The 543,163-nt window shown below is 46.4% G+C and overlaps 1 protein-coding gene and 2 long non-coding RNA genes across 5 annotated transcripts; 1 reads left to right on the top strand and 2 right to left on the bottom strand.

Moving 5' to 3' along the window:
- Window positions 1-46,575: 46,575 nt before the first annotated feature.
- On the bottom strand, window positions 46,576-80,335 carry LOC144766692 (uncharacterized). Its single transcript, XR_013597884.1, has 3 exons — window positions 80,302-80,335; window positions 79,725-79,788; window positions 46,576-46,638 (listed from the first exon to the last, which is right to left on the bottom strand). It is a non-coding gene; the product is annotated as an uncharacterized LOC144766692 (long non-coding RNA).
- Window positions 80,336-209,662: 129,327 nt separating this feature from the next.
- Window positions 209,663-436,102, top strand: PLTP (phospholipid transfer protein). Of its 3 annotated transcripts, XM_078651904.1 has the most exons (17): window positions 209,663-209,896; window positions 219,263-219,432; window positions 297,096-297,222; window positions 342,809-342,908; window positions 345,727-345,855; window positions 362,540-362,695; window positions 364,678-364,741; window positions 398,745-398,808; window positions 399,125-399,216; window positions 399,986-400,162; window positions 404,673-404,732; window positions 406,284-406,448; window positions 411,445-411,512; window positions 413,105-413,147; window positions 415,756-415,819; window positions 429,505-429,581; window positions 434,776-436,102. In XM_078651904.1, exons 3-17 carry the CDS (start codon window positions 297,111-297,113, stop codon window positions 434,887-434,889), a joined length of 1,485 nt encoding a protein of 494 aa, XP_078508030.1. In that variant the 5' UTR covers window positions 209,663-209,896; window positions 219,263-219,432; window positions 297,096-297,110; the 3' UTR covers window positions 434,890-436,102. The 3 variants fall into 3 exon arrangements, with proteins under 3 accessions (XP_078508030.1, XP_078508029.1, XP_078508031.1); XM_078651903.1 differs by lacking the exon at window positions 219,263-219,432 and having other exon boundaries at window positions 209,667-209,896; XM_078651905.1 differs by lacking the exons at window positions 209,663-209,896; window positions 219,263-219,432 and adding an exon at window positions 268,092-268,156.
- LOC144768328 (uncharacterized) lies at window positions 351,782-458,767 on the bottom strand. The gene is made up of 4 exons (XR_013598531.1): window positions 458,646-458,767; window positions 458,235-458,548; window positions 404,371-404,593; window positions 351,782-352,783 (listed from the first exon to the last, which is right to left on the bottom strand). It is a non-coding gene; the product is annotated as an uncharacterized LOC144768328 (long non-coding RNA).
- Window positions 458,768-543,163: the final 84,396 nt, after the last annotated feature.

Raw genomic sequence — 543,163 nt, 5'->3', positions numbered from 1 at the left:
TGTGCAACGTGGGAAGTGCTCAATTTCATTGAATGGTGGCGGCCATGAATCGGCACCCATACGAGCGTGCAAGCCACAAATGCTCAAAAGCGTAAATCTTTAATCGTAAGCATGTTGTTGACCCTGCATGTCAAAAAGGAGGAGGGCGGCCATCAAAGCCCACAAAGAGGAAGTGCACGTTCTGGGAACGAAAGCAGTATTTTTTGGGCCATTCGCCACAAGAGGAGCAAACTTACAAAGTGGGAATAAAACCAGCACGACCAAGCTAAACAATTACACAGAAATAAGAGTGACGAAGCCAACCCGTGGTAAGCAATGATGGGCAGGCTCTAAGCAGGGGCGTAGATTCAGGGGGTGTGTTTAGGGTGTTACACCCCCACCAGTAAATGTATTTCCTGATAAACAGACAGCTACTTTGTCAGGTATTGAGAGGTTCGTCAGATTTCACAAGGGATTTTTACCATACATGCCAACATTTTAGAATAGGAAAGTGGGAAATTAAAAAAAAGTAATCAGGAGAATGTATTTCTCCAATAGACTTATGTTGAGGTCGGAATAGGGTCTATTGTCAAGAATGGGACTTTCAGCTGTTCCTCTGCCGGATCGCATATTAGAAATGGAAAAATAAAAAGTTTTCCTTGCCTGTCGGGAACCCGGAAAAAGCGCTATGGCAGCCAGAGAGACTGTCAAAACAGCAGGTTACTGGCAGTGCACACTCTGAGTCACACAAGACAAGTTCCTGTCACCAGAAGCCTGCGGAGGAATTGGGTTCTTGGGTGTAGAAATCAGGAGGCGGGAGAATAGCCTTGAAATCGGTAGTCTACCTGAATCGCGGGGGTTGGCATGTATGCTTTTACATACAAACCGACAAAAAACGCACACACCGTACTCCCTCTCTTTTTAGAAACTCCTCAAAAATATTGGTTACTTTAATATAATATTGTGTTTTCTTACTTAGCACTCCTCCCAACCTGCACCTGTCCCATTCCACTGCTCCTTCGGCCCCTCTCATGCACCCTGATTGTCGAACAATGTATTTAAACATTGTATACCAGCCTGATTGTTGGAAAATCTGAAGCTCAAACCCCCCCCCCCCTCTTACTGGCCAAGCTTCGCTCCAGGCTCTAAGCCCCCTTTAAAACAACAAAATGTCATACAAGCAACAGCGCATGCACTATCTCAGGTAAGACAAATGGGAGTTGCTTTAGCTAAAATGTTTGTAGTGCTTCAGTTCTTAAATCTTACACTTAGCTTGTTTACAGACAATCACGAATTAACAGGATATAAGAGATATTTAATTTTTATAAATAAATGCAGGGCCCCAAAGTTTGTCTCAGGAGCCTTCCATCTGTGTTATTTAATTGCAGTTGCCAAATATCACGGCTGCCTAACATTTTTATTCCACCCCATTTTTTTCTCCCAGAACCCTATACTTCATCTCTTTTTAGCTCACTCTGGCAAATTCTTTGTCATCCCTTCTGCCTAAAAGTCAATGCTGGTGCCAGGTCACTGTAACCTAGGGTCATTCAAAACCGTTCATTAGATGCGAAAGGTGGGATCGTTGGCTGAGAAACCTCTTGTGGAAGTTCCAAGGTAAAAGGGGAGGGTCTTTGCCTTGAGTGTAGAGATAGTTTGCATTTAATCAGTTGAATGCTTATGAGTTTCAGGGAAGCCTACTTTGAAATTTGGTCGCTTATGAGTCTGGACCAAATCAGTAAATAACTTGGTGCCTTTTCATGCCCCACTTTTTGAGTTGGGATGCAGGTCTTGATGTAATAGCATTGTAGAGCTAGGCAGATAAGAGAGCAGTGATGAAGTCAGATCGCTGAAGGCTTTGGCTTTTTCAAGTGTTAGCGTTCTGTTTTTTAGGTCTCGTCTAGGCAGCGATTGGGATGTCTCTTCGAGACATGCAGGATTCTGGATATGAGCATTAAGCTCCATCCATGTTCTGCCCATCTTTACAATTAGCTCCTCTTCCTATCCTTTGTAAATGGTGGCTTTTGATTTGTTAATAGGCTTAGTAGTCCCTCCTTAGTACCTCCCTTTGAGAAGCCGGGGTCAGTATATGATGCTCACTTATGTAAATGTAGCACCCTCCACTAACCCGGGCGATGTTAGAGAGCTTTTTATGGTTATCTAAACCCCTAAAATCACTATGAGTGGCAGCTGTGGAGAGCAGCCTTCAGGCCTAATCTAGGAGGAGTGCAAAGCAGCTTGTTTACCAGTAGCTAATCTTTTAGTGTTGGCTAAATGAAAAAGAACCACACAATGTTCTTATAAAAATAGATACTTATTACAATCACTCACTATCACATTACAATATCTCCTACCCAGAGAAATAACCACAATGCACACAATACTTTGGACATAGAACAGCAAATAGCACAAATACACAGTGGCTTCCAGGGGAAGACCATACCATATATCAAAATAGTGGGATATGAACCACAACCTAATTTAAGACTGGACCCAGGAGACATAGAAAAGTCGGGATCCCAAGGAACCACCTCAGGTGAGAGTCTAGGAACCCCGTGATGGTCGTGAGCAAAGAGGATACACAACTGCATATTTATTACTACTCAATGGGTACGTCGCAGTTGCAGTCTTACCACTGGAGGATGAAAAAGAGTCGGTTGGAACCGACTGGCGAGTTTGAGTCGCAGAGTATCTGAAAGCAGAGGGGACATAGTCTATGCCACCCAGGAGTGACTAGGAGGCATGGAAGATGATGGTAAAAAGATGATAAGGAGCTACAAGAACTGTTTCACTGAGTCGGTACCTCTGCCCGAGCTACTGTGCCGCTGAAGATGGCAGAGTCTGTCCGTTCCAACCAACTTGGTGTTGTTGGTGGTTTTGGCTGCTGTGACCCAACCGCACTGCCCTCAGGCTCTGAAATTGAACTTGAAGGCTGCCCTGCAGTACTTGTTATGCCCTGGAGGAGCGGGCATCTAATTCCTGGATGTTCTTTTTCTAGCTGACTGGCTTGCACAGCTATCCAAGTTCTGTAGCGGGCAACATCCCTGTCTGAAAAACGAATGAAAGTGTGCTGTAATAGTTTATACTGTGGCACAAATGTAATGGTTGGATGACACAATACACCTTTGTACCTGTTGGACCCGGTCCTTTGGGCAGGTTCACCCCGTGACTTTTTGCTTTTTCCTAGCCTGTTTTTGGAACCTGAGTTGGTGATTTTTAGGCCTCTGCGCACTTTTTCACTGTGGTACAGTGTAAAGTGCATGTGCTCTCTGTGTATGGATGGTGAGCGCCCTGCCCTCCCATAGGAATGAATGGGAAATATGTATGCCCATGGTAGATTCCTGATGCGTGGGGAGTGCAGGGTTGAGTTTGATATGTGTGAACTCGTGAGAGAGAATGCTGCATAATGGCATATGCGGCATGGCTGTATCTAGTCCAGAAGCACCACTTTTAGAAGTTGGCATAATTGTGTAGTGAGTCTGCTAGCACGTGATTGGCTGATGGGCCTGGCCCAGGCATGCCTGGGCCTGCTGGTAGATGGACTGTCTGGAGGAGGGGGTCTGAGTCAGCCGTAGATGAAAGGCCCCCATCTGCTGTCACAGATGGGAGGGAAGAGCTCTGGTGGTGCCGGGCCATGCCTGGCAGCCCACCCCTGATGGCTCTCCCTCCTGATGACCCACTGTCACCTCTGACCTGAGGCTGACAGGAGAGGGAAACCAGATATACCCAGGGCTTAGGGGCTCGCTTACACAAAGACTTCAAAGCCTTTTCTGTGTATAAGAAGGGGCTGTGTTCCCTTCCAATTTGTTCTTGTTTTCTGACTTGAATCTGCCAGGGGCGTGCTGCTGCTTGGGCTCGGGGAATCCCTGAGTCCTGCCCAGCCCCTGGACTCCTGATGGACTTGCCTGGATTCCTGGGGGACCCCCCTGCCCTGCCTGGGCTGAGGGGGGGACTTGGCTTTGCCCCCCTGGGAGGCTCTGGGGCTTTGGCAGCGTGGAGGAGCTGCATTGCCCTGTGGATAGCGCTGGAACTGTATTTCTAGCGCCTGGAGGCGCTGAGCTTCCTCCCGAGCGCCTGGGAGCACTCTGCCGGTTGTCTAGCGCTTTGGAGCGCGTCATTTTCCCCAAGCGCTTGAGGGCGCTTTATCTGGACTTTTCCTAGCGCTTAGGAGCGCTTTATGTCCGCTTATAGAGCTGGGCGCGCTAAGGCATCTGGCCCGTAGGTGGAATCAGCCCCCGCCTGCCTGCCTAAGGATCGGGCCGCCGCGCTGCCCGCGGTGACCCGGAAGTGACTGACCGGCCGGCCAATCCTGTCGCGGCCGGCCGGAAGTCCCGCCCTGCAGTCGGCGGGGAGAAGAAAGGAGAAGGCGCGGAAGATGGCAGCCGTTCGCGGGGCTCCTCTCGGCTGAGGGAGCCCCGAGGAGAAGAGGCGGCCGGTTGGCAGGGCTCCCGTGTGCCGAGGGAGCCCTGCAGAGAGGGAGAAGTCCGGCGCGGGAGTAGCGAGGCTCCCATGTGGTCGGGAGAGCCCCGCCTTCACCCCCGCGAGAAGGGACTGCTGCCGGGAGCCTTGCTGGCTCCAGCCTGAGTCCCGGTCCCGAGACGGGGGACCGGGCAAGGCGAGGAGAGTCTGCGTGGAGCAGGAGCTCCGCAGATGCCGCCGAAGCCCGCCCCCGCCGCACAGAAGCCCCGGTGAGTGAAGGGCTGCGGGGGGAGATAGCTCCGTGTGGTGCCGGCCGAGGCACTGAGGAGAAGGGCGGCCCCGAATGGCAGTGGGTCGCCTCACCGTGATTACAGGGCCCGCAAGGGGTTCTTGAGGGCCCGCACTGCTGCATGTTGGTGCCGCTTCGAGGCACTGAGAAAGGGCGGCCCCGAATGGCAGTGGGTCGCCCCACCGTGGGTGCAGAGTCTGTGTGGCTCCAACGTTGGGCACGAGTAATGCCAGAGCCTGTGTGGCTCCAACGTGGACATAGGTGTGTGTAGAGCCTGTGGGGCTCCAACGTGGACATAGGTGTGTGTAGAGCCTGTGTGGCTCCAGCGTGGCGCAGTTTGCGCCTGAGGGCCAGTGAGGGCCCCGGCGCAGTGTTGATGATTCTCCATCTGCCCAGAAATTAGTGGGCAGCTGCACCGTTTAGGCGCAATTTCAGGAGAGAGTCCCTGTGTGGGACAGCGAGGGCCCAGTGGTGCCCGGCCTTCCCAGCTGCGCAGCACTTAGTGCCAGCTGCAGCGTTTAGGCCCTTGTGAGTGTTCCCAGGGGCCCAGCACGTAGTGGGCCCCTGCATCGTTTAGGCCCTGACATTGAGACTCAGGGCGTTCTAGCCCCAACAAGGCCAGTTGGCCTAGGGACTGCCACGGGTGGTGGCTTATGTAGGTTTTGCGCAATTGTATGGTTATTGCACCTCTGAATGTATTTCCTTGCATCATGTTTTATTCCTGCACCTCTGAATGTTTTTAGACATCATGTGACTCTTGCGCTACTGTATTATTATGGTACCTCTGAATGTATTTTCATTGCATCATGTGCTTTATTCTTAACACCGCTGGATGTGTAGGTTTATACATTATGTGTTTCTCTTTACTACTCCTCTGAATGTATATCTATGCATCATGGGTAATGTGTTCTCTCTTAGACCCCTAAATGCTGTGTGATACTTAGGTGGTTTTCCTTTACTACTCCTCTGAATGTGTTTCATACATCATGGGTAATGTGTTCTTTCTTAGACCCCTAAATGCTGTGTGATACTTAGGTGGTTGTTCTTTTTAGTACAGGTGGTCCTAGTGAGGTCCTGGTCCCCTGCGTGACAGTCTCCTAAGGGTTTAGGGTTGCGTAGGTGGTACTTACCTGTTCCCAGTAGTTACTGGATGTGATCTATAACTGTTACTTTGTGTTACAGTGATTTTATACACTTTTATTCTAAGTTCTATAAGTACTATTATATTTCTAAAAGTGCTGATTATGACAGTGGCCCATGTGGCCCTGTCCTGTGTAAATAATTCCTTGTGAATATTGCCGTGCCCGCTGGCACAATGTACATGTGTGATTTCTATCTGAGATGTTTTTGACAATACAAAAGTTGTTTTAATATAACCTTGTGTGGAGTCTCTTTTGTGGTGTACCTAGTATGTTGTTGCTGTTGTGCGCTGACGCAAATGCTTTACACATCGCCTCCGAGTTTAGCCTGACTGCTCGCGCCATGCTACCTAGAGGGTGAGCAGGGGTTATCTTGGCGTGTGACTTCCTTGCCCTGACTGGAATGGTGGTTTCGGCCTGGCTTTGGCGTCAGCCTTAGCCTACCCGAAATAGCCGGTTTCTAACATTGGTGGGTCAGCGGTGCGGATTTGGACTTGCGTTTGCCCAGTGCCATAGCGACAACTGGCTACATTACAAAAACTCTGCGTTTTTCAGATAGTCACATATTTGGGATTATTGTTTTTAATTTTGTTTTTCCTCAAAAGTGTCATTTTCAGATGGTGTTCCTGCGCTTTATGTTTAGTGGCAGATGAGAGAAAATGACAGGGCGGGACGCCAGTAGATAGGGGAGGTTCCCATAGGTTAGGAACCCCTTGCTGGGTCCAGTGTCCAATTCCCGTTCCTGTCCCTGTGTGGGTAGATGGAAGAGAGGGAGGGTGGAGGAAAAATTGCTTGCTCAGGAGGGTGGTTATTCCCTGAGTGTAGTGTGTGTGTCTGGGTTCCCCAGTATGGTAGGATCCAGTGGTGGCAGCTTAAATGTGTCCAGTGCGCGAATTTCCATTCCCATTTCCCAGAGTATGGTGCCTGGTGCTCAGTAAGAGGGTGACAGGTTGAGAGTCAGAGGCAGTGAGGAACTGTCTCACCAGTCTGGAGGGGGAGTGTGTGGAGGAGTTGTGTGAGTTTTTTTTAAGGAGCTTGCATGTGAGGTGGATGTCTGGCGGTGTGCTGGATGCCGTGCAGAGACATTAGGGAGTGATTCTAAAAGTAGTGGCTTGTGTATCTGATGATCCTGTGTAGGTGAAGAGGTTCATGGGTAGCCCAGCTATGTCCCATTAGGATGGTAGGGGTGTAGGGGCTCACGTCCTGTCTCTGTGGAGGCGGAGTGAGTGTGGGGCGGTGTGTCCCACGTTGGCCCGAGACCCTGTCTCGGGGCCTGGAGGGTTCCCTAAGGGAGCGCCAGGTCAGGGGCCTAGGCTGTACTTACAGGTCATTTGAGGAGGATCTTCCTGTGTCTAGAGGACGGGGAGTGTCTGTAAACAGAACTCCGGCGGTCCTAGTGTTGGGCAGTACCGCTCCTAAGTGGAGGGTGCAGAAGTCCTGGTTCGCTGGGCATTTGACCGTCTAGAGTGCTTGACCATTTTTTGAGGCCTCTGGAGGTCGTTCCCCGAGGAGGGGGGAGGCCAGGTTCAGGTTCAGCCTGACCTGGGGGAAGGGCATCTGTAGTCAGTGTCCTGACCGGTTGTTGGCTTCCAGGGGTACCGCTCCCAGGTGGGAGGGTGCAGAACTCTGGAGGGGGGTGCAGAGGGACGGTGTCCTTACTTCTGACCCCGGTGGGAGGAAAGTGTGTTGCTGATACGCCGCTGGCGTGTGCTCTGTCTAGCCGGGAACATACTGAGAGTCACCCTGTGATAGGGAGTACTGGAGGGGAGTGTGTCGCTGATACGCCGCTGGCGTGTGCTCTGTCTAGCCTGAGACATACTGTGCCTGTAATAGTGGAACTGGAAGGGGGTGCAGAAGGACGGTGTACTTCTGACCCCGGTGCAACTTAAGGGTGTAAATCCTAGGTTGGGAGATTAGGAAACTTCTAGGTCAAGAGGAACCCTACCAAAGTGGATCAGCTGAAGAGACCGAGGGGGCTGCCCTTGCTGTGTGTTCTGGGACCCACCTGCAGTTTGTTGTTTCCACTAAGGTAGAGGAAAGGGGACTTTGCTGTGTGCTGTGTCCCCCCACCTGCTTGAAGAGGGACTGTGCTGTGTGCTTTGTACCTCAGAAGTGGAATCGTTTCCAGGTGGTAGACCAGTGACGGAGTGAGGTCCTGATCTGGTAGGAGAGTTGTGTTCTGGTGAGTGCTTCCCTGTGAGGGTTATTCCTTCACCCTGACTGGAAGCAAGGGTCCCTACTTGGTCTAAGGTACTTACCTCTGCCAACTAGAGACCCCCAGTTCTAACATTGGTGGAGTAGAGGTAGGATGGGGCATGCTTGCCCGTGACCTCTAGTCAGCCTGAGGGTGTGGTCCCTAGGTTGTAGGGTCAGTGGTAGTGTAGCTACCCTGAGAGAGAGAGTGGAGTTTGGCTATTGTGTGCCAGGGGCTTCTGCCCCCACTCTGTGGATTGGTTAGGACCTGTGATCTTTGGATGGCCTAGGGCCTGGTCCTGGCTGTGGATGACTAGTGTGTACCAGTGGGGTATCCTAGTTGTGCCAGAGAGCTTTTGTTGAGGGAAATCTATGTGGGTTCCAAGTGGCGAAAAACTGGAAGGTGGCCCTGCCGTGCAGGCCCGTGTCCGTGGGTTTTGTCGCCCAAAGCATTGAAGACCATCAGTGTAGTGATTGGTCTACTCTGCGTTTTGGCTGGAAGGGGGATGTGTTGGACCCGGTCCTTTGGGCAGGTTCACCCCGTGACTTTTTGCTTTTTCCTAGCCTGTTTTTGGAACCTGAGTTTGTGATTTTTAGGCCTCTGCGCACTTTTTAACTGTGGTACAGTGTAAAGTGCGTGTGCTCTCTGTGTATGGATGGTGAGCGCCCTGCCCTCCCATAGGAATGAATGGGAAATATGTATGCCCATGGTAGATTCCTGATGCGTGGGGAGTGCAGGGTTGAGTTTGATATGTGTGAACTCGTGAGAGTGAATGCTGCATAATGGTATATGCGGCATGGCTGTATCTAGTCCAGAAGCGCCACTTTTAGAAGTTGGCATAATTGTGTAGTGAGTCTGCTAGCACGTGATTGGCTGATGGGCCTGGCCCAGGCATGCCTGGGCCTGCTGGTGGATGGACTGTCTGGAGGAGGGGGTCTGAGTCAGCCGTAGATGAAAGGCCCCCATCTGCTGTCACGGATGGGAGGGAAGAGCTCTGGTGGTGCCGGGCCTTGCCTGGCAGCCCACCCCTGATGGCTCTCCCTCCTGATGACCCACTGTCACCTCTGACCTGAGGCTGACAGGAGAGGGAAACCAGATATACCCAGGGCTTAGGGGCTCGCTTACACAAAGACTTCAAAAGACTTCAAAGCCTTTTCTGTGTATAAGAAGGGGCTGTGTTCCCTTCCAATTTGTTCTTGTTTTCTGACTTGAATCTGCCAGGGGCGTGCTGCTGCTTGGGCTCAGGGAATCCCTGAGTCCTGCCCAGCCCCTGGACTCCTGATGGACTTGCCTGGATTCCTGGGGGACCCCTCTGCCCTGCCTGGGATGAGGGGGGGACTTGGCTTTGCCCCCCTGGGAGGCTCTGGGGCTTTGGCAGCGTGGAGGAGCTGCATTGCCCTGTGGATAGCGCTGGAACTGTATTTCTAGCGCCTGGAGGCGCTGAGCTTCCTCCCGAGCGCCTGGGAGCGCTCTGCCGGTTGTCTAGCGCTTTGGAGCGCGTCATTTTCCCCAAGCGCTTGAGGGCGCTTTATCTGGACTTTTCCTAGCGCTTAGGAGCGCTTTATGTCCGCTTATAGAGCTGGGCGCGCTAAGGCATCTGGCCCGTAGGAGGAATCAGCCCCCGCCTGCCTGCCTAAGGATCGGGCCGCCGCGCTGCCCGCGGTGACCCGGAAGTGACTGGCCGGCCAGCCAATCCTGTCGCGGCCGGCCGGAAGTCCCGCCCTGCAGTCGGCGGGGAGAAGAAAGGAGAAGGCGCGGAAGATGGCGGCCGTTCGCGGGGCTCCTCTCGGCTGAGAGAGCCCCGAGGAGAAGAGGCGGCCGGTTGGCAGGGCTCCCGTGTGCCGAGGGAGCCCTGCAGAGAGGGAGAAGTCCGGCGCGGGAGTAGCGAGGCTCCCATGTGGTCGGGAGAGCCCCGCCTTCACCCCCGCGAGAAGGGACTGCTGCCGGGAGCCTTGCTGGCTCCACCCTGAGTCCCGGTCCCGAGACGGGGGACCGGGCAAGGCGAGGAGAGTCTGCGTGGAGCAGGAGCTCCGCAGATGCCGCCGAAGCCGGCCCCCGCCGCACAGGAGCCCCGGTGAGTGAAGGGCTGCGGGGGAAGATAGCTCCGTGTGGTGCCGGCCGAGGCACTGAGGAGAAGGGCGGCCCCGAATGGCAGTGGGTCGCCCCACCGTGATTACAGGGCCCGCGAGGGGTTCTTGAGGGCCCGCACTGCTGCATGTTGGTGCCGCTTCGAGACACTGAGAAAGGGCGGCCCTGAATGGCAGTGGGTCGCCCCACCGTGGGTGCAGAGTCTGTGTGGCTCCAACGTTGGGCACGAGTAATGCCAGAGCCTGTGTGGCTCCAACGTGGACATAGGTGTGTGTAGAGCCTGTGTGGCTCCAACGTGGACATAGGTGTGTGTAGAGCCTGTGTGGCTCCAGCATGGCGCAGTTTGCGCCTGAGGGCCAGTGAGGGCCCCGGCGCAGTGTTGATGATTCTCCATCTGCCCAGCAATTAGTGGGCAGCTGCACCGTTTAGGCGCAATTTCAGGAGAGAGTCCCTGTGTGGGACAGCGAGGGCCCAGTGGTGCCCGGCCTTCCCAGCTGCGCAGCACTTAGTGCCAGCTGCAGCGTTTAGGCCCTTGTGAGTGTTCCCAGGGGCCCAGCAAGTAGTGGGCCCCTGCATCGTTTAGGCCCTGACATTGAGACTCAGGGCGTTCTAGCCCCAACAAGGCCAGTTGGCCTAGGGACTGCCACGGGTGGTGGCTTATGTAGGTTTTGCGCAATTGTATGGTTATTGCACCTCTGAATGTATTTCCTTGCATCATGTTTTATTCCTGCACCTCTGAATGTTTTTAGACATCATGTGACTCTTGCGCTACTGTATTATTATGGTACCTCTGAATGTATTTTCATTGCATCATGTGCTTTATTCTTAACACCGCTGGATGTGTAGGTTTATACATTATGTGTTTCTCTTTACTACTCCTCTGAATGTATATCTATGCATCATGGGTAATGTGTTCTCTCTTAGACCCCTAAATGCTGTGTGATACTTAGGTGGTTTTTCTTTACTACTCCTCTGAATGTGTTTCATACATCATGGGTAATGTGTTCTTTCTTAGACCCCTAAATGCTGTGTGATACTTAGGTGGTTGTTCTTTTTAGTACAGGTGGTCCTAGTGATGTCCTGGTCCCCTGCGTGACAGTCTCCTAAGGGTTTAGGGTTGCGTAGGTGGTACTTACCTGTTCCCAGTAGTTACTGGATGTGATCTATAACTGTTACTTTGTGTTACAGTGATTTTATACACTTTTATTCTAAGTTCTATAAGTACTATTATATTTCTAAAAGTGCTGATTATGACAGTGGCCCATGTGGCCCTGTCCTGTGTAAATAATTCCTTGTGAATATTGCCGTGCCCGTTGGCACAATGTACATGTGTGATTTCTATCTGAGATGTTTTTGACAATACAAAAGTTATTTTAATATAACCTTGTGTGGAGTCTCTTTTGTGGTGTACCTAGTATGTTGTTGCTGTTGTGCGCTGACGCAAATGCTTTACACATCGCCTCCGAGTTTAGCCTAGACTGCTCGCGCCATGCTACCTAGAGGGTGAGCAGGGGTTATCTTGGCGTGTGACTTCCTTGCCCTGACTGGAATGGTGGTTTCGGCCTGGCTTTGGCGTCAGCCTTAGCCTACCCGAAATAGCCGGTTTCTAACAGTACCCTTGTATTTTCAGATAAGCGAAGGGTTAAGCTCTCCAACAACTCAAAGGTTTCTTTTTTTCCTCCACACCTTTGTACATTGCAGACCCCCCCAACTGCTCCTGTAGCATGTGCAACAATGAGATAGCTTGGCCCATAGTAGAGTCCTCCTTGCTGACTTCAGGTGTGAAGACCTAGAAAGGAAGCAGCATCACTGTTGGGCATTTAACTAGGCCCCATTGGTCCATCTCGATGATCATGCCTTTCACAGTTGTATCTTTTCATGACATATTCATTGATTGGTCTGCACTGCTCAAACAGACGTTCAAGCATGTAATAAGTTGAGTTCCAACGTGTTGGCACCTCCTGGATGAGTGCTTTAACTGGCATTCTAGTATCATGTCAAATGATCCAGGGCTGCACTGGGCTGTAAAAGAATGGCTGAAATGTGTGCAGGTTCTTCTGCAGGTAGTCAGTAAGTTGCTGACTCAGTCTTCTTTTTTCAGAAAGTCTTGAACAATGATGTTAGTGCAGTGCGCCAAAAACAAGACCCTGAAATAGCCAACATCGGCCATGGCCTTCACTATACTACTGCCATTGTCAGTGGCAACAAAACTAATCTTAAGCCCTCTTGGTCGCAGCCATTCAAAGACCTTGTTGTCAAAGTCTTTTAAAATGTTTGCAGCAGTATGAGGTTTCTCCATGGTGAACATGGCTACAGTTGCATGTTTAAACTAAGTTGCATCCCCATGAACAGTCCCCTGGGCACTGGCCAACAGTCCTCGTGTGAGGCTCCAAATGTTCAATGAAAACAGTAATCCACAAGTTCCAAATCAGTATCAAGTAGTATTGTTCCTTCACAACACAATGACTTCACAGAGAAAATTAAACTCCATTTCCCAGAATGCATCAATCGTAAATCACAAATCGCAAACTTCACATATCACAAAGCATTTCGTCTGGCATGGCTTTCATCTGGGGACAATCTGAAAATGTAGATGGTCGCATTTCAATATACAAGAACCACGGGGTTATGGTGGTAGTGCGCCCGTGAAAGGTGAAATACAAGTATACAAGCTTGAGCTGAAAAGCATGTGTACACCACGTGAAATCTCGGTGAATGAGACAAGAGCTGTGAAAACTCATCGTTGATGAGTACCACAGATGCCCAGTGACATTGGGGTACTTAGGTGGAGTGAACGGAACGGAAACCGGTCATGGTACATATTAGTGAACGAAAATTCCCTTGAAGGGCTGTGGTAATCAAATAAAAAGTCACAAGAACATGATAAACCAAAAAAAGGAAAACACGGAAAAAGGAAATAGATAAATGCAATAAACAAATTACACCGCCTAAAGTGGCAGTCGAATCATGCTCAGATAACACGGTCACTTACTCGTGAAGCTGAATATACGTGAGTAAAGGTCATAGAGCGAGTGGCGCGTCCGCTGAGTAAATTAGAAGTGCTTCGGTTTAAATGCCATGAATGGCAACTCGTGGAGGTGAAAATAGGACCAAGAAGTGCGCGCCACTGCGAGCCATATGTTTTCAAATATCGCGCCCGTGTCTGGGCACGATAATTGAAAACATATGGGCTTTGGTGCGCGTAACAGACAGCAATAGGCCATGGGCGGAGCAATGCCTTTGGCCTATTGCGTGTTCTTTTTGAAAAATACACACACGCAAAGCCCAATAGCGGAACCCAAAAGGAAAAGCACACGCACGAGCGTGTGCAATTCCAGGGTCCGTTTTCAAACCCCGAACAAAAGGGCTCTCGCCTGCGCGAACAGTGCTACGCTCTGCAACGCAGGGCGCGAGCCCTAAACAGAGACACAAGACTCCACATTTTGCCTTGTTACGTCAAGGAGGTGTACAGGTTGTAGTGGAGCTCTATTACACAAAGAGATTTGTTGCAGATTGGAACTCAGACCATAACTTACACTGTTAAGTTATATACCTTGGGCCTATCAATTTATAAGTACCTCTCTATGCTTAAACCGATAACGGGAGTTCCTGGAAGCTAAACATAAAGAAACATACATTTCTTGTCACCACATTTATCAATGTTTAAAATTACTACCTCAAGCTGGGTTACTAGAGACTCGTATGTGGAAGATGAGTCTAGTTTCTTCACTTGACTTGTAAGGAACTGGAAAATAAGGAACTGCATTTACATCTTGGGATTTCCTACACATTGATGTATACACAGACTGGAAATATAATTAACTTATATACTACTTTCATTAGCATATATATGAAATGTCTTAGGAATCTGTCCTTGCCCAACACAGAAAATGTCAGCAGACCATATATCCTCAGCGTTCAGAGAAGTTCACAAGGAACAGTTCAAAGTTCATTTTCAAATCACGGATTACTTCATAATACTCTGCACACCATAATCAAATCCTTAAGAACTAGTGGTCTTGACACTTGAAAACCAACATCCGTGTTGGGAGGTCTCGCTGCAGTAACACTGTAACTGAATCACTTGTAAGGTTGCTGAGCAACACAGGGAATGCACACCAGAAGATCCAAGATGGCTGTTGTTGCCTCACTGGGAAACGTACTTCTCAGCAGGTGTTCTACAGGGCAGCACATTTTCAATGTGCACAACCTAAATCGAGTCAGTGCTCTCACTCTATTGCCTGCTGTCCTTTCTTGTGCTGAAAGTCACTCATTGCGGCTGGCCATAAGGTACTGCTTCCTTGCACTTGACCCACAAATGACGGAAAATAGCACCTCCAGCCCCACTTCCCGGCATCATCCTGCCTCCTTCTTTTCCCTGTGTGTAGTTGTTGGAGCATACCATTTAGCTCCCAGGCATTGTTTTGCTCTATCATTTTTAGAGTTGTTTTGATTGTCAAGTACCCCTTGTAAGGACTTTCATAAAATCCCATGGGTTAGAAGGATGCTATCCTAGTTGACGTTTATAAAACCCTTCAATGGAGGACTGGCATGCATCAGTAAACTCTTGACGATCCCGAAAATTATGATTTTTTTCCAGGAGGCCTGGCTCTTACCTATTTTTTGGCTAGAGTCCTCCAAAAGATTGGTCATCAATCCCAACAGGTTGCATGGTCCCCTTCGATTGGGACTGTGTCCAAAGTAGTGGTGCGTTTTCCAACGGGTGTACAGCTTGAAGGCAGGAACATGGTTTGAATCAGAAATGTGCTGGGTTCATCATTTAATTAAGATGATTCCAAAAGAGGACTTTCTCGAAGTTGAGGTACTTGTGATGTTTGGATTTGACAAGGATTTCATAAACTGCATCTATATGTTTGTGTGTGACCTCTTCTCCAGACTCCATAAAGTAATCAGAAAAGTGCATGAAAGTGAGCCAGACCTTTCAGTAGGATTTTTGTGTTAGGTAGGTTTGTTATTTCCCAACCGCCATGCAGAGGGTGTATTTGTGGTCATTTTAGATTTTAGCTGCTGTAGAGATTTTGTGGTATTTTATTTCAATGTGTTCTCACAAAAGCACATGTGAGGTTAGAACATTCCAAATATAGGAGTCTTGCATCTTCTCATCAAGCGGGGTGGTCTGAGGGAACTCCCTTGGCATGTTGGCATATATTTGTGCCAGATTCATTTGGTGGGGTTTAAAGTCTTTTATATTCCATATTTAGTCCTGGGTTAGTCGTAACTGGAGAGGATGATGCATTTTTTATTTTGAAATAAACGTCCACATGAAAAACGTAAAAATAGTTCAAAGTTTTGAAAACACAAGCAATTGAGTAACCCAGTGACATGCTGCAAATATATAAACACAGAAAATATGTAGAAACTCCGATTCTCTAGATGTCCACATTCACTTGCCAATACTATGTTTATTAGTTGCAAGTTCTTTCTAGCATCCGACCTGCTGAAAACCTGCACTTTCGGGCGATTTGTCAAAAATAAACCAGATTTATTCCAAACGTCCGGGTCGTTGTCTACTCTGTACGGTGTGCTTTTCTGGGACAAGGTAGTTTGGCTGTTAGATAGTTTTATGTTGTATGTTATGCTAAGGTATATTAGAGGCAAGGCCCGTGGAATTATGTGGCAGGGGAGGACCAAATTAGGCAGCAGGGCTGACTAAATTATTCTGCAAGGAAAGACAAATTATGCAACCTAATGCAACACATTTTGTGATAGTATTACTTCATATTTATACAATGTTTCACATGTTAATACTTTCTGGGCAAAGGTTTCACTTCATTAGTAGCAGTTTAACATCCAATTATAGTAATACGCATCTGCCTTCCACTGCACAGCAACACCGTGATTTTAGTAATCTGCAGATTATACTGCGGTTGGTGGATTATGTGGAAAATTCAACAAATCCATAATTATGAGGCGGACGCCACGGCCGAAGAATCGCATAATTCCAATTACCCTGGTCTGAGGCATTTGCACAGCGCACATTCTGCCCTGAATATAACTTGGCAGCACTACTGGGGGTCTTCAACCTCCTTCCTCAGTCTAAAGATGACCATCCCATAGCCTGCACCTAGAGCCTTTTGAAGAAAAAGTAGTTGTGTTCATAGAAAGTAGATTCAGCATTTCTACAATTCAGGTTTTGCTCCATGGTGAGACCTCGATTCTAATACACTAATATTATTCAAATTGTGATCTTATCTGAAAGCAGCTGCACATTTTCTTCAAAAATATCTGCTGCTGGATGCATCTTTGTGAACGTACCTGAATGAAGGTATTTGACTGTAAAGATCTGAAGCATTTAAGACAGGCGAACTGGTTGAAATCTATGCTCTTTCAAGGATTGGTACAAACCATGAAATATAACATCAAAATGAAAGAATGTGATGTGAATGACTGCAAATGTCGGAATAGAAATAGGTTCAAATCCGAACTTGCAACTACAGAAAATATGCTCTTATCTGCCTTGTCTTCCTGTTTGTCACACTACACTTTCGTATAAAATACTTGCTTATCAGAGTCAGTACTTTATATTTTTCATAGCCTTATTAGAAGATCTATAGGCAAAACATCAGTATCAGCTCTTGTGTAGCTGATTCCCCCAAAGTGTGCTGTGTCCTTCCTGGAAGAAGAACGGCTGACACCCTCCAAAGATTGAAAGAGACCTCTCACTGAGACAGCTAGTACAGCAGCCATGTGGGTCTAAATAGAATAGACTTGGACTAAGCTCAAAAGCAACAACTACATCTGCACCCAGAGACAACTGAAGGTGTGCTAGAGACACAGACGTTCTTTGCTGGTGAGCTTGCGCTTTCCCTCAGCCTGGTGCTACAAAAGCAGGCCTAAAGTCTGCAGAGGGCATCCGGGCACTGTGCCTCAATGCTGTAAAAGAGTGTTGGCTGAAGAAAGTTACTACACTAGATTTGAGGCAGCTTACTGCAAAGATTTGCAAAGTCACAGGCCTGTACTTATGCTCAGTACTTACCTTGTTTTGTCTCTAGCACCAGGCCTTTCGAGTTAATTTGTTGAAATTCTGTCCCAAGTGGCTCCTCTTGGTGCTGAGACTCCCATTGAGTGCTGTCCATAAGCTGCCAATCCATCACATGGCACCAGCGGGCACCATGGCCTGGATCATATTGGAGCTCCCTCTGGTACCCAAACCCCCCTCTGCCAACCAATGACACTCCCCTTCCAGTGGAGTGGATTGGCTTTCAGCTCATTTCTGGCTGGTGTTCTCCTAGGTTTTGGGCATAATCAATGCTGCAGCTGGCTCAGACATTTTAGAACATTGGAATGTTGAGCGCTCCATTGAAGGCAATGGAGTGCTCTTCTAATGGCTGGTAGAAGCCCGGAGCATAAACATTCTAATGTTTGTTCACAGCTGTTGCTTTGAACAAAGGCCTATTGAGCCGAGGGGATTTCAACCTCCTTGGGCTCCGTTAGGCCTTTGTTTTAAAAATTAGAACAGTCTGCCCTCTAAGGGTGGAATGTTCTAATAGCCCTAGAGCCCTCCGTAGGGGGCTCTACCTGCCATTATAGGCCTGCTCTCTTGTTAAAGTCCCTCGCCAAAACACTGGAGCAGGCCTTTAATGGCCGGTAGAGTCCGCTACGTCGGGCTCTAAGTCTATATTAGAGCGCCTTAATTACTTGTTCATCCATTGACAGTTCTTGGGGTCAACTGAGGCAGAACATTGAACTGCTTAGCACATTCATTATAAAATACACTATAGCTATTGCCACTTCCTTATTTATAGCGATTGCGGATAGAACTTCTAAGTGCTAGATACCATTTATGGTTCCAGAACTTCTGTGTTGTAAATGCAAACCTATCTTAAAAGATAAAACTGTCTGTGGCATTACCTTTATTGAATGTTATTTTGTATCCTACGCAATCAGGATTTCAAACCCTCTTCATCTCTTAAAGTAAGTATTCAATTCTCGACCAACATACCCATTCTTTTTTTTTTGCTAAACAAATGTATTGTTTTTTACAGAATACAAGAACCAGTAACACTACATTGGATAGCACCAATATTGACGCAATACAGTTAAAAGAACACAGACATTGCTTTTAAACCCCACCTTCCAGCGGAGAATACAAACAACATGTACCGTGTGTAAGTAGTACAATTGGATCAAGCAGAGTTTAGCAGATGTGGTGACCATCTTGGGTGACATGAGGGCATTGCGGCAGTCCTCCTCGTTCAGAGGACCTACCCACTCCTCCCATTGGCCCCTGAGTAGGTCTAGTGAGGTTGGGGTGTTGTTGAACAGCGTCCTGTAGATGCGGGAAATACCCCACTTCCCCAAGTCGCCTAGCATGGTCTGTGCCTCAGGGGGACTGTATTCAGGGATCCTGGTATCGTCCGGTATATGTACGTGGAGGGCATGTCGCAGTTGTAGGTATTTTTAAAATTGTGATGGGTGCAGGGAGTATCTGGACTGTAGGTCTTTAAAAGAGCATGTGTAGCCGCGCGCCCACACATCGCCAAGCTAAGAGATCCCAATAAGATCCCACGTTGGAAACCCCTGTAACCCACTGACCTCCTCGAGCCATGTATCATGCCATAGAGGCGTGTGTTGAGTGAGTTTGTGTGTCCACTTGGTATGTCGTAGAGCAGCCCGCCAGGCTGGGAGCACTGAGTGCGTGACGTCAGGCAGGGTGGACTGGATAGATTCCCCGTACATTAGGAATTGGATTTTGGGCTGGCCGAGCTCATTTGGTTCAAGCCTATAGGCTGGGTCAGACCAACCCCAGTTGAACCAGTCATGTATACTCAATAGACGGGCCGCCAAGTAGTAAAGGTATAAATATGTCATCCACATGCCCCCGTCGAATGATGGAATCTGACAGGTATTTAACGCCATCCGGGCCCTCCCTCACCCCCAGAGGAATTTAGTAGCTATAGTGTCTAGCTCCCGAAACCACGCCCGTGGAAAACAGAAGGGGGTGTTTTGGAGAACGTAAAGAAATCTGGGAAGAATAATTTTGAACAAAGTGACCCTCCCCAAGGGGTTTAGGGGCAGTGTCTGCCATCTGTGGTGATCCGCCTTACCTTTCTTCACGATCGGGGTAATATTAAGGGACCATCTCAATTCCGGGAGGAGAGCGACCCAGATCCCAAGATATTTATAAGACTGGCGCCAAAGCGGTATCGTGGGCTGCCAGTCGTAACATTCTCTGGAGAGATGGATCGGGACCAGGATCGACTTATTCAAATTCATTCGGAGGCCGGAGGTTTGTCCAAAAGAACGTAGGCTCTGGAGACAACGAGGACCTGACTGGGCAGGATCGGTTAAGAACAGCAGGACATCGGGGGGCGTGGCCAGCCAGGCAGCATGGCGGACGCGACTTCTTAGAGCTCCGTCTGCACGGCCCTGTAATTATCCTTTAGTTATCCTGATCGCGAGGAAACATCCCCCACGATGAGCGGAATTGGTGCGGGAACGCCTGTGTGAGCCGCCGACGAGACCTGCGGCGATTTTTGAGGCGGCGGGGACATCGAAACGGTTGCCGATCTGCAGTGGTGCGGTGAGCCGGGGGAAAAAGGCGCGCAACCCGCCCGGGCTGCGGTGAACAGGAAACGGTCCGGTGCTGGCCGAGAACGGAGGCCAGAGAAAGAAGATTCCGTGGGCTGACTCTAGCAACCTGGGAAAAACTCCGAAGGCAGCAGTGGTGCACCCGGAGAGAGCGGGACGGTGTCAGGAGGCGGCCCGTGGGGCCACGAGCGAGAGGGCCCCTAACTAAAACCTGGTGCGGCAGGAGACAAGGCGGTGGGGCCCACGGTGACGGGACGCATTGCAGGAGACCCACACTGGTCCCGCGCTAAGGTGAGGAGTGAGGAAGTGGGGGGCCCCCACCAAGCGCGCCTCCAGGACAGCATCGACAGGGCAGAGGGGGGCAAAGACGAGGACCCGGGCGCCAGTGGGCCCCTACCACACACGAATTCCCCCCCTGCTGCTAGCGAAGAGGGAAGCGGCAACACCAGCTGCAGAGCGGCCATTTAGGCGGCGGAGCAACCCGGGGCCAGAGAAGTGGCGGGGGGAACGGCAACGATCAGACAAGACCCCCGCGAAGCACTGCAACGCTTCCCATGCCAATTGCGGGCACACGCTGCGATCCTGGTCGGGAGCCCATTGCTCGACGTGGACAACCGAGGCGTAGCGCGGCTGGAGCTGCTTGCCGCCACTGAGGGGGACGCTGGACAGTGAGGAGCTGCTCGCCCACCACACGCCGGTCTGTGCACAGCTGCGGGGGCGCTGGTCGTTGGCCCTGGGCCCCGGGGTGATAGAGGGGCAACGGCGACTGCGGCCAGAGAGGAGAGGAAAGCGTCCTCAAACGAGATCTGCAACAAGTGGGCGCCATCTTGCTCTAGGCGCCATTTTGGTGGTCCCGGCATCGCACGGCCTTCGCTCCTGGACTGCGTGGACCGCGCTCCCCCCTGTTGTTGCTGCGGACAGACTGGGTGACGGGGGGGGGGGGTCTCCTGAATTGACGAAATCGGTACAGACCTAGGATACAGCGACTCCCCTCCCTCGCGAGACTAGGCGGGAAGGTGCGCCGCGGTGCTGACCTCGGCGACGGACTGCGCTTGAACGTCCAGACGGTGGCGGGCCGGGAGGGGGGGTCGGACCCAACTACTGATCCCCGCTCCCCATGCATAGAGTTGACTGCTGGGGCAGAAGATCCCCTCTGCGGCCGCCGCCAGGTACGGAATCGGACGCATTGATGCCCACGGCGCAGCAACCAGCAATGGGCAGGCTTCGGGACAAGACACATGCGAAACAGCAGGAGGCGAGCGGCCCTGACCCCACACAGGAGCAGAGGCGAGCGGCCATGGAACCCGCAGCCACCCTGGCGGCCAAGATGGACACGGTTCTGGCGGCGGTGGAACGCATTGGAACCACCTTAGCGCAAACCAAGACCTCCCTGGAAGCGCGAATCGATAAAGTCACGTCCGACTTCAAGCTGCTCCATGCGGACCACCGGAAACTGTCAGTCAGTCACTGCGCAGCGCCAAACGGTCCAGGAACTCCAGCCGGTTGTGCACAGCCATGCCTCAGCGCTACAAGACCTGATCAACAGAGTCCGAGCATTGGAGGACCGAGCAGAGGCGTTCTCGACGCAACAATGACCGGGTGGTCGGCCTGCCGGAGGGGGAGGAAGGGATGGACCCCGAGCACTACAAGGAGACCTGGCTGCGGACGCTCCTGCCGATGGGCACGCTGTCCCCGCACTTTGTGGTGGAAAGGGAGCACAGAGTGCCAGCACAAGCACAGAGGCCCGGTGCCCGTCCTCGCACGTTCCTTTTCAAATTCCTCAATTACTAGGACCGGGACGCTGTGCTCCGTGAGACCCGGAAGATGAGTGACCTCAAAGTGGGCAACACCAACGTAATGTTCTTCCCGGATTACACAGCCACAGTCCAGAAGAGGCGCAGCTCGTACCTGGCGGTGAAGAAACAGTTGCGGGAACTGGAACTGCCGTACTCGCTGCTGTTCCCCTCCCGACTGCGAGTGGTCGCCAGAGGAGGCACCCGCTTCTTCGAGGATCCATCGAAAGTCTGGGACTGGCTGGAAGAGACTGGTCAGTGGTCGGGAGCACGGCCAGCGGGCCCAGAAGAGGGTGGCTGGCACGAACAACGTTCCAGAAGGTGGCGGAGGAAGAGGGGGACCCGGCGGGCTGCAGACCCGGGACAAGCAGCGCCCAGCTCAGAGAAAATACGGCAAGAACGGCAGGAAGCAATTGAAGCGGTTGTGTCACTGGGGGTGGAGAATGCTGAAGAATACCTGGGCACCAGGCCACAGAGTGACGCCGACGCAAGCGGATCGTCCTCGCCTTCCACTGAGATGTCAGACGACACCACCCTGCCGGTGGTGACAACCCAGACAGCTGACTTCATAGTGTGACTGGGGATGACCCTGAGATGGACTGATGAACTCTCTGTATGCAGCATACTGTCAGTTGTATCCTTTATGTGTCTGCCGCGGCGCGCTGTTAAGCTAGTTCTAGCGTTTTGCGCAAGCCAGACACTAGGTACTGTTGACGAGCCGCAGCCACACCACCACGCTCTTGTTTAACGGGAGGCTGGGTACCAGGCGCACGAGGGGGGGCCTTACGCGGGTGACCCGCACCATTTCGGGGCATTACACTGCTTAGTTATCCTCAAACATCTCGCAGTAGACCTAAGGGCCCTTGGTCAAGGAGCACCCCGAGGTAACAGCTGGCTGCGCACTCCACCGCATTCCCCTGAGTTGCGGACATGTTACACTAAAAGCTTGATACACCATCTAGTTTGGACGCATGCCCCGTTGGGAACTCGCCCATGAAGTTAACTTGTTAATTCTAGTTCACATGTTTCAGAAGCGGCAGTCAGGCACCCCCGCCCGAGAGTCCGGCCCCTGGCCCAGCATGGCACCCCCCCGACCCCCGAAGCGATTACACTTCAATACCGACTATGGCGTGCACCAGCATCATGACCTGGAACATCCGCGGCATGCATACCCCGTCGCGCCGGTATTCTATCTTTGCCTACATGCAGCGGCATAGTGTGGGGATAGCGCTCCTACAGGAGACCCATATGTCCCCAGTGGAATTGGACCGCCTTCGTAGAGGCTGGAGAGGGCAAGTGCATGGAACGACTTACTCAGCGCACGCGCGCGGCACCTTGATTTGGGTACGAGCAGGTGTCCCATTTATATGTACTGACACCCAGGTAGACCCAGAGGGAAGTACACTTTTGCAAGGGGGAGGCTCAATGGGCAGGAGATATTGTTAGGTTCCATTTACGCCCCCAACATGGACCAGCCTGTCTTCCTGGCGTCTTTGAATCATGTCCTCCAGCGGTATATGGGCCTCCCTTGGCTACTAGGCGGAGACTTCAACATGGTCCTAGACACACACTTGGACCGCTCCTTCCCACCCCTACCCGCAGCAACGGCGGCATCAACAGCGCAGGCTATGCGGAACTGGTTATCGCACTGGGACATACATGACCTTTGGCGCACGCAGCACCCTACAGACAAAACGTACTCATACTACTCGTCCGTGTACGACCTCCATGTTCGCTGGGACCGAATAGTAGGCTCCCAATCCCTGCTCCCGCTCCTGACTTAAGTCGGAGTACCTAGGCAGAACACACTCAGATCACAACCCCCTTTGGTTCCAGCCTAGCTGGGAGGCGGACCGACCTCCGGTACCCACGTGGCGGCTACAGCGGGCAGCACTGGAAGATGCCAAGTTTAGGTCCTCGCTGGGTACGGCCATACTGACTTACTTTGAAGAGAACGAGGACTCCGCAAGCGACCCACTGGTGGAGTGGGATGCCCATAAGGCGACTATACGTGGACATTGCATAGGTGCAACATGGAATATCCGCGCACAAGTGTCAACCTCTTTGGCCCGCATAGAGTCTGAACTCCTAAGGTATAAAAGGGAAGGGGAGGGGACTGGCAGGCATGCGAGCAAACTCGGGGACCTCCGTGGCGAACACGCAGTTCTCATCGAGCGTCTGAGGTGCCACAACTATGCAGCGCATACCGCCAAGATGCATGCCAAGGCGGATAGGGCTGGTCACCTGCTGGCCTGGCTGGTGCGGAAAACAGAGCGTAATACCCCGATCGGCGTCATTCGCGTGGAGGAGGGAACGGTGGTATACACTCAACGTGAGATCCATCGGGCGATGACAGGATACTACCGGGACCTCTACAGAGCTAGAGGCACGGGCCCTGCGCACACGCTGGCTGACTTTTTGGAGTCGGTCGCGCTGCCCGCAACCACGGAGAGTCAGAAGGCGGACCTGGGCGCCCCATTCACGTTGGAGGAGGTGGGAGACGCGATCCAAGCATTGGCGACTGGGAAAACACCGGAACCTGACGGCCTGCCAGCTGAATACTATAAGGCGAACAGGAACATCCTGACGCCTCATCTCCTCCGGGTGTACAGGGCGTCGGTAGACGCGGGCCACCTCCCAGCGTCCATGCGGGAAGCGTTTCTAGTTACCCTGCCTAAACCTGACAGAGACCTCATGTCTTTAGGATCTTACCGCCCGCTGGCAATGCTCAATACCGACTACAAGGTGCTAGCCAAAATCCTTGCGGAACGTCTGGCACCTATGGTCCTGAATTTAGTCCACCCAGATCAGAACGGGTTCGTCCCGGCAAGGTCCACATTCCTGAACCTCAGGAGGTACTTCAGGGTAGCGGCGGAAGCGACGAGGGCATGACCCAGGGCAGGGTGCCTGGTGCTGGACTTGGAAAAGGCCTTTGATTGCCTAGAATTGGGTTATTTGTCGCTGGTACTGGAGAAGTTCGAGTTGGAAGCAAACTTCTTACAGATGGTGGTGCTCCTGTACAGAAATCGTGTAGTCCGCGTCAGGCTGGGTCCCTGTATTTCGGAGGCAGTGGCGGAGGGCAGGAGCACCCGACAGGGGTGTCCTATGTCTCCGCTACTCTTCGCGCTGGCCATGGACCTCTAGCTGCGGCCATGAGACAAACCTTGGCCGACGGGATACCGCTAGGCGATGGAGTCCATTAGGTATCTTTGTATGCTGATGACTTATTAGTCTTCCTCCGCGATGTGAGCAGTGTACCGGAGCGACTGGCCCATCTACTGCAACGCTTTGCCGTTCTATCGGGGCTCAGAGTAAACGCGGGCAAGTCATGCCTCTATGCGTCCAGCAGCGATGTAGCTGACCCGGAGTATAGCCTTCTTGGCACCCGGGTCCAATGGAAAGTGGACACGTTTAAATATCTGGGGATCCAGATCTACCGCCAACCGTCGGGCTTATTCGACGGAAACCTGGGTAGAGCGGTGACGGCCCTTTGGGCTCAAATTGGCTTCTGGTCCACGCTCCCCCCGACGCCCACTGGCAGAGTGGCCCTCACCAAAATGGTGATACTTCCTCGCCTTCTGTACTACTTGGCGAACCTGCCCCTATCCGTACCCGCGTCCTTCTTCTCCAAACTTAACAAGATCCTGCGCGACTTTGTGTGGGGAGCGTCCCACCACCGGTTGGCGCTCGGGAAGCTATGCCTGCCCACAGATAAAAGCGGATTGGCCGCTCCCTGCTTCGAGCACTACTACCTGGCGGCGCAGCTGCAGTGGATCGCCCGATGGTTAGCAGACAGGGGTAGAGAAGACACTGCCACGGATCACCCGCCCTACACTCTGGAGCGGATCACTCCACTGTTTCACCCATTAGGGGCGCCTGTGCGCCCGCTGCTGCTAGCGGTGGCATTCCGATGCTTTCGCAGGGCACTGCAGCTCACGAGAGCGGTGCTTCTGTATGCACCAGCGGTGCCACTGGAGGGCTCGCCGGGAGTCAGGGGGTCCTCACGCGCTGCATGCTAGAACAGTGGCGAGAAGCGGATGTCCATACGTTGGGCGACTTGTATCAAGATGGGGCACTGCTACCCTATGAGACCCTGGTCACAGACGTTGGGCTACCACCTGGGGGGTTCCTCCTGCACCGCTCACTCACGGCTCGCATGGCGGCTCGGTGGGGCGTCATTGCGGAGGAGCCAACGCAGCATCTGACTATACAATACCTGCATGTCATGGGCAGAGGCAGGCATCTGATCAAGTGGTTTGCTGCATCCCTATGGGTACACACAGAAATGAACCTGACCCCGCTCCGCGGAAAATGGGAGCAAGACTTAGGGCGAGCGTTGGCGGACAAAGAATGGGAAAAGATCCTTAAAAGCCCGGTACGCATCCCCAGAAATATGCGCTTCCGCCAAATTCAGGTATATATAGTTCACAGGGCCTATCTCACCCCCGACTTAATAAATAAGTACTTCCACAGGACGGACGCTTCCTGCTCTAGGTGTGGTGCGGTGAACGCAGACCTCCTTCCTCTCTTGTGGCACAGCCCCATGCTTGGCACTTGCTGGAGGGACTTTAGTGGGATCCTTGCACGGTGCACAGGCCAAACCATCCCGTGTGACTGGCCCGAATACCTTTTGCACCACTTTAGGCACTCACCTAAGGACAAGGCATTGTCCCGCTTCTTGGATTTGGGGATGGTAACAGCGACGCTCCTCCTCACCAGAAGGTGGAAGGCGAGCACTGCGCCAAGTGTGCGGGCATGGGTTCTGTCCATACAGTCGTGGGCCCGAGCGGAGTGGACTGCCATTCGGAGGGAGGAAACAGTGGGCCTCCGCAGAGAACCCATGGCCGACCAATGGGAGCGCATGCTCAACGCTTTACAGGCAGCAGACATCACCGCGAGCACTGGGGGACAGGAGACTAGTCAGGCACAGCGAGCTGTGGGTGGGCGCAAAGCGGACAACGCATCTGACACGCAGACTGGTGCACACCATGAAAATGCGTAGGGAAAGCAATGCAGCTGAGACAAGCAGGCTTGCAGGGGGTTGGGTAGCGGAGGGAGGAGGGGGGCAGGGCTCTGGGGTTGGGCATGGGGACGATCAGTAATGCACCTATGTAACAATGCCGCAGTTTATTGTTTCTGTTTTGATACAAACGGTCTTTTGTAGTTGTTATATATATATATATATATATGATTTGTCACTTTACGCAAGACTAGGGCGTATTGACTTCTTTATACTGCGGACATTCTCCGGCGCCCAAGGTTACCGTGCATATTAACTGTGTCTAAAGTCATAATGCATTATGGTTATGTCATGGCGATTGGGTAATTCAGGCCGGCATGGCCGACGAACTGTACTGTCTATAATGCTGCCCCTACTGCAATGTTGAATTGTTCTCTTTGTCTAAAAAACAAATGCCAATAAACAGAGTTGACAAAAAAAAAGAACAGCAGGACATCGTCTGCGTAAAGAGCGATCTTGTCCACTTCAGAATTGGGCCACTCCCATCCCCAAACGAGACTCTCAGACAGAATCAAGGTCGCTAGAGGCTCCATCGCCAAGGCGAAGAGAAGGGGTGAGAGGGGGAATCCCTGTCTCGTTCCCCTTTGAATGGGGAAGGCTTCGGAAAGAACCCCATTGACCAAGACGCGCGCTTGAGGCCGGGTGTACAGAACCCGAACCAGCTGACTGAAGCGAGGGTCGAAACCCATTGCCACCAGCACAACGTCTAAATACGTCCAATCCACGGAGTCGAACGCCTTCTCAAGATCGATGAGAAGGAGCGCCAAGTAGGGGTAAAGCACTTGCTGGGGAGCCAGGGCCAGGTGCAGCCGCCGGAGACAATGTCTGGTGCCTCGCTAGGGCATGAAAGCACATTGGTCCCGTTGGACCAACGTGGTAAGGTAGGGCTTCAGCCATTGGGCAAGAATTGCGGCGTACAGTTTAACATCCGTGTTAATAAGGGAGATGGGACGATAGTCAGCACAGTGGGAAGATGACGGTTGTGACTTTGGGAGGACTACGATGGTGGCCAGGTCCGTCACGGGCAGGAAGGAACCTTTCTCCAAGGCCTCGGCATACAGGTCAGCAAGGCGAGGCACGAGGGCCTCGCGGTATGCTGCATAGTATTCCTGGGGGAGGCCGTCTGGGCCAGGAGTCTTACCGGACGAGGTGTAAGCAATAGCCTTATTAATCTCGTTGTGAGAGATTGGGCGGTCAAGATCGGCTAGAGCAGTAGAGTCCAGCTGATGGAGGTGGGCACCCATGGTGTCCATGAGCTCGCAGAGCGACCGTACCGGGGTCCGTTTGGCATAGAGTTGACGGTAGAAGGCGGCGAATGCGCCAGCCATAGCCACCGGGGACCGTTGTGTTGACCCCTCCTGATCCAGTATCTCTGGGATAATGCGGTTCGCTCTGGGATACGTGGCAAGCCTATGTAGGATTGACAGTTTTTTCACCCCAGCCATAAACTCTGGCCACAGAAGATCTCAACATACCCATTCTTAATAAAAAAAATACTTGACATCCTATGAGCAGTGCAGTATTCAGCCTTTGGGACACCAGTGATGAACAGCAGTTACTCACCAGAGGACTGCCATGTAATAAGTGACTTTCTTAGAAGTCCTCACAAACACAGATAGATAAAGCTGTTGCTTAATACAAAGGCTGCCTAGTCTTGATTCCACCTCGTACCTCTTTCTTCCACCACCCCACACTTCCAGACTCTTTGTTGTACTGTGTAGATTATTTTTCATTCCCCCTTTGTCATGGTGTTCCTATATTTCTCTTCCTCCTTCTCTCTTTTATGACTTTCTCTCTGTTGCCTTGAGTCACAATCTGGTGATGAAAAACAAGTCTTGGTCCTCACAAATGAGTGACACACCCATCATCCACCAGCACAAATTAAGCACTGCAAAATGCTAAAGCATTTTTAGAACAGTCCATCCACAAACCAAGTTTCAGGTTGTGGGATTGAAAAAGAAACCACAATACAAAACACACTGCAAACGTCGCGTACAAGAGGGCAGGCCTGACCTAGATTTCTAAAGTGGGGATCAGTGAGGATTGGCATTCTGTTTCCTAATCCTCCCTAGATGAACAGTGGTGCTGCCTGTTCTTCAAATTCCTGGAGTACAATAAGCTTTCCAGGTTTTGTTAGACACATCCCTGCAATGTGTATGTTTCATATTTCGCTTGAAAAACATATTTCCGCAGTTCTTTGCACTGATCAGGAGTCTGCGTGACTTGTTTTACGTGTTACAGATACTACTACTATATGGAAACAAAGATAGGCAGTGATCACTGTATACTGCGGTTTATTCTATGAACAGTTAGGGGAGCTGTCCATATCTGCAACAGGAACGTTCGCTTTGAACCTGAGCGCCCTACTCCCTAGTAGTAGCAAATATAAGTGTAAAATCTTTGTTTGCCCCCGATTTTACACTTGGCGTGCATCAGGTTTTATGCTAATTGCGCTCAGTCCCTAGATTGTGTACACGCACTTTCCTCCAGGTAATATAAGAAAGAAGTCTCTAATAGCCTTGGCAAAGACTTACTCTAAGAGCAGTCTCATTAAAAAAAAAATTTAAAACAGCTGCAAAATCGTTTTTTGGGCATTATTGCACGTTGTACAGTCAGACAACACAGTGCAAAATCGGGAACTAGGCATAAAACTATCCACAATTCTGTGCACAAACAGTTTTTTCACCTGTCAGTTTTTGCACCGGACTTTATGTCTGGACACAAAACGATATTGTTTAGGAAAGCCTGCTTTGGAGAAATATTTCTCACAGGTGTTAGCAGTGGTGGTGCAAACCAACAAACTACTTTGTGAGGGTCCATCTGCATACTGACCACCAGAACCCTCGGAAAAGTTTAGGCTGGGCCTTTGCCAGGCTCTTTCCTTTCTTTTATTATGTTGTTTTCTTTTGCAGTTTTATATAGTGCAAATTCGACCCGAAGCGATTGGAGCGCTTTATATGAGGACCATTTACGTTACACAAGGACACATTAATTTTTGGTAGGGTGGGGAGATTAAGTAATTTGCCCATCACAGGACGTTGAGCCGATGCTGGGACTCGAACCTGGTTCCCCAGGTCCAATTTCTGCAGCTCTTGCCGTTAGCCTGCACTCGCTTAATGGAAGTCTCACCCCAGTGCCGCTGTCCTCTTTGTCCTCTGCCTCCAACCTCAACATGTGAGGAATTTGCGGAGAGAGTAAAAGCATCATGGAGAAGATAGAGGAATCCATGGTTAGTGCGTGAACATATGAGAGACAAATGTAAAATAGCAAGACAAGAGCGGTGATCTTAATAAACTCTTTATTTTTAAGATACACAAGGAATCTCAGAGGTAAAAGGACAGGACAGTGTCAAAAGGATGCAACCAAGGATTTAGGAAGGCAAATGCCAAAAAGGAAGACAAAAAAACAGCACTGTCTTGCAAAGGGATCCACCTATTTTTAAATGTATTAGTTATAGGAAAAAGCAGAAGGGTGGAATTTTAAGGGAGAAGAAACACATTGCCAATAAGAACTTGGTGGAGTGCGGGAGGGACGTTGAGACACTGCACGTTAGTGACTAGTGGTGTGTGCATTCCTCGGAACTACCGGTGTCCACTAAAGTTGGAGCACCAAGTTACTCCTTTTGTACACTTCGCTCTCCAACAGTAACAAGCAAAGCAGTCAAGGTGTATTTGAGGAGCTGGCATGAGGATCAGGACTTAGATGTTGTATGGCTGAAATAAGTCAATAAATTACATGTTCAATAAACTATGTTTTTAAAAAATGGATCCTACATTTCCAAGTAGGGATGTGAGCTGTTCAAATACCGATCACCACAAAAACAGCCCTGTCTGTGAGATAAGATCACAAACACAAAAATACTGCTCTATGTCAGTGTTATCATATGTTATAGGTTCAGCTGTCCTCAGTTCTATTCGTCTAAACTCAAGTGTACTCAGCAGGCGGCTCCTCCGCTATGGCGGACAAGCGTCACCCACCCTGCCAGCTGCCTCAAAATGCCAGGAAAGGAAAAATAAAACGATAACACGTTTTATTATCATTCTATTTTTCCATTCCTGCCAAGTCTTTGGGGGTGGGGCCATGGGGCATGGCAGGCTGCAGGAGGAGTGGTGGACATTGTTGTCAGTGTGCATGACGGTTTGGCTACCCGTCTCAGGCCAGCCAAACCGTCATGCGCACAAAGGCTGTCTTCAACCCAAGCTGCGTTGCCAAGTTGGAGACAGCAGGCAAATTCAGAGCGCTCCGACCAATCCTGACAATGCTCTCATGACATGAGAGCAGCATCAGGATTGGCCGCAGTTGAGTCTGGAAGCCTGTGCCTGCGAGGAGAGGAGCAGAAGAGCACGACGCTTCAGGCAAATTTAAAAAAATGTATTAATTGTTTTAATTGCTCGTTCTGTGACCCCTCCCCTCTCCGCCCCTCAACTCTTCCACAACACCAGCCGCTACTGGCTTTACTGTCGTTGTGGGCGTGAAGGATTGACGAACACTGCGAGGACGACTGCAGCTACTAGCGCTTTGATTACCGCGCTCTCACCCCCACGACTTGCAGCACCCGCTCCGCAGGCGCTGCTGCGCTTGTCAGATCACCGGGACCGGCGCCTTATCCTTGTAGGAGGTGGCGGGCGGACAGAGGAGCCAGAAGCATTGCCTGTGACTGCCTGAGGATCGAGCATCAAGGCGGCAGGGACTCCAGAACACCTGGTCCAGCGCTTGCTGAGAGCCCCACCCCCTGGCCTTGCATGCTCTACATATTGGAAGCTGGTCACCGCTGCGAGGGACGCGAGCGGGACGCCGGGCGAAGCCCGGGCAAAGGGCGGGCCCTCTGAGGCCCTCATAGGCCAGAAGAGGCCGGGCCCCCCCTTTTCGATGTGCAACCCATGGTGAGGTCAAACTGATTGTAACTATATGTACCTGGGTTCTGCACTTTGCTCTATTTCCCCCTTTGAACATCATTTCTGACTACGCGGAGTATTGTGTATTGGGTGTTTAGTCCCTGACTTGTGATTATATACAGATTAAGTGTGTTTTGGCGAGGTTATTATAGTGTTTAGTTGGCACTATGACTACATCTGCCCACATTGTATCACCCCTAGTAGGCGGAGGAGAAAAACAAAGGACATTAGACAACTATCTCATCAGGGCTGCTGCAGGAGCCGATAGGGACATCGTACTTGCTGAACGACGGGCCAAAAGACGTCGCTCTGTTTAGCGAATTAAAAACAAACGCTCATCCCTGGGCCCGCTACAGCTAGCCATGTCTCCGCTTCCCAGTGTGCAGGGCGAAAGTGAGGGACTGGATTCATTGACAGGAGAAAGTATCCCTTTACTCTTTCAAGATACAACTCCACCTCCTGATCTAAATAACGATTTGCTTATAAACTTCTCTGTCTCCTCAGGTAACATGACGCCAGAGGCAGAAACTCTGGTAGATATATCATTACCACTGACAGAGCCTGTTAAAAAACGTAATAAACCCTCTAAAAACCCACGTCCACAAGGTCCTCCCCCGAAAAGAAGGAGAAAGGGGGGGAAGTAGACCACACACAAATAAGATCAGTCACATAGACTCTGCCAAACCCAAGAGCTCTTCATCTAATGCTCCTACACTATCAGTATCAGCTACCGAATCACCTCTCTCATTGTTAGATCCTTCTAGTAATGGTTTAATGGGAAACATTGAAAAATTAATTAGATCTTTCATATTGCCTTTAGTAGCAAGGTGACAAAAAATAGCCCAACAGCTGGAGAACTTAGAACAGGCAATTGACGAAATCAAAGAAGGAATTAAGATAGCCCCAGTGTCCTCATCAGTATCTACTACTACTGTATCACTCCCAAACGTAATTGATCATTCGGCGGCTAAAACTACAAATCAAATTAACTCGAAATCCTCAAGATTAACGCCCACTAAAATACCCCTGCAAAAGGCAAAAAATAGTGTCAAAGTGGCTCAGATGGGTGGAAAACCTAATCCCCGAGAAAAATCTAATCCTCCTGGAAATCCCCACAAAACCATCGACCATGAAGACTCTGTGAGGCCATCCTTTTCTAAGAGGTACAATGTGGATTTACCCCCGGAAGCAGCTCCACTTGTGGTGGTCCTCACTGGAGTCCCGGTTTTGGAAGACGGTAAAAATGAGGACCAAATACAATTAAAAAATAAAGTCATATTTTGGCTTAGGAAGAACCGTCCACTTCCTCCTAATGTGAACAGTGAAATACTATACGCCAGGCATCTTTCCTGGCTAGGCCCTAGTACAAAGAATATCACAGGGGATATCATCATAATAAATTTTAGAGACGCAAGGGCAGGCAGATACATTTTGGACTGGTTTCCCTATGACGGGAATAATGCAATTACAGCCCGTGATCTGACCTATTTTTACCCCAGAAATCTGATAACTCCTCCTAACAATCCTACGCTGCCATTTTATCACCAGGATGATCATATTAGACCTGTATTCCAATGTGAGGCCGATCGCTTCAGGCCCTACTCTAATCATCGAGATGATCACATTAGACCACCACTTCGATACCAGAATGCCCGCTTTAGATCCCCACCCTTACATCAGGCTGATTACTATTGACCTTCATTCCATTTACAGAATGATTATTTTAAGCCCTTAGGTACCTACCATCCCCCACTATGGAATAGTTTTCCTAGGCAGGAACACAATTCTAATCATCAATGGCCTGCAAGACCATTCCTGATTCCCACCCAGAATCGATTTAATGTCCTGTCCGGACTAGAAGATATAGAATGACTGAAAACCAACCCAATTTTTTGGGATAATCTCAACTTACGTCCCCTAGATAACTTGACTGCATCCAAAAATGTCTCCATATTGGAGGACTATTGTGACAGCTTCCTGTCCTCTAGTGACCCTCCAAATAAGGCCCTAGAAACTAGCATCTCGATTGAAGGACCTTTGAACCCACTACAAGAGCCTACTCCGGTGTTACAGGACCAAAGTGTTGAAACCCAAACCCTCTGCAATCAGCTTCATCCTCCTCCCAAGGTTCTATTATCTAGAAGCCAGACTCTTTCTATTATATTCTGGAATATAGCAGGCTTGCGCCCCAAAGTCGATCAGCTCAACTTGCTAGAAATAATCAGAAATTATAATATAATATGCTGCCAGGAAACATGGTCGGTAACCGCTATCCATCTTCCGGGGTACAGACTGTACAACTCAAGTGCAAGTCCCTCCCTTTTTGGTAGACCCAAGGGAGGTTTATCTGTATATGTATCCAATATTCTCTCATTTAAAGAAATTGTAGAGATATCAACCAAAGAGAATTATCAGATACTTAAACTCTCAGAGAACCAAGGGTACAAGTATTTCCTGGTAAATTTTTATAACAATCTGTCACTACCTGATCTTGAGAAAGTCCTAACTAGGTTAACCCTTGTATTAGATGAGCATCGAAATAGATGTCCCTCTTCGCCCTTTAAACTGATCTGGGGTGGCGACTTTAATATTTCTCTATGTAAAGAGTATAATAATTCTAGCTGTGGTATTGTAGACGAGGGAGGGAGACCTTTGACACATTTTTGCACACTCCAGTGCTGGGAATATTTTGAACGAAAAGTTCTTTACCCTAGGACTGGGGTTTGCAAATGAATTAGTTGAACCATCAATTGATTTCTCCCCCACTTTTCACGGCAGGGGCTGTAACAGTATAATTGATTTCATTTTGACTTCCAACCAAATGAAAGATGAGTTGCTGTCATTTCAAACTGGAGATGACGTTAGTAGCGATCACTTCCCCAACAGCGTTACTATCACTGCAAACCGCACGTAACACCACCAGTAACCCTGGATTATTAAACCAAAAGGCCATAAGTATTGACAAAATCAATGGCTACTCGGTTAAATGGTCCAAAGTAGATCCGGATGCTATTACAACCACGGTCATTACCAGAGCCCTCGCAATGCTAGAAACGTGCCTTAATTTGGACACCCCGGCAGATCAGATTCTGTCCACTTTTATTAACATCACCAAGGTAATTAGCAAGGAACTGCAACGGAAACAAAAACAGACCTTTTCACATGAAAAGGGGTGGTTTAATTCTGACTGCCGTAAGGCTCTTTCAAATCTAAAAAAAGCCTTGTGCAAACCTGAGAGGGACCAACTAGAAGTCAGGAATAGAGAAAGTGTTATAACTTGGCCAAAAAACAATGTAGGATGGAAAGGAAAAAAGATCTGTGGGAGAAGCTTCACGACAGTTGTAACAGAAAGGATAGCTTAATGTTTTGGAAAGTGGTTAACTCACCGTTCCTGAAAGATGGGAACTCTGGACCCAGCATTAAGGTAGCAATTACAGCTTAAGGATGGGTCTCTCACTTTTCAAAAATATTTTCACCAGAAGGTGTCAATCCAAGTGAAAGTGGGGAGGATGCAATCACATACTCATCACCCTATCCCATTGAACTATCCTTTAGTCATGATGAAGTAATCAATGCCTTGACATCCTCAAAGTCTGGTAAAGCCCCTGGGCCGAATGGCGTACCCCTGGATATTTACACTCACACTCAGGAGCTCTGGTCGCCAGTGTAGACCAGAGTAATTGAAGCAGCTCTAAAAGGGGCACTTATAAAATCCTGGTCAACCTCTACTCTGTTGCCCATTTTTAAGAAGGGTGATCGTAACAACCCCGCATGCTACAGGCCCATCTCACTCCTGGATTCTCTCGGTAAAGTTGCCAGTCGTTTGATCCTAGATAGACTGCGGGCCTGGTCTGAGGATAATAACATCATGACAGACCTGCAATACGGCTTCCGGGAGGGTCTGGGCACTGTGGAGCAGGCACTGAATCTCTCGCTTCTCATCGGGAAATACACCCTGGCAAAAAAAGGCAATCTCCATTTAGTCTATGTTGACTTGACCGCAGCCTTTTACTGTGTTTCTCATTCAAGGTTGTGGTCGATTTTAACAGACCTGGGCGTAGACTTACCGATAATACTCTTTCTACGCGAGCTGTATTCGGAAGCATCGGCCAGGGTGAGATTTGGGGTGAACGGCGAGCTTACTCCCCCTTTCGCAGTCACCAAGGGAGTCAGACAAGGGTGTGTCCTGGCTCCTTTCTTATTTAACCTTTATACCAACGGTCTCGAGAAGGTCATGTTAGAGGGGAGTCAGGACCTGCCAGCAATCGCCCGTCGTCCCATTCCTGCGTTACTTTACGCGGACGACGCGGTGATCATGGCGCGTACGCCATTACAACTTCAGAATCAGCTAAACTCTTACTGTAAATTCATGACCTCACTGGGCTTAATGGTCAATATAAAAAAAAACTATGCTATGCATTTTGGTAAAAGGACAGCCAAGAAAAAAACCAATACATATTGAAGAAGCCAAGCTAGATTGCACCAAGACCTACCCTTATTTAGGTATTTTATTCGATAACATTTCTTCTTGGAAGCCGGCCATCTCTAGTAGGCATCTCCTGTTTCTGAGAGCTACTTCTGCCCTTATTGCCTTTGCCCGTAAAATAGGGAAGCCCCCTCAAAAGAATTTATACAAATATATTATGCAAAGTGTCACAGCGTAGCTGTATATGGGGCTGGGGTGTGGGATTATGTACCCGTGGATATTTTACAGAGGGTAGAGAATAATTTTATTCGTTTTTTGTTGGCCGTTCCTCAATGCTCTCCAACGTTCGCTTGTCATGCCGAATTGGGCATGGATTACATTGCTGATTGTATTAAAATTCAGCCAATATTACTATGGCACCGTATTTGGTCTACGGAGCAATGTAGCCTAACACGTGGGCTAGTTTTAGATTGTTTGGGCCTAGACAATTGGTCAGATATCCCGTGGCTGTCCTATGTACACAACTTCTTTAAGGATTTGTATCTTTCTATGTATTTTAAAGAACCTTCTATTTTAACCACCATTACAAGAAAGGCCTTAAGAATGCTATGTTTGTCACATTTAAGGGAACTACGTATAACCCAAGAAATTATTAAAGTGACAAACCGGCATATTTTAACAATTCAATGTACCCAGGGCATACAACCGTATCTCACCTTTTGTCTGACCAGCTATGAAAAATATTTGCTGACACGATTTAGGCTCAATATATTTTTCCGCTTGGTTACATTCCCAAGGAGACAAGATTGGTCTACTACAATTACCCGGTGTCCTTGTGACGGTATCTCAGAACAGACCACTATCCACGTATTACTGTTCTGTAAATTTTATAAACTACCTCGCAAACGTTGGATCATTCAATTGCTGCAATCCCAGGACCTGCGCAGATGCCGTCCTGCTCTTTTGGCATTACAATATCTAGAATCCGTATCAAACGCTAAAAGCATAGCTATGTTTCTTAAAAACTGCTTGAAAATTCGCTGCAAATATGATTAATCACATTTCCTGGGAGGTACAATATTTTATGGCTTAAAATTGAAGTGTGTATAATAATTATGTAGGGAATTGTACAAGTTTTCGGTGGAAATCAAATCCAAAACTTTTTTTCTGAAATTGTAGTTATGTAAGACTTTACTCTGTAAATGCAAAATGTAATGTTTAATAATATTTTTAATGTATTTTTATGATTGTTTATGAAATTGTATACTATGATTGTTGCTTTTATGATTTTAATCTGTTTTAAAATCGAATAAAGCTTTCTACTACTACTGTCGTCTATGTTTACTAGAGCCAAATAGTGGGTCAATGGTGCCAGACGGGGTGCTATCTGTATTAATTTGGCTTTGATGGTTCCAGCTTAACAGCCTCAAATGCAACTCGGATAAATCCGAGGTACTCTTTTTCGGCTGCCTTTCGGACCGTAGGTGGAAGGCTTGGTGGCCTGCGGCCATGTTTCCTCCTGCCGCCGCTTCTACCTCGGCCAAGAATCTTGGAGTGTTAATTGACAACGGTCTCACTTTGAAGCCCCAGATTCTTGGCCTTGCTGGCAAATGCTTTGGCATTCTCAAAATGCTCAGGAAACTTCTTCCGCTGCTGTCCCTCGGCCGTAGAAAAATCACTGTGCAGGAGTTAATTGGTTCTCGTTTGGACTATGCGAACGCTCTATATCTTGGTCTCCCGGAGTATCTTTTATCGCGGCTCCAAACTGTCCAAAATTCTGCCGCGCACGCCATCTTTTGCCTTCATCGGAGATCTAGCGCTAAAGAACTTTTGAAAACTCTTCACTGGCTTCCTATTCGGAAGCGTATTGTTTTCAAGACGCTCACGCTGGCTTTCAAAGCTCTCCATGGAACTGGCGCGAAATATATCAGTAAGAGGCTGACCTTCTACCAGCCATCTAGATCACTAAGTCAGCTTCGCTAGCCTTGGCAGCCGTTCCTGGTATTCAGCGAGTCCGTATTGGCGCCACAATTGTGGAATTCCTTGCCTGTCACTCTGCGAAAGACCGTCACCTTATTAGCTTTTAGGAAAGATCTTAAGTCCTGGCTTTTCATTCAGTAGACCCAGTTACCCTTCGCCTGCCCTGCTCCGCATCTGGTTAGAAGCGCCGGGACACTCTTCGGACTAGCTGAGCGCTATACAAATCATACAATAACATAACATAACATAACATTTGATACGTGTGCCTTCTACCTATTTTCATGGCTTCGATTCTCAGATGTACACCCCAAAAAATTACTTGGGAAGCGCAATGATGAGTTGGAGTGCCAGTTGACCAATACACAAAGTATCAGTGCCCATTCAGCGATGCTGCCAGTGGTCTGCAAAACTTCAATAAGCTAGGTGTCAGATTCTGAGCGAGGGATGCACAAGATAAACAGTGGCCACTGGGCCGCAAACGTGCTGTGGTAGAGGTTGTTTGCCACTGGTGTCCTGGGGTCCACCCTACTATGGCTCTAGAAACTAGTCCAAGAACAACCCTTTCAGGACTTGACTCCCAGGGTAGCAAGGGCAAGCAGTCACAGGCTTAATAGACACAAGGACTGAATTGCACACCCCACATCCCAGGGCTTGTCTTTTGGAAAAAAGCAGATTTTTAATTACACGGCAGTACTCAATACTACACAGTTCAATCCAGCACATATTTCGTGTGGGTAATACATCAATTACCCCCCACTCTGTGCTCTCTCCCACCCAGGTGACTCTAGTGTGCTCTGTCCCCCAGAAAAATTGTTGTAAAAGCAAGACTAAAGCTCAGGTACAAATTATGTTTTCCCACAAGTCTAATGTGCAGTAAGTAACCATTTGCTCAGGTTCTTACCCACAGTGTCATAGAGGGCAGCAAATCAGTCTTTAGTCCTTCACCCTTCTTTCAGTAAGAGTTTAGTCAGCCCACAGGCAGAGGTCTGCAGAAGATGCACTTTTGATGTGGGCTGGTACACAGGGCATGGCAGATGCAGCCGGCCAGGGCTAATACACATAGCAAGGCAGATATAGCCTTTGCTGGGCCAATACATACAGCATGGCAGATACAGCCCAGCCTGCGAAAATACACATGGCAATGTAGATGCAGATTCCCCTTGGGCAGATGTGCAGATCTACGTGGACTTTCCTGTTCTCACCTGGAACCACGAAGAGGCTGTGAGAATTTCTAAAGCACAGGTTGCTCCTGGCTTCACTCACTCATTCTCCACATTTCAGTGTTTGACGTGGATGAATGGTGGAGATCAATTAATGCAAGCAATACACATTCCCTATCTGAGGAGTTGTCCTCATCCTATGTCCTTTGCAGTGGTAAATCAAGGGCATACTAAATAAATCCCACGGGGTTCAGTACTCAGAACCATGCGCACGGAGTCCTACTACTACACATGTGCTCCTAGCATACTATAGACAAATCCACATTTGACATAACAGAAAGTCAGTGTAAGGTTCTGGAGTTTGACATAGGAGCTAAACGTTATGGAAGATGGGCTAGTAGGCCACACTCTCACTGACACATATAAAAGGTGTGGCCAACTACATGAGATCACAAAAGACTTTATGCTACCACCATGGTCTCATGTGCTAAACCCAAGATAGAGACAGTAGTTCTGTTTCCACTCTGAAGGTACACTTGGTGCACCCCTCCAGGTCTTAGGATGGGTCCTTGACCTCACAGTATCATGGGAAAAGTATAGGCCTTTACAGGCTTGGTAGATTAGCATGACTCCGGGGCCAAAAATAAAGTTCAGCATAACAGCACATAGTTGGTCATTCAAGGCAGGAGGACATGCCCCATGTAGGGGTCATTCCCATCCCAGCACTGGCCTTGGTCTTTGTCCACTGGCCTTGGTCTTTGTCATCCCGGTAGGGGCTTTCTTCTTTCTGTGCAGTGGGCAATTCAGCTCCCTTTTCTGCCATGGCAGTAAACAGTTAAACAAACAGAGTCCTGTTTCTAGCAAATATTTCTCTTTCCAATGCCCAGGTGAATTACGAGACCCAGCTGGATTGGGAAAGTATGCAACTTTGGTGGCACCAGCAGGCATAGACTTTGTTAAAATTCAAACACCTTTTCCATTAAGATAGTTTCTTTTTTTAGGCTTTCTATTTGTTCTTTGTATCTTCTATATGGCATAACTCACTCTGCAAGTGGTGCTCCAGTCACAAAATGGACATGAAAGATGATACACAGAGAAATATCAGTGCAAAGACCTGGATGAACGTAGAGCCACCTGTCATGGGAGATTGTGTAGATGTTCCAGTAGAGGGCTAGAAGGCTGCCTCTGATCCATTAAAGTTAAAGGTTTCTTCTGCACAAAGTGAAATTTACGCTACATATTCCCACATCTCGGATTTCCTCACAGGATGTAGTCCGCATGGCGTTGTTCCTTGGGTACCTGCATTACAACAGCTAAAACTCTGAATATAATCTCAAAGAAGGACACTCATATCCAAACTGGCCCCTTCCCTGACAATCTACAAACAAGTGTATCAATTCAACTTCCTTTTTGGTGCAGACAATCAAATTCTGGACCACATTCACATCAGAAAGAAGTACAACCCATGAACATTTTGAATTCCTGCAGATGATAAAGACTTAGCTGTAGCCCAGACAGATGCCCTGATAAGTCACATATTAAATTGATTTGTCATTGGTTTGACTGGTAGCATACTTATTGGCTGTGATTGAAGAGTGACGAGAGCAAGGTTCTTCCAGGGTCTGGAAAGGATCTTATTTTTTATGGCAGGAATGTAGATGGAGGTGGGAGGTTGAGTCAAAATGGATGATGGAGTGGTCTCTCCAGGTGATGGGCTCATTTGCGGTTAAGGAAATGTGCACTAGCGGGGGGACGACTACTTCACGGCTGTGCCCGCCAATAGAAGAGGGACCATAGAGCAGTTGGATGAAGATCAGAGCTTCTAGGGTCATAAGACTCTAGTTTGAGGCTGGCCTGGTTTATAGTAGCTGGAAGACAAACAGTGGCTAACTAACGAGTCAGATACTGCAGATGAAAACATTTAGAAGTTGGTGTGGAGGAGTTCTTGAAAGAGGCTGCTATCCCTCCACTCCTCTTGTTAGTAGGCCGGTGTCAGAAGCTTCGGCATCCTAAGAGCTGGCACAGTTGCCTTCCTTCTGGCCAGGGCTTTAAGTGGGAAGAAAAAGCTGAGGGGGTCTCTCAAAGGGGGTGGCTGATCTAATTAAGGGCGTGGCTTAATAACACATAAGCTAAAAATCTGTGCGCTGGAGTGGTACATTGTAGTGTCTGTCATTGCATCCAAGTATGTAATACTGTAATACAACAACTGACATTACACCTACAACAAGCCAGGACCATTGGCTTTGTCAGTGGTTGTTAGTTGCAGAAGATAAATAAGCAACAACTATGGCTTCATTTTATATAATATTGAAAATGCTTCAGTTCTGAAATGGTGATACTGCAAAAGTACTGTAATGAGTCTCCTTGAAGTTACTCGAGGGAAGAGTGTTACTGCTGCAGAGTTAAGATTTTGTTTTCACCCCGAGGATGAGGGCAGAAATGGACAGGGCAAGGACCAGTCTCTTCACCCACTTTTTGGAACTGCCAGTACTGAGCACCAGCAGGACCCAGCCCACTTAAAGCCCTGCTGGCACCTCCAAGCCTGTCCTTGTGATGGAGGGTGTTAGAGTGGCCAGATGAAAGGGTGTCTAGTAGAAAGGTAGCAGCGAGGAAGGAGACCTGAAACAATAGAAAAAAAGATGTAAGAATGTCCAGTTGTAAATTATATCACTCTTTTTTATGTATAGAACTCCCTCCAGAAAATTAGGATTTATCTCTATGATGATGATGATGAAAGCGCATTATAGTGTGCACAGCTACTCCATGGAGTGTCCCACCGTGAAAGCCACTACACCAAGGATGGAACAAGATAAAGAGGCTTAAGCTAGTGCAAAAAGCCACGTTTTCAATTTTTTCTTAAATAATTTCACATCACTTGTAGCCCTTAGTTCCAAAGGATTACAGCAAACAAATGATGGACGGACTGCTGACAATGCAACCATTCTCCCCCCGTCAAAAGATCTGGGTTAAATCCATCATTCTTTTGCCCACTATGCCACCCCAGTTTGAACCCAGCCATATGCAAATAAGTCTTGACCCTGTGCCCCATGGAAACAGTCCAGCCCGAACTGCCAGGCCAGGTCCTGCCTGGACCAGAAACAAGCATCTTGGGACTGTTTTTTTCAGGGTATGTCACCCTTCCTCAGCCAGGCTAGCTTGAATCCAGTGGCACATTGAGCAAGGGACTCACGTGTGGGCATACCCATCCCACTTAGGGCGAAAAGTGTTACTGCAAACATATGATGGGCAGAATGCTGACAATGCAAACACTCTCCCCAGTCAAAAGATCTGGGTTAAATCAATAGTTATTTTGCCCACTACGCTACCCCAGTTTGGACCCAGCCATATGCAAATCAGTCTTGACCCTGTGCCCCATGGGAACAGTCCAGACCGAACTGCTAGGCCAGGTCCTCCCTGGACCATAAACAAGCATCCTGGGACCGGTTTCCAAAGGGAGCAAATTCCAGGTTGTCGACCCCAGGTATACTAGCCACCTTCTGCCTATTCTTCTTCCCCGTTGAAACCTGGGATCTCTGTCACCATGTGAATCAACTTTGATGCTAAAGCCACGCTAAATCAAAGATAGCATTGAGGAAGCAACCACAAGCTATGTATAGACTGCAATAGGATAATGCTGTTATAATAATAACACAGCACACCACTAGTTTCTTAGGTGGAAGTAATTACATAATCCTAATCAATCCACTATTACAACTATCTGATGTAGCTCTCTGTATACTGCAAAAACCATCATAGTGTGACATGTGCCCACGCAGTAAAAATTCTATTATCGTTTTTCTCACCCGTCTTGATCGGGGACTGGACCTCACCTCACCTGGACCATGCTCAGGAATTAGAGGCCCTGCTCTAAAGGAGAGTGCAACCAGAGGAGAAAATAAATATTTATATAGAAGGTTTTTGCAGGTCAACCTTACAACCATTCCACTATGTGATACTCCCCCTCATTAAATATTGCACTCGTCTTATAAAAATCAACAGTAATCACTAAGAATATGGTAAACAGAGTCCTCCTTATAGCAACAATATTCAATATTCTTCCGGACATATTCACTACTCAACCCACTTCAATATTCAATTGAAGTCAGTCTGTAAGTCTGTAGTTCGCCCGCACCGGCAATAATGAAAACCGTCTAGGGCCTATGCTAGAATGCAAGTAACTGAATCTCACCTTTATAAGTACCTTTTAAGACATGCTTTGACATTATTCATGTAGAATATGGCTAGATTCACTTAGGTTGATACGAGAGCGAGAGTATCTTTGAGATGACCGATTGAGAACTACAGACGTCGCCTTTGTGACGTCAGATTGTAGTATGGTGCCGCCGAGTGTAACAGATCGAGTGTAGGTGCCGGATCGAAAGGGACTGTTTTGCACTCCCGTAAGTACTTCTTAAATCACCCTTTGACTTCAACTGTGCCTAGTATGTCTAGTGCCAATCAGAGGTTGACATGACAGTGGTGATACCCTTTAAATGCAACTTCATTTGTCTGTGGTCCAGGTGCCTGTTAATAGCGAAGGGCACAATAAAGTTTTGTTTGAACATGGAGACATTGGGTCTGCCAACTTGTGGGTCTGGTTTAAGTTAGACCGACAGGGACGAGGTAATTCGTAACACACGTGGGAGCCATAGAGTTTTAGGTTTAAATACAAGCCGCCTAGTCCGGTCGTTACCTCCCCCTCGACTCAGAAAAAGCAGAGGCAACGACGGACAGGTAGGCGCCAGCAGTTAGTTCTCGTTATTATGGAGACCTGAAGAACTGTTTTACTGATATGATGACAAACAACCCACCCAGCTGGGTAGTGGTGTCTGTCGTTTGCTATTCTCCCTATTTTGCTCTACATACGAGAAGCTTGCCCATTCAGTTTGTGTAAGTGCACAGCTAAGCATTGAGGCAAGAAATGAGCATTTAGAAAAATGTATGTAGGAGAATAACATTTGAGTGGGTGTGCTATACAAACCATTGACCAGTACAAGATTTTCACTAACTCACCCCCATCCCTTTTTTATCTTAAATATTGAAGTGGGTCGAGTGGTGAATATGTCCGGAAGAATATTGAATATTGTTGCTATAAGGAGGACTCTGTTTACCATATTCTTAGTGAGTACTGTTGATTTTTATAAGAAGAGTGCAATATTTAATGATGGGGAGTATCACATAGTGGAATGGTTGTAAGGTTGACCTGCAAAAACCTTCTATATATATATTTCTTTTCTCCTCTGGTTGCACTCTCCTTTAGAGCGGGGCCTCGTTTTCCTGAGCGTGGTCCAGGTGAGGTGAGGTCCAGTCCTCGATCAAGACGGTTGAGAAAAACAATAATAGAATTTTTACTGCTTGGATACATGTCACACTATGATGGTTTTTGAAGTATACACAGAGCTACATCAGATAGTTGTAATAGTGGATTGATTAGGATTATGTTTGAATGTCTTTTAGATGCTAGTCGCATCCCTTGAAGCGGAGGAATTGTATAAACAGGTTGTATTAATTCCAACGGTTTATTATTAGAATTACTTTATTTTTCACTTTTTATGCAGTAGCAAACTTTGAGAACAGAGGTCCTGACGAAAGCCTGGGGGACTTCTACCCCATTGGCTGAAACATGTTGACCTTAAAGAACTAGCAGTTATTTGTTAATACTGCTTATTGCACTGTTCCACTTTTTAATCTAGAGGATGAGGTGGTACTCTTAATAAAATTTCAGTTTTTCTCCTCATCACTCTATTTTAACATCACACACTTTTTTTTGTTGCACTGCTTTCCCCAACTGATCAATGAATTGAAGGGTGCATAACCTGTCTCCCTGCTCTTTATCTTGGTTCTTTGGGGAGGTTGTCCCGATGATCAAGGGACATACCATCCCTTTGTCTAGTTAACCAAACGATAAGACTGATCACATTGACAATTGATGGGAATCTACGTATTCGCTCAATTTCTCCTTACCGCTTCTTTACTTTCATCCTTTTCCTTTTCTTTCCATTTTTGCTTTTTTGTTTGTAGCAGCTCCAAGCACTTGCAGGCTTTTTGAGGTATCAGACCCCTAGTTCAAATACTTATTGTGATTGTTAAAGTGGGGATTTGAACTGTGGCTGGTCTTAAAAATTATCCCTGTGACCCTTCTCTCCCTGTTGTGTGTACACTTGGTCTTAGCCAGCAGGCCTTAATAGGACCAAAGTATGTCAGACGAAAACATGGTTTCAGCCTTCCTAAAATGTGTACCTATTGCACTATACATTGTTGAATTCAATAAGAAATGAAAACAAAACAAAACTCCCAAGTTTTCAAATGGAAACGGGTACAGCTTCAGATTTTAAAGTCTTTAGGGTACACATTGATAAGTTGACTTTCTGGAAGACAATATCTTGACAAATTTACGAATAAAAGGTTTCTTTCTTTAAGTAGTGCGCTGAAGGCGCTCCTAGTGCACTCTGACTCAGTCGGTCTTCTTGTTCCAAGGCTGTTCACTTTTTTTTTCTGCACACCAACAGGCACGAAGCAGTGCTCTGCTTGTCTTTTGTTCTCGTGCCCCGCTTCTCTGAGGAAAGTCAATAGAAAGATCATTTTGTACCAACTCTTTTATAAAGTCGTTTTGGCCTGAACTATTGTTTACTCAGCAGAAACACAATACATTTGCCTTCCAGGATTTTGTCATGTATCCATTATCCTCTGACACAGAAAAGCAGCCCTCTCACAGGAAACATAAAATGTGTGTGTAGTAAAATATGAATCTTGATTTCTTGTCACCTTCCTTTCATGCCTGGACCCAGGGGCTGTGATGGTGAGCACAAGACAAACTTAATCTCGAATTCTATGTTATTCACATTTCCTAACCTCCATTTTATGGCATTGTTGCATTAAATTGTATGTCTTGTAATCCATTAATGAGGCCTAAGGAGGCTGTACATCCATTTGTAGAAGCCAATTCTTTAATGTGTGTTTTGTCAGTGTTCAATTGTGTATGGTTAATATAGAGTTTACTGATCTCTAAGTTTCAAAATGGTTTATGTGACTCAGTGTTAAAGGAAAATGCTTTTTATCTAGGGTGATCTTAGTAGTGGATTTATTGAAATGGCTGGGTCTGCGGAAGAACTTTGTTTTTCTTTTGCTCAGGCTGTGGATTCATTGTCCATTTTTCGGCCATTGTTTTGTCCATGCATCTCAACCCCTGGGTTTTATAATGCTATGCTGTGCTTGTGAAACTGTTGTATTTGCACTAGTTTATTGACATGTTACTAGGGTGTATGTTGGTGGGGTGTGTGACAGTGCTGTTAATTTCAACAAGGTTACGATGAAATGCTTGAATTTATCTTAGTCACTGACAATCGCTTGGGGGAATATTTTTCTTAACAGGTGGAAAAACATCTGGCCTGCCCATATTACTCCACCGACAACGGGGAATGCTTCCTTAACAATTCTAGATAACCAATCACATAATATCCCACCTTAGTGGGGGATCCCTTTTAACAACGTTGCAAACGTCAATAGAAGTTTTACATTTCCATTTAGACAAATTGGACGTACAGATTGATCTCATGAACTTGATGGCCTCACACATTTCTGGCATCAACTTGAAACTGAAAACTCGAACAGCCCTAATATCAAGAGTTCAAGCAGTTTACTCACCTTCACCGACAGAGTCCAATAATAGATAAAACCGTCCAACCTCCCCGAAGCCCTATTCAGCATCTGGAAGTAAAAAGAACAGTGCTAGTAAGCAAGTCAGCCATGGCTACTCAAACTAGTCTCTTAGAAGGGGAAGGGGTAAGGGTGTAAACTGAACTTCCTGGAGATCCACCTGAATGGTTTAAAACACCACAAAAAGGACAGAGAGGGCTCCCGGTCCCCATCCCCGGTACAGCCCTGCATTAGGACCGAGGAAAGCACTCCATTCCCCAAACCAACTAAAAGGCAGTGTAAACGAGCGTGAAAGGCAATAAACAAGACGCTGCAGTCAAAGGAGGCTGTACCAAGGAGACTCTACCCAATATTTGGGTCAAGAAAAACAGGAGGCAAGGGCAGTCCCATCATCAATACATTTTCCTACTGCCTTGATGGACATTAAACATAGACACCGCCTTACAAGTCTCCGTGGATATAATGCCCCTGCCAGAAGGAACCATTAATAGGCAAACAAAAAAGGCAGGGAATTCATTTACTGGTCACCAATAACCACAGACATAAAATAGATCAAACAAATTAACACACAACATTCATCGATCGACACACGTACAACTTGACAAAGCAGAGGGCCATAGTGCGAAATTTATTGGAGGATGAGTTGACCATGCTGATAACTCAGAACAGGTTCAACTCAAACAACGCTGATAACACACCCAAACTGGTCTTCACTCCTATTAAACCTCCTATTCCATTTGCTCAACCTGTCAATATCCTTTATCAGTCAAAGGGCAATGCAAATTCTAAGCCGCTAGATACAGAGTGTCTACGCATAGTGAAGCTATACATACTGTCTATTGTAACCAACATGTACGATTGAAAGGTCTAATTAAAATATACCTGCTCAGCTAAGGAGTAAACACGCTAATCCATTTTCATATCCAAACTTTATTTAGTTCATGTCAAATAAACAATAAAAGCAGCATGTCAATACATAAAAACATTCTTTAAAATCATCAATTTCACAGTATAAGCCCGACTGATAAAATTACATACATAAAACAGATTTGTTAAAAAATTACTAAAATACATCTAATAAAACACCTTTTGCCCTTAATACATTACAGATCATAATACACTATGGGAAGCAAACGTCAATTCACATGCTAAAATCATAGGGCACTTAGGCTAATCCATTACGTATCCAAAGTCATTCAGTAAGTCTCTGATACACAGCACCTTGGGAAAAAACATAGCAATCCTATAACAAACTATGCCATCACTTAAGTCGTACAAATACTTAAAGCTTCCTGGTAGTAAATATTTAAGATAAGATTTCTTAGGTGTGGCGTATAACCGACAGAAAAGTGCTATGTGCTGGGTTGGCTGCTGCGACCTATGGTCACAGGGGCATTTCGAGGTAATGTTTCCACACCCTTTTTCCTTTGGAAATGTGGCCACTCAATTAAAGATCAGGCGGCCTATGATAAGTATTGTGGGTTAGCGTAAGATACAGTTTGCAACCAGACGATCATGTAATACTGTGTAATGGCCCCACTGACAACTTATGGAGATCTAACTGAACCCTTTTCTCTAGACAAACATTAAATACATGCTCATTTAGATCCCCTTTAAAGTAGTCAGTGATGGCCTCTGAGTGTGCCCAGAGCCCTCTCTGTCTGGCCCTGGCCCAGGCCCCGCAATGATTGTTTTATATGCTGTAGCCAAGAGATTTTGTTAGCCTGGTCTAGTCCCATACAGTCCATATTAAATGATCTAGTGAAAGGAGTCTCTATTTTGGATTAGACAGATTGCCCTAATAGGAGTGGCTTACTTTCTAAGGTGTCTGATAGAAAGCCAGTTCCCAATTCCTAAAGAGTCCAGCATTGAGTGGTGTACCCCAAACAACGCCTAAAAATATTGTTTTCTTGCTTTTGTAAAATGCCGATATCCCATACTCCAAATTCCTGCCCCATAAATCGCTGCAGAAATGTATTTGGCAATGATAGGGTTTGCAGTTCTCCAATTGGTTCAGTACCTAACTTGGAGGTATATTAGATGCATAGGTTTTCCTATGGTGCTTCCAATACAATTTAGAGGAGATATGAATCCTTAAGTAACTAAAGGTCTTAGCACTTTGTAATTTTGTTCTCCTTAATATTGAAAATATTAGATTTCACCCATGCTCGACCACAGCTCATGGTATAATTTTGTGTGATGTTAATTTCCATACCCCTCCCCTCCATAAAATCTGAAAAGCCGATCAGATCCTACAGGCTATTTGGGGTGAGTGCCAAAATAAGCAGTGTCATCAGCATACAAAAGTATTGGTATTTGCCTCATCCCAAACGTAGAGGTATCTGCACCAACCACCTAGAGTGTTTCTTCCACTCAATTTATACATAGGGATAAGAGGAAGGGCGCCAATAAGCACCCCTGTCGAACCCCTTTTTCTATATCAAAGGATGGAGTTAGTTCGCTCTTTGTTCTATAGCGTACTTTAGCTGTTAAATTGCTTTACATATAGGCCAAAAGCGCGATTATCTCCTTTGGCACCCCCAGTTTTTCCATACATTCACAAAGTCTGCTGTGATTGACCAGTCTAATCCAAAAGATGCAAATCCCGTTAGAAGCATAACAGATGTTTTCATTTTTTCTGTCATGTGTAGAATGTGACAGAACAGATATAGGTATGCAGTGGGTACTTCAGCATTTGGCGTCGAAAGAAAGTCAGGTGAAGGCCTGTGCGTTGCATTATCTCAGCTGTTATTGTATTTTTTCTGCAGCTGTTAGTTTGAGTAGTTTTATTAGACTTTTTCCATTGGATAAAGTGGCAACGTTATATACCTTCACCCCATTGGAATGTGTATGCATTTAATCTTAATAATTTTCAATATATTATGTAAGAGAAATGTAGGACATTCAAGAGCAGCTGGATAAAATGAAGTGTTACATGAGAAAACTGGGTTGCTGATGGTGTTTGATGCATATTCAGACCCTGTGCAAATATAGCTATAATCAAGTTTGCTTCTTAAAGATGCCAATTAAATAAGACCAAAGTAAAACAGTAAAATAATATTTTGCCCGGAGCACTGAATTCTTTGCACCATTCCCGGCAAAGTAAACTGATTTCTATATTATAATGTGATCTCTTTGATAAATTATAGAATGCTATTTGGAATCAAATGTCCAGAATATTTCAGAAAGTATGTGGCCAGCCAGGTCCTTGCCAATGATACTTGGTAGTTTAGTGAACGCCCACGATCCCCTCTCAGTTTGTCACACAGTTGTATGTGAAATGCTTTGCCACATTGAAACTTTTCATGTACTGGCAAATGTGCATTTGCAATCTGTAGCTGGTTTGGTTAAATAGTGGAATGGTAAATAAATATAATTGTTACATTTAATGCTCCTTTTAATGTAAGTTAATATTTAAAGTATATATTTGAATCTCAAATATTTTCTTTTTTGTACTTGCTTTTTATAGACAACCCTTTTGTGTTTTTATAGCTCGTCTTTACTGGAATTGTAAAGCAACTGCCATGGGTAAGGATACATCTTGGAGTGTTTATTATAACAGAACTATCAGGAGGGAAACATTACTGGCACACTTGTGCAGACAATGGAAAGTAAAGTCATGAGAAGGGAGGTGGCAACACAAAGAGGGTTCAGCACAAAGATGGTTTGAATTGGAAGACACGATGGACGATAAAACAGAGCAGACATACATCAATCCAAGATAAACCAGACCACATCAAGTGAAGAGACAGAGCATGTGCAGCGAAACAAAGGTATTCCTCACAAACAATAAACTGAGGGGAATTTGAAAATGTGTGCCATAGCATGAGACCAGTTACCCAAAAATAAAAGCATTAGATTTAGATAGGCCAAGTAAGCATCAGATGATTTCTGCAGAGCACGAAACGAAATCCCCACAAATTGATGAATTTGAATCCTAACTACGAAAATATGTTGCTCAGTAAAAGATGACGGTTACATTTATATGTACATCTATTCGGTCAAACTAACTACGGGCCTTATTTTCATACAATGCAATCGGTAAAAGTGGTCACAATTTGCAAGCTGACTTTTACTGATTGCATTGTTTGTATGCGAATCGACATGTTCAAACACATTGGTTCACCAAATTCAAATTTGTAGGGGGTCACAATTTGACCTACCTCATTAATATGCATGAGGTAGGTTGTAAATTGCGACCCACTACGACTCTCTGCCATAAGAGGGATGGTAGCCTGCTGGGGTCAGCAGATCACAATGTCTGTGATTGCTTTTAAATAATGCTTTTTAAAAAAAAAAAAAGGAAGGCTGTTTTTCTTAAAGGAAAACGGGATGCGTTAATAATATTATAATAATAATAATAAAGAGGAATGTTTTCCTAAGGGGCCACTTCCTGGTTGCGAATGGCTTACTGCTTATTTTGAGGTGTTAGTAACCTATAAATGATTTGCGACCACAACTGTGCAAATTCGAAGGGACACTCTAACCATGCCCCTTCGCAAATCTATCATGCGATTCAGTAATGAGTATATCATGCGCAGTCAAAATTACACTAGCTGTGCCTAAGGGGCCAGAAGCACAACAGAGGACATAGGAAGCATGCCAATAGGATCCGTTTAACACTAAAAAGGGACCTGAGGGTCATGTTTAGGTGAGCCCGAGTGAAAGAGCGCCAGACAGCCTATATGAATTCGGGGAATCCTAGACGAGTATTTAGTCAAATTTGAAGAGGTGGAGCCTATTTTATCTACAGCAGATTCCTTATTTCGGCTTGTGGCGATCTCCCATCCAGCCTGTTTTCCTTGAAGGAAAACGGGATGCATAAAAAAAAAAAAAAACATTAAAAGAGAGGAAAGTTTCACAACTTTTTTACAAGTAAGCAGTGGTCCCAAAAACTACTGTCCAGTGCTAACAAAGATTTGCGACCACAAATGTGCCATTTCGAAGAGGCGCCCTAAATATACCCCTTTTTAGGTCGAGGACCTAAAGGCTGCGCTTGCGCAGTCTGGGGTCGGAGATTTAATGTCTCTTAGTGTGCTGTTTAACCCGCCTCCCTGCCCCGTTCAGCAGGCGTGAAGTCGGAACCTGAGCCTGAGATCACTGCGGAGGGGAGCGCTGCCGGTGGGCCGTGTCCTGCTGATTTGGGAGCTGGGTTGGCCGGCTCACATGCACGCCATTACAGGCGTCTGGTACCGGAGCCAGCTTACAGGGGGCATTTCGCAAATCTTACTTCCTCACCTAGTGTACAGAGCTGAGGCGCTATGGGGAGCTGTGTAGCGTCTTTTTTTTTTGCATTAAATGCCACACCCACACAGAGCTAGTCTAGGGATTTACGGAGCCCGGGCCTGCTGCTGACTGACTCTCTCTTTGTCCCTCAGTAATGGTCCCTGCGTGCGCTGATTGTGCGCGCTGAATCTGCACTCGGCCGGGGCACCCCTGCTCGTCTGTGGTGGCACATTTACTGCTCATCTTGAGTGAGGGTTAAACGCATGATCCGTGCTGCCCCCCCCCCTGCTGCTCCCCCCGCTGCTCCCCACCTGCTGCTCCCCCCTCCATGCTGCTCCCCCTCCCCCCGCTGCTCCCCCTGCCCCCGCTGTCCCCCTCCCCCAGCTGCTCCCCCCTGCTCCTCTGTGCCCTTACACGCACCTCCTCCGCTTCACTCTCCTTCATCTTTCATTTGAGTGTCGTGTTTGCACCGCCTAGTTTTTACCCGCACAAGTGGAGCCCCCCCCCCCCGACCTGCCCTTTCACCCTTGACCTGTAAGGTTTGCACCTCCTCAGCAGACGAGTGCACATTAGCAAAGCATCTCTCGCTCACGTGCATTTCTTGGCGAGACTGAAGGCAAGTGCGAAACCTTTGTTATTTAACAAACACGCCCCTTTTTCCCCCCAAACTGGTTTGCTACTTAAATGCCCCCAAACTAGCATTTGGCAGCTCTTCTTGACACAACGCCACACCCGGACAGCAGCGACGCTCAAAGCTCCACCGCCTTTGCTTTACACACAGTAAGTTTACAATGTTTACTTGTGATCTCAGCGCAGGCTTCACCCCGCTGCAGCATTCGAGGGTCGGGGGGACTGGGGGCCGTGTTTGTTTTTATTAATAATGTATCAGCTTAGGGGCCCCCTCTCAGCACCCCCCCCACCCCGGCCCTTGAGCTTACACCACACTATTGTGCCAGCCGCACTGCCCGGCCAGACCTCTGCCACCCAGCCCCCCCCCCGGAGCCATCCCCGGCCCCATCACCCGGCACTCCTTCTTGTCACCCCCAGGCCCCCCCCCCCCCCCCCGGGCCCTGCCCCGTCACCCGGCACTCCTTCTTGTCACCCCCGGGCCCTGCCCCGTCACCCGGCACTCATTCTTGTCACCCCCAGGCCCCCCCGGGCCCTGCCCCATCCCCCGGCGCTCCTTCTTGTCACCCCCAGGCCCCCCCGGGCGCTGCCCCATCCCCCAGCGCTCCACAGTTTTAGGGTCAGGCTCTTACACTGCACCCTGTTTGAACATGGATGTAGGAAGTTCGGAAGAGTACTGAAGACCAAATTGTTCGGCTCTGTGTAGGAATCATCAATCGTAAACTAATTGACGTATTTTTTTTCCCCGCCGCCTGCTCATTTGCCAATTCTCCTCTGTGTTTGACCCTTAGTACTCTGAAATACGACCTTGGCAGCCGGAGTGCCATACTAAAGAACATATTATAAAATAAACCAAATAAATATTAGACGAGGGTTTATGTTCTGGTTTTCGAAATTTGTGTAGTCAATCCAGGTGAAGAAGAGTTGCACTTGAAGACTGAGTTGTTGAAATTCTTTCACATGTTGGAGGCTCCTCATACGAACTTTGGACATGTTCTTTTGGTCAGCACCAGCCCATAGGCAGCCTAGGAATGGTATGGGCCAGTAGGACCAGATAAGAGGTGTGTTCGATCACGCCCTATCCCCTCAATGTTTCTTAAGATGGGTTCTGTGAGTAAAGGAAGTGATTGCTTTAGGAATAGTTATATTATGTATTTTCTGTGTCACTTACAATCTGTGTTTTATAGAGAATTTCCTGATTTTACTTCAAGCGGAATTGTTGCGGTTTGTGGTAATTTAGATTAAATGTGTATGTTTTCAGGAATTTGAAGCCATAAATTACTACTTAAGTGGTAAAAAGAAGATAAACCGAGTCACAATAATAAAGTTAATGAGTTGTAAGCACTTTAGTATTAATTCAGACAGGGAAGTTCCTGGTACCTTATTCCAGTGCTGGGTTCAGATAAGGCCCATAAATAAACTGAGTAACGTAGTCTGCCTATGCAATAATCTTTGAGGAGCGCATATCCGGTTGCTAGTGACACATTAAAGCAGTGTCCCCGTGCCATTTGGACACAGAAGAAGGAAGCAGACGCAGGATCAATCTGTGGGCAGAGTGCCAGCCTTGTGAACTGCATAGTTCTGAGTCAATAAAGGGCTGTGTCAGCCTCTCATCTTTCTGAGGTCGATTCAACAAGTATCATAGTGTAAAAGTCTCCCATTCAAGGACCTAGCTATAATTCAGTTTGTGATGCTCACATGGTAGATATGTCTTATAGTTATTAATATTTGAAAAGCCAAAAACATGGCGAGGACGAAACTGCATAACCATATAGATATCGGTGTTTATATAGATCTTTCATTGATTGATTGATTGTGTGGGTGGCTCTATGTGAATGACTATGTGTGGGTGGCTCTGTATGTGTGTGTGGGTGGGTGGCTTTGTGTGTGTGCCTGTGTGTGGGTGCAAATGCAATAGGTCTTGCATTTGCGAGCGATTAAGCTATCATTTTCTTGCCTTCTGCCCCCTGATTGCACTCGTTTTTCTTGCCTTCGCTCCCCTGATTGCACTCGTTTTTCTTGCCTTCTGCCCCCTGATTGCACTCGTTTTTCTTGCCTTCTGCCCCCTGATTGTACTAGTTTTTCTTGTTTTGTAGGTGGCTCTACGTGTGGGTGGCTCTGTCTGTGTGAGGGTGGCTATGTGTAGGTGGCTCTGTGTGTGTGGGTGGCTCTATGTGAATGACTGTGTGGGTGGCTCTGTGTGTGTGTGTGTGTGTGTGTGTGTGTGGCTCTATGTGGGTGTAAATGCAATAGGTCATGCATATGCGAGCGATTAAGCTATTGGCATTGTAAATGACAATGCCATTTATTTAACGATTAAGCTATTGGCAGTGTAAATGACAATGCCATTTATTTATGATTTTAAAAAAAAAAACAAGGGTCATGAGCAATGCCAATAGCTCTACTTTTAATAATGCCGAGACCATTGCATTGTAAATGCTTGTTATTTGTGCTTTGATGTATAGTTCCAGACCTATTATGTGTTTCGGTAATGAGTATATCATGTGCAGACGCAAATACGCTGTAGTCTGTTTGGTTAACCCAAGAGGAAGAGCGTCATACAACGTATGTGAATTTGGGGAATACTAGAAGGGTATTTAGCCAACTCTGAAGAGGTAGGACCTTTACTATCTACAGCAGATTCCTTATTACTGTTTGAGACAATCTTCCAACCAGTAATAAGAGAGAAGAATGAATACTAGTATGAAGGGCAATCTTCTGACTCTAAATTTAATGAGGTCGTTTCCTGACTCAAAAACATAGAAGGTACCAGCCAACACAAACAATGTTATTATGGTTGAATAGGAAATGCCACGGAAACTACTGGGCGCCATATGTACAGTGGAGAGGTGGTCTCCCAACTCTATGGTACTTACAGCACAGCAAAAAATATATGTTTTCATTGCCTTGCAAATGGGAGGTATTTTGAGTGCCCTTAGATCTAAAAGAACAGAATTCCAGAGTTTAGGGATGAAATGGCAGAAGGAGCTCAAGGGGTGCCTAAAAGACACACATTTTCTGACAGCAACGAGCAGGCCGCTTGAGGGACAAGGTGACCAATATGGCAGGCAATTACTGAGATGGGACAGAATAGCAATTCATTTACTTTCGATGAACCCTATCTTACCCAGAGCCATCTCAAAGTCAGGTCCCCAACTAGTGCCAGTCTCTCTTTCCCACTAACACGGGGAAGAGTCAGACATATCAATGAGCAGCGAGCAGACATATGCTGGGGAACATCTTGGGTCTAGGGAGTCAGCAGCACTGCAGCAAGCAAACCTCAATCCACGTGGGGCTGTGATAGCAGGTGGGTTATGAGGCCCATCTTCTATATTAAAATGCTATGGTTTGGGCTGGGACAGACCAGCACATCTGCTGTGTTTATATGGTATTGCAAAGTAAGACACTAGCATATATTTTCCTTTTATTTACAAGGTTACCTGAGTTTGTGATGCATGTTTTGGATGCGTGTGTGCTTGCGTGCCCATCTTCCAACAAGCATTTACAATGCAATGGTTTTGCCTTCGTTAAAGTTTGAGCTTTTGGTATTGCTTTTGACAAATGGTCTTTTCTAACTTCTTTGAATTATGTGTAAAACGTTGATGTGTTTTACTTTACACAGAAATATGGATACATTTTTTAATCTATTTGTGTTTCTAAACTGTAGGAATGAAGATGCACCTCTTTTCAGGCTCGTGTCAGAGCAGTTTAACTTGCAGCGGGCTGCGAGGACAACTACCCTCTGCCTTTGTCCTCTCAAATCTTTGCTCGCTTTTTAAAAATAAAAAAATATGAACAACCCGATTTAAGGCTTCTAGCAACCTCGTAACTTGTATTGACGACGTAAACAGAATTTGTTTCGCAGCCCCCTTAACCTGAAACCCTTGAAGGGTGTTTCATCGCCGTCGTTGGCTGATGTTTATTTTGCGCGTTACTTTTGTGCCTGCAGTCGGAAGCCGGGCCTCTCGCTGTTGGGGTGTCGGACCGAGCCTGGAGCTCGTCGCTTGCCGCCTTCCGCCTCCGGGTGAAAAAGCACACGAGCTGGTCTTCTCTGCTCGCCCGATCAATGCTGTTTATGAAGATGAACCTGTTGAACTACCAGTACCTGGACAAGATGAACAACAACATCGGCATTCTGTGCTACGATGGTGAGTCTGGCCGGGCGTTTAAAAAGGACAGGGGATGTCGGTGTATTTCTTTTCCCCTCAGTTGCAGATGATCTGTCCGAGCAACATTATTCCTAGTGAAACATTTATAATTTTAAACCGAGCGAACCGGCTGATGTTTATTGTAGTGAGCAGATTGCTTCATGTCTCAAAACTGCCTTTTTGGAAAGCAAAGTTAGGTCCTGTTTATACAAAGTTAGATAGAAGTAACTGGGTAGTTGACTGCGGGGCACTGAGAGCGCCTCTAAATACATCTGCATTCAGTGTAAGTGTCTGAACACTGGGCAGAAAAGCGTCAGTTACGTGTAACGTCACCCCTAACTAATAGGTCGTGACACCTCTGTTTCAGGGTGTGACTGCAACCATCACGTAAGAGAATAAAACACTGTGCCAGATACCACTGGACTAGCCCCTTCGGGTAGTCTCAGCAAAGAGGCCAGGGATTGAATGAGGACACACTCCGAACCACCCTCTTTTCTTTCAAGGTTGGCTGTTGTATGTTTTGCGATTTTTAGACGGTTCACATTGGTCATTTAAAGGGATTCTGGGCGCTGAGGGGTGACTCCCGGAGCACTGTGTGTTTCATGCGGCGGAAGAGGCCCCGTGGGCAGATCTAGCATTCCTCCCTAGCCCACAGGTACGGGTGGCTCAGTGGTTCAAGTGTTCCTATTTTCAGGGTTTCCCTGGGGTCCCAAGGAAACCACTTGATATTTGCAACCCTGGCCAGACTGATCTGAGAGGCCTGGTAGGGCAGAGGGTCTGCAGAAGGGTCTGTAAAAGCGCCTAGAGGCGATCAGGTCAAAGCAAAGTGCGCGTTTCAAAATTGACATTCATGCTGGAAGTGCACTGTAAGGGCTCAATTGCCGATCCTGTGACTACTGAAGCCACCTGTTGCCGGAGATAAATGCTCTGCTGGTTAGTTACTCATAGTTACTACTTTCTTTTCCAGGCTCCAACCCACGAATCTCTGGGGGTTTGAGCAAGGGAGAAACAAGCTCCGCGTGGCCAAACACACGCCGGCACCCAGAGATTCTCACGGACAGCGGGAGGGGGGCTTGGCGGGCACACGGACAGCGGGAGGGGGGAGCAACTCCGGTAACCCTGTGTATAAGCTGTTTCATGGGGGAGTGGAGTGTGTGACCACGTTACACCTACACCATCTGCAGCAGGAACAGTAACCATGTAAGCTATCTCGTAGGAAGTGAAGCCTGAGAGAGGCAGACTGCATGCAGATCTCTGCAACAGGTACAGTTACCCTCTAAGCTGTCTCATTGGGAGTGGGGTCCGTGATCTGTGTGTTACACACAGATCTCTGCAGCAGGTACAGCAGCCCCATCATCTATCATGTGGTGTGGAGTTCATGTCCTGCATATGAGACACAGATCTCTGCATCAGGTACAGTAATCCTGTAAACTATCATGGGGTGTGTGGAGTTCATGACCTGCATGTCAGGCACAGATCTTTGCAGCAGGCACAGTAACCCCTAAGCTATTGTATGTGGATGCGGAGGTCATGACCTGCGTGTCACGCAGAGATCTCGGCAGCAGGTACAGTGACCCCGTAACCTGTCGCCTAGGGTGTGGAGGTCACGCACAGTAAGCCTGGCACAGTAAGTCAAGCACAGTAAGCCTGGCACAGTAAGTCACGCACAGTAAGCCAGGCACGTAAGCTGTCTTGCAGAGAGTTTGTTTTCATGCTCCTCACACTCTACAGGTAGCGGGGTGGGTCCGGTCTCACTTCTCTTCCGCGGATGCTGGGATGCCCCGAGCTGCCAGACTTGGGGAGGGGGTGGGTGCAGACCGTGCCCACGGCGCCCAGTAGCAGTGCCCACCTCTGCCTTGTCCTCGGCTCTCCTTCCTGCCGTTGGGGCAGGTTCCCCGCCCGGAGTGCTTGGCAGAGGCCACCTCCTCGCCCCCTCAGACTCAGGAAAGCTGCGCTTCCTCTTCCCACCTTTCCCACTCCCCCGCCCCCTCGGAGGGAACAATGAGGGGTCTATCCCGGCTGCCGCGGCCTCCGGTGCACGGGTCTATCCACGAACGCTGGACCAGCAAGGGTGTAACTGCTCCTACACCTGTAATGTCGCGATCAGGCCCGTTTGTTTACTCTGTAAACAGTTTCTCTTTCTCTCGTGTAACACCCGTCTTCAAACATCACTTACACGAGTAAACAGTAAAGTGAAGCTACAGTCTGAATCGCGTGCCAGCCTTTTGTGTTTTACTGATAGATAGCTCAGAGGGTTAAAGCGCTGACGGTCGATCTACCTGTGATATGCAGTTAATACGCTCGAGACCATTATGGCCGACTCAGCCTTTCATGTTTCTGCGGTCGATAAAATGAGCAGCTCGGTTTATGTGGCACATATAATATAAATTCGGCTTTGTTTTCTTAGTAGTATTATTACACTTAAGTGTAGACTGTTTTCTGCATTTAGTTCAATGTACACTGCTTTAACCAGTGTCGCACGTTTAGTTATCATTTTTTCGACTGACAGAGTTAGCGTTCGGGTGGATTGACTTTCTTCTTTAATCCGTCAGCGGTGTCTTGTATTCTTTTATACGCATGGCTATGTTTGTTAGTGAATTCCGTATGTCCGCAGTTTTGGGTCTTTCGTGTTTTTTAGACTCGGATAGAAGGCTTCTTGTGGTGATTATTGAGATAAACAATTGCATGTGCGACTGTTCCTTGTGCGTTGGTTCAGAGTCTGAACCCTTCCCACCGCCGCATGACGATCAGAAAAGGGTGGAGAGGGAAGAAATCGCGGGAATGCCCACGAATCTGGTCCAGCCATGATGGACAGATCTCTGTTCCAATGGCTAGCCTCCATTTATGGAGCTAGCCAATGGAACAGAGGGCGGATTCCCAAGCCACATAGTATTCTCATTAGGTTTTCGCCTGCGCGAAAAGCTGCGCAGTGCGCAGCTTTCACTTAGGCGAAACCTAAAAATGGGCCATGCTGCAAAAATGCCCTCATGGACATCACATAACTCTGAACAAACAATAGCTACTTATGACAAAGCATACATTTTGAAGAACGGAAATATTCAGATTCAGTTGTTATTGTAGTATGATGGGCTGCTGAGGCATTTAAGTAGATAATTAGACATATTCCTCGCGCTCTTAGAAACTCTAATACTGGTTTTAGCAACTTTGTGAAACACCAATGGCCTGAAGAAAGAGTGGAAGCGGGAGCTACAAAATAATAGGTCTGATCTCTCCACTGAAAGTAAGGAAACGTTGATGGGGAGCATAAATTGGGACCACTAGGTAAGCATCCCTGAGATCTAACTGGACCATAAAGTGTCCTTCTATTAAAGAATCCCTTCCTTCTTGAAGAAGAGAAAATTGCTGAATAAACCCCTATGATGAAAGTGAGTAAACCGATTACCCATTTTTGCATTATAGAGCAAATCCCCTGATCTCTAAAGTTTGTTACTGTTCTATGAAAAATTTATTTTTTTGTAAACATCTTTGGATGGCAGTGGAGAAGAACTCTAGATAAAAACCTAAGACAGTCTAAAGAACCCACATTTCTTTTGTCAATTTCTTCTGATTGCTTATAAAATGACAAATTAGTGGAATAATGTTGATGGCTCAACTTGAAAGGAAGACTTTCTTGATTTTCCACAGTAATATTCACGTGGAAAGAGTCCTCTTTGACCCCGACCTCTGGATAGAAAGAAAGGGTGATTTTCTATCATTCCAGGGTCCTCTGCGACAAGGATATCCTTTGTATGGAGCATGTTAGGAGAAAAGGCTGCTGGAGCGGTCCCTGCCTCTGTAAAAAGGTTTGCCTGAAACACTTGTTTTACTAGCTGTTTGGGATTTGTCCAAAGAAGTAAATGTGTTGACAAATCTAGTAACCTCTTTTCCAAAAGGATCCCCACTAAAGGCCTGGCTATATTAGCTGCCAGATCACAAAGATTAGGATCAATACGTAATAGTGTGGGTCGTCGGCTTTTCAGCAGATAGGGCGCAATTGGCATTGCAAAAATACAAATGGCTCCCTGGGCCCAACTAGCTAGAACCCTAGGGTAGCAACCGGATCTATTGCTGTGAATACTAAATCTAGAATTGTCCAAAGCAAACCTGACAAATAAAGGAGTTTATCCTGGCAGGCTTTCCAATACCTATCAATAACCCTTTTTGGGGATTTTTTAAATTTACCCAGAAAGACTAACAACTAAGGTTCTATATATGGAGTTTGTGAAACTTGTGCCGGTAGGGTTGGTCTTTGGGCATTCTTCCAGGAGTCTATTTTGGACTTCATTTGGGAAAGGTTCTATTACCCGGTTTTCAATGAATTCAGCAGCCCACTAAGGGGCCCACTCAGAATGTACAATTTCTTCTGGATCAAACGTGTCTTGAAGAAGAAAAGAAGGAATTTGTGAATTGAAAGATCCTTCTTCTGCAGCATCATCATCATCTTCACCTATCTTCGTTTTTGGTGCGGGTCTCAAAGACCTTTCATTATACTCATCCAAGGTCTCTTATTATAATTTCACGTCAACGTTATATCCAGAAAGTACTCTGCCAACAAAATCATCCTCTTTATCCTGTTCAGTATTTAAGGTAAATAATCGAAATGTGTCCTTTTTAAATTCCCTGGTTCACCTGGTTTCGAGATAAGCCCGTTACTATATTACACTTTAATTTACACATCCTAAACACAGGTGTGCAGTTTGGAACCCCACTTTTGGATATTTAAATCACCTGGTTTCGCACCAGATTTCTACCTTTTAGGGGTTGCAAACAACGATTTTCATTTGGGTCTGGGATGAAAGACAATCACGTTTTTATTTGTCGAGCCATAGGGCTTAAAGTATTAGTAATGCTTTTCTGAACATAGTTTTCCAAAACCTTGTCAAAAAGTAGTTTCATCAGAACCTACAGCAAAATTGTATCATTTTCTTGTGTTAGATCACCTGGAATATTAGTGGAATTATTTCTTGACATCCGTATTATATTTAATATACTATATGTGGCAGCATCAATTAAAACCCCATAGAATATTTAAAATAATAACAACCGCCCGTTTTAGTATAAAGGGTTACTTACTACCGTCACAGTGTAAAACTGTATAAATCTAATATTTACTTTGAGACTGTGGGCCTATGTCGACCTTCATTTGGCACTCCCAAAACACATTGGTGAAATAAACAACACACACCAACAACTGTAATTACATAGTATATTAAAAGCCATATCTAAGTGGTACAAATTTTTGGTATCATATGAGGCTGTCAAACACACAAAAATAACCCACACATGACTTGATGACAAAGTGACACACATGAATAAATAAGTTTGACACTACACAATACAAACAAAAATTGGTTTTAACAGGATAGACAGAAAAAAGAAATTAAAGAAATGAACGTTCTCTCACATATCAACAGTTCAACAAACACCCCATATTGGTATTGGTAACCCTGGTAGTTTCTCATCGCGTGCGGTCGCGAGCATACCCGACAACTCGCAATGAGAAACTTGACCTCCCCGCGTTGAGAATCTCCCCGGGAGGTTTATTTTCCACGCTCGCGATCGGCAACTTGATGTTGCTGATCGCAAACGAGGAACATATCTTGCTGGGATGTCATTTTGCTCAATCGCGGTCGCCAACTTGCCGTTGAGGGCTGCGAGCAAGCAAAAACTGATCGCTACGCTACGCATGTTTGCACTGTGCTACATGCAATTCGTGTAGTGCGAAGTAGCGCAAACTACGCGAGCGTAGCGTAGTATTTCGCCCAGTGTTAGTTATTGCCACTTTTTAGGATGTTTGAAAGGGAACATTGAACGATAGGCTTGCCATCGACATTTTGACCATGTGTGTATGTGGTATTAGTTAGACATTGCGGCAGGTATTCCTCAGGACTAGAAAGTCATGAACAGCCTATATGGGAAAGACCATTATTATGGTTATCCATGATAGAAACATTTAAAAACAAGCATTTACAATGCAACGGTTTAGCCTTCGGAAACGTTAGAGCTTTTGGTATTGTATATGACAAACTTTTTATTTGTGTTGGTTTTGAAAACAGATAAATAAATAGCATTGCCAATAGCTTACTCTGTCGCAAATGCGAGACGTATTGCATTTGCACACACACACCCACACAAGAGCCCCCCCACACACCACACAAGAGCCCCCCACACACCACACAAGAGCCCCCCACACCACACAAGAGCCCCCCCACACCACACAAGAGCCCCCCCACACCACACAAGAGCCCCCCCCACACGCAAGAGCCCCCCAAGCACCACGCAAGAGCCCCCCAAGCACCACGCAAGAGCCCCACGCACACACCCACACGCAAAGAGCCCCCCCCACACACCCACACGCAAAGAGCCCCCCCACACACACGCAAAGAGCCCCCCCCACACACACGCAAAGAGCCCCCCCACATACACGCAAAGAGCCCCCCACATACACGCAAAGAGCCCCCCACATACACGCAAAGAGCCCCCCACATACACCCACACGCAAAGAGCCCCCCCCACACACGCAAAGAGCCCCCCCCACACACACACGCAAAGAGCCCCCCCACATACACGCAAAGAGCCCCCCACATACACGCAAAGAGCCCCCCACATACACGCAAAGAGCCCCCCACATACACGCAAAGAGCCCCACACAGAGGTCAGGGGTGGCACAGAAGCAGAGTTTCACCAGCTGAGGCTCGCATGAAGCCTCTAGCACAGCCTCAGAAACTGGAATGTTTGAAATACCTGTTGATAGCTAATAAAGGTGCCATCAGGGTATGCCATTCCGAAGGAGGGAAGCTGCAATTGCGTTTGCACACTGGCCTCTGATACCTCTGTGCGTGTCTGAGAATCTGTACAGAAGGGGCCAATAGGTGCTCCAGTTGTGCAATTATGCAAGAAATCGTCAGAAGCATGGCATGATCTTGCATAAAGCCAGTGACGCAAGATAATCGACACACAGGAAATGACAATAATAAGCAGTTACATATGCAAAAGAAGGGCAAATGAGAGATCACACAAAAAAGATAAGACACCAGTAGCAGAGGGTGCTCACGTTGCTGATATGCACACCGGAAAATATGGACAGCGAGGGTGATTTGCTTACACGCAGTATGTGCCCGTATCGGTCAGAAAGGAATACACAGTGCTCGTGGTAACCAAGCACAAAAGAGAGCAGAATATACTGCTCACATGCAGAGATGCACACATGACAACACAAGAAAGAAGGGAAGGGTGCTACTACGCAGCCATGTACACAGGAGAGAGAAATGCATATAGGGCTCTTGCAGTGTAATGCACATAGGAGATACAAAAACATGACATGGTTCTTACATGAGACAAAACAGAAATGCAGGATACAATTTCATATTTATCCATTGAGCGGGTACAAAGAGGAAACTGCTCACTTTACTCTTCAGTTCGTCCTCCATAGAGAAATACACAAACCGAATGCAGGCATTGACCGGCGCGTCAATGAGGCGAACAATATCCAGTCTGACTTGATATTGAGAGGACACCATGCCGATGAAGATCTGACCATTTAGTGCCATTCGGGAATCCTCATGTGCCTCTCCAATGCCATCTGGGGATATTTTCAAAGACCAGCAACGTCATATGGAGACTTTTCAGGAACAAGCACCTACGAGGACACAGGGGGCGGGAGAGGACACGGACGGCGGGAGGGGGCGGGAGAGGACACGGACGGCGGGAGGGGGCGGGAGAGGACAAGGACGGCGGGAGTGGACACGGACGGCGGGAGGGGGCGGGAGTGGACACGGACGGCGGGAAATGAGAGATCACACAAAAAAGATAAGACACCAGTAGCAGAGGGTGCTCACGTTGCTGATATGCACACCGGAAAATATGGACAGCGAGGGTGATTTGCTTACACGCAGTATGTGCCCGTATCGGTCAGAAAGGAATACACAGTGCTCGTGGTAACCAAGCACAAAAGAGAGCAGAATATACTGCTCACATGCAGAGATGCACACATGACAACACAAGAAAGAAGGGAAGGGTGCTACTACGCAGCCATGTACACAGGAGAGAGAAATGCATATAGGGCTCTTGCAGTGTAATGCACATAGGAGATACAAAAACATGACATGGTTCTTACATGAGACAAAACAGAAATGCAGGATACAATTTCATATTTATCCATTGAGCGGGTACAAAGAGGAAACTGCTCACTTTACTCTTCAGTTCGTCCTCCATAGAGAAATACACAAACCGAATGCAGGCATTGACCGGCGCGTCAATGAGGCGAACAATATCCAGTCTGACTTGATATTGAGAGGACACCATGCCGATGAAGATCTGACCATTTAGTGCCATTCGGGAATCCTCATGTGCCTCTCCAATGCCATCTGGGGATATTTTCAAAGACCAGCAACGTCATATGGAGACTTTTCAGGAACAAGCACCTACGAGGACACAGGGGGCGGGAGAGGACACGGACGGCGGGAGGGGGCGGGAGAGGACAAGGACGGCGGGAGGGGGCGGGAGTGGACACGGACGGCGGGAGGGGGCGGGAGTGGACACGGACGGGCATTTCAAAGACCAGCAACGTCATATGGAGACTTTTCAGGAACAAGCACCTACGAGGACACAGGGGGCGGGAGAGGACACGGACGGCGGGAGGGGGCGGGAGAGGACAAGGACGGCGGGAGGGGGCGGGAGTGGACACGGACGGCGGGAGGGGGCGGGAGTGGGCACGGACGGCGGGAGGGGGCGGGAGAGGACACGGACGGCGGGAAACGTGCACAGGACAGCGAGGGGGGGCGGAAAGGCACACGGAGGGGGCGGGAGTGGACAGACTTTCAGTGAAAGGGGAGGGAACGGGAAAAAACGTAACTCCGCCCTGGGAAAAAATCTCGGGAACGCCCCCGAATCTGGTCCGGCCTTGACGGACAGATCTCTGTTCCAATGGCTAGCCTCCATTTATGGAGCTAGCCAATGGGACAGGGGGGCGTATTCCAGAGTCCTTACTGAAATCAAGAGATTTCTCTGGAGGCGGAGCTAAGAGCTCCGCCCTCCAGCGAAACCTAATAACTGAGAGGTGGTGTCCTTAAACTTACTAAACTCAGCTTTCTCTCAAAAAGCATGGTCTTCCCGCAGCACGTGGAAAACAAATGCAGCCGGGGAATCTCACTTACTTAAATAAAGAGAGATTATGACGGCCCCTGCGTAAACGTGCATGTCTACTCAGTAAATTAAGTGAACAGCCAAAAGCAGTCCAATAACTCATGTGTAGGCAATAGAGAATGGAATGCCGAGACATCGCATCCAGTGAGTGGATCACTGTGAGCAAAGGTGATATCGTATTAACATGGCAGAGACCACTCAACACATCAATTTTTTCTAAATAGGTTGTTCCATTCCGGATCCAGCTGTCTGCAGTGTCTACGGTACATGCAGAATCAGCGTATAAAATCGATTAAAGTACTGCAGACCATACATTGATCCTGATACATACAGACACCATTTTTTACGCAAAGCAATTGTGTCACCCAACAAAACAAGACCGGAAGGTAAGGCCGGTAAAAAAAAAAAAGATAGGTAACCCACAATCAGATACTTGAGGAGATGAATGTATAATTTGGTGCCAGCGTGATTGACTGATAGTGAACACAACCGGACCATTGGAAAGTGACATGTGTAAAGAAGGAATAATATATTATCGCTGACAGAAGTCCGTGAATCCTGCTTGAAAAAAAAGTCTGGAACAGTTAAACACTTAAAATTAAAGTTACAACTAAAGGCCACATTTTCATTCTGGTGGACATCCCATTTTTCCCCCAGGTCAACAGAGTAAATTACTCAGTCGCCCTGACAGAGGTACCGCCTGACAGATTTAGAAATGACCACAAAGAAGGCAGTAGTCATTTCTTAAAGCGTTGCCAGGAACCGCAGTCATGGCCGTTCCTGTCAAAGCTGTTTGCAGTTTGGTGCAGAGCTCCATCAAACTGTTTTCTTTTTTTATTTCCAAAAAGAAAATCCCGAAGCAGGAATTTCTTTTTTATAAATAAAATATATAATGTCCCCTTACCAGGAGAGTCCTCTCCCTTGGGTGGTGGACATTTTTCATTTTTTTACTACTCCTTACCACTAAGGTTTGCTTGGCAGTGACTCATAGTAACAAGCATTTACAATGCAACGGTCTCGCCTTTGCAAAAGTTAGCGCTTTTGGCATTGTAAATGACAAATGTTTTATTTATGTGTTGGTTTTGGAAACAGATAAATAAATGGCATTGTCATGAGCAGTAGAGAGTGAGTAGTAGAGAGTGAGTAGTAGAGAGAGTAGTAGAGAGAGTAATAGTGAGTAGTAGAGAGAGTAGTAGTGAGTAGTAGAGAGTGAGTAGAGAGTAGTAAGTGAGTAGTAGAGTGTGTAGTAGAGAGTAGTGAGTGTGTAGTAGAGAGTAGTGAGTGTGTAGTAGAGACTAGTGAGTGTGTCGTAGAGAGTGTGTAGTAGAGAGTGTGTAGTAGAGAGTGTGTAGTAGAGAGTGTGTAGTAGAGAGTGAGCAGTAGAGACTAGTGAGTGTGTAGTAGAGTGGTGAGTGTGTAGTAGAGTGGTGAGTGTGTAGTAGAGTGTGTAGTAGAGTGTGTAGGAGAATGTGTAGTAGGGAGTGTAGTAGAGTGTGTAGTAGAGAGTGTGTAGTAGAGAGTAGTGAGTGTGTAGTAGAGAGTGTGTAATACAGAATGTGAAGTAGAGAGATTGAAGTAGAGAGATTGAAGTAGAGAGATTGAAGTAGAGAGATTGAGGTAGAGAGATTGAATTAGAGAGATTGAGGTAGAGAGATTGAAGTAGAGAGTGTGGAGTAGAGAGTGTGGAGTAGAGAGTGGAGAGTCTGTAGTAGAGTGTAGTAGAAAGTAGTGAGTGTGTAGTAGAGTAGTAGAGAATGTGTAGTAGAGTAGTAGAGAGTAGTAGAGGGTGTGTAGTAGAGTGTGTAGTAGAGCGTGTGTGTAGCAGAGTGTAGTAGAGTGTGTAGTGTAGAGTGTGTAGTAGAGAGTGTGTAATGTAGAGTGTGTAATGTAGAGTGTGTAATGTAGAGTGTGTAGTAGAGTGTGTAGTAGAGTGTGTAGTAGAGTGTGTAGTAAAGTGTGTAGTAAGTAGTGACTGTAGTAGATAGTGTGTAGTAGAGAGTGTCTAGTATAGAGTGTGTCGAAGAGAGTAGTGGCTGTAGTAGTGAGTGTGTAGTGAGTGTGTAGTAGAGTGTGTAGTAGAGAGTAGTGACTGTAGTAGAGAGTGTGTAGTAGTGTGTAGTAGAGAGTAGTGACTGTAGTAGAGTGTGTAGTACAGTGTGTAGTAGAGAGTAGTGACTGTAGTAGATAGTGTGTAGTAGAGAGTGTCTAGTATAGAGTGTGTCGAAGAGAGTAGTGGCTGTAGTAGTGAGTGTGTAGTGAGTGTGTAGTAGAGAGTAGTGACTGTAGTAGAGAGTGGGTAGTAGTGTGTAGTAGAGAGTAGTGACTGTAGTAGAGTGTGTAGTACAGTGTGTAGTAGAGAGTAGCGACTGTAGTAGAGAGTGTGTAGTAGAGTGTGTAGTAGAGAGTGTGTAGTAGAGTGTGTAGTAGAGAGTAGAGTGCGTAGCAGAGAGTAGTGACTGTAGTAGAGAGTGTGTAGTAGAGAGTGTGTAGTAGAGAGTAGAGTGCGTAGCAGAGAGTAGTGACTGTAGTAGAGAGTGTGTAGCAGAATGTGTAGTAGAGAGTAGTGACTGTAGTAGGGAGTGTGTAGTAGAGAGTAGTGACTGTAGTAGAGAGTGTGTAGTAGAGAGTGTGTAGTAGAGAGTGTGCAGTGATTTGAGTTTTACATCAAATTAAAAACGGGAACGGAACAAACTCATCCTATACATTATTGTGGTAGGTGCCCACACATATAGGGTTAAATGATGCGTTAGATGCCACAGGTCCCACCAACACGCTTCCTTTATGATAGGAGAATGCCCAACATCGCGGAGATTTGCTCTCTGCTCTTCCCGGATATTTGTATTTTCAAATGTATAATGTTATCCTGCTAAACGAAGACGATGCTCAAACTATAAAAGAAGAGGGTTTCACAGATATGTTAGTCCTTCCGGGCAAACGAAATGACCCAAAGAAAGATCAAGTGACAGTTTAGAGCTCCAAGTGAGTCTTAATAAAATCAGTGTCTGGAACGCATAGCATCAAAAAACGAGCGGGGCATCAAACTGCAGTGTCATTCAATCAAAGCTTCAAGGCTTCTGAGCGCTAGCCGAGAATTATTTTTTGTGAAGCACTAATCACTGTGGAAGGTGCCCCTGCTATCCCAGATGTGAGAAGTCAGTCTGATATGAAAATAAGCAGTATTTGGAATGAATGTATTTGGCAGGGGGAAGGTGGGGCGGCGCAAGACCGTACTGACGAGTGAACAGGAGCCATTTTGTACCGAGTGATTCTGCCTGTGTGCATGTAGACAAACCAGGCAGCAGCATGAGCATGTGATTCGGTAAAATAACAAGCATTTACAATGCAATGGTTTTGCCTTTGTTAAAGTTAGAGCTATTGGCATTGCTCTTGACACTCTGAAGCTCCACTCTGCATTCTGAAGCTCCACTCTGCACTCTGAAGCTCCACTCTGCACTCTGAAGCTCCACTCTGCACTCTGAAGCTCCACTCTGAAGCTCCACTCTGAAGCTCCACTCTGAAGCTCCACTCTGAAGCTCCACTCTGAAGCTGCACTCTGAAGCTCCACTCTGCACTCTGAAGCTCCACTCTGAATCTGCACTCTGAATCTGCACTCTGCACTATGAAGCTCCACTCTGAAGCTCCACTCTGCACTCTGAAGCTCCACTCTGAAGCTCCACTCTGAAGCTCCACTCTGAAGCTCCACTCTGAAGCTCCACTCTGAAGCTCCACTCTGAAGCTCCACTCTGCACTCTGAAGCTCCACTCTGAAGCTCCACTCTGCACTCTGAAGCTCCACTCTGAAGCTCCACTCTGCAGTCTGAAGCTCCACTCTGAATCTGCACTCTGAATCTGCACTCTGAAGCTCCACTCTGCACTCTGAAGCTCCACTCTGAAGCTCCACTCTGCACTCTGAAGCTCCACTCTGCACTCTGAAGCTCCACTCTGCACTCTGAAGCTCCACTCTGCACTCTGAAGCTCCACTCTGCACTCTGAAGCTCCACTCTGCACTCTGAAGCTCCACTCTGAAGCTCCACTCTGCACTCTGAAGCTCCACTCTGAAGCTCCACTCTGCACTCTGAAGCTCCACTCTGAAGCTCCGCTCTGAAGCTCCACTCTGAAGCTCCACTCTGAAGCTCCACTCTGAAGCTCCACTCTGCACTCTGAAGCTCCACTCTGAAGCTCCACTCTGCACTCTGAAGCTCCACTCTGAAGCTCCACTCTGCACTCTGAAGCTCCACTCTGAAGCTCCACTCTGCACTCTGAAGCTCCACTCTGAATCTGCACTCTGAATCTGCACTCTGAATCTGCACTCTGAATCTGCACTCTGAATCTGCACTCTGAAGCTCCACTCTGAAGCTCCACTCTGCACTCTGAAGCTCCACTCTGAAGCTCCACTCTGAAGCTCCACTCTGAAGCTCCACTCTGCACTCTGAAGCTCCACTCTGAAGCTCCACTCTGCACTCTGAAGCTCCACTCTGAAGCTCCACTCTGCACTCTGAAGCTCCACTCTGAAGCTCCACTCTGCACTCTGAAGCTCCACTCTGAAGCTCCACTCTGAAGCTCCACTCTGCACTCTGAAGCTCCACTCTGAAGCTCCACTCTGAAGCTCCACTCTGAAGCTCCACTCTGAAGCTCCACTCTGAAGCTCCACTCTGCACTCTGAAGCTCCACTCTGAAGCTCCACTCTGAAGCTCCACTCTGAAGCTCCACTCTGAAGCTCCACTCTGCACTCTGAAGCTCCACTCTGCACTCTGAAGCTCCACTCTGAAGCTCCACTCTGCACTCTGAAGCTCCACTCTGCACTCTGAAGCTCCACTTTGCACTCTGAAGCTCCACTCTGAAGCTCCACTCTGCACTCTGAAGCTCCACTCTGCACTCTGAAGCTCCACTCTGCACTCTGAAGCTCCACTCTGCACTCTGAAGCTCCACTCTGAAGCTCCACTCTGAAGCTCCACTCTGCACTCTGAAGCTCCACTCTGAAGCTCCACTCTACACTCTGAAGCTCCACTCTGAAGCTCCACTCTGCACTCTGAAGCTCCACTCTGAAGCTCCACTCTGAAGCTCCACTCTGAAGCTCCACTCTGAAGCTCCACTCTGCACTCTGAAGCTCCACTCTGAAGCTCCACTCTGAAGCTCCACTCTGCACTCTGAAGCTCCACTCGGAAGCTCCACTCTGAAGCTCCACTCTGCACTCTGAAGCTCCACTCGGAAGCTCCACTCTGAAGCTCCACTCTGAAGCTCCACTCTGAAGCTCCACTCTGAAGCTCCACTCTGAAGCTCCACTCTGAAGCTCCACTCTGCACTCTGAAGCTCCACTCTGCACTCTGAAGCTGCACTCTGAAGCTCCACTTTGCACTCTGAAGCTGCACTCTGAAGCTCCACTCTGCACTCTGAAGCTCCACTCTGCACTCTGAAGCTCCACTCTGCACTCTGAAGCTCCACTCTGCACTCTGAAGCTCCACTCTGAAGCTCCACTCTGAAGCTCCACTCTGAAGCTCCACTCTGCACTCTGAAGCTCCACTCTGAAGCTCCACTCTGCACTCTGAAGCTCCACTCTGAAGCTCCACTCTGCACTCTGAAGCTCCACTCTGCACTCTGAAGCTCCACTCTGCACTCTGAAGCTCCACTCTGCACTCTGAAGCTCCACTCTGAAGCTCCACTCTGAAGCTCCACTCTGAAGCTCCACTCTGCACTCTGAAGCTCCACTCTGAAGCTCCACTCTGCACTCTGAAGCTCCACTCTGAAGCTCCACTCTGCACTCTGAAGCTCCACTCTGAAGCTCCACTCTGAAGCTCCACTCTGAAGCTCCACTCTGAAGCTCCACTCTGAAGCTCCACTCTGCACTCTGAAGCTCCACTCTGAAGCTCCACTCTGAAGCTCCACTCTGAAGCTCCACTCTGAAGCTCCACTCTGAAGCTCCACTCTGAAGCTCCACTCTGCACTCTGAAGCTCCACTCTGAAGCTCCACTCTGAAGCTCCACTCTGCACTCTGAAGCTCCACTCTGAAGCTCCACTCTGCACTCTGAAGCTCCACTCGGAAGCTCCACTCTGAAGCTCCACTCTGAAGCTCCACTCGGAAGCTCCACTCTGAAGCTCCACTCGGAAGCTCCACTCGGAAGCTCCACTCGGAAGCTCCACTCAGAAGCTCCACTCGGAAGCTCCACTCGGAAGCTCCACTCGGAAGGGGCAAAGATCGGAGCATCACGGAACTAAAACAAATATAAACAAGGCAGTGAGTGCAGCACCGCCTTAGCAGTGGGATAGCAGCCTTGATAACATCGGAGCAGCCCCTGCGCCCGGCCTCAAAACAATAAAGGCAACTCTAGAATGCAGATTTACCTGTATCCCGCAAGTGATGTACGCAGATGGGAAAGAAACAAATAGCAACCTTGGAGAGCTGGCGGGGCAGGCAAACACAGCATCGGGAGACGCAATATAAATAAAATAACAGCTAGTATCAAATTATACAAAAGCCCAACGTAACGAATTGCTCAAAAAAGTCAAACATCATGTGTACATGAAGACGCAATATAAATAAAAAAAAAAAAACAGCCACCAACAGATTAAAGAAAAGCCCCTCCATAGCGGATCGGTAAATAAACTCCAAACGCATCTGTTTATGCAGCATCACACAACCCACATGCCCGTAATATTAAACAAAAAAGTCCAGAGGCAATAATTATCAAGAAATAAAGATTATTTCAAAGTTACCTTGGCGGGGCTTGCTGGGCTTGCTTGTGTGCTTCCCAGAGAGACAGGAGATTGGGAAACGCGCGCGCGCGGCCGGCGCCGATCGCTTTCCAGAGCGTGCGCGTGACATCTCCTGTCTCCTGGGAAGCATAGCCGATGACTATAGTATCGCGCCTGCGCGATGCGCATATGGCTTCGCCATATGCATCGCAGGCGCGAGACCTAAAAAATGGCTATGTATCTGCCCATAGTCTCACCTTACGATGGGCGGACGGACATATAGCAATTTCTCTAACGGCCCTCACTCCGTCGGGCATATTTAAATCAGGCGGGCGGACTACTTTACTATATTGTTGGGGAGAAAACACCATCTCCGTTGCGATGGAGGTCCGTCTCTGCCAACGTTAAAATTAGGCTCTTAATCTGAACATTAATCATAATACAAATATAGACAACAAATTAAAATTAGTACTTACCATGGCCGCTGAACAGCAAAGAAGAGACATATCTGAATTTGTCATCATTGTTTATATGGACATAGTAATGTTGATAGGTCATTCTACTTTGATTTTATGAGACTTTTTTCTATACTTATAGGTATTGTAGTTCTTTCAATACTACAGAGTGTTATGCTATTTTCTTTTTACTAAAAGGGTGCTGAGAAATAAAAGTGAAGTGGAGTCTGCATAATCTGAAGCCTCCAGTCCTGTTACAGAATCATGCAAGATCACATGGACTGAGACCCCAGAGCCTTGCTCTGAGTGGCCACCCAAAGTGCCTCTTCTTTGAGTGGCTATCACCCTCTCTACCAGGGAATTTATGAGACTGTGGGGAATCAGCATATTTCAAAGTGAAGGGACAGTTCTTTAGCCTGTGTACTTCAGGGGAAATGCCTACCAAACTCAATGATGCAGAAATTCCTGTCCATCTTCTTTGGTTAGGGTCATTCACCTACATCTGCGTGGGTTGTAAATGAAGGATTTTGCAACACCATGTGAAAAGTGCAGAATAAAATTGGATACTGCATGCATAGTTGAGAAGAGTGCAGATATAGTGCAGATATAATCCATTTTGTCATCCGTGTAAACCAAAATAAAACTTTAAGCAAGGTTCCAGTGTCTTCCTGTAGAGAGGGTTACAGTATCTGCAGGAGGGTCAGATTCCTCCCTTTGTAGACTGCCAGTAGTTCCTAACATTCTCCTGCCAGAGCACTCTTACCTGCGGTCCCCCATCTTCCCTCCTACCTTATCTGCTTCACAAAGGATTTGGCTCGCTATGTGGTCCCTTCTACACACCTGCGCTTGAATTGGTTGGGACCTGGTTGATACAATTTCAGGAAGGACCACTGTTAACCGTGATCCTGGCATGCGCTGATCAAGCAGTGTGAGATTAGTGGAGTACCCTAAATTGCGAACTATGATAGAGGGTTGCCTGGCTTGCACTGGGGCCAAAGATCATCAAGCTTGGTGAACAGCTGGTTCCCTTACAGAGCAGGGAAGGAGCGGAACACCAGTACAGTTGAAGAAGTGCTAAGTTCCAGGCCAGTGTCTGCTCACTGCTGTCCTCCCACCAGACTGGGAATGAGTCTGGGTCAAGGTTCCTGCTGGAAATGCTGAAGGACTGCCTGGAGAATCTGAAGTGCCCTGCCTGTGGGGAGAATGGTTAGGTGGGCTACTCCTTACAGAGGAGAGCCTGTCTAGAAAGGGTTTATCTGCCCATCTACAAGAGAAACACTTGTAACTATTGCAAGGTTCAGATTCCCCAGGACAAAATGTCATGCAGCTGACATGTAGGAGAAAAACATTAGCCAATATCTGCCCTGGTCATGAACCAGGGCAAAGATTGGAGCCTAGAGCATGGAATGGTATGCCTGTCCCTCCACTCTTTGTCCCTAACCCCCACCCACAGTGCACAAGCAAATTAACATGTGCCTCTAGTTGCCTCAAGAGGACCTAATGGGAGCCACCTACTTGTTTAAAGATTGTCATGGAAGATTTTTGTAGCTGTAGCATCTGCAATGCCACCAACCCCTTTAAAATGTGTTTGGTGGTTGTGCAAGAATTCCTTTTTGAATCCCTGGTTCATTAACTATATTTGTTGGTGGCACTGCTTTCCTGTAGGTGTAGTCACCTCCAGGAGCGGAATAATCCAGTCACAACCAGCAGTGGTGAAATAATTACACTTTTTGTTGACATATTTGATGCAAAGGGATTCCAGCAGATAGGAACATGAATCATCTTCAGTTCTCGAGCCACGTGGCCTTCTGTAATCTGGCATTTTGCTGTTGGGTCAGGGAACTGCTACCTGTACCACAGTGACGGAAATCTTAGGTGAGCTTTTCATCATGCATACGTTTTGTGCATTGTGAATGGTGATTAGAAATAGCAGCCATTGACCAATCTTGGCCATAGGACTCCATTATACCGATAACTATAGTGCCTAGTGCTTAAATGGCATTTGAGCTCTGATCTCTGCCTAGTAGGGTATAGACTTCTGGTTTTCATTCCCAATCTACATTTTATTTGTAGTATTTACTTGAGTGTATAATGCAGTACTCAACTTTTTTCCAGCGTAAAGAACTTTTAAAAGCGGGAATCTTCTTGGGTGACATTACTGAGTTTTGCTCTTTTGAGGGTCTAGACCCTGTTCTACCTTCCTTTACCATTCTATTAATCTAGTTATGTATTTATTTATTTTTGCAATTTTAGGCTATTAACACTAGACCTAATGAGTATCTGTGCACTGCACATAACAAAAGTTTCAATCTGCAAATAGCAATTTATATAAGGTTAGTTTATCAGTAGAACCAGAGTTATGCATTTTTAAATGCTTGACGATGCAACGTGATCATTAAGATCGCGGAACATTACATAGCGGTTTTTACAACGCAAGTTGTTACAACGACTTGCACTGGAGAGCGCTGGACGAATAGTATGATGTACTATTCCAACTCCAGCCTACGTAACAGTAGGGAAGGTGTTGGAATAGTAAATCACACTATTCCTTAGTCTAGAGCCCTGCGACTTGCGTTGTAATAACAGCGAAGTAAATGTATTGCGATGTTTTGATAGCGTTGTAAAGGTCGTTTTCCAAATTTTCAAAGATTTAAATGGAAAAAAAACGCCAAAAAGGCCAAAGGCCCACTCGCTGTTATCTGGTAGTGCGAGACCAGAAGAATGTCACTAGTTCAGGCCAAATACGATAGAGCGCGGGTTGGATACAGGGACAAGGTTAGTCTCACTGAAAGAGTTACCTTCTCTGTCCAGCACCAAGAGTTCAGTTCGCGGTGGAAAGGCCACAGTCCCCAGACAGAGCATCGCTGGTGTTTGTCAAGGTAGCGCAAAGAGCCGGCTGGGCATTGCGGGTGGTCGCTGCTGTAGCGCAAAGGTCCAGTCATCATCTTGGATGGTCAGAGCTGGAGCTTCGCGTTGGTGGTCACCATGGTGGTCGAGGCTGTAGTGTAAATAGTTGGCTCTCCAGAACTTCGTGTTGGTGATGGCTGCGGGTGGCAAGATGTTTGCGCCAACGGGACAGTTCACTGTCGCTAAGAGCCCAAAAACTTCAGGGGAGCTCAACTGAGGTCACACCAAGGGTCGAGGAACAGAGGGGCACCACTTGGGGGGTCAGGTAGGTCCAGTTGAAGGTCAGCTGGGCAGTTGCAGGGAACCTCTTGAACTTGTTATGTCCCTGTGGCTCAGAACAGGAGTTCAGCTGGCTCACCCCTTGAGTCACGTCAGTCTGGGATGAAGGGTGCATGTTTAACCTTTTTTCTCAGCAAACAGGGCAGCAGAGAGGCAGAGTAGCAGGGCAACTGGGTGGCAGCCCTTCTGACAGCAAAGCAGCACAGCATAGGTTCAGAAGGTTACTGAAGAGCTGGTGTCTGAGGTCCAATATTTACACCTGGGGCCTCCTTTGAAGGGGGAGAATATTCTAAAGGTTTCCTGCACCCCCTGCCCTGGCTTCAAACTAACTCCATGGGGTATGCAAAATCATTTCGTACTACAATTCCAAAGACACCAAATATTAACTGTTGACCTGTTCCCATTTTGACATTAGTTACAGCCTATTTAATGTAATATGGTAACTCCAATGTTATCCTATAGGAGAGGTGGGGCTTGAGACAGTGAAAAACTCTTGAATTCGATTCTTCACTATCAGGATATGTAAAACTTAAAAGTACAAGTCCTACTAAATAAATACATTGCACCCTGTCCTCTGGGCTGTCCAGGGCCCACCTTAGGGGTGAGCTACATCCAGGGCCACTGGAATTATGCGGCAGAAGAGGGTCAAGTTATGTGGCAGGGTCGAGTAAATTATGCGGAAAGAAAATGCAAATTATGCTGCATAATGTGGCACAATTTGTAATAGTATTACTTTATTATTTTGTCATTTTTAAACTTGGTAACACTGACTTGGCATTAGTTGTACCTCATTTGTACCTGTTTAGCAGCCAACATTAGCAATAAGCAATAGAAAGGTGATCAGTCCAGTTTTGCAAAGGGCCTTCCACCACACTGCAACACAGGTTGCTGAATTTTTAGCAACTTTTTAACCATTTGAGCTAGAAACCAAATTTGTTTATGTTACAATCTGCATATTATGCGGCAGATGATGGAAATTTGTGGCAAATGCAACAAATCTACAATTATGCAAAAATCGCATCAGCCACCCCATCGCATAATTCCAGTGGCCCTGCCTATATTATTAAAAGGGAAGGTTTAAGCATGGCGAAAGGTTTATTTTGCCAGGTCAAGATGGCAGGTTAAAACTGCACACACAGGCTGAAATAGCAGACCTGAGACAGATTTAAAGGACCTCTTAAGAGGGTTGCACAATGAGAGCTGCAAGCCCAGTAATAGCATTTAACTTACATACCCTGGGTACATGTAGTACCACTTTACTAGGGAGTTACAAGTAAATTAAATGTGACAATTGGGTGTAACCCAATTCTACCATGTTTAATGGAGAGAGCACAAGCACTTTAGCACTGGTTAGCAGTGGTAAAGTGCACAGAGACTTAAAAGCCAACATAAACAGGTTCAGAAAACAGGAGGGTGAAAGCAAAACGTTTGAGATGAGCAAAACCAAAGGGGATGATGGAGGGAGTGTTGAACATTGCAAGCACTCACCCCAATCAACTGATCTGGGTTTAAACCATCATCATTCTTTAGCTCACTCCGCCAGTTTGAGATGACCCTGCTGAAAGGGCCAAGTCCAACACTGACTGTTTACATTTCTTTCTTTGTTTCCCCTAAAGTGTACTAAGGATTCTAAAGACCAAGCCCCCACCCCCTAAAATACAATAAAAAATGGCAAAACCCCAAACCCCACCTGGAGTCTGTAGAGACTGCATCTGCTTTCTGTGATTTAAATTGTGTTTGGGAGAGTGTGTAGAACTTGTTTTGGGGTGTAAAACTATTTTAAGAGTGAAAATAGCATAATTTAGTGGTTTTTCATTTGGCCTTACCTGCAGGGTTGAACAGGAACTGCATAGTATTTATTGGGCCAGTCTGTATCCAAAGGGGTTGTGAGGTGAAGAGCATCTGACTTCCCTCAGCACAAGTTTCTGGTTCAGTAATTGAGCCAGTCACCTGGGCAGACCATCCTTTGCCCCTCACACATTGTACAGCCTCTTATGTTTGGGGATAGAACACTGAGATAGCCACCTCCATTTTCTACTCCCAGCTTCTATGAGCCCTGAACAGCTCAGGGGACAATGTCAAAGTAAAAGTGGTAAAACTGTGCACTTTCTGCCTGCATATTGACTTTAAATCTGCTGTTTTTGTCTACATGTGACTGTTTAAATGACATTCCTTGTTTCCCCTAAACCATACTAAGGTTACTGAAGGTCAAGTGCCCTTCCCCCTCAAATACATGCAAAAAAGATAAAACCCTAACCTGAGTGTGTAGAGGCTGTTTAAGCTATTTTTGTGGTTTATGGTGTTGCCCGTTTGCGCCAATTGCCGCCTGGAAAGGGCTTAGGGCCAGAAACTGTATCTTCACCATAAGAACTTAAGGTAACAATCCACTACTTACATCTTTAACAATTAATGAGCCATAAAACTCTACCTATCCTACAACACACTCCTCATATACAAATACTAATCAACTCTAGATACTAGCAAATCTCTCCATTAACCGTCTAACTTTTCCATACGAAAGCAATCACACCTCGCAACCTATCACAAACAATACAATTAATTAACCACATCCTTACTAACCTACAAACACAACGTCACTCATAATGGATGCTATCTCGAAAAGTCTCCTCCCCCTATGTTCCTAAACCCTGCATGAAAATTAACCTGGTCTTCAAATTAGACAGTGTTCCCTATACTTCCATTCTACTAAATGTCTCCCTCCTTCCTACATAGCAACAATTTAGAACAGGCAAGTCGGGGATTTACACTGAAGGAGAGGCAATCTGCCTGAATCGGTTCTATTGTTATGTATGGCAACAGACAATCATCATTTAATTTTTGGCAGTTTAATAATATATCGCAAACAAAAACAGAATTCTAAACGCTATTTTTGTTTCCGGTATGTAAAACTGCCAAAAATAAAACGTTGAAGCCTGTCACATGCTCAAATGTCCCCCTCCAAATATTAAGGACAAAGCATTAACCTTTGATGTCAGAGGTAATTCTTGGAGGGGGAAATTAGAGCGTGCGTGCCAAATTATGAATCAGGTTTTTACATGCAGGAAATCGATAGACTAGCCTTGAAATCTGTAATCTCCCATCTGAATCGTTAGGGTTGGCATGTATCTCTGTACCCTCCATCCTCTGGATGCTTTATTGTCTGCAGATACTCTAAGTAACATGCCTGTGTATCTTACATTCTCTTATTTTTGCAAATTGCCCTCACAGTACCCTTGTGGCTCGGCAGACTTCCCAAGCCAAATGGGGTTCAGGAATGAGAACGAAGGGTAGATGAGGGCCGCAACTCAACGCAAAAGTGGCACAGATGAAAGGGGACCAGAGATTGTATTGCATTTATATAGCGCTTACTATCCCTGACGAGGCGATAAAGCACTTTTTTTTGGCCGGTGGAACGCTACTGAAGGTTTCCTTTACACTGTGGAGCGAATGGCAACATCCAGAAGCAGGCCAGCGCTGATGTGCTCACATCAGCGGTTCACAGAACTGGTGGAGGCCAAGATGGCAGCCAAGACAGAGTCTATGCAGTAAGAAGCACAGTGGCCAGCTGGAGTGGTGGAAACTGAAAGACAGACCAGTAATAGTGGTGAATTCAATGCAGCCATGGGACCAATGGCATAGGTAAAAGTGGGTTTCCTTCTCACCTGGCTGGGAGCTCAGTGTAGGAGGCCCTTCCTTTCCACGATCTTGGAATTCTTCCATTTGTAACTGTTATAAACACGAATGTTACTTTTACACAAATTAACAATACTCATGTTATCATCATTGGGAGGAGGGGAGGGCTAAACCAGTCCATGACAGAATTCAAATCTATGACCTGCAAGTAGCATACCAGATACCAGGAGGCAGTGTTTTGGCTGGAGAAGAAAAGTCGGAGAGAACTTAGGGCAAGGTAAGAGAGATGGAAGTGAAAACATAAAAGAGAATTTTAAGTAAATATGGAGAAAGTAGTCGTATAAAGTGAAGAGAAATAACCGACATTAAAGTAGGGGGCTAGGGAATGTGTGAAATACCTTAAGACAATGTGTAGAGAATACTGGGGGGGAGGTGGGGTGTTGGATGTTTGAGTGATGGGGAAAACGAGAAACTTGCCAATACACGGAAGAGCAGGAAGGGTTAAGCGATGCCGAATAAACTCAAGAGGAAACGCTGAGTGTGGCGCGGATATGTGTAATTGACTTAGTGAACGGTGGCGAACGATTTGAAATCAATTTTTCGCACTCTGCACGCGGGATAAAGTTCGGCGCCTTTGGACTCTGTACGCTACATAGCTGCAGTTCATGCCTCACTCATGATGGCCGCCTGCCGCAGACTGCAGTGGTGACGTCAATCACAAAAGCTCTGTTAGAGCCCTGAGCTGATTGGGTCTCAATTCACGATCGAGAAAGACAACCTGGGGCGCCGATTGGTGAAAGATAAAAATAAAACCCATCAGACTCCTGGAGTGTGATTGGCCAACAATTGATCTGTTTGGGCCGTCTCGTGCGTCATCCTCCCGGATAAGGAAAGTGGGAGGGAGGATGGGCTGGGGTAGAAGTAAACAAGACTGGGATTTCCGTCCTCAAGGTGGCTGTGTCAAAACAAATATATGTAGCACGGCAGCTTCGGTGTTCTGAAAAGCAAATAGGCAATGCTCTAGGACGAGAAACACGGAAGTACCGCTGTATATGAAACGATGTCTCTATACCCGAGGACATTCTAGTTTTCAATCTAATATCTCTAACCCTGTACATGGCAACAGTTGGATAAAGAAAAGAGAGAGATTTTGAAAAAAATCGATGCGAAATCCCCACTACAGATTCACATTGCAGTGGAGGCAAATAGCACCCCTTACCACCTTTCATGCAAAAAATACTTCACCCTCCCCCTACATGCTAGGGTGAGCCTTTCTTAAAAAGTCCTACCTGCCTGACTGTAATGACTGGAGACATAGGCGTATATATTTTCTTTATTTTATGTCAAAGGCCCGGAGGCCAACATTATGCATATCCTTTATTTTTTTTATTTTTTTTTTTATTTTTTTTTTTATTATAAACTTTTATTCTCCAAACATGCACACACACAGCTTCCCGCCTACAACCCTGGGGCCGGCAGCAAACTAGGATCATGACAATACAATATGCAAGTCGTTGCTCCTGAAAGGGAGAACGGGAGAAAATGTGCCCATCTTCGCTCAGTGTCATCCGTTCCAGGTGACCTAGCTTAATTACAGCAACTACAATCTTTTGCATAGACGCCAATGCCCCAAGCCCCTACCTCCCATTACTTCAGAAGGGTGCGCTCAACGTCTCCCAGTGTTGTATTGATAGTCTCTCGTTGTGTGCGCTTCCGACTTCGTAGTCTAAATCTAATTTTCTTAGCCCAACTTACCAACTAACCCCCCTCCCCTCCCCCCCCACTGCCTGTGCTCCTCCTCCTTTTGGGCAACTGCCTTCTCTCCGTTCTATGTCTCGTGTCCCAGTCAAATCTTCCCGCACACTCCTCATCCGTCCACTCCCTCACTCACCCTTCACTCCCATCCCGAATATCTCCCCGTGCATCTACTCTATGTGTCCTTGGTCCTTAGTATCAGCGCTTCTCGGGCGCCCCCCGTGTAGCCCTTTCTAGTGCCTTGTAAGTGTCTAGTCTTCGTTGCCCCCCCTCCCTTTCTCGCTGCCCCTCAGTCTCCTCCTGATCCTCAACCGCGTCGCTCCTTATCGACCTGTATGTCATGTATTGGTCCCAGAAGTTCCGCGGCCTACTTACAGGGGGTAATAGTTCGCTATACAGCTGGGACTGCGTACAACTGTACAACATCTCCCTTTCCCATCCACTTTTAGTTGGCAGCGGGCCACGCATCCAACGCATCGCAATCGCTCTCCGTGCCATGAGTAAACCTATGCCAGCCAGGCGACGCGCAGCTGGAGGTACACCTCTGGTGTGTCCCAGCAGAGCTAACGCCGGGTCCACCGGGAGTTCTATCTCTAGTACTCGCCCCAGCTCGAGAAAGACCTCTTCCCAGAAGTTGTTTATTCCTGGGCAGGACCAAGCCAGATGCAAGAAGTCCGCCACTGGCGCACTGCAGCGTTCACATTCGGGCGTTTGCCGGAGACCATATCTATGCAAACGTTCCGGAGTGTAATACACTCTTTGGAGAAATTTAAACTGCACAAGCCTATGCCTAGCATTCAGCGATACCTTTTTCGCATTTAGGCAGCAATCTCTCCACATTGTGTCGCTTATCTCCGTCTGTAAGTCTCGTTGCCACGCCTGTCGGGCCTTCGAGGGTTCTTGTGCTCTGTGATTCTGCCCCATCCTATATAATCGTGCTATCATCTTGCCGCTCGATTTCGTTTTTATTACGTAAGACAGCTCTGGTATTTCTGTGGGTTCCTCCATATCCGACCCCAGCAGCTCCTGCAGGGCTGTGCGGACTCTGTGCAGATGGAAACGATGCAGCAACGTCTCCGAGTTCTGTGGAGGAGCAACCTGTTCCCAGCCGACTACCTTCCCGTCCTTGAACAGGTCCCCTAGCGTGTGTATGCCTAGCTGACTGAGGGCACGCGTGACCCCCTTTTCTCGCAGCGGAGGTATCCAAATGGCCCATTCAATTGGAATCAGGGGGGAATACAGCAGTGTGCAGTCACGGCTTCTGGCCAAGGAGTGCCATGCGTGATTCGTAGACTTAATAGAGTCCAGAGTGCCCACATGTCACGTGACCGGTGCAAACACCGTCGCCGCTGGCTGGAGGGGCTTCGCAAACAGCGTTTCTAGGATCACGTGAGGTATATTGCTATCCCCGTGTATCCAAGTGTGCAAGTGCGTCGCTTGTGCCACCCTGTAGTACTGTTCTACGTCCGGTGCCCCCATACCGCCTTGCTCATAAGGTAGTGTTAGGACTTGCCACTTAACCCTCGGTTGCTTACCTCCCCATGCTAGCCGCGTGAGGGTCTGGATTAGCGCTTTAAAGAACGCCTTAGAGAGGACCACCGGTAGGTTGGTAAAAAGAAACAAGAACCTCGGAAGTACCAGCATTTTCATGAGTGCAATGCGGCCCGCAAGTGACAGCGGCAGCTGGCACCACCTGTCCACATCTTCAGTTAATTTCATGTAAGCTACACCGTAGTTTTCCCTGATCAGTACCTCCGGGTCTGGATGTAGTCTGATGCCTAAGTACCTAACCGGGTCGTCGGACCACTGCAATGGGTAGTCCATGTCGAATTTAGTTGTCACCGGAGTCAACGGGAATGCGACCGATTTGGACCAGTTCACCTTTAGACCGGATAGGGCTCCGAACTGTACCACTTCCCTTAGCACCGGTGAGAGGTTAAGTTCCGGGTCTCTAACATACAAAAGCGTGTCGTCAGCATAAGTGGATATACAAATCTTATATGTTGGGAAATTAATACCTTCATTACTGTGGTATTCTCTGAGTGCACACGCTAGTGGTTCCGCCACTAGAGCGTATAGCAGCGGGGAGAGTGGGCATCCCTGCCTTGTGCCCCTGCCGATTCCGAACGCCTCCGTGACCGTGTCCCCAACCCAACTCGCAGCCTGGCCGTTGGTCGGTAATACAGTGCTCCTATCATTTGGAGGAAGGGTTCCCCCAGTCCTAGTTTCCGTAGTACCCTGGACAAGAAAGGCCACTCCACGGAGTCGAAGGCTTTTTCCATATCCAGGAATATCGCCAATGCCTTATTCTCCGGCTTCACGTGTTGCATCGTCCCCAGGACCGTCCGAATGTTGTACGTGAGGTTCCTAGATGGGATAAAACCCGCCTGTTCCGGGGCCACCAATTCAGGGGCTAGAAGTGCAAGCCGCGTCGCCAGTACCTTAGCGTACAATTTAGCATCGACATTGATCAAGGAAAGGGGTCTGTACGAGCCGCATTCCGTGTCGGGTTTCCCAGGCTTAAGTATCGTAATGAGGAGTGCCTCACGCATAGTCGGGGGCATGGAGCCTTCCAAGCATATATCATCAAACAAGGCCGAGAGGTAGGGGACCAACTGGTCCCTAAATGATCTATAGAATCCAACAGTCAGCCCATCAGCGCCAGGAGCGCTACCAGTCCGCATACTATCTAAGGCTTCCTCTATTTCCTCCCTTTGGATGGGCATCATAAGGAACTCTCTTTGCGAATCGGACAGTAGTGGCATCTTAATATAACTCAAATAGTCGTCTATTGCCCCTTCCATTCCCGTCGATTTCGACTCGTATAAAGCAGAGTAGTACCGCCTAAATTCCCCGACTATCTGTTCCTCTTCCGTAAGGGTCTCTCCTGTACTCGAGATCAATTCGCCTATCTGCTGTGGGCGCCGTTGGTGCTTAATCATCTTAGCCAGGAGAGAGCCAGGCCTTTCACCCTCGCCGTAAGAACGTGCCGTGGCATATTTGCCCATGTGTTGAACCTCTCTGTCTGCCTCTGTGTGGTATTCTGACAGCACTTGTTTGATCTGGTCTAGTGCGTCTCCCTCCGGTTCCGCCCGATGCCTCCCCTCAAGATCTGTCAGCTGACTTTCCAAGTATGTCAGGCGCTGTCTAATAGACTTCAGGACACCGGAGTGTTTGGCCATGGCTATCCCACGTATGTAGACTTTAAAGGTCTCCCACAGCGTCTGAAAGCTTTCAACCGAGCCCGTATTTGTTTCAAAAAAGCCCTCGATTTCGTTCGCTAACTCCCCTCGGAACGCCTCGTCTAGTAAAGAGTACGGAGGGAATCGCCATGTGAAGGGGGGATCCCGCGCGCTGGCGACTCCAGGGTCAGGAGGAGAGGAGAGTGGTCAGACAGAGTGCGCGGCAACACACGACAGTCCCTCGAGGTGCTGGATAACCGTTGTGATACTAGCCAGTAGTCTATTCTAGTGTGCAGTGCATGATACGCTGAATAATGAGTGTATCCCCCTCTGGTGTTATGTCTGCTGCGCCATACATCCATGAGTTCCAAGTGCACCATCTCAGTTTTGAGTGCCGCAGCAGCAGCCGACGGGCTCCTGTGCGGCCCCGCAGATCTATCCAGATCCGGGTCCAGGACCAAGTTAAAGTCCCCTCCCCAAAGCATATTCGTGCAGTCATACTTCTTGCATCTCCGGGCCAAGTCCACGTAGAAATCAGGGGAGTCATAGTTAGGCCCATATACATTCACAAGCAATAAGTCATGCCCCCGGCCCCTGCATCTGCTGATGACGTATCTCCCCTCCGGGTCCGTCTCCAGTGACGTCAATGTGAGTTTGGAGTGCGGGTTTACCCATATTAATGTCCCCCTCGAGTGTGTGTTAAAGCCCGCCGCTACACTACATCCCGCTAACCCTTTGTGCTGTAACATCCTGCTGTTGAGTGGTAAGTGTGTCTCCTGTAAGAGAGCGAGGTCTATCTTGTGTCTGCGCAGGTAACTAAGTACCTTTCTCAGCTTTCTGAAGTCGTTGAGGCCCCTGATATTCCATGTCAGTGCCCGCACATGAGCCCGCGTATTATCGGACTGTGGTGTGTCGGTCTCACCCCCCGCCATAGTGTGTGGCGTGTGCGTCAAGTCTATTCTGCAAGCGCATCCATCTCTCCCTGGGAGCAGGGTCCAGCAGTTTACCCAGCTTGCAGTTGTCAGTCCCCAAACTGTTGAGACTCACCCAATTCTCTGCAGACAGTACTATGGCAGTCAAACATAATAACAACAACTGACACCCCCATAGAAACCCCAACTTTCCCCCCGCCACCCACAGCAGACCCACCCCAACTTGGCCCATCAGATTCCCTTCCCACCCCACCCTCCCTAGTATCACGTATAACATTCCCATGTGCTCAACGCTCTGGGGAAGTAGGCCACGGAAAAGTCAGGGGAACGTGTCCAACTCCTTCAATTCCTCTCCCGCCGCCGACCGCCAAAGCAATTCAAGTTTTTAGTCCGGCAGTCTTCCATCAGATATCTTCCGTTGCTGCCAGTTCCTGTGCCGCTGTCGCAACTGCCGCCCGTTGACCTTCATTTATCTCCACCTGAGGCGGGCGGTGCGGCCTGCGCCGCCGTCTCTGCTGTCGCCATTGTCCAGCGGATCCTGTCTCTGAGTAGTTCCCTGGTTGTGAGCCTCCCGCCGGTTCAGGTTCCTCAATGCCTAACAGCCGGCAAGCCTCCGTGAGAGATCGTAGCTGCTGCACTTTGTTGTCCCACTTGAACACAATCCGAAATGGGTGCCCCCAGCTATATGTGACGCCCTGGCGTCGAAGTTCAGCGGTAACCGGCCTGAATGCTCTACGCTTCTCCAGCGTGATGGCTGCCAGGTCCTGAAAGAGTGTCGGTGAGTGGTCACCATAGGTGACGGCGCCCATCTGTCGCGCCTTGTTGAGAATTTCCTCTTTGGTGCGAAAGTCCTGTACACACACCAGGATATCTGCTGACAATGCACTCGCAGCTCTAGGCGGACCAGTCCGATGAGCTCTGTCTAGGGCGATATTGGAATCAGCCGGCCGTCCCAGGATATGATTAAAGAGGCCTTGCGTGAACTTGAAGAGATCTGCCGTGTCCGGGGAGGACTTCACCCCTCGAATCCGGATGTTATGCCTCCTAGAACGGTTCTCCAAATCCTTCACATGCGATTGCAAGTCCACCTGCTGGTCATGGATGCGGATAATTTCTTGCTGGAGCGCTTCCATCTCTACATCTCGGCCATCGCTCTTCGTCTCGAGGTCCGCCACCCTCTCACCTATGGCGTCCGTGTCGCGCCGTAGCTCCCGAATCTCCCCCTTCAATTCCGTCTTAAGGAGCTGGAGGTCTTCTCTTAGGCCGCCAAAGAGAGATTCCAAGAAAGCCCTCGTCACCGGCTCATCTGTGCTGCGGGGGCTGTTGCCTGCTGTGCCAGCCGTTGATTTAGCGGACGCCACCTGAGAGCCAGCGCTGTGTGGGTCAGTTTTCTTCCCCATGTTGACGGGAGTGAGCAATTCTTTAATCGATCTTTCCTTGCGCACTCTGCCAGTCGCCATTCCACCCAGGCCCACCAGCAGGGCAGGTCCGAGTGGGCAAGCTAGTAGCTGGTCGCAGCACCAATAGGGAAGTTCCGGTGTGGTCGAGTCAAGTGTCCAGCACCAGTGTATCGCCCGCCGACCCTTCGGCGCCACCTATCCTCTCTGCCGTGGCACAGGCGCCAACGTTCCCCCCTTCAGGTACGGGGCTCAAGTTGCGGTCTCTGGCAGTGCAGTCTATGTGTGAGCGCCAGTAGCTGGGCCAGACAAGGTCACAAAATGGCGGCCCCCAGGTCGCTGATCTAGCAAGTCCACATAGTAACCGACCATCACCCGGGCCTTGGCTGGGGCAGCCTACTCAGGGCCCACCGAGGTAGCGGTGGCACCCCTGAATCTTCACACTACCCCCTCTGTCCCTCGCCGTCCGTCGCGTAGGAAGGGGGCCCCCCCTGTGTACCTCTAATGTCCTGGGTCATAGCAGTTGATAGGCTCCTTTCCGAACCCCTATTTGTGCAGATGAGTGGGTGCTCGGCTGCAGCGAAGCCGCAGCGGTGCCAGCCAGGCGGAGGCAAAGGGGACAGGCCCCATGCATATCCTTTATTACTGCCCAAACAAACACAGCAGCAACACAACATAATAGAATTAGAATATGACTAAAACATTCTAGAACTTAGAACATGTATAAAGCACCATGTCAAGCAGCCATCTTCCTCTTTTGTTGCTGCTAAAACACCAAGATAAGTTCACATTTTTTAAACTTATGTTGTGATTGGGTTTGAATGAAATATTATGAATTTAATGAATTTAAAAGATGGAATATAATTATTATATGTTTGTTTGGCCAGTAATAAAGGATATGCATAATATTAGCCTCCGTGCCTTTTTGAATAAAATCATGATTTTCTTTACATTAGAACTGTGGAAAATCTGCATTTGACCTTCATTTCTATTAGTTTAGACATTATGTGCACTACTAGGAAAACACTGTCTTAAGGTAACCAGACGCTGTGTTTTGAAAATGGGATATGGAAGAGAAAGGAGAGCCATGAGAATGAATGTACAACGCATGGCATATGTACGTGTTGGGTATTGTACTATTGTGTGTCTCCTGTTTATCACCGTTCCTGCTGCTCTCTCAAGTCATTGTCATCAGCTGAGCGTTCGGTAATTGTTGTATTTATTCCTGCTGCTCAGCCCAGAATGTTGGGTGTGAGAGCTAGTTAGAATGTTGAGTGTGTAAGATTGTCAGTTGAATGAAGGGCTGAGTGGCAGGAGGCTGCTTCTGGTGGGGTTTTATCCTCTTCTTCTTATCTTACCATTGCATGATTTGATTTGTTCTCCATAATTTTATTTCTATTTATTGTTGTTTATTAAAGAAGGGAGATGTGTTGTATTTATTCCTGCTGCTCAGCCTAGAATGTTGGGTGTGAGAGCTAGTTAGAATGTTGAGTGTTTAAGACTGTTAGGTGGGTGAAGGGCTGGGCGGCAGGAGGCTGCTCCTGTTGGGGTTTATCCTCTTCTTCTTACCTGCAATAAAGTACATACAAGTAACTTCAAGGACTACGCTACTTCATTTACACCAGTAATGTTGACAGATGCGTAGCTGATGAGTGACTGGAGAAGACGCAGTAGACTGCTGTTCCGCGCCTTGCCTCTCCTGTGTGTTAGAAGTTAATAAAGACTACTACTTCAACCTCTGTGTTTGGAATTGTCTTTACAGAAGTGGTGAACATTTCCAACACACCAACCCCACTATCCTCCTGCCACCACGAGCTTTCTCCACTCTCGCAAGCAAAACGTACTATGGTAAAAGAGCATGAACATCTCCTATACAATTAAAACCTGCATTGAGCTTTAGAAATTAAACTGCATTTAAAAAGTGGCACGCAGACATTTGGTGCTGCAAAGTGAAAACATGAGGCATTGATATTCACTGACTTTAGTCAGACTCTTTCTACGTAATAAATTATGTAGCCCATGTACAAGTAATTCATTGCGTTGTGTAAACTTACGAGCGGTGCCCCCAAACCACGGTGCAAGCAGCGGCGTCAATTTCGGTGGGCAGTGGTGGCATCAGGAAGGCCACAGCGTTATCGTGTAGCGAGGCAGTGCTGTCATGTATTCCTATCGGTTCTGAATCGATCCCCCTATTCCTGACCCTATTCTAGTTAAACAAACCAACAAGTTAACTAGCAGTCAGCCCATGAGGCAGAAAACCCCCATGATGCAGATACCGTTATCTGACGCAGTCACACTACGGCACAGGAACGTGTTATCTGATTAGGTCATAACGCTTGCGATCTAATTAGACAAGCGATATTCCTCCAGTCCCTGATAAGGCATACGGAGTTCTCATAACAAATCAAACCTATGACAACCTGGGCAAAACCCTGCGGCCATTGTTTTGATTTCACAGAGAACTTTAGTAAAGAATGTACTAACGAGCAAGTCGTATGACATCTTTATTGACGTATCTATGTCCATCCTTACGTCAATCTCGGCACCTTAAAGGTATAAATATTACCGATCTTGCCCTATGCAAACACACGCGTGGTGACGAGACGGAGCAGCCATACTTGCCGAAGCCGAGAGCAGAGCAGACCCCGCTGGCAGCAGCCCCGCCTTCCTGACGCGCTGAGAGACGCGCTGCTTTCTCCTGCCGAGAATCCAGCACCGGCGTTTCTGGGCAGCCCTCGCAGGCAGCCTGGAATATCGAGACCAGAGAGAGAGATACCATTCCTCATTCATCCTAACTTCCAGGTACAGAACTGAATAACCCCTCACAGAGAATTCTTTAGTTATTCACTTGGCAAAAACAAACTTAACTTAAACTGTAACTTTCTATTCCCGCCCACGCATTAGACTTAGGTCAGGTACACGGGGTAGGCGTATTTAGAAACACCAGTTGAGTACGTTTAGTCAAATGTATATGTGTATGTAAATATATTTTATTCATTTTAAACATCATATGGCTTAGAAACCATATCAATGTTTTTACAGTATTACTTTATACTATTGCTTTTAATGTATGCACTTTACTTAGCTATAAGTATTGCAATAATATCGATCCATTTCTCTTGTACGAGAAAAGAGACTGATCAATAAATAACACCTTTTTATTGAACACGCCCGTCTCTTCCTTTTCTCTACATTCTGATGAGACTAAGAATGCACGTACTGACTGAGTAAAATAATTTGCCTTTTGTTCACACGACTCTCGAGATTGACTCTTGATTAGGGGAGAGCAAAGTTGTCATGTTCTATGGTTGTCAGAAACTAAATCCCTTCTTGTCTAATCAGGGAAGTTAATTCCTCCTTGAACATTCAAGAAAGTTTCTAGCGAACTCTGAGCTACGCTGGCAAACCCAAAACTTAAGTCTAGTATCGACAGTAGTAGACCTAGTTAACGTCTGGCCTAGGCCTTTACTGCTGTAGGTATTATTCCAATGCGCAGAGCCTATTGGGAAGATAGGAACTACACTACATGGCGCCCAACGCGTTTGGAAAGGGCGATAAAACTAACGTAAGACATTTAGAGTAACTCAGTCGTGCTTTCTCACTCAGACCCCTTTTCCCAAATACTCCAAAGACGTCTGGAGTGGGTGAAAGGTTATATACTCCAAAACCTCGCAGGGGGGAACTCCTATGTATGGTTCTTGGTATAGTCAACGTTGAAGGATACACTGTTCCAAAATATTGTGCATCTAATCTTTGTTTCCATAAGAAACCTGATCTGCAAACAAACAAAATAACCTTCAGGACAGTAAAATGTCAGACAATGAAGAAGAAAGAGAGGCAGTTAGATTAGCAGCTGAACTCGCAGCAGCTGATGCTGCAGCACTAGATGCAGACCAGGATATAATACTCATCCCGGTCATCAAAAGGAGATCTATAACCCTGAAACTTATAGAAAATGGACTGACACCTAGAGGTGGCACAGTCATATTCGTAATTGAGGCACACGAATATCGGCAGACAGAGGTATATTATTCATGGATACATTTTCCAGCAGCTAATGCTGTAACAAAGTACTTCCACTATTACAAAATAGAGGAACCTCCTAATGAGTACACTCCTTTCGAGGAAGTGGAAGTACCACTCAAATTCCAAGAGCATTTGCTCTTATTTGATGGCGCCCTAAAACATAACAATCACATCACCAGGCTCGGTCCTTTAGGTAGACCAGGAGCAACGTGGCCGGTACTAGCCGGATACACACCACATCCAGACTTCGAAAGAATGCCTGCAGCAGATCTTTTAGTACAACTAAAGCAATTAATAAAAATTCATAGACAATTAGTACAGTATGTGATGCGGACTTCAACAATTCAGCCAGCGATTAAACTTCCACAGCTGACCCCTCACCAGGGGAACACAAATAAAATTACACCACAGAACATCCAATCCTGCCTAGGTAAAGTACCGGCTAAACGGGAACAAATACCATTCTGGTTGGCACAGAAAATTACCCAAATAGAGGCGGTGTTTCCTGACACCACCCCACTAGAAAAACACAGGATTCTGACTATCTGTCTTCCAATGGGAATCGCACCACACATAGAGGACTGTGACACTTGGGGTACAGTCTTTGCTTCCATCTACACAAAAACGCACGGTGTTCCATCCATTTCGGTGATACCAGATGTGCTAAAACAAATTCAAGACGAATACGGTCCAGAACCTGCTTTAACTCTTGGTATGAAGTTACTGAAAGACTTCAAGCAGGTCTCGGCTATATTATTAGCCAATATAAAAGGTGAAGCAGCAAACGTGGCGATCCGCCAGAGGTTAAAAGAGACAGATATAGCAGACCAACCAGCTGAAATTGCCAGAATCATAGAAAAATCCTATGAGGAACTAGGTAGAGATAGTTTAGGTGGAATACCAGTAAAACCGCAACTGACTGAAAGTCCAGAAAAAATATTTTTTAATAACAATTCACCAAAAAAGAACTGGGATGGAAACAAACAATCCAATCCTAAAGAAAAGAAATTCCAGTCCAGAGGAAGGTCTCCTAGGCGAAGAGAAAAATCTCCAAACCGAAGACAGAGGTCACCGCAGAGTGACCCCTCTGGGAATAGATATAACCTTAGAAATAGGGATAATATTAAAAAACCTGATAGATATCAAGACATTGATACACGTCCCTCTCAATCTTTTCAGACTTCCTCGCAGAAATCGGAAAGAAGAGGACGATCAGAACAAAGAGAAGAGCACGCCAAGTCCAAAGACAAGGAACCTGCTCAGCTAAAAAAGAAATTACAATTTCCAAAAAAGAAGGTAGCCAGTATCAAGGTAGTTAACAATGCCGAGAATACTGAGGACACAACTGAAAAACGGAGAGTGGGCTCAGACAATGCTAGACAGTGCAGCAGAAGTGAGCATAGCTCGCAAAGTCCTTATGAATCATCTGGAGACAGTGGACACGAATGAATATCTTCAAGTGGAAACTGCAGACACCAGGGTTAGCAAACCCCACAAGATATACGAGATAACATTACGTATAGAGGGAGATAAGACTAGGAAAATAAGGGGACTATTTTGGGATAATCTCTCCAAGGGCTATGATATCCTTCTAGCTGAAAAAGACTGGCCACCAGAGTTTGTCAGGGAGTGCCCTCATGGCGAAGAAATAATTATGCCTGCCTTCTCAAATCAAATTCCAATTCATAAAAAATACACACTTGCTAGAAAGTGGGCAGTGGCTCTAGCACCTGCTTTATATAAAAATCACGTGGGATGGGATGAGGACTCTCCTCCTCACAAAATCCAGTTAAAATCACAACCTACTGCACAAAGGCAGTACCCAATTAAGCAAGAAGCTAAAAAACAGGTAAATGAAATACTAGATCAGCTAGAATACCAGGGGGTGATTGAAACTTGCACCTCACAAATGAACAATCCTTTGTTTCCGGTCTCCAAACCAGACAATTCATATCGTCTAGTTTTGGATTACCGACACCTTAACACATGTTGCAAAACTTTTGCAGTGCAAAACTCACACAGTGCTGCACTAATGAATAACATAGTGCGCAAAAAATACAAAACAACCTTGGACATCTCCAATGGATTCTTTTGTCAAAACATAGCACCAGAGAGCAGATATTTAACTGCATTCTCAGTAAATGGCACTCAAAAACAATTCTGTCGATTAGCCCAGGGGTACAAGAACAGCCCGGGGGTATTCTCAGCGAGAGTAACAGAATTACTACAACTATATGATGATGAAGCATTATCTTATGTCGATGACATTTACTTAACAGATGATGACTTGGATACTCACTTGAAGAGAGTGAACACCATAATACTTGGGTTCGCAGCTGAGGGTTACAAATTCAACTTTAAAAAATCCAGAATTGCCCATCTGAAGGTCCAGTACGTAGGATATGAATTATCAAGTATAGCCTGGCTGACAATTTTCTAAGAACTAGAAGAATTAAAAAATCTAGAATATGAAGAAACATATCCTCTGCCAACCGACATTCTGCCCTTACGACATTACGCCTGTGTAATCTATACAGACGGACATGCTCAACCCTCCGTTTGGGGAGAACAAGCATACAACCCCACATGTGAGATTACAAAAGAAGTGTGGCGCGGAGGTAAACTAAAACCTCTATTAACAAAGACACACTCAGTAGAAAATAATTCAGAACAACAAACTGAAATAATAGCATTGAAAATGGCGCTAGATAATGCGGATCGCGAATTCCCGACACTTATAGTGTCAGATTCATATTACTGCGTCAAATCATACAACAAGGATTTGCAGACATGGATTCAAAACGGTTACAAAGATTACACAGATGCACCAATAAAGCAGAAACTGCTCTGGGAACAAATAGCTCTTTTACAAAAAGAACTACCAAAGACTCACGTGACACACTCACTGAGTCATCAGCGTGATGGCGTTCACGTTGTAAGGAATTCATTGGCTGAAACAGCCGCAGCGGCAGCCACTAAATCGGCTCCCGTAGTTCGAAAAAAGCGTACATTAAAATACATTGACGGTGAAACAGTGCTGGCGGTGAAAACGTCATCAAAAGGCGACTGCTCAGCGTTACCGATCAACTATCCACTCAATTATACATACATAATCGATGCAAACTCCGTCCCTTTTGCTCGAATCCCTGGAGTGGGGGATAGAGTGATTCCAAACATGGACAGGAGAAACTTGTTAATCGCAGACGCACACATGGGCGAGGGTCTCAGACACCTTAAATTAAAAGATTCTCTGGAAGAATTACAATCACGGTACTGGTGGCCAGGCATGAGTCTGCGTCACGCCATGTTTGTAAAACGCTGCCCAAACTGCAATAGAGATCGCAGTGGGGAGAGAAACAGTTTGATACCTCGTCGTATTACGGCAGATAATATTACCAGTAAAAAGAATGGCTTGCGATTAACATATACAGGCTAGTTTCCACTTATAATGTAGATCACCAGCACTCGGCTGACGTCCGGACTGTTATACAAGATTTGCGAGTCTAAATGGCATATACGCTAAGAGCATGCTACGTTCGACCATTGTTTTCACTCAAGCCCACCAGCCTGGGGGGAAACATGGCCGAATGAGCACAGTCCAGCGGGAATCTTCTCACTTCCTTCCTGAGGGTACGGGATGGTGTAAAGAAAAAACCAAGGCATAAAGCAATCTATAGCAGAAAGGATATTAGGTTCGGGAGCTGGGTGGGTCAAACATCTAATAAGTGTCCAACGTAGTCTCAATAACTTGCCAAGAAATTCTCTGAAGGGATTCAGTGCGTACGAATTATTATTTGGAACTAGGATGATGATCTCTGACATTGATAGTCAGACTTCAGTGGTGAAAGAAAAAACCTTTGATATCAAAGACCGTTTGGCTATTTTGCAGGACTTAAACAAAACAAGAAAAGACCTGAGCAACATAAAGTTGAAACAACAGCCAACAACCACTGAAGAACCACCACCTGTCCCAGCAAGACCTGTCTGGATTCCAAAAGTCGGGGATCTAGTCAGGGAAAAGATCGCGGTAAAGAAGGAATTTGGGCCTTCTTACAGAAAAGCAGTTCCTGTCTTGTCTGTCAACGGGACAAGATCAGTTGTACTACCGCCACTTGCTGGTAAAAAGGAGAACCGAGTTGTATCCATCGACCTGGTAAAACCACAACATGTGGCCGATAACAAACAGTAGGCCAAGTGGACTCCCAATAAGTAGCAGAACACCAAGGTTTGCTACCAGTACAGAGGTCCTATCAAAGAGGCTCATCACATTCGAGACGCCTACAGAAGAACAACAAGGACTATGCAACAATGCAATAGAACTCAGACCTCTGAAAACCCAAATAAAAACATTTAGCAGAGACACACCAATCTATAATGAAGTACCAAGTGAAAATGCAAGAAACAATAATCCAGAAGCAATTGGAACAATTGACAGAACTGCATCCGGCTACTTCATAAACTTCGATGATTCCTCTGAAAGCCTCAGTGAATCAAAGACACAGCCATCATCAAAATCCTTTAAAGACAAAGCTAAGGAACTTTTGAAACAACTGAAAGAAACATATCTGGTTTCCCCATGGATTGAATTTTGGGTGGGTTTTGGTGCATTTATCCTCATACTTTGGCTCATCATGGTACTTACTTTGGGACGCTTCATTGAGGGAAAATATGCTAAAATGGACACAGCAAGTCAGAACATCAACTTGATCCTCAAACCACACACATCTTCACACGTCGAGAAAAGAGAACTTTCTTCAGCCAACTTCACAGCCAATCCGATACCTGGTGGGGTAGCCTGGGACAACACTGACTATGAAATTTATGGTCCGGTCGAGATCCTGAAATATCCACACCAAATTAAGATCTCCTTGAGTGACTTTGCAAAACCAAACTCATTTGCTGATGATTGGGACTTCGAAAGCATTAATAATATGATGTCTGACTTAGTAATGTCTGCTAAATTTACCAAACATGATTATTTGCAGGGTTCTACAAATTATGACAGTATGTATTGCTATAACCACTATGGTAATCACTTTTTACATAGATCTGCACAACCTAGAAATGTTTTAAATTATAATCAATGGGAACATTGTGCAACACCTCCAAAAGGGAGCTCAAGAACCGTTTACGACAAATATTCATATTTTTCAGGTTTTAACACAAGTAATGCTGAAACATTTTATTTTAAATTGTCAAACAAGACAGGAACCAAGACCATGATAACCAACACAAAATTGTTATATTCAGACTCATTTTTTGCACAAATGAATACTTTTGGATTTGATTATTGGGACAAAAATGTTGAATTGAAAAGTGTTTGGGGTACAAAAGAATGGCAAGTACAGGGTATAGAAGCTTTGTTTAGAGCCTGCATGATCCCAGAACAAATGATATTTTTAAATGACACTGTTCAACAAACCACCTGTCTTGGCTTAGCCAAAATCAAAGATTTAATTAAACCGTCTATTCCAAAGCCAACAATGTTTAGCAATAACTCTGATACAGATGAAGAGATAGACGTAAACCATTTATTAAACCAAAACAGAACACATCCTGATTGGAAACAGTGGTTGATCTGGCCCACAGATACTAATAACTGTCAAGACAGATTCCTGAACAAAACACAGGGTTTCAAAATGAACAGGCCAGACCCTAGATATCCTCAAAGACATCACCCAGGGATAATAACCACCTACAGTGTGGGCAAATTATGCCTTCAATGGCTACAAACTTCCACACTGGCTGAAATTAAGCAACACCTAACTTTACTTACTGATGGTGCTGACTTGCGTGATTTCACCTTGGGACCACGCAAACAGCGTCAAAAGCGTTTCATAGCAGCCTCTGTATATGCAGCATACAATGAGGCCTGGAAGGTTAATCAAATTGAAACAGCAGAGAGAATACGGGAAATTGACCGTATTAATTTGGAAAAATCACTTTCTGTAGTGGACAATGGGTTAATGACTCTGTCCTCCAGAATTTTTTCATTGGACAGCATTGTGTCTTCAGCAATCGATATATTATCGCAAGACTTACTGTTATTACAACATGGTCAGTCACAATTGCGTTCTATTGTACAGCTTGGTTGGACGTTACAAAATCTGCGTTCAGGCTATGTGCCTTGGCGTTTAATCAACACAACGTCACTATTCCAAATCTTTAACCTTACTGATAGACAAATCGGTATGGCACAAAAGGGTGCTGATTATACAATCTTGAGCATTGAAAAACTAGAAAGATTACCAATGACAATGTCAGAACGACCTGTCAGTGAATGGATAATACACGGAATCATAAATATTCCAATCTCAACCTTCAGGTTTCAATACTGCCAAAAATATATACAGGCTGGCATGTACGAGAAATTGGGAAAGGGGTACCTTAAAACAACATGGAACCTGCCCTATTCACATGCATGTGTCAGTAATAAAGGCCAGAAAGTGTTTCTTAGTGGCAACAATTGTGCGATGTCACTAAGCGGCACGCTTCTGTGTAACGGAATTAGTTTGCATGGAGCCTGTGAAGGGAATTCATACAACCTTTCATGTCACCAGCAAGGCGCACCTGCAACTGAAATAGAACCATTCTTTTAAAGACTCTATAATGGGAGTTACATTCTTATTGTAGACCGCAGATGTTGTAGTCTTATGCCCGGGACTCCTTATCTAGTTACTACGACTGCGAAGGTCAAGTGCTGTGGACGCTCATTGTTCCCCAGCTCCTTCCCAGACAGGGAGGCAAGGGCATGGCCCGATTTGAAAATTACTTCTATTCGAATAGATACTTTAAGCAGAATGAAAACAGTCCTTCTTCAGACGCCTACCAGTCTCTCGTCATCAAAAGAAACGTATGATCTACAAGTCGCAAGGACGACTGCAGAGATACATACATTATTATCAACTAATTCCCCCGTACATTTCGCGGAAATCCTAAATGAAATCTTAAATATTTCTGATACCACTGGGGTCTCAAAGGTATTTAAGACAGTATTTTCGATGGCATTAACACCATTCAAAGCCATACTGGGTATTTTTCCAGATTTCGTCCATTCGATTTTTGGCGGACTTCCCCTGATCCTGGGACTAATTGCAGGAATCCTATTCTTAGTCCTTATTTTTCGTTATGGCAACCCATGTCACAGACAAAACTCTTGCGACAAGGGAAGAAACAATCCTAGCCATTGGATACCGGGACCGGATATCAAAAATCCTGGGACTCTCCCGGCTTAGAGACCTGAACATGACTTGGTTTCTATCATTTCGACCAATGTGGCAAAGATGTATTTTACCTGTATTGAGGTGTCTGCTATGCGGAGAAGAATGCGTGTTAGACACCTGTCTGACGCTACAATCGGATGCGCCGATGGATGCAGAAACATTGTTGAGCCCGATTAAGGTTCATGCTTTGTGCTGCCCTCAAAGGCTACCAATCCTGATGACGGCATTCGTGGAAGCTTCACCACTACGATTGATGGGTAGTGAAGTTCAAGATGAAAGCAGCATCGAACAGGTACGACCTTCTGTCAGTAATGCAAATCAGAATGTCAATGGAGACAATCATGCGCATGAATGCATGATTATACCTATTTCCGAGTTAGTGGAACTTTCCCAGGAAGCTGTTGACAGTTTTTTCGAAAGCCTAAATGATATGATGTTCTCACCCGAACAGAAATAGAGACTTTTGAGCAAGCTCGCACACGGCGTTCCCTGAATTCGGCCTTCAACTTTAAAAATAAAGTCACATGAACATTTTCGCTCCAGTTCACGGACAGCAGTTTTTTCAGCAGCCCCAAATATTTTTGCATATTTTTCGGGACACTATCTTCTGCTTAAAGTAAGAACTATTCTTAGAGAACTAAGGTTTCTAAATTTTAGATAGCTTATAGACATTAGCTGCCCGCTGGCATGTTCATAAAGATATTTTATTCTGTGATGGAATGGTCTCGAAACTTTTTTCTGTCAGAAACCATTTCATGTGTAATTCTCATATACCAAATAAGCAATAATGTATACAAATGCGATTTCTTTGGCATTTTTCTACAGCTTGAGTGCATACCATATATATATGTCTGCAATTTTTTTCAGTATATTTGAAAATTTCGAAATGCATTTATGTATTTTTGGGGTGGTAAGGTATACACACTACTCTATAGTATGTTGTACTATGTTATACTATGCCTAGATTAGTAAATATGTCCATAGTTAGCGTGGAGTGGGTGTCATGTATTCCTATCGGTTCTGAATCGATCCCCCTATTCCTGACCCTATTCTAGTTAAACAAACCAACAAGTTAACTAGCAGTCAGCCCATGAGGCAGAAAACCCCCATGATGCAGATACCGTTATCTGACGCAGTCACACTACGGCACAGGAACGTGTTATCTGATTAGGTCATAACGCTTGCGATCTAATTAGACAAGCGATATTCCTCCAGTCCCTGATAAGGCATACGGAGTTCTCATAACAAATCAAACCTATGACAACCTGGGCAAAACCCTGCGGCCATTGTTTTGATTTCACAGAGAACTTTAGTAAAGAATGTACTAACGAGCAAGTCGTATGACATCTTTATTGACGTATCTATGTCCATCCTTACGTCAATCTCGGCACCTTAAAGGTATAAATATTACCGATCTTGCCCTATGCAAACACACGCGTGGTGACGAGACGGAGCAGCCATACTTGCCGAAGCCGAGAGCAGAGCAGACCCCGCTGGCAGCAGCCCCGCCTTCCTGACGCGCTGAGAAACGCGCTGCTTTCTCCTGCCGAGAATCCAGCACCGGCGTTTCTGGGCAGCCCTCGTAGGCAGCCTGGAATATCGAGACCAGAGAGAGAGATACCATTCCTCATTCATCCTAACTTCCAGGTACAGAACTGAATAACCCCTCACAGAGAATTCTTTAGTTATTCACTTGGCAAAAACAAACTTAACTTAAACTGTAACTTTCTATTCCCGCCCACGCATTAGACTTAGGTCAGGTACACGGGGTAGGCGTATTTAGAAACACCAGTTGAGTACGTTTAGTCAAATGTATATGTGTATGTAAATATATTTTATTCATTTTAAACATCATATGGCTTAGAAACCATATCAATGTTTTTACAGTATTACTTTATACTATTGCTTTTAATGTATGCACTTTACTTAGCTATAAGTATTGCAATAATATCGATCCATTTCTCTTGTACGAGAAAAGAGACTGATCAATAAATAACACCTTTTTATTGAACACGCCCGTCTCTTCCTTTTCTCTACATTCTGATGAGACTAAGAATGCACGTACTGACTGAGTAAAATAATTTGCCTTTTGTTCACACGACTCTCGAGATTGACTCTTGATTAGGGGAGAGCAAAGTTGTCATGTTCTATGGTTGTCAGAAACTAAATCCCTTCTTGTCTAATCAGGGAAGTTAATTCCTCCTTGAACATTCGAGAAAGTTTCTAGCGAACTCTGAGCTACGCTGGCAAACCCAAAACTTAAGTCTAGTATCGACAGTAGTAGACCTAGTTAACGTCTGGCCTAGGCCTTTACTGCTGTAGGTATCATTCCAATGCGCAGAGCCTATTGGGAAGATAGGAACTACACTACAGTGCAGAGTGCGGGCCCACAGGTCGCGGTGCGAGCAGCGGCTCTGTGATAGCGTCAGCAGGCGTCGTCGGTGAGACCAGGGTCGCGTTGCGGCATTGCCTTCTGGGGTGCCATCAGGACACGGGTTCAGCAGGGTCGTCGTAGACGTCGCCCAGTGGCGTTCTTCAGGTTGCAGCACAAAACACACAGTCTCCAGTGCTGCGGGTCGAAGAACCTGAAGTCTTTGCTGTTCCTGAGACTTCATGAACAGGGGGCAAGCTCTACCTCAAGCCCTTGGAGAGTCTCACCAGTTCGGTTGCAGAAAATCCAGTCTAGGCCTTTCACTGCCCAAGACAGAAGCAGCCACTGCAGGTCAGCCCAGCAAAGCATGCAGCAAAGCGGTCGGTCCTTTTAGCAGTTTCTCCGGCTCTTCTTATGTGCAGTCTTCTTGATCAAGATGAGTTCTACAGTTCAGGGGTCTGGGACCCAGTATTTGTACACAAAGATCCTTTGATCTTCCAGGCAGAGGGTGTCAGTGTCCGGCCAGAACCAGTTGGGCCTTCTCAGGCTTGAATTCCTGCCAGGAGGTGGGGACGGCTTTGTCAGAGGAAGACTAGGCCCTTTGAGGTGCAAGGAAATCTCCTCCCCTTCCCCCATCGTAACCCAGGCCTATTTAGCCCTTTCCTGACCTACCTAGACTATCGGGAGCAACCCTGCTTCTAGCCACCTATCGTCCAAATACCAGACAGGCAATCCACATTCCAGCAGAGGCACACAGGATGACCGAGCAAAATAATACCCGCTTTCTAAAAGTGGCCTCTATGAACTCAGAATTAAAAGGGCACCCTCGCTAAAGGCTGCGTCTTTAGACGCTGAGTTCAGGCATAACAAACTTCATTCACTTATACCTTTTTCGGGCTACGTACGTGAGTGGCACAATCCGTGCTGCAGGCCCACAGGTAACGGTTGACTCACAAGCCCCGGCACCCGCAGAGCCCTTTACTGGAGACTGACAAGTAAGTCACACATCCAATCATAACACAATTTACCACAGGAGCACCAGCAGTGCAAAAGTGCACAGAAACATTATACCAGCAAACACAGAGTAAAAACCGGAAGGTCAGATAGCAAAAACTCAGGGGAAACACGCCAAAAGATGCCAAGTCTAACATGGGGTTAAAAGTATATAACCGAATAAACAAGAAACATGGAGTAGCGGACTAAGGAGCGGTCTACACTAATGCTCTTGAGGATTTAAACATTTATTACACACCTACTGTTCGAGTCGTTGTTGATCACTACAAATTTTATCCCAGAAACCAGGGTAAAGAGGAACCTAGAGAGGATTACGAATCTGCTTTGAAGAATCTGGCCCTTACATGTCATTTTGGTACCCGGCACGACAATCTTATTAGAGATCAAATAACGATGCAAGCCTCTGATATTAGTATTCAGGACAATCTGTTGGCCAAGGGGGAAAGTCCACAGTAAAAGCTTCAAAGGTTTCAATAGAAGATGATGTTACAAATGTGGCAGTGCCAATCATTTGACAAATTACAGAAAATGCTCTGCACAAAAACTGAAATGTTCCAAGTGCGGAATTATGGGTCACTTTCAAAAAGTGTGTCAGAAAATGTCAAGCAGTTCTGTTAAGATGCTGGAACAGTATGATGGGGGTTCCACTCGTACATCGAAAGACGAAGAATTGAACACGTGTGCGCTCAGTGTAGAGGATGTACAGGTTTTGTAAATTGACAATGAGGAGATGGGGAAAGAAAAACAAACGTATGCAAGATATCAATGGGAGGGTTTGATATATCCATTGTTGCAGATTCAGGATCTCCGTACATGATCGTTAACAAAGATATGTGAGAAGATTCTTTTTTGTAAGCCTTAGTTTGTGAGTTAGAATAGTTAAACATCTGCATCAAAACATTCACTGGAGATCCCAAAGATATAGTAGTGTTTAGGAAATTGCAATTCCAGCTCAAAGACACTGAGGCCATAGGGAAACTAATGTTTCTAAAATGGGTCAGTCAGTTTTAGGATGGAAGCTAGGAATCAACTTGTATCCTAACAGTCCTGAACCTGTTCTCATAGTACAACCTGATGAAGAATTCAGTAAGTCAGTCTTAAAGACGTTTCCCAAAGTAGTTCCAGGGAATATAGGGAAGTTGAGAGGTTTCTGGCATAATATTTGTGTGAAACAGGATGCCAAACCCCATGCAAATAAGGTTAGGAACATTCCGTTTTCAATGAAGAATGAGGACAAGGTGCAATTGGAAAAGTTACAAAAGGAGGGAGTCATGGAGCTAATGGAATCTTCTGAATGGGTGGCCCCCTTAGTAGTTGCCAAAAGAGCAAATGGCAAGTTGAGACTTTGCGTAGATCTTTGTGACCTAAATAATAATATTCTGATTGACCAATTTCCCCTACCACGCATCAATTAAATGTTTGCTTTTACCAAGGGATTTAAATGGTTTTCTACCATCTCCTTAAAGCTGCTAATCATCAAGTTTATCTACAGACAGATATCAGAAGTCTAACGTTGTTACACCATACGGGTGTTAATGTTTCAAGAGAGTACAGTTTGGTCTGGCCTCTGCTACGCCCATGTTCTAGAGGTTCATGCAGGTGATTTTTAAAGATGTGCAAAACGATGGAAGAACATGATAAAAAAAATTGTTCCATGTGCTCAGTATTTTAGAGAACAGAGGGTTACCCACAAAACATTGTAAATGTAGATTTGCATGTAATGAGGTTACATATTTGAGACACCCGGCCACAGGGGATGGCATTAAACCCAAGAAGGAACTACTGGTTGCCATTAGGAAGGCAACAGAGCATAAGAACAACAAGGACTTAAGGACTTTCCATGGGTTAGTGCGGAAGGCACAACGTCTATTTCGACCGGCACAAACGCATCTAGGGGGCTTACACTATGCTCTCCATTCCATTACAGTTTTTCTTCCTCGCCTGCACAGAGCTCTTGTTCTGCACGCTCCGTACGTGCTAGTTCCTGCCTACCTTTCTCTTTTATTTACTTTTTTTTTTTTTTTTTGGAAACCTTTATTGGTATAGACAGGATATACAAATCTGGGCCTACAACCAAACTGGCCGGCCACAACACGTGAGAGCAGTCAAGAAGTCCAGAATGGAATTACAGAATCAATCATAGAGGAACGGAAGCAATATAATCTTAAAAAGGGGGGGGAGGAGAGAAGATCCAAACGGCCAGCAAACAGGAGCAATGAAGGTTATTTTTTATAATAGGGCAAAAAGGAGCATGACTGGCAGGGCGACAATATAGAAGAATCCGGATTCCCAAATCAAACTATTGGTAACAGAAGGGCTAACGGGCAGTTATGCAGGAATGTCAACACTGTATATATCAGAATTAAAAACAGGGCCGTGAACACAAGTCAATATATAAGTAAGAACGACTTTGTATCCCCACTACCCAGTAGCACATCGGAAACAGAACAGAGGGGGCCGGAATAATGACAACACCCAGACTAACCCGTCATACTAACCTTGGGAGAAAGGAAAAAAGGGGGGAGGGAGGGGGGGGGAAAGGAAAGAAAAGAGGGAGAGAAAAACACAGACTGAAAGAAAAGAATGCCGCGCCTAAACAAGCGTCCCGTAGCAAAGAACACATAAAAGAGCAATAATATCAACAACGAGGAGGGCATGGGAGTCGCAATGAAAAGCAGCCGAACTACAAAAATAAGAACAGCGACATTACAGACCCTGTCCCAAACATACCACGGAAGGCAAGGACAGACGCGGCACTCCAATAAAGAGATACAAAATGGCCATAGAACTGAGGAAAATAAAACATCAATTAAGACCCAACCCACCCATCCCACCCAGCACCCCTGCAGAAGGCTATGGCCTACCCTCCAAACAGCGCGCCTGTCGCCCTAAACCAGAACCCGAAATGTAGTAAAGACAAGAGAAAAGAAGAATATAGAGACAAAAAGGAACATAAAAACAAAAGAAATAAACGGGAGGGAGGAGCAAAAGAGCAGAAACAAATACGGTCGGCCACCGAACATTTTTAATTTAATTCGCAGTTAGTAGAAAAATAGATAACAAAAAACAAAAAACATAAACAATTCATCCAGAGAGCAATATCAATGAAAAACATAATAAAAGCTTATTGATTAACATAAATGACAAAAGCTACATTCCCATATTTCGAAAATATAAGCAAACATAATCCTAATTCCCACCCCATATTTTATAAACCTTCATCAAGGCTCCTACTCTTTGGGAGTACAGCTTCTCCTTCGCCTCAATTCAAGACTTCTTAAGTAGCTATTGTGCAAATGTTGGAGAGTCAACATCTCTCCACCTCTGCAAAATCAGAGATCTGGCCACACCCGGTCCAGCAAAACTGCCCAGTAAAACTCTGAGTAGGCGGTGGACAAAATTAGACATGAATGACTGGATAGAGGCACTGAACACGAGCGAACCCCAGGCCAACCAGGACATTGGCAGGGCTAATGTGGAATTTAACCAATGGATTGAATTATCATTGGATAAGGTGCTTCCAAAAATAAACATCTCAAAAAAGAAAGGCTCCACTAAACAACCTTGGTTTACTTCTGAGCTAAGGTCACTAAAACAAGAATGTAAACGGTTGGAGAGACAGTGGCGAAAACATTTCGAGGAAGAGAGAAAAACCAAATATAAACTCTCTCTAAAAAAATATAAATCCGCCCTTAACGTGGCCAAATCCACTTTTTTCGCAGAAAAAATAGAGATCTCGGCCAATGCCCCAAGAGAGATGTTCAAGATAGCTAACTCTCTGTTAAAAGCCCCCGACCCGCCATCACCACCACTCAGCACGGAGGAGGCTGATGCTCACTGCAACAACCTGGCAAATTTTTTTGCTGAAAAAATTCAGAAGATCCTCCTGTCCCTCCCCCCTCTATCTTTGGAAGAACCAATCCTCCCTCTGACTGATGAAACTGATTTCACTCTGCCTTGCCTTTCTTTCTTCTTCCCCCTTAGCACTGAGCCTTTACCCTCACTCTTCAACTCTGTAAAAAGCGGATCCCCGTTAGACCCAGCCCCTATGAATATTCTAAAGCTGGCCCTGCCTAATATCAGTACACACATCATCCATCTAGTCAACACCTCACTTGAATCAGGAAGGGTACCCCAAGACTGGAAACTGGCCATGGTTAGGGCCCTGTTAAAAAAGCCTCATCTCGACCCCCAGGACTTTTCCAACTATCGTCCCATTTCCTTGCTCCCGGGCATTAGTAAACTTGCCGAGAAATGGGTAAATAAACAATTAGCATCCTTTTTGGAGACCCACAACCTACTCCATCCAACCCAAACTGGGTTTCGGAGAGGGCAGGGAACGGAGACGGCACTGTTGAGGGTGGTAGAGGATTCCAGGAGGATTCTGGACGCAGGTGGCAGCGCGGCCATTATCCTTCTGGACCTCAGTGCCGCCTTCGACACGGTGAACCACCGGGTCCTCCTGTCTCGTCTCAGAAAGCTGGGCGTCAAAGACAGGGCACTCATGTGGCTGGAATCCTTTCTTGGTGACAGATCTTTTAAGGTCTTCTCAGAAAATAGCTGCTCTCCACTAATGCCATTACAGTGTGGGGTGCCACAGGGTTCCTCCCTTAGCCCCACACTGTTTAATGTATATATGGCGCCCCTGGCGGAAGTAGTAGCTCCCTTTGGGATCCAACTGGTAAGCTATGCTGACGACACCCAGCTAGTTGTCTCTCTCAATCAGGTGGAATCCGCCCCCTCCAGGCTTTGCCGTTGCCTGGAGGCAGTAGCAAACTGGATGGACTTGTCCCACTTGAAATTGAATGGAGGAAAAACAGAGCTGATGCTATTAGGAAAACGAGCCATATTCAATAACACGATACATTGCCCCCCTTGTATGGGTCCAGGACCTACCCCAAAGACCGAGATAAAGAGTCTCGGGTTTTGGTTGGATGCAGAGTTGTCATTCAAGACCCAGGCAAGGAGGACAGTGGCCACCTGCTTCGGATTGCTGAAAACAATTCGAAAAATCCTCCCTCAGCTACCCGAAGCAGCAAAGAAAACCATAGTCCAGTCCCTTATTCTGTCTAGGCTGGACTATGGAAATGCTATCTATCTTGGAGCCCCCGTGTCGGTTATCCGGCAACTTCAGGTTGTCCAGAATTCCGCAGCACGGCTACTTACGGGCACCAACCATCGTACATCAGCCAAGCCCGCACTCTGCACCTTGCACTGGCTCCCCATAAAGGAGCGAATCCATTTTAAGACACTCTGCACGGTCCATAAAACACTCTATGGGAGTGGCCCCCCCATTCTAGATGACATGATCAGACCATACAAACCCACCAGGAATCTCCGCTCGAACCAACAAAACCTGCTGATAGCTCCCAGGATCAGCAGAGCCCGCACAGGAGGTCGTCTGTTCTCCCACAATGCGGCTGGGCTGTGGAATGCTCTTCCTCCACCTCTTCGTCAGGAGCCTAACCTTCTTGTCTTTCGGAAAAAGTTAAAAACTCTTCTGTTTCCAAAAACTAGATAATTCAGATCTCCTTTTTTAATTCATCCCTGTCTGGTCAGTTTTAAGCGCTGGGATGCTCCCGAGTGGCCATGCGCTATAAAAGAACCTTTAATAATAATAATAATAAGTGATGCAATAAAGATATACTGTTGCTGAGAAATAGATAAGCCAGATATATTATACATACCAAAAAGAACCAAACTTGGTTTTGATAAAGATCAATTCAAAATGGTCAGGCGATTTCAGTAGATGTTTCCTAAGTTAAATTTGCCCGGCGTAAAACGCCTCTAATACCATACGGAAGACAGGAAACAAGTTTTATTCCGACGGAGTAGAACACATCAGATCGGACAACAAGGTATCGTCTCGAGGTGCTCTCTCAACCTCTCTGAGACCTGGTCTTTTATACCCGGGTTTAAGACATGTGAACGCTCTTTATTACAACAAGACATTGTAAAGGAAGAAAACGACATCCCCGGCACCCCCCCCAGTTCCGGCCCATTCCAACACATGACAACAGTAGAGGCCCTTTCCCCTCATATGATTGGGAGGGGGCTATCACGCAGCTGAGTGTTCTGCCGATTCCTTTGGAATGTGTGCGCCTGATCGAATCTCAGGGGGTGGGGAGGTCGTGATCAATAGTGGCTCCTTTCAGGAGAGGCGAGTGCATACAGTAGTGGGCAATAAACTGTATCCTCGGGCTAAGGGATGACCAGCGGTTCGTACAGGCAGTCAGGCTCAGACGAAGGGGTCATCAAAGGAGGGGTATTCATGGACGGAAAGGAGGTGTTGGTCAGGCGCGGGGTGTGATTCCCTGAGACAGAGTCATGGGAGGGGAGGGTTCATGACTTGTGCATGTGAGTGCGGGGGCAGCCAGGGTGCGCGGGGAAGGCTCGCAAGGTTCAGGGAAGTGTGCTGACGGGCGATCGTGAACAGGGAGACCATGGTACCTAAAATGGCTGTCGTGTATGTTCATATGTGAGTCTGCAAGATGGCGTAGATGATGTTTAGTACACGAACTAAAATTCCACAGTCCTCCCTTTAACATGTCTCGCCAGCTTGTCAGTTCGGATCGATCCCCATGAGACCACGCACCTCTATTTCGTATAGGGGACTCATGTGCTCAGGTTTAAAGTTCAAAGTCTTTGGGTACATACAGTTGGAAATAAGTGCACATAAAGGTGGTAAACATTGAATACCTAAGCAACACCCACACAGTATCATGATTGGTATCAATATAAACGTAAACAATCTCCATCCCCAGTTCTTCAAAGTGTCCCAGAACCAGCCTCCAAGCGACCATCCTTCCTGCTCCTGGTGAACTTCCGAGGACAGTCTGTGGAGGTGTTCGATTGCTTTGTAGACTGAAGGTGAGTTATCTGGCACATAGGTGCAACAGCTGGAGCCGATGATGCGGCATGCACCTCCACGGTCGGCCAGAACCACATCTAGAACAAGACGGTTTTGAAGAGCCACCAGGCGGACTGCCTGAAGCTCAGCCGTGTTGTTAGCGAGGATGCCAGCGGTGATGTTAATTGTTGTTTCTACTGCCTGAGTCAGGTGTCGGATAGCGCGGCTATTTGCCATTGGTCCCCACAGAGGAACAAGTCCCTTTGCTGCATCCAGGAACTGTGCTCCGGTGGAGTCGGCTTGTTCAACATCTCCGGCGCGCTTTTGCCGGTGGTGGTAGGCTGAAGCCACATACGTGGGAGGAAGAATGAAGGCGATGTAGCACGTACCCCTCCAGCCTCTTGGGAGCCAAGTGTAAGCTTTGGTGCCACAAACAAAGTACATATTCGGGGAAGCAACAAAGGAGGGGGGGTCAGCTGAGACCAAGGTTTTGGTGATGCGACAAGAACTGTGACCCACCAGCTGCGTTCCTTGTCCTTCGAGGCATACGAGTCCTGTGACATTGATGACAGACAGGGCCACGGTCAGGGTGGCAGCCGTTTGTTTCCGCAGGTGGGAGAAGGTGGGTCTGGCTGGATCGTGGAGCACTTGCATTTCGACCCTTTCTTTGGCAGGGATGTTCGTAAGGAAGGTTGAACCTGAAATTGCAGGACAAAAGGGCTTTCCTGTTTTGTTCAGCCAGAACCCATAGTAGAAGTGTGACACTGTCTGACCAGAAGCGGCGTTGTCCTTGTGGCTTTCCTGCATGAGGATCAACCAGGCGAGGCAGGAGCCGTGAACTGAGAAAGGAGAAGGGATGAAGGGGATGGAGTGTCCGGTAGCATGTGGGAGCAACCCACAGATCCAGCAGTTCGTGGCATTTGCAGCAAGGTTGTGCTGGTGAAACAGTTGTACGAAGGAATTGTTCCAGAACTCCCTACGCCTTTCTCGGAGCTGAGGTGAAAGGGTGATCAGGTGGTGCTCTTTCATGGTGGTTGGCTGGACAGTGGTTGGCAACATCTGGTGAGCGGGTGTGCTTTCCTCCAAGATCCAGAAGGAAGTCATGAGGAGGAGGCAGAAGAGGAAAACAATGAAGAAAGCGATTGTCTTTGATTTGTGCAAATTGTCAGTCTTTGGATTTCTGTAGTGGGTATTTCCTGTTGCTTCCGACGTCTTCTTATCTGGCGCTTCCATCATCTTCTTATCTGGCGCTTCCATCATCTTCATCTTCAAGGTGCTCGGTAGTGGGCAGAACCACAGACTTTGTTTAGCTTCTCTCCGGGTAACCCTTGGTTGCTTTGGGTCACCGTTCTGAGATTTTTAACTTAGTCAGTGGCCTACTTAGCCGAAGCTCCCTCCTTTCGACGCAGGAAATACCCTTCTCGAGATGGCACAGTGGGATCAGAGTGTTTTGCAAGTTCAAGTGCCTCGGTATCAGGATAGCAGTTCAGTGATGGTCAGTCTTTGTTCAGGAGCTCCTCTTGGGTGCTGACGTTGTCTGTCGTGGCCAGGGTCGAGGAAACCTTTTTGCAGTGGTGGGCGTGCAGCCAGTGCTTCTTCCCCTCCACTCGAAGAGCCGTCCGAGTGGTGATCAGTACTTGCCAGGGGCCCGTCCGCCGGGGTTCCAGACTCTTCGCTCGTTGAAAGTTCCGGATTAGGATGTAGTCCCCCGGTTGGATATCGTGACCGGGACCCCTGGAAGCATCGGGGATGGCCTGCTGCACCTGTTGATGAATGACAGACAATGTTTTAGTTAACTTGTATAAATAATCTGACAGCAGGACGTCGGGGACGTCGTGAATGGAGGTCGGTGTGGGGGCAGTCCAGAGGTTCATAGGCCGCCCAAACACAACTTCGTAGGGGGTCAAGTGGTGCTTAGTGGGAGTGGAGCGCATCGATAGTAATGCCAGTGGAAGGGCATCTGGCCACTTAAGTCCTGTGGTGGCCACTATTTTTGACAGTTTCAGTTTCAGTGTAGCGTTGTGTCGTTCAACCAGGCCAGCGGATTGGGGGTGGAAGACCGCATGGAACCTTTGTTTTACCCCAACCCCTTCAGGATTAATTGGATAACTTCAGCTATGAAGTGGGGGCCATTGTCGCTCCATAAAATTCGACAAAGGCCGTAGCGAGGGAAAAACTCTTTCAGTAGTACTTTGGCAGTAGTCATGGCAGTGTTATCACGGGTCGGATAGGCTTCCACCCATTTGCTGAAGGCACATACAATGACCAATACGTACTTCAAGCCTTGGCACCTCTCTAATTGGATGTAATCCATCTGGAGGACCTCAAAGGGGTGGTCGGGGATCCCAAACCCTCCCCGGGGTACTACAGTTCCTTTCCCGGGGTTGTGTTGTAAGCAGATAAGGCACTGCTGGACTAGGCGTTTGGCCGAGTCGGGGATCTTGTTGTTGTGCCAGACTTTGGAAATGAGTTCAATCATGGGGGCAGAGCCTATGTGTGCAGGGGAGTGTGCCATTGTCAGTATTGGGATCAAGTATGCATCAGGCAGCAACCATTTGTTCGTGTCTTTTGTCCGCCAGCAGCCTTCATCATCCCTTAGACCCACCCGCGCCCACTCAGTCAATTCGTGTGGTGTGCTGGCCGATTGGATGTCCCTGATTGTTTCCCTAGCGTCGGTCCATTTTTCTGCTTGTGACCTGGTCACATACATGCGTGTCGTTGTCCTATTCTCAGCTGTGGTTCGGGCAGTGATGTCGGCTAGTGCGTTTCCCTGTCCAACTAAATCTGTCACCTTCTTGTGTGCCTGGCATTTGATCACTGCTAATCGTTTGGGGAGAAGAACTGCTTCAATCAGGGCGGAGACTAAATCTCCGTGAAGGATGGGCGTACCGTGGGACGTCAGGAATCCCCTTTCCCTCCACAGGAGCCCAAAATGATGAACCACCCCGAAGGCGTACTGGCTGTCCGTGTAAATGTTTGCCGTGGTTCCTGCTGCTATGATACATGCTCGTGTGAGGGCAATTAGTTCTGCTGCCTGTGCGGATCGTTGTGTGATGCGAGCTGTTTCAACTACTGTTCGAGCTGTCGTCACCGCATAGGCAGCAGAAGTGGTGCCGTCTGGGAGTTTGATACAAGAGCCATCTACCCATAGTTCTCCATCAGGATCTGTAAAAGCAATGTCTCGGAGGTCAATTCTACTCCTAGTCTGTTCGTCCGTGAGGGTCACACAGTCGTGTATAGGGGGCACATCGGGGTCATTTTCGGGCAAAGGTAACAGTGTAGCAGGATTCAATGTCGTGCATCTCTTCAGGGTGATGTGGGGTGCAAGTAGAGTCAATTCGTACCCTGTCAGTCGTGCACTAGTCAGGTGTTGAGTCTTGGTCTGGTTCAAAAGGGTGTCAACTGCATGGGGCACTAATACCGTGAGAGAGTTCGAAAGCACAATTCCCTCACTCTGGCGGATAGAGACAGCAGCAGCGGCTACTGCTCGAAGGCAGGCAGGTAGAGCTCTGGCGACTGGATCAAGAGTGGCAGAGAAGTAAGCACAAGGGCGTTGTTTGGCGCCGATGGGCTGAGTTAGAACAGACAATGCACATCCCTCCCTTTCGTGAGGGAGGAGGGCTTGGAGTAATCTGGTGTTCCTAGAACGGGTGCCGAGCAAAGGGCATCTCGCAACTCCTTAAAGGATGCTTGGCATTCGGGAGTCCACGGGAGTGGGAACGGAACATCTTTGGCCAACAGGGAAAGTAGGGGTTTTATAATGAGACTGAAATTTGGTAACCATTGTCGGCAGAAAGAAGTAAGGCCCACTAATGAACGGACTTGCTTCTGCGTTTTTGGAATGGGGGTGTCTAGGATGGTTTGGATTCGATCGGGCGTAAGTTTCCTCCCTTCTTTGGACAGGAGATGGCCTAGGTATGTTACTTGGGGCTGACAGAACTGCAGTTTCTTTTTGGAGACTTTGTGGCCATTCTCCGCAAGAAAGTGCAAGAGTTGGATAGTGGCTGTGATTGCAAGTGGAGTGGTGTCGGCCGCCAAAAGGATATCGTCAACATATTGGATCAACACCACTCCATCTGGTAGCTGGACGGCGTCCTGCTGTCTTTTGAGGGCCTGGCTGTAAACGCTGGGACTTTCAGTGTAGCCCTGGGGAGCTCTACAAAATCGGTATGAACGGTTTTTTAAAGTGAAGCCGAAGAGATAACGGCTGTCTGGATGGATGGGGATAGAGAAAAATGCATTTTTAAGATCAATAACGGTGAAGGTGGTGGCAGTGGACGGGATGAGAGTCAGGATGGTGGCGATGTCTGAGACTACGGGGTACTGTGGCACCACCACTTTGTTGACTTCTCGCAGGTCGATGATGAAGCGGTACGCTTTCTCATCTCCCTCACCTTGCTTCTTAACAATGGGTAGGATAGGGCTATTGCAGACATTACTAACCACTTCCTCTACCACTCCTGCATCTACCAAGGACTGAATAATCGCTACCAATGCCTTCTCGCCTTCGGGCGATATCCGGTACTGTGGGAGTTTCGGGAGTATTGCATCTGGTCGAACAGTTATGTGTACAGGATCGATCATCATTCGTCCTACATCCGAGTCGTTTCTGGCCCATAGGTACAGGGGTAGGGTATCGAGCAAGGATAGGTCAGCATCTGTTATGGCGTACATATGTCGTGCGGGGTAGGGTCTGGACATGCTCGGGTTGTCGTACAGGATGACTCGGACTCCATCCGGGGAACACCTAATAGTAGCTCGGAAATGTTTCAGTAAATCAATACCCATAATGGCGTCAGGGGAGTTGGAGGAGAGCAGAAATGTTGTGTCAGTGGGATTGTTTCCTAGGTCAAAGGAGATAGGTACAGACAGGGGATTAGTGGAGGGCGTTCCATCGAAACCTATCGAGGTAATGTGTGAGCCAGACAAGGGTGCCCTTGGAATCAGTCGTTTTGATAATACACTACGTGTCGCTCCAGTGTCTACCAAAAATGGAGACTTTGTACCCAGGACCTTAGCAGTGACGTAAGGACCTTGCTGGTCAACACAGAGCTCGACTGGATCCCTCCCTTGCCCCTGGCAGTCCTATGCAGAGTCGTGAGCATTGTTGCAGTCGGACTGTTGGCACTGATTCTGTCGGGGGCGGTCAAATGTGTTTGGTCTGCCAGATCGGTCATTGGTGGTGTCGCGGGTCTGCCCTCGTCCCTGCCCTCCAGTTTTGGAGCCATTTGTCATGTCCCTTGTCTCTTTATTTTTAATCATTTCCCGAAGGGCCAGGCATTGAGACTTCCAATGCCCAAATTCTTTGCAAAATGCACACTGGTTCTCATCGAGGTCGGTTCGTGGAGCGCCAGGTGTGGAGTTGCGGTCTCTAGGGGCCGAATTCCTAGGGGCATTCGACTGGTAGTTTCCCCTATATCGTTCCCTTCCTGTAGTCACTTCATGCAATTGGGCAATCATCACTCGCTCCTTTAAGTCCTTTTTCTTTTTCTCATTCGCCCTCTCGTTCTCGTTCTTTTGGTGTTCATAATACTGAGCCATCTGAAGGATAGCTGCAGGTTTGGAGGCTCCCCAACTACTCTCACTCGTCTGTAACTTTTGGGAGACCTCTTGCGATAGCCCTTTTACGTAGTTTTGCACGAATAGGTGTTGTCCGGTTGCGGCGGTCATGTCTTGACCACTGTAGTCGGAGAACACTGTTTCAAATCGGGAGAAATATTCTGAGACATCTTCCTGAGGTTTCTGACGACAAGCCGTGACTACCGACCAGTCTACCTTCTTTTCTGGGATCAATGTCTTTAGCTTCTGTACTATTTTGTCAGGGAGTTCCAGTATGTCTTTTACAGGTTTCTTTCCGGGCTCTCGCTGCCCATCTAGTTCATTGAGTTTTGTCCAGGTGTGTCCGAACAGATCCGTGTGGTCGGCTCTCCGGATTTGCTTCCACACATCAGCCGGTAGACACAACCCGAAAAACAAATCAATGTCCGATAGAGTCATTATGGTTGAGCCCAAGGCTGTGCCTAGTTCTGTATAAAATGCTGTAGGGTTCTTTCGTAAATCGGGCAGGGTTTGTCTAAAAGTTAAAATATCTTGCCGATCCCATGGTTGGTAAACCCAATTGTACACAACCCTCCCTTTTGCATCTGCGTGGTTGATATCATCGTTTGTTCCCTGACCTCTTGGGGGAACCCAATAGGAGGTGGCTTCTCTGATAGGCATCATAGTGTTGGCTGCTTCTAATGAGGGCTCAATCGTCTCAGGGACTGTGATCTTGACCTCTGGTTTCTGTTCCGCGAGGTGGCGGAAGACCTCAAGCGTTTGCATGAAGAGGTCCGTTACATCGCTCTCAGTCCCATCTCCAACATCGACCCTTCTATATAGAGTCGTCAGTTTTGCAGGACCCTTATTCTGGTACCTATCCTCATATGCGTTCAGGGTGTGGTAGCTGAACCGTAAAATGAAATGCCGTCTGTGACTACCGGCATGTGAATTGTGCATATTCATCGTATATTCTTCGCTTTCCTTCCGTTCTACCAATGTTTTTGCTATCTTGTCGATTCCATCCCGCTCATCTTTGCTCAACCTATTTGGTCTGGCTGTTCGGTGCCTGCTAGTCTCATGTTCATCTGCTGTTGTTACCAATGCGGCTGGTGCGAAGGCCGTAAGAGCCGGGGCACTAGCGCTAGGGTCACCCACACCTGCACTTTGAACTGGTGAGTGTTGTGCTAGAGGCTGGCTGGGAGCATAAGGAGGAGGCATGTAGATAATTGGAGGACCGAGCAGTAACTCATCATTTGCCCGCTGTTTGGAGGGCATCTCCGGGTTGAGCGTAGGGATGGTCCTGACAGGGCATTGGCCTGCCAGTCCTGATTCTTGCGTTTGTTTAACTTCCTCTCTTCTTCTTATTTCTTCATCTAGTTCTTTTGCGGCCAGATGGGCTGCTTTTCGTAATTCTTTCACTGTTTTCGCTTCCTCTCTTTTCCTGCGATGTTCTGCTTCTTTGCGCCACATGCCAATACTATCAAGCATAGTGGGCGTTACCTTATTTATTTTTACAGCTGCTTCTAGTGTTTTTATTTTATTTTCATCAAAAGAACCTATCAGTGGCCACTGACTTTTAGGATCCTTTTTTGTATATTTATGCCATAACTTACTATAAGCTATAGCGACTAGTCCTTGCTTAGTAAACATGTCCTTATTAGGGGTGCCTTCCAGTGGAGCTGGATGGTTCATCTCTAATAAGCGGTCCGGGTTGACCCAACTATTAACCAATGGGGAGAAGATAGGCATGACGGATTACAATGGGGGGCCAAAGCCTGCACTACCTATCTCTTCACTATTTGCAAAGACTGGACAGAATATTCTATTCTACGCTATTTGCAAACAGAGAATACCTCCAGAAAGAACCAATTCCAAACAGTCAATGTTTGGACAAACAATCAATCAATGAGGAATGAAATAGGCACGACGTGTTAAAGGCCTGCGTTGCCTACCCTTCACTATCTGCAAAGGGAGAGAGAATATTCCTATTCTTCCCCGTTTGCAGGCAGAGAAAATCCTTAAGAGAACCAACTTCGAACAATTCAATGCTCGATTCAATCAATCAATCAATGAGGAGAAAAGTAGGCACGACGTGTTAAAGGCTTGCGATGCCTACCCTTCACTATCTGCAAAGACTAAACAGAGTATGGCGATTCTGTGCTTGTTTGCAAATAGAGAATTTCTCAGAAACAGTCAATAAGTAATACTAGTATTTTCAAACAATCAATCAATCAATTTCGCAATTTTGTCGTGTGTCACGACCTTACCCGGACCGTATGGACAGTTTCTCGTCTTCCGCTTCCAGCGCCCGATCGTCCTCTACTCTCTGTTGCTATCGCGGCACTCCTGGTGGTTCCCAGTCAGGACCGTAGATCACTCGGGAGAGGTCTGCTCGGAATCAGTGAAGTTCAGATGATCGGCTGTCAGACGAGGGTCTATCGGACAGGAGCTCTTCCGATCGTTGCAGTCGTTCACTCTGTCGTCGGGACCTCTCCCACTGGATCCACGTGTCGCTGATGGGCCCCGCGTTTGGGACGCCAATTGATAAAGATCAATTCAAAATGGTCAGGCGATTTCAGTAGATGTTTCCTAAGTTAAATTTGCCCGGCGTAAAACGCCTCTAATACCATACGAAGTTATTCAATAAAGAGGCAGGCGCTGGAGACAGGAAACAAGTTTTATTCCGACGGAGTAGAACACATCAGATCGGACAACAAGGTATCGTCTCGAGGTGCTCTCTCAACCTCTCTGAGACCTGGTCTTTTATACCCGGGTTTAAGACATGTGAACGCTCTTTATTACAACAAGACATTGTAAAGGATGAAAACGACATCCCCGGCACCCCCCCAGTTCCGGCCCATTCCAACACATGACAACAGTAGAGGCCCTTTCCCCTCATATGATTGGGAGGGGGCTATCACGCAGCTGAGTGTTCTGCCGATTCCTTTGGAATGTGTGCGCCTGATCGAATCTCAGGGGGTGGGGAGGTCGTGATCAATAGTGGCTCCTTTCAGGAGAGGCGAGTGCATACAGTAGTGGGCAATAAACTGTATCCTCGGGCTAAGGGATGACCAGCGGTTCGTACAGGCAGTCAGGCTCAGAGGAAGGGGTCATCAAAGGAGGGGTATTCATGGACGGAAAGGAGGTGTTGGTCAGGCGCGGGGTGTGATTCCCTGAGACAGAGTCATGGGAGGGGAGGGTTCATGACTTGTGCATGTGAGTGCGGGGGCAGCAAGGGTGCGCGGGGAAGGCTCGCAAGGTTCAGGGAAGTGTGCTGACGGGCGATCGTGAACAGGGAGACCATGGTACCTAAAATGGCTGTCGTGTATGTTCATATGTGAGTCTGCAAGATGGCGTAGATGATGTTTAGTACACGAACAAAAATTCCACAGTTTGGGCAACAGATTTATATTAAACTTGCTGCCAAGCCATTGACAAATTTGGTTTCAAAATGTATTTAGAGCTGGACAAAAAAAATAAATAATTGGAACCAATCCCCCATATAGTGGTTGCATCTAAACACGCACCTGAAATAGAGGAGTACATTTTGAAGAGGCGAGATGGAGTAGAGTAGAGAGGCCATGTAGAAAAGAAAGTCATACTTTTAAAATTGGCACCCCGTATGGCTTTATATGACCAGGTGTTATATCATCTCCATTTTTGGATAACTATCCGACACCATGTAGAGTTTAAGATCTTTTGAAGAGCTTGCAGAACAACTTTGGCCTGAAGCTGACCAAGTAGAGTTTTATACCAGCTACCAATCCCTCGACTTTCCTTCACATAATAATTGAAGCTAATCAGATGCGCTTGGGGTTCAAAGGAGAATTTTAGACTGCTTAAAAAATCCCTAAACTGAAAAAAGGAAAAAATTAATGAAGATGGAAGCAGAGGATTGGACTGTTTAATTTGATTCCAGGATTTTATTTGATCTCCTAAAACAAGTCCCTAGAACGTACAACTCCACATCTTCCCCAAGTAGTGATGGTTTCATGATTTATTTGGAGATCTAGCTCCCTACTATGGGATATAAGGATATCAGAGTGGAAAGTGGTAAAACAATATTCCTGCTTCAATTGACAAAACCTATCAACAATAATTTGGGGTATCTTGTATCTGCTACGCTTGGGGAGCCTCGGAATTTTAATGAGAGGGACAAGGTGGGAACCAGATTCCAAAAGCATTTGTTTCAAGTAGTTATTGCTACCTAGATCACCCCTAGTAAGAGACCTTGTGCACCAATCCAAAAACGCTGCCTGATAGTCTTTTTTGAAATGCAGGAGTGCAAGGCCCCAATCTAGAGTTGGTAGTTGTAAAGTCTCTAGTTTAGTGCAAGGTTTTTTACCAGTCCAAGCAAATAACCGAAGCATTTGATCTATCTCGGTAAAAACGTTTGAAGGGACTTTAATTAAAAGATAAAAGAAATAAAAAGAAATAAGGGCAAGGTCATCATTTTGATAACTGTGATTCTCCCTATCAAAGACAGTGGTAGGTTCTGCCACTGCTTTAACAAACTTCTAGCCTTAAAAAGCGTAGTCTCATAATTAAGCTTGTAAAGCAGAGAGGGATTGTGGGATACATAAATCCCTAAGTATCTGATTGCACCTGTTGAGCAAACCTGGTCCCGCAAATTAAGAGGAAGAACCTGATCGGAGCACCTGAAAAGCAACATTTTCGATTTGGAGTGATTGATCTTATATCCCCCCAAATCGGAAAACAATTGAATTTTTTTAAACACATTTAAACTATGGTGTTGCTTGACAGATAAATAAAGAATGATGTCATCCGCAACAAGTTTTAATTTAGGAGCACCCGGCTGAGGTGCTCTAATTTGTGGATCTTGTCATATTAGCGATGCTAGGGGTTCTATAAAAAGTGCAAACAACACTGGTGGCATTGGGCACTATTGCGGAGTACCGCGTTTAATTTGTATTGAACCGACTGTTTGTGAATTAATTTCAATCTTTGCTTCGGCAATAGTATGAAGGTTATTCAGTTAATTAACAAGTTGTTGAGGAAAATTAAATCTCGATAAAATTGCAAACAATATTTACCAAGGAACTAAATCAAAAGCTTTTTCAGCGTGTATCATGATTATGGTAGCTTCTACATTTTTATGTATATAATAATCAATGCCTGGACTAAAAAGTTGGTGTTTGTTGCCATCGTTCGTCCAGGGAGAAAACCTGTCTGATCTCTGAGTACCAAAGATTGAGCAGGGGCTGTTATTCTTACTGCAATAATTTTTGTAAAAAGCTTATAGTCAGCATTTAAACGGCTGATGGGGCGATACGATCCCGGATTATCGGGAGGTTTTCCTTTTTTAATAAAACTTATTATGGCAACTTCTGAAAAAGATTTTGGCAGGTGACAGCCTTCTAATATTGCATTGAATAGCTCAACTAAAATATCGATTAATTAAGGGAGAAAGACCTTGTAAAACTCGGCTGGAAAACCATCACAGCCACAAGCTTTCCCATTCCGGATCTCTTAATAGCCTCCTGGGTTTCCTCAGATGTAATTGGAGCGACTATGGAAACTTGTTGAAAATCATTAAGTTTGGGTATGTCTATAGGATTAAGAAATTCTTCTATAGAGGAAAAGAAATCGAAGAAGAGGAGGAATATTTTTTTTTATAATGAGCGAGAAAGACCGCTCCAATGTCAATCGTTTGATCTACTAATTGATTTCTATTTTCATCGAAGATAGTATTAATCATTGCTTCATTTTTTTTTGTTTTCAGAGACCATGCAAGGAGCTTACCCCCGTATTCGCTTTCCTCGTACAATTTATGAAAACATGTATTTTGATTTAGAATAGTAGTAGATACATATAAATCTTTAAAATCGCTTAGAGCTTTTTCCAGATTATTTTTTGTGCTTGCAGAATAATCGACTTCACCAGCAACGTGGTATGTAAAAAAAATTGCTACCCCGGGCCGTTTCTGCCATTAGGCAGGACTAGGCAGGCGCCTAGGGCGGCAAAAGTTGGGGGGCGGCAAAAAACATGCAGGCAGCAGCAGCACCACGAGCCAGTAGTGCACCACGAGCCTCCGAGCCTGCAAACTGTACATCCGATTCCAGGGTCTGTTCTGCTAGAGCGGACTTGCGTGTGGATGTGACCACAGGTGAGTAAGAAATTAGAACATCATCATTCAGGCCTGCTGCGTGTGACTGCGAACATGCAAAATATTTGTAATGAGTCCTTACTTGTAATTTTAAAAGTGGCCTGTGAGTGAGTCTATGAACTCATCTCGGTCCTCACAGCCCCAGAGACGGGCGCACAACTGTGAGGGATATGGATGTTGGCGTGGTGGGTTTCATTTGTTTGTTGCAGCAGCAGGCCCTAACCCTGATTATACCTTTTAAAACAAAAGCCAGGAATGGAAACATGGAGGCAATAAGGCGAAGCTGCTCCTGGCTAGCACTAAAAACGTGCGTGGAGGCATCCGAAAACAATAAAAAGAAGATAGCGCGCCTCTGAGCCACAAGCTTTGGCAAAGCCAATAGAACTGATGTTAATGTGCAAATTATTTAAACTGTATGTGTGCAAAATATTTGTACTGTATGTGTGAGTGCCTGTGCTTCATGCAATGCCAGACCTATTCGTTTAGCCAATGCTATTATATTTTAGATTCCTGGGCTGTTTGGATAGAGGTTTTTGAAAATATGTGTGTGTATAACTCACACACATTTATTTCCTGACAAAAAGAGCAAAGAAGCCTGATGCACAGAAAAAAAAACGATTTTCTTTCTGTATGCAATGCACACATAAAATGAAGAACATAATGTGCAAGAATTCCCTGTGCTTTTGAGATGTACAATAATCCGTCCTGCATTGCAATGGAAGCAGGAGTGGTACATTAAACATCCAGTAGCAAGAGGTGGGAGAGGGAAATTCTCTTCCGGGCTACTCTGTGGATATTTTGTAGACTTGGCTACAATAGGTCTTTCTGAAGCTGCTGCGTTTAGCCAGGCCTAACAAATAAAATAAGGTAGATATGGAGACATTGAACCAATAGGGCTAAGAGAGTAGTGATTGGTACAAAGGGTGGGCAGAACGGTGTCCCTGGAGATCTCACATGATTCGACCTTCTACCTGAGCTGGGAAGGGTTCGCTCTGGCTGGTTCGTCTACAATGATGCTGAGAGAGGAAATGTATGTAGTAGCGTCTGTTGCCTATATAGTGTTCTCCAGGTACATGGAATAATTCCTCTAGCCTGGATGACGAGGGCGATAGAGATCGTAGTAAAAGGGAGGGGGCAGCATTTTTCAATTCTCGCCTAGGGTGGCAAAACACCTAGAAACGGCCCTGCCCCTTACTACAGCTCCTGCTGAAGCAAAAAACGCTTCAGAAATAAAGCTTGGTAATCTGCAAGGGAATGCATTGCCTCTGAGATGTGCTTCCCGCAGTAGGATAATCTGAATTTGTGCAGATGCCAAACTGCCTCCCTTTCTCATCCTTTTACCATGGCGGTTGTACCTTCTCATCATGCGCGGCCAGAATGTGCCTCGCCATATTACCATGGCACCTTCCATTACCAGCAGGGACTGCAGCACTTATCAGCCTACTGCTGCCTTAGCTTACCTGGAACGCTGTCTGATGCACCTCTCCAGGCGGGTAAGGCAGATGGCGAGATGGTGTTGGGGTCCGGTTATAGAACCGTCCTCCTAGCCAATGTAAAGTTGTGAGCCCTAGGCTCACATACTGAAGTAATGAATGAGACAGACATGCTGTTCTGGTGGGTGCAACTGTCCCAGGGCATGTGCATTCGGCCTCTTTTATTGGCAGAGTCACCCGACTCGTGATGCCTGTGATGGATGGGTCTGGGGTGAGAATAGACTATGCCCCTAGGGAGGGCCTGCTGCATGACATGTCCTGCAGGACACTACAGTTCTCCTAGCTAGGCAGGTCAGGCTTTTGTGGTGTGGCAGGGAGGCAGTGATACTGTCAGATATGCCAACAGTCCTGAGTCAGATGGAAGACTCACAATTTTTTGTAAGCAAACAATAGCTTTATTTTAGCTGTCTCCTGCCTAAAATTGCCTTTGCTTCAATGTATGTTAATGGAGAAAATGAAGTCCCTCAATTATTTTTTTTTAAATCTCCTTCTTCAAAGTTTTAAAATATTAACATGTATGCACTGCCTATACAAGGTAGCCATATGCTTTCAATAAAAAAATGAAATTTTAAAAACAAATTAATCCTTGCACATCATTTTAAGAGAACAGTATGGGTGCTTATGAAACGCTGGACTGGTATATGAATGAATGAATGAATGAATGAATGTATGAAAATAATTTATAACGCGCAACTAAAACCCTAAGGTGTCAAGGCGCCTAACAAAATAAATCAAAAAATGGCAAATCAGACTACAGATATGCGCGCACAAAAAGACGGGTCTTCAGGGCCTTTCTGAATAGCTGCAGAGAAGGGAGGGCCCTAAGTTCTATAGGAAGAACATTCCACCACTTGGGTGCCAGGTTGGAAAAGGCTTTGCCTCCCCATCTAGCTTTTCGGATACGCGGGACTGATAGGAGAGCCTTGTTAGAGGAACGTAAGTTCCTGCAAGGGCTATAACAGGACAGGATAGACCCAATTCCTATAAGCCTGTTTCTTGCCAGAGCCCTATAGACCAGACACAGGGTTTTAAACAGGATACGATCCTCCATAGGGAGCCAGTGAAGCCGTTTCCTGGCCAAAGTGGCCGAGGTGGCCCGAGGCAGGTCCAGGGCAAACCTAGCCGCTGCGTTCTGGACCACCTGCAAGCGCTGCAGCAGGCTTTTATTCAGTCCCGCATACAGCGCATTGCAGTAATCCAGACGAGAACCCACTAGAGCAACTGCCAGTTGTTTCCTAGCCTGCTGCGAAAGATAGTGCCTAATCCTCCTCAGTATGCAAAGGACGCCCCAGCAGGTGGAAATTGTCCTGTTTACCTGTTGACACATACTGAGGGTGGGATCGATCACTACCCCAAGATTTTTAGCAGATGCCGTAGGGACAGGACATGCTCCAAGTGAATCCGGCCACCAGTCAGCTGACAAAACCTCCTCCTTACCTCCGAACACCATCACCTCAGTCTTCTCCGCATTCAGTTTCAGCGAATTGTGAATCATCCACTGTCCGACAGCCTCCATACAAGATCTAAAGTTGGAGGCAGTCGGAGAAACTGACTGGGAGAGAGAGACGAGGATCTGGGTGTCATCCGCATAGGAGACTACCTCCATCCCAAAAGACCGAATTAGTCTGGCAAGGGGGGTCACATAGATGTTAAAAAGGGTCGGACTTAACGCCGACCCCTGAGGGACCCCACATTGCACAGACAGGGATGGAGATAGAAACCTCCCCAGCTTCACTCTTTGCTCTCGCTTATCGAGGAAAGAGGTAAGTAGAGCTAATGCCTCCCCCCGAACACCAATCTCCCTCAGGCGAGATGTTAGCACTGAGGGAGAAAGGGTATCAAAGGCGGCTGTAAGGTCTAGGAGGATCAGGAGGGAGGTCTGTCCCCCATCCACGCACATACGGATATTATCCAGTACTATGGTGAGGGCAGACTCTGTACTATGTTCCCTCCTGAATCCATGCTGGGAAGGATCCAAACAGCCAGAATTTTCTACGAAGGCAGCAAGATGTTTATTCAGATGGATTTCTAACATCTTGGCGGGGGCTGGGAGCAGTGAGATGGGACGGAAATTCTTTAGTACCCCAGGGTCAAGAGAGGGTTTCTTAAGCAGAGGTCTTACTACTGCATTCTTCCACTGCTGGGGAAAAATGCCCTCGCTCATGGCCCTGTTCATGATGTCTACAAGAGGGGGTAAAAGAGAATTTCTACACTGCTTAAGGATCTTAAGCGGGCAGACATCTAAAGGAGAGCCAGATTTCATATTGCTCAGAAGTATCCCTGCATCCTGTAAGGAGAGAGAAGGGAAGGATTCCAGGCACCATACGTGGGATTTCTCCGAAAGGACAGGGTCCAGGACAGCCGGTACAGCGGGCATGGTGGTGACATGTTTCAGCAACTCTAGAGCGGTATAAATGTCCAGGATCTTAGTCTGGAAGAACAACGCAATATTGTTACAGAGCTCCTGTGACGCAATCACCGGATCAGGGGTCTGAAGGGTAGTAAGGGAATCTGCTATCCTAAAGAGTTCTTTAGGAGATGAGAGTGAGGAAGTTAGGGCAGTAAAGTACTCTTGTTTTACCCTAATGACTTCCAATTTATAATTTCTCATCAGGATCTTATGGGTTTCCTTATCCCTTAGATCCCAGCTGGTATGCCATAAACGCTCCTGTCTCCTGGCTTCCTGTCGGAGTAATCTTAAATGCTCTGTAAACCATGGAGCTGAGGGTCTTTTCCCAGCAGAATAGCATGGCCGTATGGGGGCCAGAGAATACAGAGCCTCAGTGATGGTCTTATCATATTGTGAGACAGCTGACTGGACATTGTCCACCAAGGAAGTAGACAAACTAGTTATCCAGGGTGTAAAGGAACCTTCTGTGATGCTATTCAGATTCCTACGCAATTCCGTCTTACTCGGAATATTTCTAAAACCATCCAAGATCGGACAGGACATAGTGAAAGGTACGGCCAAGTGATCTGACCATGACAGAAAAAAGGAATCTTTTACTGTCAACCTCTGATCTTTGGAAAAGATTCCATCGAGCGTATGACCTGCTCGATGGGTGGTCGCTTTCACCAGTTGGAAAAGTCCACAGGCTAGCATAACATCCAACAGGGAGAGAGTGTCATGGGTCTCTGACAACTCAAGATGGAAATTAAAATCTCCCAGAACCGTTAGATTTTCACAACCAAAATAAGGTTCTAGGATGTGAAGCAATTGCTGTCCAAAATCGGCTCTAGGGCCTGGGGGGCGATAGACCAAAAGTCCATTAAATGTAAAATTATGGGGGCCTATCAAGGAAAAATAGAGAGCCTCAAAGGTATCCCTGGAAACCTTGACCGGTGTAATGAGGCATTGGAAGCACTCTTTATAGAGAATAGCTAACCCCCCTCCCACACGGCCCGCTCTGTCATGCCGTACCAGGCAGTACCCCTGCGGGACTGCTTCCACAAGGTCAGGACCAGAGGAGTCCTTTGCCCATGTCTCTGTGACAAAAACCAGCGAAGGCTTCCTATCAAGTACGAGTTCCTTAAACATGATGTTGTTCTTAATAAGAGAGCGAGCATTAACAAAAATGCAATCTTCTTGCCGCGTTTTAACTCCTGTATCACCCGGGAAGTATGATGGATGAGTGGAGGGAGGTTGACCAGAGCCACTGGGGCATGCCAGAAAGCAGCCACAGTGAGGAGATGAGAGAAGATCCTCAGGGGAGCATTTATGATAGCACGATAATCTTAAAGGCTTAAGCCTTAGCATCTCCTGTAACGTGTACCTACCGATCGATAGGCCTGCCACATTTTGGCCAGCCATCCAGCCCGTCCTTAGCGCGGACGGGTGCAGACGGGCTGGACTCTGGCGTGACTCCGACGTAGCGACGGCTTACACGCTGCGCGCACACGCTGCGCGCCATAGATCCAGATTATATAGGGCTCTGGCTGGACTACCTGCCTGCTACAACACCCAATAGCGCAGCGCTTCCACAGACCCACCCAAGATGGCGCCCGTCAATTTTCAACTGCGAGGGTCAGAGCCGCCTGAATAGCGGTGGAGACACAATTTAAAATGCTGCAATGCGAGCGGTGAGTTTAAACAAAAAATAACAGTCCTAAAACTAAAGCCTAGATAAGAGGGAAAAACGGGGAGTTTGTAAAAGCGCTGAGCGCGTCTTAGAGCAAGCGCAATACAAGTCTTGAAAAACCGGCAAGAATAACGCTCCTACCTCCAGCCACCTTTATAGAATATGCCAGGAACTGCCTCTGGCTGGACTAACTGCCTGCTACAACACCCAATAGCGCAGCGCTTCCACAGACCCACCCAAGATGGCGCCCGTCAATTTTCAACTGCGAGGGTCAGAGCCGCCTGAATAGCGGTGGAGACACAATTTAAAATGCTGCAATGCGAGCGGTGAGTTTAAACAAAAAATAACAGTCCTAAAACTAAAGCCTAGATAAGAGGGAAAAACGGGGAGTTTTTAAAAGCGCTGAGCGCGTCTTAGAGCAAGCGCAATACAAGTCTTGAAAAACCGGCAAGAATGTGATGTCCCCGTATGCAAGTAGGCACCATGCACCAGTCCAGACAACCCTTATGGTGATTTAAGAGGTCTTAGACAACCTTTGAAAGCTCTAGGAGGAGTGTAAAGCAGCTTGTTTTACCAGAATGCAATCTTATAGTGTGAATTAAATAAAAAAGAACCACACCATGTATTTTTTTTAAATATTAATTTGTTATATAATACTCTCTAATACGTTCAGGTATCTCCCACATGGAGATAAGCACAATGCACACAATACTTTAGCAAGAAATACAGTAAATAGCACAAAATACACAGAGGGCCCCAGGAAGGGACCAAACCATATATTAAAACAGTGGTATTAGAACCAGGACGATGTCGAGAGGACATAGAATTGCTGGGAACCCACAGAACAACCCAAGGTGAGTAGATAGGGACTCCACGGAGAGAGTGTGCAGTGTGTGAACACAACCGCTTGTTTTGTACAAGTCTATGTGCAAGTCGCGGTTGGATTTTTAAAGATTAAGGACCCTTCCCAGTGGACCCTGGAGTAACCCCTTGGAAGACAGAAGGTTGGAGAGCCACCCCAGCCATAGATACCCTAGTACCCACGTTATATGCACCAGGGAATCTGGGTGCATACGTGGGAAGTGGTGTCAGAAACCACACAAGCTTTCCCATGAAGGATGTCAAGTGCTATGGGGTCGGTGTCCACAGGAGCAAAGGCAACCAACGCAGGAATCAAAGAAAGAGCAACGTTGGGACCAGCAAGGTCCAAGGGACTCACCAAGAGCAGGGGAGTCAGGGCAGGTACCGAGCAATCAGGGGAGGCCAAAATAAACAAGTGTGACCCTCACATTGACACACAAGCCGGAGGCACTGGAGTCGTGAGAAGACCTCAAGCAGCTCACCAAAAGATGCAGGCCACGATGCGCATGATGTACATGATGCGGTGTGGCTGATGATGCTGGTCAAAGGAGATGCTTGAGGCTATGTGGAACCCGAAGATTTTCTTGGAAGGAAGCCAACAAGCCTTTGCAACTGCAAGTTGGACACGGTTTCTCAGGGGTTTGGTTATTGCAACCCCCACAAGGGATACAGGCCTCAAACTTGGTGAGCGGGCAGGGCAGGCCTCGGGGCTGTGGAGAACCACCACTTGTGTTGCAGAGCCCACAGAGTCCGGAGCAGCTCAGGATCTGCAGACTGGCCGACTTAGTTGCGGTGCCTGCAAATGCAGGGGAGGGACTCCTTAACTCCAAGGGAGATTTTTCAGGTGTCTTTGATGCTTCACAGGCCTTGGAAGATTCCTGTATGATGCATAGGCACAGACGATGCAGCAGACTGAAAGGGAGACAAAGTCAGGCCCAAACAAAGTCCAGCAAAATCCAGAGTGCCCAGATGGTAGAAATAAAAGTGGCTTCTGATCTGAATCTTATCCCACACCGAATCTAGGGACCAATACCCACGTAAGCCCTTAAGTCACCTAGGGAAAGGGTTGGGAAGATTAAGGGATCCCTCCTAGGGCAGGGTCTGGACAGGTGGGAGGTTACTCCCATGTCCTTTGTCTAGTTTCGCACCAGAACGAGAGCCCACTGTTCCCAGAACTAGTTTGAACTGGACTATGCACAGGGACACCAAATGTGCCCCTCATGCAGACTTTCTGTCTCTGTCAAGCGCACCCACCCAGTCCCAATACACTAAATTCTATCTGGGAGGTGGTCACACCTGCCTGTGACAGGATGCCTATTGTTCCACCTTCTTCTGCTCGGGCTTGTCTCAGCAGTAGGAGGGCAGAAATGTGCCTCTGGTCGGCAGCAACTATTTTGTGTTGTCCGGGCCTAGAAGGTTGGCACCCGGGAACACTGAGAGCCTAACAGAGGGCTCTTCCAGTGCTTGGGATCATACCTCCTGCACCCATTACGATGTGGGGGTATTATACCAAACATGATGGGATTCGTTGCAGTCATTTTCGAGATGGTCATCACGTAATTACGCAGTGCCCTCTATATAGTATATGGCTTCTTCACTGACAACCCAGGAGAATGGACTCTGTAGGTTGCAGGGATGTCCTTCTCATGCAGCTGCACCCTCTCACCTAGAACCAAGCACCCTGCCGTCAGGATTGTCAAGGCCTGCTATAGGGGTGATTTATAGGTTTTAAGTGCAGTGACCCTTAGATATTGTAAGCCTCTATCTCTAGTAAGTGGTGCGAGCACCAAATTACACTGGCTGCATTGGCAGGCCTCTAGTTCCATTTTGCATGGTCTCTCATGGGAGCATAATGCATGCTTCAGCCCATGGGAGATCTCTGGGGTACCTATGCCCTGGGTACATGTGTACCATATGCTAGGGACTGATAAGGGTACCCCAGTATCTACTAACAAACAGTTTAGGGAGAAAGCAGATAGACTGGTGTCCTGATTAGCAGGATCCCAGTCAGGCTAGTCAAAAACAGTCTCATATCAAAGAAAAAGTAGGGGCAACCATAGAAGCAGATCCTACTTTCCTACAGTGTTTCCTAGCAGCCCAGTGGATGTAGAGCAAATACAGAAACACTTTTTAGTTTTAATACACATCAAAGGAAAACCTAATTCCTACTGGTGCAAATACAGGACACTATTGGCTTTGAATTACTGTAATCTGAAGATATAGTGTAAACACACAAGCAGGGGCATTGCAATCAAAGATATACCCATTGCAGTGATACTGAGGGACCGAGGTTTGAAGTACCCGTTTGACCAGCTAGATTTGCGGACATTTCACCCTGGGGCGCACACCGCCCACTCTTGATGCCGGTGTTTGCCTTGCAGTCATTTTTTTTCTCATTTAACTCAGGGCTGCCTGTGCTCACCCTCCTCACCCTGCCCACGTGCATTTTGCCACCTCCAGCTGCAGCGTTGTTTAATTTGGTGCTGCAGAGCAGGCGTCAAAATGTCCCTTATCTGAAACACAGAGCACATTGTCTGCATACCAACCAGGTGATTTTCCGTGCGATTGTGGCTGCTCTTGCCAGCTCCAAGTGCAGAGGCAGACAGCCTGTGGGGTTGTCAAATAATACAATCCACCACGGTGTGTGCTGTTACCAAGTGCAGGTAAGAACTTGAAATTGAAACTAAAACCGGCATGCTCACCTTACAGTATTTCATCAGCCCAATGCCACAGCTTCTAAAGTGCTGTGCTGCACTGCGTTATCAGCAGCAAGCCACAGTTAAACGTTTGCTATGCCCTGCATGCTCCTGGCTGCTGTTTGTGTGTGTTTGCATGTGGTACTTGTGTAGTGCAAACCTAGCATAAATGGCAGTGGAACGCTATATAGGGTCAAAGGCAAGCATAGCGTCAAGTGATAGGAGAGGTAGCTGGTTATTGGATTGCTACTGCATGTGGTGTATTATTCTTTAAAGAGGTGTGGCTGCAACTATTTCCTTAATTGGAGCAGAGTTGGGGCAGAAATGGTGTATAAGGGGATGTCCTTTCAGCTCCTAGATGAATGTATTGAAAGGTCTGCTGCCTTGTTTTTTCCTTTTTCCACTTCTCAGTCTGCAGTCTGATGATGTCCTGGATGTGGCAATGCCGAGGAGTTGCTTACTATGAACTGGCATTTGTAGTGCTGCCTTTCAAGCATTTTGGGGAGATTTCTGGTCTTTTCATTAACAGAGTGAAATCCAGTTTGTTCCCCTGGAAGAAGCAGATAATTCTGACATGGAAAACAGGATTATGGGTATCATGCACTTCTTACTCTTTTAAATACCTTGGCATTTGAATATATTGGAACCAGAGGGATGTTGTAGATTGTAATTACACACTGGCTGTCTCTGCACTGCACAGCCAAGCAACCTTCTCGAATCGCCTCCCAATCTCAATAACAGGTCTGGTGGCATTGGCCAATATGATTTTGCTCCCAAGACTCTCCTACTACTTTGTGACCAGACCCTTACTGCTTATGTGCACATTTTTTACAGTGCTGATCTCAATCACTAAAATTGTTTAGGGCATTGGTAAGAGGAGAGTGGTCATTACCACAATAATGCTCCCCTCAGTTAAGTGTAGGTTGGAGGTACCCAATCTAGAGATATATACTATCTGGCACCGGAGCTGCAAAAGATGCCCCTACAATATTGGGGTCCATTCATTAATATTTTAAGTGCCATTGAAGCCATAGAGAATACAGGGGCTGGGAACTCGACAACTCGAGTTCCACAGAACCATGATGGCTCCACTGAACACAGGACCATTTGGTACAGAACTACTCCTCTCAATAAAGCCACACTGATGCCAGTGTGTGATTTATTGTACCATGTACCCATAGAGCACCTCCGTGGTTCCCCCTGAAAATCTACCAACCCTGGTGTGGTCTCTGGCTGGCTGTAGGCAGCCAGCCACCACCAGACATGTTTCTAGACCCCTGGGTAGAGCACCCCTATTCTCTGGAACCAGATACAATGCACATCCTAGGCAGAGGTGTCACTCCTCCTCCCCCTGGATGGACCAGTAATCGAAGAGGAAGCTTCAAAGGCCTGCCACCTTTGTAATGTGACCCCCAGCCTCCACTGCCAGCAGCAGATGGCAGCCCCTGGCTTACACCTCCAATTTGGGTGGGAAAACTGTCAGGGAAAACTTTGGAAAATAGGAGGTGTACCCACCTCTGCCAACTCCACCCCTAAGGTGCGAAGGTGAGGAGAAGCACACCTTTCAGTCCCCCCCCTCTTGAAGATGAAGGGACCTCTCCAGTCAGGCTCGGTCTATGCCCCCTCTCACAGGAGGGTGACATATGGAGGATGTAGCCACCACAGGTAAGGTGCCCCTAAAACACCCCTAAATCTACTATTTAGGTGGCTCCCCCAGACCTGGAAACCAGATCTGCGATGAGCTAAAGAGCAAGAAAACAACCCTGCAGATAAGACTGAAGTTGACGACTGCTGTGGCCCAAGCCCTACCGACCTGTCTCCAGCTTCTGCAAACCTGCAACTTGTCTTGCAACCAGCAACCTTTGAAAACCCCGAGAGGGCTGCTGCCTTTGAAAAAGACTCCAATTTCTGGTGGACTGCGGACCTGTCCAAGAAGAAACAAACTCCAACGACCCCGAATTCAGGCATTGAAGTCTCCCCAGTGATCCTGACCTTGTGTCCAGTGTTAGCTGATCTCTCCTGATCTCCACAACGGCAACTGCAGTGTGAATCCAGAGGCTCCCCTTGACCGCCACCAGCTCTGGTAAGAAGACTCCAACATCGAAATGCATCCCTGCACCCGAAGCCCCTGGGTCTTGGCGAGCTACAGACAGTGCCCCTATGACCCCCTCCATTTCTACATATCTCTGCTATTGTTGGTCTTCCTCCTGCAACCTACGGTGCCATGCCTGCTGCCTTTTTGCCAAAAGAAAAATCCCATTTGAAAAGCATAGGGTGCCCGACAACGAAATTACACCCTGCACCCGGCCGCCCGTATGTATGGTGCTAATTTGTGGCCACCCAGTGCTTAGCCGTAACCCCAAAGATTGGCCTCTGTAACAAATCTACTAACCTGCAAGCAGTGTGGCCCATGGCCCTTGCCGATTTTTGGTTACAAACCCTGGGATTGTAAGTGCATTACTTACCTGTTTAACCGCAATATTGTTTTCCCCAAAACATTGAACTGTGCTGAAAAGTTTCTAAGTTTCGATGTTTCAAAGTGAAAAGTATTTTTATTAAAAATGTACTTACCTTATTGCGAAGATCTTGGTCTTAAAATAAAGTACACAGTATCTTTTTCTAAAATTGGTCTGGATCTCCTTATTGGGTTGTGTGTCCATTATTGATCACTGTTACTCAAAAATATAGTAAGGTTGCATGGCCTTCCTAGAATCATCCTTTCTGACAGAGATGCACAGTACACGGTACAGTTTTGGAAGGTTTGGTGCTCTGCCTTACAAATCTCTAAAACACGTCTATGAGTTACCATCCTCAGACTGATGGACAGACCGAAAGACTTAATCAGCCACTGAAACAATATTTGAAATGGTATATACAAAGCAATACAGAAGCCTGGGTGGAATGGCTATGGATAGCAGAAGTAGCCTATAACAGCGCACAACATTGCACCATTAAGTTAACTTATTTTTCTGTCACTTATGGTTTTCATCCTCGTTTCTTACCTTTGTTACATCCAGGAGAAGGGCAGAAGGTACCGGAAGTACAGACGAGGGTGAAACACATACTAAAGGTATTGAAAATCACACAAGACAATATCAAAGAAGCTAAGGACAGGTATAAAAAGCAGGCTGATAAACATCGAAGACCTGAACCTCAGTATAAGGCAGGAGATGGGGTTTGGCTGTCAACAAGGAATATACGCTTCAGAAAATATAGTATATTCAATCCACGCTATATTGAACCTTACAAGATCATCAAGGTGGTAAAACTGGTTGTGGTAAAACCTGCATTGCCCAAACATATGAGGATACATCCTGTGTTCCATGTTTCTTTGGTAAAGCCTGTCTATACTCCTATGCGGAAGCCCACATCTCCGGTATGGGTAAATCAGGAACAGAAATATGAGGTACAGGCTATAGTAAATTCAAAGAAAAGAGGGAACAGAGTGTAGTATCTAGTCTCATGGAAGGGCTATGGACCTGAGGAAATCTCTTGAGAACCAGCTACTAGTGTACATGCGCCGAAGGTGGTGAAAAGGTTCCACACATTGAATCCCTCTAAACACAAACCCTGACAATGTTCCTCTTAGGAGGGATATACTGTTACGGAGGCTCTATGTGGAACATTGTCAGGTACGATCCTGAATGAGCCCATTTATTTTTACAGAACTACAATTCCCATCAGGCTTGGCCCTACCTCCGGTACACGTGATGACATGTTTCCGGCAGTGGGGCAGGAATTTAGGGAAGCTCGGGCAGAGGTCCGATGTCGGTTATTATTCCTGTGTCCTGGATGAAGACGGACGTTTTTAGGTCTTTTGCGGTGTGGTATGGGTGCACCGGCACCAAAGTTTTGATGCCATTTGGCGTAATATTGTGGTTCGGGGTATAACCTTATCACCGAAGTCTTGTTTATATTTATTTTGGCAAAACTGGTTTCTATTTTCACCTGTTATCGGGCAGCTCGCTCGGCCATGATGGTAACGGCACGAGCTCTTGCACGTGTGTTTTCACTAATCTGCAAGCCGTGACGAAAAAGGCATCCTGCTACTTGTACATTAGTGGGTGTGTGCAGTAAGCTGTGAAGGCATTCAACGTATTGCTGAACAGTGTGATTTATGTGCCTCTCTAAGCCGTGAGGGAAATGGCGGATGGGGAATTCAGTCTTGGGGCAATTATCCTGAAGCCGTGTTGAGAAATGGAATGGAGTTTTGGATACGTTTATTTGGAATCCATTTTGCTCTTGGGTCATGATGAAAAGCGGCAGCAAACTCTGATAGCTGTTCGGAGCTTTTTACTTTGTTATTCGCTTCAAACTCATTATATGAAATTTCTGGCTTTATGACTTCTACTGCAATAATAAGCCATGGGTATTCTGTATAGTGGATCATGCCTTCTTTGATTCCCTATTTTTTTATTGCCTTGTAGTGACAGGGGGAACAAATGGATTTGTGAGGATTACCCCCATCGAACCAACTCCGAGGTACAATCCAACCTAAGTGTGAAGCTATCAGAGCTGAGAATACCACAGATTCTGCCGGGTGAGCCATGGCTATTTCGATAGCCCTTCTCCGGCATGCCTGGTATGCACTTCTGGCTTCTCTGAGACCGTTCAGTCGCCTTGGTGGACATGCCTTCAATGGTTAATATCTGTTTGGCTCTCAAGCTGACTCCACTTTCTGCCATTTTCTGGATAATCGAAGTGAAGCAAAATCTTAATCCCTGCTTGCCTATACTGTCCTCTTCTTCCCGCCATACTCAGTCAGGCCCGGGATGGTCTCCTTGATTTCTTGTCTGTGTGAGCCGTTATATGGCAGTGCCTGTTGGCTTCTTCTTTTCACTCGTTACTTCAAGTGGTATCCGGTGTGGTGCTCATGTCATGGCAGGTATTTTCCTTCTTGCGCTCTTATCCTGTCAAGAACAGGTTGTGGTCCCCAGTTGTTTTTTGAGATGCATCTTACTTCTTGGCCATGTTGGGTTTCTACGCCGGTGGCTGCACAGTTCTTTTGCTTTTTTCCTCAAGTTCATTGGGGTGTTTTCATGATATTGAACGGATGCACTGTTGCCTTACTCCCTGTCTTACAGAGTACTTTTTCTGTATGCTTTACAGCTATTCTTCCATCTGTTTCTGAAAGACTGATTCCCCTTATGGAGTGACTCCACATGCCGTGCTTTGGTGCAATGGTGATAGTCAGAAGATGGTGCACGGGGTCTTATTCCTCCCCCTCCTCCCCAACTCCACTTGCAGTTGAGTGTTTCTCCACACTGGTCAGGGGGTTCTTCCTTCCTATCTATCAGGCACCCTTCTTCACTAGCAGTCGCAAGGGGAGGGGCAATGTTCTTGGCTTCAGGTGCATTCTCTGGCCTTGACCAGGATGGTGTTTCTTCTTTTCTCTCTTCAGGTGCTAGCCCTCCTGAGGCTGGCTCTCACCATGCATGGGCAAGATGGACTCCTGCCCCTTCTCTTCTTTCTTCAGTACCTTGTAGATGTGCTTTGTACGTAACTTGACATGGGTGGCCTACACTGCCGATCCTTTGTTTTCTATGCCTCTGCATGGTCTGCTTAAATCTGCTTCTGCCCTGGGCAAAGCTACTGTTACTTTTTGCTTTGATCGATGTTGTGTTGTTGGAGATGTTTCCATCACACCTCTGATGCCAACCCCAATGTTGGTACTGCCCTGGCTGTTCTTCGATTGTGCCTTCTTCCCCTTTTGGGGCTTATAGCCATTTTTCATCTTTCGTCTCTTCTTGAACATGGACTCCTTGCCCTCCCACTCTGGGTTGGTCCTTACGGAGATTTGTGAGCTCTGGGAATTCTTTTCCAGGCAGTTTTTCCCTAGATTCTCATGAGCACGAATACTGTTCCAACCCCTTGGGCGGGTCACTCTCCCTCACACAAAAATCATACCAATTATGATTTCTGGTGATGTCAATACCCTTACTTATGTTGTCAAATAGCTTTCTTTCAGGGAACACCTCATCCCATGCTCTCTGACCTTTTCTTTTCTTTCTAGCCCACATCCTTGCTAGGCTTTAGGCACTACCTCTCCATCCTTTACTTCTGTTCCTTGCACTGGTTTCTTGGTTTGGTTTGGACCTTCACTTGCGGCGTTGGTCTCTTCATGCTAGTTCCTCCGTCTTGTCCGCTGCTTTGGACAGGTCCCTTCCCAGTCTGAAATTCTTCCTTCAGATGGGGACTAGTTATCTGCATAAGCCTCCCTGTGTTGGCTTTGAACCACTTGACCCTACTACAGTTCTCCATAGTGGTCTTATTTTTCTATTCTAGCGAGATTCTTTTCTCCCCTGTAGTTTTTCTTTTTACCGGTTTCCTGTTTTTTTCTACTTTTCCTTTTATACGAGGCCATGTAGTTGGTTGTAAGCTCGCTGTTCAGTTCTGGTCCATGCCAGACGTGGTGGCCGTTTACATGTGTCTTTCTTGGACACCTGCTATACAGTTTTTCTTCTGTCTATGTATTGGTTTATACATATGTACATGTATCTCTATATATCTGGGGCTGCAGCTTGTTATGTATGTGTTTTTTCATGCATAGATATATATATATATATATATATATTTCCATATCTTTTATACCTTACTTTGTTAGGTATCTCTGTAGTGAGTGATCTTCTCCTGGAGTGTGTTTCTGCTTACATTATCACTCTCTTCTTCGTACCCTGGGGAGACCTCCACATGTTGTTGCTTGGCTCTTTCTCTCTCAGCTCTTCCACTCCCCCGAGGATATTACTTGAAACAAGTCCAAGCCGGTCCCTTCTCTCTCTGATCATGCGTGGTCTGGGGTCTTAATTGTTGTTATTGTTTGCAATGCTTCTCTTATACTATTAGTTGGTGCTCTCTGCACTGCTTGCTTCTATGGCTAGGAGCTTTGACTCAGTAGTTTTAGCTACTGTCCTTGGCCTTCCGTTCCATTTTCTTGGGCTGGTTGCCTTTAAAGGGAATGATGTACTATTATTTCTCTATGGTCTGTTCTTCCCTACTCCTCTTTATTCTTCTGCTACGGTATCTTCTTTCCGTGTTTTTGCACAAGTTGCTGCTTCAGTTACGTATGTGCTTCTCCTCAATGTTTCTGGTGAGATGTCTTCTCCCTCGCTTTCCTTCCTGGCAGCTGGTCTCTTTTTCCTTCTTATTTCAGACCGCTATGTCTAATTTGGGGATCTTTCCTATGATCATGTTCGCAGACCCACCCCTGGGGATGGTATTGCTTGGGTGTCTCAAAGGTAAGGAATCTGCGGCTAGACATCTCTACCAGATGAATAAGTTACTTACCTTTGGTAACTCCTTATCTGGTAGAGACAAAATCTAGCCGCAGATTCCTTACCAACCCATCCATCCTCTCTGCGAACTGATTCTCTCTTTCTCAAAGGAAAAAAGTAATTTTATATATATATATATATATATATATGTATATATATATATATATATATATATATATTATAATGGCATTGCGGAGTCATGGTACTTTTGTAATGAAAGTATGCGGAGTGATGGTATGCGGAAAGAAAGTTGCAGAATAATGGGTGTTTACCCTCCCCCGGTAAATACATTGGTGGCACGGCGGCCCACATCTCCAGCAACATACTCATATTTTTTCACCACCGATTTGAAAAATGCACAGGTCTCTCTCATTGATGGCCAGCATCGACATACACTTTTAGACACACCTCCTGCCACAAGTTCTAGAATTGCGAACTTTAAAGCTGGGGAGCTACGTTCGAATCTCGGCATCAGCTCAACATCCTGTGATTCCAGGCAAATCGCTTTGTCTCCCCGTGCCTACCACAAATGAATGTGTTCTTCTGTAATGTAAATTGTGCTCATGCCATGTTGTCGAGTTCGCGCTATATAATATGCAAGGAAAAATAAAATAGGTAAACTCGAGTTCACACACTACTGAAAGCGCACTCTTAAGTGCATCAGCAGTGCATTGTGAATCGGAGCGTTTCACAGGCCTGTCACAGATAAGAAATGCTATCAAAACGAAATCCTACAAAACAATATACTACTGGCCGGCAGCTATTCATACCCGGACAACGACGGGACGGGCTGCTAGTGTATATATATATATATATATATATATATATATATATATATATATATACATATATAAAAACACTAACCATTTTGAATATTTATTATTTGAGAGTGAGGCAAAGAAACCACTTTTCTCATCCCATCCTAATTTTATCCCCTGCAAAGGCCCACATTTATCCAGATTCCGATCGCACGGTGGCGCATTAAACTCCAACAATCTTCAATTATAAATGTAACAAATTTAAAGCGCCGGGTGCTAAAGTGCGCTAAAGAGTATATCAATACTTCTGATTGCAAGCTTCTATAATATAGCAGAATAGATAATAAACAGTAAAAGTTACAATTTGAGCAGATCCCTACATATACTTATTAAATAGTGCAAAGTGTGTGAGATGGCGGCATTAGTAATAAAAAAATGGCAGGTTGGGCAAGTCGCCACGGCTATTTATTACAAAGTGCAAGGTGCAATGATACTAAGGTGCCAGGTGCCTAAGATATAACAATTGTCAGTCCTCACAATACAGTCCTATTTTGAATACATAGTCACTAAATGATTAATAAATTGAACAAAGACAAGAATATAAGTTGCTTCATTCAAAGTGCTTAGTGCAAATATCAGGTAGAATACCTATGTATTAAATCCAATCTGAAACAGGCTTCCATATTTTGAATCTCTTCTTTTTAGCCCTGCTTCCTTTGCGCCTATAAATAGCCTTTTCTAGGTTGTATATAGCCAATAGCCGTGCCACCCATTGTTGAATTGAAGGGGGTCGGGTCCAGCCAGGACTATGCTATACATAACCTACACACCATCATTGCTATTATTAAAATCGCACCTCCTTCTCTTTCCATTAGGCTGGTTATTCCTAGCAAAATTGCTGTTGCATCCAGCTCGACCTGCAGCTGTAATTTCTCCCTTAAAAACCCCTCTATATATTTAATCAGGGGGACTAGCTTGTCACAGGTCGCAAACATGTGGATTATGTCCGCCTTGTGCAGAGAGCAGTAGACTCCCTTTCCGTCGCTCCATTTTGCTATTCTGTTTGGAGTGTAATAAAGCCCGAAGCATGTCTTATAAAACTGGACTTGGAGTTTGGCTGGTATTAAAATTGTCTGGGTATTTAGGAATATCTTTTGGAACGTGGCCCCGAAATCTCTAATCTTTCTTGCCATTTATTGGAACATATTTCCATGTCCTCTTTGGAGCGCTCGTTTAGAAGCTTATAGATAGTCCCAATTCTAGGGGGGATGGGCAGAGTCATTCTGTCCACCAATTCACTTCTCTCGAGCTGGTCCATCTTGCCCTCATTTTTTTTGTAAAAAGTCCCTAATCTGCAGATATTTAAAGAAATCCCTATGTGTAAGGCCACATTTAGCTTTTAATTCCATATATGATCTAATACCCTCCTGAGAATGAAAACAACCTAGCTGTTTAATACCCAGTTCACACCAGGTCTTAAAAGGTGCGTCATTAAAAATATCTGGTAGATTTCTGTTCTGCCATAATGGAGTGTAATAGTTGAGCCTTTCTATTCCATTTAGGCGCTGTATTGCCACCCAGATTTTAAAAGCCGTAAGTAGTGTCTTAAACCGGACTCTTTTGTAATACCCATAGCTTAGCTGATGCCGAAGGCATCCCCACACATCACAACCAATCACCTGATCCCATGGAGTGAGAGATTTAGATTGTATTGTGCTATTATCGATGCCCAAAAGAGTATCAATGTGCGTAAGTGAGGTTGCCCACCAATATAACTTCAGGTTAGGGAGGGCTAGGCCACCGCGCTCCCTGGGCAGCGATAAAAATGTATACGCTCTTCTTGGCCGGGAATAAGACCAAATACATTGTGCAAAAAATATTTTCAAATTTTTTAAGCCAAAAATTTGTAAAACCAAGCGGTATTGCTCTAAAAAAAAACAATTTTGTAAAATAAATCATTTTGATTATATTGGTTCTGACAAAGAGGGTTAGATGTAGGTGGTCCTAATTTTTAATGCTTTCTTGGTTTCCTGCACACAGTTCTCCACATTTTCATTGACCACCTGATCCAGATCTGAATTGATTTTAACCCCCAAATAGGTGGATTTTTTTAACCACCCGCTTATCGTTACAAGTAATACATTCAATAACTACTTTTTGGGTTTTCTTCCAGTTTAGGGCATAGCCTGAATTAAGCCATGTTTTCGTGCCTCCTCTTCTATTGCCCCCATGGCCTGTTCTGGGTGAGGAGTTACAATGGCTAAGTCATCCGCATAGGCCAGAATTTACTCTCATGATTATTTCTCACTTCTGGGGGAATGTTGTGGGCTGCAGCAAGTTGTTTAAGAAAGGGGTCTATATACAAGGCAAATAGAAGAGTTGAGCAGGGGCACCCCTGCCGTATCCCCTCGTGATTTTCAGTGGTTGAATTATTTCGCTATTTATAAGTACCCTAGCTTCCGGGTCTTTATACGTGACTTGAACTGGTCTTATAAACCTATTCACAATCTCTTTCTTTTACATTGCCATCTATCAAAAAGGCCAGGACACCCTATTAAACGCCTTTTAGGCATCTAAAAAAATGGCCGCCATAGGGTCTCCTGACACTTGGTTTACATCGAATAGGGTGATGACTCTTCGGATGCGCTCAATAGTTCCCTTACCGGGTATAAAACCATGCTGTCCCTCAAATGCCATTTTACCGATAACCTGCAAGAGTCGTGTGGCCATTACTTTAGAGTAAATCTTAACATCCCCATTAATTAAAGTTATAGGGCGGTAAGAGCCCAACTCCTGCACAAGGTTATCTTTTTGGGGAAAGACTACCATTTTGGCCAGCGCCCAGGTTCTTGGTGGTGCAACCCCTTCTGCTGTCTGAAGAAACACAGATGTCAAAGTTTCTTTAAGTTTCTCCTTAAAGATTTTGTAGAATTCTGTGGGGAGTAAGTCGGGCCCTGCCGCTTTCCCCCTGGGAAGATTTGACATTGCCTCTTCAATTTCTTTCCACACAATTGGGGACGCTAACGTCTCCCTCTCATCTTGCATCAGAACCTCCATCTTGCAGGCATCTAAATATCTGCCTATTTGGACTGCCACATCCCATTCCACTCTACCCACATCCTCCATATAAAGTGATTGGTAAAATCTAAAAAAGGCTCCCCATAAATCGTTAGACTCTGTTACCCGCCCCAATACAGGATAGTTTATTGACAAAATCTTGCTGCTTCTCACCTCTGATCTTGTTCTGACGGCCAATAAATGACCCACCTTCTCCTCACATTCATAGTCTTCCTCCCTATGAGCTGATGCCTTATATAGAGCTTTACTTAATAGTTCCCCTTGGATTCCTGCCTTTTCTAGGGCCATCTCCTCTCGTGCTTCTTCTATCCCCCAATTTTGTCTTAGGGCCTCAACTACTTTTTCCTCTGCCTGGACTAGTTTTTGCAGTCTAATGCTCCTAAGATTTTTTTCCACTTTCCTTTTCCTGCTTGTATTGTCTCGCCTCTCACTCCTGCCTTTAAGGTGTCCCATACCACTCCCAGTGATGCCGACCCCAAATTTCTCTGTAGAAAGTCAGGTATCCATTCTTTTAGGTGTCCTACATATTCTTCGTCTAGTAGGAGGGCTCTCTCAAAGGTCCATGCCAAAGCTTTCTCGGTGGAACCTCCCTGCTCCAGCTGCAATACCAGTGGGCTGTGGTTGGATAGCACTCTAGGTTGCCGAATAATACTACTTCCTCCCAACAGTGTAGAGAAGGCAAAGAAGTAATCTAACCGAACATGCTCCTGGTGTGGGGCAGAGTAATAGGTAAACCCATGCTCCTCGGGCCTCTTTAAAGACCATACATCCACCAAGCCATGTACCTGGCATAGATTACACAGCGCTTGTCAAACCCTTGGCTTCCTATCCTTATATCTTTGATCTTGTACCCATTTGAAGTCGATATAGATGTTCAAATCTCCACACGTGATTAATGGCAATGGCCAGTGTGCCAGTTTGTTAGTTATCAATTCCAATAGGGACTAAGCGTCCACATTACTGCCATAAACCGAGCATAGGGTGAAATTTGGCAGCTCTGGGGCCCTCCCGTTTGTAATGACCCATTGGCCTAGCCCATCCAAACGTGTTTTCACAAATCGAATTGATCTCTTCTGAGATAGAAATGTGACCCCCCTTGTGTGGGTTCCCTGCGTCGTGGCCCCAACCACAGTGTAGCCAAGATATTTCAATAAATCTTTATGTGACGCATCCAGGTGGGTCTCTTGCAAGCAGACAATGTCTGCTTGCAACAATTGTAGTCCTTGCGCCACTACTTAAAACATTTTTTTAACACAAATTTTATTAAGCTTTTCGGATATTTCATGCACATTATACATTTCAAAAAAGGTTTTCAATTTTTTTTATACCTCAGTGTACATATCTTCTCATTGTTCCATACACTTACAGCATTTTCTAGATTTTCAGTGACATATATCAATTTACGTCCACGTTAATTATGCATTCACAAACCATATGTATTTCAATAATCGATAGCAGTGTGTTCAACTTTAATTTTATAACCTCCCACAACCCCCTCCCACTGTATAACCCACCCCACAAACAGTCCCCCCCAAAAACGTTTGCTGCTGTGGTTTAATCACCCCCTTGCAAGTGTATAGTACTACTGGGTAATCACGTCCGATATCTGAGGGAAGGGTAAGAGGAGGGGAGGGATAGCGGGAAAGGGGGGGAATGAGGGAGAAGATGGAGACAACTATAAGAGTCAGAGTTACTGTAATATTGGGAATCAGCCATTATCGATATGGTCATCCAGTACATCCTGGGATCCTCCAGTACCTCCTCCGTTTCTGCTTTGAAGTGCTCTACCAGTTGTGCCCAGTCTAGGGAGATTGGTCTTTTTCTCAACCTTCTATATTCCTCACGTTGAAGCCCTTCCCTTTCCGCCACAGCCCATCAAATAACTTCCTCCCTCCCTTTGCCTTCTCGCGGTGCTGTGCCGGATGTTGATCAATCTTTCAGCAAGCATCAGGGCTAAGCCCGCAAAGCGGCGTAGTAACGTTGCCTTCTTGGGGAGAGGGAATAGGCCCTGAAGGCAGGCCTCTATAGTATCCCAAGGTGAGCGCTCCGTCAGTAATGATAGGCTCCGAGTAACCTCCGACCAAAACCTCCCCATTACAGGACAGGACCATAACATGTCAATAAAGTCAGCAATATGATTAGAACATCTTGGGCAGTCAGAAGAGGCAGTGGGGTACATTTTCTGTATTGCCATTGGGGTGAGGTAAGCCCTGTGTAATATTAATAGCTGTATTTTTTTCAGTCGGAAATTGCGGGAGACCCACCTAGGGTGTTCCAACACTAAGGCCCATTCTCTATCCTCCAATTCCCTTACTAGTACTGTTTCCCATTTTTGCAGAAGAAGCAGTAGGGGCGTACTCAGATGTTCCCTCAACCCTCGGTATAGCCACCTAACAAGGTGGCATCCATGCCCCATTATGTGAATGATCTTCAACTATTGAAAGGTGGGAGGTTCTTTCGGATCCACCAAGCAATATTTCTGAATGAATTGCGCAATTGCTGCATGCGTGAGGAATAAGGTTTCTGGTACTGCATTAGTGCGCACAAATTCATTGTGGGGCATCAGGTTACCATCTAAGAATAGCTCACCGATCGTCTCTGTACTGGCCTGTGTCCAACTCCTTAGCCAAGCCATTAACAACATTCCACATCTGGTGGGTAGGCCACAGAGTGGGATATTCAGGGCATATGGGAAAGGTATTTTTGCATATTTTTGTGCCTGTTTCCAATAATGTATTGCTCTCTGCAGGAGAAAAGGGGGAACTTGCATCTTTTCAACACCAGGACATAACAGAGCTTGTAGAGTTCCACGCCAAAAACTGTCAGGAGAATATCCTATTTCAAATAAGTTATGGCCCGCCAACCAATATGCCAGCCACTGTAGTTGCCGAACTATACAATATGCCTTAGAATCTGGAGCCCCCATACCGCCTGTGGTACTCAGAAGCTGCATCTTGGCCAATGCTAATTTATGCCTACCCGTTCCCCAAAGTAAAGATAATAACAAGTTATCTAGGGCCAGATGTAGGTAGAACTTATTTACCGATTCTTAATTACCGAATTTTACCGATTCGGTAATTAAGAATCGGTAAATAAGAAGGGGGGGTATGTAGGAACATCCAGATGTTCCATTTACCGAATCGGTAAATATCTGTGTTTACCGATTCGGTAAATACCGACCGGTAATGCTCCATTCATTCCTAAGCCCATAGGAATGAATGGGGCATTACCGGTCGGTATTTACCGAATCGGTAAATACCGATTTTGACAAGGGTGCAGGGGGTGTCACTTTTACACCCTCTAGCACCCCCAAAAAAGGTTCGGGGGCCATGTGGCAGGCATACCTGCCCTAAGGGCAGGTCTGCCTGTCATATGGCACAGGTGTGCATGCACACATGTGCATGCACACCTGAATCGGTATTTTACCATCAAATTGAATTTGATGGTAAAATACCGAATTTGTAGGTCTTGTGGGACTCAGAAGAGTCCCACCTACATCTCAATTTTACCGATTCTGTAAAAATACCGGTCGGTAAATTTACCGACCGGTATATTTACCGAATCGGTAAAATTACCGAAATGGCCTGTTGCAATCCCCCTACATCTCAAAAGCCAAATACCGGTCGGTAACGGCCGAAATCGGCCGTTACCGACCGGTATTTGGCTACCTACATCTGGGCCCTAGTGTTTTAAAAATCCATGCCGGGAGAACAACAGGGAGGTTCTTCACAAAGTGATAGAGGAGTCTGGGGAGCATGATCATTGTAGACACAGCCAAACAGCCCACCACCGTTAATTGCAAAGCATTCCAAAACCAGATCTGGGAAGGAAGTGAATTAATAGTTCTAACCATATTCCCATCTATAGTGTCCTCACTGGTCCTGTAGATGTGTATTCCTAGATATTTGAAAGTTGTGTGTTCCAATTTGAACTGCATGTGGATAAATTACAAATAGGGTCTATTATAAGTATCGTAATAGGAAAATGCCACCGAATTTGAGGCATTAAGATATAATCGGGATAGTTCCCCGAACCGTGACAATCCGGCAGCTATCACTTGCGTGTCTTTGTTCAAATCGTTAAAATACAGCAGCATGTCATCTGCGTAGAGTGATACAGAATGGATTGTCTCATCTATTGGAATACCTTATGGGACCATAATATGATGCAGGTGTTGTGCTACGGGCTCTAACGCTAGTACAAACCATAAGGGGACAGGGGGCATCCTTGGCATGTTCCAAGATAGACCTGATATGTGGGCGAGATAGTTATCCCAGTCTTGGCACGGGCTGTAGGGTTGGTGTAGAGCAATTTTACCCAATTGCAGTATTCTGGGGTAGCACAAATTTGGCCAACACGGCCAGCATATAAGGCCAACTCAGGGTATCAAAAGCTTGGCATACATCTAGTAATAAACATCCAGCTAACGGTGCTGATGCCGAAGCTGCATGTATCAAGGCATGCAGCTGGCGAATATTTAGTGAGGTGCTGCGTTTGGGTATAAACCCACATTGATCTGTATGTATTAACTTGGGAAGTAAGGGGAGTAATCTAGATGCCAAGATTTTACTAAGTATTTTGTACTCAGTATTAAGGATTGATAAGGGCCTATAGGACGTAAGTTCAGTCGGGGCCTTATCAGGTTTCAACAGGGACGGGACTAAAGCTTCTCTAGTAGTAGGAGACAGCGAGCCTTCAGTAAGTGAGGTAGTGTAAAGTTGTAATAAATTGGGAATTAATGCTGCTGCAAAAGTTAAATAAAATTCAATAGGGAGCCCATCCGAGCCCGGTGTCTTATTAGGGGCTAATGCCCTTATAGCCGTACGGATCTCTGCTGCAGTGATCGGTCTTCCAACTCCTCAACGTTTGAATCTGAAATAGTGGGAAGTTCAATATCTTCAAGGAAACAAGTAGTTGCTTCTGTCATGTCCAGGGAGGGAGCAGTGTACAGATTTGTTGTAGTGTTCCTGAAAGGTTTTATTTATTTCAGCTTTGAAAGTGATCAATGTTCGCTGGGCATTATTTATCGCCAGTATGGGAGTGGGACTTGTTTGGGGTTTAATTAATTGTGCTAACAATGTGCTAGCTCTATCAGCTTCAGCGGGCGTGCAAAGTGTGTGTGTGTGTTCAAGTCGATCGTCCTTAAACGTTCCAACAATTCCGCATACTTTATCCTGGCCTCTTGTAGGTTTTCTGCCCCATCCGCACTTACTTGGGCTGCCACCTCCTTTGCTTGCAGAATATCTTCTAGCTCTGTTATGTCTCTAACCGACTCCCTCCTGAATCCCACCAAGGACTTCACTGAGACTCCCTGTATCTTTACTTTAAAAGCATTCCATTCTAAGGATCTGGTCGTGGCTGTGTCCTCATTTTCTTCAAAATATGTGGTTATAGCTGTAGCCAATGTGGCCAGGAATAACTGATATTCTAAATGTAGAGGCTGCAATTGTCATGTTGGGATAGGCGTGGGGGAACGGCCCCAATTTAGCATTAATTCTATGGGATTATGATCCGACTGCTTAATGGTCGGGGATAAATCTGGTGTACAAAGGAAGTGGTCTAAGCGGGTATGAAACTTGTGCAGGTGGGAATAAAAGGAATATTCCCGCATGTTAACATGCAGGGACCTCCAGACATTGAATAAATGCCATCCCTGTGAGCATCGGGTCAAAGCAGTAGCTTGTGAGTGAGCGTTAGTATTATACAAGGGAGGATGAGAGCGGTCTAGGTACACATCAAACAATGCATTCAAGTCCCCACCTAATATCCATAGGTATTGAGACCAGTCCGAGAGCGTCCGGGATACCCATGATAAAAAAGCATCTTGGTCCACATTTGGATCATAAATGTAACCCAACCCCACCTATTTATCGTCCAATGCCCCCCGTATAAACACACATCTTTCTTGCTCATCTATCTTACTCTCACTGAGGGAGAAGGGGATTCCCGCCCGTATTCAAATTGCAGCCCCCTAGAGAAGGTGGGATAAGCCGTTGTACAAAATGTACCCCTCCAGCGTCTCTGTAATTTCATATTTTCTAATGGTAATAGATGTATCTCCTTTAGATACACTACTCGGGCTTTACGGCAGTGTAGTTGTGTGGCTATTCTATGCCCCTTGTGAATCGTTCCCATATCCCGGACATTCCAGGATATGATAGTATAAGATTTGGCAATCAACATCCCCAGGGCACATTTATAAAAAGGGGATCCACCAATCCATCTCTTTCGTTTGTTTAAAACATTATATCTATATTGCACAGTAATGTATATATTTGCTAACCTGACTTTGGGGTCAGTGTTATGGCCTACATATAAGGCCCACCAATGTTCAATGCCTGCTACATGCAGCAGGGATGTCCCTATTGTTTGATGCCTCAGTAGTGTTGCTTCGCCCTGCGTTAGCCACTGGGGAGGGCGGTGCAGTTTGTTCAAATTTTCAATGCCCAGCTTCCTTACTTTCTTTTGGGCGCCACCTCGGTTATATGCGTCCTACAGATCCGTTGTCTTGCCTCAAGAACATCGCATTGACCCTTCCACAAGTGGATCTCACCTGTACTCGGCCATGCATCTGGTCGCACACTGCCTAGTGCTCCAATTGGCCTCCTCCTCAGATATTACCACCTTGGACCTCAGCCGGGATGCGACCCGCCCAGTCTCAGACAGTGAATCCGATGCGAAATAAAGGTACTCACAATCTGCAGAGATGAGGGTATTTATGCCGGCGCCCAGTTGTGGCTGTAAAGCTGCCCTTCATAAGGAAATCCGGCACAGGCAGGGAAGGGGGGGCTCCAGGCGGAAAGGAAGAAACGAACTGGCGGCTGCACCGCGGGATTTCCAACTTCTGGAGACAGTATCAATATTCGCCTCTGCTGTGTAGGAAATATCCCTGTCGGGGCCCAATTGCTGCGATCCTCTGTAGACCCCACCAGCAGGCCCCACATGGTTTCCAGGGTCCAATATGGGGGGATCTGACGCACCACGCTATGTCTCAATAAGGGCTCCCAGCTCTTTCAGCGATCACCGACGGAGGGCCCCCACTAACCTGCAACTTTATGCTCAACAGGAAGGGCAAGCAGGAAAAGAGAGGCGGCCTCGGGGACCTCTGCGGTATTGCTGTAACTAGTATTCCGGGCCTCTGACTGCTACACATCTCCTCCAGGGGTAGCGCAGGCAAATTGTGGTCACGATCAACTTGGTCCACGATAAAGTCCCCCCGACAGGTCCTCACTCCAGACACACTCGGTAGCAACATATTCCAAGTCACTACCCGGGAGTAATGTTCACTGTGGGGGGGCCAGCAATACAGGTAGACTCCGCTGGTTTGGTGGTCTGAGCGGCACCCCAAATTGAGGGGAAGAGACGGCCACGCATATGGCAAACGGCCCATCTATACTGTCCAGTTAATACCTCCTGCAGTGCCAGGAGAACCCCAGCTCACACCAGGCGATGCTAGTCCCAGCCGAGTACATCAGGGTTTCTTCGGACGATGAGCTCAGGGCCCGGCTGCTGGGCCCAGGTCTGGGGTCTCGCATTTGTGTGCCAGCCGCCTCCAGGCTCCACCGGCCAAGTCCCAGGATAGACCACTGCGTTATAGGCCCCTCCCACTTCTTAGGCCCATTGCCTCACCGGAATCCATCGTAACTCGAAACTCAGTCTCCCGGTCATCCTGGCCACTCGGAGCGTCCGATTCAGCATTCTACCTATGGGCAGTTATTCCCCTGTGTCTCTGCCAGTATTTGGATGTAGCAGGGAATGTCATTTTGCACGAATTAGCTGCCCCGAGCATGTCGCTTAAGCGACCACCATCTTGGGCTGCAAGACACGCCTCCCCTTGTGCCACTACTTGTCTCTTTTTTGCATCATTTAGCCCACAGATGTTCAATGTTGCAATACCTAATCTCCCCATTTTCTTAGTTGTATTTCGTTGCCCCATTTTTCATATTCCTTATATACAAAGAATAACATCCTAACTGCCACCTGTTTCAATACTCTTACCCACCCATGCCCTCCTTTTGTGCACCCGCACCACCATTTATGTGTGCCTCCCCCATCCACCCACCCACCCCTTTCCCACCCTCCCCTAACAAAAAGGCAATCGGGCATTGCCTAATCGATGTACGGCTGACCAACTGCCCCCCATCTACCTCAATATGTGAAATCACAATTTTTTTTCTTAGACTGCACAGTATGTATTACTCCTAGCCTTGTCCATAGTGTTTGTTACTGTACCACTTTTCCCTTTTTTTGTCCTCCCCCCCCCCACCTTTTTTTTATTTAGGAAATATTTTCTCCTCATAATTTTTTTTTCTTAATTTCTTCTACATATTCCTGTGCTTGTACTTCAGAGGTAAAGCTGCGTGTTGTGCCTCCTAAAATTATCTTTAATCTGGCCGGGTTTTGCAGGAAGACCTCTGCTCCAAGTTTCGGGAAAGGAGAAAAGAGTTGCCTCAGACGTCATCGTCTTTCAGCTGTTGCATGTGCGAAATCTGGGCGTACAAAGAACGAGACCCAATTGCTGATCTCAGGAGCGTTGGGACGGGCTTTATCAAATATCATTTGTCCCAACAGAAAGTTACCAATGAAAACAAACATTGCTCTAGGTTTCCCATCAGCGTTCTGCGCTTGTATTCTCCTGAATAACTGGAAGCGATGGGCCCTCTGTATTTCCATATCCCATTCCCAGCTTGATTGTTCAGAAAATGCATTGTTTAGGAGTTTTACCATGTAGCTTCTGGGGTCACTTCCCTCTAGGCCTTCCCGTATCCCTAAAAAGCACAGGTTGTTTCTCCTCTGACGGTTTTCATAATCTTCCAATTTGGTCATGACATCAAGCAGCGCCTTGTTCCGTACCTTGCATCTTAATCGATTCCATATCAGCTTCCAGTGCCTCAGTCCGCATCTCAAATGAGGTTATACGATCCGTAATTTTCTCACATGTTTTATTCAATTTGTGGATTACGGTTTGGGCTTTTTTTACGGCAATCCTGGCACTGCATCCCTCATTTCTACTTTCTTCCTGTATTTGCTGAATTGATATTAAAATGGTCGATAGGGAAGGTTCTTCAATTCCAGCCATCTCGTCTCTTTTCTCATTTTGGGTCCAAACCTGTGTGTCAAAGTAATCCCATTTGAGTTATTTTCTAGTGCTTTTTTTAAGGCTTCCTTTCCGATTTTTCATTTCATTCCTTGATTTTTTCTTTTGCATTGATTGGGAGGGGGAGCTGGAGCGGTCTTCTGAGATAGATTCCCCGTTTGATGACCTATCCTCCAGTTCTGATACCTCGGACGCTTCAGTTAATGAATAGAATGTTCCACCCCCATGGCTTTCTGGTGACAAGATGCCAGCTTGTGCCGTCAGATTTTTAGATATTTCTGCGCCTAGGGGTGTTGTCGGGGTCTTCTCCATCACAGTTTCCTCCTCATGGCCAGCCTCCTTGACGTAGATCCCATCTACCTTGGATGTTGACTGAGTTTGCTCTTCTGTTCCTAGTTCCCCCCCCCACCCCAGTTAATTCATACATTAGGCTGACTGGGCGGAGGGGGTTCCCTGTCGAGGAGCTCCTGGCTCCTTCTCACCCCCCTGCAGCCTCCTTCCCTTGCTGTGTCTCCTCTGTTAATGTCCTGTCGCCCCCTTCCTCCAGCACATTGCTTTTCTCCAGGGTAGTCATTGAAAGATTTGCAAACACTGAGGCGACCGTTGGGTGGGCAGGCTCCCCCTCTACTTGCAGTTTGTTTTTTAATACTGGCATCGCGCTTCGCCTTACTGGTCCCGCTGCGTTGCTTCAGTTCCAGAGGAGCTCCATTGCAATCCGGTTGGCTGCCTCTGCTGTTGCCGGGAGCGGCTGAAATTCGCTCTCTTGCTGTTCTCCCGTCTTTCGAGGCCATCCGGTGGGTCAGTAATTTCCTCGCCTGCTGCCGGGTATTCCATTTGAATTGAAATAGATATTCCACAAACGCGGCCGCAGTGAGCCATAATACAAGCTCCAGTGCCTCCCGCCACCAGCTGCGTGCTGTGCTGTTCACCGGCTCTCTCAGGCAGGGCAGTCGCTTACTGAGCATTCAATCCATCGAGGGAGATGGAGGAAACTGCGGCTGCAGTTAGTCTCCTGCCATCTTTGCCACTCCGTTGCAGTTGGATTCTGCCCAGGCACACTGTTTCCATTGCAGTTTGTATACGTGAATTTGTGTTTTAGAGCAGAAAGAAGTGGTAGAAGGAACATCCAGTGGATGACATGATCATGGAAGGTTAAAACATTGAGTAAGAATAAATTTCCTTGTATATAAATAGCATGAAGCGACCTCTTCGAGGTTGGGGGGGAATGAAATGTGTGCTCTAAAGGTATGCCAATGATGTCACATAGGCATTTGCTGGATCTGGGGATGGCATTTGTGTGGTTAAGAAGGTTGATAGTGAGTGAGGGGGTGGGACTGTAGAGCTGTGTTTGTCATGGAATGTAATAGCTATGCATTTTACTTAAGTGTGTAGGTGTGCATTGGAAGATTAGACACATTCAGAGAGACTGGGAAGCTCACACATATGTTACCTGAGGAGCAGCCCTGTGTACTCCACCACCCTAGTATGTGATGTAGCGAAGAAAAGATCTCCATTCCAGAGAACCCTGAACCTGGATAGGGCCCCTTAAGAGTTTAAAAGTCACCCTCGTGTACCCATTGGATAGATGACTAGCACAAGACCTTGTCCAAGCCACTGGCTTACACGTTCCTCAGAGCCAGCCTGGTCTTCTTTAGGGAGCATATAGTGCAAGAGACAGAAAAACTCAAACCTACTGACTTCCGCCTGGAGTATAAATAGGTGACAGGCTGTGGGTTACCATCATTAGGGCACCAAACCTCAGTGGATGAGGTGGGGTAGAAAGTACTAAGGCACTCCAGAGATGTAGTATCTCCCACCCAAAACCTAGAGTAGCTAAGATCTCAGCATGGGATTCCAAGCACAGGCGGACATTTAGTGGACTCTCAGTGGCCTTATGAGGAATGGACCTTACACCTACTCCTAGATGCTATGGCAACTTACTGCTAATTGTTGCAAGTCCTAGAGGTACTGCGTGTGAGGGTGGAGGTGCCCAAGCCTTTAGGAAGGAAGAGAAAGTTTGTAGAGAGCATATAGTGCAAGAGACAGAAAAACTCAAACCTACTGACTTCGTGTACCCATTGGATAGATGACTAGCACAAGACCTTGTCCAAGCCACTGGCTTACACGTTCCTCAGAGCCAGCCTGGTCTTCTTTAGGGAGCATATAGTGCAAGAGACAGAAAAACTCAAACCTACTGACTTCCGCCTGGAGTATAAATAGGTGACAGGCTGTGGGTTACCATCATTAGGGCACCAAACCTCAGTGGATGAGGTGGGGTAGAAAGTACTAAGGCACTCCAGAGATGTAGTATCTCCCACCCAAAACCTAGAGTAGCTAAGATCTCAGCATGGGATTCCAAGCACAGGCGGACATTTAGTGGACTCTCAGTGGCCTTATGAGGAATGGACCTTACACCTACTCCTAGATGCTATGGCAACTTACTGCTAATTGTTGCAAGTCCTAGAGGTACTGCGTGTGAGGGTGGAGGTGCCCAAGCCTTTAGGAAGGAAGAGAAAGTTTGTAGAGATACCTCATTACTTCATGTTTGGGAGTGAGTAACAAGGGTTTGATAGTATGACATAAAAAAGGTGTGTTTTTATCTTTCAATTGCCTATCCCAAATGGCCGTGGAAGATGGTAACTGTTGGAAATGGCCCTTTCAAGGGTGCTTTCCCTCATCTTTTTGCTTTTCTCCTTTCCAGCTTTCTGCTTCTCTGAATGCTATCCTTAGGATGCAACCTGCTGTGCAGGGTCAAAGCGATGAGCTTGTCATATGCATCCAGTGGATCAATTTATATACGACTGGCTGATTCGAGTTAGCTGCAAGTCCCTTGTCATGGAGTAAGACCTATGCCAGGGGGCACGTAGCTCGAATGTGCTCTGTCAGCCTGCTGAACTGGTGGTGCCATCCATGGAGGTAACTCATTATTTGTGCAACACGTTTGCCCTGTTCGGCCTGTGTACATGGATTACTGTTATTCATCTTGCCATTTTCAAAGCTGTGTGCTAAGTTTCTGCATGTCTCCTTCTTTATCTGAGTTCTCTCGAGTGATAGAGTGTGCTGTTGGGAAGAGGTCGGACGTGTGTGTGAGTGTGTTGCATGCAAGGGTCATGAATGGCACTGGGTGATGTGTTAAGTATGACACCGCCTGCTTCTCACCTTGGATTAGCATGATGGAATGTAGGAAAAGGTTGTCTAGCATTATTTCCTATGGGCAGGATAGTAACAGTATGGTATTTGGTACGTATAAGTTCGTAATGGCCAATCCTCTCCGGTAGTGGGAGTAGGTTCAACATTACGGTGATGCAAATGTCACTTTGGGAAAGTGGGCATTTCGATGTGCGTGGCTCTGCGTGGCAGCCTGTCTCCTAGTTCACAAGTGGGTGCATTCCTGGTAGAGGGCCATAATCTGGGGGTTCATGGGAAACTGTGGACCTCCGACTCTGAAGGTCCTTTCTGGGAGAGTTACGTGGGGTGGAACTGGCACCTGGATTCTAAGAGATAGGGTCTTGGCCCCACTAAAGACTGTGATCAAACCTCCCAGGGCAGGGCAGGACAACATTTAGAGAGGCCCTGTGCATTTCAAAGGTGGCCATTTGAACTGATCGTATTTTCAAAGGCCATGGTGGGTGTAACTACTGGGGCTTCAGCCTTCAAAAGTAGAGACATTTTTGGCTTTGAAACCATACTACGCTGGTCAGATACTGGGACACTGACACAAGGAATCATTAGGGCAGGAGGGACTGCAACTGGACTATCTGCAGACTAGTGGTGGCTTGGAGCTTGTCGTGTTCCAAGAAGGGGACTATCACTTGATGGATTTTATCTGGACGCTGCTGGCCTACAGCTTATGCCAACTGTTGTGGTCAGAGTCTGTTAATACACTCCGAAAGTCGGCCAGCTGGCCTCCTGTCCATGAGATCCCAGTGACACAAAGAATCTCACTGTCTCTACAAAATCGTAAGGACTGCACTGGGTGCGGTGGAGGCAGGTGGAAGTGATCGTGGATGGGACAAGGACCGTCCTAACATACACCATCATCTCACTGTGCAAGAGGAGTGTGTGCACAAAGATCAGCAGCCATCCGAGGTGTCGGGACGTGAGGAGTTTGAGGAGTGCGGGGGAAGCTTGCAACCAGGGGGGCCTGTGCTTGCTTGTCCTCCAGAGAATGTGGTGTCCAAAGGGTGTTGGGGGAACCAGAGCCAGGAGCTGAGACTGTCTTTGGCCTCCAGATTGGAAGGATGACAGTGCCTGACATCGTAGTCTCTGTCTGAGGTAGTTGGCTCCCTCTCTCTGGACCCACACCACAGGGTTCTTTGTTTTGAAAAACATCTAGATGGGTCCCAAGGGGTTTTGTATACCTTGTGGGCATCTGCAGCTGACTGCTGGGAGTCTACGACAGGTCACACCTTCGCTTGAGGGTAAAACATTTCTCCAGACGTGGAGCACGCCAGCTTCCTGGGCCATAACCTTTTGTCTAAGGGAGGGGATAGTGATCCTGCCATTCTGCTGGTGCTGTAGAGCAACTGGGGGTTTAATCTGGATGGACGAAACTAAGTAACTGTTTCTTTACGTGATAGGTGGTTCCGATTGTCAACAGGGCCCCAGCAGTGGCAACGTGTATTGTTGGCTGGTGGAGTTGCAAGACTTAGGGGCTGGGTCATGAAGCGTAGTCAGAGACGAGTGAATGATTGACCTTTCTGCAATGGGAAAGTTTGACAAATGCATATAACTGTGAAGTGTGTTCCGTTTTGATTTAATTAGAAGTGTGTGACAATTGCTTCTAATTGTCGTGTGTATATACAATGTATATCTCATTTCTATTTCAGAGTGTGTGTGTAATATAAAGTCTAGTGTTTTTATACATAGGGAGTGGAGTCTTTTTGTGGCGAATTCAGTGTGTTGCGAGGGAGGGTGCTGTGCCAACACTTTACACCTGAGCCCTGAGGATAAGCCTGACTGCTCGGTGCTGAGCTACCAGAGGGTGAGTGCAGGTTATCAGACAAGTGTATCGTACTCATTCCATGTAGAACGGTAGGTTCTGACTGGCTGTGATGTGTCTCGGCCAGCCCGAAACCGCTGGGCCTAACAGTAACCGGTGTAAATAATCTTGAGGGTATGTCACACATGCCACCCAGTTTGTGTGCCATAGTTGCCTGAATGAATTAGTGATGGGGTTTCTGCACTGATAACCAGGTGGCCGCAACACTCTGGCACTCAACTCAGTATGAGTGGCCCCCAAATATTCCTGTTATTGCCCTGCCCCGGAAATAACAGTTACTGGGGGTCACACTAATTCCAGGGGCATGATGATAGGCAATACAGAATTTGGGACTATAAAATGCAGTAATCTGCGTTTCCAAGGTGCCCCCCACATATTTCCCCTCAGTATTTCACGCAGTAACTCGGTTGACTAGGCCCATTTGAATTTATTCGCCACTCAGTCTCAGTGTAATCCGCCAGTGTAAGAGAATATTTACAGATAATGCACATCTTTCTATACATCGCATCAGCTTGTATATCTGCGCAGCAGCCAGTGCCAACCCAGACTTCGAGCCAGAGGGTTCGGGTGTTTTATATTTGGAAAACGAGAGCTGCAGTTTTAATACACACGATAGAAGAAGAGATAAATGTGGTATAGGCAGCTTGTGAAACTGAGTCATCTCCAGAAATAAACTTCCTGGCAGACTGATTGCTTCCGCCACATTTCAAAGCAGGCACCGGTTCCACCAGAGGCTGGTTGAGAAAATACATGAAAAACAGCGCGTGATAACTCCAAATTGCAGCGATAAATTAATGTTGCATTAGAGTCACATGAGCTGTTGCGACACTAGGCACGTCTGAGTGAGATCATCATAGGAACATTCTATGGGTATACACTGACTGGTGCACTCAATGGCCTGTGTTTCACAACAGATTTAGGGCCATATGTACAAGGGAAGTGGCAGAGTGTTTTGTTAGCCTTCTTGGCTTAACTCATGCTCCGCCACTTCTGAAACTAAGGGCTGCACCATATTCACAAGAATGTGGCACACCCCTGCACTTTCCCCTGCGCTGCCGCTAAGTTTAGCACCTTAGCGCCAACGAAGGCACCCTTGCACCATAGTGCAAGGGTATCTGCTCTGGGGAAGATTGTTTATGTACAGGAAGGTGTCCCTTCCTGCACATAAACAATCCTTTTTTAAAAATGCCATTTTGTAACTTCTATGTGTGCAATGCACACATGGAAATTACAAAATGGCATTAAAAAAATTATTGTTTATGTGCAGGAAGGGGGACCTTCCTGTACATAAACTTTCATTGGCCTTTTGCTGTTTTCATGTGTGCTGCACAGCGCAGCACACATGAAAACAGCAAAAACAAGGACAAATTAAGAATTTCTCCTCTTTGCGCCAGGGTAAGACCAGGTTTTCCCTGGTCTTAATTCTGGCACTGAATCCTATTTACGCCACCCTTTTAAATAGGGGGCAGCGTCAGAAAAAATGGGTGTTGCAGTGGAACGCCCCCCGGAACACCCATTGCCATCCACCGTTCACCCTAAGCATAGCATGAAAGGGTGCCTTATTTACAAGGCAGTGTTAAGCCACTATAAGTGGCTTAACACTGCCTTGTACATAAGGCAAAGCCCCTATCGCCACTGGAACGTCAAAAAAAGTGATGTTCCCATGGCGATAGAGGCTTATACATATGACCCTTAGTGTACACGTGCTGGTCTAAGGCTGGTGGTTAGAGATACTGGCAGGGGTCTAAAACTCTCTTCTGTTGTTAGGGGCTGATTTAAAGTCCTAGGGCCTCATTTATGAGAAATGACGCATCGCTGCGTGAAAGCAGCGATGCGTCACTTCTCAGTGCGCACTCCTTGCGACATGATTGATGCGTCATATTTATAATATGACGCATCATGTCGCAAGGAGTTACAGATACGTCAGTATTTCTGACGCATCTGTAGGCGCAAAAGTGACGCATTGCTGGAGTGTGTCACAAAAGTGACGCAACTCCAGCAATGTGTACTTTCACATGGGCTAGTCCCATGTTGTTAGTGCCTGCGTCAGTCTTACGCCTGCCATGAAGCAGGCGTAAGATTTTGACGCATTAGTGGCCAAGAAATGGCGCAGTGAAATCTTATAGATTTCACTGCGTCACTTCCATGACCCTTTCTTGCGTGAAAACGCCCCCCTTGCATACATTATACCTGGCGCAGTTATAATGTGGCGCAGGGTTTTACAAAGTGACGCATCTAGGTAGATGCGTCACTTTGTAAATATGGCGCAACAAGGCGCATTTTTTACGCCACTGGTGCGTCACAAAAAGTGACGCACCGGCGGCGTAAAAAGTGACGCACAGCCTCATAAATGAGGCCCCTAGTTTGCTTAGGGTCCAGCGAATGTTTGGAAGATGCCAAAGTCTTTGGTGAGTTTAGAGCAATAGGTGGCAGTGGAATCCTTCTCCATTCGGCTCGTCGTTTTTTTTAGGTTGACTTCAATCTGTAGTATAAGATCGATTAAAGCTGTATTCATAGTCAGCAGATTAATGACCATGGATAAGGCTACTTTCATATCTTCTGGCAGTCCTTGATAGAAAGCGGTGGTCGAAGTTTCAGGTTGTATGACGGTCCCACGCCATTACCACGCATACAGCTTCAACGCGGTCTTAACCGTGCAAGTCTTAACCACGCATATGGCTTTACCATGCATGCCTTTACAATAAAATATGCATTGTTATGGCATGTATGGCAAAGACATATGCATGGTGTGACCTCACAATATAAATATATATATATGTGTGTGTGTGTTCGTTAAGGTCTGTATATATTTTTACATATATATGTATAAATATATAGTTACAATTTATACATATATCTTTATTTTATATATATATATATATATATACACACACACACACATGCACACACAACTCTAAATAATTTCAAATTTTGTAAAGCGCAACTTATCACCCCTTAGGGTATCACGGCCGTTGGGGAGATTAAGTAAGCTATTGCCCAGAGTCACATGGTGCTAAGCTGAGCTGCCACCAGGGATCGAACCGCAAGCTCTACGCTCTGGAGTCAGCCGCTCTAGTCGCTCTGCCACATCACTCCCGCACAAAAAAATCCCAACCCACCCTAAACTCTAAAAATACACTTGCCACCCCAAAACCAAAACCCACCCTAAACCTTAAAAATTCCCTTACCACTCAAAAAAACCAAACCCACCCTAAAAATTATTTTGCCACTCCAAAATGCGAACCAACCCTAAACCCTAAAAATTCCCTTGCCACCCCAAACCCTAAACATTCCCTTACCACCTAAAAAACCAAACCCACCCTAAAAATTCCCTTACCACGTCAAAACCCAAACCCACCCTATACCCTAATATATATATATATAAAAATATATATATATATATATATATATATATATATATTCCACAACACCAGTCCACCGGCAGTCGAACACAGCAGCGGGTGCCTCCGTCAGGTAGGTGACTCCTTTTCGCCTCGCCAGCAACTTCAAACACACGGAGCACAAGCGGGATTGTTTAACAAAATTAAGGTTTAATGTGGCAAATGCATTTCGGTAATTGTACCTTCCTCAGTGCCAAACCAATTGTTAATGCCCTGTTCAGCCTCCGATATTTAAATCCTCTGTGCATCCTTATTGGTGGGACTTCAGTCCATCTGTAACGGCACCTCCTTCTATAGGTAGCGAGAACGGAAACGGCGGGGACTCAATGTTCCATAATGCACCTTTTTATTCTTTTCCGTTATCGTTATTTGTAAATGTTTAGGCTTTCTCATTGTAATGCCAAATTCGTGTCGTTATCAGCGCGATGTCCATTATTGTCATTTTGAGGCTGAACAGGCTCCCCTCGCTTCCCGCTGATAGTAATGGCACAGACGCTTGCAGGCGACCCTCCTATGAACAGGTCACCTCAGACTCGACTAGTCCGCGTCTTTCTCAGGCAACAAGCTTTGGCCAGCGGGGGTTCAAGCACGCCAACTCAATTCCACAACACCAGTCCACCGGCAGTCGAACACAGCAGCAGGTGCCTCCGTCAGGTAGGTGACTCCTTTTCGCCTCGCCAGCAACTTCAAACACACGGAGCACAAGCGGGATTGTTTAACAAAATTAAGGTTTAATGTGGCAAATGCATTTCGGTAATTGTACCTTCCTCAGTGCCAAACCAATTGTTAATGCCCTGTTCAGCCTCCGATATTTAAATCCTCTCTGCATCCTTATTGGTGGGACTTCAGTCCATCTGTAACGGCACCTCCTTCTATAGGTAGCGAGAACGGAAACGGCGGGGACTCAATGTTCCATAATGCACCTTTTTATTCTTTTCCGTTATCGTTATTTGTAAATGTTTAGGCTTTCTCATTGTAATGCCAAATTTGTGTCGTTATCAGCGCGATGTCCATTATTGTCATTTTGAGGCTGAACAGGCTCCCCTCGCTTCCCGCTGATAGTAATGGCACAGACGCTTGCAGGCGACCCTCCTATGAACAGGTCACCTCAGACTCGACTAGTCCGCGTCTTTCTCAGGCAACAAGCTTTGGCCAGCGGGGGTTCAAGCACGCCAACTCAATTCCACAACACCAGTCCACCGGCAGTCGAACACAGCAGCGGGTGCCTCCGTCAGGTAGGTGACTCCTTTTCGCCTCGCCAGCAACTTCAAACACACGGAGCACAAGCGGGATTGTTTAACAAAATTAAGGTTTAATGTGGCAAATGCATTTCGGTAATTGTACCTTCCTCAGTGCCAAACCAATTGTTAATGCCCTGTTCAGCCTCCGATATTTAAATCCTCTCTGCATCCTTATTGGTGGGACTTCAGTCTATCTGTAACGGCACCTCCTTCTATAGGTAGCGAGAACGGAAACGGCGGGGACTCAATGTTCCATAATGCACCTTTTTATTCTTTTCCGTTATCGTTATTTGTAAATGTTTAGGCTTTCTCATTGTAATGCCAAATTCGTGTCGTTATCAGCGCGATGTCCATTATTGTCATTTTGAGGCTGAACAGGCTCCCCTCGCTTCCCGCTGATAGTAATGGCACAGACGCTTGCAGGCGACCCTCCTATGAACAGGTCACCTCAGACTCGACTAGTCCGCGTCTTTCTAAGGCAACAAGCTTTGGCCAGCGGGGGTTCAAGCACGCCAACTCAATTCCACAACACCAGTCCACCGGCAGTCGAACACAGCAGCGGGTGCCTCCGTCAGGTAGGTGACTCCTTTTCGCCTCGCCAGCAACTTCAAACACACGGAGCACAAGCGGGATTGTTTAACAAAATTAAGGTTTAATGTGGCAAATGCATTTCGGTAATTGTACCTTCCTCAGTGCCAAACCAATTGTTAATGCCCTGTTCAGCCTCCGATATTTAAATCCTCTCTGCATCCTTATTGGTGGGACTTCAGTCCATCTGTAACGGCACCTCCTTCTATAGGTAGCGAGAACGGAAACGGCGGGGACTCAATGTTCCATAATGCACCTTTTTATTCTTTTCCGTTATCGTTATTTGTAAATGTTTAGGCTTTCTCATTGTAATGCCAAATTGGTGTCGTTATCAGCGCGATGTCCATTATTGTCATTTTGAGGCTGAACAGGCTCCCCTCGCTTCCCGCTGATAGTAATGGCACAGACGCTTGCAGGCGACCCTCCTATGAACAGGTCACCTCAGACTCGACTAGTCTAAAAATACACTTGCCACCCCAAAACCCAAACCCACCCTAAACCTTAAAAATTCCCTTACCACTCAAAAAAACCCAACCCACCCTAAAAATTATTTTGCCACTCCAAAATGCGAACCAACCCTAAACCCTAAAAATTCCCTTGCCACCCCAAACCCTAAACATTCCCTTACCACCTAAAAAACCAAACCCACCCTAAAAATTCCCTTACCACGTCAAAACCCAAACCCACCCTATACCCTAATATATATATATATATATATATATATATATATATATATATATATATATATATATATATATATATATATATATATATATATATATATATATATATATATATATATATATATATAAACACCTTAGGGCCATTTCTAATAATGACCCTACTTACCCTGTTGCCAGACACATAAATACATCACATGGAGGTAAGGCACAGGATCTGTCTTTCTATGTGATCGACACAGTTCCCAGAAACCCTAGAGGAGGGAACAGACAATTGGCCCTTAGAAGATTGGAATCACGCTACATCATCCTCCTCAATTCTAAAATCCCAAATGGGATGAATGCGGATGAGGCCCTAAATGTGCATCTGTAATCTGTCTTAACTGCCTGCCCCGCCCCAGCCCAGTCTCCTTCACATTCACTTATACTTTGTTACAGTTACTTTTCACCTTTTTCACTCACGATAGGGCCTATTACACGCGACATGTTTCTACACTTAGATAGTTAGCGGTATCGCCTGTTTTAGCTTTTTAATCCAGCATAGGAGCATTCAAACCTAGCTACTCTGCCCACTGGGGCTGGACGGCTGTTTCTTCTAGGTTACATATCATTGAGGCTCTCACACATATTCTCAGTGAGACCACATATAACTTTATGTTGAGTGTTTCGCTGACCCACCAATATACAGAAATATGGGCGGATTCCTTTAGGTCAGAATCACAAACGCCACGCAACCAATTAGTGTTGGACCTAGCATTCACCCAAGAAATACATCTATCGGATTGTAAATATAATATAATAAACCTCAGCGTTTGGCTTCTGCGCTCCCTCATTGCATTATATAGGTTGAATGACGCATTGCTATTTCTTCTATGTTCATACGTGTTAACAGGAACAATGTCACATTTGTTATAATTTCACATGCTGCTTATTAACTTTTTATTTTCGATTAAGGTATTGTTGTGCAGATGATGTTATGGTGCATTAACAATAGTACTGTGTATTTTCTTCTACTACACTAATTTTGATTCTAATATGAGTAAAATGCACAGTCTTGTGAATACAGACATAGGTGACTTCTGTGTCTATAACCTGGCCACTGGTTGCTGTGACAACCATCAGTGAGTGGTGCATACAATACAGAGAATGAGAATGTACCTGATGTAGTGATCAAGGCGGTGCGTCGCCGAAACGCGCCTAGGTCGTTGACGGATTAAACTTCTTTGTTGTCATCATTTCACGAGTCAGAGCCTGTCGGTTCACCGCGATCAGGATTGGTGTAAAAAAAAAAAAAAAGATATATATATATTCAGCACGGTGAGCCAAGTATTCAACCTGCAACAATCCTACTTAAGGACAATAAATTGTGTGTAACTTTTAAAAAGGCGCTTGGGACCCACTTAGGGATATAATGAAAAGCTCGAGGGACTTGATGTCCCAGCATGCAACATTGGTATTCCGTTAATCAGCTGGAATGACGAAGGGGCCAGCCACCAATAAAAGCAATGAAAACGAAAATGAGCACTCATTGCGCCTTTTATTCCACGTGAAGCAGCCTTTGCACAAGAAGTACACAGACAGCAACCTTTGAAAAAGAGGTTTTCCTTGAAACGCGTCAGGCTCAGCAAACAAAATATTGCAGCAGGCTGAATCTAAAGTCCTGGATGGGAGGCGAACCGCTGTGTGCTCCTCCAAGCTCGTGGGCACTTTGATTAATGATATATATATATATATATATATATATATATATATATATATATATATATTTTTTTTTTTTTTCTTCACAAAAAAACACAGGTTACAGGAGCGTTATAGTTAGGCTCAGATTTTACTCTTACAAAACCAGAGAAATTCAGCTTTTATAATTGGCTGAGTTAACTATAACTCACGCCACCGCAATGCACTGCTTATGACCTCACATATCACATCACTCATGATATAGTCCGTGACATCACTGATGACATCATCCAGTGACTGACTGACTGTTAAAAGCTTTGTGAGTGTCAAATAAATAAAATTATATATATATATATATATGTATGTGTGTGTATATATATATATATATATATTTATAAAAATCTATAACACAAGATGAGAACACTAAATAAAAGCAACTCCTGTTTCGAAGATGGGCAAAAAATACCATATGAAAGAACACTGAACGAACCCATTTGTATAGCATGACAAGATATAGTTTTTTTAATTACACTTTTACATTGAATGAATTAATTAATCTCAATTTCTGCAAACCAATTAATATGATATGGAAAAATGTACTTTACATGAATTATGAACTTATGAATTTTTTGCACTATGCACTTTGCACTTTCTTAATACATTAAAAAAAAATACTTTACAGCATATAAAGAATGATGTAATTGAGAATGAAGTGCAAAATGGCGACGAAAATGCACAATGTAATGTGTTTAAGGTTGGTAGTCTAGTAGTTTTTAAATGGTGTGGAAACAAATGAGGGTACTAGCACAGAGCACTTTATAAATGTTCTAGACACAGAGGACTCTATGGTCCAGTTGAAGACTAAATGTAGTCGAAACGCGTAGGCCGTCCTTTTTGCAATTGTACATGGTGTTTGAAATAATAATAAAATAACTTAATTCACCTACTGCTGTGGTGCCGTGACTTTTGTCTAGAAACGGGGAGACGAGAGGAATCGAAGCAAATATATATTTATATATACACCAAGGTGTATTGGTGAATCAGTGGGTGCATGAGTGACTTTATGGATGACTCAATGAGTGAGTGACTGTATAAGGTGTCTCAGTGAATGTATGGATGAGTGACTGGTTGTGTGAATGTGTGTATCTGTCTGTCAGTTGGTGATGTAGGAGTGTGTTAGTGGGTACGTGAGTGGCTATATGGGTGTTTGATTGGTTATCTGATTACCTCCATGGTTGTCTGGGTGTCTGTGTTTGTGGGGGAGGAGGTGTGTGACTGCCTGCATGGATGGGTGAGTCAGTGGCTGTATGGAGTACCGTTGCATGTGCAAGAAGTTGTATGGGTTTGTGAGTGTCTGTGTCAGTGATTGAGTACATGTGTCAGTGTGGGTGAGTAACTGAGTATGTGAAAGGTAGTATAGGTGAGTAACAGGGTATATGAGGGACTGTATGCGTGAGTGTGTGAATGTGGGAGTGGCTATATGGATGAGTGCATGCTTCTGTCATTGACTGTATAGCTAAGTAAGTATGTGTTACTATTTGTATGAGTAAGTAAGTGGGTGTGTGTAACTGTTTGGGTGAGTAAGTGGCTATGTGAGTGACTGTATGGGTGTGTGAGTAGTTCTATGGGTGACTCACTCAGTGTGTGAGTGTCTATATGGGTGTATGAGTGGATATGTCAATGGCTGTATTAGTGAGTGAGTGGGTCTGAGTGGCAGTTTGGGTGAGCAAGTGTTTGTGCGTGTAGCTCAATGAATCAGCCACTGGGTGTGCAAGTATTGGTATGGCTCTGTGAATGGGTTTAACCAAAATGTACCTTGTACCTTGGGAAACTGACTATATACTGATGACATTGGATGTGAATACACTTTATACTAGTATTAGACACAAGGATGGACTCAATGCCCTCAGTTACTCCCTGGAAAGTGCAAACATCTTTTCAGAGGAAATCAATAGCATTTTGTGGGTTGTGTGGGAGTGACAGTGGGTGTATAAAGAAATTCTATAGGGGTGTGAGTGGGTGTGTCAGAGATGCTGTGGATGATATCATCAGAGATGTCATTGACCATGTCATGAGTGATGTAATATGTGAGGTCATAAGCAGTGCATTGCGGGGGCGCAAGTTATAGTTAACTCAGCTATACGCACTACTATTTGGGGGATGAAGTCCCTTTGCCTCATAAGGGTCCCTAGGGGCTAACTAGCCCTCCTATTACCTCCAGTAAGCCCAACAGAGCTGGATTGCTGAGAGGTAGTCAGAGGCCAATGTTCCCTTTTTCCACCACTCTGCAAATGAGCCTCCTGGGGCATTGCTGTTTGAGGGATGACGGCCACTTTAGTCCTGAGGTCCTCAGGTTGCAAGGGGACCTCATCGCCCCACCAGCAGTGCGCCGAGAGGTGCGTTTGCAGAGTTGTGGAAAAAGGGCCATGGCCTTGTACCACCTCTCAGTAATCCCACTGTAAGGGTAACAGGCGTGGCTCCCCTCCCAGGCCATTTTCAGCCCCAGGGACCCCATCCCCCAGGGCATGGCCAGCTGGTTGGGGACCGCGGGGGGAGCCTGAAGGCCCTTGCGGTATCGGACGGCTCCTGCCTCCTGCGGGAACCGGCATTGCTTTTTACCCCCAGGGAGCTGCTAAGATGCAGCTTCCTGTAGATTCACCGACCCGGCAGCCTCTGATTCCAGATGTTGAAAATAAGTCACAGAACTGACTGTGTCTCAACTAACTTGGTTCAGGGTCAGCAGACCTATTTTCGAAAAACTGTGATATAAAAGTCTCATAATGGTCGCAGAAAGGGTTCTGTTGTAAGGCGAGCTGGGATGCCCACTTTATGGCTTCTTTGGTAAGGTAAGTCAAAATAAAGAAGCCTAGGCCGTTTCAGTTGGAAAATGTTGAGGACATGCATAGCAATGCAGATGACACTGGGTGAGGAAGGATTAAAAATAGTGCGGGTCCCCCAAAAAATATATACATTTAGCAAAATGCCTGATCCTTCAGGCGCAGCTGCCCTCCCTATTGCATCAGCTCTAGTACTTGCTGTGTCTGTGGCTGAAAATGATCTGGTGGAGCATGTTTGGGATGTCAGGCAGATGTGATTCAACTTTGCTACCAAGGAATATTTATTCAGGATGAGCGTTTTTTTTTAAAATACCCATGGACTTGTGTATTGGCGTTAGCTATTGCATCACTTGAACCAGAGGATTGGTCTCCAGGTCCTTCAATGCAGTACGTTATGGGACATGATAAACTGTAGTGAACTGGGGTATAAATATGGCTCAGCCAGGTGACACCTCTACACCTTCCCTCTGCTGATATTTCCTAAATGATGAGGACAGTTTGTACTGGAAAGGAGCGAGAGGGGATAAGACAAAGAGAATGCAGCACTACTAGACTTATGAGAGCCAGATTAGGAAGTGGGGACTCAGGCAACCATGATGTGGAGAAGCCTTCCTGCAGGCTAGGTATGACGGAGGGCAGTAGCACACTTCATTTCCATATTCATATAGGAACAGGTCACTTAAAAGCAGCAATTGTTGGAATACGAAGAAAAAGGAACAGGGTTCATCAGCTTCCTTAGAATTATAGCAGTGTTGAAGCCAGGGCAGTACTTGAAGCCCCACAAGGACCTAGAGAAGCTGGAGTTCAATTCTAGCCCGGGAGACCCAAACGAAACTAAACAAATAAGGTGTATAAAGGAAATGAGTGACCAAATCATGGCAGATAGCATGAGCTGAAGCAACATAGAATGTTGGTAGAATTGCGTTCTTATGCCATTTGTGCTGCCCCTTATCTGGAAGAGACTAGCAAGAGTATTCAAGTACCAGGAAGCAAGACACAAGTACTGTTACGCTACTGTCTTTGATACCCTATCCACCAAAGTCCTTTAATCCACAGGTGACATCTTCAAATGCATGCACACACTAAACTACTTGAGGATATTGAAGTCCCAACTGTAAAATTGCTGTTCAGACTCGTCTGATCATAGGATCATCAAAAGATTTTTGAGAGGGTGTCTCACCCTTAACTTATTAAGGCATGCTTCATCATTTGACGACCTCTCCCACTGGGGTAGGAACACTGCCACCCCAACGGAGTCATCCGAGGGATGCTATTTGTAGAGCTGGGAGGTCTTATACATCGATTTTCAGTACATTTAGCAGCTAAAGAAATGGTTACTCATGCGCTTATAACCTCTTGTATCGATTATGCTAATGCACTTTATGTAGGTCTTCCTGGTTTCCACCTGGACAGACTTCAGGTGGTCCAGATTGCGGCGGCCAGACTGCTCCTCGGCCTCCCCAAAGAACGAGTGTCAGGTAACATTTGCTTAGTCTTCATTGGCTTCCTGTCAGAACAAGGGTTAAGTGCAAGGCCCTGGTAATGGTCCATGCTGCCCTGTATGATTATGGCCCTGTCTATCTTAGGAATCGCTTTCAGTTCTACGTCCCCGGTAGACATCTGCGCTCCTCCAACATGTTAATGGCTACTATGCCCAGTTACCGCTTGAAAAGGAAAGGCGGCAGCTCTCTGGCCTACCTGGCCAGGGAGGCATGGAACTTTCTCCCGTTCGATTTATGCAGCCTGCAGAATCCCATTCAATTTAGAAAAAAAACGTTAAACCTTCCTTTTTAACTGAATTCCTCTCAGTTTTCTTTCTTTCTTTCCCTGTCTTACTTTGGGCATGCTTCGGGACACTCATCTGAGTAGCTGTGTGCGTTACAAAGCCTCGCTAACATTGCATAACATAATGCCTTGGGTCCTGGTTTTTGGAGGAAACTAAAAGGGATAAATTATACCTAGGGGTATACTCAAGGATTTACCTATTCAAATGCACCTGAAACATGCAAACCACCTCAACCTGTCAGTATGACTTGTTTAAGCCAGAGTACTGAATGTCATTTGTGATGGAACACCCCAGGATTACTGATAGGCTGTTTGTATGCAGTGTATGCATGGTTCTCTCCTTTGTCGCTCCTGGATGATCACGTCAGACCATATATAATTGTCTGTCTGGATCCTGTCCATGCCTGGGATTTGTCCCCTGTCATTCCTTGATGGATTCTTCACATCACTTACTTGTAAAGCAAACATCAGATGTGACCTCTGTCTCCTGATGCTCTGTCATTTATACAACCCTGTGTCAATCCATTGACAATTCATTTGTGTTGTCCTGTTAGTCAAGATTAAGTGTAGTCCTCATTCTGGGTAAACCACACCACACTTTTAACCATCAGTCACTTATGAACCCCTTATCTCCCATCACACTACACAGACCAGATCCCACACTCCCCCATTTAACACATCACCCCATAATCATTCACTCACTGCCTTTAAACACTACCTATGCACACACAGACCCACAGACCCAGTGCTCCAACTCTGAGCTTACTGGCTCAATCCCCTTAAAAGTAAATTACATTGTGTTGTCATGTGGGTTGACAGATATTTGACACACTCAACAGAAGAGATCTCTAGCCCCACAAGAATGGCAGGGTGATACAGGAGTAAAAGAGAAGATGCCAATTTTTCACCTGACCATAGATCTTGATACACAGCCAACATCACTCCTTTGTTAGCGATATTCAAAGACCTTGGAAGGCAATTTCTGGCAACTAACTCTACCTGGAATCTATTACGAGGCAGGCTGTCAATCAAAAGACGCCTGGAATCCTAGGAGGCACCATAGACCACAGATATCGGAAACACTGGAGCCAAAAAGTAAATGAACTGGGGAGAAAAGACACAGAATATACATCAGAATGGAAGGAGTTACTGCCCAGACTCTAGAGCAGTACAAGTTGAGGAATGCAATACCTTGGTCAGAAGAACTCAGACTCATTCAACAAAACAATTCTAATAGAATCACACCACATAATGGAACCAAACTCACAAAGCTAAATATACATATGTGTATTTACTGACATGTATATTTACTGAGACACTGTAGTAGACAGCACCCGGACAATAAGTGGGTTGAAAGATTATATTTATTAATACAACAAGGGCCCGCAGTAGCGGGATAACAACTAGCGTGGAAGCAATCAGCTGTCATCTGCCAAACCGAGCAGGTGACGTCATTTATATACATTCTTAACATTCTAAGGTGAAGCGTCATGACGCTGATATTAGAAAGAGAAAACGTACTGTCATGAATGTCCCATAACAGCATAACATACAACATCTCCCTTCCTCCATGAAAACATTACCTGAATTTATTCCATAACATAGTCCTTAAATCTGGTGGGCAATTTTGTAACTCTGCCCGTTCTTGAGGGTTGCCCCCCACTAAGATGGTTACCATCCTCACTCATACCGGCTACAGAATTTTCATTTCTCACAGCTTCATTGTCAATCATGGATTCTTCCTGAACTAAAGCAGTGCCCTCAAAACTAGCAGAATGCCTGGCAGAGTTTCCATCAGAATTCAAAGACGGTCCTCGACTGGCATCGGAAAGTAACATCTCAGGGCCACTAGACACATCATCCCATTCTAGGACACTATCATCCAGACATCCTTCTCTCTCTTCTGCATTTCTCATTATGATTTGTTCTTGACCTGGTTTCAATTTTACTACATCATCTTTACTACGCCATCCTTCTCCTTCGACAAATACAGCTCCCCCTGACGCTTTATCAATTCTCATTGGCTTGCTGAGCTTTGACTCTCCCTTGCTCACCAAACCAGGTTTTTTCATAAGCACCCAATCACCTGGTGCAATGACCTTATCCTTAGCTCTGTTCACCTTGTCAGAATATGTCTTGTTTTGCATTTGTTTACATATTATGTTCTCCCTCACATTGAGTTCTTTTTCACACACTTGTTCCGCTTCAACAACAGTCTTCTCCCATCCACCTATTTTCGGTGTCATGGCATTGTTGCACACTCTTCCTCTCATCAAGAAAAACGGAGTAAACCCCGTGGCTTCCTTCGGCGTATTGTTGTACGCATTTATCTTTGTCTTAATAAATTCTTTAACATCCATTCCATTTGCCACAGCCATTTGGATTCCTTCTTTGAAGAACCTGTTTATCCTCTCTACTTGACCATTGCTCTTGGGACTGTAAAGAGGAGTTTTCTCTTGTTTTATTCCACTTTTTCCTAGAAATTCAACCATGGCTCGTGATACCAGTTGTGATCCATTATCAGATACCATAACCTTTGGCTGCCCTTCTCTCTCAAAGGTTTTTTCCAGAAATTTTATTACCACCTCCGTAGTAACCATTTTCACGAATTTGTAACACACCCATTTAGTGTAGTAGTCTGTCAAAACTATCAAATGTTTGCATTCGTCTGGCAACACACTGAAGGGACCAGCAAAGTCAATAGCTACTTTAGCCCATGGCCCATCGGGAATTTGCACCATCTGCAATTCATTTTTTTCTATTCTCCAATGTTTGTCAGATCTTAGACATTGCACACATTTGTCAACTAGATTTCTAACATCGCTGTCCACACCTGGCCACCAATAGTGCATTCTTAGAACGTTCCTTGTGGCCGTGGTGCCTGGATGCCCTTTGTGAGCCATCTGAATTATTCTCTGTCTGAGACCCAATGGCGGCACAAATACCTCACCTCTTTTTAAGAATCCATTTTCCAGAGTTAATTCTCCGCCCACTTGTTGGTAATTCTTTAACTCCTTTGCTATATTCCTCACATGAGGCCATCTGGTTTGTACATATTGCTTCACCATGGCCAAGACAGTATCTTCTTTCGCAAAATGCTCCCATTCCTCATCACTTATGGATCCATCACACATTATTGTTGCATCAATATGCGCAACTACGCATTCGTTGTCATCCAATTCCTCATTCATCTTCTCTTTCACTGGCAATCTGGATAAGCAATCCGCTCTACAGTTCTTACCTCCTTTTATGTGTTCAATTTTAAAGTTATATTCCTGGAGCTTTGACATCAGTCTGATCAGCCTAGAACTTGCGTTGCCATTGCCCCGACCCCTGCCATCCATCATATATACAAGTGGCTTATGATCTTTTACAAGTTTGAAACTCTTGCCCCACAGATAGTCTTTGAGCTTGTGCACAGCCCATACACAGGCCAAGGTCTCCCGTTCAATAGTGCTGTAATGCATTTCTGTTTCATTTAGCTTTCTTGAAATAAATGCTATTGTGTTCTCTTCGTTCCCTTTCCTTTGGCAAAACACAGCACCTATTCCTTCATTGCTTGCATCTACAGTCACTACGTTGTCCAGCTGCGGATCATATGGTTTCAATGCTGGCGCTCTGGCTATTTCCTCCTTGACTGACTTGAATGCTTCAATTTGTTCATCATTCCACTCATATATTGCATTTTTCTTTAATAGTCTCCTGAGCGGACCCACCATTTCTGCATATTTCTGGATAAACTTTGCGTAATATTCACTGAGGCCAAGGAATGACTTGAGTGTTTCCTTATTTCTAGGTTCAGGGGCCTCCCTTATTGCACGAACCAAATCATTCTTGGGTAAAATACCTTCCGCAGTTAGAACGTGCCCTAAATATTCAACCTCTTTCGTCATAAATTTGCATTTGTCCTTTGCAACTGTCATGCCTTTATTTTTTAAGACCCCCAGGACTGTTCCAATCAATTGTACATGCTCCCTTTCAGTTTTTGAATGCAACAGAATGTCGTCTTGAAAGGCTTCCACCCCCTTCATTTTCCCAAACAAGACATCCATGAGTTTTTGGAAAACTCCTGAAGAGGACGCTAGGCCAAAAGGAAGTCTCACATACCTAAATGCTCCAAATGGCGTGATGAAGGTTGTTAATGGTTTAGACCTTTCAGACAAACACACCTGGTGATAAGCGGCTTTTAAGTCTATAAGCGAAAAATATTTTGACCCTGATGTAGACTGCAGTATGTCTTGAATCTTTGGCAAGGGATGACAGTTTACTATAATGTTATTATTGAGTGACCTCAGGTCTACACACAACCTAATGTCCCCTGTCTTTTTCTTTTTTGATACTACTATAGCAGAAACCCATTCAGATTCTTCCGCTTCTTCAATCACACCTTCCTCCTTTAATTTTTCGAGCACTTCCCTTAACTCATTTTTTACAGATAAGGGCACTGACCTTACTTTGTGCTTACATGGACTTGCACCCTCTTTTAGTTTGATGTCATGGCTGAACCCCTTTACGCATCCAATTACATTTTTAAACACATCTTTATGTTTCTCAAAAACATCATTCAAATCACTGTCTTCTCTCTCCACACAAATGCTATTCATCCATTCCTCTCTTAATATTACCGGTTCTTTTGCCCCTGGCACTAATACCACCCCCAGTTGGGCTAAATCTCTCCATCCTACAAGTATTCTCCCTTTCTCAGCTACATAGACCTTTGTCTCGATCACTCTCCCCTTAAAGGTCACAGTGTCAACAAAAAAAACCAACATATTTATATCTTTATCTCCAAAGGCCTTAGGGTTAATGTCAGACTCTGTTAATTGCACACCTTTCCATTTTTCTTCGAAAAGAGTATCAGATATAGTTGTTATCGGAGCACCTGAATCAGCAGTAAATTTCAGATCAACCTCACCAATTTTTACATCACTAATCGGACCTTTTATCCTTCCATCTTCCATTTCAATGTATAATACAATATTGGCGCACATTTCCTCATCGAAATTTCCTACTGAATTTATACTAGTGCTACCACCAATTCTTTTGGTTTTACATAAGGTGGAATAATGTCCATATCTCTTACATTTAATACATTTCTTTCCTGCAGCTGGACAATTTTTAAAATCTGCTAGATGTTCATTTGAACCACATCTAAAACAGCATAACTGCTTACCTCCCACCTTTCTTTCATTCACATTTCTTTGATATGTATTACCATCACCCTTCTTCTTCTCCTGTAAATAAAATACATTAGTATTATTTCCTGTCAAAGACAATTCTCTAGTGGACGTTAGAGACCTCTCAATACCTCTAGCAATGTCTATAACCTCCTGCAAGGTTGGTCTTTTGCATGCCAACAGTCTTTCCTGTACCTTCTTAGTATAACAGTAAAATACAATCTGATCCCTTATGTATATATCTGTCATTTCCTCATACTCGCACTCTACCGCTAAAACTCTTAGACATGCAACATAGTCTTCTACAGATTCTCCTTCATGCTGCTTCCTTTGTGCAAATTTATGCCTAGCAACCATGATATTGTTCTCCTCATCGAACTGCCTTTCCAATCTTTTCAAAGCTTCTTGGTACTCATTCATAGGAATAAATGTTCCAGGCGGGTTCTCGTATTCAGGCAGGCTGTCAAAGATATCCTGACCTGCTTTACCTAATAGTCCAAATAATAAAGAACATTTCCTTTCCGCCTCAAAAGCCTTCCCATCTATGGAAACAATGTAATTTTCGAAAGCCCTCACCCACTTTTTCCATCTCATGGTGGGTTTACCGGGCTCATCCAAGAAACGAGGAGGAGCACATATATTATTGAATTCTGCCATGCTCAAAATAATGCTTTTCTTTCACTGCCGGTTGCTTTCACAGAAATATTCACTTAAAATTACTACTCCTTATTTCCGATTCAATTTCCTGTGGCTTACTTGTTTTATTTCTCTTTTAGTCAGTCTCCTCGTTACCATTTACCACAACGCGTGTGTATTCCTCAGCGTTGCACTAAAATAGCCGGTGCTCAGAACTACCATAAAAATGGCCGCACGCTCTTCACGTCGACGAAGTTCTCACTATGCACCAATCAGAGCGCTCCCGGCATGCTTCACGCGTCTCAGCTGAGGTAACTGACTGACGCCTCAGCTGAGCGCTGTCACCGGAGCGCGCGAATATATTTCCAGTCAGCTTCCACACAGCGTTGCTGCCTTGCAAGTATAGCGTAAACAATTCATACGCTGCTTTTCACCTCTCCAGTCAGGTTACAAACAACGATGCAGGTCGGCAAAATTCCTGCTGTACATACGCCGCACTACCTTTCTTCGCACGTCATGTATCTTTCAAGTTCAATTGTACGCGCTGCTGCTCCTTAATGCCATAGAATTTCCTCAGTCAGCGCTCGTTTCACAACGCATTGTACTCACTCCGTGCAGGTTCCTTTTCTCAATTTTTTTTAACCCGCAGTTTTATTTCACATTAACCGAACACGATCATCAATCATCGGCCGATCCTTATCACCTCCGCCGGCCCTTGTCGTGGAAAGACCCTCGTCGCCAATTGTAGTAGACAGCACCCGGACAATAAGTGGGTTGAAAGATTATATTTATTAATACAACAAGGGCCCGCAGTAGCGGGATAACAACTAGCGTGGAAGCAATCAGCTGTCATCTGCCAAACCGAGCAGGTGACGTCATTTATATACATTCTTAACATTCTAAGGTGAAGCGTCATGACGCTGATATTAGAAAGAGAAAACGTACTGTCATGAATGTCCCATAACAGCATAACATACAACAGACACCTAAGTGTAATACTACGCTTTTTTTGCTGTTCACCATTTCTGGGCGTATAGTTTCACCCAGGAGTAGACTTACAAGTCCCTATCCCGCTCAAATCAGGGGGGGAGCCTCTTATAACAAGATTTACAAGTTTTAAGCTACTACTAGTAACTTTGCACACATACCTGGAGTTGTCCTCCACCGTGGCAGTGCTCTCCCACACCATCCACGTCATATTGCCTACACCACATAGGTTATAAGAAGGGGGAAGACCTTCCAGCAGAGATCCTTGTTGGTGAAATACAACAACCAGAAACCACAAACAGCCAACTCAAGCACCAATGGGACAAGTAATTTTCGAAGGTTGTGCTATGCCAGTGACCTGTACAATTTACATTACATTACATTACCTGTAACATAGCATAGCATTATATAATACGCTGCAACATAGGCTACAATGGTGCTCAAACAACAGATTTGAGAAGGTTTACTTTAACAGTACAATCTGCATTCTTGATGCTTCTTTTATTTATTTTTGTATTAATTATCTGTACTTCAACTGCTTCATCAGACCAAACCTGTAAAAGTTTCTTGCCAATGAGACTAATGGAAGGCACAATTTGCACTAGGTACCCTAGTCCTCAGTAGTCCTCACCTTTGCATAACAAAAGTGAAGGTCACTCTTTGGAAGGGTCACTATGGCTGAGATATGAATTTTATATGAGTGATTTGAGAGTATGTCTACAGGTGAACTGATTATCCATGTCTGCTTGCTTGTGAAGATTGGTACAGTTGTTAAAGTAAGTGTGTAGCAAGGTTGATGTGTTGATTGCTTAAGGGCCGCATTTCTAGGACAGAGATTACAATAAATGTAGACGTCTGCAACTCTCTTGTCAAAGCTGGCGAGGAACCTTTGGCCTAGAGCAGATGATGGTGGGCTGTAAAATGTCAGCTTAGCATAGCTAGTTTATATAATGAAATTGGCAAGAAAGCACTCAGGGGCATATTAGCAAGGGCCGGCGATAATTATCGCTCAGTGTGCGATAATCGCACAAATTATGGCGTTAGCTTGAGGATAGGGCAGGGCAGACTCGGCCATGATATCCACCTTCCATTGGATATCATGGCTAAGTCATTCTGCAAGCAGGCATAAGGAAAGTATCGATAACCGCAGTTAGCGCTACTTTTCTTATCGCCATGCATGTTAGCGAGCAGCTTGATAATTGGAGAAATGTCGGTTAGTGACATTTCTCCAGTTATTTTGAGGAGGAACGCCGACTTTGTATCTCAGAGATGCAAAGCAGGGCGTTGAGGGAAAGGGCGCTAAGGCAAGACTTCACGTGATAGCGTGACCTTGCTGATAGGGCATTAAGATTATCACCGCTTTAGCGGCAAAAAGTGCCGCTAAAGCGGCGATAATGCCCTTGATGATATGCCCCTGAGTTCGCTGCCCTAGGCAGTGCAGAAAAGTAATTCAAGGTCTTATTTAGACCTGGGTGGATGAGGGGCAGTCACCAAAAAGTGGCAGATGATCCTTCACAGTGCTAAGAGACCATTGATATCAATATTGTTGTAATCTGTATATTGAGATTGTTATTTCTGTATTATTATTATTTATCATTAATTAATTTTATACAGCGCAACAGCTACCCAAAGGTTTCCCGGCGCTAAGAACGCTAAAAACATGGAAAAAAGGAACAAATAACTGATGCAGGTAAAATCTACTGATTAAAAAGCCAAGTTTTTAAGTCTTTACGGAACTTCTGATACTGTGGTTCAATACGAAGAAGGAAAGGCATAGAGTTCCAAAGTGTTGGAGCCAGATGGGAGAAAGAACGTCCCCCCATTCTGGTTCTCTTGATCCTCGGAATTTGAAAATTGTGCTGACTAGCAGATCGAAGGGAACGCGAGGGACGGTATTGATGCACTAGCGCCTGAAGATACTGTGGTGCTACTCCTGCATTGATCCTATGCATGTAGCATAGAGTTTTAAACTTAATACAATTTTCAATCTTCAGCCAGTGAAGATCACGTAATGCGACTGAGGCAGATGTTCTTGTTGGGAGATTACAAAGCTTTCTGGCGGCAGCATTTTGTACTACCTGTAACCTGTGTATCACCTCCTTGCCCGCTCCCAGGTACAGAACGTTAGCGTAGTCCAGTCTAGATGTTATAAGAGCTTGGACTACCGTTCTTTGAGTGGGCAAAGGAAGCATCCATAGTATTTTTCAACCATTTCAAGATGTCAAAGCATTCAGAGGCTACCTTGTCAGCTTGTTGCCTCATGTTTAGTTGGTCGTCAACCATGAAACCAAGATTCCGGGCAGATTGTACAGGGATCGGGGGTAGTCCCATCTGAGAGGGCCAATGTTGGGGGCCCCAGAGGGTTTTATTTTTGCCAAAAAGAAGGAGCTCGGTTTTATCACCGTTTAGTTTTAGTTTATTGTTATGCATCTAGTCTGCGATGCTTGACAACCCAGATCTCAGCAGAGAGGTGTTATTATTTGATTTAGTCGAGAGTGAGTAAATAAGCTGGGTGTCATCGGCGTAAGAATACACCGTGAGCCCCGCTTGTTCCGCAATAGCAGCTAAAGGGCTGACATAAATATTAAAAAGCAGAGGGTTCAGTATGGATCCCTGCGGAACTCCATATTGAGACACATGAACTTCAGATTTGGAAGAGGCGGAAACAACTTGGAAGGTCCTATTTGTCAGGAAACTGGATAACCACTCAAGAGCCAGGCCTGTCACGCCGCAAGAGTGGAGAGTTTTCAGGAGGATAGGGGGTACTCCATTCTTCCTTCCCTTCTCACCTCTTCCACTCTCCTTCCTTTCCTTCACCCTTCTTTTCCCTACCCTGTTGGTACTTACCGTTCCATAGAATCTTGATGTGAAGCTCACAGTAGAATGTTCTGTGAGGTTCAACGACAGTTGGTGCTGGAGGATCTTGCAAATAAAAGCAGTTCTTACCTCTTCTTGGAGTCTTCTTACTTAACAAATATTACTTTAAATGTATAATGGACAGAACATCTGAGATTTTTTGGAGAATGTCCTTCTACTCCAAATGAGGCCCACACAATTTAGCAGAAAATCTAAAAGCTAGACAAGTATTTGACCAAAGCTGATTTTTTTTGTTGTATTTTAGCCAATAAGCCTCAAGTCCAGATTAAATGATAGACCTAAAAGGCCATTTTAAAAACTCGACATGCTCTAATTCCTCTTTCATTTTTTCTTATTTTCATATGCAATTAAAAGCAGGTACCCGTTAACAGAATACACTTTGATTTACTTTTCCTTACATTCATTTATGCATTAATGCATTTTATTGCAAGCATTAATCATGGGTTGTTGTTCCAGGACCAAACATTATGCAAGTATCACAGTATATATGCACAGGGGAGATTTCCTAGCATCAGATTTTTCGAAAATTATTTGGGAGTTTCGGGGATTTCAGGAAAAGGCAGGGTTCAGCATCATTGAACATAGCATGACGATTCCTCTTGATTGGAAGTAGACTTGAGCTATCTGATATAACATGATAAAGCAAGGGCTACTAGAATTCAAGTCCGGTGCCTTTTTTTGTGCAAGCAATCGGTGCTTCTGGTGCTCAGTACCAGCACTTATGACAGCTTTCCACATGGTGGCGCTGTTTGTGTAATTTGGAGATGAGCACAACAACAGTTGTTTACGAGTTCAATACATTAACAAGCATTTACAATGCAATGGTTTTGCCTTTGTTAAAGTTAGAGCTATTGGCATTGCTCTTGACAATATTGTTATTTATGGTTTTTTTAGCAAATAAATGGCATTGTCATTTACAATAGCAGGGCAGTGCACAGGGAAGGGGGGCGAAGAGAGACGAAGGAGAGCTGCGGGCTCAGGGAAGGGGGGGCGAGGAGAGATGAAGGAGAGCTGCGGGTTCAGGGAAGGGGGGGCGAGGAGAGACGAAGGAGAGCTGCGGGCTCTTGTTGTAATGCTTGCATGGATGAGTTGGTGGATGCATGGATGGGTGCATGCATGGATGGGTGTATGGATGGGTGTATGGATAGATGCATGGATGGGTGGATGGATAGATGCATATATACAGCCAATCCCTCAACAATTTATGCAATCCACCAACCCATCCAACCAACAACCCATCCATGCATCCACCCATACATCCATGCATCATGCATACATCCATCCACCCACTGCGTCCCACTCCGACCCCTCTAAATATAACTCATTTTTTCTGTATATAGAGATGACTGTATTCACTAGTATATGCAGTAGACCTTTCTACTCTAACATTCCTATGTGACTCTTGCAGTACATCTATTCATATCCCTTCTATATGTATATAGAAATATAACGAGAATCAACAGTCTCTTCTTTGTGTGACTACATCTAGTACATTTCAATTGTTTTCCTGTTTGTATCTTTTACTTAACGCATGTAATCCAAAGTCCTTAGGTTTGGCAACTGGTTCTTATGTAAAGCGCTCCGACACCTTCGGCTAAAGTTCGCGCTACATAAAATCACATTAAATAAAACTTTACCCTACAAATCCAACCATCCATTTGTGCCTAGGCTTACATTTTACGGCCTCGAAGCACACAGAGAAGGGACTGTTTACTAAGTCGAGGCTTTGTAGGGTGCATGGCAGGGGACAGTTTTAGGCGCCAAGGGAGGGTAGGGAGCAGAGTCAGAGTACTTCACGGAGGTAGGGGGCAGTTTTTTATGGTTCAGGGCAGGGGGCTGCGGTACTTTTTGGAGCATGGCCTTATTTTAAAGGGCTCAGTTCAGGTGGAGGAACGGCACAAAACACCAGGCAGACAGAGGGCAGAAGGACACAAAAACGAGGGGAAACAATTATAACTGAGGGCAGATTGGCACAAAAAACTAGGCAGACAGAGGGAAGAAGGACACAAAAACGAGGGGGGTGATTGTAACGGAGGGCAGAACGGCACAAATCACGAGGCAGACAGAGGGCAGAAGGATACAAAAAAGAGGGGGGGATGATTGTAACAGAGGGCAGAACGGCACAAAACACCAGGCAGACAGAGGGAAGAAGGGACACAAAAACGAGGGGGGGATGATTCTAACGGAGGGCAGAACGGCACAAAAACGAGGGGAAAAAATTATAACTGAGGGCAGGTTGGCACAAAACACCAGACAGACAGAGGGAAGGAGGACACAAAAACGAGGGGGGGGGATGATTCTAACGGAGGCAGAACGGCACAAATCACGAGGCAGACAGACACAAAAACGAGGGGGGGGATGATTCTAAGGGTAGGCAGAACGGCACAAAACACTAGGCAGACGGAGGGCAGAAGGACACAAAATCGAGGGGGGGGATGGTTGTAACGGAGGGCAGAACGGCACAGACACACCTGACACCACACTTCACATTCCAGAATACCTTAGAAGGACACACAATGAGATGGACACAAAGCAGAGGACAACACCAGACCCATCAGTGAAATCATTGCAAAACAGGACACTTAGTTAATAAATCATGTTAAGGACATGTACCATATCCTGCAAAGTAATCATAAGGTCAAATTCTAGAACCCAGCCAATCCATCGTCATAAAACCACATTCAATGCAGAGAATCCACCTAAATTCCCTTTAAGAACCCACCTAGCAAACATCCTAATAGCAAGCCGCAGAACCAGCCAGGTAATCATCCACACGACAAGCACGGGAATCAGGCCCGCCGTGATCTGTAGCACTAGAACCCAAACAATCACCCCAGTTACAAGTCAAAGCAGGCTCTTAACAAAAATGCGGCCGTCGTTGGAGCCCCCCCTCTGGGGGCTCGACATCCCCAAGGTGCCCGCTGAGCCCCTCTGGGCTCTCTGTAAATGAAAATGCCCCCGGAGCCTGCCACTAGGCTCTTAAAACAAACAATGCCCCACGTTGGCGGAGCGGGCGGCCCGCTGCCACAGGGCCGCTCGTCTGCTGCCGTTATGATGGAGTCCCGCTCGGGGGACTCAGGAAGAAAAGGGGCCTCCTGTGGGAGCGGCCCTCTGACCAGACGGTGCCGCTCACCTTGCCTGCCAACACTGTGCCTCTCGCAGGCACCACAGCGTCACCAGAGCTCCCCCCAGCCCATATCACTCACCGGGCGTTCTCCTCGGGGACTTCGCTCCTCTCCTCGGCCGCTTTTTCTCCCTGCAGCCTTCCAATGGCTTCCCGGCCCCACTCACTTTCAAAAGAAGCCCAAAACAAACATTCGTCCTACCAAAACAAGCCCAGCAAGCATTACAATGCCGGAGACACAGGGGGAGGAGGGAACGGGCACACATAGACAGCGGGAGGGGGGGCGGTAGGGCACACGGACAGTGGGAGGGGGGGCGGGAGAAGACAGCAAGCACTCACAAAAATGAGAAAAACATACCGGGCAAAGGCTTCAGTTCACACTGGGAGGGGGGCAGAACGGACACATGGGGAGGGGGCGGAACAGACACGGACAGCGGGGGGGGGGGGCGGGAAACAGGGAAAAATTATATTAAATAAAATGCTCCTTACCTGATTGCTTCGTGGGAACTCGAATATTGCAGCCAACTCCAACAACAAACACTTGTAAAAAGACGAAAACGGGCCGACTCAAAAAAAAAAAATAACACACACCCACCGCCGCGATGACGATCCGAAGTGGGTGGAGAGGGAATAAATGTCGGGAACGCCCCGAATCTGGTCCGGCCTTGACGGACAGATCCGGCTCCCAATGGCTAGCCTCCATTTATGGAGCTAGCCAATGGGAGGAGGGGGCGAGGAGGGGGCGGATACCCGACCCCACAGAGAAACATAAGGATTTTGCTAGCACATGCGTACTTCGTACGCATTGCCAAGCAAAACCTAACAAGCATTTGCAATGCAATGGTTTTGCCTTTGTTAAAGTTAGAGCTATTGGCATTGCTCTTGACATTATTTTTATTTATGTTTTTTTTTAGCAAATAAATGGCATTGTCATTCACAATAGCAGGGCAGTGCACAGGGAAGGGGGGGGCGAGGAGAGACGAAGGAGAGCTGCGGGCTCAGGGAAGGGGGGGCGAGGAGAGATGAAGGAGAGCTGCGGGCTCAGGGAAGGGGGGGCGAGGAGAGACGAAGGAGAGCTGCGGGCTCTTGTTGTAATGCTTGCATGGATGAGTTGGTGGATGCATGGATGGGTGCATGCATGGATGGGTGTATGGATGGGTGTATGGATAGATGCATGGATGGGTGGATGGATAGATGCATATATACAGCCAATCCCTCAACAATTTATGCAATCCACCAACCCATCCAACCAACAACCCATCCATGCATCCACCCATACATCCATGCATCATGCATACATCCATCCTCCCACTCCGACCCCTCTAAATATAACTCATTTTTTCTGTATATAGAGATGACTGTATTCACTAGTATATGCAGTAGACCTTTCTACTCTAACATTCCTATGTGACTCTTGCAGTACATCTATTCATATCCCTTCTATATGTATATAGAAATATAACGAGAATCAACAGTCTCTTCTTTGTGTGACTACATCTAGTACATTTCAATTGTTTTCCTGTTTGTATCTATTACTTAACTCATGTAATCCAAAGTCCATAGGTTTGGCAACTGGTTCTTATGTAAAGCGCTCCGACACCTTCGGCTACAGTTCGCGCTACATAAAATCACATTAAATAAAACTTTACCCTACAAATCCAACCATCCATTTGTGCCTAGGCTTACATTTTACGGCCTCGAAGCACACAGAGAAGGGACTGTTTACTAAGTCGAGGCTTTGTAGGGTGCATGGCAGGGGACAGTTTTAGGCGCCAAGGGAGGGTAGGGAGCAGAGTCAGAGTACTTCACGGAGGTAGGGGGCAGTTTTTTATGGTTCAGGGCAGGGGGCTGCGGTACTTTTTGGAGCATGGCCTTATTTTAAAGGGCTCAGTTCAGGTGGAGGAACGGCACAAAACACCAGGCAGACAGAGGGCAGAAGGACACAAAAACGAGGGGAAACAATTATAACTGAGGGCAGATTGGCACAAAAAACTAGGCAGACAGAGGGAAGAAGGACACAAAAACGAGGGGGGGTGATTGTAACGGAGGGCAGAACGGCACAAATCACGAGGCAGACAGAGGGCAGAAGGACACAAAAAAGAGGGGGGGATGATTGTAACAGAGGGCAGAACGGCACAAAACACCAGGCAGACAGAGGGAAGAAGGGACACAAAAACGAGGGGGGGATGATTCTAACGGAGGGCAGAACGGCACAAAAACGAGGGGAAAAAATTATAACTGAGGGCAGATTGGCACAAAACACCAGGCAGACAGAGGGAAGGAGGACACAAAAACGAGGGGGGGGGATGATTCTAACGGAGGCAGAACGGCACAAATCACGAGGCAGACAGACACAAAAACGAGGGGGGGGGATGATTCTAAGGGTAGGCAGAACGGCACAAAACACTAGGCAGACGGAGGGCAGAAGGACACAAAATCGAGGGGGGGGATGGTTGTAACGGAGGGCAGAAAGGCACAGACACACCTGACACCACACTTCACATTCCAGAATACCTTAGAAGGACACACAATGAGATGGACACAAAGCAGAGGACTACACCAGACCCATCAGTGAAATCATTGCAAAACAGGACACTTAGTTAATAAATCATGTTAAGGACATGTACCATATCCTGCAAAGTAATCATAAGGTCAAATTCTAGAACCCAGCCAAGCCATCGTCATAAAACCACATTCAATGCAGAGAATCCACCTAAATTCCCTTTAAGAACCCACCTAGCAAACATCCTAATAGCAAGCCGCAGAACCAGCCAGGTAATCATCCACACGACAAGCGGGGGAATCAGGCCCGCCGTGATCTGTAGCACTAGAACCCAAACAATCACCCCAGTTACAAGTCAAAGCAGGCTCTTAACAAAAATGCGGCCGTCGTTGGAGCCCCCCCTCTGGGGGCTCGACATCCCCAAGGTGCCCGCTGAGCCCCTCTGGGCTCTCTGTAAATGAAAATGCCCCCGGAGCCTGCCACTAGGCTCTTAAAACAAACAATGCCCCACGTTGGCGGAGCGGGCGGCCCGCTGCCACAGGGCCGCTCGTCTGCTGCCGTTACGATGGAGTCCCGCTCGGGGGACTCAGGAAGAAAAGGGGCCTCCTGTGGGAGCGGCCCTCTGACCAGACGGTGCCGCTCACCTTGCCTGCCAACACTGTGCCTCTCGCAGGCACCACAGCGTCACCAGAGCTCCCCCCAGCCCATATCACTCACCGGGCGTTCTCCTCGGGGACTTCGCTCCTCTCCTCGGCCGCTTTTTCTCCCTGCAGCCTCCCAATGGCTTCCCGGCCCCACTCACTTTCAAAAGAAGCCCAAAACAAACATTTGTCCTACCAAAACAAGCCCAGCAAGCATTACAATGCCGGAGACACAGGGGGAGGAGGGAACGGGCACACATAGACAGCGGGAGGGGGGGCGGTAGGGCACACGGACAGTGGGAGGGGGGGGCGGGAGAAGACAGCAAGCACTCACAAAAATGAGAAAAACATACCGGGCAAAGGCTTCAGTTCACACTGGGAGGGGGGCAGAACGGACACATGGGGAGGGGGCGGAACAGACACGGACAGCGGGAGGGGGGGGCGGGAAACAGGGAAAAATTATATTAAATAAAATGCTCCTTACCTGATTGCCTCGTGGGAACTCGAATATTGCAGCCAACTCCAACAACAAACACTTGTAAAAAGACGAAAACGGGCCGACTCAAAAAAAAAAAATAACACACACCCACCGCCGCGATGACGATCCGAAGTGGGTGGAGAGGGAAAAAATGTCGGGAACGCCCCGAATCTGGTCCGGCCTTGACGGACAGATCCGGCTCCCAATGGCTAGCCTCCATTTATGGAGCTAGCCAATGGGAGGAGGGGGCGAGGAGGGGGCGAGGAGGGGGCGGATACCCGACCCCACAGAGAAACATAAGGATTTTGCTAGCACATGCGTACTTCGTACGCATTGCCAAGCAAAACCTAACAAGCATTTACAATGCAATGGTTTTGCCTTTGTTAAAGTTAGAGCTATTGGCATTGCTCTTGACATTATTTTTATTTATGGTTTTTTTTTAGCAAATAAATGGCATTGTCATTTACAATAGCAGGGCAGTGCACAGGGAAGGGGGGGCGAGGAGAGACGAAGGAGAGCTGCGGGCTCAGGGAAGGGGGGGCGAGGAGAGATGAAGGAGAGCTGCAGGCTCAGGGAAGGGGGGGCGAGGAGAGACGAAGGAGAGCTGCGGGCTCTTGTTGTAATGCTTGCATGGATGAGTTGGTGGATGCATGGATGGGTGCATGCATGGATGGGTGTATGGATGGGTGTATGGATAGATGCATGGATGGGTGGATGGATAGATGCATATATACAGCCAATCCCTCAACAATTTATGCAATCCACCAACCCATCCAACCAACAACCCATCCATGCATCCACCCATACATCCATGCATCATGCATATATCCATCCTCCCACTCCGACCCCTCTAAATATAACTCATTTTTTCTGTATATAGAGATGACTGTATTCACTAGTATATGCAGTAGACCTTTCTACTCTAACATTCCTATGTGACTCTTGCAGTACATCTATTCATATCCCTTCTATGTGTATATAGAAATATAACGAGAATCAACAGTCTCTTCTTTGTGTGACTACATCTAGTACATTTCAATTGTTTTCCTGTTTGTATCTTTTACTTAACGCATGTAATCCAAAGTCCATAGGTTTGGCAACTGGTTCTTATGTAAAGCGCTCCAACACCTTCGGCTAAAGTTCGCGCTACATAAAATCACATTAAATAAAACTTTACCCTACAAATCCAACCATCCATTTGTGCCTAGGCTTACATTTTACGGCCTCGAAGCACACAGAGAAGGGACTGTTTACTAAGTCGAGGCTTTGTAGGGTGCATGGCAGGGGACAGTTTTAGGCGCCAAGGGAGGGTAGGGAGCAGAGTCAGAGTACTTCACGGAGGTAGGGGGCAGTTTTTTATGGTTCAGGGCAGGGGGCTGCGGTACTTTTTGGAGCATGGCCTTATTTTAAAGGGCTCAGTTCAGGTGGAGGAACGGCACAAAACACCAGGCAGACAGAGGGCAGAAGGACACAAAAACGAGGGGAAACAATTATAACTGAGGGCAGATTGGCACAAAAAACTAGGCAGACAGAGGGAAGAAGGACACAAAAACGAGGGGGGGTGATTGTAACGGAGGGCAGAACGGCACAAATCACGAGGCAGACAGAGGGCAGAAGGACACAAAAAAGAGGGGGGGATGATTGTAACAGAGGGCAGAACGGCACAAAACACCAGGCAGACAGAGGGAAGAAGGGACACAAAAACGAGGGGGGGATGATTCTAACGGAGGGCAGAACGGCACAAAAACGAGGGGAAAAAATTATAACTGAGGGCAGATTGGCACAAAACACCAGGCAGACAGAGGGAAGGAGGACACAAAAACGAGGGGGGGGATGATTCTAACGGAGGCAGAACGGCACAAATCACGATGCAGACAGACACAAAAACGAGGGGGGGATGATTCTAAGGGTAGGCAGAACGGCACAAAACACTAGGCAGACGGAGGGCAGAAGGACACAAAATCGAGGGGGGGGGGATGGTTGTAACGGAGGGCAGAACGGCACAGACACACCTGACACCACACTTCACATTCCAGAATACCTTAGAAGGACACACAATGAGATGGACACAAAGCAGAGGACAACACCAGACCCATCAGTGAAATCATTGCAAAACAGGACACTTAGTTAATAAATCATGTTAAGGACATGTACCATATCCTGCAAAGTAATCATAAGGTCAAATTCTAGAACCCAGCCAAGCCATCGTCATAAAACCACATTCAATGCAGAGAATCCACCTAAATTCCCTTTAAGAACCCACCTAGCAAACATCCTAATAGCAAGCCGCAGAACCAGCCAGGTAATCATCCACACGACAAGCACGGGAATCAGGCCCACCGTGATCTGTAGCACTAGAACCCAAACAATCACCCCAGTTACAAGTCAAAGCAGGCTCTTAACAAAAATGCGGCCGTCGTTGGAGCCCCCCCTCTGGGGGCTCGACATCACCAAGGTGCCCGCTAAGCCCCTCTGGGCTCTCTGTAAATGAAAATGCCCCCGGAGCCTGCCACTAGGCTCTTAAAACAAACAATGCCCCACGTTGGCGGAGCGGGCGGCCCGCTGCCACAGGGCCGCTCGTCTGCTGCCGTTACGATGGAGTCCCGCTCGGGGGACTCAGGAAGAAAAGGGGCCTCCTGTGGGAGCGGCCCTCTGACCAGACGGTGCCGCTCACCTTGCCTGCCAACACTGTGCCTCTCGCAGGCACCACAGCGTCACCAGAGCTCCCCCCAGCCCATATCACTCACCGGGCGTTCTCCTCGGGGACTTCGCTCCTCTCCTCGGCCGCTTTTTCTCCCTGCAGCCTTCCAATGGCTTCCCGGCCCCACTCACTTTCAAAAGAAGCCCAAAACAAACATTCGTCCTACCAAAACAAGCCTTCAAGCATTACAATGCCGGAGACACAGGGGGAGGAGGGAACGGGCACACATAGACAGCGGGAGGGGGGGGCGGTAGGGCACACGGACAGTTGAAGACAGCAAGCACTCACAAAACTGAGAAAAACATACCGGGCAAAGGCTTCAGTTCACACTGGGAGGGGGGCAGAACGGACACATGGGGAGGGGGGGCGGAACGGACACGGACAGCGGGAGGGGGGGGGCGGGAAACAGGGAAAAATTATATTAAATAAAATGCTCCTTACCTGATTGCCTCGTGGGAACTCGAATATTGCAGCCAACTCCAACAACAAACACTTGTAAAAAGACGAAAACGGGCCGACTCAAAAAAATAAAATAACACACACCCACCGCCGCGATGACGATCCGAAGTGGGTGGAGAGGGAAAAAATGTCGGGAACGCCCCCGAATCTGGTCCGGCCTTGACGGACAGATCCGGCTCCCAATGGCTAGCCTCCATTTATGGAGCTAGCCAATGGGAGGAGGGGGCGAAGAGGGGGCGGATACCCGACCCCACAGAGAAACATAAGGATTTTGCTAGTGCATGCGTACTTTGTACGCATTGCCAAGCAAAACCTAAAAAGGACTAATACATGCCTCCGAGCTGATCTTATAGCTTTGAAGGCCTGGAATAGTCACATCTGTAGGAGTGTGATGGTTAATAATTGTGCTATTACTGGCACTGCCTGCACTGGAGGGTGCAATGTGTGGTGCGAGCTGCAGTAGCCTCCTGACGAGGGCCCTGGCACTTTTTTATTTTAAAAATTAAGCACTGGTTAAACCTGCAATTGACGAACTTGCCATATAACCCCCGATCTGCTTTAAAAAATGTTGTTATACCTCATAAGGATAAAAAAAACTATGGGGCATATTCTCAAGGATCTATCGCCGAGTAAATACTTTTTTCACCCCCTTCGCAAGCTGGTGCTAACACCCCATATCACCAGTTTACCTGTGATAGCAGCCTCAAAAAACATCGCCACAGATGACCCAGGCAACTATCGCTAATGAGATGCAGAGTAGGCGATCCTGTGCAAAAAGCTGCGACACCACCACTCCGCAACATTCTCAACGACCAGCCAGATCAGCGATAAGAACACAAAACATGCGATAAGGCGTGTTAGCTGCAGGAAATTAACACCTGATCTTACCTGGTGTAAAGCCGGACGACAACCAGCACCAGACAAGGGAGCACAGCCCAGAGCCACACCTGAAGAACAACAGATGCCTTGGAGCTACTGATCAGGGACGCTTTGCCGAACCTTGTTTGGACCTAGCTGGAATTTCCTCTCACAGCCTACTTCTTGCGGAACCCGCTTCGCGGGTCCCGCTGCGTCAGGAGGGACGCCTGCAACTTGCCTAAGGGGACAACGAGGGAAGCTGAATTGCCGGGGCTGCGAGTGTGTGCGCGCGCTGCACTGGGACTGCATATCCCAGGAGCGCCCGCCTGCCTACGAGACACACCTGGGCCGCTCTCCCCGACCCCTCCCACCCCTTCACCGAGCCTTCATCTACTGTGCTCGCAGAGCTTGCGAGTGGGACGCTTTGCCGAACCTTGTTTGGACCTAGCTGGAATTTCCTCTCACAGCCTACTTCTTGCGGAACCCGCTTCGCGGGTCCCGCTGCGTCAGGAGGGACGCCTGCAACTTGCCTAAGGGGACAACGAGGGAAGCTGAATTGCCGGGGCTGCGAGTGTGTGCGCGCGCTGCACTGGGACTGCATATCCCAGGAGCGCCCGCCTGCCTGACGAGACACACCTGGGCCGCTCTCCCCGACCCCTCCCACCCCTTCACCGAGCCTTCATCTACTGTGCTCGCAGAGCTTGCGAGTGGGACGCTTTGCCGAACCTTGTTTGGACCTAGCTGGAATTTCCTCTCACAGCCTACTTCTTGCGGAACCCGCTTCGCGGGTCCCGCTGCGTCAGGAGGGACGCCTGCAACTTGCCTAAGGGGACAACGAGGGAAGCTGAATTGCCGGGGCTGCGAGTGTGTGCGCGCGCTGCACTGGGACTGCATATCCCAGGAGCGCCCGCCTGCCTACGAGACACACCTGGGCCGCTCTCCCCGACCCCTCCCACCCCTTCACCGAGCCTTCATCTACTGTGCTCGCAGAGCTTGCGAGTGGGACGCTTTGCCGAACCTTGTTTGGACCTAGCTGGAATTTCCTCTCACAGCCTACTTCTTGCGGAACCCGCTTCGCGGGTCCCGCTGCGTCAGGAGGGACGCCTGCAACTTGCCTAAGGGGACAACGAGGGAAGCTGAATTGCCGGGGCTGCGAGTGTGTGCGCGCGCTGCACTGGGACTGCATATCCCAGGAGCGCCCGCCTGCCTACGAGACACACCTGGGCCGCTCTCCCCGACCCCTCCCACCCCTTCACCGAGCCTTCATCTACTGTGCTCGCAGAGCTTGCGAGTGGGACGCTTTGCCGAACCTTGTTTGGACCTAGCTGGAATTTCCTCTCACAGCCTACTTCTTGCGGAACCCGCTTCGCGGGTCCCGCTGCGTCAGGAGGGACGCCTGCAACTTGCCTAAGGGGACAACGAGGGAAGCTGAATTGCCGGGGCTGCGAGTGTGTGCGCGCGCTGCACTGGGACTGCATATCCCAGGAGCGCCCGCCTGCCTGACGAGACACACCTGGGCCGCTCTCCCCGACCCCTCCCACCACTTAACCCACGTTGTACTATACTATATTAAGCTCCTTGAACCCCCGCTGTGCAGGAGCACGCGGGAGCGCCGGGAGAAGCCCGGGACAAGGGCGGGACCGTCCAAGGCCGTCACAGGCCGGAGTAGGCCGGGCTGGGCCTACTCTCTTGGTTTCTCAGACTGCGCAGGTATTTCCTGGAATTATTAATTTGTGACACCCGCTCTGTGTATCATAATTGACCCTTTTTTAGTATAATCATGCCTTCTCCGGCAAGGGAGAGTACCCCTCAGAAGCCGGGAGGAGTGAAAACTGGGACACTCGAAAACTATTTTTCACGGGCTGTGGGGGAGGCTGATAAAGAGGGGAATTTGTCCAGATTAAGGGCGGAACGAAGACGATCAGTGGATAACCTGAAAAACACCCCTATGGGAGAACAATCTATCACATTTAGGGAGGAATCAACACGAATTGAGGATGTTCCACTCCTGTTAAGGGAGCGTATTAACACCTCCCCAGTTGAAATTATGAGCACTGCTCTAGCTATTAGCCCCAGCCCCGCTAGGGGGACTATTGATTTAATCTCACAACCGCCCCTAGTTCACAGGGACAGGCATCATAAACCGAAAGTAGTCACCACGCAAGTAATTTTGGGACCCCCCCCAAAAAAGCGTAGGAGGAGGGCAAAGGGTGCGCAGGGAGGTAGTAAACCCAAGACTTCACACCTGGACTTTGGCAAATCCTTAAAAAAACCTGTACCAATAGTGAAACCACTGGCAGAGCCAAACCCTAATTCTAATGCCCAGGAAAACACAGTTCCCGCCTTGATTAAAGATATAGGAACTAGTATTGTTAATGTCCCCCTCTCTGTCGTGCCGCTGGGAAACCTGGAATTCTTGTTAAGGTCGCTGTTACTCCCGATCAGCGAAAGTATAAAAAAGATTGAGATCAGACTAACCATATTGGAGGCCACACTGGGAAGTCTGAAAACTCGTGCTGGTCGACAGGAAAGCGATCTAGAACCTATTACCACTACTGTAGTCCCGCAAGGGCCGAGACACAGGGTAGTTAACCCAGCTCCAGCTCCACCACATGCTGTAAATGGGGTAGTTCCTCAACAACCCTTAACACTAAATCCTGTAGCTTCCAACTCACTCCACACTAACACACTTAATCCCACCCCTGTATTAGTACCTCCGGCTCACCCAATAGACAATAACATCCCGGTCTACCAAAAAAAGCCCCCTGCAAGACCTCGTCGGCCTAACCTACCACCTGAGACTAATGACCTTACTGTAGTCATGGCAGGGGTCCCGCTACTTGAGGAAGGAGAAGTTGAGGATTTTTGTGCCCTAAAAACTAGGGTAATTAAGTGGCTAAACAGAAACAGACCCCTCCCGAGACATCTTAATAATGAAATTATAATGGTAAGAAGGGTCCCATGGGTGGGGAGAACTCAGAAATCCATCCCTGGGGACTGTTTATTGGTGAGTTTTAGGGACAAGGGTACGGTGTCGCATATATGTCAAGGGGAAAATATATCAAGGGAATCTACCATCCAAACCCTTCGTGTGTCCTTCTTCTTTCCTATTGCCCCAGGTCCATCCCACCCACTCCCATATAATGATGGATGGGAGAGGGTTGGAAGAAGGGGGAGACACCAGGCATTTCAACCTAGGCCACTACTTGGCAGACCGACACCACTTTTCCCTACTTATAATCGATTTAATTGTCTAAACGACTTAGAGGGGGTGGATTGACAAACAGAGAAGGCCCCTAAGGAGAATACAGAAAAGGGTGCCCAAGCAGAAATACCGGAGGTGCAAAGACATACGGCCCAGCAAACTCAAATAGTTAGGGCGGAGGAACCTATGCTCTTTGATAACAAGGGTATGACTGTGGATAGCTTGCTGGGAGGTGGTGGGGGGACCATGCAAGGGGTGCTGCAGGAGATAGGACCAATGAGCGAGGGGGGTGCAGCATTAGGTGGAGAGGATGTGAGGATTATTTCTTGGAATGTAGCGGGCTTAGCAGGCATATTTAATAATAAGGAGTGGGTTGATTTTATCAGGAAATTTAATGTTATATGCTTACAGGAGACATGGGCTGTGGTGAATAATTATCACCTCCAGGGCTACAAGTGTTTCTTTGTTCCCGCTCGGAAATCTAGTTCTGGGAGAGCAATGGGTGGTTTAGCTGTTTATGTAGATTTATCCCTCCCAGGTACCTGGTCGTCCCCAGAATGGAACTCACATGGAATACAGGCAGCTCGGTTTTCTGGTAGGGGGCTGAAATTGTCGGTTTTTAACTTTTATAATAGTGAGATTTTAAATACCCATTCCCCCCTACTGGCGGAACTTGATAATAGGCTGGGTCAAGAAATTAAATCTCAGAGCAAAGGGCCATCCTTTGGGCTACTTTTGGTAGGAGACTTTAACTGTCACCTCTGTCCGGCACTGATTAAGGTAAATACAGACTGGGCACAATGCCCGATTGAGAAGGGGCCGCATTTTATTCACACGCCGACTGGGTTGGCTCTTAGGTTGCTTCGGCTTAAGTACGACCTAGAGCACACCATTAACATGATAAACCCACAGTCGGATGGCACGCTCCCACCAACTTTTAAGGGGAGGGCCTGTGCATCTATTATAGATTATATCTTGGTCTCGAGAGCATTAATCAATAAAATAATCAGTGTAGGGATAGAGTGGAGCAGTTTTAGCGACCATAACCCGCTCATCTTAACGCTATTTTATAAGGTGGGTACGGGATTTAAACCTCGCTGTCTAATTGAGGAAAGGGCCACTGATCAAGGCAGGAGATTGAAGTGGTCTAAAATTGATGGGGCACAGTTTTATAAAACATTGGGCGACAAGGGCCTAGTGGCCATTAACGACTGTTTAGATCTAGAAATACAGGGTCCAAGGGTCTTGGAAGCGTTCGATCACATTGCTAACCTAGTGGATGAACTATTGAGGTCTAGTGTGCCCATACGTAATCAGGTAAATCCCCGTTGGTTTGACAGAGATTGCTCTAAGGCACTGAGGGAACTGAAATGTTCCCTCAAGATGAAACCACGGGATCCACAGACTATTAGGGCCAGTAGGGAAAAGTATAAAAAAGAGATTAAAAGGAGGAAACTTGCCCTACAGGCAGAAGCATGGGCAGATCTGAGAGAAGCTGGAGAAAGAAAAGATCTAGCGGGGTTCTGGAGAATCATCAATAAACCGACCTTTTTAGAAAATGATTCTCCGGAGATAGGGACTAATATTCTTCCGGAGCAATGGGTAAGCCACTTTAGGGGTTTATACAATTATGACTCGGGCACCCATGTGGAACCACCGGTAGCCCCAAGACAGGTCCCGTTAGTCACATTCTCTCTTAAGGAGATCAGTACAGGGATGGAGGGTCTTACTAAAAATAAAGCTCCGGGCCCAGATGGAATTCCCCCTGACCTGTTCCTTAGTAATACTGATCTATGGGCTCCTTTGATGACCAGGGTCCTAAACACCGCTATTATCTGTGGGCTTCCGCTGTCCTGGTCTAAAGCGATCATTGTACCAATTTTTAAAAAGGGCAATAGGGATGACCCGAAGTGTTACCGGCCCATCTCCCTAATTGACGTTTCAGCCAAACTTTTGGGAAGGGCAATCCTGAATAGATTGACCGAATGGTCCGAAGAGAACAACATCTTCTCGGACACCCAGTATGGGTTTAGGACAGGGAGGTCCACTAGTGATCAGTGCCTGAACCTATATATGCTGACTGCCAAGTATACTTTGGCCAGTGATGAACCCATCTATATGGGATTCATGGATCTGGCAGCAGCATTCGATCACGTCAACAGAGGAAAGTTGTGGGAGATGATGTCAGGTATGGGGATAGAGAGTGGCCTAATCACCATATTGAGGGAACTGCATAGTGACACCACGGCCAAGGTTAGATTTAACAGGGAGGGAGGACTGTCTGACTCCTTTCCATGTAGGAGTGGAGTCAGACAAGGCTGTATACTTGCCCCTTTTTTGTTCTCCCTTTATATCAATAACCTTGAGCAGTTTCTTCTGGGTCTAAAGGTAGATTGTCCAAGGGTGGGGCCGCGGCATATCCCCGTCCTGCTTTATGCAGATGATGCGGTTTTATTGGCAAGAACACCTCGAGGCCTACAAACACTGATAGAGGGGTTTGCAGAGTTTATGAGTAACCTGGACCTATTTGTCAACTTAGGGAAATCTTATGTGCTCCTGGCAGGCAAAAAACCCTCCTCTAAATTTGTTTACACAATCGGTTCCCATAGTTTGGAGCAGGTTAAGACTTTCTCCTACCTCGGGGTAACTTTTGACGGTGCATTGCAATTCATCCCCTTGGTGGCAGAACGTTGTACGAAATTGATTGCCTCTAACGGGGCGATAGCTGGATATGGAAGGAGGGTGGGTAGATGGAGTCCGGAACAGGTGATGAATTTGTACGGCTCCATAACATGCTCTAAAGTAATTTATGGGGCAGAAGTCTGGGGGTTCGTGAATACGACTAGAATCCAACAGGAAGAAAATAGGTATTTGAAAGCAATCCTGAGGGTGCCACCCAGCACGGCTGGTATCATAGCCCACAGGGAGCTAGGGAGGCCATATTTGGAAGATTTGTTAAAACTTAGGCCAATAGTGGCCTGGTTAAAAATATGGATAAATCCAGAGGCGCACCTAAGCAGAGAAATTTTGTTGGACTGCTTAGGTAGGACCCACTCAATGCGCATCCCCTGGCTCAAATACGTGAAAAATACCCTGGAGGATTTAGGGTTGGGGAATCTTTTCACGAACCCAGCTGCTATTTCAGCACAGCACAAGAAGCGAGTAGGGGAACTATTTCTGGAGAAAGAAACCCAACGACGAGCTGAGGCTGAAGGAGCGAAAAAGACTGTACGGGCCCATGGTCTGGTAAAAAGTGTGGAGGGCATGGAGCCTTACTTATTTCTTCTACATAATGCACAGGACAGATTTTTAATGTGCCGTTTCAGACTGAATCTGCTCCCCTTCATGTTGGCTATACCTGCCGGGTTTACTACATCTATTGAGCAGAAGGGTCCCTGCGGCTGCGACAACCGGTCTCCGCAGGATTCCCTTCACTTTGTTTTGCTTTGTCCCTATTTCTCCATGCCTAGGCGTAGATTCCTTGTAAATATTCTAAAAAAAGCCCAACAGGAACACGCCTGGGATGCCCTAGTATTTTTGTTAAAAGCCTCTGACCCCTTAACCTTGTGTAGCATTTTGAACTTCATCAAAGTCGCAATACGTTTAAGAAAGACGAGGGGAGAGGAATGAAATATTGTGATCTGTATTTATATGGCCTCTATGTTGGCACTCTTTTTAGCGTATCAATTATGTACAAGGATCTTAATTAGTATTTAATAATGTTTTACTGTTATTTGTGTATATAAATGTGCTTTTATGGTGTTTTTTAATCACCGAATAAAGATTCTTGAATTAAAAAATTAAGAATTACTGATCAGGCAGCCCGGAGCCCCAATAGGGCAACAACACCCACCAGCCCCAGGTCCGCCACCCCCCCGATCCCCTCAGCCGCCCCCCTAGACCACCCCAGAGGCAGCGCAGACAAAGACAGGGAACCCTCAGAAAACGCACCAACCTCACAGACCCAACACGACAACCATCTTCTGCATCCTGACCATCTTTGCCCACATGCCAATGGTACTAACACAGCGGACAACCAACCAACATCCCACCTCAGACAAAGCTGCTGGCTGTGTTGCATCTATTGGCCTCTGGTACCTTCCAACCAACAACAGCCAGAGTCGGAGGAGTCTCACAGCCAGCCCTATCCAAGTTCATCACAACTGTCCTGGATGCCATCATCTGCCTGATACCCTGCTCAGCACTACAGGTGCCACTAACTTAGTGCACCACAGCTCATGGACACTTCTGTTTGGTCATTGGGTGACCTCTATACTTGCTCAGGCTACCACCATCATCCTCCGTAGTTGTCTCTGTAATGCTGGTGTTTTCTGTTTCGGTTTTAATAGTGTTCACTGTTGTAGTTGCTGCCAGCACCAACCACTCCTTGCGGGCTGGCATACACTCACTCCACACACATGCAGCACAGGCATCACTGCACATGTGGCCCTGCCATTAAAGGGGCCTGGCGCACATGACCGTAGCCAATCCCACAAACTATCTGTGTGTCCCCGTGTGGTCATAATGTATGCATGAGGGCCCCGGGCCCTACAACATTACATTGTGCTGTGTGCAGCAGATGCAACCATGTCCCCGCTGGCAGCAGGTAAGACCTTGGACATGTAGCTTTGTCGTCACCCACTCAATACGTAAGAGGAGTGGACTGGGCCGTCGTACGGGGTCCGGCGAGGGTGTGTGAATGATAATTCCCAGCCTCTGGGCATGGTTCATTACAGGACATGTGGAAATGCATGTGTCTCTGTCTCAGTGTGGGTCTCCTTTGTGGGGTCTGGGTGGTCTCTGATGGGACTTAGGCACCCACGTATGTGGTCCAGTTCAGCTTCCATGAGCTCTGACCCCACCCGCACCTGTTTGGCCACCTCCTTTTGGCATTCTGACACCTGGCATTGGAATGCAATGTGTGCCTCAGTAGAGTGTTGGGAGCCAGCCGTGGTGGCGGTGCTTCCTGCTGTGTGGTGTGTGCAGGTGTCCTCGATGTAGCTTGACTGCCCTGCTCCTGGGGGTGGGTTGCCTAAGATATCCATGAGTTGTTGTAGGGTGTCGGTGTCGGAGGTGTGGTGGTACTCTCCAGCATCACTGATGAGTTGTCTGGTCTGCTCTGCTGGAGGTGTTGTTTGTCTCTCTGCAATGTGAAGGGGAAATGCATGTTGACATTGTGTTGACATGTATGTTGGCGCATTGTTCTTGTTTACATGCAGACTGTATGACAATGTACATTGTGACTGTTTGGGAGGTGCTGAAATTTGAGGTGGGACAGTGGACATTTGGACTACATGACGGATGTGAGCTTGTACATGTACATTTCAATCTCACAGTTTCCTGCTATGTTAGATGTGATTGGCCTGCGGATGGGTGGACCCAGTTGTGTCCTCTGTTCTGCAGTGTCGGTGTTGCACTTTGTACCACATTGTCGTGGGATGTGCTGTGATTGCTATATGTGTGTGCTGCAGTGTTCCACGGGGATCAGGGGCATGATCCTGAGTCATTCTGGGTGTGCAGTGTGCTACACATCGTTGTTCATGTGTGCCATTGTGCCCATCTCTCCCCGTCCCCCCAGTTCCTGGTCATTGCTCACCCTGTTGATGTTGTGTCAGGTCCTATTGAGCTGTGTCCGTACTCCCGACTCCTTGCACCGTATCCACACTGATTACTGTGACCTCCATTTCCTCCAGCTCCTCCTGTGGCGCAGGACTCCCACCTCCTGTCAACGTTGCTGCCTTTCTGTTGGCAGCGGGTTTGTGCTTGGTTTGGCTTTTCACATCATGCCAGCGCCTCTTGGCCTACTCAGAAGGTGGGCAAAGTATGTAAGAACTAGATTAATTGCTCTTCGGAAGCTCCATACAGATAGTGGTACAATCACATCTTGGTCCTCCTTCCCAGGCATGCATACATTGAAAGAGTCTGTTGCACGTTTGTCAAATTGGCGTTCAGTTTATGGTAGTGATCTATAACCTCCGTGATGCTGATCTGGTTTTCCTGCGGACTGCACCCAGTCTTCCTCTTCCTCATCTCCTTGCCCTTCCCTGACCCCGAGGTTCCTTGCTGGTGGTCTGTGAGGCTTGTGGGATTCGCGTTGTCCTCTGCACTCGGTCCAGGTGCATCCATGGTGCTACGCAGTTTCTTTTTTGGCCCCCTTTTTTTGTTGCTTTTATAGCGCATTTTCCCGCATGACGCACGGGATTTGCAGGTCTGTGGCTGGTTGTCGCTGATTTTTGTATCGCGATTGGCGTCATCGCTACTATTTTCCCGTTTGTGTTTCGCGTTTTTACGGTGTCGCATTGATTGTAACTTGTTCATTTGACACATTATCGTGGGTCTATCGAATGGTACCGCCCTGTTGAGAATACCACACTAACACAGTTATTTTCCCGCAATAGACTGCAATGTGAAGAGTTGTGTTAAGCTACTTTTGCTGTAGTTTTCGCACGTTCTTGAGAATATCCCCCTATTAGTGCTGCACTATGTCGAACACCTTAGAAAAGTTAACTGATCCCTTTCAGCATTTTCTTCTTTACCAAGGCATTTAGGCAGGTGAAAAAAATGCCGAGAAAATATATAGATTCTAATTTGATGAACTGAGGCAAAAGTCTTAGCTGCAACAGGAGAAAACAACCTTCAATATTTCATTGTTATTCAGACATGATGAAAAAAATTATCTTTTATTATTAAGATTTTTTTTTTCCACTGTTGATTCAAGTTCATGTTTACATCACAAACACGGTTTCCAATCCCAACCCCGCTGCCTCCCTCTTAATGATTCAGAGTCTTAAGTCCTAAAGTGCCACATAAGGAGACAAGTAATGTTAATGTTTTATAGTGTAATTTAAGACTGTCTCTTGAGGGAGGAATTTCTTCCAGGAGCCAGTGCAAACCTGAAACTGAATCCAAGTTTTTGAATGTCACTAGGATGTGTTAAATGAATGAGGCATACTTTTTGTTACAAGAAGTATGTTCATATATGCTAATTACGATGCGGTTCGGACCGCAATCGATGGCTTGTTGGTTGGGGTCTGAACCGCATCTACTGCTGAGGGCCGACCAACGCATTACGATGCATGAGGTCGGAGGCAGGAGTCAGAGAGTCTGGCCAACACTTTCCAACGGGCTCATGGAGCCTCTTGGTCAGTCAGAAAGGCCGTATAATCCCTTAAGGACGATGGTGTTTCTGCTGTCGGGATTCTAATGTTGGTTTCCGACAGCCTTTCCATGTCGGCCTTTCTGACATGGAAAGGCTGTTGGAAAGCGACATCGGGGGGCCCCCGAGCAGGGCCCTCTTCCCCCTTGGCCCTCCGCATCTGGGCTTGGGGGGCACCTATGTTCCCACCCTGAACATCCCTGCACAGTGTGGTGCCTGTCACACTGTGCATGGATGTTCACACACTCCCATTTCTCAATGGGAGCTTATGCTGCGGGCAGTTTGAACCTGCCCCGCTCAAGCTCCTATTGAGAAATGGGAGTTTGGTGTGCTGAACTGGCAACCTATGGTCGGGAGTATCCTCAACTGAAATGTGTCGATCGGAGGCATGTCGGAGGATGTCAGCACTACAATCCACCCCCACATGCTCCATTGGCTGCCCTTAAGTGAAGTCGGCAACGTGGTGCCAGGTAAATGTGATGACATGGACAAGTATATAAAATGACTGTGTTGCACCCCCATTGTGATTAATGACGTTGTCCAAAGTTTATATAAATCTATAGTCCGTCAGAGGCTCATGTGTTTCCCTCTGTATGTTGCATCACAGGTCCTAGAATCCTTTGAATAAGAAATGGCAAATCCCATTCCCACTATTGAAAACATGGGCCTAGTACTGCTGCTAACATAGTTAAGTAACACATACCTAACACAGTTAAGTAACAATAGACAAAGTACCCCTTCCACTTATCCAGATGTGGCTGGGTCAGTCAGGAATGCTAGGGGGGGGTGCAGAGGACATTCTACAGGCAACGGAATAGGGAAATCAAAAAACAATCATCCAAAAAATAACTCGCCTTGTGATTGCTGCATCACCAAGCAGCAAAAGGTGAGAGAATCCTTATTCTGAGACATTTCTTTCCACTATTCCGTTGTCTATTTCCCACCCTGCCCCACCATGACAACCCCAACGCCCCACTGCTCCTATCTACACCAGCCGTGGCAATATTTCACAATACTGTCAGCATTCCGAAGATATGAGGAAATGTCAGACAAGTTACACATGTAAATTTTCGATCTGGTCACTTTTCTCTCTTCTTGCCTATTGACACATTCGTTAAGAGTACAGACGACCACATTAGCAGAGGTCCCTACATCCTCTGGGAGGAAACAACATCATCCAAAGCAAGGCATGCCACCCTCACAAATTGGTAAGTCAAACTGGTCAGGAGATGGTCAAAATGCATACATTGTCAGCAGTCAACAGAGGGACTAATAGTGCCCGAATCTCAAAGGTAACTGGAGATGAAAACCTAACGTTAAAACTATTGAAATACTCAAAGGAAATTTAGCTTTAGCAAATTACATTTGTGAATAGCGAAAGACAAAAATACAGATATCTAGGCTCATCATCCCCTTGTGATCTGGGAACATTACATGCATTCCATCAACAGTTCCAGAACTGTAAACTCAATGCTGGAATTGAGTGGCACAAAAAGTAAAAAAGGAGTCTCCACTAGATTGTAATTGTTTTTGTAGACAAAGTCTAGAAATCCAATGTTAACAAATATAACAATCATGTATAAGAAGTGAGATTCAATTGTCAGGAGTATTGAGAATGCGTCCAGTGTCTAAATTATGTTTTTTCAATACATGAAATTGTCTAGTCAACCAAGCTGGTCATATTTGTTAATATTGGATGGCATGTTTTTTAGCCATAAACAAAACACAATAGTGGACCTTACTTTAGGAACTGTTGTGGTGTAAATTTGATAGACGTTGTTTCTAGGCAGTGAGGCCAATATAAGTTAAATGTAGGATCACTCATGATAATTATTGCCACACACTTCTGCAACAGTAGTGCCCACACAGCTCGTGCTCATCCTTTGTGTCTGAAATTGAGTGAATCACATGTGGCAGCGGAAATGTAAAGTTGCAAACACACTTATCATTGTAGGTCCAATGATGTTGTCCCAGATTCAAGTACCCCCAATAATTTCTGCATTTAGCATCATACCATATCACACCATCGTAGCTAGTGAAAAGATTACACAAAATGTATGCCAAGTGAGTGCAAAATGGACAATAAATAGTATAGAGCGTCATATGAAGAGTAGTAGACACAACTGGATTGTAATTCAATTATATGAAATCTCACTTGCAAAATATCAATGGACAAATCCTATTGGAATTGGTGTGTATGAGGGTCGCACTGATGCCAGTTGTGTACGTTTGAGATGGATGTATGGGCTGCTAAGGTGAATCTTGAGGAAGTTACATTTTTAAATCTCTTGGATGACAAGCACAATACAAATCCAGTGCAGGCGGCAACTATCAAAGCTTCTCAATTTACCCACAATGTGGGATCCTAGTCAGATGTTGCATTCTGCTTGCCTCCTCTTCTACTGCATTCACCTATACAAGTAAGTGTACGACATATGAGGTTAGGATGTCTGCTGAAGAAGAGATCATCCGTTGTCAGTTACGTACTACCATGATGGTGTAAATTGATTATGGGAAGAGAGGACACTCAAAGGATGGACATAACAAATTAGTGATATCTCAGTCCAAAAGGAGCTTTGTGACTTCATGTGTAGGTAAGTACAAATGAGCCACAAAATTTACCTGAATATTGCACATCTCACATATGAACCCTGCAATGCAAGGTTTGATCTGATGTGCAAATGTGAAACTGCTCAGCCTGGTGATGTACACTCATTTCGACTTGCCAACAGGCAACACCATACTCATGAGGCATGATGAAGTTAACGGTGAAGGCGAAATCAATGTAAGGCAGAGGCGTCCTGATTATTACTCCCCTTCCTTCAAATATCATTAACCTTCTCATACACGTGTGTTGATGTGTCATCTCATTGATGTCAGTGCTGTGTGGAGGTAACAGTTAACACTTGCTGCATGTGAGCAGGGGCCCACATGTGTAGTCCATGTGGTAAACATGCTGCACATTGGCCAGGAATATCATATCAATGGTAATTGAGAATGGCACATACATGTTAGCTCATAACTACCATCTGGTGTACTGAAATATGGATATGTACTTCTCATCACAGTTGCTGACAGGATGACACCAGTGCAACGTACAACACCATCTCGGGGAATGCAAGACATCCTGACTGCAGCAGTGAAACCCTCTTGCACCAGACACAGTGGAGGTTCAGGTCATGCCATATCTAACGTGATTCAGGAATGTGTGGTCATTTAGGTGCAGGTGATCTTCTGCTCTCTTAAACGACCTTGGTGGCTGTGCGTGTGAGTCTTTCTGGTGCAGTGTTTGTTGACCTTCTGTTTCTCATATGAGGGGCATTGTTACTGATGTAGATTCTAATAGAGACATGCCACTGCGACCTGGCCCTATCTTGGACATTTTCTACTGTTCTTGGAAGCTGTGTTGCTGTGTTGTGTGTGATGATTCCCAGCAAATTGTCACTCAGGCTCTAATTACAATGTTGGGCGAACTTGAGTCTGCCCAATACCGTTTCAGTGTGGGAATTGACCGACTGTAGATCGGCAGTTCTGAACACTGTATTATGATGCAACTGCACATGGTGCAGTTGCAAATTCTATGGGAGCAGTTTGTGCCAGCAGTACAAGCTCACATAGAGAAATGGGAGTTTGTGTAAATCCCTGCACATTGTGACAGGCATGGTGCATGGATTTACAGGGGGCACCGATGTCCCCAGGCCACCAGCCAGAGGCCGCTGAAGGCTGGGGACCTTGTTAGGGGCACCCCAAGTTGCTTTCCGACAGGCTCTCCATGTTGGAATGTTCGACATGGAAAGCCTGTTTGAAAACCAACATCATAATCCCTACAGTGGAAACCATAAGGGATTATGTGTCAGTTTTCGACTGGTCGACGGGCTCCTTGAGCCCGTCGGAAGCCAGACGGAATGACCGGCCGATTTAACCTCTGACTGCCAAAATTGTAATTAGGTGGTCGGACTTTAAACCATGGATGTCGCTCAGAAGGCCTCTGACGTGAGGTCGGGGGCTTTCCGACCGACATCCTAATGAGCTCCTCAGTGTCATAGACTATCTGCCCCTGTGTGCAGGGTTGGATTGGGATAAAAAAATAAGCCCAGGTACCCTAAAAAAAAAGTGGCCCACATTTTCCGATTACACCTTTTCACAAAACATTGTCTCAGTGTTTTAAGTATTATGAAAAAAAGAGGAAGGTTTTTCTAAAAGAGGCGTGTTTTTTAATTTCACTGAGAAAACAAAAATGCAAATGTTGCCAGGACTCTTTGTGCATGGATTAGGTCACAGTTGTGAACCACGCCTGAATATAATTGAGGCCACTTCTGCTCAGGCCCCCTGCTCCTGCTCAGTCTGCATACTTTAATGGGCCAGCCCAGCGACAGACTGGGAATGACACCTCCCTCCCCTTGAAAAACAGGGAGGTAACAGTGGTCCACCTGCCTCAGGAATGGCCACTAAGGCCCCCACTGGGCCACTGGTAGCATCTGAACAGCACAGTCATAGCCCAAATCGGCCACCATGAGTGCCAAAAAAGCGGCCCACAGGTGCAACTCAGATACCGGTCCATCGCCCATTGTAGGAGTGCCCACCTTACCAATCCGACCCTGCCTCTGTGCTCTGTATCCGGTTCAGTGCCCTTGCTTTCACTGTATCACAGACTTGTCTCTGAGGTTCCATTTCTCTGAGGTCCCCTGTGTCCTAGCCCTCTGTGCTGAGACTTCACAAAGCTCCATGCCCCAGCTTTATTGGCATAGATGGATGGAAGTAATGTATGCCAATGTTATATACACCAACCCGCATTTAAGTTCAGCGTTTTTTTTCGCTCACTGTGACACTTCAGATGGGGACTAAGCTTATGCAAATCAGCTTTGTTCCTGCTCCATCAGGAACAGTCCAGCCCATCTTACTCTGACTGTGCAAAGGGACGCTTTATGGGGCACCATGGGTGAGGTGCAACTTGATACCTGTGAGACAGCTATTATGGGACCCTAAGTATGGCCAGATGTGGGCTCCATTGCAACCATAGACTGGACGTCTTTAAAACAAATTCCTGCCTTTGGGCCAAGTTTACAGAAGAATAATTTTGAATATTTATCCTATCCTGAAGTCCTCCATAACTACCTCTAAATAGGTATACATAAAGCAGTGGAATGTTTGTCTGAGTAGACAGGTAGATTAGGAAGAGAGGAACACACTCAGGAAGTGTATCTCCAAACAGAAATATTTAGGCAGGGAAGTACACCTTAGGCTTATGCATAATTGGTACCTGACCAAATCAAACTGCACACTACAGCGAAATGTTGGTGGGGTTGTGGAATTTAGATGAGGCCTTACTGTCTTAGTAGTAGTAAAATATTTACTACTACTAAAAAGTATATCATTACAACTTTATATTCTTACACAATAAAATCTCATAAAAGAAGAATGTTTTGAACTGACTTGTGCTGGCCCTTTCATTATGAAAACTAAAATACAGGGTAGTGTTCCATCTGCACAGGAGACTCGCCAGAGGCAGTGGCGTGTTTGCAGGGCTCAGCGTTTAAGGATGCAGCATGTCTCGGGTCCTGGCACTAAGTTCAAGCATGGTGTTTTCTCTGGTGCCAGTCTGTCAGTCGCCTTCTCCGGGGGTCGTGGCCAGTTAGGGGGTTGTTCCATGATCTGTGAAGAGAACCAATGTGTGAGGGTGGTGGACAGATGTTGGAGCTTGGAAAGGAGGAAGGATTTATTTATTTTTTATTTGAGTTTTATATAGCACTGGCTAGACCCGGAGGTATCAGAGCCCTTTACATAAGGTTCGACAAAAATTACAAAGTTACATCAGTTACAAGTTAAATCAGTTACTAGGAAAACATTTCAAGAGCGTAAAAGACGAAATGAATGGAGTTTAGAAGGGTAAAGGGGTAGGAGGTATATAGGATGGGGGGGGACGAAGGAGAGTCTGCCCAAAGTCCGGCTGGGTAGGTGACGGCCGAGGGGGAAGTCCACAGCCCATCTCCTCTTTAACTATCAAGTAGCTCCACTGGGCATCAGCCAAACAGCTAGGTCTCAATGTGAAAACAATTAAAGAGTTAAGAGGAGGGATAAATGGAGCGGGGTGGAGTAAAGGGGTAGGAGGGAGAATACGACAGAGAGACGCAGTAAGGTCGGCCCAAAGTCCGGCTGGGTAGGTGACGGCCGAGGGGGTAGTCCACCGCTTATCTCTTCTTAAGCTATCAAGTAGATCCACCGGGCATTGACCAAAAAGCTAGGTCTCTACGGTCAGAGGTAGGTTCACAGATTCAGTATCCTGATGGGTAGGCTAGAAGGGGGATGTGTTCGAGGTCTGGTTGTAGTCCACTGTCGTGGTGGAGGTAGGGACCACTGTGGCAGCCATCTTGAGGTCAGGCAAGGGATTCTGACCATTAGAGTTCAAATTAGCCAGTTCCCGATTTAGTCTTTCGCTCTAGGGGGGTGTTTGTTGTGCAATGCAGATGCGAGGAGCTCTCTGGCCCCACTGCTTGCTGGAGCACCCAGGCCAGGTATCTATGACTAATGGCGCTTCCTTGCCTGATTCTTTGCTGTGCACATTCAGGCTTCACTGTCGTGAGAGAGTGGCAGCTTTACATTTCAGATGTCCCGGGAGGCGACCATCTTAGGGTCAGGCATTGGTTATGCACCTGTAGTTCCCTAGCGTCTGGTCTCCGCAGTGCTTCCTCAGAGGACTTGGGGGACTTCTACTTGTGACCGCGCTTTTATCTGTTGCCCCCCGGTCTTCTGCGTGGGTGTTCTATTTGTTGGGGCGCTTCGTCTTCCATCTTGGGGTCAGGCGGCATGGAGGGGGCTCGTTGCTGTCCCGCTTCTTGCTGCAACACCTCACTGGCCTTCGGGGAAATAGGGGAGCCCCATACTATTCCCCCCTCAGGCCACAGACTCACCGATCGCTGCAAGGCCCGCCCAGCTCGCAGGGCGCTTGATCAGGATCTGCCTGCCGGTGGTCTGCGTTGGTCTACCACAGTCCTCAGTGCAGCAGCTGCTCTCAACCAGCCCCGCTAGGGATCAATGTAATAACTTCCTCCCTTACTCAGCATTCCGTTTGCTCCGCTTTCTTTAAAATACGGATCGCGGGCTGACATTTTGTTTCCCAAGGCGAGCCCCGCAACAGCAGGGTGCATTAATGTGCTCTCGGCAGCGCGGGGGCTCCCAGCCTTCAAGAGTGCTCCCGCTGACTGCTGTGATGTTCCGGTGCCTGCTACTGTCATTCAAGGCTCTCAGCTGCTGCTTTTTGGCTACATGAGGTAAGTAGCAGTCAGCCCTATGTTGCCATAGATGAAGGTAGAGGTTTCCCAGTTCCTGAAGTGTTATATTCCCAGATTAAGCCCATGCAGCGAAGCAGCTTATTTCTTACATCGTCCTAGAAAATAACATTTCAGCTGAGAACTTTTGCACACATTTGAATGCATGAAAATATTGGATTAATTTCTCCGAGACTACTTTGTTTACACATCTAGCTTCACACAACATTATCACGATACCTTGAACATCATGTACTAGGCCTCTTTAAGCACTATGTACAAAAGTCGTCTTATCTTCATTCCCGGGCCTTCAGGGCTATCTACATGTCCATAACATTGCTAATCTAAAGCATACATTGCAAGGCTGCTTTCTATTATAAATAATGAGCATCCCGTTAGATTGGTAGAGGAGGCACTTTAGCTGACATCTTGGGTCCTTCCATGTTGAGAATTCACCCCGCAGCAGCCTGACATCTCATGAGGGGTGTCCAGTTTGTTACCAAGACGGTTTCCTTCATTTTCTCCAATCAGGTAATGGGGTTGGATTGTCCCTTGGGGGGGATTCTTGGCTTTACACCTACCCACACTCTTAGAACACTTAGAGTAGGGTTTGCTTAGTAGGAGTACGCTCGATCACTGCCTTGTTTTATATGCCTGCATATACATTGTTTTAGCACCATGGTAGAACTATAGCTACTGTTCATGCTTTTGAGCTTGTGATCACCTTTACCTGTTTCTGTCTATTAATCATCGCATCACATGTATCCTATACAAGAATAACGGTGGTTCAATAAATACATTAAAAATGTCCCACAGTGTATTCTCTGTATACTTCTCTGAGAATAAGTAAGCACAAGTGACTGAGCGAAAAGTTCAGTAATGTTTCTACAATGCCTGAGGGTTCAGGGTTGTCATGTTCAGTGGTTTCCAGAAACCATTCACTTCCCTGTGAGGTTAACGGGTCTTACTGTGACACTGTGAGCTAGCTAGTCTATAGGCCAACATATCCTGTGGGGGTGTCCGGAATCAGTCTTGGCACCAAGCCCCTAATTAATGTTGACCGAAAGAAAGAAAAAGAATGCACAGATTCTATGGATTAGTAGAAACTACAGGACAGAAGTGATGAAGAGTAAGATCAGTAAGATACGTCGGTGTGTGACAGCTACAGGGGCGAGTATGAGTGATGACTGATATATGTGTAGCCTAAATGAGCGAGACTTCCCTTTAATGCTGGTCCACCACCTTATGAGGAGTCTGGTGTGTTGCACGTAGTTTGACCAAGCTTACCCTGTAACAAATGAGATTGCTTATGAAGTGCTGTTGTATCAGGGAATCCTTTGTTCCTTGTGCTAATAAGTATGGTACCTGCCAGCTGTGAGGTACAGTCTTTACTGTGAGCAGGTATATAAGTGTGTGGGAGTTGGTGTACAGATGGGAATACGTGTTCCCAGTCACAGTTTGTATAAATTGTACATCATCTTTGTGTGCCTAGAACTGATGCACTTATTCTATCCTGACAAACAGGATACAATGTGCTTTCATTTTTCCTGGACACACTGGCCGTGGCAGCCCTGGAAAGGGCCTACAGGAGGACTGCATTCTTCTGCAAGCAAACCATGCTTTAGATCAGTGATACTCAAAGTACGGCCCGGGGGGTTGGGGGGATGGGGGTGGCGCTTGCGGCCCTCCTTACCTTTTCATACTGCCCCCTAATAAAAAGCTGCACTGGGCAGCTGTTTAGTCGACTTAGCACTAACATTAAAATGATGTTAGATAAACAGGCAGGCTTTTATTTACAGGTTAATTGAAGTTAAAGAAAGGAAGTATCTAGGCTGTCCTGCATCCTTAACTTTAGGAAGACATTCATTTTTAAAGACATCTTGCATCAAACGTGTAAAAATGTGATAAAGCCTCTTCAAAATTGAGTGTATTTCATTAACATGCAGAACCGTTTCACCTTAGTAAATCAGATATCAGTGCAATGAGAAGTATTTTTTTAAGTGATAGTTTTCAAACATGAAGTTGGCTTCCCCCCACCCTGACAACAATGCGAATAGGGAACTTAGGGCCAGATGTAGGTAGCCTAATACCGGTCGGTAACGGCCGAAATTACCGAATTTCGGCCATTACCGACTGGTATTAGGCTTTTGAGATGTAGGTGGCCAATTTACAGATTCAGTAATTTACCAAATCGGTATTTTAAGGAATCGGTAAATTACCGATTCCTTAAAATACCGAATCAGTAAATTACCGAATCTGTAATGTAGGGAGCACTCAAATTAGTGAATTGCATAGTTAAGGATTCGGTATTTACCACCAACTTAAAGTTGGTGGTAAATATCGAAAACCTTTGGAAAAGCAAATTTGTGCATTTCCAAAAGTGCCATGTGGCAGACATACATGCCCTTAGGGCATGTATGTGTGCCACATGTGCACACATGCACGATTCAGGGGTACAACAGGGTGTCAATGTGACACCCTGCCACCCTTGATGGTGTTCCCCCTATTACCGAATCGGTATTTACCGATTCGGTAATTCCCATTCATTCCTATGGGCCTCCAGGCCCATAGGAATGAATGGGAATTACCGAATCGGTAAATACCGATTCGGTAAATACTGAATCGTACCGATTTGGTAATACTTACCAAATTTTTTCCTACATAGCATTTACCAATTCTAAAATACCGAATCGGTAAAATTTGGTATTTTAGAATCTGTAAATTTGGATTACTTACATCTGGCCCTTAGAGCCAGGTGAGTTGTTATGTGCACCCTGTGTGTGGCTTGGGCCGCTATTATACATGGACAACATTATAGTTTATTAAATCAAAACAGGAGATGGTTGTGTACAGCGCACAGCCAAAATCATGTATTTGAAGGCCCTCTGACATGAAATAATGAAGAAAAGAGAGGGAACGTGAAATAAAACAATTGCCTAGGATCACATAATTTTTCAAGTGGAGAAGCTGGGATTGAACACAGGCAGGTAGATGCATCAAGCATTTTTGCGAGCGCAAACGGTGCGAATCGCAAAATTCGGCCGTTTGCGCCCGCAAAAATGGCATTTGAGATGCATCAAATAATTGCGAGTTCTCAAATTGCGATTGCATTTAAGGAATCGCAATTTGCGATTCCTTAAATGCAATGCATGAACCATTCCAAGATGGCGAATTCGCAATCTGGGGTCGCTATTTACCGCGAAGTCAAACTACGTGGTAAATAGCAAAAACTTAGAAATATGCACTTTAGTGCATTTTTCTAAGTTGTATATTACACACACACACATGTCAGCAACACCAGTGAACATTACCATTTCAGGGGTGCAACAGGGTGTCCTTTGGACACCCTGGCACCCTTGAAATTGCGGCCCATTTGCGATTCGCTAATTGCTAATTGCAAATAAGGAATGACTCCCGATTCATTCCTATGGGCCTTTAGGCCCATAGGAATTAATGGGAAAGCCGTTCCTTATTTGCGATTAGCAATTAGCGAATCGCAAATAAGGAATCAGTAGGAATCGCAAATAACATTGCGATTCCTACATGCATCCCGTTTTGCGAGTCTTTAATAGCGAATCCTTAAAATTCGCTATTAAGGACTCGCAAAACATAACTTTGATGCATCTAGAGGAGGGTTTCTGGTTTCATAATGCGCAATTCAGACATTAGATGTACAGGCTTCGCTTCCCCTGCACACTCCCCCCCCCCCCCATTTCAATGCGACCCTTGGTCATAGCACAGACCAAACATTTTGACCCTTGGGAAAATGTTTGCAGTATCCATGCTTTTGATTTATAAGGTCATTTTGCCCTCAGCCGTCAGGTGCCAAGTCGCTGGGGAGGCCTACACCACCTACCTGCACTCCTGCCACATTTAGAGAGCCGTGCCTGCACCACGGGGAATGGGAACACTTTTTGTGAAAACATACAGTCAGCCATTTCACCATGGGATAAAGACATGGCAAGAATTGCCACATTGTTTGTGTTTTTTCAAAGACAAATTCCAAAGCAGGGCACCGCGGGAGGTGAGTGATGCGGGGCCGTTTAAAAAAATAAAAACAATATCCCCGACGTGCTGAACGTTTCCTGCACGTGTTAGCCCTGGGCCATGACAGACAAGGTGTCAGCAAGCCAGCCCTACATAGGGTGAGCCTCCGGAAGCAATGTCTGACTCGGAGCGCCAGCCCTGAGTTTGTTTCCAACGTCACAGCTGGCAACAGTTCACCTACTTTAAATGAGACGTAGAAATGCGCGTTGAACAGATGAAACATCTGTTATTTTCTTACCTATGTTCTCTTACCGCCCAACTCTCTAGGAGAGGATGTGGTTTAACAGCTAGAGCGACCGACTTTTAATCTGGGAACAAGGGTCGAGTCTGGCGGGAGGCTCAAGCATCCTGTGATTCTGGGCAAATCAATTAATCTCCCCGTGCCTAAAAAAAAATGCGTCCATCTGTAATGCAAATGGTGCTCATGTAGAGCGCTCTGATTCTTTCGGGTGGAGTTCGCGCTATATAAAACTGTAACAAAAAAATTATTTATTTAGGGAATTTAAAAGGGAGCCCCAGCTTCCAAAAAAGTTAGAGCTGTCAAAAGAGGAGGGAACACGGTCATAGCATCCTAGGGTCTGGCATCGGTTCAGTGCCTGCTCAGACCACTGCGCCACAATAAAGAGTTAAGAGAGACAGATCCCGACGCTCGTTAGGTCTTGACCGCACCAAAAAGCGCAACAAGAACGCCAGAACTTGCAATGTCCCAAAATCATGGAAAATTGAAACAAATGCTGGCGGGGGGGCCGAGGGCGGGTGATGTCGAACGCCCACGCGTGAGTTACTCTGCCCTTCACCCACAGAGCAGGCAGGGACCCGGCTTGACACAACCCCTCATCACCCCTGCACGCCGCCTCTCCCCCCGGGGCCGGCCGCGAGAGGAGGGGCAGCCCCTGGAGCCGTGTATAAAGTTCTCGAGCCGCCCCGCTCTCCTCAGAAGTTTGAGGCCTGGAGAGAAGCTTGGCCAGCAGTAACCCCGGCTCGGAGCGCATTCCATCCCAAGGGAGGGGGGAAACCGGGAGAAGGCTGACAGCAGCGGCAAGAAAGAGCCGGCATTGTTTGAGGACAGAAGGGTTGTGTGACCCCTGCGAGCGGGCCTCTGTACCGGTGTGTCATTGTGGTGAGGTGGGTATGCATTGTGCATTGTTGCTGCACGGAGTGAGTGAGAGTTTGGACATTGTGTGTGAGTGACAGTGTCTAACATGTAAAACAACAGAAGAGAAGGGGCCCAAAGTTGTTGCTAGGCGCTTTCCAGGCGGTGCGAGGACAGTTGCCGAGTACAAACACTGCCTAGTTTTAAATTCCACCCCTCGCCTCTTTCTTCCACCATCCCACACTACCTGGGCTGGATCACAGAACATTTTTGACTGACTGATGTCCTCGGTGATATAACTAGGCAGTCCTTGGCGCAAACACCTTTTACTACCACATTATGAAAGTACATTTGTGGAGTGGGTATAGGTTGACAAGACTTATTTGTGCATATATATTGTTTAATGTGTTGTGAGGGTATCTGTTGTGTTTTTGGTGCTTTTGTGTTGATTTTTGTTATGTTTTACTCTGTTTGTTGGGTTTCATTTAGTTTTGTTGAGTTAGCTTTAGTTGTGTTGTTATTTTGAATTGTATTATTTCATTGTGTTCGGTTGTGCTCTGTAATCACTGTAGAGATATTAACAAATGCTGCTGCATTTCCAGCAAAATTACAGCACTACTTTAAAGTTCCACGCACAACAACCATTTACCACAATCTAAGCTGGTAAAATACCGCTGACCCAGCTCCACTATTTAAGACACTAATCAGTCCAAAACTGTGGCAGAGACCGTGTCTTAAGTTAGCACTTCCAGTGCTCACTTTATGGGATGTACGTTGTTACAACGCATGCTTTTACTACGCATGCCTTTACAACGCAGGTTTTTCAACGCAAGTCGTTACAACGACTTGCGTTGGGGGGTGCTGGATAGCGAATAGTTTAATTTACTATTCCAACTCCAGTCCCCGTGGATAGTAGGGAAGGTGTTGGATAGTAAATTAAACTATTACCTATCCTAGAGCGCCCCCCAGCGCAATTCGTTGTAATGACTTGCGTTGAAAAACCTGCGTTGTAAAGGCACTGCATGGTAAAAGTTGCGTCGTAAAGGATTTTTCCCCACTTTAGGTGATCCAGTACTCGTCTCTTCATTTCATTCTTGCAGGTTCTTTTTTTATGTCAGCCAGTCTTCTCCCTTTGTAATTGTTTCCCCCACCCTCTCTCTCGCGCTCTCTCTCTCTCTTTCTTTCCTTTCTACCTTGCTCTCTCTTGATTTGGGTCAAAGTCAGTTGTTGAAAAATTAGTCCTGGTCCCCAAAAAGGAGTGCCGGTGCCCACCACCTGTGACTGCCACACTCAATAAGTACTTGGGGGTGACAGTTAAAGATTCTGTTGGGTAGAGTGGTCAAAGGGGTTCCACAATATTTACAAAGTACATCTGGAAGGATGTGTTGACAAAGGAGTGCATGGGGTTTAGTGATAGGAAAGATGGCAGCCAGTGGTGGGAAGATGTCAGAGGGGAGGAAACGGCTACTAGAGGGAAGAGACCAACGATTTAGGGATGTAAGTGTGTCAGAGAGGAAGCAGGGTCACTGCCTTGGGTCCAGGAAGAGGAGGACAAGTGTTACTCAATGCAGGTGGGAAAAGAAGCTGTTCATAATACTGGGACCGGAGTCTGTCAGATGGTGACAGAGTTAGTACTCTAATGCTATTAGGGTAGGAGACCCTATTACAGCCTACCCCTCAACTCACTCTCAGCTTCACCCTACAAACAAACAAAATGCTTCCCATAAACTTCAGTGGCATCACAGCCATGAAAACCTTCTTCAGTCATTTTTTTCATAAGCCAGTGCTTAATTTGTGTTGGGGTTTTCCAGTGCCCGGCACACACTTAATTATTAACACCAGCACTTACTTATGACAGCCCACGGCATGGTGGTGCTGTTTGTTTTGTTGCGTTTGGAGCACATCAGTTTAACAATTAAATGCACATTTATAAAAATATTACTAGAGCATCCAGGCCATTGTTACTGCTTTGAGTGGCCTGAAATTTTCTACACTTTCACATTTTTAGGATTGTGATGTTTAATATGGAGCATTTGTACTTGCATGTGGCAGTGATGTCGGTTCCAGTAGGCAGTGAAACCTACTGTGGCTGCCGACATGGCTCGTAGGTGGAGGGGGTGGGGTTCGTGGGGAATGGGGGGTCTCGGGGGGGGGGGGGGTTACAAGGAAGGGGTGTGCAATATAAAAAAAACTACTTACCTGGCCTCTGGGTCCCGCGTCTCTGCTCCTGTTCTCCTCGTGGAACTCGAAGAACAGGAAGCACCAGCCAGGCCCCACTGACCAATCACAATGCTGCAATGCAGCGTTGTGATTGGTTTGAGCATCCTGGTTCAATGCTCAGTCAGGGAATGGGGGCCTGGGCATGTTCTCCATGCAGGCTGTAATGCAGCCTGCATGGAGAACAGGGAAAGTGCGCATGTCTGTTTTGGGCGGCCGAGAGTGCCGGCCAAACAGTCATGTGCACTTAGGATTGGGCAAACCACTCCTCCCGCCCTGCTCGGAGAGCAGAGCAGAACTGCCCACCCGCCCTCCTGCAAAGCAACAGGAAACCTAAAATGATAATTACTCAAAGTTATTAGCGTTTTATGTTTCTACTTCACACTGTTTAAAAGCAGTGGGGCGAGGCTCCTCCGCCATAGCGGAAGAGCTGCCACTGATGGTATGTGTGGACAGAAAAGGGCTAGGGCTAGTTACTGGGAGATTGTTTGTGGATAGAAGGCAGCAAGCTGTTGAACGAGCAGGGGCTGTTTAAAGTGCAACTGGAGCTACTGATAGTCATGGAGGGGTTGTATGTCAGACTATCGAGAACAAAAATATTGTGGGGCTAAAACATTTTGATTTAGGCCTAAAAGTCAAGGGCTAAATATCATGGAGGTAAGTACATGAGGTACGTTTAGATTAATTTTCTCTGCTCCATAGCTACATACCATGAAGCTATATATATCTCCAAGGCACGTAAATGTGAAATTAAGTATATTAATCCTACACTTACCTCTGTATACTTACAGTCACAATATTTTGGTCCCATGATATTTTGCAGTTGGCATTCTGGTGAAATAACCAAGGGGAGCCTTTACTGGCAGGCAGTTGCAGGAACCTGTGAAAGGAAAGTGGGGGGGGAGGAGACTGGACTTTTCTAAGGTGAGAGAGAGGAGGCTAGCTGATTGGAGGGGACTGAAGCTGCCTCACATTGGAGGTGTATGGACAGCAAGGGGTGTTCTCTGGTGTTTGATGAGACATAGTTAATTAGGATTTTCCACATGGGCGTCTGGGGGGGGGGGGGCTCATGAATATGCATGAATGCATGTGCAGCTGTCAACATTTTGAGGCGGGGTCCATGCTGTGACCAAACCTTGGCCTTGCTATTGAAGCAGGCAAGGCCAGGAACTGCACAGGAGGCTTGCACTACACTGGACACCCTAGGGGCCTGCCATCTTGCAGGACATTGTGTTGTTAAGTAAGCCAAGGCTGGGCTTTCTTCACTCCCACCCCGCCACCGACCACATGTGTGATTTCTGTCTTATGTACATCTGTACTGATTTTAAAAACAGTTAGGATTTTATTTCATTTATAATAATCAAAGGTATGGATTACATCTATCTTAAAGGGGGCTGCTTATTTTGGGGCGGTAGTTTAGCATGTTTGCCCTTTCCTTTTGTCAGCCTGTGCCAGGCTCACATCCAAAGTCTCCCCCCCCCCCCCACGCCTCCCCGCAGGGCTGTAATTCTTTGACGTCAGGGCGCCAACCTCGATAAGCCACAGGCGTGCCCAATCTTGTGAAGAACGCTCCTGGCCTTCTGTGGGGAGGGAGCATGGGCGGTCGAGGAAGTTTCTGGAAACAGTCCTGGGCACAGTCCAAAAATGGGCATTTCATTCAGTGGCACCTCGGCAGAGAAGGGTTATTCCGTATTTTACATATTATCAGCCCAGGGTGCACTTTGTTCTGATTTTTTAAGCTGTCCCAGGGAGTGTTGTGAAGGCTAGTTGCTTGCTGCCTGGAAGCTCAAGAAGGAATGGTTTATAAATTTTATAGTCTGGCTTGTGAGGCCTCTTAGTGAGCCAGTAGAAACCTTTTGTCATAGCAGCGTATTGGCCTATGAGGATATCTAGATATTTCCGGACAGGCTGTGGTCATCAGAAGGCTGGCGGGGCTGGGGCTTGGGCAGAGCAAGTCACGTGCCATGCATCAGCCTGATGACGCTGGGATTCCCACCTAGGTTTTTACCTTACCACTCCGAGGAATACCCAGGTCGAAGGGTCTCTTTAGTCTGCATGGAAGTGTGAAGGAAGTTCTTTTAATTCAATACACCTTTGACAGATTCCCAAAATCAATACATTTTAATTTGAAGGACCACTGACTCCGAGGGAAAAGTTTAAGATTTTATTACAAAGCCAAAAATAACTGGACATACAAACACCTCAGCAAGAGGTTCAAGAAATAAACTGGCAATAATACAAACATAATCCTATGCAGGAGTCTCTGACGACTCATAATAAAAAGCAAAGTTAATTCTAAAAGCATCAGGCATGCAATCACCGTGCCCACTGGAACCCTCGACTGCATCTGTTCCAATGGAAAGAAAAGATTAGTCTGTCCCTACAATAACTCTAAAGTGACATCCCTACTTAACATACCTCCCAAGCAAGAGAAAAAAGTGCCAGCTGTGAAGGCTCCCTAAGAAGCACATTCACTTTTTCCAAGTAAGTAGAACAAACTAACAAGCTCGTTCGAAGATGCTCCTTGGATTCTGCTGCCTAGTCCAAACTAAGACCCATTTCTAACTGCAAATCCAAATGAACTGCCTTAGACCGGACCCAGTCTAAACCCAACTGAACCTAACCCTAGCTTCACTAAGACCGAACTAACTCTCCACCCTCGGGGCACTTTCCCTAATACAAAATCCCCAAAACAACGAATACGCCCATGACACTTCCCCCTTCAGCATGTACAGACTCTCGTACTTTTCCAGTGTCAAACCTTCTTCTTTCAAAAACCGTTGCCGTGTCCTTGGATCCCAGGCACCTTCTCCGCCAAATGTTGCAAATGCACCTGCCAGCGCATTCCCTTCGTCCGCATTCCTACTCTAAACAATGGCTCATTCATACATGCCAACATTTAAGGACCAGGCAGTGGGAGATTTAAAAGAAAAAATCGGGAGAATGAAAATTCCCCATTGACTTCTGTTGTAGAAAATGCAATTTCAGGCGGGAGACGGCCAAAATAAAGCCATTTTTGGCTTTTAAAATCGGTAGTCTCCCGCCTGAATCGGGTCTGTTGGCATGTATGCTCATTCTACCTAACGAGTTCCATGGCCTTGCACCTGCAAAAGAAATGCATGAGAACGAATCCCTCTGCACACTCTAAGTTTCAATTCAAAATTCAACTGCAACCACAAGCCTCTTTCCCAAAGCACATTTTCCAACCCAGCATCTCTAGTCAAGCTAAGAAACCCACATATAGGCCTCTGGTAGTGTTTCTTCTCTCAGGCCATTACTCTTTTAAATGCGTTTCTAATACCACAACATTAACATTTCATGAATAAATCCTAACATTACACTCTATGTTAACAAACATTATTCTCATGTTAAAGCATCATTTTCTTACTCAGCAACCTACACGTACAGCTTTAATTTGGCACGTTCAATCTCGAGGCACATTGCATATACAGAGCAATTAATTCTAAATTATCCAAAACATTACTCTCTCAACTAAGCACTACATTAATCAATAAATGGTATGAGCATATTTCTATATACTATAACACCCTTGATCAGTCCTACATTTCTAAACCAAACATTAGTCGGGTCCACTAAATATGCGGGTGCTGACTACGGTCGATTATGATGCACCCCTACGATTTTTCAAACAACATGGCGCTCTATCAAGCCCATGAAGTATTGGAAGTTAATAAACCTATGTCCTCTATAATTTAGTTTCCTGGTCTAATATAAAAGATCAAATGCTACATGGAAACTGTTGGGGGGCAGGGGATTTAGAACCTTTTCGGATATACGTAATGTCCTGTAGCAGGGCTGCAGCGGTGAGGTAAAAATGTCTGCCAATCCAACTACCGGATATCATCACTCCAACAGGTTATTCGATGATCTCCATCTAATATTGCTGTAATTTTGTCTGTGTCCAGTTGTAAAAGGGAAGGGATTATTGGTCCTGGGACCAGTGCTTGAAATGGAAAAATAGAAGTGCAGGTACTCTGTACCGGAGTACCTGCTTGTTTCTGAGAAGTGGCGGTACTCTCCAATTAAAAGTATTATGTCTCTCTTGAGAAGTGGTAGAACTCTCCAATTAAAAGTATTACGTCTCCCTTGACAACAGTTTGACTGGAATGTCCTGGTTCGTTTATTGTACTTTTAACCTTGCAAAGAAATGGAATGTCATGTGTTTTAATGACTTCTTATCATGTCTATTTGTAATTTATGAGTATTTTTAACTTAGACTGCTTTGAATGTGTTTTTCCTATTGCAAGGATTTGAACTAATCATGCAATTAAAGAATTCTGTACCTTTTGTACGTTTGTATGTCTTCCTTGAGAAGTGCAGGCCTCTCAAAAAATAAACAAGCATTTGCAATGCAATAGGTCTTGCATTAATTAAGTTTGAGCTATTGGCATTGCTAAATATTGCAACACGAATTGCAACAAAAGTCTATAAATTGTTGGCCAAAAAAATGTGTATTTATTTTTGTAGCAATGGTGGTATGCTGCGCTTGATATAAATGTGTTTAAAAGTAAAGTGTGCCATTCTGCGATTGATGTCTGCACTGCTGGCTGGTGGTGTGTGTGCCTGTAGAAATTGTGCACTGATGGCTGGTGGTGTGTGTGCCTGGTGGAAGTGTGCACTGCTGGCTGGTGGTGTGTGTGCCTGTAGAAAGCGTGCACTGACGTCTGGTGGTGTGTGTCTGATGGAAGCATGCACTGACGGCTGGTGGTGTTTGTGCCCAGTGAAAGCATTCACTGACGGCTGGTGGTGTTTGTGCCCGGTGAAAGCGTGCACTGATGACTGATGGTGTCTGTGCCTGGTGGAAGTGTGCACTGACGGCCGGTGGTGTGTATGCCTGGTGAAAGCGTGCACTGACGGCTGGTGGTGTTTGTGTGCCTGTTGAAAGCGTGCACTGACGGCTGGTGGTGTGTGTGCCTGGGGGTAAAGCGTGCACTGACAGCTGGTGGTGTGTGTGTCTGGAAACGTGCACTGAAGGCTGGTGGTGTGTGTGCCTGGTGGAAAAGCGTGCACTGACATGTTTAAAAGTAAAGTGCGCCATACTGCGATTGCTACAATAGTTAATTGTGGATGTGTTAACAATTGATGTGTGCACTGATGGCTGGTGGTGGGTGTGCCTGTAGAAATTGTGCACTGATGGCTGGTGGTGTGTGTGCCTGGTGGAAGTGTGCACCGCCGGCTGGTGGTGTGTGTGCCTGGTGGAAGTGTGCACTGACGGCTGGTGGTGTGTGTGCCTGGTGAAAGCGTGCACTGATGGCTGGTGGTGTGTGCCTGGTGAAAGCGTGCACTGACGGCAGGTGGTGTGTGTGTGTGTGCCTGGTGCAAGCGTGCACTGATGTCTGGTGGTGTGTGTGCCTGGTGGCAAAGCATGCACTGATGGCTGGTGGTGTGTGTGTGTCTGGAAGTGTGCACTGAAGGCTGGTGGTGTGTGTGCCTGGTGGAAGAGTGCACTGACAGCTGGCGGTGTCTGTGCCTGGTGAAAGTGTGCACTGACGGCCGGTGGTGTGTGTGTGCCTGTTGAAACCGTGCACTGACGGCTGGTGGTGTGTGTGCCTGGTGGCAAACGTGCCCTGACGGCTGGTGGTTTGTGTGTCCCACAGATGCTAATTGCCTTGTTGATGCTAGTGTGGTGTAGTGACGGACAAAGATGCTCGAAGGGTGGTTAAATAGCATTTGTAGTGTCAGTAGAGGAAGGTTCTCAGGCTAATTCAGGCAGTCATATCCCTACAGAAGGTAGCATTCTAAGCCCTAGCTAGTTTTCAGCTGAGTCCATACATGTATGCAGCACATTATTGCACTTCCTCTGTCTTCCCTCTTCACTCACTAGGCGCTCCAAAGACAACACTACAGCACTTGCTGGGGGAAAGTTTATTCTTGGCCCAAAGCACCACAGCTCACAAAGAGAGCACACATGGATATGCTTGTGCATAGTGACACTGATGTGTGGTGTGCCTCACCGCACATGCCTCCAGCCCCTTTTTTGCCTCCAAATTTATCGTCCGGGGTCCCTGATTAGTTTCCAATATTATGTCTCCCCATTAAGAACCGAGCAGCATCAGGTGTGTGGGCTGCTGTGCTGGATAGGTGAGGCAGTGCCTGGTGCGTGTCCATATCGGTGTTAACAATACCTGCTCACTCACTCCTTGGCCTCTGTGCTGAGCGCACCAAGTGATGCGGACTATAACGGTGTTAAGACTATTTGCTTCTCAACTCTTTGGCCTCTTTGCTGAGCGATGGGGGGTTGTAAAGGTGTTAGTCGTCTCCCTGGCCTTGCCGCAGAGTATACAGAGCGATGGAGCAGGTGTGCAGCCTATAAGCAGGAAATTTGGAGTAATGGTGAAGATCAAAGGAAGGTGCATTTATTATGGTCTGCTGAGAGGGCTACTGATTCTGTTTGCTTACGTGGAGTCCGGGCTGATATAACACTCTAAAATGGATTGGGGGGGGGGGGGGGGGTATGGTGTCCAAACTGTCTAATCAGCCAGAGTACAAAATAGCGGATGCTGTATGTAGAGGGATACTAATCGGAAGAAAACTGCTCCAGAATTGTAGGCATGTGCTACAAAACTAACATAGCACCAGGTGCAGCTCACGTCTGCAAAGGGTTTCCAGGCAAACGGACGGAAGGGTCATAAAACCCCCACGCCCCCCACTCCTCTTCTAAAGAGGACACAAGGGATTCTTAGGGTGGAACAAAATGACCCTATAAAACTTGTGCTATCTCGAGGAAGCGCATTCCTCGAAGGCTCTCTGAAGACTGACAGAAACGCAGGACTGAGGCCACAGCAACAACACAGATTGTTTATGGGCTGTTACCAGAGCTCTCATAGACAGTACAGCTCAAGAAATCACGAGCTGACTCCAAAGACTGTTCGAACCCGTGCCCAGAACAGACAAGTGTTGCATGGCTAAACACTTATAAGGTCCCAAAGGCTAGACCTATTGGCTATGCCAATGTTTGTTTTGAGTGAGTGGCTCATGCAGGTATGTTACTGTGAGGTAGAGATGCTGTGAGTGCTTTTAAACTAGCCCCTGCAACATTGCACCTCTTCAAAATGTATCTTGGGTCTGGTGTAATACTTCTAGCCCATATTCCTGTCTTCTCGCACTGAATGCATCCTTTTTTTTTTATATAATTTGTTTTTATTGTGATGAAAAAGCAGACATCGGAGTAAACCACAACTTTATTCAACCTCGGGCCAAGGATCTGGACATTACTCAGAAAGAACACAGCCATTCAGCCCACATCCCGGGGGCCGGGCGGCAGTATGAAAACAGGCGTATGGACTCCGTAGCCATGGTGAAGCGACATGTATGCCGTTGGAACAGTAAGGTGAACATACATCATCACGATTTGAGATTGTGAATGAATAAAAAACTTTTCAATGTAATATAAAAACAGCAAAAAACAGTCCCCCCCTAAACTTGGCATCAATAAGAACACAGGGGTACATAGCACTCAATGCATCCTTAAATGTCCCATGTACAGCCGGGGTTGACATCCCTATTACCCCTGCCCACCAGTGACAGTTTACCAGTCACGGGTGGTGGTGGACATGGTTGTGGTGGTGGACGTGGTGTTGGTGGTGAATGTGGTGGTCGACATTTTGGACATGGTGGTGGTGGACATGGTGGATGTGGTGGTGGACGTGGTGGTGGTGGACATGGTGGTGGTGGACATTATGGTGGTGGACGTGGTGGTGGTGGTCGATGTGGTGGTGGTGGTCGATGTGGTGGTCGATGTGGTGGTGGTAGACATGGTGGTGGTGGACGTGATAGTGGTGGTGGGGGTGGTGGACGTAGTGGTGGTGGACATGCTGGTGGTGGATTTGGTGGTGGTGGTGGTGGTGGACGTGGTGGTGGTGGACATGGTGGTGTTGGTAGATGTGGTGGTGGTGGACGTGGTAGTGGTGGACATGGTGGGGGTGGTGGGCGTTGTGGTGGTGGATGTGGTGGTGGTTGACTTGGTGGTGGTGGACATGGTGGTGATGGATGTGGTGGTGGTAGACGTGGTGGTGGACGTGGTTGTGGACGTGGTGGTGGATGTAGTGGTGGATGTGGTGGTGGACGTGGTGGTGGTGGACGTGGTGGTGGTAGTGGATGTGGTGGACGTGGTGGTGGTGGACGTGGTTGTGGTGGACGTGATGGACATGGTGGTGGCCGTGGTGGTGGACAAGGTGGTGGTGGTGGACATGGTGGTGGTGGACGTGGTGGTGGTTGTGGTGTACATGGTGGTGGTAGTGGATGTGGTGGTGGACGTGGTGGTGGGTGTGGTGGTGGTAGACGTGGTGGTGGTGGAGGTGGAATGGGGTGTTGGATATGGTGGTGGTGGACGTAGTGGTGGATGTGGTGGTGGTGGAGGTGGTGGTTGTGGACGTGGTGATGGTGGACGTGGTGGAGGTGGATGTGGTGGTGGTGGATGTGGTGGTGTTGGTGGTGGACATGGTGGTGTTGGTGGTGGACATGGTGGTGGACGTGGTGGTGGTGGATCCTGTGGTTGTGGACGTGGTGGTGGACATGGTGGTGGTGGACGTGGTGGTGGACATGGTAGTGGTGGACGTGGTGGTGGTGGACGTGGTGGTGGTGGACGTGGTGGTGGTGGACGTGGTGGTGGTGGTGGACATGGTAGTGGTGGCGGACATGGTAGTGGTGGTGGACGTGGTGGTGGTGGTGGATGTGGTGGGAGATGTGGTGGTTGTGGACATGGTGGTGGTGGTGGACGTGGTGGTGGTGGTGGACGTGGTGGTGGATGTGGTGGACGTGGTGGTGGATGTGGTGCTGGTGGTAGTGGTGGTGGACATGGTGGTGGTGGACGTGGTGGTGATGGTGGACGTGGTGGTGGTGGACGTGGTGGTGGTGGACTTGGTGGTGGTGGACTTGGTGGTGGTGGACTTGGTGGTGGTGGACGTAGTGGTGGTGGATGTGGTGGTGGTGGATGTGGTGGACGTGGTGGTGGTGGATGTGGTGGTGGTGGATATGGTTGTGGTGGGCATGGTGGTGGTGTGCATGGTGGTGGTGGGCATGGTGGTGGTGGACGCGGTGGTGGTGGATATGGTGGTGGTGGGCATGGTGGTGGTGGATGTGGTGGACGTGGTAGTGGTGGACGTGGTGGTGGTGGATGTGGTGGTGGTGGACGTGGTGGTGGTGGACGTGGTGGTGGTGGACGTCGTGGTGTTGGTGGATGTGGTGGTGGTGGACAGGGTGGGGGTTGACGTGGTGCTGATGGACGTGGTGGTGGTGGACATGGTGGTGGATGTGGTGGTGGTGGTGAAGGGGGTGGTGGTGGACGTGGTGGTGGATGTGGTGGTGGACGTGGTGGTGATGGGGGTGGACATGGTGGTGGATGTCGTGGACGTGGTGGTGGTGGATGTGGTAGTGGTGGACATGGTGGTGGTTGGGTGGTGGTGGTGGACGTGGTGGTGTAGGATGTGGGGGGGGTGGTGGTGTACGTGGTGGTGGTGGTGTAAGTGGTGGTGGTGGTGGTGGATGTGGTGGACGTGGTGGTGGTGGACGTGGTAGTGGTGGACGTGTTTTCCCTTTATACTGTTTATGTGATTAAGTTTTAGCCTGAATCCGCTCCGAGATAAAAGCCTCAAGCAGCTGGTCAACCATGCAGGGAGCTGCCCTGTATAGTGCCCGAGTCCTGTTCAACTGAGACTGTGAAAGGAGCAGACGTCTGTGCTGCAGTGACACCCCCTGCTGCTCACTTTTATTGATGCCCCTGAGTCTTGGGTTACTGTGCCTCAGAGTGCCTGCCCCTCATGTCCGGGCTGGTGACGTAGGAGCGCCCCTGCAGCTTGGCATCTGGCACTTTTCAAAAGTGCGAGCATAGGGGTCTCTAGAGAAAGAACAGGGGTGCAGGTGAACCCATTCCACCCTCACTGGCACCCAGAGTGTTATTATCGACCCTTTCTTGGTGTGTTCTGGTCTCAGAGTTGACATGTGTAGTATTTATCATGCAGCGTGTGGGCTGCAGCCCTTCCAAGGAGTATGTATGCTTTATAGCTGCAGCTGTAGAGCCGTGCCAAGCTGCATGAAAGGCAGCGGAGGGAGAGAGAGTGCCGCGCCTGGGCCTTCACAGCACATGAGACGAAGAGTGTTTGTTGTTTGCACGGGCCAGCCCTAGCTGTCAAGTTGGGAGACAAGTTACGAGCCCGGCAAGTTCTCACCTGCTCACGAGCTTGACACATCTGTCGAAGAGATGGAACAGACTTGGGCTGTGAAAAAACAGACCGCCTCACTTTGGCACGTTTGGCCGCCTCACTTTGGCACTAGCAACAAGGGACAGAGGCTGGACCTGGCGGCTACTTTTCCTTTAAAAAAAAGAGGGGAAAAGGGGATGGAAGTTTGGCTGGGGGGGACATTATTTCTCAATAAAATGACAGTTATTTCAAAATGCAAACACAAACTTTGCAAAGAAATAGGGAAACAAGGACATTGCAAGCTTTTCAAAGGGCAAAAATAAGGAGCTTTGCATCACCCCAGCAGTATAAAAAAACAGGCCAAGCCACGAAAGTTAAAGTGATCGGACGGAGGCAGAGGGGAAAGCAACTTAATGACCCGTGACAGAGGAGACAGATGGTTGTTCCGCGCGTGCACGCGCACGTGCACTCAAGCTTCAGGCCAGCAAAACTCTGGTAGGTAGCACTTCTTTTTACCCTTTACTAAATGTCGAGCAAGCAGCGCATGCACTGCTGTAGGCTCGACCAAAAAAGTGCTGGTACTCAGTACTGGACAGTAACGGTTCATTTAAAGGACTGCAGCTATCAGTAGTGCAGAAGATGCAGTGGCATCTGGGACCAAGAGTGTTGGGGGCCCACTGAACCCCAGTTATGGCTGTATTTTACTACCCAACCAACGGACATGGTGGCCCTTCTTCTTACCTCCATCCCAGCTCATGACACCCTTGCTACACCATTGATTACACTGAACACGGAGACAGGCATGAGTAAGGGGGGCCTGGAGGGCAGGTCGAGGGTGTGTGAACAGTGGTGCAGGGTTTGGGGTTGAACTCAAAGACTGAATCCAGTGAAGCTGAAATATTGGAGAAAGGTTTCAGGTGTCTTTAGTGGATGTGGTGCGTGATTGTCAAAACCATAGCCACTATATTGTCTTAAACATCCTGAAATCAGGTGTGGTCTCCCTCTTGCTGAAAAAACCTTCTTTGGTGCCTGGCGATCCGTCTAATTTTCAATGCTTTATTTGAGCCTGTGGTTTCTGGTGCTTGGCACTGGCACTTAATTCTCAACACCGGCACTTATGACAGTCTGCCACATGGTGGCGCTGTGTGTCTAATTTAGAGATGAGGACAACAACAGTTGTTTATTAATTCAAAATACATTAAAAATGACTACCTGCAGCCCATACAATTCTTATAGCTCTGTGGGCCTGGAATAGTCTGAATCGTCATACCTGTAAGAGTGTGATGCTTAGTAGTTATGCTGGTACTGTTATTGGCAGCGATGGGAGTTGCACTAGTGGTGAAAGCTAAAGTGGCCTCCTGACCAGGGCCATGCCATGTATTCATTTAAAATATTTTTTTCCCCCACAAATTAAGCAATGCTTCTTTCAGGTCAATTTCCAAACTCCGATTTCCAGCCAAGCGAATGAATACTCATATTTCTTTGACTTCTATCAGACTGTTTTTTGGCCAAGTAGGAGCAGGGAGCTACTCGCCCCCTCGTTACTCGATTGACAGCGGATAGTGATGTTTTGGTACACGCATTCAGCTTCACTGACCAAACACGCTTCCTGCAATGCTTCACACACCTTGACTTAAGTGGCTTGGTCATCACACTATTAAGGTTTTCTACAGACTTTGATTTGGATGAATGCAAAAATTCACTATTATCAGGAACCAGCCCTTTGAGTTTGTGGGAGACCCTTCAGCCTTAACGGACAACGTCGATTGACGCTCTGTGGCCATATAGTCATTTTTAGGGCAAATGAAGGTAGCCAGGCGAAAATATCCACTAAAGACCTTGGGTCAAAGCCAGAAGTCCCATCCTGCAGGTACTGGATGGATGGAGGCTGGTTTGAGCAGTGTGTCCGCATTGGTATGACATTTCTCAACACCCCCCCCCAGACCCCCGCCCCCCTCACGACCACTCATTTGGTTACCACAATAATATGCTAAGTGGCACAGCCTGCATACAGTCCCTGTCTGTGGCATTTCACAAGTCTCCTGTAGTTTGCATAGGTAATGATACTGGATGCGCTGAGAATTAAAGTACAAGGACAGGGTTGTCTTTTTTTGTGCGTCTGCACCAACAGTAAAATTGTTCATGTAGCACTGACACCTGGCCCATGTACTAGGAGTGAGCCCATGCCAGGGAGCCAGGCCACCTTGTCAGCAGTTTCGGATTGCCAAATAGGCAAAGTGGGCACCGGCCTGTGGGTCCCGCTCTTTTTAGAGACCCAGCTACAACAGATCAAAATAATATTTATTTGATTTTGAAAGAAAATTACAATCAATCTTTCTTAAATTGTTTCAAAGAGATAGAAAACAAGCATTTGCAATGCAATAGGTCTCGCATTAGGAAAGTGTGAGTTATTGGTATTGTTAATGACACATTTTGTATTTATGTGCTGGTTTTGAAAATAGCTAAATTAATAGCTTTGTCATTTACAATTCCAATAGTTTTAACTTTCGCAAATGTGACACCTATAGCATTTGTAATGCAATATGTGTTGTATTTCCGTGACTTAGATGTATTGATATTACAAATAACAATGACTTTTCATTTTTCTTAATAATTAATACTTAAATAAAAGTTCATGTAATTTATAATGGCAATAGCTTAAACTTTTGTAAATAACTTTTGTGAAGATTATGTTCAGTGTATTTTATTCTGACGAAAATCCAAGAACAGAAGTTAAATATTAACATATTTTTGTGACATTTGTAATAAAGCTTGAAACATTGAGAGAACATATTTGAACCAGTTGTTGTTGAATGGTTGCACAGAAAGATGCTGTGGTGGCGATGAGTGATGTTGTGGTGGCGACAAGTGATGCTGTGGCGTTCAGTGATGCTGTGGTAGCGCATAGTGATGTTGTTGTGCCCCTGAGTGATGCTGTGGTGGTGCTGAGTGATGCTGTGGTGATGTGATAGATAGAGTGAGTGCGATAGATAGATAGAGGGAGGGCGATAAATAGAGGCGATAGATAGAGGGAGGACGATAGATAGAGGGAGGGCGATCGATAGAGGGAGTGCGACAGATAGATAGAGGGAGGGCGATAGATAGAGGTAGGGCGATAGATAGATAGAGGTAGGGCAATAGAGGGAGTGCGATAGATAGAGGGAGGGCGATAGACAGAGGCGATAGATAGAGGGAGGACGATAGATAGAGGGAGGGCGATCGATAGAGGGAGTGCGACAGATAGGTAGAGGGAGGGCGATAGATAGAGGTAGGGCGATAGATAGATAGAGGTAGGGCAATAGAGGGAGTGCGATAGATAGAGGGAGGGCGATAGATAGAGGGAGGGCGATAGATAGAGGGAGGGAGGGCGATAGATGGAGTGAGGGAGGGCGATAGATAGATAGAGGGAGGGCGATAGATAGAGGGAGGGCGATGGATAGAGTGAGGGCGATAGATAGAGTGAGGGCGATAGATAGAGTGAGGGCGATAGAGTGAGGACGATAGATAGATAGAGGGAGGGCGATAGATAGAGTGAGGGCGATAGATAGATAGAGTGAGGGCGATAGATAGATAGAGGGAGGGCGATAGATAGATAGAGGGAGGGCGATAGATAGAGGGAGGACGATAGATAGATAGAGGGAGGGCGATAAATAGATAGATAGAGTGAGGGAGGGCGATAGATAGATAGAGTGAGGGAGGGCGATAGATAGATAGAGTGAGGGAGGGCGATAGATAGATAGAGTGAGGGCGATAGATAGATAGAGTGAGGGCGATAGATTGAGTGAGACGATAGAGTGAGTGAGGGTGGTAGAGTGAGTGAGGGCGATAGATAGATAGAGTGAGGGCGATAGAGTGAGTGAGGGCGATAGAGTGAGTGAGGGCGATAGAGTGAGTGAGGGCGATAGAGTGAGTGAGGGCGATAGAGTGAGTGAGGGCGGTAGAGTGAGTGAGGGCGGTAGAGTGAGGGCGGTAGAGTGAGGTGGTAGTGTGAGGGCGGTAGAGTGAGGGCGTTAGAGTGAGGTGGTAGAGTGAGGGTGGTAGAGTGAGGGCGGTAGAGTGAGGGCGGTAGAGTGCTAGAGAGAGGGTGGTAGAATGGTAGAGTGAGGGCGGTAGAGTGAGGGCGTGAGGCGGTAGAGTGAGGGTTGTAGAGTGAGGGCGGTGGAGTGGTAGAGTGAGGGTTGTAGAGTGAGGGCGGTGGAGTGGTAGAGTGAGAGTGGTAGAGTGAGGGCGGTAGAGTGAGGGCGGTAGAGTGAAGGCAGTAGAGTGAGGGTGTGAGGGCGGTAGAGTGGTAGAGTGAGGGCGGTAGAGTGGTAGAGTGAGGGCGGTAGAGTGGTAGTGTGAGGGCGGTAGAGTGGTAGAGTGAGGGCGGAAGAGTGAGGGTGGTAGAGCGGAGAGTGAGCACGGTTGAGTGAGGGAGGTCGAGTGGTAGTGTGAGGGCAGTAGAGTGGTAGAGTGAGGGCGGTAGAGTGGTAGAGTGAGGGCGGTAGAGTGACGGCGGTAGAGTGGTAGAGCGAGGGTGGTAGAGTGAGGGCGGTAGAGTGAGGTGGTAGAGTGAGGTGGTAGCGTGAGGGCGGTAGAGTGAGGGCGGTAGAGTGCTAGAGAGAGGGTGATAGAATGGTAGAGTGAGGGCGTGAGGCGGTAGAGTGAGGGTTGTAGAGTGAGGGCGGTGGAGTGGTAGAGTGAGGGTTGAAGAGTGAGGGCGGTGGAGTGGTAGAGTGAGAGTGGTAGAGTGAGCAGGGCCGGACTGGCCATAGCGGGTACCAGGCGTTTCCCCGGTAGGCCGCTAGGGTGGGGGCCGGTTTTGGGCCCCCGGAGGGCCGTTTTTGTTACCGGGGGTCGCCAATATCGTTCCCCGGTAACAAAATTGGGCGAAACCGGCCCTCCCAAACTGCTCGGCTGCACTCCCCCTCACCCCAGGGGGGGCAACTGAGCAGTTTGCCTGGGCCGGTTTATGATCCTAGTCCGGCCCTGAGAGTGAGGGCGGTAGAGTGAGGGCAGTAGAGTGAGGGTGTGATGGTAGCTTTGGAAGAAGATATTGGCTAGGACGGCAGTGCTCCTTTGGAAGAGCAGGGGCCTGGATAGAGGGCTGAATAGAGGATGTAGCCTGACGGGTACAGAAGTCAACCTCGAAGCTGGGGAACCGGATTCGAGTCTCGGCAACAACGCTCAACATCTTGTGATTCTGGGAAAATCACTTAATCTCCCCGTGCCTTACAAAAATGAATGAGTTCTTCTGTAACAAAACTGGTGCTCATGTAAAGCGCTCTGATACCTGATGTCTCGGGTCCAGTTCGCGCAAAAAAAACAAACCTGGGGGTGGCTTGTATGTGTGTTTTGGAGGGGGTGCGTGTGTGTGTTTTGGAGGGGGTGCATGTGTGTGTTTTGGAGGGGGTGCATGTGTGTGTTTTGGAGGGGGTGCATGTGTGTGTTTTGGAGGGGGTGCAGGCATAACTATGGCGAGGAGCCTCGGTATAAATCGAGGGACTTGGCATGGACGAGGTGTCCTGGCAAGGGCGAGTTGGCATGGGTGAGCAAAAGGTTTGCTGAAGGTGATAGCAGTATGCTTTATTTGAACACAGCCTCAACTTGCTGCCTGGACCTGTGAGGGCCGCTGCCATTCCCGGGCCCTCGCGCTTCACAGAGCCCCAGCTATTACCCCGACAGGCAGATTTTAATAAACTCACAAACACTGGCCTAGGTGGGAAGTGACTGGTGCAACCAGGAACCTGTATTAGCAGCAATATGCTGCGTGTACGTGTTAAAATGAAGATAGCATCTTCATCGGATTTCATAAATTGCCCATGATCACACAGTATGCTAAATGGCTAAGCCGGGACTCGAACTCACTAACACCGGAAAAACAGCGGAGCCTCTGACAGTGGATCATGATGCTGTGATTGCCGCCCTGTCCCTGACACAGTACACTTGCTTCGCACAACGCATCACCTGACACGAGAAAGGATGAAATACACAATAAACAAAACACTCCCTGTCCTACAGATATAGTAATACCCCTGCACTTGAAAGTGCATTTGCATGTTTTCCCCGTTTGTCTTCTCTAAGCATTTAAACAATTAGATTGAAGACACAGAGGCGTACAAGGTGTTATTTTTACAGCATTCTGCTGTTCTCTGTCCCACAGTTAACAGGAAGATACAAGCAATTAATGGCGCTAGAGCAATTCACTTCACACCACTAACTGGGCGACAAGAGGCTCACAGTAAACAGCACTGGTGTTGGGAAGGAAAGTAAAGTTGCAACCAAAGCTAATTAATTTTAAAAAGTAGTGCGCGGAAAATAAACATATAGCGAATGAAAAAAAGAGGGAGGAAGAAGCAAGGGAGACGGAAAGAGGGAGGAAGAAGCAAGGGAGACGGGGAGAGGAAGGAAGAAGAGGGAACGTGGAGGGAACGGCCTGGCGGCCGTGAAAGTGAGAGCAATTAGGGGGGAGGAGAAGTGAGGCTAGCGCGCACTGCGCACGATGGAGAAGCCTGTGGGAGGGAGGCTGATTGCTTTGATGTGGAGAGCATCAGGAAAGCTAAATCAGCAGGCGTATGGGAGCGCGTTCACGAGACCACATGCACTCGTGGAAATCCGCCGGCTGGTTTAGCTTTCCTGATGCAACCCTATAATTCTCGCTATTCATTCCTTGTGGAATGTAATAGCGAGACCTAACAAGCATTGGAAATGCAATAGGTCTCGCAGCATTAGAGTTAGTGCATTTAGAATTGTTTATGGGTTTTTTGTTGTAAATCTTTTGCATTTTTATTTTTTGTAGCCAATGCTAAAGAATTACAAATCAAAAAAGCAATAAACATTTGTAAAAGCTTTAACTAAAAATCCTGTGAGACCTATTGCACTGTGTGAGGGTGAGGTGTTGAGGGTGAGTGAGGGTGGGGGTGAGTGAGGAGTTGAGTGTGAGTGAGGTGTTGAGGGTGAGTTTTGTTGGATGAAAAAAACTTTAGGACCATAATTAAATCAGGTTATAAGTTTGCTTTCAAATCTTCCCTTTCCACATAAATGTCTCAGCGCTCTATTTACATAAATGCACTGTTTAATCCAGCAGTTTTTGCACTAGTAGATACAAATGCTGTAAATTGTACATAACTTGGCATGTAGACTTTTCTTTGAACTTTCACGTGTTTGTTCACACATACATGCCGGTACAGTAGCATGCATGCAGTTCTCCAATACATTATATGATATTGAATATCATATGTCTGTGACGGCAATATATTATTCTTATGGACGTAATGTGTATTTACACGTGTTTACATTTTGTGTGTGTGTGTATACATGTATAAATACACACGCAATCACAAAAACCCGCAAACAATTATTTGATGTCAGCAGTCATTCGTGCAGTCTTGTCATGCGAGATCAAATCAGGCGCTATGCTGATGAAAACGCTTGCATATGGTGGGTGGATTAAGGGCCAGAGACTCCTTTTTGTCATGGAAATGTTTTTGTTTACTTCATCTCATAGCATTTCTCACACTTGGCTTGTTTTGTGTCGCCTCTCAATGGCTACACGATCAAATGAATGGATTTATTTTTGCCGAATGAGGGGGGCAGCCCTCCCCTCAAAGGCGCGACACTGCGTCCCCGCGAGGAATGTTAACGCGGGTTTTATTGTGGGGCGCTGAATGGGGAGCGCCTTTCACGGCATAGCCCCCCGAAATGCAACAATTTAAATAACTGCTTAGACCCCAGAAGGCCGCGGTCAACACGGGTCGCATTCCTGGTCCGTGAAAACACACTTAGCTGATAGAGTTATGTAAAACGTATCCCGAGACAGTAATTTAGTGTGAAGACATAAGTTTTATTTTGTAACACTTTGCCGCCGGGGCATGGAATGCCAGAAATTGCAGTGGTGCAAACTGTTATGTAAAGCCGCAAATGAAACACTTGCACGGAGTTTGCAGATTGGAAGGGAGCTCGTGTTCAGACAGCCTTGAAATGTGTAAACATTGTGGTAGAAGAATGGGGGGAAGGGGGGGGGGGATAATCCCAGGCACTACAGTCGTGATAAAAATACAAGAGCCCCCATTTTTTTAGCTTTTAATTTTGGAGGACCTGGATATGCCTTTAAACAAAATGAGGTTGACTGGCTCTGCGGTACTAGTTCGCTGAAGAAACCCGCTTTGAATAGGTTTTCACCTAACCCTCTATTGAACATGCCCTCTGCCAGGCCACTCTGGGTAGGAAATGACACTTTTAGCCATATAACTAATTCTAGAAGACATTTTCTGATCTTATAACGCCAGACATTCGCATGAAGTGAGTCTCGCTCGTTGTGTTGTCGGACAGGGCATAGACAGTAAAAGTACCATGACATTATATTGCAAAAAAGGCAGAGTTCTGATACTCGGAGGCTGAGGCCAGTAAAGATTTAATTTCTCGAAAAAAGAGAATGCTAACTGAGTTTGATTGGCTGTTAAATGAAGGGCGAGATCCAATTACTTGTCCGGGACTTGAAATGATTATTGTGCATGGGCCGTGGCTGGTGCAGGGAAGCCCACACACGGTGGTTTCGGCCTTGCAGCTTGAGAGCACTTAGAAACACAATAGGCGGATGTTAACTCGTTTCAGATTGTTGGAGGTCCCCATTTAATGCCAAACAATGAACTGAAATGCAACGCTTTCAATGGACTGCAAGCAGAGCAGGACGTTTAAAAATGCGAGGGCACAACTATTTAGGGGCACCAACTCACCCAATCCGTTTCTCAGAAAAGTTACGTATTTACAAACCACAGGGCGAGTAATAAGCACAGCAGTGTTAATGGCGATTCACAATAATGATGTATATTTGAGGTAACAGGAGCTACTCCTTTAACAAAAAATATCAACTAATGTATGTTTAAGGGGATGCAGAGCTGGCTCGAGCATCCTTTAAGATGTGCACTGGTTGCCGTTTTATTTTCGGAAGCCAAAGATAGTGTAGGCTTTCCCATTACGGAAAGTCGTGCTTGCTCGCCCTACATAAGAGACAGGGGCAGGCAGGAACAAGACGGAGGGAAGAGAGGGGAGGGGGGAGGAGAAATGCGAGACGGCGGGAAGGGGAGGGGGCGGAGCGGGTACAATAAACAAGACGGAGGGAAGAGAGGGGAGGGGGGAGGAGAAGTGCGACAGGGGAAATGCGAGACGGCGGGAAGGGGAGGGGGCGGAGCGGGTAAGAAAAGTTACGTATTTACAAACCACAGGGCGAGTAATAAGCACAGCAGTGTTAATGGCGATTCACAATAATGATGTATATTTGAGGTAACAGGAGCTACTCCTTTAACAAAAAATATCAACTAATGTATGTTTAAGGGGATGCAGAGCTGGCTCGAGCATCCTTTAAGATGTGCACTGGTTGCCGTTTTATTTTCGGAAGCCAAAGATAGTGTAGGCTTTCCCATTACGGAAAGTCGTGCTTGCTCGCCCTACATAAGAGACAGGGGCAGGCAGGAACAAGACGGAGGGAAGAGAGGGGAGGGGGGAGGCAGGATGACTCAGGGGAGGGGGCGGAGCGGGGCAGAGCGGCATGTGGGTGTGAAGAAGCCGGGCCTTTGAAGTGAAGCTAAGCTTCACTTCAAAGGTGTCGGAGGAATGCGGGCGGCTGTGCACGCGCTTTTAAGCTCAATGCACATGCGCATTGAGCTTAAAAGTCACGGGCACTGCAAGGAATCGCCACGATTCCTTGCAAGTTAGATAAAGAGTAGATGAGCCCCTATAGTCTCGCTTGCTCGATGCGCATGCGCATCGACAGGCGAGACCTAAAAAGGAATCATTAAAGACTCTATAGAGGAAATACTGTATTAATGTAATGTACCCGTCTCCACCTTGCCCTGTAAGGCACCACTGTCATGCATGTTTCTGCATTTCTCTGTAGGTAAAGGTTTTATTTATTTATTGATTGTAAGTGCTTTTTAGAGCATTGGAATTTTTAGAGCTCCATGAAAAACTATGAAGTGGTTCAATGCCAATAATTGCCAGAATAGACTTTCTAATCTAAGTCCAACATTCCATTGTTTTTGTTTCTGCTTCTCTCGGTTTAATTTAGAACATTCTAACATCAGTGGTGGAATGTACGGCCATTCTTTCTTGGGCTATATCAGTTGTTAAAGGCCCTCGTCTGTGGCACTAGCCTATAATTGGTATTTGGGGCCTTTAACATACGGTATAGCCTTCTACAGTGGGACTATAACGTGGAATGGACAACCCACCTAATTAACAATTACTTTGAATAGAACATTCCAGAGACTCTAACTTTGCTTAATGTAGTGGGCAAGGTGCTCGTGCTTTACACTCAGGGCCATGTGGAAATGTGTCGAATAATTTAGAAGCAAGCTTAGCGCCGGTGCTTTACATATAGGGTGGTTACCACTGGCACTGTGAGACACCCTAATTTAGACTATTTCATAAGTTTCTCTTCAGAACTGCCATTGTGTGGGAACATCCCAGAGAAACTTCTTTGTTAAGGGTCAGACTCAAACTCTGTCATTCAGCACATATAGTGTCATCAGTCAAATACATTTTATTTAGACCAATGGTATTTAAACAACACAATTGCACATATCATCACTTTATATTAAACATTTAGCAATTTAAATAAATGTTGCATTATTTAAAATTTCAGCGACAAAATTCGAAGCTAAGACCAATACAATTTAACAATTCCCTGTATTATATAGTGCTATTTTTCACCATATCTTCTTTAGCTCCCAGTAACTCCTGACTTGGGCTTGCAGGGAAGACATATGAAGATTCATCTACTGAAAAGTTGCTGAAGTGTGTGGAAAATTTTAAGCTGGTGAGACAAGGTTTGAAAAATGAGACGCTGACCTTGCAAGGTGTAAGAGAGTGCAGGATTACATTGTTAAGCGAGAAGCACCCTGCAGTGTGGGTGTGGAGCTTGGGGTGCAAGAGAGAGTACCAATGTATTATTAATGCATGTTCTTTTACTGATCTCTCTTACCTGCGAGTTGCGTGACATACTGTATACAGTGAGCAGGTAGAAAAGAAAACAGAAGAGCTTGGTCAGCATGACACCTCTAGGCGCTTTGCCATTATCTCAAGGATGCCACAATTTCGATTTGCGCTGTACAGGGGGGGTATAGACTACACCCAGGGCTTTAAGTGGGATGAAAAGACTGGAGGGTCTCTCAAAGGGGTGTGGCCAATGTAATTAAGGACGTGGCTTAAAAACACATAAGCTAAAAATCTGTGCCTAGCATAGTTTGCCGCCCGACTTGTATTTTGCTGTTTCTGTCATTGCATCCAGATATATGATACAAGTAACATCATACCTACAAGTCAGGACTATTGGCTTTGTCAATGGTTGTTAGTTAGTTGCATAAGATAAATAAACAGCAACGATGGCTTGATATAATATTGAAAAAACTTCCACTTAAAGCCCTGGTGACACCACGACAATGATGCTGCTCCTGAATTTCAAAAAGAGAAGGGAAATCCGGAGCGACAATGCATCTCTCTTTAAAGGATTTCTCTTCCCCTACAATGCTCACATGGCATGACGTCATGCCGTAACTTCTCCACTAATGAGAAGTGAGCAAAAACAGAACCCAATAGAGACCCGTTTCGAGGCCCCCTTTAAAAAAACTGCCGGCGCTCAGCACCGCTGAGACCCGGCCCACTTAAAGCCCCGACTACTCCTTGGAATTACTGGTACCGTGTGGTAACACTCCGCTGTTAGCGTGCGATTTGGTCTTAAACCCATGGAAGCGGGAAATCTGCACGTGATTCCCATTTCTGTGGGTTTTAATACCAGGCCCGGCTCCAGGAATTTTTATTTGGGTGGGCCAATGGTGCATTCGGGTGGGCCACTGAGTTAATCGCGGCCGGCATAGCTCGCGGGGGCAGGGGGCATCATTATATATTTTTTAAATGTAGCTTACCGGGTCCCATGTCTTCTCGGCTCCTGCCCAGGATGCAGGCAGCCAGGCTCCCTCCCCAATGCTGCATAATTCCATCGGCCCTGGTTGTATCCATACACCCCAGCAGGAAGCAGTTAATGAGTGTGCTATCTGAAAAAATAACCTACAGGCGTAAATATTTTCAGTTTCGCTGGTTTTGATTGAAAGGGCTTTATGTTTTTTCCAAGGAAGGAGTACATGATCAAACATTTGGTCTCTCAAAAAAAAATACCAGTTTTGGGGTGGGCCACCTTTGGCTGAGGTAACTTAAAAGTTGCACAATGGTGGCACTAGGGCCCAGGAAACTCGCTGCCAAGGGCATCTGCTGACAAAGTCTATACATTAAATGCCACATCTCAAAGAGACAGGTAAGGTGGGGGTTGGTTTCTGGTTAAATTCTGAGTTTGAGATGGGAGGTTGATAGAGCAGTGAGGATGTCTTGCCTGGCCAGCATGAGTTGGAGTCGGGCCAGCCATCCACTGCGAGGAGGGAGGGAGCAAAACCCTGTTTATTGCCCCTATCACTTCATGTTCCAAGAGGAGTGAAAACTCTGGCCCAAGGTAGCAGCATCTCCCGGGGTGAGGTCTCACTGTCATACCCTAAGACAGAGGTGTTCAAGCTTTTTTTGCACGGAGCCCCCCAAAGCAAAATGTTTTGAAGTCGGGGAACCCTGCAAAACTTTATTCCAAGAATCGGGAGGCAGGGCTGAGCGCAAAGGCAGAGCTTTTGAGATCATATCATGAATATTTTTTTGTAGCTCATAATCTACATCAAATGTGAAACATATGATAGGGAAAATCATCAAACAATAACAGAAATTGACAAAAAAACTGTTCTCTCCATAATTTGGTTCTTGTGAGCCCATCGCACTCCTGGGTCCTAATGGAATTGCACTTTCTGCACTAATGATAGCTGAGGCCTTAAGTAGCCCTCTACCTCCTCTGCCTCTTTCACAATTTACCGACCATGGCTATCACTTCAATCTTGAAACAGGTTATCCATCCCTTTTTTGGTTTTATGTAGGGAGGACCCGGCCCAAGGGCATTGGGAAACTTTAAATAAGCACCATTTACATTACACAAACACAAGTTCATATTAATTTATTATATATATATTTTTAAATTTTAAGCACTGGACTATTAAGTGATTTGAGTTGAGCTGACAGGAGGACCTGAACTAGGTTCCAACGTAGGAAGCTCTTGCCATTAGGACACAACTCCTCCCTTTTAGAAATAATGAGCTCCAACGTGCTGCCCTCAACTTTTTGCAGAAAAGGTGCTCTCATGTCTCTTTGAAACACCCTTCTCAAAGCTTGACTGGTCACCTTTATTTTGCTTTTTGATATATTTGGGTATTATACCAGCATTAATGAGGTGAAACCAATGCCCGATAGTTTTTACCAAATGTAAAAATGACAAAGTAACAAAGCAAATGTATGACAAAATGTTCAGTATAACCCCACATAATTTTCCTTTTCATGCCACATAATTTAGTCAACCCTGCCACATGATTTGGGCCTCCCTTGTCGCATAATTCCAGTGACCCTGGCTTTAATAGGCCTCTCTTGACACTGGACCCTATGCAACTGGTTAAGCAACACACATAAAAGCAGCCGAGGAGCTAATATATGCTTTATGTGATGCCAGAGTGCTTTTTACCACAGGCATGGAACGTGTAGCTCTATGAATACACTAGTTACTATTTCCCACTGTGAAAACCAGGATTCAAATCGGCGACTCTCTGGTCACACAGAAATCTGCAGTGATTGCTTTAGATAACAGAGGTTTTTAATGTAGGAGAGTATATTTTCCCAAAATTCGTTTCATTTGCTTTGTTTTATTATTTACTGTGTGTGTGCGTTTTTTATATATGCAATTATATGAAGATGAAAAAATTACATAGTTATTAGCATGTTGTGTTTACCCTTGAGCCCCGTCTCCCTACTTACTGACAGTGCCCCAGGAAACACTCAGGATTACAGGTGCAAACTTTTTATGCTGTTTAACTTCTGCATATAAAAGAAGACAGCCTGTGAACTCACCAGATAAACGTCGACGCTTCCAGGCTATCTTCATTTACAATTCCTTCCTTGCAGACGCAGTTGTGCCCCCCTGGGAATGTAGTCACGGACTCCCAAGGAGGCGCGCACCACCGTTTGAATATCTGTGCCCAAGGCCAGGGCGGAAGCTCCCACCACATGCTGTGACTGCTGGGTTTGGCCCATTGTCATTCTATATGTGACAATGGGCCGCGATCATCTGTGCTGGGCTGCGCAGAGGCTGCAGCAGCCTCTTAAATTCCGATCAGGAGAGCCAGCCTGAACACCGGTTGGGGCAAAAAACGGCACACATCAAGCATCGGTCGAAGCCAAGGCTCATGTTTGGGTGGGCCAGGCTCATGTATGGGTAGAATCGGGCCTGTTTAATACATTCATTTACCACCTGCTCTAAGCATGTCGTAAATGGGATCTGATGTTTGTGTGTGTAGCAGGGGCGGAAGGAGATCGCAGAGAGGGTATGGCATGGAAGGGGAACAATTTTTCTGCCATGGGAAGCATTGCATGGTCTTTGGAGGTTCCAAGGTCAGGCTGCTATTGGTCTTTTGACGTAGTCATTCCCTACCACACACCGGTTTGAGGGTCGCGGTTGCGACCCAAGCCCTTTGACGACTTCATTGCTCCAGCTATTTTTCGATGGGATTCTGATGCAGAATATTTACTACTGCCGCTATGTCCCTGGGACACCCTCACCTGAACGCACGACCGAGGACCCATTTCTTCTACGATGAATTGCTATTAGGGACCACGTCCCCTTTTTCGAGCTAACATTCGTTGCTCTGTACAGCAGATTTCTGCAGCACCTTTTCAGACCAGTATTTGCTAAGGCTTAAGCCTCTCACAGCCTTCTAAGACCAGCCAGATGCTCGGGTGATCTATTTCCCGCATTATCCTGAAGAAGCCTGAAAGTACAAGGCCAAAACGTGTCCACCCACATTACCCAGGATCCATGCCATACAAGAAGAATGCCTATGGAATATGAATTGTTATACACTACTGTCAAAATAGTTTTTACGTGCAATTTATTGGTATGCGAGATTATCAGGTCTATTGTATTTAGGCGTTCTTACTGGAGCTGGTACTTCTCTCCGTCTTAACAAGGGTGCATTGTCCGTCATTGCGGTCATATTGTTTACCTAAGTTCAAATAAGTATCCTTTGTATTTTTTCTGATTTAAAGTGCTGTTTGCACTTTATATGGAGCCCATGGCCCAAAGGGTCCAAGACGACCTGAAAATTACTGGGTTGAGCTTTGGAGGCTGCACTAACACTGTGGACTTGTATGCAGATGATGTATTAGTTGTACTTGAAAACCCACAGCATTCCTTTCCACCATTTTTAGCTGAACTCAAGCGGTTTGGTGCTACGCCGGGCTTTCCTTATCAACCTCCAGAAATCTCTGGCTCTCACACTCTCTGTGTCGCCTCACACTCAGGAGCTGCTGACTGCCCAACACCCAGTGCTTAATTTGAGCCAGTGGTTTTCGGTGCTCAGCACCAGCACTTAATTGTCAACACCGGGGCTTGTAACAGTCTACCACATGGTGGCGCTGTCTTTCTTATTTATATATGAGAACAGCAACAGTTGTTTATGAATTCAATATACATAAAAAATGACTATTGACTGCCGCCCACGTCATTCTTATAGCTTTATGGGTCTAGAATAGTCTGCTTTGTCACACTTGTAGGAGTGTGATGATTAGTAATTATGCTGGTACTGCCACTGGCAGCACTGGCAGGGGGAAATGGGTTATGCAAGCTGCAGTGGCCTCCTGATGAGGGCCCTGGCACTTATTTTTTTACAAATTAAGCACTGCCAACACCCCCTGACTCCGGCCAACTCCGCCATCTCTTATTTAGGTCTACAAATTGCTCCCATGTTAGCAGATACAATCGCCATCAACAACCGAGCTCTACAGACCCAGATCAATGCGGACCTTGTGGTATATAAATAAATAATACCGGGACTATTTTTGACTATATTAACAATAACAGATAGCTCAATAAATAAGAGGCAGGATCCGATGTATCCGAGTCAAAAGGATTTATTCAGGCAAAAGGGAGGGGACTGGAACGGGACAGCCTGAAATAAAATAGGAAGGAAGGCAGCTGCAGCGCGCCTCATTACAGTTTAACATACATATATATAGTAAGACATTTCAATTACATTACATACAGTAGGCGTAACTAGTGACAAGCGTAAGATAAGAAGACATGGGCGTGAAAAGAAGGCGTGCACAGGGCGTGCACGTAGACATGTGATGTGAACGTCACAGAAATGTCATGAATGGGGCGGAAGCATGGAGGGGGCTACCTGAGCAGCTGGGACCTTTAACCTAGTGGTGCGCGCAAACGGGCAATGACGTGTTACCAGGGAGAACTGGGGGCTATGACTTCTACACTAGAAGAGGAGACTAAAAGTCTGCGGTGTCAGGACGACATGTACCTATAGCATATCTGGTATCTGGTGTTTGGAGTACATGTTGATAGAATCCAAAAGTTATCAGGGCAAAGGCTACTTGACACTAAGGCTGGTGCATGCCTTATTCTACATGTATTGTGTGTGCTAGGAATATTCTATGAATATTAATACAGTATTTCTCTTACATGGAGACAGAAAGACTAGACCATAGCTGTAACTGTTGATGCGGTTCAGTAGCTTTAGGAATGCAAAGAAGGAGGGCTGAACTGATAACTAGAAGCATAACATATTCTTGGCAGACAGGCAGGCAGAGCCAGGCCGGGCACCGTGCTGCGCGAAAGGGAGTAAGTGAAGGGTCAGGGATGCAGGTGGGGGCTGCATCGCTCCTCGGAGTGAGTTCAGGAGACTGGAGCTTGAATCTGGTGTCCGGGCCCTTTTGAGGCCTAGAAACGGGGACAATTCAATGAAATAACGTGCACACTGTGAAACGTGGCAACATAGGCCTAATACTCGTTGCTTTCACGAGAACTGGAAACTGGCATACTAGAGTTGGACACAACTATAATTGCGTCTTTAATCGATCATAGGGGGATACACGCATATCGATCATGCACATATAACATAGGATGGGGAACACGTAGGCACATATAACATGGCAAAATTCACTTTTCCACATTCCCTCCTTGTGCCCTACGTTTCCATCAGGAAACATCAATATTCATGATACCATCTATCTGTTCATATAGCATCATTTGCTCGTCTCGAATTGTCTTGGAACGGGACTTAGGACTAGGAATACAAGAGGTAGCACACATGCCGCAAATCGCAGGGCCGCATTGTAAACAGAGGCAGCAACTGAATATGATCATTACTGCTATACCTAGGAATGACAATACTTTCCATCCCCAGGCAGATATGATACTCCAGAGCCAACCGGACCATGTCCAGGTGCCTGGATTCTGGTGTAACTGATGGGCAATTTTATGAAGTCTGGTTATAGCTGAATAAACAGACGGCGCGTTATTAGGAATGAAAATGCAGCAACTAGATCCGATGACTCTACATGCTTCTCCTCTATCGGCCAGTATGACGTCAAGAACGAGACGATTTTGGAGCACGACAAAACGCATAGCAGATTGCTCTTCAGTTAAGTTACCTAGAGCAGAAGTAGTCTCATTCACTACTGCTTCAAGGGTTCTGGTTAACCTACGTATTAACTTACTATTCTGGACAGGACCTATAAAGAAAAAGAAACCTTTATTGAAGTCTTGATACTGTTCTAGAGCAGTTTCAGTTTGATCGACAATTGGGGACTCAGTCTCCCTTCTATGTCTAACGTGTACTAGATGTGTGTTTCTGTGATAATCGGATGGGGCTAGAAAAACTGGTGGCAGTAGGAAGGCAATGTAACATGTTCCATCCCAATCGAGGGGCAGACGAACATATGCGGTCTGACCACAAACAAAATAAGAATGACGTGAGGCTTTGAAAATAGATTTCCCACTGTCACTATACTCGACTATAGTAGTACAATCACTATGTCCTACAGGTGCGGAACCATTCTTTCTGACACATAATTCGCCTTTGACTGGTAGTACTGAAATAGCAGGCAAATCTGGAGTAGTATCGGACTGAACATTCAAGACCATGAAATTCGAGGAATAATTACCTAAAACATATACTTCATTTTCTAGATCTAACCCTGTTCTATGGGAAAGACCTTGCTTGTCTGGGAAACATGTTCGATTCAGAAGGGACATATCAGTCGAGGAAGACGTTAACGTGGACCATGCTCCACACGAACCATTATGTGAAAACGGATAAGGAAAGAGTGGCAGAACTCCCTTCGGTGTCTGGAAAGGGGGGAGTCGACCACACACCCAACAATTAGTGGCATTGCTGGTCTGGTGTGAATAGTGCAACATTCGGATAAAAGTGTTATTACGCATAGCAAGACGATAGGATAACTCGTGAGGAGGCAGATCACTAAATGTGTGCTCTACTGTAACATTAGAAAACATATGTACATGTGAAATAGGAAAACATAAATGTAACGCATAACTTATGCATGTAACCATAAGACTCAGGAACAATAAAAAGAACAGAATGATGATACATCTCTTAGAGTTTTGACTAACTCTCTCACTGTGTGGGTCTATCTCATACATGTCAGGAACCTGTCTAACCGTTTCACCCGAGAGGGACTTAGACAATTAAACTGGCTGACTTACTAGACCTCAACTTGGATTTATACTCCTGCTGCGGAGTTTTCTCTAACAGAGGAATTTTAGATTCGTTGTCTGGGCAGTCCTTGAGAACGGGGCAGTCCTTGAGAAATGTTTTAGCTTTGAGTCCGTGAAATTTCTTGACGTGGCTCGCGTGTAGCCACCCTTTTCGGTTTTCAATCTTCACTGCTGTCCGGGTGGTGAGAAGAACTAGACGGGGTTCCTTCCAGCGAGGCTCCAGCGGGCTTGAACGATCAAAATTTCTTATAAGGACATAATCACCCGGAACGACTTCATGCGGTTTCACCTCGGTGTTGTCTGGAAATGCAGCGGCAACCTGTGAACGACAAGATTGTAGTGCAGACATCAAGGAGGCAAGGTAATCTGTCAGCATATTACTGTCAACATCAGTTATGGTACGGGGTCTAGGTGTACCCCACATATTAGGGGGACGACCAAACACTATCTCATAGGGAGATAGACCTGAGCGGGAGTGAGCGACCATTCTCATATAAAAAAGGGCAACTGGCAGTGCTACTATCCAATCTACACCTTTCTCTGCACACACTTTTGCAATGCGGATTTTCAGGGTCTGGTTATGTCTCTCTACGAGACCGGCTGCTTCAGGATGGCATACACAATGGAACTTCCACTGGTACCCTAACAGAAGGGATACTTGTTTCATGAGCTCGGATGAGAATGGCTGGCCGTTATCTGAATACACGACCCTAGGTAATCCATAGCGGGGAAAGAACTCACGAACCAACTGCCTGGCAGTGGTCGCAGCTGTGTAATCTGGAACTGGATATGCTTCTGTCCATCTGGACAAAGCGCATACAACTACGAGGACATACTTGAAACCTCGACATCTCTCCATCTGAATGTAATCCATCTGGAGGACTTCAAAAGGGTGGTCAGGAGGATGGAATCCACCTTGTTCCACCGGGACACTTTTACCTGGATTAAACTGACAACATATCATGCAGGTACGTACTTTCTGCTTGGCTGCTGCTCGTAAATGCTTGTTGAACCAAAGGTTCTGGATGCTGTCTAACATGGCTTTTTCTCCTAGATGTGCTGGACTATGTGCGGTGTTAATAATGACTTGAACCATAGAGTCGGGGAGAAACCATGTGGCTTTTCCCTTCGTCAACCATCCTTGTTCTGTCTGGACCCCTCCTTGTTCGGACCATTTCTTTATTTCATCGGGAGTAGCATGTAACTGTATGTCTATGACATCTTGTGTAGGGTCCTTAACTGTCATACAAGTAGTCTGATCTGGAATGTTTGTCTGTGTCGTGTTAACTGGAATGTCTGGAGTCTGAGCTGTGAGCTTGGCTGTTCGATCTGCTAGATCGTTACCTTGGGAAATGATATCAGTGACTTTCGTATGTGCCTTGCACTTCATGATAGCGATAGCTGTCGGTAAATGTATTGCATCTAACAGAGCTTGAATGAGGAGACCATGCTGAATCTTGGTTCCATGAGAAGTCATAAAACCTCTTTCCTGCCAGAGCACTCCGAAGTCGTGTACGACTCCGAATGCATAACGTGAATCTGTGTATATGTTAACTTTCAGGTTCTTGGCACGTATGCAGGCTTGGGTCAGAGCGACAAGCTCTGCTGCTTGAGCAGACAGGGTATCAATACGATGTGTTTCTATAACTTCGGTTTCAGTAGTCACTGCATACGCGGCTACTAGTTCTCCTGTACTTGTTCTCATACATGAACCATCCACATAAAGTGTCAGGTCGGGATCAGGTAATGCAATGTCTGTCAAGTCTTGTCTTGGCTTTGTCATGGTGTTAACAACTTCCACACAGTTATGTGTGGCAGGGTTTGAAGTAACTGACGGTAACAGTGTAGCTGGATTTAAAATGTTGCAGCGTCTGATTTCTATGTGTGGCTGAAACAGTGTCAGTTCATAACCTGTTAAACGTGCAATTGTCAAGTGCTGAGTCTGTGTTCGGTTTAAAAGAACTTCCACGGAGTGTGGAACTTGTACTGTCAGGGAGTGTCCTAACACTATGGAATCACTCTGTCTGATAGCTAGAGCTGTGGCTGCAACGGACTTGAGGCACGCAGGCAGAGCCTGGGCCACTGGATCTAATGTGCTAGAAAAATAAGCACAGGGCTTGTATTGTCCTGCTTGATCTTGTGTGAGAACAGAGAATGCAGTACCATCACGTTCTGTCACAAAAAGTGTAAAAGGCTTACTGTAGTTCGGTGTTGCTAGAACAGGTGCATTACATAAGGCTTTCTTTAACTCATTAAAAACAAGTGTATGTTCCTGGGTCCAAGGGAGGACAGTCGATGTTGCTGCCTCCTGTGTCGTTAACTGTATCAGTGGCTTGGCTAGAAATGCATACTGAGGAATCCATTGTCTGCAGTAAGAAGTGAGGCCGATAAAAGCTCGTACCTCCTTCTGTGTCTTGGGCTGTGGAAGACGTGCTATTAACTGGATACGGTCAGGTGTCAACTGCCTACCCCTCTTGGACAGTAAGTGTCCTAAGTAGACCACTTGCTGGACACAGAATTGCAATTTGGAAGGGGACACCTTGTGCCCCATCTCGGCCAGAAAATACAGAACTGTAAGTGACGCACGTTCGCAGTCACGTTCAGAACGGGCTGTGATCAGTAGATCATCGACATACTGGAGCAGGGCAGTGTCAGTTGGCATGTGAATATTGTCTAGTTGTCTTTTAAGTGCTTGACTGTAAATGCTAGGACTTTCTGTGAAACCTTGAGGTGCTCGTGTGAATTTATAGCTTCTTCCATTTAAACAGAATCCGAAAAGGAACTGGCTGTCTGGATGAATGGGGACACTGAAAAATGCGTTCTTGAGATCGATAACTGTAAAGAACGTAGCTTCAGAATCAATGGCTGTCAATAGGGAAGAAATATCTGGGACTACCGGGTACTGTGGTATAATACATTTATTAAGTTCTCGAAGGTTAATCACTAATCGATAAACTGGAGGTGCATTTGGATCAGTACGTTTCAGAATCGGAATGATAGGAGAATTACATACATTGGAGTCAGTTTCTACAACCACTCCTTGAACAATAAGTTTGTCAATAATTTTGGATAAGGCTGCTACAGCCTCAGGTGGCAATTTGTACTGTCTGATTCGTGGTAAAACAACCCCTTGCTTTAGAGTCACACAATGGGGTGTGATATGCATACAACCTACATCAGTTGGACCTTGCGCCCATAAATGCTGTGGTACATTCAATAATCTTGGATCAAAATCACGTAATACATAATGACCTTTGAAATCACGTAGGAACAGACGGACCCCTTCTGGGGAGCAGCATATGACTGCTCCTAATTCTTTCAGTGTCTTAATACCTAACAAATTTTCTGGACAAGATTTCGTTAGTAACAGATCTGTAGTTCGGGACAATGGACCAACCTCTAGAGTAACTGGTTTCGATATTTCATTAACAATAGGCTTTCCTGAAAATCCAAGGGAAACATTTCTAGAGCCTGAGAGCGGAGCCCCTGGAACCTCGTCATGGCTGATGGTAGTCCTACTTGCCCCTGTATCAATCAGAAACTTTCTGTCTTTCCCTAATACTTGACTGTGTACATAGGGACCCTCTTGATCTACAGGTATCTCGATGAGAGGCAAGCCTACCTCCCTCTCTAGGCTGTTTCATGAATACGGCTGATAATCTGGATACTCTGATTGTGCGTACTGGTACATTTGCTGTGTAACATGCTGTGTTGCAGCTATAGGCTGCGGTACTGTAACTGTCTGTTGTGCATTCTGTGGTGGCTGGGAAGTCTGTGAAACTTGTTCTTGTCTAGGCGGACGTGGTCTTTCTTTAGTTTTACCAGTAGCTATGTTGTGTTTCAGAACTGCACATTCGTTTATAAAATGACCTGGCTGTTTACAGTAATTGCATGTCCCTTTAACGGGAACTGCAGGATGACTGGCTTGATTCGGACCCCTCTTCTGACTGTCTTGTGGAACAGATTGTGCAACTAATACTTTCATTTTCGTGTCTTTCATACGTCTCCTTTCGTGTTCCTGCTCTTCCCTGATTCTGTTCTGGTGGTACTGGAGCATCTGGAGCATCTGTGACGGAGAATTAGCTTGCCAGGTACTTTTGACTTTCAGGACTCGATTTTTAACTTGTGGACTTGAATTCTCGACTAGTTTGGTAACAAAAAGATGAGGGTACGATTCACTACTTGTTTTTAGACCACTATTAATAATAAAACATTTTTCAAATCTAGAATAAAAATCACTAGTATCTTCGTCTTGTTTCTGTTTACAGGCTGAGATGGCATCCCAATCTTCCTTTTTCGTGGCTAGTAATCTTGGCAAAACTTGTATTAATAACTCGGGCAATTCTTTAGCTTTATCCCCAAGACCGGTACCTGGAACTCGTGAATTATCTTCAGCTTCTAGAGCTGTCCAATCTATCTTTTTCTCTCCCACCTCCCATTCTTTTTCTTTGAGTTTTTCATATATGCCCGCAGGCAACAAGACCTTTAGCATTTTAATGATATCAGGATACGTGTATTCTCCCATATGGAGCATGTCCTTTAATTCACGGTGGAACCCTGCTGGATCTTTATCATGACAGGGGATTAACTTTTTCATTTCTAAGAGTTCCATCTTTGTGATAGGGGTGTAAACAAATACTCGTTCTAGACCACCCCCCTCTTTCTTGACTGGATGTACTTCTCGTAACGGATTCTGTCTGTCTATGTAGAATGATTTACTTTCTGGGGGTGAGACGTGAACAAAATGTGGATTCAGAAACGTTCGGTATTTGTGGCGCTGTTCTAGAATGACACTAATTAAATCGGTACCTAGGCCTTTCCATCTGTACTGGAGTAACTCGTTTAATACATCATGTAGAGGACCTGGATCAGAATGTTGTTCCTCATACAGTGTAATGAGGTGCTGGATCATATACATACCCACCAGTCGTTGCTCGGCTGGAGGCAGTTTCAGAAACGTTTGTGCCACTATTTCGTCTGGAAAAGTGGTAGAATCAGTAGTCCACCGAACTGCTGATCGGGCTAGTTCTTGTTCATGCATGGTACTGAGCTCACTATAACCTATTCGTAATTTCAGAATGTGATCGGTAGCTTGGAATACTTGCCAAGAGAACACTGTTCCGGTGCTGGAGGAGGAAAAACTTTCTTGTAATCTAGGCGTGAATGTCGGTCGGAAAGTCTAGTTCTACCTACATACGCTATTCTGGAGGGATTCTCGTTGTCTACCTCTTCAGTAGAAGAGTCATACTCTTTCTCGGTTGCTTGTTTTGCTTCTCGTTTCTCGTGTATAGTTATGATTTCCCTACGAATTTTCTTGTACATACTCTCTATACAACCTTGTGTCTTGTGTTTTCCATCGGCTATATTGTCACTCCACCTAGTCAGGACTTTCAATTCTTCTTGATCTTTTTCTGGATAATCTTGCTCTCTTATTAAACAGTTAATCAAAAACTTTAAAATCATGAGCTGAGTCTCGACTTTTCTTTGAACCATGGCTTCGTGAATACTTCCTGGATTCACTCCTGTACGGATAAAACGGTATATTCTGTCTAGATGTTCTCCCATATCGGGCAGGGTGTCCAAATAGCTGGCAACCCGTCTTAAACGTAATGAATATATGACCATGTGATCATCGCCTGGAACTGGATCATAACGACATTCAGTAAGTGCTCGCTTGATATCTACGTATGTAGTCACTTTTGGCGTACGCTGTAACGCTAGTTCATGTAGCGTCAGACGTCTTGGTTGAGGCGGGGTACGAGGAGAACCTCCCCCCGCGGCTCCTAAACTAGAATCGTCGGTGAATACTGTACGTGCTGGTAGAGTGACTGGCAAAGCGGGTACATGTACTGTGGGCTGGGCCGGGGGTGCTGTAACCGGTACTGTAACATTAACTGGACCCACGGGACCAGCGGCTGGAGGAACAGGAATTACATTATTAACAGGAGCAGGCGGGACAGGATTTGCATAGGCTGGTACTGCGTCGTCCAAATAGGACGAGAGAAAAATATCAGCTGCGGTCGGTTTGTGACGTAGCTTAGTCGGGACCAATGGCGGCGGTAAATTACAGGGTGCTTCCGGGGTTGCTTTTGGCAAGCCCTCGGCAAGAAGAGGATACATACCTTTAATAAGGGCATTTCTCTGTCGGTCTGACTGTTCTGCTCTAACTCGTTCACCTTCTTCGATTAATTCCCTTTCTTGGGCTCTTCCTGAGGATTCCCTACTTAATTCTGTTTTTCTGAATTCTTTTTCGGTTCTTTTATGAGATTCTTTGCGCCATAACTCGATGGCATCTTTCTGGGACTGTCTGGCTTTCTTTTTCCATAATGCTTCTTCTACTCGCATGATGCACTCGGCATCCCATGTACCTGATATGGGCCATCTATATTTCTCTTCTAGTTCTTTGGTATAGTCCGCCCATAAGTCTAGATATATTATGGCATCTAAGCCATGTTTGTGATACATAAAATGTCCTGGACTGTCCCTAGGAGGGACAGGAACTGCTTCTTCGAGTAACCCTTTTCTGGTCTTTGACTGACGTAACTTCGAGAACAGAGGCATTTCGGTAATACACTTGAAACACAATACACACTAATCACAATAATACAATAGCGAACAAAGCACTCATACCACAACATAAAAATACATTAATAACAGTTCGAACAGAAATACTACCTGATACACTGAAAACAGAATACATGAATTTCTTGAGAACGAAACTTACTAGAATTACTGGATGCACTGCTAAAACAGTACAGAACATACCGGTCCCATAAAGAGACACGTCGGACCCGTATCCACCTAGGTGAATACTTCGGACTGGATCTGTGTACCCAAACCCAACGGACCAGGACCAAACTAATGATCATGTCTAGATACTTCCCCCGCGACGGTACTCACCGGGAAGCAGAAACTGGAAGGCCTCGGACTGGACTGGACTGCTACGACGTCGGACTACGAACTTCGGAAACTTCGGTTACAGGTGGGCCTCCGGATACCTCGGACCTTGCTCTCTCGGCTTGGGCTCTGGTCGGGACGAACCGCATTCCACACCGCTTCGTCTGGATGTCGGACCGCAGTCTCCGTTTCCTCCGTGGGCCTGAGGGAGACTTGAAGCAGAAATATCTGCACGTGCACGGTATTGTTCCGTCACGGCTGCAGAGGGTCAGAGGACCGGCGTTGCATCGCCAGCGCGTGAGGAAGGGGCTCGTCCCTATTCGGGCGCCATTATGTGGTATATAAATAAATAATACCGGGACTATTTTTGACTATATTAACAATAACAGATAGCTCCATAAATAAGAGGCAGGATCCGATGTATCCGAGTCAAAAGGATTTATTCAGGCAAAAGGGAGGGGACTGGAACGGGACAGCCTGAAATAAAATAGGAAGGAAGGCAGCTGCAGCGCGCCTCATTACAGTTTAACATACATATATATAGTAAGACATTTCAATTACATTACATACAGTAGGCGTAACTAGTGACAAGCGTAAGATAAGAAGACATGGGCGTGAAAAGAAGGCGTGCACAGGGCGTGCACGTAGACATGTGATGTGAACGTCACAGAAATGTCATGAATGGGGCGGAAACATGGAGGTGGCTACCTGAGCAGCTGGGACCTTTAACCTAGTGGTGCGCGCAAACGGGCAATGACGTGTTACCAGGGAGAACTGGGGGCTATGACTTCTACACTAGAAGAGGAGACTAAAAGTCTGCGGTGTCAGGACGACATGTACCTATAGCATATCTGGTATCTGGTGTTTGGAGTACATGTTGATAGAATCCAAAAGTTATCAGGGCAAAGGCTACTTGACACTAAGGCTGGTGCATGCCTTATTCTACATGTATTGTGTGTGCTAGGAATATTCTATGAATATTAATACAGTATTTCTCTTACATGGAGACAGAAAGACTAGACCATAGCTGTAACTGTTGATGCGGTTCAGTAGCTTTAGGAATGCAAAGAAGGAGGGCTGAACTGATAACTAGAAGCATAACATATTCTTGGCAGACAGGCAGGCAGAGCCAGGCCGGGCACCGTGCTGCGCGAAAGGGAGTAAGTGAAGGGTCAGGGATGCAGATGGGGGCTGCATCGCTCCTCGGAGTGAGTTCAGGAGACTGGAGCTTGAATCTGGTGTCCGGGCCCTTTTGAGGCCTAGAAACGGGGACAATTCAATGAAATAACGTGCACACTGTGAAACGTGGCAACATAGGCCTAATACTCGTTGCTTTCACGAGAACTGGAAACTGGCATACTAGAGTTGGACACAACTATAATTGCGTCTTTAATCGATCATAGGGGGATACATGCATATCGATCATGCACATATAACATAGGATGGGGAACACGTAGGCACATATAACATGGCAAAATTCACTTTTCCACAACCTTTCCCAATGGAGACACTACTGTCTTTGCTGGCTGATGGAGAATTGCCGCTCTGAAAATGACCGAGCTCCCTCAAGCGATCTTTCTGTTCCAGGCTGGGCCTCTGACTCCACCGAGGGGAGTCCTCAAAGCACTTCAGACAGACTTCAATCGCCCCATCTGGTAGGGGAAGTGCCCACAGATGCACTGAAACCAGATGTATCGCCCGACAGTCAAGGGAGATCCTAGCCTTTTTCACTGTTTTTTTTTGAAAATCTGTTTATTAGCATAGTGGTTAAAGCAGTTACATAAATTTCCAAGTCCCGGAAAGCAGAGTAAAACATGTATGTGCCTGCTTAAAAACATATGTTTGCATCACCATTTTAAATTTACATTTTGTGGCGATCGTAACTGTCGCAACGAAACAAACCCCGGCATGTTCAAACCCTCCCACCACCCTCGATCAACCCACCCGACACTCTCATGACAGATATCTAATTGAATAAATTGGATGAACATTCCTCTGGGTCACTCCAGGTAATACAACGTGTAACTACTGCTCACTGTACACATAGATGGTGCGAGGCCATAGGTCAGCATTTGGGTGCACCCCTTCCCATAGGTATGCATCCCAGCCAATAACAGTGCATGCACGTCCGGCTCCGGACACATTTATTCCACATTCTGTGTGTCACTGGTATCCCCCTCTTCCCCATCGTCTCCAGATTCAAACGCGCCCAGAGTGACAAACCAGTCCAACGAGATCGGTTTTTTCCGTAGGCCTCTGTATTCTTCGCGCTGCAGTGCTTCTCCCTCTGCCTTACCCCAGCGCACTACTTCCGCCTTCCATAATTCAGGGTTGGGTGGCTTGGGTGACTTCCATCTCATCGTGATTGCTCGCTTCGCTAATAATAGGGCCAGGTCTGCAAAGCGTGTCGCCACTGTCCTACTGCGTTGGGAGGGCCCCAGCCCCAATAAAGTGCCTTCTAGTGTAGGAGATCGGGACAGAGCCCCTGCACTTTCAAGTGATGCATGGACCGTGGTCCAATAGTATCCTAGCTTGGGGCATTGCCACAGCATGTGTAGCAGTGATGCGTCTTCGGTGTCGCAGCGGGGGCAATTGCTTTTCGCATCGGGGAACATCGTATGTATGCGGTGCGGGGTCAGGTAGGCTCTATGCAGCAGCATTAATTGAATGAATTTGAACTTGGGGTTCCTAGCCACCTTCTTGGGAAATTGCAGGACGCGGTCCCATTCTTTGTCTCTCATGGGCCTACCAATATCCTCCTCCCATGTCTCCCTAAGCTGCGAAAGAGAGAACGATCTCCCTTCTCTGATGCCAGCAGTAAGCCATCTCGTGAGGTGTGCACCCGATCCCATGAGGTAGAGCATCTTGGTGAGAGGGTTCGTGTCAGGTTCTTGGCCCTCAGGTGACCATTTGTGTGTGATATAATTGCGGAGACCAGCGTGCAGCAGGAATGAGCCCCCAGGTACGCCCTGTGTGATCCTGAAGTCTTCAAAGGACAACAAGTGTCCTTCCGCAAACAGGTCTCCCACATGCGTTACTCCTTCTCTATGCCAGGTGGCTAGCGAGGTCGTCGTGAGAGTCCCTGTGCCCAATGGGATGCCCAAGAGAGGGATCGTGGGGGCATAAGATGACTTAGGGGAAGTGTATTTCAGTGCCTTCCTCCAATAAAGGATCGCCAATCTAAGAAGTGGTGGGGCATCTCTCGGCAATTCTGAGTTGGGCAGGAGCAGTGTGTGTAGCCTCCCCCTACCATGATCCTCTTCCGGCATGTCGATCTCATGGAGATTGCGACCAGCCACCCAGAAAGCCAGCCATTGAAGCTGACACGCATAGTTGTAAGCTCTAAAGTCTGGCAAGCCCATACCACCAGCGTCAGAGGGAAGCTGTAACTTGGACAAGCTTATACGTCTGCGGCCGTGTCCCCATACTAGCTCAGTGAGGAGAGTGTCAAGGGTCTTAAATGTCGCCGCGGGATCAGGTACGGTAAGTTGGTGAAATGGTAGAGGAGACGGGGTAGCATCACCATCTTCGATATCGCTACTCTGCCGGGTATGGAAAGTGGCAGTGTCAACCAGAATTGTATCTGCGACTTCAGAGCCCTGATGGCCCTCCCAAGGTTACCGTCAATCATCAGTTCAGCCTCTCTATAGATTTGCATCCCCAGGTATCTAAAGGTGGTTTCCGCTATCTGGAACTCGTGAGGGGCGAAGGGTAGTGGAGTAGTCAGACCTGTGTCCGCAAATGTGAAGCCATAGGACTTGGATTCGCTTATGGTCAAACCAGAGATCGACTTAAAGTCCTCAAAGACCTGGGAAACCGGGCTCAGGTCTCCCCTCAAGTCTCGGAGATACAATATAATATCATCTGCGTAAGCAGACACAATATGTGCCGTCCCGTGTCTACGTATGCCATGGCGGGGAGCCATCGACCGAAGCCGACAGAGCATAGGTTCGAGGGCAAGGACAAAGAGGAGCGGGGACAGCGGGCAGCCCTGCCTGGTGCCCCTCGCTATGGCTATAGGGGCCGATATATGGCCAGAGGTGCGCACTCTAGCCGTGGGGGCGGTATACAGTAATCTGACCCAGTCGAGAAATTCAGATGGTATCCCAAATCTGGACAGAGTGGCGAACATATAGTCCCACCTAAGGGAGTCGAACGCTTGTTTCAGGTCCAGAGATATGCAGCCCTCGGAGTGCACATCCCTCCCGTCTCCGAGCATTAGTTGGGCTAAACGTCTAAGGTTCATGGCCGTGTTGCGGCCCGGAATAAAACCACATTGATCCGGGTGGACCAGTTGCGGTACGTATTGCACGAGCCTCGCCGCCAGTACCTTGCTCAAAATCTTGGAGTCAGTATTGAGAAGGGATAATGGCCTATAGTCAGCCATCTGTAGCCCCTCTTTGGCAGGCTTCAATAGGGACGTGATCAACGCCTGCATGGAGGACTGTGGAAGGGACGTCGTCCGTAGGGCCTCTATATAAACAGCGTGCAACCGCGGCGCCAGAAGGTCTATGAATGTCGCATAAAAGTCAGCCGGCAGGCCATCTGTACCAGGAGTTTTGCCCTTTGGAAGAGATCTTATCGCCTGCTTAATTTCGGCTATCGTAATGGTGCACTTTAGATCTTTGGCCTGCCTCTCAGTGAGTTGAGGCAGAGTCAGGTCCCTCATGAAGGTCTCGAATGCATCCTCGGGTAGGGGCTGCGGGGGGCTGTAAAGTGTAGTGTAGTAGTCCGTAAACGCTGTGTTAATCCCGAGTTGGGTGTTAGTTGGGTTGCCCGCCTGGTCTAGGATAGTCAGAATGGGATGGTGAATTGGGGAGTCACGCAGAAGACGAGCTAGAAGGGGACCAGCCCTATCCGCCTGTGTATGTTGCCTGTTCGTGTATTCTTTGTAGTCTAGGAGCCTCAGGTCTTCCAGCAGCTCGGCGTGCCTAATGTGAGCCTCCTGTAGTGGTGTGAAGGGTGCATTGGTGCCGGCTGCCTCATTTTCTAAGGGCGCAAGTGAGTTCTCCACTTCCTTCAGTCGAGCAATTACCTCTCGCTTCCTACCCATCCCTGTGGCCATTGCCGCCCCCCTCAGGCAAACTTTAAAAGCGTCCCACTCTACTAGCCGGGTACTGGCTGTGTTGGCATTTGTGGAGAAGTAGGTAACTATAGCATCTGATAGGGAGGCCCGAAATACAGAGTCTTCAAGGAGATCTGGAGACAGTCTCCAAGTTGGGATGGGGGCCAGACGCCTACCCCACCGCCAGATGAGTTCGACAGGGCTGTGATCAGACAGGGTTTTCCCCATGTGTTGGGTCTGGATTATGGAATCCGCCAGGGAACGGGAGCAGAAAATGTGGTCGATTCTGGTGTGGAGCTGATGGGGCGGGGAGAAAAAAGTATATTCCCTGTCTCGTGGATGTGCGCTACGCCACACGTCTGCCAGGTCCCAGCCCCCAGACCATCTCTCAAGAGCCTCCGCCTGTTTCTTACTCTCAGCTGCCTGCAAAGGGGGATGTGACCTATCTAACGAAACATCAAGTACAGCATTAAAATCCCCACCAATCAACAAGCGATAATCCGCCCAATCTGCAAGTACCCCATTTACTGACATCAGGAACTCCGACTGATTTGAGTTCGGCGAGTACACACACCCAAATACAATAGCATCCCCGTCCAACAGCCCCCGCACAAATGCATATCGTCCCTCATTATCTATTCTTTGCTCCAACATCTGGAAGGGAACAGAGCTGCGGAACCAGATCGCTGCCTCTCTTGAGAACGCAGAATAGGAGGTAGCAAAGAGCTGCCCCCTCCATTTCTTGCGCAGTTTCATGGTCTCAGCAGCATTCAAATGTGTCTCTTGTAGGCAAGCTATCTGTATCCCCCTGCGGTTAAGCTGTGCTAATATCCTATGGCGTTTCTGCACTGCCCCCATGCCACGCACGTTCCAAGTGCACATTTGGTATTTATTAAGCGGTCCCATTTCCATCCATGTGGTGCTGCCAGGTAAAACACCCAGGTACCCATGTCAGTTCAGTTCCATGAAAAGATGAGAGTGTCCTGTAACCCTGAATTCCCTGAACAGAAGGGTCCCCAGGCCAACGTGCCTGGGATCCAAACCATGGTGCCCAACGGGGGCACAAGTGAGTTAAGTTTGTGTGCATTTCGGGGGTGACAGGCCACTGTCAATAGTCACTGGACGGCCTGTATCGGTTCAATAGCCCTCCATACTGTGGGCCCCCCATGCAACCCACCACATACTATATAAGGAGGGGGGGGGAAACAGTTATACGTTACCACCCGGAGGGGATCACACGTGCAGCAGCTCAGAACTCCTCCGCCATCTGGGCCGTGACCTTTGGAAAAAGCAGCAAGCTGTCAACCGATCCGGACACCTCGGTGTGAGTGGCAGTGGTGACTGTATGTCCATCTATGATCGCTTCCGCGTCGTGTGCGGCTAGTGCCTCCTCTGTTAGTTGTTGACGCCGCGATGAGGACGGGTGTCCGCCCAGTCGGGTACTAGAAGGGTGCGGCTGCGTTGATGTACCATGTGAAGAGTGTTGTCCCGGGCCAGAAGCGTCGCCCCGCTGTTCCGGAGGGTTCCTGCGGTCTCCGCCGTGGCGATCTTCAAACGGGTCCTGTGAGGTCGGTGGTGTTAAAGTGACTTCCATCCATTCCTCTGCTTCTTCTGGTGAATCAAAGAAGTGGGATTTGTTGTCATGTATAATTTTGAGCCGTGCTGGGAACAGTAGTGCATATTTCATGTCTCTTTCCCTTAGTTTGCGTTTCACACCCATAAAGGTGGACCTGGTGCGCTGTACAGTAGGAGTGAAATCAGGATAGACTGAGATGTTCTTGTCTTCAAAACGTATCGGCGCCTTTTCCCTGGCCGCCCTTAGGACAGTGTCACGATCTCTGTAGTGAAGAAGACGCGCGATCAGGGGACGAGGAGGCGCCCCAGGTTTGGGGGGGCGCGGTGGCATCCTATGTGCCCGCTCCACACTATATAGGGCAGTGAGGTCTTCCTGGCCCACTAACTGCCGCAGCCAGTCCTCCACAAACTGGGTAGGGTTCCTCCCCTCGCTTCTTTCCGGAATGCCTAGGATGCGGACGTTATTGCGGCGGGCCCGTCCTTCGGCATCGTCCACTCTATCCCACAGTTGTTTAAGCTGTTTCTCCATACCCTCTAACTTCGTGGAGTGTTCCGTCTGTTGTGGCACAAGGTCATTCAAAGTGATCTTCTGTTCCGCTACACGCTCTGCCAGCTTGTTATGGTCAGCCCGCAATAGTGACAGGCCAGTCGCCATGTTGTCTATTCGTGTTTCCAGGGCTTCGCGCGTCGCACGTATTTCATTGAGGATGAGGTCCAACTTTGCGTCCTGGGATCCTCTTCCGGTCGGTGGGATGATGTCCACATTAGAGGAGGCCAGTGGGTCCAGAGAGCCCGTGGACTGCATGTCCGTTGCGGCTCCCTGGTCATGAGTTCTGCCCCTGGGCTTGCCCATGGATCTCGTTAGCAGGGTGGCGTTGTAATGGGCACCTCCAAGTGCCGTTGCTTACTCTAGTGTCCAACCAGAACGTAGTACCACGTCCACCGAGTGTACAGAATGCAGTGGTCAGGGAGGCAGAGATTATGCAGGGTCCATGCGCTCTGCACTGCGGGTGGGGAGTCTGTACGTCCACTGGTGGCCGAACGGGCAGGTATGACCCCTGCGTCTAGAGTGCCAATGAAGAGGGACCAAGGGGCCCTGGGTAACAGCAGTTGAGGCGTAGAACCCTATCAGGAACACGACGGGCGGCCGTGCTGGAGTTATATGGCCAGGCTTCAAGGCATGTGTCGTTCTCCTGGTCAGTGGGCCGGTGTCAGCAATCCGGGGCTCTTGGAGTACGTTTGCCACTGCGGGGTGTCCCGTCTCAGAAATGCGTCACTGCGGTGTAGGATCCCACCTCACATGCAAGGCGCCACAGTCCCAGTCCCGGAGGGCAATGCACTGCTCAGATGTGCCTGCAAAATGGCGCCGGCGAGAGACACTGCGCCTCAGATCCGACGTGCTCAAGGGGGGTCCGGGTAAAGACTGGCTCCCTGTGCCAACGTTTGGTGATTGGCGGCGCTCCACTTGCAGCCCAGGACAGCTCTGCCGAGGACAGGCGCCGTAGTGTGAATGGTGAGCAGGCCAGCCGATCCGGGGAGATTCCCGCGTGTCTCACGGACCCCACAGCAGGGCGGCCGGGCAGGGCTCAGTGCCAGGAGGCAGGCAGGAGGGCCACTGGCTTACGAGAGTGCCTATTCGCGCCCCGTTACCTCCACTGATGGCCGCAAGCACCTCCGTCCGGGGCCCCGATCGGACCGCGCCGATGGTATAGGGCGAGTCGGGCAGGCCACCTACTCGAGCCCGGGGCTTCGCTTCGTCCAGGAGGCCGCTGTGGGTCCCAATGTCGCAGCGCTCGCGCGCTGTGGGTCGGGTGGACAGACACCGCTCCGCTGCTGTCAGTGCCCCCCCGGGGGTCTCCGGTAGCAAAATCAGGCGGGTTGCAATCTGGGGCTGCAGGATAATATGCGAGTGTTATGGGCTACGGACGGAGCTCAAGATCTACCCGTCCACCATCTTCGGCTCCAGGCCACGCCGCCTTGTTCACTGTTATCAGGCAGCACAACTGCACTTCCTGGTGGAGTGGAACTGCTGGGAAACTGAAAAATACTGGTACTTCATGGACTGTGCAATGGCAGATGATCACCTATGGAAGGTGTTCTGGCTCCTGCGGAAGCAAAGGGCATGGGGATTGTATTCTTCACCCATCATCAGAGCTACCCTGGTGGTATTGGACTGTGTAGCAATGAGGAAGGGGCTGACGTCCTTGCCTTCCCCATTGACACCCATACTGGGCAACCACAACTTTACCCTGGGTCTTCAGGTAGCCGCATTCACTGCTTGCCGGCGATCGGGATGTAGGTCTATAGATACTTCTTTGGTACAGATGTGCTGATACACTTTGAGCTGCTTACAAACAATTATGGTGTCCCAGAGGGGGGAACTCCTTTATTACCTCCAGATAAAGCACTGCATAATGCATCCCTCCAACTGCATGGGAGCGCAGAAGTCCCTCACGCCCAATGAAAAATGGCTACTGGCCAAACTGGGAGATAAACACGTAACTGACCTCTACGCACTCCTGACGCAACCTTAGACTGACTCGAAAACACAGAGGCAAAAGCGGTGGGAGCAGGAACTTGGACAATCCCTAAAGCATAAGGAATGGGAGGAGGTATTTTACAGAGCGAGCCATACTGCGCACAACACCGCAAGTGTAGAGTAGGTCACCAAGGTAGCGACATAGTGGTACCTCACCCCGGTCCGACTGAATAGGGATAACCCGTCCCAAGCTTTGTTGGGGCAGTTGTGGGACACCAGGCACATTGCTGCACCTTTCATGGGCTAGCCCGAAACTCTCTTGATACTTGGACACTATATTCATGGCCAGAGATACCCATCTAAACACGCAGCTTCTGCGCTTCCCGGCTTACGTTTTACTGGAGCTCCCTAACCCTGTGACTTTCCCCTTACATTCGCAAAGGGCTAGACAAATCACTTGGCATTACAGGACGCTCTCAGGACAATCCCCTCTCAATAGGGCACAAGTGCCACTCCCACACACACAGAATGACTACATAGGGTATGGGGCATTCTGGGTATGGAGAAGTTGGTCCTCATGACCATCAGCAAATTTGCTGCTTACCAAAACGTATGGGCCCCTTTCATTGCCTTACTCTCCTTAGAGCTTAAAGAACTGATTTGCACTAGATACACAAGGCTGCTACGGTTGACCGATAGGGAAGCTACCACTAGTGAGGCGAATGGTGCCTTATAACCCAGAAATGCAGAACGTAGGAGGGCTTAAATTCCAGTACATATTTTTGCTTATTCAATACCTTGCGAAAGGGATGGGCGGGTGGGAAGAGTATTGGGTGTGACACATGTGTTTCCACCATTCATTATTTTTGCTAGTCTTACATGACCGATCTGTCTTGGTGGTGATCTCTCATAGAGGTGGCGTGTGCGCTTTGAGGTTAATTATGGAAAACAATAGAACAAATTTAAACCCAAAAGTAGAAAATAGAAAACAAATGGACTTACTCTTCAACCTGGCACTAAAGTTTGCTCATTTACAGGCAGATGTAATCAGGAAAAATGGCATCATTCATAAGGTAATAGAGTCAATAACTGAGTTGGGCTGACATATTACTCAATGCTATACGTTCTCGTGGCTGGAAGCAGAGCGTGAATAACAGAAAAACAGAGGATTAGCAGAAGAGTGCTGACCCATAGCCCCTCTATGTTTATGTATATATTTGTGTTATATATTACAAGAGTCTGATAGACAACTAAATCTGCCAGGCCTTCTCGTAAGGATGATCATTGTGGCTATCTTCTCCCTTCAGGATTTGACAGGAGGAATAACCAAAACCCTTACCGACTAAACCAATATTTGTGAGATTCCATGTAACAAAACACCCGTCTACAGACTTTACCACAGAATACCCGTGATCTATCCTTAAAGGCCTAATAGCTTTAACAAATGCTTTTCATAATAAACAGGTACAGGTCAGGCCTTCTACCTTTGCCATAGCTTTTATGAATAAACAGATTAGACCTATGGCTTGTGAAATAACTTTCTCTGATGAACCAATCAGGCCTACAGCCTTTATCATTGGCTTGTTATGATAAAACTATATCTATAGAATATACTATACTGAGTATTGACTTTCCCCCAAGGTAAGCAACAGGTACAGTCATAAAACTGCAAGCCAGCTGCGGTCCGTGCAGGTAACAGCAGTGGGGCTGTGTAAGGGGGGATTTCGAAGGACGATGCAGAGGGAAAATTAATTATTTATTTAATTTTCCCTTGGCATCGTCCCTCGAAATCCCCCCTTACCCCGCCCCAAAGCCCCACCACTGTTACCTGCACGGACTGCAGCTGCTGCAAACGTATACAAAATTATAGTTGGCAAAACAATGTACTGCCCCTCCTAGGAGTGCTGAACATGGATAAATATGCTGCCCCCTTTATTTATTTATTTATTTAGGGTTTTATATAGGGTAGCTAGACCCAAAGGTCTCTCGGATTGTGAGAGGACGTAACCAAAACTAAAACACAGTGGTTACGTCCTCTGACACAGAGGATGTAACAAACCCTAAAACACAGTAGTCTGTGAGATTGCATGTAACAAAATATCTGCCTACAAGGGTTTACAAAGAGATGGCTAGGGAATGCGTGATGACGGGTTATGCCTCCTTTCCCTGGGTTACCAACTGCAAGTGAAACTGGTGTTCTTGCTTTTAATTTGCCCTATCCTCATACTAATATAGCATGTGAGTAAAGGCCTGGGAGTGCCTCTGGTCATTAAACCTGTCTGTGTCCTGGAAGAACACACACAGAATGCCCTCAACGTAGGCATTGGACTACTGTCTATGTCCTGAGGGCACTGCATAAAACAGTGGTGGAAGAGTTCCGTGTTCTTTGACTCTATGGTGTAATCCAACTTTTTTCTATGTGTGAAGATGACACAAGCCTATCAGCTCTCTGTGCACATTTTTGCTGATATATGACACCCAGAACCTGTCTCTGTTATCCAGTGTGCATATTGAGTGCATGTCGATTACAAGCGAGTATAGCACATGCAGGGTAATAGAGCTCCACGTGTTGCGTGAATCTCAGTACATGGGACAGTGGGAACCATTTTGTCACAAGATAGAGGATGAGGACAGCTATCCCCACACAGTGCAAGTGTATTGCCTCTATTCCCATTGCTGGAGGGTGGAGACCCAATCATTAAAGGAGGGAGGATGGAGACAGGGCTACCTTTAGAAATTCAGTGAGTACTTTGATAGCAAAGGGCTACTAATTAGTTCTTCCTGAGCACTGTCATCTGCAGATAGTTCTGGGTGAGGCTGGGACTGTAGTTTCTATTGTTCAGGCTGAAGAAGTGTCTAAGCAGGGCCTGCCCTTTTCTGTATCCTACATTACTGCTTCATTAAGGCTGAGCCAGGTCAAGAGATCTCACACTTCATAATGCCCATGCTTCAGTTACCCCTGCCCGGAGCCAGCCAACTTGCTGCCTGCTGTAAGAGCCATCACTTTGCACAGAGGCTTTGTCCGATATCAGCCTGAGGATGACAAATGGTTATGAAGGCAGGATTTAAACCAACCTGATTGGTTGAAGTCTCAAGTTGTTCTTGACCAAGGAAGGGAGTGATTTGCAGAGTACTTGAAGAACGTTAGTGTAACTTGGTCTGGTGTCTTCTTGACAGCCAGCCTCGCAGAGGTGAGAGAACAGCTCCAGAAAGCTTTACTTTCTGCTGAAGGAGCTGAGGGTCTACCTATATACCTAGGAGCCTGCATGCCTGCCTTCTGAGAGATGGAAGGAGTCTGCATGGCCCTGCAGGAGGTGAGGCTGTCCATGAGGAGAAGCCTGGCATGTACCTAGGCTGTGGGATGTCAAGAGGAAACAGACTACTAAAGCGAGCCCAAGCACAATGCAGCTGAGTGGGTTGTCTCTATGTTCTGCGGGCTGCAGCTGCTGCACTGCAAGGACAGAGCATGGGGCTGTGGGGGCATAGAGACACAGTTGTGCCTGGCCTGTGCAGCCACCCCGGAGGCGGTCCTTGCTCAGTTTAGACCCACCGCGAGAACAACGAAGAGACTGCCGGTCACACTCCAAAGGGAGCATTGCGAACTGCTGCATATACACTAGACCACCATGGGTAAGATACTTGAATCAAAGTGAGCAGTGTGTGTAATAATAATAATCCACATTTGTAAAACGCGAACAATCACCCGTAAGGGTCTCTAGGCGCTGTGGGCCGTCGGGAAGATTAAGCAAGCTATTGCCCAGAGTCACATGGTGCTGGGCTAATCTGCTGCCGGTGATCAAACCGTGATCCCCAGATTCCGGAGTCAGTCGCTCTGGCTGCGGCCCCACACCTCTTCACTGTAATGGATTTGCGGGGGTCACTACAGACCGCATCTGTGTCTGATGCATGCTTTTGCCATCACAACTGGGGGGGGGGCAGCATTTAAGGAATCACTCTTGGTCAGTGCAGTGCAAAGGCCTGGGTTATATCACAAGGGGAAGGCATCACTTACTTTTACCATAAGTTCAGTTGAGTAGTATTTGGCACTGCTGTATGATTAAAAATACTTAATTTTGCTAGAAGATAAACACTGGACTAAGCATTGATGTTATTGTGTCTGTTGGTTGAGTGATGAGTTCTGATGTTCTGATGTTGGGCACCCCACAAACCTCCCTGAGAAGCCTGTAACCACTCACCCTCACTACTCTGAGATTCAAGTATGGAAGGGGACAGTTTGCAGAAAAATAGCAGCATGGACCACCAGGACACAAGTGGCAATTCACCTCATTTACCATGTTTGGGGACAATTTGGAGAACATTTGGTCTGACAATATGTTGTTTGCCAATAAACAAATTAGGCCAACCCGCATTTGGCGTATGTTTGCCTAACAACAAAGATTTGATTTAGAATCGTATAGAATCTTGAAAACAAGCACTCTGCACTTTATTGTCTTTGCTGTAGCCAAGTTCTTAATGGCCATGTGGCAGATAAGGGGAACAATACTGAAAGGGTAATCCTTAACTCCCTATTGTGGAATGAACTGCACTGAATTGTACCGAATTGGGTTTTAATTTTTAGAGTCCACTATGAATTGATTCAATTAGTCCTTTGTTCCCCCATACTGTGGTCTTTCCCATATATTGTACGTTTTTATCTGTTTTAAATGTTTTATTGCATCTTTCATGGCCTAAATGGCCGAAATAAAGAAACTTTGGATTGGATTGGATTTATGACACCTGACATAATTCTTCCCAAGGAATCAATGTCATTTATCCTTTATCATTGGCTTGTCATCATAACCAGTTCAGCCCAAATATATGTAGCATAGCTTAATCACAAGACAACCATCAGTCATGCAGTAATAAAATGACAAGTATATACAAACTTACATTTGGGGAAATAATATAAAAGCCTTCAAAGCGGGATTAACAAGGTTTCCACAGTGCAGCTCTTCTACATTTGTGGTTTGTCGTATAGAATAATCAATAATAAAACCCTTGCATACTATGGTAATATGTGTTATGTTAGGTTATGTCTATTTGTATGCTGCACTAATCACCCGTGAGGGTATCCAGGTGCTTGAGGTGAGTGTCCTCTCAGAGTAATTCGAAGAGCCAGGTATTAAGCGTCTTGTGGAACTTAAGAAGTGAGGAGTAGGCTCTGGTGTGTTGTGGGATGCCGTTCCATGTTTTTGATGTGATGTATGAGAACTAACGACCTCCTGTTCTACTCTTGTGAATGAGGGGGATGTATGCAAGTAAGAGTGAGGATAAGCGTAGGCATCTGGAAAGGTCGTGAAAGTGTATGCAGTTGTTGAGGCATGGTAGACTAGTGTTGTGGAAGGCTTTGTATGTGTGGGTGAGGACTTTGAATTGGCTGTGTTTGTGAATGGAGAGCCAGTGAAGCTATCTGAGGTGTGGGAAGTCAAGTAGGAGTCTTGCTGCAGCATTCTGGATGATCTGGAGTCTGTCTAGGAGCTGCTAGGAGATTCTGGCATAGAGTGTGTTGCCACAGTCGAGCCGTAGTCGAGCCTGCTAGTGAGGGGTGCTTGCATGACGGTACGTCTGGTGTTCTGTGGCAGCAACTTGAAGATTTTTCGTAGCATACAGAATTTTGAAGCAGGAGGCGCCTACTGCATTAACTTGAAACCCCAGCCATTAACCTTCTGTACCCTTTTGATTGTATGGTGAATTAGAGCTCAGACTAAATTGAAATCACTTCACGCCAGCAGGTGCACTGTTGGCACCCCATGAATGCTGGGCAGGCAGCGATCTCCGAGATTACATTCAATCATTTAATCAATCAATCAATCAATCAGGGTTTGCAATACATGGCTACTCACCTGTGAGAGTCTCATGGTGCTAGAGGGTGTGGGAGGTGGGATGCTGATCCATTTAAATTATGAGGTTCAGTCGAAGAACCAGGTTTTGAGATCCTTCCTGAATTGGATCAGCGATGGGGACTGTCTGAGGTGGAGAGGCAGGGTGTTCCATATCTTGGCAGCGAGGTAGGAAAAGGAACTTCCTCCGTTTTTAGTCATGTGCATCCGAGAGACAGTGGCACGGGCCAACTGGGTGAAGAGGAGGTGTCTGGTGGGTATGTGGAATGCGAGGAGGTGGTTCAGATATGCTGGTCTTGTGTCATGGAGGGCTTTGTAGGCGTGCTTGAGGAGCTTGAAAGTGATTCTTTTGTTGACTGGGAGCCAGTAGAGTTCTCAGAGGTGTTCGGTGATGTGGCCGCGGCAGGGGATGTTGAGGACCTGTCTGGCAGCATTTTGAACGTTCTGTAGTTTCCTGAGGAGTTCTGGGTGACGCCAGCGTAGAGTGCGTTGCCGAAATCGAGTCTGCTTCTGATGAGTACGTGGGTGACTGTTTTTCTGGATTCGGTAGAGATCCATCTGAATATCTTTCGAAGCAGGCAAAGCGTGTGGAAGCATAATGAGTAGACAGTGTTGATCTGGCAGTTCATTGTGAGCGAAGAGTCCAGTATGATGTTGAGGTTTTGGGTGTGGTCCGTGAGGGTGGGAGGGGTTCCCAATGCCGAGGGCCACCATTAACAAAATGTGTGTCCATAGAATTTAATAGTATAACAGGAATCCATCTTAAAGACCTTTAAGCTTTGAAAAAATGTTTACACAGTAAATATGTCAGGCCTATTGTCTTTGCCATAGCATTTCATAATAAATAGATAAGATCTTTGGCATCTGACATAACATATCCCCCAATGAACAAATCAAGCCTATGGCCTTTATTGTTAGCTTGTAGCCATAACTAACTTGGGACTACTGTATTATGTATACACTGGCAACCTTTAGACATAGTTATAAAATTTTAGATATATTAAAAATTATACTTACAAAGCAATCCACAACTTATCTCTAAAGAGCATAACAAGAATTACTATATTGCAATTCATCAACCACTAGGGTTCTTCAGAGGAGGGTGCTGAACACAAAAACCTTGTCAAAGGTCTAAAACAATCTACCCTTAAAAGTTTATTGGCTTTAACAAATGCTCTCGAAAATAAATATGTCTGGCCTACTACCTTTGTAGTAACTTTTCAAATACATCAAACATATGGCATCAACATATTCCCAGTAAACCAGTCAGCCCTGCAGCCTTGATGACTGGCATGCCACCATAACCAAGTCTGGCCTAGTGCATTTAGCATACGGTTTCCCTCAAAGCAGCTATCAGATATACAGTCATGAGAATACAAATATATACAACACTGAAAGTAGCGCAACAAAATGCAATCCATCCTCAGAGGACCTAACAACAATCATGACAGAGTAACTGTTCCACATGCAGAGTTCTTCAGAGCAGGTGATAAACATCAAACCCCTTGCCTGCTATGGTAATCTATGAGATTGTAAGTAACAAAATACCTCTTTATAGGCTTAAATACAAAATACAAACAATCCACCGTTAAATACCTGTTTGCGTTAAAATATGCTTTCCACCACATTCAACTCAGTGATGCTATATTAAGCATAAGAAGCCCCACAAGGCAAAGAGGGCAGCACAAATACTTTGTAGTGAATCTATACAACTTCAGCCCATTCAAATGCTGTACTCAAGGTAATCAACAGCTGGGTGGAGCCAACTCCCTTCTCTCAGTTGTGCTTCTTAAACCTCTTTTTTGGTTATCACATCAAGTCCCTTTGCAGCTTGACTGTCAAGGCGGCCCTAGAAACCTCTCAGATTTCAGTTTATCTCTTGCCAACTTGTGAAACGTGTTGGGTGTCTTAGTTTCACTAATTGGCAAAGCGTTAGGCTACAGCTGTGCTTGTTATGATCTCCAACTGCTTCGAGCCAGGACACAACAAGACAAAAGAATATGATGGCCCAATAAGGGATTTATTTGCATCCCTTTGCAGGTCGCTGGTCCTATTAGGGAAGCATATAGAAGATGTGCCTTCGCCGCTTTTGTATCCCATCGCTGAGTCAGCATTCTGTACTGGAATACAACCAGGATGATTCTTTCTGGCCATCCCAGATTATGGATCTGGTTCAAGAATAGCTGTATTCTTGCTGGACCTCACTCTGTTCCAGCAGTGAATGCAGTAGTAAGGCTTGCTTTGTGTGACATAAGCATGATGGGCTGAAGTTCAAGGAACTTCTTGACTGGCTGTCACTACCCAGTTATAGTTCTTGGCAGGTGATCTCTCCCTCTGAAGAAATCAAATCATACGTGTGTTCCTTCTTCAAGCAAAACAGGTTTTCTCTCTCCCTGTGGGAAATTGAATATTTTCGTTTGTTCTCCTACACTATGGTGATGCTGATGCAAGGCTCTTAAATCCTTGCACCACCCACAGGGTGACTGTCTTGTGAGACCACCATTGGGACAGTGAGCGATAATGACCATTAAGGAGGACACACCGGTTTGGGTGTGAAGGTCACTTCGATATTTATTTACAAACTTCAAGTGCAAAGAATTGATCGAACATATTTAATTTTGATACAGATGTACAAAGCACATTCACTTGAGACAGTAGATTGCTTAATGTGAACATTGAATGTGAATTGCCATAAGAACCACCAGGATTCCCAACATAAACATACAAGAACAGTCATCCTGACCAACCCCGGCCAGTACCAAGTTCCCAGCCAATTGCTGCAAAGGTTAGCCCACAAGAGAATTCCAGAAAGACAGCCGCGCCCATAGAACTAAACAGTTCATAAAGAAGGATCCATTCCCTTAACTTCCACAATCAAACCTTTTAGCAATAAGTTTCAGATAGCTAAATACATATTCTAAAATTAATTGATCACCCAACATTTTTCAACAGCATGAGATGTATGGGAAATGAATCTAGCTCCCTGGTAAAGAAGTGTAAGGTGCCTAGACCCCTGGCCATAAGGACAAAGTATCCATCACCCCTCTGAGCTGCCAAGAACCGAAGGCGTGCATTCTGCTAGGAGCCCTTCGAGCTCTCGTCTCTAAAACGGTTTAATAGTTTGCAAAGCAGGCAAGAAGCAAGCCCCAAGTGGAAGCTGTCAAAGCCCTTTGCCCGTCTATTGGCCTTGGCTGCCATATCGACGACAGGCCTGATCAATTTGCAGCCTATATTTTAAACTACTGTCCTAGGTATGGGGAGTTTGTAGCCCTACTGATTTAAATCAAGATATTAGACCAGTGGTTCTTAACCATTTGACTCCTGTGGACCCCCACTGAATCACTATTGTAACCCGTGGAACCTGGCAAAAGTGATTTCTAGGACGTGGACCTCAATTTTTTTTTTTTTAAACTACAGAAACATCTATACACCACACAAAATGATTTTTTTAGATTAACAAACAAAATATGCAAACATGAAAATGTTTATGGTTAGAGCTTTTTAAAATGTGGTTTTATTTCTAAAACATAAAAAGTGATATGATAGAGTCAAACATGTGGCTATTTTTTGCTCATAATGTAGGCACTCTTTGTCAGTGCATACTGGTTATTCAGTTGAGGTCATCAATTGTCCAGACTACTGTTTCCTGTACAGGCTTTGCTCCCAATAATCAAGCTAAGCAAACCAACTTAATTTTTTTTCTCCAGTTTTAAATCCTTCGCATCTATAGAGGATTTTTAAATGTTCAATTTAGCATTTTGCTTTTTTATGCTTATATACTTTATAAATTTGCTAATATTTATAGACAGCAGTGGACCCCCAGATTAAGCGTCGCACACCACCAGGGGTCTGCGGAGCACAGAATAAGTATTTCGGAAAATGTATTACCGAGCCAAATTTAGAAAAGCACTGAAGACTTAACTCCTCAATAGTGCTTCATGCCTTCGTCATGTCCACTTCAGCCAGAGTGACGTCTAGTGTAGAGAGCGTTTTTAAATCCATGTTAAAGGCTTACTCATTCACTCATCTTTTTCCCTACTCCATTATCCTCTAGTTTTCTGACATCGCCCCATTGATGTTTCCCATTGAATTCCTCACATTTCAAGTTTGAGACACACCCAGTGCTGCCAATAGGAGATTTCACTTCCAAACTTTCTGGGCATCTTCTGGCAGACTTCAGACTGTGACCACATTCAAGATTTGAATTGATGTTACCTGCTCTCTTCAAGCGACACTTTGGGATATGTGTGTCTACTCCATGCCACTGGCACTGCGAATGAAAGAATACCCCTGGCTGCTTCCTACTGATATGTTTTATTTATTGTATTCATTATCATGCAAGAAACAGTAGTACTTCGTCCAGAAACACTAGTATATAAGTAAGGCATAAGCCCTTGTTCGGACACTCATTTAGGGCTGATTATGAATAGGCCGATAATGATCTCATCTGACAAAACTCAGACACAAATTGTTTGGAATTTATTGGAATTATTGCCTAGTACAATCTTTTGGGGAATAACTTGAGTATTTTAGTGCCCACTGCACCAAAACCTCTGCATTGAGAAGTATATACGGCCTTGATTGTTTTTAAACACAGGAAAGTTATAGATTATTAAATCTAACACAGGTGAGTTTTTTGTACCGCACATATCCTGAACTCAAGTATTTGAAGGTGCTCGGATGAAGAGTTAGCCTAAAATCACAAAATTTGGTCAAGAAGGGAAGCCAAGTTTGATCCTAGATTTTCCAGTTTCACGTAGGGGGATGAGAGTAATTCAGCCACTAGGAGGGTATCTTTTACTAACATCAAACGTTAATGCTTAGTTTAAGTAGTGTAAACCTTGCATACGGGCATAAGAGCTTCACAAAAGGCGCAGACTTCGTTGCCTGTGTTTTTTACAAGATGCAGAGCACAGGCTTGGATTTTAACCTGGTTCTCCATGTTACATGCATGGCATGTATAGCCACTAGGCCGCATGGCCTCCCATGAAAGCCCGGCTCCTTTTGGGCTCGAGGTTCCAATTGGACCTCGATCTCAGTCAGAGCCAAGATCTGGCTCGAGCTTTCAGTGGCTCGCCCACCTCTAGGGCTTCAGGAAAAGGAAGAGGACAAAGAAGGGGTTGAAGTGGGAATTTGGAGAAGGAGGTCAGAGAGGTGAGATGGGCCGGTCAGAGGGAGGTCAGAGCTGGAGGGCAGACTGCGGGGACAAGGAGCCAGGTCAATGCCAGAGGTCATTCACCCAATCCGGGATGTGTCAGGCGGCTGGAGGGTGGGGGTGCGCTCTCCCCCTCTCTCCCTGCTGTGTCTGCAGTCTCCACTTTGCTGTCGCCTTCAGTTTGTGAACCATGTGATTTTGCTGCAGTGGAGCAGAGGAGAGCCGCGGGAGCCGGGAGAGGACACGCCACGCCAGCTTCCACCCTCGGTGAGTACCCGGGCCCCGGACTGCACAGACCGCGCGGACCTCGCGGCTCCGTCTGCCTCAGACCGGTCTGCTCTCCTCCTCCTCGGTTTCCATCTCCCTCCACTGCCTTCACGCATGATTTCTGTACACACCGCACGTCTAGGGTACAACGTCGTAATCGAGTGCGCATCTTTCTGTCTCCCGCCCTCTTTGTTGTTCATATTCTTTCCTTCTCCGAGCACTCCCAGCTCACGTCTGTCAGGGGCCGCCTTTCTTGAGCTGCAAAAGCCCCTTCCTGACCTCCCCCCCACCCACCCCTCCAGTACTTTCCTTCTCGCGCGCTATTCAGCCCATCCATTCGCGTGCCACGACGTGCAGTGATATTTTTAAAGGCACCCCTGTGTTTTAGTGTTTTTTTAACCCTAATATTGCGCCAATGTTTTTATTTGGAGCCTCTGGAAAATATTATGCTGCATCTGTTCTCTCCTAGAAGCAAACTTAGGCAATATAAGCGCCCCAGTGCCCCACATAGGGATGATAAGCGCCGTATACCTGCTGCAATACAACAGAATACAATAGGCATTACAAGTTTAAACGCCGGTTTCTAAGGTAAATATTCATATGACTGGGAAAATATTTATGACAATTATTTTTTTTTTACATGGAAAGCCGCAATATGCCCACTGCCTTGGCACCGAAGTTGACTTATTTTTAGTCAGAAGGATACATGTGGTCAAGCAAAATGCCATCATTCCCAGTGAAAAGAACGTTTGAGGTGGGGTTGGAATAACTATAACCAGATGGCATACTTTAAACTGGCAGGGATGACAAAAAAGTTTAAAAAACGAAAAGAATAAACATTGACTAATTAAACCTCTGGACCAGGCACTCAAGTGTGCTTTTTATGTGGATGTGCATGATTAGGCAAAATGCTGTCACTCACATTGCTAAAGTGTACATGACTGAAGTGGGCTGACCCATTGCCCCAGGCTTAATGCTCTAGTTCACAAAAGCAACATGCCAATGATGGCTGAAACTGGCGCACCAGCTAAAGCGTCTGTAGGACAGGCTTAAAAAAAGAGAATGAGCAAAGTACATCACACTCAGGGCTGGAACTGGAAAAAATACTCCAGGAACCCATAAATTGATGGTCAAGGTGTGGCAGAGGAAATTGGGGGTGGACACACTGGGCGGAGCTTGAAAAGCAGAGTCTCTGACAATCAACGTATGGATATCTTAAAAAAAAAAATCAGCTTCAAAGAAATTGCCAACAAGGACAAATGTGGAAGCAGGTCTGTTGTAGCTTACTTAGCCATAAAGAGGCTGCATTTTAAAATATCTTACAGGGTTAAGACACCTGCTGCACAGATCTCTGTGTACTCAGCAATTTTTAGGTACTTACAGTAACAGTAAGAAAACTCTGGTGGTTAATGCAATTCTGAAAGAGATCTGCATTTTATCTAGTTACAATTTGGACTCCGAGTATCACAGAGGGTTAAAGATGCTGCTGAAAAGGACAAACAGATCACATATTTGTATTCTATATAGATAAGTAAGTGGGCTACTGCTTTTGACACTGAGATCATTTTGTTACTTCCAGTTCATAAGTTGCCATACTTCTGATTAGCACAGTTTGTGTTTACCGGCATCATGGCGCTCCACGCAAACTGTAAGTCATGGGTTTAGTTCCTTATTGTTTTTCTTCTCAATCTGTTGTTATTCTAAGATTGCAAAGAAGGGCACCTCTGGGAATTATTAACGTTTTGTTAGTACAGACAATCCCAATGACTGTTTTATGTTTTATATCCTGACTTTGTGTTTCCCAGATGATTTACTCTTAAACTGTAATGTCTACAAGTATGGCTGATTTGTGATTCCTACACCTTAGAACCCTCGTTGTCTTCAGTAACATTTCCCCTACATTGATTTACTCACTTGTATGATTCATTGCGTCTCTGTGCATGATATAAAGTGCTCTGACACCCTACACTGGGAGAAGTAGAGCTGTAAACTAAATGAAAAAGAAATTAGTAGGTGCCATTTAAATAATCATAAGAGTAATGACTGATATACACAGATAAATCTTGCATTATTACACTGCATTGCACATTTCTTTCATAGGTGGGTTTAGCAAAGTCAAAAACCTGCCTCCTAGTCATAGTTTGTCTAAAGTACTTGTGCATTTATAAGCTGTGGGCTTTTGTTTCCTCCCATTGCATTGGCATCTAGGTATTAGGCTCCAGGAAGCTCCCAGACAGGATGATACATGATCAAAAGAAGGGCTGATACCCCTTTAAATCAGGCCTTTGTGTGCAGCTGGCAATAAAAATAAGAAAGACGCCTCGATCCCGCTGGTTGCTGCTTCGAACGAAATGCAGGTAACATGCAGGCACTGCAGAATTCTGTCCCGGTGTAGGAAACTGATACAAGGACAAATTCCTCCTATTCCCGTAGGTTGGCTGGATTCCAGAAATAGGTGCCTGAAACAGAATCCGCGCAAGCCCTCTACTTCTCAGCACTGATCGCACATATATAATTTACTGCCCCTCTGTGAGGCACTTTAACATAAAAATAAATCAGACCTTGAGAAGAGATGCAAAATGTTTGGGATTTTTGGCATTCTACCACGAGCATAGACGTTGTGTTTGCTGCTGGCCACCACGCCCGTATCCGTTATCATAGCTTATCGTGAACACTACAGAGCATTACAGAAATGTAACTGATGCATGTCTTAGACCTTTATCCTACTAAGAGTGAGATTTTTGAAACGATCAAACTTTGTTTTTTGAGCCCTGAAGAAGTCTCGACTGAGACGAAACGCGTTGGCTAAAAGAGAATCACTTTTGTGCTATCTGGATTTTAAGTGTTTGGATTATCCAATAAAGAATATATCTCGACTATCAGTGAATTCTGGACCTGCTTTCTGTATCACTTTCTTGGACTTACTTAATGCGAAAGGAAAGCTATGTTATTTCTTGATGGGTGCTAATTCTAATTTTTTACGGGCTCGGCGACGTCACCACTTCGTCAGAAGTGGGGAGGAGCTGCGAGCCGTATTGTTAAGGGGGTTTGTGGCTCATGCTGGAAAAATTCCTCTCTGCTCGTGCTTTAGCAGTGCTTTATTTTATCATCTGCATGGTGATTGGTCCTCGCGGTGCTGTCTTTTTAGTTGTCTTGATGCGATAGGGCATATAGAATTTTCGTCCGCCATTTTTGGCATTTTCTGTGCGGTTTCGCGCACGGCAGTCCATTAATTTTAATTAGGAGCCGTCAGGGTGCCCTTCTAATGCAATGCAGATGGTGGGAGCGCGTTCACCATTCTGCATTGCATGTATCGTGCGCGCGTTCGTCTGCAGCGTGTAATGTGAGTGCTCAGGCTAGCGCGTACTGTAAGTGTTCTCCATCACGCTGTCGCACTGCGTATTCTCTATCACACTACACTGTAAATGGCACTGCGTATTACACGCATACATTGCGCACCCCAAAGGGTCGAAACGTGATACCGAGTGTAGCACTGTGGCCCGACAGTGCTTACAGTCGCATGCAGTTTGTGCGTGAGGGGAAACTCCTCCAGGTAACCGAAGTGACAGTTGGAAAGGGGGGGCGGGGGAAGTCACATGAATAGAAAATAAGTGAGTGGGTGGCATCTTTTTCCATTGGTACAATAGAGGGTGTGTGCGCCCAACACCCAATCCCTTCCCTCCGATGTGTCACTTATAGCGTCACACCTCCTACCCGCACTAAATAAACGTGTTTTGGCGGGGTATTCAAAGCGCTTCCCTCTCTCAGCGCGGGCAGCCTTATTTCTCTAGAGCCGATTGTGTAGGTTTAAGGGGCTAAGAAAGAGGTCACTGGTGTCGGGTCGCGGTGCAAGGGCGCAGGTAAGGGTCAACATGCATCTAATTATTTTGAGCTCTTAATTGTGATGTGCTCTAGTCGTGTTTCTGAAGTGATACAAGGATTGAGTTAAGGGGGTTCGGGGACTGGCAGTCTTGCAATGCGTGCACTGGCATCGAACACTGAACATGTGATGGATTCTGACCTCATTCTGTTTACCACAAAGGGCTTAGATATTCAAGACTTGTAAGCGCTAGAAACTTTGATGATTTAGTCGTTGTGACATCTCCCCTCTCCGCTTAATATACTGCAAGGCTCATCCAGGGTGCGAAAAACATCTTAAATGATTACGCTTCCGGGCAGCATGTAGATGAAATTCCCCAAAAGAGCCTTCGCATGGAAGAGGATTGCACCTCTTAACGCACGCAGTCCTACAGCACTGGGCACCCTGAGATCACAAATGGAAACATCCTAACATGAGACATAGGGGGTAATTGTTTGGATGCGTTATTAACATATCGTACTTTATAATTAGCCCCGTATCGGAACGTGTATGTTGAGCGGAAAGCTTGTTTTGAAGGAAGAGCGAAATTAGAACCCTGAAAGACAGGCAGCCGAAATAGGGCTAATAACACAGAGTAGTTAAGATATGAATTTTAGCAAGCGTCAACTAGCGCTAAGAGCTGCATGTTCAATATTCAGTGTAACGCGCCACTATTACCCACCTCCACCGCGCGCGCACACACACCCCCACAATCAAGCCAAAGTTATTATTTTTTTTAAAATAGCATTTCATTTTCAGATAAAATCCGACGTATGGAAAATGCAAACACAGTAATACTGTACCAATGCGGTAGGTAATCTTAATGGAACAACAGTTTAGGTGATGTTCCAGAATAGAATGAGTAAGGTGTAAAACCAGATGTGGAATGTTCCAGGGCATAGCTGACAGGGCTGTCATCGCGTTTCCTTTGCTTTGTTCTGTTTTCCTGTTGACCTGTTTTCGTATGGCGTAGCTTCCTGTCGCCCCCCGTTTCTTTTCATCTCAGTGTACTGCACAAGCGCCTAGATAACCCCCATCCTGGCGGAGTACCCCCACCAGAAACTTCACTTGTTCCTCTTGATCTGTGTATGGGGAAACTTTCCTTCTTGGAAACCAAACAGCGCCTAAAGCCACAAGTAACTACTTCTAATGTCCTGCCCTTTCGAAAATGTAGCGCCTATGGTCCAGAGAGTTGTGCGATTAAACTGCAAGCCCCCACGCTCGGTGTCAGCACTCACTGCATAAGGTTCTTCCCCCTCTGTTAATTGACTAACACTCGTAATTCCCCGCCCCCCCTACCGAAATCACTGCCACTCTGGCTGTAGTGCAATACACTAGGCGCTATACGAACAGATAAGCACCCATCCCCTGAGTCTCGCGGCCCGCACAGTTGGACTGGAACCACTCATAACCTCGCCTCTCCTTGTCCCCCCCTTCTATATCACCTCGGATCTCACGGGTTCCCCTGACTGTTCCGTATATGAGCATCTAGGCGCTATGTGACTCCACTCACTGCTAGGCTCGCCCCCGCAACCTCTACAGCGCCCCACCAAGGCGAGGACGGATGATAGCTCGCACTCTCCCCACTCTCACTGAATTTACTGCACCACACCTGGATACCTGGGAGTGTAGGCACTATATGGCTCGATGGCTCATAGCCCTGTGTGCGAATGTTCCTTTTCTAGAAAGTTTCTGACAGTGAGTGCAGAGTGACAGTGAGTGCAGAGTGACAGTGAGTGCAGAGTGACAGTGAGTGCAGAGTGACAGTGAGTGCAGAGTGAGTGCAGAGTGACAGTGAGTGCAGAGTGACAGTGAGTGCAGAATGAAAGTAAAGTAAAGTCCACATTTGTAAAGCGCACAATCACCCGTAAGGGTCTCTAGGCGCTGGGGGCCGTCGGGAAGATTAAGCGAGCTATTGCCCAGAGTCACATGGTGCTGGGCTAACCTGCCGCCGGAGCCGGGGATCGAACCGTGGTCCCCAGATTCCAGCGTCAGTCGCCCTGGCCGCGGCGCCACAGTGAGTGTAGAGTGACAGTGAGTGCAGAGTGACAGTGAGTGCAGAGTGACAGTGAGTGCAGTGACAGTGAGTGCAGAGTGAGTGCAGAGTGACAGTGAGTGCAGAGTGACAGTGAGTGCAGAGTGACAGTGAGTGCAAAGTGACAGTGAGTGCAAAGTGACAGTGAGTGCAGAGTGACAGTGAGTGCAGAGTGACAGTGAGTGACAGTGAGTGCAGAGTGACAGCAAGTGACAGTGAGTGCAGAGTGAGTGCAGAGTGACAGTGAGTGCAGAGTGAGTGCAGAGTGACAGTGAGTGCAGAGTGAGTGCAGAGTGACAGTGAGTGCAGAATGAGTGCAGAGTGACAGTGAGTGCAGAGATAGTGAGTGCAGAGTGACAGTGAGTGCAGAGTGACAGTGAGTGCAGAGTGACAGTGAGTGCAGTGACAGTGAGTGCAGAGTGACAGTGAGTGCAGAGTGAGTGCAGAGTGACAGTGAGTGCAGAGTGACAGTGAGTGCAGAGTGACAGTGAGTGCAAAGTGACAGTGAGTGCAGAGTGACAGTGAGTGCAGAGTGAGTGCAGAGTGACAGTGAGAGCAGAGTGACAGTGAGTGCAAAGTGACAGTGAGTGCAGAGTGACAGTGAGTGCAGAGTGACAGTGAGTGCAGAGTGAGTGCAGAGTGACAGTGAGTGCAGAGTGACAGTGAGTGCAGAGTGACAGTGAGTGCAGAGTGAGTGCAGAGTGACAGCAAGTGACAGTGAGTGCAGAGTGAGTGCAGAGTGACAGTGAGTGCAGAGTGAGTGCAGAGTGACAGTGAGTGCAGAGTGAGTGCAGAGTGAGTGCAGAGTGACAGTGAGTGCAGAGTGACAGTGAGTGCAGAGTGACAGTGAGTGCAGAGTGACAGTGAGTGCAGAGTGAGTGCAGAGTGACAGTGAGTGCAGAGTGACAGTGAGTGCAAAGTGACAGTGAGTGCAGAGTGACAGTGAGTGCAGAGTGACAGTGAGTGCAGAGTGACAGTGAGTGCAGAGTGACAGTGAGTGCAGAGTGACAGTGAGTGCAGAGTGACAGTGAGTGACAGTGAGTGCAGAGTGACAGTGAGTGCAGAGTGAGTGCAGAGTGAGTGCAAAGTGACAGTGAGTGCAGAGTGAGTGCAGAGTGACAGTGAGTGCAGAGTGAGTGCAGAGTGACAGTGAGTGCAGAGTGAGTGCAGAGTGACAGTGAGTGCAAAGTGAGTGCAGAGTGACAGTGAGTGCAGAGTGACAGTGAGTGCAGAGTGACAGTGAGTGCAGAGTGACAGTGAGTGCAGAGTGACAGTGAGTGTAGAGTGACAGTGAGTGCAGAGTGACTGCAGAGACAGTGTGTAAGGGTGCAGGGTGCACATTGTGTGAGTGTGCAGAATGCGTGTGCAGGATAAACAGTGTGTGACTATGCAGGGTGACATTGGGAGTGTGCGGGTGAGCAGTGTGTGAATGTGTAGGGGCAGTGTGTGAGTGTGCAGAAAACACCACACACACATACACCACACACACATACCACACACACACACCATACACACATACACCACACACACACCACACACACATAACGCACACACAAACCACACACCTCAGTCTCTCAACACCACAGACTCGTCACCACTCAACACAACACACTCACCACCACACTTACTCCCCAGGCTCACCCCCACAGACTCACCACCACACACTCACCAGTACACAGAAAACAACACACACAACAACACACCCCCAGCCGTCAATGAATGCTTTCACCATGCACAAACACCAACAACCATCAGCCATCTGTGCACGCTTTTACCAAGCACACACCCACCAGCCGTCAGTGCACCCTTCCACCAGGCACACACACCTCCAGCCGGCAGTGCACTTTTCCACCAAGCACACACACCACCAGCCATCAGTGCACGCATCAATTGTTAACGCATCCACAATTAACTATTGTAGCAATCGCAGTATGGTACACTTTACTTTTAAACATATTCATCTAAAGCACAGCATGCCACCATTGGTAAAATTACAATCCAACCCACATAATTCCACTACACACTCCATAACACATGGCGAAAAGACATTGCCATTTACAATGCCATTAGCTCAAACTCAAAGCCGACCCGACGAACCTACAACGCCGCCGAACTCATCGCTCTCAACACCAGCGGCATCCCGGGATGCCACCGAGCCACCCCGAAGAACACCCACGGACCCTTCAGCTGCCACGCCTGCAAGTTCTCCTGCGTCCGGACCTGCCCTGCACCAGCACCCGCCAGACCGAACACCAGCAGCAACCACCTCAAGTGCATCCTGCTCAACACCCGCTCCGTCCACAGACACGCCATCGAACTCTGGAACCTCCTCGACACCACAGCCCCTGACGTCGCCTTCCTCACGGAGACCTGGATGAACGCCTCCTCAGCGCCTGACATCGCCATCGCCATCCCAGAGGGCTACAAGATCACCCGGAGGGACCGCACCGCCAACCAGACGGGAGGAGGCATCGCCATCATCCACAGGGACACCATCCGCATCACGACCAACACCGACGACACCCTAACAACCGCCGAACACCTGCACTTCCAGATCCACACCGACCCGAAGACCACCCTCAGAGGCACCCTGATCTACCGACCCCCGGGACCACGCACACGATTCAGCGAGGACATCGCCGACTTCATCAGCCCGCATGCCCTCCCCTCCGCCGACTACATCCTCCTGGGGGACCTCAACTTCCACCTGGAGAACAACAGCGACCGGAACACCACCACCCTGCTTGACAACCTCGCCAACCTCGGACTCAAGCAGCTGGTGTCCACCCCCACCCACCTCGCCGGACACACACTCGACGCCGTCTTCTCATCCAGCAAAGACATCGCCTTCAGCCACGCAACAGGACTCCACTGGACGGACCACAGCTGCGTCCACTTCACCTTCAAAAGAACGACGATCCACCACCACCAGCAACAGGTTGCCCGTAGAAGCTGGAACAAGATCACAGCCGACCAGCTCACTGCCTCCCTGAGCCAGCACCCTCCGGCCGGCTCAACGAACCCCAGCCAGGCCGCCGACAACCTCACGAAGTGGATCAGCAACTGCGCGGACGAACTCGCCCCTCTGAAGACCCCGCCCAGCAGACCCGGCAGCAGAAAAACCCCATGGTTCACCGACGAACTCAAGAACTCCAAGAAGAACTGCCGAGCCCTCGAGAAAGGGTGGAGAAGGGAACCAACAATGAACAACATGTCCACCCTCAAGCTCGCCACCCGGAAACACCACCAACTGATCCGCGCCACCAAGAAAACTGCATACAAGGACCGCCTGGACAACAACGCACACAACTGCAAGGAACTCTTCAACATCGTGAAAGAGCTCTCCAACCCCAACGCCGGAAACAACGACATCACCCCATCGCAAGACCTCTGCAACTCCCTCGCCTCCTACTTCCACAACAAGATCGCGGACATACACAACAGCTTCAACATCCAACCAACACACGTCAAAACCGCAACAACGCCACCCACCACCACCCTCCGCGCCTGGACCCCGATCAGCACCGAAGACACCATCCGCACGATGAACTCCATCCACTCCGGATCTCCAACCGACCCCTGCCCTCACCACGTCTTCAACAAGGCCGACGCTGTCATCGCACCCCACCTGCGGGACATTATCAACACCTCCTTCGACACCGCCACCTTCCCTGAGAGCTGGAAGCACGCCGAACTCAGCGCTCTGCTCAAGAAACCTACAGCGGACCCCACCGAACTCAAGAACTACCGTCCCATCTCGCTCCTCCCGTTCCCGGCCAAAGTCATCGAAAAGACCGTCAACAAACAGCTGGCCGCCTTCCTCGAGACGAATGGATCCCTCGACCCCTCACAGTCTGGCTTCCGAGCCAACCACAGCACCGAAACCGCCCTCATCGCCGCCACCGATGACATCCGTACCCTGATGGACAACGGAGAAACAGCGGCCCTCATCCTCCTGGACCTCTCCGCGGCATTCGACACTGTCTGCCACCGCACCCTAGTACAGCGCCTTGGCAACATCGGAATCCAGGAGAAGGCACTGGAATGGATCACCTCCTTCCTCGACGGAAGAACACAGAGAGTCCGCCTACCACCGTACAAGTCAGAGGCCACCGAAGTCATCTGCGGCGTCCCTCAAGGATCCTCGTTGAGTCCCACCCTCTTCAACGTCTACATGAGCCCCCTAGCGGCCATCGCACGCCAACACAACCTCAACATAATCTCCTACGCCGACGACACCCAGCTGATCCTCTCCCTGACCAACGACCCCGCCGCCGCCAGAGCCAACCTGCACGAAGGGATGAGAGATGTAGCCGAGTGGATGACGACCAGCCGCCTGAAACTGAACTCAGACAAGACGGAGGTCCTCATCCTGGGCTCCTCGCCCTCCGCCTGGGACGACTCCTGGTGGCCGCCCGCCCTGGGCACCGCACCCAAACCGACGGACCACGCACGCAACCTGGGCTTCATCCTGGACTCCTCCCTCTCCATGACCAGACAAGTCAACGCCGTCTCCTCGTCATGCTTCAACATCCTGCGCATGCTACGGAAGATCTTCTGGTGGATCCCCACCGAGACCAGGAAGACTGTCACCCAGGCCCTCGTCACCAGCCGACTGGACTACGGCAACGCCCTCTACGCCGGAACCACTGCCAAGCTCCAGAAGAGACTCCAGCGGATCCAGAACGCCTCAGCCAGACTCATCCTCGACATCCCACGAAACAGCCACATCTCCGGGCACCTGAGAGACCTGCACTGGCTCCCCGTCAACAAAAGAATCACCTTCCGCCTCCTCACCCACGCACACAAAGCCCTACACGACCAAGGCCCGAGCTACCTCAACAACCGACTCAACTTCTACGCTCCCAAGCGCCACCTCAGATCAACCAGCCACGCCCTCGCCGCCGTCCCCCGCATCCGAAGAGCGACAACAGGAGGAAGGTCCTTCTCCTACCTGGCCGCCAAGACCTGGAACTCCCTCCCGACCGACCTACGCCTGACCCAGGACCACCTCTCCTTCAGGAAGAGGCTTAAGACCTGGCTGTTCGAGCAGTAAAGGCACCCCCCCCTCCTAGCGCCTTGAGACCCTACGGGTGAGTAGTGCGCTCTATAAATGTAGTGATTGATTGATTGATTGAAATAAATCCGAGTCCGATTGCATTTCTAATGCTTGTTCTTATTTGTGATTTGGGTCTCTGCCCAATCGGAAGTAACGAGGGTTGTACTTCCTGTTTTTTTTAGAGCACCATCACTATACTATTAAGCCATTTATACTAACAGGTGCAGTAGTTTGCCTCGACCCTTTTGTGTTCTGCCTGTGAACATAAGTTTGCACGCAGAGTTAAAAAGCATGCTCTTGACAAAGAAGGAATATTCTTCAGACCTTTTTTGAATTTGGGTTAAAATATGTAAGACTTTTGTTTCTAATAGGGGCAATATACCAACTCCCAGTCCACACCATCTGGGCAAAATTCGAACATATTAAGTTTCCCAAAAAATGAATAAACAGGCAAAAGGTTATGAACCGAGTTGTACATACCATTAGGAACACCATAAATTCTGTGTGCTCCAGTAACTTTGTACCTGTTTGAGCAAGAAATGATGATAATAATAATCGTAGTGGCCGTTTTCATATGTTGGAAATAGAGATATGGAGGCTTTGATATGCAGTTCTACTTATGTATGATTCTTTAAAAAAGACAAAATATATAATAGACATACAGTGGGCACTACATTATTAACTATAGGCAGAAGCACTGGAATTATGTAGCAGTGCTGGAGCAAATAATGCAAAATTGTTGACTTTATTATCTGCCAGGAAAGTACTAATTTCCAACATTATGCAGCACATTTAAAAGTAATATTATGCAGGAATACTCTATGTGGAAAGGTTTCATCTTGTTAGTACCACTTTTACCAGTGGTGGCCCATGCAGGTAAGAGCTGGGAATGGTGGAAGTGACAAATGCCGGAATAGTGAAAATAAATAAATAAAACCACTTACCTTGTGCTCGCCGACTCAGCGATGACTAAGTGATGCGGCGAGCGCAAGGTAAGTGTTTTTTTTTAAATGTATTTCTTTTTCACTATTCTATCGTTTGTCACTTCCACCGCCCAATCCCATACCCGGCCCCGCCGCTGCACTGCGCTTACCTGCACGGGCCGCCACTGAGTTTTACATCTGAATACACCAATCAGCAATTAAAAGGTTTTTGAGTGGAAGGGATGCACAGGTCCTAGCAGTGTATTGTGATTTATGCGCTTCACAATAGTATTGTACCCACAATTCTTACGTTTTTCCATCTAGTATAAGCACTGCTATTGGAGGACATCTCTTAACACCTATTCTATGCTACTGGGCGTCCACTAGAAGAGAGCAGTCCACACTAGGGGTGCTGAACATGCTGTAACGAAAAGGTGCAAGGGATCTCTACCAGTGGGCGGTACAACACATGCACATTTTTTTAAAGAATGTGTTTGTATCCCTTTAAGAAAGGAATACAATTATTTTTGCTGACATCTGCAAATTATGCAGTAGAATGTTGATTATGTGGTTTGCCAGGTAAATGTATAGTTATACAGACAATTCCATTGATCCTGAATATAAGCAATCACACTAAAGTGAGCAAGGATTTGGAAGGTCATAGAAAGCAGAGTATTTAGACACCTAGTTGAACAAGCATTTGCAATTCACTAGGTCTCGCATTACTGAAAGCATGAGCTATTGGTGTTGCATTATTATTTGCAGTACTAACAAAGGGGATTGATTCTGTTAAGGAATGGTCAGAGGCTGGAATCAGTAATCATGAATACAAAAGACAAGTTACCTCTGGCACCATAGATACAAGGAACAATTCTTATCCCAAATGATTTATTAATTAGCGTTGGGGTGTGTGTATCACTATTTTACTTCTTTTTCTTTTTTTGTAGTTGCAAAACAACAGAGCCCATCAAGGTGGACCCCTTATTTTTGTCATATACAATTAAGCATAGAAATCATACTGTTTTTACAAAAAACCACAGTGTATCCGTGAATTATATACAGTGCAACGATCAGTTATCAAATGTTATGTACATTTCAAGAGTGAGACAAATATATACACATTTAATCAAAAGGTACATAAACAGAAAAAGCATAATGTTCAGGAAAGAAGAAGTCCTATTGTTTTATACATCTGGGCAGTATACTGTGTTAGACTGTCCTCCAAATGTTTTTATTTATCTTTGCCAAATGAGAGTTCTTGGGAAACTGTCTTAGAGCACGAAGTAATAAAACCATTCGTTTAGAAAATGGTTGGGTTCAATTAGGGACCTGATTTCAATTAGGCTCGGCTGAGAGCCTCTCTCCAAAGGGCCAACGCGTTTCGACCTTCTAAGTGGCACGTTTTTGATGAAGGTCTTCGTCAGGGAGAATGGGTTTTCCAAACCAGGACTTGTGTACCTTGCTATTTCTTATAATGGCACCTTGGATTCTCTGGGGGGATCTTGATGTTTCCTTGACTCGTGTGTGCTTATTGTGTCTCGTGTTTTCCTCGGATCTCGGTTCAGGCGGAGGCTCGCTCTCCGTTTCCGCGTTTCCGGTGCTTGTCCCGATGTCGGTAAAGTTGGCAGCACATTCCGCGTCTCGCTCCTCGCATTATTATTTGCAACACCAATAGCTCAAATTTTCACTAATGCAAGACCTATTGCATTGCAAGTGCTTGTTTATCACTGCAAGCATGTGGTGTCACACAATTTAAAATAAAGACATATGTAAAGTTAAGGCAAGCAACAGTAGGTACCACACTGTAAAGCATTATTTAATATTGATTGAGTTTCTCTTCAATCAGCAATAATAATGCTTTGCAGAGAAATACAATACCATTCATGTGGGAAACTGCAAATAATAGTTAAAATATATGTGTCAAAACATACATGTTGTGTATTTTAGCTATATATTGATATAATTCTGCTTAAAGTGGTTTATTGCCAGCATGTCATAATTGTGAACCGCTGACTAAGGCTGAGTGAAGTAACACCAGAGTCATTGGAATTATGCGACATCAGAGGGACAATTTATGCGGCAGGGTTGACTAAATTAAGTGGAAGAGAAGGCAAATTATGCAGCTTGTGGTACATTCTGTGATAGTATTTATTATTTTCTCATTTTTACACTTGTTAACAGTGTTTGGGCATAGGGTGCACATCATTAGTGTTGGTTTATTATCTCCTAAATATAGTAATAAGCAACGGAAAGGTAACCAGTGAACCTATGCAAAGGGCCTTCCACTGTGCAGCAACATACATATGTGGCTGCGTTTTAGTAACTTTTTGGACCATTTAAGCAAGAAACAATTTTTTTTGTTAAATACTGCAGACTATACAGTAGATGATAGATTATGTGGCAAATATCTAATTATATGAAATGAATTCGTACTTGTATAGCGCACTTATACCCTGAGGCGTCTTGGCGCTGTACGCATACCGGTGTGGAACCCTTCCTGGCTTTTCCCTGTGAAATGCCCACTCCTGGGCACCCCCAAGGTGAAGCCAGGCATCCCAGCGCTGTTGGGGCCGTTGTGGAGATTAAGCAAGCCATTGCCCAGAGTTGCAGAGTGGGACCCATGATTAGAATAGGCACAGAGGCGAGAATTATCAGGTCAGAGGAAATTGAGCCCAAGACCAGCCGAGGCGGGAATTGAACCCTGGTCCCGGGCCAGACCTCTGCATCAGGGTCTGCCGCTCTAACCATTGAGCCACACTTCTCCACTGAAAAAGAACAAACACATAATTCCAGTGACCCAGAGTATATCCTACTTAGGGCCCTGCAGGACAAACACCAGCTCTATGCATGCCGCCAGTCTTATTTCGGGAGGTTTGACCCACCCGCGCAAATCCAGCACCACGGAGGCCGTGATTAGCGGGCAGAACTCCTTGCCAGGCAACAACAAGGCACTTTCAACTTTTAACCACCATGTCTCCGGCATTTTTTCTCAAGAGGTTTTACCTCTATTTCAAAGGAGTAAGCCTCAGAAAGCTAGTATTCAGCCTCGGGAAACGAATGCTTATCTGTAGAATCACGATAGATAGACTGAAATTGCTTCCTGTAGTTTGCTAAGTTTCCTTTATGTGAATCTTCATGTTATTGTCAGGATATAACTGTTCCTTGTAAGTTTTTAGAGAAAAACATGACATTGTGAACATCCCTCTAGTACATTTACTTAAGAAGCTTATATCCACGTCTAGCACTATGTACACCTCTCACGGGGAAATATTGGCAGTGTGCCGCGCAAAAACACATTCTGACTTGAGAACTTTGCTCAGGTAACAAAGACTTTGCCCATCAATGATGGTGCGTACCATCCAGAGGGGATACACTCTGCAGGAGTGCATGTTGTGTAAATGTCCCGTGGCACACTGAGTGATTGGGTGCATGGCCGGAATGGGAACCAAAGCCGGCCCTGGCAAAGTGCTCGCTGCCCCCACCCGGGGGGTTGTGGGTGCCGCCGAGCTCTTTGCCACGTCCGGTTTTCAGCGATTTTGTTACAGGGCCCATTTTGCAGCTTTGCTGTAAAAACGGCCCCCAAAAGCCCAAAACCGGCCCCATACCCGTGCGGCGCACCGGGGGATTGCCCGGTGCCCGCTATGGCCAGTCCGGCCCTGATTGGGTGATGAGAGAATTTGTAAACCGCACCATTACCCCTGAACGTGATGGAGGGGGAGAGAGAGGCCATATAAATGCAGAGAGCGTGGAGCCAATGACTAGAGCCAGACAAGGGAATGAAGAGAAGAATAAGGAGGAAAAAAAGAAACAATCGCAGAAATGCCAGAGTGAGCCAGGAATGACAGGGAGGAGAGAGGCTGAGTGAAATATGAGCCGCACAGACAGCCAGCGCCTGGATTTATACAGACGTGCTAACAAAGCACTCTAAAAAGGAGTAGGTGGGAAATTGGCTTTGGGGGAGGAAGAGAGGGTTGTGAGAGGAGAAGCAAAGCATCGTGGTGGTCATCTTTAGATTAAACGAGACCTATTGGCTATGCCAATGCTTGTTTATTTTGACTGCTATTCTTTTTGTGCTGTCTTTCCCATCCACCCCCGCTCTGGTTTTGCCCAGGGTGCTCTCTAAGCAGAGGCCACCTCTGATCGTGGGGTGGGAGCAGCACAGTGGTGAGTTAGGAGGCAGGTGTGTGAGTGGGGAGTTTGGAGGCAGAACTGTGATTGGCAGGTTCGGAGGTAGAGTTGGAACTGGAGGGCCCAATGGCAGCACTGCAATTGATGATGTAAGAGGTAGTACCACGAATAGTGGATTAGAATATATATAAGGAATTCGAAGACAGCGCTGGGTTGACGGAATCAATGTGATTGTAGCAAGCGCTGTTAGTAGCACTTAGTATTCTGTGGAGAAAAGTGAGTGGTGAGGACAGCAGCACTGTGGTTATGACTCGAGTTTTAAATCCGAGGATAAGAATGTGGGTTTTTTGAGGCAGCTGTAAATATGGTGGGTTTAGGGTTAAAGGTAGAATGACGGTAATTATGTTGTTTTTATGAGCTTTGTAGGTGCTGAGGCTTTGATCACAACATCTCAGATTTCAATCTTCCACAGGAGACTTTTTTATTATTACAGGACATTCCCTGGAGTGTATACGAATGCACTCTCATTCACCCTGGGGCTCGCAGCTGGCCTGGAAACGTGACGTGCGCGGGGCCCCTGTTGTCCACGACGCATTGCCTCGTCGCCTCGGGTTATTCTCACTGGTGACACGAAGAGAGCCAGGCCCTTTACTTTCCGGCAGTGGCAGGGAGTGCCATAAAACACCTCTTGCCCGGCCTGCCAACAGAGGCCGCTCTTCCTACTCTGGCAGGCATCTCTGCTCTGCCACGTGCCAGCGTGTTACGGCTTCTAACAGGAATGTGATCCACGTATTGCACGGCTGCACGACACGCAACGCCTTTATTTGGTGACTGGCATTATTCTGTGTGACGCTTGACTACAGCATGGTGCTGAAAGTTGGCAATGATCTCTGGAAGTAACGTATTCAGGAACAAAACTTTAAAATGAACTCGGCGCACGATGCAAACACAGGGGTGCGGCGCAATTAAATACAAAAAAATCCCAAGTGTTCAACGTGATAATATGTTTCACACACGCACCTCAGGGCAGTGATCGTCCCGCTCTCAGTAGGAAAGTTGCACATCCCAAAGAGGATAGATAGGTGACTGAGTCTGTCTGTATCATTCTCCTCATAGATTCAGGTATGAGTTTGCACGCCATTTTATTGCGCAAGCTCCTGCAGCTTCAGCTAGGCAACGTCCTACAACAGACATTGGCTACCACCAGGCTCCACCCTAGGAATGTTGCCCCAGCCCCATTTCAGATTTGAAATTTGTTCTTCATGATCCTAGTCGGCAGCTGTAGCCACTAGGCCACATCTTCTCCGCCCTTAAGTTATGGACGTTGGTAACAATCGTCTATGAGTAAAAGCAGAAATGTGTTCTGCAGTTAATAGATAAGGATCACGCCAGGTTTTTAAAACACAAACAGTGAATAGGCAAGCAATGCATTTACATGCCATACCCCAAAAAGACCTGAAAGTCCATACTACTTTGCAATGCTTTTGCTATTTCAGTTTCGCAGCTTCAGAAAATAGAGACTGGCCACCTTATCCCCGGAGTAGAAATAAATGTCACCGAGAATAGTATCCGCTAAACTCAAGTTGAATTAAAGAAATCCTGGAAAGCTCATGTCTGCGTTGCAATAATGCCACCACCGTATCTGGGCAATTTTGATGATTATTGGACTAACATTTTTCTGATTTAGGACTGCTGACTCTCTAATTCCCAAAGAAGTCACGTGGGAGATAATAGTTCAGCATTTATTTGGGGAAACTCTAAGCATGCCAAATATTTTGGCGCCCTCATGCACGTAGTTAGTTATCCCTATTTTCATTGACTGCGACCGTAGACAGTAATTTGTGATGTAGTGTAAGTGCATTTGTGTAGTAAAATCTCCAACATGTCCCTTGAAAGTGATTAAAAGTCCCTGAAAGGCTGGCCGCTCTCATGAGAAGCAGATGTGTTACTGGCAGCCCGTGGGGCACTTCGGGCCTTCTCTTTTTTATGTATAAATAAACGTTTGTTCGACATGGATACAGCAGTTTGAAACACACTCGTTTTATTAGTTCTTACTGAAACCCCTTTCTCTGAAAGAGACCATAAACCGGGCCTGTGCTGTGTGTTCAGGCGGCTGGGTCTGATTAAGAGGCTGTCAGCAGAAGGGACGTATTACGAAGGGCCAGCTCGCAGTAATGGGGCCAGTAAAGGGAAAGTTGGCTGGGCGTTAATGGGCTTTTAATGTGCCACAGCTGCCTTTCATAAAGCACCGGACTCGAGCCCCACGCCGCGCTGCACGTGGCAGGGATGGGACAAACATCCTGCAGTGGTGGAAAGGAAAGGACCCTCGCGTCGCTCAGATTGATTGAATATTTCCTGTTTTCAGACCCCTGGGTCTGGACGTCTCTCCTTCCATCTCTCCTCCTCGGCACTTCATTTTTCAAAACCTAAAGCCTTGGTTCATTCTCTCTGTGCTGCTCGCCTTTTGATGTGATCCGTGGAAATAATCATTGGTGATTTGGGGGGATACGCACGCCGATAACCCTGGCCTGCGCCTCCTCAATGCTAAGATAAAAAAAATGAACACTGCAAAGACAGAATTTTCCTGCAGTCCCTCCATGGCACAAGCAGGCATCCACTTCTGTCATTACAGCTGATCGTAGCTAAAAGACAGAAGTGGATGCCTGTTTGTGCCCCGGGGGGACTGACATAACAAAACAGGCATGCTGCGCCTCGCGCTGGAAGCAGGGGGAGGGGGACAGGAGGGGGCCTGCGCCTGCTTCCCATACGGGAACGAGCGCTGACACCATATGTTTGCAATGTAATTACAAACATATGGTGTCAGCGCTCGAGCCCGCAAGGGAATAGCCACATGTGCACGCTTTGCCATTGAAGGCAATGGAACGCGTGCACTGTTGTGTCTTAAAAAGGGGACCGATGGCTCAAGGTCTCCTCCTATGCAGCGCATGCGCGCTGCGTAGGCGAGACCTAAAACCGCCTCTAAGGAGAAAGCAAAGACTGAATAGACTTTGCCACTACACTTTTTTTCTGCTCCTCAAACTTGATTTTCTTTGCAGAGTGGCTAAAGTATATGTTAAAATGCAGCCAGTATCACCAGCTTTTCATCTCCGTGAAATCAGCCCTCCACCCACCAGACTTTTCATCCCTCTGTCAATTCCACCATCCATGTATGGCAGTATTTATATTGTCTATGATGGCATGTATGCTTGTATTGTGCATTTTGTGACTGTATGTGTGTCTGTATTTGAGTATTTAGTGGTTGTATGCCTGTTTGAATGTGCATTAGTACCACCAAGTGTGTGACTAACAGAACGGCTGTTAGTTTGAGTGAAAGGGTGAATGTTTGTCTATTGCACTCAGTAGTTGGTGCCTTGTTCTCCTTTTGTTCTGTGTCAGTATATATCCATGGATCAGTTAAGTACCATACCAGCCAACTCACACGGTGCCACTGTGTGACACTTGATATTGGCTCCCATCACACGGTCTCCCGGTGAGGAGCCAATATCACAGGGTGGCAGGTAACACAAGCTGAATACCACTGTAAATCGAGGTTTTCCAGCTCGTTTTCTGAGACTTTGAACTGACGACAAGTATTAAGGAGTGTGAAAACACCCCAGGACATCGGCACCACCCTTAGCAAGCCTTTTTTTTGGGGAGAGTGGGTTGGGGGCGGGGTGAAGTTCCAAAGTGCCGTGCAGGTACTTCTCGGCACGAGGCCCTGCCCCTTTTAAGGCCACGCCCCTCTTCTCATGGTGATATTGTTGTGGAAGTTGGCAGGTTTGCAGTATTTATTTATTTATTTATTTTAAGAATTTATAAAGCGCAACTGTCACCATTGCAGGCATCCTGGCGCTAGTCGAAATCAGAGGGGAGCGAGAAGCAGGGACAGATGGAGTAGGCTAACCAGGAAAAAGCCAAGTTTTCACCTTTCTTCTAAACTGCAGGAGTTCATTAATATGCCTAATCTCGATGGGGAGAGTGTTCCATAGTCTGGCAGCAGCCACCTCGAAGGATCTACCTCCAGCTCTGACCTTCCTAAATCTGGGAACAACTACCAGTTTAGCGTCAGATGAACAAAGTTGTCTGGTAGGAGCATACCATACAAACTTAGATTTTAGAGGGGCTGGACCGCAACCATGGAGGGCCCTAAAAACTATACAGAGGGCCTTAAATTGAATCCTCTGTCTAAGAGGAAGCCAGTGTAGTTTTGCCAAGGCAGATGGTCCATGAGATCTTCTCGGCAGCCCCAAGGCCAGTTTTGCAGCCGCAGATTGGACCCTTTGGAGCCTGTCCAGCAGAAACTCAGGGGACCCAAGCAGGAGGGCGTTGCAATAGTCCAACCTGCTCAGGATGGTGCATCTGACCACTTGGGCGCGCGCATGGGTGGGTAAGAGGGGCAGAACCTTCCTTAGTGAACGAAGGATGGCAAGGCAGCAAGCCGATGTTTTTTGCACATGGGTCTCCATGCTGAGCCTATGGTTCAACATGACCCCTAGGTTGTGGACAGAGTCCGCAGGCCGTACGTTGGAGCCTGTTTCCGTGGGCCAGAAGTTGTTAGGGAACGGCCAAGGGATCCTCGTGCCAGCACTAAAGAGCACCTCGGTTTTCCCGACATTAAACTGAAGTGAATTATCCTTCAGCCACCTTGACGTGTTCCGTAAACAATTATGTAAGACCTCCACAGAGATAGAATCCTCTCCTTCCAAGGAGAGGATCATCTGCGTGTCATCGGCATAATTGACAATTCTAATGCCGAAGCCTTTAATAAGTGAAATTAGCGGCCTGAGGTAAACATTAAAAAGTATTGGGCTGATAGCGGAGCCTTGAGGAACTCCGTGCAGTATCGGGGAAAAAGATGATTGAAAAGGAGGCATAAATACTGCCTGCTGCCTATCCTGCAGAAAAGAGTGAAACCATTGCAGTGCCGTGTCTCTCACTCCTGCCTCAAACAGCCGCCTCAGTAAGATCTTATGATTCACCGTATCAAAGGCGGCAGACATATCGAGCAGGATCAGAAACGATGCCTGTCTTCTGTGTGCGCGCCTTTGAAGTTCGTCCATAGCAATGATGAGGGCTGTTTCAGTTCCATGAGCAGGCCGGAAACCGAATTGGTCCTCGTCAAGTAGTAGATGATGTTTCAGGTGGGTGGAAAGAGTGTTACTGACCACCCTTTCAACTATCTTGGCAGGGAACGGCAGCAGTGAGATGGGCCAATAGTTTTTGGAGCATTCAGGGTCCAAGGAGGTTTTTTTTAGCAAGGGGGAGACTAACGCCCATTTCCAGTGAGCTGGGACGGTGCCAGTCACCAGGGATTGATTACAGATTAGAAGGAGTGGGGGGAAAAGTTCATCTTCAAATTCCTTCCAAATTTTGGGAAGCACCGGGTCCAGAGGAGACCCGGAAACAGTCCCTCTAGCTACCTTGGAAAAGTTTTCAAATGTAAGCGGCCGAAACCTGAATAATGAATTTTCCGGAGCCAAAACCGAATCAGGTAATCGGTCCACCGGAGGGACAGGTCTTAGGACAGAAGGGGTATCAATGTCAAGAGGGGTGTCCAAGTCTTTAAGGATCAGTTCTATTTTCTCTTTAAAGAATGTGGCCAGATTGTCATAAAGGTCTTGGGACGGGACAATCGCATTCTTGCAAGACTCCGGGTTGGTGACGCTATTTAGGATGTTAAAGATACTCCTAGAGTTATTGGTGGTGTTACAGATTAGAGAGGAGTAATAGTCAGCTTTAGTTTTTTTTTTTTTTTTTTTTTTTCAAAAACCTTTATTGTACCTTTCAAGTTACACATCTATCGGCCAGAACCCATCCGGGCTGGCCGCCAGCACAGTACAGTAGCATTGTCAGCATGCAGTAATATCCAATGTGAATCTTATTGTCTTTTTTCCACAGTACATTATCACCGCCTCAGAGAAAGGTACAGCTATTCCATTATTCAGTCAATCAGTGTGGTTTTTGGTTTTTCCTTCTTTTACGAAAACAAGAACATAACAAGAAAACATAAAGAAGCACATTACATTCGTACAATATTGGTACTTAGGTTCCACGACCACTTAGGGACGATCCCCCCCTTGTACTTATTCCCAGTCTTGAACCTCCACCCATCCCCTAGTCCTAATATCAGGTGTGTGGTGGACCTCCCAGGTATCTTCCCCATGGTGACGCCACCACTCTGACGCCCAGGACAAGTCCGGTGTGTGTCAGTGCAATCTAAGTTCCGTGGACCCTCTCCTTCGTGTGTTCCAAGTGTCCCCCTTATCCCGTATCCTCATCATCTTCAGACTCGTCCTGCTCCTCCTCTACTAAGGGATCACAAATCTCCCCTCTGTATATGTTCCACTTGGACCAAATTTTGTTCCATTTCCCCGGGCATGCCCTATTGGAGTATACTGCTCGCTCCATCACCATGACCCTATCCATGTTGAGGCCCCACTGTGCCGCCGCTGGTGCATCGGCTGAGCCCCATTTCTGTGCTATATCTCGTTTGGCCACTATTAAGCCCACTGTGACCCATGTTCGGTTATGTCTAGAGACGTCGGTCGCCTCCCAGATATTTAGGAGACACCGCCTCGGATCGGGCAACAGCGGAGTCTCCAACGCTTGTGAGATCGTCCGCATGATCCGTCGCCAGAACTCCTGGATACGGGGGCAGTCCCATATAGTGTGGAAAAATGTGCCCTCTTCCCCGCATCCACGAAGGCAGAAAGGGTGTTGTGTTCTGTGTATGCGGTGGAGCATGGTTCTAGTATAGTAAACTCTATGCAGGATTTTTAATTGCACTAGTCTCAGCCTTGCCGAGATACCCACTTCTTTGGGAGACGCTGTCGCCTCGTTCCACTCATGTTCATCCATCTCCCCGGCGTCCCTTTCCCATTGCTCCTTCAGTCTAACTAGTGGATCCGGTAGGTTGTTGAGTAGTTTACGGTACGTAAGGGAGGTTGCCCTCTCAACCATGTATTCCGTAAGAAGCCTGTCTTCCAGCGGGGATGCCTCCGGCAAAGTACTGTCAAGGGGAATGACCGCTAGCAGCGCGTGTCGTATCTGAATGTATCTATATAGTTCCCTCTCTCCCAGGTTATATTGCTCTCGCAATCTGTCAAACGGAACTACTGCACCCTTCTCCCAAAGATCCCCAACTGTGGAGATTCCTATCAAGTCTCAGTGAGAGAAGCCTCTGCTGCTTCTCATGTTGCCAAAGGTTTTTGAGTCCCACAGTGGCGTAAGGTTCGTTACTTTCCCCTTCCAGCCCAATGTTTTCGTCGCCGTATGCCACAGCGCCACAGTGAGTCTGGTGGGCCCCTCCAGCTTGCGCGCTTTAGTGCTATCATATAGTGGGGTCAGTAGACTGTTCGTGCCTAGTTGCGCCCTGTCTGCTTGAAAAGCCGGCTCGGACTGGGAGGCATGTATCCAGTAGTTGATATGCTTTAATTGCGCAGCCCAATAGTACAGTTTCAGGTTGGGGAGCGCTATTCCTCCGACGTACCATCCTCTGTTCAGTTTGGCTTGCGCGATACGTGGTGGGAGATTGCCCCACAGCAGATTCGACACCAGCGCCGCCACTTTTTGGAAGAACCTAGGGTTCACTGGATAGGGGGTGTTCTCGAGTACATACAAAAATCGGGGTAAGGACATCATTTTATACTGAGCGGCTCTCCCTAGCAATGTAAGGGGCAGCCCCGCCCAGAATTTAACATCCTGCTTTAGCCGCTCAATGTGGGGCCCCAAATTCTTGTCCATAAACTCCGCTGGATCCCTAGTGACATGGATGCCTAAATATTTGAATGAGGACCCTGCGATCCTCAGAGGGCATTCTAATTCCAGCACTGGAGTCGGGCCCCGTAGGACATACATCTCCGACTTGGTCCAGTTGATTGTATAGCCAGAAACTCTCCCGTGGCTGTCACAGAGTTGTAGAAGGGCCGGCACCCCCCGTTCCGGATCGGTCAGATAGACCAGCATATCATCCGCATAAAGGGAGAGCCGGTCCTCCCAGCCTTCCGCCCAACAAATCCCCTTCAACAGTGGAGTGGTCCGTATCAGGGTGGCCAAAGGTTCCAATGAAATTGCGAACAACAGTGGCGAGAGCGGGCACCCCTGACGAGTGCCCCTCCCCAGTGGAAATGTGCGCGAGATATGGCCATTGGCAACCACTTGGGCAACCGGGTCAGTGTATAATAACCTCATCCACGCCATAATCTTGGGGCCGAATCCCAGCCGAGACAGGACCTCAAACAGGTAATTCCACTCCACCAGGTCAAAGGCCATCCTGGCGTCAAGGGTCAGTATAACCGCCGGCGACGTGATCGCCGCCGCCCGCGCCAGTATCCCATGTAGTCGGCGCAGATTCAGCGCCGTGGTCCTGTGAGGCATGAACCCGGACTGATCTGGGTGTATAAGATCGGGCAGATGCGGTACAAGTCTGGTCGCCAAGAGTTTGGCGAGGATCTTGACTTCCGCATTGAGCAGCGAATTGGGACGGTAAGAGGAGCAGTCCTCCGGCGGTTTCCCCGGTTTAGGGATTGCAACTATAGTGGCCAGTCTTTGGTCTGACGGGAGCATTCCCTTCTCCAGACATTCTTCCTACATAGTTAGAAGATGAGCGCTCAGTATTTCGGGCTTTGCCTGATACCACTCAATAGGTATACCATTTGGGCCCAGTGCCTTGCCCGGGTTCAAGGCGTTAATCGCCAGCTGTATCTCCTCTGCCGTGATGTCAGCCTCCAACTCCGCCGTAGCTTCTGCGGAGAGTGTCCGGACCTCAATCCGTTCCAATGCCTCTCTGGCCATTTCGGTTGTCACAATCCGCTCAGGGGTATATACCCCTTCGAAGTGGGCCGCCAGCGCCTCGACTATTAGTTCAGGGCTCGTGTGGGACACCCCCTGACTGTTTCTCACCTGCTGGATGCCCCTGGGGCCACCCTCCCGCTTGTCTAACCAGGCCAGCATTCTACCCGCCTTGTCCCCTACCTCATAGACCCTATTTTGTGCGTCAGAGACGTGGCCCTGCACTTGAGTTCTCAAATGATCCGAGTAGAGTTGCTGTTGGATGGTAAGTGTGTGTGCTGTAGCTGGCGTGGGTTGCCGTTCGTGTGCTGTCGTCAGTTCCTGTAAAGTGAGTTCTAAAGTGGTTAGTTCTAAGGCTTTCTCTTTCTTGTGACCCGTGATCGAGGTTATCGCTTGTCCCCTAAACACCGTCTTGTAGGCCTCCCACAGGACTTCAGATGAGCTCACCGAATCCACATTCTCAGCGAAATACTGTGTTGTCACCGTCTTAAGAGCCTTTCGGACCCTGGGGATTTTTAGGTATGTAGCGTGTATAGGGAACATTCGCCGGCGTGCCTTCACATGGGTGGATATTGTCAGAGTGATCGGTGAGTGGTCAGAGATACCCCTGGGGTGAATGTCCACGGTGTCTATGCATTGGGTGCTGTTACCGGGGGACAGGAAATGGTCAATTCTCGAAAGGCTTCCGTGCACTGCGGAGTGGTAGGTAAACTGCTGGGACTGGGGGTGGGAACGTCTCCATATGTCTATGAGACCCATGGCAGACATGAAGCGCTGGAAGTGGGAAGATCCCCCGGCGGGGCCACCCGCCGGGAATCTGTCTAGCTGGGCATCTACTATAGCGTTGAAGTCCCCCCCTAGAATCACCTCTCCCCCAGGAAGGGCCAGTAAAAAGTCAGCAAATTTCGGGAGCTGCACCGAGTGAAGCGCAGGGGGGATGTATACCGATACCAGGTTAATGAGTCTACCCTCCCATTGCCCCTGTACTGTACAAAGCAGCCTTGATCATCAATCTTAGTCTGTAGTGGAATGAACTGTGAGGATTTTTGTATTAGTATACCGGTTCCCCGTGATCCGGACGTGAATTCCGAGTGTACTAGCATTTTGTACCCTTTCCTATCCATGGCCTTAGTCGTCCCACCCGTTAAATGTGTCTCTTGCAACATCACTATAGTGGGTTTCTGTCTTTTCAGTGCGGTCAACACTAATCCCCGTTTAATCTTATCCCCTAGCCCACGTACATTCCATGTCATTAGTCTTAGGGGGGGTCCCCGGGGATTCGGGTCTATGTCCCCCAGTGCAATTGAAGGGTTAACCGCCATGCGTGGCAATAAAGTCTCTAAAATGTTCGGCTTGCATTCCGATATAACAGCCCTTACACCTTCGTTTCAACCAATGATCTATTACATCGCGTGAGTGTTGAGGTTCAGTTCTTGACCATACATGTGTGCTCCAATCAACTTCAAAACATCCCCCCCTCCTTGCCCCCCTGCCTAACGGACTTCCAACTGCCCGCCTCCCCAACTTAGCAGAGTGCTTATCCCCTCCCAAAACCAGAGTACTTGCGTGTAGGGGGGAGAATGTCTCCCTCGGCAGGCGGCATCCCTGCTCACTCCCGGGGCAAATCAGGCCAGCGTCCAATTGCAGCTATGGAACAAAAGCTCCTCAAGGAAGAGACAGCGGTACACCAATTGCTCATTCCAAGCGTTCATTTCCATCCGCTTCCACGAGGTCCTGAGTTGGGGACCTCCCCGGCCCTCCTCTTCCCGAGGTTTGGGACCCCGTCCGGCTGTCTGCACGGTGATCCGCATTGCGTCTGTGGTTCCTCCGATTCCTGTCCACAGTATGCCAGCCTTCGAGCCAGTCTCTAGCCACCTCAGGGGAGTCAAAAAACCAGGCCTTTCTATCAGCAACTACCCGGAGCTTGGCCGGAAATAGCATGGAGTAGGGCAGCTCTTTTTCACGTAGCGTCTTTTTTACCTCGTGGAAGGTCCTCCGCCTTCGGGCCACCTCCGCTGTGTAGTCCGGGAAGAAGGACACCTTCGAGTTCTGAATCTGAATGGCCGGCGCCACCCTTGCCGCCTGTAAAATGGCGTCCCGGTCTCTGAAGTTGAAGAGTCTCGCCAGGATCGGCCTAGGGGGTCCTCCCGTTTTCGGCTTTCCCCCCGGCACCCTGTGTGCCCTCTCCACTGAAAAGAAATGTGACAGGCCTTTCGGTTGCAGTCCATTTTTGATCATATCCTCCACGTAGAGGTCCATGGCTCCCGTAGTTTCAGATTCCGGTACCCCCAAAATGCGGACATTGTTTCGTCGCGAGCGTCCTTCCTGGTCGTCCAGCTTCTCTTTGAGTAGTTTGTTGTCCGCCCGTAGTTTCCCCATTTCAATTTGGAGGTCTGACACGTCCTCGACCAGAGACTTGGTTACCACCTCGACCTGTTTCACCCTCTCGTTAATCTTCTGGAGGTCTGCGCGGATAAGGGTAACTTCTGTCGCCGTCGCCCCCACCGTCGCCTGCACCTGAGCCAGCGCCGTCAAGACGTCCTCTAGTGTAGCCTTCTTCGACCCTTCCGCGTCCACCGATTTCACGAGCTGCCTGCGCTGTTCCTGCGGGGGTGTGAGCTTTTCGTAGGCAAATTTGTCTAATTTGGCTTGCGTGGAGCTGTGTCTAGGGCCCCTATTCGCCATCTTGGACAGTCTGCAGTTTGATCGGGCCAAGAGGTGCACCTGTGGCTCCCGGACGTTATCTGCGCACTCGACGGCTGCTGTTCAGGATTCGCTACTGCCTCTCACTTGTGCCGTATCCCGCCTGTGTGACCCCCACTGTCAAGGTCCACTGACACCTCCAGGCGATCCGAAATTCATGGAACAAGGCTTGTAGGTCTGCCCCCCCTCACCTCGTGTCTGTGCTGCACTGCGTTGCGGAATTCGCCGTTGGCAGGGGGAGGCCCCCAGCTGGGCGGCCGGATCAAGGTGGCCGATGGGCTTCAGAACGTGTGGGGGGGGTGGTGGGGGGGGGGAGCGCGGCCCTTGCGGAGTCTCACGGCCCACTGCAGAGCTCCCCTCCCGGTCCCCGCCTCAGACACCACGGGGCCCCCTCCTCTGTATTCAGTGGCGGACCTACCCGCCTGGGGTGTCGGATGGTCGAAACCTGTGTGCGCCGATGTGCAGGCCACTCCGCCGCTCCCGGCCGCCGTCCCGTCCCAGAAGCCGCGTTGGGATCGCGGCACAGGCTTCCACTCCTTCCGCCGGTTTACAGGCTCTCTGGGGGGAGAGATCGTTCGCGCCCTCCGCGAGTCCGCCGGGGGTCCGCCACTTCCGGCGTCAGTGCCCGGCCTCACCGCACTTCCGCCCAGCCACCGTACACAGGATACCTCGCTGCCCCAGCGAAGGCTGTAGGCCCCTCCTCGCGCCTCGGGGCTTTGTCGGTTGCGGAGCCGCTGCCTCTCTCAAACTTGCACGCTGGGCGCCGCACGGTCACCAGACCCTTTTCGCCCCGAAAGCGTGGGTAAATGCACGGATTAAAGTGCCGGATTTAGGTTGGAAGCCGCCCTACCGCTGGAGCCTCCCTAAGCTGCGGCCGCCATCGATGGCTGCTAGCCACGCCCCCAGCTTTAGCTTTTTTAATGAGATTTTTATAGGCAAGGATCTTAGTTTTCCACATTTCTTTAGAGATTTCATTATAGTCGCGTCTCCACCTTCTCTCTGCTTGTTTACATCCCAGTTTTAAAGTTTTTAGATCGTCGTCAAACCATGGGGCAGAGTCTTTACCCCTACAGGTCCGAGTTTTTAGAGGAGCAAGGGCGTCAACAACCGATGAGATACTGGTGAAAAGAGAGTTGTAGTTGTCATCAGTACATACAAGTTTGTTGGTGTGCGTGTGGGCCTAAACTCCAGCAGGGATATAATCTCCAGTAACCCTCTGTGCATCTATCAGTCCATCCATTTATTCCTATATATGTTATCTGTGATTGTATTTTTGTCATCTGTGCGTGTTGAACCTGCATGTGTATTACTGCACGTGCCTGGCTGTATGCATAGATGTCCACACTGCTTTTTGATTTGTGGTCATGCCATCAAGTAGTAACATCTCCAACATGATTTCCTCAAGTAGACTTACATTTCTGACTTTTTGTGTTTTCTTACAGCAATTCTGAAGAACAATGACCATGGAACGATTACTCCGTCTGCTGCTCCTCCCATGCTTACTTACTGTGGCATCTGCTGTCCCACCTGGTTGCAAAATCAGGGTAACATCAAAGGGGTTAGACTTAGGTAAGCTGTAATACAAATTGGAGACAAAGGAACTATATTTCAATACACCAACCAGATGTGTTAAAGATATTTTTTATTAATATGTCAAACATGATTCAATGAATGAATGAATGAAAAGTATTTGTTATAGCGCGACAGCTACTCAAAATTATGGTCCTGGCGCTGACAGAAGACTAGTGGCAGGGATCTAGATACGCAGTTAAGTTTTAAAAAGCCACATTTTCAACTGTTTCTTAAACATTGAAAGTTCTGAGATGGCTCTCAGTGTAGCAGGGAGTCTGTTCCATGCCTGTGCACCCAGAAAACCAAACAACCTGCCTCCCATCTGGGCCAGCCGTACTTTGGGGGTACAGACAAGGTCCGAGGAAGAAGATCTTAAAGATCGAGCAGGAGTGTACCGGTTAACTCGTATGCTATGATAGCTTGCTCCCTTTCCATGAAGGTCCTTGAAAAACACTAGGGCTTTGAATCTGATCCTTTCTCTCAATCCCAGTCAATGATGAGATTTAAGAAGGGGGGACATATGAGACTTTGGATTGGGTCTAAGGATAGCCCTAGCCACTGAGTTTTGCACTACTTGCAGGCACTGGATAAGGTAGCCGGGAAGGCACAGATACAGGATATTAGAGTAGTCCAGTCTTGACGTCACCAAGGCCTGGACCACAATCTTCCTAGTATCTATTGTCAGAAGTGGAAGAATTATTTTTAACATACGCAAAATACCAAAACAGGTGCCAACCAGAGTTTGAACCTGGGTCTTCGTGGAAAGGGCATTATCCAGAAAAAACACCTAGGTTTCTCACGGATGTTTGCTCTATGTGGGGCGGTGATAACTCTTCCAGCCACCATATATTCCAATTACTAACTGCCAGTTGGCCAAAGAAGGTGATCGCGGATTTATCAATCCGATGGGGATACATAATTTAGGGCCTAATTTATATTTAGTTGGGCAGCCCGACATTCCACCATGGGGGTGGAGTAAATAATTTGATCTTCACAGTGGAGAGGCTGCCCACCTAATTTATAAATGACCGCCGAGCAGGCGGTCATTCATAAAAGCATTAGCAGGAAGCACCGTGACAGCAGTCCATGTCAGTGCATTTTTAGGTCGAGCCTGGGCAGACGTGCTGCTCTGCGAGGAATGCTGTATGTAAGTGTGGACTTGAAGCTCCGCCCACTCTTCGCCCATATTTTTCATTGGCTTGTGTCATTGTTCTTTTGAAACTGTGGCTTTTCATTGGTGAATAGGATTAGTAGCCCCTCCTTAGTACCACCTGGTCTCATTTTGTAACCTCCCAATAGGACACCCCCTTTTACATTTGTTGTTGCTCGGTAGGCTTTAATTACAGCCTCTGAGCACTATTTGATTTAATGGTTTTAACATGCCTGCAGTTGCAGGCAGGACACACTCTCTCACAATGCTTTATTATTATTTTTTTACTAGCACGCCACGCACCGCTTATAGTGACGATTGTGCCTTTGCTTTCTTTGCTGCACCAAACGGGGCGCATGTTTTTTTTTTTTTACTATTTATGAAATTATTTTTCTTTTAAATTGCCCCATGCCGCACTCACACTTTAATGGCAGCCGCGCCCCTTACTATAAACGAGCCAAGTCTAAGGAAAGGAGCGTGGCCACCATTAACGTGAATACGCGGCATGGGGCGCTTTTAAAAAAAAAAAATGTGTTTGTCAACTTGACAAACAAATGCTTTTTTTTTTAAGTGGGCCTCATACCGCGGTATCACTTTAATGGCAGTCAGGCCCCCCTCCTTAGACACAGGTCGTCTAAAGAACGGGGCGCAGCCGACAGAGTTAAAGCGCCGCATGGGCATTTTGACAAACAATCATTTGCAATGCAATAGGTGTCGCATTTATGAAACTCGTAATTGCGAGACCTATTGCATTGTAATTGCTTGTTTACAGTTTGCTACAGGGCTGCGCCTGAAGAATGCAGCCCTATAGCAAACAATATTCTTTTTTTCTTTTAAAGAAGAAAATCCCAGAACTGGATTTTCTTTTTTATAAGAAGATAAGTAATGCTCCCCTCGCCATGGGAGGGTTCTCCCTTAGCGGCAGGAGCAATAAAAACATTTTACTGTTGCTTACTACCAGGTTTTACCTGGCAGTAACAAACCGCGTAAACAAGCATTAGAAATGCGATAGGTCTCGAATTTCTTTGAATTTGAGCTATTGGCATCAGTGCTTAATTTGAGCAGGTAGTTTCTGGTGCTTAATTGTCAACACCACACTTATGAGTTGGCCACATGGTGGGGCTGCTCATCTACTTTAGAGAGGAGCAGAGCAACGTTTGTTTATGAATACAACATACAAAAACAAATACTAACACCTGCCTCTCCAGCCAGTCCTTTAGCTTTGGGGACCTAGAATAATCGTAACTGCCGCACTTGCAGGTGCGAGAGACAGTAAATAATTGTTTTGGTACCGTCATTGGCAGGGATGCTAGGGGCAATGGGTGGTAAAAGCTGCAGCGGTACAAAAGGGGATGGTGATGGACGGAGCATCTGAATCAATCAAACACACCCAGTCAAAAGATCTGGGTTTAATCCATCACCGTTCTTTAGCCCACTCTGCCACTCCAGTTCAGACATGGCTATATGCAAATCAGTCTGACCCTGTGCCTCATGGGAACAGTCCAGTCCGAACTGCCAAGCCATGTCTTCCCTGGACCGGAAACAAGCTTCCGAGGACCGGTTTCTGGCATTCCAGCCGTCTTCAGCCTGGCTTGCTTGAATCCAGTGGCAAAGTGAGCAAGGGACTCACGTCTGAGCATACCCTGCCACACTTATGGCGGCCAAAAGCGGTACAAAAGGGGGTGGTGATGGACGGAGCATCTGAATCAATCAAACACTCACACCCAGTCAAAAGATCTGGGTTTAATCCATCACCGTACTTTAGCCCACTCTGCCACCCCAGTTCAGACATGGCTATATGCAAATCAGTCTGACCCTGTGCCTCATGGGAACAGTCCAGCCGGAACTGCCAAGCCATGTCTTCCCTGGACCGGAAACAAGCTTCCGAGAACCGGTTTCTGGCATTCCAGCCGTCTTCAGCCCGGCTTGCTTGAATCCAGTGGCAAAGTGAGCAAGGGACTCACGTCTGAGCATACCCTGCCACACTTAAAGCTGCAGTGGCCTGTGGTAAATAAATAAATAATACCTCTATTTTTGACTAGATATATAATAACAGATAGCTCAATAAATAAGAGTCAAGATTCGAGGTAGTAGGAGTTTGCAGGTTTAATACAGCATAAAGGACAGGAACAGGACAACCTGCACGGGCAAGAACAGGGATGGCTAGCAACTTTTAATAGGAGTTCACAAGCATATATACTAAAACAATTGCATTACAGTACATGCAGTAGGCGTAGCAGTGGGTGGGGTTCGTAACAGTTCGCGAAAGATAAGGGTGAAAGTAGGTGTAACAAGAGGCGTAAACAGGGCGTATACATAGACATGTGATGTAAACGTAACAGAATATGTCATAAATGGGGCGGAAACATGGAGGGGGCTACCTAAGGAGCCGGGACCTCTAACCTAGTGGTGCGCGCAAACTGACAATGACGTGTGACTAGGGAGAAGCTGGGGGCTATGACTTCTGCGCTAGGAGCAGAGACTGAAGTCTGGAGAGTCAGAGCGACATGTACCTAAACATTATCTAGTATCTGATGTTTAGAGAACATGTTGATAGAATCCAAAAGTTATCAGGGTAAAGGCTAACAGACACTAAGACTGGTGCATGCATTATTCTACATGTAGTGCGTGTAAAGGAATATTAAAGGACCATTAATACAGTATTTCTCTTACATGGAGACGTAAAGGCTAGACGATGACTGAAACTATTGATGCGATTCAGTAGCTTAGGAATGCAGAGAAGGAGAGCTGGACTGATAACTAGAATCATAACATACTCTTGGCAGACTGGCAGGCAGAGCCAGGCCGAGCCGGGTACTGTGAGGTAGGAAGTAAGTGAAGGGTCAGGGATACAGGTGGGGGCTGTATCGCTCCTCAGCGAGGGCTCAGGAGACAGGAGCTGAATCTGAGTCCGGGCCCTTTTTAGGCCTAGAAACGGGGACTTTACAATGAAATAACGTGCACACTGTGAAACGTGGCAACGTAGCTTTACATAGGCCTGATATTCGTTGTATTTACGAAAACTGGGAACTGGCATACTAGAGTTGGACACAACTGTAATTGCATCTTTAATCGATCATGGGAATACATATGCATATTAATCATGCACACATAACATAAGATGGGGAACACGTAGGGACACAGAACATGGCAAAATTTACTTTTCCACATTCCCTCCTTGTCACTACGTTTCCATCAGGAAACATCAATATTCATGATACCATCTATCATTTCATACAGTATCATTTGTTCGTCTCGAATTTTCTTGGAACGGGATTTAGGACGGGACTTAGGACTAGGAATACAAGAGGTAGCACAAATGCCGCAAATCGCAGGGCCACATTGTATACAGAGGCAGCAACTGAATATGATCGCTACTGCAATACCTAGAAATGACAATACTTTCCATCCCCAGGCAGAAATTATACTCCAGAACCAACCGGACCATGTCCAGGTGCCTGGATTCTGGTGTAACTGATGGGCAATTTTATGAAGTCTGGTTATAGCTGAATAAACAGACGGCGCGTTATTAGGAATAAAAATGCAGCAACTAGATCCGATGACTCTACATGCTCCTCCTCTATCGGCCAGTATGACGTCAAGAACGAGACGATTTTGGAGCACGACAAATCTCATAGCAGATTGCTCTTCGGTTAAGTTACCTAGAGCAGAGGCAGTCTCATTCACTACTGCTTCAAGGGTTCTTGTTAACCTACGGATTAACTTACTATTCTGGATAGGGCCTATAAAGAAGAAGAATCCTTTATTGAAATCTGTATACTGTTCTAGAGCAGTTTCAGTTTGATCGACAATCGGGGACTCGATCTCCCTTCTATGTCTAATGTGTACTAGATGTGTGTTTCTATGATAATCGGATGGGGCTAGAAAAACTGGTGGCAGTAGGAAGGCAATGTAACAGGTTCCATCCCAATCGAGGGGCAGACGAACATATGCGGTCTGACCACAAACAAAATAAGAATGACGTGAGGCTTCGAAAATAGATTTCCCACTGTCACTATACTTGACAATGGTAGTACAATCACTGTGTCCTACATGTACGGAACCATTATTTCTAACACATAATTCGCCTTTGACTGGTAGTACTGAAATAGCAGGTAAGTCTGGAGTAGGATCAGACTGAACATTCAGGACCATGAAATTCGAAGAATAATTACCTAAATTATACACTTCATTTTCTAGATCTAACCCGGTTCTGTGGGGAAGACCTTGCTTGTCTGAAAAACATGTACTGTTCAGAAAGGACATATCAGTTGAGGATGATGTTAACGTGGACCATGCTCCACACGAACCATTGTGTGAAAACGGATAAGGAAAGAGTGGCAGAACTCCCTTCGGTGTCTGGAAAGGGGGGAGTCGACCACACACCCAACAATTAGTGGCATTGCTGGTCTGGTGTGAATAATGCAACATACGGATAAATGAATTATTTCGCATAGCAAGACGATAGGATAACTCGTGAGGAGGCAGATCACTAAATGTGTGCTCTACTGTAGCATTAGAAGACTTATTTACATGAGAAATTGAAAAACATAAATGAAATGCATAACTTGTGCAGGTAAACATCAAGCTCAAAAATAATATGAAACTTAGAAAAACGATACATCGGATTGAGTTTTGACTAACTCTCTCACTATGGGGGTCTATCTTATACATGTCAGAAACCTGTCTAACCGTTTCACCTAGGGGAGGACTTAGACAATTAAACTGGCTGACTTATTTTACTAGACCGGAGCTTACGTTTATACTCCTGCTGCGGAGTTTCCTCTAACAGGGAGGGCTTAGTATCAATGTCATTTGCGGGACAGTCCTTGAGAATAGTATTTTGGCAGTCCTTAAAATCCTGGCAATCCTTGGAAATGTTTTTAGGTTTTAGTCCGTGAAATGTTTTAACATGAGACAGGTGGACCCACCCCTTCCTGCCTTCCAGCTTGACGGCAGTACGGGTGGTCAGAAGGACTTGCTTCGGCTCCTTCCAACGAGGCTCCAGCGGACTTGAACGATCAAAATTGCGGACGAGGACCAGGGTGCCGGGAAGGATCTCGTGTGGCTTGACTTCAGTATTGTCGGGAAATGCAGCGGCAACCTGTGAACGACAAGAGTGTAGGGCAGACATCAAGGAAGCTAGGTAATCTGTCAGCATATTACTGGAAACATCTGTAATACTTCGGGGTCTGGGTGTACCCCACATATTTGGGGGGCGGCCGAATACGACCTCATACGGGGACAGACCTGATCTGGAATGTGCGACCATGCGCATATAAAATAGGGCGACTGGCAGAGCTACTAGCCAGTCTACACCTTTCTCTTTACAGATTTTAGCAATACGTATTTTCAAGGTTTGATTATGTCTCTCTACGAGACCGGCTGCTTCAGGATGCCGTACACAATGAAACTTCCACTGGTACCCTAACAGAAGGGAAACGTGCTTCATGAGTTCAGATGAGAATGGCTGGCCGTTGTCAGAATACACGACCCTTGGGAGTCCATAGCGGGGGAAGAATTCACGAACCAGCTGCTTGGCAGTGGTCGCGGCTGTGTAATCTGGGACTGGATATGCTTCTGTCCACCTGGACAAAGCGCATACAACTACGAGGACATATTTGAAACCTCGACATCGCTCCATCTGAATATAATCCATCTGGAGGACTTCAAAAGGGTGGTCAGGGGGCTGGAATCCACCTTGTTCCACCGGGACACTTTTACCTGGATTAAACTGACAACATATCATACAGGTACGGACTTTCTGCTTGGCTGCAGCTCGTAAATGTTTGTTGAACCAAATGTTCTGGATACTGTCTAACATGGCTTTTTCTCCTAAGTGTGCAGGACTATGTGCGGTATTAATAATGACTTGAACCATTGAGTCGGGGAGCAACCATGTGGCTTTTCCCTTCGTCAACCATCCTTGATCTGTCTGGACCCCTCCTTGTTCGGACCATTTCTTGATTTCCTCGGGAGTAGCATGTGACTGGATATCTATGACATCTTGTGTGGGGTCCCTAACTGTCATACAAGTAGTCTGTTCTAGAGTGGATGTCGGTGTCTTGTTAACTGGTATGTCTGGTGTCTGTGCTGTAAGCTTGGCTGTTCGATCTGCTAGATCATTGCCTTGGGAAATAATGTCAGTAACCTTAGTATGTGCTTTGCACTTCATGATAGCGATAGCTGTCGGTAAATGTATTGCATCTAACAGAGCCTGAATGAGGAGACCATGCTGAATCTTGGTTCCATGAGAAGTCATGAAACCTCTCTCCTGCCAGAGCACTCCAAAGTCGTGTACGACTCCGAATGCGTAACGTGAATCTGTGTAAATATTAACTTTCAGGTTCTTAGCGTGTATGCAGGCTTGAGTCAGAGCAACTAGCTCTGCTGCTTGAGCAGACAGGGTGTCAATACGGTGTGTCTCTATAACTTCAGTGTCAGTAGTCACTGCATACGCGGCTACTAGATCTCCTGTACTTGTTCTCATACATGAACCATCCACATAAAGTGTCAGGTCGGGATCTGGTAATGGAATGTCTGTCAGGTCTTGTCTTGGCTTAGTCATGGTGTTAACTACTTCCACACAGTCATGTGTGGCAGGATTTGAAGTAACTGACGGTAACAGTGTAGCAGGATTTAGAACATTGCAGCGTCTGATTTCTATGTGAGGCTGGAACAGTGTCAGTTCATAACCTGTCAAGCGTGCAATTGTCAAGTGTTGAGTCTGTGTTCGGTTTAAAAGAACTTCCACGGAGTGTGGAACTTGTACTGTCAAGGAGTGTCCTAATACGATGGAATCACTTTGTCTAATAGCTAGAGCTGTGGCTGCAACTGACTTGAGGCACGCAGGCAGAGCCTGGGCTACTGGATCTAGTGTGCTCGAAAAATAAGCACAGGGCTTGTATTGTCCTGCTTGATCTTGTGTAAGAACAGATAATGCTGTACCATCACGTTCTGTGACAAAAAGTGTAAAAGGCTTATTGTAGTTCGGTGTAGCTAGGACAGGAGCTTGGCATAAGGCTTTCTTTAATTCATTAAAACTAAGTGTATGTTCAGATGTCCAAGGGAGAACAGTCGATACGGCTGCCTCCTGTGTCGTTAACTGTATCAGTGGCTTGGCTAGAAATGCATACTGAGGAATCCATTGTCTGCAATAAGAAGTAAGGCCGATAAAGGCACGTACCTCCTTCTGGGTCTTGGGCTGAGGAAGACTCGCTATTAACTGGATACGGTCAGGTGTCAACTGCCTACCCCACTTGGACAGTAAGTGGCCTAAGTAGATCACTTGCTGGACACAGAATTGAAGCTTCGAAGGGGACACCTTGTGCCCCATCTCGGCTAGAAAATACAGAACTGTGAGTGATGCTCGCTCGCAAGCACGTTCAGAACGGGCTGTGATCAATAGATCATCGACATACTGGAGCAGGGCAGTGTCAGTTGGCATGTGAATATTGTCTAGTTGTCTCTTAAGTGCTTGACTGTAAATACTAGGACTTTCTGTGAAACCTTGAGGAGCTCGTGTGAATTTATAGCTCCTTCCATTTAAACAGAATCCGAAAAGGAACTGGCTGTCTGGATGAATGGGGACACTGAAAAACGCGTTCTTGAGGTCTATGACTGTGAAAAACGTAGCTTCAGAATCAATGGCTGTCAATAGGGATGAAATATCTGGAACCACTGGGTACTGGGGAATAATACATTTATTGAGTTCTCGAAGGTCAATCACTAATCGATATACTGGAGGTGCATTTGGATCAGTACGTTTCATGACTGGAATGATAGGAGAATTACATACATTGGAGTCAGTTTCTACAACTACTCCTTGAGCCATAAGCTCGTCAATAATTTTGGATAAGGCTGCTACAGCCTCAGGTGGCAGTCTGTACTGTCTGATTCGTGGCAAGACTATACCTTGCTTGAGAGTCACACGATGGGGTGTGATTTGCATAAAACCGACATCAGTTGGACCTTGCGCCCATAGATGCTGCGGAACATTAGACAATCTCGGATCAAAATCTCGTAAAACATAGTGACCCTTGAAGTCACGTAAAAACAAACATATTCCCTCTGGGGAACAGCAAATAACTGCACCTAATTCTTTCAGTGTCTTAATACCTAGCAAATTTTCTGGACATGACTTAGTAAGTAACAGATCAGTAGTTCGGGACAATGGACCTACTTCTAGAGTAACTGGTTTTGATATCTCGTTTACAATAGGCTTTCCTGAGAATCCAAGGGAAACATTTCTTGAGCCTGAGAGCGGAGCCCCTGGAACCTCGTCGTGACTTATGGTGGTCCTACTTGCCCCTGTATCAATCAGAAACTTTCTGTCTTTCCCTAATACTTGACTGTGAACATAGGGACCCTCTTGATCTACAGGTATCTCGATGAGAGGCAAACCTACCTCCCTCTCTAGGCTGTTTCATGAATACTGTTGGTACTCTGGATACTCGGACTGTGCATACTGGTACATCTGCTGTGTAACATGCTGTGTTGCAGCAATAGGCTGCGGTGCTGGAACTGTCTGTTGTGCATTCTGTGGCTGAGAAGTCTGTGAAACTTGTTCTTGTCTAGGCGGACGTGGTCTTTCTTTAGTCTTACCGGTAGCTATATTGTGTTTCAGAACTGCACACTCGTTTATAAAATGACCTGGCTGTTTACAATAATTGCAGGTCCCTTTAACGGGAACTGCAGGATGACTGGCTTGATTCGTACCCCTCTTCTGACTGTCTTGAGGAACAGATTGTGCAACTAGTACTTTCATTTTCGTGTCTTTCATACGTTTCCTTTCATGATCTTGCTCTTCTCTGATTCTATTCTGGTGATACTGAAGCATCTGTAACATTTGGGACGGTGTATTAGCTTGCCAAGTACTTTCGACTTTCAAAACTCGATTTTTAACTTGAGGACTTGAATTCTCGACTAGTTTAGTAACAAAAAGATGAGGGTATGACTCGCTACTCGTCTTGAGACCACTGTTAATGCTAAAGCATTTCTCAAATCTAGAATAAAAATCACTAGTGTCTTCGTCTGGTTTCTGTTTACAGGCTGAGATTGCATCCCAGTCTTCCTTTTTAGTGGCTAATAATCTAGGCAAGACTTGTATTAACAATTCTGGTAATTCTTTACATTTGTCTCCAAGACCGGTACCTGGTACTCGTATCTTATCTTCAGCTTCTAGAGCTGTCCAATCGATCTTTTTCTCTCCCACCTCCCAATCTTTTTCCTTGAGTTTTTCATATATGCCCGCAGGCAACAGGACTTTTAACATTTTAATTATATCTGGATACGTGTATTCTCCCATACGGAGCATGTCTTTTAATTCTCGGTGGAACCCTGCTGGATCTTTGTCGTGACAGGGAATTCATTTCTTCATCTCTAAGAGTTCCATCTTGGTGACTGGGGTGTAAACAAACACTCGTTGCATTTCACCACCCGCTGTCCTAACTGGGTGTACTTCTCGTAACGGATTCTGTCTGTCTATGTAAAAGGGTTTACTTTCTGGGGGTGAGACGTGAACAAAATGCGGGTTCAGAAACGTTCTATATTTATGGCGCTGTTCTAGAATGACACTAATTAAATCGGTACCTAAACCTTTCCATCTATACTGGAGTAATTCGTTCAGGATATCATGTAACGGACCTGGATCAGAATGTTGACCCTCATACAGTGTAATGAGGTGCTGGATCATATACATACCCACCAGTCGCTGCTCGGCTGGGGGCAGTTTCAGAAACATTTGTGCCACTATTTCGTCTGGAAAAGTGGTAGAATCAGTAATCCATCGGACTGCTGATCGGGCTAGTTCTTGTTCATGCATAGTACTTAATTCACTATAACCAATTCGTGATTTCAGAATTTGATCGGTAGCTTGAAATACTTGTTCTAGAGAGCCTTGTTCTGATGCTGGAAGATGAAAAACTTCCTTGTGTTCTAGACGTAAATGTCGGTCTGGAAATCTAGATTTACCTACATACGCTATTCTGGCGGTATTTTCGTCCTCTACCTCCTCAGTAGGGGAGTCATTTTCTTTTTCGCTTACTTGTGCTTCTCTGCGTTGTTCGTGTAACCTTATTATTTCTTTACGTATTTTCTTGTACATACTCTCTATACTATTGAGTGTCTTGTGCTTACCCTCGGCTATATTATCACTCCATTTTGTCAGAACCTTCATTTCGACCGGATCTTTAGTCGGGGAATCTTGTTCCCGTATTAAACAATTGATCAGAAACTTTAATAGCATGAACCGGATCTCAGATTTTCTGTGAGACATGACTTCGCCAATACTTTCTGGATCTTGTCCTGTACGAATGAAACGATACATTCTGTCTAGATCTTCTTTCATATTCGGTAGGGTGACCAAATACTCGGACACCTGCCTTATACGTACGGAATATATAACCATACTATCCTCGCCTGGGACTGGATCATAACAGCATTCAGTAAGAACTCGCCTGATTTCTGCAATAGACTGATATTTGGGCGTACGCTGTAACGCACGTTCATGTAACTCGACTGCTCCTAGACGTCTATTTGGCGGTGGGGTACGAGGAGGACCTCCTCCCGCGGCCCCTGAACTGGAATCGTCGACTGATACTCTTCGTGCTGACAAGGTGACTGACGTGGCGGGGATTTGTACTACGGGCTGGACCGGGGGTACCGTCACAGGTACTGTAACAGGTGCCCCGGTGACTGGAGGAGCAGGATTTACATTATTTACAGGAGCTGGCGGAACAGGATTTGCATATTCTGGGACTGTGTCGTCCAAATAGGACGAGAGAAAAATCTCAGCTGCGGTCGGTTTGTGACGCAGATTGGTCGGAACTAAAAGTGGCGGAAAATTACTGGATGCTTCCGGGGTTGCTTTTGGCAAGCCCTCGGCAAGAAGAGGGTACATACCCTTAATGAGGGCATTCCTCTGTCTGTCTGACTGTTCGGTTTTAACTCGTTCACCTATCTCGATTAATTCCCTTTCTTGGGCTCTTTCTGCGGATTCTCTACTTAATTCTGACTTTCTGATTTCTTTTTCGGTTCTTTTATGAGATTCTTTGCGCCATAACTCGATGGCATCTTTCTGTGACTGTCTGGCTTTCTTTTTCCATAATGCTTCTTCTACTCTCATGATGCACTCGGCATCCCACGTACCTGATACGGGCCATCTATACTTCTCCTCTAATTCCTTGGTGTACTCCACCCATAAATCTAGATATAATATGGCACTTATGCCATGCTTTTGATACATAAAATGACCTGGACTGTCCCTAGGCGGGACAGGAACTGCTTCTTCTAACAGACCTTTCCTAGTTTTTAACTGACGTAATTTCGAGAACAGAGGCATGGCTGAACTAGAGTCTAGACACAATACAATACACAATGAACACGATGATTACTAGAACACATTCATACCACGACATTGAAATACATGAATGACATTTAAAATAACAGTTCGGACTGAATACTACCTGGAATACTGCAAACAGAATACATGAATTTCTCGAGAACAGAACGGACTAGAACAGAAACTAGATGCACTGCTAAAACAGTACGAAACTTACCGGTCTCATAAAGAGACACGTCAGGACCCGCATCCACCTAGGTGGACACTTCGTGTTGGATCTGTGTACCCCAAACCCACGGACCAGAGACAATGCAATTGACCCTGTCTAGATACTACCCCAGCAACGGTACTCACCGGGCAGCAAGAACGGAAGGCCTCGGACTGGACTGGACTGCTACGACACCGGACGGACGAACTTCAAACTTCAGTTACGGGTGGGCCTCCGGATACCTCGGACCTTGGACTCTCGGCTTGGGCTCTGGTCGGGACTCGCCGCGTTCCTCCACCGCCTCGTCTGGATGCTGGACCGCAACCTCCGTCTCCTCCGTGGGCCTGAGGGATACTTGAAGCAGAAATATCTGCACGTGCACGGTATGGTTCCGTCACGGCTGCAGAGGATCAGGGGGCTAGCGTGGCTTCTCCGGCGCGTGGGGAAAGGGCAAGTCCCTATTCGGGCGCCATTATGTGGTAAATAAATAAATAATACCTCTATTTTTGACTAGATATATAATAACAGATAGCTCAATAAATAAGAGTCAAGATTCGAGGTAGTAGGAGTTTGCAGGTTTAATACAGCATAAAGGACAGGAACAGGACAACCTGCACGGGCAAGATCTGGGATGGCTAGCAACTTTTAATAGGAGTTCACAAGCATATATACTAAAACAATTGCATTACAGTACATGCAGTAGGCGTAGCAGTGGGTGGGGTTCGTAACAGTTCGCGAAAGATAAGGGTGAAAGTAGGTGTAACAAGAGGCGTGAACAGGGCGTATACATAGACATGTGATGTAAACGTAACAGAATATGTCATAAATGGGGCGGAAACATGGAGGGGGCTACCTAAGGAGCCGGGACCTCTAACCTAGTGGTGCGCGCAAACTGACAATGACGTGTGACTAGGGAGAAGCTGGGGGCTATGACTTCTGCGCTAGGAGCAGAGACTGAAGTCTGGAGAGTCAGAGCGACATGTACCTAAACATTATCTAGTATCTGATGTTTAGAGAACATGTTGATAGAATCCAAAAGTTATCAGGGTAAAGGCTAACAGACACTAAGACTGGTGCATGCATTATTCTACATGTAGTGCGTGTAAAGGAATATTAAAGGACCATTAATACAGTATTTCTCTTACATGGAGACGTAAAGGCTAGACGATGACTGAAACTATTGATGCGATTCAGTAGCTTAGGAATGCAGAGAAGGAGAGCTGGACTGATAACTAGAATCATAACATACTCTTGGCAGACTGGCAGGCAGAGCCAGGCCGAGCCGGGTACTGTGAGGCAGGAAGTAAGTGAAGGGTCAGGGATACAGGTGGGGGCTGTATCGCTCCTCAGCGAGGGCTCAGGAGACAGGAGCTGAATCTGAGTCCGGGCCCTTTTTAGGCCTAGAAACGGGGACTTTACAATGAAATAACGTGCACACTGTGAAACGTGGCAACGTAGCTTTACATAGGCCTGATATTCGTTGTATTTACGAAAACTGGGAACTGGCATACTAGAGTTGGACACAACTGTAATTGCATCTTTAATCGATCATGGGAATACATATGCATATTAATCATGCACACATAACATAAGATGGGGAACACGTAGGGACACAGAACATGGCAAAATTTACTTTTCCACAGGCCTTCTGGTCAGGGTCCTGGCACTTATTTTACAAATTAAGCATTGAATGGTGTTGTCAATGGCAATGTCTTTTACCCTCGGGATATGGGTTTTGAGTGGAATTATGTGGGTTGGATTGAAATTGTTAGTTGTATAATTGTGTGGCGTAGAATTGTGTGGTTTGGAGTGTTATTTTTTGCATGTAAACGTTTACTTTCACCAAAACCAGTTGCAAATCAATCAGAAGAAATCAGCAGTTTTCAGAAAGAACGTGCTAAGTTTCATATTTGTTACACCAGTAAACAAACACAGCAGACATTAAACTCACGTAAATAGTTCTTCCTTTGTTCTCTTTTTTGTTATACCCTATCCGCTGTGAGGAGTGGAGTAAGGCTCTTTAACTCAAATGACTTGTGTACAGACACTGGTGGCACCATTTGGATGCATTAGATGATTTGCTCAGAATCACACAGTTTGGTGAAACATAGAAGTGAGGATTCAAGACTAATTCCTTGGGTTTCTTAGCCAAGCAGCCACAGGGATTCTTCTCCTCTGGCAGTGGACAGCTTTCTCCCTCCCTCACTTCCAGAGCCATGCACTTGCACATCCTTCAGGAGGCCCAAAACTAGGAGCGCTCATATACACCGTGCTTGGCTGGGAACTGCTGGCAGGAAGTGTTCCCTTGGCAAGGCACTGAACGTGGATGGACAGGAGCCTAGTAGTGTCAAAGTCAAGGTCAAAAGTTTATTATGATTTAGAATTCAAAGAGGTCCATATAAAATACAAGAAAGATTAAAAAAACATGCAGTATGAAATATACAAAATGATCAATTACAAGAGGAAACCAATAAGCGTACAACCCATGGACTGAAATAGCAGAAATGCATAATCAAATCTATTAAACAGTATAATTCAATACTATGCAAGCCTAATAAATGCAACAAATAACTGTGCAATATGTTTTACAGTACAACACTAATACAGTACTTCTATTTGTGCAATGCGTCCAGCTTTACAAAGCAATATTAATATGATAATTCTATATATAATGTGCAAAATATTTAAGACCTAAAGTGCCATATTCTACAATTCAAAACCATATACATTCAAACATATCTAAAAAAAAAAAGTACAAATTGTTTAAGAAATGTAAAAATGTTTGCACAAACCATTTCTGATGGTGGTGCAAAGAGACATTTCGGGTCCTCCGCAACCGTAATTATGTTGTATTTTAAAAACAATGGTCTTAGCAATTGGCGCCACAATGAATGAAGGAGAGTACAAACAAAAATCACATGATTTAAATCTTGAACACAATTCACACAAAAATCACAAAGTCTCTCCCCCCCTAAATAATCCCTCCCAAGATCCAGTGATAATTCGTAACAGAAGCAGTTTCAACCTTAATACAAAATATTTCTGCGCACACCATGCGGGAGCATCCATTCTACCTACGGTTAGATTTTTTAATCACATGTTTTTAAGGTAAGCTTTAGAAGGGGTGCCACCTCACTCTAACGAATTTCAAGCATATCCAGAGCTTTCATATAACTTGTGAAGATGGCACTTCTTTCCTTCAAACATGACTAATTTTATATTTCAATGCAGCTCGGATGAAACTATTCAGTAAGTTATTTCCCCACCTTAGAACAGCAGACATAGCAAAGTTCACACAGAGGAGCCCAAAATCAAGCAGGAGCACTGGAGGTACGGCTCAAAAATTCTAAATACAGATTTGGTGCCAACTACACTCTGCAACCTTCTCAAAAAAGGGCCAATGCCACTCTTCCATTACCTCACAAGCACAGCTCAATGAAGTCAGAATCATAATCTTATCAACCACCAAAACATGGGCAAAATGCCTTTGCCCGTACCACTTATATAGTCTGTGAATGACTGAAGCTTGAGATAATGCCTTATTTCTACACTGACTGATGTGATCCTTATTTAAGCAATAACTAGAGAAAATTCTACCTAGATGTGGATCCAACTTCAACACTTCCAACTTGTCATTCCCCTGGAACCAGTGAAAACCCTTCCTAGCTCTGCACCCACGGGACCTATAAAAAATAACTTTTCTCTTAGAGATGTTTATTTTTAGAAAGTGTTCATCAGCATAATTTCCCAGCTCTGAAAGACACTTCTGTAGTCCTACCAGGTTTAAATCCAACATAACATCATCATCAGCGTAGAGTAGACAGCTAACGCTCAATGCTCCTAGTTTAGGCGGGAAACCCCTTAGGCTGTGAAACTCTGCAAGGTAAGTCATGGACGTAAAGTGAGAAAAGAAGGGGCGCAACTAAGCACCGCTGCTTCAGTCCATTATGTGTCTCTACTTTGCTGGGCAGACCCTAGTTCCCTTACATCAGAACCTGAGTCCAAGTTGATGAGGGCAGAACAATCAACCTATGCAAGTGCATGGGGATCCCCAATGCAACCAATCTCCTCCACAGCGTCCCACGGTCAAACCTATTGAGCGCTGTGGAGACATCAATAAAGGAAGAATATAAAGCCATTCCTTTACCCACAGGATACTTTTCTATCAATGTTTGGAGGGCCGTGATATTATCTAAGGTTCCACAGTTCTTACGAAAACCAACTTGCCCCACGGGAACAAGGTTATCACCAAATGCCCAATCCTGAAGGTGAAAGAGAATACTCTTGGCGATCAGTTTGCCAATTGCGTCCAATAATGCAATCTGCCTGAAACTAGCAGGAGAGTATTTAGGACCCTTTTTTATATACGGCACAACAACACTTCCTTTCCAGGAAAAAGATATAACCCCATGCAAATAACTATTGAACACCGGGCACAAGAAAAGAGCCCATGCAGATACCTCTTGTTTAATGACAGATATCAGGAGTTGATCTGAAGCCCATCACCCCAAAGAACCTTGCACCCTTAATAAAATTCTCTATCTCTTCACAAGAAGGTGGGCCATATATATTCAATAAGGAAGGCTCATCACTCAACTCCAACAACATCCAACAACAGGAGTTGATGGTATTTCTGGTCCTCCTCCCTCCTCCATTCAGACACCTTCTGTCTGTTGCTCACCCCCTTCAACCAATTGATTTCCCTTTGCCTCAATAGCGACAACAGCTTAGATTATTTCTTTATTAGTAAATTTATGTCACAATTTACCTTCGTTACCTCCCAAGGTATAACTACAGAGGGTTTAACATTAGTAATACTATTTTTGCTCCCACATGATCAAAACAGGGACGACTGCTTTTCGAACCAGGCAATTGGGTACCCTAGTGAAGTGACAGAAGGATATGAACTCGCTATTTTAACATGAGTGCCCAGGTTCATCATATTGTTATTTGACCAACAAGTATGCCCATTTGTTTTACAGTAAACAATAGTGTCATTTCTGGAATTCTAGGTCTTGATCGCTTGAAGCTCTAAGTGAAAAAACACAGAGATACTGTGATCACTTAGATCCATCCTCAATAACTTAAATTGGGAGCAGGCGCCAAACATCTAGTAAGATACCACCATATAATCAATTAATGATTGCCCTCGAGAGGAATGAAAGGTGAGAGAGGCTGGAGAGTCCTCTGGAAACCTGCCATGTAAAGCACAAAGGTCATTAGATCTAAGGCAATCCAGAAAGCATAAGCTCCGCCTATCTGATCTAATATTACCAGGCAAAACAGCCTCTGGAATACTCCACACCTCTTCCAACCCTGAGTTTCCAAAGGTCAAAGAAGAACAATTCCAGATTTTAGCATTAAAATCTCCCACAATGATTATCACTGTGCATTCTTCCGAAACACTAATTGAGTGTATAAAAGAAAATGTAAACTCAACTAAAGAATCAAACGACCTCCCAGAGAGGATATTCATGTTTACCAAAAGAAGGGACGTATACATTCTTCCTATTACATTACACAGGGCTAACGTTAAGCAGATGCAAAGTTTTGAAGGATGGACAAACACCTTAGGATTCCAATTTATGCCACTACTAAGTAAAATGGCAATACCTCCACTGGCATAACCTTGTACCGTGTGTTTTGCTGCACAAGAAAAAACAATATAACTCTCATATTTAAAATCAAAGCATATCCAAGTTTCCAGAAAGCAAACTATCAATGGGCAAAAATACATTAAAAAGTTTAGCTTGGATTTAGACTGTCCCAGGTCCATCGTGTTATAGGAAAGGATTTTACCCAAGGGGCTACCTCTGCAAAATTGGAAGTTTTATATTTTTTGAAGCATTCTATGTGCCTGCTACCCAACTCCATGGGGCTAACTCGTCTCCCGTCACAGATTCCCTGGACCGCTGGTACTCATATCCCACAATGTTTATCACTCTCCTCACCTGATTTTTACCAATTGAGATTGTGCTATGCTTCAGGTTTGAAACCCCCGCCTACTACATGAATCTTGAGTGGGCTCCTGGGTGCCCAATCTAAAACTATTAGGCTTAGGGTCTATGGTTATTTAAAACAGAAAAACATCAATACCTTTTCTCCGCAAATGGTCCACATTAGCCAGGATTAACATTACAACAATCCTAGAACTAAATGAGACCCCAGAACTTGGAAGTGAAGGGGATCCAGATACACCTGATCAATATCTCTACTTCACACCAGGCACAAACCCTCTATCTCTAATAGGAGCCACAGGATTAAACTCCTATTCAGAGGGTCCAGTTCACTTTCAAACAAGAAAGCAAAATTCAATGTATTGGAAAGATGGCCAAAACCAAGTCCTTTGATGGGATTATTATACATTGGCCCAGCCCCTGAATTAAGCGGCTGTGCTAATGAAATAAAAGGAGGGGCCGCCTCATTAAGAGTCCTCACTAATTTCGGATCAGAACATAAAGAACATTCCCCATGAGGGGAGCTGCGGGAAGTCTTTTAAGGACCCACTCAGCCTTTTGGAGGACTCCACAAACTTCCTCATCAGTTCTCACTGATTTGACAATCCCATCCCCAGCATCAACCTTCACTATACCCCCGTTCGTACCACTCCAATCATTATGGACAGTTTCTCACATATCTGTGAGCCCCTTCTCCAACCAATGGCAATCTAGGACTGGTACTTCTAGTATATTAGGAGGATCGGTGCCACTGGTTACGTCTGGGGAGTCAAGCTCCCGACCTAGATGAAAGATGGCCCTTCTACTTTTCTAAGTTGAATAATGGGAGCAGACTCTTCTAGAACATTAGAAAATCTGAGTTCTTTAGACTTGCATTTCCTGATACGTGGAGTTCTTTTCTTTTTCCCCTTCTGCTGTGGTACCCTAAAACGAGGAGAATTTCCATCTTGATGAGTCCTTAGTAAATAAACACTAGAAGGGGCATCTTGCAAGACTACAAACCCAAGGGTAAGGTTAGCCCCTTTTTTAAATATCGGAAAAACAGGAAGAGGATTCTCAATTACAGTTACATTTGCACTTTGGGGTACATAACACCGTTCTTCAGATACATGGTTTGAAAAGGAAGAACTGGGCATATTGTCAATCTCCTTAGTGGCCTCTGAATTGCCATTGGATTTCCCAATCGGAGTGGCCCCAGTTCCACTATGATCACCTACCTGAATTCCAATTTCCGCCACCCCATTTTTTGCCTCTATGATAGTCTGGGAGGCCTGAAATTTAATTTCAATGCCCCTCTCTTCCTTCCTTGGACATAAACCAAGGGAAGTGAGGTGCTGCACCCCCATTACAATTGGGGACAACATATTCAACACATGATCAGAATTAGTAACTGATCTATCAAGCAGAGCCAATAATTCATGATAATACCTTCTCCACAGATAATGGAATATCATAGTGGGACCTTCCCCCACCTGCCCCCTCCACTTCCATTTTAAATGACCGCACACTACTTGATGCCCTGTGGGCACAGATAAATCACAGTTTAAAGAGTTCATTGAGCCCATTAAAGAAACCCTTGAAGATGGCGTACTTCTATACAAAGTTGGTAATGATGGCAGGCTAGGTAAACGAGCCAGAGGCGGGCTTATGACCAAGACCGAGGCAATAGATGATTTTAAGTTAGCCTCCCTAATCCGATTTTTCTCTATAAGATTGGTGATATCCAGCATGGAATAGTCCTCCAATGCACCAGGGTCACCGTCACTCAAATCGATGCGGAACCCTTCATGAATTACTCCAAAAGTCTCCTTAGATGCCAACATTTCTGACCCAAATCCAACATCTTGGCCACCATATGGGGCCACAAGACTATTGGGACCTGACTCAGTATCCAACTCAATGACAACAGTGCCAGCAGTGTTTATATTTGGAGCAGCCTCAATGTCAATTTCTTCCATTATTTAAACTAGACAACCCAATTTATTGGACTGACATACAGGATCAGCCAGAGCTGGGCTGTCAGCAAACCGACTAGCTTGATGCAAAGCGGTGCCCTGGGATGAAACTGTAACTAATTTTACATCGTCATCATTATTTGCACATGACATCGTCTTCAGTCCCTTTTCCATGCTCTGCTCCCCCTCTTTGAAAATAGGGACAACACGGAGGGATGAGACTGCGGGAGAGACCAATGGGACTGAGGCTTCTTTCACCGAATAGTTTTTTTAGTTTTTAAAAGTTTAGCAGAATTAGTGGGGATACCAGTTGGACCAGAAGAAGAGATTGAATGGCCTGAGTGCAGAAACCTAGATGGCATCTTTTAAGAATGCCTGAACTCAGATGCCCCCAAGACCCTCTCTTCCACTCCTTTCTCCTGCGACTCTGCATATGACATCAACTCCCTTCTAGTTGTCTAATTATCCTGGCGATATCCAATGTGCCCAGATGTGCTAAAAATGCCTTTTAAAAAGCCTAAAAATGCCTTAGGAGAATGTACCCCTATAGTGGGAGCCAAAATCGAATGCTCAATGACAAGCAGTTTGAGGGCAATTTACCAGGGCAAGGTCAAGTGGGCAGGAAATTAGTGATGTACGCAGGGAGCAGAGCACCCCCAGAGGCACAAGCTGCACTGGCCTAATGACGACCGCCTCCGTATTACTGAGGCGGGCCTCAGCCTTACCTGCCCTGCACGCTACCTCTAGAAACCGTCAATCAATAAATGAGAGTTATTGTCTGAAACATCACTGAAACGCCACTCTTTAAATATCAAGCCCAACAATACAATTCCAAAACTGGGGAGAGTCTGGCAGTTGACCACCTGCTTCCCTTTTTCGTGGAGTGAGCTGTTAACCCTTTGCGTATGTTTGTCGGCCAACGGCCGTCGCGAGCACTACCTCAGTAGTGCTGCGCATGTCCATTGGACGACACGGCCCCGCCCGCTCAATGGAAGGCCCGCACCGCAGCTGAATTGCCGCCGCGGTAAACGGGTCAATTAGAGGATTTTTCGAGGGTAGGAACAGCAGGTAAGCAGAAAGGGCACAGTGCTTAGAAATCTCCAACAGGTCAGGTGAAACAGGAGAGAGAAAGTCTGGTGAGTAGTAGGGTGACCAGATTCTCAAAACAAAAAACGGGGACAGGTCATAGACATAGAAGTAGGACTACAGTTTGCAGTAACCATCGACATAAAGTAAGTAGGATTATTTGACAGCTGTCATAGATATAGAAAAGGGACTATGACAGCTCCCTCCACAGACCGAGATGAAGCATTGCGGTATTTTATTGGCACCCCTCTCCTTTACACAGCAGCATTACTACTTCTTATTACATTTACACTTTTAAGGACTATAGCATATATTTGCCAAAAATCATTAAAACATCACAGGCTACAAAATGCCAGTGCAAAGCGCGCATGCTCTACCGGAACAATGAAAAACAGGGACATTTCTGTGTTTAACTGGGACACTGTTTGAAAACGGGGACATTTGAGTCACTTGGAGAAAAGTGTCGGGACACGGGGACACTTCTCCAAAAACGGGGACCGTCCTGGGAAAACGGGGACGTCTGGTCACCCTAGTGAGTAGGGGCAGCAGCAACCATGCCCCCCCCCCTTTCACCATTACTGTCAGGGCTAAGAAACACCACAGCTGAGTCTCGGTCTCAGTCACATTCACACCACACGCTGAGTCTTCCAAGCCACTCTCAATCCTGGCTGGGTTGTCGGAGGCCACGGGACACTCACCGGGGGCCGGAGCCACCACTTACACCGCCTCGCTGCCTCACAGCCACCGACTCGCCATACCCCCCCCCCCCGGTCGCCTTTGTGCTCAGTGAATGGCTGGCTGCCACCGGGGCCAGAGCTGGACCGGGGCCAGAGTTACTCACTCGCTGGATCAACAAAGCTTGTGACGTCACACGTGTCATAGTCTTGTGATTCTTGCGAGAAATTGCCTCCTTCCCACCTACCTAGTAATTTCAAATGCACACTTCCCTGATAGGGGCCACAGGGCATTAGTGGCCAGCAAAAGGGAGGGCAGACTACTGGAGGGGTGAAGTGGAGAACAGGTGCACACTACTGGAATGGAGTTGTAAAACAAATGTTTTCAGCTTCCTCGTCATCTCATTATGAAAGCCTCAACTGGGGGAGAGGGGGAGGGCTTTTATTGTGGCAAGTAGCAATGCTGAACACGCACCAAATACACGAGAAGTAAACAATTAATAATCATTTTTATAAAACATTAGTACACACTCTAATCTTTTTCAAGCAAAGAAAACTATTTTTTTTTAAAACAAGCTGCGAGGGGCTGAGGTGGTGTTGGAGGAATGGCTTGGTGAGATGAAGTGAAGTGGGAGCAGCGCCGTGCACCAGGGACAAGCAAGGAGAGAGCGGAAAGAAAAAGTAGCGCATGGAAACTAAAACATATGGCCAATAGTGAAAGGATGCATGTCTGCAGGGCGGAACCAAAAGGCGGGACAAATGTATACTATTCACCAATGAAAATTAAGGAATTTGTAAAGGCAGATTAAAGAACCAATGGAAAGCGCTGGGCGGTCCTTAGAAGTGAATACCACATGTCTCGAAGATGGCGCATGTGCTGCCTAGGTGAGACCTAAAAATTACTACATCCACCCATCTAAATTGGCATTTTTGTCTAATTGCCCTTATTGCCCAGGGCCATTGGAGATGTTTGGCCACAGTAGATACAAGAGTAGACTCTGCCGTGGCCAAATCTAAGGTCCACCTTCAATTCAATTTTGCTGGCGGACCACTATATTTGCAGTAAGGTAACTTTGTCACCGTTGCAATGCAGTACCCTCTCTGCCAATGTATAAATCAGGCCCTTAGTCATCTCAGCTCCGTCATTCTATATCTGACCATCTGCAGATTCAACGGGGCACTGTCCTCTACAGAAACTTCCATATAAAGCCTAACACACACATTATAAAATATCATTTTGCCTGTTTTGTCTTTGCAGTTTATCTATCCTACCAGAATCTGTCACATAGCTCTTTTCATAACACTGTCTTCCTGCCTTTTGTGCTTATCCACAATACCTCTCAGGTGAAAATATATACGTTTGCAATCTGCTGCACAAGTAATTTAGCTAAGGAGTGTTTAAAACAATTTCCTATGCTCATTCTGCATACTCAGGGTTAGCTTTTCTATGTCTTGCCCTCTCTTCAACTGCTAGCATTATGCCAGTTTTCTCTGCTACAGCCCTATGTAATGAGTGAAACTTGAGTGAAACTCGTTTGTAATTCCAGTTTTGTTATTTGTCATGTAAGAAACATGATGTTTTCTGAAAGCCCCAGTTCCTTTTCTGTTCCTTTCCTGCTGTTGAGATTTGTAGTTACCTGTTAGGTGTTAAAATGTCAATCAGCCTATTTTTTCCTGTTTCCTCGTTGTTGTGGTTTTACTTGTCCCATCAATCCATGACTACAAAATGAGAATGCAGGGCTGTGTACTTACAAACATGGCCAATCCCCACGCAGGAATAACACCAAATGTGTCTGTTTAATACAAGTACATAGCCCGTAAATGTTGGTGCAAGAGTAAGAAAAATATGTGGGCCAGATTTACTAAGGTCTTGTGTTATCCTTGAGTGACAAGTCATCGCAAAGCAATGCAAATCCTTTGGTGGGATTTACTAAGCCACACAAAGTCACCCTGGGTGGTTTAGTAAATTTAAAGTAACACACAGCAGTGCTTATTGACGTTTCATGAGTGGAGTAAGGGCGTTCTAACACATCCTCCCATGGTTTTTGACACAATCCTAGATTTACAAAGGTCTCTAAACCTGGGACTGCGCCAAATTGATGGGCCTTCCTGACCTACCGATAACAAGGAATCCTTGTTGCTTCCTCGTTGTGTGCGGGCTGCAAAATGCAGCACCCGTACAATGAGCAGAGCCTTTAAGGATTGTTTTTGTGCAGCAAGGTGTCCTTTCCTGAACAACAACAATCCTCCCATAACGCATGTACCCTTGCACCATAGCGCATGGACGCCTGCATTGGTGCTAGGCAGCCACAAGTATGCCAGTGCTAGGAGACAGCAAAAATGCACCATATCTTTGTAAATATGGCACATTTCTGTTCTCGCCCTTTCACGCAGCACGGCCCAGCAAGTTTCTTGCTGCATCTTATTGCATAAAAAATAGTAAATCTGCCCCCTTTGTGTTTCAAATTATTGCTTTTTCCACCAGCTGTGATGAGTGGTTAGGCCCTTGTATCATCTGGCCACACAATATCATCATTGGCAATTTACACCAGAGTGACTGGAGAGAACTCTTTTCCTTTTCTGTATTATCCAAATGCCCTGGGCGCAAGAGGTGTGTGTGCCTGCTTTCTGCACGTTCATCACCACCCCCTTTTGTACCGCTTTGGCCGCCATAAGTGTGGCAGGGTATGCTCAGACGTGAGTCCCTTGCTCACTTTGCCACTGGATTCAAGCAACTCGGGCTGAAGGCGGCTGGAATGCCAGAAACCGGTCCTCGGAAGCTTGTTTCCAGTCCAGGGAAGGCATGTCTTGGCAGTTCGGGCTGGACTGTTCCCATGAGGCACAGGGTCAGACTGATTTGCATATAGCCATGTCTGAACTGGGGTGGCAGAGTGGGCTAAAGAACGGTGATGGATCAAACCCAGATCTTTTGACTGGGTGTGAGTGTTTGATTGGTTCAGATGCTCCGTCCATCACCACCCTCTTTTGTACTGCTTTCTGCACACCAAGGCACTTTGTATTGCAGAAGGGACTGCAGACACTCGTTTCCCTTCTGCTAGATAAATTGCGCCAGTGCACCTGTAGTGCCAGCGCAATCTAAAAGGGTTGTTCTCTCATTTGTATGGGGGCATCACCCCATGCAAATTAGAGAAACACTTTCTCTCTGTGCCCACTCCCTAATATAGATGTGGTAGCAGAGGAAAGGAGGACAACGGGAGATGCACTGATTGTGTGCCGAATAGGGGAGGTGCACGGTCAGAGCACCTCCCCAGGGTGCCCCTTGAAAGGGAGGAAAGGGATTCCCAGGGACCACCATAGACATCCCCCTACATGCCGGTGCTGTCACTCACTGCTTCTGTCTGTAAAGGTACCTTTGTCTCCCTTTCAAATGCAGACCTTGTTGGCACTTACACAGAGCATCGGTCGTCCTTCCCCTAATGCACTGGTCCCAGGGAAGGTAGAAGCCCATGGCTGTGTTGAGTACAGTGTATTCATTGTGACAGGACCTAGTCTGCGCCTGGCGCAGCCAGTTAAAGGTGCACAATGGTACAAACCTGTGCACTGCATCCTTTCTGTAATATGAGCCCACATACAGGCTCTTACTGATCTTTGGAGGGAGGTGAAGTTTGCCCCTGTGCTCTGGGTCTTTAATTTAGAGGCAAGCTGCTATGAGGATGCCTTGGGATTGGAAGATCTTGCTCGAAAGTGACAAGTTTAAGGGTTCTAGTATGTAGAGTTTACTAAAACTTGTCAGATTTTGTTCTGGGGGATTTTGTTAGTGATGCAAGGGATGTCCTATACCTGGGAGCTGACACTGTCTAGTAGATGTACTAAAAGCCATTTTCCCTGCTAGTTTCTTGGCATCAGTACCTCCCTGCATGCTTGCTTTCTCCAAATGATCCCACCTATTTTGAGATGCTTGAGGCACTTTTCTATATTGTTCCTAAATTTAGAGGCGGTCAGTTGGAAGTCGTGGCTTGGAGTATTTTGTGCTGTGCATGGGTCCCAGGGTAGTCCTCATGAGCATGCTAGCCTAGCATAGGCTGCAGATTGTGCGCATGCAACTCTGCTGTCTATTCTCTATTGGCTTACTATGGGAGGGAGTCTTGCACTCTTACTACCTATACTGTATCCATTCTGTGAGCATGAGTGAAGCCTGTGCTGCTATGACTCATGATCTTACTGATATGTGTGATTGAGTGAAGATTACCATGGTGGTTTTGCCTGTTCATGTGTTGCTAAACGTGGGCATTGGGGGCTTTAATTGTTATGTGTATTTGTAAGGTGCACTATCATCCGCGGGGTATACTGGTGCAGCGATGTTGGACTTTTGAGGCTGTAATCAGCATATCAGGACTCACTGGCATATGGTGGCTGCGCCTGGTAGAATGATAGGTGCATCCTGTCATATGTTAGCAGTCTAGTGAGTATGTAAGTAATAACTAAAGTAAACCTCTACCAGCTTTAGCAACTGGCATATTGCATACTTTCCACTTCTTGATTTTACCTCAATGATCTCACTTCCTGTGATGTCCTCAGATTCAAAGAGCATGTGACCTGTGATGCCCACAGGGACAAGACTATGCGATGCTGCTTCCTATGATGTCACTGTGACTGACACTTTGGTGAATCCGTGGATTTTAATTATCGATTTAAAAAGATCCAAATGTAGCCATACACGATTTTTTCCATGACAAAACGTATTCAGCAACAGTACTGCAAGCCAAAAAGGTCTGAAAATATGTGCAGGGCTGCCAGCAGCCGCGGTCCGTGCAGGTAACAGCGGTGGGGCCGGGTTAGGGGGGATTCATTTCGAGAGACGATGCAGAGGGAAAATTAATTATTTATTTAATTTCCCACTGCATCGTTACCCGGCCCCACCGCCCCACCGCTGTTACCTGCACGGACCGCGGCTGCTGGCAGTGGTTCTGACGAGAGAGGCCGCATAGTCACTTCAGGGCCACATGAAAACCCCCGCCCCCACATTACCATCATCCCGCAAATAACACCAAGACACGTTTGTTAAGATTGGGAAAATATGCTGCAGGTTTATTATTACATACAAGATTATGTAATCACGGTGGGTTATCCTACGGGCAATCCAAGGGCAGGCCGCATTCTCGCCACCTGCCCGCCTGCTGAGCCAATCAGCGCCGTGGCGAACCACCCAGCTGATGAACATTATGGTAATAATACTCACGCCCCTTGCGGGGCGTAACTAAGCAACCCCCGGTTGCGCAGGCCCGCAACCGCCCGAAGGACTACTGGGGCGCCGACTCGGATTCCTAGACCTCCCATGAGGTTCTAGGTTAGGCTCTGGCACCCCTATGTGCCCGCTGAAGTACAGTGTTGCACCTCTCTGTTTCCGGATTGCCCTGTAACTCCGCCTGCAACGAAAAAAGAAACACATTAAAACTCCCTCAGGAGCCCCCCCCTCAGCTGACACTCTTGGGTAAGCGGTAGGGAGGGAAAGAGTGTCCACGTCCACGCAACGTCCGGGGCGGCAAAGAGACCACCGCAGTGGCCTGAGGGGAAGATATACCTTCTTCCTGCCTGCCGCCCCCCGGACGTGCGTCACTGGGCCGCCCCCTCCACCAGGCGACTCTGCCCGGAGGGGGGGTGTCTGACCCTGTCTAGGGGCGGGGCGGCCCTCCGCGACTAAGGGCCCGCCCTCCTGATGGCCACCGGGTGGCCTCGGGCAGGCGCATAGTCACTTCAGGGCCACATGAAAACCCCCGCCCCCACATTACCATCATCCCGCAAATAACACCAAGACACGTTTGTTAAGATTGGGAAAATATGCTGCAGGTTTATTATTACATACAAGATTATGTAATCACGGTGGGTTATCTTACGGGCAATCCAAGGGCAGGCCGCATTCTCGCCACCTGCCCGCCTGCTGAGCCAATCAGCGCCGTGGCGAACCACCCAGCTGATGAACATTATGGTAATAATACTCACGCCCCTTGCGGGGCGTAACTAAGCAACCCCCGGTTGCGCAGGCCCGCAACCGCCCGAAGGACTACTGGGGCGCCGACTCGGATTCCTAGACCTCCCATGAGGTTCTAGGTTAGGCTCTGGCACCCCTATGTGCCCGCTGAAGTACAGTGTTGCACCTCTCTGTTTCCGGATTGCCCTGTAACTCCGCCACAGCCCATGCGATGGTCCCCGCCGCCGCATGGGCCCCCCACCAACCTATAACTTTACCTGCAACCTTTGCTCTGCAGAGCCTCTTTCAAATCCAGGAGGAATAAATCTAAGCCCACAGGCGTGAGATGAATTCCATCGGCCTCATAATAACCTTTGACTTTGTCCTGAATCATATCATGTTTGATGAAACCCAGCCCCCTCTGCTGTGTAAACTTCTTCATGGCACAGTTTATCTTCTTCCTGGTCCTCTCAATCGCCTGGCATGACTTAGCGCCTACCCACACTCTACGTGGTACAATTTCAGACCACCAAATCTCGCACTCACGCATGAGTCCACAGATGGCCCCAATATCTTCTTTCATTTTCTGGAGTAAAATAGACCTCCCCCAGTTCGTGAGGTCATTACCTCCCAGGTGAATAACTAAGTGATGTGGTGGAGATCTCTCTGTGGCTAGCGCCACCTGTAATCTGTACAGCAGACTATTCCAGCGCATGCCAGGAAAACCCAACCAAGTACAGTCCATGTCAGTGAAGCCCTGTGTCCAATGCCTGATCGTGGCCCACCGACCCAATCTGGCGACCATGGAATGCCCCAAGACCCACACTCTCGACCCTGTCAAGAAACAAACGCAATCTACATCAAAAGTTTATTTCGAAAGGGTGCACAAAACAATGAGCATCACATCTATGACCAAAACACAGCAAACATATGTACAAGGGGATTGATGGGAACCACAACAGTTCAAGGGCGAATGTACCGTTTATAACAGGATGACTCCCATCGCCCCACTTTCTGAACTTTCTCTGGCTGCAACCCCGCTTTGAATGCAGAGGTGGCCGCCCCAATACGGAAGGAGTGACTGGAGAACCGTTTCCCCTCTTTCGGCAAACCCGCTCTATCAAGGCATGCCAGCATTATTTTATCCATCTGGTACTTAGTCAATGGGGTCAAATCAGCATGGATAAGAAGGTAGCCCTGGACAGCAGGACGGATCGAGAGAAAGGACTTAAGTGTCTCAACCGGGCAACAACCTGGATCCCCAAGGGGGGCCAGTAGGATAACCGACCCTTTACCAGCCTGATCAGTTTTGGATCGTCTAAGGGTGATGGACAGGCCTACTGCCAATGTTAAGTCTGCCACCCCTAAAGCATCCCCTGACACATCTACCTTTGAGCGTGCTACCAGCTCGCTGCTTCGGAATGCCCCAAAGAAGGCTAGGCTGAAGGCCGCTGAAAAGAGGGCAGCCTCATAATGCGAGTGAACTACAGACTGCAGGACCGCCAACATAGCTTTCAAAGTGGGGAACTCAATAGGGGACCTGGTGTCAGGGATCCTGGGTTCTTCTCGTGCCCACCCCTTCAGAGCTGCCTTAATTGCGAACGACTTGGTCGGATCGCCTACCCCTCTCAACCTCGCATCGTGACTGATAGCCGCCAAGTGTCCGCCCACCCAGGAGTGTGTTTTACCCTGCTTTTTGGCCCATACCACAAATGCTTGTACCCTGGCTTCCAGCGGTAAGACGGACAAACTCAAATCCGACGTAGCATTCTGAAAATTGGCCAAATGACTAGCGTAGCGCTTCCTAGTACCTGGGGCTAAGGACCTCTCCCCTAAATCCCTCAGTTCTCGTTCCACTTCAAGAGTCGCCAAAGTCCTGGTGCAAAGGGGGTCATCTCTGTTCTCGCCTGGGGGCACGCCGCCCGGAAACGGTCCCACTGCAAACGAGAAAGAGCGTCAGCCGCGACATTACTGACCCCCGCAATGTGCCTAGCCCTGAATTCCAGATTGCACCGCAGGCTCCTATTCGCCAATTCCCTTAATAAGCAAAGGACTAACGGGCAGCTAGCAGTGAGGCCATTGATCGCTTGCACAACAGCCATGTTATCAGACCAGAAGAGGACCTTCCTGTTGGACAAAAGGGCCGGCCACAAATGCAACGCTACCACAATGGGGAATAGCTCCAGGACAGTTATGTTTGAGGTGATACCCCGCTTACGCCAAGCATTCGGCCACGCCTGTGCGCACCACAAGTCACCTAGTATTGCTCCAAAACCTTCCCTACCAGAGGCATCCGTGAACAAACTGAGTTCGGGGCTGTCCACCCAAGGGGACCTCCAAATGACTGTCCCATTAAAGTCCGACAGGAACTCTGCCCACAATAGCAGATCTTTCTTCAAGCCCGCTGAAAGCTTCACAAAATGATGACGCTTAACTACCTTAGCAGTGGCCCTGGCTAATCTACGAGCAAACACCCGCCCAACAGGAATGACCCTGGCCGCAAAATTTTGTTTGCCCAGGAGGCTCTGGATGACCCCCAACGTAGCCCTGTCCTTGCCAAGCAATTCTTGAATATCTCGTTTGAGATCCCGCACTTTCTCAGGTGGAAGTCTAGACACTCCCTCCACTGTATCCAATTCTATGCCAAGGAAGGTCAGAATCTGTGCAGGGCCCTCCGTCTTACCAGGTGCCAAAGGGACTCCCAGGTGTCCTGCCAAGGAAATGAAGGCATCCAGGCCCTCCCTACATTCTTGAGTGCCCTCCCTACCAATGAAAAGAAAATCGTCAAGGTAATGGGTCACAGCCGTGACACCATATTTCCAGGAGAGAGCCCATTGCAAGAAGGTACTGAATGCCTCAAAGAAAGCGCAGGACAACGCACAGCCCATGGGCATGCACTTATCAAAGTAGTAACCCCCTTGCCACTTGAAGCCCAAGAGATGCTGACTATCTGGGTGCACGGGCAGGAGACGGAAGGCAGCTTCAATGTCTGCCTTAGCTAGCCAGGCCCCTTTCCCCGCTCTCCTCACCAAGTCTATTGCCATGTCCAGGGAACAGTAAGAAACTGAGCAAACGCCCTCAGAAAGCCAAGAGTTCACTGAGTTACCCTCAGGGAAGGACAGATTGTGGATAAGCCTGAAGGCCCCCGGCTCCTTTTTTGGTACCACCCCCAGCGGGGACACCACGAAATTCTGGAGAGGAGGAGAAGGGAAAGGACCTGCCACCCTCCCCAAGGACACTTCCTTGACTATTTTCTTACCAACCACATCGGGGAGGTCCCTTACTGACTTCTGATTTTCTGCATCCCTAGAAACCATCGGTCCCTGGTAAGGGATGGTGAAGCCTTCAAGGAACCCGCCCGCCAGAATAGTCTTGTCCTTATCATTGGGATATGATCTTAGTAAGGGCAGAAGGTTATCAAGGACCACGGGGGAAGGACCTTTAGAGTGGCTTAAAGGGACCCCACTAACGCCAGGACAAGTAGCATCAATACCGCTGTGCCGGGGGGAGATTGCTGGCGTGGGGAGTACAAAGAGGCGTGAGCAGGGAGGCAGAGACTGATCGGTATTACTTGTCTTTGGAGGTGGTGCTAGGGGAATCACGCTTGTCGCATGCTGACCCGGGATGAGGCCCACTGCACTTACTACATACGTGAGAAAACCGGCATGCCTTTCCCCAGGAGCAATTACCTGCGTTGAACAACCTGCATGTGGCTGTGAAACCTTTTTTGCTATACTGTCTGTTTCCCCCCCCCGCCGCGGCCTCCCCGAAAGGACTGTTTGAAGTGGCTTTTGCTCTCGGACTGCTGTACCTTATTTGTATCGGGTTTCTTATCCTGAGTCACGGATTTCGCAACACCTTCCAATAGTTTGCCCTTACCCATGTATTGTACCCACAATCTCAACTCAATCTGATCCCATTCCAGCTCTGGACAGACCGCCATCTTCATGCGAAACTCACAATCATATCTGTACCATCCCAGACCGGTTGTAGAATCCGCTTCATCAGCGATCACACTTGCATACTGAAAAAGAGCCTGCGCCTGCTCAGGGAAGCGCTCTGTTATAACCGCTGCTAGCATAGAGAACGCTTGTCTCCAATTCTTAATGGTCTTCTCAGGCCACGCCTGAAAACGGACTTTATTTTCCTCGTCCTTGGCACTCACTTTCCTGATATCAAACCCATGAACGCCCAACATAAGGAAGGAAAAGATATCCACAAATTCCCTACGCCATATGCATTCTTTAGCCGCCTGAGGGACCTGCCAAGCCAGGGAACACTTGCCCGATAACAAGGGTGCCATGGTCATCTTAACTGCTGGTGCGTGGACTGACGCCACAACGGGGACTTCAGGCACAGCGGGGGGTGCGGATAAGACAGGGGGCGCCGGAGCCGCGGGGGGCGCGGCTAAGACTGGGGGCACCAGCGGAGCTGAAAGTAGCACCGGGGCCACCGCAACCACAGGATTAGCCAGGACGCTCCCGAGTGCTGCAATGCCTACCACCCCTGGGGCAGGAGGCCCGCCCCACACTTGGGCTAACAAGGTGTCCGTGGGAGCAGTGGGCGTAGTGGCTAAGACTTGAGGCACCACAATAGAGGGACCTGCCGGAGGACTAATCTGAGAGGAAGCGGACAGAAAACTAGCTCTGACTTCAGACATGAAAACCGTGAGTGAATCCGTGAGCTTACCAAGGTCCTCTTTAGTGGCAAAGTCTGCAGCGGAACCCCCTGGGCGAGGTAATATGGGTGAGGACTCCACGATCGCCGCCGGGGGGGAGGCGGGGGCATGTACAATCACATTCCTGACAAGCTCAACGGCTCTAGTTTTCTGTGGAGGCTCCGCTGGAAAGTCTTTACAAGTTGGCTTCTTAAGCCGTTTGGACCTGGTAAGAGTCTCTTCTACAATGTCCTGCTCAGGTGCGGATGGGGCTGTGGCTCTGGGAGGGTTGGCCGACAAGAGTTCGCTAGCCCACGCCACTCCATTCGCTTTGATCATCTCCATCAACGCCTTCATCTGAGCGTCCTGCGAGGGACCTAACCCCGAGTCATCGACCTGGGACATCTGCGAAAAAAGGGGGGGGGACCCTTGGCTCTCCATGCCTATCTACGACTCTTTACCACGCAAGAAAGATAATCCGGGTGCGCCGTGGATGGGGGGTGGGGTGGGGGGGGGGTTGCCGAGTGAGCTCCAAGCGTCTTCTGCGTGAATGAAGAACAAAGACAATAAGCCCAACATTGCAAATAAAACAGCAGTTTGCCTCGAAGGGCTACCAAGCGTCTTCTGCAGGAAGGTAGAAAATTGACACTAAGCCCAACATTGCAAATAAAACAACAGTTTGCCTCGAAGGCCTACCAAGCGTCTTCTGCAGGAAGGAAGAAAATTGACACTAAGCCCAACATTTCAAATAAACAACTGTTTGCCTCGCGGGCTAGACGTGACTGTGGAAGAAACGGTTGCACGCCTGCACACTGCCCCATTAGAACCAGCACATCGAGAAAAGCAACCCCCCAACTGCATTTGTCGCGATACCGTCGTAACCGCGTGACTACATACCTTCGTCACTTGCCGATGCTGCTTGAGAGACGACCTGGAGAACGCGTCTAGAAAGAGGGCCTGAAACGATTGGCAAGAGCAAAGCGTCACATTAGTGCATGAAAGTACCCCCACCACGGTACAACCCCGCAAAATGCCTAATACACTCTGCCAGCCCCCACGCGCCACGTGTTGTGACTGCTACAAGGCACGCCACGCCAGCGTATAGCCCCTCAGCGTTTAGCCCCTTACCATGGCTAGAGAGGATAATATTGGCTGGTCCGCTCCGAAAGGCACGCGAGGACTGGCACACAGTTGGCTATCTTAGCCCTCGCAGGCAATAGCGTTAAGAAAACGTAATACCAACATTAAGCATGACCAACCTTAAGTGCATGTAGCATCCCATATTAGTGTACCTGACCCCAAGGGCAACACAAGAATAATACATGCTTGAAAGACCCTCGCATAAACAGCGTCACCCAGTTATGATGACAAACGTTATATGCTTAACACACGAGGCATATAGCGCGCCAACCTAATTGTGCCTGAAACACGAACATTTAGCGCACCACACATCCAAGCAAGAGCATTTGCGTATGTATCATTGTCGCGCCAGAACGGTAGGCCCGTAGCGCGAGCAAACTGGAGGTAATTCGAAAACCGGCATGCATGTTCAGACATTATCGATTCAACAATGAGCATCCGCCGACACCAGAGGAAGTCGTGCGGTACCACTTAGTAAACAAAGAAACATTTACAATTGCCTCAACCGGAATAGCGCATTTACCGGTAAAACATTATCGAGGCGGAAATGAGCATCCGCCGATCAGCAGATGTAGTGCGTTACACGCTGGAAGCCAAGCGACCAGCGAAACTCCCTCACGGGATAGCTCATGACATGTAAAACATTAAGCGCATTGACATGTTAAACGTTATTATTGCCTGAAATGCGCATCAAATAAACACTCCTAAGACGGAATAGCTCATGTAACTGTGAAACATTGTCAGCACATATACAAGAAAACATTATCGTGCCGGGAAAAGCTTCCGCCGATCAGGAGAAGTAGTGCGTTACAGCGTCGTAAAAAGGCAACAAACCAAACCCCCTCACGGAGTAGCTCAATTACATGAAGACATTATAGGCGCATGTGCATGAAAACATTATCGTTCTTCAAATGTCCCTCAGTTAACAAACTCCCTCAAACTGTTTATCTCATTACATGATAACATAGCCAGCGCATAACCTATGAAACATTATCGAGCTGAATTCCTTGCAAACAAAGGAACGGATTAAAATCCCTACAGCGGAATCGCGCGCCAAAAGGAAGGGGGACCGCATGGAGTCTGGGAAGGGGGGGGCCGGTGCTTAACCACGCGGCCAGGGCTTGACCACGCGGCCCACGCCCAGGGTTCCTGAAACCGCTACTCGCCTCCTCGTGGGCGCCTGGGATGCGGAGGCTCAAGAACTTACCCGGCACAAGGCCGTCCCTCCCTACCTACCCCGAACACGACTAAATTGTAACGCGGGATAGCCAGGCGTGCCGGGGCCCAAGTACCCGACCGAGGCCCAGACCCTGCCCCGGAGCACAAGGCCCCATCCGAAGGCCACCCCCAATACGGACGAAAAAAGGGGGGGGGGTAGCCGCCCAAGAGCCCCAGAACACGAGGAAGTGGGCGAGTCCGAACGTACCCCCGAGAAAGCCGCCAACCTGCCTGCAAACCCCCACCTCCACAGCGGCCCGACGCTAAGCGGGCCGCCTAGCCAGAACTCGTGACCTCCGCAGGGAGGGAGTAGGCAGAGGGGGGGTAATGCAAAGGCAGCCCGAAAACACTCACCGGCGAGAGAATTCCCGAAAGAGTGTCCACGTCCACGCAACGTCCGGGGCGGCAAAGAGACCACCGCAGTGGCCTGAGGGGAAGATATACCTTCTTCCTGCCTGCCGCCCCCCGGACGTGCGTCACTGGGCCGCCCCCTCCACCAGGCGACTCTGCCCGGAGGGGGGGTGTCTGACCCTGTCTAGGGGCGGGGCGGCCCTCCGCGACTAAGGGCCCGCCCTCCTGATGGCCACCGGGTGGCCTCGGGCAGGCGCATTTGTGGCAGGAGCACTGAAAGGATGTTCCAGGCTACCAGCGACTAGTGGAAACATTACTGCCAGCCCTTGACCTCTGAAAAGATGTACAGGGCTGCTTATGTCTGGCAAGAGAGGGAAAATTACTGCCAGGCGCTCTAAAACAGTGTTTAATTTGTAAATAAATAAGTGCCAGGCACCTCGTCAGTTGGCCACTGCAGCTAGCACCACTCGTTGACCCTACCGCGTTGCCAGTGTCAATACTAACACAACTATTAACCATCATGCACCTACAAGTGTGACATTTTAGACTATTCCAGGACACCAAAGTTATAACAATGGCTTAGGGTACAGGTATTAGTCATTTTTTAATAAATATTGAATTAATAAACTACTGTTGTTGTGCTGATCTCTAAATTACACAGATAGCGTCACCATGTGGCAGACCTTTATAAGTGCTGGAGTTTACAATTAAGTGCCAGTGCCGAGTTTCGTAAACCACCGGCTCAAATTAAGCACCGCTCTAGAAGGATGTGCAGGGAGTAGCCTTCGACCTCCAGGGTCAAGCGTGTTGCTCCCCCGCTGCTGCTCCTGATAACTCACTGGCACTGACGCCAACACAGTCCTTAAGCCTACCCGCCTTGAACCCACTTTTCGGGTGACTATTTACTTGCCTACATTTATTGTCCATATTTGTGCACTGTGCCTTCATTGTCATTACTTGTTTATTGTTGTTTATTCTGTTGTTCCCGCTGTCTGTTTTCTATTCAGTCTTCAATTTATTTTCTGCTGTAATTTTGCTGTTCCCGCTGTTACCTGCTTCCTGCCCTCCTGCGTCCCAGCCAGCCCCTCCCATGTCCCAGGACTTCTTATGGTGACCGCTGTGCAGCCGCTGGTACACTGAAGGCTTGCCTGCCAAAGGCGAGCCCGTCTGTGCCCATCTGCCCCTGGACAGCGCCCTTCGCCAGGAATCATGTCTCTTTCATCCCGTGCCGATACACCTCCGTCGACCTCTGAGCCCTGAATCCCCGAACCTCAACAACCACTGTTGCATGTCCTCACACTCCACCAGAGGGCCACTTCACCTGCTGCACCGAAGGAACCAACAACACCATAGACGCCGCAAACAACCTCATGTGCATTTTACTCAACGCATGATCACTCTGCAAATACGCCACAGAGATTTATGACACTATTTAATCCCTCACCCTCGATGTGATTTTCCTCCAGGATACCTGGCTGAACCTCCCCCTCTGCACCAGACATTGCCATCCCCAAATACTACAAGACAACGCACTGGGACAGAACCAACAAACCCATAGGTGAAATTGCCATCATCTACTAGGACACCATCCGCTGCACAACATCCCCAGGTGAACCGACCCTGATAATGGAACACCTCAACTTCCAACTCCACACAGACCGAAAAAGCACCGTAAGAGGGACCCTCGCCTACAGACCACCTTGACCACACTAGATTCTGCAACACCATCCCAGACCTCATTGCCTGATCGCCATGGACTCCAGGCACTACATCTTCCTTGGGGACCTCAACTTCCACCTCGGACCCAAGCGACAGCAACACAAACGACCTCCTGGAAAGAATAAGTAACATTGACCTAAACAACTTGTCACCGAAACTACCACATCGCAGGACATACGCTTGACCCCATCTTCACCTCCAGTAACAGAGTCAATTACAACCACGCCATACAGCTCACCTGGACCGACCACCACAGCATCCATTTCACCATCTCAAGACCCACCCACTCTGACATCATGCCCAGAAGGTCTGAAAGGATGTGGAAGGTTGTCCGCATCTCTGACAGGTGAGGTAACATTACTGACAGGGGATCTAAAAGGACGTGCGGGCAGTCAGCATCTCCCAGAGGTGAGGTAACATTGCTGCCAGGTGGTCTTAAAGGATGTACAGGGCTATTAACATATCTGACAGGTGATGTAACATTACTGGCAGGTGCTCAGAAAGGATGTGCAGGGCTGTCAGCCTCCCACACAGGTGAGGTCATATTACTGCCAGGAGCTCTATGCTGGGTCTAGAATCGGACGTGCAGGGCTGCTAGGGGCTCGATAGGAGATATTCCATTGCGGCTAGGAAATACTGAACTAGTGCCCAGTGGCAGGGGCGTCGTTTCAGGGAGAGTGTTTGGGGTATTACACCCCCTAATAAATGTAAATAGTTGTGTACAGGTGATTTCAGTCGGGTATGGTGAGATGTCGGTCGGATTTGTACATCCTCACAGACAAAAAAGCACACACCCTCTCAGCTTTAAAAGTCTTACATTTTTATTTTTTATTTTACACAATATTGTGTTTTCTCTCACTTAGTACCCCCTACAAACCACATTCCTCCCTATTTCCTCTGCCCCTTAAGCCCCTCTCATGCGTCTATTTTAACATTATATGCCAGTATAATTGTTGAAAAATCTGAATCTTGGGGGGGGCGTGGCCAGCAGCCGATGATGGCGGCAGCTTAGGAAGAGAGCTCCGCGGCTGAAGCGGCCTCCTACAATATCCGATCACCGATCCGACCCATTTATGACCAGTGCGGACAGGTACTGATGCCCAGGACCGGGCGGCGTAGGTCCGGACAAGCGGGGAGAAAATCCGACGTCGGGGAGCCAAGTTGTGGCGGACACCGAGAGGGCCCCTGCGAAGCTACTGAGCCGGGGACCTGCTTGGACGGGTAGGCTGGCAGGAAGTGAGCCGTCCTGGGCGAGGAGTAGCCGGAAGCGCCCGCCCGCAACGACCACGGAGAGAGTGACCCCCCCCCCGCCTCCCACAGCTGCCATCGGACCTGGTGAGCCCCGCGCGGAACCCCGGGCGCCCCATAGCTGAGTGGCGGGGTCTGGCCCAGACGACCTGAGGGGCCAGGTGACGGCGCTTAGCGCGGCTGAATCCGGAGCGGAGCCGCCATCTTTAGGACCCGGCAGAGGTCCGGTACCAGCAGAGGCGGGTCGGGTAAGCCGGCGGGACTGAGGTGCTGTCCTCCGACGATCAAACACCGCCGGCCGCTCCCGGCCCCCCCCCCCGCTGGGAGGGGGCGCACTATAAATAAAGAAAGCGCGAGAGTGCGCAGGGGCTTCTTGTACAACACGGACCCTCATAGGCGGGTTTCTTCTCCAGGACACAGGCCGACGTGCCAAGTAACACCATTGCCCTGCAGCAGATACAAGGGGGTAGGGCGGAAGACACCGGCAACGCCACACTGACCGGCCCGACCAACGCGGGTGGGGCGCAACAAGACCGTCCCCATTGTCAGAGACTCGTCGACGCCCCGCGGCTGGGACTAGCCGTCTGTGAAAGCAATCACCCCCACGCGTGGCTGCGGGAGCGCCGCCACATTCATTGACCGGAGGCGAGTCGGAGGGTCCAAGCCAGACCACTGAGGGCCACGACTGCGGGTGGACTGTGCCCCAACTACATCGGAGAGCCTTGAGGGGCGGAAGACTGCCCCAAAAGAGTGCGGGAGTCTGGGTGGAACCGAAGGGGGGTCTGAGTGCTCGGCTCCCCGTTCAGGATGGCCGGCAAGGGGCCGAAAAACACTGCGGCACAATCCCGCCTTGACAGATTTGCATATGAAAAACCCGCTACCCCCCCGCCAGACGCGAGATCGCAGACGGGCAAGACGGTGGAGGCGGCAGGGGGCAAGAAGGCAACCCTGGACGATGTCATGCGGGCCCTCACACAGGTGCAGGCCACTGTGGGGTCGATCTCAGCAGAGATTACTCTGATTCGTGCGGACTTCCACAAGATGACGGAGAAGGTGAACACGATGGAACTTGTGACCAAGGCCCTGGTGGAAGATGTGTCGGAACTGCAGACTAGTGTGGAACGTATCACGAAAGAAAATAAGGAACTGCGTGACAAGCTCGATGACCAAGAAGGACGCTCGAGACGGAATAACGTCCGTATAATAGGTGTGCCGGAGTCGGAAGACACGAGGTCGATGGACTTGTATGTGAAGAATCTAATCAAACAGCACCTGCAGCCTAAGGGACTTTCAAATTTTTTCACTGTGGAGAGGGCACACAGAGTTCCGGGAGGGCGCCGACAAACGGGGGCGAACCCCAGACCGATCATAGCACGGCTCTTTAATTTCAGGGATCGAGATGTCATTCTACAAGCGGCGAGGACCTCACCCCCTGTTAGGATTCAAAACTCCACGCTAGCCTTTTTTCCGGACTACACGGCGGAGGTCGCGCGGAGAAGGAGAACTTTCTTCGAGGTCAAGAAAGAATTAAGAGCAAGGGAAATCCCCTATTCAATGCTTTTTCCGGCCAAACTCCGGATTGTGGCCGACAATAAGACTTGGTTTTTCGACAACCCGGAGGCAGCACAGGACTGGCTGGAAGGCTGGCGGGCGACAGGCCGCCCTCGTCGCTCCAACAGACAGACCAAAAACCGCACTGTCGAATCTCAGCAAGAGTTACAATCAACCGGCGATGAAGCGGAGCCACTCTCGTCTCTGCCCACTATTCGAGAAGGGGACGATGATGAAGAACAGTGATCCCCAGATACTGGCACATTGAACTGAATGCAACGCTGTCCGACGATGCCGCCTTGGACACTGGGCTGAGGGCCTCCGCGGCCAAAGGAGGGGGCCGCCGACTCCGGAGAGTCCTTCACCCCAGCGTGCAAGTACTATGTTTTGGGTTGGGTTCAGGCACTCTGCTGAGTTGGGGGGGCGGGCAGTTCTAAGTCCGTTGAGCAGGGGGGCAGGGAGGGGGGGAGTTGGGGGTACTGTAGTTTTTTGGTTTTTAATTGGTTATCAGGGTCTGGATAGGAACCTTAGGATGCACGCGCGTAGAGTAGCGGAACCATGGCATGGCATTTATTTACACTACTTAGGAGGCTTGATGCCTCGCGATCCTGGCCAAGCACTCCACTCTTTCCAGAATGGTGGGAGGGGACGATAGTGTAGGGCCGGCAACCCCGTTGCACCTCGTGTCCTGGAATGTGAGGGGCCTGGGAGACAAGATAAAAAGGGGGCTAGTGCTGCAAGGCATAAAGAGACTGAACCCCGCTCTGGTCCTACTGCAAGAAACACATCTGACGGGCGCAGCGACACGGGCCCTAGATCGGAAAGGATATAGCATGGTTGTTCACTCTGAATTTACGAAGGGGTCCCGTGGCACGGGGATACTAATGCACCGATCATCTAGGTTCATAGCCAAATCCACTAAGATCGACACACAGGGGCGCTTTGCGGCGACACATGGGCAGTGGGAGGGAAAGCCACTTAACGTAGTCTCGGTGTATATTCCACCGGCACTGCACGCCACTGCCCTCCCGGAGTTGGGAAATTTCTTGTTGGACCTACCGGAAGGGGATCTCATTATAGGGGGCGACTTCAATGCTGTGGCACATAACTGTATGGATCGCTTCCCTGTGCGCACACTAACACCGGGGCCCTCCCGATTGCACGACTTCATGGAAGCACAGGGGTTGGTAGACATATGGAGGCGGTCCCACCCAGACGACCGGCAGTACACATATTACTCGGCGGTCCATGACAGTCTCTCGAGAATTGACTACCTCCTCACACTGGGGGGGGGCCTCCTCACTGTTGCCGAAGCCCAAATCCGCCCTCGAGGGGTTTCAGATCATTCCCCGCTGACTCTCTCCAATCATGCACAGACACGCAAACGTATCTACCCGATCTACCCAGGATACCTTAGGGAACCGACAGTAGCCAAGGCGCTAAAGAGGGGCACGAGGTCTTATTTCACCGAAAACGTAGGGTCAGTGGATTCCCCTACCACCGTGTGGGAAGCCTACAAGACGGTTCTGCGCGGGCAAGCCATCTCAGCTATAGCTCACCATAAGCACACGCAGCGTCAGGAGCTGTTAGATTTAGAGGGACTGCTCGAAAGGGCCACACGAGACCACGAGAGAGACCCGACCGAGGAAACACAACACGTGCTCCGGATATGCCAGCAACGTCACACAGCACATGTGCGCCGCAGGGTGATGGACAATATGGCAACGACAACTCACAGGGTGTACGAAGTCGGTGAAAAGGCGGGTAAACTGTTGGCCTGGTTAGAAAAGAAACGGGGAGGGCAGAGGGCCGTAGTACAATTGAAAGACCCAGAGGGCGTGGTGCAGACTGGGCCGTCTCAAATAGTGGACATACTAGCGGACCATTTCCAATTAGTGTATTCCCCTGATTTCGAGGTCTCCCGGGAGATGGCAGAGGGGTCTCTCGTTGGAGTGCCTACTCGTACTTTAACGCTGACTAGCCGGGACGAGTTGGACTCGGACCTGACGACTGAGGAGATACAGGCAGCTATCGCGGCGTTACGCCCAGGGAAGGCGCTAGGCCCTAACGGAGTACCGATAGAATGGTACAAGACCATGGCGGAAACGCTGTCGACGCCTTTACTCCAAATGTACGAGGATTGTCTGGAACGGGGGCAACTGCCGCCCGACCAGCGTACGGCCACTATAATCGCAATACCAAAGCCCGGAAAACCCCCTGATGAATGCGGATCGTACCGCCCAATCTCCCTCCTTAACGCCGAAAGTAAAATTTGGGCGAAACTGTTGGCCACTAGGCTGCTGCCTCATCTGGCGCACCTAATTCATCCGGACCAGTCGGGCTTTATGCCACACCGTAGCACGGCGCTGAACCTTCGACGGCTGCATGGCGTGCTGGCACGCGCTCCACTACTTAAGGAACAGGCGGCGGTGCGGTCGTTGGATGCCAAAATGGCATTCGACATGGTAGAATGGCGATATCTCTTCGCGGTTCTGGAACATTTGGGTATAGGCGCGAAATTTATATCATGGGTCAGGCTGCTGTACACAGACCCAGTAGCACGGGTGACGGCCAATGGTCACATCTCGAGGGAGTTCCCACTGGCGAGAGGCACGAGGCAAGGATGCCCGCTCTCGCCGCTGCTGTTCGCCTTAGTGTTGGAACCCTTGGCGACGGTTATCAGAACCACTCAGCTACTGAAGGGCATACGCTGGGGAGGTGACTGGGAGGATAGAGTCTCCCTGTACGCCGACGACATGTTAATCTACCTCACAGACCTTGCAAATGGTATCCCGGTCCTGCTGGCCCTATGTGAGAGACATGGCACGGCGTCGGGTTATAAAATTAACTGGGCGAAGTCGGTACTTTACTTGATCAGTGGCACTCCACCGCCCCTGACCCCGGACTGCCCGTTGCAGGTAGAACCCTTCTCCTTTAAATATCTAGGGATTCGAATCACACGGGAACAGACGACCTTTCGTGACCTTAACCTTCAGCCACTGCTAGATAGGTTGAAGGCGGATGTGCGCCATTGGAAGACCCTCCCCTTAACTCTGTTAGGCAGGGCGGCACTTTTTAAAATGATGGCGCTGCCGCGCTTCTTGTATGTCCTGGAAAACACGCCGGCGTTGGTTCCACCGTCATTTTTCCGCCAGGTGTCTGCACACTTGTCAGGCCTGCTGTGGGGAGATAAGCCGGCCAGGGTCGCTCAATCGAAAATGGTTAGAGACTGGTATAGCGGGGGGATAGCGCTCCCAAACCTTGAATTGTACTACTGGGCATCGCACCTTAAGGTGATCAACCAATGGATCCATGCTGCACAGGACGACCCAGCATTCCTGGCTGATAGGAGTCAATTAGGCTTAAACACCCTACTGGCCCCGCTCTATAATAAGGGACTGTTGACAAAGTTGAAAGGCCCAACCAAACACACGGTGTCTATCTGGCATAAAGCTCAAAGGCGACTAGCTTGGGAGGGGGTGATTACCAAACTCACACCGCTGTGGGACGCTAAGGCCCTAGGCACTCTGCGACACAGTAAAGGGTTTGACCAGTGGGACAACATTGGGATCTCCACCGTAGGAGACATGTGGACAAGTGAGGGAGTGATCTCCTTCGCGGCCCTGAGGGAACAGTACGATATGGGATTGAACGAAACGTACCGGTATGTTCAAATTAGGCATGCCCTTCTGGCGGTACTGGAGCCAGGTACGGCGGTCCCGGACTCGGCCCCGTTAGAGGACTGATTGCTTACTGACTACATGGAGGCCAGTGCTACCTCACTCACATATCGTAAACTGCTGAACAACCTACCGGATCCGCTGGTGAAATTGAAGGAACACTGGGAGGATGAGATTGGGGAACTGGACGAGACACACTGGAACGCAGCTTTGGCGTCGCCAAGGAGGCGGGTATATCCTCACGTTTTAGGTTGGTACAATTTAAAATACTGCACAGGGTATACTACACCCGCACAACACTGCACAGAATCCACAGGGCAGATCACCCGTATTGTCTGAGAAACTGTGGGGAAGAGGGCACACTGTTCCATACATTGTGGGCCTGCCCCAGTATACAACACTATTGGGGGCGTGTGGCGCGCACGGTAGGCCAGACTCTGCACACGTCATTTACACCTAACCCCAGGGTATGCCTGCTGAATGTATGGGACCAGACCGACCTGACACAGCATGGGAAGAGATGGGTAATCATTGGTATGATGTTGGCAAAGCGGGACATTGCAATGAACTGGGGGGCGCACACCACTCCGACCTTGGCCCAATGGTGCAGAAATATGGATATGTTAATGATGACGGAAAGAGCAGTTTATCAACAGAGGCGCAACCCACGTAAGTGGAATAAGACATGGTCACCTTGGAATGTATATAGGGGGGAGATCTGTGAACCACTGCCTGAGGATGACGATATTGATAGTGCGGAGGAGGATGAGGAGATGGAATGAGCGGGAGGGTTGGCGGGATAGGGAGTGTAGTTAAGTGTGACGGAATGTACAAGCCTCGTGAAAAGAAGTGATGTAAAGTTTGTGATTGTTGAAAACCATGCATGTGGCCCTATACTGCTACCACTCACGCACTTGGTATAATTTGATTCTGCCAGAGGAACCACGTCTTGACCCTTTGTTTGTAATGTTCAATTCAGTTAAATGAAAAAATGGAAATGTTGCTTAAATGGTTGGATGCAGCTGAATGTTGAGGCTGCACTGACAAATGTCTCTCGATATATGAATATTCTTTGCCAGCAACAATAAAAACAATTTATAAAAAAAAAAAGAAAAATCTGAATCTTACACACCACCCCCAAATCTTACTGACTAAGCTACGCCAGTCCCCAGTGGGATGCCGGGGGTTAGGGGGACGGGGGTGGGGGGGGATGACTGGGGCACATGTAGGGTGACCAGAATTTTTAAGCCTAAAACCGGGCCATTTCCCAAAAATAGAAGAAGGACTACAGTTGGGCAGTCAGAACATACATAAAATGCCATTTTTAAATCCGGTAGCTTGCCTGTTAATTACATTACTTTCTTATTATGGTTGCTAACTATCCCTGCTTTGCAAAACATAAAAATATACCTCCACCGTTTTCAGCCAACCCTCTCTAAAATCCGCGACATGAGCTTAATTTGTTGAAATCGGCCAGGACAGCTGGCATAAAACCGGGACTGTCCAGACAAATCGGGGACGCCTGGTCACCCTAGGCACATGTTTTCTACCTCTTGTTGTATTTCATGCACTACAGATACCATACTGGTGTGACAGATTCAGGACAACAACATGACGTCTTACAGACTGTGAAGGGTGGAATGGAGACACACTTTATGGCCTTCCCCCCGACAGAGAGATTCTTGGAAAACGATGTTTTTTGTCTTCTTGTTTTCACAGTCAAACAGGAAGGCCTGCGGTTTGTGGCGGAAGAACTGGAAAACATCACCATTCCCGACCTGAGCGGGAGCGAAGGCAGATTCCACTACACCATCAACAAGTGAGTCACGAGGGCTCTGACGTGCCGCGACCGCTGTCGTGTCCCCGGGAGGGTGCACGCGGGGGCGGGGCGGGATCAAGGACAAACCACCCCCATTGTGCTAGACTTGGAGGTGGCCCAGCAGCATCTGCTCCTCAGGCACATCTCACCAAAGCAAATTCATGGGGGGACATGAAGGGACACATTTGGGTTCATTGTTGCTTTAGTCTGATTCATGGGCCTTACTGCCAATTCTACAAATATGTGTGGTTTAATTAAAATCATTTCAATGTGCGTCATTTTACATATATAGAATAGAAAAGAGTAAAAAAAATAAAGATTAAAAGCTTTTGGGCTCAGAATTGACGTGCATACTCTAACTGGAGTGACTAAAGTCGCTAAAATCAATAAAAATCCTAGAACGGTGATCCAATTCTGCAAGTATTATCTTTTCTGGTGGCACACACAGACATGATTTGCTGTCTTCGCCGCTCTTTCTTCTAAAGGATGACTTAGTTTAACCACCCACAGTTTTCCAGGAAGTCTTCATTTTTTCCTAGCAAAAATTAGGGAAGAAAGTGTTCTGAGTGTCTTGCAGGTGGACAGTGTTCAAGAAAGTGCCTCTACCGCTCTCTACTGCTTCTAGGTCATACTTTTGTCAGACTCTGGTTTCCCTGGTGTGTAGAGTTGATTTAAATTTGCAGTCCATCCTTATGTCTGTATTTGTCTTACATACTTTATACCCCACACCTGTTTAGATTAGTGGCGAAAGAAACGTTTCTGTACAGGCAACCCAAGATCTAAATTCACAGAGTAAAGATCTAGGAGATTCATGCCTACGGTCTGACTAAAGTATGTAAAATAAATTGTATTAATACAACATCCGGTTTGACAGCTATAATGGCTTGGGGTGTGCTAAGAAGTGGCTTGCAAAATATATGGAACACCGGCAAACTTGTAAGCCTGTGGTGATTTTCAAATATTTAGGTTTTTTCACCCTTTTGAAAACATGCAGAATCACCAGAATTAAAGTCAGGGATAAATAGGAATTCCAGGGTTTGGAATGGGGAGGCAATACCTCCATATTGCTTTAGGTTTATGCAGGGCTTAATTTGTTCCAGTGTTAGCTTGTGAAAGGCCATGGCATTCATTTTTTGGGATTGAGGTTTATATTTCATAATCAGATATTGACCCAGATTAGGAGAGAAGCAAAGCAGGGAGAAACAATGAGGAAGAGAAAGACGAAAAACAGAGGACAAGGGAGAAAACAGGGATTAACAAGCATTGGCAAAGCCAATAGGTTTGGCTTGCATTTGAGTCCAGACTAAACCATCAACAATAGCCTGCTTCATTGGAAAGAAATACAATGAGAAATGATTGCTTTCTGTATACAATGCATCTTTGAAAGAAAGAGTTTAGTTTGTGATGATTCACAGTACTTTTTAGATGTAAAACAGTCCATCTTGCATTGTAATGTAAGCTCTCCATGGAAAGCAGATTAATTCACCAAACATCCAATAGCAGTGAGTAAGGTACTCCTCTAGGTGGATTTGGATAAAGATTTGGAAGAAGTAGATCTTGCAGACAGCTGCACGATTAAGCCAGCCATAAACAAAAGAAACCCTGCAAGAGAGCAATAAAGAGAGGAAGTGAAAGATGGCAGAAGCAAGAGACAAGCCCTTAAATTAGGCCTAGGCAGCCTTGGTGTTCAGCAAACACTGAATTTGCCGTCATCGGCGTTGGGGTCCTAATAAAAACTCTTATCACTTTCTATATATTTATTCTTCAAATTAACCCCTTCGATGCTGATGACGGCCCCCAGCCGTCATGCATCACGGGGCTCGTGTGCTGATGACGGCTGGGGGCCGTCATAAACCCGCCCACTCGCGATTCTGCCGCACAGGCGCAGAATCGCGGCCGCCCCAAGGGGTTGAGTACCAGGGGAATATTTACTAACATTCCCCAAAACACAGTGCAGCAAGCGCAGTTGCCCTGCATTGAAAGAGTAAGCAAGCCAGAGAGAGAGAGAGAGAGAGAGAGAGAGATACAGTTCTGCTCATCCCTAACCCTGTGGCACTTGTGGCTGTCTAGCCTCAATGCAGTGACCTTGATTCCTGGCTCAAGGGTACCTGCATTGTGGTCAGGATAGTTTTATTTACAAGAAGGGGTACTTTCCTACACAAAAACTATCCTTTAAAGCTAATGCCTCTTTATATGTGTGCATTGTTTCACCATTCCAATATGGTTGACGCGCTACTTGGAAACGTGGCGGCCATCTTGCAACAGCAACACAATGATAAAGTATGCACAATATCATGCAAAGATATCCACACCCTTTCGTTTTTCATTAAATGATTTTTAATTGCAAGTATATACCTGGACATTTAGCCTGTAGTATTTCTTTCCTTTTATTCTTTTAAATAATATTGCAAATGCTCGGCAATATAAAGAAATACAATGTCTTTCAAACTACATAGCTTGCCAAGGCAGGCCTATTAGCTTTATCAGTAGTTGTTTATTTAGTGCCCCATTGACCTAAAAATTATGTTATATGGAAATCTACGATTGTAGAACGGCAAATTCACTATATTAGCAGGTGATATTCAGAGTAGATGTTGACAGTGGTAGGATGTGACTAGAATTTGCATGCAAAGCCATGTGTTGACAATGGAAGATGTGCAATGGGCTGAACATTGCGAAACTGCAGAAATAGACTGAAATTTATTGTGGAATCGGGTTGTATAGACAGAGATTGGGAATGGATGCAGAATGGACCCTAATGTGGGCAGGGTGGTGGATGTGGGTCAGAATACTCATCTCTCTCTTCCTCTCCTTACAGTGTGAAGGTGACCGAGCTGGAGCTCTCAAACTCTGATCTGCACTTCCAGCCCAGTCAAGACCTTGTGTTTGACATCAACAACGCCTCCATCAGTCTCACGTTCCAGCGCAAGCTGCTCTACTGGTTCTTGTAAGATATTTCCTATCTGCCATAACCTGAAAATACCCCAGTGTCTTTCACTTTAAGTGATCTCCTAGCCTCCCTTTACGTTATTTCCTATTTGCTTCTACCTCTACTAACCTGAGCACTGTCTCTATGTATCATACATCCTTTCACTCCAGTGCAGGTTTCCCCGGGTTCTCACCCCTCTTCCATAATGCAAACCGACCTTCAACCCGTTCTCCCCTCTAGGATTCATCTCTTCATCCCCTCAATAAAATTTTAAGGGATGTGTTGCCCCATACTTTCCCAAGCGTGTTCTCCTTCCCCGGTCTCTTTTAACCTCCATCCTCATACACCCTTTTTCGTTACTTTTGCTTCACTGTATATGATCCCTCGATCATTTTTCTGTTATTTATTTTACTTCTAACTCTCCAAGCAGACCTTTACCAAGTAGTCCCTATCAACCCCCCATGAAACATTTTCTGCAGTATGACTACCCCACAAGTGCAGCCACACTACCCAAATAGTTTCCACATCTTTCATCTTCTATAGACTTATCTCCTAAAATCTGTACCTTTCAAAAAGTCTCTAGTATATCTAAACATTCCTTTTTCCTTCAATCCTCTGAAAATGCCGGGTTAATTTTGTCCCATTACTATTTCTGCCTCCTGCATAACACTCTTGCTTGCTTCTCACACATTATAAAAGTTGCATGCCTCTTTCCTACCTCTAACTTAACTTCATCATAGCCTTACAACCACCAAGGACATTTGCAACATCTCTTTCACTCACCACCAGCTGCCTTCATTCCTTCATGAAGGGCGTGACAAAGGATGTCCTTACACTGCTCCATTTTTATGTGACCCACAGTTTTAATGTATATTATATTTGTGTCTGGCCTCTTTGGATGGATGCTAGAGCCACCCAAGAAGGACAACTGCAGTCATGAGCAAATCAGTCACTGGGAGACCTAATTGATGTATTGGGCGACTAAGTGATGCATTTCTGTCAATACCTTCTTTGAGTCCCCAATGATCAGACAAAAAATATATATTTAATGTACTGCATGGTCTGTCCTGAGCCATAGAACTCTAAAACCTTCAGGACCTGAGGACCTGCTGGCGGTCCTCGACCAGGACCATCAGCACAGTTGACTCTGTAGCACTATTTAAACAAGCATTTGTAATGCAATGGGTCTCGCATTTTCGCGAATTTGAGCTATTGGCTTTGTAAATGACAATGCCTTTTATTTATGTTTTAAAAACCAAAACATATGCCAATACCTCAAACTCGCGTAAGTGTGAGACCTGTTGCATTGCAAATGCTTCTGTGAAAAACAAAAGGAGTTGAGACTGTGGTAAAGGAAAGCAGGCAGAAAAGAGCCTGAAACATGTACACAATGGCAAACTAGAATAGTTCTAGTTTATTCTTTCCAAACCGAAGTTTAGATTTTTATTAAGACGAGGGGAGGGAGGGGTGTCCTATTCATATGTTTTGTCTGCGCTTGTGCCCAATTTGTACATGTTGTTTTGATGGTGACATAGGGGTCGAAATACAGCGGCCTTTGCAGCCACTGGCACTAGAAAAGAAATCCACTAGCAAGGGTTGGCTATTGGGGCTCATGTCCTGCACACTCTGTGCACTCTCTGGTGCCGCCTGTAAGATACACATTTTCATTTTGTTGTGAATATTCATTTCTGCACTGCATGATAATTCTTTTTCACTGAGCACCTACTATGGCCTGTACGGAAATGCAGAGTAAGGGAAGGCGATTAGTCAACTTGCCGGTGAGTCTATGCCCCTACCCCCCAAAAATCATTTACAAGATAGATTTATCCAAAATATCTAACAATTGACGAGATATTTGATCACTTCTATGGCATCTGTGTGCTTGCTGTGTCCCTATGGCCTGGCCAGTGGCTAGGGACCTACAGGCAGGCGCACTTTAGAATGCAGGCAATAACATTCTTCAAGACATTTGTCAGCCATAAAAAAACATGCCATACATAGCATCTCAAACACAAATGACCTGGTTTGTTGAAGTGTGCAGGTTAAATGAACGCCGATAGTGGCGTTCTTGTTTGTTTATACGAAGCCGGTGGCAGGGTGTGCAGGAATGGCAAGTAGGAGACCTAAGAGTAGGCGCTACTACGGGAACAGCACCGCTACTTAAGTGCTTTGAAACAATAACACATTATAGGGGTGAGTGCAGGACTCCTGATGGGTGGAGAACGCATTCATTTGATCTTAGGCTCTTTCAGAACATTTCACAGCCTTTTGCTTTACAAGTTACCGAATTGGATTATTTTGCTATTAAAAGAATACAAACACATCGAAATGGCACTTAGACTTACTGCAGGTAAACTCTTGTACACACCACTTGATAACCTTAAAGAAGAAGGGGAAAAACATACCCCGCAATCTGAAACGTTTTAATCTACAAAATTCGCTTCTTCAATTTGTCAGGACATGGTAAGCAATTTTACTGCTAGTTTCCAAACCCCTGAACCCAATAGTTCTGCGAGTGCTATAAGCAGCTACCTACATCATTGTCGTATGAAATCTCTTTATTGATGTCATAACTACACTTCACAATCGCTTTATTACCCATCTTGCAATCTTATATATGCTTGAAAAATGAAACAGCACTATTTGCTCACTCTTTTTAAAAATGTTCGCTGATGAGAACCCACAAACCCCACCTTATGACAGTCGACCTCGCTCGGCGCCGCCCACTCCCCACAAACTTTTACGCGTCACTTTTAAATGTCACCATCCGCCACTGGTGTTGCTTGCTGTTATCCCATTGCCTAATACTCAGTAATGACCTTGAACGATAGGTAGAGTTGACCTTTGTGGGAGTTTTATCTCCTGACAGCAGATCACAGTAGATGTCAGTGACAAGCGTTTAACCACTTGTCGTTTGAGGGGCTAGGAGTAAGTCTGCGTGTTCTCTCTTATGTTTTTGGTTGCCTGACATATTTAAAATAAGTAAAGGCAGTTAAATCGAAACAAGGTTTTGTTTTCATTGATCAGTTGTTATTTCCTTATAGAATTGGTATTTTGTGGGTTTACGCTAGTCTTGTATGATGAACATGGTTTGTTGCTCTAATCAAAGGTTGTCAGTCACTTGTCATGGTTCCTTCCTTGAACCTTATGTTTACCTTTTGTAAACATACTTCAGTGGCGCCCTGCCGCCCCCAGGCAAGCCATGAATGTCCATCCCTGGTGTAAGTGTCAATCTGTCCAGTTGGAGAAGCGCTTCATTGACGCAGACAACCCCCGTGGCTCACAGACTTCTCCTCCCCCAGCCTGTCTGAAGAAGCAGAGCAAGCCTACACATTCCAGTGAAGCACCGAGCGCCTCGGGGACTCATGGCTCTACACTCTGCCAGAGTCTATTACACAGTTATATTAGGGCGAGATTGTGAGCCGGTCCGGAGCGACTTTTTCTCTCCTCGGCTTCATTTGCCTCGGCTGCTGTAAGAGCGGACAGCACCGAGGAACCCGTGAAATCCTTAACCTGGACATGGGCAGGAGGCGGCATGGTACTCGTCTGGGATAAGACCAGGCCTGTATGCGCCCGGACGAGCCTTGGCGGGGCTATGCTTTTTGACCTGTCACGCCAGACTAGGAAGGTCTGCGGGGGTAAGTCCTATTGATTATTGCTTAAAAGAAAGTGAAAGCGCAAGCGTGCCATGCGCGTTGTACTGAATGTGTGAGCCGTACACGTACACATCGCCGGTCTCGGCGCTTGCATGCACGCCTGTCCGGGCACGTGCACATCTCCTGTACCCCTTCGCTACCAAAACCGACAACAATAGATCTCGCCAAGGCGACAGCGCATGCGCTGCGTCGCTAGGTGAGACCAAAACATGGAAACTAAAGAGAAAAACAATGGCACAATTTTGAATTAAGTAATATAGCAAAATTAGAACACAGAAAGCAAATAGTGCAGATCTAACTGTGGGGTGGATAGGATATATTGCATGTCAGCACGAGGGCTACCTTTCAAGACAAAGAGGTGCTAAAAAGCATTTTTAATTTAACAAAGCACCTAACAATCTTATTCCGTTTCTAAGATCTTCTTAATGCTTCCATGCTGAGAATTTCTACAAAACTCCCTTGCAGCCTTGTTTTTTTTGCAGTTTTATATAGCGCGAACTCATCCAGAAGGTATAAGAGCGCTTTACCCTAGCAACAGTTCCGTTACACAAGAACACATTCATTTTTGGTAGACACAGGAACATTAAGTAATTATCCCAGAATCACAGGATATTGAGCCGATGCATCCCATGCCTCCCCAACATGGCCGACCACCGTTACCCTTGACCCAGGGAGGGTCGGCCCACCCCACTACCTGTGGTTTTTTTTTCTGTGCTGGACTCTCCAAGTGCGTGTGTTAGGTAGGTAGAGGTCCTGCTCCAGCAGGACCCACGACCCTGGGGTGTAAGCCCTGCCCGAGCGGTTTAGGCTCTGCTCTAGCGAGCCTTGGGCGTGTGGGGGCTCTGCGGCTGTAGAGGCCCTGCACAAGCAGGCTCTTGTGACTGGCATGCTCAACGGTCAGCCCGCACGGGCTTCTCTTTGTTATACTCGCATCTCTGCAAATACTGGGACGCGAGCATGCTTGTCAGGTTTGAGTCTCTGCTTCACCTTTGGGTGATTTCTGTGGCAGGGGACAGAACTACTTGAGCTCCCTATCTGCAATCGGCAGACCCTGAACAGCGGGCTGGCCTTGTGGTGCTCGCATCTCAGTTCATACTGGGATACGGGCGTTCGGCGGCTGGTTCTGCCCATGGCAGCCCCGGAACAGCGGGCTTACCTTGTTGTGCTTGTGCCTCGGCTCCTGCTGAGACACGAGCTGGAAGCATTCTCTGTTAGCCGCATAACAGGAAGGTGCGGCTCATGCCTCCTCACAGGCCGGCGCCGGCAGCTGTGGGCAACTGCTGTTCTTCCTGCTTGGGGCGTGAGACGCTCGATCTCACATCTCAAATCCTAACTCTCTGTTGGATGTCCTGTCTATCCTGTCTCCAAGGGGGCGACGCCTCACACAGCCGGCTTCCCGCTTGTTTGGTTTGCCTGGCAACGTGTGCTGCCGGTTGGATTTCTCTGCTCCACTCTTCTTCACGACATAGTGGGGTATATATTAGTGGAAGGTGTGGTCCTCTGCAGGCTGCCTGGTAACTCTTGAGTGTCTGTTTCCCTGTTTTTTATTTCCTGTGGTGTGTCCTGGCAATGGAGCCTGGTGAGGATCCTCTGGTGGTGGCAGGGCCCAGCTCTCAGCCTACAGCTGATTCCCTGTCTTTTCAGACTACACAGCCCATGCTTCAGGTTGCGGTTGCTGCAGCATTTAAAGAGCGCGATGGCCGCTCTTCCCGAAAACAACAGCGCCTAGAGGGGGAAGATATGTGCAGGGCCAAGAATTAAGGGAGGTCCTTCAGCACATCACGGCCAACATGGCTTTGAAGATTACCGCTAAGTAACCGGAGCTTTAACCTTCTCTGACATTCACAGATTACTTGTTGCTTATCAAACATTGTTTGAAAATTAACAACTAGGTCAGCCACACATGCTTCGGTCTGCTGCCTTGATGCAATAATAGAACACATGAGAATCAGTTAAAAATACACAATAAAGATATCCTACACAATTCCACGATTAAAATAAAAAGTAATCGAGTACTGAGCTCGCAGGGTTCAGATTTCCGAACTTTAAAATTGATTAGATAAAATAGAGAAGTACAAATGATTGTAATGTTATGTCATTTAAAGTATATTTACCTTTCATATGCTTTGTAACCATATGCATTGTATTTGCATTTTAATTGGATAACATTAAAACGCGTTGCACCTGTCTGTGTTGTAAAAACAACACATTGTAAATTAATTCGTAGCTTTGGTGTTATAACTAATGACTAAAAAACGCAACCTTCACGCAAATATCTGGTAACATTTTTCTGGTTCAAAATATTTTATTGTAAATTATTTCATAATAAACAAACAAGCAAGACATACAAAAAATATTATCAAACAACAACAATCTACTACAATATTTAACGTACAATATTGGTGTACACATTTCAATAGATATAATGAAAATATATTCATAGAAAAACGAAGAAGGGGAGAAGGGGAGGGGAACATTAAAATAGCAAATGATCGTAACATACAATTGAGTTACTAATCAATTGCAATTAAACAAGAAAATATTAATGAATGAGGAATAAACAATAATATATTATTAATTTGATAAATAAGTATCAACAGGAATCCAGAATGAATGATAAGCAATAGAGTTATGACAAACCCCAGACATAGATAGCTGAGCACCTCTTCTTGTGAAAATAACCCATGACCACCAAGCATGAACAGATAACTTTGAAACATCTTTCCAACAAAAAGTAATAGATTTCAATGCAGCTGATATTAAGAAATTAAACAGTTTACGTTCAAGATCACTTAAATCCAGTGATAAAATAACATCTTTGCATATTCATATTTTATATGATAAATCATCTTGAATATTGAGAATCTTTTTAATAATAACCCAAACTTCTTCCCAAAATTTGGAGATTATATGACAAGAAAAAAGCATATGGTGAAGTGAGCCAGAGTGTAAATTACAATGCCAACAAGTATCAGATAGAAGAAGTTTAGCCTTAAATAAACGCATTGGAGTCCATAAACAATTAAATAAAATATAAGAGTTAGTTTGGAAAAGTGAACCAGGTAACCATCCAGACATATTAGTAAGCCAAATCCTTTCCCAAGTGTCATCAGATAAGGAAAGAGATAGTTCAGTATTCCAGAATGTAGCTATCAAATGTATATTACTACCTAGATTATTAGACAATTTATTGTATAGAATAGAAACAGCATGACGATTCGTTGATACAGTCTGGATGTATATGGATACATCAGCTGGAGTATTAGAAGGAATAGGTTGCTCAAACGAATCTAAAATCGAATTACATAAAGATTAATATTTTATAATATCAGAATTAACCAAACCAAACTTAGTTTGCAAATCTTCAAATGGTATAAAAGTATTATGTGAATAAACATCTTTAAGATAAAAAATTCCAGCTTTCATCCACGAAAACCAAAAACTAATATTTCCATTCAATTTAATAACATTGCTATACCATAAAGATAACTCACCAGTATTATACATGGGATATTGAAAAGTTGAGTCCAAGTCATTGAAGTCATTGAAAATCAATTTAGTGGATTTAATAATATTATGAATAATATGAAAAAGTGAAGATTTATTAGACATTGTCAACAGAGTGGGAAGTGGAAAGGGTTTCACAATGGATTTTTCAATGCGGAACCATGCAGGTGGATGAAGTAAAAATGATTGATTAAACCATATGGCACTTTGTTTTAAAATAAATGCTCTATGATAAAGCAGAAAATCCGGGATACCAAATCCAGCATTACCTTTAGACATTTTTAATTTTTTATAGCTAATACGATGTGCCTTATTATTCCAGAGAAATGTGGAAAGAAGTTCATCAACATCTTTATAAAATTTTAATGGGAATTGAATGGGGATCATAGCAAGGGTATAGAAGATTTTAGGAGCAATATTAATTTTAATAGATTCCAATCTACCCCACCATGACAGATGCAATGACGACCATTTAGACATTTTATCTTTAATATAATCTAACACAAAGTTACTATTTAAAGTTAATGTCGATTTTATAGTGGAAGAGAAAAAAGTACCTAAATATTTTAATTTATTCTTTTGCCAAATAATTTCATTCATAGAAATCATATCAGGAGTACAGTACACATTTAAAGGAAAAAAAATCTGTTTTGTTAGTATTTCACTTATATCCAGAAACCAAAGAATACTTTTTTATTATTTCAATTAAGGAAGGAAAGGAGGACAGAGGATCACTGATAAATAAAAGTACATCATCGGCATATGTTAGGGCTTTAATAATAACATCATTAACATTGATTCCTTTAATATTGTCACACTTTCTTATAGTTGTAAGAAAGGGTTCAATACCAATTAAAAATAATAGTGGGGAAAGAGGACATCCCTGACGAGTACCCCTAAAAAGAGAGAATTGAGTAGAAATTTGACCATTAATAAATAAACGTGCAGTAGGAGCATAATATAAAGCGGAAACCATGCGGATAAAAGTATCACCAAACGGGGAAATTTCAAAGGTTTTGTATGAGTGAAATGTCCAGCTAACTATAACATGTGTGAAACCTATGTTTTTTTCAGTGAATTTCTAACGTTTTTTAAATACTAATTCCCAACTATAACGTGTGTGAAACCTATGGTTTTTTCAGTGAATTTGCAAGGTTTTTTAAATGCTAATTCCTAACTATAACGTGGCTGAAACCTATGGTTTTTTCAGTGAATTTGCAAGGTTTTTTAAAAGCTAATTCCTAACTATAACGTGTGTGAAACCTATGGTTTTTTCAGTGAATTACAGTGTGCCAAAACCCACCTTAGTATCCAAACCCCCTAACAGACTAGCAATCAGTGACTCATTGGTTCTTCGTCCTATAGCAAAAACACCAATAACTAGTCAACCCAGAACATGCAACTTAGATTACCTCAAGTAAGGTGGATAACAAGAGCACTCTTTTGTTATAGCCTTACACCAGTCCAAAACAAGCAGTAAATAAAGTCACGTGAAAGTTTGAAAAGTTTATTTCTAACGCCGTAATCTCATGCACAGTACCTTCGATAATACAAGCAAACATATTATCAGAAACAAGGTGGTCAGCATTGTTACTATTCCATAAAATACAAAAGGAGAAAGCATCTTATAATGCTAGAGGGAAAGAGATTTAAAATATACCTAGATTTCACACTCCCTACCTAGCAGGTTAGTTTATAACTACAGAAGGTCTCATAGGATTACATGGGCGAACCCATATCTCTGGTACTCAGCAGTAGTGGATCACATTGAGTGCTGCACAAACTGTCAGGATACGAATGTTCTCCAACTGTGTGTTATCATGCCTGCACAGTGCATTATTAAACGCGCCAGTATACGAGGTGGCCACAGCTGCATATGTGCGAGGATCATTCCGAATAACAGACACAGTCTCCAAGATAACCTTGATGTTCCATGCTCTCACTATACACACTAAACTAGCGAGGCACTCTACAAATGTAGCATAACAAATTATTCTCATTTGAATCAAAATACTCAGCCTTCTCTAAACAATATCGCAAGTGCGTGTCGTGTGAAAAGCACAGCAGGAAAGCAAAAATGCCGTTTAAGCTTCGAATAAACCCATGCTAACTTAACACGGTGTGAGTGCAAGCCTCAGCCCCACGACACCCTTCCTTGATCGAAGCACGTGATATAAACGTGGACTAATTACGAACGCAGAGTCCAAGCCTGAAAAGCACAGTCAAGTTCATATTTGCAAAAAAAATGATTTGCTGTTTCATAGAAAGCAGTAACTAAATAATAAGGAATAGGAAGAAAAATCAAAGAGTCTTACTCCAACAGCGTATAAGCACAGTATGTAGCAACAGCCTCCAAGAGGAAGTCATTGTTCTCTTCTGAAAACATTTCAGCCATCCAATTCAATAGTGGGAATGAACATACATGTTCCTCAACGACCGGAGCCTCTATCACCATCGGAGGAAAACTCGGGTCATCTTCAATGTAACTGCGTGCCAAGAAGTCATGCGCCGCTGCAAAAACATTCCAACGTCCCATTATTCCATGTATCGCTGCTAAGGCCATAATCCCGCCGCCAGAACAGAGCAAGTAATGAACCACTAAGGGGCTCATCAGCTGGTCATAATCCGCGTTGGGAGACACCGTACTGCAGAGACACAAATCCAGGGCCCAGTCGAAATCGCAGCTCAGGCAATGGAAGACAGGTTGAACACATGTGAAAAAGGAAAATCGAAACGATCATCCATAAGTTTCACTCAGTGTAGCCAGAGGCAGCGCTCCGTAATAAGTAAGCATTCGGTTGCGCACCAGCAACAACCGATAAATATTGTTGTGTGCTGCAGGATGTGCATCCATATTTAAGTAAACAAATTAATAGAAGCACACCGGCAACTAATGCGAGTATTAAGGGGAATCCACCAACGATGCTGGAAAAAAATCGAATGGAAAAATGCCGACAAGACACCAAATATAGTTTGAAAAGAAGTCACAATGCCACTGCTTATAACTTAAAAAAAGTAAAGTAACTCCGTAGTCAAGGACGCATTAAAGATAGTCTAAATTAACTCCCCAAAATACAAGGACAGGTCAGTATTTAATAATGCATGCACTTCAGTGCGGGTATTTGCCACGTGAAGGACAAATGTTTCTCTACCAGATGTAAGAGCGACCTCTTTTTGAGACAATAGCGCTCTTATACGGCTCATTTGGTTGACTTTGCTTTCAAGGTCGGAATCGACGGCCAGATAGAAACATCCAGCTTCCCATGCAGAGGAGTAAACACAACTTTTTTATAGCAAACCACACGCTCAGTTACCGTAATCATGTAACCGATGCCTGCTAACATTGCACAACAATCTGCATTATTTCAAATTAAATAACTCACGTTTCCAGTAAACTGAACGTTGGTATGATAGCAGGTGTCGGAGTGCCTTTCAAAACTCAGGCCAAATTAGGAGCATCTTGATAACAAGAGCCATGCAATAGTATGTGTCTACAAATTAAGAAGTGATCTGGTGCTATTGTGCAATCCTCACCATTCAGATAGACTTCTTTTCCCTCCCTCATGCACCTATATGTAAATGATAATAACCAACCTTCATGGAGATAAGCGCTGCCTAAAGATCCATATCTGCCTATAGCATACTATTTCATGTAAACCTCAAACTTAAACAGGCTAAAAAGTAACGTTATGATACCGTGGATAAGCCAAATTAGGAGCGACACGTGAAGAACTTACATCCCAACAACTTTGCTTGAGCTGCAACACAGAGGTTGAAGGACAACCCACCTGCTACCGCACCAAACATATCAACTGCTGCAGCAGCATTTTCAGCATGCACTCCACACCCACAAATGAATCCTGATTTAGGTGAAGTTAAAATTCTATGCATTTATTGCAATAAACTTTTGTGTTATGGGAAACAGTCTATTGACCTGATAAAACGCAGGAAGCAGGAGCATAGCTGTCCCCGACATTAGTTTTTTTCCCCCATTCTTTTGTTCCTCTTGGACACTTCCAAGCCCCCCATTATAGCAAAAATTGCCCCCAGGGATTTGGCCCCCTCGGGAGCTAATTAAGAATAAAACGGACTTCTAGTTGTTTTTTTTCCTTCTCCACCGCGTACGAGTACAATACGCACCACGCGTTTTAATTTTTTTTTTTTAAATACATTTTTGCGCCTAAACATCCATGTGGGACCCCCTGAGCAGGCCTAGAGGATCAACATGTTTCTACCCTGCCCCCTTTCCTTATTTTTCAACTTTCTTTTACTGTTTTCTTGTGACTCAGTGCTACCGAGGCACAAGATGGCTGCCAAAACTTCCTGGTTTGGAGTGTTGACAGACAGTTGACATCCAATCAGCATGGAGCTCGTGCTCGTAATTGTACGGATTTTGGTACGCGTTCTGTACTTCGTCTCTAGATATCGCTATGATTATACTTTTGATTTTCTCAGGAACTACTGAACGGATTTACACCATTTAACAAAAAGCACAATCTGCGAACCTAACTCTACCTCTCTGCCAAATTTGGTGTAATTCCGTTCAGCCGTTCGGGCTGTCGCCCTGGCTAAAGGTCGCTATGGAAAATTGCACGGGGAAAACACATTTTGGGACCCCTCTTTTTTCTCGGCCCCCACTTGACGAATCACCCCCAAACTTTCACGGAAGGAGCGGAGCCGAGCAGGCCATTTTCTTGGAGAAATTCGCGAAGATTCGTCCACCAGCGTCTAAGTTATTCCAAATATAATGTTGTGGATTTCCTATGGAAACTAGGTCCTAACTATAACTACCTACTGGCAACCGCCAGTAGGTAATATATGCATATGAATTTATATATATGTATGTGTATATATCTATACTACTATTATAAAGAGAGAACTATGTCCTTTGAGCCAGGTAAACTCGAAAACTACACCACCAATCCAAACACCCAATACATCTTTGAAAATGTCAGGGCAAGCAGATGGGCATAGGCTATATAAAAAAAAACAAATATACGTTGTTTAAAAAATAAAATATAAAAAAAAAGTAGTCCCTTGCAAGTAGCGCCGGCCGCGACGTGCGTTCTGACATCAGGAGCAAGGGGAGGAGCGGCGTAGAGGAAGAGCGGCGGACGTGAGCGCGGGGAGGAGTGGCGGCGGAGGATGTAGGTCAAGCACCCGCGGCATCAGGAGCAAGGGGAGGAGCGGCGTAGAGGAAGAGCGGGGGACGTGAGCACGGGGAGGAGTGGCGGCGGAGGAGGTAGTCAAGCACCCGCGGGTGCGGGTGTGCTCTGGGGGACCCAATGACAACGTCGGGGAGGGCGGGGGCCCTCAAGCAGCCTTAACGTTGGGGCGGGCGGGGGCCCTGAAGCAGCCTTAACGTCGGGGCGGGCGGGGGCCCTGAAGCAGCCTTAACGTCGGGGTGGGCGGGGGCCCTGAAGAACTTTATGTTTATGTTGTTCACACAGCTCAAGGATCACAATTATCTGGCAACTTATCACACGCAAAACAAAAAAAAGCACTTGAGAGCATAAGCAGAGATGGGCACTTACATTTAGGATTTATTGCACATTTCTAAGACGGCGAACACACTCAGGTTGACATCTTGCATGGTATTAGCATCAATATGTATCACATAGCTCAAAATGAGGCCCACACTACCTCTGCTGCCATATTCATTTGTACTATTCTGCCAAAGATCAGTAAATAGCACTTCTCTGGCCACTCTCTATAAGTAAGCAACTGATTTCAATGCACATTGGGCGTGCGGGGGCCCTGAGGCAGCCTTTTGCTCCCGGACAACGTCGGGACGGGCTGCTAGTATATATATATATATATATACATACATATATAAACATATATATACACATCTGCATACCTATATAAATGCATGCATACATATATATAAATATACATTCATATGCATGTTATGTACTTGAAAGTTTAAAAAAACACTAATAAAAGCAAAGCTAAAAAGACACCTAATTACAAACCGAATTGCTTTAACTTAAGCTAGGGCGAGACATATTGCATTTTCAATGCTTGTTTATGTTTATAATAACTTTAGCACTGTTTAACGAATCTCCATGAACCTTTCCATAAAAGTGCTGCTTTTTGACTAGTTTGTGCATGGAAAGATGGAAAGTTTTGGGGTGATCTGTCAATCAGGGAACACACAAAAAAGGGGGGTCCCAAAACACATTTTCCCCATCCTATTTTCCATAGGAACTTTAGACACAGCTAAAACCCAAACCTCTGAACAGATTTACATCAAATTTGGTAGAAGACTAGATCGTGGTCCAGAAAGAGTGCTTTTTGTGTTTTGGTTTAAAACCGGTCATTAGTTTTGCAGAAATGAGGGTTAAAATAAAAAGGAATATAACACGTCGCCAAGGATCTGCAGAGCCGACAGATCTCATCCCAAGATCATATTGGCTGCCACCATCTCATCCAGGAAGTGGTGGCAGCCATTTTAGGACTTGAGACTCAGTTCCAAGTCCTAAATAAAACACACAAATAACACATATGGGCAGCCTATGGATACCCTGACCCCTTAGGCCTGGTGGTGAGGTCCCTGGGGGACCCTACCTGGGCCACAAATTCACAGTGGATCCACAAATCAGGGGTAAATAACAAATACAAAACACACCAAGTGCAGCATCCCATGGCCCGGGGGTGATGAGTATGTTTTGGGTGGTTTTTGGAGAGGTTGGCTACATGGCCACACTCCCCGAGCCTAATATGGGCCTGGGGACCTCATCCCTTGAGCTGACATTTTAATAAATGGGAGAGGGCGCAGTTCCCCTCCCCCCCCCAAACGTAATAAGGCCCCAGGAACCCCATCCTCTGAGCCAAATGCTTAAAAAGGGGAGAAGGGTCCCTCTGCACCTTCCCCGAGCCTATATTTATCTCAAGTAACTATAACACATTTCCTAACTTAACTATAACTCGCACCTTCACCATGCCCTGCTATTTTCCCTACATATTACATCACTCATGCAATCTATTATATCACTGTAACATTTGCAATTACATTTTTAATGAGAAAACTGTCCATGGCGGGAGGTCGAGTTATAGTTACTTTAGGACATGAGTTATAGATTCATGAGATAGCTATACCTGGTGAATTCCTGTGGTTTTTAGAGTTTAACACGCTACGTTGTTACTGAACATTTCACCAAACTATAATGTTGCTTTAAAATACATACATAATGTAATACATATATTTTTAGATGAGCAGATCTAGTGTTGCTGGTGTTGAGAGTGCTCTAACAGGAGCTGCTTTCCACCTTAACTTGAGAACTACCCAGAGTTACCTCCTTTTTTGCACACACACATATATATATATATATATATATATATATATATATATATATATATATATATATATATATATACACACACACACACACACACACATACCACCATCTACAAACCAACTATCTTTTAATGCGTAGAACATGCCATATCGTTTACATCACTGCAGCAAAAGCTAAACTGGCGTCACCAAAAACCATTTGACAACCACAAATGTTAAAAAATCTGCCAACATATTGTTAGTCAACCTGAAGAAATAAAAAAAATGTAAGTAACACACATTGGGCACCTGTGGAGGACAGGATAAAATGGAAGAATTTTATTCATGGTGAAAATGACATCTGAAGGAAAAGGCCAGGTTATTCACAGAAAATGTCCTCCACAAACCCCCAACACAAATTTCTGGTCAATCTCCATCTATGACTCTGTAAAATTGATGGACATCACACTGGACTCAAATCTGAACATGCAGGGCGCACGTAAAAGCTGCAACCAGAAGCGCCAACCTATATCTGCATATTCTCAGAAAACTAAAACCCTTCATATCGCTAAGAGACCCTTAAAACGACTATAGACTGGACTCTGGGAATGCTTCGCTCATAGGCCTACCACAAGCCAGCCTAGCCCCAATGAAAATGACAATTAATGCAGCTGCAGGACTCTTAACAGGCACACAACGTTATGATGTAAAGTCCCCTTTATAACATGCAAAGCTCTACATAATTCTGGTCCAAAATACTTGGTGAATAGGATCAAGCTATCAGGAGGTGGAAGAGTCTCTAGAAGTGCTAAATCCCTCATACTAGAACCAGTCAGAATAAAAAAAAAAGGAAGGCTCAAGACCACAGTTTCTTTGGACATGCTCCAAAATTGTAGAACTCCCTTCCACCCTCAACAAGAACAATTACCTCTTTAGGGCTGTTCAGGAAGGAAGTTAAAGCCTCACTACTAGAAAAACATGTGACAAAAGAGAAATCGTCTGAAATCAGCATCCACCAGATTCGATACTGAATACTACTGTTTTTGCCAGAACTTTGAACTCTATACATGAGAACTCTGGTGAAACTGTTATTTACCATATGCGATATTGTATACGATCGTATTATACCTGACACTTTGAACTCTATATACAGCGTATCTTAAGGGGCAGATTTACAACTTCTGGTGCATCTCTGCTAATCAGCAGAGATGTGCGAGAAACAGTTGCGACACGCCAAACCACCTGTGCGCCACCACTGATGCGCCGCATTGATGGGCAGATGCGTGTCGCATCCCCCTGCGGAAAGGCGGCGCATTGCTGGAATCGCATAGCAAGCGAGACGCAGCTCCAGCACGACTCGGGGTGCCCCTATGCCTAACATGCTGCGTCAATCCTGCTTCATGCAGGCGCAGGGTTTAGACGCCGCATGGCATGGTAGATTTCACTCAGCCACTTTTCCGAGGCGTTCGTGCGCCGGAACGCCCCCCTCCCCCCCCGTGACGGAACGCCCACATGTGACGCAAGGCTTGACAACGTGACGCATCTCCCTAGATGCGTCATATTTTAAATACCCCGCAGCATGCCGCTGGCTTTGCACCGCCGCTGCGTCACAAAAGTGACGCAACAGTGGCGCAAATCTGGTGTACAGGGCTTGTAAATCTGCCCCTATGTGTCTAAGGTCTTTACTGTTACACAGCCCTAATCAGCTTTCCTTGTACAGTGCTCTGATACCGTGATGGTCATGTTTGCGCTTTCTACAACAGTATAAATAAAATAAAAAAATTGAATAAACAGATGAAACTTGATGATTGGTACTTGAGCCCAGTGCTTCAAATTGTGGGATGCACTGAACACATCCTTGTGGCAACGCCTGCTATTTAGGAAACACCAGAGAGTGTGCCTCTTCATACAAACCTCTGACAGCCTGTAGGGTGCAATGGGGTTGGTGACTTGGAGACCCAGTATAGAAGGCCAGCTCCACAGTACTGATGGGTCTAACTCTGTGTTGCCAGTATCCATGCATGTTTGTTCTTCCATTTATCTGACTCATCTCGACTAATTTGAATTTTAACAATGTCGTATCATTCTATAACCTTTTTCAAATGCTTTCTAGTTATTGAAAACCTCCAAAAACAACAGATATACACATTTTACTTTTGGAACAAGGTATTCTGAAGTGCTGGAAGGACAACATGTTTGGGGCTGTATAAAAAAAATCAAGTCAATAACAAGGATTCACCCTGGTGTCTTTATCCTTCAGTTATGATATAGGTACCATCAACGCTTCGGCTGAAGGAGTCAACATCAAGACCCAGCTCCAACTATCAAAGGATGTGGCTGGCCGGCTCAAAATTTCGAATATCACTTGTGATGCCTCCATCGCCAAAATGCAGGCCGGCTTCAGCGGTACCCTGAAGTATGTATCAATAGCGGTGACCAAGCACCAGCAATACATCTTATTGCTCATATTTCTTCTTCATTAAAGAGCATTGTACAGGACACATTTTGTTTCTACCACAAATTATATAGGTTAGGATAAACAACGCAGCACTCATACAGGTCAGTATTTAAATTGGGGCACAGGAGTGTGTACAGGAGGAAATTATGTCCTTTGTCAGCAGGCTAGCCTTTGGTAACAGAAGAACACACACAAGGAGGGCAGCCTCTAAGTAAATGATGAGGGCACCGAGCTTGGAGACCTGCTGTTAGAGCGCATAGTGACATAACAGAATTTACATAGCAGCATTTCGGGTGGGGCGGGTTATCATGGAGTGTGGCCATCAACCGTCTGAAGGAACCAATTGAGCATGGGCCATCAAGGCAAGCATGTAGGGTGCAGCTCTACATAAAGGCTCTGTTTGGGAGTTGCATGGTACTGGGGCCATTTTATAATCCTACAGGTTCCATGTGGTAAAACCCCCCCTGCATCATTGCAATTTACGAGTAAACGCACAAGGAATGAGGAATAAGCATGTGGGACCGTTTTATACAGCTGTGCATCCCCCATGCCCTATTCAATGCATTTTTACCACATACATTTAACACCTTCTTTGAGCAGCTGCTAAATCTGTGCAGGGGCTGGTGTGTGAGATGGGGACGAGGTAGAAGGTTAGGGTGTAACGAAGGGAGGAGTAGAGTTTTTCTTTAAAAAAAAAAAAAGTAATGAGACTTGCAAGCCGCAGCCAAAGTCTTATGTGATTTAACTGAATGCAAAAATCGCACCAGGTTCTTCTACATCAGGTAAATCTGATGTGGAAAAACTGAACCAGTAGTAATCGGGCAAAGCAAAATGAGTCCATGCAAGCATGCATTAATTTAGTTCCACATGGCGTGTAACCCGACAGAAAGTAAGAACATTGAACTGATGGGGAAGAGATTGATAAGAGATCATTTAGAACAGTCTTAAGAAGTAAAATTAGGGTATCATATGTCCCAGCCTCTAGAACGAAGGTGGTCAGCATTCAGTGCTTAGGATTTGGACATAAGCAGAGAGAATGTATTCTAGAATAAGCATAGTGTCAAAGGCTTGGATATTACATTTCAAAATGTATACACACACTGGACCAAAGTTAGATCTGAGCCCTGATCTATCATCAGGGAATACAACGGGCCTCTAGGGTATGTAAGGAAAGCTGCAGCAGGACAGGTTATAGGTAGCAGGTGGTGTAATGGAAGGCATCTGCAGACAAAGCTAAGCCAGTGGTGATAAGGTAACAGTGCAGGTTCAGTCTAAGAGAAGCCACAATCAAATGTAAGATATCAACAAATCAATGCATGACAGTTCTAATCACATACAAGCCATTTACTTACACTTTTTGAGTAATTTACACTTTTGATATGTTTACTACCTTTTGGCTGTTCACAAAATCCAAGTGTAAATTTACTCCCAAAGTGCAGCCTAATTGTTTTCACCAAATTAAAGGGCCTGGGGCCATACACTTTTAAGTAATCTGCAGTGTTGAGTAAATTCACTACTTTATGGCTATTCAAAAGATCAGAGTGTAAGTTACACTTTTGGAGTAAATTTACTCTCAGATTTGGTGAACAGCCAAAAAGAGGTAAACTTATTCAAATGAGTGAACTACTCTAAAGTGTATAGGATCCAGGCCCTTCAATTTGGAGGTGAATTGTGAATAAAACTTGTGGATAAAATGTACACTCAAATGTTGTGAATAGCCAAAAAGTAGTAAACTTATGCAAAAGTGCTAATTTCTCAAAAATGCAAATTACCTTTGAGGATCAGGCTGGGGTGCACTATCAATTTTGTGACCATACTATCTAAACAAAGAGCCTGGGGAACACCATTAGATTTCCATCAATAGAAACAATGTGTGGTACACTGTTGTGCACAAATTAAAGGACCACAAAGCATGACACAACAGTTTGTTTTCTTTACAGGACAGTTTATAATCTCCTGGCGTCTTTCATCACCACAGGGATGCGATTTCTGCTAAACAAGCAGGTACGTTTTCACCTCACTATTTAGATGTTTTACAACACTTGTCAATTGATATCTGGTTTTAACAAGAGAGTAACATATGAAGATGGTACCCCCAACAAGTCAGCAATAAAATCCAATGCTGTTACACCAGTTCAAGACACAGTCTACTCTACTTTCTATGTGTGCAACATATCATGAGGCAAAATATATCTTTTGCATATGTTGGTCTGGAATTGGTTGGAGACCTGAGCGAGGGAAATGTTGGATGGGTGCAAGGGTTGGATTGGGAGTGATGTTCAGCACTGAGGAGGAAAAAAATGAATGCATCCTAAGAAGGCAGGGGAAGCATTCGGTGGGTAGGGCATTTGTTCTGGCTGCCAGTCACGCCCTGTCTCCAACCCTTGCATCATATGGCTGAAGCTTAGCCATAAGCAATGTAATGAGAAAGCAGAGTCAGAGGGAGCACAGTTAATGACAATAAGAGTATGTGCTACATCTACAACACCAACTATCCTTTGCTAAAGAGCTAGGGAACGGTTATTTAGCCTGGCAGCTAAGATACCGGCATTGTGTATGTCTGTTTCCGCTGTTTGCGCTAGTGTCTGGGGGCCAGCAGGATACATCCAGTTCAAGTTAATGTGTGCCTGATTTAGAGGCAGCGTCTTTTTAAACCATCTTTTATACTGTTTTTATTGTGCACTTGAATATTACCTGCTCAGTTGTGTGCCCGGTCTGAACTTCATTCTCGTCCCCGTTCCGCCGCGGCGTGTGCCGTTTGTTGTGGAGGGACAAGGAATACCGGAGGAATCGGTAAAGCCCTGATTGGCCAGCGTCATCTCTTGGCCACGCCTCCCTCCACATTTAAAGATCTGTGTGGCGCGGACGCGTGCAGCGGCTCGCCAAAGGCAAGCCCGTCTGCGCCCGTCCGCGCCCGTCCGCGCCAGACCGCTGCCTGCTGCCCAGAACTCTGCCTGAGACCCGCTGCATGAGAAATATAGATGGTGAGGTAAACGATGCTATAATGTTAACTTATACTAGCGGGGAATTAAAGAGGTGGAATCCAGGTAGAGCCGTTAAGTCACACTCGAGCTCCCAGCCAACACAGTCACCTACACTCCCTGGGAAGCTCCCCCTATGGGAGATACCTAGAAACCTCCCCACATCCATCATAAAGGGTAGTACAGAGACCGGATTGCTAATAAGCTTGCCAACGTCACCAGTTAGGAATGCTCCCGTAGAAGGTGCGAATATTACTGCACTCTAACTTAATGCTCGTTCTATACCCAATCATGCCACGCAGGTATGGAGCCTACTCGAGGCAGACAAACCGGAACTCTGCTTCCTTACAGAAACCTGGCTCCATAGCTTGGCGGCCTCAGACATAGTGGCTGCCTTTCCTTCTGAATATTTTGTTACAAGGCTGGACAGGGTGGGAAAAAGGGGGGGTGGCTTAGCAATAGCAGCCAGATCCCCCATTAAGATCAAGCTACTAGAATCTCTGTCCAGTCCCACACTCGAAATCATGATTGTGAACATACAGCTTTCCCGTGTGGATAATTGGCGAGTTGCACTAGTGTATAGGCCTCCGGGCGCCAAAACAGGTTTTGTTAACCAACTGTTAGAAATAATGCTCTAACCACGGAGAATTTTATTTTATTAGGCGATTTTAATTACCATGCAGAGCTTTCCGTAGATCCAGAGACATGCCTTCTAATAAGGACTATGGAAAGCTTGGGCCTGTCTCAGCGAGTCAGCGGCCCTACTCATTGTGCGGGCCACACTCTTGATTTAATTTTTACTAGTTCCCCTAGATTAAGCATTGTTTATCCCCTCCCAATGATCTGGACGGATCATTACCTTTTAAAGCTTAATCTCCCAAGTAAGATTCCGACCATTCCTGTGAGTGGCACAAGAGTGCGGATCCGCCCATGGCGGAAACTTAATCCGGAAGCATTTTTAGTGCATTTTAAGCATGTAAACAATTCGGCTCTTCCATTAGGGCAAAGGGTAGATAATCTCCCACGGTATTCTGAAACATCGGCTGTGAGAGATTGGTGTCCGAGGAGGGGCACTGGGTTGGATTGAGGATTATCTCACAGGCCGCCTCACCACCGTTCGAGTCGACTCCCTGGCTGCCCGTAGTCGCCCGGTCACAGTAGGCGTGCCTCAAGGCTCGATTTTGAGCCCGCTGCTTTTTAATCTGTACTTGACACCTCTGGCTAAAATAATAAAATCTTTTGGCTTTGGAACGGTGTCATATGCAGACTCTGGACCAAAAAAGTATTCAAAATTAAAGGTCTAAGGATGTCTGAGATTTAGTATAAAAGGGAATTACTATCCATATCCACTTTAACAAGACCATAAAAAATATCAAATTAGTCAATTGCTGTGTAGGGCTTCAGCTCCCCATTCAAAAATTAAAGATTAAAACAAATCTATCATATATATATATATATATATCTCCACTAAAAAACTAACAGTCACAGTGACATAGTTAGGAAATAGCATTAAAACACCTGAGAAATTCACTGAAAAACCAAAGGTTACAGGGACGTTATAATTAGGTTAAGGAATTAAAAATACTTAAGAAATTCACTGGAAAAAACAACGGTTACGGGGACGTTTTAGTTAGGCTCAGATTTTACACACACAAAACCATAGAAATTTTGCAGTTTTAGTTACCTGAGCTAACAATAACTTACGGCCTGTAATGCACTGCTTACGACCTCATATATTACATCACTCATGACATGGTCAGTGACATCAGTTAAGACATCATCCAGTGAGTGTGCTTCATAAACGTTTCTGAGACTTAAACATATACACCCACATGCATCATTGTAGGATTTTGCATTTCCTAAATTGCGAAAATTAAGGAATCGCAATTTAGGAATTGCAAAATCCTATGCATCAAGAAATCCTAAAATTTGTTAGGATTTCTTAATTTTCGGAATTTGCGATTCCTTAATTGCGAATCGCAATTAAGGAATGGCATTACATTGATTCCTATGGGCCTAGAGGCCCATAGGAATCAATGCCGTTTTGCATTTTTTTTAATTGGAACTCGCAATTTGTGGATGCATTGCAAGGGTGCAGAGGGGGGTCCAAAGGACCCCCCCCCTGCACCCCTGAAATGTATTTTAAAGTGCATGTTTCACACACACATGTCCTAAGGACATGTGTGTCTGTAACATGAAAGTTTAAAAAATGCATTTTTTTGCTTTTTTAAAGATTTTCGCAAATTAACACGGGGGTCAACATTGTATTAATTTGCACTTCCTATTTCAAAATTCGCATTTTAAAAAAAATTGATGCATTGCATTTAAGGAATCGCACAAATGCGATTCCTTAAATGCATTCGCATTTTTAGGAAATGCAAAAAAAAGCGAATTTTGAAACATTGTTTCATGCATCCCAAAAACGTATTTAGGAAGCGCAAACGGCCGAATTTACCGATTCGCACCGTTTGCACTTCCTAAATAGGTTGATGCATGTGCCCGATAGACTAAGCTGAGATACGAGTTAAATTATTATTCCTTCTGTATTACTAACAAGTGATACTATTTCTAACATGGGTCATCTGATCTATAATCCTGGTTATAAAGCGGGTGTACAATTTATCACTGAACTAGCCTCTACAATGACATGTCCCCTGCTAATGTATCCGCATGGTAGTGCTTTGCGACAGTCTAAGCTGTTCATTGAGACTTCACTCCAAAGTGATGGCTGAGTATAGTTTCTGTTTTTTGACATACTGACCAGTTTCATAAGTCCTCTCTCCTTTGTGATGAAAGACTGTATTAGTAAATTGCAATACATTCATCTGTTCACTAAGACTTTTCTCTATAATGATGGCTCAGTTAAGTAGACATTTACAACAGACTCGCCCCCCTGCTCACACCTTTCTCCAGGATGAAGAATAATTTTACAAGTGGTTTTTCACATAGTGGCCTGTCCACTAAGACCTCTATACTGGTTGTACGTTGTAGTGGTTTGTGTAGATGTGACATTTGCACTAAAACCTTTTTACAGGTTCACAAATGGTGTTGTGGTTTCTAATAGACTAGCCTATACAGAAAGATGGTTTACTTTGGTCATTAGTATTTAGAATAGTGATTTAGAAAAGACTGGACTATCTGCTGAGAACAGTCTCATACTTGATATGTTTGTGTAGTAGTTGATAAGGTTACAGTGAGCTCTGTGCTATAAGTCTCTCGCCTCTGTCGTCTTCTTTAAAAAACAAATTTATGATCTTTTATGAAGTATATTGAAGTTTACTTTGCTGGATGATGTCATCAGTGAAGTTATTTGAGATGTCAACAGTGGTATCACTGACTGTCATGAGTGATATAATATGTGAAATCATAAGCAGTGCATTGCAGGGGCGTAGGTTATAGTTCGCTCAGGTAGCTATAACTGCAGAATTTCTATGGCTTGGTTTTGTGTGTGTAATTTCTGAGCCTAACTATAACATCCCTGTAAACTTTGTTTTTTTCAGTGAATTTCTACGTTTTTTAAAAATTCTATATCTTAACGTTGGGTTTTTTCCAGTAAATTTCTACTTTTTTGAATGCTATTTCCTATCTATAACACCCCTGTAGCCCTTGTCTTTAGGGTATTTCAACGTTTTTAAAAATATAAACTGTACTACAATTTCACCTATAAGTTCAATTTAGTAATAAACATTTTTACAAGTTTATAAATACATTTTATTAACACATTTATTCTTATTATGCATTATAAAAGCACAAATCAACGTAACTTATGTAAACTTTTTACAAATGCGAAACAGCCAGTCTCTCTTTTATTAATTTATTTTATGGATCTGCGGATCTGCCGTAATACCACTATGAATTTCTCCACCCATCCACATTGCAAACCATACCCTAAATCAGTTGTTTCGGTTTCACATCTCTCTGGAGACAGTCTCAAAGCGCAGCTCCACTGTATTTTTGCCTTGTCTTCAAAAGAAGAGAGTCTCATAGTTAAGATGTCTTCTGCTGAAGATAGAAGAAAATGTACAGAATAGGACAAAGAAGAAAAAGACTTACCACCTCTAAAGTATTCCTCCGTTTAGAAATATTTCTCCATCCCTGTAAGTGCGCTTGACAGTGTGTGATGGGTGGGTGGGTGTATGACTGGGTGTGTTAAGTGGCTGTGTGGGTCTCTCAGTTATGTATGAGTGGCTGTGTGGATCTGAGTGGGTGTGTGAGTGCTTCTTGGCGTCTCAGTGGATGGTGTGTGTGTGTGTGACTGACTGTAGAGGTGTGTGAGTGGATGGATGTGTGAGTGCGTATGTGAGAGAGTGTGTGTGAGTCTGTGAATGGGTGTATGTTTTTTAATTGGGGTCTGGATCCATGTATCCATCACGCATGCACATGGGGACTACGGTGGATCAGCAGATTCTCACACGCAAAAAAGAAAAGATTTTTGGACAAATTCTTGCCCATGAGGGGTCCCTCACAGATTCCCTCCATCAGTCCCCTGGGGTCAGGATGCCTCTATCCTGACCCCTTATATCCTTTTTAGATTTAATTCCCCCCCCCCCCCCCTGGGAACTGTGTCCCAATTGACACTTTGCTGGCCAAGCTACATAAAGGTATGTCCTTATGGTTGCATCTGTATATAGCACATAAGTTGTTGGCCATCATTTGACAAAAAGGGATGCCAATTCTCCCAACAGATTCAGTTTGTATTCATGCCCAAAGTTAAGCAAACTGCCAGAACTACCGAATCGTCACCATAAGGAATTGCGAAGGTATGTTGGTTGTTTTTGAAAAGCAGTATCACCACACACACAATTGTTCAAAAGAAAGTGTTCACAACATTGGCAGGTACGTGCACAGGTGTCAGTAAAGGGCACAAGAAATAGCAAGAAGGATCTGGTCTAATGAGTGATAGTTTGTTCTATTTGTATTGTAGATTAGCCCAATGTGTTGTGAGTAAGATGCCCTGATGAGAGCCCATTGAGAATCCGTTAGGCTTGAAACGTGTCAGCAATTTGCTATTAAGTTAGCAAAAGTGGATAAAATATCAAAGGAAATAGTATTGATTCAGGAATGAATTTGGACTGAATTATAAGAACGCTTAATGATATCTAATTGAGCCATTGTTTGATTATATATGGCACATTGGTTTTTGTGATGTATTTATGTTGATGTAGAGTAACATTTAATTTTGTGTTTGTCAAAAAGTGTTGGTCTTGTACATTGTCATAAGTATTATGTAAATTGTCATGTATGTAAATATGTATTTGGTATTTTTTATGTGTTCCATGCGAAGGATATAAGGTCCTTTCACAAAAGAGTTGATAAAAATAGAGTGAATAAATAACACAATCACCAAAAGAATATAGTGTGGTTGTTGTAAAAATATTATAGATACGGCCGCCCGAGGTACGACTAGGTTTACGAGGATGGAGGGATGCTGAGCTAAAGGTATACAGGCCCCTCCACCCAGGCGGACCATGGGGCATAGTACTGCTGTATACTAAATACTACTGATTCATCCTAAACCATACTACGGATTCATCCTAAACCGTATGTATACAAGTAAGATACACACATTAGGTGTGGCTTTATCTAATTGTAAACCACATTACAGGTTCTCATTCGGAGTGGCAAACATGAGGCTGGTCCTCGTGTTGTCCTGAAGAAAAGGTGTAGGGGACACCTTGAAACATGTTGACGAGATAGCTAGTTTTTTTTACCACATTGACGTTCTAATTCCTACATCTAACCCCCCTTTTATTATACCAACTAGAATCAAGAATAAATGTGTAGGCTTACTAACTAGGTATTTTTAAAACTCACACTTTAAACACCACACCACCATACACCGCACCACACATAGTTTCACCAAAAGTGCTCCTACGTATCCTTCGCAAGTCGCAGCACTCCCCAAGCAGTAGATGCTTGGGAAGCCCCAATGATGAAGCATGCCACCTAAGGGCAACCTCTGGTGAGTGAGGGGACTATAGAAAATAATTTTCTTTTCCAAGCAAGTCCTCCAAATTGGAAAGACCTGCTCCTTCCCTTTCTGACGGGCTAGGTTCTCACGAACCATGGAGTATGGATTATAGTATGGTAAAAATATTATATAAATAATAAGGACACCAGGTTTTCTTCTTTTTTTGTATTTATAAGGCCCTACCTGGGTCCTGTCTTTTGGGCCTAACCCCTTTGTGTATTCAACCAATTGACACAACGGCAGTCGCAACTTTTCTGTCAGGTTGTGGCCAGCCAATCACTGTATTAATGTTGGCACATGGATCTGCAGATCCACCACAGTCGAGGTGCATCTCTATGTATACACACACAAATCTTTTTTCTTTAAGAACTCCAAATTAAAAAAGTAACTCTTTCTGGACCAAGATCTAGTCTTTGCCAAATATGGTGTAATTCCGTTCAGCGGTTTGCGCTTTAGTCATGTCTAAAATCCCCATGAGAACATGCAGGGGGAAAACACAATTTGGGCCCCCTCCCCCTTTACGGATCACCTCAAAACTTTTCAGACAGCAGCTGAGGTGAGTGGCAAACTAGTTTTGAAAATTTTATGAAGATTTCTTAATCAGCACCAAAGATTTTATCACAAAAAACCCACTTTTCCTATAATAACTAAGTCCTAACTATAAGTACCTACTTGTGACTGCCAGATATTAATATATATATATAAATAACCTACTGGCGATAGCCAGTAGGTATATATAGTTAGGATTGTTTTCCATAGGGAAATCGCAACATTCTATTGGGAATAACTTTGGCGCCGGTTGAGGAATCTTCCTGAAATGTTCCTTAACTTTGCCTCGCGGCGCTCCGGTCCGTCCCTGAAAGTTTGGGGGGGATTCGTCAAGCGGGGGCCGAGATAAAAGGGGGGTCCCAAAACGTGTTTTCCCCATGTTAATTTCCATAGGCCGGTTGGACTCACTTTTAGCCCGAACGGCTGAATGGTTTTCCACCAAACTTGGCAAAATTGTAGGGACTGGTAGCCCGATGTGCCTTTGCTATGTCTCAAGATATGTGCTCCATTGGTTTTTACGAAAATTATCTTTGAAAAAATATATATTGGGCTACATTGGGCTCTATATATGTTAGAGCCCAAATGTAGCCCAATGTAGCCCAAAGATGGCCACCAGAGACAAAAAAAAAAATGTAGCCCAAATATCAGCCAGATGTAGCCCAACTATAGCCCAATGACAGAATGTCCCAGAGTGTTCTAAAGAACAACTAGAGCGCTAACAGTCTTACTTATGACAAAAGTATGGCACACCTCAAGTCATCTTGATTGGAATAAAGTGTTAACACTTAAAACATTTAATTTGCAAAGGAACAAAATGAGGGGGTTCATTTTGCCATAGAAATTATGATTAGTGCTGAAGAAAGAAAAATTAGGGCACATTTTGAGTGACTTCTCAAATCCTCTTATATTTCATTAAAAAAATTCTGATATGCAGTCTCCCAAGATGGCCACCAGAGACAAAAGAGCCTGTGCTTAAAAACTCTGTTAGCAAAGCAGGCATTTGAGATTTAAAAAACGTTTTAATATATAAAAACGTTATCCGCTAATAGAATTAGCATTTAAAAAACCTTGCGAATTCAATGAAAAAACCATAGGTTTCAGGCCTTATATAGTTAGGAATTAGCATTTAAAAAACCTTTGAAATTCACTGAAAAAACCATAGGTTTCAGGCCTTATATAGTTAGGAATTAGCATTTAAAAAACCCTTGCAAATTCACTGAAAAAACCATAGGTTTCAGGCCTTATATAGTTAGGAATTAGCATTTAAAAAAACCTTTGAAATTCACTGAAAAAACCATAGGTTTCAGGCCTTATATAGTTAGGAATTAGCATTTAAAAAACCTTGCAAATTCACTGAAAAAACCATAGGTTTCAGGCCTTATATAGTTAGGAATTAGCATTTAAAAAACCTTTGAAATTCACTGAAAAAAACCATAGGTTTCAGGAGTTATATAGTTAGGAATTAGCTTTTAAAAAACCTTTGAAATTCACTCAAAAAACTATAAATTTTAGTGGTGTTATAGTTAGCTGGACATTTTACTCATACAAAACCATTGAAATTGCTCCTATATAGTTAGTTGTACTAACTATATTTCGCGCACCCGCAATCCACTGCTGATGATGTTACATATTAGATCATTCATGACATGGTCAGTGACATCACCGATGACATCTCAAATGACATCACTGATGACATCACTGATGACATCATCCACGTGACAATCACATATACCTTTTCATACACTATTACAATTTTTCATCACTCTTTGTAAAATACAGAGTATCATATTTAAATCCATTGTCACAGCAATACAAGTATCTAAAAATCCACTCAGTGATTCATAGATGTATACACACATCTAATCACTTACCTATGGATTCACTCATACATGCTGTCAATGAACAATAGAACACTATCAAAAATATACATCTATATCGACATTAAACAACAGCACGCATCCTATTCACATATGAAGTCATCCTACTCACTTATGCACACAATGGATCATACTTACATATTTACTTAGCAAAACACTTATACAAACGCCACTTCTTCTATTCATTTAGATAGTAAGTCATACTTAGTGAATTATAAAATCATTATTACAAGTATACAGTTATCCATACAGTCACTCACACAATCATTGTGTCTTATGTATCCTTATTTATATACAACAACTGACACATACACTGCCTTTTATTTTTCTAGTTTGTTGGACCTGTACCATTGAGAAATATATTTGCTCATCACCACACCCATAAAGATATTCACTCACCCAAATTACTGTTAGAACATGTAGTTTTAACTTCATATATCTACTGAATCAACTATTCACACATCTTTGGACAGTCACACACCCCCCAACGAACCACACACACTTTCACACTCCCATACAAATACTCAGTTAACTAATCAATAACTAATATACTTTCACATAGCTAGTAACCAACTGTAGAATCAGTTTACACAACAACTGACAAAGTGTTACAGATATTCACACTATTTAGTCACTATCCACTATATTTAGTGAGACATTATAAATTGGTCAAGTAAACAGTCAATTACACTGCTACTAAATCCTCCATCCAAATATTTATTTATATATATCCACTTATTCTTCAATGCAAATTGCTATATATATAATGCATATTTAAATAACGAAGCAAACCACATTCACTGGATGATGTCATCAGTGATGTCATTTGAGATGTCATCAGTGATGTCACTGATCATGTCATGAATGATCTAATATGTGACATCATCAGCAGTGGATTGCGGGTGCGCAAAATATAGTTAGTACAACTAACTATATAGGAGCAATTTCAATGGTTTTGTATGAGTAAAATGTCCAACTAACTATAACACCACTAAAATTTATAGTTTTTTGAGTGAATTTCAAAGGTTTTTTAAAAGCTAATTCCTAACTATATAACTCCTGAAACCTATGGTTTTTTCAGTGAATATATATAATATACTAGCAGCACGTCCCAACGTTGTCCGGGGATGAAATGTTATGTGTGTAATGTTTCACAGCATTTTTTTATATGTGCCTCCTTAGCTGTCCCGTATTTGCATCTCCTTAGTTCTGTGTGCGTCCTCAGTTTTAAGTTTTTCGGCTTTTGTGTGTGCAAGTGCGTTGTGTTGGATGTTAATGTGACCGTGCCCCTTCACTTTGTAATGTTTTTGGAAGGTGTTTGTCTGGTTCTGCATGCAGTGTTAGTAAGTGCTTTGTTTATATGTGGGTTGTTAGGAGGCCCGTATTTGCAGCTCCTTCGTTGTGTGTGCGTCCTCAGCTTTAAGCAGTGTCCGGGGTGATTCCGTGTTTGCGAGGGCTGGTTTGAGGCCCGCGCATTGTCTTTCACGTTAACGTGTGTACACAGAGTGCCCTGCGTGATCCTGTGCTTGCGAGGGCTGTTTTGAAGACCCGTCTGAGCTCCAAAGTCCAAGTAAATTGTGAAGTGTCTTTGATCGTATTGTACGCTGCCTGCCTTCCGTGTCCACTGGAGCCGTTGGAGGGTGAAAGTCGCGGTCAGTGAATGTTGCGCTTGTGCGGGCCTTTATTATTTTTCTTCCTGCAGCCACTTGTGAGAAATGTAACGTAACAAAATGAGTGACTGTTTATTTTGTTAGTGTAAATTGTAGGCAGTATGTGAAGGATCCGTTAATGCGTCGCAGCTTGTTGTTTGGAGAGGTACATGTGAGAAGTGATCAGAACGGCAAGGCGGAGATTGAATGTTTCCGCAAGCCGCGCCCCTGTTTTTTTACTTAATTGTAGAGCAACCCCCTATGACCACGCTGATGCCTAAAAAGTTAGTGGCGCACTATATATCAGTAATTTCGCGTCATGAAAACGGCAAGGTGGAGCGTGAATGTGCGCTCACATTCCTGGCGCAAGCCGCGCCCCTTTTTATTATTATGTAGTTTTTTCCCCATATGACAACGCTAACGCTTATGCCCACAAAGGTTGGTTCGCACTATATATGATTAACGGTGCCTGATGCAGCACAGCTTGTTTTAAAGTTGGAGTGTGAATGGGCTTGCACATTACTTCTGAAAGGCGCGCTAGTGAAGTACGCGGCCATTTTTTTTATTTGTGGCACGCCCCTCTGACAATGCTGTTCTGCCACGCCCCTCTGAGAACGGTGCACGCCCACAAACTAATAATGTGAAGTGAAGTTTGACACACCCACGACCACAACCACACCATGCCTACGCCAACGCCCAAGTGGAGTTTGACACGCCCACGCCAACGCCCACAACGGACTACTTTACCCCTAAGGTTCTTTGACCTTTCTAATGTATATGGTGGCCAGCTGTATAGCCTATGTCCATCTGCTGCAACTACCCTTTACAATAGTGTATTGGGTGTTGTGATTGGTGCTGTACTTCTTGAGTTTACCCGCCTCAAAGGTTTCAGCTCGCTCTTTATAATAGTAGTATATATATAAAATAAACTTTGGACACGGACCTCCCGGTATGTGCAATTTTAATTAAATTTGCAGAACCAGTCGCATGATGTTTCGGCTCCGTGCATATATATATATTTTCACTCGAACTCCCGTCCCAAGTACAAAATAGGCACCGGCACTGCCCAGGTTCGTAATTTGAAACTCCAATATTTTTTCTAGCAAGAATACGGCTACGGTGGCAAGACACGTTTCGGCAGTCTCAGCTGCATATATATGATAAAAAACGATTTATTTTTTCTATACAAACTCAACTTACACTACACAATCATTAGAAATTCAGAAGTTATACTTGGAGCTTAAATTGATAATTTACACACCATCTTAAAATTACTATAAGGCGCACACTTCAATGCCAACCGTTGTCACCTCACTCGCCATGCTACATGAACTATAACTCTCCATTCTACTGCGCACTGTTTTCTCACAAATGATGTCATTTGAGATGTTATACATGTTGGTATGAATGCTGGGATTTCACATGGTATAAATGATGTAATGTGAAGGGTATAACAAGTTCATGGGGTTGGTGCCAGTTATAGTTAATGTAATGTGGAGAGTGAGGTGATAACACTGGGTTCAGAGGTGCATGGCTTTTAGTAATTTGAAGGTAGTATGTAAATTATAAATTTAATTTATAACTTTAGAATTTCTAATGTTTGGGTTTGTATTGAAAGAATAAATAACGTTTTCCTAACTATAACTTATCACTAACCTTTGGCTTTTTAATTGAACTTCAATGGTTTTTATTTTTTAATAAAAATGTGTTTCCAATCGTAGTGTAACTTGCCGTTTATTAGTGTGTCATTAATTGGAGTGTTGTACAGTAGAATTTAAGAGAGTGCGGTTTAGTGTAGTAATGTAGATTGGAGTATTGTTTGGTGGAATAAAGTACAGTGGAGTACACTGGAGTGGGGTATCTTACAGTGAAGTACAGTCATACAGTGGAGTAGGTTGGTGTGTCTTATAGGGAAGTGGAGTATCAGAGTGGAGTGGCGTGTTGTACAGTGGAACTGAGTGGAGTAGAGTGGAATGTCGTACAGTAGAAAAGGGTGTTGTAAACTGTCAGAGTGGAGTATAGTGTTGTAGAGGAAAGTGAGAGAGAGGAGTAGGGTATAGTAGAGTGACGTTCAGTGGAGTATCAATGAGAAGTGTCATAGTACACTGGAGGAGAGTGTAATACAGTGGAGTGGCAAATTATATAATGGAGTGGCATGTCATAGAGCAGAGTAGAGTGTCATCTCGTTGAGTATTATAGAGTGTGCTACAGTGATGTACAGTGGAAGGGGCATTGAGTGAAGTAGAGTGGCATACAGTGTGTTATAGTCTTGTATACTGGAGTTGCATACAGTGGAGTATAGTGTTGCACATTGGGGAGGTGTACAGCACAGTATAATACTGTGTCATACAAAGGGATAAAGTGTAGTATAGAGGAGAACACTGCAGCAGGGTACAGTAGAATAAAGTGTCAGAGTAGAGTAGTGTGAAATGCAGTATACTGGAGTGGCATAACAGAGTTGAGTAAAGTGTTATTAATAGGAGTCGCTATTGTACAGTGCAGTGGTGTGTCGTACTATATTTGAAGGTGTTGCAGACTACAGGACAGTAGAGATGCATAAAGTGCAATGCAGTTTTCTAGAGTGGAGTGGTGTACAGTACAGTATTGTAGAGCTGTAGGAAGCTGGCTCTGTATATACTATACCAAAATGAGGTATGATGTGCACAGAGTCCAGTGGAACCCCAAAGGTAGACAGAGATAGAAAAAAAATAATACCCTACTCTCTATTTGTGGTAGTGTGGGCGACCAGTAAGGCTTTATCAGAGGGTAGTGTTAAGCCTTTATTGTACCAACTCCGGCAAGAAATGATTTCACACACAGAGACTAAACTCAGACCAATTTTCTTGTTATAAAAATATTATTTCGTTATTTTATTTCGAGACCCAAGCCTGACCTGGTGCTGGTAAGTGAAATAATACTTTGCAAGCTTTATGCAGTGAATTACAGATGAATACAGGTTCAAATGCAGTTGGTTGATTTACTGGTAAATCACCCGTTCACAATTACTTTTCAGTTACTTTATAGATTACTGTGCATGTAACTTCTTGAATTACTTTTTAAGTTACTTTTGCTAATCAGTGTGATATATCTAGATATCACACTGAGACATTTCCTAGACAAAAGGTAAGCAATTCAGTTTTTACACATATGCTGTTTTTCAAGGTTTCATACAAAGAAAAGCAGCCAATGCAATCCTATGGGAGGAAATTAAGTTATCAGTTTACAGGTAAGTACTTGTTGGTGGGAGTTAGGTTTCTGGGGTTAGAACCAGGGTTCCCCCAGGGGTAAGGATGCACTCTCTAAGCACCCGCAGCAACACTAGGGCGATTGGGTGCAGAGTGCTGAGGTCCAATGTTATCCAATGGGGGATAGGGGGCTTCCGGTTGGTGGCTGCTGACGAGCAGGCCACACGGTTGTGGGAACAAAGCTGCTGGTGTTAGGCTCAGCGGCACAGGTGCGGTCGGGTACAGGGTGCTGGTTTGACGCCGGGTGCCCTGTTGATTTCAATGGGGATACTCCGGTTGCAAAAAAAACTGCAGGCTTGGAGACTAAGATATTCTGGAGGCCAACACCAGTTGGAGAGGTAAGTGGAGATGCCTGGGGATTTGCTGGGACACCGTCGGTTGGGCCACTCAAGGCCGTGGGGCGTTGGGTTCAAGGGTGTCTTTAGGCATCAGGTTTTTCTTACCGTCTCCGGTCGCGGTTCAGGGTATCCTCCAGAAAGGGACTGCAGGCTTTCGGTTGTGACTTGAGGCAGGTCCAGGATCACCAGATCCCAGGTCAGGATCGCCGGGGAGACCTCCTTGTGATGTTGGGCCACTCGAACTAGGGCCGTGGGGGTCGGTTGCAAACTCCGATTTGGCCAGAGCCAGAATCTGTGGGTGAGCAAATCCAGTGCTCACGGGACACAAAGTCTTGGTTTGGGTAGGCAAGGTGGGTCCTCTGGGTTCTTGGGGGCTGCTGGCTGTAGGACATGCCGAGATTTCGCTGGAGCAAGTCAAGCTCGGGCAGGCCAGTAGGGCTGGTGCCAAGGCAGTTGGTATCCTCCTCTTCTTCTTCAGCACAGCTCTTAGGTCCTTCTTCTTTCTTCTCGTCTGAGAAGGCAAGGTTCAATATTTCCTTTAAATACTAGATTTAGGGGTGTTACAGGTAGGTACCAATGGGTCCCAGCCTTGAGGTGAGTACACCCCCTAATATGCCACCCTCTAGTGGGAGTGGGGCAAAAGCTTCACTCTGGTTGGCTGGGTCCCCCCATCTGCAAGAAGGAGGGGGCTGAGAGTTGTGCTTCACGTCACCTCCCCCACCTGAGGGGTAGGGTTGGCAAAGGTGGGCATTCCTCTCCTCCTAACTATGGTTTCCCGCCGATTCTCCTGCCCAAAGTGGGGGACATAACCGGCGGGGGTCAGTTGCTGGGAGCAGCAAATGGCTGGTGCAACTCACAAAGGCGGCAAGCCTTTGATGCTCCCCTTTTGTGGACCCTGGCCATCCTTGGGGAGGAGGCTTGGCACCTCGACCCAGGATGTGCATTGTTTCAGGAGCCCAAGAGCGGCAGACTCTCGACCCAAGGGTCCAGAAACATTTCTGGTGGTGGTAGCTGGTGATCAGCCACTCAGCCAGACCTAGAGTTAGGTCATTTTTCAGGGTGCATTTCTAAGATGCCCTTGGAGTGCAGTTTTCATTAAATCCCACACCGGCATCAGTGTGGGTTTAATGTGCTAAGAAGTTTGCTACCAAACTTCCCAGTTTTCAGCCATTATGGTGCTGTGGAGTTTGTAATGACAAACTCCGAGCACCATATAGTCTTTATGGCATTACTACACTTACAATGTCTAAGAATTGACTTAGACACTGTAAGGGTACAGGGCTCATGCACCTGTACCCTCATCACAGGTATGGTGCACCCAGCTAGAGGGGTGGCTTACCTATGCCAGGGTAGTGGCTTGTAGGCATGGCTCACAGGGATGTGTACTGAATATGGCCTGGTGCCAAAAGGCCACCAGGGCTCCAAACACGCACAATGAAAAAAATACTCCTTTTAAACAAACTGCAGTGTATTTATCACATGAGTTTCTTCAACCAAAGTTCAATACAAGAAAAAGATCAACAACCTAACAAGAGCGGAATATAGCACTCTACACGCACTGGCCAACAATAAAGAGATCATGATCCAAAAGGCAGATAAAGGCGGAAGCCTTGTGATAATGGACTTGGAATTTTACGTGAAGAAAGGCTCAGAACATGTGCAAGATGTAAATACTTATGCTAAACTGGACGAAGATCCTACGAATGCTATAGCCAAAAACCTTGATGGACTACTAGACAAATTCGAAGAACTCGGCTGGATAAACATCACAACCAAGCGTTACTTGAGGCAAATATACCCAAGAAGACCTAGGATATATTTTTTGCCAAAAGTGCATAAAGACTTGAAAGACCCCCCATTTAGACCGATAGTTTCGGGATGTGCCTCTATTTTCGAGAATCTGGGCATCTTCATTGATGCACACATGCAGTCCTTCATCAAAAAATGGCCGACTTATTTGGAAGACACCTCAGATTTCTTGCGAAGTCTTTCAACCATTGACACGACAGATACAGGAAATTGGACTCTATGTACAATCGATGTCACGGCTCTTTATACATCGATTCCTCACAAGGAAGGCTTAGAAGCAATTGAGTGGGCCTTACTCCTAGATGATAAGCCGGATGAGTTGAAATATTTAATTCTGCAGTTGCTAGAATTCTGTTTGTCTAACAGCTACTTCTCATGGGAAAGAGAGTATTACTTGCAGCTCACTGGGACAGCCATGGGCTTTCCAGGGGCCTGCATTTACGCGAACATTTTCATGGCAAAATTCGAGCTTGATTATATTCTGGAAGACAGCACTTGGCAGGCAGGCCTAGTGTATTATAAAAGGTACATAGATGATGTTTTCATCATATGGAAACGACCAGTTCTGGATTTAATCCAAAACATCAAAAGTTTGAATCTTGCCAATCCAAGGATACAATTCACGCACAATATCAGTAAGGAAGCCTTACCGTTTTTGGATGTCTGGGTTGCGCTCAGTGAGAATTCCATCATTACAACTCTTTACAAAAAGCCTACAGATAGAAACACCTCACTTCTGTATGGAAGCTTCCATCCTTTAAACCTTGTCAACAACTTACCGGTTTCACAATTCATGAGAATAAAAAGAATATCTTCTGACAAAACCAGCTGTGATAAGCATATTGAAGAACCAAAGCAACGTTATTTAGACAGAGGTTATCCGCGTAAACTATTGGATGCACATGTGAATCACATTAAGGCTATCCCAAGGGCAGACCTTTTGAAAAAAAGACCCAAAACTGAGAACAAAAGAATGGTATTTGTGTCTAAATACTCCACTGCTTCCAGAGACATAAAGCGTATTATCTTGAAACGATGGGAGATCATTCAAGTTGAGAAAGACTTTGGTAACTTATTCAGTGAAAGACCTTTGTTTGCTTATAAGAGAGCCCAGAATCTCAAAGAACTGCTCAATAAACCAAGTCACCATATGGACACCACCCAACAATCTGAAGTGTATAAAGGAACCACTCGCTGTTATAATTGCAAAAACTGCAACAATATAATACCGGGGAATGTCTTACTACACCCTCGCACAGGCGAAAAAATCCAATTAAGGCACAACACAACCTGCAATTCTGAATTTGTTGTATATTCAATCAAATGCCCATGTGGCCTTTTATATGTCGGCAAAACTGAGCGCAAATTGAAATTGCGACTGTCGGAACACAAGAGCCGCATAAGGAATAAGAACTACACATCACCACTCGCAAAACACTGGTGGGAAGCTGGCCACACTATCGCTCAACTAAGATTCCAGGTCATTGAACTACTCCCACAACGTTTGGGCTTGGATAACTCAAAGATCTTACTTCAGAAAGAGGCCTTCTGGATTCGCAAACTGCAAACACTGACCCCTTTTGGGCTTAATGACAAAATGGACATGGCATGTTTCCTTTAAAGCACACTTACTTGGGACCTTAGGGAAACTCCCACACGATGACCCACACTCATTATCCAACATTGACCATCATAACATGGCTAGAAATTCACAGGTTTAATGTCACGTATATTTCATTATATGATTGCCATTACCATCCAAATGTTGAGATTCAGTTTGTAAATAGGCAGGAATTGCTTGGCATAGATGGGAAAATGACTCCTTTTGTCGTGTTTATTTTTTTATTTTTTTATTCTTTCTCTTTCATTTTAATCTTTTCCCTTTTTTTCACTTCACCTCTCTTTCCCCTCACAAGTTTTTTTTTTTTTTTTTTTCACACTCGTTTTTGCGAAAACACCACTCAAAAATGGCCGACACCTTTTTGCTCCTAGTCCTATTTTCATGTTGGAGTTTCCAATAAACAGAGTAAAGGGACTCAATGAGTACCCGCGGTTTACTCGGCACATCTAGGATTGAGCAGATTTTCGCCAATATTTCGGCTGCAAATCGGTAAGAGTTAGAAACTTATTTTCTCGTTTTTGGTTACCAAAACGAGTGCACATTAGATTTAAGTAACACTCGTTCTCTTTATGTAGAGCGGACGTGTGTACCTCATATTACGAAGCGGGACTGGCAATACTAATCTCCCCGCAGGTAAGCAAATGTGCCTGCCTAAAGCGGCAAGAATGGCAGATAACCTTTGGCGATATATTCAGTTCCAACATTTCGATTTTATTGTTTTGTAGGCAACCCTGTTGACAAGATTGATTGTCTGGGGTTAGAATACACACATACCCCACAGGTAAATGCACGCTTTTCTTGGTTCAGCTCATGTTACCTTTTGTTCAGTATTATTGACAATCATACTTATAGATGTCCATTCGCGTTTTTCAGATTGGACATAATTTTCTATACTCAGGTGAGCTTTTGAATTGACTTGAAGTATGACACTTCTTTGACTGTCAGTTAACCATTCATGAACGCATAATTCCACTCGTTTTCCCATAGAACGTCAAAAAAGAGAACTACGCGCCCTGTCAACATTTTGGCAACGCGCAATATAACGATTACTAGGTAAGCCAGATGTAACAAAACGCAAGTCTTAGTGTATATACATTTTGTCCCCCTTGGCAACAAAAGTAATACGGTCTCCTTTCCTTTTTCTTTCCCTTTTCTTATACAGACCCCTGACGAAGGGGCAGGGCCCCGAAATGCATTGGGTTTTTGTTATGCTTTGATTATGTTCCATAGTTTCATTGATTGAACTAATGATGCTTTGATGTCCTGATTTACTGATGAAATTGATATGTTTGTAGTAAACAATGATTGTAAGAAAATGAACTTTGGTTGAAGAAACTCATGTGATAAATACACTGCAGTTTGTTTAAAAGGAGTATTTTTTTCATTGTGCGTGTTTGGAGCCCTGGTGGCCTTTTGGCACCAGGCCATATTCAGTTCATATCCACAGTGTGCAGGCACTAATCCCGACACAGCACATACACTGGTTTAAATTTGCACTAAGTTTGAATATTTGAGTGCAGCCCCCTTTCATACATTGTTATAGTTTCACTGCCACACGGGAGCTTGCACCATTGTACAATGTCGTTTGAATCTATAGCGGGAATTACAGACAACAGAGCGAATATTAGAGGTTACTCTGCAGAAGAAGCCTCTCAAATTTCCAAACTCATAAAGGAAACCAAAACTTTTGATACCCAAGGAGGATCAACCGCGCAACAGTTAAAACAACTTGAATATCTGGCACGACGTGAACTAAATCAACGTCTACATGCGTCCACACTAATTCAATACCATCGTGTGAGGCGGATCCCCAGGGGCCTACGACTAGCAATCAGACCTATGTTATACAGATTAAACAATAACCCGCAATTCATGGAGAAATGGTTTGAGATTCTCAACAAGTGTTCACTTGATCTTATATTGTTATTGGTAGAAGAACTGGCTAAGACAATCACTGATCTGGAGGAGGAAATCTTTAACGTTAAGAACGAATTGTCTAAAAGAATAGAGGATGAACCATGGAGTAAATTCCTTGAGGAACTTGAGATTAAACTTGACAAATATGGCAAGGAGCTGCAAGAGACTAAGTTGCGCAAATTCAAACGGGACACTATCGACTACAAGTTGAACGAAGCATATACATGGGCTGAAATTTACGCTAAGAGGCGCTACACAACCAGGAAACAACACACAGCGTCATCAGAAGAGAGCGGAGTGTCGGATAGTGACACCAGCGCTACTAGGCAACCCATGAGCAAGCAACAACAGTTTACATCTAAACAGCAAGAGTCGACACCGAACCAGCAAGACCAGGCAGAAACAGGAATAGGTGCGACAGCCTCCACATCCGACTCTTTTTTAGACAAGGACATTGCACCACCCAAACCTCCGGATATACCATCCACAACGAGCGACAGAAGACGCGACGAGGACAAGGCAAAGGAAAAGGAAAAGGAGGTAGAGAAGAAGAAACCAGGCCTAAGGAGCCAGACCAAAGCCTTGTAATTAATATTTCTAACTACCAACTAACAAAAGCAGAAGAACATCTACTTAACAAAGGTACATCTTTTGTCCACACCTACCATACCAATCTACTTGAGACTGAAATAGCCTTGTATAAATTTATGAGGGTCCTGAGGCTTAGACACTTTTTCACAGTGCTTAACCCCATTGAAAACGAAGACAGTACCTCCATTAAGTTCAAACCTAAAAGCACCTTTATGGCCCCAGTTTCTCATAAAAGCCTTGACACATTTGAGTTACTTGTCAAGATGGATTTGAATAAAGTTCAATACAAGAAAAAGATCAACAACCTAACAAGAGCGGAATATAGCACTCTACACGCACTGGCCAACAATAAAGAGATCATGATCCAAAAGGCAGATAAAGGCGGAAGCCTTGTGATAATGGACTTGGAATTTTACGTGAAGAAAGGCTCAGAACATGTGCAAGATGTAAATACTTATGCTAAACTGGACGAAGATCCTACGAATGCTATAGCCAAAAACCTTGATGGACTACTAGACAAATTCGAAGAACTCGGCTGGATAAACATCACAACCAAGCGTTACTTGAGGCAAATATACCCAAGAAGACCTAGGATATATTTTTTGCCAAAAGTGCATAAAGACTTGAAAGACCCCCCATTTAGACCGATAGTTTCGGGATGTGCCTCTATTTTCGAGAATCTGGGCATCTTCATTGATGCACACATGCAGTCCTTCATCAAAAAATGGCCGACTTATTTGGAAGACACCTCAGATTTCTTGCGAAGTCTTTCAACCATTGACACGACAGATACAGGAAATTGGACTCTATGTACAATCGATGTCACGGCTCTTTATACATCGATTCCTCACAAGGAAGGCTTAGAAGCAATTGAGTGGGCCTTACTCCTAGATGATAAGCCGGATGAGTTGAAATATTTAATTCTGCAGTTGCTAGAATTCTGTTTGTCTAACAGCTACTTCTCATGGGAAAGAGAGTATTACTTGCAGCTCACTGGGACAGCCATGGGCTTTCCAGGGGCCTGCATTTACGCGAACATTTTCATGGCAAAATTCGAGCTTGATTATATTCTGGATGACAGCACTTGGCAGGCAGGCCTAGTGTATTATAAAAGGTACATAGATGATGTTTTCATCATATGGAAACGACCAGTTCTGGATTTAATCCAAAACATCAAAAGTTTGAATCTTGCCAATCCAAGGATACAATTCACGCACAATATCAGTAAGGAAGCCTTACCGTTTTTGGATGTCTGGGTTGCGCTCAGTGAGAATTCCATCATTACAACTCTTTACAAAAAGCCTACAGATAGAAACACCTCACTTCTGTATGGAAGCTTCCATCCTTTAAACCTTGTCAACAACTTACCGGTTTCACAATTCATGAGAATAAAAAGAATATCTTCTGACAAAACCAGCTGTGATAAGCATATTGAAGAACAAAAGCAACGTTATTTAGACAGAGGTTATCCGCGTAAACTATTGGATGCACATGTGAATCACATTAAGGCTATCCCAAGGGCAGACCTTTTGAAAAAAAGACCCAAAACTGAGAACAAAAGAATGGTATTTGTGTCTAAATACTCCACTGCTTCCAGAGACATAAAGCGTATTATCTTGAAACGATGGGAGATCATTCAAGTTGAGAAAGACTTTGGTAACTTATTCAGTGAAAGACCTTTGTTTGCTTATAAGAGAGCCCAGAATCTCAAAGAACTGCTCAATAAACCAAGTCACCATATGGACACCACCCAACAATCTGAAGTGTATAAAGGAACCACTCGCTGTTATAATTGCAAAAACTGCAACAATATAATACCGGGGAATGTCTTACTACACCCTCGCACAGGCGAAAAAATCCAATTAAGGCACAACACAACCTGCAATTCTGAATTTGTTGTATATTCAATCAAATGCCCATGTGGCCTTTTATATGTCGGCAAAACTGAGCGCAAATTGAAATTGCGACTGTCGGAACACAAGAGCCGCATAAGGAATAAGAACTACACATCACCACTCGCAAAACACTGGTGGGAAGCTGGCCACACTATCGCTCAACTAAGATTCCAGGTCATTGAACTACTCCCACAACGTTTGGGCTTGGATAACTCAAAGATCTTACTTCAGAAAGAGGCCTTCTGGATTCGCAAACTGCAAACACTGACCCCTTTTGGGCTTAATGACAAAATGGACATGGCATGTTTCCTTTAAAGCACACTTACTTGGGACCTTAGGGAAACTCCCACACGATGACCCACACTCATTATCCAACATTGACCATCATAACATGGCTAGAAATTCACAGGTTTAATGTCACGTATATTTCATTATATGATTGCCATTACCATCCAAATGTTGAGATTCAGTTTGTAAATAGGCAGGAATTGCTTGGCATAGATGGGAAAATGACTCCTTTTGTCGTGTTTATTTTTTTATTTTTTTATTCTTTCTCTTTCATTTTAATCTTTTCCCTTTTTTTCACTTCACCTCTCTTTCCCCTCACAAGTTTTTTTTTTTTTTCACACTCGTTTTTGCGAAAACACCACTCAAAAATGGCCGACACCTTTTTGCTCCTAGTCCTATTTTCATGTTGGAGTTTCCAATAAACAGAGTAAAGGGACTCAATGAGTACCCGCGGTTTACTCGGCACATCTAGGATTGAGCAGATTTTCGCCAATATTTCGGCTGCAAATCGGTAAGAGTTAGAAACTTATTTTCTCGTTTTTGGTTACCAAAACGAGTGCACATTAGATTTAAGTAACACTCGTTCTCTTTATGTAGAGCGGACGTGTGTACCTCATATTACGAAGCGGGACTGGCAATACTAATCTCCCCGCAGGTAAGCAAATGTGCCTGCCTAAAGCGGCAAGAATGGCAGATAACCTTTGGCGATATATTCAGTTCCAACATTTCGATTTTATTGTTTTGTAGGCAACCCTGTTGACAAGATTGATTGTCTGGGGTTAGAATACACACATACCCCACAGGTAAATGCACGCTTTTCTTGGTTCAGTTCATGTTACCTTTTGTTCAGTATTATTGACAATCATACTTATAGATGTCCATTCGCGTTTTTCAGATTGGACATAATTTTCTATACTCAGGTGAGCTTTTGAATTGACTTGAAGTATGACACTTCTTTGACTGTCAGTTAACCATTCATGAACGCATAATTCCACTCGTTTTCCCATAGAACGTCAAAAAAGAGAACTACGCGCCCTGTCAACATTTTGGCAACGCGCAATATAACGATTACTAGGTAAGCCAGATGTAACAAAACGCAAGTCTTAGTGTATATACATTTTGTCCCCCTTGGCAACAAAAGTAATACGGTCTCCTTTCCTTTTTCTTTCCCTTTTCTTATACAGACCCCTGACGAAGGGGCAGGGCCCCGAAATGCATTGGGTTTTTGTTATGCTTTGATTATGTTCCATAGTTTCATTGATTGAACTAATGATGCTTTGATGTCCTGATTTACTGATGAAATTGATATGTTTGTAGTAAACAATGATTGTAAGAAAATGAACTTTGGTTGAAGAAACTCATGTGATAAATACACTGCAGTTTGTTTAAAAGGAGTATTTTTTTCATTGTGCGTGTTTGGAGCCCTGGTGGCCTTTTGGCACCAGGCCATATTCAGTTCATATCCACAGTGTGCAGGCACTAATCCCGACACAGCACATACACTGGTTTAAATTTGCACTAAGTTTGAATATTTGAGTGCAGCCCCCTTTCATACATTGTCACAGGGATGTGTGCCATGTCGACTGTTCACTTTCTTCTGCACCAAAACATACAGCCTGCAATGGCAGTGTGTGTGTGTGTGTGTGTTTGTGTGTGTAATGGTACAGGGCCTGTAAGGGTGACACAATAAGTGCTGCAGCCCTTAGGGGTGTTCCCTGGTAACAGTACCCTTGGTACCTACGGTACCTTTTACAAAGGACTTACATGTGGCCAGAGAGTTGCCAACTGGGTTTTGCAACAAGTACGGTTTAGGAAAAGAACATATGCCCTTGGTACCTGGTTGGCAGGTACCCAGGTCATCATTAGTCAAAGTACGTCAGCAGTTTGGCAAAAAGTGGGGGCAACTATGCTAAAAGGGGCACTTTCTTACAAGAACGTGCTAGAGTGGGTTTGCCTACAACGATGTAGAATGACGTAGAGTGGAGTACTGTGTCAGAGTTCAGTGGTGTAAAGTGTCGTGCTGTGGCATAGAAAGCGTTGTGTACAGTGTTGTATAATGGTCTAGAGTGTCTTAGAGCGCATACAATAGAGTATAGCGTTGTTCCAGAGTATACAGTATAGTACAGTGGAGTGTAGGGGTATAGAGTGGAGTACAGTGTCAAAGAGTGCCATACAGTGTAGTAAAGTGTTGTGGAGTGGAGTTGCATAGAGTACACAAGTGTGTTGTATAGTGGAGTTGCATAGAATGAATTGTTGTCGAGTGGTGTAGAGTGAGGTAAAGTCTCATACAGCGGAGGAGAGTCGAGTGGAGTGGCGTAACGTAGTTAGGAGTAAAGTATAATAGAGTCTATAGGCATGTTGTAAAGTGGCGGGGAGTGGAGAAAAGTTGCATAGTGTTGAATGAAGCAAACTTACACTTAGCTCCTGCTATTGTCCCTAGTTATCTATTACCGATCTTCAATCAGATGTTCCTATCAGGATATTTTCCTAAAAAGTAGAAATTAAAATCTAGTCTCCCGGTTTTCAAACTTAGATGTAGATAAGCCCAGTAATTTCAGATCAATATCCCGGCTTCCTTTTCCTGCTAAGATGATAGAGAAAGCTTTAGAAGCCAACATAGTACGGAGTCAGCTCTGATCACAGCTTCTGAATATGTTAATAAATCCTTGGACAAGGGAGGTAACACAGCCTTGATTTTGTTGGATCTCTTCTCACCAATTGTTTACATGAGCTAGGTGTTAGAGGCGCTGCCCTTATACTTTTGCAATCTTTTCTCACAGATAGAGTTCAATTTGTGGAATTAAATGGTTACAGCTTGTCATCCTTTACACTACCCAGTGGTGTTCCGCAAGGCACAGCACTGAGTAGTTAATGTATACTTTACACCTTTAGCGTTGCTGATTAAAAGTTTTGGGTTCTCTGTTGTCTCATATGCTGACGACATCCATATTGTGGTGTTGTTTACCGAAGACTTAGATAGGACTGCCAACATTGTGGTGTCGTTAACCGAAGACTTAAGGGCCTATTACAATGGCGGTTGGTCGCAAGGGAGCCAGGGACCGACCGCTGAAGTTGCGGCGGTCCCGCCATGTGTATTAGGATGTGCCCGCCACACTGGCGGGCGCATCCCGCATTTTTTACATTGCGGCGGGCGGTGCTGTAAGCAGCACCTGCCGCAGTGTTAAAAAAGCATGTTGTGCATTTGCATGCACAATGTGACAGGCACCCCGCGGTGCCTGCCACCTTGTGCATGCAAATGTAGGGGGTGCAATAGGTATGCCCCATGTGCACCCGCCATGAGCACCCCTTTCCCCCCCATCACCCTTGGGCCCGCAACGGGCCCCCAAAAGCAAGAACTGCCTGCCTTTCCATGGCGGCAACGCCACCACGGAAAGGCAGTTCTCTGCCTGCATCATAATATGGATGGCGGTGTCTTGCAGACACCGCCACCATATTATGCACCTTTTCCGCCCAGTCGACAGGCAGAAAATTGATTATTGCATTGGGCTGTTTCTTCCCACCCTCAAGAAAGCACTGCATAAGCTCCAGATGGTCCAAAATGCTGCAACTAGACTACTTCTTGGGATACCAAAACATCAGTCGGTCTCCAAATCTCTGTCTTCCCCCCACTGGTTTCCGTTGGAAAAGCAGGTGATTTACAAATCCCTATGTATAGCCTTTAAGGCCCATCATCTCCAGGGATGGGAATCTATTTGCCAGCTTTTTCAATGGTACACCCCAACCATAATATTAAGATCATCCGCTCTGGCTAATTTGGTTGTAACAAAAGTTACGAAAGCCACTTGGGGAGGCAGGAGTTTTGCAGTGGCTATTGCCAAACTTTGGAACTCAATGCCCCTCAAGCTAAAATGTATCAGCAACCTACTTACCCTTCACAAGGATCTCAAAACATGGTTGTTCAACAATTAATGGGGTTTGTTTTTTTCATGTCTGTTTTCACCAGCTCCTTTCACTTTTATGGTTGGTTAAAACTATTGTCTTTACTCACTTTATCTGCTAGAAGGTTCTAGCGCCTAGACACCCATGAGTAGTAGTGCGCTTTATAAATTACAATTTAATTTCATTATTATAAATTGGAGTGGCATCTCCTATATTAGAGTGGAGTGCTGTGTCATAAAGTATTCAAAAGTGTCAGCTAGTGGAAAAGAGTTTTGTACAATGGAGTGTCCAGGTATAGAGTGGAGTCTAAAGTTGGACGGTGGAGTGTATGGGCATAGAGTGGAGTAGAGTGTTGTAGAGAACCATAAAGTGTAGTAGAGTTTCATATAGTGGATGTATATAGAGTCGAGTGACACAAGTGGAGTGGCATACACGGTTGTGAGTGTAGTGGAGTACAGGTGTAGTGGACGAGGTACTTGCACACCGCACTGCGCTCCGCGCTTCATCTGCCGCGTTGCTATTTTTAATCTACCTTTTTGCTATTTGTGTTGTCTTGAGTTGCTTTTGCCTTTTCCCCTGTTTTTAACTACGATTTCACCCTCACTCGCACTGTAATCGGCACTCACCGCTGTTTAGCGGGTCCGGTTCCTGGGGTGGGGAAGTTTTTAGGCGCCATCTTAGAGTGGTGTGGACTGTTAGTGGGCGTCACCTGCGAGCGGTCTAGTGCTCCGGATGACCAGAGGGACGCTTACTTAAAGCTCCCTACTAAGCGCAGCAGGATCGCGCAGCGGGCGCGCCTTCTCTGCGCCTGAGTCGTGCCAGAGTCCTGCCCGTCTGCGCCCGTCAGCGCTAAGGTAGCGCGGGTCGCGGCAGGACTTTGGATAGGACGCTTCCCACCATAACTCGACCTACTATCAGGTATTCATGGGATGATCTGCTGTCCTTTCGGGATCGTATATCCCACTGTGATCTTTTGCCTGTGGACCCGTTATGTGGCCCACACCGTTGCAGTTGTGGTGGTTGGACATTAGACACTCCCTCTCTGCTTCGATCATTGGAGCTGCCACCTGTACGTAAAAGAAAGGCAGGATCACCTGACCTGAACATTTGGAGCTTAAATGTCAGATCACTGGTAAAGCACTATCGGGAGATATATGATCTCCTTAAAGATGATTCTCCAGATGTGCTTTTCCTGACCGAAACCTGGTTTCAGGATTCGGACTCTTCCATATTGAATTTGGCCTTCCCCCCAGATTATCCATCTTCACCCTTAATCGTGTCACCAGGGGGGGAGGCATTGCTCTGGCTGTTAAGCTGTGTTATCCGTGCGAGTGGAAGACCGTCAAACTCCCAGGATGTGAAAGTGCTCTTTTTAAAATCTCGTTTAGTCACCACTTCACATTTTCCGGTCTGTTAATCTATCGCCCTCTGGGTTGCGACTCTGCCTTCAGGGCCGCTCTTCCAGATTTAATTAGTACGGAGGCACTAGGGTGTGCCAATTTTAACGTTATTGGAGATCTCAATCTTCATTTGGACTGCCCCTCTTTGCCCTCCATTAGGAGTTTTCTGACCGATCTAGAGGCCTTAAAGCTCTCCCAGCTGGTCACTTCCCCCACGCATAGAAATGGGCACATCCATGACCCTTTCTTCTCTAATATGGAGGAAGTTAGGGTTATCCGTCCCATTCAGATGGTCTGGACAGATCATATGCTGGTGAAAGTGATATGCCCTATGTTGGAACCTCCTTTTACATCTTATGATAGATTAGTTCCTAAGCGTCACTGGAACAAATTAAATCTGGAGGACTTCTACCATCTGTTAGAGGAGACACCGCTAGGCCCTCTCACTGATGTTAACCATGGATACGACTCTTTTTGTGAGTGGATCTCCCGTGCTCTGGACTCGTTGATCCCTGTGTCATGGTCTAGGTGCTGTCCTAAAGAGCCGAGTCCATGGTATGATGATGCCTTGGCGTCTCTCAAAAGAGCCTGCAGACAGGCTGAGAGACTATGGAGAAAATCGTTTGACCCTGCATTAAAAGCAAGTTACCTTGCTAAAACGAAAATCTATAATAGGGTGGTGTGTAGAACACGAGCAGCCTTTTATGCTCAAGAGTTTCAGAACAGTGCAAATCCTACGAAACTCATTTTTAAGGTATTAAAGGATCTGATGGCCAAGAGGACAACAACGGCGGAAATCTGCTCAGATTCCCACTGTGAGGCTTTCGCCTCCTTTTTTCTTGAGAAAGTTCATGCCATTTACCGAACTTTCTCGAAGGGTTCTTTAACCCCTGGTCTGGTTAGTTGTTTATTGAGTTGTGTATTGAGTGACAGCGAATGACCTCCCTATCCATGGAGGCTTTTGACTCGTTGAGCCTTAAAATCAAGTCTGGATCCCCGGTAGATCCGTTGAAACCGGCCCAACTTAAGAATATGGCGCCGCTATGCCGAACTCCGGTGCTCTCATTGATCAATCTGTCACTTTCATCTGGGATTGTTCCCATTAGGTGGAAGCAGGCTGTAGTCACACCTATTTTGAAGAGGCTACCCTTGACCCCCTTAAACCTGAGAACTACCGCCCCATCTCCTTGCTTCCTTGGGCTACGAAAGTCGCTGAGGCCCATGTAAACGGCATCCTTACAGACCATCTTACTAGGGCTAACATTCTTGACCCTACTCAGAATGGGTTCCGTGCGGGCCATAGCACGGAGACGGCCCTATTTTCTATGATCGAACACCTGCGGTCTGTGCTTGATGCGGGTCGGACGGCGGCACTACTGTTATTAGATCTTAGGGCCGCGTTCGACACTGTCTCGCACAGGATCCTGCTCCAGCGACTTGAGGAAGTGGGTGTTTCGGGCTCCGCCCTATGCTGGTTTCGATCCTTCCTGACGGAAAGGTCATTCCAGGTTGCGATTCCGCCCGGCAAGTCTAAATCGTACCCATTAACCCTGGGGGTCCCACAGGGTTTATCGCTGAGTCCCACTCTTTTCAATCTTTATGTGAGGCCGCTGGCTGCGGTCGTCAAGCAATGGGGCTTGACGATGGTCTCGTATGCTGATGACACGCAGCTGGCGGTCACGCTGAGTGGGGACTCAGACATGGAGGCTCCCAGGTTCTGCGACGGGCTATGGGCAGTGGCTAACTGGATGAATTCCAACTGTCTCCAGTTAAATACCAAGAAGACTGAGGTTATGGTGGTCGGTAAGCAGGTGGCGTTGTGGAGTGACAAGTGGTGGCCCTCTGAACTAGGTGCGACCCCCCTCCCAGCATCAGAGATAAAAAATCTGGGGGTATGGCTGGATCCGACCCTCGGTTTCATCTGTCATACCAAGAAGGTGGCAGCTTCTTGCTATGGCATCATTAGAGGGCTTAGACCTATTCTTAAATTTTTTGATGCATCATCCAGGCAACTGGTGGTTCAAGCATCAGTGCTGTCCTGGCTGGACTATGCCAGCTCGCTGTTAGCCGGGATTAACCAGGCAGAACTCACCCGGCTGCAGCGAGATCAAAATGCTGCAGCCAGAGTGGTGATTGGCCTGCCAAGGAGGTGTTCGGTTTCCAAATCTCTGCTCTCACTCCATTGGCTCCCCATACCCCAAAGGATCAAATTCAAGGTTCTTTGCCTTGCGTTTAAAATCCTCAAAGGTATGTCTCCCCAAATCTTGGAGAATTTGCTGACACCGTATGTTCCCCCGCGCACCCTCAGATCTCTGGGTCAGAATCTGGCAGTGGTTCCGCGCTTTAGACTGGCCAGAGCAGGTGGTCGCTCTTTTCGTGTGCTCGCGGCTAAGTGGTGGAATTCTCTCCCTCCACATCTCCGGGCGATTGACGACCTTCTCCAGTTTAGATGGGCCGTCAAGACTCTTTTATTTGCTTAGCTTTCTGATGTTCCTTTTGCCCTTCTGAGTTTTTAGTGTTGTGCTGTGTTTACCTTGTCAAAGCGCCAGGATGCCCCTTCGCTGGGGCAGCTGTGCGCGGTATAAATAAAAATACCATAACATAACATAACAGTACAGTGTCATAGAGTGGAATAGCATATAGTAGAGTAGCATATAGTGCACAGGAGTATAATGTAATGCTGTAGCCTGGAGTGATGTACAGTCTAGTGAGGTATACCACAGTCTAGTGGGGTAGAGTGGAATAGAATACAGTAGCCATAGACCAGAGAGGCATCCAATGGAATAGCGTACAATTGAGTGGCATAGAGTGGAATGGTGTACATTAGAGTGGTATACATACAATGGAGTAGGTAGACTGCAGTGGCATACATTGGAGTGGGACTGGGTTAGAGTGGAATAGCATACAGTAGAGTGATTTCCAGTGGTGTGACATACAATGAAATATCGTACAATGTAGTCAGGTAGAGTAGAGTGGCATACAGTGGACTGGCATAGAGTGGAGTAGTGTACAGCAGAGTGGAACATGGTCGAACAGTGTACAGTGGATTGTCAAAGAGTGGAGTGCCATACAGTGGAATAAAGTATAGTGCAGTAACATACAATGGAGTTCTGTACACTGAAGTGGCATACACTGGAGTGTGATAGAGTGAAATTTAATACAATGGAGGGGCAGAGTTGAGTATTGTCCACTGTAATAGTGCGGAATGGAGTAGTGTATATTGGAGTGGATTCTTTGGAGTGGTGTAGAGTGGACTACTGTTTAATGGAGTGGAATACAGTGAAATAGTGAAAAGTGGAGCATCGTAGAGTGGAGTGGCATACACTGGAATGTCGTACAGTGGAATAGCGTTCATTGCAGTGGTGTAGAGTGGAATAGCTTAGGATGGAGAAGTGCAAAGTGCTGTAGCATACAGGGGAGTAGCACAGAAACGAGTAGCATACACTGGAGTGGCATACACGGGAGTGGGGTAGAGTGAAATATAATACAGTGAAGTGGCATAGAGTAGAGTGTTGGCCAATGGAATAGCGCAGGATAGAGTGGTGTAGAGTTGAGTGGCATACACTGAAATAGTGTAGAGTAGCGTAGAATGGAATAGCATATAGTAGAGTAGCATACAGAGCAGTGGAGTGGCGTACACTTCAGTGGTATATGGTGGAGTGTGGTAGAGTGAAATAACATACAGTGGAGTGGCATAGAGTGAGTTGCACAAAGTTTAATAGTATAGCAAGGAGTGGTGTAGACTGCAATGGCATACAGTGGAGTGGGGTAGTGAAATAACAGTTGAATGGCGTCGAGCTGGGTACTGTGTAATAGCGTGGAATGGGTTGGGGTACAGTGGAATAGCGCAAAGTGGAGTAGTGTACAGTGGGCTGGCATAGACTGAATGCCATACAGTTGGGTAGAATGGAGGGGCATAGGGTGGAATACCATCCAATGCTATAGCCTACAATGGAATGGCATAGATTAGAGCATCGTACACTGCAGTAGCATACAGTGGAATAGCATACTGTGGGTTGGCCTACAGTGGAGTGGCATACAATGGTATAGCGTACAATGGACTGGGCTACAGTGGAGTAGCATGCAGTAGAATAGCGTAGATTGGAGTGATCGTACAGTGGAGTGGCATAAAGTGGAATACCGTATACTGGATTAGCGTGCAGTGGAGTGGCGTAAACAGGAGTGGTGCACAGTGAAGTGGGATAAAGTGGAATGCCATACAGTGGAGTTGCACACATTGTAATGGCAGAGTGGAGTTGCGTACTGTGAATTGGCGTAGAGTTGTGTAGTGTGCATTGCAATGACGTACACAGGAGTGGGGTAGAGTAAAATACCATACAGTTGAGTGAAGTAGAGTGGAAGTGTGTACAGTGGAACAGCATAGAGTGTAGTGGCATATAGTGTAGTTGATTACATTAAAGAGGCGTAGAGTCGAGTAGCTTATACTGTAATGACATACAATGGAGTGGTATATAGTGTAGTGGCGTAGAGTGCAGTGGAGTGTCGCACAATGGAATAGCATACAGTGGAGTGATGAGGTGTGGAGTGGCATGGAATGGAGTGGTATACAGATGTATATGCAATTAGGAAGAATGCAGAATATGGCATGAAAAGTATCGCAAGATAACAATTTGCGCCGCCTTGTGTTTATCCAGTTTTATGAACCAACGCAGGGCCTTGCATGGTGGCCTTACGTTGTTTTGTAAATCTCTCTTAAGTATTGCGTTGGCCATGTGAAACCATGTGTGACGCAAGGGTAAAGCAATTCAGTAATAAATCTAGGTGTTAGTGACACATTGTGCCACAGTATACAGCAGTCCTTTTGTGGTATACCACGCTACATGCCGATGGGAAGGCATTATATCAGTTTTTCGTACAGTTTGGCTGTATTTTGGGTTTGGGTCTTATATATAGGTAACTAGTAGGTGTTTTTCCTTTTTCCCTACCTATTACCACTTTATTAAAGTGCTATTAGGCATAGACAATTATTTTTATTTTTCTATATCTTGTTAAAAGATTTATGGTGTACTGATATTTTTATTTTTGTTGTACTGCAGTACTTCCAAGGCAGTTTTGCGGTACTCTGTAATTGTTTTTTTTCAAAGTATTAAACATTATAATTATTTTTCTTCTACCTATTGCTACTTAAATTAAATAGTAATATGTAGGAACAAATCTAAAACCTGCTATTTCCCTGTATTTTACGCCCTAACCCAGAACACAACCAAATTGCACTAAAAACAACATGACTGACTTTGACTTTTGTAGTGTTAGTCATTAGCCAATGATATGTCTTGTCTTTATCATGTAATACTGTAGTTTTGAAAAATACCCTGGTATCATTAAGATTTATGCACTTATACCATAGAAAATACATACCTCTAACCTCAAAATGGATCATCTGCACACCATGATATATAATCCTGCCAAATTTCAACCAAGCCCAACTGGCTGTTTGGCTTCTACGTCAATACAAAAAGTCTATAGAAAATGCATTGGGGGAAAAAACGCATTTTGGTACCCGCTCTTTCTCTTTGTGCCCCTTTGACCTATCACTGTAAAACTTGCGATCATCTGCCAATGTTCAAGATGGAATAGGTTTGGAAAGTTTTGCGGAGATTCATCAAACTGGTACAAAGTTATTAAGAGATGAAACGTTGAGGAATTCCTCTCTCTAGTAACCCACACTACAGAGTGGCCACTGCTATTCACTAACAAATCAGAAAGCAATTTACAAATGCCAGCAACTGCGTGAGCTGATGCATGGACCTGCTGTGATGAAACCCTTTCTGGTCCAACAGTATTGTCTTCTATAGCTGTGGAGGCGTTGCGTGCATTCCCAACAACGATGTTGCACTTGAAATACACAAAACGTGCTGAGAATCAGTGCTGTTTCAATTCCCAGTATTGTGCTATCGCTTGTTCCCCTTTTGCTCTGCTGTAGCATGGATTCATGACCCTGTGTTTTCATTGCAGATTTGTCCTGCGCTCAACCATGCTGGAATGGTACTGTTAAACTCTCTGCTGGACACCGTGCCAGGTAAGTAAGTCCCGCCAATGAGACTTAGTATCATACTGGACTCCGTGTAAGAATCCATAAACCTGTCCTAGCAGCAAGCCTCAACGACTGCACTGATCTTAGCTACGTCGCTGCATGATAGTATTAACTTCTAGACATAATATTGGCCTAAGTGCTTAACAATCCTAATGAATCGATCGTGCTCTCAGTTAATCCCATGGTTGAGGGAACGGTGGAAATTACTCTTTCCTTGGTGGACCTGTGTGATTTGTCATAGACTCATGTCTTTTTCCTGGGATGAAGGGCCAATTAATTGAGAATCTCTCTTTTTGAACAGTGAGGAATCCTGTGGACGATTACATTGGTATCGATTACTCACTCCTGAATGACCCTGTTGTGACTAAAGATAGTCTGGAGATGGATTTCAAGGTAAGATCCTGGAAATTTCCAGGGAAGGACCATGTTGAGGAAAAGAGTAATGTGACCATAAAGTTACAATTCAGAAGGTGTAAGTTACTGGTTCTTAGGAACAGGTGTTTTTGATGTCAGTAGGCACTAATTGTCTCTGGACATAATTTACAAGCTGCTATACACCATTAGAGACAGGTTGCTGTTGGTTGTTATAGGTACATTCGATTTTCTTAAGGACAGGATTCCCTTGGTTGCTAGGTACAGACTCCTCTAGCACTTTGTAGTCAGACTGTTCCTGGTCATGGAGAACCTGCTTCTTCTTATCCTTAGAGGCAGGTTGCATCAGGTTGTTCGACCAACTAATTAGGGACATGCAGTTGCTCCATAGATTTAGGAACATGGTAGTGCTAGTCTTTTACCAAATTATGTATAACTTTTGACACAGATTTCACTACATGGATTTCACCACATTGTAAGTGGCAAGATGATTTAAGAATCAGAGGACAGGTTGCCTATGTCTATTTATTATGTTTGAAATATTCTTATTTATTTGAACCAGGCTATTATACACCTAGTGTGAACACTCAATCAGATCACCAGGTTCAAGCTGCATTCCTTGAAAAGATCTTAGAGGTATAAGGGCATTTACCACTTCTCATTCTACACACTGCCATCTCGCCTGATACATAACTCATGCCTTTTACTTCAGCACACTGTTCTAGTTTTCTCTTTTGTTTTGCATATGCCGCTCATGGTGCCTGACCCCATCTCGTATTTTGCTCCCCAGGGAATGTTCTACCATCTCCCCAATGAAAACGACACCATCCCCAACGAGGCCGTCTACCCTGTTATAAAAGATGACCAGAGGATGGTATATGTAGCATTGTCTGAATATTTCTTTGATTCGGCGATGTATGCCTATTACAAAGCCGGAGTGCTGCGGCTCGACATCTCTGGTGAGAGGGTGAGTAAGCTGCGACGGGGCATAATTCTGTAAAGGATGTACAGTGCAGCTTACAGGTAGCTATGTGCCCAAATACTATAAAACTTTAACACTCCCAGGATAGAGAAAGGTCTATAACATTATCCTTCAAGATGCTCAGACCCATGGCGATAGGAATCCCCATGGCCTGACACTGTGATGACAGCCTCAAATGGCTCTGTACCTTGAGACATGTGATGTCAGATTCTGAATACTGAGTGGACACTACACCTTGATACTATGATATGTCAGATTCTGAATACTGAGTGGACACTACACCTTGATTCTATAATATGTCAGATTCTGAATACTGAGTGGACACTACACCTTGATTGTATGATATGTCAGATTCTGAATACTGAATGGACACTACACCCTGATACTATGATATGTCAGATTCTAAATACTGAGTGGACACTACACCTTGATACTATGATATGTCAGATTCTGAATACTGAGTGGGCACTACGCCTTGATACTATGATATGTCAGCACTCTGAACCCCCAGAGGGCACTATACCTTGATAGAATGAGCCATTAGCACTGAATTCTGTTGATACTATGAGCTGTCAACACTATGAAGCCTCATGGGGCTCTCTGGACTGATCCAGTGGGATTCCAGCACTCTGAATGAATCCTTGGGAAGCCCTGTGCCCTGATATTATGTGAAGAGGGGAAACATTGGTTCTTTTAGTTTTTCTCCATCTTGTCTAATTAAAACTCAAAGTTCGATCTCAGGCGAGAGGGCTTGCAGTTAGTGAACAGAGACCAGCATGGTGTTTGAGTAATGCAAAACATCTCGAATGTCACCCTGTCTTTGACTGGCAGTTGGGTACATTTCGAATTTTATGGGGATGTTATCCAACTTTTTTAATCCTGATGTTATCTTGTGGCCTGGCAGGTCTCACTAGTTGCAATTGGAGGAGTGGGTCTTTTTGGTCCTATAAGGCAATAAGCATGGTGTGATAATTCTAATGCACTAACAAGGTCCACTTGAGGATGAAAGCTGAGCACAAGTGTTAGTTTGCTGAGCATATTAAGTGGAAGTGTGCACTTCAAGTCACACCATTCCCATGTGAAATAAATGAGAGTTAGTGGTCATGTAGTATTTCCATTTTTAAGCTGTTTAGTCATAGGTCACCTTTCATCCACTCCTGAGAAGAAGCGAGGCATGCAGGTAGGTCTGTCCTGTTTTCACTGTTTTCGTCTAAACAGATCATAATCTTTACGGCGATTGCATAGCTTTGGGATGGGATCTCAGATTTCTCAATTGCATTAGGCAACAGATGCACATATACGCTTAAGAGCCAAGGGATATAGAAGATCCTTCGAGACTCACAAGGAATGCCTTTATGTCTGATGGAATCACTCCGTTATTTGTTGAGTATGATTATGGAGGAATTGCTTCACCCAAGCAAGGGCAGATCCTTTAGACCCCAATAATTTAAGGCTATGGGCAAAGATGAAACAGTCAATCCGTGCTGTATGCAACTGAGAGGTCCAGTCAGGTTATGGCTGTCGATTGGATTGCATTGAGCTCTCATACAATTTCCTTAAGGATACGGATTTTTTTTTTAAACAAACTTTATTGGTTTTTCAATTACATCTAGTAGGTTCAAATCTTTGTCAGTTCCTGGCAGTGTAACTCTCAAATGCCCGTATAATTATTCAAGCCCATAATCTAAAAAAATCCCGATCACACCTCCCCATGAAATATCTCTCATAAAACATTCAAAAACACGAGAAATGTAAAGTTAAGGAAAACCAAATTCCAAACAGAATAATCATTTCAGCCCCTGCCTTTAAACTAAGCCTACCCGTTAATATACCCGATATGACACATAAACAATCAAATCTAATCAACACAAATTCCAGCATTCCCTCTCCCCTCTCATCTTCCCTCCCCCCAGGCATGTCGCTACTAGTATTGAAACGTACAGTAACATCCATCACCATGACATACATAAAATTAGTTCCATGGTCCAAGGATGTGAACATGTGCGTGGCTCCTTGCCCCTGATTTCCTATCTTACGCGCCTCAAGCTATTTTCCGTTTTCACTGTGGTGAGTTTGTGATGTGTTGTTCCGGCCCCCGTGCAAGGGTGCATAATCATCCTCACTATCACTGTCTGGATCCTTCAATAATCCCACCAAGTGCTCTCATGACCTGGTCTCTTCCAGCGCCCTCTCGCTCCCTGATCTCTTTGCCATTTGCAACCTCACTATCCCATCACATTCTGCCGATTTATTGAATTCTTCCCTCCATCGGATTATGCTAGAGGCCGCTCTCGCTTTCCAGTGCATCGTGATTTCTCTCTTGGCCAGCAATAACCCCATGTCTATAAATTTGCTAGTGATTTTGGTTTTAACCGTATGAGGAAACCAGTGCAAGATGCATGTTCCCAAGGCCGGGTCCAAGCCTCTATCCGTCACTACTTTCAACAGGTCAACCACCTCCGTCTGATAATTTGCAAACAATGGGCACCCCCATATCATATGTGGGAAATCCGCTCCCTCCCGTCTACAGCGCGGACATTCATCCGACTCCGTGTTAAAATATGATTTGATTTTCACCGGGGTAAGGTAAGTCCTGTGCAATATATAGAAAAGCACCAACTGAAACCGAGCGTTCCTGGTGCTCTTCCACATCTGCGTGAGTACATCAGCCCAAGTCCTATCTGGTATCTCATCTCCCACATCCACTTCCCATTTGAGTTTAAGAGCATCCAAGGGAGTGAGCCTCTCTAGAGTCATGCGCCTGTAAAGGCACGTGACTGCCTTATACTTACCTGCTGCAGTCACAATATACTGACAAGCCAAGGAAGTTCTGGGCTCAGTCTGGCCTTTCTTCCAGTGCGCCCGTATAGCCGCCGTAAGGGCCACATGCAGCAAGAAGTCCCCTCCTCACAAGTCAAACCGCTCCTGCAGTATGTGGAAGGGCAGCATAGTTCCATCCTCATATAGGTCCCCAAGAGTCGCAAGCCCTCTCTCTTACCATTCACTCAGTGCCTGCCAAGAGCCCCCATGGGAAATCGCTTCACACACGGAGAGCGGTATATCGGGAGCATATGGCAATTTCATGCCCGCTCGTTCAACACTCCTCCTCCAACATTGCCTCGCTGTCTTAAGGTCCTCAGGTAGGTCACCTATCCAGACAGGAAGTTCCAATAAAATTTGTGAGAGCAACCTCATTAAGGATACTGATGAGGGATTTTTAGTAGTTCGAATAGGTCAAAAACACAGATTGCAAAAGAATACCTCTTTGATTTGTGCTTGCAGTTGATTACTTACTAGCTTACTATTTATTATTTGATGTGCTGCTTTGACTAGAAGGAGAAAAAACAAGTTGCTTTTTAATTCTCACAGACTGTGTAAATAAACACTTAATTTAGGAGGGTGCTGCTTGGTTTTCTTTCCTAATGAAATTGGGAAGAGAGAAAGTGGTAACTGCCCTGGTTTGGTGATGCCGGTCATTCAAAAAAGAACTCACGTTCAGTTCATTTGTCGATTTACATTGAGGGGTATTGCGCAAAAATAATACCACTATTGGTAAGAAATACCCTAAAGAAGCATCCAAGATGAAGACATGTGGTAGTGAAGTCATATAGTTGGCAATAATGAAGAAGTAAATAAAGACCACTGACACAATTTAAGTTATCAGCATGCTTAAAAAATATCAATGTAACATTAATTAGAAAGTGTTCATGCTGAAATTAGCCTTATGATGAGGGTTATACATATGGTTAGGTTTAGGATAAGAGGCGGGGGAGTACTGTGGTACAATTCAGAGAAAAGGGTTGAAAATCTGCCCTCTCATAGGTGCATATTTCTGAATTCAGGGATTTCACAAAGGTTTCCCAGAGTACTCCTGGACACCTACGGCAGTCAGAGGTTTCCAGGTGCTCTCCTGGACAACATTTGTGTAGTTGTACTGGAAAGCATGGGGAGAAATGTCTGCATGTGCAGTTTCATATATGATAAATTGTCATTTAATGTGTGAAACTACACATTTTGTTTCAATTCACCAATATTTTTCTCTGGTAAAAACACTCATGTTGTAAATCACCGGTCAATGGTCCCAGAAAAGGTTTGCAAATACACAAATCTCAAGGGTAAGGTTAACTAAAGTACACTACAACATGCACCGTGTAATAATACTGCAATAATATTACACATGAGTATACGAATACCTCACAATCGATCGCTCTGGTACACCATTGCTTGATACCGGGTGTCAGTAAAAGCTGATGTTCACCTTTATGAAGTCCGTCGACACTGGACAAAAACCATGTGCAGGCACAGGAGTTGTTGAACTGTGGAAATTAATACTCTTCTGATATCAGGTATGCAGTTCCTTGATGCAATGAGAATAACACCAGTACCAAAGATGTTGCTGTTATAGGGGTCATCGAACTATGAAGAGTACAGAAATACAATAACAAATTACAACAGAAGTTCATTAGTGTTTTACCATATTTTCTCATTTCTGCAGATGCCAAAGGATCTGGAAGTGCTGCTGAGGACCACATACTTTGGGAGCATCATGCTGCTGGTGAGAAAGTATTAACATACAATAGAGACAAGGAGGTTCGCCTTTTTCAATGGCTAATTTTTCGTCACCCATTTCAATTAGTATCCAGCTTTCCATCCAATTCCTCCACGCTCTCTAGGGCCTAAGATTCTCATTCAGTAAATTTTCAGCTCTTCATTGCTATCCTCTTCCAGTCCACTGTTCAGTGTACGCTTTTGCCTCCTCCACACAATATAATATCCTGCTTTCATCATATTTTACACACACAGTGCAGAACTCTCCACCTCCCTTTCCCTACTTTGGTCCATAGTTCTACCATGACTTCTGTATTTTCTCCAAATCGTATCATCTCTTAAATGTTCTGCCCAGAGTTCTGCCCCATCTTCTATGGACATACTATGCATCTCTTCTTCCATAACCTGTCCAGATGACCATAAAATGTTCAGAGGTCCATCTCTTCTTCCATAAAACGACCAGTGTTCCATCACATCTTTTAGTCACTGTGTCCAGAGCTCTCCACCACCTCTTCAGTACAAAGTCTAGCTCTCCTCATATTTGGCAGACACTCTCAAGAGTGGTCCTTCCCCTCTTTTTTAAACTGGAGTTCCATCATCTCTTGTATACACTAATCAGAGCCCCAGCACCTCTTCCTTACACTAACAGCTCCAGTATCAATGCCATACACTGGTTCTCCATTATCTCTTACATCATTTCAACCAAATAGTGAATGGACCTCTGCTACCTCACACAGCTCTCTATTACCTCCTCTTGTCACCGTTCAGAGCTCCATCACCTCTTACTTATGCTGTCCCGAGCTCCATGGCCGCTTCCATACACTGTTCAGAGAACCACCACCTCTTCTATGCAGGGTTTAGAGCCAACGCATCTCTTCCATAAGCTGTCTATTGACCACCTCTTCCATATGCTGCCATCACTTCCATAATTTCTTCCATATAGAGATGACAGCTCTACATTACCTCATCCTGTCACTGCTCACATCTCCATCACTGCTTCTTTAAACCAAACAGAGTTCCATTACCTTTCCCATACACCTCTTCCACTTACTGTCGAATGCACCAACTTTTATAAATATATATTGTAGAGCTCTATCTTCTCGCCTACCCACTGGACAACTCCCTTCACCTCTTCTGTGGACTCTTCTTGCATGGACTGTCAAGCACTCCATCGCCTTTAGCCAATTCTCCATCACTGTTTTCTTCTTCTGCCCAGAACACCTACAGTGTTTCTAAGTTCTGTAATCTCCTCCAAACCTCTTCCATATGTTGCTAACTCTACATCTCCTCTAAAAACATTGAATACTAGAATTTCAAATCACGTACCACACATTCTGCCTTCTCTTTCAAGCACCATCTGGTTCCCAATTTCCATCTGAATACAATCCATTAGACGAGTCAGTATTTGAGTCAGAAATTGACTTGTGTTGCATATCCTCTTGACTCTTTGTCGTTTGTCTACCACTTTCTCTTGCATGAGTACACTGTGTATTTGACTGAAACCCATGATTGTTGATCCTGATCTGCTCACCAAGCTTGCCTCTTTCCTTTTACATAGAATCCTTCTGTTGTCGAGGCCCCAATGCTACTCTCTCTTGAGGTATCCGCACCCCCACGCTTCACTATCAAACCTACAGGTACTACAGTGACCGTCTCCTCCACACTGAGCATCTACCTCGTACCCAGCAACTTACCAGCTGTGCAGCTGTCCAGCATGACCATGGTAAGGAGTTCAAAGCTTTCACAATCTGTTAATGAAAGGGCACTGGAAGACACAGACCTGGCTTCTGGCTTCAAACAAGGAATAACTTGCTGTGCAATGCTCTATCTCATGTGTTTCTGTACCATGTTCTGACTCTCAGGATTCATTCTATAAAGAAGGACTGTCCGCAATGCTCTCAAATGCTGCTATTGATTCAAAGTCAAGTTTGGCATGAAATCACCCCCCTAACTTTGGGCTGAAATTTGCCTTACAATTCTAGAGCCTGCTTAATGCTATTGTTCCTAAGTTTGTTTCACAGCATGTCCCTTTATTCATTTGTGCAGATCTCTCCACATCAATCAATCAAACACATTTATAGAGCGCGCTACTCACACGCTAGGGTCTCAAGGTGAGGGGGGGGTGCTGCTACTGCTCGAAGAGCCAGGTCTTGAGTTGCTTCCTGAAGGAGAGATGGTCCTGGGTCAGCCGTACGTGGGTGGGGAGGGAGTTCCATGTCTTGGCCGCCAGGTAGGAGAAAGATCTTCCTCCGGTGGTGGTTCTGCGAATTCGTGGGACCGTCGCGAGGGCGAGGCTGGCGGAACGGAGCTGGCGGGTGGGTGTGTAGAACGTGAGGCGATTGTTGAGGTATTTGGGGCCCATGTCGTGGAGCCTTGTGTGCGTGGGTGAGGAGCTTGAACGTGATCCTCTTGCTGACGGGGAGCCAGTGCAGGTCTCTCAGGTAGGCAGAGATGTGGCTGTGACGGGGGATATCCAGGATGAGTCGCGCAGAAGCGTTCTGTATGCGTTGGAGTCTTTTCAGTAGTTTGGCTGTGGTTGCAGCGTAGAGGGAGTTCCCATAGTCCAATCGGCTGGTGACGAGGGCCTGGGTGACCGTCTTTCTGGTTTCGGTGGGGATCCACCGGAAGATTTTTCGGAGCATGCGCATGGTCTTGAAACAGGATGACGAGACGGCGTTGACTTGCTTGGTCACCGTGAGGGAGGAGCCAGGATGAAACCCAGGTTGCGTGCGTGGTCCGTGGGAGTGGGGGCAGTGCCCAGTGCAGGGGGCCATCAAGAGTCGTCCCAGGCAGAGGGGGATGGTCCGAGGATGAGGACTTCTGTCTTGTCCGAGTTCAGCTTCAGACGGCTGAGTTTCATCCATTCCGCGACGTCTCTCATTCCTTCCTGGAGGCTGGTTCTGGCGGTGGCGGAGTCGTTGGTGAGGGAGAGGATCAGTTGGGTGTCGTCGGCGTAGGAGATGATGTTTAGGTTGTGTTGGCGTGCGATGGCTGCAAGGGGGCTCATGTAGACGTTGAAGAGGGTGGGGCTGAGCGAGGAGCCCTGTGGGACGCCGCAGATGATCTTGGTGGGCGCTGAGCGGAAAGGGAGGGAGGCGGACTCAGTGAGTTCTGCCGGAGAAGAAGGAGGTGATCCATTCCAGAGCTTTTCCTTGGATCCCGGCGTGGTGGAGGCGGGTTGTTAAGGTGCGGTGGCAGACTGTGTCGAATGCGGCCGATAGGTCGAGGAGGATGAGGGCAGCAGTTTCCCCGTTGTCGAGCAGGGACCTGATGTCGTCGGTTGCTGCGATGAGGGCGGTCTTGGTGCTGTGGTTAGCTCGGAGCCGGACTGCGATGGGTCGAGTGTGCAGTTTGTCTCGAGGAAGGCGGTCAGCTGTTAGTTGATGGTCTTCTCGATGACTTTGGCGGGGAAAGGGAGGAGCGAGATGGGGTGGAAGTTCTTGAGGTCCGTGGGGTCCGCGGTGGGTTTCTTCAGGAGGGCGCTGATCTCTGCATGCTTCCAGCTCTCTGGAAAGGTGGCAGATGCGAAGGAGTAGTTAATGATGTTCCGGAGTTGGGGTGCGATGGTGGAGTCGGCTTTGTTAAAGATGTGGTGAGGCTGGGGAGCCGGAGTGGATGGTGTTCATCACGCGGGTGGTGTCTTCAGTGCTGACGGGGGTCCAGGTGCAGAGGGTGGTGGTGGTGGTGGGGGGGCGTTGGTTCGGTGGTTGGGTGCGTGGTCTGGGCGCCGAAGCTGTTGTGTATGTCGGCGATCTTGTGGTGGAAGAACGAGGCGAGTGAATCGCAGCGGTCTTGCGAGGGCGTGATGTCGTTGTTGCTGGCGCTGGGGTTGGAGAGCTCTTTGACGATGCTGAAGAGTTCCTTGCTGTTGTGGGTGTTGTTGTCCAGTCGCTCTCTGAATGCTGTCCTTTTGGTGGTGCGGATCAGCTGGTGGTGTTTGCAGGTGGCGTTCTTGAGGGCTGGCATGTTTTCTGTTGACTGGTCATGGCGCCAGGCTTTCTCGAGGGTGCGGCAGGATTTCTTGAGGTCGTTGGTGAACCACGAGGCTTTCTTGCTGCCGGGTCTGCTGGGAGGATTCTTCAATGGTGCAAGGGCATCTGCACAGTTGGTGAGCCACTGTGTGAGGTTGCGGGCTCCTTCGTTGGAGTCCGTAGTGGTGGTGGGAGGGTTCTGGCTCAGCGAGGTGGTGAGCTGGTCGGTGGTGATCTTGCTCCAGCATCACATAGCCTTAAACTGGTAGTGTGCATCTACCAATATGTCCATCTGCTCTTACTTAGAAACAGCCTTAATCGACTTTCTGTCTCTAAAGTCCCCTCTGTGATACACTCTATCTCACAACACAGCAGTCAAGCGCAAGGACAGTTGTCATAAATTCTGAATTGCAGCCCTCTTGTATATAATGATCACCAGGATAGCTCACACACCTTGTCACCATTCTGTAATACCATCTCCCGGGTCACCTTTTACTATCATGGCTCAGTTCTTAGTCACGGCTCTCTAGCTTGGCCCACTTCTTATTCACCGCTAACACAGTCCACTTCCTAGTCACCTCTCTCTAGCATGGCCCACTTCCTAGTCACTTCTCTCTGGCATGGCCCCCTTCCCAGTCACTTCTCTCTGGCATGGCCCAATTCCTAGTTACTTCTCTCTGGCATGGCCCCCTTCCCAGTCACTTCTCTCTGGCATGGCCCACTTCCTAGTCACTTCTCTCTGGCATTGCCCACTTCCTAGTCACTTCTCTCTGGCATGGCCCACTTCCTAGTCACCTCCATGTGGCACGCCCACTTCCTAGTCACTTCTCTCTGACATGGCCCCCTTCCCAGTCACTTCTCTCTGGCATGGCCCACTTCCTAGTCACTTCTCTCTGGCATTGCCCACTTCCTAGTCACTTCTCTCTGGCATGGCCCACTTCCTAGTCATCTCCATGTGGCACGCCCACTTCCTAGTCACTTCTCTCTGGCATGGCCCACTTCCTAGTCACTTCTCTCTGGCATGCCCCACTTCCTAGTCACCTCTCTCTGGCAAGGCCCACTTCCTAGTCACTTCTCTCTGGCATGGCCCACTTCCTAGTCACTTCTCTCTGGCATGGCCCACTTCCTAGTCACCTCCATGTGGCACGCCCACTTCCTAGTCACTTCTCTCTGGCATGGCCCACTTCCTAGTCACTTCTCTCCGGCATGCCCCACTTCCTAGTCACCTCTCTCTGGCATGGCCCACGTCCTAGTCACTTCTCTCTGGCATGGCCTACTTCCTAGTCACCTCCATGTGGCACGCCCACTTCCTAGTCACTTCTCTCTGGCATGGCCCACTTCCTAGTCACTTCTCTCTGGCATGGCCCACTTCCTAGTCACTTCTCTCTGGCATGCCCCACTTCCTAGTCACCTCTCTCTGGCAAGGCCCACTTCCTAGTCACTTCTCTCTGGCATGGCCCACTTCCTAGTCACTTCTCTCTGGCATGGCCCACTTCCTAGTCACCTCCATGTGTCACGCCCACTTCCTAGTCACTTCTCTCTGGCATGGCCCACTTCCTAGTCACTTCTCTCTGGCATGGCCTACTTCCTAGTCACTTCTCTCCGGCATGCCCCACTTCTTAGTCACCTCTCTCTGGCATGGCCCACGTCCTAGTCACTTCTCTCTGGCATGGCCCACTTCCTAGTCACCTCCATGTGGCACGCCCACTTCCTAGTCACTTCTCTCTGGCATGGCCCACTTCCTAGTCACCTCTCCCTGGAATAGCCCACTTCCTAGTCACTTCTCTCTGGCATGGCCCACTTCCTAGTCACTTCTCTCTGGCATGGCCCACTTCCTAGTCACTTCTCTCTGGCATGGCCCACTTCCTAGTCACCTCTCTCTGGCATGCCCCACTTCTTAGTCACCTCTCTCTGGCATGGCCCACGTCCTAGTCACTTCTCACTACCAAGTCACTTCTCTCTGGCATGGCCCACTTCCTAGTCACTTCTCTCCGGCATGCCCCACTTCTTAGTCACCTCTCTCTGGCATGGCCCACGTCCTAGTCACTTCTCTCTGGCATGGCCCACTTCCTAGTCACCTCCATGTGGCACGCCCACTTCCTAGTCACTTCTCTCTGGCATGGCCCACTTCCTAGTCACCTCTCTGGAATAGCCCACTTCCTAGTCACTTCTCTCTGGCATGGCCCACTTCCTAGTCACTTCTCTCTGGCATGGCCCACTTCCTAGTCACTTCTCTCTGGCATGGCCCACTTCCTAGTCACCTCTCTCTGGAATAGCCCACTTCCTAGTCACTTCTCTCTGGCATGGCCCACTTCCTAGTCACTTCTCTCTGGCATGGCCCACTTCCTAGTCACTTCTCTCTGGCATGGCCCACGTCCTAGTTTACCGTATATAGAATGGCCCACTTCCCAGTCACCTCTCTATAGAATGGGCCACTTCCTAGTCTTGTTCTAGCGTGACTCAGATTAAGAGAATTGCCGTTATTTTGTTCATTGTGCTGTGGACAACAAATCAACCTGATGCTTTTGCTTCTTTGAGCTCTCGTAACAGTGGCCTGGACAGGTAAGCAAGATGTTTTGAAAGTCTCAATACACAAAAGATGAGCCAAGAAACGATAGTGAGGTGAAGAGGTTAAAGCAAGAGTAAGAGTGGAAAGCAGATACAAATGGGAACAGAAGGTGTAAGCGCAAGAAAGAATATGTACTTTTTTGAAGAGTACATTCACTTTTCACAATATCTCCTTTACAGGAAATGCGACTAAATGCCAAGGTGACGCTTAAAGGAAAAGTACTTCGAGTTGTATTTGATATTAGGAGGTAAGAAAAAAAAAATCACCAAATAATCCACCAAATACTGAAATGTGTATGCTTCAAGGCAACATCTAAACCTGACCTGAGGTCGATGCAGGTTTGTATACTTATTACAAAAGTGCCCTCTTTTTTTTCCAAACAAAAAACAAGATTCTGTCAAAAGGCAAACGTTATATCAATTATCTCCCCCAAATAGAAGCTAGAATGCACTCCTTCAATTAAACTTATTAACCTCTTCTAACAACAGGGCCAGACTGGCCAGGGCGGGCATCGGGCGTTTCCCTGGGTGGCTGGAAGGGTGGGGGCCGATTTTGTTACTGGGGGCTGGTTTTACAGAGTTGCTGCTATATCGTTCCCCAGTAACAAAAAGCAGCTGGGGGCCTGGTCCGTCAAAATTGGCAAGGCTCATATGGGTTCCCAGTCCGGTCTGTCTAACAACACGATCCGGTTGCCTTTCTATGATCACAAACCAAACATCCGCTCCACGCACACAAACCAGTCTCTGCTTCCTCTTTATGAAGCTGTGTTCCAACACAATCCTGCTGCATCCGTAAAAAAAAAAATTGGGGTACAGAAATTGTTCTAAAGACAAATCATACTTTTCCTTCTAGCGCTAAAAAATTGGGTTTTTTCCGTTTTCTTCCACAGTAACTGAGTTAGCGAGCCCTGGGTGGTAAATAGCAGTATCCACCACGTTTGCTCTCTCTAACCAACAACCAGGGTCTGATTGGTAAAGCGGGCACTTGGGCAATGGGCCAGTATCTGAGTTGCAGCTGTGGGCTGCTTTTTGTTGACCAGCGTGGCGGCCGATTTGGGCTGTGTCTGTGCTGTTCAGATCCTGCCACCGGCCCAATGGGGGCCTGAGTGGCCATTCCTGCCGAAGATGGCCACTGTTACCTCCCTTTTACCAAGGGGACAGAGGTGTCATTCCCAGTCTCTAACTGGGCCGGCCCATTAAGCTATGCAGACTGAGCAGGGGCAGGGGGCCTAAGTGGAAGTGGCCTAACTTATATTCAGGTGTGGTTCACCATTGTGCACTAATCTGTGCACAGAGTTTTGGCAACATACGCATTTTTTTATCTCAGTGAAATTAAGAAAGCATATCTCTTTTAGAGAAACCTCCCTCCTTCTTTTTATAATAACACCAAAGCAGTGTTTTGCAAAAAGGCTCAATCCACAAATGTGTGCCACTTTTTTATGGTGAATTAGCCTATCTTTGTTCCCAATCCACCACTGCCAACGACTGTCCTAAGACCCACTGAAAAGGCCTCACAGGAACCAGCATGGTAACAGGAGTACCACCCCACACACAAACCAAACGTTTCTATTTTAACCTTTATTCCTTCCAACTCAAACCAACTTCTCCTAACTCAGTGCACATTGGTCCTCTACTCCCCAAACACAAACTAACCTCCTCTTCCCCAACACAAATCATTCTTCTCTCCCCAATATAACCATTGTGTTAGACTCTTCTCATGCTTCTGCATTCTCACCATTTTAGTCAAGATACTGCTTGTGCAAAAATACACTTGTTTCAAACACAACCATCTTCCTTGCCCAATACAAGAGGTATTTTGATCATTTCTTCTCTCTTTCAGGTTTCGAATCTACTCTAATCAGTCAGCGCTGGAGTCTTTGGCTGTAAGTACGGATGGAATGGCAAAGAACATGCCCAATTGATCATGCGGCTAGTGAGCAGAGGGGTAGCATCAGTGCTTTTGTAGCAAGCAGAAAACAAAACCTTTCAGGTGCTCCTGCACAAAGTTGCAAGAGAACACCATGGCATGCACCCTCTAAGATAAACATAGTCCTATTGACTGGACAAGGGAGAGAGTATTGGACCTTGGAACATTAAAACAAAAGTGAAGAAGAAGCACTATTACATGACTGAAAACAGAGTTCCTTTGTGCTAGTGTGTTAAAAAACGTTTTTCTTGGCATACAGATAAAGACATCAAACACAATGGGGTTTCACAGTGTCCCTCAGAACCTGGGTATACAATGTTACTAATTATTTAGTATATTGGAAGTCATATATCTAAATAATATGCACATATTTGTGTTTCTGTCTACATCCCTCTAGTCCTGAGGAAGACCTGCCCTGATGTCCAACTACTAACACATACACATAGGGTCGAAACGTCGACCTCAATCCCATTGTTTCATGTTCTCGGTCAACTATCTTAAAGAAGTACCAGTAAGGATATAGTCTGTTTGTTGAATTATGTATATGAGAGAGAACAGACATTTTTTTAAATTATGTTTCTGTTTATATCATGCTAAGATCAGTCTTTGTCTTCATTGTGTAATGTTAAAATTATTTTTCACTGTGTGTCACTTTATCACTAAGTCACGCCATTTGATTTATTTTTGTGTTTTTTTGACAGCCTGATATGAATAAGAAAATGTGTGCGTATTATTTAGATATATGGCTTCCGATATACTAAATAATTATAACTGCTGTGTGTTGTTTAATTTAGGTGATGTACTGTGGCGTGATGAATAACGGTCAATATAGGCCCACACTATCTCAGCTTTTTGGAGAACATACATTGATATTCTCATATAGGTGTAACTTTCTAACACCTATTTTTCACGCGAAGAAATTGTGACACCCGACAGAACTCATTATTCTGACACACAACTCACTCACATGAGGGAGACAAGAGCAGGTGGCAACGTCAATACAAGCAGGCAAGGCAGGCCACATAGTTCACTGGCCCTCAGAGTGTCTCAGGGTAGGCAAGGAGAGTCACAGTGAGACAGATACATTTCCAGCACAGGGAAGCAAGGGAGTTCAAAAGAGGCAAAGCTGTGTTATGGGCAAACTCTTAGAAACTGCGATAACAGGTGGATCTAACTCGACCTCGAGAGATGGGCGGGATGCGAAGGGGAAGTACTGCTAAGAGAGCTAGACAATGGCTTGGTTCACTGGATGTAGCCAGGGCCTGGGAAACGCTAGTTGACAGCTTGAAGGACCTAGAACTAGGTTCAGTGGAACCTACACCTGCGACCTTTTAACAGTTATAGTCATTTAATGAATGATTTGAGGTACACCTACACCCCCTATGCTCTGATACAGGGGGTGACGTATTGGTCTCCTTTGGAAAACTCACCCAGGCTTCAGGCCCTCTACACTAGAGATACCAGTGTAGCAATGAAAAAAAACACACAGGTGCGACTTATTAGGTTGAAGTTACTTACGTTTGACTAGTAGAGCTCTGGACTTTTGATAATCACAATGTACATGGTCTTTCATGCTGATAAGATTAAATATAATGTGCTATGATATACAACGTGATGTGACACCTTATAAACTTAATAAAATCTGATTACAAAAACAAACAAAAAACAGGCAGATATAACTCATTCATTGCACAGAGCACCAAACGTTAAATACAAACGTGCACCACTTTTTAGAATTGGTAGGGCTTTGTTCCATGCTAGAAGGCATTCCCACTCACAGAAAACAGAAGGCAAAAAAGACAGTATAGAAGTCCAATGTCTGATGATCAATTGGACCACACCAGAGCAGCTGACAACATGGACCAGAACCCAGGCCAACAAGGAACCACATTTACCAAGTCTGCATTCAAGCACCCGTAACTCTTCTCTATATCTGCTCATCGGAACAAACCCCCATTGGACCCCCATTGCAGAAACTGAAAGAAATTATCAATGTTGAAAGTCTCAGCTTCATACCTCAAACTGTCAAACTAATGCAATCCCCAGTGGTGCCTGGGAGCCCATAAACTGTGAAAAAAAGATAACCTTGGCCAGGACAGTGGACCTTAGTCAACAGAACCTTTGCTTCTTACAGTCTTGTAATAATATGTGTTCTCCCAAATGATGGTGCCTGTGTGTATCTGATCATTCGCCTGTATTTTCAGGAGTTAAAATATTAATAAAGGTTATTTCAAATTTACAGCACTTGATGATGGGGTTCCAGTGATCTGTATATAGTGACATGGATAGTTTGAGAGCCCATTTTATATTGGCTTACATAGAGTTCCTCAACAAAAAGGCCCCAAGGATTGCAGAGAATAATAGAGCATTATACACTCAAACAAGCAATGTTCCAGAAGAGGCAGAGTGTTGTCATATGGAAGAATGTACGGTGTCCCAGGGCACATCAGCCTTATGGGGATGGGGTACGTAGGTAGTGTGAGGGTCCAATCTTTTCATCCCGAGGATCAGGGTGTAGGGCATTGAACCAATGGCAATCCTGACTGCCTCTTCTTCTTTTGCAGCTCATCCCTCTCCAGGGTCCTTTGAAGACCATGCTGCAGGTTGGCATCATGCCCATGCTGAACGGTAAGATCTTGCTCACGTTATGGGCCCAACTGATCGTCTCAAAATGTAGAAGCCGAGTTTGCACCTTGTACATGGTTATCACCACACAAAAATCTGGTGAAAATGTGTGATACTTTTTATATTTTTAACAAGTGTTTTCGACCGATGAGATTGATGAAAAGCATATATTCTGGGCGACCTTGCTCCTTCTTATGCCATGGTCCACAGAAAACAGCTGCTTCATTTAAGGTTTCTATATGAAGCAAGAAATCTTTGGCAAAGCCTCAAGAGCAATTTCGGCTGTCTGCGGTCCCAGAAATGCTGATTTCATGGTAAATGAGAGAAGTAAAAACAAAGAGCATCATCTACAAGAAAATGACGCAGTGCTGTAAGCCATTTGGCTGCTCCATGCTACATCATTTTCAAAGCACAGGAATGCATCGTATTACCAACAATACAAAGTAACCGTATGCTTTTCCCTGCGCTGGTGCACAATTGACTGCCATGCACCGGTGCAGGCACCCTTGCATCTTTTTGCAAGGGTGCCTGATATATGGGGATGATTGTTTTTTGTGCATGAAGAGACACCTTCCTGCACAAAAACAATACTTAATGGCATTTCCTCTTTCTATGCATGCTGCAGTGCAGCACGCATAGCAAGAGGAAAAAACGATTAAAAATATAATTATTTCTCCTTGTTGCGCCGTTCCCACGCCTCCTCTGGGAAGGCGTAGGTTTGTGACGCAATCCCAGGTTTACAAACTGTGGTAAGTCTGGGAATGCGTCAAGTTCCATGGATGTTGCATGGGAACACCCCTTTCACGCAGAGTAATGCATGAAAGGGGCCCATATTTACAAGGCCTTGAAAAGTTACATAGGGTGACTTTACCTGGCCTTGTAGATATGGGCAAGCCCATTGCGCCACTGGTGCGTCAGAAACAGTGATGCACCGGCAGCGAAATGGGCTTTATGAATAAGCCCCAAAATGTTTTTTTCTCATTGCTCCATATTTGGATCCATTCCTTGGTCATTAGTTGTCAGATCTATCCAGCCACAAAAAAACATTGCTTCCGACAGGCAAACAGAGAACCAGGTTAATGCACTAGTCAAGTTCATGTTATGTTCCACATGTGTACTTTGAAACGCATTATACACCAAATTACTTCCTCACTCCAAGTCCAAATCTCGAATGCTTTCATTCCAGCCAGATTGGACTGTTGTAATGCAATTCTGTTGCATTCCCCTGAAAAGATAAAAAATAAATTGCAACTGGAGTAAAATTCTGATGATAAAGTTGACTCCGGGCTTGAGGAAATCGTATTCGATCACTTCAGCCGTGAAGTTAGTTCATTTGTTTCCAGTCAAGCAGAGAGTTATGTTCCAACATCGCTCTTGTTCATAAAGTTTTTTGAGCCTGCATTTCAGTTCATTACCCTGGATATTTATGCTTTACTTTCTTCATTCTGGGAATGCCTTTCTCATTTCAGTGTCCAAGATGCAGCAGACCTCTACGGGGGTCGTGAATTTTCTGTTGCACCTGCAAAACTTTGGAAAGATTTACCAAGGCACAAACTATTCCACTGATTAAGCTATGTTCAACAAACGGTGAAGGCTACAGTCATCTGATGACCATTGGAAATGGTAGACCAGTCCCCTTAATGCTTGCTTTTAGATGGTTGAATCAGGCCTGGGTGATGTCACGGGCCTTAAAGATTCAGAGGTTTATGGTCATCAATTATGAATCATAGTTTCTTTGTTACTGCCATAGGCAGAGGAAACTGTCCTGTTGAATTTGGCCTATTATGGTCGAATTGCAGGACTGCAAGTAGATTAAAAAATGCAGGTTTGTTTTTACTGCGAAAATTAGTTTCAGTCTGCTGAAGTACTTCTGTTAATACCTACTATGCAAGGAAGAAACACAGAATCCAACACTGCGTGACATCTACGCCATCTCATCAGGATCTGTGGCAGGTGTTATTTTAATATTCCTTGTGCAGTATTTTGGAGTTACTTAGGTTCATGAACTCACGGGTTAGGGTACTTCTTGGACTGACCACCCAGAGGAAATTTAGCATAGCATAAAAGGCATAAATGAACTGTGCGGCGTGTTCCAAGGGCTGGTATATCATCTTGGTTACGTTTTGCGTGTTTTCCATGCGCTGACACCACCATCTGTGAGTATTTCACCAACTGGTTGCAGTGATGGTGTATGGTCAAAGTGGCATTCCATAGACTAATTGGCTGAAGTATTACTTCACTAGAGTTATGGGCAACTATCATAGCGTTTTTTGTGAAGAGAAACATTTCAGGTGGAATTAAGCCCAGTGGAGTGTTACGGTCATCTTCAGATTCCATTCACGATGGCCTTTGCCAACCAGAAAAAATCAGGCCAACTTATAAGAGATGGTATGGTTTTGCAACGCAAAGAACACCGTAATTAGCACTCTTGCTTCCATGGTTCATTGTAGCTCTCCCCCAGATCACAGCCAAGCTTTAACGTCATGACCAATGAATAGAACAGTTGCATGATAGACCTGAATGAGGAATTTGCTTCATTGAAGAGCAAGCAAAGACTACACCTTCACTTCCTTAGTTCTCAAAAGATATTTAACATGAAAATAAAAAAGTTCGAAAAAAGATCAAAAACCCTTAACAACCACCCACCCTTCTAATATGAATTATATTACGGTTGCCAGACGAATCTTATATCATCAGAGCTAAGTCATCACACATCAAATAACATCTGGAAGACTCCAAGAATCGCCCAAAACCTCCCTTTGAATTGATCAAATAACCCATGTTCCAACAGCACTATCGATGCCTCTGAAAACTAGTGTGAAGACTTTGTGAACTTTTTTTGCTCATAAAGTAAAGTCCATTAAGCTTTCTCCTCCACCATCAACCCTGATGACCACAAGTTAATCTGCAAGGTGCAGTAGACCTGGTCCCATTTCACAAAATATTAGGAACAGAGCTTCTTGAAACTATTGCCAGAGTAAAATGATTAAACCACTTCAACTACGCTGTGGTTGGGTACAGCAGCAAGAAACTTGCAAAACATGTACTGCCTTAATAGGTCGCTCTGGTGAACTCATCCCTTTTGCATGGTATTTTCTCCAGCTGTCTGAACAGTGGCCAAGTTCTTCCCTCTTGACAAAAACGTCAGCTAATACCAGTGACTTAAACAATTTCCGACCTGTCACTATTCTTCCCTTACTTTGAATGATGATTGAACGCTGTGTATCTTCCCAACTCTGTCTTTATATCCAGACATAAAGATCTTCTCAGTGATCTCCAATCTGAATTTAGACAGGCTGCAGGGGCTAGACTGTACTTTTTTATGTGATGATAATGCACTCCAAATGCTTGACTTTGGTAACTCCTGCCTACTTGCTTTTCTAGACCTCTCAACCCTGTTTAATGCAGTTAAACATAGCTCAGTGGTAGCCATTGTGAGAATTTGGCTTGGCATAGGATGTCCACTATTCTAGTGAGCACTTTGCACCAGTCCAAACGACCCTTATTGATGGTAGGTTTGAAGTCAACCTTATAGGAAGCTATCCTAGTGGTAGCTGTGGAGAGCAGCCTTCAGGCTAAGACTTAGAGGCGAGTTAAGCAAGTTGTTTTTCCAGTCTATAATCTCTTAAATAATCAAATGAAAGTGCACCACACAAGGTATATATCAAATATATATGTATTTATTCTAAACACAACCCCTCTGGACTCTTTATGAGGTCAGTGGTAAAAGTACAATACAAGAACTTAATTCGTATACGATTTGTTGCACAGTATGCGTTATGCCCTAGGGGCCTCACAAACCATATACTAAAATAGTGGTGTAAGAACCACGTGAGGGTTAGAAAGCAGGCTTAGGGCCTGTAGAACCGCTGGGGCAACCAGGAACCCCCAAAGAAGGGACGCAGGAGGCCCACAGCGGACGCCTGCAGTGTCTAAACACAGCCACGGATCACCATTGACTTTCTATGGAGAACGAACAAGTTACAATTTTAAAGATTAAGGACACTTAGAGGTGAACTACAATGGAACACTTTTAGACTTAAACACTTCGAGAGTCAAGACCCACGGGAGCACCGTAGTACTCGTGTTACCTCACCCACGGAAGCCGGGTGCATAGGTGTCTTTTGGTGTCGGGTTTCGTCGTCAATTGCAATGGAGAGCTGTGAAGAAGTGCTGCAGGCGACCAGAGGAAAAGTGTCCAGGTGGATCCAAGGGTGGATCGGAGATGTGAAGAACCTGAAAGCAGAGGGGACAGAGTCTGGGTCACTAGCCAGTGACCAGGATGGAGATGGGAAGATGCCAACCAATGTCAGGTGTTTTCAGGTGAAAGAGGTGAAGCTTGGCTCTTCAGCCACGAGGTCCAGGAGGCGTCGAGGACGACCATGACCTGGATTCGAGCTGTCCCACGTGTCCCAATATGTACATGTCTTATCCCTCTAGAAGGGTGAAATGCTACCCCCGCTGCCAGAACTGGCGGGGGGAGGGTAGTATTCCAAATCGTTTGACACCTTACACGACATGTTTTGATAAAGTCAAACGAAAGTTAGCATTAACCGCAAGGATTATAATGCACTTAAGAGTATATGGTATGGCTATATCATAGAACAGCTATAAAGAGATATTTCCGAAAACTGCAGAGGGGCTCAGCTCATGCTAGGGCACCTTCTCACACAAAACCAATCACTCTGCCTTCAGGATTGTCAAGGCCTGCCATAGGAGTGACTTATAGGTTACTATGTGTCTATATGTAAGGGTAGATAAAGAAATACTATATCTAAGTAAGGGGTTCTTATACCACCTTACCCAGGCTGCAAGTGCAGACCTGTGGTGTCATTTTGGAAGGCTAACCAGGGGTGGCACAATACATGCTTCAGCCCCTGGTAGGGTTCTAGTGTCCCTATGCCCTGGGTACCTAGGGTACACTATACAGGGACTCATAATGGTGACCCAGTAACCAATCTGGTATGTACCTAAAGTACATGGTATCAATTTAGAGAGAGAACATCTAGGCTGTGGTCCTGATTAGCAGTGCCACAGCCATACTAAAGTCGAAAAACACAGCAAAAAGTGGGGGTAACCATAGGAAGCAGACCCTACTCTCTTACAGCCATCTTGAGGGAACAAATGAGCTTCAAGGGAACAATTCTAAACTGGCTTTCAGCTTGCCAATCAAACCCCTTTTATTTAGTCAAATGATAGAGCTCTGTTTCTAGCGAGGGGAGCCTCCACAAGGGGCAACACAGGGCTTTATTCTGTTCCCAATTCTATGTATACTCTATGTGAAACCAGTTGGAGAGATCCTTAAACACGCTGGTATTCTGTATTATCAGTATGCGTATGATACCCAGATTTATGTGAAGACTTCCTTTCTGAATGAAAACGTACTCCTCCTGCTCCCCAAAACTTTGGTCGAATTCAAAAGTGCATGTCAATCTGCTATCTAAAATTGAACCCCACAAAAATCGAATTCCAACTAATCTCTCCCAAAAAAAAGTCAGCCTTCCTGTCCACGCATGGATTGGCACATGCTCTCACCTCAATTTCAAAATGGACATTGTGAATAATGTGAACCCTTGAGATTCATCCTCAACAACCATCTTAAAGCTCAAAGGCAATTCTCTGCTGTGGCCAATAACAAACAGTTCCAACTAAGGCTACTTTGGGGCATCAGGCGTTTTATCCATGAGCCAGACTTCAGATCTGTAGTCTGGCGCTAGTTCAGTCCAAACTAGACTATGGAAACGCTCTTCTGGGTTGATTTCCCAAATGCTGATCTAGTCTCCTTTAAAGCTGTGCTCCATGTGGACACTCACTTTGTTTCTAGGAACAAGAGATTTGATCACATCTCTCCTGTCCTTTTAACTCTTTACACTCAATAAGATCATGTATATCACTCATAAAGCCTTACATATCTCCACCTGCATGGCTGCAAAACTGATAATCTGGGGTGCCCAAATGGGTAGAGGAATGTAGGATCCCTCCTCTTTGAACCTCCCACTTTCAAGCAAGACTGGTATATGAAGCAATACTTCTCCGGCAGTCGAACAATGATATGGGAGTCTCATTCCTGCGTTATGCAGGACCCTATGTTTTGCTATCTTTAAAAAGGAACTAAAATCCATCCTAGTCCAAAGACATTTTGTATAATGACTGTTTCAAACTCCATCACCTAATCTGCATTGAACTGACCATACTGTACAGATTATGTGCGTATTATCTCTTATGCTTGCTCCTCTTATGTTACGAATGTTCAGGGCTGTTGTTAGGGGTCTAATGCCCTCAGGCAGGGCCAGACTGGGAACCAAAAGCAGCCCTGGCAATTTTCTCAAACCAGCCCCAGGGCGGCTACAAATGCTTGCTTGCTACTTTTTATTTCTTTACTGCTGCAGATATTGCATTGCAACAGTGCTGCAACCCCCCCCCCCCCCCCCACCGCTGCAAAATCAGCATTAAGAAGTAAATCGTATTTTAAAGACCTGTGAAGTACTAGGTGTGGCTGCAATTAGACGGTTGCCAGCCCGCGACGCTGTCTCAGCCCGGGCTGACACGACAGGGGGGGGGGGGGGGGGGGGGGGGGGGCTGAAGCCCGGTGAGCCCAATGGATGTTGCGCACCTGGTGCCTGTGTATGCATTTGGTTTGTCTTGTGTGTAAGGAAAGGGGTGTATGTAAATTGTACTTATATAGTGCTTACTACCCCTGAAGAGGTGTTGAAGCGCTTTGCAGTGACAGTGGCGTAGCAAGGTCAGGTGGTACCCGGTGCAGACAATTTCTTGTCACACACCCCCCTCTCCCCCTCCCCACCGCCCACTTTCAAATTATTAAAATTAGGGGGAAAAAGATAGTTACACATATTTTTGGCATTTTGTCACTCCCCTCAGTACCATTTCGTCACCCCCTCAGTGATGACACCCGGGGTACAGTGAGTGGCACGCTGCTCCAGAACCCAAGATTAGAGGTTAATAGTAGATTAGTAATCTTTTTTTTTCTTTTCTTTGTGCATTAGCTGTGTTAGGTTTGTGTTCTTGATTTCTTGTATGTTTAGTAGGGTTTAGAGTCGGGATAGATGTGATGTGCCTGTGAATGCTTGCCTGAGTAGACATGCTGTAGAATGTTGAGAGTGTGTACTGAGGGATGTCATGAAATGTTGGCGTCTATGTGCTGGGTTAAGTCTGAGAGTCAAGTACAGTTGGTGAGGGGTGGAATGAAGCCCTGGCAGGAAACAACTGTTGTCACTGTAACCTAAGGGCCAAAGATGGAATGAAGATCCTATCCCCTACCCGAATAACTCCTTGTGTGATGCCCCTGCCCCCCCATCCATAACATACATGTATTGTTTTGAACACTACGATCAATAATTTGTAAAGCACCATTCTTAACTAACAGCCAGCTGGCTGCTATTGCAAACCACACTTTTACTTCTGACTACAGTCAGAAGTAAAAGTGTGGTTTGCAATTTTTTACTAAGGCAGTGAACACATTCAAGTTTGTAAAACAGTTTGCTTTGGTGAGTAGGTGGCAGTTACACATTGGACCAGCTCCGATCTCTACCAGGGTTTGCATGTTTCCTACTTAAAACATTGACTTTGCAGCTTGGGAACTGATGCAGTAAATCCTTTGCACACTGCTGCCACCATGTGGTCATAATATATATATTTCTAAAGTGTTTTGGGACTACCTTGTTGTGGCCATGAGTTGAGAGTGTCTGTACCAGACTCTGATGCTATGAATCTTCTATGGTTCGACTTCACTCTCAGATGTCTTTTTTGAGTTGCTTACATTTTTTATTATTCCATAGTGTGGATAGCTGATCTGGTTTTGTCTCTCCAGAAATTCCTGTGGCTGGAGAAATAGAAGCCTGCCTGCATCCACAGCCTGACATTAATTTGCCCACCATCTGAAAGATGTAGTTGTACCTGTGCGGGCACCACCTTTCCCACAAATCACCACACTCAATAGAACGATTCTTACTTTATTAGAAGTCCTGATAAAGCCTACTTACAAATTACCAAAATGCTCGTGGCTACTGTATTTTTGAGGCTACGCTGGACTCGCTTTTTGCTGGGATGGTGCCCAAGAACTGTAAAGGTTAAAGCCCTCAGGCAGCATCCCACCAACAGCCGCGCAGACTTGGTATCGTGGCCCCAATACCAGCACCGAAAATGCCCTTCCTACACCTAAATAAGCGGTAACTCGTATCCATAATTGGGGGGCAGTGGACCTCTCAGGGCCTGCTACCACTACACCTTTGACAGAGAGAGAAAAATACTTGTATTTGATTTTTTTTAAATCATAAAAGGGTGGAGCGAGCCACCTGGGTACATAAAATATCAAACAATTGTTCTGGTTTAGAGATACAATAAACTCATTTATATAAATGCTAAAGTAGTGTTAGGTTTGTTGCTATGTAATGTCCGGCCCTACTAAGAAATCGACAGATACAATCCTGGATATATGAATGGACTTTAACGATTTGGAAGCAACTGCAGACAGATGAAAGCAAGTTCTAAAAGCATGGTTTGCAAACTGAGCCCTTTCCTAGGCAGCTTCTTTAAGGTAAACATATGAGAAAATCTGGTTGGTCCTTGATTGTATCTACAAGTCCCTTAGCAATAAAGGTATGCAGTTCTGTACACCTATCATGAAAATGCTGAGGTCTTAATAACAATAACTGTAATTCTACTACTTATAGTAATAATCTGCTTTTATTTAGCGCTTCATACCACACTTCTGCTGTTTGTTTCAAAGCACTGGGAAAACGATTAATGTTACTATTAATTTAATTGTATGAATGAAATAAATAGAATTTCTAAAGTGCGACAATCACCTGGGGGTATCTAGGCGCTGAGCGGAACAGACAGCATGAAGGCTCTGGGAAATGCCAAGTCATTTATTGAAGAGCCAATTCTTCAGGTTCTTCCTGAATTCCAATAGGTTTGTCTTAGATTTTAGTTCTATTGAAACCGAGTTTCACAGCCTCGATGAACATGAATCCTCCCCAGTTGATCTTCTTAAATTTAGGGATTACAAGATTTCCACTGGTGAATGAGCGCAGGGAGCATGCTGGAGTTTAGCGCTGAAAACGCTGTATCAGATACTCCGGTCCAGTGCCTTGTTGTGATCTGAAGGCAATGCAGGGTGCCTTGAACTGAATCCGTTTATGTATAGGAAGCCAGTGTAATTGGATCAGTGCTTGAGATGTGGATTTTTGTTTTGGAATGCCTATCAATAACCATGCTGCAATACTCTGCAGGGTTTGTACCTTATGTAAAAATTGTTTTCGAATATTGATGAAAAGCCCATTACAGTAGTCTACTGTAGATGAAATGAGAGTAGTAACTACCGTCTTCTGCAGACTTGAAGGAGTAAAAGGCAACACTTTCCTTAGAGTTTTAAAAATAAAGATACATGCTGAGGTGATATGAATTATTTGTCCTTTAAAGGATAGTTTAGTATCAATGATTACTCCAAGGTTTTGTGCTCTGTCACTCTGACTATCTGGGGGTAGATTCCCCAATTCCTGTGGCCACCAGTTGATCGACCAAAAAGAAGGATATTGCCAAACAACAGGACCTCAGTCTTCGAGGAGTTCAGTTTTAGGCAGTTACTGCTCATCCACTTCCCAATGTGAGACTTTCAGTCATGAAACTGGGCTGCCAAGGGGTCGGGATTGTCGGCGAAAGACACAAAAATCTGCATGTCATCCATGTACAAAACCAAAGAAAACCCAAATGATCTTATCAGAGCCCAAGTGGGGTAACATAAATATTAAATAGGGTGGGGCTCAGGAACGAGCCCTGAGGGATCCCACGAGGCAGAGAGAAGACTGGTGAGGTAACTTCACAGAGAGAGACCGTCTGGATATGGTCAGCTAAAAAGGATGTTATGAACTCAAGTGCATTATCCTTGATCCCAATTGATTCCAGGCGATCGAGTAGAATAGCGTGATTAACCGTATCAAATGCGGCTGAAAGATCTAAAAGGATCAGAGCCACATTTCCACAGCCATCTATTGTCTGTCTAATTTTTTCCGTACCTGTGACCAATGCCATCTCGGTACTATGACTATGAAATCCGAACTGTGTAGGATCAAGACTCTTTGTATTGTCTAAAAAAGTAGTTATTTCTTGATTGAAGATTTTCTTTACATATTTGGCGGGAAATGGTAGTATTGTTATTGGGCGATAATTATTAGGGTCAGTGGCATCCAGATTGATTTTGATTAACAGTGGAAGCATGGACCCTTTCTTCCAGTGTATAGGAAAATATCCGGCAACAAATAAGTTGTTGAACACGGCCGTGAGGTATGTGGCTATCACTTCTGGGACTAGATGAATTATTCTGGCTGGACATAGGTCCTCGGGAGAGCCTGATTTAATCTGCATCAATATCCTTTGGGTCTGATCCACCGTCAGAGAGCCAAAATGGGATAGAGTACTGGCACTGTGGGTGCTCTTCAGCGGTCTGTTATTTAGGTTGACATTTGGATTAATGTCTAAAAAGGAATCATACACCAATTTGACCTTGTCTTGGAAATGAGATGCTAGTTTATTGCAAAATTGTTGATTAATACTGGGGTTCTTAGGGTCTGGTAGTTTCGATAATGTATTCACTGTTTCAAATAGTTCCTTAGAGGAATTCATAGCTTCTTCTATTTTTGTCACAAAGAAATCCTTTTTCTCAGTTAAAATCATTCTTTTATAGGTCTGTAAGTTGGTTTTATATACTTCTTTGTCTTCTGGTTTGTGCTTGATCTCCTACATTCCTGCTTTTTGTGTCTAAGATGCTCGCTGAACCAGGGTATATTGTTACAGTCCCTTGAAATCCCTTTCTGCAAGGCTTAACAGAGGATAAAAATGGTTTCATATTTTCTGCACAGCGCTAAGTGGATGTAACTGGGCTACAGATTTTCTAATATTTCACGCAACGCAGTACTTCAACTATATATGCCTGCACTGCACCGCACGGTGGGGCAGAGACATCTCTACTAAGATTGGTCTGCCTGATGCTGCTCTTATTCCCTCCACTGGCAGACACAAGCAGGCTCGCCTTGTGTACAAAGCACAGCCTTGCACCATTGTACAAAGGTGGCCGTGTGCATTCCAGTGTAGGATTATTACTGGAAGCATACTCTTCCAGTGCAAATTCCAATGCCTGGACAAACTTAGAAAGATCCCGTGCACGGAATGCGTGCGGAGCACTGCAGCACACATGCAATTCATCTTTGTTTCTGGGAAAGTAACACATTTTCCCTTGTTAACGCCTGCTTCAAGGAAGCATTACTCTTTTGATACAAAGGGTCTTATTTGCAAGCTCCTTGTGCCGCAGTAACGCCTCCTCGATGCAGTACAGTGCAAAAAAGTGCAAAGGGTTCATGCAACAAGAAAGGCATCTGTCCAGCACAAAAGACCTGGATAGTAAATACTCATAAGACTTCGCATCCCTCTGCACTGAATTGTTTCACTTTGTAAAGGTCCAGAGATCTAGTAAATCTGGGCTTGGATCTCACATGGAGGAGCAAGCGAAGTGCACAAGGATAACTCCCTGCAGCAAATCATATCAAAGGAGTGTTATTGTAGTCAGTATTCCGCTCTCTTTCTGTGGTGACAGTTTGTGCCTCATCATGAGGGTCCGGTGACAGTAGTCATGTGTGCCATCAGAATTACCAGGTCTGTGTGAAGATCAGGGATCCAACTTTGTTCACCCTGATACTTTTCCAGCTGAAAACAGGTGAAACGCGTGGGGTAAAGTCTGCGGTGAAATGACAAAAAACAAGTAAGAATCGGTGCTGAAGTACTATATTATTAGGAGTATTTCCGACCCAGTTCCGGATTACCAAATAGGTAAAGTAGGCACGGTCCTATGGGCCCCACACCTTTTAGGGGCCCGAGACAACGGATCAAAATAATATTTATTTGATCTTTAACCCCTTCACTGCGGCGGCTATTCCGCCGCAGTGCTAAGGGGGAAGGGCGGCCGAGCGACGGGCGCATGCTGGTGACGGAACCGCTCCGTCACCAGCGTCAGTTGCGCTGTGCTCATGACGGAGCGGTTCCGTCACGGCCCCGCCCGCTCAATAGAACGCACAGCGCAGGCGCGGAATCCGCGCCGCGCAGGCGTGCCGAGCGGGCCGTGCCGGAACCGCTCCGTCATCAGCACAGCGCGACCGCGGCTGATGACGGAGCGGTTCCGTCATCAGCAGGAGAGGGGTTAAAGAAAATTACAATCAAGCTTTCTTAAATATTGTTCCAAATGATAGAAAAAATGAACCAACTCAATGAAACGAAACCTTTACATTAAAAGACCCTATAGAGAAAATACTGTATTAATGTAATGTGCCCTTTTAACAACTTAAAGTCCATAACCCAGAGACATCAGATTCACGTAACAGTTATCTCCTAAAAGCTCATCTTCTGGCAGCTGGCAGTTTGTAAAAAAATCTGGTTCATTGGGTATTAAGAGATAATTTGTGAGGGGTGGGGGGCGAACTTTCGACTGCCTAGGGGTCTCCACATAGTATAATCCGGCACTGTTCCAACCCCTACACCCGGACATTATTGAGACATTCAGCATCAGAAACTTTGGAGGAGAACGTGGTGGGGGGTAGCACGGGTCACATTCTTGAACAAACATAAATGGACTCTAACTTTATTCTTTACCATACCTCATCTCACATTTGGGTTTTGCTCCACTCATATTGAACTGATCTGACAGAGCCTCACTGCTGCCTTTGATAGGTTAATCAGTCTCCTCTCTGCTCCAGCCTGGGTTTGCTTGTTATCTCTGTCTCTGCACTCTGCTGGTTTCCTGCCTTCTAGCTGTACTTACTCTACACCTAGAGCTGGTTACCATTTCCTCTGTCTTCCTGACCAATATGCCTGCCATCACACAAAGGAACATGAAGTGGATCTTGACAAGATGCTTCCAACAAGGGTTTTTAATCCGCTCTCTTCGTTGAAAAGCTATAGCGGCTAGATGCCTTTCAATGAAGAGGGCGGAATAGAGACCACTTGTTGGAATAATTTTGATGAGATTTAGTTCATGCTCTTTTGTGGGCTTGCAAAGACTTTGACAAATATTTGGGGGGTTGGCCTCAACCTGGGGTGGTGTAGGTGTGACTGCTCCTCCGAACATCTTGGTGTGTTTAGGGAGACTGTTTGCAGTGACATTACGCTGGCCACCTGCATTACATTCCAATATGGCTGCCATGTTCTGCTATGTAAGGACATGGTCTCAGCAGATATGCATCAGGCCTTTATAACCCAAGAGGCCAGACCACGATGTTATGTGCTAGTGTGCACACACGTAGAATGTAGCATTGCGGCTGCTCCTTCAAGAAATTGTTGTTTGGGGAAGATGTTGCAGAAGTGAGGTGCATTCAATACTTTCCCCTGGGTTGAATGAAACTTTGAAACATTATTGCAAATGATGTGGTAGGGTTGCAAGACTATGCCAAACGAACAGATGCAAATGACTCAGAGTGCAGTCTTTTGGGATTTTCCTGTGATGTGTAAAGAAAGCTGCTGTGCCCCATAACAGTGCTGCTCAACAATTGGCTGTTGTGTTTTGATATAGAGTCCAGGCCCTACAGCCATGGAATAAACAGTCTTTGTGTGAATGCCTGGCAAGGATGATATCTAAGAGGATCCATGCTATGTGCTAATCCTCCTTTCTTTATTTTGGTCTGCAGAAAGGACAAAGAGAGGCGTGCAGATCCCGCTGCCCGAGGGGATGGACTTCACCAAGGAGACAGTCACCAACCATGTGGTAAGAATAATGGATACCCCGCGGTACATGTTACAGAGTTGTGACATTCTAACACTTGTCCCCTGCCTCACAGTTGTACAAATGTATTTAATTAGTTAACAGTTTTTTATAGCGCTTCTGCACCAAGGGGTATTTGGCGGCTCTACAAAAATAACCGATCACATGCATTAGTATGCCTTATATTTTCGGTTTCTCATGCGCGGAGGGTCCCTCCAACACAGAATGTGTAACAGTGTGCAACCCCCAGTATGCAGTAGCAGTGCACATTGCTGTGTAGCACACAAAGTCAGTATAATCCTCCATTCTGGCACTTGCACTATAGTAAAACAGCCGGTCAACCACAGCACATAACCCAATAGTGTTACCGTCAAAATACCCAGGTATTGAGGCATAACAGGGGTCCTGTGGATTTCACATCTTCACCACCCTACACCGTACGGAGGACTTGAACCCAAACCTCATGCATTCACAGTCTACCTTAATTACTGAAATTGATAGGTAAAAAGACACAAAAAATTATGGATTTCAAAATGGCTGTAGCCAAACTTCTTAATTTGTGCACAGCAAAATAAGAGGAGTCTTTTCACCTGTTATTCAAATTAAATTAGGATGATACATTTCTTAGAATATACTCCCAGTTTCAAATAACATTTATTTCAGGAGATTTAACCATAAGGACATTAAATATCTTCAAACTTAAGCAGAGATTGCTGAAATAGGCATTGTTTTTCTCTATTAGGAAAGGATCCCATATCCAAAGTCTAGGTCATTGGTTCTCCTGGTATGATATATGCAGTTTTAAAAAAATCATAAATTACATACTAACTATGCTTGTCAAGTACAAAGGACAGGTCTATATACCTTTCAAGAGCACACAGGGCTCATCAAATTGGAGATCATGCGCTGAGCCAAATGCCCGATGCTCAGGGTCTCCTGCTGTTTCCAGTAGATTCAGGGGTCATAGAGGCTGTGCAGGCCTGGATGGCCAGAATGTCTCTCAGATTTCATTGGCAGTGAAAGGCAAGGTGCCTGGGAGAATTGCATTGCCAGAGGCCATGCCCAGCTTGCAGCATCGATTCATGGCCATGCACTGCAGAGACCCACTTTGGCCAAAGTCCAAAGAATCTCATTACAAATCTAAAACCTGTTACTCCCAATATCACAAGCTGGAAGCGTAGCATGGACTGGTGCATGTTCCGGGAGAAGACTGTGTATGTTGCAAGGGGGTGCCCTCGGAAATGGTCACAAGTGTGGGCAAGGTGGAATTCATATAGGGTGGATATCTGTGCCACACCGATTGTCCCTACATATGATGACCCAACATCACCAATGAGCATATGATATGCATCAATGTGGACTCACCTATCAGTGACATAACTCCAATGTATTTACCATATTCAATCATGCATGCGAAGAAAAAGTCGATGCCGATTTCTGTTTTGTGTTTGTTATAAAATCAATAAAAAGATTTTTTTTTTTTTAATTCTAAAACCTGAAATAAAAACTAAAAACACTTTGTTACAGGAGCTAACTTGTGAAAGGTGTGACCAAAGTATGCACTCCAAGGTATCAAAAAACTTGTTACATTAAATGAAAAGAAAAAGGGCTAGGACAGCACACCTCTTGTCACTTTCTAGTTATACAGACATCAATGATATGTATGGGTATAAGTAGCCCCATTCAGCTTAGGTATAGAGACATTAACAACAACTATAGTCAAACATAAGGATCCCAGACGTATAGTAATCTTGATAGTCTTTATTCCAAAAATCACTTCAATAAAAGCTCCCAGCACACGACTTGCCGACACGTGTTTCGTCTTAAAAAGACTTTTTCAAGGCAATGGATATATGTATGTCCTAGAAATCCGGACGGTCATAGGACCAAGTCTGGTCTCCAATATAGTGAGAGATTCACAAGACGTCACCATGTAATTTCGGTCGTACAATGGTCAATGAAGAGCCATGAATTGATAAACATTATGGTAAATCTGTTTCAATCCGACGATCCAAAATGGATGTAAACACTCCTTTTCTAATATCAATAATGGCGAAAATCACCAAAGTTGCTCACTGGTCAGCACGTATTAGTATTGTGGCATATTGTGCAACCACCGTAGCCTCCCAGCTTACAAATATTTCAGAAACCGGTCACAACCATGATGAGTCCCGACCTTTTGGGCAGTCCGGCCCACAAAGAATCTCCGCCCTCCGACTCCCTATCAGGGAACACTACTACCCATTTTTTGTGTTGAAAACTCATTACATTAAGCCTGACTTGTATCTCTAGTAGAAATTAATGCAACTTGTTGCTATGCACAGCTTTAGCAAAGCTGACACTTTGTTGCCTTTAAAACTCCTGTGCTGAACCGGACAGCTTTCTGCCTCCTGGAGAGACATGCCAACGACTCTCAGTAAAGAGAACAATGAGAGATTTCAGGCAAGGAAGGTGTCACAACTCTCCTGCAGGAACCCACTTAGGTTTTTGCCCCAAAAGCCTTTAAAGAGCAGATGTGGGACACCAGAAGGGACGGCTGCACCATTTTGGAGGTAGACAGGCTGGCACGGGCAGCAGAGAGGCAAAACCAGTTGGCAAACCTGTTTCCCCAGGGGTGTGTAGCCTTGAGGTAGCCACACCTCAGGGGTGGGCAAGGGAGGTCTGAACACAGAGAGAGGGGTCTCACTATCTTGGGAATGGGCAGAATGGTGAATCCTGGGATAGCCAGAAGTCACACTCCACAAGAAGTGGTCATCAGATGGAAGAGAACCTGGTAGCCCATTGGTTACCAACCGCATCCTGCCCTGATGGCACTTCCCGAGCATAAGAGGGGTGCCCCTAACACCCAGATATCAGATTTCAAACTCACTTGGAAGAAGGACCAAAGAAGGACTGCCCAGCTGCACCGAGGGGCCTGCAAAGAGAGAACTGCACCTGCTGACTAGTGAAGAGAGGGACTGTGTCTGCCATGTCCTGCTCAAGGAGAAGTCCCCTCCAGAGCCCAGTCAAGCCAAGAGAACTACAAGGGCCAGCTGATTGGCCTCCTGCTTGCAGCCTAGGGACACAAAAACTGAAGACGCCTGCTGGGTGAAGTAGGTAGCCCAAAGTCTTCAAGCCACTACCACCGCCGCCATGCAGCACCGAGGACCTAGACCCAATGCGCAGAGTTGCACTCGAGTTCACTGAGCCTGGGAGTGCTCTTAGAGAGTTGCTGGGACCCTCCGAATGCAAGCTATTGACTCAAGAAGGATTAGCATGTGACCCTGACAATGGGTGACTGGTAGTCCAGTGGCCACTAGCCTTCAGCCGGACCGGAGAGGATTTTGTGAAACATCTTCCCTGCACACAGGACCCCCTCACCATTAAGGTGAACCTGTAGGAAGACTGTCGCATCCACAGTCATCATTAGAGCATCTTCAGCATAGTCCACCTCTTACATCAGGACCACTCCATAGGAATCCATTGCAACGCAAATAAAGTGCATGGAACTGCTGAAGGACTGCTTCGCCTGTGAAGGTAACTGTTCTTGAGGACCTGGCTGGTACCCCTGCTCTCAAGGTTTTTTTATGTATTGAGGAGAGGTAGGACTTAAATGCTTGCTGGGTTGGGTGAGGCAGAGAGTAGTCAATTTGTTACTGGCAACAGCATGCAGAAATGGTAATATTGATGGTCTTTCCTGCTATTGCCAGGAACGGGGAACAGCGTTTACAACGCAACTTTTACAACGCAGTACCTTTACCACGCAACTTTTACAACGCAAGTCGTTACGACTTGCGCTGGGGGGGCGCTCTAGGATGGGGAATAGTTAATTTACTATCCAAAACCTTCCCTACTATCCACGGGGCTGGAGTTGGAATAGTAAATTAAACTATTCACTATCCAGCACCCCCCAACGAAAGTCGTTGTAACGACTTGCGTTGTGAAAGTTGCTTAGTAAAGGCATGCGTTGTAAAAGCATGCGTGGTAATGACATACATCCGCCAGGAACAGCAAAGAGCAAGGTGCATGGGGAGCTTGTGCCAAAGTCTTGGTGTGTAGGTGGAAAAGGTTTGTTTATGCATTTTACAGATAATGTTTCGTTTAAGGTCACAACTACTACCTAACCACCCACAGTTCTTCCTACATAAGGAACTAGAGATAACCTATGTGGAGGATCGGGTGAAACTTGCACCAATCTTATTATGGTTGTCCATCTGGTCCAATGAATATGCGTCACTTAACAAAAAAATAATTGTCTTGCTTGTGACAAAGCCACAAAAGTCAATTGTTTCAAATATTGGATCAACAGTGTATAACCTTGCAGGGCCAGATCTCTTTAATAGGCCCCAGTTTATAACACAGAATGAAATTCCTTGGGTTAAAGCCAAGTTTATTTCTTTAGAGACTTTGTCCCAACGAGGGGGAAATGATGAAAAAGCCAACTACTTGGGATTGTCTTATTACCACAAGATCATTGGATATGGAGCCTTAATTAGACATTGTTAAAAGTCCTTGGGAGAGAGCGCTCCTTACTAGATTACGTGTGGGTAATATCCACTGTCACCTTAGTTTTCTCCTTAGACAATTCAATCCCACTGACATATTGATTTGCCCTTGTGACGAATAGTCGCCACAATTACTTACGCACTTTATATTTTTTTGTTCTTTTTACAAAAGCTTTACACATCAGTTTTTAGTACCAGTTATACAAACAATGGACTCTTTAAATGCATTTATCTTGAGAATACCAAGCTGCCCCTTAATTTGTAATGCCGTAAGCATTTTCTTTCTAAATCAGCCATCCAATAACGCAAATCTATGTAGTTTTCAACTTTATAGGTATGTATGTTTTTCTGCTTTATTGGGGGGGATTTTTTTAATTTGAATGTCATTGGTTTTTAATTGTGCTTTTATGATTATTTTCAATAATCAAATAAAGAATATATTGATTAAGGTCACAAGCAACTAAAGACGATGGTGGGTATCAAAGCGGCTTCTCCATTCTTGCTTTTAATGCCTTTGTACCGTCAAACTTCTCCAAATGTTTTAATGAATATGCATTACACTCACGTGCATTTCAAGGAAAATTAAAACGGCTACCACATCTGAAAAATATGCTCTAATTATCAATTTTTTTCAAATGTTATTATATCTGCAGAATGTATTTTTTGTATTCTTCCACATATGTATTTGCTGACAAATGTGTCCTTTTCTACAGGGCTTCATATGCGTAGGTGGGGATCTGCACTTTTCCAAAGGCCTTCGGGAAGTGATTGAAAAATACCGTCCAGCCCCCAGTGCTGAGCCTATCGTCAACACCACATCTAACTAAGAATCTGGTGTCCTGGCGCCCTTAGGGTCTCTGTGGCCAGAACTTCCTTCAACTCGCTGGTGCCTCGCATCCCCAGTGTCTCTCTCTGTCAATAACTTTCTATTAAAACATTTAGAAGAAAGCTGCTTTACAGCGCACCTCCTCATCAGGACATCCTCAGATCCAGTGTGTGCAACGGTTAGAGAGCAGCTAGGGATGAGGGAGAGCGCTTGTTCTAAAGAAAGAGTGAAATCACACCGATTGTGATTTTATATCCACTGTCGGGCTGCTTATACGGATCTCAGGTGGTATCAGGGTACCATCGCTCCACTTTCGTAGGCCGATGGGGGCGATCACGGGATAAATGAATCCCTGTGTAGGAGCTTCTACATAAAGCTGATTCAATATAAATTTAGTGGAGACACAACGAGTAGCAACCATTCCTTTGTATGCAAGCCAACCAGGTGCGCGTCGTAGGAATAGAAAGGTTTGGCTTATCAGCATGAGTAAGAGCTGGATCATAAGATAGCCTCCCCAAACCACAGGCAGTCTGCATGCCCACCCATGTATTCCAGTGGTCAGAGGAATCATTAATATTTTAGACTAGACCTCCATGCAGTCTGCTTGTCTGTGTACAGGGCCAGCATGCAGTGTATGTGGCCACTGTGCAGAGACTGACCTTCCATGCTGAGTCCTTGCTTCTATGCAGACTCTGGGCCACCTCCATGAAGTGTATGAAGCGTCTGAATGTTCATGCAGTGTATTTATGTCATGCAGAGTTTAGGTCCAAACAGTTTGTGTGCCTCAGAGTAGAATTTGGTCTCAAGTGTAGCATGAGGGCATCCGTTCAGCGTTTGTAAGTCCATATAGTGTACAAGGCTCTATTGCAGTGCACTGAATTTAAGTACAACATACAGAGCCTCAATGCAGATTGTAGGGCAATGTTCAATGGCTGGGACTCTATAAAATGCTTGGGTCTTTCTGTGGTCCTACATGTGGAGTATGGTCTTCTATGCAGTTAATGGGTCTCTGTATTTAGTGTGGGCCTCTGTTAATGCTTCTTTGCACTAAGTGGACTTTAGTCCAAAAGAATGGTCTGTCTTTATATAAAGTTATCTGTACAGGATACGAAGATGGTTACATGAAAATAGCTCTATGAAGAATGCCTAAGGCTGTCTAATATGTTTAATTCATGTCATCTGCATACTATTATAATAAACTAAAAGAGACCTTTTTCTCCTCATTTCTTCCTCTTGTGAACCAAAGTAACTCCACTGACTGAATGCCACTGGCTGTCCCTTTCACTGAAGAAAGCAGTCTGAGGAAAGCCAAACTGTTCTTAGAAAGACGAATAACCTCACTTTATCCTCTATAGCTTCAGCTGCCCAATACCGATTACTAGCAGAGAAGGGGCACTTGTGTAATTCCATTGAGGGTAGACTACTTCCCCCCCCCACTTACTGTGAAATGCTTTTACCAACTTTGTTTTTATCCATCCTAACTTTTTCCCCAGAATTTCCTACACTCAGGATTCATCTCCTCGAGCTGTATGTTGACAATCTGCTTACAATAGGAACAAGTTCAAGATTCATGTACTCTGTATTCTCTTTCATCTAATAGTATCGATATGAAAGGTAGACAGTATGATGTCTGCCCATTGCCCAAATGCTGTAAAAATTGATGGCCTCCTCAAGGCATTTTTCCGCCATCAGTTTCAGAAGCTTACATGGTGTCGGGACCAAAAATAGGTTCAAGTGTATGTCCAAAGCTCTTCTGGAAATGATGGACTAATCTGGATCCTTGAGCACAACTCCATATGAGACCACTCCAAAGGGTTTCAGCAACAAAAGTTCATAAATCATGGTGGATTATAAGGATCTTGTGGTCAAATCGCAGACGTTGCTGAGTAACCTAAGATAGAAGACGCCAATGTATTTTCTAGCAGAGAGAGAGAACTTTCACACACCCGGATCTTTCTGATAGAGCAGATTGGGACCAAAAATGTTTTTCTTTTCTAGTATCATGCGGTTTAATTTCTAGTTTACCGTAACTTACAGGGTTAGGCCCCATTTCTGCGCTGGAACTTTTTCTCCTCTGGTGATAGACCTTTGAATATCGTACTATGAGTCAAAGAGCGAATAAAGAATCATAAACTTAAATTGCATTAATAGTTTAAGTACAGTCAATGATGAGTGTTTAGATATGTTTTAAAACCTGTATCCTCATTTGAAGATTACTAAAGTTATTTTGGTCATTTTTGTTTCGATTAGACGACAGAATCAAATAAGTGTAGGGAAATCTCATCAAAAAGATCAAATAAATAATCAAGTAATACATTAAACTGCACTAAACAAACGACAAATTCCATCTACTAAAGATAGGGATCAGAATTTAGATTGCAGAAACCATGAAGAGTTTGGATTTAAAAAGAAAAGAGCGAGATCAGAGGAGCGCAAAGCGAAGCTTAAAGCAGCAGAAGTTCCCATAAAGGGTAGTTCATGAAACTCAGCCGAGTCTCACTATTCCAAAATAATCAGCATACAGTTGCAGTAGCAATCTGCCAAATTAAATGCCAATAACAGGGAAATATGAAAGCAGAAGCAGCAACTGTCAAGAGTCTGGCAAAGGGAAGAAGAGAAAAAAAAGCATTGAACCATCTACATAGGAACACGCACTAATATAAAAGACATGAATACATATTGCAGACATTGTATCGGGCTCCTTAATCCAAAAACTATTAGGTGGCATCTCTTGTCATCGAGCAGGATCAGCTTCTCTGTTCACTCGGAAAATACATGTGGCATGTAAAGTTATCACAAATTTAGCTAGTGCGCAATTAGGTACTGGAAACAGAAGCCTTACTTCCCATAGGCATTTGAGCACAGGTTGACGTTGTACATCACATTTTGTTTCACCGCAAAAACAATGAACTATACTAACTAAGAGACAAAATCATTGTTAGGTACTGCATTAATTTAATATGAACAAGAATTATTGTGTATAATGCACAGCTTTCTTAATCAAGCATTTTTGTGAAAATAGGAAGTTCTTGACACTTGAAAAAATGTTTGCTTATAAAGTAATATGTCTATTAAACGAGAACATTCTGCAGTTATGATGAACATTTCTTAGCATAACATTTGAAGGTCAAGCTTCTAATTCATGTTGTGCACATTTCACCGATATTAGGTTTGCTTTTAGTTAAAGAAACTTGCTTCATGAAATTAAATTAAATGAAATGAATAAAAACTTATATAGCGCAACTTAGCCCGGAGGCATCAAGGCGCCCATCAAAAAAGAATCATAAAAGGCATATCCCAAAAAGCTAAGGGTACGCTTTGGCAAAAAACCATGTCTTCAGGGCCCTTCTAAAGGCTTGCATTGATGGCAGGGACTTAATTTCACAGGGCAGGGTATTCCACCATCTCGGGGCAAGACTGGAAAAAGCCCTGCCTCCCCACTTAGCTCTTCGAACGCGGGGGACTGATAACAAGAGCTTTTTGGAGGAACGAAGGTTTCTGGGGGGAGCGTACGGAACCAGCAGATCTTTTATTCCTCCGATCTCCTTTCTGGTCAAGGCCCCGTAAATCAGACAGAGAACCTTAAAGGAGATCCTGGCTTCAATCGGAAGCCAGAGCAGGGATTTCCTAGCGGCAGTGGCTGACTAGCGCCTCGGCATGTCCAGCACAAACGTAGCCGCAGCGTTCTGCACAATTTGTAGTCGCTGTAAGAGGCCCTTGTTTATTCCTGCGTATAAGGCATTACAGTAATCGAGCTGAGAAGCTATTAATGCGACCACAATTTGCTTGCGGGCTTGCAGGGACAGATAGTGTTTAATCTTCCACAGGATCTTAATAATACCCCAACAGGTGGAGATTGTCCTATTCACTTGTTGACCCATCGCAAGGGCCGGATCAATCATGACACCCAGGTTTCGAGCCAGGGGCGTGGGTACAGGGCAAGCCCCCAGAGATGTGGGCCACCATTCCGCGGACCAGATGTCCTCCTTCCCACCGAACACTAGGATCTCTGTCTTCTCGCCATTCAGCCTCAATGAATTGTCAATCATCCATTGAGCAACTGCCTCCATACAGTGTCTAAAATTGGAGGCAGAGGTGCCAACAGACTGGGCGAGAGACAACAAGATCTGAGTATCATCCGCGTAGGAAACTACCTCCATCCCAAAAGATCTAATAAGTCCGTCAAGTGGGGTCACGTAGATGTTGAAGAGGGTCGGACTTAATGCCGACCCCTGTGGGACCCCACACTGCACAGGATTGGATGGAGATAGAAACTCCCCCAGCTTGACTCTCTGTTCCCTCTGGTCAAGGAAGGAGGCCAGCAGACTAAGTGCTGGCCCCTCCACCCCGATCTCCCTCAGCCGAGATATTAACACCGAGGGAGACAGGGTTTCAAAAGCAGCCGTGAGATCTAACAGGATAAGGAGGGTAGTCAAGCCCGTGTCCACTGTGGTGCGGATGTTGTCAAGCACGATGGTAAGGGCCGATTCAGTACTAGGACTCCTCCGAAATCCATGCTGCGAGTGATCCAAAAGACCAGAGGTTTCCAGAAAAGATGCAAGATGCTGGTTAAGATGTGTTTCCAGCATCTTTGCAGGAGCTGGGAGCAGCGAAATGGGGCGAAAGTTTTTAAGAACCTCCGGGTCTAGGGTAGGCTTTTTCAGAAGGGGCTTAACCACCGCCCTCTTCCACTGAGAGGGAAAAATGCCATCCCGCATTGCTCTGTTCATAATCTCCAGTAGTGGGGGCAAGAGAGTTTCCTTACACTGTTTAAGAGTTTAAGTGGACAGGGATCAAGGGGAGACCCAGACCTGGTCTTAATCAAGAGGACATCAAGTTCCTGAAGGGAGAGAGGGGGAAAGCTAGACAAACAAACCAGAGTCGAAGCCCCAGCAGATACTAATGGGGGGGGGTGGATTGAGAGGGGGAGAAAGATATTGACGCACATTGCAACTCTAGGGCCGAAAAGATTTCTACAATTTTTGTATGAAATGAAAGTAATGGGCAATGTCGTCACAGAGCTGCTGTGTGCAAGTGACTGGGTCCGGAGTCTGCAGGGTAGTTAGCGAGTCCACGATCTTAAACAACTCTTTCGGCGAGGTAAGTGCGGTAGTAAGATTCGAAAAATACTCCTGCTTTGCTCTCATAACCTCAGCCTTATATCCCCTCAAAAGAGATTTATGAATTTCCCTGTCCTGCGTAGCCCAGCAGGCCTGCCAGAGTCGTTCCTGCTTCCTACAACCCTGTCTAAGAAGTCTTAATGACTCAGAGAACCAGGGGGCTGACGGCCTTTTTCTGGCAGAGTAACGTAGGGAGGCTGGGGCCAGTTCATCCATGGCTCCTATAATGGAGCTTTCTAACTTAAGCACAGCCAAACACACATCCTCCTCCATAGCGATAGCCATAATGGTAATTAGGGGAGCAAGTGAGGCATTGGTTATATTCTTAAGATTTCGCCTAGATTCCATTTTACTAGGGCCATTCAGATTATTGTTTACAGGAGTAACATCCAATTTCAGGGGAACTGCAAGGTGGTCCGACCAAGTGAGCGGGATCGGGACATCGACAGTCAGCCGACTGTCATTCGAGAAGACCCCGTCCAGCGTATGGCCCGCCTGGTGGGTAGAACCCTTGACTAGTTCCTGCAACCCACAAGCAGATAAAGTATCTAGGAGAGAAAGAGTTTCACTGGACTCTAAATTTTCAAGATGAAAATTCATATCTCCCAATACCGTTACGTGCTCACACCCGAAATAAGGCTCTAAAATGCTGAGCTTGTTCTGTCCAAAATCTGCTCTAGGCCCAGGAGCTCGGTATATAAGAATACCCATAAATGGAGCAGCATATGCTGCATTGATAGAAAAGTGGAGGGCCTGAAAGGCATCGTGAGGGGCTGATAATGGGGTAATACGGCAGGAGTGGGAATCCTTATAAAGGATGCCCAACCCACCACCTGTACGTGCCACTCTATCCTGCCTGACTAAAGTATAGCCCTCCGGTACCGCCTCCACCAGATCCGGTCCAGAGGAGTCTTTAGCCCACGTTTCCGTAACGAAGACCCAGGTGGGTCTTCTATCCGAAACAAAGTCCTTAAAGGCCACATTGTTCTTTATCAAAGATCTCGCATTGATAAGGAATCCATAATCCCTCCTCGTGCTAAGCACAGGTTTACCACTAGTACCTGCCTTGGTGGGTCCGGATGGCGAAACAGATCCCGTACACCTTGCCCTAAAACACCTACAACCAGGAGAGTCAAGGATCGCCTCCGGGGAGTTCAAGTAGTGACACGGCAGCCGGGAGGGTTTAAGGTTCAACAGGCCACGATGTGAGTACCTGATACGACCGTGTCCACCCCCAGTAGGGCCAGTCGCCCATTTGTCCAGCCCGTCCTTAGCGCGGCCGGGCGCAGACGGGCTGGACTCTGGCGTGACTCCGGCGTGACTACGGCACACACGCCGCGCGCACACGCCGCGCGCTTGCATACTCAGATTAAATAGGGCTCTAGCCAGTCAGCCTGACTGCTAGAGCGCGGACTACAATGGCGTCCGGCCGACTTCCCCTTCAGCCCCCCAAGATGGCGAGGAGACTCCCAGGGATCGCGCTGGAGAGCCGCTGAAGCCGCGGTGTGGGGCACAATTATGATGCAGGTATGCGGAGTAAATTTAAAAACAAGGGAGAACGATAAAATAATTTTAAAACCAAAATTCGATAAAACGGGGATTTTAAAAATACACAAGAGTGCACAGATGCCAAAGCGTAACGCGCAGTAGTAGGTTGCCTTATCAGTTCATAGCTTTTCTATGGCCTACATGGATAACTATGACTGCCCATTTCAAATCAGCACATTTCAAAAGCGTGTCAATTGAGCATTTCTTTTTTATATTTATCACTGCATATTCAGCTACTAAGTTAACCGATTTTCGTTTTAATTAGAGGACTCTATAACCACACAGTAACCACTATGACAGATGCTTCACACACATTGTGGAAGGTGCACTTGAGTGACCTGAGGTGAGGGATTTGTGACTACTCCCAACCAACATATCAGAGTCCATGAGCTGCATACAGTGAGTCTACTTTAGAGGATTTTAAGACCAACAAGCGAAAGAAGGGGGGTGGGTGATATCTTTCCAGACATGCTCACCGCAGCGTTTTATCCGATCAAACAGGGAATCCCTGTCTTCAGATAGATGATCTGGCATTGGGTAATCAAGAACACAGGTTGATGTACAGACAGCTCGCCGGTCCTCAAGATATATTCACAAACGTGAACTAAAAACAGCAGTTTTTGAAGACTTGTTCTCAGAACAGGGACTCGAGCAGATAGATTACTTTATCACAAAAAAAACAATTATACCCAGATTTAGTCAAAAGGTACCCTTAATTGGGATCAAGTAGCAATGCCCTCTGGATCAGTTAATACGGATCATTTTCTTACACCTTTCTTTCAATACCACTGAATGAAACGATGTCCATGAAAACTACATAGTTCCACATTCTCATTGCTTCAATATAGGTGCGGGCAGCTCCTCTAATATGGCGGAGGAGTGTCGCCCCACTGGCTCAGAGCCAGCAGCAAAAAAAAAAAAAAAAAAAAAAAAAGATATTTCAGTGGCATTTTATTTTTCAGCATGTGCAGGTGGGGCTGAGGCATGGGAGGGAGAGGAGGAGTGCTAGTGCACTTCCAAAGTGCTCATGTGTGTTTGACCGGCCGTCTCAGGCCGACCAAAACTCACATGCGCACTTAGGTTTTCTCTAACCCGGCTGTATTTAACAGTAGAGTTAGAGAAACCCCACAGACTCCCTGGTCTGAGCAGGGTGTCTTTCTAGCCTGCTCAGGCCAATCGGGATTGACCAGGGAGTGTGTGACTAGCCTGCAGTGTCTACTGGGACAAGGAAGTCCCAGCACCAAGGCGCGACGTGGGAAGCGGCCGGCAGCAGGTATGTTTTGCCTTTTTTTAAAAAATGTTTTCTTATTATGTTCTCCCCACCCTCCCTCGCGCTCCCTCCTGCGCTTCGTCCCGTGCTCCACCCCGTGCTTCCCCCTCACCGGCACCTCCACTTTGTGTATGTGGCGGCTGCCACTGAATATGGGCCAGACAGCCATGCTTCTCGCCCCCAGTGAACATGTTGCACACAAATTATATGTAACTAGAGGTAGGTCCAAATTGCTGACAACCGTACAAAAGTTACTGAACTTAGTGGCATGCCTCCTGAAAACTAGGAGTTTGAATCCTTAACACTCTCAAAAAGATATATGACCATCATTAGGGAGGACAGAAAGTCTTCTACATGGAATTGCTCTCCAGTAGAGTAGAAGCTCCTACTTCTTGGTGTCTACGAAGGCACGAGAACAATTTTCAGTCTGAGTGGATGATTTTCTTTAAGCCTTTAACTGCGGGCATTATTCCCCTCCTGTGTGGGGGGAGGGGGGCCGCACGCGGCGCCACGGTGCTCATGACGAGCCGGCACAATGGAGCTGTGCTCATACCGAGCTGGGCGCGTCATGACTCTGCCCACTCCCATAGAACGTCCACACAGGTGTGGAATTCACGTCGCGGGGGAGTGGCGCGGCCGTTATGATGAGCCCAGCTCGTCATGAGCACAGCTCCACTCTGCCTCATGACGAGCTGGGCTCGGCATCAGCAGGCAAGGGGTTAATACTTGCTTAGTACGCTACATGCAACAGGGTTCCCTTGTCTACCTGAAAACTAGGGAATCTCTTTTGCCTTTTAGCATGTCAATTATGCATGCTTTTTTGGAGGGTTCAAGCAGATTTTCATGCACCATATATTAAGCTATTTTTTAGACACACAATGGTGAATATGCTACAGACGATCTGCACATCAATATGTCTACTAGAAGTGCATACCAATTATTACGTGTATTATTACTTGTTTTCGGGTGCTCACATGGTGTCAGATACTCATTCACCTTAAGTATCAAATTTCTGAACTTACCACGGTATTCCAGACAATATTTGTACTAACCACACCAAAGCACACCTTAGACAGTTACTTTTCACCTATGTGCATTCAAGCACCTAACATTACGCATGCAGCGTTTTCTGCTCAATAGTTCAAAAAAGTCACAAATTTCAAAAGATATAGAAATTCATTCTTACACTTGAGGTCGAAAATGATTGATGGAATAGTTGGGGATACATATAACAATATATTTCCATAGTGAGCCTTGAGAAAGCCCAGGAGGGTGAAACACGCGTCGGCTGCCGTGTTTATTGAGAAATACAGATTGGATTTGGAATAACTCAGTCACTATCTTTTGAAATTTGGGACTTTTTTGGACTGTTAAGGAGAAAACGCTGCATGCCTAATGTTATGGGCTTGACTGCACATAGGAGAAAAGTAACTGTCTAAGGTGTGCTTTGGTGTGGTTAGTGCAAATATACAAAGCTATGTCGAACTAAAATACAATGCATGCACATGTAATGCTGCCTTCTCTGAAGCAATGGATAACTTTGCCGGCTGCCTTGGAACGGGGGTGGGTGGGATGAAAATAAAATAAAAAATAAACTTGCCTGTGAATGCCAATGCCGCCGCTACTCCTCCGTCCTCAGTCTTGGCACTGGCAGCAGGAACGGAAGCACCTAGGCTCCCAGACTCTCCCAGCCAATCACGACGCCGCATGACAGCAGTGTTGTGATTGGGTGGAGAAGTGTGGCTCAATGGTTAGAGCGGCAGACCCTGATGCAGAGGTCTAGCCCGGGACCAGGGTTCAATTCCCCGCCTCGGCGGGTCTTGGGCTCAAAAATTCCATGGACCTGATAATTCTCGCCTCGGTGCCTATTCCAATCATGGAGTCCCACTCTGCAACTCTGGGCAATAGCTTGCTTAATCTCCACAACGGCCCCCACAACGCTAAGGATGCCTGGCCTCCACCTTGGGGGTGCCCAGGAGTGGACACCTCACAGGGAAAGCCAGGAAGGGTTCCACAGCGGTATTCGTACAAGCGCCTTGAGACCCTTGCGGGTGAGTAGTGCGCTATACAAGTATCAATTTACATTTTACATTTTTTACATTTACATTGGTTGAGCGGCCTGTTTGGCTGCTCAGGCAGTGCCTGGGAGCCTGGGCAAGTTCTCCATGCTAAGTGCACATAACGGTTTGGTCCGCCCAAGAAAGCCGTCGAAACCGTCATGCGCACTTAGAGAGTGCAAACCACTCCTTCTCCCTCTGACAGTGGCGAGCCCAGCCCCACCTTAACCTGGCTAGGAGTCTGCACAGAAAAATAAAATGATAAAGTCTTGTTAATATAATTGTATTTTGCACTGTTCAAAGAGCAGTGGGGGGTGCTCCTCCGCCTTAGCGGAGGAGCCGCCACCGGTCAAACACTTTACTTTGAAGGTTGCTTTTCTAATTGCAGTTACATAAGCAGAAAAAGTGAAATACAACATCTGCAGTGGAAAAAAACATTTCTGTGGATACACAAAGACAGGGCTGCCTTGCATATTTATCAGAGATTGACTATGTTCCTTCTTACCCAGACTGTAGAATGACCCTATTTCTTTAATGAGCCCAAAACATCTGAGGAAGCAGAGTAACTTACACTGCAGGTGAGATGGGCTCTCGTGCTTCATAGTAAAGTCACAAAGCTCAACAGCCTTTTGTCTCACCTGCTCAACAGAGCGCTGGTAAGGCGATTACAGAATCTACGCTTGCACGGTGAATTCTACACTGCATTCAATTGTCCATTGACTGCCAGTGAGCAAGCAGAAAGAATTTGTGTGTCTGTGCATTGCTCATATTCCCTTTTACCAATCCGGCTCACAAATTCATCCACTCCAATTAATTCCCTGGATTATTCTCCATCCAATCCTGCCAAACAGTTCCCAAGAGCTGAGCAGGTGGTTACGGCTTTGGCACTGAAGTTTCAGAACTATGGAATCACCCGAGTCTTTTACTGTGGAACACTCCTGACCACTTATCCTGCCACAAAATTCCCTTCATCCTATCAGTTCCTATCTTCCTTTCTTAGGTTAGTACCAAGAGGTCCCCTTGGGCATGAAAGCTGCACTTTCAGATGTTATACATAGATGATAAATATTTGTTAGCAAACGCCACACACTGAACCACTGCACATTGAGCTAAATTGAAAGTCCTGTTTAGCCTTCATTAGCAATGTCTTAATTTCAGTGGTGGCTGGTGACATTTGAAAGTGGTGAGGCGTAAACTTTCAGTCGCAATCAACACGTCTGTGACCCCAATAGCTCAAAGTACATTTGGCCATGACCCGGAGTGATTCCTCAATTCCACAGTGAGCAGCTCTAGCATAGATAATGTTCATTTATGGAAATGTGTACTTATTTGGTTAGAAAATTGAGCTTTGTGCAGTTTTTGGTCAAAGTACTCAGAAACCTTGTAAAAGTATGCTACATTTACATGGGATAGTTGATACTTTAATACTTTGCCTTAATATGAATTGCAGAAAAGTACGTCATCTGTTCGTATTTGAAATTTTCCATGCGAATGACACGCCGGAGTCCAAAGAATTTGCCACACAACTATTCTGAGAGTAAAAATGAGCGAACGTAAATATGACGAGACTACACAGATTTGGAGGGAAAATATTATTTTCAAACGCACAGAACCCTCTCTGCTTTTGCTGTGTTCTTCACCCTTCCTCGGAAGTTGCTGAGCCGGTCGAACCTGGGAATTGTAGTGTTGCGATGTTCAGGCGCAACCACTGTGACTCAGCCAGCATAACTTTGGGGCTCCACCCCCACGAGCGTGGAATAGATAGTTTGGCCCGACGTTAGCACGGAGGGCACGTTTGTCAAGTTAATAAAAACCCCAGGGCCCTGGGCGTGGCATGCATTTGCACTGACCACTAAAGCAGTCAATGTGTGGTCTCCATTTAATGTTTACGGGCCCTGAGCAGGATATTACACTGGCAACAAGGTGGTCTCGCCACCCCACCGCCTGCAAGACACTGCCGCTCGGTCCATCCCGAGCCCGCTGCTGCAGCCCGGCTGTCTGCCCCCCCTACGGCGCGCACAGCGCCCCTGCCTGTCGCCTGCTCCCTCCATCGGAGGCCTGCTGTCGCCGGCCCCACCTCTCCCCCCTGACGTCCTCCCAAGCTCCAGGTGCGTGCCTCCGCTGCCCCGGCGCCCCCGCCGCCTCTGCTGGCCCCCGCTCGTCTCCGACTGTACGCCGGCACGCTGAACTGCCGGGCCTGCCACGTGCGCTGTGCGGGCGCTGTACTTCACGCCTCCCGCGTGCGACGCTGCGGGCCCCCCTACCAGCTCCCACGCATCTCGCGTGTGCCGACCTGCCGTTCCTCACGCATCTCGCGTGAAACGCTATTTGGACCCTGCGGGACCCTGGGAATTCATCCCTGCACGTTCCAGCGCTCCCAGCCCTCTGGTGACCCGGCTGACCTGGCCAACAGGCCCCTCCATCTCTGCCCATGGCCGCGGCCGCTGTGCCCCCGCTCGAGCCTTTCGCTGTAACAGGCACGCCACCATCGCAGGCGGCTCGGTGGAAGAAATGGGTGGAGCGCCTAGAGAACTACATTGTGGTGGCGGATGTCGCAGTTGAGCGAAGGCGTGCGATGCTACTGCACCTAGGAGGCGAAGCAATCCACGAAATTTCGAAGGACGTAACGGAAGGTGGCCCACCCGGGAACTACGCCACGCTGCGCGACGCCATCACTGAGTACTTCGAACCATTCGCCAGCGCGGACTATGAACGTTTCCTGCTCCATCAAGCACGCCAACTCCCCGAGGAGTCAGTGGATGTTTTCTATGCGAGGCTAAAGAAACTGGCCAGCACGTGCACCCTACCAGATGTCGACGACGAGATTCGCGCCCAGTTCATCCAAGGCTGTGCGTCCTCGAAACTGCGCGAACGAGTCCTGGAAACAGACAACATGTCCATGCGCAACATCCTGGCTCTAGGGCGATCCAAGGAACTGTCGAAGGCCAGAGCCGCGCACATGGAGCCAAAACCCGCAGTTGCAGTCAAAGTGGAACCTGTGTGCGCCATCAAAACCAACGCCACCGAGACACGATCAAGACAGTCACGGCGAGGGAGACCAGGCCCTACTACCTCTTCTCAGGAACGCGCCTGTGCATGGTGTGGTGGGGCAACACCTCACAATGGAGCATGTCCAGCACATGGGAAAATCTGCAGGGCCTGTGGAAAGGCCAACCATTTCGCAAGTGTATGCCTATCTTCACAAAGGAAAAAGCAGGGTGGCCCACCCCGGAGAGTGAGACAGCTGGAACCTGTGCCCAACACCGCAACCAGCAGCGACATGGACGATGATGACGCTGACGAAGCATCTGTCCACGTTGTGCGAATGCTCAACACCCTGGCAGCAACACCCTCCACGGAACCCATGTGCACAGTCAACGTGCAAGATCAAGCTGTGGCGGCCCTGATTGACACCGGAGCAACGATCAACCTCATGGCAGCCAGCGTATACCGAACATTAGATGCTCCACCAGCTCTCCATCCGACCAGAATTCAAGTATATGCCTACGGCACCAGTCGGCCCCTACGCCTGTGCGGAATGTTTCGAACATCACTATCGCACGATTCTGCTCGCCTGCACACCACGGTCTACGTGTCGCAAGAAGGATCCGGTTTCCTACTTGGATGCCGAACAGCTTAAGACCTAGGACTCATACACTTTGCGTTTACAGTCCAGGCCCACAGCCTCGACCACCTTGTGCTTGAAAACTTCTCACTGTTTGAAGGGATTGGCTGTTTAAAAGGACCAGCCATTCGTCTCCACATAGACCAATCGGTCGCCCCAGTAGCTCTCCGGCACCGACGCATCGCGTTTCACCTACGACCTAAGGTGGAGGCAGAACTGCGGGTACTCGAAAGAGCTGGAATCATCAATCAATCAATCAATCAATCAGGAGTTTGTTAAAGCGCGACTACTCACCCGTAAGGGTCTCAAGGCGCTAGGGGTGGGGGGGGGTTCGGGGGGGTGCAGGTTCCATTCCATCAAGGAGGGGGTCTGTCGAAGAGCCATGTTTTGAGGTTTCTTGTGAAGATGGGGAGCGATGTTGTCTGTCTGAGGTGGAGCGGAAGGGCGTTCCATGCTTTGGCCGCGAGGAAGGAGAAGGAGCGGCCTCCCGATCTGGTCTTTCTGGTGCGGGGGACCACAGCGTAGGAAAGCTGGGCTGATCGTAGGGTCCTTTGGGGTGCGTGGAATTTGAGTCGGCTGTTCAGGTATGCTGGTCCGGTGCCGTGGAGGGCCTTGTGTGCGTGGGTGAGCATCTTAACGGTGATTCTCGCCTCAACGGGGAGCCAGTGGAGTGTGCGCAGGTGCTGGGAGATGTGGCAGTGTTTTGGCAGGTTGAGGACCAGTCTTGCGGCGGCGTTCTGGATGTTCTGTAGCTTGCAGATGAGGTTTTTGTTTATTCCGGCGTAGAGTGCGTTGCCGTAGTCGAGTCTGCTGGTGACCAGGGCGTGAGTGACTGTCTTTCGGTGTTCGAGGGGGATCCATTTGAAGGTCTTACGAAGGAGGCGGAGGGTGTGGAAGCAGGAGGATGAGACAGAGTTGATCTGGCTGGCCATTTTGAGCTCGGAGTCCAGGATGATTCCCAGGTTGCGTGCGTGGTCTGTGGGGGTTGGAGGGTTTCCGAGGGCGGTGGGCCACCAGGTGTCACTCCAGGCGAGTGAGCGGGCCCACTCCATGGGTGTCGCCCATCGTAGTAGCCAAGAAACCGAAGCAACCCGACGCAGTGCGGATTTGCGTTGACATGCGCATTCCCAACCTTGCAATCAAGCGAGAGCGCCACCTGACGCCAACCATAGACGACATCATTGGGGAGCTGTCAGGCTCAAAGTGGTTTTCCAAGATGGACCTAAGATCAGGATACCACCAAATCCCGTTACACCCAGAGTCACGTCCGATCACTACATTCTCCACCCACGCAGGCCTGTGGAGGTATACCCGGCTCAACTTCGGGATATCGAGTGCCGCAGAGGTGTTCCAGAACATTATCCAGAATGTCCTACAAGGTTTAGACGGTGTGTTGAACGTATGCGACGACATCCTGGTCCACGCCCCGACCCTGGACGAACACATCCGGCGGCTCCAAGCTGTTTTTGCCAGACTACAAGAGTGAGGTCTAACCCTCCACAGAGAAAAATGTGAGTTCTTACGAAAATACATCAGCTTCTTTGGCTACAGATTTTCAGACCAAGGAGTAGGGCCGGACCATGACAAGGTCAAGGACATCCATGAAGCTCCCGCCCCAACATCGGTGACTGCCGTCCGCAGTTTTCTTGGGATGGTCACGTACTGCGGGAGGTTCATCAAAGACCTGTCGGACCTCACCGGGCTCCTCCGTGACCTCACGAAATCTACAGCCACTTGGGAGTGGGGACCCGAACAGCAAGAATCCTTCCAGAAAACCAAAGCAGCACTCTCGGCAGACACGACTCTGGCCTATTTTGACCCTCGCAACGAATCACAGCTCGTAGTGGATGCAAGCCCGACCGGCCTGGGAGCCGTCCTGACTCAACAACAAGCGTGTGGAGAATGGGCACCAGTAGCGTATGCGAGTAGGACCCTCACGGCAACCGAGCAACGATACTCGCAGATCGAGAGGGAGGCCATAGCCATCTTATGGGGGTGCCGGCATTTCCACATCTATCTGTACGGACACCCGTTCGTCGTTATTACGGACCACAAACCACTCGTCCCACTCTTCAAAGGCTCGTCGTCACGACCCCCCCCCTCGCATCGAAAAGTGGGTGCTCCAACTACAAGAATTCCACTTCTCCGTAGAATACCGGCCCGGTACCCGAAACCCGGCTGACTATCTGTCAAGGCACGCCCGCCCGGTCACTGATGTGGAAGCTTCGGAAGCCGATTCCACCGAAGAATACGTCAGAATGATTGTAGAGAGGTCGAGGCCCCTGCCGATCTCCTTGGAAGACGTGACGCAAGCCACCAAAAACGACGACTGCTTACAGATTGCCATCCAGGCCATCAAGTCAGGGAACTGGAAGCCACTCCAGAGCCCGGCATCCTTCCGCACCACGAGCGCGCAGGCGACCCTGAGGGCACTCCACCAAGTCCGAGACGAGCTGTCCATCTCTCCGGAAGGATGTCTCCTAAGAGGCCCTCGCCTGGTGCTGTCTGACAACCTTACACAGCAAGCTGCCCTCCTGGCCCATGGCGCACACCAGGGCATTGTAAAATCAAAAAACCGACTTCGGAGCAAACTCTGGTTTCCCGAGCTCGACAGGATAGTGGAAGAAGTCGTCCAGCGATGCCCTGTGTGCCAAGCAACCAGCCTACCCAATCACAGAAGAAGGGCCAATTTTCCCATGGGTGCGCGCTAGCGCGGATTTTGGCAGCCTTCCCGGCGGGAAATACATGTTTGTGGTCGTAGATGACTTTTCAAGATACCCCGAATTCGAGATCCTGCCCTCCACCGCAGCCTCTGAGGTGATCCCCAAGCTAGAAAAGATTCTCGCTACCCATGGCCTCATAAAGGAACTACGCACAGACAATGGCCCCCCGTTCAATGGTTGCGAGCTAGCAGAATACCTACAATCACACCGCATCAAACATCGGAAAATTACCCCAAGATGGCCTCAAGCCAACGGGGAAGTTGAGAGGCTGATGAGAACTTTGTACAAGACGGTTCAAATCGCAATGGCTGATGGACAAAATTTAGAGTTGGCCCTTTTCCAATTCCTCCGAGAATACAGGCTAACACCCCACTGTACCACAGGAGTCCCTCCAAGCCGTCTGTGTTTCAATAGGGTGGTCGTAGACTCTATCCCACACCACCCCCTGTGGGCTTCGTCCCCAGCTCCTAGCAACCGATCTGCGGAACAGCGAGCAAAGTCCAACAAAGAAGCATCCCGGAGGAGGAGAGCTGCGGACAGCCCCATCCAAGTGGGGGACCGAGTGCTTGTGAAAGACCGCCATCCAGGCGGGAAATTCCGCCTCCCATTCGAGCTAGACCCTTGGCTGTCATCAACGTTAATGGCACCCTGATCGTGGCAGCAAAAGGTAGAGAGAGAGTTACAAGAAACGTATCATTCTTCAAGAAAATTGTAGAGAGAGAGAGCGACGAGTTCCCCGACCCGGCAGAGTGTTTTTTGGAACCGACCCAAAGCCCTCGAGAGCCAGCAGAAGATGAGAGCCCTTGCGAGGAGGAAGAACACCCGAGGATGGATTCAGCCCCTCCGGCCCAAAATGGACTGGAATCACCGACGGCCCAAAGTCACCCAGAAGCAACGGGGCAAAGTAGCTCCGAGGAACTGGTTCAAACTCCATCGGGTGAGCGCAGCCAAGGCAGGTACAATCTGCGCCCATGCCCGAAGCCATACCAGAGGTACCGAGACTTTGTGGCCCGATGCAGATGGTGAAGGAGTCCGGGGTGTACCTCCAGCCAAAAAAGAGTAAGACTGTTCTTTTATATATCCCTGTAATTTCCAGAGACATTTAAAACTTTATGATCATCAAGTTATGTTAAGTTTGGTAGTTTCACTCCGAGGTAAAGGAGGAATGTAGTGTTGCGATGTTCAGGCGCAACCACTGTGACTCAGCCAGCATAACTTTGGGGCTCCACCCCCACGAGCGTGGAATAGATAGTTTGGCCCGACGTTAGCACGGAGGGCACGGTTGTCAAGTTAATAAAAAGCCCGGGGCCCTGGGCGTGGCATGCATTTGCACTGACCACTAAAGCAGTCAATGTGTGGTCTCCATTTAATGTTTACGGGCCCTGAGCAGGATATTACAGGAATGTCCAGGTGACAAGGGGCCTCATCACCCACAGTCATTTGCAGGAACTTTCACCTACTACTGCAATCTGATTGGCGGCGAACATCAGTGTCTGTGTAGCGAAAAAAGTAAAGGAATCCTCATCGTGCTTCCTTCAGTTAGACTCCCGAGTGCGGTATGGAGTTCCCTACTAATGACGGCGCGGCCCTTAGACTTAGAGTAGACTGGCACCTGTAATGCTAGCTTGTGTTTGTGTGACCATCAAGTTGGCATTTCTCAGATTACCGCCTGCATGTCGCAGCCTGACATTAGTCCAATTTGCATGGCTAATCAAATGACGCGGCGTGTCAGTGAAGCCGGCCATTGTTTCTAGACAAACCCCAGAGGTGGCTGACCCTCATTTGGTTCTGGTGTGGAAAATGCAAATGTATTTTTAAATGACGCCACCTATTTGAGACAATGGCGGCCCATGCTTATGGTGTGTTTTGCTATTCAGAAGAGCGGTGTGGCGCCCTTCATTTCCGATCTTACGTATATTATGTTTTTTGTTTGTATGGGTAAGGTGGTGCGAAATGTATTGTGTTGTTTGTGTGGACATATCCTCACATTTGCTGTAGAAGAGACACGATTGTTTTTCCAGAGAAAATAGTACGGCTGATTTTCTCTTTTCACATCCACCTCTCACGTTTTCTTCACATCCTACACTGCACAGTTTGGTTGTTGGCTAGAGCAATGTTTTTTTGTTTCAGTAGCTTTCATGTATAGTGCGTGGCAGCAATTTCTAGCCCTTAATTTAATGAATACAATAAAAAAATAAACTTACCGGGCATCTCCATTCTCCTCCAATCCTGTACTTCTCCTCTGCAACGTGGTGGAACTAACTTCTCCCCGCTCTTTTCTTTTGCAAATTCTAAATGACCAAATCAGGAGACTGGATGCGACGAGAGGCGGCTGACCCTTGTTTACTTCTTTGCACCCTGGCATTTGATAGGGCATGGCACCACCCACGCGCGCGGCACCCAATAATGAATTGCTGCGCGGTGGACCATTGGGACCAACCTGCAGCGCCAGGATTGGCTAGGGGGGCACAGATACCATTTGCCCCTTTCAACCCTGGGGGCTGCGGCCCTGGGGGTGCTGTATGAAACAGCACCCCCCTTGGGTCCCTCGCTAAGGGGGGAAGAGTAATCGCATGCGCAGGCTAAATAAAGCCCATAAATACACATGCGCAGTTTGCGCACTACTGCTGCAGCTGAGTGATTGGACTGTCACTCAAGCTGCAGCAGCTCAGCCCAACCCCCTGGCGCGGTGCACTCCAATATTCGGGCGTGAGGTCAGAACAGGAGAACAACAATGTCCTGTTTGTGCTGATTTGCAGGCCTAACTTCGAAACAGATGCAATGTGATAAAATGGTTGTCAGTTCAATAGTGTTTAACTGAACACCACTCTGCTGACAGGAGGATGAAAGAAGGGCATCAGTGGAGAATCTGTTCTAAGAATCAATTTGCAACCATTTTCTCTTCAGGCCCACCACAACAGAGTTGGAAATACTGCTTTGCAATCGATGCACAACATGTGAATATAGAAAAATGTACTTACCTGTAACAATTGTACGTGATTTGAGGATACCAGGGATTGGCATGAGACAGCCATTCATCTCCACCACAAACAAGAACATTAGCACACTATTAAAACTTGCACATAGAACGGGGTCAGGGAATATAAAATCTGAAAACTGCCTTTACTGTGTGGGGATATCAGTTGCCAACAACTTAATAATATCGACTCCGCCTGTGGTTGGTGGGCAAAAACGTTTTGTAACGTAGACGACATGCTTTTGTGAACCAAACCGTGAGATCACCTGATAATGCGCAGCATGGAAATCTAAAATCACCCCAAGCAGCATAACTATTGTTACAGTAAGTCGCTGTTTCTTACTCTTAATTCCGAGGTACTGCTGCCACTAACTGCTTCTGATCTGCAGCCTTATGAGGCTTTTGCAGTGTCAGTCAGTCAATAAAACTTTATTTGGTTAGTTACAACCATAAAAGTATACACTATACATATTATAACCCTTTATCAAAACACATAACATATTGTTAAAAACTGAAGCAGCTCCCAATCCTTGCATAAAAAGTAACCCAGCTCCTTTAAGTGCCAGTTAGATTTCTTCTTAAAAATATTAATATCACAGTGGTTTCAATCATATATACACCATCCTTCTAAAATACATTACATTAATGTTAGTCTTTAAAATACACTCTCGTATTATACTCAGTATCTGATGCACCTGTTACTCCATGCCCTGGAGAAACACCCTAATTTTACTCATAAATTTTCCCAAAGCGCAGGCTACATCTAACTCTTTCAATTGAATTAGAGGATTAGTTGCTTGCATCCTATTCATAATTCTATATTTTTTAAATATCGAGCATAAAATCTCTTTCCGTATATCTGTAATCGACCTACAGTCCAATAAAATATGTACAATATCACAGTGGGTACCTAACAAACAATTACATTTACCATCGTTATCTATCATGTGGTTTTTAACCCTATTATTTACGTAACAGGGGTTTATTCCCATTCTCACTTTTAGTACCTCACGTCTTAGGTGATAGTTAGGTAACCTTTCTACATAAGGATACTGTTGTACATCTGATTCCCACACCTGTATCATATGGGCCACCGATGTTTTCCGCAAGAGATATTCTCGATCACCTGTTCAGGAGATTTCGGCTCCATGTAACCTTAGATCTTTTTTTGCCTATTAATGCATGACCTAGCTGCGGGCATAACTTTAGACCCAGCCATCCATACACTTTCTTCAAAGAAGCTCTTGTTTCTTTTGCCCATGACAGCTCACTAATGGCGATTTCACCTCTACACCACTGGGAGATCTTTTAAATCTCCCCTACCCCTAGGCTCTGCCAAAAGCGTATTAAGGCCATGCTGGCAGTTATTGCCCAAGAGATGAGTCCCAGCTCTAATCTTGCTGCTTGTACCATTGATGCCTTTGGCAGCGAGAACAAGCTTTTCAGGATATTACCCTCTTCTTTATCCCAACATGTTTTCCCACATAAAAGAAGTACCTCTGACCCATATAAGAAATGTGCGGGGATCATTGCTAAGTAGGCCTTTATTAACGGCCCATCTGACATTTCACCATAGACGCTGTTAAATCTTTTTAGACCTTTCACGGTAGCCAGTGCCCTCATTTTCAAAGCCTCCAGTTGTGTAGACCATTTCAGATTACTCGTAAACCATATCCCCAGGTACCTATATTCTGACACCCTAGTCCTACTTTTACCAAAGCATAGTATTTTGGTCTTCTCCATATTCACTACTAGTTTTTTGTTTAAGCAGTATTCGTTAAACACATTTAATTTTCTCTGGAGACCTATCTCTGTCTGGTCCACAATCACCAGGTCATCCACATACAGCAGGCAAGATATATGTTTATGTCCTACTTTTGGGCTAGTCCCTCTGACCTCTCCTAATTTCAATGGTAGGTCTGCAATAAACAATGAAAAAAGCAGAGGGGCCAGTATACACCCCTGCCTCAGGCCATTTCCAACCTGGATCCTCCCTGACAATCCTCCCTCCTCATCCACGAGTACCTGGGCCCAGTTGTCAGAATGCAGGGCCTGTATGAGGGCTAGCAGGTCGTCATGTATTTTATAGCCTCCCAGGGTTGACCACAGCTGCTCCCTGCTCACAAGGCCGAATGCCGCGCGAAAGTCCACAAAGCAGCAAAAAAGAAGGCTTTTGCAGTGAAGGTTTAGAATATATGCTACAGTGCAATTATATAAAAATGATCTGGTAATCTTTCCTTAACCAAAATTCTGAACCTAGTGAAAATCAAATGGGAGCAAGAAGAGTTTCCACCCGTAGGGTGGGTAAGGTACTGGGTGGGGATGGTACTATGTGGAGAACTGACGGTTTTCCTCCCCATTCCAAATTCAGTGAAATACATTTTTGGTGGGAAAAACAAACGTGGAATGTGTTTTCAATGGATAGGTAGATGAGAAAAAACTATTCATAGCACAAATCGGTTATAGATTAACATGGCTTGCCTAGTCATGCCATTTAGTATGAGGTTTACATTAGAAAGCTTTAGTGTTAGCTTGAGAGCATGTTTTACCCGGACATCTTTACACTGAATCACATCCATTCTCAAATTTCTTTGCGTAACAGAACATTTGATACTTGAATTAAACATTCAAATTGATTTCACTTAAGGGGCTTCTGACACATTTTTTACACAACCTTGAACAGAAAAAAAGTGTAGTTGCTGGAGCCAACAGCAAATCACAGAATTACACAGTTGTGGTCTCTGCGTAAAACTGTTTTATGAATTGGATAAACTGATCTGTGAAAAAAACAGCGCAAACAAGTTTACATTTTTCCAGCTATCGCAGAATTGTCAACACGTGTTCTTGTGGGAGATTTATGCAGTGAATACCTTCCATGTGAACTGGTGGCAACCAACAGGGTGACATGTCAGGAGCTGTTACTTGCGTAAAACGTTGAGAACAGAAGTAAAAGCCAGTATTTTCTACAAATTCCTGTAAATGTAAATGTAAATGAGCTTATATAGCGCACAGCTACCCGCAGTGGGTTTCCCGGCGCTTGCTTAGGGAACCCTTCCTGGTATTCCCCTGTGAGATAGCAGGGTATCCACAAGGTGAAAGTCAGGCATCCCGCAGCGAGGGGCCGTTGTGGAGATTAAGCAAGCTATTGCCCAGAGTCGCAGAGTGTGAACCTGTGAGTCGAGGAGGCACCGGGGCGAGAATTATCGAGTCCGTGGAATTTTTTAGCCCAAGACCCTGCCGAGGCGGGGAATTGAACCCTGGTCCAGGACTGATCTCAGCTTCCGGGTCTGCTGCCTCTAACCCCTGAGCCACACTTCTCCACGCACACTGATCAACTTACAGTTGCCTCCACCTGCCCTTTATACCAGTCATCTCCCGTTGTAAGAACCCTATGAAATTATGCACTCGCGAATCCTTTGAGCTATGTAATCACTGGACACAGATGATCCTATCCCAGAACAAATTCTCCAAACCAATGTGAAAGAAAATGATCATGTCACAGACTCCCAAGAGTAGATCAATTCTCTTCTTCAGGCAGGGAACCTTCTTTCCCCTTTAACTCCTCTAACTTTCCATCCCCATCATTTGCCCCTAGCTCACATTTACCATTTGCTGTGAGCATTAACCCCCGGGAACTGGTAAAATCAAATGCAATTCCGCCTGATAAAGATGGGTCTGCACAATAATTCCCTTTTTCCGGGGATTGACACATAATCGCATGATTCTGGTGGCTTGTTAGCGCACAGTAATTGTAAGTTTGTGTGCAGAGTTTGCACCCTGCCAGTGCTATGCAACTCACAATAAGGGCCATAGACTTTTCAATTTATTTGCTTATATATTTATGGAAATCTATAAAGTGCTGTGTAAACTCTCAAAGTGTCTCTTGGCGCTATATCAAGGACAAACTTAAGATACCCCGAGTCAGGGGCCCAAAAAAAACACATTTTGTTAAAAAGAGGATTATTACTGCAAACCCTCCGTATATCAATGACCAAAAGTCTTCAAAATAAAAAATGGTGAGAATACCCATGTTTTCAGCTTTGTCCAGATTCCAAGTTGGTTGTTTCCTGAATCCGAGCAGGATTGTTTCGTACAACAGGATATGAAATACGGTTTACAAACGGGCGCTTTCTAAGGGAAACAGTGAGGCGCACTCATTCAGTGGCAGCTTCGTCCCAGCCCACAAGGGGGCGGTGTTTCCCAGATCCAAGTGAGGTCACATCCAGACGATCTATCTTCACGCAAACAGTCACGGCTGAGCTCTTAAGACATTCGCATTTACAACGAACATTGTAACCCCCAGATACAGCAGTGAGCAAAGCCAGACGTCTGGATTCAAGCTGCAATAAATCGAATTAAATGGTTAGCAACACTTGCGTGCCATTTCTGCACATACATCCGTCACCGCCTACTCCATCACATGATAGATAACCTTACCGGTGTTAATGGAATGTTCCGACTAACGGTCGTTAGTTTGATTGACAGACCACCCAACGCGCTAAACAACATCCGCCACTGTACCAACCGCTAACGCACCCAACTGCATGGACGGCCCTTTTTCAACGGCCAGAGAAAGGAGAATGCTGATTGTGGGGAGGGGGGGCTCGTGCCAAGAAGTACTTAAGAGGTACTTTTGAACTCCCCCCTCCCTGCCCCCAAACGTCCCCCTCCCCCCCCCCCCCAAGAAAAGATGGCGAGTCTGGTGCTGATATCCTGGAGTGTTTTCAAATCATTAAATAAACGTCTGCAGTTGAAAGCCTCCGAAAACGAGCTTGAAAACCTAAACTATTTAACCGTGATTTCAGCCCGTATTCCCTACCACTATGTGAGCTGGCAGGTATGATAATAAATCAAGCCCAGGCCAAAAAAGAAATATAAACAGGGTCACACTAGCTGGCTTACAGGGTCACACTAGCTGGCTTACTGGCTTATCAGAACACAATTTGCCCAGATGTATTGTGGTAAACTGGTAAACTGATTACATTTACTTTATTTGAGTGTCTTTGGTATTCCCCATTGTGGTAACAGCTAGTACAGTGTATCTCTAGACACATGTGGCGTATTTATTTTTCTTGACTAGAGAGTAACATCTTAAATTTGAAGGGGTTGGCAATGCTACTCACAGCCTTCTCAGGTGTCTGTGCCACTCCCAGAGTGCAGGTAGATCTAGGGCGACCAGAATTTTAAAGCCAAAATCCAGGACAATTCACAAAAATAGAAGAAGGACTACAATTTTACTTCAAGCGATGAGAGCGCTCCTCAGCAGAGAATTACAGAACAGTTAGGTTGAACATACATAAAATGGAATTTTTAAAACCAGTAGCTTGCCTGTTAATTAAATTGCTTTCTTGAAACAGCTGCTAACTATCCCTGCTTTGTAAAACATAAAAAACACCTCCCACCGTTTTCAGTCGACCCTCTCTAAAAACCGGGCCATGAGCTAAATGTGTTGAAATTTCCTGGGACAGCAGGTGAAAAACCTGGACCGTCCTGGCAAAACGGGGACGCCTGGTCACCCTAGGTAGATCCCAATGAGCTTGTCAGCCCAATAATTCAACAATTAGCCAATCACAAGAGAGAGGGGAGGACACTGCCTACCATACCAGGACACAATCGCACAGATGTATTGTGGTAAATGCAGTGCATCTTAACACTTGCTTTAGTTGAAATTCTTCAGTATTTACCATTGTTAGTGGGTCTAGTCCATTGCCTTTCTAGACACGTTTCAGAATATTTGTCCTCCTTCAGTGGAGAGCAACATCTTAACATCTTAAACTGGACGGGAGGGGGGGCTGGCAATGCTGCTAACAGTCTTCCCTGGTTTCTCCCCCACTCCCAGAGAGCAGGTGCACATAACGAGCTTGTCAGCCCAGTAACTCAAGAAGAAACCTATCACAAAAGGGGGGCCATGGAGCACACTGCCTGGTATACCAGCACACAATTCGCCCAGATGCATTGTGGTAAATGCAGTGCATGATAACTCAGTTTAGTTGAAAGTCTTTAGCATCACTGTTGTGGAACAGCCAGTGCTGGGTATCTGTAGGCACGTGTTTCAGGATAGCAGTTCTTCATTGGATAGTAACACCTTACAGTTTGTGGTCCTGCCAATGCTGCTCATAGTATTCTCAGGTTTCTGTACCACTCACAGAGCGCAAGTGCATCCCTATAAGTTCAACGGCCCAACAATTCAACAATGAGCCAATCCCAATAGGGGGGAGGGAGCTGGACGCCTGGCATACCAGCACACAATTCACCCAGATGCATTGTGGTAAATGCAGTGCATGATTATTCTCACTTTAGTTGAAAGTCTTTAGTATTCATCATTGTTGGTGCGGCCAGTGCAGGGTATCTCTAGGCACGTTTCGGGATACTTGTCTGCCTTCAGTAGAGAGTAACTCCTTAAATCAGAGACAAAGAGTCCAGCAGGTAGCGACAAATGCCCATCCCACTGCATTGGCGCTCATCCATCATTACACGCCTTGTACAACCACAAAAGACTGCGGCTAGGTTGTATACCGGGAGTACTGTGTACCATGGGAGCAGGAAGGTAGGGACCCCAGGTTGTTGGAACTATCCTCTCCCACCCCGTGACAACTGCCTTTTTCCCAGGGGGTAAAAACGTACCCTACTGTAGGAAGCAAAGACGATTACTCCGCTATAACACCCTTCCAATGGGTATGTTCTTGGCAGCCAGAGTATGCTGAGGAGGGTGCTCGTACTTGGTGAGGGACTGGAGGTGTTCAAGAGCGGTGGATAAAAGTAACTCAGTACTAAGGGCTACAACATGCCTCAGGATATCATCTGGGCTAGTCTAACTACAAAGCTCTGGAGTGTCATTTACATATCCAGAGAAAGAAATTATGATTGTCCAGACTCTGCCCAAGTGCAATACTTCAGCTGAAGTTAATACTCTGAGGCAGATTTACATGCCCCTTGCGGCACATTTACGCCACCATTGCGTCACTTTTGTGACTCAGCGGCGGCGTAAACCATGCGCCACGTGGCGACTTATTTACAACGTGACGCATCTAGGCAGATGGGTCACGTTGTAAAGCCCTGTGCCACATGCAACCTGCGTCAGGTTTCATGTGGGTGTTCCGTCGCAGTGTCGGCATTCCGTCGGAGGAAAGCCTCGGAAAAGTGACGCAGTAAAATCTACATGATTTCACTCAGTCACTTTTCCGGAGCCGCTGCGTCAAAACACTGCGCCTGCTTGAAGCAGGCTTAAGGCGTGACGCAGCATGTTGGCGATAGGCCGAGTTGGAACAGTGCGGGAGTTGGGTAGCGCCCGCAACACGACTCTCGCACTGCGCCAACCTTACGCCGGCAGAAACGTCACACATCTGCCTATCTGTGCGCCACGGCGCATCAATGGTGGCTCACGGGTAGTTTTGCGTGACGCATCTTTCTTGGCGTATCCCTGCTGATTTGCAGGGATGCTCCAGAAGTTGTACATCTGCCCCTCTATATTTAGGAGTTTAATGGCAATCATTACTGACCTTCCCATATCCCAAGGATCTACTTTTATCTCAGTTTCACTGGAGAGAGGAGCAAAGCGGCTCATACCAGAGGACAAAGTACTCTACTGCTCGCAGTAAGCTTCCTATCTCATACCGGTGTCTGTATCATGATGATGCTAACTATATAAGTGAGCTCCTAAGAAAATACAAAACATACCCAGCTGTGCTAAGATAGCGTATTAATAATGCATTACAAAAATCTACGGTGTAGTACAAAACTCTGAGCTCTTGTGCCTGCAAGAGACTGCTGCCCTTGCCACACTAGGTCTAGTACCAGTGACTAAACATGGCTGCCTACTCACACACGCACATAGACACACACATACATAGATCACTCCATCATGAGACACTCACAGGTGTTATTATACACCCTCTATTCCCCAATGTGCACGATCTTAAATTCTACATTACTTGTTATCCAATGACTGTCAAGTATTGGGCTCCTAGCTGTGTATGAAGTGGGAGAGGTGTGGCGCAGCGGCCAGAGTGGCTGACTCCGGGGCATGGGGCCCGCAGTTCGATCGCCGGTGGCAGCTCAGCTCAGCATCATGTGGCTCTGGGCAATAGCTCACTCAATCTCCAGGACGGCCCCCAGCGCTTGGGCACCCTTGAGGGGTGATAGGTTGGCGCTTTACAAATACGGATTATTATAATTATGAGGTGTATAATATAAAGGTTCCCACATGTTATTGTAGCGCCAAGAATTGCAAAGTTAATACAATGGTTCTCATTTTAACACACTACCCCACAGATTCTGACAAAACCAGCTCACGCTAATGACATTGAACTTTTTCTTGCTTTTTGAGTAAAGTAGAACGGTGTCAGGTCAAGGAGGATGAATGAAGACTTTAGTGAGGTTTTTTTTTTCACCACCAATAACCATGTTGCCAACAATCACAATGTCTTTCCCGGCAATACTAACGATAACAACACAGGTGACATACACGCAACCATTCCAACACTGAAGGAACTAGTAGAAGATAAGCTTAGGCTCTCATGGTGCCATTTAATTATTTATTCTGAAATTGGTAAATGACTGCCATCTGGAGACAGCAGCTTTCTTTACCTAAACTGCTTTTTGCCCAGTTTCTGTGACCAGCCTCCTCTTACCTCATTTGTAGATTTAAGATCCACTGTTGGGGAAGTTATTATTCTGAACAACAAAATATCCTTACTGTAATATTTCAGAGTATTTTCTTGATAATTGTGTGAAAACACTAGAGTTTCATTGTATCACTACTTTGATGCATACATTAGGGCTATTTGATTAAAAGAAACTGACAGCAATTGATCTATTTTATTGCCCTGTTTAGGTCTCCCCTAACAGTGCACATGTGCTGTTGCTGCGAGGGTATTGTATACAGCAAAAAGGGCTTGGAGCCCACCCATTACTTACAATTTGTTGGCTTGTCATTCTTTTTGCTGCCTCCTAATTGACCAGTATATGGCACATGTCACTTCCTTTTATTTCTCCAGAGCATGGGCCAAGTACAAATGGATTTCATTTGATCAGTGTCCCTCCGCTGCTCAAGCTGTGCTTCAGGGTACCCCCCCCCCATTTTTCTGTTGCATCATTTTCAATTCCATGCTACACCTTTGGTTTGCTTTGAACTTCCTCACTACAGGTTTGTTTGTTTTTGCCTTATTTTGTTGTAGAATTGGGCACAAATGAATGAATGAATGAATGAATTAAAAATTTGTATTGCGCAACTTAACCCGGAGGCATCAAGGCGCATCAGATGGAAAAGCAGCTGAGTGGTCGGAGGCATCTGAAAGAAGCAGATATTACGGGTAGGATTCTGCGAATAGCCAGGTTTTAAGATTTTTGACACAGACTATTAAAGTAGTTCGTGACTTTGCTTACCAGTTCAGTGCTTCCTTTCACAGCACCACTCAAATGGCATGGAATATTAAAGCAGTCCGTGTGATTAGATGTGTTTGTAGGCTGCGCCTCCTCTCTACGCATATTAAGTATGTGTCTGTGTAAAGCATATAGAGACCTGAAGTGGGCTACCATATTCTTTCCAGACAAGCATTCCAGTCACATGCTTCATGCAAGGCTGCCAATAAGCAACATAAACATTTTAGACACATCTGTGCCTTTTCAAACACAAAGTACGGGGCTTTTTAAAGTGCCTCTATTTTGGACAGCGCTGCAGTTAATCCATTTCTCCTTAAAACCTCTGTATACAGTCTGATATGTATTCCACCTCTTCTCTGCTCATACAAATAGGTGTATGTTCAAAGCGCTATAGTTTTGTGCGGCGCAGCAACTACTTCATTTCTCGTTAAAACCTGTGCCTATATCCTCAATCTCCTTTATATTCTACTGAGAGCGCTTTCAGGCGCCCTATATTGATATGCACTCAGATGCAAGACATGTAGCCCAACAGTCACAGCTACACTTCACTCCAACCTACCCCTCATCACAGCACTCCACCTCAATCTACCCCACTCCACCTCAATCTACCCCACTCCACCTCAATCTACCCCACTCCACCTCAAACTACCCCACTCCACTCCAATCTACCCCACTCCACCTCAAACTACCCCACTCCAATCCAATCTACCCCACCACACTCCACCCCAATCTACCCTACTGCCCTCCCATCTACCTACTCCTCCCATATCTATCTCACTCCACTATAATCCAATCTAGCCCACTCCATTCTTATGCACTCTACCCCACTACACTTCAATCTACCCAATCCGCCCCAGTCCACTCCAAACTACCCTACTCCAATGTAGACCACTCCCCTCCAATCTACACCACTCCACTCCAATGTACTCCACCACTCCATTCCAATCTACCCCACTCCAGTCCAGTCCACCCCACCAAAATCTGTCCCACTCCAATCTACCCCACTCCACCTTACTCTAGTCTACCACAATCTACCATACTACACCTCACTCTGCCACACTCATCCCCAATATACCACACTCCAGTCCACCCCACCCCAATCTATCCCACTCCAATCTACCCCACTCCACTCTCCCTTACTCTAGTCTACCACAATCGACCATACTGCACCTCCCTCTACCACACTCATCCCCAATATACCACACTCCAATCTACCCCACTCCAGTCCAGTCCACCCCACCCCAATCTATCCCACTCCAATCTACCCCACTCCACTCTCCCTTACTCTAGTCTACCACAATCGACCATACTGCACCTCCCTCTACCACACTCATCCCCAATATACCACACTCCAATCTACCCCGCTCTAATCCACCCCAATCTACCCCATTCCACTTCAATCTAACCCACCCCAACCTACCCCTACCCTACTTAAATCTAGCCCAATCCACCCACCTCCAGTCAAGTCCAATCCACCCCACTCCAATCTACCCTTCTAGTCCGATCTGCCCCACTCCACTCTACCCCAATCTATTCCACTCCACTCCAATCTACAACTCTCCAATACCCCACACTCCTTCCTACTCTACCCCCACAACCAAATCCACCCCACCCCACTACCTTTTAGCCATGCTGAACAGCAGCCACAGTGGTGTACAACATGGCTAAAACACATTGCCAAAGCCAATAGCTCTTGCATAGGCAACACCTATTGACTTTGCCAATGCTTGTTTTTAAATCTAACTATGACAAACACATCTATAAAAAGCGATATGCATCAAAGCTATTTGATAATTCTAAAAACATTTTTTTGCATTGTATCAAATAGGTTTACGGGTACGGTGATTCTCTTTATACAAATTTTTAGGTCTTGCACATACACCATCTGTTTCACAACGTTTTGTTACAGTGGGCTAAGGGGCCGTGGGTTGCTCATCATTAGTTACCTTCATTGTCAGTCATATTTCCTTCTAATTTTTTAGCACATGTGACCTTCACTTCCCTTTCTTGTGTTTGTCATACCTATTGAGCGCAGAACATTATAAGTGCCCTTCAAATGCTCTGTTTTCAGGTGTTACATTTTTTGGGATTGAGGACTTTACAACAGTGCATGTGTTTTCCAGGTCTCTCCCTCATGTCCCACTGTGTAGCTTGTGTTACACATTACCTGCCTGTGTGCCTGCCCCCTACTGCCTTCCTGCCTAATGCTTCGGTAAGCCATGTTACTGTAAAGCCTGGCTTAAAGCCATTGCCAAAGTCATAGGTTTCATAGGCAAGACCTACTAGCTTTGCCAACGCTTGTTAATACTTTCATGTGCTCATGTTAACATGTTCCTAACATTACAAAGTGTGTGTATTAAACATCATCTCCCTTTGCTGAGGTGCGTGCTTCTTTGCTACCACCTCCCTCGCATATTCCATGGCTTCCACGTTCTGTCATGAAGGCATTGACCTTTAACCCATTTCCGGTCAGTGCGCACTGGCCTGAGCAATGTAAAGGAAAATTGACCTCAAACTTGGGGCCAGATTTACGAAGAGTTCACTCAACACAGAGCAGCAAGCAAAGTTGTCGCATTGAGTGAACTAGAGAGAGCAGAACTGTGCCATACTTACAAAGAAAAGGCACAGTTCTGGGCTCTCAATGTGCTGGCACACTTTATGCAGCCGTGTGCCAACACAGACACCCTTGAGTCATAGTACAAGGGTGTCTGGGTTGTGGTCTGCATAGTTTTTGTGCAGGAGGACCTTTCTTCATGTACAAAAACTATGCTTTAAGGCTATTTCCTGTATGTATGTGGATTGCAGAATGCAACTATAAGGAAACAGGCCTTTTGCAGGTTTCCCCGCCCCCCACTTTTTGCTCCCATTTGGTGGACGAGCTGCTGTTTTTAGGTTTCGCCCTGGGCGTTGCCCCGCCCACGGCGAAACCTCATGATTCTACACATGTACTTTGGTTCAGCCTCTGTCTACCATTGGCTAGCTCCATAAATGGAGGCTAGCCATTGGGAGACAGAGGCTGCCAATCACGCTTTCTCGTGAAAACGCGATTCGGGGGCGTTTCTGGGACTTTTTTTAAGTCCCGCCCCTTTGTCCCGGGACACGCTGTCATTGGCTGCCGGCCCGGGACACCCCCGTGATGTCATTCCCTGGGCCGCGCTGTGATTGGCTGGCCGGCCCGGGACCTGACTTGTTTAATTTGTGATTGCCACCTCTTATTTTCTTTTACTTTCTCAACTATCCCAATGGTATTTGCAACGTGTAAATATGTAAATCTCCTTATGTAACGTACTTAATTCTATTGGAAGGCGCTCTGGCAGCTTTGGGTAAAGTCTGCGCTATATAAAAATGCATTTAAAAAAAATACAAATAGGACAGAGTGGGAACAGCGCACTCTCACAGTATTTCCATAATTTGAGGTCCCCTCTCCTCGCATGGCGAAGCTTTAACGAGCCCACTTACCAGCACCAGTACACCAGAGGCGGGGGTCGGCGACGGGCTGAGTCCAGACTGGCAGAGAATAAGCGCCGACAGTTTAGAGTGCGGGAAATCCTGCCCTACGCACTAGTCACACCAGAGCACCTGGCATCACTGCTTTCGTTTCCTTGTAATCAGCTGATGTCCAGAAGTAAAGCGTGCGACGGACAGAGAGGGAAAAGCCTGCGGAGCACGACCCGTCCATCCCCAGCAGACTGCCATTCACTAACAGTGGCAGACGTTTGAACAGCACAATGTAATCTCACATCTATGTAAATAAATGTATTCTTGTTATTTTAAAACTTTTTTTCCAATCTTGTTCTTTGCCACTTCACAGCATTAAAATTGGCAACTCTTTTACGGTTATATTGTGGTTGTGCAAGTCTGACATCAACCTAAACGTTTCTTAAACAAACGCACATATTGAAATCACGTATTGCACCCTTAACAGCTGCTATTCAAGATGGCCATTAGAACAACACACACTAATGCGACGCAGTTATCACGTGACGCGCACGTCATTTCGACTTCCTGGATGTGTGCGGGATGACAGAGAGCCGCACTGGACCGGATAGGCAAGGCGTTATATGCAACCGCTAAATAAAAGCGTGGCTGCATATTGTAGAGCTGAAGAGTGGTTAGTGGTGTAGCTGGCAGGATGTCTCAGGGGTTTAGAGGGGCCAGAAATGGTGTCTGGTGGCTAGTAGAACGCGCTTATGGGGGTACCATACCAGGGTTTTGAGAGTTTTGTAGTGGGAGGTCTAGAGAAGGTACCTTGGTTCGTAGAAGTTTCTGAGTGCTGGCAAAGGGATCTTGAGGATGCTCGAGGGAAGAAGTGGGCTTGATTTCCTTAATTGCCCAGCTGGCAGTATGCTTTTGTGGAGCTATGTGCTTACATCATGATACGTAGAGGTATCTGTGAGGGCTAAGGTTTAGCTTAAAGTAGAGGGAAGAGTTGCGGCAGCAGTGTATGCGGGGTGGACAGTTTTGAGGCGTTTGACACTAACAAGAAGTGCGACCAGCAGTGCTGCAAATGGAAACAAGCATTGGTAAATGCAATAGGTTACGCCTGTGTGATTAATAATCATTTTTTGTTAAGTTTGAGCTTGGTAATCACTTGTGCAATATAAGTTACTGAAACTCCATAAAAGTGTTATGATTTGTTTTATGAGAAAGCCGATATATTGTGCAGTAACTGGTGGTAATATTATGCAGGAAGATTAGGTAAAGGGCAGAGGAAAACAAGCATTTACAGTGCAACGGTTTCGCCTTTGGAAAAGTTTGAGCTATTGGCATTGTAAATTACAAAAATTGTATTTATGTGTTGGTTTTGAAAACAAATAAATAAATGGCATTGTCATTTACATTGCCAATAGCTCTAACTTTTCCAAAGGCGAAACCGTTGCATTGTAAATGCTTGTTTGACTCTGAGAGTGCACTGAGGCCTGCTAACCAGACACCTGTGCCAGTGTTCTGACCCATTACAAAAGATATCTCCAATTGGATGCCCCAATTGGCAAGCACTGACTTACTTCTAAGTCCCTAGTATATGGTACCCACGGTACCAAGGGCATGGGTCCACCCAGGGCTGCAGCACTGTTTGTGCCACCCTGAGTGTGACAAAAGACAAAATGGCTACTAGCCTGCCACTACAGATTCAAAATTACTAGTTAGATGTTTAAACTACTAGTTCAACTTTTCCATTACCATTAATGGCAAAGCCACCACTTACTTCCCTCAATAATATATGTAAGTATCCCTAAGGAAGGCCTATAAAGCCCTATGGCAGGGAGCTGTATCTTTTTAAGCAAGACATATACGTTTATATATGTCTTAGCTGCAAAACCCCTACAGTTGAAATTTTGCTGATGAAAAGTTAGCAGCCCCATTGGCTAACACAGGACTACCATCTGCCATCCCAGCCTGGGTAACTACTGAATGGGACAATCTAAGTGGATACTGTAAGATATCATATTAATCATGGCATTACATCTGACTTGATGCTCAAGTCAAAATTAATGTCACTAATAAAGTTAAGTGACTTTTAGAAAGTTGACACTTTGTGCCCCAGCTCGTCCAGTGGCTTTTCACAAGTCCTGGCCAACAGCCAGCTTTCTGCCCCCTTGCACGAGCGACTACAAGGATTAGGAACAAATGCAGTTGCCGAATAGTGAGGTGTGACCTTCTTCCGAGAAAGGCTACTTGGGGTGTTAGCCCAAAAGGCGAGCTTCAAAGGGGAGGCCAACTTTGAAGGGCTGCAAGTGACAACCCTCCAGAGCAGGCTGCTTTTTATTCGTGTAGACAATTTGGAGATCGGGCCAGGGAGGGATAACCCATTCCCAAACCAGTTTTCCTGTGGCTGTGTAGCCCTTAGGCAGCCATACCACTGAGGTAGGCTACATAGCTACTCACAGTTGAGGGAAGCTTCAGAATATTGCACTCTGGAATTGTCAAAAGCCACACATCACCGGAACTTTGACACCAAAGAGGAGGGGAACTACTAGCCCATTGGCTAATGACTGTGTTGTACCTTTGGGGTACTTTCCTGGGATATAATGGGCACCCCAAACCTAAGTACATGTTGGGTTTGGAGAAAGGCCTGCCCTGCTGCCCTTGAAACTGCACGGCGAGAGGCTGCACCGTCAGAAGGACTGCATCTGCTGCATTTTGGGCTAGCAAAGTTTGGACTGTGCCTGTGACTCCTGATTTGGGGAAAAATTGATTCACAGACCCAGATCAAAATAATGACTCCAAGGGTAAGTCAGCTGGCCCCCTGGAACAGCACCACGGACATAAAAGCGGAGGAAGCCCAAACTGGCACAGCAGTAGCCACATCTGAGGAATCACAGCTGACTGCCGCCGGGCGCACCTAGACACAAATCCAAGATAGCCAAAAGTTCCACCCAAGTCTGCTGGACCCGGAGTGCTATCCAAGTCCATATTCGCTGCCCAAGAGAGACACTAGCCCCCACTAGAGACATTTGTTGTGACCGCTGTGCTGAGGGATCGGTAGCCCAGCCGCAGCTGGCCTTTTACTGCCGTAAAAACGATAATGATGGAACCCTGAGTGCAGTGGTCAAAGTCACCCCACCTCACCCGTGGACCGTGGAATCACTCGTAACTCACCCCCCACAACTGCACAGCTCCAGGGGCATCTTTAAGTATCTTTTCTGCCTGCACCCTCAGCATCAGGAACACTCCATTGTCGTCTATGGAGGTAATTTCCTAAAGGCTATAACTTGACTGGAAAAGGGCTTGGGTGGCCAGGTAACTGTCCAAAGTAAACTTACTGAACTCCTCAACCTCCACCCTGTTGGATTTGGTTGCCTAAGTCGGTCCGGCGTCCGCAAACTGTTTCAAATTTTCCAAAAGTTTGCAACTTTTTTTGACTAATCCTTGCTTGCTGTGGGATTAAATGGTCTTTAATGTTTTAAAAATCCAGAACCCTCCGGTGGATTTTGATGATCAAGGACTCTAAGAATTGTTGTTATGCCCTTTTCTTCCTGCATAACTTTCTTATTTCGTTGTTTGGTGTTGTTAAATGCTTTAAACTAAGTTTCTTTTTTAAGTTTTGCTGCTCGAAGCCTCAGCTACCGAGGTTCAAGCCTAAGGTATTCAAACAAGTCTGACTGGACCCAAGACAGTCAATCAATCAATCAAAGCATTTATATAGCGCACTACTCACCCGGAGGGTCTCAAGGCGTTGGGGGAGGAGGGTCCGCTACTGCTCGAACAGCCAGGTCTTGAGTTGCTTCCTGAAGGCGAGGTGGTCCTGGGTCAGGCAGAGGTGGGTCGGGAGGGAGTTCCATGTCTTGGCGGCGAGGTAGGAGAAGGACCGTCCCCCTGTGGTGGCTCTTTGGATGCGGGGGACGGCGGCAAGGGCGTGGCCGGTCGATCGAAGCTGGCGTTTGGGAGCGTAGAAGTTGAGGCGGCTGTTGAGGTATCCTGGGCCTTGGTTGTGTAGGGCTTTGTGTGCGTGGGTGAGGAGTCGGAAGGTGATTCTCTTGTTGACCGGGAGCCAGTGCAGGTCTCTCAGGTGTCCGGAGATGTGGCTGCGACGGGGGATGTCCAGGATGAGACGTGCTGAGGCGTTCTGGATCCGCTGGAGTTTCTTCTGGAGCTTGGCGGTGGTTCCGGCGTAGAGGGAGTTGCCGTAGTCCAGACGGCTGGTGACGAGGGCCTGGGTGACCGTCTTCCTGGTCTCGGTGGGGATCCACCGGAAGATCTTACGTAGCATGCGCAGGATGTTGAAGCACGACGAGGAGACGGCGTTGGCTTGTCTGGTCATGGAGAGGGAGGAGTCCAGGATGAAGCCTAGGTTGCGTGCATGGTCTGTTGGTTCGGGTGCGCTGCCTAGGGCGGGGGGCCACCAGGAGTCGTCCCAGGCGGAGGGTGAGGATCCCAGGATGAGGACTTCCGTCTTGTCCGAGTTCAGTTTCAGGCGGCTGTTCTTCATCCATTCGGATACCTCTTTCATCCCTTCGTGAAGGTTGGCTCTGGCGGTGGCGGGGTCGTTGGTGAGGGAGAGAATCAGCTGGGTGTCGTCGGCGTAGGAGATGATGTTGAGGTTGTGCTGGCGTGCGATGTGTGCGAGGGGGCTCATGTAGACATTGAAGAGGGTTGGACTGAGTGAGGAGCCTTGAGGAACGCCGCAGATGACTTCGCTGGCTTCAGATCTGAACGGGGGAGGCGGACTCTCTGTGTCCTTCCGGCGAGGAAGGAGATGATCCACTCCAGTGCCTTCTCCTGGATTCCGACGTTGCTGAGTCGCTGCACTAGTGTACGGTGGCACAGTGTCGAAGGCTGCGGAGAGGTCTAGGAGGATGAGGGCTGCTGTTTCTCCGCTGTCAAGCAGTGTTTGGATGTCATCGGTGGCTGCGATCAGGGCGGTCTCGGTGCTGTGGTTGGCCCGGAAGCCGGACTGCGAGGGGTCGAGGGATCCGTTCGTCTCGAGGAAGGCGGCCAGCTGCTTGTTGACGGTCTTCTCGGCGACTTTAGCAGGGAACGGGAGCACCGAGATGGGGCGGTAGTTCTTGAGGTCGGTGGGGTCGGCTGATGGTTTCTTTAGTAGAGCGCTGAGTTCGGCGTGCTTCCAGCTCTCCGGGAAGGTAGCGGTGTCGAAAGAGGTGTTGATGATGTCCCGCAGGTGGGGTGCGATGACAGCGTCGGCCTTGTTGAAGATGTGGTGAGGGCAGGGGTCGGTAGGAGATCCGGAGTGTATGGAGTTCATCGTGCGGACGGTGTTTTTGGTGCTGATCGGGGTCCAGGCGCGGAGGGTGGTGGTGGTGGTGGGGGGCGGTGGTTCAGTCGTGGCGTGCGTCGGTTGAGTGCTGAAGCTGTTGTGTATGTCCGCGATCTTGTTGTGGAAGTAGGAGGCGAGGGAGTTGCAGAGGTCTTGCGAAGGGGTGATGTCGTTGTTTCCGGCGTTGGGGTTGGAGAGCTCTTTAACGATGTTGAAGAGTTCCTTGCTGTTGTGTGCGTTGTTGTCCAGTCGTTCCTTGAATGCGGTTTTCTTGGTGGCGTGGATGAGTTGGTGGTGTTTTCGGGTGGCGAGCTTGAGGGCAGTCATGTTGTCCGGTGTAGGGTCTCTGCGCCATGTTCTCTCGAGGGCTCGGCAGTTCTTCTTGGAGCTCTTGAGTTCGTCGGTGAACCATGGGGCTTTCTTGCTACCGGGTCTGCTAGGCGGGGTCTTCAGAGGGGCGAGGTCGTCTGCGCAGTTGCTGATCCACTTCGCGAGGTTGGTGGCCGCCTGGCTTGGGTTCGTTGCGCTGGTGGGTGGGTTCTTGCTCAGGGAAGTCGCGAGCTGGTCGGCTGTGATCTTGTTCCAGCTTCTGCGTGCAGCCTGTTGCTGGTGGTGGTGGATCGTGGTCCTTCTGAAGCTGAAGTGGACGCAGCTGTGGTCCGTCCAGTTGAGTCCGGTGGCGTGGCTGAAGGCGATGTCCTTGCTGGATGAGAAGACGGGGTCGAGTGTGTGTCCGGCGTAGTGGGTGGGGGTGTTGACCAGTTGCTTGAGTCCGAGGTTGGCGAGGTTGTCCAGCAGGGTGGTGGTGTTGCGGTCGTTGTTGTTCTCCAGGTGGAAGTTGAGGTCCCCGAGGAGGATGTAGTCGGCGGAGAGGAGGGCGTGCGGGCTGATGAAGTCGACGATGTCTTCGCTGAATTGTGTGCGTGGTCCCGGGGGTCTGTAGATGAGGGTGCCTCTGAGGGTGGTTTTGGGGTTGATGTGGACCTGGAAGTGCAGGTGCTCGGCGGGTGCAAGGGTGTCGTCGGTGTTGGTCGTGATGCGGATGGTGTTCCTGTGGATGATGGCGATGCCTCCTCCGGTCTGGTTGATGCGGTCCCTTCGGATGATCTTGTAGCCGTCTGGGATGGCGATGGCGATGTCGGGTGCTGAAGAGGCATTCATCCAGGTTTCCGTGAGGAAGGCGACGTCTGGTGAGGTTCACCAGACGTCGCCTCACCTCACCAGACAGTTTTTGCGTGTATTTCATAATAAGGCAGCACAGGCATATCATATAATATACCCAAATCCTCCCAGCAGCATACTTGCAGAGGAAACCAAACAAGGAGAAATAAAGATACCTTTCCACCTTACGCCATCCTCAGGTAGGCACAGGATTTTGGCGTAAATCCACATCTACAAGTCTTTGTAGATATGGATTTTCATCATTAATTCAAGTCCAGGTCATCCTCTCACAGTATTTATATAGGGAACAGTTCTCTATTATGTAGCTCAAAATAAAAGGTACTTTCCAGATGGCTGTCAACTCCCCCAGTCAGAAAAGGAGGAACTTGGCATGTTGCTGTACAACAAAACCATAGCTCTCATAGGAAGACCTACTAACTTTCCCAATGCTTGTTAATACTTTCATGCGCTAGTGCTAACATGTTCCTAACTTTAAAAAGTGTGTTTATTAAACTTCGCTGGGTTACTTGCTTCTTTACTCCCACCTACCCCTCACTTTCCATGGCTTCCATGTTCTGTCATGAAGGTGTCCACCTTTACCCCATTTCCAGTCAGTGCGCACTGGTCCAAGCAATGTAAGGGTAAAGGAAAATGTATCTTAAACTTGGGCCCAGATCAGTAAGAGCTCATGCAACATAGGGCAGCAAGCAAAGTTGCTGCATAGAGTGAACTGGAGAGAGCAGGACTGTGTCATATCTACAAAGAAAAGATGTAGGTCTGGGTTCTCAATGTGCTGGTGGACTTTCGGCAGTCATGCACCAATGCAGGCACCCTTGAGCCACAGTGCATGGGTTTCTGCATTGTGGTCTGCATAGTTTTTGTGCAGGAATGGCTTCCTTCCTGCACAAAAAACTAGGGGGCATATTACCAACGTTAAGCGATATTTATCGCTAACGATGCTTAGCAACGAATTTTTTAACGCTAAGCATCGTCAGAAATTATCGCAGATAAACCTTGCTATTATCAAGGTTTATCGCAAATGCGATAAAAAACGGCCGCAATGCATGAATATCGCTGAAAAGTCAGCGATATTCATGCATTACCGAGCTAATGCTCTTAGCCATGTTATTCACCTCCCATTGGATAACCTGGCTAAGAACTGCTCAGGGCAGGTGTTAGTTTTTGGAGATATTCGCGCTTAGCGCAAATATCTCCAAAAGTTGGTAATAGGAGATAGCGATGTTAGCGACTGTTTCCAGTCGCTAACATCTTGGCACGCCCACTTTGCATGTCATTAGTGATAAATATCACTGACATGCAAAGTAGGGCCCAAGATGGTCGCTATCTCCTACTAGCTGTCGCTAACTGATGTTAGCGACAGCTAGGTAATAGGGAGATAATTTTATATCCGCTTTCTTGGCTTTTAAAGCCAAAAAAGCGGAGATAAACCCCCTTGATAATATGCCCCTAGACTTTAAGGCTATTTCCTAAATGTATGTAGGCTGCAATATGCGGCACACGTGCAAAGAGGAAACCAAACAAGGAGAAATAAAGATATCTTTCCTCCTTAAGCCAGCCTCAGGTAGCCGCAGGATTTTGACATAAATCCACGCCTAGACGTCTTTGTATATATGGACTTTCGTCATTACTTCGAGTCCAGTTCTTCCTGTAACAGTCTTTCTGTAGACAGCACTTCTCTATTATGTAGCTCAAAATAAACGTTTTCTACTAGATGACTGTCAACTCCCACCAGTCAGAAAACAGGAACTTGGCATGACAGTGTCCTGATTTCTAAAGCTTAACTGAATAAAACAAAAATAAAAATCAGTCCCCAAGGAGGGAGGGCCTTAGGAGTGTGACCGGAAGATCAGAACTTGAAGTAATGAAGATTACTAGTAAGTAACTGGGTGATTACCTACTCGTCCATCTTCCTGGCCCAGTCCTTACTTAGTGAGCCAATACCCAAGCCTAAGGTCAATGATTACTTATGCCTTACTTTAAATCAAAGCAATAACATCAAAACCACCAAATTTCAATGCTGTACCTATGAATGTTAATGATAGAATAAATTAAACTAAAAGGGATGAACAGAAGACAAAACAAGAGCTATAAACTCTGTTGATGCTTCCCCAAATAACTGAAGTTGATAGTGTTACATAAAGGATGTTCAATGTTTGTCATTAACTGGTTATTTACCTGCGAAATAACACATCCTTTAACGGCTTTAGGCACTTTACATCGCGGCCGGCATGCTGTGTTAATTCAATGCTCCATTTTCTATGGTTACTGGGTACGATGACACTACTTGTTACTGCTGCCGGCCTGCTTCCTCAGGTTGTAGGCGAAAAAGCTGTGTACTAATTATGTGACTCCAATAAAGGTCTTCAAAAAAAAAAAAAAAAAAAAAAAAAGTATGTGGTGTAGTCTAGCTCACAGTACAGCAGATCTAGAGAGGATCCTTTAAACAACACCCATGAGGAAGTGTTAAACTTGGCATCTTTTGACGCAATTCCCCTGAGTTTTTTGCTTTCTGACCTCCCAGTTCTGATTCTGTTTGTGCTTTCTTAATGATACTGCACACTTTTCTCACTGCTAATCAGTGGTAAAGTGCAAGTGCTCCTGTTGTAAAATGTGTTATGGATTGGTGTTTCCATGATTGGCCTGTTTGATTTATGTGTCAGTCCCTAGTAAAGTGCAATGCGTGTGCCAGGGCCTGTGAATCAAATGCCGTTGGTGGGCTGCAGCATGGGATTGTGCCACCCACACAAACGGCTAGTAAAAGGTAACTCAGACCCGCCATTGTGGAGTCGGCACGCAGTTTGTAACTGCCATTTTGACTTGGCCAATGTACACACTTAAATGCGTATCAAGAGAGAGAGAGAGGACCAGATAGCTAGTCCGTATCCCCGAGGTTTATATATGATTAATCAAAAGGAGACTAGCTCATCTATTACAAAATTACCGAAAGTAAATTTACCGAAAGTAAAGGACTTTGGTATGTTTTGTCAGGGGGTGGGAACACCTGGTAAGTGTGTTCATGAAGCCCTCACCCACCAACCTAGTTGGTGGCATGCTTCATCATCGGGCCCACCCAGTGACACCTAGCGTGTCCCGGGTGTGCTTCGACGCCTGATTACAGCGGAGCAGGTATGTTGCTGAGTGTGCAGTGAGAAGTGTCAGAGTAGTGATGTTAAAACGGCTTGGCGGGGGTCCCAGTACCCAAGGGTAAATTAAACTTTAATACTTGGGCCTCCGTCAGCGGTTAAAAATAAGGCTATTGGATGTTGGAGGCGAGTTACGACCTCTCACATCCAGTGGTGGGTCGACATGTTTCAGCCAGTGCCTTATGAATATGCTGGCTTTCTTCAGGACCTAAATAAAAAGGTGTGGCTAAAACTAGTGGGTGTGTAATTCAGACTGTGTATACACGCCCTAAAGTGTTTATCTATGTGTGAGAGGGGGGATTCCCTTCTCAAAAACACGCTTGTTTTAGCAGTTTTTGGCTTCAAGGTTGAGAGGTGGCAAGGGGTTGACCAGCTTTTCTGGGCAGAGCATGCTCTGGACCTGTAGTGCCTCCTTCGCAGTATGCGAAGGAGGCACTACAGGTCCAGAGCAGGCTCTGCCCAGAAAAGCTGGTCAACCCCTTGCCACCTCTCAACCTTGAAGCCAAAAACTGCTAAAACAAGCGTGTTTTTCATAAGGCACTGGCTGAAACATGTCGACCCACCACTGGATGTGAGAGGTCGTAACTCGCCTCCAACATCCAATAGCCTTATTTTTAACCGCTGACGGAGGCCCAGGTATTAAAGTTTAATTTACCCTTGGGTACTGGGACTCCCGCCAAGCCGTTTTAACATCACTACTCTGACACTTCTCACTGCACACTCAGCAACATACCTGCTCCGCTGTAATCAGGCGTCGAAGCACACCCGGGACACGCTAGGTGTCACTGGGTGGGCCCGATGATGAAGCATGCCACCAACTAGGTTGGTGGGTGAGGGCTTCATGAACACACTTACCAGGTGTTCCCACCCCCTGACAAAACATACCAAAGTCCTTTACTTTCGGTAAATTTACTTTCGGTAATTTTGTAATAGATGAGCTAGTCTCCTTTTGATTAATCAATGTACACACTTGCCAGTTCCTCACCTTCCCATTTCTTACATGTCAGCCACCCCGAACGTAGGCCCAAGGTACCCCTGTGGGCCGGGTGCAGGGTATGTGAAAGGTAGGACATTCCCTGGTGTGTGTGGCATGTCCTGATAATGAACTACGTCCAATTTCGTTTTTCACTATTGCAAGGCTACCTGTTCTCCATAGGACAGAATGGGGAGTCTGTTTATAACCTCTGATAAACATAACTGGCCTGGGGGAATTAGGTAGGAAAATAAAGTTTAGTATGCCTGAACTCAGAATTTAAAGATGCATCTTTTAGTGAAGGTGATTTTTACATTCTGTGTTTGAAAATACCACTTTTAGAAAGTAGGTATTTTCTTGCTCAGTCATCCCATGTGCCTCTGCTGGAATGTGGATTGCCTGTCTGGGTTTTGGATGACAGGAGGCGGGGAAGTGGCTCCAATAGTCTAGGTGGGCCAGGAAAGGTCTGAATAGACCTGGACTGCAATTGGGGAAGGGGGAGGAGATTTCCTTGCACCTCAAAGGGTCTGGTCTGCCTCTGACCATGCCGTCTCCACCTCTTGCCAGGAAGTCACACCAGAGAAGGCAGAATTGGCTCTGGCTGGGCACAGACACTCTCTGGCTAAGAGATCAAAAAAGTTTGGGATATAAATATTGAGGCCCATATCCCTTACTTTTAGAACTCTTTTGGACCAAGAAGACGGCAAAGAAGAAGAGCCGTAGAAGCTGTGAGGAGGAACTACCATTTTGCTGTGTGCTTTGCTGTGTTGGCCTGCAGTGGCAGCTTCTGTCTTGGGCAGTGAAAGGACTGGACTGAACTTTCTGCAATCTACTTTGTGAGTTTCTCCAAGGGCTTGAGGTAGAGATTGCCCCCTGTTCAAGAAGTCTCAGGAACAGCAAATTCTTCAAGCTCTTCTGCCCTCAGCACTGGGGATTGTGTGTTTTGTGCTGCAACAGAAGAAAAAGCCACCCGACGCCGCCTACGACAACGCTGCTGACTCCTTGTCCTGATGGCACTGCAGAGGGCACCACCACAACGCAGCACCACAACAACCCTGGTCTCACCGACAACACCTGCTGACGTCGCCACCGTGCCGCTGCTCGCAGCACGACCTGTGGGCATCGCACTCCGCACCGCCTGGCTTCACGACGACGCCTTGGTATCCCCGGCGCCGCCGCTCCATGCCGAAATCTATGCTGCTGCTTGCACCGTGGTTCGAGGGCACCGCTCGTAAAGTTACATGATGCACCACCCTCATCCCGCACTGCAGCCTTAGCCTACCGATGCCGGCACCATCGACTCCAGTTCATCAGCCGATAACAGCGCTTCAGCCCCGATGACGCCACTGCTTGCAACGTGACCTGCCAGCACCGCGAAGAGCACCACCTTCACCTCGCACCATGACCCTGGTCTTACCAACAACGCCATCTGACGCCACCACCGAGCCGCTACTCGCACCGCGACCTGAGGGCGCTGCATGCCGCACAGCTGCACTTCGCACCGCAGCACACAACGCCAGTGCTCCCGACTTCGACAGAGGGGAGTTCGACCTGCAACGCATGTGACTTAAAGGGCCCGATGACTCCTGCACCGACCTCCAGAACCGACGCCTGCGGGCGCCGTGTTTTTCAGAAGCTCAACGAGAGGTCGCCGACGCCCTGCATTTCTAAAAGTTACTGTTTGCGGGTCTTTCCGACACCATAGCTGGCCCCCAACGCCGCGGTCAGCCAGAACTGTTTGGATTTGTTTCCTTACGGCGCCGTGATAACCACGTACGGAGCTACCGACATCAAGGACCTATTTTTCAAGCATATTTTCATAATTGAAAATTTTTAAATACTGTATTGTGGATTATCGTTTTTGGTCTTGTCTTAAATATATAAAAATATTGGATATTTTTCTAAACAGGTGTGGTGTCCTTTTGCAGTGCTTACACTGTATTTCTACTCCGGACCCGGCTATATATGCCCCAATACCAACATTATGCAGTGGTTTTCCCATCCCATTTGTTAGTTATAGAACTGCCGTCTTCCCAAGTGGTAATTCCACTCTAGGGACTGCTCTTTTCACCATGGTCCTACCCTTTCCCTTGACAGCTGAGACCTAGCCATTTTGACTGATGCCCGGTGGAGCTACCTCACGAGCTAAAGGGGAGATGGGCTATGGATTCCCTCCTTGACCATCACCTACCCAGCTGGTCTTTGGGCAAACCCTCCTGCGTCTCTCCTGACCGTATCACACTCCTCCCCCTCCCCCTTCCCCTACCCCTCTCCGCTCTACTCCTCTCCTTTTTCCAGCTACTGACCTTTGTCCTCACCTGTCCTTGCCCTTAGCCCCCACCCTGTTTATCTGTGAACTTTTCCTCATCAATGGAGACCTAGCTATTTTGACTGATGCCCGATGGAGCTACCTTGTTTAGCTAAAGGGGAGACGGGCCATGGATTCCCTCCTTGGACGTCACCTACCCAGTCGGTCTTTAGACAGACTTCCTTTCGTCTCTCCTGTCGTCTCTGCCCTCTTCGTCCCTCTTCACACTTCCCCTTCCCCCTCCACTATTTATGTCTCTCCTTCTCTCCTATCTCAATGTATTGCTTATTTTTTGACATAATGTGTAATTGTTAGCATTTTCTGTTACATTGTGGAACCTAATGTAAAGCACTCTGATACCTTCGGGTCCAGCCAGCGCTATATAAAACTCTTTAAATAAATAAATATAGTTGACCAAAAATCCCCTTTCTAACAGTAAGCCATACCTCCTTGTGGAGTTACATTGAATGGATGAAGGCAGATCCGCCTTTGATGACTCTTGATTTCGGAATGTAAAACGTTATCCACCTTGAGAGAGTGGATGAAGTGAGATGAAGACCCTGCCCGTAGCTGACAAAAAGGGAGCCTACTTTCCTGAAGGGCCCCATCCTATCTAGATAGATTGAGATAGTTCTTTGTTTATTTATTTATTTTGAAAGTTTTATATAGCGCGAACATGACCACCGAGGGTATCAGAGCACTTTACAGATTATGCATCACAAGGTAAAAAGCATAGAAAACAGAATAACCAAAACAACAAATTCAAAATCAAAATTGTCCAGCATTTTTGTGAAGGCACAGCAAAACACATCATAAACAACAGAGGGAGAAAAGAGCACAGTCTAGAATTGTCTGACAGACTCATGAACAAGGTGGCTGGGCAAGAGTCAACGGGTATGGACCCAGAACCAGAGGAAGATGCCAGGCTAAGGCAGAAATGTCTTCATCAGAAGCCCTTTGACTTCGTTTTTGAAGAAGACAGTAGATGGGTTCACCCTGACTGCGTGGGAAGGGAGTTCTAGATCCTCTGAGCCATCCCATAGCAGGCATGGTTATAGGTCTTTAAAAAAAAATGTTTTGGGGAGGTTTAAGCAACATGGAGCTGGTGCTTCTGGAGGCTCTAGAACCACAGAAGAGTTCCAGTTTCTGCGCAAGGTACAACGGCCTCTTGAAGTAGATGGCTTTGTGAGCTATGCATGCAATTTTTAGCTATATCTGAGCTTCACATGGCAGCCAATTCAGTTCCCGCAAGTCCCGGGGAGATGTGGTGGTATTTTTTTGTGCCAGTTAAGAGTCTTGCAGTGGAGTTGAGGGTAGCCCTAAGAGGAGCTGTCCTCACTCTGGGCAGGCCACAAAGTGTAGCACTACCATAATCCAGCTTTGAGATCACTAATGCTTGAACTGCAATCTTTAGGTCATGAGCAGGGAGGAAGGGTTTGAGCTTCTTAAGTAAGCTGAGTTGGAAGTTCGCTCCTTTGGTGAGGGAACTGATGTGCTTCTGCATGTTCAAGATTTTGTCTAGAATGATGCCCAGAGATGATGCAGAGTCTACAAGGTGTGGTCTGCGGTTAAGGGCAGTCAGCTGATTCAACCATTGCTCCATGATGAGGGATTGGTTGTGGGGTGAGATCAGTAGAACATATGTTTTAAGACCATTGGAGTGGTGTGGCTCGCTGGTTAGAGGCGGCAGACCCCGGAGCAGAAGTCGGCCTGGGACCAGGGTTCAATTCCCGACGCGGCAGGGTCGTGCACCAGCGTCAGCAGACTTGACAATTCTCGCCTCGGTGCCTACTCTAACCTGGGGTCACACTCGGCAACTCTGGGCATTAGCTTGCCTAATCTCCACAACGGCCCCATCAACGCCGGGGATGCCTGGCTCCACCTTGGGGATTCCCAGTAGGGACCATCCCACAGGGAAAGCCAGGACGGGTTCCCCAGCGGTATACAGCGCCGGGATGCCCCTTTGCTGGGGCAGCTGTGCGCTTTACAAGTATACGACATTTAACATTTAACATTTAGCTTCATGTGATTGCATGTCAGCCAGCTTTGTGTTTCCAGCAGGACAGAATTGAGGGACTGGATGTCTTTGGGGGAGGCGATCTTCAGGTATAGTTGGGTATCGTCCGCATACATATGATAGCGAATGCTGGAGGATTTTAGGATTTCTGTCAGAGGCTCCATAAAGGTTAAAGAACATGGGGGACAATGCTGACCCTTGTGGCATCCCCAAGGTGACTGGAGCAGGGTGGGACAAGGATTGGTTCACCTTGAATCATTGGGATCTGCTCTGAAGAAAGGAAGAGAACCAGCTTAATACCGGCCCAGTCAGCCCCATCCTGTGTTCTAGGAGGTCAATCAGGTGATCATGTTTGACAGTATCAAATGCTGACAAAAGGTCCAGAAGGATCAGTAAGCATGACTCGTTGTGAACCAGCATTCTAAGCGCATCATCCACGATGTGCGTTAGTGCCAACTCTGTACTATGACCTGGGTGGAACCCAGATTGGTATTGATCCAGGAGTTGGAAATGGTCAATGTGATGGCAAAGTTGGGCAAGCACACATTTCTCCAAGAGTTTTGACAAGGTGGAGATGTTAGTGATTGGACGAAAGTTAAGTTGGTCCGTGGGATCCGCATTTGATTTCTTTAGGATCGGGGTAACTTGACCTGCTTTAAGGCAATCCGGAACAGCCCTTTGCATAAGAGGAGCATTGACGATTGTCGTCCAGAGTGTTAGTAAGGCGGATCTCACTTCCGGGAACAGGTTGGATGGCAGGGGGTCGTTGTAGTGATTGGAAGGTTTCAAGGTCAACATAATTTTGTGTATATTGTATTCATTCACGGTTTGGAACAAACTCCAGGATGCATTCTTTTTGAGGCAGCAGGGTTGTGAGGGTTCAGTGATATTGAAACTGAGGGACAAAGAGTGATCAGCGGCCCGCTCAAGACTTGATCATGAGCCGAGCGTAGTTCAGACTCGATCTTAATAGTCTTCTCCGTGAAGAAAACAGCAAATTCTTCACAGTTCTGCAGTGTCCCTTGACCCGGGGGCGAGAGGTTAGGATGATTATTAGATTGGGACTTAATGATTTTGCACAGTTTTTTCAGACATTTTTAGCTTGATCTAGTTGAGTTCTGAAGAAGGTAGCATTCGAGCACATGATGTGTTTGCTGTATATGCTTCACAAGGATCTCAGGTGACAAAGATGTTCAAGGGAGGGATACAATCACCACTTCCTTTCTGCAAGTCTTAAATTTCTTTTTTCGGCATTAAGACTATCATTGAACCATGGTTTCGGGAGCTTAGCAGACACTCTTTTAAGCAGAAGTGGCGCCACGGAGTCAAGTACATTAAGCATTGCATGGTTATAGTGGGCCGTCAGGTCATGGATATCATACATGTTCAGGGGTAGGGGGGGGGCAAGATGTTATCAGAGAGCTCCGTCAGGTCTTGTGCGTTGATGTTCCGTAAACATCTTTTTAACTGTGTTGGGGTCTTAGGTTGGGATCTGCTTGCTCTTACCGATTCAAGGACGAGAAAGGTGATACAATAATGGTCTGTCCAGTCACAAGTGGGGGTTCGCCTCCAGGCTGAAGGAGTTTGGCTTACCAATGACAAGATCTAACATGGCTCCTTTGATATGTGTAGGGCTGTCACATATTTGGATACGGTTACGGTCAAGTAGGAAGGATTTAAGGCTATTGACCAGCACGTTGTTTACATCATTCCAGTGGATGTTGAAATCACCCAGGAAGATCAGAGTGCCCTGGAAATCCGTGTTGGCCGAAATAACGTCCATGATCTGTTCTGTGAAGGGAAGGTTGTCGCAAGGGGGGTGGTAGAACGTGTGCGGTTTGCAAGAGTGATTGTTGCCCCCAGTCACTTCAATGCATAGGTATTCACAAGAGGGCAGAAGGTCGGCATGAAGGACTTTCACTAGTAGATTACTACGATGTAAGCATGCAATGCCTCACCGTGACCACGAGTTCTGTCCAACCTGATGATATCAAAGTTGGGAGGCATTAGAAGGTCAAGGATGGGAGCGGCTGAGTCATGTAGCCAGGTTTCCTCTTCACACTTCCCCTTTCCCCCTCCACTATTTATGTCTCTCCTTCTCTCCTCTCTCAATGTATTGCTTATTTTTTGACATAACGTGTAATTGTTATCATTTTCTGTTACATTGTGAAACCTAATGTAAAGCGCTCTGATACCTTCGGGTCTAGCCAACGCTATACAAAACTCTTTAAATAAATAAGTAATATCAGCATTACAAGGTCAAGATCTTGGACTAGAAAGAGATCTGCAAAATCCACAGCATGTTTAACAGCCAATCTGCAGTTCTATGAACATACCGTGTATGTAATGTTTCTTCTTCCTCAAAATAGAATTTCGAAGGAAATGCAGGAAGGAATAAGCAATTTGGCTTAAGTATAACCTTATCATGACAGAACCTCAAAAACAAAGGAGAGGCAAGTTAAGCTCGATTCCCTAAGCCTACGCCTTCAGTAGAGGGCAAGCAGAAAAAGGACTTTAGCCTGTAATGGCTCAAAGGGCGATCCACCAAAGCACGATGCACCAAGGGAAGGTCGCAAGAGGGAACCATGCAATGAGTAATAGCACATTGTATGTAACAACTCAGCACAGAGGAGGCTAATGGGGCTACTGAGGAAATGTCAGAATCCTTCAAAGTTTGAATTGACACTCACTGAACTCTGATAGTGGACTCTGCCAACCTCAACCTGAACACTTCATTTAAGAAATCTAAAGCTTTGATAGGATCACTGGTCTCAGAGGATAAACCTCTATCTTTTACCAGGACTCAAAGTTCTGCCAATGGCGACTGTAGGTCTTCAGGGTGGAGGGCTTCCGTGAGGGTTGGATACTTTCGGTGACTTCCCTTGAGCATACGTGGGCTAAAAGATGTCACCTCTCAAGAGCCATACTCCCAGCTTCAGACATATGAGGGAGTCAGACTTGAGGATCGGTGATCTCAGTGGTCATGGTAGGATGAGAAATTGCCAGTAAGGGCAAACCTCCAGTTTCAATAGTAGGTTAAACCACAGTCACTTGAAGGATTCTGGTACCACTAGAGCTTTGGGTAGGTACTCAAAGCTGTGGGAATGAGGGGAAAAGAAGTAAAGGCTTAGAGGAGACCATAGGGCCAAGGAATGGTTAAATCATCTATTACCCAGGCTTATCTCGATGCAACTAGGTTGATAAACTGCGGGAGGAGAATATTTTTCTCTGTGGCAAACAGATGCAACCAAGGTTGACCGAACCAGAGGATAATACCCCAAAAGATAAGGGGTGCAAGGCAGAGAGCAACAGAGGAGGAGAACTTCTGTCTCAATTAGTCAGCAGGCCTATTCTCCTTTCCTGGAAGATAAACTGCAGACAGAGAACGTTGATTTCTCTAGGCACTAAGGGCCCGATTCACAGAACTAACTTAAGACAAAATCCTAATCTTACTACTTTTGGTATTCACAAAAGTTAGGATTTTGTCTTAAGTTTGTTTTAAGACAAACTTAAGACAGACTTAAGTTAGGATTTTGTCTTAAGTCTATCCTAAGTCTGTCTTAAGTTTGTCTTAAGACAACCTTAAAACAAAATCCTAACTTCTGTGAATACCGAAAGTAGTAAGTTTAGGATTTTGTCTTAAGTTAGTTCTGTGAATCGGGCCCTAAGATACATCATCTGGGAAAGGAGAAAAAGTGGAGACTGTACCCCCCGACGGATGAGGTATGCTCTGTTCTCTGTAAGAACACAGACAGAGCGACTCTGTATGAAATGAGAGAACAACAGCAGAGATGTATCTATAGTGGCCAGTTCCCTCCAGTTGGGGGATTGCGGCCTTGCTAGATGGGTCCATATGGCTTGGGCTTTTGAATTCTCGACGCTGCTGGCATCTGTCATAGGATTGTGACAGGAGGAGGAGTTAAACAGTAACCTTTGGATAGATTCTCCAGAAATAGCCACCACTGAAGATCCTGGATAGCTATCTGGTGTCACAGGCACTGTTCCCAGTAAGGTGCACGTGTGCACCTCTGTCCTCCAAAGCGTGCAGTGCTGTGTGTGAAGTGGGCGCACACAGCCACATCCCAGGAGAGCGTTTGTGTAATGAAAGGCAGAAAATGCTCCTGTACTTGCTGCCTTTCTTTTCTAACTAGAGCCTGGCTGTGAGGCCGATTGTGGGCCTTTTCAAAGTATTTATGTTAATCACAGGGCCCGTCAAGGGCTGCATTTAACATAAATACTTTCAAAAGGCAAACATCAGCCCCACAGCTCTATTTAGAAAAGAAAAACAGCAAGTCTACAAACACGAGGTGTGCTTTCAGAATTATCTGAAAGCACACATTCGTGCTTTTAAACTTAATGCATTTCTTTTCTAAATAGTGCATGGCTGTGGGGATGATTATCTGCCTTTTGAACGTATTTATGTTGAATGCAGCCCTTGAGAGGCGCTGTGATTAACACAAATACTTGCAAAAGGCTCAGAATCAGTCCCGCAACTGTGCTGTAAGAAAAAAAATACATCAAATTTAAAAGCATAACGTGTGCTTTCAGATGATCCTGAAAGCACACGTTTGTAGACTTGCTGCATTTCTTTTCTTAATGCAGCACTGCTGCGGGGCTGATAGCGGGCCTTTTGAAAGAATTGATGTTACTCACAGCGTCTGCCATGGGCTGCATTTAACATAAATTCTTTCAAAAGGCAAACCATCAGCCCCGCATTTAGAAAAGAAATGCAGCAAGTTTTATATATTGCGAACTCAACCCAAAAGTATTGGAGCGCTTTACATGATTTATTATTATTTTGTTTTGGTATGCTTGGAGAGATTAATTGATTTGCCCAGAATCACAGGATGTACAGCTGACCTGAGACTCACAGCGCATCTCCTAAGTCGGCAGCTTTAGCATTAATCCAAAACCTCTACCATAAGAGCAGAAGCATTTTCAATATTATATACAACTTTATGCAACAAACAACCAATGACAAAGCCAATAGTCCTGGCCTCTTGTAGGTGTAATGTTACTGGTATTATATATCTGGATGTAATAACAGAAGAAGCAAAATATCAGTCGGCTGGCACACTATGCTAAGCACAGATTTCTAGCTTAATTGCTTTTAAGCTACGCCCTTAATTGCATCGGTCACCCCCCTTTGAGAGACACCCGAGTTTTTCATCCCACTTAAAGCTCTGGTCTACACGTGCGGTTGGGTTCTTGGCGCTCATAGCTTGGGCTACAGCGCACAGAGACCTTACTTGGCACACACAGAGGAACAAAATTAGAGGGAAGATTGGTCACAGGTACCAATGTTGCTTAATTCTGAGATATTGGGTCCCAGTGACAAAGATGGTGTACCAAAGGATAAAGGTTGAGGGAACCCCCTGTAGAATTTCTAGCTATGAGGCTACCTTCCATTAGCTGCATAGCCGGTCTCGCTGAAGCCTGATATTTCGACAGAAGGCTTGAGAGATGGGATGCTAGCTTGGATCTTCTGTAAGCAAAACCTCGCCTAGGTTTGGCGGAAACAAGGCCCTGATGAACTTGAGTGACTGTGAAGGCTGCAGACTGAATTTATTGTTGTTTAGATGAAATCCATGTTTCATAAGCCAGTCACAAATTTTTCTGGACATGATTATGTGCTTTAAGAAAAAAAAGAAGCAGCCATTAACCATTTAAGTTAAACTTGAATTTCTCTTGAATGTAAAATACCCATCAGTGAGGCCTAGAGCTTGGTAAAACCCATTGGTCCTGAGGAGAGGCCAAATGGGAGCACCCGGAAATGAAAGGAAACTGCTACTTACCAGTATGCATTTGTTCATGGCATGTAGAGCTGTAGATCCGCATACTTTTGCATAGATCGACATCTGGTGTTGGGCTCGGATATTTGCACTTTGTTATTGCAGAAGTCTTTGTAGTCACGAGATAGGTGGCTCCTCCTTTGGTTAATAGTGCGCATGGGCATCGACTCCATCTCCAGATTGTTTTCACCATAAAGGGTGATGATGGAGTTAGTTAGAATTAGAAAAGATGTCCATGTGTAATGTATCTAAGTAAGATAGTACTGCAACACATATAGGTGTCCGGGGAGGCAGGGGCGTATGCAGATCTACATGCCAAGAACAGATGCATACTGGTAAGTAGCATTTTACATTTGCTGCATATGAGCTGTAGATCGTATACTTTTGCATAGGCTATACAGCAGTTACCCCGTTAGCGGTGGCTACCTGTATGTGTTGCAGTAGTTTGAAAAAGTGTTCTTAGTACAGCCTGGCCCACACTAGCTTGTTGTTTTGCCTGCACATCTACATAGTAGTGTTTTGTGAAAGTGTGCGGTGTAGACCATGTTGCGGCTTTGCAAATGTCATCCATGGGGATGTTTCCTAAGAATGCCATGGATGAGGAGCGTGGCTTGGCGCCGATGCAGATGGCCTCTTAGTTGCGAGCTCCGCCGGAGAAGCAGCTTAAATCCCCCTAAAATCTGCACATCATCCGGCAAGATGCACGGCCATAAGGCGTGAAGAGGACTGCGAGTTTGAGCGGCGCCGAAATCTACGCCTTTGAGGCGCTGTGCGCCCCCGATGCTGCTGTGAGCCTGGTACGAGCGGCGGCAGCTGGGAGCACCCGGAGGATGAGTGGTGGGTCTCCCACCACCCGATCACGCAACGTCCCGGCGTAGGGGCCTGTAGCGGCGCGGCCAGGCCTTGGCGCCCTTGACTGCCCAGCTGCGACGGGCCGCAGCCCCTGTGGGGCCTTTCGTGCTGTCCTGGTGGTCCTGCTCGGGGGCTTGGGAGCGCCTACGCTGCCGCGACGCTCCGGGGGCCTAAGGAGGCGGTCTGAAGGGGGCAAGGGGCGGAGCCTCTCATGGCACGATCCAGCCTGCGATTGTGGCCGGTGGAGGTGCCTGCTCGTGGGAAGGAGTCGGAGCGGGAGAACCCTTCTGCCCCCCGCACCATAGCGACGCGGGAGGGCCGTGTGGCCCTTGGCACTACAGAGGGAGAGAGCACAGCCTGCAACAAGGACTGAGGACTACTGCTGGGTAGAGGACGCATCGGCGGGCCTCAATACACTGTACATTGGTGGTGGCTGGCTTGACGCGGGGCCCATTGGTGAGGGTACTCGTCCTTGTGCCCCAGCAACTGGTGACCTACCAGGTTATCCTGGAGAGGAGAGAGGCCCCTGAATAGTCTAGGCAGGGTGAGCCACGACCTGCTATGGGCCCCCGGTGACCCCAACATTGGCAGACCCTCGTGCAGAGGTGGGGAGGAGTGACAAGTCGCCTGCGGCTTGGTGAGTGACCGGGGATTCGCCTAGACGGTTGGTGACTATATGGGAATCTGAGAGCGCAACCCAGGTGGTGGACAGGGACACACGCAATGGACATCCGTTACCCCTCCTGGGGTGCCCAGGTGTGAACTGGGGGCCAGTGGCCAAGAACGGAGACCGGGTCGGAGTGTGACGCACGCTCGTGATTGCTGTATGGTGGCCAGTGAAACTGCCAAGACAAGCGGACAAAGAACCTGTTGGACGACTGTAAAACCACTGTCTGTGTCCGCCTGCGGAATGCTCGACCTCTGTGGAGCCGGCTGGCAGCACCCAGGCGAGAGACCTAGCAACATGAAGCCTAAGAGGGCTGAGGCTGCTCAAACGAACAAGCTCGATAAGTATGCGGTCCCGTTGTCGGCCCCTCAGACTGAGGGATCAGCGGGGGCCAACCTGCGCAGGCTGAGCCATCCATGGCCTCAATAAAAATCTGGGGACCACGCTTGAGACGAAGATTGACAGGATGTCCATCGAAATGAATCGGATAGGGGCTGATCTTAACAAGACATTGGATAAAGCCAGGACCAATGAGACCGACATCAGGAAGCTCCAGGCCTCCTCTAAGAAGCTCGAGCAGAGGGTTAACGAACTTGTGCACCAGCACCGCCAGGTGGCCTTGAAACTCGAGGACCAGGAAGGGAGGGCCCGACGGAACAACATTCGGGTGGTGGGCGTTCCGGAGGATTCAGAAGGGCCTTTCACTGTTTTTTAGTGTTGGGTGATGACGCCTGGGGGGTGAGGGGTTGAGTTGGTCATGCAGGAAATGTGCATATGCAATGGTGCGGTGTTGCAGCAGCTACAGATTGCTTGTTAAGATAGGAGTGGGTTGGTCACGCGAAGAATGTAATGATGTGCTGGTTCGATGTCACAAGGATATCGGATTGTAGGCTACCATAACTCTTACTGATGGCTACGAGGTGGGATAAGAGTCTTAAAATACTTAGCTGGAATGTCAACGGGTTGGGGGACAAGCCTAAGAGGTGTGTGGTCCTTCAATTTGTCAAACGGCACCTCCCGGATGTGGTCCTTTTACAGGAAACGCACCTGGTTGGCAACAACTGCCATGCGCTAAATAGATGGAGATATACATTAGCGATACATGCGGGCTTCACCTCGGGGTCTCGGGGGTGGGTATACTCTCACTCGTGGACATTTTCCATTTGTTGTTGACCATTCGGAGACTAATCCACTGGGGTGCTTTGCAGCACTCTCTGGGAGATGGGAGGGTCGCAGACTTAATTTGGTAACGGTCTACATGCCGCCGGGTCTCCAAACTGTATCATATCTTGACTTGGGCAAGCTTCTCCTTTCCCTTCCTGAAGGGCAGCTCCTGATTGGAGGAGACTTTAATGCAGTAGTGGTGAGGGGACTGGATAGGAGTCCACCGCGGGACATAGCTACTGGACATATGTGGCTATCTAATCTGCTTGACACATTCAGTCTAGTTGATCTCTCGACAGGACACAGCCATTCAAGAAATTAAACATCTAGCACAGGGTATCTCTGATCACTCCCATATATGGGTGCACCTCACTATTGGGGAAAGAGGGTAGGCTGTGTGGTACCCATAAACCCCAGGTACCTTCACAATCCTGAGACTCGATCGAGACCTACTTCCAGGAAAACGTTGGGTCAGTGGAGTCCCCAGTCGTTCTCTGGGAAGCCTTTAAAACCGTGCTAAGGGGTGAAGCCCTCTCAGCGATTGTGGGGCACCATAGAGAGAAAGAGGCACAATTGCTAGCCGCTGAACAAGACTTGCTCACATAGGAAGGGGAGGCGCAGAGAGAGGGGGACCCAGGAACTCTGCATCGGATGCTGCTTAAAACGGCAGAATACAAAGCGCTGGCCACCGACGCTGCTAAAACACTGGCACGGGATAGAGATGGCAGGCTATATGATCAAGGGGACAAAGCAGGCAAATTAATAGCCTGGTTAGACAAAAAGAAGCAGGCGCAGAAAGTGGTGTCTGAGCTCTGGACTGACTCGGGTGACCTTCTCGTTGAACCACAAGAGACAATTAGCGAATTTGAGGCCCATTTCAGAAAAGTGGTTAGCAGGGGATCCGACCTCCCAGAGGAGGACTCCGTAGCACTCCTAACTGACATAAAGCTCCATACCCTCTCTGAGGAGGATCGAGAGGCTCTGGAGGGGGCACTCACAGTGGAGGAACTGGCCAAGGTGATCAAAGATCTCCGACCTGGGTCCCAATGGCCTCCCTATCGAGCTCTACAAGCTCAAACCCGATTGTCTAAGTCACCACCTTAAAACTATGTTCGAGGAAAGTAAAGACCAAGGGATACTGCTGAGAGACCAGTGCATGGCAACGTTGGTGGCCATTCCAAAAGAAGTTAAACCTAGGGAACTGTGTACTTCTTACCGCCGATATCACTGTTAAACGCCGAGCCCAAAATCCTCGTGAAGGTGCTGGCTAACAGGATTAAGCCGATTATCACCACTCTAGTCCATGCAGACCAATCGGTCTTTATGCCGCACCATAATACCGCGCTCAACTTACGGCGCCTCCACGGAGTCTTAGGATGATGCCACACGATCCAGGAAGACACGGTGGTGGTATCGTTAGATGCCGCAATGGCATTCGACACGCTTGAGTGGCTTTATATGATAGTGGTTCTCAAAAAACTGGGCTTTGGTCCAAATTTTATTGGATGGGTATGCCTCCTCTATACTGCGCCCTTAGCACAGGTGGTGGTGAACAACAAAATTTCGGAGGTGTTTACGTTGGAACGAAGAACGCTGCAAGGCTGTCCCCTTTCACACCTACTTTTTGCCCTCTATCTAGAGCCACTGGCGGCCTGGATACGGCAGGACCTCTCTTTGCGAGGGGTCAAATGGACAGAAGGTTGGGAGGACAGGATTTCATTTTATGCGGACGATATCCTCTTATACCTCGTGTCCCCTTCCAAGTCCCTTAAAGTGGCCTTTCACATTTTTACCAGCTTTGGGAGGAATTCGGGTTATAGCATTAACTGGGGGAAATCGCTCCTCTACGTTTTCCACGGGGACCCCCCTGACAATCCCGAGCTCTTGTCCGATTGCAGTGGCCGTGGTGGGATTCATGTATTTGGGAATCTTCATCTCTAAAGATAAGACAAAGCGCTATGAAAAGAACCTCCTGCTACCTCTGCAGAGTTTCAAAAGGGATGCCACAGTCTGGAAGAAACTCCCACTGCCCCTACTGGGTAGGGCAGCGCTTTTTAAGATGATGGCGCTGCCACGATTTTTATATGCCCTCCAAAACTACCCCGACTTGGTCCCACATAAGTATTTCACAGAACTTGAGGCCACCCAAAGAGACCTTTTGTGGGTCGGTGCGCCTCGAATATCACTCCAAAAACTCACATTGGGATGGTATGATCGCTCCCCGATATCCGGAAGTACTATTGGGCAGCACATCTCTCAGCTATAAATCAAGGCACGTATTGTGGTGGGGATGATCCCGGATATGGGATGGATAAGTGACTCCTCCCGGGTGGGAACTTTGAAGCTGCACTCTATTCTAAACCAAGTAGATACCCCCTGACAGGGCCCACTAGACACTTTGTCCAACTTTGGCATATTGTCCACTGTAAATTGGGATGGGCTGACAAACTGACGCTGGCTACCTCGCTTTGGGTCTCTGAAAAGTTGGGTACCTTGGGGCGCACCAAAGGATTCCACAACTGGGACCTGATAGGGATCTCACATATAAAAGACCTGTGGGGACCTGATGGGGTGATTACATTTGCATCGCTTCAGCGCACCTATGATCTAGCACACACAGCACAGAACACTTTCACTATATGCAAGTTAGGCACTCCCTCCAAGCTAACATCCCGCCTGGGACGACACCCCCTGAATCCTCCCCCCTGGAGGACAGACTGCTGGACGGCCACCTTCCAGAAAAGGCTATCTCCCTCACATACAAAAAGCTTATTAATCACAACCCAGACGCCTTACTTGCACTCAGGGGTAGGTGGGAGGCGAATGGTCTTGAAATCGATGACGTAGAGTGGAGGGAAGCACTTGCCCCTCCCAAGGAAGTTGCAATATCAGCGAAGTTAAGGCTGGTGCAGTTGAAGGTGCTGCACCGTGTTTATATTTCTGGCACCCGATTGGTGCTGATGGGCAGGAGTGAGGATGGGCTCTGTAGACGACGGTGTGGGGAGGTAGGGACCGTTCTTCATATAGTATGGGAGTGCTCTCTAATACAAACATACTGGCAGAAGGTGCACAATTGTATGCGTGAGGTCTGGGAGGTGGAAGAACGGCCCGAAGCAAAAAGGTGTCTTTTAAATATATGGGAACTCACAGATCTATCAACCAGGGGCAGGCTGTGGGTGTCACTAGGGCTAGCAATACAAAGCAAAATATTGCACGCCTATGGGGAGCAGATACACCTCCAAAGCTCACAGCATGGAAGAAAGATATGGACTGGTGCATGCTGCAGGAGAAGACTGTATATGTGGCTCGGGCTGCCCCCGGAAATGGGTAGCATTGTGGTCCAATTGGAATGAATATCGAGGCAACCTATGTGAACCTCCCATTGTCCCGACCCTTGATGTTCGGTTAACGCCTTAACTGACCTATGTAATGCTATGTATTGATAACATCTCGTATACTATGGAACCAGCAACTATGTACTTCATTGCTACTATGTATAAGCTGACAGTCACAATTGCAGTCACTCTGTGAATTGACCACTAAGTTTACTTTTGAAATAAAAAGAATTATAACATTTAAAAAAAAAAGAATGCCATGGATGCCCCTATTTTGCTTGTGGAATGCGCTCTAGGGTGAATGGATAACATACGCTTTGCTTTTTGGTAGCATATTTGAATGCATTTAACTATCCACCTGGCAATTCCAGATTTGATATAGGATTGCCCTTGTGTGGTGGTGAGACAGTTATGAAAATGTGTTTAGTTTTCCTGAAACTTTTTGTCCTTTCAATATAGTAAAGAATAGCTTTTTTGACGTCAAGCGTATAAAGAGCCCGTTCAGCTACTGAGTCTGGTTGAGGGAAAAATACTAGGAGCTCAACAGACTGGTTAAGATGGAAAGCGGAAACTACTTTAGGTAATAATTTAGGGTTTGTCCTAAGAACCACTTTGCTGTGATGTATTTGCAAAAATGGTTCTTGAAATGTTAATGCCTGGAGTTCACTTACTCTTCTGAGAGATGTAATGGCCACAAGGAAAGCTACTTTCCATGTGAGGAACTGTAACTCACATTTATGTAAAGGTTCAAATGGGGGACCCATGAGCCTAGTTAGGACAATGTTTAGATTCCATACTAGAAAGAGGGTGGAATTCTGGGAGGAATTATTCTTTTAAGGCCTTCCATGAATGCTTTGATGGGAGGTATCCTAAACAATGACAAGTTTTGTCTGTTTTGTAATTAAGATGCTATGGCAGCAAGATGTAATCGTATGGATGTGTATGCCAGGGATGTATGACGTTACAACGCATACTTTTACAACGCCTACCTTTACATCGCAAGTTTTACAATGCATACCATTACAACGCATAATGCTTTTGGGCGCTGGACAGTGAATAGTTTAATTTACTATTCCAACTCCAGTCCCGGTGGATAGTAGGGAAGGTGTTGGATAGTACATTAAACCTATTCCCTATCCTAGCGCGCCCCCCAGCGCTATGCGTTGTAATGGTTTGCGTTGTAAAAGTTGCGTTGTAATGGTAGTTCGTTGTAAAAGTTTCGTTGTAAAGGCTGTATACCGTATGCCAGATTACATCTTTGTAGATGCAGGAGATAACATAATATTTTGAGTTAAAGCATCTAGTGGATTGATTGTGTTGTTATTGCAGTAAATAACATTTTTTTTCCATTTAGCTGCATAGCAGGCCCTAGTGGTAGGATGTCTAGCTTCTTTAATGACGTTCATACAGTCTGGTGAGAGATTGAGGTAACCAAACTCTACGGCTTCAGAAGCCAGGATCGCTAGGTTTAGTTGAGCTGGTGCTGTATGTCTTATCTCTCCATGGTTCTGTGTGAGAAGCTTTGGGAAAAGGTGCAGCTTTTGGTGTGGAACTACTGAGAGTTCCAGCAGTGTCGTGAACCATGGTTGTCCTCTCCATGTAAGAGCAACCAGGATCATTGAGAGAGACTGTTGTTTGAGCTTGCGCACCAGTAACGGAATGAGCGGGAGAGGCGGAAAAGCATACACAAATCTGCCTGACCAGTTCATCCATATCACATTGCCTTTGGACAACGGGTGTGGATAACTGGAGGCGAAGTTAGGGCATTTTGTGTTTAAATGCGTGGCAAACAGATCTATGTCTGGATGGCCCCACATTTGAAAAAACGGATGATTAACTGGAGGATGAAGTTCCCATTCGTGAATCTGCAGTTGTTGAATACTGAGAAGATCCGCAATTTGATTGGGTATCCCAGGTAGATGCTCTGATAAGAGGTATATCTTTTGAGGAATGGCCCATCTCCAAATGCTCTGTGCTAAGCGTGAAAGCTGCAGAGAGTGTTTCCCCCCTGTTTTTGTATATAGTACATTGCTGTCATGTTGTCCAGACGAGGACAGTTTTGCCTAGGAGTTGTTTCTGAAATGACTTTAAGTCGAGAAATATGGCCATTAACTCCAGGTGATTTATGTGGAGGAGTTTTTGTTGAGGGGTTCACATATCTTGAATGGTTTGGTTTATGAGATGAGCTCCCCAGTCAGTGAGCGATGCGTCCGCTGTTAGTACTATTTGTGGAAACAAGTCTAAGAACGGCCGCCCTTTAGAAAGATCTTGTGTGGTCCACCATTACAGAGAGAGATATGTGCAGCTGTCCACCAGCACCAGATCTGTAAGAGGACCTTGAGCTTGGTTCCACTTTTGTACTAGACATTCTTGTAACGGAGTCTTGCGTAAGGGACAATTAAGATTCAAGAGACCATCATCCCTATTAAATGCATGAAGACTCAAGCTGGTAGTGAGTGTTGCGGTTGAAATTTTGTCATGAGGGCTTGCATACTGGCTATCCTGGCTGGATTGGGGTATGCAAGGGCTTTAGAAGTATCTATTGTTGCACCTAGATACTGTTGGGTGTAGGACGGTTGGAGTTGTGACTTGGTGAGGTTTATTGTGAATCCTAAGTTATGCAGCAGCTGGGTTGTGTTGTGTGTTTGTTGTACACAATTACTGTGTGACTTGGCTTTTATGAGCCAGTCGTCTAGGGAAGGAAACACATGAATGTGTTGTCTTCTTAGGTGGGCTGCTACCACTGCGGGACATTTTGTGAAGACTATGGGTGTTGTTGTGACCCAGAATGGAAGGACTTTGAATTGGTAATGTTATCCGTCCACTACGAACCTTGGGTATCTCCTGTGAGCAGGGTGAATAGGAATGTGGAAGTAGGCGTCCTTGAGATCTAAAGTGGCAAGGAAATCGCCTTGTTGGAGCAGTGGAAGGACCTGTTGTAGCGTGACCATGTGGAAGTGGTCAGATTGTACGTACAGGTTTAACGGTCTGAGGTCTAATATTGGTTTGAGAGAGCCATCCTTTTTGGGAATGAGGAAATAAAGGGAGTAAACCCCTGTACCTTGCTGGCGTTGAGGAACCGGTTGTATTGAATGGTTTTGCAAGAGAGAGAACCTCCTGCTAGAGAAGCGTTAGATGTTCAGTGGACATTGGACGTTGTTTGGGAGGTATGTGGGGGGAGAAGTAAGTTACAAGCAGTAACCATACTGGATCATTTGTCTTACGACTTGTCTGTGGTGATGGAATTCCGGACAGGTAGGAACTGTGATAGTCTTCACACCCGGAATGGAGTGGTCTGGGGGTGAGTGGAGGTAAGTCACTGTTTTGTGGTGGGGGAGTTGCGGGTATTGGAACCACATCCTCTGGCCCTGTTGCTATTGCCTCTGTGAGTCCCCCTAAAATATCCTCTGCTAGGGGAAGTTTGAATCGGGCTTTTGTATGTTGGAGAGGTGTTTTCTGTGCCATTTGCTTTGGAGGCGCCCCTATAAGAGGAGCGGCGAAAGGAACCTCTACAAGTTGTTGCTTGTAGAGCCCCCATGGATTTGGCTGTTTCTTCAACACTCTCTACTCTCTACCTCTACACCTCTACCTACCTCTCTCTATGCACAACACATATGCAAATATATGTGTATATATATATATATATATATATATATATATATATATATATGTATGTCCAACACACAAGGTTGCCTGTTGTAAGAGGACCACACCAGGTAAGTTTTCAATCTTGCAATCTTTAATTGAGCGACGGCAAGAAAACAGGAGCAGACATTGTTGCAAACTATAGTCCATCCCAACGAGTTTCGTGCAAGGAAAGCACTTCTTCATGGGGTTCTGGGCTTTGGCAGTGAATGACAGCACAAGCATCAGTGCTGCTAACGCAACCCACTGTGGATTATCAACTGTTTTAATGAAGAAAGCACACGGCACCTCACCGTAGGAAGATGATTGCACCACAACCTCCAGAAGGCCAAGCAGGTGGCCACGCCCACTGGGGCGGAGTGAACTATTGAAATACTGGTGTAATCGAACATTGCCAAAACCTTTTCTTCAACACGCCACAGCGCTTGAGGAAGTGTTTATACATGAAACGCGTTGGGCAGGTGAATCAACTCTGCGAGGCGATACCGATGTTTGCAGCCTGTGTGTCCTTTGAAAAATAAACGGCAACATATACATACCTGATGTGGCTCTTCTTACAGCCGGCAACTCTTTTGAATTGATATATATGTATGTATGTATATATATATATATATATATATATATATATATATATATATATGTATATATGTATATATATATGTATATATATATGTATATATATATATATATATATGTGTATGTAAACAAGGGCGCATAGGGCCGAAACGTGTCATGGCGGTCATGGGAATGCACGCAAAATAAAAGAAAAGAAGACTGCAAATCACCTGTTTGGGTCCGTTTTCGTTTTTCCGTTTACTTGGATTATGAAACGAAGTTCTGCGTGTATATATATATTTTATTGGAGGCCATGTCTAAATATGTTGATTTCTTTCTTCATGATTATGTTACTAACCTTCCTTCATTTATCAGGGACACGGGTCATTTTTTGGAAAAACTAAAAGAGGTCAAATGGGAAGAAAATTATCACTTTTTAGTGATGGACATCTGTTCATTATATACCAGTATTGATCATTCAGCTGGTTTAAATGCTAAAAGTCATTTTATATCTGATAGAAATGTCTGCTATAATGAACACACCAAAATGTTGCTGCGTATGACAGAACTCTGTCTGAACAATAACTTCTTTATTGTTTAGGAATTATACCATCAACTAAGGGGTGTTGCGATGGGGGCGTGCTTCTCCCCCAGCTATGCGTGTTTACACGTAGGCTGGTGGGAGAAGCGCGTCCTAGCTGAGACCTTTAAAAATGAGCTTGTTGACCATGTCATTCGATGGTGGAGATTCATCGATGATGTTTGTGTCATCTGGAAGGGTTCCAAAGAATCTGCTTTGGATTTTGTGAGCAAGATCAATGAAAATTCACTCAATCTTGAATTTATGGCTCAAATTAGTAACACTAAAGTTGAGTTTTTGGATGTTGAGATCTTTGTAGAAGAGAATGTCATCTGTACTAAACTACACAGGAAGATTACATCTGGTAATTCAATACTCCATGCCAACAGTGCCCATCCTAAGCACCTTATTAAAAGTATCCCTTATGGGGAGTTTTTAAGAATTCAAAGAATCTGTAGCAGAGAAAGTGATTTGAACATCTGTCTTACTGAATCTAAAACTAGGTTTCTCGCCAGAGGTTATGACCGGAAAATGTTAGAACTTGCATTGGCTAAATTGAGAAAAGGGACAGCATCTGCTGATGCTTCTCATTTAGATGAAACAACTGTAACTTCTGTGGTTCAAGCAAAACCAGTGGTGAGACTTATCACTACGTTCAGTAGTCAAGAAAGGGAAATAAGAAAAATAGTCAGTAAACATTGGCCTATCTTGAAAACGGATCTGACATTAGCACCTGAACTTGCAACACAACCTACTATTAATTTTAGGAGAGCACCCTCTATGAGGGATGCATTGGTAAGAACAAGCCCTGAGACAGTCAGTCTTGTCAACTGGCTAACTAACAAGAAAGGCTTTTTTAAATGCAGTTCATGTCATGCTTAAAAGTTTGAGACGAACAAACAGACCTTTATAGATCCTTTTTCAAATATGCCTAATCAAATTACAGGCTATTTTACTTGTAAAACAGATTTCGCAGTCTATATTTTAGAATGCAGTTGTCAATTGTTATATGTCGGCAGCACTAATCTTCCTGTTTTTAATCGTATTTTGCAGCACTTACGGGCAATCGTCAATTCAGATCCGTCTTATCCGGTTGCCCGACATTTTAAATTAGTGCACCAAAACAATCTTCAGGAATTAAAATATTATGTTATTGACACGGTTCCTAAATCTATTAGAGGAAGGAACCGGGAAAAGAAACTATGTCAACTAGAGAGTCAATACATTGTGCGCCTCAACACGAAAATGCCGAATGGGCTTAACAATGGAGAGGATTTGGTCAACTTCCTTTAAACTGTAAAATATGATCTGTTGTTGTACAATCAATGTGGATATGTTCTTACTTTCTATGATGAAATGAAACTACTCTTTGAGATTCTGCTGCTTATTCAATGAAATTCTGTGTAAAATCAAGTTTGGAATTCTCTTAATGTCTGATTGTGTGTATATATATCATTGTTGAGTTTTAGATAATATGATGAAATATTTATTGTATTTATTGGCTTTTATGAATTCCACTCAGATTGAAGGGTTTTTATTGGTTTAACTGGGTTCCTAGTTTTACTAATGAATTTCTCTGGCAGGGGTGTAGTGAATTTGCCAATTATGCAGTAAATTCCATGTGATTCATATTCTATACATATGATGGTTATATTTCAGATATTAGAGATATTGGTTATGTTCTGCATTCTTCTTATTATTATGTTTTTCAAAAAACAACTATTTGATAAGCTTACGACATCACTTTGCTATTTTTTGTTAAAATGTTCGCTTCTGTTCATCTTATTTTAAATTGGATTTTTTTTTACTAATACTAGGTTCATTTCTGTATTTAGTCACTGCACTTTAGGTGTACCTTATTATTGGCTCTTTTGTCTCCCTTGTAATACAATTCAAATACGAAATAGATATTTACGGATTTATAGTTAATTTGGGCACTAGCCCTGGATTTCTTAACTGTAAATACTTTGTATGATATTATGTGTTATTTATTTAGCACTACAAAGATTTAGTCTGGTTTCTATTTCCATATACCAGTGGGAGTATCTATAATGTTGCCATGAGGTATTTATGGGCGTGGGCTTTTCACGCATGTCATGTGATTAAGGCCGGGGCAACCTGGTTGAAACGCGTCATGTTGGTGGAAGAATAAAACCGCACTTTAAGTAACTACCTTTTGGTGCGGTCCGTTCCTGATTTGAGGCGCTGGGTGGAGGTTTTGCCCTGCTGTGCTGCTTCACAAGGATTTGGTTGTCATATATATATATATATATATATGTATATATATATATATATATATATATATATATATATGTAACAGGAGCCTCTCTAAAAGAAAGGAATTTGAGCCGCACACATCCTGGACAGTTCCAAAAGCATTTATTTAATGTTGCAGCGTAGGCGAGTTCAGTATTGTCCCAATGCATTTCGGTCGTGCTTCGACCTTCGTCAGGGGAGAACGCCTCGGCATCTCACGGGTGTATGCAGCACACTGATCAGCTGGGCTCTTTAAAGGTATTCGCCATCTAGTGGCCACCACGACGGGCTGACTTATTCTTCCGGGCATGCTGGTTCTTGTAGTGTGCTGATTACCTTCACGGTGTTTCCCTCCAATAGGTAATGCCGGTTTTTTTGATGTGCTGCTTTTTGGAATAAATGTCCCCTCAGGAATTATTACAAAACTCGTTTACTATTTATAAGTTGTCACAATAATTGAACATAGGTTACGTAATACAAGGGATATATCACAATTCTTATTTATTTACGATAAGATTTAGTTACGGCAACAAAAATACTACTAACATTTCAAATTTTCTTGTGAGCAGTATGAAACATCTATTGCTTGTTTTGCATGGACAGATGATATACCATACCACATATGATTCTGATACAGTATAAAGCTGTTTTCAAGATAACACAAAGGTTCACTTCTAAGCAAATCGATGTTAGGAAGCGTCGACGTTTCGGTCCACTATGGTGAAAACATTCCCAGGACCATCCTCAGGACGACGGTTAATGCTCGTGCATGCGTTAATGGTGTTAACCGTCGGGCAGAGAAGGCAGCAGTTGCTTCCTGATTTAAGTGTACTTGAAAGACACAGAGCCCTGTATACAGTGATAAATACGGCTGGAGCACGTTCAACTATCGTGAACACGAAGTTTTAGAATGTGCAACAATTTTTCGTCCTGAGGATGGTCCTGGGAATGTTTTCATCGTAGTGGACCGAAACGTCGACGCTTCCTAACATCGATTTGCTTAAAAATGAACCTTTGTGTTATCTTGAAAACAGCTTTATGCTGTATCAGAATCATATGTTGTATGGTATATCATCTGTCCATGCAAAACAAGCAAAAGATGTTTCATACTGCTCACAAGAAAATTTGAAATGTTAGTAGTATTTTTGTTGCCCTAACTAAATCTTATCGTAAATAAATAAGAATTGTGATATATCCCTTGTATTACGTAACCTATGTTCACTTATTGTGACAACTTATAAATAGTAAACGAGTTTTGTAATAATTCCTGAGGGGACATTTATGTAGATTGGTCATTATCATACCCAGTCCTCGTGGGATAATTGGGTGGCTCTGTCTTTTGTGCTTTTTGGAATAGCCAGGATCCACTTGCATTCCACGTTTAGGTTGCTGTGGTCAAAACCAAAGTCTGGTCCTTGGCGGCTGCCTAATGCCCTGGTAGCTTGCGCAGAAACGAAGGGATGTCCAATGTCGGGCAGTGACGGCGCTCTTTCAAGGCGGTGCGTGGCTCGAGGTAGGACAACCTCAAAACATGTAACAGGAGCCTCTCTAAAAGAAGGGAATTTGAGCCGCACACATCCTGGACAGTTCCAAAAGCATTTATTTAATGTTGCAGCGTAGGCGAGTTCAGTATTGTCCCAATGCATTTCGGTCGTGCTTCGACCTTCGTCAGGGAGAACGCCTCGGCATCTCACGGGTGTATGCAGCACACTGATCAGCTGGGCTCTTTAAAGGTATTCGCCATCTAGTGGCCACCACGACGGGCTGACTTATTCTTCCGGGCATGCTGGTTCTTGTAGTGTGCTGATTACCTTCACGGTGTTTCCCTCCAATAGGTAATGCCGGTTTTTTGATGTGCTGCTTTTTGGAATAGCCAGGATCCACTTGCATTCCACGTTTAGGTTGCTGTGGTCCTAAACCAAAGTCTGGTCCTTGGCGGCAGCCTAATGCCCTGGTAGCTTGCGCAGAAACGAAGGGATGTCCAATGTCGGGCAGTGACGGCGCTCTTTCAAGGCGGTGCGTGGCTCGAGGTAGGACAACCTCAAAACATGTAACAGGAGCCTCTCTAAAAGAAAGGAATTTGAGCCGCACACATCCTGGACAGTTCCAAAAGCATTTATTTAATGTTGCAGCGTAGGCGAGTTCAGTATTGTCCCAATGCATTTCGGTCGTGCTTCGACCTTCGTCAGGGGAGAACGCTTCGGCATCTCACGGGTGTATGCAGCACACTGATCAGCTGGGCTCTTTAAAGGTATTCGCCATCTAGTGGCCACCACGATGGGCTGACTTATTCTTCCGGGCATGCTGGTTCTTGTAGTGTGCTGATTACCTTCACGGTGTTTCCCTCCAATAGGTAATGCCGGTTTTTTGATGTGCTGCTTTTTGGAATAGCCAGGATCCACTTGCATTCCACGTTTAGGTTGCTGTGGTCCTAAACCAAAGTCTGATCCTTGGCGGCAGCCTAATGCCCTGGTAGCTTGCGCAGAAATGAAGGGATGTCCAATGTCGGGCAGTGATGGCGCTCTTTCAAGGCGGTGCGTGGCTCGAGGTAGGACAACCTCAAAACATGTAACAGGAGCCTCTCTAAAAGAAAGGAATTTGAGCCGCACACATCCTGGACAGTTCCAAAAGCATTTATTTAATGTTGCAGCGTAGGCGAGTTCAGTATTGTCCCAATGCATTTCGGTCGTGCTTCGACCTTCGTCAGGGGAGAACGCTTCGGCATCTCACGGGTGTATGCAGCACACTGATCAGCTGGGCTCTTTAAAGGTATTCGCCATCTAGTGGCCACCACGATGGGCTGACTTATTCTTCCGGGCATGCTGGTTCTTGTAGTGTGCTGATTACCTTCACGGTGTTTCCCTCCAATAGGTAATGCCGGTTTTTTGATGTGCTGCTTTTTGGAATAGCCAGGATCCACTTGCATTCCACGTTTAGGTTGCTGTGGTCCTAAACCAAAGTCTGGTCCTTGGCGGCAGCCTAATGCCCTGGTAGCTTGCGCAGAAATGAAGAGATGTCCAATGTCGGGCAGTGACGGCGCTCTTTCAAGGCGGTGCGTGGCTCGAGGTAGGACAACCTCAAAACATGTAACAGGAGCCTCTCTAAAAGAAAGGAATTTGAGCCGCACACATCCTGGACAGTTCCAAAAGCATTTATTTAATGTTGCAGCGTAGGCGAGTTCAGTATTGTCCCAATGCATTTCGGTCGTGCTTCGACCTTCGTCAGGGGAGAACGCTTCGGCATCTCACGGGTGTATGCAGCACACTGATCAGCTGGGCTCTTTAAAGGTATTCGCCATCTAGTGGCCACCACGACGGGCTGACTTATTCTTCCGGGCATGCTGGTTCTTGTAGTGTGCTGATTACCTTCACGGTGTTTCCCTCCAATAGGTAATGCCGGTTTTTTGATGTGCTGCTTTTTGGAATAGCCAGGATCCACTTGCATTCCACGTTTAGGTTGCTGTGGTCCTAAACCAAAGTCTGGTCCTTGGCGGCAGCCTAATGCCCTGGTAGCTTGCGCAGAAATGAAGGGATGTCCAATGTCGGGCAGTGACGGCGCTCTTTCAAGGCGGTGCGTGGCTCGAGGTAGGACAACCTCAAAACATGTAACAGGAGCCTCTCTAAAAGAAAGGAATTTGAGCCGCACACATCCTGGACAGTTCCAAAAGCATTTATTTAATGTTGCAGCGTAGGCGAGTTCAGTATTGTCCCAATGCATTTCGGTCGTGCTTCGACCTTCGTCAGGGGAGAACGCTTCGGCATCTCACGGGTGTATGCAGCACACTGATCAGCTGGGCTCTTTAAAGGTATTCGCCATCTAGTGGCCACCACGACGGGCTGACTTATTCTTCCGGGCATGCTGGTTCTTGTAGTGTGCTGATTACCTTCACGGTGTTTCCCTCCAATAGGTAATGCCGGTTTTTTGATGTGCTGCTTTTTGGAATAGCCAGGATTCACTTGCATTCCACGTTTAGGTTGCTGTGGTCCTAAACCAAAGTCTGGTCCTTGGCGGCAGCCTAATGCCCTGGTAGCTTGCGCAGAAATGAAGGGATTTCCAATGTCAGGCAGTGACGGCGCTCTTTCAAGGCGGTGCGTGGCTCGAGGTAGGACAACCTCAAAACATGTAACAGGAGCCTCTCTAAAAGAAAGGAATTTGAGCCACACACATCCTGGCGGTCCGTTCCTGATTTGAGGCGCTGGGAGGAGGTTTTGTCCTGCTGTGCTGCTTCACAAGGATTTGGTTGTGTTATATATATATATATATATATATATATATACACACACACATCTGCATATGTATATAAATACAAGTAAAAATGCATGCATACATATACATATGCATGTTATGTACATGAAAGTTTGAAAAACACTAATAAAAGCAAAGCTAAAAAGCCACCTAATTACAAACAGAAATGCTTTAACTTAAACGAGGGCGAGACCTATTGCATTTTCAGTGCTTGTCTAATTTGGTCTTCTTTCTTCTTTTTTGTTTTAAAGCGTGAACAATTACCTCTCAGATTTATTCTTTGAGTGTATGTCTTATTTATTGCCTCTGCTTAGCACTGCCCTCCGATAAGCCTAACTGCTCACCCACATTACCACAAAAGAAAGCGTTAGAATGATCTACTTTTACCTCTGTGAACAAATTGGAGACCCACTGTACTTCGTTTTAGTACGCAATATGGAGAGCCAGCTTCCTACAATGGTCTTATTTAATCTTTTGTAATCTGTACATTTTTTGTCTGTCTGTGTGTGCCATGGTATTGTAGTTATGCCGGCTGCACATCAATGCTTGTGGGACAGAGCAAAGCCTTGTTTTTATTCTTGCGTACATCTCGATTTAAGTGCTGCGCTGTAAAAGGAGCAAGGTCCCTGGTTTCAAAGAATGAGAGACCTCTTTTGTTACACAATATATTATTTTCCATCTATCCAGAATGGAGGGAATGGAAGGAATGGACTTCACCATTTTTATACAGGATATAGGTTTGTGATCACTCTCCCCCTTTCTGGGAGCTGCACCCAGCATGGGCATTAGTTGGTACATTGCCTTTACCTATTTAAGCTCCTTTAGTATTGCCACGAGGTTGTGGCAATCATCCAGTAGGTCATCTCTTACTTTTTGTGATTGAGATCCCCATAGAAGTGCTTGACGTCAGTGTCTTATTATAGCAGGTCTTCAAGTCAACTTCGTTAGAAGTCAATTTTTTTAACCTCGATATTATTCTAAGTTAAGCGGTAGCACTTCTACAAACAAAGCCAACCCACCCTTCTTAGCCCAGTCCTGTTATTTTATTTTTTTAATGTATTTTGTAATTCTAGTTTAGGTCATCTTTTACATGCACTCAATCGTTTTTCAAAGTTGAGTCATAGACTATTTTTGCTCAAATGCATTTCTCTTTTGAAATGGAGTTGTGGCCCCGATTATACTTTCCTTGGTATGCTTAGTCTTTGACGTGGAAAGTTTGTTGTCTTACCCAGTGGCCTTTGGAAGCTACAGTTGTGTCCCTGCATTTCACACTTGCCTGTATTGTTTTTGACCCAAAATGTAATTGTCTTATCCTATTGTAAGTTGATTTGTGGCCCCAACGAAATCCAGGATAGAGACTGAAACATCTGTATCGTAGCCTGAATCCTGGACTTTCTGCTCGAGAGGATAGGCCCGAAACTGCACTGTTTCCAAAAATGCTCAGATGAAAGGCAGCATCTGAGAGGGAGATAGCTGGGACTTCGGCACGTTGATAGTGAACCCCAACAAATGCATAAGGTTTGCCGTAGTCTGGAGGTTGGAGATAACTTCCTGGGGTGCGCCCATCTTCAACAGGCAATCATCCAGGTAGGGAAAGACTGGAAACCCCGGTCTTTCGCATATGAACTGCAACCTCCACCATCACCTTTGTGAACATCCAAGGGGCGCTAGTAAGGACAAAAGGGAGCACGGTAAACTGAAAGTTTGGCTTACAGAGAATCTTAGGTAGCCCCTGTGGGCAGGCAGGACGTGTAAATAAGCGTCCTGCAAGGCCAGCGATACCATCAAGTCTCCAGAGTCCATGGCAGACAGGACTTGCGCAAGCATTTGGAATTTCTCCTTTTTCAGGAAGAGATTGAGTAGGCGAAGGTCTAAAGTAGGACAAAGTCCTCCGTCCTTCTGGGGCACCAGAAAGTAGCAGGAATAGCAACCACGTCCTGCTTCTGATGCGGCACCTTCTCTAAGGCATCCTTGGCCAAGAGAGCTAACAGCTCCTGATGAAGCAAGGAGAGGTGGTCCTCCTGTCAGCTTGTCGTACGTAGGTGGCATGGGCGGCGGAGTGGTTACAATAGGGGGAGGGGGTGAGTAGCCTATGTGGACAAGCTGCAAAACCCTGCGGTCAGATGTTATTGACATCAGTGGCACAGATGATGGGCGTATCCTGTCTCCCACCTGATGCCCATGATGGTCAAAGGGCATACTAAAGGGGTTTTGGAGCGGTGACGGCCGGGGGAGTGGCAGAGTGGCTAAATCTCTGACTGCCTGTCCCACGTGTTCTGTGGGAACCGCGTCCTTGGCCAAGAAAAGATTTTGTGGATTGCTGGCCGGGGGCTGGGCATATACAGAGACAGTTGGAAGCCCCTTCCGTGGCCACAAAAGGGGCGGAAGGCAAACTGGGGTTGACGTGGTGCTATGGAGAGGTCCAATGACCTGGCACTAACTCTGCTGTCCTTAAAGCACTCAAGTGCAGTCCGCCATCTCTCTCCAAACAACCAAGAGCCATCAAAGGGCAAGTCCATGAGTGAGGCCTGGACATCGCCCGAAAAGCCAGTGGTTATCAGCCAGGCCCAAAACCGAAGGGCCACCAATGATGAAGTCGCGCTGCCCAGCGAGTAGGTCGGATCCAGTCCACATCGTATGGTGAACTAGGCTACATCCCTCCTATTAGCAATAACTTGAGAGAGTATGACTCCTACACGACCAGCACTTGTGCAACTGAGTCCCAGGTGTTATGGGAGTATCAGCACAAGAGGCATGCAGTTTTCACCAACCACCAACCTCTTCCATAGCCACAGTGGGAGGAGAGACCAGGCCAATGTCTGGGGAGGTGTCCAGGCCACTGGCATCCACCATATCCTTGTACCAGTTGTCCTCGGTCTCTTCCAACTGATATCCATAAAGGACCACAGCCCCTCCCATTTGTCCCCTAATACAGGGGTATCATATGAATAAGGCAGTGGCTCCTCCATGGGGAGTCTGCAACGTCAGTGCCAGAGCCAGTAACAGATGGTACATATCCAGCGCAGTGTCTGAGTTAGGGATGACGATGGGGATGGTGCAGCCGTGGGTCGTTAGCATTGGAGCAGGCGCCTGGGAAGGTTGAGGTGGCTTAACTAGCGCCGCTCTAGATCCATCAACTGATCCAGGGCCGAACCTGCCAGTGAAAGACCAAGGCCCCTCCCGTGCCCACAGGGCCAGAAGACAATCCAGCAGGAGATGAGCCTCTCAAATAGGAGGTGCTTGGCCTCAAAATTTGCGTAACTGGGTGGGTGTCGCTCCTGCTGCTGGAAAACTCTGGGAGGAGCGGAAATGGCCAGGCTCCACCAAAGGGCTAGGTCTCGAGTTCAGATGCTCTCCAGACTCACTGGATGACTTCAACGGACGTCACAAAGTTGAAAATCTCTTGAACTTCTTGCTCTTCTTGTACTCGTGCGAAGAGCCTTTTGAGTAGCTCCATGACCATTCCCAGAAGCTTCCTCTTGACCGAGTTCACGAGCAACGAAGAGCTTGTGGGACCGCTCCCTCAAGGCCTTGGAATGCACGGCTCAGCAATTGACACAGGTCTTGGTTCCATGGTCACCCTCCAAGCACCAGAGGCTCACCAAATGTGGTTCTGTCACCGACATCTGTTGGTGAAAGGCGCTACAGGGCTTGAAACCAGACTTCCTAGCAGACATCCTCGATGCACCAGGTGACAAATACGCAACAAAAAGTCATAAAAAGATCAGTCAATAAAGACTGAGATAGCTGTTCTTGGGAACTGCGCTGACTGGCGCGAAAAGAACCGACATCAGTGCACTTGGGTGGCGCCTATATAAGCACCGCGTGAGTCGCTTCCGGTAGAGAACGTGCCGACATCACCTGGAGCAGAACGACACCACCTACCAGCACGCAGGTACTGCACAAAAAAATTCCAGATCCAGTCTGAAACCTCAGGATTATTCTAAGGCAAGGAATCTGCAGCTAGAAAACTATCAGATTTAGTGCGTTTTCGAGACAGTTGTTCCTCAAAAGGTTTCGATTACATTTCCATTGGATTGCAACACTGTCCTTAAGGAAACGTGTAATAAAGTTGTGCATCACAAAATAAAAGGTAATTTGTGCTCCCTTGCATACGAGTGCCTGTAAAATTACAATGTTAACTTCTTATGTTGATTATGTTCGAAGGATCATGATGCAAGGCCCGCAGCCCCAATCAAGGAGAGATTGGCCTCACAATCCTGATTGAATGGGCAGGGGGCTCTCTTCAAGTGCGATGTTTCGGCATGGTAAGCAAAGTGGTGGCTGGTAATTTGAAAATAGTGGGTGTGGGGGAGCAACACACGCACACCGACTCCCATGCATTCACACACACCATGCACGCTCATATACACATAAGGATAAATTACTTAACTGTAATCCTGATTCTATACCAGGGGTATACTCATCAAAGTCATAGGCACTGAAAAATCCCCACCCACGTGCAGTATCTCGGAGCACATACAAAAATACATATATATGTGTGTGTTTAGGCAGAAAAGTACAGACTACCTCCAAAACATACATATATACATGTATACATATATAGCATGCAGCCTATTATACTTCAAATAGGCTAATATGCCAAAATTACATGGGTTTCTCAATAAAGGAAAAATAATCCTACATGTTAGTACTGTAACAGAGAACATACACTCCAACAGTGATCCAAAACAGCCTTTTATTTTCAGAGAACAAGTAATAGCAAGCAATTAGCCTATATGCTGCATCTATGAGAAAACCATCACAGTACTAAAAACTTGGCACCTTGCCTTTAAGATTTCCAAGAACCTGGTCACCGTACCTTTAAGACCTCCAGGAGCCCCCTGCTCCCATCATGTACCATAGGTGATAGTTAGGTCAGTTCTTTTTTACGGTGTACTCATTTATAGGAAACATAAGGTGCAAAGAGCGCTACTATACTGTTACTACTCGTCCTGGGAGGCGGGAGGTTTGCTTATGACTTTGATGAGTATACCCCTGGAAGAGAATTAGGATTACAGGTTAGTAACTTATCCTTCTTTTCCAGGGGATACTCATCAATAGTCATAAGCAATTAATAGAATACCAAGCCCATCCCCACTTTCCAGCAGACGAGCAACAGCATAGGTACAGCAACTACAACATTTTAAGGTTGAACTATCCAAACAGATTTCTTAGTGAGGCTTGCCCAAACTGAGCATTTGCTTGTGTGGCCACTTTACAAATTTCTGCAATCGGTACATTTCTAAGGAGAGCCGTGGTTGAGACCTTTACCCTGGTAGAATGAGCTTTAGGTTTGCCAGGGAGGGACTTGTTGGCTAGTTGGTAAGACAAAGAGATACAATAAACTATCCACCTAGAGATAGACCGTTTGGAAGTTGGACAACCAGTATTTATGGAACCATAGTTAACAAACAGGCTGTCTGATTTTCTCAATGCCTTGGTTTTGTCTAAGTAGAATTTCAGGACCCTCTTAAGGTCTAGTGAAGGAAGAGACCTCTCCGGAGAGTTCAATGGGTTAGGAAAAAAACGTAGGCAGAGTGATGGCCAGATTAATATGGAAATCCGAGACCACTTTAGGTAGAAAACTCAGATGGGTTCTAAGAACCACTCTGTTCGCATGAACGGTATAAGGCTCTTTACAGCACAAAGCCTGAATCTCACTCACTCTGCGAGCAGAGGTGGAGGCCACTAAAAAAGTTGTCTTCCATGACAAATGCTGTAGAGAGGCTCTGTGAATAGGTTCAAAAGGAGCACCCATCAATCTAGTAAGAACTATGTTAAGCTCCCAAGGTGGAGACGGAGCTCTGATTGGTGGGTAGACGTCAGGAAAATCCTTGACCACAGGAATTTGAAAAAAGGAAACCTGCATAGGAGACTTTCTGTATGCTGTGAAAGCTGCTAGATGGACCTTTATAGAGGAAAATTGAAGGCCTGATTTGGCCAGGTACAGCAAACACTGTAAAATCACCAGCTCTTGACCCAGAACGGAATCATGACCATTGTTCATGCACCATAAGTCAAATTACTTCCATTTGAAAGCTTACGATTTTCTGGTCTGCGTGCTCATATTGAAGGACTTCAGGAGCCATGCTGTCAATGATAGAGATGAGAGGTTGGGGTGGAACACCTTCCCCTCATTCTTGGATAGTAGGTCTGGTTGGCATGGTAACCTCCTGTGTGGAACATCTGATAATTGGTTTAATTTTAGGTTATTGATTTTATCCACATAAGAAACAAATAAGCCAGCGTGCTCCACAATCATCGGTTATGTTATGTGGGATACTTGTAAAGCGCACTGTTACTCTAACCGAGTGTCCTGGCGCTGCAGACCACTGGGGAACCCGTCCTGGTTTTTCCCTGTGAGATGGTCCCTTTCTGGGTATCACCAGGGTGAAACCAGGCATCCCCGGCATCTGTGGGGGGCCGTTGTAGAGATGAGGCAAGCTTAATGCCCAGAGTTGCCGAGTGTGTTCCCTGGTTAGAGTAGGCACTGAGGCGAGAATTATCGAGTCCGTTGACCCTGGTCCAAGATCCTGCCGCGTCGGGAATTGAACCCTGGTCCCGGGCCGTTCTCTGCTTACAGGTCTGCCGCCTCTAACCAGTTAGCCACACCACTCCACTCGTGCACCAGCGTGCTCCACAATCATCGGTTAAAAACCCGGCATAATATTGTCATGTAGTTTAGGCAGAAAGAACAAGAATACAAAACCTCCCTCCCCCCACCCTTCTCCTCCTCCTAAAAAAAAAAGGGGTGAACTCGTGTCAACAGGAGTAATGCGGCTCAATAGATATATCCAAAAAGCATCTACATGTCCGGTGTGGCACCTGCGCAGGGTCTTTCAGTCATAATAGTCTAAGATATTTGGGACAAGTAAGTTCTGTAAAATCCGATGTCAAAAGCGCTAAAAGGGGAGCCCAAAATTCGTGGAATGAGGCCCTAGGATTAGTCAAGGAGAGATCTTTTTCATCCCTAGAATGGACCACAGCTTATGTAACCAGCCTAGTTGGGTGGGCACTGTCGTGGAGCCCCAGTGTGTGAGAACGTTCTGAACTGCTGCTCCCAGAGTTAGGGCCATTTGCTTGCCTCTCCGAGAATGAAGCGGAAAGGTGAGGGCGTTAGGAAGGCCAAGGAGGATATATGCTGGAAATCTCGGGATCTGTGTTTCGAAGTGGGAGTCAATCTCATCCAATATTTGAGGCCAGTATGTCCCTAAAGAAGAGCAATCCCAGAGCAAGTGGGTAAGAGTACCCAGTGCGCCGCAGCCTCTCCAGCTCAACGGGCTTCGCGAGGGATTGCCCCTGTGAAGCCGTACAGGGGTAAATACCAGTAGGTGGCCAGTTTCGTGGCCGTTTCAATGGAAGCGACATTGCAGGCCATGCGTTGGGCTCGGTGGTAGATGTTCCTCCATTTCTTCAGTGAAAGTGCCCTTCCCAGTTAACTCTCCCAATGCAATTGCCCAGGGGATTTCTCAGTGTCAAGGGGGGGACCTCATGAATTTATACAGGTCTGATGTCAAATGTGCGTCGCTATGTCGCGTGATTAACCACTTCTCAAATGGCGTGAGAAGCCTCTCCGCACCCTCCCGCATCCCTCCATGTCTGGTTTGTAGATAGAGGTATCGCTCCGTTTCGGGAAGCCCAAGCTCAGTGCGGGACTCCATGAACGGGCATGGGCCGGAAAGATCAAAGAAGTGCCCTTTGGCGTCCAGTCCAGTGATGAGATGCACCATAGTCAAGGCCAGGTGTAAAATCTGCGTTCTTTGCAATGGGCATGATGGGAAGGTCGTACGTCCTCTAGTTGTCGCCATCCTATCCCAGGCTGCCATGATGGGGCGGGTCACCTCTGATAAATGTAAATTGGGGTGTTGACCCTGACGAGGGAGAAAGGGAACCCCACACAGTGTGCAGGCTGCAAGGACTCTGTCTATAAATAACCAATGTTTCTCGGACTCTGGGCGAGACCACTCCACCAATGCCCTCAACTGAGCCGCCCGCCAATACGCCAACAAGTCTGGTATCCCCAATCCTCCCTCCACCAGGTCCCTGTATGTGAGATTGCGGCGCATTCAAGCTCTTTGGTCTCGCCAGATAAAGCGTTCTATCTCCCTCTGTAGGGCCCATAGGACCCCGGTGGGGGGCATCAACGGGAGGGTGTGAAAAATATGGAGAATTTGAGGTAACAGCACCATCTTCAAGGCTGCTATCCACCCCAGCCATGAAAGGGAGTGAGGCCTCCGTCTGCGGAGGAAGTTTCGCACTAGTTTCAAAAGGAGCAAGTAGTTTAGCTGTCTGGTTAGAGAAAGAGTGGGAGCCACCTGGAGGCCCAGGTAGGTGATGGCATCATGGCCCCATTGGATCTGAAAGTTCTGCTGAATGAGTTCCAGCGTCTCAGGCTCTAAGGACAGGTTGAGAGATTGCGACTTATGCACATTTATCTGAAAGCCTGAGGCCAGAGCAAATCGGGCTAATTCATCATAAAATGCTGGTAAGGAGTCCCGAGGGTGTTCTAGTGTCGCAACCACGTCGTCGGCATAGAGACTGAGTTTATGTTCTGACTCCCCAAAGAACACCCCTCGTATGGATGGGTCATCCCAGATACATTGGGCTAGTGGCTCTATATAGAGGGCGAAAAAGAGCGGCGACAGTGGGCAGCCTTACCTCTTCCCTCTACGTATTGGGAAGGCCGCTGACGCAACCCCATTCATCCGCACCGTGGCGACAGGGTTCGCATAACTCTGAAAGATCCAGTCAATTAAGCGTTCAGGTAGGCCAAAATGAAGCAAGGTTGCCCGGAGATATGGCCAGTGGACCCTGTTGAACGCTTTTTCGGCATCGACTGAAAGGATCATGCGTTCCGCCGAGAAGCGCTCTGATCTCTCCATTAGGTGGAGAAGCCGTTTAGTATTATCCAAGCACTGTCGCTGGGACACAAATCCCAATTGATCCGGGTCTATCAGGCCGGTAAAATGCTTGGCGAGTCGGGCCACCAGGATGCCCGTAAAAATCTTTAAATCCACGTTAAGAAGAGATATTGGGCGATACGAGCCGCAGAAGAGAGGATCCTTCCCTGGCTTGGATATCACAGTTATTAAGGCCTCTAGCATAGAGGAAGGGAAGGGAGAAGCTGCCGTCGACCCGACGGGGTTAAAAACACGCGTAAGTAGGGGGGCTAGCGTCCCGCAAAATTTCTTATAAAAACCGGAAGGAAACCCATCAGGGCCTGGTGACTTGTTGCGCTTGAGGCGGGCAATCACCGAGATAACCTACTCCTACCGTATGGGGGGCTCTAGATTAAGCATGAGCGTAAAATCCGTTCCGCTCGCGGATTTTGCGGATTTTCGGCAAATTCGCAATCCGCGAACTCTTGCGAACTTGCCGTAAATTCGTAAAATTCGTGCGAAGCGGATTTTTTGCTTGGTCGCACTTGCCAACTAGAATACTATACAATTTCGCGGGAGTAAACACTTGTGAACACGTAGATGCGGCGGGCAGCGACAATCTCGCAATTGCGAGATTGCAAAATTTGCAATTTCGCACAAGAAATCCACCAGCAGACAGCATAAACCTTGAAAATTATGATTTTTATCAGAATAACTCCTCAGGGTGACATTTGCGTGCACTTTTTCTTTGCAAGGAGTCCATTTTGGGGGTGGGGGGGGGGGTGGGAGGAAGGAAGTGCCCCACAGTCTCCAACTTCCTGTTCCTGTCCAGCAGGCTCCTCCCAGTGCTTTCTTCATGTGCTGGTCACTTTGATTTGGATCTTGACCTGGAAGGATTACTTTTTGTGGATGCTGCTGGATATTTGGATTTTTGCAAAACTGAAAGCACTCAGCAGGTGCAAAAGTTCAATCTTATCATTAGTAACCATTCCCTGTAGTGCTTCCTGAGGGGCCTCTTCAGAGTTCATTTGCCTACTTGCAACTATTCTATGACCCTGCTCTGACCCTCACAGCAGGCTCAGAGAATAGCTACAAGTATACAACAAAGGTCCTGTTAAAAAAATTACACTGCAACAGAAAGCAATTACAGACAAAACTGAAAGCACTCAGCAGGTGCAAAAGTTCAATCTTATCATTAGTAACCATTCCCTGTAGTGCTTCCTGAGGGGCCCCTTCAGAGTTCAGTTGCCTACTTGCAACTATTCTATGACCCTGCTCTGACCCTCACAGCAGGCTCAGAGAATAGCTACAAGTAGGCCACAAAGGTCCTGTGAAAAAAAATTGCACTGCAACAGAAAGCAAATTACAGATAAGGAAGCAGGTGCCAGCCAGACTGGAAGTTTAAATTCAGTGACACATTAATCAACCCCAAATTAATTCAGGTCAGTTGAAGCAGGGCAGGTGTTCTTGCTTTTTTTCACCCCCATAATCTACAGTGATAAACCAACCAGAGGGTGGCAGTGATGTACCAGAGGGTGGCAGTGGTGAAACAGAGGGTGCTGTGAACCTGTGATGATGAACCAGAGGTAGAAACAACATAGTCGCGGCCGTTGCGAGCCGACAAGTAAGTTCGCAATTGCGAACTGGTACACAACCCTCGCGAACTGGCAGAAACCCTTGCGAACACAAAAAAAAAAAATCCGCAAATTCGCGAGAGTTCGCAGATTGCGAATCCGTAAATACGCAAGTTCGCGGATTGCCAATTCGCAAAATCCGCCCATGCTTACTCTAGATCCGCTGCCTGAGACGGCATCAATTTGGAAGTAGCCACGCCCTGCAGGTATCAAGTCAGCTCCGTGTCAGGCAAGACTTGAGTCGAATAGAACGATTCATAGAATCGCCTAAATGCAGAAGCGAGGACGTAATGTCCAAGCTTCTCCCCCCCACCTGGGTCATGTATCAGTGTCACCTTTTGTGCTTGTCGCTGGGCTCGAAGGCGGTTTGCAAGGAGGAGCTCGCAGCGATCACCCCGTACATAGAAGGCATGCTTATGACGCAGAGCGGCGTACTGCGCGCGGTCAATGTCTAACCCTGCGAGCTGCGCTCGAGCTGCCTTTAACTGTCTCCAGGAGAATGGTAAATACGCTCAAGCTCAACGACCTCGACTGTCTAGCTTCTCCGTTCTACCTCTATTTTCAGCTGACGCGATGCTAATGAAGACCCCTCTAATAACCGCCTTCATCGCCTCCCATAAAGTCGTCGTAGACACGTCTGGGGTGTCAATTAAAGCCAAGTAGTCTGCTATGCTTCTTTCGACCTGCTGCACTACCGAGGGGCACTGGAGCATGGTCTCCCGGAGGCGCCAGAAACTGCAACTAGCACGCCTATGTGGGAAGGTCAGAGAAAGCCACAGCGCCGAGTGGTCGTACAAGGGGCACGGGAGTATCTCTACATCGCTGGCGCGCAGTGTCAAAAGGTCTGATTATAAGTTTTGTGAGGGTGTGAGTAAAAAGTGTAGGCCCTAGTGTCAGGGTGTCTATGTCTTCAGATGTCAGTGAGCCCCGCGTCAGTCATTAAGCGCTTCCCGGCCTTGGACAAACTTCCCGCCTGACCCTATCGTTGCGCAGAGCGATCCATGACGCTATCTAAGACCATGTTGAGGTCCCCTCCCAACAGAGCTCTCCTGTCCAGCAATCCCATAATCGCCTGAATGACCGTCTTCATAAAACCCTCCAGCCCGCTGTTGGGGACATATACTGAGGCAAGCACAAACGTGTGTGTGTCTAAAGTGAAGGTGTGGACCAAAGACCTCCCTTTAATTTCAGCCCGTTTGCTACTTACATGCCCCGGGAACAGGGAAGAAACAAAGATGGCAACCCCAGCCGTTTTGAACATAGCTAACGAAAACATGTGGGTCGGGAACGCCCTCAATCGCAGTCGATGAGTATCGGCAGCGAGGATGTGCGTCTCTTGAAGTAGGCATATATGGCCACCAGATCGCTCCAAATATGACTGGAGTGCTTGTCGTTTAGTGGGATTGTTTAGGCCTTTCACATTCAGGGACACAACTTGGATGTCAGGGCCCATGTGGGTGGCAATCCAAATGAGCTATGTCTAACAGCACCCGTCTAGTAGATATGGGGGGTGCACAAGGACCTATGAGTTGAGCCCGCAGTGGCATCGGAGAAGGAGGAGGCAAACCAATGAAGAAAGGAAACGTAAAAGAAACATCCCAAACTAACAAAACAAGAAACTCTGTCAAGAGTAATCTTCACAAATGTCCCAGGCAGACTGCCTGTGGTGAGACGTGGGATGGATAGCAGGAGCCCCCGCCGTCCCCTCCCACCCTGCGCTTGGCCATATCAGCCAGATTGTTCCCACTAGGCGGCCAGAAAAAAAGGGGAGCAAAGATGGAAGGTATTGAAAAAAAAAGAGCCAAGGTCAGTCTGTCGAGGTGAGGGCGGAGTCCTCCGACAAGGATCAAAGAACTGCTGAGCGTTCCTGGGCAATGGCATCTGAGCTCGGGCGATGAATTGGTGGTGAGGCTCCCACTCTCTGCCAGCGACTGGTGACCTCTCGTCGGTTGGGGCGGACGTGTTCTCCCGGCTGTCGGGGTCCACCCCTGGGAGACGCAGGAGAGAAGACGCTTCTTCAAAAGAGCATATTAGATGGAGTCTACCTTCCCATTTGAAAATGAGTCAGAATGGGTGCCCCCAGGAGTAAGCAACATCTTTAGAACAGAGGAATGCGGTGATGGGCCGAAAATCGTGTCGCTTCTGAAGAGTGGCGGCAGTTGGGTCTTGAAAGAGAAGCAGTTTACATGAGCGGAATTCTATAGGGTGCTTAGACCGTGCCTCGCGTAAGATGCGTTCCTTAAGTTTGAAGTCATGGACACATGTCAAGATATCAGGTGGTGGAGCGGTCGGCAACCTCTTGAGGCCCACTCGATGTTTGCAATCAAGCCGGATCTCCTGATCCGAGGGACCACCCAGAACGTGGCAAAACAGGTCTGTAACAAAGGCTTCTATGTCCTACGCCTCTGGTCTCTGAGGGACCGCCCGAATCCGGATGTTGTTTCGGCGAGAACGGTTCTCCAGATCCTCTGTGTGGGATTGAAGATCTGGAGCTGGGATACTACTGGTCTCTGGCAATGCAAGAAATCTTCTGGCAGTAGCGATATCCCAAGAAGGGGCCGATGAATGACCCAGGGGAGACCGCCACGCAGCACAGCCCCTTAACTGCTGTTCGTTCCCTGCAGTGGTGGCACAAGTCATGGGCAGCAGCTGGAGGCATGCCCGGGTCGTCCCGTTCCGTTTTCCACAGGGTTCCACTCTCCGAGATGTCAAAGGCTATAGCTGGGCCCCTGGCCGGGCTCCCAAGGCTCTCCGTTCCGGACCAGGGCACCTGCAAGTAGCCGCAGTATGGCGGGCTCCACCCCGCGCACCTGCACCGCAAGCGCAGCATCCAGTGAAACAAAGGGGCCTGCAAGCTGGTCCCGGCCACCCCAACGAAGCGCCGTTGGACTCTAGGCACTGGCGTTTGAAGCAGTAGGCCGGCAGACCCCTAGTATGGGTGGGTGTGCAGATGCGAGGAGGTCCGCACCCAGGTGTGTACCAAGCTTCCAGCGCTGTGAGTCCCAGCTCACCTCGGGGAGGTATATCCGTATCCTCACTCACTGTGCCTCACCACTAGTGGCCCAACAGGTCAGATGGGCTCCACTGCCAAATCTTCTGTGCCGCTCCGCGCCCCCATGGCAAAAGCAACCCCCACTACGGGGATACGGGACTCAGCACCAGCAAGCCTGGGGGGGGGGCGCGACGGAGGCAGTGAGGGAAGCCTGGTGTTCTAGGCCCACGTCGGACGTCTGTGCTCCTCAGCCATTATGTTACGGTGACCGCAGGCCCACACCACCATCTTGGAGCAACCGTGACCCAGCGCCACGCGGACCGGGGGCCTCCCGGCGGCCCGCCCATAGAACAGCGCCGGGTCTGCCAACCTCAGTCAGAGTTCCTCTAAGGCGCCTGGATGTTGCGGCGAAGGTCTCCGCCCTCACAGCTCGAGGCCGCCGATCACCCCCGGGCGCGCTCAGTCTCATGCGCTCCCGGGGCTTGGAGCCGGATTCCAGCGTTCGCTCTCCGCCAAGGTGGAACAGAGGTGCAGGCGAGGGTCACCGACGCCAACCTGTTCTGGATCTGCCGGTAGGGATATGCTATACTGCGCTGTGCAGGAAAAGCCCAATCCGTGGTTAGGAGCGGCGAGTAGATGCGACCTACTCGTCTGCCATCTTGGACACGCCCCGAACATCTGATAATTGATGAAGGTCCGGGTACCACCACTGATGAGGCCATTCTCGTGCTATCAGTATCATTCTGGTCTTGGCACTGTAGAATTTGTTCATCACCATGGGTATCAATGGGATTGGAGGAAAAGCGTAGAGTAATGTCCAAGACCATTTTATCAAAAGCGCATTCCCTCGTGACCATGGTTGGTGAAACCTGGATGCAAAGACGGGACATTTTGCGTTTGCCGCGTCTGCACACAGGTCGATGTCTGGAATTCCTCACTGGTGTAAAATGTCCTTATACATCGTTGTTTAGTACCCAGTCATGAGCTTTGGCGAAGTCCCGACTTAGGGCATCTGCTTGGACGATGAGAGTTCCTGGGACACGAATCGCCACAATGGTCCAGATCGTCTGAGACTCCAGAGAGAGGTCTCGACTGGGTCCCCCCCCCCCCCCCCTGTTTGTTCAGATCATGCATTGTTGTGGTATTGTCCGTTTGAACTAACAGGGAACATGAATGGAAGGGAACAGTGATTTGAGTGCTAGGTGTACCGCTCTCAGTTCTAAGAGATTGATTTGATACCCTTGATCTGTCTCTGACCAGAGCCCTTGCACCTGAACAGAACCTATATGAGCCCCCCAACCTTGGAGGAAAGCATCCGTGATGATGGTCAGTGTAGGCAGGTCCTGGTGAAAAGGAACTCCCTTCAGCAGATTTGATCGCTTCATCCACCCTCTGATGGAATCCTTGGCTGACTGGAGGAGAAACACACGGTCCTCCCAGCGACCGGGTATCTGCGCCCACTGGTCCTCCAGAGATTGCTGCAGAGGACGCATGTGTAGTCTGGCACAACGAACATGCATGATGCAATCGAGCCTAGCAGCAATGACACACTTCTGACTGTGGGATGCTGAGAATGGAGAAGAGTGCGTCATTTTTTGCGGATTGATGATAACCTCTCCTCCGAAGTACACACGCTTGCCCTTGCAGTATCCAGAGAGGCACCCAGGTAGTGGATCTTTTGGGTCGGGTTGTAGATAGATTTTTAATAGTGCACTTGTAGGCCCAGATTGCTCAGCACTTGAAGACAGTATTAGAGATGACTCTGAAGCAGAGTGGGTGACAAGCTCTTCAGAAGCCGGTTGTCCAGGTAAGAATATATGAATATCCTTTGTCTGCGAAGAAAACATGCTACTACTGGCATGCATTTCGAAAATGTGCGTGGAGCTGATTTGAGTCCAAACGGTAGAATCTTGAACTGGAAGTGCTGGAGCGCTACCGGAAACCGCAGGAATTTCCAATGTTTCCTGGAAATTGGTACATGAAAGTAGGTGTCCTGCAGATCTATGGAGCACATCCAGTCCCCCTGGCGTAGTTGAGGAAAGATTTGGTGGAGTGCTAACATCCGAAATTCTTCCTTGCGGATACATTTTTTTTTAATCGCAGGTCGAGTATTGTCTGTGCTCTCTTGTAGGACCTCTTTTCCGCACCAGAAAATAACTAGAATAAATTCCTTCGTTGTGGAGCAGGAACTGCTTCTATGGCGTCTTTCTGCAGCAGACTGTTCACCTCCGCTTTCAACAAGTGGTGTTTTTGGAGGAATCTTTCTTGAGTAGGCACTGATTGAGATGGGGACTGGAATCTGAGCAAATAGACATTCTGCACAATATTCAGTACCCACTTGTCTTTTGTTATTTTCTTCCATTCGTCCAGGTGAAACATACTTCCCCCCTCACCGGAATGGGCAACGAGAATGGGGGAAGCCATAGCTCATTGTTTTGCAGAATGCTTATTTGTAGAGAATGCTGGTCTTGCAGCTCCCCATCCTCGACCAGGCATTCTTTGATTATAGTGAGACCTGGGCTGATGTTGATGCTGCGTCGACCGACGGTCGTAGGGGTGGAACTTGCACTGAAACACTTTAGTTTCTCTAGCCCTACGGCTTTCAGAGTGTCCAACTCAGTTTTCAATTTGGACATATCATCTGCATGAGATCCAAAAAGAGACATGCCATTGAAAGGAAGATTCGCAATTCTCCGCTGTGCCTCAGGTTTTAGCCCAATGAGACACAACCAGGCTGAGCGTCTAGCACAAATGTCATGGGATTAGCCATGTGCAGCTGGATCCAATGCATCTGCAGTAATGACCTGGTTTACAACCAAGCCCCCTTCCTGCAGAATTTCCTGAAAATCTTGCTGGTCTTCTTTAGGCAGCTTCTCTGTGAATCGAGCCAGAGAGTCCCAGATAGATCTGGCAAACCTCCCCATAGGAGCAGAGGCACTAGCCACCTTCATTACCGATGCAGATGTGTTGCACATCATTTTGCCCAACAAGACAATGTTTTTACTGTTCTTCTGCAAAGGGACTGCTGAGGATGTCGCTGTTGGATGTGTTTTTCTGGGTGCCGCCTCTATGACTGAATCTGGAGGAGCCTCCAATCGAAGTAAAAGGGGATCCTGATCCAGGGCCTTGTACTTTTTTGGAAATATGTGGGGAGCTGAACCCATTGTAGCCAGAGTCAGAAAAGTCTGCTTCGCTGGTTCGAGCAGCCCCGGCACCAAAGGTCGAAGGGGCTTTGCTGAGGATTTGTGGAGCAGGGTTTCAAATATGACTGACGAGGAAACTGTCAGTGCTGACATATCTATGTTCAATTTGCTGGCACCTCGGCATAGAACCTCAATAAAAGTCCCTACATCATCAATAGGAGAGACCCTGGCAAGGGGTGTTGCAGACAATGTTGGTAAATAGTTTCTCATAGATGATCTTGAGGAAGAGGACCACGACGGTGACCTTCGTCTCCTTCATTTTTGAGTGGAAGAAGGATGAGTTCCAGATCGTCCACGTGTCCTGGATCGTGAATAACAAGACTATGGAAACCTCTCTCTCCTTGGGGACCTGCATGTAGGTCCCCAAGTATACCTTGTGGATGCAGTGGGAGGAGGAGGCCCAACAGAGACCCTGGATGGAGAGTATGTTCGAGAGAAATCCAAGCCCGGACTTCTGTGTGGAACCTTCCAGCGTTGAACACACTCTAGCCATCTTAAGGAAAGGTGGACAGGAGGAGTCTCCTCTGCCGGAATCGGAGATCCCTCCAGTGTAATCTACCCAATATTAATACCAGGAGAAGATAACACTTCCCTTGACTTCGACCGTATGGACTTCGATGTCGATCTCAGCCTTTCTAGCAATTCTCCTGAAGGGAGGTAGGATTTTCTTCCCTCGAACGATGGCCTCTTGCAGGCGACGCGGATTGGGCCACCTTCGACGTTACCCGCTTCTGCAGCAAGACATTTGAGGACTCATGTCTGTGTGAAGATGCTCTTGACGTCTATCTCCTCGATGTCGACTATCTACAGGACTGTAGTGGAGTTGTCATCGTCAACCGACTGTAGGCCTGCGGCGGTGCCTTCGACATCAATCCTCTCGACGCTGACAGTCGTGACAGCGGTGGAGATCTGGATGTCAACCGGTGTCTCGACGTTGATGGGCGGCTTTTTGACGTCGACCCAGACTGAAGAAGCCGGCTTAGGTCTCTCGAAACCCACATACTTCGAGCCCGAAGTACTATGCCTCAACGTCGACTTGCGCTCCAGCGACGGAGGCTCTCACCGCTTCGACGGCGATCTGTCCCTCGACATAGTTTCATGCCTTGCTTGCTTTTCCAACATCAATCTCGACGCAGACTGTGAACAATCAGGAATTTGCTTCTGTTTTGGATGCTGGAGAAGCAGCTCGACGCGGTTTAAAGTGTCTTTCCTGAGAGGAGGGCTCTTTGAAGGGAGGATTGCTTCCAAGACCACTTTTTGAATGTTCTTTTCCTCTCTCCAGTAAGGCATGTGGTCTTATTTTCTCCCTTCAAAAGAGTTCTTCTGGAGAATTGCTGGCAGTAATAAAATTTCTCTGGATTGTGTGAAGATGGTAAGCACACAATGCAGACAGAATGTGGGTCTGATTTTGCTATTTTCGTCCCACAGAAGGGACATTTGTTAAACAAAGCTGGCATTTCTGACAGAAAATAGTCCTCAAAATTTTCAGACAACAATTGAAAAAGTTGTCAGCAGTCACAAATGCCATGTAGAGATGAAATCAACCAATTTCCGACTACAATAATCAAAAATTAACAAGCTCAACGCTCCAGGATCCTCACACAAGGAAGCAGAAAAAAGAACTGACCTTACTGTCCCCTATGGTGCATGATGTGAGCAGGGGGCTCCTGGAGATCTTAAAGGCACGGTGTCCAGGTTCTTGGAAATCTTAAAGGCAAGGTGCAAAGTTTTTAGTACTGCAATGGTTTTCTCATAGATGCAGCCTATAGGCTAATTGCCTGCTATTACCTGTTGTTCTCTCTGAAAATAAAAGGCTGTTTTGGATCACTATTGGAGTGTATGATCTCTGTTACAGTATATACATGTAGGATTATTTTTCCTTTATTGAGAAACCCATGTAATTTTGGCATATTAGCCGATTTGAAGTATAAGAGGCTACATGTTATATATGTATCAGTACTTTTCAGCCTAAACATACACATATATATGTGTTTTTGTATATGCTCCGGGGTCCCGCACGCGGGCGGGGATTATTCAGTGCTTATGATTATTGATAAGTAGTACCTGGAAGAGAAACAAACGCACCAAACATTAAATAAAAACATAACACTAATCAGCAGTGCCTCTTGAGGGAAGCCTAAGAGATTCCAAGAGGCCCCTGCCTCATCACAGTGTGGGCTGGGATCAATGAGAGTTGCTGACCCTACTCCACTCTGTGACGAGGAGTCAGTGATAGATACTCGACCCTGGGCACTTCAGGGCTTAAAACGGAAGCGCTCAGGCCTGAGGCTATCAACGCTGTGCCAGACTGAAGAGATCACGCCCACAGGAGCTGTGACATCTTCAGCCTTGCAAAGTTCAGATTATGCAATCAGGCACCTGCACATTTAATGCATGTCTAGATCCTAGCTGCCTGACATGAGCACAAAGAGTGTCTGTCAGGCTGACCTTTTCACTGCCACATAGACAGTCCTTATGTCTGGGGGGGACAGGTGAGTGGACATGGCCCCCTCCACACATAAGAACAGGCTGTTGCTGGGTAAACAGCTTAAGAAAGAAAGCCTTGGGGTCCCCAACCAGAAGTGTTGAAAGTAAGAACGTGCAAAATTGTTTTATTGTCACTGACCGAAAAGCCTCTCAAGGGAGGAGAGTGGGGCAGAGAGGGCACCTTCCAACAAGCAATGGACATCTTCAAAGTAGTAAAGCAAGACTCCAGCTCCTAGGCTCAGTATGGTGAAGGAGGCTCCCTTCTTTTATCCGTTGCCTTTAGCCTGCGAGGATGGGGATAGTGGAGACGGTGGTAACAGCGGTGGGTGTCCTACACAGTGACTAGTGTTCAGTCTATGTGGCAGCTCCTGTGGCTCTGTAAAAGGTTTCTGAGGGATGACGCCACTGGTTTACAGCTTTACAAAGATTAATGTAATTCCTGAAAAGTTTTCTTAAATCCCTCTTTTAAATGCCTAGACTAGGCAAGAGACTCTGCAATAACAACTTTGTTCCTGCTACACAACCACTTGTTGCACTGTAATATGAACCTCAAACAGAAAACTTCTAGGAAAGGGGCATTACCTAAGGACCTTCTCATAAAAAACTATCAGTAAGTCTACTACCCTATCCACCAACATGGTGGGGTGCGTGTTAGGTCCCATTTGTGTGGAATTATGTTAAAAATAAATTTGAAAAGCACTAAGATCCCCAATGAAGAGGCATACTCAATTTAAAATGAACAGTGAAATCCAAAAAGCAAGTCATCCCACTCATTAAAAATGCTATCTTTACTCAGCTCATTGTAAATAGCATTGACAAAGATTATCACATGTCTTCACTGTTGATGCCGGATGTGTTGTTCTTGTGCGCTTGTATGCAGGAGCACTGTTCAAAATGTAATAAGATAGTCAATATAAATGAAGCATTAGCTCCAGTGGCCACGATTCCTTTTAACATGATACTGATTGGGCATTGTGGAGTGGTGGTTAAGAATAAAAGTTACTTACCTGTAAACTATGGTTCTCCAGTATTGGTGTCTTTCATAGATTCACATGCTTGAATATTCCCAGTCGTCGTAATGGAAGTCCCACGGTACATAACATAGCAATGTAGCCATAACACAAGCATATATACATAAAGAAAGCAAAAACAATAGTTTTCCATAGATAGACAACATATCACTTCTATAATATATCATAGTCATTATGTTTTGGTGAAAAAATTCTGGCCAATCAGGCGTCAGCACCCTCTTAGAATGTTCTCCTCAGAGGCTCAGGCCCTCAGATTTTCATAGCACAAGAGTAATATGGAGCCAAGAGATAAAGAGAGCGCCTCTGAGGGGAGGAGGGTGGTTCGCATGTGAATCTATGAAAGACACCAATACTGGAGAACCACAATTTACAGGTAAGTAACTTTTGTTCTTCTCCAATATTGGGGTTTCTTTCATCGATTCACATGCTTCAATAAGAATAGTGTTTCAAAAAGGGGGTGGTGATGGACAGAGTATCTGAGTTAATCAGAACACTCCTACCCAGTCAACAGATCAGGGCTTGATCCATCACCGTTTTTTAGTGTTCAGTGTTCTGATTAACTCAGATACTCTGTCCATCACCACCCCCTTTTTTAATCGTTTTGGCCACCACAAGTGTGGAAGGGTATGCTCAGATGTGAGTCCCTTGCTCACTGCACCATCAGGATTCAAGCAAGCCGGGCCGAAGACGGCTGTAATGCCAGAAACCGGTCCCCGGAAGCTTGTTTCCTTTCCAGTAAAGAATTGGCTTGGTAGTTTGGTCTGCCCTGTTCCCATGATGCACTGGGCCAGGGACAGACTAATTTGCATGTAGCCAGGTTCTGAACTGGGGTGGTGCAGTGAGCTAAAAAACAGTGATGGATCAAGCCCTGATCTGTTGACTGGGTAGGAGTGTTCTGATTAACTCAGATACTCTGTCTATCACCACCCCCTTTTTGAATCGTTTTGGCCACCACAAGTGTGGAAGGGTATGCTCAGATGTGAGTCCCTTGCTCAGTGCACCATCAGGATTCAAGCAAGCCGGGCCGAAGACGGCTGTAATGCCAGAAACCGGTCCCCGGAAGCTTGTTTCCTTTCCAGTAAAGAATTGGCTTGGTAGTTTGGTCTGCCCTGTTCCCATGATGCACTGGGCCAGGGACAGAGTAATTTGCATGTAGCCAGGTTCTGAACTGGGATGGTGCAGTGAGCTAAAAAAACGGTGATGGATCAAGCCCTGATCTGTTGACTGGGTAGGAGTGTTCTGATTAACTCAGATACTCTGTCCATCACCACCCCCTTTTTGAATCAATAAGAATAGTGAGCAGTGGAGTTATAATAATACAAGGTACTTATCATTCAACATAATAATAATAATACACAGTACGAAAAGACTGAAGTATATATCAAAGAAAACAAGTACCTTGTATACAGAAGGAGGGAAGCAACAGAGCCTCACCTTATTTAAAAAGATTTCGTAGGACTGCCTGTCCCACGGCTGAGTCAGCATTGTCCGCAGCATCCAGACAGTAATGTCTCGTAAAGGTGTGCCTGCTGGACCATGTTGCAGCTCTGCAGATGTGATGAAGAGGCACACCAGCAAACAGTGCTGTAGAAGAGGAAACCTTTCTAGTAGAAGGCGCTCAAACTGCTGCAGTAAGTGGCTTTCCTGCTTGCTGATGGCAAAATGCAATTGCAGTTGATATCCAGCATGCAATTGTTTGCTTGGTAATTGGATGTCCTTTTCGCATTCGCCCGTAGGCCACAAAAAGCTGGTCAGACTTACGATAGTAGCCGTCCTTTAAAGGTAGAATTTTAGACACCTCTTAATATCTAAAGAATGAAGTGCTCTTTCTGTTGGTGTTTGAGGATTAGGAAAAAAATGACCTTAAAACAACTGGTTCATTGAGGTGGAAGTCCGATGGCACTTTGGGGATAAAGGCTGGATTGGTGCAGAGCAAGACAAAGTCCTTGGTAAACTGAAGAAAAGGCGGTTTAGTAGTAAACGCATGTATGTCACTGACTCGACGAGAGGAAGTGAGAGCCAGAAGTAGAGAAGTCTTCCAAGTAATGTATTTAAGATTGACCTTATGAATTGGCTTAAACGGGTGTTTCATTAGTTGTGCCAATACAATGTTCAAATGCCAAAGAGGAGGTGGTCAACGAATTGGTGGAAACATCCGAAAAAGACCTCTAAAAAATTGTTGAATGACTCTGGAAGAGTAAAGAGAGTTAGAGCCATCTTGACGGAACCGTGAGATTGCTGCTAGAAAGACTTTTAAGGTAGCAAACGAGAGGTCCGACTTTGCCAAGTATAAAAAGGCCATTCACTGCCAGGATGAGACGCATTCAGACGTCCCACTACAGCTCTCCAAAGTGATCGCTACGGCAGCACATACCTCAAATTTCTCCACCGGCTGGTGAAGAAAACCTGGATTCATTGCTCAAGAATCTTCTGTGTTAGGATATCTCCAAAAGGGTATCGGCTGATACCGAATCCTCCAACGGCTATTGAAGATAGTTCTAGCTATTCACGTTCTCAGGCTGTCCTTTTCTTATTGTCCTGATGAAGACCCGCTCCAGATGCAAATAATTCTGCACTAACATCTAGGGTCAAAACGTCTACGTTACTTTTGTCAATCCGTCCATAATAAGTCACAACACAAGAAAAAAGAAAATAATATGATTGTTGTGACTAATTCTTCATAAAAATGGACTGATAAAAATGTATGTTTTTCCATATTTCTAAATATGTCATCTTCACTTATTCTTGCATAGCACGGTCATCACCTGTCACTACTAGTCACTAAATATTTCACCCGTATGTGATTTTATGTCATTTCTGTCCCTGACAGCCACTTTTTACAAATTGAGTGATACATGTAAGATTTCTATAATAAGAACTTTTCAAAATGAGAATTGTTGTGTGTATCCTTACATATCATACCGTAAATGCTGACTGAGTGAATTATATCAAGAATAATTATATTCACGAATATAGCAAAGAAATTGACTAAAATCCGACAGAACCAATTGTTTTTGTTTAACTTTAATACCCAGGTTCTGAGGGTTACTTGGATACCCCATTATCTCTAATGGCAAGTATAAAAAGAAAGGCAAAAGTTGCCCTGGCATGGAATGTATAGGATGTACTTGGGCATCATTGCACCTTGGGACAGAATATTTTCTATTTGAGTTTGTATGTCTTGACAGTTAAAGCTGCTCTCTCGTTTCTCAGGACCTCTCTACAATCTGAAGGAATGTCCAAATTCAGAAATTCATAGTGCTCGGGTTCCAAGCCGCTAAGCGTAGAGATGCTGGGTCGGGATGACAAACTTGGCCCTGATCCATGGTTAGAAGATTCGGAAGAGGGCGAAGAATGATCGGGTCGCACTGTGACCGATGCAGGAGTTCCGTGAACCAGACTTGTCGAGGCCATCTGGGAGCTACTAGAATAATGTGACAGGGTTCCTTCCTCATTTTTCGAAGAACTCAGGGAACTAGAGGTATTGGTGGAAAAACGCAGGCATATATTTTCGACCAATACATCAAAAAGGCATTTACGCATGACTCTGGTTGAGGAAGCCAACTTGCATAGAACAGGCATTTGCGGTTCAGATGTGTTGCGAACAGATCTAGATTCGGATGACCCGATACTTGAGAAATGTGATCCAGTGTGGGTTGATGTAATTCCCACTCGTGGTTGGTTGTGGAAGACCTGCTCAGTGAATCCGCAAGATTGTTTGAAGCTCCCCGAACATGCACTGCTGAAAGGACGACCTGATGTTGAATCGCCGAATCCCAAATCTGCTGAACCTGATTGGACAGTAAGATGGATCTTGTGCCTCCTTGTTTGTTCATGTAGTGCATGCACATTGTGTTGTCCGTTCGAACCAACACTGATGCTCCCTGTATGATGGAACAGAAAGCTTTTAGTGCTATAAAAATGGCCAGTAACCCAAGTAGATTGATGTGCCAGGTCCTTGGCTGAATGTTCCACTTTCCCTTTACTGTTAGCCCCTGAAGATGTGTACCCCAGCCTTCTAGGGATGCATCTGTCGTGAAGTAAAACTTGGAGCGTCCATTAGGAATGGACGGCCTGAAGAGACGTTCTTCTCGAGAGTCCACCACAAGAGCCTTTTTTTTTTTTAATCGTGATGTGACTGACTATATCGTTGAAGGTTCTAGAAACTTGAGCCCATTGTTTGTCCAACTACTCCTGAATAGATCTCATCTTTAGCCGGCAGTGAGGGACAAGAGGGATGCAAGAGGACAACATCCCTAGGAAAGATTTCAACTGTCGGACAGAAGCGGACTTTTTTAATAGGAGGGAGGCTGCTAAGTTGCGAAGACGCAGACTTCTTTCGTACGACACAAAAGCTTTTGCTAGCTTGGTGTCTAGAATAGCTCCCAAGAACAGTCTGTTTTGAGCAGGGAGAAAATGAGACTTTTCTATGTTGAATGTAAGGCCCGTGGACTGAAAGAGGGAGCTGCAGATTTGAGTGCGTTTGGAAGCCTGTTCGAATGAATGAATTAATTAATGAATGAAAATGTATTTCTATAGCGCCTAACTACCCGGAGGCCTCGTAGCGCTGAGGAAAAGAAGAACAGAGTAGGGCCGGTCCGCAGAACTATACAAGCATTCCAAACAAATGGGTTTTTAACCCCTTCGCTGTGGGGATATTCCCCCGCTGTGCTGGGGGGGAGGGGGGCGCGCACAGCGCTCACATGCTCATGACGAGCTGAGCTCGTCATGAGGTACGACGTTCCTGTGCTCATGACGAGCTCAGCTCGTCACGATCACACCCGTTCCCGTGGAACGCTCAGCACAGCAGGGGAATTATCCCCGCATGCGAGCGTACCACGGCTCATGACGAGCTCAGCTCGTCATGAGCATTCAAGGGGTTAAGAATTTACGGAAGACCAAAAGATTATTGTTCACCCGCACGGCCTGGGGAAGGGAATTCCACATCTTTGCAGCAGTGAATGAGAAAGAGCGTCCGCCCCATCTCACCTTTCTTATTTTCTTAATGGTGGCCAGATGTGTAGAGCTAGAACGTAGAGTACTATGCAGGAGATATGGGGTTATTAGTGAGTGCATGATCGGTGGACCGGTTTTCCATATGACCTTGTGTGCCAGACACATAGATTTAAACTGTATCCTGGCTGAGATCGGAAGCCAGTGTAGCTGTCTCAACGCTGGTCTTACCGATTGCCATCTTGGGACCCGAAGAAGCATCCATGCAGCACAATTCTTGGTCACTTGCAGTTTGTTTATTGTGGCTTGGGGAGCTCCAAGGTACAAAACATTCCCGTAGTCCAGACGAGATAGTATAAGTGCTTGAACCATTATCCTTCTCGCCTGGAAGGGAAGGAGGGGAATAATTTTACGAAGCATTCTCATTAATCCGTAGCAGATTTCTGAAAGTCTGGTTGCCTGGTACGTGAAATTAAGGGAGCTGTCAAGCCAAATACCAAGGTTCTTTATCTGTGGCTTCTGGGGGGGGTGCAGGGCCCAAGCATGGCGGCCACAGGGGGACAGAGACAGTGGGTGATGAATTACCCAGCAGCATGATCTCGGTTTTGTCTCAGTTGAGTCAAAGGTAAGAGAGCTCCATCCACCCAGCCACTGCCTCTAGGCAAGGGCCAAGGAAGCTAGATGACCCCTCAGCGTGGTGTAAAGACACCACTAGCTGAGTGTCATCTGCATAGCTGACGATCTTAAAACCAAAAAGATGGACGACCCCTGCCAGAGGCCTCATGTAGATATTAAGGCCCCACAGCTCAGAGGTAGTCTAGAGGACACCACATCCCTCTCAAAAACCTGAAAGCAGCAGTCGCTGAGGAAGGGTGAAAACCATGCCAGCGCAGCACCTGACACTCCGATACTCTTGAGTCGGTGGGTCTAGATGGTATGATTAACCGCGTTGAACGCAGCACTGAGGTCCAAGAGGATGATGCCAGCCACTCCTCCCTCATCCACCAGCTTCCTTGCCTCTTCTGTCACCAACAACAATGCTGTTTCCGTCCCATGTTGAGGGCGAAAGCCTATTTGTGAAACATCCAACAAATTGTTGGATTCAAGATGAGTAACCAAAATGTTGTTAATATGTTTTTCCAATAATTTGCTAAACCAAGGGAGAAGAGAAATTGGGCGATAGCTGGATAGATTAGATTAATCCAGACTTGGCTTCTTCAAAAGAGCCCTAACCATTGCACATTTCCAGGAGGAGGGAACGTACTAGAGATGATTGAGCAGTTCAAAACAACAAGGACCGTTGGGCGGATGGATTCAATGATCGCAGTAAGGTGTTGTGGTGGGGCAGGGTCCAATAGGGAGCCTGATGTCACCTTGGAAATTACCAGATCTAGTGTGTCCGCATCTAAAAGACAAAAAAGACAAAATTGTTCCAACAAAGCGACAAAGCCCCCTATCTCAGTTTCCGCTGAGCCGTGAGAATGACCGTGCCTTCAGCAGGCAGTCGTCTAGGTATGGGAAGATTTGCACTCCTTGCAGATGAAGGTAAGCTGCCACCGGTGCGAGGACTTTGGTGAACACACAGGGGGCGGAAAAAAGGTTGAATGGAAGAACTTTGAATTGGAAGTCCTTCCCGGCTACTCTGAATCTGAGAAATCTTCTGTGTCTCCGCAGAATTGGAAGATGAAAATAAGCATCTTGGAGATCTAAAGTTGTCATATACTCTCCTTGAGATAGAAAAGTAAGTACCTTCTGAAAGGACAACATGCGAAACGTTTGCTTTTTGATGAATTTGTTCAGGGCACGTAGGTCCAGGATAGGGCGCCATTCTCCCTACTTCTCTGTATTGTCTATGGGACGAAGAGTGCTGTTGCCTGTACGATTGCTGACCCTGGGAGGAGTAACGTTGTTGCCCTTGTTTATACTGACTGGAATTTCCTCAAAAGGAAGATGAGGATCCACAACCTCTTGCACCTCGAAAAGTTTGTTTTTTAAATAGGAGAGTTACGAGAGCACGGGCCGTGTCGGTGTCTTTCTTTATTGTTTCAAGGGCATCGTCGATATGTTGGCCAAACAAAGATTCGCAATTGTAAGGCATGTCTAATATTTTCGTCAGCACCTCTTGACGAAAAGACGTGGCCTTTAGCCAGCCCTGTCTCCTGAGAACTGCAGCACCAGCCAAAAGGCAGAAACCAGTGGAAGACACATCTATAGTACAATCAATCATTTCAGAAGGATTCTTCTCGCCTTCCTGAAGAATTTTCAATGCCTCTGCTTTAGAAGATTCTGGTATTAATTCTGGTAGAGAGGAAATGTCCGACCACATTTGCCAGTCGTAACGAGCAAGGATAGCCATTGAATTGGCCGCACGAACTGTAGTTGCCACCATAGTAGAAAACCTTTTGCCTGTAGCATCAAGGCATCTACCTTCTCGGTCAGGTGGTGCAGATATCGGAGATGAAGGATATCTAGACCGATGTTGTGCTGCCTGAGTAATAATGGAATCAGGCTTCGTTTGAGAAATTAGACATACTGGTGCAGAGGTAATTACAAGCCCCGAAAACACAGGTATATATGTGTGTGTATATATATATATTCACTGAAAAAACCATAGGTTATAGACCATATATAGTTAGGAATTAGCATTTAAAAAACCTTATTTTACTCACACAAAACCATTGAAATTCCATATATAGTTAGTTGCACTAACTATATATCGCACACCCGCAATCCACTGCTGATGATGTCACATATTACATCATTCATGACATGGTCAGTGAAATCACTGATGACATCACTGATGACATCTCAAATGACATCACTGATGACATCACTGATAACAACATCCAGTGATTTTATGTTTCTGTAAAGTTTAAATATGTCTTACATATTGAAGAACGAGTGGATGTATAAGTGTCTGGACGAAGGATTTAGTAGGTGCATGACTGACTGTATGAGTGAGTGATTAAATGTGTCTCACTGAGTGCATGGGTTAGTGACTAAACTGTCTTAATTTGTGCATCATTATGTCTGTTGTTCTGTAAACTGTTGCATGTGTTGATCAATAGCTATATGAGTAACTATATGGGTTATTGATTGATTGTCCAAGTATTTGTATGGGAGACTGAGTGTGTGTGTGGCTGGCTGGGAGGTGTGTGACTCTGTGCAGATCAATGTGTACTTATATCAATGATTGTATAACAAGGTAAGTATGTGTTAGTATATGTTTGAAAATATAAGGTGCTCTATGTTTAACTGTATAGACAAGAAAATGGAAGTGTGATTGATTCTTTACAGGACTGACTAGGTGTGTGAGTAACTCCATGGATGAGTGGCAGAGTGTGAGTGTCTGTATAGGTGTATGAGTGCATATGATAGTGTTGTAAAGATGAGTGATTGTATGTATGAATGATTGTATGGGTGAATGAGTGAATGTGTGTGTAGACGTAGGAATCAGTGAGTACATATGTAGTAACTAGTATTGGTGTGTCAATGGTTTCAAAAATTATACTCTGTATTTAACACTGGGTGAAACAGAGGTTATATTTAAATATGAGGAGATGCATTGTATTGTCACATGAATGATATCATCAGTGATGTGGTCATTGATGTCAAATGAGATGTCATCAGTGATGTCATCAGTGATGTCATTTGAGATGTCATCAGTGATGTCATCAGTGATGTCACTGACCATGTCATGAATGATGTAATATGTGACATCATCAGCAGTGGATTGCGGGTGCGCGATATATAGTTAGTGCAACTAACTATATATGGAATTTCAATGGTTTTGTGTGAGTAAAATAAGGTTTTTTAAATGCTAATTCCTAACTATATATGGTCTATAACCTATGGTTTTTTCAGTGAATTTTCAAGGTTTTGTAAATGCTAATTCCTAACTATATATGATCTATAACCTATGGTTTTTTCAGTGAATTTCAATGGTTTTTTAATAGCAAATATCATAAGCTGTCGAATGTCAAGTACGTGGTAAGTGAAAACATTTTCGTGTTTATGCACACTGATCTGCTTTGAATGGTGCCCCCCCCCCTCATTTCTATTAGGAGTACTCTCTCTTTGCACATAGTTAAGGGTAGTTAACGCAGGCCTTTGCCCCCGTTGTAATACGTCGTGCCTGCTTCTCTCTCCATTTGACTGATTGTTATCCAAGTATTTACTGTTTTAGAATTGGTTCTCTTTGGTTCATTCTCTATTTACAAACAAACACAGAGTCGCAATACTCTGTTTAGTCTTTGCAGATAACGAAAAATCGTGTAAAAAAAAAAAGAAAAGGAATCGAGCAAAATCAGTAGGCCACTAACGGGATCTCTTTTTGACCTCGCTAAAATAGAAACATTAGGAACAACCCCTCATGACAAATACAAAACTAGTGAAATGAACTGAACTCCACACAATGATGGCTGCAAAAGAGCTCGGCTCCGCCACCCACCCCGCCCAAAATAACGATAAAGAGCGGCTGCCATGATTGGTTGCGGAATGGCCACGACGGAGCTACGAAATGGTACTGCTCTCATGCTAACCCCAGCTTCAGTCTGAAACATCCAGAAACACTGTAGACTACCAATTCGATCAGTTCCGGTAGCGCCCCAATGTAACCCGGTAGAGAAGAACTAGCCCTCCCCTCTTTGACTGATGGTTCTTGTTGCCTGTCCCTTCTGTTGTCATTTAACAGAACTATTTAGCCTGCTGAAAGGGGTTGTGTTCCGACCGCTGGTTGGTGGAGACATTTTGACTATATTCTGGACCTGCGTTGTCGCGTAATGCGTCATATGACGCGCCGCGTTAGCGCATCCGGAAGTCATCCGGGGCGCGCAGCGCGTAACGTAAGCATAACAAGTCATGTGACTTGTTAATAAAACTTTTCATTGGTTCATTTTACTTTTCTTATTCTAATGATGAAAGGCTTGGTCATATGACCTAAAAATTACGCTTTTTATTACTTCCGAACATTATTTTTTCTTAAATATATGTTATAATGTTCCAGGCTAATGTACTTTCCCGGAAAATTTACAACTGTCCTGCAAGTAAAATATATTCTTTTTTCGAGAAAAAGAGCGTTTCTTCGTCCCATGACGGAGCCGTTGAGCAAAAGAGGGTCGACCTGCTGTCTTAGTCGCCGATACGCCTGAATATGAGATTCTTATCGATCACTTTATGTTGCAGGAATAGAAAACACAACAGCCCTTGACCATTTATCTTTACTGCGTTCCTTCGTATTATACCTTTTACCCTTCATGTAATTGGTCTGCTTTATTTCACTTGCCTTTTAATGATTCTAAAACAGTGACTATTATTAAAAACTTTACCAATGTATATACTACTACCATGTTTTCTTTTAAAAACCTTTATTGTGAAAATTTCATTATACAAATACGAGCCTATAACCACGTGGGCCGGCCACGGAGCAAACTGTAATCGTATATGATGAGTACACATTTACACTGTAGAGGAACGTAACGGGCGGGCCATTAGGTTGCAAGAACTAAGGTGTCTAACAGTTACGGAATCGGTGGACGTACATTTTATAATTAAAATACGACAGGGCCAGTTACAATAAAATTATCTAGATATACATTTGCGGGCAAGTACCATGGGTGACGTTAATTCGAACTTTCAATAGTACAGTAATCAATAACACATCAGAACTTAATATCAATAGGGATGTCGAAATATTCAATCAATTCTCGTCCCCGCCCGCCATGTGCTTCAAAACTGCATACGTATCTCGTGATTTCAAGGTTCTGCAACCAGTACACAACAAGGAGTTACGAGTCCCATTTATTCCGGCGCCATTTTGGGCGAGGACGGGCAGGTCCAGGATATAGTCAAAATGTCTCTACCAACCATCGACTATGATGATGTTCATATGCTGTATTTATTAGAGTAACACTCATCTGTCCACATGAAATTAATTTGCCACAATCTAAACATGTCATTTTAATCTTTCCAAAGTTCTTCTAAATATTTGGGACCGTTTCCCTTGCCTCTGATGCTGTCAGTGCCACTTCTTTGATGAATGTACTAGCAGGTCAGGGGTTCTCCTCCAAATCTCTCTTTTATGCAGCACTATAATTAATTGGTGCCACCTCTCCATATGACGATGCATGGTATAGTTACCATAACTATTTTTTTTCGGTTCCTCTGGAGAGTTCATCGTGGCAGATGAAGCGTGTAACGTACCGGGCATTTACCTTTTTTTGCATGTACAGGAAAGGAAAAAAAAAATCGAGCGTCCGAGTTCTAAGGTGTCCCAGGGCCATTTTAGTGGACCAGGCCCAAATCCAAAGAACAGGCCGCCATTTTGAGAGTCCTGTTGCAGCCGCCTGTCGCTGTAGCATCAAGAGCAGCCGAAACTCAGCTGAATGGCAACTGAAACGGTAAAGGGGCGCCCCACTACAGCAGACGAGCCTCCACCTAGGAAGGCCCATTCACGCCGCCTCCCCCCCCCCCCCTTCGGGCACCCCACGCCGTTATTCGGAGCAGTATTGTAGGATGGCCACACCAGTGCGGCAACTTGCTAGACATCACCTCGGTGGTAACCGAATCTCAACGCCTTGTGGTGTCTTCTATTCAGAAAACATTGTTATGCTGCCTTCGACCTATTCGCCGCAAGTGCGCACACAACTCAACTGCATAGCTTGCTAGACACCACCTCGGTGCCATCCGGATCTTGGAATCTCAGCGCCTTTTGGTGTCTTCTCTTCAGAAAATATTGTTGCGCTGCCTTTGGCCCCATTCGCACATCGGTCCGCTACTGACGCCATCTCACAGGCTAATGGGGCGCCCCACGCCGACTTTCAGCATTGTAGGATGACCACACCAGTACAGCAACTTGCTAGACATCACCGCGGTGCCATCCGGATCTTGGCATCTCAACGCCTAGTGGTATCTTCCATACAGAAAATATTGTTGCGCTGCCTTTGACCCCATTCGCACATCGGTCCGCAACTTAGACATCACCTCGGTGCCATCCGGATCTTGGCATCTCAGCGCCTTGTGGTGTCAGTCAGAAAATATTGTTGCGCTGCCTTTGGCCCCAATCGCACATCAGTCCGCTACTGACACCATCTCACAGGCCAACAGGGCGCCCCACGCCGACTTTTACCATTGTAGGATGGCCACACCAGTGCCACAACTTGCTAGACACCACCTCGGTGCCATCCGGATCTTGGCATCTCAGCGCCTTGTGGTGTCTTCTATTCCGAAAATATTGTTGCGCTGCCTTTGGCCCCATTCGCACATCGGTCCGCTACTGCCGCCATCTCACAGGCCAACGGGGCGCCCCACGCCGACTTTCAACATTGTAGGATGGCCACACCAGTGCGGCAACTTACTAGACACCACCTCGGTGCCATCCGGATCTTGGCGCGTTGTGCTGCCTTCGGCCTATTCGCACATCGGTCCGCTACTGACGCAAACTCACAGGCCAACGGGGCGCCCCACGCCGACTTTCAGCATTGTAGGATGGCCACACCAGTGCTGCAACTTGCTGGACACCACCTCGGTGCCATCCGGATCTTGGCGCGTTGTGCTGCCTTCGGCCTATTCGCACATCGGTCCGCTACTGACGCAAACTCACAGGCCAACGGGGCGCCCCACGACGACTTTCAGCATTGTAGGATGGCCACACCAGTGCTGCAACTTGCTGGACACCACCTCGGTGCCATCCGGATCTTGGCGCGTTGTATTGCCTTCGGCCTATTCGCACATCGGTCCGCTACTGACGCCGCCTCACGTGCCAACGTATTTTCTCCGCATTTTATACCCTATGCCGCATAACAGGTCATGTGACTTGTTTATAAAACTTTTCATTGGTTCATTTTACTTTTGGTTTCCTAATGATGGAAGGCTTGATCATATGACCTAAAAACAACACTTTTCATTGGATGAAAACTTATTTTTTTTCCCAAACGATGAAAGCCCCACCTTGTTTCTGGATGTTTCAGACTGAAGCTGGCTTCAGCATGAGAGCACCACCATCTCGTAGCTCCGTCGTGGTCATTCCGCGAGCAATCATGGCAACCGCTCCCCACCAGAAGCCTACAGGAGTCGGGGGCCCCCAAAACTTTTGATAAATCCTCAAGGCGGAGGGGACGCTTTCGAGAATGGGGTCCAAGACCTAGCAGACAAGCGTCCGATTTCCAAGGTGTCCCAGGGCCACTTCAGTGGACCAGGCCCAAAAAGGAAAGAGCCTGCCGCCATTTTGAGAGTCCTGCGACAGCCGCCTATCGCTGCACCGCAAGAGTGGGCGCAACTCAGCTGAATTGCGGCTTTTGACACAGTGGACCAAAAACGGACGGAATGGCAACTGAAACGGTAAAGGGGCGCCCCACTACAACAGATGACACTCCACCTGGAGAGGCCCATTCACGCCGCCTCCCCCGGGGCGCCCCACGCCGTTATTCGGAGCAGCATTGTAGGATACCAAAACCAGTGCGGCAACTTACTGGACATCACCTTGGTGCCATCGTTCTGCTGCCTTGGAACTATTCGCACAACAGTTTGCTACTGATGACCCACCCCCCGCGACGCCCCACGCCAGAAATCTGGACGTTGTGCTGCGTTGGGACTATTCGCACAGCCGACCGCTACTTCGTTGTTTTTCCCTAAAAATGTTTATATGTTATTACTGTTTTTGTTTTCTTGTATATATTTTTATAAGTTATTAAAGTTTTATAATCTTACTACTTTGTTGGAGTGCTATATATTTTTAATGTGACACATAATTGTAAAAACTTTGATGTACAAAGAGTCATCCCTGGAATCTTCCGCTTCAGGCTCGGTCCCCTCCCCAATCACAATACAGGATGGTTTTCAGATAATAGGAACGCGTCTGCTGTGACGGATCTCATCGAGTGTGGGCCTTGATCTACTATAACTCCTTTGAAGAGGGGTGATTCTTTACAGCTGGGGCCATAAACTACATCTGCAGGGCTAGCTGATACCCTAGGACCGGCCTGGACAATCGGACACAGAGGAAAAGGAGTGTCAGAGGGTGCGGTAGTGAATAGGGCGAAAGGGAGGTGTCGGGCGGGCACAGGGTGTGATTCTCAGGGAAGAGCAGCGCAGATGGGGGGTGGTTTATTACCCATGCATAAGACAGAGAGCGGGGGTGACCACTGCCTGGGGGAGATGCTTGCGAGGGTGGGGAGTCATGCTAAGGATCGACAGCGTGCACAGAGTGGGTCTGGTCAAGGCATCTAAAATGACTGCCGTGCACGACAAAAGTGTGGCATTTGAAAAAAGGCAAGATGGCGCAGACAATGTTTTTCAACACTTCCTGATTTCCTTCGAATCGAACGTTAACAGACGTTGGGGCATATTACCAAAGTTAAGTGATATTTATCCCTAACGATGCTTAGCAACGATTTTTTTACCGCTAAGCATCGTCAGAAATTATCGCAGATAAACCTTGCTATTATCAAGGTTTATCGCAAATACGATAAAAAACGACCGCAATGCATTAATATCGCTGAAAACTCAGCGATATTCATGCATTACCGAGCTAATGCTCTTAGCCATGTTATCCACCTCCCATTGGATAACATGCCTTAGAACTGCTCAGGGCAGGTGCTAGCTTTTGGAGATATTCGCGCTTATCGCGAATATTTCCAAAAGTTGATAATAGGAGATAGCGATGTTAGCGTTGGCATGCCCACTTTGCATGTCATTAGTGATAAATATCACTCACATGCAAAGTGGGGCCCAAGATGGTCGCTATCTCCTACTAGCCGTCGCTAACTGGTGTTAGCAACAGCTAGGTAATACAGATATAATTTTATCTCCGCGAAGCGGAGCGCTGTTACAGATATATATCTTTTTTTGAACGTTAATTTCTCAAAATCCACTGGAGCACATATATTGAGACCTAGCAAAGGCACATCGGACTACCAGTCCCTACAATTTTGCCAAGTTTCGTGCAAATCCATTCAGCCGTTCGATTATTATTATTATTATTTTTTTTTGCCTCGCGGGGCCCTTTTAAAACCTCCACATCAAACCTAAGAGGTCAAGGAGGATCTACTATGCCCCCTTATGGTCATTTGCCCCTTCGCTTTGGCCTCCTCTTGTCTCTCGATCCTACCGAGAGACAAGATGGCGGCCGCTACGGACTGTTTGCAATGTTTACAGACGCCGGAGAACCAATCAGCTTCGCAAACCTCCGTTACGCGAAGCGGAGCGCTGTTACAGATATATATCTTTTTTTGAACGTTAATTTCTCAAAATCCACTGGAGCACATATATTGAGACCTAGCAAAGGCACATCGGGCTACCAGTCCCTAATATTTTACCAAGTTTCGTGCAAATCCATTCAGCCGTTCGATTATTATTATTATTTATTTTTTTTGCCCCGCGGGGCCCTTTTAAAACCTCCACATGAAACCTAGGGGGTCAGCGAGGATCTACTATGCCCCCTTATGGTCATTTGCCCCTTCGCTTTGGCCTCCTCTTGTCTCTCGATCCTACCGAGAGACAAGATGGCGGCCGCTACGGACTGTTTGGAATGTTTACAGACGCCGGAGAACCAATCAGCTTCGCTTCACAAAGCTCCGTTGCGCGAAAAGTACGCGAACTGGAGCGCTGCCCGGTCCGCTGTTACAGATATATATCTTTTTTTGAACGTTAATTTCTCAAAATCCACTGAAGCACATATATTGAGACCTACAAAAGGCACATCGGGCTTCCAGTCCCTACAATTTTGCCAAGTTTCGTGCAAATCCATTCAGCCGTTCGGGCTAAAAGTGAGGCCAACCGCCCTATGGAAAACTCAATGTTAAAAACACGTTTTGGGACCCCCCTTTTTTCTCGGCCCCCCCTTGACGAACCCCCCCCAAATTTTCAAGGGCTGCTCAGAAACAAAATGTGCCATTTTCCTGAAAATTTCAGCCAATTCCGTCCACAAACGCCAAAGTTATTAGACATAGAATTTTCAAAAATCCCATAGAGAAAAAATCCTAACTATATATACCTACTGGCGACCGCCAGTAGGTAATATATATATATATATATATATATAAAGTTTTTTTAATCAAACGGTGAGCTTAGCTGTTAGTAGGAGGGTTCTCTAGTAGGGAGGCTGATAGGCCCCTGGGTTTGATCTTATTGGAATACTCCCTGAACCTTTTTAAATTACAAACAGTATAAAATAAGGAATAAATCCTCTTGATAAAAATCTGGATGCTGATGCTCTTTATGGGCACATACTATCCAGGCAATGATGTATGGTTGTGTTGAGTATATGAGTGCACTAAGTATTCACCAGTTGGCTGAGATGTTGGACATAGGGACGCTGTATCAAATGTATGGGGGTTTGGATTATGAGGGTGCAACCATGTTTGTGGGTTTGTATAATGTTTACTGTTTTGTTTGTTTCTACAAACTATTTATATTGTGATTGGGACATAATTTATTTCCTGAAGGTGTTGGCCGCTCACCTATAGGCCCACCGAAACGCGTTGATGTTTAATGAAGAGGATACTATTTAAAATCTGTTGGACAATTGTACTGTATGATCAATACTGAATCTTTACCCATTGTGGACACAATTGAATACTCACTTGATTGAGTAGTCTCCTCTAGAATTAGGAACTAGTGTTCTTTTCTTTGTTCCCAATTTACTGTCCTATGTAACCACTATTTAGTTTTTTTATTTTTAGGTTTATTTCTCTGTTTTTAATCCGCTATGTATCTTGCTTTTTATTTAATTGAAGCATAATTGTGTATGTATTTTAATAAAATGGATCACTATTTTTAGTACAGATATTTGTGGATCATATCCTTTATGTCCTCTTTCTCAGCACTGGTGTAAGGTAGTGTGTAAGCTTTGTATGGTTGGTGTAATAGCCAGTGGGGCACTTTTTTCTTGACTTAAGTGAGAAATTCGATAAGCAGGTGTATTTGTAGTGCCTTGTATTTTTATCCAGCCTCGGCAGAATAGCTGGGATTGAATTGGGGTTTGCATGATTTTAAGTCCCTCTTGCCAAATAAATAGATGGTGGGAATAGAACGCACTTGTTTTTGAGGCTGTTCTTTAAAATCATATAAGAAACAATCTTCTTCTGTTGTTGTCATAGGAAGTTGGAATCTTTTTGCCGATCTTTCCATGAGTAAATTAAAACCCCTATGTCTACTGGTGGAGAATCCAGAGGAGCTGGAGTAGGAGATGGCGTTTGAATTTGGTAGTTGTCCCATTCAGAAAGAATGGATCTGTGGTCCAGCTCACCCTCTTCTCTGTCATCGTCATCATCATTAACAGTCTTGGCCATTGACGCAGAAGGTGTGATTAATGGGTCTTTAGTAGGAAGAGGCTGAATAGGTGTTTGAAGTGCTTGAGGTGCTGTGGAGGCCTGTACTGAACTCGGAAAACGGCGGTAGTAATCATCTAGCATGAATTGTAGGTTTGAAATGAGTGTTAAAGGCATCTGTCCCATGAGAGGTTCTGGCTCAGGTTGCGTGCCACAAGTAGAATAATCATATTCTTCTTCTTTCTCCTCTAGGTCTTCATCCTCATCAGAGGCCTGACATTTTATGAGAAGTTCGGAGGGACTGTGAGCAGCCCGGAATCTATCATCATCTTCAGAATCTTCATCATTTAAAGAAAATAACTCAGCTGGAGGTTGAGAAGGAGTTTGAATCGGCATTAGTTTATCCAAAGAAGAATGTCGCCACTGAAGTAGAGAACTTGAAGATTTCAAATGGTACTAAAGCCTTGGAAGCAGTTGTTACAGACGTCGTCAAAGCCACCGCGGACAAAGCCACCGCCGACAAAGCCACCGTCGACAAAGCCACCGTCGACAAAGCCACCGTCGACAAAGCCACCGTCGACTACGAAATCTTCTTTTTCAGCTTGCTTGACACCGTCGACTAGGTCAAAGGCACCGTAGACGAAATAGGCCTCACCTTAACAGATACTAACGTAGACGGTGAAGATGCTGACGACA

This window comes from Lissotriton helveticus, chromosome 7, assembly GCF_964261635.1.
Source record: "Lissotriton helveticus chromosome 7, aLisHel1.1, whole genome shotgun sequence".
NCBI lineage: Eukaryota > Metazoa > Chordata > Amphibia > Caudata > Salamandridae > Lissotriton > Lissotriton helveticus.
Note: the sequence above shows the minus strand (reverse complement) of the source record. Positions and strands in the feature narration are given on the sequence as shown.

Bases quoted from the DNA above. Each gene is read 5' to 3' on its own strand.
- PLTP (XM_078651904.1), top strand. From the start codon at position 297,111: ATGACCATGGAACGATTACTCCGTCTGCTGCTCCTCCCATGCTTACTT. The intron at 399,217-399,985 runs GTAAGATCCTGG...TTTGCTCCCCAG, and splicing joins GTCTGGAGATGGATTTCAAG to GGAATGTTCTACCATCTCCC. The intron at 429,582-434,775 runs GTAAGAATAATG...CCTTTTCTACAG, and splicing joins AGACAGTCACCAACCATGTG to GGCTTCATATGCGTAGGTGG.